At 41.7% G+C, this 499473-nt stretch overlaps 8 protein-coding genes, 2 long non-coding RNA genes, 4 other non-coding genes and 1 pseudogene across 23 annotated transcripts in view; 8 read left to right on the top strand and 7 right to left on the bottom strand.

The window, feature by feature from the left end:
• Positions 1-39010: 39010 nt before the first annotated feature.
• On the top strand, positions 39011-58470 carry LOC124980648 (uncharacterized). The gene is made up of 3 exons (XR_007107835.1): positions 39011-39071; positions 53970-54015; positions 58381-58470. It is a non-coding gene; the product is annotated as an uncharacterized LOC124980648 (long non-coding RNA).
• Positions 58471-64118: 5648 nt separating this feature from the next.
• Skap1 (src kinase associated phosphoprotein 1) lies at positions 64119-334563 on the top strand. Its single transcript, XM_047546439.1, has 14 exons — positions 64119-64265; positions 93936-94041; positions 124434-124459; positions 124506-124508; positions 140493-140591; positions 285436-285513; positions 286421-286504; positions 289280-289404; positions 292250-292313; positions 294459-294659; positions 303502-303552; positions 311964-312064; positions 331819-331927; positions 334212-334563. The coding sequence occupies exons 1-13, from the start codon at positions 64220-64222 to the stop codon at positions 331918-331920; spliced, it is 1086 nt and encodes a 361-aa protein (XP_047402395.1). The 5' UTR covers positions 64119-64219; the 3' UTR covers positions 331921-331927; positions 334212-334563.
• Trnav-cac (transfer RNA valine (anticodon CAC)) lies at positions 114875-114948 on the top strand. The gene has a single exon. It is a non-coding gene; the product is annotated as a tRNA-Val (tRNA).
• Trnaa-agc (transfer RNA alanine (anticodon AGC)) lies at positions 131078-131150 on the bottom strand. The gene has a single exon. It is a non-coding gene; the product is annotated as a tRNA-Ala (tRNA).
• On the top strand, positions 257489-257560 carry Trnae-cuc (transfer RNA glutamic acid (anticodon CUC)). The gene has a single exon. It is a non-coding gene; the product is annotated as a tRNA-Glu (tRNA).
• On the bottom strand, positions 297227-297381 carry LOC124981594 (uncharacterized; annotated as a pseudogene).
• Trnat-cgu (transfer RNA threonine (anticodon CGU)) lies at positions 329421-329494 on the top strand. The gene has a single exon. It is a non-coding gene; the product is annotated as a tRNA-Thr (tRNA).
• A 5424-nt stretch (positions 334564-339987) lies between the features above and the next one.
• Positions 339988-342771, bottom strand: LOC124980481 (uncharacterized). The gene is made up of 3 exons (XR_007107812.1): positions 342161-342771; positions 341849-342025; positions 339988-340912 (listed from the first exon to the last, which is right to left on the bottom strand). It is a non-coding gene; the product is annotated as an uncharacterized LOC124980481 (long non-coding RNA).
• A 335-nt stretch (positions 342772-343106) lies between these two features.
• On the bottom strand, positions 343107-354557 carry Snx11 (sorting nexin 11). Of its 3 annotated transcripts, none has more exons than XM_047544886.1 (7): positions 351336-351377; positions 350817-350903; positions 350673-350727; positions 350404-350504; positions 347768-347863; positions 347309-347521; positions 343107-346237 (listed from the first exon to the last, which is right to left on the bottom strand). In XM_047544886.1, exons 2-7 carry the CDS (start codon positions 350861-350863, stop codon positions 345964-345966), a joined length of 786 nt encoding a protein of 261 aa, XP_047400842.1. In that variant the 5' UTR covers positions 350864-350903; positions 351336-351377; the 3' UTR covers positions 343107-345963. The 3 variants fall into 3 exon arrangements, with proteins under 3 accessions (XP_047400842.1, XP_047400840.1, XP_047400841.1); XM_047544884.1 differs by lacking the exon at positions 350673-350727 and adding an exon at positions 354460-354557 and having other exon boundaries at positions 343108-346237; positions 351336-351390; XM_047544885.1 differs by lacking the exon at positions 350673-350727 and adding an exon at positions 352323-352377 and having other exon boundaries at positions 343108-346237; positions 351336-351390.
• Positions 354558-361646: 7089 nt separating this feature from the next.
• Positions 361647-382224, top strand: Cbx1 (chromobox 1). 2 transcript variants are annotated; one of them, XM_047546806.1, is made up of 6 exons: positions 361647-361855; positions 365108-365248; positions 374675-374851; positions 376013-376190; positions 377137-377231; positions 380705-382224. In XM_047546806.1, the coding sequence occupies exons 3-6, from the start codon at positions 374712-374714 to the stop codon at positions 380847-380849; spliced, it is 558 nt and encodes a 185-aa protein (XP_047402762.1). In that variant the 5' UTR covers positions 361647-361855; positions 365108-365248; positions 374675-374711; the 3' UTR covers positions 380850-382224. The 2 variants fall into 2 exon arrangements, with proteins under 2 accessions (XP_047402762.1, XP_047402761.1); XM_047546805.1 differs by lacking the exon at positions 365108-365248.
• Positions 382225-388122: 5898 nt separating this feature from the next.
• On the bottom strand, positions 388123-400548 carry Nfe2l1 (NFE2 like bZIP transcription factor 1). 4 transcript variants are annotated; one of them, XM_047546801.1, is made up of 6 exons: positions 400412-400548; positions 397924-398940; positions 392985-393200; positions 392471-392560; positions 392089-392247; positions 388123-391240 (listed from the first exon to the last, which is right to left on the bottom strand). In XM_047546801.1, the coding sequence occupies exons 2-6, from the start codon at positions 398431-398433 to the stop codon at positions 389897-389899; spliced, it is 2319 nt and encodes a 772-aa protein (XP_047402757.1). In that variant the 5' UTR covers positions 398434-398940; positions 400412-400548; the 3' UTR covers positions 388123-389896. The 4 variants fall into 4 exon arrangements, with proteins under 4 accessions (XP_047402757.1, XP_047402759.1, XP_047402758.1 ...); XM_047546803.1 differs by having other exon boundaries at positions 392985-393167; XM_047546802.1 differs by lacking the exon at positions 400412-400548 and adding an exon at positions 400005-400116.
• Positions 400549-412919: 12371 nt separating this feature from the next.
• Positions 412920-424369, top strand: Copz2 (COPI coat complex subunit zeta 2). Of its 2 annotated transcripts, XM_047545390.1 has the most exons (9): positions 412920-413041; positions 413743-413817; positions 416269-416350; positions 416866-416957; positions 417383-417438; positions 418160-418237; positions 420778-420829; positions 421460-421498; positions 424058-424369. In XM_047545390.1, the coding sequence occupies exons 1-9, from the start codon at positions 412931-412933 to the stop codon at positions 424103-424105; spliced, it is 633 nt and encodes a 210-aa protein (XP_047401346.1). In that variant the 5' UTR covers positions 412920-412930; the 3' UTR covers positions 424106-424369. The 2 variants fall into 2 exon arrangements, with proteins under 2 accessions (XP_047401346.1, XP_047401347.1); XM_047545391.1 differs by lacking the exon at positions 421460-421498.
• Positions 424370-462894: 38525 nt separating this feature from the next.
• Cdk5rap3 (CDK5 regulatory subunit associated protein 3) lies at positions 462895-473041 on the bottom strand. The gene is made up of 14 exons (XM_047544903.1): positions 472935-473041; positions 472690-472735; positions 470073-470204; positions 469701-469801; positions 469093-469141; positions 468269-468447; positions 467898-468034; positions 467538-467682; positions 466745-466846; positions 466258-466336; positions 465598-465686; positions 463860-464065; positions 463340-463511; positions 462895-463226 (listed from the first exon to the last, which is right to left on the bottom strand). Exons 1-14 carry the CDS (start codon positions 472938-472940, stop codon positions 463161-463163), a joined length of 1509 nt encoding a protein of 502 aa, XP_047400859.1. The 5' UTR covers positions 472941-473041; the 3' UTR covers positions 462895-463160.
• An 11829-nt stretch (positions 473042-484870) lies between these two features.
• Positions 484871-490878, top strand: Prr15l (proline rich 15 like). 2 transcript variants are annotated; one of them, XM_047545862.1, is made up of 2 exons: positions 484871-485113; positions 489216-490878. In XM_047545862.1, the coding sequence occupies exon 2, from the start codon at positions 489247-489249 to the stop codon at positions 489547-489549; it is 303 nt and encodes a 100-aa protein (XP_047401818.1). In that variant the 5' UTR covers positions 484871-485113; positions 489216-489246; the 3' UTR covers positions 489550-490878. The 2 variants fall into 2 exon arrangements, with proteins under 2 accessions (XP_047401818.1, XP_047401819.1); XM_047545863.1 differs by having other exon boundaries at positions 484872-485113; positions 489219-490877.
• A 3445-nt stretch (positions 490879-494323) lies between these two features.
• Pnpo (pyridoxamine 5'-phosphate oxidase) overlaps positions 494324-499473 on the bottom strand; it is a 5544-nt gene continuing 394 nt past the window's right edge. Inside the window, exons 2-7 of one of the 2 annotated variants that reach the window (XM_047544371.1) lie at positions 498351-498475; positions 497108-497207; positions 495808-495861; positions 495432-495560; positions 495062-495132; positions 494324-494908 (exon numbers count right to left, since the gene is read on the bottom strand). In XM_047544371.1, coding sequence (XP_047400327.1) covers positions 494740-494908; positions 495062-495132; positions 495432-495560; positions 495808-495861; positions 497108-497207; positions 498351-498475 — 648 coding nt within the window. In that variant the 3' untranslated portion in view covers positions 494324-494739. The remainder of the gene's footprint in view (positions 494909-495061; positions 495133-495431; positions 495561-495807; positions 495862-497107; positions 497208-498350; positions 498476-499473) is intronic. The other variant, XM_047544372.1, reaches the window with a different exon arrangement.

The following is a 499473-nucleotide window of genomic DNA, read 5'->3' as shown; positions in this document are numbered from 1 at the left end:
GAATGATGTTCTATCCATTCTATAGCTGGAAAATCTGTGTCTTCCAAGATGCAGTTCAAATGTCACTCCCAGGATCCTGGGGATGTAGCTCAGTGGTAAAGCATTTACTTAGCATGCCCTAGCAGGCCCTGAATCCCCAGTACCAAAACAACTGTGAAATTATCAAATTTCCCTTCCTCAAGGAGCCTTCCTCACCAGCCTAGAACAGAGTGAAACTCCACTCTTCTTTGCTGTACCAATGCTTTGTTCATTGCACTGCTGGCCACTTATCACATTGCTGTTATCACTTATTTATCTGTCTATTCATTTTTGTATCTTTATTACCTGGGAAAATATATATCCTAAAATAAATATAAAATATTTATGAAGTATTGAAAAGATAAATGATGAGACAGATCCAACACTGGCCTAGGTGGTATGATATTAATAGCTGACAGGTAAAACAAATCTATTCAATTTTTGGTTTTCTCTCTTCTTCATGTAAAATGAAGATTTTCAAGATTTAAATAGCAATGATAACTATGTTTAGGGGATATTTGTCTCACTAACTCCAATACATAGCATTAATTTCACATTCAGGTGCCATATTTTAAGAGCATCTTAGATTCTTTGGGTTAGAAGGGACCATAAAGATCATCGGGCCTAGTCTTGTCATGACAGAAACGCTTTCATCCAGTGATTTCCCAGTCTCTGATGGCAACCCACCCATCACTGGAGACAGGGAGCTCATGACTTCTTGAGACAGTCAATTTTCTCTTCAAACTACTCTGACTGCTTTTCTTTACTTAAGATGAGATTTATTCACTGAAACATTTGCCCTCTGCTCCTAGTGCCATTCTTTCGGTTATCAGAAGTCAGTAATGATACCCTCCCCACCCCAGTCTTTCCACTCTAGGTGAAATAACCTCCTTATCCTTCACTTGCTCATTATGTGACATGGCTGTAAGTGTCACCCAGGAACCCAAGCAACATCCTCTGAAAACACCTGGAAACAGAATTTAGAATGTGATGCGAGGTGTCAGCAGCAGAGTTGGTCAGGACCATAATACTTTCCTCATTCTTTTAGTCCTACTAGATACTTGTTGAGCACTGGCTTTGGTTTCAAGCCCTTTATGAATGTTGTCTCATTTTAGTTTGCTGTATTCTGAGAGGCAGGGTATTATTGTGATAACTTCCATTTTACATCTGGTAGAACTCAGATGTACAGAGGGTAAATAATTGTCCTTAGTTTTATCCCAAATACTGTATTTCGATTAGTATAGCACATGGATACTTTTGTTGTTGTTGCTGACTTTACAAAAAAAGAATTCTTTTTGGCAATTATACCCAGATTTGACTTATACTGAAGCATCTAATTTTTTTTTTAGTACATATGGTGGCTTGGTTTTATTTTCTCCAACTGACTTCATAAAGTAAACCTTGTGGGAGGTCCTTAGGTTATTGTAGGGGATTGTGGAACTACTGCCTCTTCCTTTTTCTCTTTACTTCGTGGCTAATGAGGTAAGTTGTTTGTTCTGCCATGTACTCCCATCATGATATGCTGTCCTTGCCAGAGGCTCAAAGCATCAGGCAACCTAATCTTAGACTGAAACTTCCAGAGCTGTGAGTCACAATAAACCTCTTCTCTTTATAAGTTAATTATCTCAGATATTTGTTATACTTGTGGGAAGCTGACCAAAACATGTGGAAACTTGAACAAGATCAGCCTAAGACTTCTCAATGTTTCTAAGATTCCTTTTGAGTCTTCCCTAAGCCTCATCATGTGAACATCTGCACACTTGGCTTAACCACAAAACAACCACTGAAGGCAGTCACAACTTCTATTTGCTCCTAGAAGCAAATTAAGAAGGCAACCATGAAGTACAAGAAATAAAGACTGGTTTCTACCAGGAAACATGTTTCTTCCAATGATTCTTAAGACTACAATGCTAAGAAAGCCCTCATTCCAAATGGAACTGGGAAATCAGATTTCTGAGCCTCAAAGGTGTGACCAAAGGAGAATAAGGGGCATAGGTACATTAGAGAGAGGTCAGAAGGGATAACTGAGCAAGACTTTCCAACTGCAGACAACATCCTTCTCTTGGAACCTCTTTGAAAATTTGGCCTTAGATTCTTTCAGGGGATAAGGAAAAGTCAGGAACCTGGGGAGTCAATGTGGGAACCAAATTCTTAGGACATGTCCTTCCTACTCTTATGACAGCATGAAGTCAGAGGCTTCTAGGAGATTGGTACCCTGACTGCTCAGTGCAGCATGGAGCCTTTCCCTGAGAAGAATGGGCATTAAGGAACACTGATGTCTGCACTTTCAGGATTTAATAATCTTGATGCATATTGCACTAGCCCTTCTGTGAACCTCGACCTTCCTTTCAAGTCCCTGGCCTCCATGTTCATTAAAAAATCAGATCACCTGACCTGGGTCCTAGTGCAGCTAACACTGCCTTGGTCTTCTCACTTCTGCTCTCACCCTGATGTGCTCCAGGGATGCAAAACAGCCAGGGCCCCGTGGTGAGAAAATCACTGGCTGGAGAAATCTATCTATAGCAGAGACCTCAGTGTGGAGTTAAGAAATGGGAAAAGGACAACTGGAAATCTGGAAATAGGAGGTTTTGCCCTGCTGAGCAGGAACATATTGTTTTCATGGGCCACCAGGAGGCAGAGGTTGGGGCAAGGATGGAAGAAAAAATAAAGAAATAGTGTCTTTTCTGCTGCAGCCAAAATAGCATTAAGGCTAACCCTGGGGGCAGGCATTGCCCTCTCCTCTCCTCTGGCAGTTTTAGATTCTATATCTAAGAATTACCTACAAATAATTTTTGAAAGGGTGATTTGGGATGTGCTCACAATAGCTTTTTTTTTTTTTTTCAAAATGCAATTTTGAGGTCTTGCCCACTGGCTCTATAATTTTCATTCTGAACTTCAACAGAGAGATAGGCCTAGAGACTTTTAAATTTTATTTTATTTAAAGAAAAATTTTTTTGTGTGTGGTGCTGGGGATCAGACCCAGGTCCTTGAACATGTTAAGCAAGTACTCTACCACTCAGTCACACACCCAGCCCCTATAGAGCTAGAGACTTTTGACGTGATTTGATATTTTCCAGGCCTTGACATTGAACAAGGTCGTGTGGGATGAGATGTAATTCTCTTGGTCCAACAGGATGTGAATTCTAAGGGGTTGGGACTTGCTCACTCACTGAGTAATTCATTCTCTCTGACCTAGTTTCCTTAGTCACCACATTTGCAAAGTGGTGAACTGGGTTCAGAGGTGCAGTCTAAGACTGAAAAGTTTTGTTTTGTTTTTTGCTTTTTTTTTTGGGGGTACTTACCATCCTTAATAAATGCTTGTTGAGCACATACTTGGTACGACATACACACAGTTGGAGGTTGGGGTCTAATAAGTGATGTTTACATAGTACTTCCTTTTTGAAGTCCTGTCACAGACATCTCACTGCTTTCAGAGTGTGTGAGGTACGTATGACAAGTATTATTATCAACTTCATTTTAAATTGAAAAGAGTGAGAATCAAAAGAATTAAGTGGTTTGGGGGAGGTAGGTTAGTGGCAGAGCACTCGCCTACCATGTTCAAGGCCCTGGGTTCAATCCTCAGCACCTCAAAAAAAAAAAAAAAAAAAAAAGAATTAAGTGACCTTAATTGTATAGCTATCCAAATTTAGAATATATTTTCAGACCCTCAATGCCATACTTCCTCTAAGAAAATACTGATACTTGTGACCACAGTAATTAGCTTAAAATAGATCACACCTCTGTAAGAGGTATGAGTGATATAAAATTTGCCTTGATTGATAATTGTTAAAGTTTGGGGGTCTTGGGTATATATGAGAGTTCATTATTTTCTTTTATGTAGGTATGCATTTGAAATTTTCTACAATAGAAAGTTTTTTTTTTTTTTAAACCTGTTGTCCTGTGCCAAAATCCTATCCCTTTGAAACTTTCTTAAATAAATCTTGTCTCCACGTTTCACTTTAGTGGTTGAGGTTTCATTACTGACAATGGCTAACATTTGTTTGAGTGTTTATTTTATTGGGCACTCTATTAAGAGCTTTCTTTACATGTCTTACCATTTAATCCTCACAATTGCTGTGACTGGGTACTACAATCTCTGTTCTGCAGACAAGGTGAAATGGAAACTTAGGTTACATAACTTGCCAAAGATCACATACTTATTCAGAGTTGAGTCTTGAACTCAGGTCTTTCTGGCTAAGAACTCCATATTTATTTCAACTGCTTTCCTACTTTACAACCAGAGGGGGAGTGTCCTTCCTTTGGAGGCAATACTATTTGAAACATGCTTTCATTCTCCTATTTTACAAGAAACTCCAAACATGGAATTAGAGACACACTCATTTTCACTACTGGAAGGTGGGTGGGGGAAGAAAACACAGGATTTGTAAACAGAAGAGCTCTTTCACTCAGCCAAGCCTGTCCATCCCCACCTCCCTGAGGGGATTCAAGCACTTAACTTTGTTTTCTAATTTCGGGTTGATGAGACTGGCATCCTTCTACCATCTGAGCACAAGGATCATGGTTATATTTTTTGAGTTCCTGCAAACAAAACTTTTATTAAAGAAGCAGAGAGGGAGGTTCAGTGAGTGGGAGAATTGCTTTGAAAGAGATTTAGATTCTATATCTCTTTGTGGATTTACAGAGGACCAACATTTGGTGCAAATAATCTTTGCCCCTAATTGGGCTGGGATTCCCCCACATCAAGTCCTGTTTGACTTTAGCCAAGTCTAGTGCTGGCTAGGCCTCTCTCCTCTGCAGAGACAGCCTTCTCAAACTGTTATCTGATGTGGAATCAAATATTTAGCCGGAGAACTTTCAGAGCGCTTCAGGGATGGAGGGAACTGTTTAGATATCAGATTCTCTCCTGCCAGGTCAAGTGAACCCCCTGTTGACGAATGGCTGTGTTTCCTCAAGCATCTTTCCCAGCAGCAAGCTATCTTGTGCGCCCTTTAACTCTGTCCAGCTGAGAGGCCCCAGGCCTGCAGAAGCTGTTCCTCTAATCCCCATCTCAGCCTCAAGCTGCTACAGTGGGCAATGGAAGATTGTTTACAGAAGATGAAGGCTCACTGCCTTGCACCTGGTTTCTGTCTGGCCCATGCTGATGGGGATGAAGGATACTTCATTTATCTCAGCCTCTCTTCTCAGGCAGCTCCTGCTGTCATGGCAAGCTTGGGCTAGTGTTTCATTCCTTGATAAGCAGCTTTCTGAGGAGCTGGGAAGAGCAACTTACAGACTTTACATCCCCTCTCTTGGAGCCCTCTCCCCAGTTGCTAGGGGCAGCAGGCTGGGTGGGGCAGGGGCTACTGAGGGTTGACACAGTGAGGTCAAGTGGACCTTGCAGTTCAGCTATTTGGTAGGCAGGGTGTTTTTGCTCTTTCTTTACTTACAGATTTGGGAACTAGGTGGTTAATCAACACATCTGTCTTTTCTGCCTCCAGGAAAGTAAGAGAGAAAGGGCATCTTCTAGGCAGAGGACAAAACTTGTTTTATGAGAGAGGATAGGCAGACAAAGAAGAGAAAGGCCCCTGGGACACAGATTCTGGAAGGATGGAGTTAGCAGTGGAGAGTGAGGAAACATACTCTCTAGAAGCCCCTAAAGATAAAGAGAAGTGATAATAACTAACATTTATAGGGTGCTTACTATGCACCCAAGCCCTGTACTAAGCACTTGATCTCATTTAATCCCAAGAGGTAAATACTCTTATTACATCCATTTAACATATGAGGAAATAGAGGCTTAGAGAGATAAGTAAACAGCTAATAACAAGAAGAGCTGAGATTTAAACATAGGACAACTTGGCTCCAGGGCCCCATGTACTTAACAGCTACACTGTAGCAGAGACATACCATGTGCAGCAGAGTTTGGGAGTATAATATGTGGATGCTGATGTGTTGCTTAGCAGTCCAAGTGTCAAATCAACTCTAGGTCCTCCCTAGTGCAGACCCACAATGTCAGACCCTACAGATTGCAGAGTTTTAGGATCCTGATCAATCCACTTTCTCTTCTTCTATCTTCAAGGGGCAAACAATTGTGATTGAAGCAAGAGACCATTATTTTCTGAAGGGAGTTTCCTTGGCTGCTTCTACAATGTCCTTATTGATAATTTAGCAGTGATAAGCATTTTTACCATATCCAGCCAAGAAATACTAAAGTGGCATATTGTCCTCTTTCACTGCCTACCCTCCTAGATTCTTGCCATTGCCACCTTCTAGTCTGGCTAGCTCTTGGCCAAATTGGCAATTCCTTGCTGTCACAACACTGACCTCAGCTCTAGGCTGACACTGTGACTAGTTTCTCCATTAGTGGGAAAGAGGATTGCAGAGTTTTGGAGACCAGTGTGAGATTTCTCAGGAATATGGTTGCCTGGTTTTACCTGGTAATAACTTTGGTACTTGAACCTGGGGTAAAGTAGCAATTCTAGGTGGTGGTTAGGAGAAGCAGATAGCAAAGAGTAAGTGGGTATTCACCCCCCAGAGAAGCTAAATTAGGAGACTACAGGGCCATGGCTGCCTTTGTGGTTTTTAAGAGATAGATTTCTACTTCTCTTTTACTTAGATACATGTATTTTCTACCTCCCTGGGAAAAAAACAAAAGTGCTTTGGAAACAAAGTGTAATAGAAGATGTGGCAGTAGTACTGTTTGGATAGAGTAGGAAGTTGATCATCTCAGTTTGGAGAGATTACTCCCAATTGTTGGGGCTGGGGGTTTGGCTCTGTGGTAGAGTATTTACCTAGCATATACAGGGTACAACATCCTGGGCTCCATCCCCAATAACACACACACACACACACACACACACACACACACACACACACATACACACACACACAAAATAGTTGAATAATGCCCTGACATTAGAGGAGGAATGTGTCTACTCCCTCCTGGGACAGTCCTTAGGACTAGGACAAGTAGCTGTTCTCCAAGCCCTGAAGGAATATTGGAGTTGTCCAGAGAAAGGTTCTTCCCCTGTTCATAGGCTGGGTCTTTAAACCCACACAGATATACCTGTTGTGCTGATGATCCTGGAGAATGAGACAAGAGTACATGATGGTGCAGAGTGGTACATTAGTCAATCCTGTCAAGGGCTATGGACCATCTTCACTTTTTCTTTTCACTGCTAGGGATTAAACCCAGAGTTGTGCTGCTCACATTCTGGGGAAATGTTCTACCACTAATCTATATCCCCAGCCCAACATCTTTTTTTTTTTTGTACTGGGGATTGAAGCCAGGGGTTCTTAACCACTAAGTCACATCCCACATCTCCAGCCCTTCTTATTTTGAGATAGGGTCTCACTAAGTTACCTAGACTCTTACTAAGTTGAGACACTTAGTCCTGAGACACTGGGATTACAGATGTGCACTACTGTGCCTGGCCAACATCTTTATTTTTAAAGCTAGTTGTAATAATGGCAGCTAAGTGAAGAACTGAAGAAGCCCTTATCTAGGACTCAGGAAGGACTGGTTCAGGACTCAGGAAGTCTATGTTTCATTCTTGATTCTTCAATTGAGTTGCTGTGGGATATTAGTAAGGAGGCGCAGCATCCCTAGGACTTCATTAATGGAGTACCAAAGTTAGTCTATTCTCCATAATATGAATGTGATATGGACAAGGACAAATGGGACCACTTACAATAAGTGTCATTTACATTGAAGACAAGGTAGCTTTGATAAAGGTAAGTCCATGTCTCTTCTCCACTGAGCTCTGGGCTCCTTTATTGGAGCAGTCAAATCAACTTGCAGGACCTTACTGTCTCAGGGGCCAAAAAAACATTGACAGAAAGGTTTCAAGCTTTTTTTTTTTTTTTTTTTTTTCTCCTGCAGTTGCAGCTCCTATCTGACCCCTTGAGGATGGACAGTTGGAGGGAGACAAGGGGAGATTGAGGTGGGGGGGTGGGAGGTGACACTCGGTTTCACACCCTTCTAACCTGACGCCACCAGGACTGGGATGGTGACAGGCCCTGACTCAGCTTTTGGAGCAGCTGACTCTGTGGACAAGAAGCAGATAAACTGCACCAGGCCTCTTAATGAACCCAGCGCCAGCTTCAGATAAACTGTCGCCACTTACTCCTCCAGAACTCTCTTCTTGAGGAAAGACTTGGTTCTGCAACATGGGGCCTTGGAGCAGACAGAACTGGGGCCCCAGGAGAGGCTGCTCTCCATGGAAATTCTGGTTAGAACCTTGTTTGATGCCTCTTAACTCCAGCTGAACCCAACCCAGCAAGTTGAGAGAAAAAGCAGGAAACTAGCAATTGTCTGAAAAATACAAGTAAAAACAACTGGACAATGCTAACATATAATACAATGTATTTTACTTTCATGCTTTTTATTACTCTTATTCATTTCATATTGCCTTTGAATCATACATTTATTTTATCCTCAGCAGAGTTGTGGTATGTATATTATAAGGAGGTAAATTCTGTTTAGGGTTGAAGAGATCCCCACTCCAGATCAACAGGACAATGAAAAAGACAAGAGTAAAATCTGGGAGCCCTGATTCCCACCCAGGAATATTCCATTATAAAACTTTCCCCTCCTGTGTATTTCAATAGCTACCTCAATTTTGTACTTTGTTTTGGCTGTTGCCAACTTGGTCATGTAGGTGCTAGGAAACGTATCATCTCTTTCTAACCAGGACAAGTAGACTCAAGTTCATTTCTTTCAGGGTGCACAGGTTTCTAGGAAAGATCCATGAGCTCAAGAATTACAAAAGTGTTAATATTCCTAAGAGTGTGAACAAGGAGTCACTTTTATTAGGAAAGCAAAGACATAATCTGAAGACATTTGAAAGAAAAAAAGATGTTTCTCATCTATAATAACATCACTGCCTAGAAGTAGGTTAAAATGACCTTAAAGGCATTTTCAAACACTAGGATAATGCCCAGGTCAGTGGAGGATATGAATTCTCCACCTTCTAGTATGTCTGTTTTGACAGTCTTAAGATTCCATGGAATGTGGCAGGAGACAGTTATAATGTGCCAGATGATGTATTAGTAGTATCAGGTACCTTCTGATTTTTAACTCAGTATTTTACATTTGGGATAAATATTTTTAATGGAAGTAGATAAAATAATTCCAACTTTTTATTTTGGTTCTTAACCTAGCTTCTGTGTTTGGATGGAGTGGTATTCTCTAATGGTTTCACCTAAGTAAGCAAAGACCATGTCATAAATTTCATCTATTGACCACATAAGGCTGCTTAACATAGCTCTAATCACTTAGTAGGGCCCTGTTGAATTCTGAATGAGTTTTGGATATTTTCTTAGCTGATATTTCTCATAAGTATCATCATGCTTTCCATTTGACTAGTAAACAGTCTGTAGCCTTCTACTTAAAGTGTGATCCATGAACCATCCCCAGCAGCATTACCTGAGAGCTTGTTAGAAGTACAGAATATCAGGCCAACACAGATAGGCTGACACAGAGTCTGCAGTTTAACATGCTTAGATGATTCACATGCACTATTGTATTTGAGAAGCACTGGTTCATATTACATTATATCATCTGCTTATCTCTCTTCTACCTGTGAGATAGGCAGAACAAGTAGCATTTCTGTTTCAATGAAAGCTGAGAGTCAGAGTTCAGGTAACTTGCCCATGGTTATATAACTAAGTGGAGGAGTTGGAATTTGAACCCAGATCTTTTGACTCCAGATCCCAAACTCTGTCTACTTTGCTATGATTCAGAAGAAGAGGCAAGCAACTAAAATAATACAAATGAGTTATCCTGAGACAGGATCCCTTGGTGCTTCTGTCTGTCCTTCTCACAGGAAGCCACATAAGGTGCTCTTTGAATAAGAGAGTTGTGATGAGGAGCTCAGTTCTCCCTTCAGTCCCCCAACACAGCCACTTAACAGTATCTCTAGCCCTGACCAACTAGTTCACAAGCACAGGCTGTTAGCAATAATTGTCACACCTATCACGGTGTCTGGCACTTAGTAGGCACTCAACAAATGTTTGTTGAGCCAAATAGAATTATCTAGCATTAACACAGGTTTTTACCTGTGAATTACCAAAGCACACTGGTAAAGAAGTATTGTGGGTCTTTATAAATCTTCTCTCTGGGTCTAGAGAAACCTTCAAATTACAGGTACTCCAGATAAGAATAACAACACCATCTTTGTAATCTGAGGGGCAGATTTTTCAAAACAAATTATACTGTCTGTGTTTGCTGAGTAGTCTCAAGCCAGGAGCTGCAGAAGCCTGAGATTGGTGAGTATGGGATTTACATGCTTGCACTGGAAAACAGGCTCTGCTGTATTTTCTTTGACTATAAGCACAGAGTGTGGGAAAAGTCAAGAGTGTTGACTGAGCCAAATTTGAAGCCAGGGGTCAGCAGGAGGAGGTTCCTGGGTGACAGTAACTGGGGTCTGCTTGCAAATGTTAGCCAAAAATTGGGTTTTCTCTGAGATTGTTGACAATGGGGAAAACCTGAAGTTAAACAGGCAGGGGATTTCAGTGTATCTAAAGGGACACACAGCTCAGCAGGAAATGCTTAGGTTTCTTTGCTCGCTTCCCCAAGAGAGAAGAAATGAAGCAAAGCTCTGAAGAGGATTGAATTATTATGCTGCGAGAAGTTTTCTGAAGATCTGGGCCATGAAGATGGAGCTCATTAGTAAATTTGACAGCTATACCATGCCTCCTTGCATCTTAGCATTTCACACCAAAATATAAATGAAAGGAATACACTATCTTTTACAAGGAAGCTGTCAATCCTTACCCTCTCTAAGCAGCCACAAACTTGGGAGGTTTCTACGTTGGCAGAGTTGGTTGTGCAGCTTGACCCACCTCATTCTCATCCAGTCCTCTTTGTATCTGGTGAAATCTGTGAGCCATCAAAGAGAATCTTGTAACTTTGTCTTCTTTGCATGCGTCAGATTCTAAGCTACAGAGCAAAAGAGCTCCACATGCAACAAGATGCAATTTGGCCTTTGATCACATGAAGAGTGGAGAGGTTTGGTTCATCCTTGTCCAACTTCTTTAGAAGCCACCGCAGTGACTATTTTTCTTCTACATAACAATCTCAGAGGCAGAGACTTAGCTCTTTTGGTATGGGTGAAAGAAAGTCCTCCCTTTCTCTCTACTCTGCTCAACTTCTTTTGGCCAAGAGCTCTTTACCCGTGAGATTTTCTAAAAACTAGGTCAGAAGGAAAGGCAGTACCAGCTTTAGAGTATATCTATTTCCAGACTCAAAGGGTCACTTACATGAATGTATAGCCTCATTTCTATTTCCTTTATTTAGTTGGTTTGTCTAATAGCATTGTTGGGCAGTAGGTAAGTTTCTTTCCCCTCCAACTTCCTCTCCCACTCATACCTTCTATTAGAGGCTATTTGCCAGTTCATTCATTCATCTAACATGTATGGAACACCAGTAGTGTGTGGAACATTTGGCATGAGGACTGACCACTTCCCCCTTGCTGCCCCATTGTCCTCTAAAAAGAATCTGTCATTTTATTGCATTTATTTGATATATGTTCATGTATCTCCATTTAAGAGGCAATAAACATCTCGAAGGAAGGAGTCATAACAAGTATTTGTTTTTATCCTAAGCATCTATCCAGGGTGTCTGGCACATGGGAACTACTTAGCATATGTTGACTGAATTGCATAAACAAGAGGGGTGGAAGGATGAGATGAATTAATCAGAGAGATCCAGGTTCCAGGAAGGAAAACAGCAGATCTAAGTTCTTCTGAGTAGTCTGGACCTTGGGTAAACATCAAAATGATCTTGGGTTTGGAGATTTGACCTCTTTAACCTTGACATTGCTATAATCTTAGTGTGGTTGCTGTGCTGTTAATAGTGTCACAGAGATATTTGTCAGTTGATAACATGTCCTCATTCTGAGCACCACATAGTTCATTTGTCAGTGGTAGCTGCTTAAAAACTGTTGCAACAATACATTTTCTAAATAGATGTATAAATTTATTAATGTACCCTTGGTATTCATATTTTTGTGTGTATTAACAACTTTGTTATGTTGTTATTAACAACTTTGTTATGTTAGGTATATTAACAACTTAGGTATGTTTGAGGTACAAAAAGGGATAAGTATTTAATGTATAAAACTTGATGAGTTTGGGGGTAAACATACACCTGTGAAACTATCACCACAATCAATGCCATAAACGTAGCCATACCCCCCAAAAGTTTGTGTGCATTCTGGAACAGAATGTTAAACATCCCAAGCATAACTATTATAGAAGGAAGTTTGCCCCTTCTTTTGAAGAGAAATTGAAGCCCAGAGACTGAGCAAGGACATATTCCCAGCTAAGGAAAGAACTGGGATTACAACTAAAGGCTCCCAATTCACAATCAATGCTTAGAAACCATGCTTGTGACATTGACCCTGATATCTGATTTGAGACCCTGCAGTACCAACTCTGATTGGAAACATCTGCATGGGAAGGTGCCTGGTCCACAGCCAAGTTCACTTCCCTGTTGGGCTATCACCTCTGCATTCAGTCTGCTTGCCTGAGCCTAGTCTAAGTAGGACAGGCTCAATCAATGCTGCATTCCCACATCCTGCTCCCTCTTCTTGCTAAGCTGACTGATCTGACCCAGGCCTGCCTAGGGAGGGTGGTTTGTCCTTCAGGTCTTTGCCCTTTCTAATGACCAGGGGCTTCCAAACTCGTTTTGGGAGATGGCCTCACGTCCACGCTGCCTCTTTCGCACGCACGAGAGAGGACATGGGCCCTTCCACCGGGAGCCCCAGGAGAGCGGCAGACAGTCAAAGGAGGGGGAAGAAAGGTTCTCTGTACTATAAATATTTCTCAAACGTCTCCTGTAAATCTCCAGCTGTGTCAGCGAGGCACAAGGAACAGAGCTTGAGTTAGAACCGATTAGAGACCACATTCTCCCAGAGGAGGGCAAGCCTGCCCATCAACCGAGCCCCACTGGGCCGCCGGACTACCTGGGGAGGATGCGTCTTCTGACAGCTTTCCCGGCAGCTGTCCCGCACACATTCTGGGCCGCCGCGAGCTTCGGGAAGGACAGACGCCATTTCCCCTTTGCCCCCTGCCCTTTGTGGCGCAAGCTCCTGGGTCGTTCGGTGGTGTGCCCTCTTCCGAGGTGAGTGGGGGCGGGGGAGGGCGCGGAGGGAGAACCGAGACGTGGCAGAAGCAAACTGCCCGGGCCGGTGGGTGATTTATGAAGTGCTGAAAAGCATCTTCGAAGCTGTCATTTATCTTACAGCTCTCAGCCTAAATAAACACGGAATCCGCCTAATTATAGTTACAGTGGAAACACAACACCGAACCTCCTCGCCATCGCTGCCAGTCCATCTTCTGCGCGCTCCGCCCACGGAGCGGGCCCCGCATCAGCCCACAGCTGCACCCTAGCGGCTGCGGCTGAGCGCCCAAGGCTTCTGGTTTCCAGCCGGCCGGCTTGTCCTGCTTCTCTCCAGGGCCCCTTCTGTCCTCTCTCCCCTCTCCCTACACTCCTCTCACGATCCCGCACAGCCTCACCCCTGAAAATAATTTCAGCCCAGCGCAGAGGCACCATCTCCAGCCTGTTGAGTAACTGCACCTGCCGTGTCCATCCAACTAACGCAGGAACTGGAGGGAACCCTAGGCCTGGTTGTTCCCACTGCTTTCCTGTCCTAGGAGCTTTCTAGTCCAGCCAGGTCCAGTCTTATGGTCCATGTGGTTGACCAGATCAGGAAAGGTGACAGAAAATCTTAGTTATCATATAATGTAGATAAAAAGGACATTCCTTTTGCTCCTTGGTGATTTCTCTCAAGGGAAGAGAAATGATGCTCCTGTTTTATAATCCTTCCTTTCTCTAATCCTGCTCTTGCACTTAAACTTGGAACTTTCCTTCCTATTTGGCATATGGGAAACCTCTTACCTTTGGCGACTCTTCTGTCCTGGTTTCCAAAGAAGAGAGACAGATGCTTGAAAAGAAGCCAGGACTGTGATGTCCCAGGTTAGTGGAACACCCTCTCCAACTTGTTCTGGAGAGGTGGAGCTTAGGGCCAAGGTTGTTTTTGGCATAGCAAAAGAAACTAGTTATTCTAACAACCAAGAGAATCAGTCCCATAACAGACTCTGCAAGAACCAGTTTCCTAAAATTGAGAATTTCAGAACCCAAGATAGTACATCGGTGTGGGGCAGTTCTTTGATTTTACCCACGTGGTGTTAACTTACACACTGTCATATATATTACACTAGACAGATAATTCACTCCTAATTTACTGCTGTCTTTCTGTGTGTGCAGGGTCTTGTTCTTGTAGACAAATTTGGGGATCTAATAACAAAGTAAAGGAAGGATTCCTTAAGGGCAGATGTAATCTGAGCTGCCCCCTGGAGAATGTGGGCTGTGGAAAAGGGTATAAATAATTGTTGCCACCTACAAATTGAATGGGAATGCAGAGGAGACCTTGAGGAAAGAGAAACAGAAGAGCAGAGAAAACAGATCCAGAGAGGAAGTACATCTCCTTGCTCACTGAGAACACACAGTCTGGGAATTCATTTTTTGTGGTGCTGGTAATGGAACCCAGGGCCTTGAACAAGCTAGGCAAGTGCTCTACCACTGATCTACACCCTCAGCCCCAGTCTCAATCACAATTTTGCTTCCTCTTTCAACCCTGACTTGGTTTATCAGGTTAGGAAATGTAGTTCCTCCTACCTCCAGCATGGAAACCAGAGTTGCTAATTGCCACAGATCCACATAACTGTGAGGGGCGTGGGCAGCAGGGTTCAAGCTCTTGACTCTAGCTTTTTGAGGACACCAGCAGCCTTTCTGTCAGTCTGTAGGTCCCTCTCCTTTCCAAAGAGCAGAATCCCCCTATCTAAAATCTAGTCTGCTTAGCCTGCCTTCTGAATCCCATTGAAAGGAAAAAGGCAGAGTCTTTCCCATCTTTACAGAGAAGCAGTAACAAAGGAGAGATCCATTTTTTACTAGTTACACTATGGCTTATCCATTAAAGTAAGATAAAAATACCTGTTCCCTGCCTGGTTCCCAAAGCACCAATTCAAATGAATGAGGATGTAAAAGCTCATGGTAAGAAAATCTCTCCCCAGGTAGTTCCAGATGAAAGAACAGCTCTTTAGCACTTCTAGTGAGTTAGACAATGAGGCTTCTCTTTAGAACTGGCAGGAGTAATCTCTGAATTTTTTTTCCCTTTTATATAAAAGGGAGGCATCAAACCTCAGTACAGTTGAGTGATTTTCTTGAAGTCACACAGTAAATCACTCTTCAAAAGAGTTGATTCTTTGGTTATTGGATCACAAATAAGTTGGGTTTTTTTTTTTTTTTTGGGTGCTGGGGACACAAATAAGTTTTAAGAATATTTGGTTTGCTTTAACTCTTTGGAGGTCAAGACAGAGGAAAAGTACATCTTGTCAGCATGGTGGCACATGCCTATAATCCCAGTGGCTCAGGAGGCAAAGCCAGTTTCAGCAATTTAGCGAGGACCTATACAACTGAGCAAGACCCTGTCTCAAAATAAAAAACAAAAAGAGCTGGGGATGTGGCTCAGTAGTTAAGCATCCCTGGGTTCATTCCCTGGTACCAAAAAAAAAAGTACATTTTAAAGTGGCATACCTGGGACTGTGGGTATGGTTCAGTGGTGGAGTGTGTGCTTAGCATGCATGAAGCCTTGGACTCAGGTCCCAGCACCAAAAAAGAAAAAAAAAAGGGGGGGGTAGTGGGGGGTTATCCCTATAGGTCAATGAGGAAATAATTTTTTAATGGAAAAGGGAGGAAAAACTCTCTCCCAATGTTCTCTTTTGCTGGGTTGGTGAGTCTCTCTGCCTTTCCTATTCTTCCTTCTCCTGTTTTCTCCCTGACTTGATTCTACCACTTCTTCTCTTTGACTTCTTAGTTGTCCCGTCAGCAGTTTTATCCCCAGGATGCTTTACTTTGCTGCTTTTTTTCCTGCCAGTCCTTTCCTGCCAGCCATAGGGCCTCCCACTCTCCTGACTTCCTCAGTTGATCCTGTGCAGAAGTTGATAACTTATCTCCGTGCAGCAACAAGAAAGTTAGATAGCGGGCTCGGAAGCCAGAACTGCAGAGCATCTTGGGAAACAGCCTGCAGCTGTGAACAGTTCTATCTCCCCCACCTCACCCAAAGTAAAGGTCACCCAAAGTTACTTCTTGCCTCTCTCTCTCTCTCTCTAGTCTGATCCTAAAGAGAGGTCACTGAACTAGGGAAGACTGAAAAAAAAAAAAAAAAAAAAAAGGCCCGGCTGGGTGGCCCATGTTCCCTGTTCCCTTGTCTTTCCAATGTCCTGCTCCAAGGGAGATCAAGCCCTGGTTTTGTCTTTGATGTGCTGTGCAACATCAGAAGAGCCACTCAGTCTCTTTGGGTTCCCATTTCTGCAGGCAGGGTAGAATTCCCCAGAATGGGGAATTTTATGTATTTTGCCACAGGTTCAGAATACTGGCAGGTTTTGTCTAAGGAGTGGAGAATAATTGCCATTTCCAGTAACTTCTAATGGACCATGGCCTCACACTCCACTACTTCCTTCTTCATCATTATGTTCTGTACCCCAAAGATTTGACATGGAAATTTCATCACAAGCAGGAATTCTGTCACTTGGAATTTCCATTCTGAGAAACCCCCAGGGGTTGGAAGTATATTACTCATCAATTCTTAATCTAATAAATATTCAACTTCTCTACCAGAAAAAATATTTTCCATTCTCATGGGCAATAAAAAGTACAAAAATTGCTGCTTCTTTGACTTTCGGCATAAGCCAGTGATTCTCAACTGACATTGATTTCATGCTCTCACATCTGTTCCCAAACACAGGGGATATTTGGTTTTGCCTGGAGACATTTTTGGATGTCACAACTGGGATGGATGGGAATGCTACTGGCATCTGGTGGGTTGAGACCAGGAATGCACCAGACAGCCCCCACATCAAAGCATTATCTGGCTCAGAATGTCAATAATGCTGCAGTTGAGAAACCATGGTCTAAGGAAGGTCTTTGGTGAAGTTTTGAGGACTCACAGAACATAGAAGTGGTTCAGAAAGCTTCTATATAGGGCTGGGGTAGTAGCTCAGAGGTGGAGCGCTTGCCTAGCATATGTGAGGCACTGGGTTCGATTCTCAGCACCGCATATAAATAAATAAAATAAAGGTATTACATCCATCTACAACTAAAAAATTATTTTTAAAAAGAAAGCTTCTATGTGTTGGGAAAAGATGGCTCTGGATCTGGAGGCATCTTGTCTGAAAGACAGTTCTTAACCCTATCCTGAAGAGTTTGCAGTATAAAGAGAATCACATAGGAATGTCATACATTAAATCAATATCCATTCAACATGTATTTATTTAGCTCCTATCATATCCCAAGTCCCACATAAGGTGCAAAGGATGCACTAAGGAGTCACATTTTCATGTGCTCCTGGGAAGGAGTTTTCCTTCACCTCAGTCTTTTTCTAGTTACCAAGTTTTATTCAATATACTTGTGAATGTGAAGGACACCCTAGACAAAGAAAGGCATGATAAAACAGATTTTAGAGAGCTGAGTAATTACTGCATTGGGTGTATTATGGATAGTGCTTGGAAAAGTAGAAGGAAAACTCACAGGGGAAACGAGGTGACTTGGGATCTCCTATAAGATCAGGTAGGCCTCCCAGGGTCAAGAAGGCAGTCACAGAATGGAAATGCTGCTGGGAGGAAACTGGGTATCTGCCACTGGACTTGAGTCAGGTAATTGAAATTCTCTGAGTTGTGTGAACTAGTAAGATTTAGCATGTACAGCATTGAAGCTCACAGTAAGTGTTCTATGAATTTGGAAGAAAGAGAGAAAACCTAGCAAGCCCAGTGCAGCCTGGATGTGCTCTAGTTACTTTCACATGGAGATCTTCCTTCTTTGGATCTCTCATTTAACTAACACTTATGAAGTACCTACAATATGAAGGAATTGTTGTAGGTACTCCAAAGTCACAAAGATTTATCATTCATTAGTAGTCATTTTTTGAACACCTACTAGGTGTCTGCTAAATTCTTTGGATACAGGAATAAAACAATCCCTCTCTCCAAGAGTCATAGGAGGGTTGGGGTTGTGGCTTAGTGGTAGAGCACTTGCCTAGCATGTGTGAGGCACTGGGTAAAATCCTCAGCACCACATACAAATAAATAAGTAAAGGTATTGTGTCCATCAACAAATAAAAAATGTTTTTAAAAAAAGAGGTCATAGGAGCTGCATGGTGGTGTATGCCTCTAGCTGCAGATACTCAAGAGGCTTAGGCAATTTAGCAAGACCCTGCTCAAGGGCTGGGGATGTAGCTCAGAAGTAGAGTACCCCTGGGCTCAGTTCATAGGGAACAACTGTTTCTTAAATTTTTATCATGTACTAGGAATCAAAGCAAGTGTTGTTTTTTTCCCCCTCCTAGTGCTGGGGTTGAACATGCTAGGCAAGTGCTCTACCATTGAGCTACATCCCCAACCCAAATCAAGAACTTTGTGTACATGATTTCTGCAATACTTACAGTAATCTCAAGACTATTTTATAGATGAGAAAACCAAAGGCTTCAAAAATTTAACGGGGAGGCTGGGGATTTGGCTCAATGCTTGCCTAGCATGTGCAATTCCCTGGGTTCAATCATCAAAATTGTGGGGGGAAAAAGTTTAACGGTATGATGGTTTCTTCAAAAAATTAAAATTAAAAATAGAATTGACATATGATCCATCAATTCCACTTCTGGATATGTATCCAAAAGAGTTGAAAGTAGTAGAAAAGATATTTGTACACCTGTTTATAGAGTGGAAGCAACCCAAGTGTCCATTAGCAGATGAATAAACAAAATGTGGTGTGCACATATGATGGAATATTATTCAGCCTCAAAAAGGAAAGGAATTCTGACACATGCAATAACATAGTTGTATCCCCAGCACATTATGTTAAGTGAAACAAGCTGGTCACAAAAAGACAAATACTGTGTGGTTCCACTCATATGAGTAGTCAAGGTAGAATGGTTTCTAGGGACAAGAGGAATAGGAATGTGTATAAAGTTTCAGTTTTTCTTTTTTCTTCTTTCTTTCTTTCCTTTCTTCCTTTTTCTCTTTTTCCTGTATTGGAGCTTGAGGGCAGGGCCTTGCACATGAGCACTATACCACTGAGCTACACCTCTGACCCTTTTTATTTTAACATTGAATCTTGCTAATTTGCCCAGACTGGCCTGGAACTTACTATCCTCCTGCTTAAACCTCCCAAGCGGCTGGGATTATAGGTATGTGTCACCACACCTGGCATTATGTGTTATTTTGAGACAGAGTCTCCTTAAGTTGCACAGACTGGCCTCAAACTTGCAATCCTCCTGCCTTAGCCTCTTGAGTCAATGTCATGACAGGTATACACCATCGTGCCTGGTAAGTTTCCGTCTTTCAAGATGAGAAAAGTCTTGGATGTTGGTTGCATGATAATGTGAATGTACTTAACACAACTGAACTGTACTTTTAAACATTGTTAAGATGGCACATTTTATGTTCTGTATATTTAACCACAATTAAGTTAAAAAATTTAAGATATGTGACCCAGGTCTTGCTCTAGGTGCCACTTGATTTTTCCGTGGAAATAATAACTCTAAGCTAAGGGAGAAGAGAGTGAGACATTAGAGAAATACAGGCAAGTGATAATTTATAAGTGTTATCCTTTGGATCCAAGGGCAACATGACTATTTTATTTTGGACCCCTATGGCTAGAAAACAAGGTGAAAGCTAACAGCCCCCAAGTTAAGATTTAACATTGTATAGAGTGCAATACAATCAGATTCAGACTTCTCCTCTCTCAGTCTTTGTTCAGGAAGCTCTCCACCCATTTTTCTTTTTACCCACTCTGGTTTCAGTCTGAATGCTGCCTTGCATTCAGCCAAAAACTGAGATTCACTTTGGGCAGAACCAAATATTCCAAATGCAGGACAGCCAGCCCCTGGCAAACTTGTGAAGCAGGAAAGGTTTATCTTTTAGGTCTTGGGCTTCCTTTTTCTGTAGCTGGCCCAGGGGTAAGAGTCAGGACACCTGAGTTCTAATTTCTACTACTAACTTGCTCTGGTACACTGTGAGAGATACTGTTCTTCTCTGCACTTTGGATTTTTCAGTTGCTGCAGGAGAGGTTTTTTCCTACACTGTCTCTAAGGCTTTCCCTCCAGCACGGATACCATACAAGTTTTGAACCTTTGGCGCCCTACTCCATTGCCTCCTCAGGATCCTCTGGCTCTCTCACACTTTTTCTGTCAACAAAACTGCTTTGGACAGTTCTGATAAATTCATTCACCAAAGGCACATATTTTCCCAAGGCATTTGCATTTCCACTTGGATGCAGACGAAAGGGAATGAGATTCTAACTTGAAAGTGTCTTTTGATTCAGTGAGCAAGGAAGGGTCTTGTTGAAGGGGGTCGGGGTAGGTGTGGGGAGAGACTGTCTCCAAGCTGCCAACTAGGAAGTGGAACCTAGCCCCAGCTCAGCTTGTGGGTAGAAATTCGTACACCTCTCCATGTGTGGCCCAGGCATGAACCCACCATGCAGCCTCCTCTTTTTCCAGGGACTCTGCAGGGATGCTAACAGCCCTGCTGTCTCTGGAAAAGTGAGTTCCAGCTCAGATATGGTGAGGTCATCAAGACTGCTGGTATGGTCTGGAGTCTGGAGTCTGGTAGGAGGGCTCATGGGCAGCTGTTTGTGGTTTTTCCCTCAAAAGGAAAGTCTGAGCCAATGATCCCTAGGTGCTGCCTGTTTCCATGTGAGGGAGAAGCAGGATATGGCTCTGGACCAGCAGAACAGAAGGGGAGTTGGCAAGGGAAGTCTGGGGTGACACATAAATGACATATTTCATGAGATGAAAGATCCCAACTGCTCTCAGATAACTTCCTTGACCCTGATTTTGTTCATGGGAAACCCCATTTCTTCCCTCGTATTTATTCATGAATATTTTGAGTTTTGGAGATTTTGAGAAGCTGCTGCTTTGGGTATGGAGGAATTCATTCCATGGTGAGGACAGTTTTCCATCTACTAGGTGCACCTGGACTCCTCATCAACAAACATCAACTCCACAGGGTGGAGGGACCTCCAATCCAGCGAGATTAATGTGTCACTGTGGAGAGCTCCTGGCATCCTATGTAGAGGGCCAGGTAACGCTGAGGCTGGGATAGGAGAGGGACAAAACAGGGAAGAGGCAGCTTCTAGAACACTGCAGTACAGACATCCCTGCTAGGGACCTCAGGAAGCCTTGTTAGTCAGCAAAGCACTATACCAGAGGCTCATGTGTCTAATGGGAGAAAGCCAGGGGACTTGTCCCTACCAGAAAACAAGACCAATGTAACAAAAAATAGATACTCCAAGTGGAGTGGACCAGGCTGGTTCAGGTGCACAGAGGGAGGAAAGAATTAGAAAAAAGATGTGCACAGGGTGTTTTGACTGAGGAAGTCAAAAATTCTAAAATGTCAAAGTTGAGGGGAGACTTTAAATTCTGGCCCAAACCTCTCATTTTCCAGAAGGAGAAATCACAGGAAGTGACTTGTCTAAAGTCTACATCAAAGACAAGAGTCACAGGTCCTTTGGCCCTCACCCAACACTCTACATTCAATCACTAGATCACTAACTTGTCCAGTTTGCCCAACATCCTAAAATTCCAATTAGCCCCACTTCACATGCGTACTTTTCATGCTGGGTTCCCACTCATCTTTTCTCTCTATGTTCACAGCTTTCTTCTTTCTTTCCTTTTCTTTGTATGTGTGTGCACATGCAGGGGATTGAACCCATGACTTGGGGCATGCTAAGCTAGTGCTTTACTACTGAGCTCCACCTCCAGTGTCCCCCACCCCCTTTTTATTTTTGTACTGGGGATAGAACCAGGGGGCTTAACCACTGAGTCACATCCCAGGCCCCCTTATTTTTTTATTTTTTTATTTTTGAGGTAGGACCTCACTAGATTGTTTAGGGCCTCACTAAGTTGCTGAGGCTGGCTTTGAACTTGTGATCCTCCTGCCTCAGTCTCCTGAGTTGCTGGGGTTGCAGGGGTGCACCATAACTTCTGGTTCCGCCCTATTTTTTAGTGCCTTTCTAGCAAATTCTTGCAGTGTCATGGGCCTCTGCAATGTGTAAATGAAAGGCTCCACGTTCCACATAAATAAGGAATGTCCTGGGAATGTTTATGCCCAGAGAAGAAGCCACTGAACTTCTGTAAGGAAATATGTAGGGAAATTAGGCGTTCATAGTTCTTCCTGAGGCTTTGAACTGTCCTTCTTGTATACTGTCAGTTCTTCAACCTGACACCAAGTTTCATCCTCCAGAGTTTTCACCAGTCTTGACCATCTGGTTATCACGCCCTATCTCCCACTCCTGCATGCTTGCAAGGACTGGAGCTCTAAAAAGTGTTTGCCACTGAGTACTTGGGCATATGGGTTAATCCTCCTCTTTCTGCACTTGTTATTGACTTTGCTTCCCCTTCTCAAACCCTGAACACAGTCGTGGTGCCATTTTGAATTAGAAGAAAAGATTGAGGACTCTTGGATATCTGCACTCAACAGGGGATGTGGGAGACAGCAGTAACTGAGAACACAGACAGGGAAAAAGATTAGAAGATAGACTTGAATGTAGCCATTTGGCTAGGCTGTGCTCTGGGGCAAAACCTTTAATATTGAAGATAATATTGCTTGACTCACCAGCCTTTAAGATATTTAAAGATCAAGTGAGAGAGCAGATTTAAACTTTTTCTTCTCTTAAAAAATATTAAAAAATAATAATATCGTATCACACAGTGCCCTCTGAGATATATTGGTAAGCAGTTAACTGCTAAATCAAGCCTGAATTTCTTCTCCTTTCATATTCTTTAATATCTTCTCTTTGGGGGAAGAGGGAGCTGATAATCAGCACCATAATGGTTGTGGTGAGAAACAGAGCCCAGAACAGCCCGGAAGGGTCTGATAATCTCATTTCCATTGTGAAGGAAAAAAAAAAAAAAAAAAAAAAAAAAAAACCAAGAGAACTAGCAATAAGACAAGGTTCTGGGCTCACTCCTCTCATCTCAACCCCCCTCAGCCATCTGAACCTTGGTAGGGTTGGGTTCAGATTAGGTTTAATCTGTAATTAGGGGTCTAGGTTAGGACTAGGGTTAGAGTGGGGGTTCCAGTTAGACACGTAGAAGAAGGACAGAGTTTCAAATTGGGATTCAGGTTTCAGTTAGGGTTAGAGTTAGGGTTGAGAAAGTAGGCTCAAGTTTATTTTTAAAATTAGGGTTAATACTAGTTCAATTAGTTAGGTTAAAGTTGAGACTACATTTTTCAATTTTGACAATATTGATATTTTAGCCTGGATAATTCTGTTGTGAGCGGGGCTATTCTGCACATTTTAGGATGGTTAGTAGATCTTTAGCCTATATCCACTAAGTTTTAATAACATTTGGCCTCTCTTTGCATGTAGGAACTAGAAATATCTACCTTATTTGTTAAATTTTTCTTGAGGGAGAGGATCATCCTTGGTTGAGAACCACTGAATTAAAATAAGGATTAAGCCCAGAAGGCTGAGGTAGGAGGAGCTCAAATTTGAGGGTAGCCTGAACAATTTAGTGAGAACCTATCTCAAAAGAGTGGGGAGCAGGCTGGGGCTGTAGCTCAGTGGTAAAGCACCCTGCATTCAATCTCTCATATTGTAAAATAAATAAATAAATACAATAAGGATTAAGGTTAATGTTAGGATTACATTCAAGTTAGGACAGGGTTTAGGATTAGGTTATGTTTAGGTTTTGAATTGGTTTTGACTTTAGGATTAGAGTTGGGGTTAGGAAACCATTAGGGCTAGAAGTAGGGTCAAGTCTTAGGTTCTGGCAAGGTTTAGTGTTTGTATTTGCTTAGGTTTATGTTAGCACCTTGCAGAGACGAATGTATTGCAGAAATATTACACAATGGATCCCAGATTACATTGGGACAATGGTTGGGCAGTCACACTACTGCTGTTTTTGTTAGCACTATGGGAAAGTAGCCATAGTAGTACAGGGGAGCTTCCTAGAGAATGCTGAGAGTGACTCTATAATGGCCTTCAGGAGTAAGGAAGGTGATCATTTGGGCTTCCTTATCTTTATTCTCTATATGATGTAATGACCAGTGGAAACCGGCCTGCGTGTGTGCATGCATGCAAATACATACTCTGTGCCAAGTGATGTTTTACATCTTATTTCACATCTCTACTTGCATACCATAACCACAAAGTCCCTCATACCTAAGGTTAGGAAACTTATTCATATGTGAGGGCTCTCCTGTCAAGATGTGCAGGTACAGGAACGTTCACCTGGAAGAAGGTTTTCCTAGGGGCAGTATAGAAAGATGACCCAAGGACCACAGCCATGGGAAGATCCTGAAAGTCAGAACTTCAATTTACTTTCACCTTTATAGTCTTACTGTGTGTAGAATTGCAGACAAGTTCATCTCCCTGCCTTCGTTTTTTCATCTGTGAAATTTTTAGAATAAGCCTTAACTGAAACTCTTCATCCATCTCCAGTTTAATCAGGAATAAGTTCATTTCAACAAGCTTTTGAAGGGTTTGGGAATGGAAGATACTGGGTCAACCCTAAATATTTTTATTTTTCTTTGTTTCCAGAAGGAAGGAGTGCACAGAGCTTCATCTAGTACAGCACCCATGTCAGAGGATACAGCAGGAATGGAGGTGCCAGAGGCAGAGGCAACAGAGAGGGAGCTATGCTTCACCAGCTTGTCAACATGTCATTAGGGTGTTCCTGTGGGAACCAGGAGCAGAGGCAGGAGGCAGGATATGTGGGAGGGAGGGGGGAGGGAGGAAGAGAGAGAAATGGAAGAGATGAAGGGGTCCATGCCAGTACCGCATTCATCCCTGTCATGAGGAGAGCTCTATCAAACCAAGGCCAGGCCTATAAATCAGGCCATAATTAGTTGCAAAGAGAAAGCTTTAACATCCTCATCAAATTGATTAATACATCTTGTAGCTCAGGACAGGCCAGCCCTGCCTTGGAAAAACTGCAAGCTCTCCCAGCTAGGTGGGAATAGAGTAGGAGAAGGAACAGCTCTAGCCATGGCAGCACAGAGCCAGGTGACTTCTGTCCCCCTGTTTACTCACTTGGAGAAGGCTCTGACAGGTGGCAAATGAGGCTGCTCTTAGTCTAGGGCCTGGAACCTAGAAAACCAAATGAATATATTGGTTTTACCAGGAATTAGCCCTGATACCACTGACAAGTTATTTTTTCCCTCTAGATCTCAGTTTCACCATCTGTAAAAGGGACAGGGTGGACTACAGTTCCTTTGAATTTCCTTCCAGTTCCGATATCATAAATATACATGAGCTGAGTGGACAAAAATTTGGCGGAGGTGTCATGGCTGGGGAAGACCTGATACAAGTTCAATTTCTAGGATTTCCAATCAGAGTTGAGAGTTTGTAATAAGCTTAAGTAATTTGTTCTTGCCTCAGGCTTGGAATTACCAAGCATTACCTATGTGTCCTTTCCTGAGACATGAACAGCAGATACCCTCCCAAAGCAGTGCAGAGAGGAAAGATCTACCTGGGTTCATGTCCTGGCTCAACCACTGATTAGCCAAGTATTTGGAGAAAGTTACTTAGTCCCTTTAGTTTCAGAGAGGTACAATAATACTTACTTAAGTGAACGATTATGAAGAATAGATAATATAAGCTACATATAAAATGCTTAGCTCAGTGCAGAGCATACAACAGGTGGTCAATAAGTAATAACAATTATTATTATTGTGCACACGACTTTTTCTTTCTTTGTTTCCTTCTGAGCTTGGGATGAAACTTCAGCCCTCATGCATGCTAGGCAAGCACTCTACCACTGAAGTACATCCCCAGTCTGTATTATTTCATTTTGAGACAGGGTTTCCCTAAGGTGTCCAAATTGGCCTTCAACTTGCAATCTTCCTGCCTCAGCCTCCCAAGTAGCTTGTAAATGACTTTTTCTTATTTTAATTTTTCAGGGCTAGTGGTGATTGAACCCAGCCTTTGTGCATGCTAGGTGAGTGCTTCACGACTGATCTGCATCCCAGCCCTGCACATGACTCTTGATGTCTTGATAATGGCATCTAAATCACATGAGACTAAAAGATAAAGTCCAGTAAAATAGTGAATCCATAACCAGGCACAGTGGTGCATACCTGTAATCCCAGTAATTTGGGAGGCTGAGGCAGGAGGATCACAAGTTTGAGGCCAGCCTCAGCAATTTAGCTGAGGAACTTGTACAACTTAGTGAGACACTGTCTCAAAATTTAAAAAAAAAAAAAGTAAAGCCATGCTTCCCTACAGTGTGTTCAATTAGTCACTCTCCCAGGATATGAAATGAATAGAGAGCATTTCATTTTGTAAGCAAAACTGGGCTTGAATTTAAAAGACTGTGTTCAGATTCCACTTTCTCAATTAATGACTTTTCTGACTTTGTACAGGATTCTTTTATTCTCCGAGCCTCACTTTTCCTAGTGAAGAATGTGTTCAGCACCCAATCAGATGATAGGTATAAATGATCCTTGTAAAATGTAAGGCATGGTTTAAATATAAAGCATTTTGTAAGCGATGTTCTGGGATCAGACACTCATGGCTGCTCCTGACAGTCCCTGAAGTCCCCTGTCTGGAAAAACAAACAAAACAAATTCTTTTCTAGTTCCTGGGACATGCTCCATTACTTGAAGAGATCTGTGTTTTTGTCTTCTATGGATTGTACTCTTTCTGATCCCTTCTTTAACAAAAGTTCTGACCTAGCTACTTATAACAAATGAAAAATCCTCCCTTGGTGGTGTTTGGGTCACATGTATGCTGATGCAATGACACTCTCTGGTATCCATTATCACATTCTTCTATAATAATCGATCTGCTGGATATATATATATATATATATATATATATATATATATATAAAATATGTATTTCCTGGTCTGCTTTGCTGTTAGGGGTGGCCATGTGACTAAGTTCTTGATAATGGAATGCATGCAGAAATGATGTGGGCCACTTATGGGCTGGGACCTTAAGAAATGGGCATGCCTTGCCCACACTTTTTATTTTTCTTGAGAACCAGAACATGGGTGCTCCTACAATTTACTTAGGCCTTGCAGACAAAGGCCACATACCAGGGAATGGAGGTAAAACAAGACAGAAGGAACTTGGGTCACTAGCTGCCAGCATGCAGGAGAGTCAACCAGGAACTCAGATAGTTTGGTGAGGACTCCGAGACCATAGGCCTGCAGAAATGGTCTGAGATGTCCAAATGACTTGTCATGAGCCTCAGCCTGAAGAGTTTCTAAGATATGGATACTGCTTTCTTATGTTTCTGATCCCCAAGGAAAACTGAACCTCACTTGGTGACCCATTGGCTTCCTCATCAGTTTGTCATCATTAGTCAAGAGTTTCACAGAGCCCACGGCATTTAGAAAGCCTCCCTCCTAACCCTCACCCTCTCCCCTTTTGGAATGTGGTTCTGGGAAGACTCAGAATTGCTGTTTAAAATGTTTAACTGAGCAGATGGTTTGGAATGTGGAGACTGAATACCTCCTTTCAAAAGCCAAGAGTTATGGGAGTCCAGCAGCCATGAGATCAGGGGAGAGAGAAGAGTGAAGGAAGGGCACAGTGCCAAACAGCCACAGGTGGGGAGCCACAGTGGGGAGGAGGGGGTGGCCTCACTTTGTCACACCATTGGCCCGAATCTCAGGGCAGGGCTGGAAGGTAAGTGCCAGTTGCAAATGCTCCCACCTCATCTCACAGCTCACCAAGTATTACGGCCTCTCACATAAAAACCGGAGTGCTAAGCTGCCAGGAGTGTTAAACTCAAGGAGCTGTGACCAGAAGCAGGTGGGCTCTGGGGACACAGGAGGAGACTGTTGCAGCAGGGCCAGCAGCTCCCATCAGACTCTCTCAGCTCTCAGGCGGCAACTGAAACCAAGCAGGAAACTTAGCCCATGCCCCGAAACCCACCTCTGCCTCCGGCCTCTCCCCAATGGGAGCATTTAGGGGAGTCCTCACATCCTTAGCAGGAGCTGGACTGCGTCTGAGCAGAAAATAAATGCTTTCAAGCCACATAAATCAATGAAAATTAGTAGGAGTCAAAGTAAAGATCCATCCTTCACCACTTGGATGTTTGAGCCAAGGTTCTTCTCAGTGATTTAGAGCCGTATAATTGAGTGATCCGATCTTAGTTGGCCTTCTTTTTTTTTTTTTCATTCTCCTTTTCCTTTCCAGACAAAATCCTCTCCTATGAGGTAAGTGCCCACTGGCCTCTAGCTCCTCTGGTTAGAAGCAGGTGTGTGCACCTGTCAGTTTGGCACCCTGATGGATCTCTGTGCTATCTGGGTTCATCTCCTCCCTGCCTGTCCCTTAATGAATAGTCCGCCCCAGGGTAGGTATGAGTCCAGGGTGGGGAGAAATCATTCTTCATAGCTGATCTCTCCCCTCCTCACAGATATGGAGAGGTGTGGTTGCTAAGCCCCAGGTAAAATGTGGCATCATCTCGAAGGTGGAGGAGGGGACTGGAGTACAGAGAACCTTTGACTTCTAACCTCTGAACTGGGGAGAAGATGGATAATACTATGATCAACTCAAAGGATTCAGTTTCTCTCATTCATCTCTCTAGGGCCTTCCAAAAACAGGGAATACCCCAGTGATGTGCTGTAAAATGGGTAAAGTCTCTCCAGAAAAATAGTCCTGTACCAATTTGTAGTACTTTCCTACTTTTGACACCTCTGTCAGATTAAGAATGTAATCCAGCAATTGATGGAAGTATGAGGTGCCTAGATTCACATTAAAAACCAAAACCAAAACCAAACCAAGACCCAGAGGGACAATGTGGTATAGGGAAAGTAAGGCAGAATTTGGAGTCAGAGAAACACAGGTTCAAATCCCATCTCTGTCATTTACTTATTAACATTGCTTATACCATCTTGAGCAAATTTCTTAAGCTCCTTGAGCCCCAGCTTCCAGTTTAATTTTATTTGAAATGAAAATAATCATACTACCTTAGAGTTCTAGTGAAGATTAAATGAAGTAATATGAGTCTAGGTCCTGGCACACAGTGTCTGGAACATAGCATTTGTTTATAACATGAGAACTTTCGACCTCTCAGATATCTTTGCTCAAGGCTGTCTATCAAGCTATAAAAGGAATCAAAACCTTAACCTGGGTCTCCTAATTCCTGTTTTCTAACTCAGGAATCAACCCACTCATGGCTCTCAATCTTGGTGGCTTCTGAATGGCAGAGAGAACAGAACAGTTTCCTCTAGGATATACCCAATGTAGGGAAAGAAGCCTGACAGCATGGTGTAGTACCATGTCCACTGCCAGCTTTCATTCCTAACTCAGTCACTTCCAAGTTCTGTCCCTGGGCAAATACCTGGGCTTCATAACCCTCAGGATAACTAGCAAAGTCGTTACAATTCTTGTAGTAGAGTAATTCTTGCCAAAGTGGTAATTCTTGCCACAGGGTGGCTCTGAGATTCAAGGGAAGTAGTAGATGGGAAACCCCTTTGTAAATGACTTCATACGCACAATAAAGTGGTAACTATTTTGCCAACAGGATTTCTCTTAGGGAAATCTGCTTAGAAGAATGCCTTGATACATGCTTATCATAAAACAGATATTATCAACACTTTAGAGAATATTGCTCTGAGAGAGAGAGAGAGAGAGAGAGAGAGAGAGAGAGAGAGAGAGAGACAGAGAGAGAGACAGAGAGAAGTGAGGAGCCAGCAGAGACTGGAGAAAGGCCAGGAATAGTGAGGGGACAAGTGAAACTTCATGCTGTTAGACTGACCAGTGGTCGTTTTAAGAACAATGATGCCCACTGTGCCCATTAAATTTGTTTGTGCTAGAGTACCAGCCACATAATCTGGTGGTTGGCACACATTCTTTCATTTATTCCTCTCATAACTTCTTGTAGATGAAGAATTGGGGACTTGGAAAACTTGGATATTGTACTCAAGGTCACATAAGCAGTAGCTTGTGGAGGAGGGATTTCAATCAGGGGTTAGCTCTGAGTACTGGGTATATTGCCCCTCTGTACCTTCATTTGTGTGTGTGTGTGTGTGTGGTTTTGTTTGTTTGTTTTGGGGGTTTTTTTGGTGGTTGTTTGTAGTGCTAGACACCAAACCCAGGGCCTTGTGCATGCCAGGCAAGCACTCTACCACTGAGCTATATCCCCAACCCAGGGCCTGAGTTTTGGAGATTAAAAGGTAACTTAACTCTGGGCTCCCAGTTTTTCTAGCTTTGAGAAGTGTCTCTATAACTTGTCTCCTTGGTCTTTCAGATATTTGATGGATGAAAGAGGTAACAGATGTAAAGTACTTTGAGAACTTTTAAACAAACAATCCCATTTTGAAAGTAAGCGATTATTAATATCACATCCCACATGCTAAAAGCCCTGCTTAATCCACTCTGACCTAAACTGCCAGAGAGGACTCCCCACCTTCCCTGTTTAGTTTATACTTCTAGCCAAGTGCCATGTCTATTCCACTTTGCATTCTCTCAACTGAAACCAAGCATAGGGGTCTCCCTTAAAACTATCCAAGGCCAAATACTATGATCACCTCAAAGGATTCGATTCCTCCCATCCATCCATCCCCTGCCAAAGATCAGGACTAACCCCAGTCATGTGCTGGAAAATGTGTAACAGCTCTCTAGAAAAATAGTCCTGTCCTGATTTGTAGCACTTTCTAACCTCTTCAGTATAAATACTCCTACCATGCTTGATTTCAAGCTATCTTCCTGACCTCGCTGAAGGCAGAATTGGGAAGAGATGTGCAATACTGTTATATAGTATCTCTATCATGTAGATACAATAGACATAAATAAACCCAAAGGTTAGAGAGTAGCAAAACTTAATGAAATATTTAGAAAGTGATGACATTTAGTGTATATAAAGTATTATATATAATAGATTTTTAATTTAATTATAAATTTGCACAAATTTTGTTTCTAAAAAATGATTGTTTTGAAATATTCTTGAGAATTTATCTTTTTGAGTGTACCAGGAATTGAAACCAGGGATTCTCTACCACTGGGCTAGAGCACCAGCCCTGTGTTTTCACTCAGGTTGGCTTTGAACTTTTGATCCTCCAGCCTCCTCAGCTTCCTGAGTTACTGGGATTATAGGCATGAACTACCACACCTGGCAATTTTTGAGAATTTAACAATAGGCACTCGTAATTCAGAATGGGGTAGCTCCAGTCTACCCCTGTGATCACACTTGCAGGCACAGCAAGCAGACTGCCGTCTAGAAGCAGAGGCATGCGGGAGAAAGTGTTGAGTGCTCCTGTGATTTTTTTTTTTTTTTCTATTCCAGAAACAAGAATTGCATAATATACAGTATGCTGGACTGAAAATGTTTTTTTTTTTTTTTTTTTTTTCTGTCTCTGAGATTCCTGAATTGGAAATGCTCAACTAGGCTAATTCCATAACTACGAGCAGAGTTATTCTGAGTCCATTCTTCAAGATACTGAGATAAAATCAGTGTCCTTTTGGAAAAAGGATGATGGCACATTGAACAGAATTTGTCTGCAAAGAGTTTAATAAAGTCATATTAACAAACATTTGGGCAGGTCTGAGAAATGCATAAGGGATGGCAAAATTAGTCAGAGTGGGGAACCATTATCCTTCTAGGCCTGAAAGGTTGGGCAAGAAGCCATCCCTAGAACTTTGAGAGCTGTAGGAGAACCAGAAGCTATGGATTTTAGTTGAGAAACACAACCACTGTCAATCAGAGGCCCAGGTTGCACAGAGATGGGTGAACAAAGATCCTGAGCTCACATTTTCACTACCCTCAGTCTCCTCTAATGACTTGCTACATGACATAAATCCTTCCCCCCAGATATTTCAGGTAAATTACCATGATGCCAAAGTCCCTGTTTCTTATGCACTGACCATTGGTTAAGTCTAACTGGAAGCCAGATAAATCCAACCAGGGAGCCTGCTGAAGCAATTCATTAAGGTAGTGAGTTTATCAATTTACTTCTTCACACTAAAACCAGAGTGGGTGGGGGAAAGGATGGAAAGTGGATTTGGAAGGGGAGAGAGATTGTCCAACTCAGTTTCAGTCATTCTTATTGCAACATCAGAGACTTTAACAGACACACTGATTACCTAAGGATTAAAAAGGTAATTTCTGATTCAGTAGGTTTAGGATGAGGCCTAAGAGTCAGGGGATGCTGATGCTGCTGACTTGGGAACTACTCTTGAGCTGTACTTGACCCCTCCCAAACCTGGTGGGCTTGTCTCTAGCTAGGGGCCATAAAAACCTCCTTAGTCTTCTTTTCTCACTTTATACCTCTTCTTTCTTTCCTTCTACAAAATACCTTTATGGTGCAACCCAATCTCCTAGTAAGAACCCAGCTTCTATTCTTTGCCTTCCCCCTAACTCACGGCCAAGCTGGAAAAGGGCAGGTTTATGGACATCTAGCACTTTAAGGCAGAACTCTTGACAGGAGGAAATCTTTAGGGAACGTTTCTAATTCCCCACAACCTCCCCTGTCTATTCCTTTCTTTCCTCTTCCTCACTCCAGGCTTTTGGGGAAAACCAGTGATCTCCCTCCCAGAAAAAAATTTGTCAACCAACACATGGTATAAGATGTGGAGGGATAAATGCCCCCATTCTGCATTAAAATTTTTCCTGGGGTAAAATAACAGCCCAATGTCCATTCCACTTGTGTCCCTTTTAGTGCTGCAAGGGCATCATTACTGGTGGACTCTGGCCATAATTGAGGCCCCTGCTGCATCCCCAGCACTTCATATAAGCCCTTTGGAAGGCACAGCTCTGGGAACTGTTCACAAATGCTGAATGTTAAATAAGAGATGAGTTTGGGTTTGTATCACAAATGATGACTGCCAGGGGAAAAGTCATGGGCAGTATTCCCATTCCAGGACATGTAGAAACCAGAGATGCTCCCATTTCTGATTAATAGGAATCCTCACTCAGCTAGTGATGAGAGCCAGAAAGCAGGTGAAGTTTTCATTTCTTACAGGGCAAAGATGCATGCACTCACTCATGAGGTTTAGGAAGGAGCTCACATGGTCAGCTCTGTTTCAAAGCAGGAGGAAGCAGCTGTGGCTATAACATCTGGGCCGCTGGTCATGTTGCATGGTATAAGAAAGACTGGCCCTAGGGCTCTCCCCATTCATCCCAGAGATGATGTGGCTGTGTGTGCTGGTGGGCATTGTTGTATGATTATGTGCATTGGGGTGGGCAATGCATGCACAGATGGAAGATCAAGGTGGCTTACGCACAATTCCTTCTCAGGAATTTAGATAATCTTCTGAAAGAAGGGTAATGTGACAATAGCAATTAGGTCTAGCACTTCTGAGACTTCCAGTGTTAGTAATATTCATTCACTACAATCCATACATAGCATAATTCCTATGCATAGACCTAGGAAAAAGAGGCATAGTGAAATGGTATTTTCCTGGAGATGGCTTGTTAGTAGCCATCTTAGTAAATCCTCCCCGCCCCAAGAGGACATGTGTCCAGGGGCCAGAGAATCATCCCACTTTCTTCTTTTCCTGAGAGAAAGCAGAAGAGAATGAGTCTCCAGATTCTAGACTCGTGAATATACATCCCATAACACTCACTGTACCATTTATTTGGCACATATCATAAAAACACTGAGGCCATGGAGCAATTTACAGTTTACAAGGGACTCTTCAAGTACATTACCACATTCATTTTTTACAACAAACCTGTGAGATAAAGTGAGGCCGTTTTATCACCATTTTACAAACAAGAAATGTTTGTTCGAAGAAGTTAAATAATTTACCTAAGGTCATAAGATTTCAGATAACAGAGCCAGGACTGGAGTTCAGGTTTCCTGACTCCTAATATAAGAAGCCTTCCCTTTCCACATCCTTCTTTGTCTAGTAGCTAATTTTTCACTGTTTTAAAATTTTGTCCCCTGACAGATGTGTAAGTGCCCCCAGAGAATGATTTGCTTCTCTTGTTTGCTACCATTTTCCCAACACCTAGAGCAATGCTGATACCTAGTACATGCTTAATAAAATTACACTGAATGAATGAATGAATAAATTAAATAGATTACATGCTACCAGAAGATGGGGCTCTAACTTTGAAGGTATCCCTCCCAACAGTTCCACAAGGAGAGAGTAAATATAATTGATATGAAAAATGACTGGTTATCCAGCAGTGTGGTGATTCCCGGGGAGTCATCACCCTGGAAGGTAATATATTTTGAAGAAGAGGGTCCCCACTATGGCTTCCAGAATTCTAAGCACTGACTTTTACACTGGGCACTGCTCATTGCCTTCAACTGCCCCTCTCTCGTCCTCGGGGTTAAGACATTTGCCCAGACATCCGGGGCTGCATCTTTTTGATTTAGGAAATAGGCACTGTGGAGTCTCATAACGAAGGTTTGCATCTCCATGTGTTCCCATTGCCACTAGAAATCATAAAATGGTTTGTTTCTCTTGGCAGCCTCCACCCAACAGTTCCCCATGTGTGTGTTGCTTTCTTCAATTTTCCCCTCTACAAAATCTGGTCATGTTTAATAACAATAAATCAGAGAAGAGATTGCAGCCCGGAAGAGAAGTCTGGGGCGGCCAGGGTTTCCACATCTGGGGCCCATTCGGGTTGAAGTGATGACAATTCCTAATAAATGTTAATGGAGAGCCTCCTCAGATTCATACACTCCAGCCATAATTTAGCCTGTCTCCATGCCAGATGACCTTTTGAACATCCAGAATACACCCATCATAGCACCAGCTACAGCCCTGGATAACTTCCTGCATATGAAGTGGAAAAAAACAGGGCTTGTTGTTATTGATTGCATTTCTCCATTTTCCCTTCCCTGGATTTTTCTTCAAAGGCTCACAAAGCCTTGGGCCCCCTAACCACCCAGGTGGTTAGAGGCAAGGAGTCTGGCTCAAGGATGTTACCCTCTACTCCTCAAGAAAGCCTCCCTAAGAAGTCTGACAGCTAGCACTGGTCCCACAAGAGATAGGGCTGGACATCAACATTCTAGCTTTTCTTGGCATCTGAGACTCTGTGCAGATTTGCTGGCTAGCTTGCTTGCTTGCTTTTGCCCACCCTGTTTCCCCTACCTGCTCCTAAGCAATCTGCAAGGCTGGCTTGTTTTGGGCATCTCTCTTCTGATAGCTATCACCTCTACGAGTCTAATTTCCAGATGTGGTTTCTCTCCGATCTCTATCATATGCTGGGGATCTAACCCAGGATCTGGTGCATGCCAGCCAAGCACTCTGCTACTGAATTGCATCCCCCACTCCCTAATTTCTCCTTTTAACTCCCACTGTCACCCCACACCTTAAGTCCTTATCCCCTCTCACTTTGAAATTGCTTTCTAGTTGGTCTTCTCTGCTGAGTCACCCAGGAACAGGGCAGTCATATGCACCATCCAAGACGCTGTCTTGATCATGCTTTTCCCCAGCTCTAAATTCTTCAACAGCATATTATTATGCTGACATTATTATTCTTCAAAGTTTTTTTTTCCAATTAGAAGCCATTTGTAGCGGGCCAGAAATATATGTCCCACCTAAATTCATGTATTTAAATCCTAGCCCCCAAGGTGATGGTATTAGGAAGTAGGGCCTCTGAGGTGTACTTTGGCCTTGAAAGCACAGCCCTTATGGATGGGGTTAGCACTCTTATAAAAAAGATTCCTGAGAGTTAGTTCATCCCTTCTAACATGTAAAGCTATAGCTACAAAGCACCTTTTATGAGGAAGCAGGCCATTATTAGACACTGTGTCTGCAGGCACCTTGATCTTAAACATCCCAGCTTCCAGAACTGTGAGAAGTAAATTTCTATTGTTTATAAACCACCCAGTTGATGGTATTTTGTTACAACAGCTGGAATGGACTAAGACACCATTGAACTAAGATTTTTGGATTGTAAATTCCATCTCTTTTTCATCATTTCCCCTTTCCTAATTTAGTGACATGCATTTATCATTTATTTAATGAATTATTTTAGCAACTACATGCCAGAGTCTATTGAAAACTGGAGGAGAAAGATGTATATGACAAAATTGTCCCTTTTCTAGTGGGGAAAACAGACATACGAAACCAAAACAAAGACAGGCAAATATATAAAATCATTGCCAACTGCAATTAGTGCTAGGAAGGAAGGCTAGGAGAGAATAAGAGAATTCTACACTGTTCAAGTCAGGCTTCCAAACTCATCTCTCTCCTACAGCTACTTCTCTGTTTCCTGAAGATGACTACTTCTCAGGGACCTACCTTCCAATAATTTCAAAAGGACAAGAATAAATGAAACGTTGTAAACACAAGTAATTCCAGGTGCATCTCTAATTTATTGGTCTGAATAACTATTAAATCAAGCTACATTTCTTGGACATTGAGAATCAAGAATGTAATCTAGGGGCTGGGGAGATAGCTCAGTCGGTAGAGTGCTTGCCTTGTAAGCATAAGGCCCTGGGTTCGATCCCCAGCACCCAAAAAAAAAAAAAAAAAAAGAATGTAATCTAGTGACCCTTCATTTGAACCACAAGTCGAATAACGTATGAGGGATTTTGGTTAGACACGGTGAAGAACTTCCTGGCAAAAGGCCAGGAAGGAATTGCATCAGTCAATTTTACTACAGTAATGCTGCATAACTAATAACCTAAACTCTCAGAGGTTGACAACATTCATTTCTTGCTTACAGGTTTGTGGACTGACTGAAGTGACTTTGTACCAGCACAGATCTTGTTCAGGTCTATTCCATGTAACATCTTATTCTGGAACCCAGGCTGAAGTGATGGGGGCAGGTTTTTCTCATGGCAAAGGGAGAGTGTAAGTGGCCAAACCAAGTCAAGTGAGTAGAGTTAAAACCTCTGCTTACATTCCATTGGTCAGAGCAAGTCACATGACCAGGCCTATCATCAATGGAGGGGGAAGCTTACTCCCTCCGTGGAGGGGCCTAGAGGAGAGGGGACGGTGGCTGAACAATAATATACTCTACAGGAGGGAGGTTATGGAGTTTCCTCCACAAGTGGCCTTTATAAGTAGGAGAGATTGTTATCTATCTGGGTTCCTCTGGGTACCATATTACCTGAAGTATAGCAAAGGAGGACCAGAAGACATGATTTCTTAAAGATGCCTATTTTGGTACAAGAGCAATGTAATTTGTGTTTGATATCTGGTCACCACTGAAGCCCCTTTTCCCTTTTCCACCAGAGCTGTGCCATGGGGGTGATTTCCAGGCCAAGGCTTAATATCAGAGTCTCCGTGTGATTGTATACAAGTGACAGTCACACGGCAAACATAAATACAGAAGAGGCTCTGATACCATCTGGGAACAGTATTCCTGCCATCGGGCCAGCTTTGTCTGCCGCTGCAGTGCAGTTAACTCTGGAATGAAATTGGAAAGCTAACTGATGGTCAGAGGGGACTGGGAAGATTTTCATTTGTAACTGAGACAGGCAGGGTATAGTGAAAGGTGAGGTAAAAACAGATTTTACCAGTGGCTGGATAAATTCAGTTAACAAACATTTATACATTGTATTGAATTACTTCGAGGCCTTAGCATTTGAATATAGTTGAAGGGAAAGACAAAGGCACAATTATGAACCCAAACCTTCAGTAGTTTTGACTCCAAGGTTTCGCCTTCTGTACCTTTTCACCCTTGATGACAGATAACCTTTGCCTGTCCTCTACCCCAGGGTCCTCCTTCCTCATGCATCCTCCCTCCCCCAAAATCTGCTATCAAGAACTCCTTACGTGCCAATCAGAGTGTCTTCCCCAGACCAGCAGCCTCTGATCACAGGTGATACTTCTGGTCTATTAGAAATGCACATTTTTGGGCCTCTCCCCCAGATTTGCTGAAACAGAATCTCTGGCGATGGGATGACTCTGTTTTCATAAGTTCATCAGGTGATAATTTATGCATAGACACTGAAGTTTGAGAAGACTGATTCTGCCTCAGCGGGTCTGGAGTGGAACCCAAGACTTGTATTTCCAACCGGGCTGCAGGTGATAATGCTGCTGCTCGCTGCAGACTACACTTTGAGTAACACTGCTTTAGAACTCAATCACACACATGCACACACACAAAATGAGGGACAACAGTTAGGGTTTGCTAGTCCTCTGTGGATAGGATTGACATCCTAGTGAAAGAGCCACTAATGGTGGAATTTCAGGCAATGGTCACAGTTTTTTTTTTTTTTTTTTTTTTTTTTTTTTAAAGCATGTTTTATCAGAGGATAGAAATGGAGCCTCTGAAGTCGCACTGTGTGATTGTTTTTCTTCCTCCATGTAGACCCAACCCTGGCTATGGATTATCAAAGAGGGAGTGTGGTATGGAGGGAGAAGCACAAGGCTGGAAGTCAGGAGACCTGGGCTCTAGGTCTTGCTCCGTCACTGACAATGTGATCATGATTGAGTCTTTTATCTCCCTGATTCTCATCTATTAACTAAAGAAGATGAGAGCTATGAAATCTCTAGTAGCCCTTTTATAACTATGCAAGATTATGATTACCTTAGCAATGATTTTATCTCCAGGTGAGTAATGAAGCCTCAAAAATATGAGAACCTGAAGCTGCAGACTTAGGAGCCCATAAAGTTAATACCTGGTCCTCAGGTGTGCTATGAACCACAAGTAGAGTTAGGTCTGACCCTGTCCATCCCACGTGTGCTCCCCACTGTAATGTTGAGCATCCCCACTCTGAGCCAGACCCCAGGGCTGGACTCTCCTCCTTCCACTTCTTGTGTGACTTTGGGGAAGTTTCTGTCTTGGAGTTGCAACTCAATCCCGTTAAATGAAGATGACAATAAAATCTACCAGATAGAGTTATTGTGGGATTTAAAAGACTTAATACACATCAAGCGGTTAGGACAGTGTCTGGCACGAGAAAAGCATCCAGTAAATGGGAGGGAAAGGGAAGAAAAAGGAAAAAATAAAATAAAATAAAGGAGAGGGAGGAGGAGGAAGGTGCTTTCTGTCCCTCAGTGGAGCAGAAGTTGGATTCTCGAGCCCAGATTGCAGGTCTCTCTTTCTCCTGTAGGTGGCGCCTCCCCTCGTTGAGCGGGCTACCTGCGTCCTGAAGCGCTTTAGGAAGTAGAAGTTTCTTTACACCTCTGCGCTGTTCAGGATTAGAGCGAGTCTCCTACGATCGCTGAAACTTCTGTCCAGGACAGCCAGGTATGGGGATCTTGAGTTCCTTCCTGGAATAGTGTTGCCTCCATTCCCCGCTGGAGCTTCCCCTGCTTGTGTGACCCAGGAGACCTTTCCCTGAGCGAGCTTCACATCCAGCACCTGAAGTAAGAGTTCAGTGGGAGTTTCTTTCCTGCTCGGTTAAAATGACAAATTGGTACATGAGCGCTTAATGAAAGATGCTGGAAACGTCCGTGGAGATCAGAAAAATCGCCTCTCTGAGCTGACAGCCAGGCCATCTGCATTCCCGCATTCCTATTAATTCCTTAACAATAAACGACAGGAGCGCCTAGAGGGTTAACAGCTTAATTTAATCTCTGAGATTCCTTCCTGGAGCATTGAGAATTAGAAAGGCATTTACAAAATGTTATCTGCACACCTGATTTTTCCCTATTTGATGAGTTTTCCCGACCAGTCACATCCATTTCTGACATCTCTCTGCACAGAGACTCCATCTCTGACTCCGTGGATGACTGAATATTCCCTAAAAGTCTCTCTTGGGCTCCTTAAACCATGGGACTAGGCTCTAAGTGTCACAAGATTTGACTTCTTTGCTGTACCCCAAATGTCGGTTTACATTATTTCCCTAGGGCCTTTCAAGAAAGGGAAAGTTCCTGAACAGAGCTAGCTGCCCCTCCTGGGAGTGAATTTTCTTCCCTATTGGGTGAAAATAAGAAAACTGTGTTGTGGTAACCTCAACCAGTTTGTAGAAGTAAGTCAGGCTTTGAGTCCCTGACAGATCAGGAACTATTCTTTGGGGATGCCCAATTCTGATGCCAGTCCTCTCATTTTATGGATAAGAAAACTGAGACCTGCAAATATTTAACAGTTTGCATAAGGTTGTATATCTAAGTAATGTCAAAGCCCCAAAGTAGGACTTGGGTCTCCTTAAACCTGGGCAAATATTTATTCCAAGATAGGGTTGGCAAATATATCTCATCTTAGCTGCTAACTCCCATCATAGGTTGGTTGGGGTTTCCCAGGTCCTTGTGGGCTTCTCAGGATGTTTCCTGGCTTAGCAAGAAAGGCCATTTGGAGATGTCTTACAGGAATAGGGAAGGAGTAAAGGCACCAGATATTTTGCTAGCCCAGCAATTTTCAGGCTGTTTCTTTGGCTCCATTAAAGTGGAAATGTTATCTGGGAAGAGTGATGCATTAAGCCATTATCTGTTATTAACACCTTGGCTAGAATGTATTTAAGATTAGTTTGCTAGTTGCCCAGCAGGTCCCTAAGGAATCAGAGTTTTGACTGGAATAGGGGCCTAGAAAAGGACAGGGTCCTGCCCAGGAGGGGTGAAATGTTTGGGGGCAAACAGGAGTGAGAATGAAGTCACTGGATATCCAGCAGAAGGAACTCAGAGGGATGAAATTAAAGGGAAGAAGTGATGCTGAAGACATTTTTCCTCAATTCCTTGGTTTTACTTGGGCATGGCAAGGTTTTTTACCAGGTACACTGATTGATCCTCGGTTTCTTGTATGTAAAATGAAAAATTAGACTAGATCAGAGGTTCCTGTGTCTATCTACACTTCAGAATCACCAAGGAAGACCAAATCCTGCCACCACCCCTCCACCTTAAATACTAATGTCTGGATCCTATCCCAGGCCAATTAAATCAGAATATATAGGAGCGAACCCTGCTCCCCCCTTTCCTAGCACTTTTCTATAGAACACCCTGGTACAATCATTATAGTATACAGTCCTTATCTACACACTAATGTATTTTATATACTTAAAATCCCAGATTCGGTACAATTTTAAACTCTGAATATATCAAAGTGTAGAATACTTGGAGCCTCGATAGTTTTTACTGTGGCGTTAAATAAGGTGTATAGAGGTCCTATTTCAGTTCATCAGTTGAAAAATACTATAACTGACCAGGCTTCTTTCATCCTCTTGTGCTTTTTATACCCTTAGTGTTGGTTTTTGGTCTTTAGCCCTTTAGGACTGTTGTTGCATGATTATTGTGGTTGAAGAAATCTTGATACTATGTTCATAGACATGAAAGAAAGGATGAGAGTCCCATGCATATGTATCCTTTTTAACTAGAAGAAAAAAATGTCCCCAGGCATCACCCAGCAGTCTTCTTCTTGCCTCTCATCGCCCAGAACTGGGTAATATGACTATCTTTAGTTATAAGGGAAGTTGGTAAAGCAAGAATCTAGTATTTTCAACTTTTGTTAAAAGAGACAGCTCTTCCAGAAGTATATTTGGTAAGCAGTTAGTACAACAGATAAGACAAGGAACACAATTAAATATCCAAAATGTAACCTAAGAATTTAAATACATTTGCTCTTTTATATACTACTTCTGTTACCAGTTAAAGCCATTTTCTTCTTATCTGTGGTTTTAGTTCCTGGGACCACATCATCCTACCTAGGTTGGAAGTATAAAGGAAGATCAAGCTCATTCAGATGTGTTTTGTTAACTTTGCTGTGGCTAGAAATATCCTTCCAATAGCAGACTGCTGTCACCTGGAGTCGGATTCCTCCACCCCATCTTGCTAACTAATCTTAGGGCGTTTAGACCTTTAGCATACCCTTGAACAAGAGAGACCACCCACTTTCTGGCATTTGCTTTCCTCTTTAGATCCTCAGACCACTGGTGTTTTTCTGTCCTTGATATGTGCAGAACCTACTAGTGATTCTGTTTCCCCAAGAGATAAACTGGGTTCAGTTGCTGTGTGTGTGTGTGTGTGTGTGTGTGTGTGTGTGTAGCATGAGTATAGTCATAAAGCTGAATGTCTATGGGACAAGCCAATGTGTTAGCATTGAGGAGGATGCCAAACAAAGGAACCATCAGCTTGGTTAATCACACTGGGACTAGTGCCTGGAAAAATTCGATATTTAAAAAGATGACCTTTGGTTAATGGGTGAATTTTCCTAATACATAAAGGGTTCTTACAAATCTATAATACAATTCTTTAAAAAGGACAACTACCCCCCACGAAAAGAAGGTAAGAAGTAGAACTAGTAATTTATAAGTGAAATAATATGAAAGGCCAATTGAAGCATTTCTGAAAGTTCACCCTTACCAATAATTAAATAAGTATTAACTAAAGCATACACCAATTCTGTCAACTTGACAAGGCTTAAAAGGGTTATAAATATAAATGTAATATCTAATGTACTAGATAAAATTAATTAGCACTTAATATCTTTCCACTATTTCTGGTGTGCTTTTCTATACAGCAGAGTTTAGACAGTTAAATACTACATTTTTATAGACTGCCTTGTAGCTGGGATTCTGGATGTGAATTAGGAACCAATAATTAAATGCTATTTTTTGAGATTTGGGTGAGGTTATCTGCTGTTCAGAAGGCTTAGCTACAATTCCTCTGGGTAGATTCTTTAAATTGCTGAGCCATGCAGACATAGTAGATTTCACAATAGCATGTGTATGATGCTTTAAATAAGTTAAAAAGCAAGTTTCCCGTATACCAGTTTGATGAAATAAAGTATTAGTTTCACCTTTGGCTCTGGCTTCATGGTCTTGAACAGGTTACCTATCTCTGAGTCTCAGTTTCCTCACTTGTATTGAGAAAGAAATGAAATTTATTGCATGACTCCTGCCACTTCCAATAGCCTGGCTCTATGCCAATCAAACAGTACTGGCTCCTTTCTCTTTAGGAGAGTTGGACATGCAGGTGACTTAACCTGCCTTCAAGGCCATCAGGGAAAGCCAGACTCCTGTGGTAGATCAAAGCGCATTCTTTGGTCAACTCATTTGACCATGGTAGAGACCATACATACTCTCAATGTACTATGGGCCCTTCCATTTTAGTTCTATGATTCTCCTATATAAGTGCATGGTTTAGACATGGTCTTAGAAGTCCTTAAAACTCTCCTGCCAACTATTTCTCAATCCCCACTGGGTGGGAGCTTGACTGGGAGAAAGGGTTCCCAAGGAGGGCAAAACTAAATGAGGTGCCACCATGAAGCCCACTGGCAAGCTTGGGGGCAGCATAAGAGTAGTTCGGTCATTCACTCAAACATTTATTAAAACTCCTTTAAATGCTGAGCACTATATTAGATATTGTGGATACAGAGATGAATAAAAACGAATCCTGGTTCCTAAGGCAGATTCAATCTAGTTGGCAGGGGATGGGTGAGCCAGGCAACCACATATAAAATGGGCAAGAAAGTGTCACACACACACATGCTCGCGCGCACACATACCTCCAGTACATGCACTGAAGACGAAACAGTCAGTTATTCTTGGAGAACAAATCCTACGGAGGCGGTATTGTTTTCTTAAAAAGATGCTGCTAACAGAGGAGTATGTCAGGGGCCAGAGTGGAACAAACTGCAGCTTCATGGTAGTTTTTACACCAGGCCAATCTTGGTGGGTGGGGCTTGGAAAAAAAAGCCCTACTTCTTGATAAGAATGTGAAAAACCTTTTATTGTAATTGGATAATGAGGCAAAATAAATTTATAGATAAACCAGAGGTGAAGTTGCATTGGAATCCTTAGAGGGTGAGGTGCCTACCCAGCAACCTTGTCATAGTAGAGACGTAGGAAATAGCCTGTGGTGGCTGAGAGCCTGGGCTGTGCTGTCACACTCCCTGGGTTTATACCCTGGCTGTCACCTTGAGTAAAATACTTACCATTGACTGGGGATGTAGCTCAGTTGGTAGAATGCTTACCTCCCAAATACAAGGCCCTGGGTTCAATCCCCAGCACCAAAAAAAAAAAAAAAAAAATCATCCCTGGTTCTAGTTTTCTTATTTGTAAAATGAAGAAAAAATAATGCCTGACTCATGCAGTTGGGAGGATGAAGTGTAATAATGCCTGGAAAGGGCTTAGTATTTGTGGCAACGGCCATGTATTTTCTGAGAAGTATTCTATGAAACAGAAATTACCCAATTCAAGGATAGAGAAATTCTAACTCTAGTTCAGTATCTTTTACTTCACTGAGGAAACCAACAGCTACTCCATGGTGTTCCAGGGACCTTGCAAATCTTTTTTATAACCCCTTTGCCTGCCTCATGTTCTCATCCAATGCGTTTGTAATTACAACCATGCCTCACATGCAGAAAATTCAGGACAGGAAAAGTTGAGTATATTAAAGAGATGCAGCTAGAGTTCTTTATTCATATTACACAATAATTATTTGTTTTAAAGGAGAATTAACCTTTATGAAGTTAATTTCCTATGTACATGCAAAACCGAATGCAGAATATAAAAACATTTTACATACATCTATATTCATAGAATTATGAAACCTTAAAGATGGAACTAGCCTTAGGAATCATCTAGGCCAGGCCAGGCACAGTGGCACATGCCTGTAATCCCAGTGACTCTGAAGGCTGAAGCAGGAGAATCGTAAGTTTGAGGCCAGCCTCGGCAACTTAGCAAGGCCCTAAGCAATTTAGCGAGAACTATTCTCAAAATAAAAAATAAAGGGCTGGGGAGATAGCTCAGTTGGTAGAGTGCTTGCCTTGTAAGCATAAGGCCCTGGGTTTGATCCCCAGCACCGAAAAAAAAAATAAATAAAAATAAATAAATAAATAAAAAATAAAAAGGACTGGGGATGTGGGTCTGTAGTTAAAGGTCTCTTGGGCTCAATTCTTAGTATTTAAAAAAAAAAAAAAAGGAATCCTCTAGGATAGTTTTCAAATTTTTATCGTAGCACTCCTATTTCTTTCTTTTTTTTTTTTAATTCTTTTTTAGTTGTTGATGGATCTTTATTCTTATTTATTTTTATATGCGGTGCTGAGATTGGAACCCAGGGCCTCACGCGTGCTAGGCAGGTGCTCTTCCACTGAGCCACAAGCCCAGTCCCCTCCTATTTCTTTAAAAGTCTTAGATTTCTAAGGTGCATGATGCAGATGAAAGCAGACCTACTCTAATTAAACGAGGGATGAAGCGGTGGTGCACTCACCCTTTAGTTCTCTTATCCTGTCCCTGAAGTAGTTTCTAAACCCCCTCTGAGGAACCCTAGGTTTCTAGAAACACAAGTTTCGAGTTCCACTGATACCCCTCAACAATCTCATTTTGAACATTCCTTTTGTAAAACTTGGCAATCCTGTATTTCTATTGATTCAACTGTCTTATTTTCTTTAAATGATAGGTTTCTGGAGGGCAGGAACCTTTTTGTTTAAATTTAAAAAAATTCTTAGTGTACTTTCTCTGCATGTGAGTATGTAAGTCCTTGTTAAAATCTTCCTGTTAGTGCCAGAGACGACCAGAGACTATAATTATATATAAACATCCTTTATTGAATCTTTGAAAAGTGATTTCATAGAACCATAGAATTTTCAGCTTGAAGGGACCTTAGAGGACACGTACTTTAACACTCTCATTTTCTGGATGTGGAAACTGGGGCTCAGATAAGTGATCTGGTTGATGTCATGGAGTGAGTTAATGGTAGAGCTGGGACAAGAGAGTTGGACACCTGATTCCTGGTTTAGGAGCTGTTTCAACCTACAACAGGAGACTGTTCTTACACGGCTAGAATTTTATAAGTTTGTATTCCCGAGAACACACTTCCTGAATAGTTAACCCAGAGAAGTGTCTTTATAATCCAAGGCCTTTGTTTTATTGTGTGTACATTTCTTTAATTATGCAAATTAAAAAGTACTGACATGAAGAGTTGTTCATGACATACTAAATGGAAATGCAACTAATATTTGAGGACAGTCCCATTTTGTTTAAAGCTTTGGCTATTTCCCTGAGGTTCAGCTGGTTGTCTTTTTCGACTGTCACTCTTGACTTAATTATCTAATAAACACTCAAGTCTTTAATGATGTGAAAACCACGTGTTAATTCACATAACGTGACATTAATGCATGACTATCAAAACCATAAGAGTTTTTAATTTACTTTATCTTTTTTCTTTTTAACTACTGCAAGTATTTCATGTTATATATGAATCATAACTTACTTACCTAATCCCTTATTGACAACATTGAAGTTAGCTTCAAGTTTTCAAAAAGCTGCAATAAATTCCTTATACATACTTCCTTTTGCCTATGTGGGAGCATTTTTGTGAGATAGATTCCTAGAAATAGAATTACTGGGTCCCATTTTGAGAAACCTTGTGACATTCATTCTCATATTTTCTTCTGTTGCTGAGACTGCTATGAATAAAACTCCAACATCTCTGCTTAACTTTATAGTTATTAAGGTTTTCAGATACATGAAGTTATTTGAACTTTTCCAGCAATTTATTGTTTTATAGATGGAGAAGATGAGGCTTAGGTAAGTTAGTAATTCGCTCAATTCCTATAGCGAGGGAAGGAAGAGCTAGATTTGGAAATTAGGTTTTCTCACTTCAATATAGGGTTAAAAGTCCCCAATGAAAGCATGGAACTATTTGGATAAGAACAAGAACATGAATGCACTCCCTTCAGGCAGCAGAGGCAGCGGCTTTGTGTGAATTGGCAGGTATTAGCTGGCCTTCACCTTCTCCTTGCTGGAGAGAGCACCAGCTTCCCCCTCTCTGAAATCATTTGCATAAGTCAAGGGCTTAGGACAGAATCCTAAGCTTAGAAGGGTATGAGACACTTTTTCCTACATTGTTTCCCAAGGGAACCAGAAGTCCCTCTGAGCTGGGACACCTTTTGTAAGACAGGGATGCTTCCAGATACAGGTAGAGAGTGCATGGCAGTTCAAGTCTGAGGACTGTTCAGTTTTATCTCCAGAAACAAATGCCAGCAGAGTCTGCCATGGGGGAGAAGACGTACAAAAGGGTATTGAGAACCCATCTGTATCTGAGATGCAGAAGAGAGAAGCTCTAAGATTTGCTCATTAGACCCACTGAACAGACCCTTAGGAGCAGAGAAGTGGTGTGGCATAAAGCACTTTTCCTTCTGGTGACCTAGGACTATGTTCTGGTGCGTGTCCAGTTCTGCTCCAAGGAGCTGTTTTTAGCACCGGTGGGGCCCCATGAATGATTGCTGACAATAAAGATATCCCTTTTCCTCTTCCCTCACCAAGGTCCTGTCCATGCTAACTTGTTTAAACTTTTCAAACTCATCACATGCTCAAGCAAATATGAAATGAAGTTTTTGTTTAATAGACATTTACTGGGCACCTACTATGTGTCAGGAAGGCCTCAACGATACAAAGTTAATTAACAACCGGAGTTCCCTGTAGAAAGACTTGGGGGCTTCTCAATCATTTCATCCTTCCCAACCACAGTCTCTTGGGAGCAGAGGCTAGCAAAGAGTTAGCAAAGGCCTGGCTTGTTACACCACTGCTACGGACTGGTGATTGTAACGGGGCCTTAGAAAGCCTTGGGCCTGGGTTATGTTTGGCTTAGCCGTCTCTTCTGAGACCTCATCTCTAAGCTGTGTATTATGCTAGCTGGACCTAGAGAGATTTATTTTCATGACCTTTCCGGATGCAGAATCCAAGCAGGGGGAGGGAGAAAATCAGCTCCGAAGCGGTTAATTTTACTGGCTCCTAAATTGATAAGCGGTGGGACGTCAGTCTGAAATGAACTCGCCTTGTTCGACGGGGTTCTAAGACAGCGGAACTCAATCAGCAGCGGGCCGCACGGTTCAAGGCTGCAATTCATCCCGCCGTGCCTCTGAAAAATGGGAGGTGACAGTTCATTTTGCCAGTGACAGTCTGTCGGTCTCGCTCGCTGCTTCTCCTGTCGATTGCCTGGCTGAGGTGAAGCACAGCTCCGAGACACCCTTGTTTGGTATTCCACTCAGCTGAGCAGGATGGTCCCAGGACCCGAGGTGTGCAAATCGTACTGCCCCGCCGCTTGTCTTCCTCCCTTCTCGGAAGCTCTGAACTGCTCATGCATGGTTGTGGATCTCTGGAGACATCTTCCCACTTCCTGTCCCTCGTCTTTCCCTCCAACTTTTACTTCCGGTGGACCAGGCTTCTTCCCTTCTCTGGGACCTTAGGAAAGAAAGATATTCTACTCAGGATGGACCAGCCCCCAAGAGAGGGCTATGGGCAAGGCCAGTAAGGATGGTGGGTGCAGAGAAGTTACTGTGCAAGTTGGGGTGCTGGGATGGAGCCCAGGAAGCTGAGCCACATCCCTATCCCACAGCTTCAGTGTTTTATTTTTTTTTAATTTTATTGGTTCTTTTTAGTTATACATGATAGTAGAATCCATTTTGATAATATTATAGGATTTGATAAATTTATAGGATATATCTTATTCTAATTAGGACCCCCCCATGATGGTGAGATTCAGGTAGGTAATTTCATATATGTACATAGGAAAGTGGTTAGATTTATCCTACTCTCTTTCCTATACAGCTTCAGTTTTTGAAGAAACCCTGAACAAGGGCAGAGAGAGGAAGGAGAAAAGGAGGTGACCTGTGAACGTGTGCACTTAACCCCCAACTAACACCCTTCCCCGCTACTTTCTACTTCTCTAAAAGCAACCCACCCACATTTGAATGAGAGCTCACTTATCACATTGTTAACTTTCCTCATTTTGAGAACTGTATTGAGTGTGATTTTGAGGGACTGTCCTGGTTCCTAGGATATACACTGAAGTTTCAGGGGAAAACTTACTCTCAAATGAGTTCGGAAAAAAAAAAAAAAAGTGACTTTATATAAACAGAGAAGAAAGTAAATGTGGAAATAGTTAATTGAATGTGAGTGGTGTACAGGAGCTCTAGGTCTATATTAACTTTTCTGTAAGTTTGAAATTATTTCAAAATAAGAATATTTTCTAAATATTTCTTTTAGTTGTTGATGGACCTTTATTTTATTCATTTCTTTATATGCAGTGCTGAGACTCGAACCCAGGACTTAACACATGCAAGGCAAGTGCTCTACCACTGAGCCACAACCTCAGCCCCAAATACAAAATATTTAAAAAAAACAATGGGCTTACCTTGAAGCACTTACTTGACAAGCATTTATTGAGGGCCCACTATGCACCAGGCATAGATGCTGGAAGATATAATGGCAAATAATACGGGAAGTATCTGGACACTCAGGGAGCTTACAGTTGGGAAGGGAAGACAGGTGGTAGGTACACAAGTAATTATGGAGGGGCTGTGAGTTTTGAATGGGAGGCACTAAAGGCAGGAGGAATATATGAGAGGGAAATGTAAGCCAGCCGGGGAGCCAAGCTTGGTTACCAGAGGAAATGATGTGTAAGTTGTGACTTGAAGCATGAGTAGGGGTTAGCTGAGTGAAGGGTAGGGGGAGGAGTCCTGCAGAGGAAACAGCACATGCAAGAAAATTAAAGTGATAGAGGGTGCAGCTCCTCTGAGAAAGTCAAAGAGGATCGTTCCTGAAGACATCAGAGAGTAAGGGGATCATGTGAGGAGGGGGACATAGGAGAGAAGCAGGAGGTCAGATGTGGAGGTAGTGATATGGAGGCTTGTTAGCCACACTGAGGAGTTAAGAAGCACAATACTGACTGTGACTGAAGTTTTAAATAGGGAAGGACAAGAGCAGATTTTGTATGTGTGGTGCTAGGGATTGAACCTAGGACCTTGTGCATGCAAGGCAAGCACTCTACCGACTGAGCTACATCCCCAGCCCAAGAGTGGATTTTAAAAAAAGAGAGGGAGATCCCTGGTTCTAGGGTGGAAAATGGTTTGGTGGGGCATAAACCTAGAGAACTTTAAGGTGAGAGGTGATGGTGGCTTAGACCAGAATGGTGGGAGCAGTACTGGAAAGTAGCAGACAGTTTGGAAGATATTTAGCAGGTGGGGGAGAAAGAGGAATGAAGAATGACTCATAGCTTTCCAGATTGGGCAGTTGGAATATTCATGGTGCCATTACTGACCTCAGGAAGATGGAAAGAGGGGAAGATTTGGTCAAATTGAGGTGAGTTGTTATTTCTGTGGAATCTAATTCACCATGCATAGTTCCCAACCAACAGTGTAACACCAAGCACAGCAGAGTTCCAGTCAGACTGGAGCTAAGGCTCCACTGAGTGCAGTAAGGATCTAAGCCTCTGATCTAACCACATCTCTGATTTCCAAGAGCCCCAGAGTCCTGTGTAAGAGAATTTGAAACTTGTCTACAGTAATTTGAAACTTGTCTATAGTAATTAAGGCATATACAAGCAGATCTGAAGAATAGGGGGGATATGATGGGTAGATTGATTTTCTTTTCTTTTTTCTTTTTGGTACCAGAAATTGAACCCAGAGGCACTTAACCACTGAGCCACACCCCCAGCCTTTTTAATATTTATTTAGAAACAGGGTCTTGCTAAGTTGCTTAGGTTCTTGCTAAGTTGCTGAGGCTGACTTTGAACTTTCGATCCTCCTGCCTCAGCCTCCCAAGCCACTAGGATTATAGGCGTGAGCCACTGCGCCCAGCTTAGATTGCATTTTCTGTTCAGCAATCCTACCCACTTTTTCTAGAAAAAGCAATGTGCACTATATAGGAATTTTTTCTCTTCCCCCATTTCACTCATGTGGCTTCCATAGGAACTGCAATATTCTTTGGGCCACATAGGGCCATATAGGGCCTGTCCTATGGCTTAGGAGATTACTGAATTCAGATCAATTACATTTAAGGCCTAGTTATATTCTTGCCTTCCATGTTCAATCATTCAACCCTTTCTTGAAATCTTGGTGGTGACAATTTCCCTTTTTGCCCAAGGCTATTTGATTTAGGTTTCTGTCTCTTATGATCAAGACCCTTGATTACTGCAGGAGCCTAAGGAAGCCAAAATGCTGGAAAGGCAATGAGACCACTGAGAAAAAGGAAAGCACACAAGCGAAGTTGGAGTTTGCTGAGTGACAAAATATGAATGGAGGGCAGCACGTGGCTGTTCTTAAGCCCTCCTGACCAGCCTCTGGGCTACTGCACTCTCTCTGTCAAGTAAAGAGGAAGCAATGCCATATCTCATCTGCAGCATAGTAAGAGCAGGCACTTTTAAAATGAGCCAAGAGAATAAATAAGAGTCACATGGGTTGACAGAAGTAGAAGAAGTGATGCAAATCTGAAATAACTCTGGAAATCTCCGAAAGATATAAAAGGAGAAAGAACAAAATAATTGCATTTGACGGATGAAAGCTATTGATCCAGTAGACTTAGGGGCAAATTGTTAAAGTGATCGTGCCTAATAGTACCTGGGAGACAATATAGAACACGCTAAAACTTTTATTAGTACAAAGAGAAGCAACTGAGGAAGCCCAAATCTGAGCCAGGAATTTAGTAAGGTTGGCTAAAGATGATAAGATTCTAGAAGTCAATGATCAGAACTCCAAAGGAAATAAAACTTGGCTGGACTTCAGAATCCCTTTTGTTCTCCATCCTTTCTTGATACCCTGTCCTTTGAGTTAATTTTAATATTCATCCAGGTCTGAATTCTCCTGGGTAATGCTCACTGTCCCAAACATTGCTTGCTTTCATGTCCTATCAAAATTTACCTGCCTGTGTCCTATATCAGCTCCTCAGGACAGTTACTAATCTGATAAACTGATGAGTACTAATGGGATAAGAAGCATGAATATAGCAACATGTTACACCTCCAGGTAATTCACATCTTATTTATGAATTCCTACTACCCAACACAGTTTCTGGCACATACCATATATTCAGTTAATGTTGACTAAGGTGAAATGGATGGAGTTTGCTCCCTTGTACTCAGACTTTTGGTGATAATTGAAGTTAGGGCTCTTGTGGTAAGAATTTCAAACACTGTAGTGGACTAGAGGAGGGGAGAGATTTGGGTGCAGAGACCTTCTGCCACTTCTCATGAGGGCGATGGCTCTATGTAATGGATGAACCATGCCTGAGTCTCAGTTCTCATGAAACACTAATTGACACTTTGGAAGCGTTACGGTTTGGATGTGAGGTGTCCCCCAAAAGCTCACTTGCATTTAGCCAATGCAAGAAGGTTCAGAGGGGAAATAATTGGGTTGTGATAGTCTTAACTCAATCAATTAATCCCTGGATAGGGTTGAACTGAGTAGTAACTGAAGGAAGGTGGGGTGTGGTTGGAGGAGGTGGGAATTGGGAGCATGGTTCGGGGTATATATATTTGTATCTCAGGTGGAGACCTCTCTGCTTCCTGATCATCATGTCAGCTGTTTCCCTCTGCCACAGTCTTCCACCATGATGTCCTGCATCACCTGGAGCCCTGAGAAATGGAGCCTGCTGTCTATGAATTGAGACCTCTGAAACTATGAGCCCCTAAATAAACCTTTCCTCCTCTACAGTTGTTCTGGTTGCGTTTTTGAGTCCCAACAGTGAAAATCCTTTGTTTTGGCACTAAACATCTCTGGGCACTCAGTTAATACTGAGGCATTAAACAAGCAAAGATTTTGGTTTCTAAAGAGAGTTGTACTGCCATTTGACGCAAAGATATCATCAACAGCATTTTTAGGTCATGTGTTTTGGTCCAATCACAGGAATGGGAATATCCAACAACTATCAAATTGAGCATTTCTTGAGGGCATCATTTTGTCTCTATGTGTTTGCATCCTTGTGCTCTGTACGTAGTCCCGGCTCAATAAGAGTTAAACAAATGAAGGAAGGAAGAAATCTGCACTAGTATTCTTGCTTCCCTTTGTGCCTGCAGGAGTACTCAAGGCCTTTTGAGAGTCAGATTAACAAAAATTCCAAGGAACACAAATGCTTTGTTTTGTTCTGTTTCCTTTTTTCTCTTTTCTTGAATAAAGCTGATGGGTCCACTGAGGACCAAACCTATAATCTTGACTGCAAACAATAGGATTGGCGTGCCGGAAGCTCTCCTATTGACTAGAGTATTAACATCTTGGAAAAACACGAGTAATACATAACTGGTCACCTCCTTCTTCTTAAAACATTAGCAAGAGCTCCACTGCTTCTGGCCTGGAGTCCATGGTAACCCCTGAGGGTTGGACACACTCTTTCTGTTTGCCACACTCATGATGCTAAATGTATCATGCATTACCTCTTGTGTAGCTAAATGCTGTAAAGGGATACTAAAAAAGGCTGAAGTGTCCCCACTTTTAGAGATCATGGAATTCTGGCATGTTAGAGCAGGAAGGAACCCTATTTCCTCATTTATAGTCAAGGGACTAAGTCCTTCAACAAAAAGGAAAGAATCAAATCACCTGTCCTATCAGCTTTGGTTCCTTAGCAAGCAGAAAACGTGATGCTAGACCAGATGATCCTTTGGGGTTCCTATAAATTCCATTATTCTCTTATTTCATGATCTGTGTTGGACATCAACCAATGAAACCTCTGAACGATCAGGTTCACCCTCTCCTTAGTGACCCCAAAGAGTGTGGATTGTGTTGGAACAATTGTTTGGAAGCCTGAAGTCCTGGCAGTTAACTATTTTCTCTTCCAAAATCTTCCCTCTTTTGACACCAGCTGCCACAGGAAGTGGTAAAGCTGTTATCTTAGATTCAATCAAAACACCATTTCCTGATTTTAATGTTCAACAACCACTTTTGAATTCTCCCCCTCCCCCACTTCTCTATTTCATTTTGAGGTTCAAAGGAACTCAAGAGGCAAATTAGTACTCTCTGAGGTGAGTGGGGCCTTGACACTCTTGAGGTTCTATTGTTAATTTGCTGTACAACCCAGGCACATCACTTCTCTTGACTGGGCCATAGGATTTTTATTTTTTTAATTTAAAAAAATTTTTTTTGGTACTGTGGGTTGAACCCAGGGGTACTTAACCACTGAGCCACATCCCCAGCACTTTTTATTTTTTGTTTTTGAGATATGTCTCTCTAAGTTGTTTAGGGCCTGGCTAAGTTGCTGAAACTGGCCTTGAACTTGTGATCCTCCTGCCTCAGACTCCTGAGCTACTGGGATTACAGGTGTGTGCCACTGCACCAGGCAGTTCATGGGCTTTCTAAAGTTCCTTCCAGTTCTGAAACTCTGAGGCTCTTTGTTGGGATCCTGAAAGGAAAAACTTATGGACCAGCTCCCTCTGGGAATAAAAATTTGTCATCCAGTCCTGTGAATCTCTTCTTAGTCCAGATTTTATTTATTTTTTTTTTCAGGATGCTCTGCAGGAACAGTGAAAGACTCAGAGAAACAGGATGACAGGTAACTGAAGTTTACCAGTGTCTTCTGTGAAGTACAAATGGAATTGGAGATACCTATACCTAAGTGGCCAGAGAAGCTCTTTACTGAGGCTGAGTGGAGGTTAAGGAAACAGGTCATGGGGTTCTCCTTTGATGCTGCAGCATTTGTCTCTGAGTCTCTGTTTCCCATCAGTTAAGTGCGGAACTGTGGTCTCCTACTTTGGGCCACTGTACAGTAAGTTGTATCTTGGTTTTGTTTGCAAATCAGGAGAGAGGTAAAGAAATCCTGCTGAGTCCTCCAATGGCCATGCCCACACTTTGTTGGCAGTACTGCTTGAAGCTGATGCAGGACTCCACCAGTGGCAGCAGAATCCCCCCATTAAGCATACTTGGGTTTCATCTTCTGGGTCTTTGGAAGCCTGCAGCCTTCCCTTCCCTGGGCATTTGAAAGTTGAAGGTTAAATGACCTGCCCAAGGTCACACCATTAGTAGCAGAGTAGAGATGAAAACCTTGGCCAATATTTTGAGTCCTTGGTTTGGCTCTCCTGCCATGACTGACTGCTTCTCACTTAAGAGACAGTTCCACCTCCTGAGGATGCTGGGTAGGGATGCCAGGTATTGATATGAATATTGTTTCAGTCCCTAACGACCTTTTACTTCCTGTAGCCTGCTCAGACTATGGAGAAAGCAGCTCTGGGGCAGAGGAGATTGCCATATGCAGAGCTGCCCTGGCGAAGATAACAGGTTGTCTGTCAATGTATGAAGTCTATGTATGGCCTGGACCACAGCGCTTCCACCCGAGGAGAAATTAAACCTGTCTCACACACCAATCCCAGTGCTCTGATTACATTTACAGAGGTCATGGCCTGCATTCTGTCACCATGGAAACCTCTCAGGCTGCCAGGGTGTTGTCTGTGTGTGTGGTTGATATTTAAAGGCAAACTCGGGCAATTGCTTTCCTCCACCAGCCTGTGCCCTGGTGCTTCATCCCAGAGATAAAAGGAAGGAGAAAGAGATGAAGAAAAGGGACCACTTGTCTCTCACAGACAGGCCTTTTTAGTAGAGTCAGGTTTGTAGGGAGGAGGTTCAGTGGGTGGAGAAGTTGGGTAGCAGGTAAGAGGAACCCCAAAAGGACCCCAACTTTGTTGAAATATAAGCATCTTCTTACATCTTTCTTAAGTGAAACTCTTTTTTTCCTCTGTTACCTTCCCAATTTATAAGCACACATCAGAGTGGCCAGATGGAGCCAGGGAAGCCCCCTTTGCCCGAATGCCCTTGGTGGTTTCGATTTTGCACATCCTGTAGCAGTGTGAATTGTGCTGATAACAATGCGGCTTATGAAGGATCCCTACTTCTTCCAAAGACCCCATAGCACTGTCCTGGAAAAAGCTACCAGGGGAGTGACTTATCAGGAGTCCCAGGTGTTGGAAGAGGTAAATAACACCTGATTCAACAGAGTAAGAAAAGAACACAAGTGCTGACTCGGCTTGTGACCATCAATTTTTTCTTTAGTCTCAAGACAATTATTTCCACACCATTGAATGGAGTGTAGATAACACAGGCACCTTAATAGGCTGGGAGCAGAAGCTGTTTAGAGGAGATTTTAAGCACTGTGAGCATAAAATGAACACGAATATTCTGCAATATGCATCTTACAACTTGTCATTAACTGAATGGCCTCAATGATGTGATGCAACAGGCTTTGATTGGAATATTGAGCTCTGAAAAAGGAAATTCTGCATCAATAGTCTCATGATGCGGAATATCACATATTACTCAATAAGACATGTCATTGTGTTGATTGTGTGTATGCTAAAAAGTACAGCAGCAGATCAGAATGGCTTCAATCCCCACAAGGCACTTTTCTCTAGGAATTTACAGCCACTCCCTGAAGCTTCTCAATGTCCTTGGGAATGCAACATGGTATATCTTGAAGTTACAACTCAGAAAATGAAGTAGACCTATTTAATTTCATTTCTAATTCTCCAAACTATGAGGAGCTCTTATTTTCTCTTATTTTCTTTTTCTTTCTTTCTTTCTTTCTTTCTTTCTTTCTTTCTTTCTTTCTTTCTTTCTTTCTTTTTTCTCTTTTTCTTCTTCTCTCTCTTTCTCTCTCCCTTCCTCCCTCCCTCCCTCTTTTTCTTCTTTTCTTTTCTTTCCTTTTTTTTTTTTTTGGTACTGGGGACTGAACCCAGGAGTGCTTAACCACTGAGTCACATCCACAGTCTTTTTTACATTTTATTTAGAGACAGTGTCTCCATAAGTTGGTTAGAGCCTTGCTCAGTTAGTTGCTGAGTCTGGCTTTGAGCTCACAATTCTCCTGCTTCAGCCTCTTGAGCTGCTGATGTTTTCTTTCTTTGGTCCATTTCATTATTTTTTTCTTCTGGCTTCTCACTCTTTCTTCTTTTGTTTTTTCCTTTCTCACCAGCGTTATCCTTAGGCTATCTTCCTTCCTTGCCACCCTTCCCCTTCCATCCTTTACCTTTCTGTAGTGCTGAGCCCTGCAGGCAGCCCTTCAGACTAAGGAGACTACTGACTCCTGGGGCATAATCTGCTTTCTGATTGGTTCTTTTCAGGGTTTGTATTTATAGTGGAAACTTGGTTTCTGCCACAAAGAATGAAAAGGGCAGTTAATATCCTATGTCTTCTGGATCAGTGTTTCTCCCATGTGGTTGAAGAATACTACACATATTCTAGAATAGCTAGGACAGGGAGGAAATTTTTGGAGGTGTTCAGGGGGAATCTGATAACCCTAATTTGTTAGGACCTGATGTCAAAGAAGCCAAGGACATTCTCTCTATCTCATTGAAAGCAAGTTAGCTTTGCAAAGAGGAAAACCCTCATCCCTGGGGACCAATGACACCCATATCTTGGGTAGTCACTCCTCAAATGTATCATTAGTGAGCAAAAAGCATCAAATGAGGGCTGGGGATATAACTCAGTTGGTAGAGTGATTGCCTCACATGCACAAGGCCCTGTGTTCAATCCCAGCACCACACACACACACAAAAGTATCAGTGATAAGTCATGGAAGACTTGTATGTATATTTGTTGAACACCTGCCATATGCTAGTTGTTGCAGGGAAAGCAAAGATAATAATGATTAAGATAATAATTAATGTTAATTAATAATAATTAACATTGACAAAGCATTTACCATGTTGCAGGCAGTTATAAACTATATTAGCTCTTGATCATCACAACTTTGAAAATACTATTATCTTGCCGTTGTACAGATGAGGACATTGAGGCACAGAGAAGATAAATAAGTTGCTCAAAGTCACAGGAGGCAAGAGACAGATTTGAGTACAAGGCTATCTGTCTTTAGGGCCACTATACAGTATGGTGCATTGGAATGTGTACTCTAGCTTGAATAGGAGGTAGTGTGGGATGTTGGTGAGTTAGGATGAAGGAGACTGGGTTGAATGTCCTTCCAATTTTACATCTCAACAAAGATAATAAGAACCTGCCCCAGGATGGTGACATTCAGGATTCAAGGAACCATGTGAGGAGGTAAGATTTGTGGGCTTGTGGATGTTTGGGAAGAGAAGGAAGAATCCAAGTTGAATCCTACATTTTGAACTTGGATGTCTGGGAGAACTGCAATTCCTTTGTGACTGTTACAGTTTATGGAACATATACCTATACTATATACACAGTCACTTTATTTAATTATTGCAATGATCCTATATAGTATGGATTCTGGTCTTCAACTTGCAGATGAAGAAACAGGTTTGTAGAGTTCTACCCCAAAGTCTTAGCCAGAATTGGGACCCAGGACTTTCTGATCCATAGCCCATGCTATATTCACTGAAGTTTGTTGCCATTACAAGAATTAAGAGTAGAAATACCAACAGAATGACTCAGATGTCCAGGTAGGAATGCGGGGCAGATGTACAAATTAGAAAAGGTAGTTGTAGTGTTGGAGGAGGAAACTGCTTATGGGAACTCACAGACAAGGACAGAAATGAAAGGAGAGGAGAGGAGGAAGGAAAACATAAAACTCTGTCACATACCTGTCACTAAAAGACAAAATGAAAAGAATCAAAGAAAGGAGCAGGGAAATAAGAAGGATGTGAAGAAGACCAGGATAGGTGGTGCTCAGGAAGCTGGATGCGGACAGTGAGAGCAGGGGCCAGCAGCATCCAATGCTGCAGAAAGGGGGCTGGTGAAGACTGAGAAGAGAGGTAAGGTGGTTGCAGATGCCCCTAGGAATGTGACTTCAAAGACATGATGGCAGGTAGGCAGGGCTACTGGACTGAGAAAGAGGGATGTGAGATTTGATGGAGGAAGTTGATGGGGACAGGAAAGAGAAGAAAGGATGAGAGTTGGAGAAGGTCATGGGGAAGTTGGAATATTTTTCATTTTTTTTTTTTTTTTTTTTTAGGATAAAGGAGACCAAAAATTAGCAGATAGAAGGAATGACTGAAGATGAGAGAGAATGTGAGATTGAAGATCTGGAAGGTAGTGGAAGAAGGTGGGATCACGAGTGGTGATGGAGGAATCAGAGAAGGAGGGACAACTCTTTCTGTAGACCTAAAGGTGAAACCCGAAAAGCAAGACAACACAGACTAAGAATGCTGTCTTGTACAGGAAAGAGAATAGTTCACACTGGCAGAAAATATTGCCAGGAGAGCCCAAGGACGTTTAAGAATAGACATTGAGAAAAAAAACAAAACAAAACAAAATGGACACTGACAATTCTGAAGTCAAAGAAAGAATACATTTTAAGATCTAAAGGTTGTTCTAGAAGATGTTCATTAGGGCAATGGTATTTTTACCCACTTTTCTGCATGGAAATAATCAGCCCTTGCTTATTTCATCTCTCACTCCACGTAGTGCTTCAGTTTGCATTTGTGAATATTGTGATTCTGGTCAGATAATATCAGTTTCTCTTAGTGTGAGCACATGTCTAAGTGCCCAGCACAGGTCAGAGCTGTCTAGCAGATTCTAAATAACTGTCCCTTTTCTCACCTTGAATTCTGCCACTCCAATCTTGAATTCAAAGACCTATGATAAAGTAAGGAAGAAAAAAGTATAGAAAAAAAAAAAAGAAAGGGAGCTTAAGGGAGCTTTAACTTTTTTTTTTTTAATCTTTTGAAATAACAGATGAAAGGAAACCAAAGAAACTCAGTTCAACTTCAGAAAATTGCTGTTCCTCTATTATTTATTTTCAGTCTTCTTAACCTCCCCCTCCCCCCAAATGGAGACATCTTCATCTAGTTTTTCAAAGTTACCATGCTTGCAAATATCCAGCCTACAAAATTGGCCTTGGCCCCATCTGCCTCTTGTGCAAATTAAGCACATAGGCTGCCTCCACATCTCACTCAGAGAGTGCACAGCCTCATCTGGCTGCAGCTGACACATCCTGAGTCCCCCCACCCCCTTCAGATTCCCAAGAGAACCAATCAAAGACAGAAAATGTCAGAGTCAGCAACCTCTTTGGTCTTCAGGGCCTCTGCTAGGCTCAGCAGTGCCCAAGGGGGATGTCTAATGTGGTCTCGGGATAGGTAAAGATGATACCAAAAGGAGGGGTCTGGGGGAGATAGGGGAAAAATAATAAAGGGAGTGATAGAAAGATAAGATAAAGAACAAAGAAAGGAAGGTTACTATTTAGAGGGAACAGTGACTACTTCACAGAGCGGTTCAGTGATCCCTAGGCTATAACTATCTATCTCGGGTGTTGTTCAGTTCTACAAGAGCTTTAGACTAGCACCAGGATTCTAATACCAGCACAGCTCCTGGTTGGGGACCCTGGGCAGAGCACAGTCTGTTCCTCATCTTGAATTTGACCTTTTTGAAGTTTCTTTTTGAGGTTTTTTTTTTTGGGGGGGGTGGGGTGGGGATCCTGGGGATTGAACTCAAGGGCACTCAGTCACTAAGCCACATCCCCCACCTATTTTGTATTTTATTTAGAGACAGGGTCTCACTGAGTTGCTTAGCACCTTGCTTTTGATGAGGCTGGCTTTCAACTCATGATCCTCCTGTCTCAGCCTCCAGAGCCGCTGGGATTACAGGCATGCACCACCCTGCCCAGCTTCTTTTGAGTTTTAATTGTGCCTCATTCTGTTCCAAGCCTGTGCTTTGCGGAGAAACTGCTTATGGGCATGTTGTCTCATATGACATGAGAACTTGCTTATTTTGTTGTGTTTATTATGGCAGAGAATCTAGGAGTGTGAACCAGAAGGGGAGCTCATTAAAGGTGCATTTATGTGAGTGTGCATAGACTAGGACCCTCTAAGTCAAAGGGTTGGTTAATTAGTGAGAGCAAGGCTTCTGGCAGGCCATGGAAACCCTGCATTTTAAGGCCACTTAAGTGATGCACCTAAGTTACCATCTTATGTCCACTTCCTCTGCCTCTGAGGTGGCATGAAGCCTAGTTTGTGGGGCCTCACAAAACACACAGTAAGCCCATTTCTTGGCACCGACTGAAGGCATCATCTCTCCTTCCACATCCCTTAATGAAGTGTGCAGTTCTTGTCCTCATTAGGCTCCAGCATTGTCAATAAAAGAGTCAATAAACCCGGTTGATGGGGTTGGGACTGGGAGGCTGAGATGCAGCAGCCACACATCCACAGGGCAGACATCATCTCTGCCACATGTCGTGACCCAGCATCCAGGGATCAATAGCCTGCTCAGGATAAAGTCTCAGAGCCTGCCCTCCTCAGTCTCCTCTCCAGATCCTCTGCACCCAGGGTGGAGCAGTGCCAGCCGGCTCCTGCTTTGCTTGCAGTTGTTCCCACCCCATGCCATTCTGGGTGCCAGATGCTTCTGTTTCTTCTTGATTGAGCCCTCTGGACACCCCATGGATGCATATTTAGTGAGTGCCCACCTGGCATGAGAACATGTAGACAGCATCTCCAAGCAGCCCAGAGACCGACATGGGCCCTATTTTCAGCATCTCCTGTCTGCTGACAGTGTGTGAGGTGTCTCAGTGGACAAGATGGTACATTTTCTGCATGTTGTGCTGCTGGACTCCATTCCTGGTCATTCTGACTCTCTTTAGATACCCTTATCTTATCTAATTACAAGGAATTTCAGATTAATTTCATGGCCTTTGCTCCCAAGGACCTCTTATCTGTGAGGGCCTTGTATTTTAACCTTGTCATTCTTTTGTTGTTTGCCTTTAAGGGGTGGGCAGCTAAGAAGGGATGCTAAGATCTTACTGGAATTGGGGTTAAGGGGGAGGGGGAAAAGAGGGAGGCAGACAGACCTGGGATTTGTGTATTCTGCTCCATTCCCCTGCCTGTGTGCTGACAGCTGGCTGCTTTCTTCCATGACAGCCACATGGTACCCAGCCACACAGAACAGGACCCAGGCAGGTACTCGTCTGCTGCCAACCTTTCCAGATCTCTTTGATATTTCCGACAGAGCAGTAAAGGACTCTTGACTATCACGTTTTGTCTTGCCTCTCTCCACCTCCTCTAAGACTCCTCGGTGTGGTTTCCATGGCTACCCCCAATCAGATTTGGCTTCCTGCAAAATTGGATTTCAAAGAAGGACAAGGCTTCAAAGGAATTTGTCCATTTAACAGAATGTCATTAGAAGTGAGGCTGACTGCTGAACCAGGGTCCTCAGATGATTAAGGAGGGGCTGCACTCATGTGTGGAGGCAGGTTTCTGTCTGCAGTGAAGAACCTTGATGCAACATGACAATACGGTATTGGAATCTGCCAGTCACCAGCACACACTACCCAACTTGCACCTCCCTCTGCCCTCATCCCTGTAAAACCCAGAGATTCCTGTGAGGAAGCATGGCTGTAGAATACCTACCCCATGAGTTTCTGCCATGTCTCAAGGTATGAGTAATCTCTGTGAGGCCTGGAGTTTTGTCCTTTATCAAACAACTCATTAGCTCCTAGCCTAAATGAACATATGACACAATGTCCTTGAAGAAGAGGAGGAGGTTGTCAATTTTTTTTTCCCCACTGCTGAAAGGGAAAGCAAAGCAGTTTGGATGATATATAGGGGAGACTTTGTTTCTCTTGCTGCTTTTTCTTCTTAATAGTTTTAGATCCACAAAAATTGCAACAATAGTACAGAGACTTTTGATATATATGCCTTTACTTCTAAACATGTATCATAAGTACTCCAAAATGATTCCAGAGCAGCTGCATTTTAAAAAGGGAGTTGTGAGCTTGGTAAAATGTCCCAAGGAGTACCTGGCACTTGCTTGGAGCCTGGAAGAGATAACTTACCCAGTGCTATACTTTCTCAGGACAAGAAGGAGGATGAGCAGGAAGGAGCCAGATTCCCCAGAAACTTATGGTAACTCTGACCCTTCAGTTCAGTTTACTGAAACTCATAGGTGGTTCATGAGACCCTGAAACTAAGGCACCATTCCTTTTCAGAGGGCAGGATGTGATCAAACCACTGCACCCATTGAAAGGTGAAGTCCCCAACTTTGGGGCTGTATCTGTGGAGGGGGAATCTATTTCAAGAGTCAGGCACTTCTACCATGCATCCTTCTGGGCAGTTTCTTCTTTCAGCTCTCTCCCCATCTTCCAGGTTGAGCCTGTCATTATTTCCACTGAGGTTATTGTAAAAACCACTTCACACATCTCTCTGTGTCCCCTTTTACCACTTTTAATTCTTCCTACATAACCTGTAGGTCAAGTTGGAGAACAGAAATGCCTTAAAAGGTGGGAGATGGTTAGAGGTGAAGAGAACCCAGGTTAGGTCGCTCTCCAACTCAAAAATTGTCAATGACTCCCCATATTCACTCAGTTCGAAATCCCCATTCAGATTTCCAAGTTCTTTTATTTTATTTATTTAATTTGGTCCTGGGATTGAACCCAGGGTTGCTTCAAAACTGAGTTGCACCCTTAGACCTTCTTTTTACTTTTTAAAAAATACTGAAACAAACTTTTGCCTGAAACCTATGATGGTCCTGCCTCAGCTTCCCTCCTGCCTCAGCCTCCCAAGTAGCTGGGATTACAGGTGGCTGCCCCTGCATGGGGTCCAAGTCCCTTTATAATAGATTCAGTTTATCTTGACAACTGTAGTTTCTCTATACCATCCAGTAAAGGAGGGCTACTCACTGTTCCTCTGCAGAAGCGTAATTTTCCTTCTTTGTTTACTTTGGTCCTTCCACCTGGAAAGTCCTCCCAACTCTTCAAAGTCTTGGTGTGGTGTTCAGAGCCTCTCAAATGCCTCCTGAACTGTAAGTGTGCGCGCACACACGCAGACTGCCACCTCCATCTTTTCCTTGCTGTCATCTGTTTTCTTTAACCACCCATGCCACGCTAATCCTTTTGGTCTATGGTACTTTCTTTTTTAATAATAACTATTTTGAGATAATTGTAGATTCACAGACAATGGTAAGAAATAACCCAGAGGGATCCTGCGTACCTGTACCCAAGTTCTCGAAGTGATAACATCTGCAGTATCTATCACAGCAGGGGCATGGGCTCTGGCTGCATTTTGAGAGGGAGAGGGCACGTCCCTCTGATCTTGTCCTTCACTTTCTCCCTTGTTCAGCTCTCACAGGGAAGGCGCTCTGTTCCTCTCTCCCTCAGTTTCACCTCAGGTTATCCCTTCCTTTCCTCATTGCCTTTCAGCCTCAGGGGGGAATTGACACTCTGGTTCTCTGTGTCCTCTGCTGCCTTCCTGCTCCGATTATCCTAACTGTTGGTGTCCAGTATTATTTATTGGGACGTCGGATCCTTCCCTTTAAACATCGTGGTTTCCTTGAGACAGTGAATGTCCTGCGCTCTTTTCTGGGCATGGACATAGGAACTGGATCCGCAACCGAGGGGCGCTATATTTGGTGGGGACTAATCTCTTCCTTGGATTCTCCCTCCCATTTCAGGCACCACCATGGCCTTTTAAACCTGTCACTCGGAGGTCAATTGCTCAGTACTTAGGATGGCGTCTCCAAGGGTCACGGCTCCTTGGAGTCGTGGAAAGTCTTTTTTTTTGGCTGGGGATCGGGAGCGGAACACCTTAGCCCTGAGTGATGCGAGGCTCCGGGCGCCCAGGTCTTTCCATCTAGGGTTCCTGGTGTGAGCGCTTAGCGCACCCGCGCCCCCGGCCCGCTGCGCGCGCCACTTCCTGAGCGCGCCCCGCCCGCGGCCCCGCCCTGCGGCTGGGCCCCGCGGCAGCTGCAGCTGCCGCAGAGGTACAGGTGCCTCTGCAAGCAGCCCGCCGCCCTCCAGCAGCCGCTGTCCAAGCAGGCCCCACGCCCCTCTCCCGCCTCCCGCAGCGTCCTCCTTCCCGTCCCGCCAAATGCAGGCTGTCGCCCTCCCTGAGGAGATCCGTTGGCTCCTGGAAGGTAACGTCCTGGCCCAGCCCCAGATCCCCTGTCCCGACCCTTCTGGAGGTCCCTCCAGTGCTGGGCTGAAGACAAAAAAAGGAGACACCAGGGCCGCCCAATGCCAAGCTTTCTTATCAACTCCATCATTCACCTTCTAGAAGCTCGAGGCTTCTCGAGTCCTCAACCCCCTAAAGCCTGCTTTTCATGAACCCATTTCTGGGGAACCCTGTCACTCACTTGAGTTCCACACTTTCCTCGAGAGGTCTCCACCCCTCCACTTGAGGCTAGGTCTCTGAGTTCCTGAAAATCAGGTTCCTGGTCTCCCCAGCCACCTTGCCTGATCTTCAGTTTATCCCTTTTGCCCCAGGACCACCCCTCCCCCACACACACATATCTGTAGGGTTTGGCCCTCCCCCTCCCTTCCCAGCCCTTTCCTCATCACTTGTCACAGAAGAACTGTGCCTTTCTGCGTGGAGGTCCCTGAGGCTTCTAAGGGGGCTGTGAGGGGCTCATGGGTCCTGTGGACCAAGCCTGGGGGTTAAGTGGGTGGTTGTTACCAGCAACCAGTGGATTGCAAGTTACCAGCTTGCAACTTCTAGGGGTGTCATTATCCTACCCAAGGCAGACTCATACTCAGCGTTACACACCTTTCCTTTCTAGAAGTATCTCATTGTGATGGTTTTACCTTCAAACCATAATGTCTAAGCAGTCCTTAAAAGAGTTAAATTCTTACTCTAAGCACATACTTCTGACTCATACTCCAAAGAGGTGCACCCTGATGGGCAGTATCAACTGCCTGGTGCACACAGTGAAAGTCAGTGAAAGTAATTTTTTCTTGCTTTCCTATAACTGACCTTTTAGGGAGGACAGAGGCCTGGAATTTGCAATTGCATAAGGGTCCCAGGAGGAAACTATTCAGAATTAAATCTTTTGGCATTTTAGTGACACACTTGACACATATTTAACAGATGGTCTGCTTTGGGCAGGTCACACTTTTGGCAAACTATACTTTTTTTTTTTTTTTTTTTTTTAGTTTCTTTCCATTTAATTGGTTTTATATCTCCATTATCTTGTTATCTTAGTATAAATGCCTCCTAATCAAATATTTGGCAAGTCCTTTTGGTTTCTGTTTGTAGCACTGTTTCTATTCTGGATTGCTTCTCTGCAAGAGCTGTCAACTAGGTATTTCTTTTGAGGTGAGGTTTCTAAAATCCATTCTGCTTGTGACTGGGGTAAATCTAAACTTTAGGAGTAGAACACTACTTGTAGTGTAAAAGAACATCCTCTGGGTATCTAAGAAGAAGCAATCCAGCTGTTCCCTCTGGTGTTTGTTAGGTATTAGACTTGTAAAGGAAGGCTGTGTTGGTCTTTTGTTTTCAGGAGAAAAGGAACTGTAGCAAGAAGTTCAATTCTGCCCTTGCATTTTAAAGATATAAAATGATCCTTTTTATTGGTATCTGTCATTCAGTGAGAGGAAAGCTATTTTACAAGCTTGTTAAGCAATACTTCAGTTTTGTGTGCAGCTCTGGTAGAAAATTCCTTTATATTTTCAGAGGCTTGCAATGATATCCACTCCTTCAACATTTTTGATGTGCAGTTCCTTATTGTTCAAAACTGACACTTTGGTAAACAACTCATTTCTGCACCTGCCACCTTCCTTTAGTTTAGATTATTTTCTTGTTAGCTGACTGTTTTTAATTGAAGTCTTCAGATCTCCTTCTAAAGCAGAACCTTTGTTTGCTGACAAGCAGAGCAGGGTATGAATGGAGATTAATTGCATGTCACATACTTCTGTATCAAACTTGCTGTGTCTTAACAATCTCTGGTGGTGCTCAGGTCTTTAGAATATATGGAGGAGTCTGAGGTTAAATTTTAAGGAGCTTCATCAGGTAATGTATTTCTTGAAGGCTTTTTTTTTTTTTAAGTTCTCAATTCTAGTCTTATTTCTGAAGTAGAGCAAAATGTGCAATGAGATTTAATTTTTCAATGATTCTATTGAAAAATGTTAGAAGAACATGTTTTGGAAAGGTTTGTGTAACAATAGCAACATATTGGTTACAGGTTTTATTTTTTGTGGAATAGTCTGTGGTATAGACCAGCAGAATTATTCACGGTGTTACAAATACTTTGTGGAATTAGAAACCCCAAATGGCCATCAGTCTGATGTCTGTTGTTGTTGACTGGTTTCCCCCACCATACACATTTTAAGGTTAACTGTTGACAATTAGAAAATATGTAGGTCCTCATCGCTATATAGACACTCCGTGGGCAGGAGTCACAGGATGTGAGAGCTGCAGTTCTATTGCTGGCACATGACTGTGGGGGTGGAGTTTCCACGATGAATTACTGCTTTCATAAACCAAGGCATAAGCATTCGCACAATGATTTAACACTGGCCATCGTAGCCATAACTTAAGCATTTATTTATTTATAACTACATGAGCATAAGTGACAGGGCATTTTTTGACATAATGTGTGTGCTTTTAAAAATAAAATATGTAAAGCACTGTGAGAGGTTTATACCAAAATTTTGCATAATTAAGAAGGGAATAGAAATTCTGAGGGTCTACAATTAATTTTGCTTAAAAAAATTTAAACATGTTACAATGTTTCATTTGACCTAGAAACTACACTTCAAGGAATCTCTTACTGAAGTTAGATGATATGAAGTATATGCTCAAGATTCTATCCCAAATGTCCATGAGTTGGGAAGGGCAAGGTGATGGTTGAATGAATTATGGGACATGCATCCTTTGGAATACTTTACAGCCAATAAAAATAATGCAATGGATTGATTGTTTACAGATAATGTCCATGGCATGCTTTAAAGACTAAAAAGCAAAATGCATATTGTATATGTAATATTTAATCTTTGCTTGAAAACAAAAGGCAAAATAACCAAAGATGTTGGGTGTGGTGGTGCAGGCCTATAGTCCCAGCAGGTCTGGAGTCTGAGGCAGGAGGATTGCAAATACAAGGCCAGCCTAAGTAACTTAGTGAGACCCTCAGTAACTTTGTAAGGCCTTACCTCAAAATAAAAAATATAAAGGACAGGGGATGTAACTCAGTGGTAAATTGCTCCTGGGTTCAATCCCTAATACCAAAACGAAACCCAAAACAAAAACCAAACAAAACAAAGCTGAATGCAGTGGCACATGCCTGTAATCCTAGCAGTTTAGGAGGCTGAGGTAGGAGGATCACAAGTTCAAAGGTAGCCTCAGCAACTCAGCAAGACTTTGTCTCAAAATAAAAAATATAAAAAGGACTGGGGATGTAACTCATTTGTACAGTGCTTCTGGGTTCCATCGCCAGTACCAAACAAGCAAAATTATGCATTTTGCTGTATTTAAATTAGGAAAAAAAAACCCAAAGTCCCATATAGTACATATGCTTATATATGCCTAGGAGAAATTTTAAAAAGTATATACCAAGTTTTTAACTTTGTTTTCCTTAAGAGGAGAGTGAGAGTTTTGGGAGGGGTTGTTATTAATTTTTATTTTATATATCTTGATGTTGTTTGAATTGTGACAATGACAATGTATTAGTTTTTTAATACATGGAAAAAGCAACCAGTAAGGTATTTAGCCAGTAAGGTATTTTTTAAAAAAGGAACAAACAAAAGACAGCTAGGAACTCAGACAGATGAGAATGCTAAAGGCCATTAACCATGTTGTGATGGGGTTTTCTGTTTAACCCTGGGAATTCTCTTTTGGATTTTTGGCAAATGTCAGAGCAGCGAGAGGCTTCTAGAGCAACTCAGGAAACAGCATCTTCAGATAGACTTTATCAAGCTCTCATATAGAAATAGGAACTAGTCCCATATCAGCAAACAAGCACCTTATAGATAAGCAAAATAAAAGGCATCTTCTGCTTTATTGAAAGAGGAGGAAATATTCAGGTCTGTTTTCAAATAATCAGGCTACAGATGTAGAAGTTATCTTTTTGTTTTTGTTTTGTGATAGCTACCCTGCAAACCAAAACAATGGAGCACTGGCAGTTTGCTAATCTTTGTTCCACGGGTATAAACGTAATCAGTTTCTTCTTCCTGGTCTTTCTAGTCCTGTGTTTTGAAGTCAGAAGCAAAGAAGGAAAGTGTGAGGAGGTGGAATAGATATTCCTGCTGACTTTACCTTGATAACTGATAGATCCCAACTGCCTACTTAGTACCTACATCCTGCTTGAAATATGGATTTAAGCCAAAATAATACCACTAACCTGGCTGCATGTAGTAGCAAGTGCTGCACTAACACTTATTCTAATATGCCTATGGTTACTTATTTTTAAACTTCCTTGGAAAGAAGCAGTCATTAATCATTTCCTTCCAGATTGTTCTCCAGATTTGCACTGGTCGACACAGTCAACCATAAAATCTTTTTCAATGTAATAAAACTGTAACTATGGGGAACCCGCGGGAGTGAGTTGCTCTGGATAGCTAAGATTGTCTTTAAGCACTTTAACTTTTTCATGGATATATTTGTGACTAATTCTCTAAAATGTATTAGAACTTTTCTTACTTCTTCGACCAACCAGTGCATTATTAAAATGGATCTTGTCTGAACTCTTTTTAATTCAAAGTTGTTACAGTGAAAATGTCTTCTCGGATTTTACAGAGATGTGGAGTTATTCAGGAATGCTTCTGCCAGAATTGCCTCTGGACCACTTTGTGACTGTGTCTGCTTTATTTATTTATTTTCTTAATGTTGGGAATTGAGCTCTGGACCTCCTGCATGCTAAACATGTGCTCTACCACAGAGATGTACCCCCAACCTGTTTTATATTTTTGTTTTTTGTCCTTTATTCCCTGCTGTTAGGTGGAGACCTATCATTTTGCCTGTTATCTGTATCTACATCTCAAGTGTTTCTGCAAAATGAGGTAGCCAAGTTTGTTGGAAGTAAGCTATGTGTAAAAGGACAAAGTAGCCAAACTTTGGAATAATCTAGGGACATTTTTGAAAGCAAAAATATTTTGAAAGAAAAATATCCCATAAATGACCAGGAAAGGATAAGAAAAGTGGCTTATCAAAGAAATATATCAAGCTGGCCTCAGACTTCTCCACAAACCTGAAGATGGGATGTTAATGGGACAACTTCTAGAGGTCAAGTTGCGGAAAAAGAGAAGGAAGAGGAAGTGTGACCCTAGAACTTCATGCCCACAGATAAGTTTATATGAAACAAGGGAGACACATTCTTAGACACATAGGGGCTTAAAAAGTATATTAGCAAAGTATCCTTTCTGAAGTTGGGCATGGTAGTGCACACCTGTAATCCCAGTGACTCTTGGAGGCAGAGGCAGGAGGATCACAAATTGGAGCCCAACCTTAGCAATTTAGCAAGACCCTACCTAAAAATAAAAAATAAAAAGGACTGGAGATGTGGCTCAGTGGTTAAGCACCCCTGGGTTCAATCTCCAGTACCAAAAAAAAAAAAAAAAGACCCCTTCCTAAGAAATTCACTTAGCATTATATTCTAGATCATTATCACTAGAACTTCACATACTGTCCAATACAGTAGTCACAATATTGTAGCTGAAAATGTAGCTAATCAGCAGCTGAAATGTAGCTAGTGCAACTGAGAAACTAAATTTTTGTATTTTATTTCATTTTGGTTAATTTAAATCTAAATAGCCACTTGAGCTAGTAGCTCTTATATAGCACAAAATAAAGAAGTGAAGAATGAAAAGGCCATGGTACAAAAAGTAAGCAATTAACAAGTTAGATAGGAAAATATTATAACTATGGTATAAAATATGTGAGTGCTCAAACATCAAAAATTATTCTTGAAATATAATATGCATAATTAAAACACTACTAATCCTCTGGGTCTGAAATCTCATATGAGAAAGTTTACATTTTACATTCAGAGAAAGAAAAAGATGGTGTTTCACTATTAATATTAGTAACTAACAGGACATTATTCAATTCTTTTTTAAGCCATAAGGGTAAAACTACCAATGGATTAAAAATAGAATTTGTAACCTCTAAATCACCCAAAGGGGGGGAAAAAACTTTTAATGATTGTTTAGTCCATTCAGGCTGCTATAACACTACAAACTGGGTAGTTTCTAAACAAATTTATTTTTCATAGTTTTAGACAGTGGGAAGTCCAAAGATCAGGGCACTTGCAGATTTGATGGCTGGTAAAGTCCTATTTGCTGACTCACAGTTGGCACCTTCTGGCTATGTTCTCAGATGGCGAAAGGGACAAGGCAGCTGTTGGGACCTCTTTTATAAAGGCACTCATTCCATTCATGAGGGTTCTTCACCTCTCAACCCCCCACCTCCTAATACCACCACATGGGTGATTAGGTTTCAACATTCAGACCAAAGCAATGACCTAAGAGATAACAGTAAATGAAAAATTGTGAATGGAAAAGTCAGTATATAAAATTGTACACACAATATGTCCCAACTTTTGCCAGGCATGAACATGAAATTCCAGCAACTCGTGGGAAGCCGAGGCAGGACGATCGCAAGTTCTTGGCCTGCCTGGGTAATTTAGCAGACCCTGTCCCTAAATGAAAAATAAAAAGGAATGGGGATATAGCTTAGTGGTAGAGCACCCCTGGGTTCAATCCCCAACTCTATGCAAAAAAAAATTTTTTTGTTTTGTAATAGAAGAATTCTTTGGGGTGACATTTGAAACTCTTCTTAGTTTATTCTTATAGGACTGAGCATATGTCAGGAAAGAGATGTGCCCCTTTCCTTCTTACAGAGCACATGGTTTTGTGTATGTGTATAAGAATATTATTTTTGCATTAATTTTAAGTTGAAAAAAAGAGAACAGCTTTTCTTCCCCTTCTCTTTTGTTTTCCGAAATTAAAAAAAAAAAAAAATGGTGGAAATACTTGAACTTCATCCTGGGTACAATTGAGATGTCAGGTGGCTGCCCAGGCATTTTGAACTCTAGATGAGATCTTCTTCCTGTGGAAGCCCATAGCTCTTCTCAAGATCCAGGTAAATCTCAAGGAGCATGCTTCTCAAGGTCACCTTTCCCTCTAACTCCCTGCTTTGTTGTATGCTCTCTATCTTGGGTTGGGTAGGCCTAAACTAGTGGCTGCCAAATGGAGTGATTTTACCCCTCCAGGGACTTTTGGCAACATCTGGAGATGTTTTGGTTGTTACCACTGGAGATGGTTCTATTGGCACCTAGTAGGTAGAGGCTAAGGATGCTGCTAAACCTCCTGCAATACAGAGGACAGGCCCCCGCCCCAACAAAAAAATCACCCAGTCCAAGTTGTCAATAGTGCTGAGATTGAGAAACCCTGGCCTAGATATATCATCTTCCTCAGTTTACAAAAACCTACTCACACGAAGTCTCAGAGTGTAGAAGGCATCACTGGAGATTCAGGGGTACAGAGAGAAGGGAGGAGGGTTTTATATTGCACTTGTGCAATGATTTCACCTTGGCATTAAGCGTCTCTATTCCTAAGTACCCTCTGCTACCCTGGTTATCAGAGTGTAGCCTCAGGCTCTACTGACTCTAGTTCCTAGGCTTATGCCTCCTTCTTGTCACTTTCCCCCTTATCCTGGGTAGAGCATAATAATCCTTAACACACGAAGAGGCAGTTTAGCTATCTGTTTAATCGTTTAGATTTTCACCAATACCAACACACAGCAAAACAAGTTATTTTCCCAAACAATGACAATTCTTTCCCTAAGAGAAATTCCAGTGCAAGCTGTTAAGATAACATTTTTTACCCAATTTCATAAGTGTAATACCTAAACAATTTTTAATCATTTTAAATATAGGAAAAATAAGGTAAGTTTCAAGTTTTACCATCATCTGAGAATCTGAACATATTGACATAGCTATTGTAGATCTAATTTTTTCACGTTATAAGCCATTACACCCTACAGAAATCCTATAATTTCTGCTACATTTATTCATATTTATTTCCCCTGTGTTTCCAAGTTCATTGCTTGCTTTTCTGGTTTGTCAGTGCTACATTATAGGTTAGGTGATTATAACAGATGGCTTCTCAGGTTTGGAGTCTTTGAGTTCCACCGTTTAATTTTATTATCCAGTTTTTATGTGGGAGATAGGACAAACCAGGCTCAGGAAGAGAGTGGTCTTAACATCCAGAGAGTAAGTCTTACTGGAGACAAATGGCTTTGATAAAGTAATTTATGCATTACCAAAATGCTCATCTAGGGTCTCCTCCTAAGATTGTTGACATTATAATGTTAATGTGTTTTGGGAAAATAAAGTTTTTCTTCACACAATAGGAACTTTACTAAATGTATCTAGTAGCACATATTTATACTTATTTAAACTAACACTGTAGTAGGGCTGGAATTAAGAGACTGTATATTATAAATTAAGTATGAGAAGTATTTCTAAATAGCTATAGAAAATATCTAACTACATTTTAATTTATTCCTTTACATTAAATTTTTTTTCTTAATTTTGGTGATGCTGGGGATTGAATGAAGTGCCTTGCATATAGGCTAGGCAAGCAGTCTACCACTGAGCTACATCCCCTGTCCCCGAACTGCATTTTAATATACATCTTTAAAATGATATCTCCTTTAAAATAATTTTTTCCTTCCTGATAACTTTTTGTGTGAGTTTTTTTAAATCCATTGTCTTTCTTCCTTCTTTTCTCCCTCCCCCTTTCATTTTTCTTATTTCCTTTCCAGTACTTTATCAGTTTATGATTTACATACATAAAATGCACTGATATTAAGTGTTACAACTGGTGGACTTTAATGTACCGGTGCATCTGTGTGACCACCACCCAGACCGAGATATAAACATTTCCATTGTTTTAGAAAGTTTTCTTTACTGTCACTACCTCTCCCTGGAGCTCATCATTATTCTAACTGCTGTCATAATGATTAGTTTTGCTTTTATGAAACTTCATACAATCAACACTTACTCCTGGTCTCTCTTCAACAGAATGTTTCTGAAATTTATTCATGTTGCGCATATGGGTTTGTTCCTTTTTGTGAAGCAGTATCCCACGGTGTGACTATTCCACAGTTTATTTGCCTGTTCTGCTAAGGGTCATTGAGTTGTTTCTAGGTTTTGGCTATTGTGAATATAGCTGCTTTGAGCATTCTTCTATACCTCATGTTGTGAACATAAACACTACTTTCTTTTGGATAACTATCTAGGAGTGGAATTACTGTGTTATACTGCAGGTGTGGTAAGTCCCAAATAATTTTCCAAAGTGTACCTATTTTACACTCCCACTAAGCAGTGTCTGAGTATTCCAGTTGCTTCATACTTTACCAACATTTGGTAGTGTAGTCTTTTTACAAAACTAACTCAGATTTTTTTTTATTGTGATATTCATATAACATAGCAGTATGTAGAGTATTTTTTAACATAGCTGTGTTGGAGACTTTTCCATATGAATCAATTGATCTACCTACTTCCAGTCTCCTCTGTTTATGTGTGTGTATATTTAAACATAGCACCATATTTCTCAACTTGCTTAGCTATTCTTCTGTTGATGGATGTTTATATTATTTCCAAATTTTCTTATTTCCACAGTGCTATCGGGAACATCTCCATCAGTTTATCATTGTGTACACATGCAAATACCTCTATAGATTCCTAGGCTTTCAAATGAAGATTGCAAAAGTTTTAATGCTGGATTTCTAGGCTAGCTGCTAGTTAAAACTTAATCTACAGTACTCTCAATGTTTTGTTTCTGGGTTTTGTTTTCTCTGTGTTGTGAGTACATAGGTATTTTCATTATATCCTCTACAGGAGTTGGAAGGAGAATTAAGCATATAAACATCACATGGTTTGGGGGTCATGGGGCAGAAACAGACAGTAGGTTGAAGCCAACCACAACTAGGACATGCTGACACTCCATTGTAGGCTGACAACTTCCTGCAAGTTAAAACAAAGCTGGTGTGTATGATTTTAGCCTTGCCAACAAGTTTCATCTCAACAAAATGCCAAAATGGAACTGGGGTAGTGGCTCAGTGGTAGAGCACTTGCCTAGCATGTGTGAGGCACTGGGTTCGACTCTCAGCACCACATATAAATAAATAAAATAAAGGTCCATCAACAACTAAAATATATATGTATTAAAAAGACCAAAATATATGTCTTAGGAATGACAATTAGTTTTCAAATCAAAAATTTAATGTAAGCTTTAAAACATTAAAACATAAAAATTCTAAATAAAGTGAATGTCATTTCCTCCACTATGATACATTTTATTTCATTGGAGTAAAAATAGACAAGTTTTCCATGAATGCTTCCATTAAGGAGGCAGGAAAATTAAACACTAAAGTTTTAGAGGTTGGATTTTAGTGGAATAGTTAAGAGTGGCTGCAGGAATCTTAATGGTCTGATAACTTCAGGGTACTGTGACAAGGAATCAGAAATTATAGTTTTTGTTTCCACCAGAAGCTGTTCGTGAAAGGGATAGAAGTTGAATTATGAACTAGCCTATTCTCTTCATAAAACACCAATATGTATCTTAAAGGGGTAGTCGTGACAATTAAATATATAGAACACCAGATACCCTGGAATGAAAATTTCCCCTATTTTCAAGGTGAAGATGATTTTGGTTTGGCAGGTATGATCTTCTTTCTTCTTCCAACAAAACTTTCCTTCCTCCCCTCCTCCCCTGTGTGTCCCATCTCCATCCTGGAGGGTTGTTGTCTGTCGCTAAGGCTTTAACTACTTCAACGTGAAGCATCTACAACTAAATTAAACATTTTCCCTTTAATTAGAAAACAATTTCTAGCTATCGCTGAAAATTTAAGTTGAGGCTGAAGTAGCATCCTACTCCTAATATTATTTTTTAAATCAATAAATAGATTCTTTCCCAGTGTTCATTTAAGTACTTTCTAATGGAAACAATGTTTAAAATTATTATTGTTATTATTTTTGAGATGGAGTTTCACTGTGTTTCCCAAGTTGACCTTGAACTCCTGGGCTCAAGTGAGCCTTCTACCTCAGTGTCCTGAGTAGCTGGAACTACTAACATATGCAATCATGGATGACTTTTTCAGAAACAATATTTTTATAGGAAAATGTACTGAGTTTTTAAGGTCGATTCCAAGACTAGCACGATTCTTTTTCTTTCTTTCTTTTTTTTTTTTTTCTCTGGTGCTGGGGATCAAACCCTGGACTTTGCGAATGTTAGGGAAGCACTCTACCACTGAGCTATACCCCCATCCCTCCTCTTTTAAAAAACTACTTGTTGAGTATTACAGCTGGAAGAGAAGAACTATACCTGTAATATTTTGATGGGGGCTGATCTGCCATTTTGGACCTCCACAAACTCCCTGCCTCAGCCTGGGCATCTCCCTCTTCCTTCCATGTGATTCCTTCCTGTGTGTTGGGGGCACACTCTTTATGTTGTTGCCCTTAACTCCAGGCTCTCATGTTGGGACTTGTGACTGGGGAATGATTCCATTGGGCAATGTTGGGAAGGGGCGAGGAGCTAAAGGCAGCCAGATTGAGGTTATTTCCTCTGCTTGTGTCCCTCTCCTCTTTTCCTCTCCTGCCCTGTCACCTCCATCTTCATCTTCCTGTTGAGAATGGGGCTCCCAACAGGTGCGGAGGTGCTGTGATAAGAGGAGAGGGTCTAGGGGATTGGGTGAGGAATGATGGCAACAGTCAGAGGCCTGTGGAAGTTAAACGAGAATTAAATCAGCAGCAATGAGAGGGAATGCACGTTTCTGTGATCATGCCCAGCCAGAACCATCATTCACACTTAAATAATATTCACAAGGACTTGGGGACTTCTCTTTATGAAAGACAGGGCCTGAAATACTGCCCAGCATTAAACTTCAAAAAATCAATTCTGTGGGTCATTTTAACCTGTTTGCACCCATAGACAAAAATCTCAAATATTTTCTTGGGTGTATTGCCAAATATAGGCAGAAATTTATGCTCTTCTTCCCAGAAATGTGAGTTCTGCTTTAGTAGTTCAAATACTTTCACAAAATATCCCCTGTAGGAACACTTTGATTGGTGTTTGGTTGGTGGAATGGTTTTCAACAGCATTTGGCCATTCATCTTGCCTCCAAATAAAAGGTTGATTGAAGCAAACTTTTGAGTTTTAGAAACATATATCAACAAAAACATTTGCAACAGAGAGGGAACACTGACTTAAATACATATATATGTTCCTTTCTTTCGGTGAATTAGGAGCATTACTTAGAAAACAAAAAGAGGGCAAATTTATCTTTGAGTAATTTGAAAAAAATGTACCCTGTGTCATTTTTCTGCAAATAGACAAAAATAGTAGCCTTGTGAATGGACAAGGTCTTGGTGCATCCTGCCAGGGTAGAATCTTTTTAGCTGGCCTTAGAATCTTTTTAGATGGCAGTTCTTTGCAGGAATATTTTGATCCTGCCATGCCTCCAGTGTCGCACATGCTCTCTGTTCTCTTTTCCTTCAGCCTTGCTCTCCAACTCTGACTTGTTTGCACGGTTGTCTATAAGCCACCTGGAAGCCCAAGGAGTTTTTGCTTTAGGGCAGCTGTGTATTATAATGGGAGGATACATCCTTGTCAGAGCTGTGTTTCTCTTTTAAATAAATATGGGATTCAAAATGATCACATATTTCCTTTAGTACAAAATACTATATATTGCCACAAGCTTGCCTTCCATATTAACTTTTCAGCTTGCTCTTGACCCTTATGTTCTGCTTTCCAAGTTGAAGTTTTTTCATTCTCTCCAACTCAGCTGTGATCACTCACCTCTGGACCTTTGCACATGATATTCTTTGTGCCTGGGCCATTCTTTTTTCATCCTACCTATTCTCCACCCCAACCCCACTCCAACAACGCACATACTTGGTCTGCTAATATGGAGGTTTCAGATGAAAGATCAATTCTCTGATAGGTCTCCCCAACCTACCTTCTTCTCTGCTAGCTTGTACACTGATAATTTTTTTTAATATCTCATATCACAATTTAATTGTCTATTTAAGCTACTTTTTTTTGCTAGATTATAAACTCAGGATAGAATTGAGATCTATCTCGATCACTCTTCCAGTGCTTAGCATATAAAAATTACTCAGTAAATATTTATTGAATAAGTTTAGGTAATGTAGCATTCTTAATGGCACTTTTTTTTTTTTTTTTTTTTTTTTTTTTTTTTTTTGATGGTACTGGGGATTGAGCCCAGGGCCTTGTACTTGCGAGGCAAGCGCTGTACCGACTGAGCTAAATCCCCAGCCCCAATGGCACATTTTTGATGTTGTCATTTCTCTTTAGGATGAGGACATTTGCACCACATGGTCTTGCTCCCTCCTTAGTTGAAGGTAACTGTGGGGAGACCGGTCCTCTAGGGAGTGAATGTTTTGATGTCACAGATGCCTTGGATGGTTTTTGCAGGTAGGGGTGCTTTTCACTCTGGGTGTTACAACTGCAGGGAACCCAAGGTATTCTGATGTGACAGGATGTGATATTTACATCAGAGGAGTTCTCATTGGTAAAATGTTGATCACTTAATAGAAAAACCCACCTGATAGCATGGTGACCTTGGAGGTGCTATATTGAGGGACCTTTTACAATCTCTTCCCTGTTCATTGGTGAGCAGTCTGTTCCAAGCAGGCTTCCTCAGGCACCTTTGGGTTAAAATCACTGTGAGGAGCATCATCTTCTAAATTGGAGAGCAAATATATTGAGCTGTAATTTTCTTTTCCTTAATGTCTTTATCGAGTTTTGGTATCCAGGTTATGCTGGCTTCATAAAGTGTATATAATACTAGAGATACAGTCCCTCATGTGGCCCTTCCTTTTGACTTCTTTGTGTTTTCTTGCTTATATGCTCCTTTATCTAGTAAGCTTATGGGCATATTTTTAGAGCAGATATCTAAAAATCTGATGAGACACATGAAAGAAATTGTCTTTGTGTCCTTTGATTTCCCTGAGTCAATGCCACTTGTGGTGAAAGAACGAGTACTTAAATTAACACATGAACTCCTGAAGCATTTTGAAAGGAAGATTTTCAAAAAATTAATTTGAAGTAAAATCTAAAAGGTAAAGTCAAAATAAAAATATTAATTTGTCCTTAGTGACATCATTAGAGAGTAATTATGTCCTATTAATTCATTGTTAACAAATTAATAGATATTTTACTCATTAGAATTTAGTACTTGTTAATTATATCTCAGTAAAACTAGATGGAGGGAAGAATTTAGTAGAAAGAAATGAAGTTCAAAATAACATGTGCGTGTGTGTGTGTGTGTGTGTATCATCTATTGGAATAGTGTGCCTGTGTGTATGCATGTAAATATATATACTACACATGCATACACGTTTACATACTATACACACATATATATACACTCGGGAGGCTGAGGCAGGAGGATCTCAAGTTTGAGAAAAGCCTCAGCAACTCAGAGAGATCATGTCTCAAAATAAAAAGTAAAATGGACTGGGGCTGTAGCTCAGTGGTACATTGCCTCTGGGTTCAATCCCCAGTACCCAAACAAAAAACAATGACAAAAAAGAATAATTTCAATAATTTCAGATTTACAGAAAAATTTGGCAGGTGGAGTTTCCCTATTCCTTCTCTTTTTCTGGTTTCCTTTATTATTAACATTTTACCTTAGTATGGCACTTTTGTTATAATTAATGAACAAATACTGACACATCATTAACTAAAATCCATGGTTTATTCAGTTTTCCTGCTTTTACCTATTGCCCTTTTTTCTATTCCTGGATCCTAGCCAGGATACTTCATTTATTTTAGTCTCCTTGGGCTCCTCTTGGCTATGACCATTTCCCAGACTTTCCTTGTTTTTGACGACCTTGACATTTTTGAGGAGAACTGGTCAGGTGTTTTGTAGAATGTTTCTCTATTAGAATTTGTCTAGGGTTTTTCTAATGATTAGACCAGAGTTGTGGGGAGGAAGATCACAGAGGAAATGTGCCATTTTTATCACATCATTCAAGGGTGCACACTATCGACATGATTTATGACTTGATGTTGACCTTGAACACCTGGCTGAGGTGGTGTGCGTCAGGTTTCTTCACTGTGAAGTTACTCTTTACTCTCCCTTGCCATCCTGCACTACCTGGAATGAAGTCACTGTGTGCAGCCTCACTTTAGAGTGGAGTATTTACATAAATGATCTGGAATTCCTCAGCACTGGATAAGCGCCTCTTGTCTCCCGTTTGTTAATTTATTTCATTATATATTTATATCAGTATGAACTCATGGATACTTATTTCATGCTCCAGGTTATAATCCAATATTACTTTATTTTCTTGCTCAAATTGTTTCAGCTTTGACCATTGGGAGCTCTTTCAGTTGGATACTGTGCTCCATTTGGCATGTCGCGTCGGTGTGTGTGTGTGTGTGTGTGTGTGTGTGTGTGTTTTCAGAATTTTCTTAAGTTTTGGCACTGTAAGATACTCTTGTATATTTCCCACACCTGTTCCTGGATCAGCAATATCCTGGGGAGCATTTGTTTCTTGTATTGAAGATGAAACCAAGATGGGGTTGAAGAATGTAACTCTTTGGAATAACACATGCTTAGCATGCATGAGGTACTGGATTCAGTCCCCAATATAGACATACAAACATGCAGATAAAGAAACCAAGATGTAGGTGCTAGGTGTGCTTGATGGAATGTCACTTCTTTTAGGCCCTCCCAACAGTCAAAGTAAAGAAATATATTTGGGCATAGTAACTCAATGTATATTAACATATCTATAAACCTTTCTATATTTAACTATCTCTATAAAGTTATATATGAGTTCTTGCCAATGTCTTCAACTCTAATTCATTACCGCAAGTTCTAGATTCTTCTCCTTGCTCTTCTTGCTGCTTGCTACCTTCCTTTCCACTCTGGCACCTACCATTCACCATCCATTTACTCAATCACTCTATCAGAGTAAACATTTATAGTAATGTGAGAATTGTTAAGCAGACAACTCAATTGACTGGAGTTCAGTATTTATGTGCAATTTCTTGTGCCTTTAGTTTTATGAACTCTATTCATCTCCAGAGCTATGTAGCACCTTTCCCCATCCCTTTAGTGAGGTTATTTCATAGACTTGTAATACATTTAGGTTATATTGCTACAGTCTTCATCTACCAACCTGAGTATTTGAAATTTACAGATATCAAGGGCTTACGTTTTGTGTTGCAAAGTTCTATAGGTTTGGACAAATGCATAATGTCATGGGCCCTCCATTACAGTATCAGAAACTGGGGTTTCACTGTCCTAAAAATTCCTGGTGCTTCCTCTGTGCATTCCTCCTCTGCTCTTGTGAACCTCTTGCCAACCACTGATCTTTTAACTCTCTTTCTATAGTGTTGCCTTGTCCAGGACATCATGTCATTGGAATCACACAGTGTGTAGTCTTTTCAAACTGACTCTTTGACTTAGCCACATGCATTTACATTCCCTCCAAGTCTTTTTTGTGGCTTAATAGGTCATTTTTTTAGAATACTGAATAATATCCCATTGTATGAATGTGTCATAATTTGAGCATCCTAGTTGCCTCTTAAGAGACATCTTGGTTGCTTCTAGCTTTTGGCAATAATGAATAAAGTTGCTGCAAACATTCATGTATTTGTGTGGACTCAAGTTCTCAGCTCAATTGGGAAAATACTTAGGAGCATGATTGCCAGATCTTATGGTAAAACTACGTTTAGATTTGTAAGAAACTGCCCAATTGTCTTCTGAAGTGTCTGTCCCACTTAGTAGTTCCATCAACAATGAAGGAGTGGTCATGTGGCTCCATATTTTCACCAGCCCTTGGTATTGTCAGTGTTTTTGGAATTAGCTGTTATATGGATATGTTATAATGTCTCATTATTGTTTTAATTTGCAATTCCCTAATGACATAACAAACACCCTTTCATCTGCTTATTTGTCCTTTGTATATCCTCTGTGTGAGATGTCTGTTGCCCACTTTTTAATTAGGTTGTTTGTTTTCTTATTGATCTCAAGCCTTCTTTCTATGTTTTGGATTAAAGATATTTATCAGGTATGTGTTTTGCAGATTTTTTTCCCAGTCTGTGGCTTGTCTTTTCATTCTCTTAACAGTTTTTTTTTTCATAGAGCAGAATTTTCCAATTTAATGAAAACTATCCTATTTTTTTTTTTTAACATTATCATGCTTTTGGTGTGGTATCTAAAAACTCGAGGTTATCTGGATTTCCTCCTGTATTTTTTTTATTTTTTATTTTTTGCAGTGCTGGGGATTGAACCCAGGGCCTTGTGCTTGCAAGGCAAGCACTCTATCAACTGAGCTATATCCCCAGCCCTTGTATTATTTTTTAAGATTTTGTAGTTTTCTGTTTTATCCTTGGGTATTTTACACTTTGAATTAATTTTTGTAAAAGGCATAAGAACCGAGTCTAGGTGCTTAACTATTATTATTATTATGATGATGATGATGTTGTTGTTGTTGTTGTTGTTTTTACTATTTGTGTATGAACATCCAGTTATTCTAGCACAAACTGTTAAACAAGAGTACCCTCTCTCCCTTGAATTGCCTTCACTCCATTGTCAAAGATCAGTTGGCTGTGTTTGTGTGGGTCTCTTTCTGGGCTCTCTGCTCTGTGTCATTGATGTATGTGTCTGTTCTTAAAACAGTTCCACTCTATCTTGATCTCTGTAGCCTTAGAGTAAGTCTTAAAGTCAAGTAATATCAGCCCTCCAACTTTCTTCTTCCTCTTTCTCCTTTTTCTTCAATAAAGATATGCTGTGTGAATTTTTTTAACTCCTTAAATTTTCTTCATGAATATTATTTTAAGTGGCTATGCAGCATTTTATTATATGAATCTGTAAAATAACCAGTAACCAGTATTAAATGGGAAAACTCAAGAATATTTGATATCCTAGTTTCATAAATGAAAAATTAAAAGGTTCTGTTAGGGGCTGGGGAGATAGCTCAGCTGGTAGAGTGCTTGCCTCGCAAGCACAAGGCCCTGAGTTCGATCCCGAATACCAAAAAAAAAGGTTCTGTTAGCATAGAAAAAAATTGAAGGAATGGTGGGATTGCAAATTATTTTCATTGTTTTCTTATATCAATTTATTTTTTTTCCAAATTTTCTACAGTGAGTAGCTATACTTTTTTTTTTTTTAATAGAGGGAAACAAACTTGTTTGTGTTTGTTTTCTAGAGACTGAGAAATATCTTTTCTTCCTTTTTCCCTCTTAATCTCTTTAAATATTTTCATAGTTGCATAGTATTCAAATATGAATGTATCATAATTTAGTTACCAGTAATTGTATTATTGGTGCTCTAGGTAGAGATTAGAAGCTCAGGCTCTGGAGTTCATGTCTTGGTTGGACCACTTGCTGTTTGGGGTAAACTGGGAAAAAATTTCATAACCTTGGTTTTCTCATACAGAGAATGGAGCAATAGTATCTACCTCATAGGTAGTCATATTCTGATGTGACATGATGTTATGTTTATGTTAGATTTTGTTTTAAAAGCATTGATCACCTACTAGAAAACTCACCAGTTAGAGCAGAGAGCAGTGGTACACCCCTGCAATCCCAGTGACTAGGGAGGTCGAGGCAAGAGGATCAAAAGTTAGAGGCCAGCCTCAGTAATTCAGCGAGCCCTAAGCAACCTAGCAAGATGCTGTCTCAAAAACATAAAAATAAAATCAACGGACTGGGGATATGGCTCGGTGGTGGTTAAGCACCCCTGGATTCAATCCCCAGAACCAAGAAAGAAGGAAGGAAGAAGGAAGGAAGGAAAGAAAGAAAGAAAGAAAGAAAGAAAGAAAGAAAGAAAGAAAGAAAGAAAGAAAGAAAGAAGGAAGGAAGGAAGGAAGAAGGAAGGAAGGAAGGAAGAAAGAAAGAAAGAAGAAAGGAGGGTTAGGAGGGAGGGAGGGAGGGAAGGAGGGAAGAAAGGAAGGAGGGAAGGAAGGAAGAAAAGAAGGAGGAGGAGGAGGAGGGGGAGAGAAAGGAAGGAAGGAAGAAAGGAAGAAAGAATGAAAAGAAAAGAAAACCTACCAGTTTGAGTGGAGGTGAGCTTGGTTAAATAAGAAGATGATATACTGAGGAGCCTATTTCAGTATCTTGGTTCAATGGCAAGTTCTTGTGAAGCAGTAATCACGAGGCTACTCAGGTACCCTTCTATCATGTTCTCCATACATAACATCAACTTCTAATTTGAAGGACAAATGTACATATTTCTTGGTCTCTAATTCTGTTTCCTGAATGTCTTTATTTTGGTGTCAGGAAATATTGGCCTCATCAAATGAGTTGCAAAGTGTTCCCCCCTTCCATTTTTTGAAAGAATTTTTGTAATATTGGTATTATTTCTACCTTAAATGATAGACATCACCTGAAAAATCACCTGGGCCTGTCTTTCCTTTCTAAAAAAAACAGTTTTTAGCTACATATTCAATTAGTTCTTTAATAGATAAAGGAATTTTGCAGTTTTTTAGAATATTTTGTGAAGTTGTGCTTTTCAATTTTTGTTTCATCTGTCAAGTTTATTAGCAAAAAGATGTTGATAATATTTATTCTTTTAAAATCTGCGAGATTTTTCATAATATTTCTTCTTTATTCCTGATATTGGTAATTTGTGTTTTTTTTCCTATGATAATTCTTGTTAGAAGTTTATCAAATTTATTCAACTTTTAAAATAACAATTGGGTGCAGTGGCTCATACCTGTAATCCTGGCAATTTGGGAGGCTGAGGCAGGAGCAAGACTGACAAGATCTAGGTCAGCCTTAGCAAATTAGCAAGGCCCTAAGCAACTTAACAAGATTCTGTCTCCAAATAAAACATAAACAGGACAGGGGATGTGGCTCAGTGGGTAACAACCCCTGAGTTCAATCCCCACTACCAAACAAACAACACAAAACAAAAACAAAAAATGATGTTTCTGCTATTTAATTGATTTTTGCTCTTATTACTTTCTTTCTCTTACTTGAAATTTAATTTGTTCATCTTTGTCTAGCTCCTTAAAGTGAAAACTTAAGACTATGTTTCTCCTCTAATCTAAACATTTTAAGCTTTACGTTTCCTTCAAGCATGGATTTGGTTGCATCCTATGAATTTTGATATATTTTATAAAACTCAGTTTGAAATATTCTGCAGGTTCAGAGAAAAATATTTCTTCCTTGATATACATCATTTAAAGTTGTTAAGGCTTTTTAGATATCTTACTGTTATTTGATTCAGAAAATATGCAATATTCTATAAGTTCTTTTTTTTTAATATCTAATAAGACTTAATATGGCTAGGGATGTAGTTTAGTGGTAGAGCACTTTCCCAGCAAGGGAACTGAATGGGTTAAATTCCCAGCATTGCAAAAATAAACAAACAAAAACCCCAAACCGCCCCCAGACTTTTAATATGGCCTAGAATATGATGTCTTTGGTTGAATATTCCACGTGCAATCAGGTATGTCCTATACAAGTCAATTAGGTCAAAATAGTTGATAGTGTTTTGGGGGTCCTTTATCCTTACTAATTATTTGTCTCATTCAATTTTATTCTAAGAGAGTATGATAAAGTCCCCAACTATGATTGTGTCTATGTCTTTGGCTCTTTTTAGTTCAGTTGGAGTTTGCTTTAAGTATTTTGAAACTCAGCACCTCTTTTTCTCTGGTAATACTCCTTCCACTGTTTTTGGTGGGGGTACTAGGGATTGAACCCAGGGATTCTACCACTGAGTTGCATCCTCAGTCCTTTTTTGAGAAAGGGTCTTGTTAAATTGCTGAGGCTGACCTTGAACCTCCATCCTCCTATCTCAGCATCCCAAATCACTGGGATTAGGCATATAATACTGCACCCAGCAAATAAGTCCTTTCTTCCTCCTCCTTCTCCTCCATCTCCCCCTCCTCCTCCTCTTCCTTTTCCTCCTCGTTTTCTTTTCTTTTCTTTTTTCTTGGTATTGGGATTGAACTCAGGCCCACTTAACCATTGAGCTACATCCCCAGTCCCTTTTTCATATTTTATTTAGAGACAGTCTCGCTGAGTTGCTTGGGGCCTCACTAATCTGCTGAGGCTGACTTTGAATTTTCGATCCTCCTGCCTCAGCCTCTGAAGCGGCTGGGATTACAGGCATGTGTGACCATTTCTGGAAGTCTACTTTGTCTGACGTTAAAATAGCCATTCAATCTTCCTTGTTCTTCCTGTTTGCATACTATATGGTCTTCCATTCTTTCACTTTGAGCCTTTGCCTTTATATTTAAAGTATGCTTCTTATAGACAGCATGTAATTGAGTCTTGAATTTTTATTCAGTCATTCTCTGGGGTGAATTGGACTGTGCAGTTTATTTACATCTAAAATAACTATTGTTATGGGTGGACTTAGGGTCTACTATTTTACTATCTGCCTTTCTGTTGTCATATTTTTCTGCTTTTTAAATTCCATTTTTATCTATTGTTTTTTAAACCATACCTCTTCATTTTGTTTATTAGGGTTGCCCCAGTGAGTACCCATGCACCTTAACCTAACACCGTCCATTTGGAGTTAATTTTGGATCACTGAAGAAGTTTCATTTACTCCTCCTCTCCCATCCCCTGGGCTGCTGTCGCCCCACATTGTGCATGCAGGCATGTTGTAAACTGTGCAATGCAGTGTTGTAACCCGTGCTTTAAATCGCCTCTTGTCTTTTGAAGAAATTAAGAGCAATAATGTTTTCAAATTTACCTATTTAGCATTCTGGTACTCCTGGAGACGTCACCTTCCACTGTCAGTTCCTTCAGCTAGGTGATTTCTTTTAGTGCAGGCTTCCTAGCCACAAACAAACAAAAACAAAAAAAAAAACCCCAAACAAAAAAGCCACCCAACAACAACAACAAAATTAAAAAGCAGTTTTTTTAAATCTGAAAAATGTCTTTATGATGTCCGTATTTTGATGACTGTTGTCACTGGATATAGAATTTGAAGTTGACAGGGTATGGGTTTTGTTGTTTTCCTTTCAATACTTTAAGTATGTCATTCCACTGTTTTTTGGCCTTCAATATTTTTGATGAAAACTCACCTCTCATTCCTGTCACTGTTTCCCTGTGTGTAAGGGGTTGTTTCTTTTGGCCACTTTGAATTTTTTCTCTTTATCTGTGACTTTCAGTATTTTGACTGTAATATGCCCATGTTAGTTTTCTTTGTATTTTTCTAGTTGAATTTCACTGAGATATATAGATAAATATTCTTGGTGCTGGGGATGGAACCCAGGGCCTGGAGCTGAGCTATACCCCCAGCCTAGAAATTGACGTATTTTCAGTAACTGTTTCATTGAGATTCTCAGATTTATTTGAATGGCATTTTATTTTATTAACATCGTACCTTACATTTGAAAATAGTCTTTTAAAATGGTAAAATGATACTATCACAAAACTTAAATTATCCATAAAAGCACAGAGAAGAAAAAATTTTAAAAAAATCTTGAAATCTATAAATTATTTCTATAAAATATTTCATTAGCTTGATAACAATTCTCCATTTGTTCCTGCTCCCCTTTATTTTACCTACTTTTTGCATATTTATGCTTTCTCTCCTTTTTTTTCTTGATTACATCTGCTAATGGTCTGTTAATTTGTTGGATTTCCCCATAACTGCTGAAAAATCCCAGCTCTTAATTCTTGGTTAGCTTTTATACATTTTTTCCTCTATTTTCAATGTTAGTGGTTTTTAAATGAAACCTCTTTAAAGAATAAAATCTTATATGAAATGCCCGTGTAGAAAATTGATAAAAACTGAGCCCTGGTGATTAAAGAAAAGAGGAGTGAGGGGCAGGGAGGGAGTTTCCCAGCCCACCCTCCTTCCCCACCCTCCCGCACCCTCCGCTTCCTTATCAGAGGCTTATGACTCCAGAGAGCGCCGTTAGAAAACTGCTGTTCTGAGTCATTAATTTCTGCTTTTATCTTTATTGTTTCCTTCCTCCTATTTTCCATAGGCTTATTTTATTGCTCTTTTCTGATTTCTCAAGTTTGGTGCTTAATGCAGTTGTTTTTATTCTTTCTTATTTAACACTGAAAATATTTAAGCCTGAGAATTTGTCACTGTAGAATGCTGGTTATATCTTATAATTTTTATACAGGCTATTTTTTTTTCTTCCATAGTAATTATAATTTTTTAGTTTCTCTTTGGCCTAGAATAGATGTAGGAGTTGATGTTTTCTATGTCTAAAATTTGGACGGATTTGTCTATTCCTTAATAAGTAAGTTCTGGTTTTATTTCATTACGGTTAAAAAATAAAATTTTACTAATTTTGAGTAAGTGAATTCTTAAAGAAATCATTGCTGTTTCTTTGCAATCCTCTGTTTAATTGACCTTTTTAAATCTTCCGTGGCAGTTTGTAAAGTCTGTATTTTGTTGTTAGGTTACAAAGTCTAGTTCACCATTACTGTCGTTTTTGTATTTATTTGAATACTGTATATCTGCACTGTTGAATGTAGTAGCTGCGCCTCACATGGGACTACTGAGCACTTGAAAAGTGATTAGTCTGATCTGAGATGTGTTGTAAGAGTAAAATTCACACTGAGTTTTGAAAATCTAATACAAAAAAAGCAAAATATCCCAATAACTTCTAAACTGCACATTAAAATGACCATATTTTGGACCCATAGGATTAAACAAAGAAATAAATGCCATTAAAATTGATTTTTTTTATGTATTTTAAAATTTTCTCATTTTTAAGGGAAAATTTATGTATAGCTTGCATCGTTTCTACCTGATAGACTCCATCATTACATTGTCTATTTTGTCTAATTGATTTGTCCAGGATTAGTAGTGGCATTTGAATAGTTTTTCCAGTAATTTCTCTACATATATTTCTCACAATTTTTACTGTAACTATTTTGGTACTATGCTATTTAGCACATAAGGTTAGAAATAGGTTATTTTTATTGAACATTATACTTTATATAAAAAAAATGACTCTTCGCCCTACTTTAAATTGTTCCTTGAATTCTACTTTGATATGACTTATTGCCATTCTTGCTTTTAAAATAATTTGCCTATGATGTTTTTGCATACCTCTCTTCTTTTAATTTCAGTTTCATTTTGTGAGTATCTTTTAAATAATAATTAAATTCACTTTATTTTTTGAAATAATGTGAAAATCTTTGCTACAGAAGTGTAGAAGATACTTGGGTATCAAAGTTGAACTTTTTACAAAATCATCATCAATGATATATCTTTTTTTTTTTTTTTCTTTTTTTTTTGGTGGTGCTGGAGATCAAACCCAGGTCCTGTGCATGCTGGACAAGCACTCTACCACTGAACTAAATCACTCAATTTATTTTACTAGTTCCATTTTTATAGTTTTTGCCTTTTTCCTCTATTTTATTATATTAAATATTTTCAAAATCTTCAATTCTACTTTTATTACGTTCATGTTTTGAAAAATCATAGTTAAGATTATTTTCTTTAATTATCACTGTCAAAGGTGGACTAGAACCCATTGACTTTTTGTAAATGTGTCATTTAGCATTTTTTTTTTTCTATCCTTTTCCCGACTGGGAACTTGCATTTCAGGTTTTCATCATCATCTTTTTCTTTCTTTTCTTTTCTTTTTTCTTGATACTGGGGATTGAACCCAGGGGTGCTCTACTACTGAGCTACATCCCCAGCCCTTTTTATTTTTTATTTTGAGACACGGTTCTTCTGAGTTGCCGAGGTTGGCTCAAATTCGCATTCCTCTGGCCTCGGTTCCCAAGTTGCTGGGATTACATGTGTGTCACCACACCTGGCATCCATCGCCACCTTTTTCTCTTTGTGGACGAGAGTATCCTGGAGAAGACGTTTTTCAGGAAAGACTATAGGTGGTGGAGATTCAGAGTCTCGACTATTGAGAAATATTTCTCTGTTCTCCTATATCCCCAACATCCTGGCTATGTTTAGAATTGTTGGAGCACAGTGGTTTTCTTTTAAAACTCTGTAAGAATTTCATCTAATGCTACTTATTTTGTGTAGAGGAACTTTTGATTTTGTTTTTCTTTTATGAGTGACTTATTCTTTCTGTCTGACTGAGAGATGTTTTCATTTTCCTTAAATTTTGAAAAGTTCAGAAGGGTAGGTGCAGTATTATATGTATGTATGTATGTATTTATATTTTAACAGCTTAATTGAGATAAAATTCACATATCATACAACTCATGTAAAGTATACAATTCAATGACTTTTAGTTTTTTCAGAGTTGTGTAACCATTACCAACAGTAAATTTCATAACATTTACATTTTAAAAAACCCCCAAATCTCTTAACCTTTACCTCCCAATACTTTTCCCCAATTCTCAGTCTTAGGCAACCATCTAGTAATCTAATATACTAAAGTACTTTGTTATTCTTTCTTCCTTTCTTTCTTCCTTCCTTCCTTCCTTCCTTCCTTCCTTCCTTCCTTTCTTTCTTTCTTTCTTTCTTTCTTTCCTTCCTTCCTTCCTTTCTTTTTCTTTCTTTTTGTGCTGAGGTTTGAACCCAAGCCTCATGCATGCTAAGCGTGTGCTATATCACTGAGCACACATCCCAGCTCCTGCTAATCTTCTATTTCTGTAGATCTGCCTAATCTGTATATTTCAAGTAAATGGAATCATACAATATGTGGTCCTTTGTAGCTGGCTTCTTGCACTAAGCCTAATGATTTCACAGATTCATCCATCAAGTAACATCTATCAGTATTTCATTTCTTTTTATTGCTGAATAATATTCCATCATATGGATGTGCACGATTATCCAGTTGATTGACATTTGGGTTGTTTTCACTTTTTTCTTAACTATTGTGAATGTCGCTGCTAATAATTTCATGTACAAGTTTTGTTTGAATACCTGTTTCTCTTGGGTATATATCTAAGTGGTAGATTTGCTGGTTCATATGGTTATTTTCTGTTTAGCCTTTTTAGATAACTGGACATTCCCATCAGCAATGTATGAAAGTTCTAATTCCTCTGTCACCTCAACAATGCTTATTATTGTCTTTCTTTTGGATTATAGTCATTCTAGTGGGTGTGAAATAGCATACTATTGTGTTTTGATTTGCATTTTCTTAAGGGTTAGTGAAGTTGAGCATATTTTCATGTGCTTATTGGCTTATTTGTGTATTTTCCTTGGAGAAATACCTGTTCAGTTCCTTTACTTATTTTTAAATTGGGTTATTGCCTTATCATTATTGAACTGTACAAGTTCTTGATTTCTTCTTAGCTGTATTGTTTGCAAAATCTTCTTTTCTCTGGGTTGTCTTTTCACTTTCTTTTTTTTTTTTTTTTTTTTTTTTGGGGTGCTGGGGATCGAACCCAGGGCTTTGTGCTTACAAGGCAAGCACTCTACCGACTGAGCTATCTCCCCAGCCCTCTTTTCACTTTCTTAATGGCATCCTTTGAAGCACAATAGGTTTTAATTTAATTTTAATTTTGATGATGTCCACTTTTTTCTTTTGTTGTATGTTCTTTAGGTATATCTAAGAAATCATTGCTTAGCCCAAAATTTATACCTCTTTCTTCTGATAGTTTGGTAGTTTGAGCTCTTACCTTTGAATCTTCGACTCAGGTTGAGTTAATTTTTTTAGGGTCTTGCTATGTTGCTTAGGCTGCTCTTAAATTCCTGGGCTCAAATGATCCCCTCATCTTAACCTCCTGAGTGCTGAAACTACGGGCATGTTCCACTGTGGCTAGCTTAGTTAATTTTTGTATGATGTATGAGTTAGAAGTCCAACTTCATTCTGTTTTGCATGTGTATATTCAGTTGTCCCAGAATTTGTTGAAAAAACTAGTCTTTCTCCATTGAATTATCTTAACATTCTGGCCAATAATTGAGCATAGGTTAATGATTTATTTCTGGATTCTCATTTTTCCTTTTATCTGTATATCTATACTTACATTAGTAACATATTGCCTTGAGTGCTGTATAGTTTTGTGGGAAATTTTAAAATTAAAAAGTACAAGTCCTCAAGATCTGTTTTTCTTTCTCAAAATTGTTTTGGCTAGCTGGGAAGGGTGGCACATGCTTGTAATCCCAGTGACTTGGGAGACTGAGGCAGGAGTCTTGCAAGTTTGAACTAGCCTCAGCAATTGAGTGAGGGTCTCAACTATTTTGAGAGATCCTGTCTCAAAATGAAAATAATAATTATTATAATAAAAAGATTCGGGCAGTCCCCAAAAGTCAAATGTTAAATGTTTTCTCTGATATGCAGAAGCTAATCCAAAGTGGGGGTGTATGTAAAACAAATAGATCAGTGGAGTAGATGAAGGGAATTGAAGGGAGAGGAGGGATAGGATAAGGAAAGAACAGTGGAATGAATCTGAACTAATTTTCCTACGTACAAATATGAATAAACCACAGTGAATCTCACCATCATTTGTATCCACAGAGAATAATTTAAAAAAAACTATAAGTAAATAACAGAAAGATCAGTAGAGTAGAAGGAAGGGAATGGGGGAGGGAGGAGGGGAGAAAAGGGGAAGTACTGGGCACTGAATTATATTCCATGCTTTTATAATTTTGTCATAATGAATCCTAATGTTATGTATATCTAAAAAGAACAAATAAAAAGAAAAAAAAGAAGAAGAAGAAAAGGCTGGGAATGTGGCTTTGTGGTTAAGCACCTCTGGGTTTAATCCTGGTTAAAAATAAAAATTGTTTTGGCTACTTTGAGTCCCTTGAATTTCCAAAGGAATTTTAGATCAGCTTGTGAAATTCTTCAAAAAATCCAGATGGGATTTTGATAGGGACTGCCCTGAATCTTTACAGCAATTTGAGGACAATTGCCATCTTAACCATACTAAATCTTCCAATTCATAAACACGCATTGTCTTTCCATTTATTTAGCTCTTCTTTAAATTCTTTAACAATGTTGTGTAGTTTTCAGAGTTTAAGTTTTACTCTTCTTTTGAAAAATTTATTCTTAAGTATTTGATTATTTTTAATAAAATCTTAAATGAAATTCTCTTAAAATTTTTTTGGTTTGTCTTTTGCTATTATATAGAAATACTTATTGATCTTGTGCCTTACACACTTGCTGAACTCTTTCATTAGTTCTAGTAGATTTTCAGTGAATTCCTTAGGGTTTTGTATATACCACCTGCAAATAGAGATAGTTTTACATCTTTTTTCCAATCTGGAAATCTTAAACTTCATCTTCTTATCTAATTGCTCTGATTAACATCACTAGTACAATGTTGAGTATAAGCAATGAGAGAAGAATCCTTGTCTTGTTCCTGATCTTAGGAAGAGGAGGAGAGAGCATTCAGTGTTTCACCATTAAGTTCATTGTTAGCTTTTGTTTGTTTTTGGTGCTGGGGATTGAACACTGGGCCTTGCATGTTATCCTATACTCTACCACTGAACTGTACCATATCCCCTAGTTGTGGGGTTTTGGTAGATGTTCTATATCAGACTAAGGCTGTTTCCTTCTATTCCTGATTTTTCAAGTGTTTTTATCATGAAGGCTATTGAATTTTGTCAAATGTTTTTTCTGTTTATCGAGATGATCATGTGGTTTTTGTCCTAGTAATATGATATACGGCATTAGTTGAATCTCAGATGCTATTTGTTTTTTACTTTTTAATTCAACTTCCCATTTCCGTGTTTTTTAGCAATCAGAGGACCCTGGAGGAACCCACTAAGTGACATCTGCAATGGATGCAATATAGGGCTTAGATGTTGCTTTTGGTTCTTTGTGAAATTTTCAGTTTCCAGGACTTTGTACCTCATCAAAAGTCCTAGTGATGGTTATTTAGGATATATATCTTTTTGGTTTGATATTATTGAGTGGTATAAATGTAAAACAAATTTTGGGGTGTGCTTATGTAACAACTGTATAAATTCATAACACTATTTTTATGGTATATATGATACAGTTTCATTTTATAGGCACAACTTTTGGAGACCCAAATTTAACTATATTATTTATATCCTTTTTAGAAATGATAAACATTTTGTGCAGAATGAAATGTGTAGCTCCTATTTCTGGTAATTGCAATTATTACCAATGTATTTTGCCTTTGGAAATTTGTATGTCCCCCAGTTTCTTCCTTCCACATGCCATGATTTGTTTCATAGTATGTATCTTCATCATGTTCCTATTTTAGTTTTTTGTTTTTGTTTTTGTTTTTTTTTTTGCGGTACTGGGGATCGAACTCAGGGCCTTGTGCTTGTGAGGCAAGCACTCTACCAGCTGAGCTATCTCCCCAGCCCTATGTTCCTATTTTGTAATGTATGTTCACATTAATTGCAGTTTCTTTCTCTTGGATGCATTTTTCTTTTCAATGTGGGTTCCTTCCCTTGTTTGCAGTGTCATTTTCATTGATGATGCATCTGCTAATTAACGTTTCTTCTTTGAATGCCTGCCCTTTTTGTTCTTGATTTTGCAGTTAAGCTCTATTTTTTAAAATTTCGGCTCTAATTATAATATTTCTTTTCTGGCTTCTATTGCTCTGTGACCTTGTGTGACTTATTTGTAATATTTATATTTTTATGAAATTTACAGTTGATCCTCTGCCATCAGTGACAATTAACACATAAATGTATCTTTAAAATGGTTTAGAAAAAGTAGTTATTTTTGGTGGTTAGTATATGCATCACCTTTCTAAATTCATAGTAAAGTCCTGGATTATTAGAACATGACACTTATAAGCATACTTAAATTTTTAGTTAGTCCTTAGTATGGTAAAATATACATAATCAATTCACCATCATGACTATTACTAAGTGTATCGTTCTGTGGCATTGTTCTGCAACTATGAAATTTTTAAGGAGAAAAAAATTCATTTCTTCCAATTTCCCCCTTTCTCCCTTATCACCTCTTTTTTTCTGTTGACTACCTTTCCTTTTCTTTTAGATACTGAAGATTTCCTGGCAGAAGGTTTGAGGGATGAGAATCTCAGTGCTGGTGCAAAGGAGTGCAGAGACCATATTCTACGGGGCTTTCAGCAAATCAAAGCTAGGTTTGTACAAATCAGTTCTGTTATGCTTCCTCGAAAGCTTTGGAAAAATTTATAATTAGTAAACTCTAATAGTGTATAAATTAACAAAGTAAAATACACCATCATAGTCCTTTGTACTTGGCAGAAGCTTAATATTTACTAAATTGAGTTTGAGACAGACAAGCATATGGTACTTTAACAAAATAAAAATATTTTGATAATAATTCATCTTAAGGTAATTATTGTGCTTTAAGCTTTGAAATTTTGTGTTGTCTTTTATTGAACACTTCTGTATTTAACAGGAAAGAAAGACAGGGAAAGCTAAACATTTATGCTTGTCCAAATTACTAAAGGGAAGGCATTAGGCAATATGAGATAATTTTCAGAGTATATTTGGTACTGATTTTCCTTTGACGTCTCGTTCTCTAATAGAAAACTTAAGGCAGGCTTGTTCAGTTGATTCTTTGACAGTACTGGAATGTTTTGGTTCCAGACTGGATTGAAATATCATGCTTATTATGTCTTTTAAATAAGAGGTCTTGATCTAATTTGTGCATCTTAGAATGTGAACACCTAAAGGCACATACACTTGCTGGAGGGGAGAAGAAATAAAAATTTTCCTTTACAAAATATTTCCCAACCACCTTTGCTTGAACTGTGGCAACTGAATGAGAGTTGAGGATGAATGTTACTTTGGCCTTTTCCAACCTGGGGTGGTATGATTCAGAATGTTCAAACTGGGAACTCTTTGAGAACATCTGCAGGGTTATGGCTGGGATTTAATTTGCATGGCCACCCGTTCTTAGTGTCTACTTTAAAAACCTCATTGAAACTCCTTAGAAGCAGGGAATTTTATCCTTTGGAAGGGCACAGTCAGAGTCTATTCCCTCCAGGAATGTGAGAGAACCTCACGAGATGCCCTGCTGGATCTTAATCGATCTTTCCTGCTGGCTAATTAAGCATCACTTTTACTCAGCGACTGGGGACTGTGTAATTATCAGCCTGGGTTGCCCTGAATAATTGAAATAAACAGAATGCAGAAGAGGGGAGCTTTTTGCAAAAGTGGGGAGTATCTATAATTTTTAGTAGACTGAAAGAGCATTGAAAACAAACTTCTGTACAATGTTACTTCACTAGTAGGTAGTAAAATAGGCTTAGTTATGCACATGGAGGCTTAGTTAGTAACCCACAGAATTTTTTATTTTCACAAATTTGTGTTTGTATTATATAGGATCACTGTAAGGATAGTACAAGGAATAAAAGAATTATTTTAAATTGTATTATAAGGAGGGGAATTTATACTAATGGAACCCCCATATCCACCTAAATATAATTATATTTAAGGATAAGGGATGTAAAAACAATTTTACTGCAGCCGTAGGGACAAAAATGAACAATGAGGGAGAATTCTTTTTTCCCATATTGGAGTCATAGTAGTGGGAAAAGTCTAAATTTTAACCTTAAATGGGTAATAAATGGCAAATATTTGATCATTCATTACTATCAGTTGCATATTACATATTACTTATTGATGTGCATGTGCAGTGCTGGTGGTTGAACACAGGGTCTCACACATGCTAGGCAAGTGCTCTACCACAGAGGTACACCCCCAGCCCTGTGTGTTACCTCTTATCCTCTTTTGAAATGTATACACACGTGCACATATGCACAAACACACAGAAAGAGTATTTCTCATGGAGTAGAGAAGCTTCCTTGTGCTTAAAGAGTGTTTGGTGTGGTTTGTGCGGTAGACACTCAGGAAATAATCAGCAGGAGCTTTAGGAAACATCTGCATTGTTGATGGGAGCTTTCTGTTCATTGATTTGTTGCAAGAAAGATGACACTTTATTTAGAATTTCATAATTATCAGATTGCTGAGGAAATGAGGAGCCAGAAATTAAACTGTGCAAGAAAATGGACAGAGGAGGCTTTCCTTTGGTCAGTTATTTGAAATAACCTTACATCTACCCCTTCATTATTATCCCATTAGTGTAACCCTTGTTTAACCAAATCCTCTTTATTTATGGCTGGTTAACATTGTGTACTTTAATGTATTGGTTCTAGTTGTTTTGAAAATACTGAAAACTTGTGAAATATCAGTCATATTAATTCATGTGACAGTTATTTATGTCTCCCCAAAAGCTGGGTGTGAAAGAAATTTGGAAGTCATCAAACTTGAGAATTAACTATCTATGATAAATGGTGAGTAACACAGAAAAAATTTCAAAGTCATTTAAAAAGTTTCATCTTTAGTCATGTTAAAACAACAGTATGTTAGGGGTTTGGTAAATTTTGAGGTAAGAACCTATCTAAAACTATAATTTGGTACTCCAGTGTTTATTTGGAAGATTGGCCAGAAATCTCTCACATGATAATCTGGGAAAGCCACCAGATCAATATAAATACTATATTTATTTACAACTTCCCACTCTACTGTTTCCTTGTCTCAGTTCTTCAATTCTTTCTTCAATATTGTATTGCTGGAGAATGAAAAAGGTGACGAAAAGTAAAAATAGCACTGCCTCTGATTATTAGTAAATTTTAGGGCCTATTTTTTATGACTGGCTCAGAATTCAGTGGTGTTTTCCACGGTTGTGGACCTGCTAAATTGAAGTGTCTGATGCCATTGCTGCTATTATAATGTGCCACTTGCCACCTTTCTGTTGTCTAGAGTGACTGACTGCAGGAAATGATGATTGTGTCAAGAGTCATAGGTGTTCTCCAAATTCTCATTTGTTATTCAGTACAAGTAACTTACCTCTTCTGTTTCTTCCTAGGCTCAATGACAAAAAAAAAAACAAAATTGAATCTGTGTCTATAGCTACATTTTCCCTCCCCCCACCCCCACCTCCTGGCTTGAAAGTATTACCAAGGAAGGATAATGTTTTCCATATAAGACAAATCAAAACTGAATGGCAATTTCTGTGATTCCAAGGAAATGAAACCCTGTTGCGGTATTTGATGTCCTGAGCTGTGATTTTCATTGCTATTCTTCAAACTGTTTCCTCGCTTAAACCTTCTCCCTAAAAAAACTAATGGCTTTCATATTCTGAGTCCAGGTTTTCATTGAGCTCTTTGGAAAATGCTTAGGATGAAAGTCGGCAAAGACTCCTCTTGCTTTATGATGGTGGTCACTGCAGGATTAGCTCCAGATGTGAGACACCTGGCACGAAGCAGACATCATCTATATGCAGTAACTTGATGACATTCTTACACATTTGGAGAAACAGTAGAGCGTTTCTTAAATGTTTGATCTAGTGGAGTCTGTCTGACAACAATAGTGCATTGAGAGTAGGGGAAGGAATGAAGAATATAGAATATTTTTATTATGGAGGTAGGGATAAATTCTCTCTTGATGGCCCTTTTTGGCACAACTAGTCATTTAATCACTGTTGGAAGTAAAGGCCAGAGCCAATGGAAACAAACTTGGTGTACTGTTTCCTTCTGTGAAACTTAATAACACTAAAGGAGTTCCAAAAAGAGACAAGTAGATTTATAGGCTATTGAAATGGAAAAAAAATAAAGAAATAACTTTGTGTAGCAGGGATATAACACAAACCCCACAAACCCCAGGACATTTCAAGTACAAGCAGAAAGAATATCTTGAATGTGTCTCATAATGGGTGACTTGCCTGTTACTCTGCATGAAACACGAGATACCTAGTACAAATCTCATGAAAATAATTCTAACTTTGGAGATTTTTAGCTTTCTTAACATGGATTTAGTTTTTAAATTAGGTTTAACCTTAAGAATGGATATATAAAATCTAATATCTTTGCATTACAGAAAGAAAGACAAGAAGTTAGTCTGGTATAACTTGGGAGCAAGAGTTTTAAAGTAGTATACTGTAAATCTCATATAGTTAATTACTTAGAATTTTACTTTTCAAAACTGTTGGTTATTGAGCTTAAACACTCCCAGAACAAAACATATTCAAATGAAGCATGCTCATTAAGAGAATGAATGTTCAATGTGCTATTGGTACATTTGTGTTACTCATAAGTTTAAAGATTTGTTCATAACATATCTTTCTATTCTTTAATTTTGTTACTTATCCTGGAGTTTCAGTGCCAATGCAGAAAAAAAAAAAGAGTAGGAGATACTTGCATGATGATTCATCTACATTTAAATAGCTCTGAAATGTTTAAAAGTCATAGCAATAATTGTAGTACTTCTTGAAAGTTAATATTCTTTTTTTTTTTTTTTTTTTTTCTTTTCAGCTTTATTCCTCCTCTTACCCTTAAAAAAAATTAAAGAAGGGCTGGGGACATATCTCAGTGGTAGAGTGCTGGCCTCAAATTCATGAGTCTGTGAGTTTAGTGCCAAATCTCTGTACTAGTTTTCTGTTATTCAGTGAGTGTAACAATTGTGTTAAAGGTTTTTGGACTCTACTTATTCAGGAATGAGGGGTTACATTCGTTGCTCTTATAGTCTAAAATATTCTACAGGTGAGATTGATATAATATTACCTGTTGCTGGTTTCTTGGCTTAACTTTGAGGATCTGAGAAGAAAGATGATCTGATTATGGGTTTTTCTATGGTAAGTTTCTGTCCTTTCAAAGCAGCCTTGAATTCAGTTCTCCCTTTCATTTTATGATGATGATTTTTTTTTTTTTATTCTTTCACTTGTGGGGTTATTTTGGATTTGGTACCAAGATTAAATTGTTCCATTTTCTTTTACATTGGGCTATGTGGTAGTTAAAAAACAATAGATGAAAGCTTCTCCCTTTGGGCATCCTATAAAATAAATATTTTCTGTAAGTAATTTTGACATGTAATAATATTTTATATTTTTCATGCTAAGTAACAGGTGGATTTTTTTAAAAAGTTTGGATGAAGAAATTTATTCTTTCAAAACTCTTTATTGAAAAAGCAGAAATTTTTTTCTTAGATAATCATTTTTCTGTGTATTAACAAGCCTAGTCCTTGATGGCTCAGAATAGATGTCTAATAATAAAACCATACTTATGATATTTTAATTTTATATCTTTGAGATTTTAGATTGAAGTTCAGAAAAATACATTTTAAGGGAGTTTTTTTAGATCACTTGTAAAACTAGGTCATATATAATTCTTCCTAGTACTGAGCTCTTTAGATGGAATAACATGTTCTATCAAGAGTGAAAAGGAATTTTGAAATGTGAGGCAGAGGCAGGCAGGTAACTGAGCTTGCATCCTTCAGGTTGGCTAACCCATTGGAACATCTTTAATAAGCTAAGCACTACTCTTGAGCCATATATTTAGGTTACTGAGATGTGCTTTACTTCTGATGGAATTTTGGTTATCTTTACCACGTGGGCACACTCCTATTTTCTACTCAATAGATAGATTTGTCTTGGTCTCAAAAAAATCCTCAGTGTAAAATTTTTGTTTGTTATTTCCAGAACTCCAGAGTGCTGGGGACTCGAACCCGGGCCTCCAACATGAGAGGCTGGCACTCTACGAGATGTGCTATATGGCCTGCACTAGTGTAAAATTTTTAATACATGAAACTTCTATTTGTAGATGGAAACTCTTTTTTTTTTTTTTTTTTTGAGGTGGGGGGAAACCCAAGCTTGAATTCAGGGGCACTCAAACATTGAGCTACATCCCCAACCCTTTTTTGTTTTTTTATTTAGAAACAGAGTCTCACTGAATTGCTTAGCATCTTGTGGTTGTAATCCTCCTGCCTCAGCCTCCTGAGCTGCTGGAATTTCAGGATGGGCCACCCCGGTTGTAGATGGAAACTCTTAATCCATACCTTGCTTGAAAAGATCATTTGTATGAAATTCAGATCTTCATTTACCGCCATTTGCTTTGCCCTTGAATTAAGCCTTATTTGATCTGGAGCTGGTCTTTTGTCCCAGAGCTGTACTGGGTTTTGTTTTGTGTTTTGTTTTTTTCTGCTTCTAGAAGACCAATGGGAAAAAATGCCTCTCTGTATTCATCTGTTTGTGGATTTCCAGGAGCCTGTGGCTTGGGGGCCTTCCTCATTGTGGTTTTCTCTAATTTGCGTGTTTCCCCTTGTTCTGGCATAGACTCATCCTGTGTCTACTTCCTGTGCTACAGTGAAACTGGAACAGAAGGGAGGGAAGAGCAAAAGCAAGGGGTCAGCTGTCAGGAGCCAAGCTTTTTGTTCTGATGTTATTTCTATAACCCTGACTGAGTGACCTGAAGATTCCCCAAATGAGGACCTTAGGTTTTCTTTTTAGATTGCCTCTCCAAAATGTCGTAGGGAATTTTTTTTTTAACAAATGTTACAAAAATGCAAACATGATTATGGGAAAAATAAAATTTTGTGTGTGTGTGTGTAAAAGAAAAAATAGTAAATTCTACCAACCAAACCTTAAAACCTCTATTTGATTTCTTTTATGGTGTCACTATGATTTTTTTTTTTTAATTTGGAAAATGATGCAGGAAATTTCATTTCCTTTGGTTTTTATTTTATTTCATGATTCTGTTGAAAATGAGTTGAGCCTAATGTGGGTTTTTATCATCACACCATGTGAATCATTTCTTCTTTGGATGCCAGATCTGCTCTCCTACTGTGTAGCCTCATCGAGTCTCCCTGAAGTGCAGTGCTAGCAGGGTTGATAATGAAATGTACTGCTTATCACACTCAGCAAAGGGCTCAGAAAAGATGGGTAGGGGTGGGGGGTGAGAATCAATCCCACAGAAACTTCTCCAGTGCTAGATATTCATATTTATCCCCCTGCATTTAAAACGGAAATGAGCTATCTTATGGTTTTAGTTTTTGATTTACATAAGATGTCACTGCCGCCTTGTCAATGGGAATATTTTGCAGACCAACTGCTGACCTGTTTGGAAAGATCTAAGCCTATGGCCCCAGGTCCAATGCCATTTCTTCATATTTCTTTCAAGACTCTCAGCAGTGCTTTGCAGTAGTTTTGGTTTTTCAGTCCTCAAAGGATGCCCCTTCCAGGGCCAACCTTCTGAAAAAAAAAAAAAAAAATCAGTGTAGGGGAATAAATAGCACAAAAAGGAAAGAGCTGCTATCCCTGTGGCAGCTCTTACTGTAGTTTGACAATTAATAGGGACTTAACTAACCAGTAATACCATGGCATTGCAAAGTCAACAAAATTCCAATTTGATGCTAGTGCTTTGTTGCTACAAATTCCCTACCTGACATGACTCAGTCTTAAATAGTCCAACTTGGAATGGTTTTGTTGTAGATACATGTGGCTAATATTAGATGCATCAGAAGCGCTCAAACTCAAGTACTCTCTTGAATTTGTAAGCCTTGTTACAGTTCTCATTTTAATTTACAGAAAACTTTATATATAATCTCCACTTAGCTATTTCTCTAAGCTTTATTAATGGATGATTCTCATTTGTGAATTCTGCCATAACCACAAGGTCCAATTTTATATTTTCCGAATTGAAACCTTCTACCATGTCTACCTTTTTTTTTTTTTAACAATTCATTTTATTTTTCTCCGTTTTTATTGGTGCATTATACTTATACGTAACAGTGGTAATGCACATAGCAATATAATTTGATCAATATTGTTCCCCAGTATTCCCCCTTTCCCTCATCTTCTCCCTCCCCCAGGTCCCTTTCCTCTACTCTACTGATCTACCTTCTGTTTTCAAGAGATCCCCCCCCATACCTTTTTTGTTCCTTTTTCCTCTCTAGTTTCCATGTATGAGAGAAAATATACAGCCTTTGACTTTCTGAATTTGGCTTAGTTTGCCTAACATAATAAATACTCTCAAGTTATGTCCATTTTCCTGAAAATGGCACAAATTCATTCTTCTAATGATGGAATAAAACACCATTGTGTTTATAAATGTATTTCACATTTTCTTTGTCCATTCACCCATTAATGGGCACCTAGGCTGGTTTAATAATTTGGCTATTGTGAATTGTGCTGTTATAAACATGGGTGTATATGGACCACTGTAGTATGATGACTTTAATTCTTTAGGATAAATACCAAAGAGTTGTCTACCTGGGTCAGATGGTGTTTCCATTCTTGGTCTTTTGAGGAACCTGCATACTGCTTTCTATAGTGGTTGTTCTAATTTACAGTCCCCATGACAATGTAAAAGTGTTCCTTTCCCCCATACTCTCTAGCATTTATTGTTGGTTATATTCTTGATGGCTGCCACTTTAACTGGAATGAGATTGATTTGTATTTCCCTATTTGCTAGAAATGTTGGATCTTTTTAATATATTTGTTGGCCATTTGTATTTCTTCTTTTGAAGAGTGTCTATTTAGTTCATTTGTGCATTTATTAATTGGGTTTTTTGTTTGGTGGTAAGGTTTTTGAGTTTTTTTATGTAATCTGTCAGAAGACTGGCTAGCAAAGATGTTCTCCCATTCTATACATTCTCTCTTCACATTCATAATTATTTCCTTTATAGGCAGAAACTTTTTAATTTGATGTCATCCCATTTATTAGTTTTTCATATAATTTCCTGAGCTTTAGGAGTCCTATTGAGGAAATCATTGCCTGCACCTGTTTGTCGGAGTGTTGACCCTACATTTTCTTCCTAGGTCTTTAATTCATTTTGAATTGACTTTTGTACAAAGTAAGAAATAGGGATCTAGTCTCATTCTTCTACATATAAATAACCATTTTTCCCCAGCACCGTTTGTTTAAAAAGCTGGTTTTTTCCCTCCAACATGTGTTTTTTGGCACCTTTGTCAAGGATCAAATGGCTTTATTTGGGTGGATTTGTCTATCTTCTATTCTGTTTCATTGGTCTTTGTGACTGTTTTTATACCAGCACCACGCACAAAAGAATAGTTTTTGTTATTATAGTTCTGTAGTGTAATTTGAAGTTGGGTATTGTGATGCCTCCAGCATTCCTTCCCCCTCCCTTCCCACTTAGAAATACTTGGGCTATTCTGGGTCTCTTATTATTCCAAGTGAATTTTGAGACTATTTTTTTCTAGTTCTATGAAGAATGTCATTGGTATTTTGATGGGGATTACATCAAATCTGTTATGACTTTTGGTAATATGGTCATTTTAGCAATATTAATTCTGCCTATCCTTGAACATGGATGGTCTTTTCATTTTCTTGTGTCTTTTTCAATTTCTTTCTTCTATGTCCTATAATTTTCATTGTAGAGATCTTTTACCTCATTGGTTAGATATATTCCTAGTTTTTTTTTTAAGGCTATTATGAATTGGACTATTTTCCTAATTTCTTTTAGGAAAACTGTTGATTTTTGTATGTTGATTTTGTATCCTGTTTTGTGGTGTGTGTGTGTGTGTGTAAAAGAGAACTGATATATAAAATATTACTGAAAGCAACAGAATTAATAAAAGATTATAATTTAGAATTCCTAGTTGGTTACTTAGTTTACTTAGCCAGGCCATTAAAAACAAACACACAAACAAACAAAATGAAGTGGCATCTTTCAAAAGATTAATGATTTAAGAGAACTGTAACCAGGCACAGTGGTGCATGCTTATAATCCCAGCAACTTGGGAGACTGAGGCAGGAGAATCACAAATTTGAGGCCAGTCTTGGCAACTCAGCAAGGTCCTGTCTCAAAATAAAAAATAGAAAGGACTGGGACTGTATCTCAGTGGTAAAGCCTCCCTGGGTTACCCCCAGTACTGAGGGGGAAAAAAAAAAGACTGCACAGTTATTGAAGTCTAGTTAATTATATGAATACAAATGCCAGAGTGTTTGGAGATGAAGTATATTAATGCTTGTAGTTTGTTTAGGGAGGCATCAAAAAATACGATGTATGGGTGAATGGATAGATGGGTGGATAGATGCCTGACAAAGCAAATGTAATAAAATATGAATCGTAGAGTCTGCATTGTATATGGAGGTCCTTTCAATTTTATACATAGTTGAAATTTTTCATAAAATTTTGCAAAAAATATATGGCTGGTTTGACAGCAATTTAGAAACTATGGACTTTATTCAATGTGGTTTCAGAAAACCATAAACCTTCTCAATTTGGAAACATAATAAACACACACACACACACACACATACACATATGTGTGGTTTTTAGAATGGTAGTTTTCTAGGAATAACTTTATTATTTGGGGATGGTACTGACCTAAAGGATAATCTTCCAGTTTGTTATTTCTGACATAACTAATGGGAAGTAGTGAACTTTTATACTTCTTTAAAACTTCTAGGCCAGCAATTATTGAAGACTGAAATTCAATTCAAACATTCTGCCCAGGAGATCCTGAAATTTTGATTTTTTTTAAGAAAGGCAATTTCTGACTTTTCTCATAAATTTGATAAAAGGAAAGCTAATATGAGATTGGTAGTCCAGTAGGAAATGGAACTCAATTTTACATTTTTTAAATCATTTTATGGTATTAAAAATGACAGAGGTTAGAAACAAAGCTCTTATTCTTTTATTGAACTAGAATTGAAAGTGGCAGAAAATCATTTTGGCCCTACTGCAGTAAATGTTATCACTAAAACATGTTCAGGGGATATTAGGACAGTCTCTCAAGCACTGGAGACAAAAGTTCACAAAACAAGAACTGATTTTTCTGTCCTTATCTTGAAATTATTAGATGTACAGGAGATGAAAGTATCTTAGCTCTAAGAGGACAGGGGATGGAATATGTGTTGAAAAATGGTAATGTCTACTTTCTAGAAAGCTGAAATGGAGAGAATGTGGTAGCATGGGTGACTCTGCAGTGACAGGCACGGTGGAAGGGAAGGGATTCACAGGGGTAGGGGTGTCAGCACCCAAACCAGCCTCAGGGCCTGAGGAATCCAGGACTGAGAAAACTATACCCCTACAGTACTGTGAGCTGACGATGCAAATGGCGAGGAAGCAAATGATGTTCTTCATTAAAAGAACTGTTTGAAGATTTTATTTAACAAGGAGATTAAACTGGAGCTGTCAGCAGCTACTTTATTTCAAGAATCCTGTAGGAGAGAAATTTCAAGTCCATTTGGGAAAAACCAATCATTTTTGAGTGTGCAGTGTGATTATGCTTCAGAATTTTGTGTAAATGAAGCAGGTTGGTAGGCATATGTTTGCTGATTCTAAAATGATTAAAATTCAGAATAAGTAAGACTCTTGTGAAATTGAGTTTTCAGGCCCCAGCCAGTGTTCCATACTGCCATATGGCCTAACTAGAATTAATTGCTGTTCCTAGTCTCTTATTCTTTTACTGAATACTTAGGTGCCCTGTTTGAAATACTAGAGGTTCCCCAAAAGTATTCAATCATATGAGATCGATGTTTGACATATTCATGAAGACAGTGTGTGTAGCTAATAGTTGCTTCGAAGAAAAAGCCTCTTAAGAGTTTTTCTATCTTCCCTCACTGTCTCCCTACTCCCTGCTTTTTTTTTTTTTTTTAATTAAAAATGGATAAATAGAAGGGTTAGCAAGAAAAGGATAATACGTTCCCAGTACTTTATAGGGCAGTGTAAATTGAAAAGACAAAGCAAGGAATCTTTTTTTTTGCTAGTTTTTAGCTCTTTAATACAAGTGGACTCTCAACATAGACCTGCAACAACGAACAGCATCACCTGGAAATTGTTGGTAATGCAGACTCCCAGGTGCCATTCATTGAAGCAGACCTACTGAATCAGAATCTGCATTTTAATAAGACCTACGTTATTTGTATGCACATTAACATCAGGGAAGCCTTGCTCTAACACATCAGACACACCAGGTTCATTTTAAATTCAGTTTATCAGTACTTGGAATACGTATTTCTGGAGATAAGCTCCTTAAAGTAAATGGATGGTCTTATAGTTAATTTTTTTAATAAGGTTCTAGCATGGAGCTGGAGTTGTGGCTCAGTGGTAGAACACTTGCCTGGCATGTGTGAGGCACTGGGTTTGATTCTCAGTGCCCCATATATAAATAAATAAACAAATAAATAATTGACTACTAAAATATATACATGTGTATATATATAAATTTTTAAAAGTTCTAGTATGGTGGTGGCCTGTGGCAGGATTTCAATGATGTGAGTAGGATAAATGGTAAAAAGTGTTACAGACATGTTTTTAGGTCCCAGACTAGACCTTACAATAACAAGAGACCTTCTTTATTTGAAAATTTACTGTTCAGTAGCCAGGCCTATATATTTCCCAGAAATAAGGATGTTTTCTTTTACCAAATGTAAGAGGATACAGAGCCCATTTGAAAAGATGGTATCTCCTATAATAACCTCAAAATATATTCTACTGTCATGTATATCTAAAAAGAACAAATGAGAAAAAGAAAAAAGTAATGTTTCTCTGACATTCTAATTGGAATTGTGATAAAAGATTACAAGACTGCTGACCTTGTGTTGGAGTTCCCTGGGAGCATGGATGTCAATCATTCCTGCCATCTTTTTTACCCATCACTACCCCTGTACCTTTGGCCATCCTCCTCCTTATTCAGCATTGCACATCCTCATGTTTATCATCTCTCATTTTTCTGATCATTCTCTTCTAATCCTTGCCCATTTTCCCCCTAGAATCCATGTCCTGTTACAAATTGAACCCCAAGTGAATCCTCAGGCTCGTTCTCCATCTGTGCCTAGCTAAAACGTGGCTCTCCTATCAGATATTGTTTAACTTGCAACCGTCTTAAATAGAATTTGCTCATTTTCCAGAGTGCTGTTGGCATTCTTTAAGCTCCTTGCTGCCACTTCTAGACTTTTGCTATTTGATCTTGTACACAATCTTTCCCTTTTTCTCCTTTGAAGTTATTCTTCATGACTTTGAAATACTCTGTCCCTCCTCCTCTTTTGAATTCAGACTTTCCTCACATCGTTTAAGGACTGAAGTATCAACTCACAGTTGTTATATTTGCTCTATTCCTATTGCTGTTCCCCAGAGACTCCCTCTTTCTTCAGTTTAGCATTTCTCTCTCCATTACATCTCTCCAACCATCATATAAATGTGCTCAAATATTTCCCAAGGTTAAAAAAATCATGTCCTACACAGCGATTCTCTCTCTAGCTACTGTCTTGTATCTCTTCCTGTACAGGGAAACATGGTGAAATAGAAGCCTAGACTAGCCATTTCTGGTTTCCTGTTCTGTGGTCACTCGTTGTTCATTCTTTAGTGCCCTCTAATCTAGCTTCTGCTGCTATCATATTACTCTTGCCAAAGTACCAGTTACTCTTAGATTGCCACATCCTGGTGACACTTCATGTTTGTCTGATTTGGTCTTTCTGTAGTATTTGACACCATTGATCACTTCCTTTCTCTTAGAAATTAAAAAACAAAAACAAAAAAAACCCCTCTCATTTGGATGTTAAGGCCAAGTGATTTCTCTGATAAGTGGATGATGATACATAATCGGGGGTGTGTGTAAGGCAAGAATGGATTGTGCCGAGTGAGGAAAATGAGGGGGTGGGAAGGGGGCGGGGGGAAGGAAAGATAATAGAATGAGACAAACATCACTACCCTATGTACATGTATGATCACACAAATGGTTTGACTCTACTTCATATACAGTCAGAGAAATGAAAGTTGTACCCCATTTGTGTACAATGAATAATAAAGAAAAACAAAAAACAAAAACCAAAAAAAACCCTCTCCTCCTTGATTCCCATAATGATAGTCCCTCCTGGTTTTCCTTCTTCCTCGTGTTTATTTTCTCTCCCTCTGGCTCTCACTTGAGCTCATTTTGTAACCCTGCCCTCCTCCTGCTGTTCCTCAGGCTTGTCTCTTTCCTTGCTATCTTCATCTTAGGCAGTTACATGCATGTCCGTAACTCCACAGCTTCCCCTGTGCATAGATGACTCCCAGTTCTACAGCTGCAGTTCTGTCTCCAGGGCACCAGACAGCACATTGGATAGCTCCTCCCCAATGTCTCATGATAACTTCTGACTTCTCAACACTGGGAGAGACCTGCTGGATGCCTACTGAACAGCCTCCCTCCATTCTTCCTTGACAGCAGAATCCTTTTAACCCGGGGATGAATCACAATCTGCAAGCCATTCTGCTTCGCCAGTGGTTGGTCTAGTTTTGACTTTAGAAATGTAAGATTTCTGCAAGTTGCTCACAGGACACTGATGCTTAGCACTACATGAGTTACCTTAAGACATTAACCTGTTCTGAAGTGTTAGAGCAGAAAGATGGGAAGAGACTGGGTCCTTTGTGCCACCGTTCTGGCCTGCACCAACTCTGGAATCACCTGCCTCCAGACTTTTTGTTTTGTGGGAAAAATAACCTCTACTTATCTAAGCCTTTGTCAGTCAGGTTTTCTGTTACTTGTAGTGAAAAGAATCTTGAATGCTTGAGTGTCTAGGACCAACCTTGTTATCTGATATTTTGCTTCCTCTGCTCTTATATTCTAGTCTTCCTCTGCTTTCTCTAGGTTCAGGTCCCCAAGGCAGAATCTGGGAGTCATTCCTGACTTTTCTCTTCTTTTCCCTAATCATCAATAAGGACTACTGATTCTTTACCCTAAATTCTTCTTTTTCTTTTAGTGTTTTTATTAGTATGTTATAATGCTACGTAAGAGTGGGGTTCATTTTGACATAATCATACACGCATGGAATAGAATTTGCTCCATTTCAGTCCCCAGTGCTTCCTTTTTCCCTTCTCCTTCTCTTCTCTACTAGTCTTTCTTCTGTGTATTTATTATTGTTGCTTTTTAAGTTGGTGCTTTACAGAGGTACATGAAGGTGGAATTCACTATGATATATTCATGTATGTACAAAGCATAATTTCGTCATTTCATTCCTAATTTCCTCCCTTGTTTCATCTCTCCTCCATATCCTTTCTCTGTTCCACTGATCTCCCCTCTAACTTTGTGGGACCCTCTACCCCACCCCCCACATACTTTTCTTTCCCTACTTTACCCTAGCTTCTGCGTGTGAGAAAAATTCAGCCCCTGACTTTCTGAACCTGCCTATTTCACTTAACCTGATGTTCTTTAGTTCCATCCATTTACTAGCAAAAACCATAATTTCATTCTTTTTTATGACTGAGTAAAACTGCATTGTGTATATATACCACCTTTTCTTTATTCATTCATCTGTTGACAAGCACCTGGGCTGGTTCCATAACTTGACTGTTGTGAATTGTGCTTCTGTAAAGGTGGAAATGCCTGCCTTACTATAGTATGATGCTAAATCTGTCTTCTTGTGTCTGTTCCCTCTGTCACTTAACCATCAGCTTTCATAAAGTGTGACCTGAGCTTTGCAGAATGCTCTTTTCTAGTTTTCTGCCTCCTACCTATCCCTGTTCTAACTTCTTCTGCTCCTCCATTTTGTTGAAAGAGAAAACTTGTGTACAATGGTCATTTAATCATTCATATTATAAGTGATTTACTGACATAAAATGATAAGATGACTATAAGTAGGTTGAAAAATATATAAAATCTCACAGAGAAAAATGCCTACAAATATACACCAAAACTTTAATGATAATGATCTCTGGCAAGTGGAGTTTGAGTGAGTTTTAATTTCTTCTTATATTTTCTCTCTATAGTGAATATATATTTAATCATAAGTTACCAATATCAGAGTCTTGCCTGTTTTAGAAAGGGGCAGGGATTTAAGAGCCAGAGTATTTGGTTTCAAGGTGGGAAAGAAGTTGGTACTGAGGGAGAAAGAGATGCAGAAATTGGAGCTTAGGCTTTAATTGTCCAGCATGGTCTAGGGTGACGACTTCTATGAAAATAAACATCTGTATTTGGAGGTGTTTTATGCTATGCGTAAATATACACAAGCAAAAGTGAAATTATTTATGAGCCATATGAAACGCAACAGTCCTTTGAGGGCTTTATGATGATTTTTCTGAAATAATGTTTTGAATTTTTCTTTTTAAATCAAGGAAGTTCATTCTCAAGGTCTTCATTAGATGAGGTATCACTGACTGAGAACAACTTTTCTTAGATGTTGTCCCTTTGAGCTGCACTTAACTGACACAGGATGAATCTTTCATTACAAAAGGATTATCTGCACTCTGTGCAACTATTTAGTAAAGCATTCGTATTTGTCGGACTCCTTTTCCAAAGTCATGGTGCTTGAGTAAACCATTCACTTCCTCTTTCTCAAAACATCAGTCACCATGATTGATTTTTATGTGGGTCATAAAGAGAAATGGAATCAACTGAAAGCAGGGTGAGGATTACAGGCTAAAGCAGTTAATTTACTTAACAAATACATATATCGGTTGTTTATGTTAGACATGATGCCAGGTGATCAAGACTGTGTCACAGAAGACATATTCATGTTTTCCAAGGAGTTCTTGGGCTAATGAGTGGCTGGGGTCTGCATGGAGCCCTGTGCTCACAGATCCCTTTCCTTGAAAGTCTGAAATGTTTGGTTTCAGATTGTTACATGCCCAGGGTTCCACCACTTAGAGATTCATGTGGGTTTTAAAATAGAATTTTTTTAAAATAAAAAATTCACTTGGAGGATGAAGAGACTTTCAGTGGTCCATTTATGTGCATTGGGTCTATTCAATGATTTTCTTCTAACTTTTGGTTAAGATGACTGCACTGAGAAATTCAGTGGCCGGTAAGCTTGTTAAATTGCTGTTAAAAGCAATGCTCAGGGCTAGGTACACTGAGAGTTATGAGAGTAACAAACGATCCTTTCCCTCAGGAAGAATGAGGGCTTCAGAGACTGTTTACTTCTGCAACTTAAGAATAACAGGCACAACTAACATTCATCACACACCTACCATGTGCCAGGCCCTGTGTCAGGGACTTCGTACAAATTCTCATTTAATCCTCTCAAAAGGTGTGCAAAGTGGACACTATTGTAACCCCCACTTAGCAGGCAAGATAACTGAGGTTCAGAGAGGTAAGCAGTTTTCCCAAGTCTATGTACCTATTCAGTTCTAGAATTGGGATTTGAATCCAGGCAGTGCGACTGCTGAGTAAACACTCTTAAAGAGGTTCAATTTCCTCATAAAAAGTGAAGAATGCTAGTTCATTCATTCATTCATGGATCAATAAATGTTTATTGAGAACATACTATGTGTAAAGGATTTTTGTGGTGACACAAGTCCCACTCCTGCAAATTATTTTTAGGGATGATAAACCAAAGGATTATACAGTATACTTACTTTGTAGGGTTGTCCTAATGCACATAAAAGTGCCTATACAATATGTATCACATAATGGATAGTCAACAACTATCCCCAAGAAACTCACAAGCTTGTGGGAAAGATAAAAAGCATGCACAAGTAACTAAAATACAAGATACATGTAGCAAAATCTTTAGAAGAGGTGCAGAGAGATAATACCAGGAAAGCCCAGAGAAGGAAAGCACTCCTGGTCCATGGGCTGTGGGAAGTCTTCATGGATGAGTTGGCAAGATGGGTTGGACATAGTTGAAAGAAATAGATTTTTGGTAAGATAAATCAAACACAAAAATACCAAGTGCAAAGATGCAGAGGAGATACAATTTGGACATGTTTATCAGATAAAAGAGAGTAATGGGAGATATGGCTGAAAAGACAGGATGAAACTAAAACATGGAAAGGAGAGTTTTGATTGGGTTTGGGGAGGAGTGATTGGTACAACCTCAGACAGGGATAGTTAAGCTGAGAAAGGGTGCTTTAGTAGGGAGCTGTGCACAACATTTGGGTCTTTGGTGCCAGGACTGAGGCTGCTGGGAGGTAGGAGACGGCTGTAAAGAAAGAGAAGAACATCAAAGGTTGTCTGTGTTCCCTATGCCCAGAGAAATAAATCTCTGCCACACTCCATTTTATTTTTCAGGGGTTTTGTTTTGTTTTGTTTGTTTTTTGGTACCAGGAATTGAACCTAGGGGCACTTAACCACTGAACCACATCCCCAGTTCTTTTTATATTTTATTTAGAGACAGGGTCTCACTGAGTTGCTTTGGGCCTTGCTAAATTGCTGAAACTGCCTGCCTCAGCCTCCTAAGCCACTGGAATTATTGGCATGCACCACCATGCCCAACCTATTTTACAGTTTTATTGAAGTACTACTGGTATGTGAAACACTGTACTTTACAATGTATACAATTTGGTCATCTAGCCAGTTTCAGAACTTTACATCTATGGGAAAGACCATTGTAAACAGCTGACTTTGTGTTTCAACTTTTGAAATGTAATGGACTTATAAATAAAAAACTGTATTTACTACCCTTCATATCTGTTAACAATATTTACTAGATTTTTGAATCAAGTAAATTATATAACCTATCACCATCTATTACTTTGTTTCATTAGGCAAACATATTCCAAGCCCCAAACACTTGGAAGTGAACTTTTCAAACACAGACTATTCTTAACTGGGGATTACCTTTTAAAAATGTCCTTAGCTTTTTCCAAACTGACCCCATCACACAAATTATCAGGAGATCTTATTTAGAAGTACAGATTGTAGGCCCCTGAAGAAGGTAATTCACTAGGTCTACTGTAGACCCTGAGAATTCGTGTTTCCATAGGGCTCCAAGGGATTCTAAAAACCAGGAAAATATGTAAACATTCTTATCAGGAGACTCCAGGGTTTTCTTTTTTTTGGGGGGGGGGTAAGAGGCTACTTTGGTTTTCAATTGAATTTTAATAGTGAAAGGGAAGAAACTAAGAGGGATTTTTATTGGGACGTATGAGCAGAGACTGGGGTTTAGGATGGTGGGGGGGGGGGCGTTTCCCAGTATGACTGGGGATAACTGATAGGAAAAAATTTAAGAACAGGCCTGACTTAGGACCTGCTAGTAGCTGACAGTATCTCTGTTTGCTTCTAGGGTGAGGAGATGGGGATATGTTCATATGCTGATTGTTGTGCTTCACTGTGGCCTGCAAATATCTCAAGACATTTCTGATGGTGAAGAATCCCTCAGAGTGGGGCAGAACTGGAAGTCCTGGGTTGATTGGTTGATTGTGGTTGAACCGCTGGGACCTCTGACCTGTATTGATAGAGCCGCAGAACTGGTCACAGAGTCATTAGCCTTTAGATCAAAGTTCATTCCATTCCCTATGATTTAGATAATTGATACTTTATGCAAGGGTTTAACTGTGACTGCTATAGGTTTCTGTACAGAGAACTCAATGGAAAAGAATGATACTTAAGAATCTTGTACAATAAGGACAAAAGCAATAATTTAAAACAAGTAGGTTGACATGAACTTAAAAAATTGTGAAATAATTTGCAAGTGATTTCTGAATTTCTGGGTACATTTCAGTTCTTAACTGGAAGAAAGCATATACATAAGAATAGGAGTTCCATAAAAATTTCAGAAATTCATTATAATTCTGAGTGGTTACCAACAGAAGCCTGCTTTCTAGATTGTTTTTATTTATTCAGATTTTGGTGCACCGTGGATGAGTGAAATAATACTGTCTTTAATTAGGATTCTATTGTTATTTTTCAATTAATCTGTGTCAGTAGTTTTAGCATTTGTATTAAATCATTTTCTTCATGAAAGCTTTTAATGAGGAAACAAATTGATTGTATTTATATATTGGATTCTTGCCACTGTGATGTGTATTCGGTCGTGTCTTTTGAAGTATATTTTTGCCGGTCATTTTGTGGTTAGTCTTTGAAGCTTTGACAAAAGAAGGCAGGGAGAGTGAGCAAGAACGAGAGAGAGAAAGGGAGTGGGGGGAGAGAAAATAAAGAAATTCTTTAGATGAAGATTTTAATAAAGCATTCTTATTTTTCTCTTCTCTTTTCTCCCCTTCCTCTTTTTTCCTCTTGCCTTTGTGTTACTTAGAAGAGAATGAAGGCACCCCACACCCATCATATTTGGAATAAACCCACACTCCACAGTATTGCCTCAGTATGGTGTTCTCCCCTCCCTGAGAAACACAACTCTCTACTCATTCTGAGCAATGATAAACCTTGCTGTTTCTGATCTAACAAGTATTTATTGAGCACGAGCTTTATGCTACTTCTCCTTGAGGGCTCTGTGACATAGAAAGGTGAGATTTTAATGCACTATTATAGGTGTGCACAGGTGTACTGTGGAAGCAGCTAAAACAGGAGGCTGGGCTGAGCCTCAAAGCGCCATCAAGAGTTTGTTAGGGGGGCTGGGGTTGTGGCTCAGTGGTAGAGTGCTTGCCTAGCACGTGTGAGGCACTGGGTTCGATGCCCAGCACCACGTAAAAATAAATAAATAAAATAAAGGTATTGTGTCCATCTATAACTAAAAAGAAATTTTAAAAAGAGTTTGTCAGGTGAAGGAGGAGGCATGCAATGAAGGGTGTGCTGGCAGAGGGAGCAGCATGTGAGTGGGAGCTGGGGGGCTCTCTGAAGGATTTTAAGCAGGCGATTAAGACTGGGTTTGCCTTTTAGGTCATGAAAATAATGTTGGTGCTATGGACATAAACAGCTGACCTTTATTAGAGGCTTACCAGCTACCAGGCTTACTATTCGCTTCTTTATCTGAATGACCTCTGTGGATTCTCCCAAGAATCATACAAAGCAGGTGTACTTATTACTATTTCTGTTTGAAAGATGAGGAAACCATGTCTGCAGCTAAAGCCTTACACAAGAAGGTGGAGCCAGGACTACATCTCAGGCCTGTCTGCAAAGCCTTTGTTCTTCATGGTCACTGCATTACCTTTTCCATCCACAATGAAGAGACTGGGTCAAAGGGAGCAGGATGATGGCAAGCGGACCACTTAGTTACCTTGATCTCCACGAAGGCTTGAAAGAATTCAGTGTCTGCAGAGATGGGAGGAGATAGATTAAAAGATATCAAGGAAGTTGGTCTTGGTGACTGATGGTTATACATAGTAACAAAGAAAGAGGTAAAGGGAGGAATCCTAAGCGTCAGCTGCATGGATGGTGATGTCATATCTTGAAAGAGGGGACACAGGAGAAGGAGAGGTTTGGGACTTGAGGAACCAAGGGCAGTTCCACTCAGAAGCTCTCCTCTGAGAGGGAAGAATATCATTATTTACTGAGAAATAATGATATCCTCAGCTTCTGAACATTTTAATTGATTATCAAAAGTATTTAGGGGCTGGGGATATAGTTCAGTTGGTAGAGTGTTTGCCTCACAAGCACAAGGCCCTGGGTTCAACCCCCAGTACCGCAAAAAAAAAAAAAAAGTATTTAGTAAGTGACCATTGGTGTCTTTCCTGGTCAGCCTGATTTCCATACCTGTCCCTCTAGTCTTCTCTTACTCTCTTGTCCTTTTGTCTCACATGCCTGGAAAAGTCCTATCCTTGTATGAATTCAACTGTCCAACTTTTCTGTTCTTACACTTGGGCAGCTAATCAGTGCCGGAGAAAAATTATACAACTGAATTTCCACCACAGTAAATCTTAGTCTCCAACCTCAAAGGAACCCTTAATGATTCCTGGCAATTAATTTATATGCCCCTTTTCAGTTTTCCTTTCTGTCCCCTGCACAAGTCCCTGTCGGTCTTTACCTCATCGTATGGCCTGTAACTCTTCACACAACATCAAAGAGAAAACAGAGCCTTTTAGGTTGGAACCCACTCAGTATCCTGTCCTGCCCCCTCCTCAAACATATCTGCTTTGGGATGCTAAACTCGGCCTCTGCCATCTGCTCTACTGATGGGCCTTGGCCCCATGCCTGGCTTCCCTCTGCATCCTGAGCCTGGCCTCTCTGTGACCCTCCTCTTCCCTGCCCTGCCAGACTTCTTCTTCTATCTGGCCCCAGATGCTCCCTCGGCAAGCCTTATCTGCAGGCAAAAAGATAGGTTCTGGCATCATTCAGATCTCGGTTCTTCTGGTGCCATGTTTACCACATGTGTGTTCTGGGCCCACATCATTGCTATACAATTGGATGTTTACAGCCTAAATAGTCTACAGTTCAGATTTCCTGTGCTCTTAGTTCCTCACAGAGCGTCTGGCAAACAGTGGAGATTTACTAACATCACTATAATCAAGAGAATGAATTCAGTATTCATAATGTGAGATACAGAAAATGTGTTCACTTGTTGATGTCAAGAAATCCACTTTGCCTAGATGCATCCTGAGAATTAGTCCAGCTTAAAAAAATTTTTTTAGCTGTAACATTTACCCTCCAGTGAGTAATATGAGCATGTTCAGAACAAATGAAATATCAAAGGCATGATAGTTGAGAAGAGTTTGTCCAAGGAGATTTGGAAAGTGTTTTCATAGAAATAGTTTCATTTTCAAACCAATACCACATTTTCAAACCTGCTCCTGATTCTGTGCAAGATAAACTGGTGTTTCACAATGTGGACTTCTAAACTCATATGGTACAGCCAGATAACTGTTCTTTCTTCATTTTTCTCATCTGTAAAGTGAAGACTAGATTAAATGATCTCAAATGTCCTTCCAGCTGTAAACTTCAACGAGTATATGGGCCACAGTCACAAAGTCGGGGCAATCAGTTACTCACCAATCAGACAACAGAATCTCAGTGGTTGAGGAGTAGCTATTAACCTGAAGTCAGAAAAAATATTAAACAAATTAGGCCTCCAAGCACCAAAAGTGACAAAACTGGCAGGCAGAAGTCAAAGAGACAACAATTTTAAAATACGGTAACCATTGGAGTCTCTGTACACAGTGGCACTTTTTTTCTCCATTGTGCAAATTTGGAACTGAAAGTTGTCTGACTTTCCTCTTAGACAGTCTGCTCTCAACCTGTCTCAAAGTCCATGATCAAATCTTCTGCCCCTTCTCTTGCTCCATCCCCCCGTATCCTGGGATTAAAGCCAGGGGTGCTTAACCACTGAGCCACATCCCCAGCCCTTTTTAGTTTTTATTTGGAGACAAGGTCTTGCTAAATTGCTAGGGCTAACTTTGAACCTCAGCCTTCCCAGCCACTGGGATTACAGGCATGAGCCACTTGCTCTTAAGTAACTTTTTAAATTGCCTCTGGGCTTCTCTCTCTCCCAAACACATCAGAGTCAAATTTGATCACAATGGCCAAGCATGGTGCACCTTGCCTGTAATGCCAGTGGCTCAGGAGGCTGAGGCAGGAAGATTGAACGTTCAAAGCCAGCCTCAGCAACTTAGTGAGAGTAAGCAACTTAATGAGACTCTGTCTCTAAATAAAATACAAAAAGGGACTGGAGATGTGGCTCAGTAGTTGAGAGCCCCTGAGTTCAATCTCCAGTCTCAAAAAACGTAAAATTGATCACAGTGGACATAATTTCTCCATCCTCAAAGACAAGCAAACAAACAAAACTTTCAGTGAATGCCTTTTATCTTCTGGGGAAAACAATTTCTAAACTCTGACTTGACTTGTACGCCACAAGACATCCAACCATCATTTTTCTTTTATTAGTTTACTGAGTTATACATGCAGGGAGTTTGGGGCCTATGTAAACATCCTAGTGAGATTTATTCATGAAGAAACTGTCCTCATGTTAGAGAGTAGGGGAGGGCATATTAGAATGTAAGTTTCCTGTATTGCAATGAGAAAGCTGAACTGTTGGCTGACAAAGAAGAGCTCTGGGTATCTTGCTGCCCATAGGCAGGGTGGATGTTCTATTGACCACGGCAAGGACCCCACATAGCAAAAGTATTTTCTAGAAGACTTAAGTGGTGAATACTGTTTTGTTTTTTAAACTTATTTTAAAACTTCATTTTCTTTATTGTCTGGGAGTGGACTTTTAAAAACTTGGAAGAGGGTTCAAGAGTTACACTGTCAGTATCAGACAGTGTTGCTTGTTTACTATTTAATAAATATTTAATTTAATGATTACATTTTGTAAGTAGGAAAACATTTGTTGTCTCCTGGGGTAGGTTTCTAAAATTTATGGTTATAGACTCAAGACCCCAGAATCTTACATCCCAAAGAATAACCCTGGATCTTCTTATGGCAGGTCCTTCTATAACTTGAGTTGCATGTATATTATTTATTGTTATCATCCCATTTGTTCTTTGCTGCCTTTGGTTGTCATTTCTCTGTTTATAAATATCTCATATTTTGGACTAGATTGTAAGCTCCTTGTAGGTAGGCTCTAACCCTTGTACTTTTGGTAGAATTGAAGGAATTAGGGCTCAAGGGGGCAAAAGTTCCCCACAAGGGCTTTCCTTTTGCTATTTCTGAAGCTGTTACTCGGACCCCTGGGTCCCAGGTCTCTGATGCCTCCACCAGAAACTTCCACCAGATGGTGCTCTTTTCCCATCTCTGTTCATGGGTGTCGCTGACCATGTCACCCTTTGCTACTAGCCCATTTCCTTCTGCAAGGAAGTAGATAGGATGCTGGTAGTAGAAAGAAAATTCAAAATCAGTATGAATCTTTCCAAGTGAGAAAATAGGTAATAAGAAATATCTATGGTGTGCAAACTTAGCATCACTCAGCAAGGCCATTTCCATGGGCATAAATCAGACTGTACTGTGTGACTCCCTGCTCAAGATCAATTGTAAAGGGGTTTTCGTAATTGTCAACTTAACATTGAAGCCCTGCTCAACTAGGCATGCCTTTGAATCTTAAGATTACAGTTCTAATGCCAGAACAACACTTCAGTGTTAGTCTTTGTAGTCTGTTTGGAGAAAGCCATCACCAGAGAACAGGGATGGTCAAGAGGGAGATAGAAGAAGCTGTGAGCATTGAGTATGGCAGACCAACCTAGGCATTTGGAAGGTACTGCCATTCTGATACAAAAGTGAAGTTCAAATTTGGACCTCCTTAAGTCATCAAGAAGAGATTTGATTTTGTTCCCTAAGGCAGGGAGTATATGATATGTTTTAAATTTCTGTGAGTCATGGGAAAAATAACATTTTTAATACTTCGGTTGTGAAAAAATTTGTTTGAATGTTCTAGTTTATAATATCACAGATGTTGGCCTTTCTGGGTTGCTAGTTTTATAATATCATTATAGTCTATTCACCTAGCCCACTGGGTCTTATCATTTTGGGTTGGTGCAGGAGAAAGGGGAAGTTATTGACACTAATGAAATGTATGGATGTTTCTCCAAGAGAACAGAAAACATTTATTACTTTTCATCAATTTTAGGGAGTTTATAAATCCCCTGAGGCCCAAACTCTGGACTCCAAGTTGAAGACCTCTGATCTAACCATTCCCTCACACTCACAAGCTAGCTAAGCAATTGTATCTTCCCTTAAGTTCTAGATTTGTTTTTCTATATTCCAGTCAATTGGAAAAGAGTTAATGTGGAATTTAAGAGCTTAGGCTCTGGAACTAAGCAGAACTAGGTACAAATCTTGGTTCTGCCACTTAACTCTGTGAGCTTGGTCAAGTTGTTTGACCTTCCTAAATTTATAAAATGGGAATAATAATAAGGACTAATAATAGTACTGACCTCTTAGGGTTGTTATGAATATTAAATAATATATGTGAAACATATGCATAGCACAATGTCTAGCACAGATTGTGCTGAATATGTTAATTATTTCATAGTTAAGAAATGGAATTATTTTTCCTTCCTAGGTATTTCCAACAATATTAAGATAGTTATAGTTGTATAGTTATTTCTCCAGGATCTATCTAATTAGCTGACTAAGGGAGTAAAGGTCTGAGTACTTCAAACCCAGGAACCATGTTTATTGGTTAGCTCCATGGTCAAGACTTTGGTTAACCCCTTTCCACAATCTAATGCTGTAGAGTCACTTGCACCATTTTAAGCAGAAATCTACTGTGAATTTTGGGTAGTAAGCTAGAAAAGTATGTTTGTAGTATGAATGATAATGAAATATATCTGTGGATGGACCATATCTATTTAAGTCACACTTCATCCTTGGCATTGAAAGAAGAACATACCATAGAATCTAGTCAATAAATATTTGCTATCTGAGTGACTCAGTTATTCTAGAATAGTAATATATCTTTAGAGAAAGACCATTTTGATGGGAGATTATATTTTCAAGACCGTCTGCAGTTTCTCATTAAAGTACCTGTTCAGAAACAAGTTACTAAGGTTGGAAACTTGTCTGCCTTAGTTAGTAGCTATGTAACCATAGACAAGTTATTTAATCTTTCTTTTTTTCTTTTTCTTTTTTTTGGTGCTGGTGATCGAACCCAGGACCTTGTGCATGCAAGGCAAGCACTCTACCAACTGAGCTATCTCCCCAGCCTCTTATTTATTCTCTTGATAACTCAGTTTCCTCATTTAGGAAGTGGAGTAATAATAGAGTTAGAGTTTGGAGTAAGTAGGTTAACATATGGGACTTGGAGCATGTTCAACAAATCTTAGCATTATTATTACTATTCCTACCACTACAGTTCCTGTTTCACATCAGGATTCCTTCAATAGTGTGGACTTTCTTGAAACTAAAGTTAACTTAGCAACATCTTTAATTTAAAAACATAAGTAGCAAACTTTGTCTTGCATGTAATTTAATCCTAAAATTTCAAGACTCTATTCATAGGTAAACTAAACATTGTGCATTTTTCTTCCATTTTTATTTTTGGAGGCACCAGTGAAGATGGGTTTATTTGGACTGAATGCAAAATAACCATCATCAATATGGGGCAGCATTTTCTCTCCGCTCATTCTGCACTCATCTCTTTTCAGTTCCAAATACCATTTGCAAGGACCTGATGATGTTGAGTACGGATATTGCAGAGGAATGATAACTTCCCTTTCCTATTGAAGCTGAAGCTTCAAAGAGAAGATTAAAGAAGTGTTTGTTATCTGTCTGCACAGGCCTGATATGAAATTCTCAGAGGCATTTAGGAAAAACACAACTCTGCATGTGTGCATTTATATGCCTTTTCTTTTGTGGTCTTTGTATTTTGGTCTGATTTTTTTTTTTAGTTCCAGACTTGTTGGATTCTCTGACTAGAGAATTATTTTCAGAGCGAAAGGTAAGAATTGGAAGATGTTGGCGGAATTTGACTAAATGCTTCCTGAAGAGCACAGAACTCTCTAGTGTGGCATCATCTTTACAGGGCATGTGATGAAGACCAGCAGGGGATATGTTTAACAAGGCAAGATCAGGACCTTGAAGGTGTCCAGCAGAGAATAATCTGCGGTGCCCTTTAGTGGAGGATGAAATTGCTCACCTTCAGTACTTTCCTTTCAGAGGTGTCCTCTATAAGCTGTGGGATAGAAATGTAGTTTTTCTGTTGTTCTTATTATTTTTGCATACAAACTTCCTTTAGGGATATAGCACTAATTAATACTTAGAGTAAGAAAAGAGGGAGCAAAAGTAGCGTAGCAAGATAACTTTATACCTCCTGAAAAAGAACAGAGTTGTTGGGTGTGGTGGTACACACTTGTAATCCCAGCGACTCTGGAGGCTGCAGCAGGATTGCAAGTTCAAGACCAGTCTCAATGACTTAGCAAGACCCTAAGCAACTTAGTGGGATGCTATCTCAAAATTAAAAAAAAAAAAAAAAAAAGTACTGGGGATGTGGCTTAGTGGTAAAGTGTTTCTGGGTTCAATCCCCAGTACCGAAAAAATTAAAAAAAAAAAAGAAAACCAAAGTAGCTAACATTTTATTTATGCTGCTCCCCATCAAGTTCAACATGTGACTTTTATTATTAGATTTTTAAAAATAATCAATAGACAAATTATATATATATCTATATATATTTAAATGTACAGTGTAATGTTTAATGTACATATGCATTAAGAAATGATTACCACAATCAAATTAATGAATATATCCATCACCTCTCAGAGTTACTTTTTTGTGTGTGAGAATGCTTAAGATCTACTCTTAGCAAATTTCAAGTATACAATACGGTATTATTAATGATAGCTTGCCATACGTTAGACATTCAGAACTTTTTCATCTTCCAACTCAGTTTGAAAGAAATATTTAATTATAGCATTATTGGGAATAAAGCAGATTCTGGTATTTAATACCTGTTATATAGACCTGCTACCTTATTTGATACTGTTAAATTGAGTTCTTTCTTTGTAATCAACCTCCTTAAGATAACTATCTGCAGAAGCAGTACTCTTGGTATATGGGAATCTATAGCATCGTCTTTCTTCTTGGTTAACAAGAGGAACCAGGAAATGAGGGTATGGTACAGAAAGGGACAGAAAATCCATGTTGGTTGAAGTGGTAAGTTTGGTAGGAGAGAAAAGCACAAAAAAGGCTGAGATCATCAATAACCTATTTTACCTATTTAACAATTTGCCTGGAGTTGGTCTTTTTGCTGCCACTGCAAGGTTAGTACCCCCGCCACACACACCAACCACCCCCCTCCCCTGCCGCCGGGGTCAATAAGTGAGAATAATATTGGTTAGCAAAGTTCCTGCTGTTGCCATCATTAACGTTTCAGAGAGAGAAGTGTGTGTGTGTGTGTGTGTGTGCACGCGTGTGTGTGTGCGTGTGTGCGTGTCCTCGTGTGTATGCACATGCTCACACCCAATTATTCACATTGGATTAGAAGTTGGCTAATGATAAGAAATGAAGGCTAGGGCAATGCCTCAAGAGAAGAAGGAGAATAGCAGAATATGGAAAATTGCTTTCTGGCTGATGATTTGCTGAATGTGTTGTGTTTGGCAGAAGGAGTTTTGTACCATGGGAATCAACAGCATCTGCCAGGTGAAGGTAGACCCATCTTACTATTACATATAACTTACTTAAGTTTCAGCCAGTTCTAATTTCCATGTGCTCTAACGTTGAGAGGCCAACCCCTTCTCCCTAGCTGTGGAAGCTTTCCACTTCCCGCCTCTACCTCCACTCCTTCCCTCCCTTATTTCCACTACAAAGCTGGGCTGGCCTTTCCCTACCCTCTAACCCAGGTCATCTTACATTTCCCTTCACCTATTGTCAGCCCAGAAATGTCCTGGAAAGGGAAAAAATCAAGGAAAGGGGATCATCAGGCTTCTTTTGCACCTTCTCCATCTCATCTCTGTTAATTTCCCTCAAATTAACCTCTGGATTATGGCAACATCCTCTGCAATGACCTCTTTCCTCCCCATTTTCTGAAATTTTATTTTACACGGTGAAGAAATAACCTAAATACTCACTGGACTATGTTCCTCCCTAATGTGGCCAAACATAATTTCAGCCATGTATGTACCAGAAGACACACCTTTATCTCCTGAGTATGCCCTTTTTCTGAACCTCCGGTGGGTTATGGACACTTTTAAGAATTTGATAAAAACTGTGGACCTTCTCAGGGGAACAAAAAGCTCAGCTATGCATTCTGAGAAGCCAAGAAGAAGATAGAAAATACCCATTCTGTTGAGTAACATAGAGGTCTTAAGTACATAGCAAGAATTAAGGTGCAATGATTGTGAGCCTGGTTAGAGTAAGCTGAGGAGTGGAAGGTATAGGAATAAAGACAGTGAATGGAGAGGATGCTTCTGAATGTTTCACTGTGACATGAAGGGAAATGGGGTGGCAGATGAGAAATGTGAAAGGGGTGAGGGAGGATTTGCTTTATTTTGATATGGGCATAAATGCTGATGGAAAGGACCAAGTTGAGAGGAAGAGGTTGAATATGCACAAAAGAAAAATCAAGATAGACAAATGTAAGGTTCCTGTGAAGGCAGGAGGAAATGGGATCCAAAGTACAATGGACTTTTGTGGGTCACCATCATATGCAGCAGTGTTTCTGTAGGAAAAAAATGCAAGTTAGGTTCCAGATAAGTGACTTGTAAATGATCCTTTCTACCGCTGCTGTTTTGTTAGTTGAAGACTTCAAGGATTGTCAATATTGCCAGTCATTTCACAAAATAACAGAGGAGAGGGAATGGATTTAAGGGCACCATTCTTGGCTCATACACTAAAATATTAGACAATCCTGAGTCAACTCTTCATGTTTCATCTGTAAAGTGAAAACTTTAGGTGTCAGAGGCATTTAAGGATGTGGTGGAGGTTGTGGTGGGTTTGGTTGTCATAACAACTGGGAGTGGCACCTGTACTTGCTGTCCAGGATGAGTGATGCTAATGTTCCTGTAGAACACAGTTCAGGATATCTCCTGCTCAAGGCTTGTAGCGCTCCTGATGAGAAACTATGAGTCGCCGTTTAGTTTCCTCCTAGGATCTTTCTAGCTCTAAAATCACAATAGTCTAGGAGTTGCACTGAATCAATGCGGTGTTTAAACCTTTAGAATCTTTCACATCTCAGGGATGACTCTTAACTCGTGTTTTTCTCAGACAAAACTGGGCTTTGGTCAGTAATCAATTCTTTATTTTTATTGGTGCATGTTAATTGTACAGAATGGTGAGTTTCTTTGTGGCTTGTGACATATTGATACATGCATATAACATCATTTCATCAATTTCACTCCCCAGGGCCTCCCCTTACTCTCCTCTCCTCCCTCCCCCATCCTCTTATTCTACCCTGTTGGTCTTCCTTTTACTTTTGTGGCATCCCTTTATTTTATATATACATATATACCACCCCTCATTTTTTTCCCTACTAGCTTCCACATATGAAAGAAAACATATGGTACTTACCTTGCTGAGTCTGGTTTATTTTGCTTGACATGCCCTCTAGTTCCACCCATTTTCCTGCAATTTTTTTTTTTTTTTTTTTTTTTTTTTGTGGTGCTGGGGATTGAACCCATGGCCTTGACCTGTAAATTTTAACCAAGTATCTATCAAGGTTTTTAGACTACAAGTTATTGCTACTGTATGTCAACCAAAATTGAGAAATATAATTTTGACTTATTTCCATTTTTTTTCTGCTCATATTTCAGGTACTGTTGGGATATTCAGCCCCAAGGTGAGTACTCTGTGACCATGAATGATTTTATACTAAAAATATGTAGGTGGTATTGTTTATTTCTATCTCTTCTATCTGTGCTTCTTCACGGAGTGGTACTAGCCATTTTTGAGGAAAGTTAGTGGAGTGGTTAATTAACCTTCATCCTGCTGGGCTCCCCTGCCCTGCTTTTTAGCAACAAGAGGCTCTGTGCTTCTGCCTTCTGAGTGGATGGTTGCTAGATTATTTTACAAAACCAAAACTATAATATGCTTTTCTCCCTTAGGCTTTGTCAGATGCCAACAGGATCCAGTAGCATTCAAGTAAACTGGTAGCTGAGTCCATAATAAAAACCTTGGGTGGGTTCCAACTCGGCTAATCCTTCATTTGCTCCAGAAATAAACTCCACAATGTTTCATCCTCGATCACAGTGCCCTTCCACATAGTCTGTCTGGCAGCAGAGAAATGTCAGAAACAGAGCAGTGTTGAAATTCCCACTAGAACAGTGTTATCACATTTTAATATGAGTCTCACTGCAGCCTTGGTGCTTCTAATTGCTTTCAAACCATTGTTTTCCTGCTTTTGCTTGATGAACCCAGCATCTGGCATGATTCTAAAAAGTACAACAGACAGCTGTGTGCAAAATTAAAAAAAAAAAAAGCCAGGATTAAAACACATTTTTAAAAGGTTTAAAATTAGAATATATATATTTTTAATCCAAACAGTTTGAGGAGGTTTCTAAAGTACTATATGCGCATTCCTTCTTTTTAGTCATCTGGTTGAGAATGTCAGAAACATCATCCTGAATATTAATTATCTAAAATTATTATAAATGGAGTGTTTTTTCCCTCAGAGAATCAGAGTTTTAGATCAAATATGAAAATTGCTTCATGAGCTGTTTTGCTCTATAACTTTTAAAAACCAATTGTAAACTTTTTAGTACTTTTTATTTTCTTAATGTTGTTAAATATATCCAATCTTAGTGAGCAGGAATATCTTAAAGAAATTAAAATGGTAAGTGAGGATGCTAGTTTTATAAAATTTTCATTTTCTAGCTCATATTTCGTTCAAGTCTACATGAGGGTTTCTTCAAAAACCAATTTTAAGAAATAAAAATCTTGTATGTTTAAAACCTTCTTTGACTCTTATAAGTTAGAATTAGAGAACTTCATACTATCTATAATAATGCAATGTGGTGTTCTGATATACCTCAGTGTTCTAAAGCATTTATAGCTGAGAACGTAGATCCAGCAATAGAGAATTATATGTAATAATGTAGCAGTTTGCATTGCAAAATGTGAAATGCACTATTCAGAGAATGCTCCTATAGTTCAGGGTTTAACAGATGTTAACCAAATCCACAGGGGCAGGATGTGATTGTGAACTGGCAGAAATGAATGGAACTGTGAGGATAAAATTAATTACCAAAGGAGAAATAAGGAATCAGTGTCAGAGATGTGGTATAATAATGTGTTGAGAAGAGAAAATAATTTTGGAGCTCAACATAAGAGAGTCTATGGGACTAAAAAGGCAAGGGCATATCTTACCAGGTTCTTGTAATGATAGCCCTGCAGTCAGCTTCCAACATAGGGCCACTTCTACACACTCTTTCTCTCTTAAAGGGAGGGCAGTGGTAGAGCAGCCAAGGGGGAAATTGAGGGTTTATTTAGGACAGAAAACTGTATTTTTTCTCCACAATGATTGAACATATGTAGCAAAATCTTTGCTCATCTGGAAGTAAATGTAAGGAAAGATCAAGTAAAAAAACCCACATTTTTTACCCTAACCTTTCTCCTTCTTTGGATGTTTTATGGAATGGTGAGAGAAAGGAGTATTTCCTACCTTGCCATTTAAAAAATATTTTTTTAATGGGTGCATCATACTTATACAAAAAGAAAAAAATGGAATTCATTGCAACATGTTCACACATGTACCTGACGTTGTTGGGATTCTTTCATTCTGCTATTCCTCCCCTTTCCCATCCTTCCTTCCTCTCCCTTGTTCCCCTTCCTCTACTCCACTGTTCTTCTCCCTTCTGTTTTCAAAAGATCCATGGCCCTCACCCACCTTTTTAAACTCTTTATTTCTCTCTAGCTTCCACATATGGAAGAGAACATTCAACTCTTGACTTTCTGTGTCTGGCTTATTTCACTCAGCACGATGTTCTCTAGTTGTGTCCATTTACTAGCAAATGACATAATTTCATTCTTATTCATGGCTGAGTAAAACTCCATTGTGTATATATACCATATTTTCTTTATCCAGTTATCCATTGGGGGACAGCTAGGCTGGTTCAACATCTTGGGTATTATGGATTGTGCAGCTATAAACATTGGTATGCATGTATCACTATAGTATCCTGATTTTAGTTCAGGAATGGGATAGCAGGGTCATACAGTAGATCCATTCTAGTCTTTTCAGGAATCTCCATACTGCTTTCCAAAGTGGTTGTATTATTTTGCAGTCAACCAACAATGTATAAGTACCACATCCACATCCTCACCAGCATTTTTTTATTACTTGTATTTTCTGCATTCTAACAAGAGTGAGATGAAATCAGTTTAACTTTGACTTGCATTTCCCTGTTTTGATCAGCTCTTATGTGATGGTGTGTTTCAGAAACTGGTGGGCTGAGTGGGAGAAATAACTGGTCTATAGAAGTATACAAGACACTACCGGACAATTTAGGATTATGAAAAGAATAGGAATATGTAAGAAAGAGAACCACAGGCAGAAGAATTTAGAAAGCCCTAGAAAACTAGATAATGTTGGGATGGAAGTGAGAAAGGGCAGAAGTGATGGCTTAGACTTTGCTAGCATTTTTAACTGTGACAGGAATCTCTGTTTAGAAAGACAATGTGATGGAATTTATTTTATTAACTGTGTGAATTTATCTAAATACATACTTAGGTTCTTCAGGTATTTGGGCTAAATCAGTTCTGATGCCTGGAAGGAAAATAGTTTTTAAACAGAAGATCCATTATTTGTAGGTCCTTTTGGTAAGGATTTACATGCATTTTTCAGAGAGATATAATCCATGTAGCATAAAGTTCATGCCTTTAAAATGTTCAAGGCATGGCCAATGTACAAGTTCATACCTTTAAAGTATACAAGTGAGTTATGGTTAGTCACTGAGTTGGGCAACCACCCTCACTACGTAATTTCAGAATATTTTCACCTCCCAATAAGAAACCCCATACCCATTTCAAAGCCCATACTCTTCACTGCTGTTTCCCTGTCTCACCGCAGGAGTGTTGGGGAATAATATTAATGTGCGTTAGCATCTAGCATGGTACCTGGACATAGTAATCAGTGAGAAAATGTAGTTTGGATCTATAATCATTCTCTCTCTCTCTCTCTCTCTCTCTCTCTCTCTCTTTTTTTTTTTTTTTTTTTTTTTTTTTGTAGTACCAGGGATTAAACCCAGAGCTTGTACTTGACAGGCAAGCACTCTATGAACTGAGCTATATCCCCAGCCCTGGATCTATAATCATGATATGTTAATGATACTCCTTTCCCTCACATTTCCACCCAAATTTTCTTATTAGCTCACTATCAACTTCCTAAATGATGCTCATTTAAAAATGAGAAAACCTGGGGAAAATAAACCATAATCCCCAGAATACATTACTTTAATGTAGAGAGAACATAAATGGAAGAGTTCTTTTAATGAGCTTACATATAATTGGAGAAGATGAAAACATTTTTTTATTTTACACTAAGACATAGGACTACTTTGATAATTCAAGTCCTGCAAACTTTAAAATTTTCTTTTCTGCCAGACACTATCGTGCATACCTGTAATCCCAGAGGTTTGGGAGGTTAAGGCAGGAGGATCACAAGTTCAAGGCAGCCTCAGCAATTTAGCAAGGCCCTGAGCAACTTAGCGAGACCCTCTCTCAAAATAAAATTTAAGAAGGGCTGTGGATATGGCTCAGTGGTTAAGTGCATGTGGGTTCAATCTCTGTTATCAAAAAACAAGAAACAAACAACAACAACAAAAAACACCCTTTTTATACTTAATTTTCCACTTAAAGTTAAAAAGAAAAATCAATGGAATCTTTGTCATAGAACTGTTGTCATTATAGTAATCAGATATTTGAAAGATGATATTGGTCTGCTGTTGAAATAACAATATCAGTTTTGCCCTTTATATTTGATGACAGCACTTTAAATTTATGGAGCAAACTGATTTCTTTCATTTTGCTTCAGTTTCCCCTTTTATAAAATGAGTTAATTATTGACATTTTTCATTTAATAAATCAAAATTTCACTTATAAGTTATAATCTTTATATTGCAAAATATATTCATGAATATTAGGTAGAATTTCCCAGCATTGATCCAGAGTTTAAAATAAATGACACAATATGTAAATAAAAATTTAGGAGAGACTATGTGAATATTGTGATTATATATAATGAGGTTTTATTTTGGTCCAAAGGTCACTCATATCACATTTGTGATAGTGGTAAGCATGGGCCAGTGCAGTTTGCCAGTTTAAAGATTCACATGGATGGTGTAAAAGACTTCTAAGAAAATTATCCAGTATATTTTAAGATCAAAAAAATTTACTTTGTATCTTAAAAATCTAATTTTGTAAAGGCAAACCTATATCCATGTCAAAGTAAATTAATGCCTAAAAATATAGCTTGACAAAAGCAAAGAGTGCAAAGTGAATAAAGGAAATGTTATTAAAAAGCCTATAGATTAAAAGAGATTTAAGAAACTTATCAACAAGTGCATGGCTTTTATGTGCACCTAAGTCAAACAAACTATTAAAAATGACATCTATGAGAGGATTAGGAATTAAACACTGGTTATTTTGTGTTATTAAGAAACTGCTGTTAATTATTTTAGGTGTGACAATGTAATTATGGTTAGTTTTTTTAAAAAAGAGTCTTTAGAGGGAGATTTGCTGCGATATTTAAAGATAAAGTCTGGTAAATAATATAAGAGAGGATAAAGAAGCAGGATTGGGTAAAGACGAAAACAAGATTTGTCATAAATTGACACTTGTTGAAGCACAATGATGTATATATGGGTTTATTACACTGTTTTGTCTACTATTGTACATGTGTAAAATTCTCACAATGCAAAGATAAAAGAGAAATAAATTCAGATTAGGATGTGAGATCATTCTTTTATTTCCATCATGAAATGTAGTACACTAAAGCTTGAGAAACTTTATGTATCTGGGTGCAAAATACATAAATAGTGAACTGTTTCTTTAAATTGTTGTTTCATGTCTATGTTTTATGATGAAAAGAGCATGAGCTTTGAAATAAGACTCAAACTGGATTCCCAGTTCCTCTTCTTTCAAGCTTTGTGAGCTTTGCCAAGGGATAGAACTTCTAAAAGCATCAGCTTCCTCATGTATAAAATCCTGTTAATATCTCCTGTGCAGTTATAAGTTGTAATGAGTTATAATGGCATAATAACTCACGAGGAGTGCTTACCACTTGGTAGCAAGTGATTCTAAAGTGGTAACAAGTATTATTTTTATGTCTCAAAGGAGGGCTCTGCAGGTAAATACCCGTATGGAGCTGTGATAATGTATATTTCACAAATCTTTCCATAAAATTATCCATTCCACCCATGATGTAGGGCCATGTAACTCACATGTATGTATCTGTAGGGTTTGCTTTTATAGGGTGCATGCACAGGGTTTTTATTTGTAGGCACTTCAGGGGTTAGATTTATGGGCTTGTTGCTCTATAATGTCTGAGGCATGTTGAATGGAAGCATGAATGTCACTTAACTTCTCAACCCTTACGATCACATACTTGGAGTATGTAGTTATGACAACTACAAGAAGCAAAACATTAAAGCAGCAAAGAAACACCATCTTTACACTAAAAAAAAAAAGGGGGGGTTTCCTTTGAAGTTGAAGAGAAGTGTTTTTGAATTAATGGAGTGTACAGTGATTTTACTAGGTTTTATTTATGAAAATACTCTTTGCATTCATGCCAAAAGGTTTTAGCACAGTTGTAAGTAGGATTTATACAAAGAAACACAGCCCAAATTTATGACGTGTTTGCAAATGTAAGAAAAAGTCTGAATTTACAATACTTGTAATTTATTGTTAAGTATCTTTCTATCACTATTCCTGGAATGCTAATATTTTATCAACACAAGTGTTGGTTATGAACCTAGAATATCCTAATTTATATTACTTTTTAAAAAGAAATCTTCCAGCATCTTTTCCATGTCTTGTGGGGAATTAATAAGGGAAAAATGTGCACAGGACAAATACTCCTGCCTTTGGCTTTGATCCAACATTTTAACATCAACAATCTGACAGCTGCTTTTGTGGCTTAACTTCCTGTAGGCATTTCCCCTTTCCTTATTTGCTACATTTTATACAAATTAATCTGTAGAAGTGGATACATACACAAACTGTTTTTGAAATTAATTACTGACTTTGATACCTTTTCAAATATTTTACTTCCTATACATCTACTGGTCAGATTTTTAAGAGTGGATAGGTTTTTAAATTAATGCAGTAATTGTTTTGCAACTACTGTCAAAAATAGTAAAAATTTTATAACAAAAGGACTCACTTTTTTCCTATCGGAAGCCGAATTTTTCTAAGATTTTTTAAAAGGTACTTCTGAAATGCATTTATTCATAAAATCATTTTGTGGTGCTGGGGTTTGAACCCAGGGTCTCATGCATGCTAGGCAAGCACTCTACCACTGAGTCACACCCCCAAATCCTCTAAGATTTTTATGTCATTTGTAAATGTCCTACTCTGGAGTAGATAATATTGAGACATAAGGAAAAAAAACTTTACTTTCATTCTGTATTCTCTAAAATCAGTATCTGTATTCCCTGCACAATATATTTTGTATAAGAATGGTCATTGTAACATTGTTTGGAGTAGCAAAGACTCCTAACAGTCTAAATATCCAGCAACAGGGAACTTGTTAAATAAATTATGCTACAGTCATCTAATACAATTTAAAGAAAAAATATATATGACATATATGTTCTCTAGGGACTATTAGGTGAAAAAGGCAATTTGGACAAGCAATGTATAGTTTATTTCTCTGTGAACACACACATGTATGCACACATATGTATACACACACACATGATTTTGTGTATACAATAATTTTGGAAGGATATATATGAACCTGTTAACAGTGGTCACCTCTTTCAAGGGGACACAGGTGTCAATGGTAGAAAGGCTCTTCATTATTTATATTCTTTGGTATTTTTTTAATTTTCATCATGTGCTTGCATTGTTTCAATTTTTTTTAAATGTTGAGATAATAGATCCATGTTGCTGATCTGGAGCAATCACCAAGAGAGATGATTCAGAAGAAATGCAGGGTACAGAACAGAACAAATACTACCATTTGTTGAAAAGAAAAAAAGACATGCTACATGCAGGGAGGCACTTGTTATATTTGGATAGAAAGTTCACAAGTTATCCAAGAAGCCTCATAGTGGATGCCCGTGGAGAGAAAGGACCAAGACCAGAGAAGAAGATGAACTTTCATTATGTGCCTTTGTGTAATGTTTGAAATTTTTGTTCTGGTCATGCTTTATTTAATAAAGAAGCTTACAGGGGCTGGGGTTGTAGCTCACTGGTAGAGCGCATGTGTGGGGCACTGGGTTCGATTCTCAGCACCACATAAATAAATAAAGTAAAGGTATTGTGTCCATCTACAACTAAAAACAAAAAAAAAATTAAATAAAAAAACTTACAAAAATTAAGAGCGTAACATGGTTGTGAGCTTTTTTTCAGCAGAATTGTGATTGGTATTTTTTAATCCATTTAAGTTTTTCCCCTATTTATTTTAAAATATGAATTGATGGGCAAAGTTCTGATGATGGGATAAAATAATAGTGTTCTCTGTTGTTTAATGTTTGAAATGCATTTATTCATAACTGGCAGTATGTATAGGTGTGCTGAGTAGACTTATCACTTAAGATGAGTTTTAAAATAAATTATAAAATACCATAGTATTGTATGATATCCATATTAACTGATAATGAGTACCTTCTCTGACCTCATCTCAGTCCAAGTTTTTTCATTCATAAAAGTTCATAGAGCTTCTGGTTCTTGTATTAAGTTTATTTACTTAACCAGGAAGACTTTTGCTGAGAAAAAAAAAAACTTGCAAACTATTTCTCCTAGACAGTATTAATCCTAGGCCAACATGGAAAATCAGGTGAAGAATGTAGTTTGTGAACATAGGATTTTAGTCGAAGAATAGATGTTCATCAGGAATTCTACCTCTAACAATTTTTTTATGTTCTGATCACAAATTATTGAGAGAAAAGTATAGTTAATTTGAATGCAAACTTTTTTGGTTCTTACAAAATTTTTTTTATTTTAATTTTGTGTGTGTGTGTGGGGGGAAATAGGTTAAACCTCTGAACTTGAAGCCCAGTGAATTTGCATGATATTTGAAGGTTAAATAATTTGATGGGTGGGTCCAGTTCTACTAGGAAGCATTAACTTTTCATTTAGCTTCTTACCAACACACACTTCCCTCAGAAACCTGTTTGCCAGGATGGCTGAATTATCACTAACATGGGAGAGGGACTTCTTAAGTCTTGGGCAAGGGGTTTTATGTTACATATAGAATAAAGCTTCCAGTTTCTGCTGACTTTAGTGAGGCAAATAGTGGAGGAACCAATCTTGTGACCCTAATTGGCCTTGTCAGTGGATGTAAATTCATACACACACACTTGCCAGCCTTAAAAAGTTATTGGTCACAATTCATCTCTAAGAGTTATCTTCCTAAACTTAAAAGGGATACCTCTCACCCTTAAGATCTGTGCACTTTACTTGTATTAACACTGCCTCAATACAGAAGGAAAAATAAAATTTAAAAATAAGGAGATACTTCTCCACTTGAAACTTCTGTTCCAGGGGATCAAACATTGAACTGACAATGTCAACAGTGAGAGGTTTTGGTTTTCGTTTATGTCATTACATACCAGTGACATTCAGGAACAGGAATCCCTGCTCAGGATGGGGTATGGCATAGGAAGGCAGAATCTTATCACCCTTTACCTGTAACCTTCAAGGTGTTGAGGGTCTATGTTACTCATGAAGAAAACTCATCCTTTCTACAGTATGTTGAAAGTTGTTTCACATTTTCAGGCTTGCAAATATTACTTATAATCCATTCTTTATTATGTTTTGTTTTATTTCCTCAGTTTTTGTAAAATTTTCTTATATTGACTAATAGCCTGGAGAACATAGAGTCTCATATTTTTTTAAGTGAAAGCTTTTGGAATTCATCTAGCCTTACAGTTTCTCTCAAGAAGTTTTCTAAGTTGTGTTGGCTCCCCATTTGGAGCATATTTGACCCAAGAATGCAGCAGGATTATAAATGGGTGCTAAGGTTCACTGTAATATGCTGTTAGGGAGAAAGGAAAGGGGAAGTTGGAAAGAGAGCAAGAGAAATGAATAATAATAAAATTGCTGCATTAATGTGGCATCATATTTTTCAAAGGATTTTTTTCTAGTCTGAGACTTAAAACATAATGGTGCCAGAAAGGAAACATTCTTTAACCAAGCCAGGTCCAAGCTATATTTAGGTAAGGAACACTGTTGGTTCATTTTCTGTTAAGCTGGGTCAAAATATCTAAGATCCCACAGAATCAAACAACAAAAACAAAAGTACTAGAAAAATTCTATATATTGATCCAACTAAGCCCAAAGTAGTTGTATTAAAGTTTGTAAGCATGAAATTCATGCCAAAAGTGATATTTTAAAAATCACTACACCAATACTACTATAATAAATTTGAGCTGTGGGTTTGACCACTTCCTCCTCGGCCATATTCGGCTTTGTCTATCAGCTCCAGTTTCCATACCTAACATGACTTGGCTGTTATTACTATTAAGAAGAATTTATATTTTGATTGTAGACTTACTTTACTGAAGTAAAATAATACTAATCAATAAATTAAAGATGTAAATTCAAGATGTTGGCTGTCATTCAGTATGCTTTGCCTTTGAATAATGATCATTATTTATAAAACCTGCAGACTTGGTGACCAAACACCTCAATGTATTAGGACAAGAATTTAGTGATCAGACAAGGTGAGATCAAAGCCTGGATGTAGCACTTATGAGTCACTTTGGGGACTTTGAGTAAACTACCTTCTCTGTGTCTCAATATTTTCATCTGCATCTTTGGGATAATAATATACCCCAGTATTATTTACAGGATTAAATTAGATAATACTGAAGAGCCCTAGTCCAGAGCCTGTACCTAGTAAGAGTTCAGCTAGTTATCATGCTTTTATTATTATAGCTGACTTTCTCCTGCAAGTCAAAATATGTTGAAAATTCAATTCAATTGAATAACTTTGTAGTAAGAATTAGGCATGAAAATACAGTGGTTCAAAGAAAACCAAACCACAAACAGTAATTCCAGGTTATGGTTGCCTGATTGCTCAATGATGGATGCATTTGTTTTATAACATCTTTATCCACATACTACCAAATGCCTAGGTTTACATGTTTTGAATTCTGTCAAAATCTCATTACTATTGAAAATATTCCAACTCAGCAGGTTCTATTTTAGTACCAGTTGAACAATAATGGTGGTAGATGGAATGTGTTAGTGTAAAGCCAGAATGATTGCTGACAGGCTGTAATTTGCTTTATGAAGTGTGTGTTGTCACATACACAATTATCTGGTTTATATTCGTTGCTGCCAGCCCTCCAGTGTGTTAATATCCAGGAGTTGTGCCTTTATGTGAAAACTAAGAAGGGTTAAAAATCTCAGCATTTTCTGAAAGGAGAAGGGTAGGAGCCGAAGAGTGCTCACAGTGGCTACTTCCCTCTCTCTCTCTCTCTCTCTCTCTCTCTCTCTCTCTCTCTCTCTCTCTCTCTCTCTCTCTCTCTCTCTCTCTCTTTTTTTCCCCAGAGCTAGGACGATGCTACACGCTGCAGCTCACCCTACTGGTCAAAATGAAAAACTACACCACGAGAGACCCTTTTCTTGGAAGGAGGGAGCAAGGAAAAAGACCTTTTCAATGGGCTCCCATGGGTGTTTTCCTGCCCAACCCAACACTGTCGGATGCAGTCCATTTGAGAATATTATTAAGCTATGGCCACATAGCCTTTAGTTGTTAGAGTCACAGATTCTGTTGTAGTGATAGGCACTTTGAATGTCTATCAGTTTGGTTCCATTTCTGACTTTTAAGACTGTACCATTCTCTGCAAATGTTATCTCTGAAGGCTCTTAAGAAGTCTGTTATCCTTAGTATGATTTTATAATCAGTAAACAGTATCATAAGCTAGCATACTTAGTCTTAGGCACAACTTATGCCTTGAACATTCAAGATCTAGTTGGAGCAACTTTTTAAAAGAATGATAAATGAAAACTTTTTTTACCTGGCCTATCATTTGTTCTGTAGGGTTAATGACATTCAGGACTATTACACTCACTGCTAGGGCCTTGAGGGGAAAAAAGAGAATATTTAAACATCGAGTTATGGATGACTTTAGAAGGGGGGAAAAAGATGGGCAGAAAGACTGTATAGAACAGAGAAAAATTTGAGACCTTCACTATACATGGATTAATCACAAGAACTAACCACGCACGTCCAAGTGGATATTTAGAAATCAGTGAAGCCTCTGAGATGTTCTGTGAGAAACACCATACATTTTCTAGTGCATGAGTATGTGCAGAAACGGTGTGTAATTTATAACAGAAGTATTGAGAGAACTTTAGCTCTGGTGTTGCAAATGTGCTCTGTGATGTATTTACATGTAAGTGACATCTCACATATTTGGCCACATGTGTACCTAACATATTTCTTTAGTTGGGGTTAGATTCAGAAACTTAGGTGAATGGTTATAATAAAGAATAATATGCCGTCATTTTGCTAATCTTACTACAGTTCAGCTTTGGGAACTGCATTACTATTAAATTGGTTCATGAAAATCTGACAATATTAATGTTATCAAGCATGAAAACTAACTGGATTTGGATCAGGGAGTTTTATTTATAGGAATTTAGTGAGGATTTATTAGTTTAAAGAGGAAGCTGTGTGTCTCATGGATTCTTAAATATTAGAGTAGGAAGTCTTGTGTTCCTTTCCAAGAGCAATAACAATAATAAAAAATTATTAAAAAATTTCAGATAATTTTACATTAATTGTAAAATTACAAATTAATTAATTATATCAATTTCCTTAGATAATTCAAAGAGATGTGGTAAAATAATAGCAAACTCTAGAAAGTTCCTAATCATACCACATAAATAGTTGGTTGCAGATGTGGAGAGTCTTTATAATATAGCTCATAATTAATTAGAAGAGAAGTAAAAAATGATGTCTTACAGTAACATGAAGAAAACCTATTGGGCCTTTACATATTGAATAAGCAAACATATTTGTATGTTTTATCTGTTATATTGGTTCTTATATTCTGTTGTATTTTTTTAAATGCTTAAACATCTTTCTGTCTTTTTTTTTTTTTTTTTTTTCATTTCTTTGGTACACTTGTCATTATGCCCTATTTCTGTCCCTAAGTAGTACCTGCAAGTTCAGGACTAGATGAGTTTGCTGTGAGTCAGAATACTTACAAGGGGAACATCATGGTTCATTTTTCCCTTGCTTTACTTGGAATTGAGTTAGTAAATGAAAGTTTTTAGCAGTTTAATGCACTTCTCCATAAAGTTTATGGAGCTGCAACAGCTGGTTGAATCCATGGCAGAAAAAAAACCAACTTCTAGTGGCCACGCTATTGTTTCAGAATTAAGGGGGGAAACTCATTAACTGTTAATGAAAACACAGGGAATAAAAACAAATAGCACAGAAACCCTGGCAAAATAATTACCTTGCACCTGACACAAAGCTGTTTTATCTTTCTGCTCCAACCCTCAGAAATTCCCAACTTATCACTCTATGGAGCATGAATGAAATTGAGTTTGACTCTCAGAAAAGAACAATAGAGAAATCATCCCCCTTATGGGCCCCTCAGCACTACTCAGTGGAGAACCTGCCATTGAATCTACTAAGGAGTGTATCTAGCGCCCAATTCTTATGACACTTTGGATAGAGGAACAAATTACCAGCTAATAGCAGGTGAACCCTTGATATAGTTTCCCCAGATCTTGTTTAGAAATACAAAAAGAAAGGCTGAAGGTAGGGGATGTGATTAATGGAGATATGGTGTGTTAGAATATATATCTGTATAGAAATATATTGATTCCAAGTGAGTTGCAGTGGAAGTGTGTCTCCAGTGGCAGGGGGTCTTGCTGGTGAGAGAGGCACTCTAAGCAGATGGAGTTCGAAGCCCTAATTGTAGAGCTGCTGAGTGGAAATGTCTGTCACTATAGTTTGCGATCATTTATGTCTGATCCCACCGGACTACAGTCGTGGCCACTTGGAACTGTGATTGTCAGAAGTACAGATGAATTCAGGGAACATGCATGGTTATGTTTTAAGGACAAATGATGCTCTAAACTTAAGCAAATCCAAAATGACCACAGTAATTGCCAGTTCTTCTATAAAACTTTTCACCCATGCATCTTGAGTAGTTGTAATCATTTTAATTACATGGGAGTGTCTATTTATACAATGTTATAGACTAGTTGCTGCCAGAGCCCAAGGGAGTTGGGCCACTTGATATGACACTAAAAGCACTTATAACAACATCTTCATCATCAGGAACTAATTGTGCTTGAGTGTAAGGCATATTTTAAAATGTTTCTTCCACCACAACCATCTGTAATACTGACCTAGGCTCTGTTTTGCTACCTGGAGTTGTAGTACTTCCTTGTCACCTACTTTACAGGGGCACAGTTTGACATTTGGCACAGGGGTAGCTGTAAAATGTCCATCTTGGGTAACTGTACTCAGAAACCCTAGCAATCACATGGCAGTGACTTTCCTATCTGAAGTTAGTAAGTCAAGTGCCAAATCCAGGCAGATGTTTTGGGTGAGACTTTTTTTTTTTTAAAGGATGCTATAAATTCAGTGTGATGTCCTGGATTTGATCTGAAATAGAAAAAGGACATTAATGGAAGAACTTGCAAAATGCAAACAAAGTCTGTAATTTAGTTAATAGCAATGTACTAATGTTAACTTCTTGGTTTTGGTAAATATACTTTAGTTATGGAAGAAGATGACCTGGCAGGGAATAATTTGAAAAGTATATGGGAACTCTCTGCACTATCTTTGCAACACATACATAAATAAAAAAATCATGCCAAAATAAAAAGTTCATTAGAAAACATAACACAACAAAACAAAAATCCTTCCTGCTCTGCATATTTTTAAAAAACCAAAAACATCCTAAAATGAATTCCAGAATGTGTAAGAGGAGGTTCTTTTTCTTTGTTGGTAGATTTGTCAGATTTCTGGGGGGAAAAAATTAGAAAACTTTGAGTCCATAATGATAGTTGATAAATAATGTTCCATATATATTACAAATGTCAAATTTGGCTTGGCAACTAAAACTACTTTAAAAAAAAAGGATTTTGATTGGGTTCAAAACAAAAATTCCTTCTAGCCTTGCATCTCACCTTCAGGTTCCAGCCAGAGAGTCCACTTACATCATATTGATAATTAGATTTCAGTGGATTTGCAGTGATGTAAAATTTGAGCCTTTTACCCTCTGTCTGGTATTTGAGAATTTTTCAGTTATTATAGAAATCTCACAGTGATGCTTTAAGCATAACTGTAAGTTTTGTATTCTGGTCAGTGAACAAATAAAGGTGAGCATTTCTTCTGGCTTTAGCTAATGACTGTTATGTGAGGTTAAAAAAAAATTACAATAAACTCCAGAGTTGATTTTTAAAGTCCTATACCTGCAGGTGTTCAAGTCAGTTACGGACATCTACCTACTACTGAGCATTCGCGGGAAAGTCTAGGTATAATCATCTAATTTAGGGAAAGAGAAGGCTACAGCCATTCTCTCTCTCTCTCTCTCTCTCTTTTTTTTTTTTATCATTTTATATCCTCCCTATCCTTCTAGTTTAATTGTAGGAAATAAACCTTTAAAGCGAGGCAATACAGAGTCTATGTAGGTTGTTTGGTTTCACTGCTCCCTAGTTGAAATCCAGGGCCAGAACTCGACAGTGTTTACTGAGATTAGCATTGGTGATTTCCTTTGGAAATTAGTATTTGAGATAATATTAAATTCAGTTTAAAATCCTTTTTTCATGTTTGTGAAATGAACTAAGCAGCTGTCGGTGTCCTTTTATCAGCAGGCTGTACCTCTGTTTGGGGGATTTTAAGGAAAGCCATTTGCAATGCTTTCCTTCTCTTCCGGTTTCTGAATGAGCTAACATCTTCCGTCTGAACCTTTTAAAGTATCATAATGGCATCGGCCACTTCTACGAAATACAATTCTATGTAGGTTGAAAACACCCAAAAGGGATTAGCATTGTTTTAATTGCATAATTCAGTATTGTATATACATTACCTTTTATCAAAGTCATTTTGCAGAACAAATATTACCTTCTTAGGGCTTTTAGAATTCCTAAGAGGTTGATTGCATAGACTGTAAACTAGAATTACATAGAGCGAACTTTATTAAGGTTGCAAAACAAGTAGTGATTTAAATAGGAATAGAATCCAGCGAAGTCTGGGCTCTCTCTAAGCTTACTTAGATCTCTTATTTTTTCAGAGAAGGAAAGAATATTGACCTTGCTACATTATATATAGGAGATTAACCCTTTATGTCATTACTTCTATTTCATTTGAAAATAGAGAAAAGGACAATCAGGTAAAGGTTCTGATTAATGGAGGCAGAGTGTATAAGTATACAAATTTATACAGCTCTGTTTTCATTTTAAGTGTGATGGAGAAATTCTCTCTGGTGGCAAGAGGTCTTCCCACTTTAAGCTAACAGTTCCTTAGTTCTATTGAAAGAATTACTTAAGTGGAAAATTTCCCCTCCAGGTAAGTTGGTTCTTGAACTTATTTATCTATTTCTCATATGTTAGTGGAGAGTGGCCATGTCCATCAAAATAGATGCAACATTTTTGTAAGTACCAGGAAAGATCTGCAGACACCTTTATAAAGATGTCCAAAGGATGACCTTGTTTTCTTTTTTGTCCCTCAGGAGACCTTGGACAGGACAGCTCTGATGATAATCACAGTGGGACTCATGGCCTGTCTCTCACATCAGATGCACACTTTTCTTCAGATTATCAGGATGAGGGTGAGTTTCATCTTTCTGGATTTTGGGTTACCAGACTTGGTTACCTTTTGTCCTGCGGTCTTTGTTTTATGTCATTTTGTATCCAGCAGCCTTCAGTGGGTTCTCTGTATTGGTAATCACTGATTTGCAAAGAACAACTATTTGTTTCATTGTGGTGCTGATCCTCCTGGGTAATTCAATACTCCTGAAGTTAATGTATTTAGGGAAACACTAATTCCATATTGGAGCAGGAAGACATCATTATTGATCTTTTTATAATAATGGTAGCTCAAAAGCTACGAGGGCATTTTAAGATTGCAGAGCCCAGTTTACCATTCTTTTGGAGTTCTTAGCTTCATTAAGGTGCATGAGAATGGAGCTTTCATTTAATGATAATTTGATTATTAATTTATTGTGGATCATTTGAGAATCTTGAGTCCATTATAATATAGGGTCTCATTTCACCTGTGTTCCCATGCCCCTGACCGTAGTAGTGTTGTTCAAGGGGAAGGGAAAGTCACAAGAACTATTATGCAAATCTTCTGGGAGCATCAATTTTACTTGAGTATTTGGGAATGGGAGGAGTTCAACTGTAATAAACATTTTTTAAATTTAAAAATACAATAGTATGTAACAGTGAAATGCAAAATAGGCATGCTTTTTTTTAAAGATATACGAATATACAGATTTTGGTCTGGTAGTTGCCAATATCTGGCTCAGGCTCAGATTTCCCAAGGGTGGGAGATGGCTGTGCCTCTTCTGGCATCTGGCCACTTGAGCAGAAGGTTTGATCATCATGGCTGTGTGTGGTTTTCTTATTAGAATCCCTCTTGTGCCTTTCCGGTGGGGGAAAAGGTAAAGTTGCTACTAAACTGAATTTTAAATTAGAAACTTATGATTCTTTTAGAGATAGGAAACAAAGTTGGTAAATTATTCCTTATTATTATTTTCTTTGTTAATCTATAATCTATCCATTTCTTTTTCTCCCAAATTTTATGAATTTGTCATCTCTATTTCCTCTCTTTTTACTTTATCCATTAATTCCTATTGCGTTAAGTCCTTTTGAAGAGTCATATTTTCTTTTTCAGTGAATTGATAACCTCCACATGAGAACTATGGATCGAATCACACAAAACATTTTGCTTGAGTTTTGTATACTAGCAAAATTAATAATCCCCATGTATTAAAAATTGGGCCTTGTGGGGATGGGGTTGTGGCTCAGTGGTAGAGCGCTTGCCTAGCAGGTGTGAGGCACTCAGCACCATATATAAATAAGTTAAAGATATTGTGTCCTTCTACAATTAAAAATATTTTTTTAAAAATTGGGCCTTGTAATGTAAGATCTGTATTGGTCCAAGAATTACACTAAAAACATTGTTTGAATTGCAAGCTTAATAATTACCTAAGAAACTGATTAATAATTGTAGAAAATTAACAGTGCAAAACATGAAGAAACCAACCCTTCTTTGGTTTTGATTAATCTGATGCTTGACAGAATTAGAACAATAGTGCTTCATTAATCCATCAGTCACTTATTTGGTATTTCCAATGTTCCCAAACACAGGTGAGAACACAATAAGTAAGCCAGAAAGACCTCTAAGTGGAATTAGATGCCACCAAGTTCCATTTAACATTTATGCATCTTATTCATGGGAAAGCCCCTAAGGCCTTCACGGGGGGAATTCTCTTCTTACAAATTTCTAACCATCACTGTGGTTTGGTTTCCCAGCACACCGTAGAATAAAGCTTCAAATTAGAAGAGGGAGTATTGTAAAGGCACCAATTAACAAAGGAAATTGAGGTAAAAATCAGGAAAATAATTTAAAAATCACATAGAAAAAATCTTCAAGTAAAACATATAGGGGGGCTGAGGTTGTGGCTCAGTGGTAGAGCACTTGCCTAGCATGTGTGAGGCACTGGGTTCCAGTCTCAGCACCACATACAAATAAATGAATACAATAAACATCCATCAACATCTAAAAATTTTTTTATAAAAGCTTATATAGGAATTTTAAAATACAGCGGTATGGGGCTACTTTGTATTGTAGAGAGAAATGACCAGAACTCTCCCCTAAGAGCTCAGGACCTGAATAAATTAAGACTTTCAAAGCTAGCTTTACTGAGCATTTATTATGTGTCTTGCACCTATGTTTTAAGTACTTTTTATATGTCATTTCAATTCTTGGAACAGTCCCAAGAGCTAGATATTAGGATTTTTCTCATTTTCCAGATAAGGAAAGTTAGCTAAGATCACTTAGTTAGCTAAGTAGTAGTGCTAGGCTTTATACCTAGTAGTTTAGTCCTGGAAGTTCTTTTCTTAACCACTCTACATTATCCACATTATCCAAAAAGATAGATTTATGTTCTAGATATTTGTGCTAAGACTATATAGATGCAGATGCTATGTTTAGATATTTTTATTAAAAAGAATTGAAATTTTTTAAAGTTTGTGTTGATGATAGAGCACTTGCCTAGCATGCATGAAGCCCTAGGTTCCATCCCCTGGGTTGAGGGATGAGGGACACAAAACAAAAAGGTATTGAAAAAGGTAACCTAGTATCTGGAAAATTCCAAAGTAGAAAATTTTGTTCCATAAAGGTTCCTCATAAGAGAGGGTTAAATGTACAAAGTTACAGGCTAAACCATGCATAAAAATGAGTAATAATAAATTCTTACTTAATCAATTTTTGCCTTTAGTTCTGCGCATGAAAGTTAAAAATTTTTGAAAGTTATATAGACAATGGTAGAGATAGGAGTAAATCTATTTACATGTTAAAAATTTGACTGTGAGATGATGTTTGAGTTTCTGCAAAACATTGAATCTAATACAGTGCCTGGATGCTTGATGCATAAAAGGCACAATAAATGTTTGTTTCCCTTCTCTGAAAACTGAAGATATGTACATTTCCTGTGAAATTAAAAAGAGGACTATAAAAGTGTTAAAACTTTGAGGAAACTTTATATCTTATTTATTTAAATTTACCATTACAGAAAATTGTAGCACTTGATATGCTGTGTATTCACTATTTTAGCAATACTTTTTTAGATATTCCTAGATAATGCCAAGTTACTGTGTAAGCTATAAGTGAATTATGCAGTGAAAAAAGTGGATACAGTGCCTGTCCTTATGGGTCTCACAGTCTCATTGTAGGGAGTAGACAATTGAACAAATATAAAGTCACTGCCTCCATTTGTTGGGGAGATAGCTAAGGCAGTTCTTTAAGGAGAAAATCTATTTTCCCTTAATTTGCTCTATAGTGACAGTTATTTCAGGCTTTTGGAATTTTACCTTTATTAGAAAATGTTAAAATGTTTCAATTTTGTTTTCTTCCACCTCCAGCCAGAACAGTTTCCTAAAATCACAATTATCAAAGGACACACAGTCAGACCCATCTGCCCATAACTTAAGTAATGAGAAGCAATAACCACAGTGCATGTCGTGTTTTTGAGTCATGCCTTTGTGAAAACTACAAAGAGATCAAGAAGAATACAGAATCCTGGCCAGGTGCACAGCAAAAAATGAAAATCAAAGTTACAGGCTAAACCATGCATAAAAATGAGAGCATGTTGCTACCTAATCATAATTCCTTCTACTTTTCCTTTGCAAATGCCCACAGCCCAAGAGACACCCAAGAGGGCACAGCACCATGGTCAGGAGTGGAAACATGCTAACAAGTAGCGACATTTGGCTTTCCAAACTAAAAGCATAGTTTCCGCCAATTGAAGAAAAAACGTTTGGTAGGAAGCACAGAATACAATAACTGTTCAAAAGTCAGGGGACTATGCCCAAGATCTGATTGCTTTCAGTGTCCAAACTTTACAATGGTTTTCAATGTGTCAATAGAGTTATTTTATTAGCATAATGAAGAATCCCTATATATATATATGCTTCCTTTGAGGTGGATTGAGGAAAGTGATTTTCTATAAACAGAGTATAGTGACTCCTTCTGGAAGAAAGAGAAAAAATAAAATTTTTTAGAAGAAAAATTCTTCTAAAATTTATATTAGAAGAAACCTTTAATCTGTAATCAGGTATTATTTATTATGTATATTGGATTCTACTTAAAGAGAAGGAAGTGAATGTATATTGAACAGATCTATCAAGAAGGAAATAAGAATGTATTTAGGACTTATTTTTATATCAGGATGTTGAAAGTTAAAAAAGATTCTTATTCTCCAGTAAAAAAAAATATTAGAAAGTAAAGATTGATAACTATATTTGAATAATAGTAATAATGAATAGCAAGAACTTGTTGATAAATTTGTTGTACATTTGTTGACTTGAGAGAAGTTGCAAATTTGTTAAAGTACTAATAGTGGCCATTTTCAACTCCCTGTCTTATCTGAGAGGTACACTATAGAAAGGTATAGTATTTAGAATATTATAGATAATATAGAAAGGTAGAGTATATAGGAATATTCTGGAAATAGTTGTGTTGTTTTACAGTGTTACTCTCATCAATCTTTTTCCTCTTTCATTTTAGTTCTAAAATATAAGTCAAATTATGAATAACAGGGTTGGGGATATACCTCAGTGGTTGTCCATTTGCCTAAACTGCCTGGTTCTCTGGATTTGATCCCTAGCACTGCAAAAAGAAAAGATTATCAATAACAATACATCTGCTTTTGTGGATCATTGTGGGGTTTTTTTTTTAATAATGGGAAGAAAACATTAGATTTGAATGCATTTTAAACAAAGCTTTCTTAGTATGGTGCGATGAAAATGAAGGTTTAATTTATTGGCTAGATTTTTGTGGTGGGAATTCAAGCTTGTGTTTTTTTGTGCCAAAGTCAGAATCATGGAATCTGGGAGTTGGAAGGGATGCTCAAGGTGCTTCTTATGCACTATCTCAACTAATTCTCAAACCCACTCAGAGAGGAAGATACTGTTATCCCTATTTTGCGGTTAAAGAAACAAGACTTAGATTAAGTGACCTGGCCACAGATGACACATGTAATCCACATGAAGGACTGGGATCTCAACAGATTCCAAAGCTGCTGCCCTTGCAAGACTGCTTAGCTAATGTCCGTGTTCCATAGCTCCCCTCTTCTGAGCTCTCTAGCTCACTCTCATTGCTTTTCTCCACTGAATATAAGGTTGATTTCTAAAATACATGTATCCAGACCTAAAAATTATCCTCTAATTACCACTTGACCAGCATCCCACGAGATTTGATATGTACTGCTGTCGTTATAATTCACAATTTCATTATAAGCATGTTGTAATTTCCTTTGTGAAATCCTTTTTAAACTATGTGTTGTTTAGAAGTATTTGGGGTGTTCTTGTTCTGGTTTTTATTTTGATTTGTTTTGTTGTAGTTTCTAGGAATTTGTAAACCTGCCTTTTTATTACTGGCTTCTAATTTTACTACATTATAATCTAAGATTGCAGTCTGTTATTTTGATTCTCTGGACTTTGTTGAGACTTTCTTTGTGGCCTAGTATGACCATTTTTATGTTTAAGTGCTATGTACTCTCCTAAAGTAGTTACTCAATAGAGTCTTAACTATTTTTTAATTCATAAATAGTATTCTTTGGATCTTTCAGATTTTCTTTAATCTGCTAAGAAGATTATGTTGAAATCTACAATTAAAGTTGTAGATTTATTCATTTTTCTGAGCTTTTTCAAGGTCATATTATTAGGTATTTAAAACAAGCTCTAATTATTCAAAAGGTTTCCTTCTGATGAATTGAAATCCTATCCTTAGAACTTCACTTTAATAAGCTAGGTTTGCAATCTAAATCTGTGATAGCACCCCTGATAGAATTTATATTCAGTGAATATAAAAAATGTTTGTTCATCAGCCAGTTTGAGATCCCCAATTGTGAGCAAATAAGCCCTGATTTTAGTGTATAAATTATATTATTTCAAGGAGTAAATAAACTGCACTTTACAATGTTTACTGAGGTATGTGAATTAATGATGCAGGGATTAGAGGTAAATGACCTCATTGATCAAGATAAATCTTAGGTGAAATCCTGCTGACAACTTTGGAAGAAAATGTGTCTATTTTAGAGCTATTTTACTTGGCAGGTTCAGTCATTGATACCTAGTACCAATAATACCTAGTACCCAAGTACCTGTGGAACTCTAGTAAAAAAAAAGAATGTCCTAAAAACAGTAAGCCATTTTCTTGTTTCTCCTGGATGGGAATCAATAATATTTTCTTTATGTGGATTAAAAAATTCTATAAACTATCTGAACATATTTAGACCTTTTAGTTCCTTTTTCTATAATATGAAGATAATGAAAATGACTTAAGATAATCTTTCTCTGTATATAACTATAAATACACATGCATGCATGCATACATTCAAACAAGCATTTATCTCATTTTCCCTTTATTCTTCAGACAATTGCTTTCATCTTTGTTGTTAGCTAGAAGATATATATTCTCTTTAATAAAGGCACATGACTCCTGTCAACACTAATGGAAGTTATATATGTGTGTTTAAGGGTTACATTGTGGAGGAGCATAAAACTTGTTTCCAAGTCTGAGTTTTGGGGGCCTAAAAGCAAAATTCTACAATAAAAGACCCCCTTGAATGAGCACAGTGGATTTCTGAACAAGGTTTTGTTGGCTTCAGGTGAGTCCATCAGATTTCAGACCACTGGGAGAAATTAAGGACTCAGTGTTGAGTTAACTGTGATAAGGGTAAGTAAACTGTCACTCAGGCTTGCAGTGGCCTCCTTCATGAAGACAAATGTCTTATTAGATCTAAGACATCATGTCGTTTATATAGTCTGGCATAAATCACAGATGAAGATGACAAACTGGGTTTCAAAGTTGACAGTAATTTATATAACTTAAACAAATGATTGCCAAGGATTATACATGTTTTGTGAAGAATTAAAAAACAATAACAATTATCTGTCTATGAATGATCCATTTTTCATTCTTTAGCCCAGCATATTCAGCTGTGGGTATGAATTTAAATTCTAACCTTCTGTCCAGTGCCCAGTAAAGTGCTCTCACATGTGTTGATTGCTGGCCATCTTCCACAATGCTTCTTTCACTAAAACAAACTTCTTGCGAGTTTAACCCAAGTTTCTACATAAGAATCATAAATTTTAGAGCTGGAAGAGACTTGGCAATCACTTAATCTTGTCTCTGTTTTACCAAAAGGAAACCTGATTTTAAAGATGATAAGTGGCTTAGTCCTACAGTCAGCAAGTGACAGAGCCAGTACTGTGCCCAGTACCACCTCAGTGGGAATGGCCTTTCCCATCTCACGATGCATCTGCTTCCTCTCCTGCATCATCTCAGCATACTTTCCAGTGTGACACCCAAATGGCTTTGCGAGAGACCTGATTCTGGGTCTTATGCTATTTCTTGCAAGTTTCAGTCAAGTTCTTCAAATGTGTGTGTGTGTCTGTCTTGCTTATCTATGTTCTTATCCTTTTCCCAGGATGACTTGGGAAAAGCACATTTTATAAATATAAAAAGCCTAACAATTTTAATTATGAATGATATATAATAAGTCCCTGAATTGATTTAACATAGAACAAATTAATTATCTTTTTTGGACTTTTTGTCCATGTTATAGATTTTAATATACTGCTGATGAAGAGTTAGTTATTGACGATCTATAATGAATGCCCTTATTCAATCACAAGTTTAGCTGCTGTGTGGAGGCACCAAAGGGAAGATATGATTCCTTTCCTTAGCAAATCATTTAGCTGAAGAGAGAAGATTTAGACACTCCCATAACAAAGTATATGATGCATAATCAAGAGCTGATGTTTGGGGATAGTTTGCAGAAAAGACCAATTGGTTGGACTTGCAGTAGTTTGGAAGAAAGTTAAAGTAATATTTGACCTGGCTTCTGGCCAAAGTGTCTTTGGAAGTCTTTTCCAGACTGGGAGTATGAGTAGAGGTCCATTTTTTTTTGAAAGGTCAAACATTTATTGAACTTCCACTATAATTAGTGGTGAAATAAGAGTGGCAGCTTTTAAGTACAAATAGTTGATTTTTAAATGAGTGACTTGGTCGATGAGATTAAGCTTTTACATAATGCCTTGAGTATTCTTTGTTTCTCTCCAAATTCTGAACTAGTCAACAAGTTTAATGGTGATGTGTTCTTGTATATGATTACTGAAAATGTCATTGTGGTCAGCTCATTGGTGGCAAAAAGATATGCAGCGTTTCAGTTATTAATGTAATATATACACTGATTGATACACGTCAGTCAGAGGCGGAGGGATAATATGTCTTTGCATGCTGTTGATCAGAAAGTCTTAAACAGCATGCTTAACCTGTTCTTAGATTATATAGTTGTATTACAATAAATATGGCATTTGCTTTGAATACTCAATCTCCCCAAGGTTGGATATTTTACCTAGGCAGTTGTATCTAAAGTTCTAGTGTTCTGATTCTCTGTGTGATTTTTTTAAAAATATTTTTTTTAGTTGTCAATGAACCTGTATTTTTATCTATTTATATATGTGCTAAGAATTGAACCCAGTGACTCACACATGCGAGGCAAGTGTTCTACCACTGAGCTACAACCCCAGCCCCTCTGTGTGATTTTTAACCACTAGACTGTCCTTCCAGAAGTTCCAAAGACATTGACCATTTTTACCTCAAAGTCTAATATCCATTTAAATTCGAAAGAATTTTGTTTAAATATAAAATAACTCTTTTGGGTCAAGTATATACATACACATACTTAATGCACATATTCAATTCTTCACACTCTGGTAGACTTTGTTTCTCTACTAGCCATAAATTTTTTTTAACCTAACACAGAACTCTGATTTGTCAAGTAATAATGCTGTTTAAAATAATGCTGAAGTGTCTAGTAGGCTAGAATATTATGGTCTACTGAGGAAAGATTGTTGAATTCACAGGCTATATTACACTCCTGCTCTAGACTGCCTTTCTGACTTTGAGAACAGCCTTTTTATGTTGAACACTAAGAAGCTTGAACCCAGACACACTAGTCTATCAGGAAAGAAAGATTATGCAGAATGGATTCTCTGGCTTGTAAAAGATTGGGATTTATAGAGAAATTGTTCCTTCATGGAAAGTTTTCACTTACAGAAGCATTTTATTCAATTAGCAAATACCTTTTTATAAACTGCTAAAATATACTCATATGGCATAGAATATTTTCATGGAACACCAAAAAGTAAGCATACTTTTTATAATTATGTTATTTCACAATAATACCTTAGATTTTATTTTATTAATAAAACATAGGGTTAACTGGGATCATGAACTCTCCTCTCTGTAAATGATCATTATCATCATTGAAAGACATTTGTGAATGCCCAAGAACACAGTGAGACCTAGAGATTGTCAGAGCTTAGGAAAAAAATTACTTGAGTTATCTAATCTAGCTCTTCTAATGAATTCACATCATTCTTACTAATATCTCATTTAATTAATTATCGAGTATAGTGATTATACTTTGGATTCTTCCTTTGCAGGACATCTTTCCCGCCCAACTATTATTACTAATTTATTCTTCATGTCCAACCTAAACTTTTCCTTCCTTAGTTTCAGGCCATTGCTCTTTTCTATACCATCTTCTGAGACTGAATAATTCCCCTAATTCATTTATATTGTTACCTTTAGAAGGTATTAAAGACTGTGAGCATTTATCCCCAGAGTCTTCACTTTTCTAAACTACATAAATTTCAGTTCTCTTAATCCTTACCTTACTCTGCCCCTGTCATACTCTCCAGTCCTTGGGTATTTTATCACATTCTTTGATATTTTCCATTCCAAGGGGATCACCTAACCAAGTGTCTTTTGGGGAGGGGAGGACTGCAGAGTAAAATCTTATATATTCCATTAGAAGATGCCTATTTACTTGACGTTGGCATTGGTGATCATCTGGCGTACACGCTAGTGCAGCACTTGCTTTGGCATATGTTGGGATATATGTGTATTTTAATGCCTTAATGTATTATGGCCTGTTGTAATTGAATGTCTATAAAGTAGCAGTTAAAAGGGTTTTATAGACCTTGGAAGAGATCAGAATTCTCTAGCCCCCTCTTGTGGTAAAACATAATACTACTTTGGGGCTCTTCTATATTCTCTTATTTTAGTGAAGAGACTACGATATATATAAATTCTCAACATATAAGCCTAGAGAATTAATTTGATGATTAAAATTGTGCATTTATTTATATGTACATATTCATATACACATACACACTCAGATTTAAGAAATTCTGTTCTTTTATTATTGCCTTAAAAACTTCAAAGGTATTACTTTCTTATAACCATCATTTCAGTATATTCTTACTATACAAGTTAGTGAGAGGACAAATAAAACAAAATCATAATCTTGAGGGTTTTATATTCCCAAATAGATAAATAAGGGGCCTGGGTGTAATTCTGAACCAAATTTACAGATATTTTTTCCTTGTCAGTCACACAGGGATGTGAATAGCATTTCTAAGATTTAATCACATCTATTACATCTCCTATAACATACTAATTTTTACTGCTTTTATAATTTATTATCGTAGCATTTCCTCTATAGGAGACAAATTTTAGACATTTACGAAGTTCTAGTAAATGGCAAATAGCTGAAGGCGATCCTGAACTGGTGTGCCAGTGAGCTCCCGTGCGTTGCCTGTGGAATGAATTTCTACAGGTAGCAATTATATTTGCTTTTAGGAGACCATTAAAAGTAACCCTCTGCCTTGGAATAATCTCTAGGCAAGAACCAATGAAAAATTGCTATTAATATGGCCTTAGTTGGCAAGCCAAGAAAGAGGTTAAACTAGACAATAATCCCTAAATTTTTATTTTTATTTTTTTTAGGTGATGCCAAAACTTGCATAGGGATTAAGGTAGATTGCCTTTAAGCTCAAATCACATTGTAGTGAAAACGCGGGGTCCCATTTTAGCAATTTGGGGAACTTTAGAATAAATTCAAAACCATGAAATTAAATATTGCTCTTTTCCAAAAGAGAATATTTATTATGCTAATTGAGGTGTTGCTAGAGAAGAATGGCATAGATGTCTCTAGCATTACAAAATAGAAAGAATTCAGTCAAAGGTGAAATAAGTGAGAATGTACAATGATTATTAAGTAGGACACTGGTAATTTTAACTAGTTTTTCTCACCCCCCCACTTGAAGAGATAATTATTTTTTAAATGTGGAAATTAATTTACTCTTATTGAATGACGTACTTCTCCCTTCAAATGTGTAAATAAAATTGAAATTTTAGCTACTTTATTTTTAAATGTATTGACAATCTTAGGAGCATCTTATGACAAAGTTTAACAAACCTACAAATGAAATCTCTTAAAAGCAAAACACAGAGCTTTATAGGAGTAATCTAGTTTTTAGACTTTTTAAAAAAAACAATAATTTGATGTAACACTTTTGAGATTTATGTATAATTAGGTTGTACTATTTTACCCTGATTTCTTAATCTATGCCAGGTTTCTCAGATAATTCCTGGGCTAGATAGAGATAGAAATTACTTTTCATTAGATAGATGAAACTGTGGATTCTCATAGAAACTCCAGAACATTCTTTTCTGAGTAGAGAAGCAGAAAATGGCCTTTAATTATACCTATGCTAATTACTACCATTTCAACTGGTTTGAGTCACCAAAAAATACATTCTTTAATTACTGATTTTAAATTACTTATATGTGTTTTCACAAAGCTCTTGGAACCATAGCTTTCTTCTTTAGTGATCTGTCTTTACTTGGCTACTGGGAAAAGATTCATTCTAGAATACTTCTTTTAAAAATAAAATTTACTAATTGGCTTAAGATTTTTTGTGCTTTCTTTTAGTATTAAAATTAGGAAAGTTTTAATGACCAGTTTCTTGAATAATTGCAACTAATAAAAGTTTAAAAAGGAAATTGTTTGCAAAAGTTTGACTTTGGTTGCTGTAAGGAGGTGTCAGGGTTTGCTGGGACATGATGGTAGTCTTCAAAGTTTGAGGACTGAAGAGATCACTCTAGGAAATTACATCTAATTTCGTTAAGTATCTTATTATAAATAATAATTATTTTCTTTATCATTGAAGCTGAAACTAAGGCAGTTTGCTTCTGTCTTCTCTATTTTCTTGTTCTGTATGTATAAATATCTTCATCTATAAAGTCTAGCATCTTTCTGAATTTTCCTAAGGAATACCAGGACCTTTAGAGGTGCTCTTCACATGGAATCTTTTGCATATTTGCTTCTTCAAAAGTAACAAATTTATTTAGGTTAGATAGCATTGTATTTTAAGTGTTTCCCCAAATTTGGATTCATTAAAATTCCCTATTTGTTTAGGATGAAACACAAAAGGAACCAAACAGGAATAACTTTTTTAAAAAAAACTGTTTTTATATTTGTTCCATGGATAAAATTTCAAACTGTAAAATAATTTTTCAAATTGTAAATTAATTTAAACAAATTAATTATATTAATTTGTTTAGAGATGTTTATTCAGTGTTAAGAGGAAATACATGTAGTCACTTATGAAAACATTTTTTGGCTTTAGAAGAAATTCTAGTTTTGTCTAATTGAGAGAGAAAGGTATACTCAAGAATAATGACTTTGCCTATCAGATGCAAAGAAATTTAGAACAAAGGCTAGAAAAGTGGACATCAATTTCAGTTCAGTGAGGCAGGTAGGGTTTCTAGCAAAAATAAGCAGGGACTAACTTGTGAAGGCAGATAATTATAAACTTCTATGGGTTTACATTTTGTATCTGAAGTTGACCTGCCTTTAGCCTTTTTGTGGCTTCTTACAGTCTTTTTTAAAGTTTCACTTTTTGTGGTTACTTTTTGTATTTTTAAGAAGTTAGTTAAGAGAAATAACTGGAGTTGTACAAGTGGTGACTTAGTAGCTTCTGGCAGTTGGGTAGGTAACTGTAGTACATTTTGTAGCTCACTTATGGTTGTTATAGTGTGATATACTGTACATTGAAATTATGACTGTTACAGTATGAATCACTGTACAGATATTGTTGAGATCCTGATCTATCCCTACAGAAGTCACGACCTAGGTAAAAAGTTTCACAACTTTAAGTTTACTTTTCTTCTATAGGATAGGCAAAAATTGACTTCCGTCTGATTTAGTTATAATGCTCTTTAAACTCTTATCTAAGTTATCACTCATAATAATTCTAACATATTATGTTTTCAGTCTAAATGATATAAGAGCATGCTGGGTATGATTTTCAATATATGGCAAAAGTGTAAAATTAAGGAAAGATTTCTATGAAATTTTTTGCACACTCTGCTAAATGAATTATTGAAATTCCAATAAAGAATTTAAAAAAAAAAACTAAAAAGCAGTATGGGTTTTATTTTTCCCTCAATCTTTTCAGCTCTCATAAATGTCTCCATGAAAGTTATATCTGTAGAGTTAGAAAAGAATATATCCTATAATATTTACCTGATCAGGAAGATTTTTAAAATGTGGCATCTTGATGTGAGATATTGACTGAGGTGGGCTGGCAGTTTTACTGGTCTGGCAGATGTAGCAGGTTTGCAGTAAATTCATGTGGTAAAAAATACTGAGAAGTTTTTGATTAAGAAACTTTTACTATCCTTTTAAAATGAAATATGCTGGTAATTTTTTAAATTATAAAAGCAGGTACTTTATGTTATTGTCTGAATCTCAGGTTCAGAAATATATTTTAATAAGTTTATTGTATGAAAGTTTCTGGATTTCTAAGATGTTCACTTAAATTACCAGTTCATAGTCCAGCATGTCCAGAGAGCATATAAAAAGAAATAATAAAAGTAAGCCTGTTCAGCAAAAATAAGAATAAAATCTTACATCTAAAACCAGAAAGCCTACATTCAGAGAAGAGTTAATGTTGTTATTCTTATATAAATGTTATCAGTGTTTTAAAGTTGTATTAATATAATAAACCATGCTTAATGGTAAAATAATGACAGAATGTTTTTAAATAAGATTTTTTTTTAAATATACTCTTAAAGAAAGTAAAATCATGAGGTGGGTTTTAAAAATGCATTGTTGGTCACATTTCTACTCAGTTAACAACAGTGATTAATTTAGAACATAATGTGAGGAGACTAGGTTAAATAGTAAAATTTTATTTGGAAGATGAGTTTAGAAATATTATTTTACATAAAGGTTTACAATTAAAGTTTATGATTCAGCTCAGTGGCAAAGCACATGCTTACCATGTGCAAGTTCCTGAGTTCAATCCCCAGTACCACCCCACCAAAAAGGGTTTATAATTTATTGAGAAATTTTAAAGGTGACAGTGGCTCCTTCAAACAGCCACATGCTCAATGAATATATTATCTACTTCCTCAAATGATTAAAGAAGCTTATTAGTAAAAAGGCCATATCTATCTATCCTTCTTGAATTTTGCATAAAATCTAGAGCTTAATCCAATTAGATTGTTTCAAGTCATACAGGAGTATTTTCAAACTTTTTTATTTAATGAGGTAAGAGCAGAGGTTAGATCTATGTCTCAAACTGATTTCTGGTTGCCGTTGAAGAATAGCTATGTGTCTATACACTTTGCCAAATTAAACTTAAATTTTAAGAAAGCTGCAATACCACAGTAACAAAAACTGCTTCTTAACTCACTGGGACCCTGTGTTTTCCACAATTTCAGAAGAAGCAGCTAAAACAATCGGCATCATTCTTCACTTAGATAATGCCTTCTCTGCAGCTAATAGCCCCTTGTTCATCAAGGAAACGAATGTGCACGGAGGTGACATGTTCTTCACCCACTGCTCTTTGTTCTAGGGTCCCTCAGACTGATTATATCAGCCTCAGCACTGACAAATATCCCCCCAAACTTTAACACTATGTTAAGTTGAGTTATGAGGTTTTAAGGTTACACTCCTCTGGCTGAAGTTTGATTGTCTTTGAGAGATAAAGGAATTGTGTTCCATGATAACAATCCTTGCCATAGGATCATCCTGGTTATTGAACTCAAAGCTCTCTTTATTTGGTCACTTGGTCATTCTTTGTTTTTTCTTTTGTTTATTGTTTATTGTGTTGCTGTTGTTGTTTGCTGGGGAATGACGGGCTACTAAATCGGTGATCCACCACTATCCACCCTTTCCCCCAGAGATAGTTTAGAAACACCCACAGTGTTCTAGCAATTGAAGTTATAAGATAATTCAAGCAGATAAACAACTCCTAGGAATGTGCTGTCCCTCGGCGTGTGCCAAGCACTAGAAGCAAGAGGGACTCAGTTCTCTTCTTTGCGTTTTTCCTGGTAGCGTAAATGTTAAAAAGGGTCTGAGTTTGCAAAATGCTTCCCCTCTCCATCCCCAGCTCCTCAGTGTTTCATGCATACTTTCATTCTCTGGTGGGCTTGAGTCTTTTTTTTTTTTTCACCTCTGAGTTGTGATTTTTGAATTATGCTCTGATGGCAGAAATTTCAGACTTGCTGTCCAGGCAAAATTTTAAGCTGCAGCCTTTGTGGGTGACAGTGATGGTGACAGTTCTTTATACCAATCGTTGCAGTTCCAATCCAACATACTACTCCATAAATGCCTCCATAGTAGTAAAAACTACTGAGTAATGGTAAATTAAAGCCTGTCTGATGAATTGTGAACATTCAATTTTTTCTCCTCCATATCATATAAATTTAAGAGAACTATTATAAGTGGAATTGATAATACCACACGGAAAAACTTTAGCTGCATCCTAGGAATGCCAGAGAAAGCCCTATTTAGGAAGAAGCATTTAAACAAATGCATAAACACCATTCTCCCAAAGATTTATTAGCCTGACCTTCATTGCAAACAACAGCAATCGCTTTCTTAGCATATAACTGCTGAATACATGGCACTCTGTAAGGTGAATTAATAGTACCTACTTTGTATAATAGATTTATTGAATGCCTACCATGTGCCAAATATAGTATTTTACATACATTACCTATAATCATCATTACGCAGTGCAATACAGGTATTTTTCTTCCCATATTACAGATGGAGAAACTGAGCATCAGAAAGATTAACTTGCTCAAGGTCCTCAGCTAATAAGTTGGCAGAGGCAGAGTTTGAACGTATCTCCATAGTTCCAAAGCCCGTGATCTTTTCAATATGCTAAACCACCTCATAGAAAAGGAAGTTCCATTTGCTCCCTCCAGATACTTGTGCCCACTGCTAATAGGAAAGCATGGAGACTCTGGAGTCACTTAGGAAATCTGTAGTATGTTAACAGGGCCACCATTAATTGAGCACCTGCTTTTTGGAAGGCATTGTGCTGGGCACAGACAGTTTCTTTTCATTGCTTTTTAAGACCAGTGTTCAAAATCTGAAGGACAACTAATTTCAAAGCTCGTTTCTCTTCTACTACAACAGATTGTCTTCCAACACTGTAGCGAAGACAGGGAGGAGTTGAGGTTCTAGAACGGCACTGTCAGATAGAACATGCTGTGATGATGGAAATGTTCTATACTCTCTGCATTGTCAATGGAGTAGCCATTTGTAGATACCAAGCACCTGACACGTTGCAATGAGGCTGAGAAACTAAAATTTTAACACTTGGTTTTTTAGTTAATTGAAATATGCATTTAGATAAGCACAAGTAGCTAGTGGCTGCCACATTGGAGAGCACAGAAAAATGACAACTTCTTTATTAGGTAGTCAAGAGTACCTGAAATAATATTTCAGAAACTACATGAAAGGCAGGATGAACGTTTGGTGGACAAGGGAGAGAGGAAAGGAAGGCTCAGGCATAGGATGTGACTGAGGAGAAGGTCAGAGGTGCAGGGTAGGTGAGTAGGCAGGATGGCCCTCAAGTAAATTTATGTGAGAGGCTCAGAGAAAACAGGATGTGGAGTGGGAGAAGAGAAGTGACCTGGCAAAGTACTTTGAAGAAGAGTATTAGAATCCATAGTTAATGGATTTACACAGGTTGAAAGGTAAATAAAAATCAGCATTTTAAAAATCCACCTGCTGTAAATCATTACTCGACATTTTGATGAGTGTCTTCGGGGTAAGTTGTTTAAATGGTACTGTGATGTTTGTGTAGAGTAGAAGTTCTTTCTCATCCTTATACCTACAGCTCACAGAACTCAAGCCATGAGGCTGTAAGATTCCAGGGATGAGGATGTCATTTATTCCTTCACAAGTATTCATTAAGTCATACAGATCATCTCCCTGCTTCCAGTGCCACATCTAATCTTTCTCAAGAGATAGATTCTCCAACACATTAAAATATTTTTTCATTATGAAAGTATTTAAGCTCCTGCTAATGACTAATGCTGTCACTAATTTGTACACTTTATAGCACTTCACAGTTTAAAAATCTTGTTTGAATACCTCACCCCATTTAACCCTTACCACCATCTCATGAGATGAGTGGCATTTTTCCTTCTTAGATGAGGGCACCAAGCTTGAGATCCATCTGGAATTATGCGTCCCCCATGCAGCACAACCAGAACGCACACAAAAACCAGACAGTTGCAGGGTCTGGGTTCTTGATCACATTCTGACCATGGCTATTTCTTCACTGCCTTCTTCCTCTGTGGTGATTAACTATAGACATCACAGTGAGCCATAATACTTTCATCTGTGGGTACCCATTTTCAGATTAAGAAACTGAGTCACGAAAAGGCTCAAATATGATTTATGAGCCTCTGGTTTCAACTATAAGACTGTAGGACAAACAGGAGAGAAAGCAAGCCCACCTGCTCTGTGAACAGTCAAGTCCTGAAATGCAGACAGTGGAAAATGCTACCAGTCAAACCATTCCAGATCTTCAACAGGTAAATAATAAAGAAGAAAAGGGGATACAGGTCAATGTATAGATTAAAAGAAACTTTAAAACATAAAATTTCATGCCTGGGCAAGCTTAAAATTGAGAGAGAAATTAAGGTGCAGATATTCCAGAAATCCCAGTCTAAAAATTATTACATGTTTTCCATTCTGTCACTTAGACTCTTGAACTTTATGAACTTCTATGCTGAAATTGACAAAAAGAGTGTTCCATCAGCTTAATGTTTACTGATCACCTTAGAAAATACATAGTAAACACTTAAAAAATAAAAACAGTAATTGTTCTTCAGTGTGCTGACCCTAATGGTCCCTTTTGAATGACCATAAACACTTTGCCCATTCTATTTTCTTGTTACACACCTTGTGGTCATCACTTAAAATGCATCTTTGAAAATAAAGCATCATTTTGGATTGGAGACATTTATAATAAGTTCCTTCATTTTGTGAAGCTTGATAATACTCAAGTTTAAAACTCTATCATCATCAAAAGAGAATAACCCAGAAAAACCAGTAGAGTGTGGGGGCACTGTGGCTCACACCTGTAATCCCAGCAGCTCAGGAGGCTGAGGCAGGAGGATCATGAGTTCAAAGCCAGCCTCAGCAACTTTGTGAGGTCCTAAGCAACTCAGTGAGACCCTGTCTCTAAACAAAATATAAAAAAAGGACTGGGATGTGGCTCAGTGGTTAAGTTCCTCTGGGTTCAATCCCTGGTACCAAAAGAAAAGGAAAGAAAAGGGAAAACAGTAGGGGGAAATTACTAGAAATGTCACTGATGTCCTCTGAATTCTGATCTACAATCAACATAAGAATGAAAACACATTTAAAAAGTAATTAAGATTTAAACATGGAAGTGCACGCTTGTACAGTGAGGTGTAGATAAACCATTTAAAACAAAATCAGTTCTTCACTTACAGGAATGCTGAGTTTGCAGGGGAAAAATTATTCCAATGAGAGACAACCTTGCAGATGCTATTTCAATCAATTCTAAAGCTCCAGAAGATGGAATAGCCCGAGCCATTTGACCTATAGAGTTTCCCACGGGCTAGATATTTCCTTTTGTTTTTATCATCTCTATTTCCCTAGCTTTGAAACAAATGAACTCTTCAAGGTTTCAAGAATAATATGGGACAGGAAGATTTTGACAGGCATTTTAATTAGTTTGGCCTATACTAAAACAAACAAATGCATTTCCCTCCATTATCAGGACAGTTCTAGCAAAGAGCAAGATGTATGTAAAAGGATGTTCATCACTGGGTTGTTTATAATAGCAGTCAAATTCGTTGATGCTTTGCATCCTGGAAAGGATTATAAAGTGTTATAATGTTAATATGACATAACTATTTTTTTTAATTTTAAAGTTTTTTCTTGGTTGTTGATGAACCGTTATTTTATTTATTTGTGTTGCTGAGAATCTACCCAGTGCCTCACACATGCTAGGCAAGCACTCTACCTGAGCCACAACCCCAGTCCTGACATAACTACATTTAAGTTTCCCCACATTCTACTTGTTTGCAACTTGCAGTTTTATGTGATTTACACACAAAAATGATATGTGGGTGTGTATTTTTGACGACATGAAGTGTGTTTTTGTGAACTAATGAAAATCTCCCTTTTAAAATGAAAGCAACAAATAGCATTTTTTTCAACTTGTAAATACAGGGTGAAGTTTGTTTTGTCAAGGATTCTAAAATAGAAGCAGGTCAAAATTTGGAAAGATATAACTTGTTTTACCTTCCATAAAGATGACTAATGAAAACTTCCTTCTCGATTACAGATGCTCCCTGAATTAAGACAGGGTTATGTCCCCATAAACCCTTTTGAATTGAAAATATCGTAAGTCAAGATTCCAATAAACATGCTCAACATACTGAATTTGGCAGGGTGGCAATGCAATGTGCTGTATGTAGACTGGGTTTTCACCCTCACGATTGCTTGGTAGACAGGGAGTTGCAGCTCACTGTGAGACTAGTATCACAGAAGACTATCCTAGTGCATATCAACAGCCCAGGAAAGGTGAAAATTCAAAATTCAAAGTGTGATTTCTACCTGCTGCACTTTTCCACCATCATAAAATGGGACAGTTACAAGTCAAACGAACCATCATAAGTCAGGGACAATCTGTATACTCTAACAATCCTGCATGTCTCCTGTTTCTGTTTCATACCGATGGGTTAAGTGCACATTATACTATTGAAATCCAAAATCGATCTAGGAGCATTTTCTGTGGGAATACAGGGGTAGTTCTGACAGCAATCTGAACATTCATCCAGCAAATATATCCGATGCCTAGTGTATGTCAGATACATCCCAGCACTGGGTCTTCAGAAGGGAGCGAGATAGGACCCTCACCTCCCTTAAGCACACTGTGTAGTTGGAAAGGCAATGTGTGAACAAGCCACTTGACCTCTGAGTCGTAAGCACTAAAAATCCAGAACATAAATGGTGCTATGAGAGCACAGTGCAGGAGCAATAGCTATACCTGGAAGGATATGGGAGATCAGGGAAGGGCGCTCTGAGGAAGTGACATTTGAATTATGTCTTAAAGGAGCAATAGGAGTATATCAGGCTAATGAAGGTTGAGTGGCATAAGTGAAAATACTCAGTGTTGGGCAAAAGCATAGAAGAGTCCACACAGTTCAGATGGATATACAGCTTGGTAGTCTTTCCAGAGCAAGAATGGGGACGTGTCATAAAAACCTTAGATGTTAATGCCCTTTAGACTTAGCAAGTCAACTTTTAGGAATGTACTCTAAGAAAAAGACTATACATATTGATGTTTAAGGATAATCATTGCAGACTTGTTTACAAAAGTCAGAAACAAATATCTGAGCTACTCCCATATATACCTACCGTTAAAAGTAGTGTTTGTAGAAGAAAATTTATTTAGTGATTATGTGAAGATGTTTTTAAGTGACAATGTAATATTATAGCCAGGTGCAGTGGCACACACCTGTAATCCCAGAGGCTCAGGAGGCTGAGGCAGGAGGATCATGAGTTCAAAGCCAGCCTCAGCAACTTAGCAAGGACCTTAGAAATTTAGTACTTTTAGTACTTTTCTATATTTCCTAAGTTTGCTATTTTGAGTATATTACCTCTTAAAACAGAAGATCATTGACTGTATTTTTTTGTTTTTAAGTTTTGGGGGGAGATATTGGAGATTGAACCCAGGGGTGTTCTATCACTGAGCTACGTCCCCAGTCCTTTTTATTTTTTATTTTTTTATTTCAAGAGGGGGGTCTTGCTAAATTACTGAGGCTGACATCGAACTTACTGTCTTCCTGCCTCAGTCTCCCAAGTTGCTGGATTGCAGGTGTGCTCCTGTTTTTTGTTGTTTTAAAATTAGTGTACAAGGAGTTGTGACATTAAATAAGGGTTGACTAACATCTGAGGAGATGTGAGAGTCTGCAATGGTGCGAGAACACATAAGGAACAAACAACAGGCACAGCATGTGTTAGCAAAGACCAGGATACCCTTAAATATGCCAGTCAGACCAGGGGAGGTTCCCCCATCCGGAGCAGCGTTGGAACAGCAGACCTCCCAGGACCATGTCCCATTGGAAATCTGCCCTCACTCAACATCGTACCTCTCGTCCCTCTTTTTTTTTTTTTTTCTTTTGCCCAGTCTTTTGTATGCATCTCCCTCTTCATTATGATCTTGGTGTTTGTTTGGTAGTTTTGGTGCTAGGGATCAAACTCAGGGCCTTATGCATGCTAGGTAAGTGCAAGCACTTTACACTTGATCTACATCCCCTGCCATTATGTCCCCTTTTGAAGGTAGTGATATCTAATTAACTTTGTATTCTTTCCCATCAGCCCCCAGCACCTGGCATGATACTTTTCACATAGGTATGCTCAATAAATGCATTTATTATTATTTTTACTATTCCAAGTGCACATTATTAGTAGTAAATGCTTATTAAATAAATTTGAAAGCAAGTGGATTTAAAGGTAAAAGGTCACAGTGCTTTCTATCATAATGCCTTGAGATGAGGTCTCACTAAATTGCTTAGGGCCTTGCTAAATTGCTGAGGCTGGCCTCAAACTTGCTGTCTTCCTTCCTCAGCCTCCCAAGTTGCTGGATTTAAGGGTCACTTTCTAATGATCTAAGTAAGAAACTTTTCTTTCCTTTTCCTTGTTGATGACCCATGGCCTATTAAGTATAGTTTGAATTCTGTGAATTAAGTTTCTTGTATATTTTTCCAGTTCTAAAAACAGAATCACTACACTAGCATTGACCTGCCATTGTGTTTGCTCTTTACGTCTTAACACAAAACTTGCACAGGAAGGAACTTGAGTGCTTGCTGAATCCTATAATATATATTTGTGCATGCATCTTTATTTAGACCCATTTTGTTTGATATGTGATTCATTTGGGGGAGCAAATTACTAAAATATATAATAAAGAGAAATACAATAATTGATTAATCATTTCTGCAATTTATCCACATCCGTTTGACTACTTTTCATCTAGCTTTGTTTTACTGTTGTCTGACTATCATTCTTCCTCCAAGTTGTGACGAGCTCTTCAAATTGCCTATCAGCATTTACTCCACCTTATTTCTTACTTATAGAACACTGATTTTATACCCAGCTGAAAATAGTTGTCTTCTTAAACAAACTTGCACAAGGATGACCATGAAATACAGTCTTCAATCCATTTTGAGTTGATTTTTGTGCAAGGTGAGAGATAGGGATCTAGTTTCATTCTTTTACATATGGATAACCAGCTTTCCCAGCACCATTTGTTTAAAAGGTCATCTTTTCTCCAGTGTTTGGTTTTGGTGTGTTTGTCAAGGATCAGATGATTGTATCTGTGTGTGTTCATTTCTGTGTCTTCTATTCTGTGCCACTGGTCTCTGTGTGTCTTTTTTGGTTGTTTGTTTTGCCAGCACCATGAGGTTTTTGTTACTATAGCTCTGTGGTATAATTTGAAATTGGGAAGCCTCAGCGTTGCTTTCTTTGCTTAGAATTGCTTTGGCTGTTCTGGATCTTTTGTTCTTCCATGTGTTTTTCTAGTTCTGTGGAGAATGTCATTAGTATTTTGATCAGGATTGCATTGAATCTGTATATGCTTTGGGTACGATGACCATTTTAGCAATATTAATTCTGCCTATCCATGAACATGGACAGTCTTTCCATCCTCTCATCTTCTTCAATTTCTTTCTTCAGTGTTCTCTGATTATCATTGTACAGTTCTTTCACCTTTCACATTGTTGACTAGATTTATTCCCAAGTACTTTTTTTTCTTTTTTGAGGCTGAGGCAATTGTGAATGGGGTTGTTTTCCTGATATTTTTTCAGCAAATTTATTATTAGTGTATAGGAAAGCTATTGATTTTTGTATGTTGATTTTGTATCCTGCAAGTTGAGCAAAACTATCCTGTCTCCCCATGGCTTACAAAATGCGTTTATATGCAACAGCAATAATATCATAATGTGGTAAGAGAACAAAGGAATGTAAGATCTATCTTGAGTGGGAAATTCCGTAGAAATATCAAGGTAGTAGGCTTTGAAGTATGATCAGCAGTTAAAAATGAAAGAAAGGTATTGCTAGACAGATAAGGGAGCATGACAAAATATTAAAGGAGATATTCAAAGGGTTTTCTTGAGTTGATTGAGTATGGCTGAAGCATATGTGGCACAAGTAGGAGCAGGAGATAGAATTGAGATAAAGTTTGGGTACAGACTGCAAAAACCATACTTTATTTTGCAGATTGTAGACAGCTATGAATAAAATTATATATGGACATGGACAGGTCTATGTTTTGGGAGTAAGAAGGGATTAGAGATGAGGTTGGAAGATTCTTGCCATGGTATTGGTGAGCAGTGATAGGGATCTTTGCATATCATTAGCAAGAGGTATGGAGAGAGCATTTGCCTTTAAAAATGATGAACCAGACAGTATCCAGAAGAGCTGGATACAAATATCATTATGGAACACTGCTCTTTAAAAATCTTTTAAAATAGGGGGCTAACCATCTCTGTTTCTTGAACAAGTTACATATTTATATCTAGGGAGATAAGGAATCACCCCAAATGATTTCTTGAAGAACCATTCTCTGCTTTTCAATAAATGGAAAATGTGCAAATGAGTAGCTCTTTCTACACTCTAGTTGGATTCTTGATTATCTAAGTCCCTTGCTCTTTTTCCCTCCATTCTGTTGTGCTATCTATTAGTATTACATATTCAAAAGAAAAAAATGGAGAAATTCTGAGACTTCGTATGCCTACGCTCTCCTTGTATGGATGTCTGACATTGACTTGGATGGTCTATGCCTGGATATGGAAATATCCACTAGAAACAAAAAACATTAGATATATAATAAGTTCAATAATCACTACCTTCTACCCCTCCCTGACCAGAAGGAACAGTTAATGAGTTTTGAAGTATTTACAAATTGTATTTATTATTGCTTCTTTGACTACTATTATTACTAAAAATAAGAAATATTTTTCTTTAATTATTTATTTATTTATTTATTTTTGGTACTGGAGATTTGAACCCAGAGTCACATCCCCAGTCCTTTTTATTTTTTATTTTGAGACAGGGTCTTGCTAAATTGTTTAGGGCCTAAGTTGCTGAGGTTGGCTTTGAACTTGCGATCTGCCTGCCTCAGCCTCCCAAGTTGCTGGAATTACAGGCATGCACTGAAGCACCTAGCAGTATTTTCTTTTGATTGAAGTCTACATTATTTTTCTCCATGTATTTCCTTGCCTTAGTAAGATTTTAAAGGGAACCTTAATCTATTTTCTGTGCTACAGTAACTATTACTATTTTTAGGAGTTATAAAAGTCAGCCCCAATCATTTATTTTTATTTAACATTTTAAATACTGGGCACTATGATTTTTCTACCATGCTATAGTTTTTTATAGCAACCTTATTTCCAGAATAGTAAAGAAAAATTTTATTTCTGAGAGACATCCTTGTCTAAAAATGTCAGTTTAATCTTAAGATAATATTGTGGATTTATTAGAGCTTCTAGACTTGACTTAGAGGCTTCTTAAGGTCTACAAAGAACCCAATAAGATCATTTATTCATGCTTGAGGCTCAATTTTACCTGATGACATGTTCTTGAATTATTACTTGGTTATTTGTGGTTCATGAGACACTGTTTCTTGATATAATAGACAGTCCTGATAGAAAACTCTTTTTTTTTTTTTTTTTTCTTTTGGCTTTATCTTTGTTCCTGGGTTATCCCATATGCTTTTATGTCTCTTACTTCATGAAATACCCCAGTAATTTTGTTCCTGTTTTTTTTTTTTTCCAATTGTTGATTACTAAAAGAATTGCTATGATTTGGATTTTAAATGCCCCATGAATATCCATGTGGTAAAGGCTTGGTGCCAGCATTGGTGCTACAGGGAGGTTGTGGAACATTTAAGAGGTGAGGCTAAGTGGGAAGTCTTTGGGTGGTTGGAAGCATATCCAAGAGGATTGTGGGACCACGTCTCTTCCCCTCCTTCAATTGCTGTCGGTGAGCTGAGAGCGGTTTTGCTTTTGCTACCTACTCCTACTGTGATTTGCTGCCTAAGGACAAGCCCAGAGCAATGGAACCAACTGATCATGGGCTGAAACCTTTAAACAGTGAGCCAAAATTAACCTTTTCTCTTTATAAGTTGATTATCTCAGGTATCTAGCAATAGAAAACTAACATAAGAACCATGGGATTATTTGTTCATTTGGTAGATATATGGTTTTCATATAAGGACTATTTTAGGCAGTTGACTAAGCTTCCTTATCACAGCTTCATTTTTTTTTTTAAAGAGAAGACTTCTCAAAATTAATATTCTTAACTTTAATATTGCTATTCCAATCAAGCTGTGGAGGAGCATCATGGACCACCACAATCTACTGCTGTTTTGTTGTTGTTGCTGTTGTTGCCAGGGATTGAACTCGGGGGCACTCAACCACTGATCCACATCCCCAGCCCTATTATTGTATTTTATTTAGACACAGGTCTCACTGAGTTGCTTAGTGCCTCGCCCTTGCTGAGGCTGGCTTCGAACTTTCAATCGTACTGTCTCAGCCTCCCGAGCCGCTGGGATTATAGGTGTGCACGGCTCCTGCACAGCTCTACTGGTGTTTTTTTATGTCCAGAATACACAAACGGAGAAAATGATTGACTTCTTCAAGTTTGTCATCATTTTTCCCAGTAGGGAAAAGTCTCTTTTATTCTTTCATACTAGATTAAATGTCATTCTTAAACTGTCTTAAACTGTCTGCTCTGGGCCTACGGAAAGGGTATAGCGGTGAAGATCTTTCTCAAAGGGGATTCCTGCGGAGGTGAGAGGACCTTAGGATTTGTAGCTGAAGTGCTTCTGCAATAGACATTTGAACTGTAGGGACTGGAAAGTGCTGAGACACAGCTGTATTTTATACTTCCGATCAGCTCCTTTTGCCATTCCAATCTATTTCTTTTATTTTGTTCACTCTATTAGAGAACCATCAACAGCAAAGCCCAAGACCTCATTTATTCTAGAGAATTTCTATCAAAAGGTTATTCTTACCACTATGTGTACTTATGGTCTCTTTCCAACTTTAAGGGTTCATTTCTCCTTTATGTTTCCACTTCAAAATGATCATTTATATTAAGTTGGGAATTCTTAAGACTTTGAACATATTAAAGCCAATAGAAGAAAATCTTAGCTTTTTTTTAAAAGAAAGTAAAGATTTTTATAAAGACAATTGCTGGTACAAATACAACCATCTGTATTATACCTACATGACTCCAAACCCAAGAGACCCTAATATTGAGAGTGGTGATAGCAAATTGTGTAAGTAGTTTAGTGTGTCAGAAAAGCCACATGAGTGAAGTAGCAGCTTAATTTTAAGTGGAACTTCTTAAATGGGGCACCCAGCATGAAATCAAAGTGAGCCAGCCTCCTGCTTTGGGTAGAAGATAATTGCCATCTGAGGTTAAAAAGAAATGATATTCTTTTTTTTTTTTTTTTTTGGTACTGGGGATCGAACTCAGGGTCTTATGCTTGCAAGGCAAGCACTCTACCAGCTGAGCTATCTCCCCAGCCCCAAGAAATGATATTCTTGATATAATATTGCACCATTAGGTGTATTATTGGATTTGGGTTGGTGAGAATAGAGCTTTCCTTTGAAACATCTGTTTGCTCTCGGAGCAGCATGGAAGAAGGAATGGACCAGGGGTCTGTTTCAATATGGCAATTCCTACATAAAGAGTATAAAAACAGGACTCCCTTTCCAGGCCCTTTCAAATTACAGTGCTGTATGTGAAATTTTAAAATCATGACTTTTGCCTGGGTATCGTATTGCAATCTCATTTACCCTTCTCTGTTACCGTGATCTCTTTATAGTATAATGCTTTCTAAACCTTTACATTTTACTTGTATTTTAGATTATTTTTCTCCTGAACCTGTTGATTGCCTCCCCCTCCTTGATTTAATTCCATTTTATTTTATTCTTGAAGTGGTTCAGTTTCTGCTTCTACTCCACCCTTTGATTACTTCTCTGTTTTTTTTGCTGACTTCTAGAATACTTTCTGAATTAATGTGTCATAAGAGTTTAATATTTGTCTGATCTCAGTTATTAATAAGCATAAGAAATATAAGCATCATCAAAAAAATCAACTAGACTCTTGTTTGAATTATTCAGACCTTGAAAAGATCTGAAGAAGTTATTTGTTTCAATTCCTTTGGTTTCCATATAAGGATACCAAGATACAGAAATATTAAGAGAGTTGCCTGTTATGGTTTGTTTTCGAGTTTTATTTGATTTTTGGTACATGAAAATTATTCATGTCCAAGTGTATTTGAATTTCTTTCAAAAAGAATTTTTTTATGGACAGTTTACATGACCAGGCTTCTAGTCTAAATATACGATTATCCTTTGCTAGTCCAAAGCTGTGAGCACTCTCATTTCCTCATCCTTAAAATTGTTCTGATTGCATAATTTGACTTCTTAATTTAACTCAATATGGAATATGAATTAAAATTGCTATTTCAATGCCATATATCTACCTCTATTTGGGAACTGGCCTCTAAAAAAAGAAATGAAGGTCATTGATAACTTAAGTTTAGTTTTATGTGTGTTCTTCATTCTGTTATCATATCATCATTGAAGTAGTCTCTCCCTCCATGATCATACAAGGAATTGGTGATTTTTCATAGATTTGTTTTCAGTGGGAGTCTTTTTTTTTTTCACTCAACCTTGTCAACAGATGAATGCTCTCGAACATCCATCTGAGTGTAGAATGGAAGATCATCCTTCATTATGGTTCCAAGAGACTGAGACTCGTCACTCCTGTATGAATATCCTGACCTCAGTTTTTCATGGTCAGGAGGTGACTATTCAACTCTACCTATAACCCAGGGGACTGGGCACCTTCTGCAGAATGTGATGAAGAAGAAGCCAAGGATCAGATTGGAATTTATTTACCCACAAAGACTAGTAGATCTGTATGCAAATAAGCATGAACCAAAGGAAACATTGATAGGTACCACAAGGACAGTGTGGTTTCAAATGTTAAAAGAGTTAAGAAAAGACCAGATATTTTAGCCATTTTTGATCTGTTGTCCACCTTAGTGTGGTGGCTCCTATTATGTGGATGTTTTTTTGAGGTTCATTTTCAAGTGAACAGCTAATGGAATATCTTTCAGTTGCTTTGACTGTTCTTTGTGTATTCATTTATTTAAGAACCTACTACGTGCCAGATCTGAGACCTACTACTGAGAATGCAGAGATGAAAACTGACAAAATCCCTAGCCAATAGAGAGCTTACATTTTATTGCAGGGGGCAGAGGTGGAAAGATATATTAGCATAACATCAGGTAAATGCTCTGAAATGAAATGAAATAAAACAAAATAAAAAGAATTGAAGGGCAGGGAGATAGAGAGGGACTAAAAAGAATGACAGTAGGACTCTGAGACAGGGTGCTGAGTGGAGGCCAGAGTCCTGGATAAACCAATGAATGATCTGAGGGAGGAGAATTTCAGGCAGAGGGAAGAGAAGATGCAAAGGCTCTGAGCTAGAGCCCACACTGGGGCAGTCAAGAAATAATCAAGAAACCTGCTGGGTACGCATCTGTAATCCCAGCAGTTCAGGAGGCTAAGGCAGGAGGATTGAAAGTTCAAAAGCCAGCCTCAGCAATTTATCGAGGCCCTAAGCAACTGAGCGAGACCCTATCTCAAAATGAAATATAAAAAGGGCTGGGGAAGTGGTTAGTGATTAAGAACCCCTGGGTTTAATCCCTGGTACCAAAAAAGGGGGTAAGGAGAGAAAGAAACTTGTGTGATTGGAACTGAGTATGTAAGACAGATTATTAGGAAATGAGGTTAGAAAGACAGAAAGTACTAAATCATGGAGGAAGTTAAGGTATTTGGATTTTATTTTGAATATCATAGGAAGAAACTAATGAGTTTTGAGCAAGAGACTGTCATGATACAATTTACATATCTAAAAGAATTGACTTCAAGGAGGATTAAGGAGTGGAAGAGGGGAGGGACTAGAGGTGAGATGCTAGATGATCCACAGGAAAAAACACACACATATATATAAAGTAAAAATTTATGTATATATACACATACATGCACATGCAGGATTGTCTAAAAAATTATAACTGGGGAATTCAAATTTTAAAAAGTTTTAAAATCACTGTTCTCTGTGAGAGATGATGGTGACTGTTAACTGGATTCTAACATCTTTGGAAATTGCAATAATTATTTTTTGTGCTTTTATTCCTTTTCTTATCACTAAGTAGCAGTGGTTCTTCTTGCCATAAAAATGAGCATGCACAGGGAAGCACACATGCACATTTGCATATAATTTCAGGGTGTTCACAAATACCACATTAAGAATCTTGACTGTAGAGAATCATTTACTGCACTTCCCCACCCCAGGGATATAACATTTGTCCCCTTTTTTTCTGAATACTTTACTCCAGCATTTCTGTCCTTGTTCGTGTCAATCCTAAGGTTATTATACGAGTACCATTTTTTTTTCAATTTACTCAAGTTTAGAATTCTCACCTGCAAGTGAGAGAAGTTTCTTTTAGTTTTCTTTTGCTGATCCACCTATTTGTCACTGAACTACCTTGAGACTCAGAACAAACAATTCCAAATTTAGTATTTCTCTCACAGAATGGGTACCCTATTTCTCTCTGTTTACGGGAGTGTTACCTATTATACCAATATTCATATATGTTGATAAAAGTCCTATGGTAGCCCAACCAGAATGAGATGCAATGTTTTTATAATCGGCGATGGGGTTTTAGCAGGGATCCCCACCATCTGGCTGTGTGTTGCTTTCATCAGGGAATCTCCTCTGTACTTCCTTGATTGCAGCTTTGGCCTCTGGGTAAAATGGGAGTGGAGATCAGGCATTTTTTCAACTATTCCTCAGAGCTCTAATTTTTATACTTCCTAAGTGAAAAAGTGGAGCAGGTACCTGCCCTCTTTAGAAACTCTACCTAATGATTCCTCATCTTGGGAACCTTCTAGTCTATTTTGTGATATCTGGCCAACCCTAGTTACAACTGACATCATAAAACGTTAATCTTTTAAAGATTTGCCTCAGTGCACACTGTGATAATTTCTTACTTAAGAGAGTTTGGTCGTGTACATTTTTTTTTTCTTTCCTGTTTGCTTAGGACTTTAGTTTCAAAGTGTAATTCAAACTAATTGCTGGGGCTGGGGTTGTGGCTCAGTTGTACAGCAGTTGCCTGGCATGTATGATGCCTTGGGTTCGATCCTCAGCACCACATATAAATAAATTAATTAAATAAAGGTCCATTTACAACTAAAAATGTATTAAAAAAAAAAAACTAATTGCCAAGAATAAAATTCAGGATACTGGTCCACTCTAATGGTCAGAGGAAGAATTTTTTTTAATGTTGTTTTATTTTTGGTAAGAGAAGACATAAATAGCTATAGTAAGCGATTTGACTTCGCAGGTGTGTTCCTCCCCCTTTTATCTATAATGTTCATAACGTCTGTCAACATTTGGAAGCAGCAGTGGTATGATGCAAAGATGATATAAAGGAGAATTGATTGTCTTTTTGTTTCTGAGAGAACTTGATGTTCCTGTGGTGTGTGCACATGTGTGTGTGTGTGTGTGTGTGTGTGTGTGTGTATGTGTACTATGACATAAAGAAGTGAAAACAATCTCTTTTTTGTGTACCCTTGGCTGTTCAACGGTTTTGTGATTCAACTTTATTTTTCAATAGTCTAAGACAACATAATGAAAACTCTCTGGTTTCAGTTTATTCCTTTAAAAATTATCTTGAGATGGAGAGAAAAATTCACAAGTTTAATTTTAAAGTCAATTTATATAGTTTTTATCAACTCCAGTTTTGCTTTAAAATCACTTATTTTGTATGCTGTCATTTAAGCTTTCTTACTAAATTCTTTGCTTGAGATTTGTTGTACTAAACTTAGCAGACCTCCCATCCCTCCACACACACTCCATATAAAAGACAATCCCCTGTAGTGAGAATTGATTATACGATCTCTATTGATATTGCCTGTGTCCGCTGCATAACCTGAAGTTTGTAAATTATTGGGAAAGAGCCTGAATCATAGTAGATTGATGCTAAGAAGTCAGATAATTTCAGAACCTTGTGGGAACTTTCTGGTTTCCTCTCTTTTATCTCCTCAGAAGACTTTTTCATGAAAGACAGGGCTTAGTGACGACTTTCTAATGCAGAGTTGGTCTTTAGTTTTTTGTTTAAAAATGACACTTTGAACATGTAGTGCATTATGCATTTGAAGATCTGTTGCCAAGCAGCTTGAGACCTAGGGGGCATTGTTGAATTTGAAGGAATAGTGGGTTCAGGGAAGGGGCCAAAAGAAAACTTGAGAAAAATAGAGTAAGACTGAAAGTGTTTTATGATAATTAGAATAAAAATTGGATATCAGAACTTCACGGGTCAGCTTCTGTTCACACATTTAGCTTTCACCTTGCAAAGAAAGGGATGTATCAGGTAATTAGGTCAAATCAATGATTATATATCTTTAACTCAAGTGGAAGGGACTGTAATTGTGATGAAATTTGTCTGAAGGGGAACGCATGGGGAATCTTGTCAAAGGTCATGAGTTCAAAGGGGAAATTAAGTTCAAGGTTCGGTTCCTGTTCACACACCCCTACTAATAGCATATAACAAGAAACCAAACAACCAGTATTTTTATAAACTAGTTGTTTTATCTTTTTTGGAGAGCAACAAGAATCTCTCACTTGTATCCCTTCAGGGATACAGAATGAAAGCAGAAGCTTTACTGGGGCATCTTCTGATGTAGACAGAGAGAAAACCTCTAGAATTATATTTCCTGCTTGTTGGCTTCTTCTGCTTTGTTACTAATCATGCACAAGACACCCTGCTGCATGGAATGCAAATAAACAGCCCATCTCCAAGGTATCCACATTTCCCCTGCTGCAAATTCCTGACTTGTTTACAGGATAACAATAAAATATTACAAATTTAAGATTGGAGCCAATGGGGAGATAGCTAAAAGAAAAGTTGTTTGGGGTTTTCTCTCTTTCTTTCCTGAATTCCATTTCCCCTTAAACTTGACAAAGTGGAACCAAAATTCACCCTTGTCTTGGTCATTCTTCTGAAACAAAGGGTCTATTCTTCCTTTTAATGCTTGTAGAACTTCCATTAAGGTTGACCGTAAGCTCTTGCATGGGATGAAAAAAGAAAAAGTCCTCAAATCTTTTCTTTACCCTGGTATAATTTTTAAAGGACAAACAATAAGAACATAGTTTCACATAGTGGTAAAGAAACCCTGACTAAGGAGACATAGCCTTTAAGGCCCAATGGCCTTTAAATATTCTGGATTCCATGTGTCATCCCAATTCATTATATTCTATAAAACTGTTCAAGTAAATATTTAGGAAAGAGGAAATATAAATAAGAAAGAAACTACGTAATTGCTTAAAACCAAAGTTCTTGAAGATATTTAAATTTTTTTTTACCCAATCAGGTATTACATTTGCAATTCATACAGTAATGCTATTACTGATTGGAAACCAAGAGGCATATCTAGCAAAAGACATCACCTGGACAATCTGTTTCCTCTACTTCACAGCAGAGCTTACGTGTGTGGACACACAAGCACACATGCATTGGTGTCCAACCAAACTGGGCTAATGGCTGGAACAGTACTTTAATGTTAAATGTGATTCATGTAACATAATACAGAAATATTTCAAATATAAACACAAGTAACCAAACCCCAGTTGCCTTCAGAAAATTTTCATAGAAATAGACTTGCCATAAAACAGCACAAGAAGGTTTTTGGTGAAAGCCTACCCATATTTTTGCTCATGAATTTTCTTGTATTTATCATGTCTGGTGCTTGGATGGGCTTATTATCTTGGGGTTTCTTTTTGAACAACTCTATCTTTTTGTGTCAGAATGTATGTAATTTCTGTCTGTAAACTCTAAGGTACTTGCTGAATTTTAACAACAACAACAACAACAACAACAAAATACCCTCTCTGACACAGATTGTGATTGATAAACTATTTTGGAATAAACAGGCCTGTGAGTGCAGAAGATTCTAGGAGGCAGGTGCTTCACTTAACTGAATGGATTTGGGAGGGAGGGATAAAGGGCTGGGGCAGTTCACGCTTTAGTTAAACTCTAGCAACTAAAATTTCCACTCTGGTAAAATTTAGAAGTTCAAGGAAAACATTGCCATGATATTAATGACCTTTGAGGGCATATAGAGTTCAGAGTTCATTTTCTATTTACAACATCCCTTGCTGCTCCACCTCTTACCCTTCCCCCTTGGGGAAAAAAAAAAAAAAAAAAGGCAATTATTTAAGACATTGTGACATTCAGCCTGGCTAATTTTTATACAAAAATAGAGACAGTGGAAAATATCACAGTTAAGTATTAGTAATGGCTAGAACTGGGGGTGCCCAATGTGGGGAGAGGGTATCTCCTGAGCAGTTCAAAGTTCATTCTTTGTTCACATATAATGAAAAGTCTTCAGTTATCAGGTATTTAAACCCAAATCAGCAGTTCCATATCCGTAACCTGAGCTGAGTGTTCCTCCATCTAATGGCCATGCTGCTGTCGTTCGCAGTGAGTTCGGTGACACTCGATTTGTACTCCGAGACGGGAACAGATGGGCTTTCATTGTGAGACTCCGCCTGTATGCAAATGTGAACGGAGTTTCACCCGATCCCGGGGTCTGACCTGACCGTGCACATGCATTTACTCAACGTGGCTCAGCCTGGGGGGGCAGCGAAGGGGGAATAAAAAATGGCAATCGGATAGTACCAGCGGCAGGTCAAGTTTACCATCCGTCTTTCAGCGGGACTGAGATGGCAACACAGTTATTTAGTTTCAGTGTTGATGTGCGTTGCAATAAACTCCATCATTTCACCTGTTTATGAACCCAGCCTCGTATGAGATCTCAACGAAATCAAACAAAGCTGGCAATCAACTTTCTTGTTTCCAGCAGAATGGGGGATTATGGACTCTAAAAATAAATAAATAAATAAATAAAGCATCTTTCTCCCCCACCCTTACCTACATAAATCAATATTTCTCTCCAGTCCTTTTTATTTCTTACATTGAATATATTAATTTCTTATTTGGAGGAAACAAAATACGTTTTCCCCAAATGCTTTTTGTTTCAAATTAAGAAATATGATCACTAATGTCAGAATAAACAACCAGCATTTTAGATGTCGATTAACTGTTTTGCATGTACACAGCAATGTACAGTCTCTAATAAATCTTACAATTAAATGTGCAGCCCTTCATTAGAGTGAAAATATGAACAGCTGTAATCATACGCATTCTATTGACAGAGAAAAATTTGGTTTCATTTGTAATTTTTCACATTAGGAAAGAATGAGAGATGGATTGGAACCACGGTTGTTTCTGTAACTGTGGGCTTTTTCTTCACATGTACAGAAGGACAACAAACCAGTGTCTCTGACTTCAGGGTCTAACAGCAGTGATTTGCCTCAATTTTCTTCTCTCATGAAAGTAAATTTCTCTTGGGAAACATATAAGCCTTTGGCAAGAAAACCCATAGGACAGACACCCCCAAACTATAACAAATAACGGATTGATGCATTTCTTCAGTACATCTGTTCTTTAAGGGGTTCTGTTAACTGATGTCTGGAACTGCATAAAAGAAAGAGTTGCTAAAAATATAGTGAAAGTTGATGCATGCAGCAAAAACTGCTTCTGGCAACAAAAGACACTGCTTCTGGCAACACACACATATTGCTCAGAATGGAAAGAGGGTCTTTTGAACTTGCATTTGTGCAAGTGCAGGCAAAACCAAGTTAGGCTTCCTTCAAAAAAGGTGCCAAATGGTCTCTGCCTAAGGATTCCTCTTCACCTCCCCTGATTTCAGTCTCACTTAAAGGTGCAAGGCCAACATATCAGGACAGCATTTCCAAGCAGTTCTGGAGAGTTAGGCTTGAAATAATTCCAAATGGAAACAAATGATCAGGACTAGGACTAGCATTTGTCTACTAGGCACCTAGTAGTAGCTGACAGAGATAATAAAGAATAAAAGGTTGCATGACAGTATAGCAGGTATTAAAAAATGTCATACTCCTCACCTTGGCTATTGAAAATTGATTTGATTATCTTGCCTGGTCTCTTAATATGTATTTCCAAATAGATGGGCAGTTTTAAGAGACTATATACATGGACATATATGTATATATACATCTTGACACATATGTATGTATTTCTATCGATGTACATAGATCCTTCCTTATACAAACAAAGATTTATGTGAATGCAGGATTTTGTGTCCACATAAACTTTAGCTTGTGGTTGAATTATTAGAGGCCACCTTAAGTTAAGAATATCATTTATACCCTCAGAAAATTTACTTGAGAATTGTCAAGGCAGTGCTTACAAGGGAATTCAAAATGTTTATTTATGTCAGTAACAGGAAACTCATATGTTCTAAGTTTAACAAGAGGCTCTAACAAAGTTATATTCTGGCATAAGTAAGATCCTGAAGACTTTTTTAAAAATATAGTGAAAAAGGAAAATGACGATATTTGTAATATGAATATTGTAGCCAAGTGATTGGGACCACTACTTACGGCTGTTTGCCTTAGTAAGATGATGTACTGTCCAAAGTGTTCCCTAAAACAAGCTTGCAATTTGGAAGTCAGCAATTTCGTTTTTTAAATGTCCTATTGAAAGCAATACCATGAATTGGGAAGAAAATGCCTCTATTTTTTAAGTTCTTGAGGAAGAAAAAACCCAAACACTATCAGTTACCCCTGATGAGAGCTCTCGGCTTTCTAGAAAATGATACTCTTCATGTCTTCATGAAACCTGTGAAAGTTCATTTTGCTGAAATGGTTGTGTCACAAAGTACTTACAAACAAGGAGGTACTGCACTCAAATAAGTAATAATCGTAATAGCAAACATTCATATGACTCTTATTATATGCCAAGAACTCCTGTAAGTGCTTTACACATATTAACTCATTTAATCCTGACAAAGATCCCATGAGAAACATGTCCTATTTTTATCTCCATTTTACAGGTGAGGGAAATGAAACTTGCTCATACAGCTTCTCCCTGAAACAGAAAATGGAAAATGGGAGAAATTAGGACTCAGACTTTTAGAAAGATCTTCCATGTAATGGGATCCATGCTTTGTCTCTCTATGCCTAGTTTATCAGCAGAAAATTGTGATGTATTCTGTAAAAATCACATTTATGAAATATGCAACCTATTTGATAAGCTGCAAGAAGGAAACATGTACTATTTCTGCTCCTTTTAAAGCTTTGCCAATTTAGAGATCACCGTTTTTCACCCATGACATGATGTGACACTTCTAAGAAAGTGCTGTGAAGTCATGAAACTCCCTCATGGGGGAGGTGTCAGAACCATAGTGCAATGTCCAGTCTGAATGAGAAGAAGTTGTATGCTTCTTTTAAATTTGACTTGTCCAGTCTATGACTCTAATCATTGGCAACAAAATTAGTTTCCTCTGGAGCATTTCATTATTTTCCTATTTTTGCTCTAACGTTAACTCAATTACAACTTTGGAAGGATGGATAAAGAGAAATTAGGCAGAACATATAGCTCTCTTCTTTCTCCTCTTTTTAAATAGCAATTTTGTATCATATCCTAGTGGACCAGGGACTGGGGGTGATCCATTCCATTCAGAATGAAAATAAAGGCATCCATAGGTCATAATTAACCTCTGAATCCTAGGTTGCCTGGAGCGCTCAGCCAAGGTGTGTATCCCATTGGCTCTAGAAGAAGGGGTGGGGGGAGCCACCTTGTGGTTGGAAGATGGCCCAGCAGCCTCCAGGACCCTTGCTTGTTCTCAGTCAGAAGGAAAAGAGATGAGTGTAGAGGGCTGAGATAAATCAGAAATATCAATCACTAAATATTTGTGGAAAGTGGTAAGGGATATAAATAGAATCTATAACTACAATAACACTGAAGCTGTAGTTGTAAATATACATTATCCTCTTTAATATGACATAGAGTAGATTGAGAACTGAGAAATTATTAAGACCCCCCACAAAAAAAATTGGAAGAAAGAATGAAAACATTTAAGTTAAAATTATGTTCATTTTGTAATTCAATAAAGAAATCCCAGAGACATATTTTTAAATTTAATGTTGTTTTCTAAAGCACAGAAAAAGCCCCACAGACATCTGTTTGCATACATTGTGTGTCAGGCAACATCAGATTTGAATGGAATTTATCTAAATTTTATATGCATGGCTTGATGTAAATTGAAATAAATTGTACAGCATACTCTGCGTGGACATATTGGTTTTTCCATCGCTGCTTGAACTTTTAACCCCAGGGCCTGGGCCGGTCACACGTTGACCTGTCTGAACTCTGCTGGTAGATCCAAGTGTGCAAGGCTGACCTTGCATCCATGGCAACCGTAAAGTAGGGTCCATGACTCCTCTCTCCCTTTCTCTCTCTTTTCTCCACACTCCAAACAAAACAAAACAAAACAAAACAAATTAGTATATTCTCGCACAGTCAGTCAGTGTAATCTTGGAATAGTTTTGCCAAAATGCATTTTGCCCCTAACCCAAGCTCCAAGCAAAGCTTTTTCAGCTGGCTTGTCAGATGTTAATGAAAGTTTAAAATGAAAGCCTTTATAAAAGTTAATGGAAAAGACCCCTTCCTGGGACACATTCTGTTTGCTTGTCTACCATTATAATAAAATATACTTCACATACTCATATATTAAGTAACATTGCTATAGGTATGTTATACATGCACATGAAAATCCTACTTGTGGAGGATTTTGACATAATCCTTTATAGGTGAATTAAAAAAAATACTTAGATAAGATTTTACCACAGCCCGCAATATCCATACCAGAGCTAATGTTTTCTAGTGTCAAAGATCTAATGTATCTGAAAGGAGACCTACAGTTAATCTCTCTATTGTAGGTTATAATCTCCTTTTTAATTATGGTACTTTTATATTTCTTTATTTTTTAATTTAGATAATTGATCTTTAAACCCATGGACTAATAAATTATCATTTTCATAATCCTGGTGGTAGTCCAGGTGTTATTTATTCCTTCCTAAAGTTAAAATCCTGCTTGTAGAATATGTTTGTGACTATTCGTGTATTAATTCAAGAAGTATTTGTTAAAGACCTGTTATGTAAACTTTAACTAAGTTCTGGGGATGAAATAACAAAGCAAAAGGTGTGTGACTGGGTCTTAAGGAATTAGAGCTTTATGGCAAGGCAGGGCTATTACTTAGAGAAAAACTAGAGAACGATTAGACAGCAGTGACAAATGTATAATTGTTTAAAATTGTATACCAACTGACAGGGAAACATGGCATAATGGAGTGACCAGTTGGGAGTGGATTTAATGAAGAAAGACCTCTCATGGACAAAGCCTTGGAAAAGGTAGTTGTCCAGGACTAGCAAGCAGACTTTCCAAGTTGAAGAGGTTTCATAAAATAAGCAAAGACTGGAATGGTGTTGGTAATGTGCAAGAGCTGATAGGAAAGAAAATGACCGGAGACGACAGGCCATGTGAGTCTGGAAATAACAGTATCTTTGAATGCTCATGGACTGATCTGCTATGTTTTTAGATCCTGGAGTTATATGCCTGTTATTTGCTTCTGAAGTTCTTGCAGTAAATTAAACAAACAAAAAGACTTGTTTGGGTTTGAGCTTTAAGGACTTCTATTACCTCCCCCCCCCCCCCGCTTTTTTTTTTAGAAAGAATAAAGAAAATTTAAATTTCTACAAGTTTGAGATAGGAACCTGAAAATCTCTAATGTTTCCCAAATTGGCTTTGGGCAACTATAGGTAACAGGGTTGATGGGAAAGCAGCCTGATGAAACAGGTCTCATTTAGTGACTGTGAGGTAGTTTAAAAACAGCAATAAAAATACCATAAGAGTGTTTATCTTTGTCAGGCAATTTTGAAAATAAAAAAAGTCCACATAGAGTAGACAAGGAGAATCTGCATATCCTCCCAGTCCTCCTCTAGCATGTCTTATGACCTTGTAAAGTCACTTTATCTCTTCAGGCCAGAATTTCTTTGTGTAATAATAAAAAAATTTAACATTTCTTGGATTCTTACTTTATACCAGTTCAAAACGCTTTCATTTAATTCTTACAACAACCAATTGGGTAAGTACCACTCTTGTCCTGAGTTAACAGAGCAGGAAACTGAAGTACTCTCTTTTCTAGGATTGAGTCCAGCTTTAGACTTCATGTGCTTCATAAACTTTTTAAATAAAGGACCAGATAGTAAGTGTTTAGGCTTTGTGGTTCATGTATGTGACTATGTGATTAGGTCACTATAGGGTGAAAGAAGACTTAGACAACATGCAGATGAAAGATCATGGCTGTATGCAGTTTAAACTTTTTAATAAACACTGAAGTTTGAATTCTACATAATTTTCACATGTCAAGAGATATTATTTTTCCCAATATTTAAAAATATTTTTAAAATGGCTGGGTATGGTAGCACACACCTGTAATCTCAGATGCTTAGGAGGCTGAGGCAGGAAGATGGAGGGTTCAAAGCCAGCCTCACAACTTAGCAAGGCCCTAAGCAACTTAGCAAGACCCTATCTCTAAATAAAATAGAAAAATGACTGAGGATGTGGTTCAGGGATTAAGCACCCCAGGTTTAATCCCTGTTATAAATAAATAACACTCTTAAATTATGAGATCTACAATTTAAGATGTGAAGTAGATGTGGTCCATGGGTCATAATTTGCCAACTTTTACACTACACTATACTGCTTCTCAGTGTACAGAATAAGGAGTTGAACCAAATGGTCTCTAAAATTATGGTTAATTTTTTTTTCAGTTCAGTGACTTTCTAGCTCCAAAAGTGAGTATCCAACTTGGATACTGTGTAAGCAAAGAATGCTACCTTGGAAAACAAGCCTGCCCATACCTTGTCTTCTGAGATATTTAAATTAGTTCGGAAGGATGAAGAATTGCCTTTGTTTAATTGATGTTTGGAGAAAGAGATTGCATTACCTTCTTTAACAAGTCATTTTGCATTATGACTGTTCCTGTCAGGATTGTAGTCCTAATATCTACACCGAATCCCTCATGACACAGCAGAATTCCATTTTTTCCACTTTCTAGAAATAGAGATGAGCTTGCCTCTGTCTTCTACTGAGTTCTACATTATCTCCAATTCCTTCTACACCGCCTTCTGCTGCAAAAGAGAAGAGCTTCCTATCCTCCCCGGCCTTTATTCTTTACTCACCTAGACAGTTTTCTACTCTTTCAGCTATTATTTTTAACTTCCAAAGGACTCCTTTCCAAGATGTCTTTATCCCTTATATCGGACAGAACCAAGAACTGAACACCAAGTTACAGATCTCTTTTCCTTACCTGTATCTTAAAGTTTGAATTTCCAAATATCTGTATGCAAAAATGTCTATAAATTGTTACCTAAAATATGTGTTTTTCAAGGTCCATATGTTTAACTCCTAACTGCTTTAATTGCATGATACTTTGAAGTTATGGTGGATGTAGCAGATCATCTCTCCCTTTAAAATCCAAGTGACTGTGAATGTAACACTTTAAGTTTTTCTTCTAGCTCTAAAGTTTACAGCCATTCCAGAGTTCACTTCTGTTTCCTTCGTGTCTGCTGAGGTGATGTGATAAAAACAAAATATAAAATCTCCCATATATCACAATATTCAGACATTTACCCCAGTTACAACCTTAACATTTAAACTCCTGAATAGTCTAGTGAGCTATATGCCTTATGGCTTCCCAAACATTGACAATTTGTTTCATAGCAAAAAAAATCCCCATATTATCTAACAGCCTTCTGTATGGCCTAGTTATAATAAATTTTGAAAGTTTCACCCCCACCACCTGTGGCTTTTAGAAGATCTTTTTTTCCAGAAAACTAATATTAGCACAGATAGTTTCTCTACATAAGATGTTCCTATTGGAGAAGCATGAAAGAAAGCAATCACCTAACGTCTGTCTCCTTATGTGTGCTCAGTATGGTCCCAAGTATTCACTTGACAACTTTGGTCATGTAGCTGTAGTGAGACCAAGTGAGTAAAAGTGCTCTCTGAGAATAAAATGTTCATCTCTTTACGTTTCCAAGACGCCAGAGCATTACTTAGCAAATTACACAGGTGTTAGGTAAAAGACTACGTGTTATTGGAAGGGGTCAAGGTAAGCTGTGACTTAATCAAGAACATCCAGGGAGAGAAGACACGTCCTTTAGAAAGAGGAAACAATGCCATAAGGGAAAGATTGCCTTTCCTACAGCAGTGCCACAGAAGAGTGTCACCAGACTGCCCGCCACCTGCTAACTCCTCAGTCCAACCAAGAGACAAACTGAAGTTGCTAGTGAAGTCAGACTCTAAAGCTCATTTGCCCCTATGGCTATTGGATTAAAAAGCGTGCCACCTTTGGGAACAACCTCAACTCAGCGTCCGAGCTAGTCAATATGTTTTTTGTTTTTTTCCTTTAACTTTGTACTTGTTTTGTTCATTTGAGCATTTAAGTGATCTTTGAAAAAAGTGATCTTATTTAAAATAAGTTTTAAATTTGGACAATTTTGTTTTAAAGTTTAAAATATAGAATTGCCCAAAATATTGTTCACTCTTAAAAAATAATTTCTGTGATCTGACTTCTTAAATCACTGTCAACCTGATAATAGAATTCTGTGTTTACAAAATTGCTTCCCTGTTAGACTCTGGCTCCTCGAAAGTATAGTGCAAAGCCTGTCACATGAAGTCTGTTCTCAGAATGTTTGTTGATGTGAGGTTTTGAACCAAATAGTGACAAAAAGGATGGATTTTAACAGAGCCTGAGAATGGAGAAACTCTGGATTCTTTGCATTTTTGGTAGTTAGGCCCATTTTAAAGGAATGGTGCATAGAAACAACCGAACACATCGGTGTTCCTGATTTCCTTGGGCATTTCATGTTGCTCGCAATAAAATTGGCAGCAGCAAAAGGGTAGAGAACTGGCAGGTTAAGTCCAGTGTATGCATATGTGAAAAAACCTGAGCAACCCTTGCTGGGCTTGTGGCTCAGCGGTAGAGCACCTGCTTAGCACTTGTGAGGTACTGAGTTCAATCTTCAGCACCACATAAAATAATACATAAAATAAAGGTATATTTAAAAAAGAGCACTATACTTTAAAAAAAAAAAAAAAAAAAAAGCAAACTTGATCAACCCTTGGGCTGCCCCTCACTGCTCCTAAGTGTTCTCAGGGAAACAGAGGAGTTTGTGAGAGATGGGACAAGGGACTTCCACTTCCTGTTAGTGAGATTCCATAGCAATATAAGACACCCAAGGGCAACATAGTAGTAAAAAAGTGTCCCTACGTCCCATTGATTATCCTTAAGCATTTGGATTTGAAGTAAGAATATGTGTTCTTCTATCCTCTGCAGAAAAGAAGCATATTTATTAAAGTTGTCATATCAGTTTATTAGTAATGACTCAATTCCTGGATATAGTTTAGTATATATCATATCTTGGTCACCTGTAGAACTTTCTGGGACAGTGCTCAAGAAATATAGTTTATTGAATAATACAAGATATTACAGTTTATGTTTGAATCAGTGGGAGGCTCACTTGGTAAGTTTGGATTCTTCATTTTTGAGTTGTTGATCACTACCATTAATTATTTGTGCATTTCAAATTAACTATTTGTTATTGGCTTCCTATGATTTTAGCATAAAATTAAAATAGTCTTTGCCACGTTTCCTGTTAAATGGGACTTTTAACATAATTTTGTTGTTTGAAACTGAGGATGAGATGTTTCCTAAATCTATAAACCCATCAGAGAAAGCAATGTGACCCAATGCCACTTGTAGCATCTGAGACCATTGCTGGATCCTTAACATGCTGGAAGAAGGTCATTAGTTACGAGGAACATAAGGAAGGTTGAAGAAATCAAAGTCAATTCACATCCTCATGAAATCTTTCCCATGTGCCCAAGGAACTAAACAGATGAAGCCATAATGCTGGGGTAGGGGGGTAGAAAGGGTAGTGACTAGCAGAACTTTCATCATGTTTGCAAGTTATTGGATATGGGGCTGGTGGGGAGGGATGGTGGGAATCAAGAGAAAACAAAACAAAACAAAAAAATCTTTGCTAACGTTTTGAGGAGCAGTTTTAGTAGGTTAGTAAAAGTAGAAGAAGCCTGATCTTAGGGATCCGGAAGTTAGTGAGTATTGAGGAACTACAGGATATGCCCATGTGCTACCTGAAGAAAAAAATAAAAAGTTAGTTGGTGAAAAGAAGGGGAGGGGTACATCGCAGGAAGGAAGAGGAACTTTTTTTGGCTGGTTTTGTTGTTGGTGTGATTTTAGGAAATGGTAGATGTGAGCTGATTTTCCAGCAAGTTGAGAAAGAACCAGTCTAAAGAGAGAAGATAACAGATAGCATTGGGTCCTGGGAAAGGTGGAAATGGGTCAGTTAGTGCTATTCGAGGATCAGTTCTGACTAACAGGCAAGGCACTCACTCCGTAGGAAAAAGAATTAAAGGACAGAAGGGAGGAAAGATACAGAGATACATTTATTTGAAGGGAGGAGAGAGCAGAGCCATTTGCTGAGAGTAAAGGGCATGGAGTAGGGCCAGTTCAGGGCTTAGGGAGAACAGAGAGTGGAAGTTTAGCACAACCTCTAAGGAAATGTGACGGAGTTAAGAAAAGAATTACCACTCGGCACCATTGAGCACCATCTCAGTCTGCTCAACAAACATTAAACATTAAATGGAGAATTCATGGAGGAACCAAATGCTAAAAGGATTCTGATCCATTTCATTTTTAGGTTCGACCCTCATCACTCTTGGTACAACATGAGATGTAGCACAAAATCACACACAATTGCATCCTAAGGGGTCCTGGATCTTTGCTTACTTTCCCTGTTGACCTCAGGACCCAGTCCTGAAGACGTATTGCATTCACAGAAGTATATATCTGTCCTAAAAAAAAAAAAATTCCCTAAAGCACAATTCATAAGGCAACTTTTCCCTCCCATTTGCAAAATCCCCACAACTCCCTGGAACCTCTTGCCTTCCTGTCTCAGAGCTTTCCCAAACACATACGCACCATTCTGTCCTCTCTTTCTTAGTCTTCGAAGTTTCTGGGGTGGACAGTGCTTCTCTGCTCTCTGTTCTCTATTTTCTACCTGAGTGACCTCTATCCTTTCAAACTCCCATCTTGTTCTCCTCCTTCTCCCCATTCTGCATCACACAAGGCCAGGACACTTGTCTGAGGGTGGTGGAGCCTTCCTTGGATGAGAACAGGCCTGGAAAGGAACTAAGCTGATGAAACCAGAACCTCCTTGACACGCAGGGGAGATAATAGTTCAGGAACCCTCGTACTTAAGAATCATTGTCGGGCTGGGGTTGTGGCTCAGTGGCAGAGTGTTTGCCTAGCATGTGTGAGTCACTGGGTTCGATCCCCAGCACCACATGAAACTAAATAAACCAAATAAAGATATTGTGTCCATCCGCAACTAAAAATATTTTTAAAAAAGCATCATTGTCTCATTATACTGCAGCTTCATGATCTCAACTTATTTTGAACAGGATTTGAAACCATGATCCAAAATACAAGTTGTATCTCTTTTTTTTTTTAAGTTTTTTTTAAATTTCTTCTTTTTAGTTATACATGGCAGTAGAATGTATTTTGGCATATTATACAAATACGGAGTATAACTTAGTCTAATTAGGATCTATTCTTGTGGTTGTACATGATGTGGAGTTACCCTGGTGGTGTACTCAAATGCAGGGCTAGGAAAGTTATGTCCAATTAATTTTACTGTCTTTCCTCTTCGCCTCCCCCTCCCTTCCCTTGGTTTCCCTTTGTCTAATCCAATGGGCTTCTATTCTTCCCCTCCCCACCCTTCCTGTTGTTGGTTGGCATCCACATAGCAGAGAGAACATTCAGCCTTTGGTTTTGGGGGATTGACTTATTTCACTTAGCATGATTGTCTCTAGTTCCATCCACTTACCAGCAAATGCCATAATTCATTCTTCTTTATGACTGAGTAGTATTCCATTGTGTATCTGTACCACATTTCCTTTATTCATTCATCTGTTGAAGAACACCTAAGTTGGTGTTCACAGCTTAGCTATTGAGAATTGAGCTGCTATAAACTTCAGTGTGGCTGCACCACTGTAGGATGCTCAAGTTGTATTTCTGAATCTACTTTTCATGTTACCTCCTACATTTGAAGCACATGCTTCCTGGTCCCATGGGGTTATTCATCACTCCCCAAACCCAGTCCTGTGCCTTTCACCTGGAATACTTTTCCTGTCCTCTCCAAGTGCCCACTCATCCTTCAAAACTCTGCTCAAACTGCATCTTCTCAGCCCTGGTTGGACTCACCCCACTTAGTCTTGCATTTTACCTGAGCAATCCCCTGTCATAGCTGTTACCACCCTTTTATTGCATTATATGACTTATGAACACTGGTTTCTCCAGTGAACTGGGGGCCCCCAGAGGGCAAGAGTAGTATCTTAGTTATTTTTATGTCCCTGACAGGTTTCAGCATGTATTAGACATTCAATAAATAATCATCATACTGACCAAAAATATGGTCATATGGTTCAGACTTTCAAATTATACATATTTATCTGTCATATTCTAAAGAAGCTTCAAAGAACCTTGAGATAATAGCCACCTCTTGTTCCACAGTGTGTCTTAATGTGCCCCAGTGACAACTCCCTCTTGCTCCCTTCCCTGATATCTGGAGGGTTTTTTTCCTCCCTCAGACATCAGAAATACAGAGTAGAAAACACTCTACTGGATAGATTCAAGGGAAATGTTTGCTCCCTTCAATGGTACAGCTTGTGAGTCCAAGGGCACGTGCTGGACGTTACACTGGAACCACAGAGATGAGTGGAAGAGACAGGAACTTTAGAAAAGGGGCAGGAGGCGGCCGGCAAGGGCATGCTCCACTGTGTGTGTTTCAACTCAGGGAAGAGAAACCTAGGAGTTTATATCCCTTTGACCTCTGAAATATGGTTCATGCTGAAGGGTCAACAATCTGTGATCCCCTCCATGAAATGAAAACACTCATATTTACATGGTGTTTTTCATCCCAAGAAACCCAAAGTACTTTCTAAATTATATATATGCAAGATCCCTGATGTTTTCCATGCACAAAATCCAGTTCCTGATGGTCAAAATCTCCCCCTCCCCTTCCACATCACTGACTATTAAACATTTTTTTATCAGATCACAGTTTTCTGTCTTTGCAAAAACCCACTATATTGAAAGGTCTTCAATTTACACTATTCGTCTTCGAACATATGCTGCATCCCTCCTGCCTACAGCCCTTCCCCCACTAACATGGAAAGTGAATTCAATTAGATTTAAGACAAAGAGTAATTGCATTGGAAAATAGAAAAAATATCTCATCCCAGGGTGATTAAGCTCTTTACCTTATAGAAGGAGTTTAACTCTTTCATGAAAACAGGAATCCTAAGTAATAAATGAATACAGGGATTTGCTAAATCAAAGTATAGTGTCTTGAAGCCAATTTCCTAGTTAATTTCCCAACTTATTGCTTGGAGAGACTAATGTACTCATTGCAAGATTTGTAAGAAATATAAAATCAAGACTAAAACAATTAAGAGCTTTAAAATTTTATTTTTCAACTATTCTTATTTTACAGTAAGTAATTTCAAAATTTGAAGTTCATTCTAAACGCTTGGATTCCTGAAAGTGAACTGAATCATCTACTTTCCTAGAATTATTTTGTGCTTTGGATACCTTGATTTTGATAACTCCTTTCACATATTCAATCAGAATTGGATCCAAGCAGAGCCTGAATTAGCCATCCTACCAAAACAGTTTTGCCTGAAGCTTCTGACTGGTTGCTTGTTGGTGCTCATTCTGACTTAGGCAGAAAGATTTAAAAAAAAAAAAAAAAAGCACCCTAATGTGACAGATTCTTTATAGAAGAAGTCCTAGAAATTTGATGACCAATAGGTAGGGATGACTTAAAGGACTGTCATTTGGAGTCAACAGCAAGGGAAACTTCAAAAGTAAACATTGGGCCAGGCATGGTGGTGCACACCTGTAATCCCAGGGCCTTTGGAGGCTGAGGCAGGAGGAGCACAAATTCAAAGCCAGCCTCAGCAACTTAGCAAGGTCCTATCTCCAAATAAAAACAAAAAGGGCTGGGGATGTGGCTCAGTTGTTGAGCACCCCTGTGTTCAATCCTGGGTGCAAAAAAAAAAAAAAAAAGAGTTAACTTTAGGAAATCTTGAAAGAATCTGGAATAAAGAAGGACTGGGAGTGTCTCTCAGGGGTAGAACGTTTGCCTGGCACACCCAAGGCCTTGGGTTTGACCCCCAACATCAGACACACACACACAAATCTGGAATAAAGGGACAGGTGAAATGTATAAGTAGAGACTGCAGTCAGTCCTGTGGGGGTGACTGCTCAAGATTAGAGTTTAGCAAACAGAAGAAATCTTTCTCAGGTAGGGAAATAGGTTCAAGTGCCTTAAACTAAGAAATCTGCTTTCTTGGGCTGGGAATATAGTTCAGTTGGTAGAGGGCTTGCCTTGCAAACATGAGGCCCTGGGTTCAATCCCCAGCACTGCAAAAGAAAAAAAAAAAAAAAAAAAGAAATCTGCCTTCTTGGACCTTTTCCCACCTATATTACTTAGGCATTTCATACCTGTCAGTATGGTTTGTGTGAAGTAGGACTGCCAAATTACTGAAGCTGGCGCTCTTCTAATACCTTAGATAAGCTGTCCTTTGTAATGGTAAAGGTCTATAGGTCCAATCCCGAATAGTCCTTTATGTTCTGTTTAATATCCAACAAAACAGGGACTGCACATTTTTATGTCACAATTACAGAAACTCTAGCAGCACAAGGCATTGGCTTGGTTTTGACTTGAGTTTCTCATGGCAACATGGATATTTTTTTTCTCTTTTGAAGATGCCAGACTGAGCCATATGGGTTTTTGATCTTTGATGAGACCCTATTCTTCATTGGTTAATGTCCTAATAGGATGGTAGGTTTGATTTTAAAAGGTAAGCAAGGGAATAAAAGACAAATACTTGGGCTGGGGTTGTGGCTCAGTGGTAGAGCACTTGCCTAGCATGTGTGAGGCACTGGGTTCAATTCTCAGCAGCACATATAAATGAATAAACTAAAGGTCAATCAACATCTAAAAAAAAGTCAAATACTGGCCTTAGATGTTTTGTACTACCTGTCTCACCACAGGATCTCATTTTGACCCATCCCTGAGTAGGAATACTAATGTTTGTAACTATTTATGAGGACATTAATATTATTCTTGGAGATCTGCTAGTGAAGGCACTACATAAATTAATCATAATGTTAATATATCTATATTTTAGCCTGTATCTTATGAAATCTGTTGTACATAAGGCAGATTTATTTGCTTACATATACCTAGTTTGTTACTCTTAGCAAAATTTGTGTCATGATAAATACTTTAAAATAATTCTACATGTTAACAAGGGATTAGAGAGGCTGATTTATAGACTTGGAGTAGGAGAAAGGGTAACATAAACCCACCATCTATTTGGTTCACAGAATCAAGGAAGTTTAGTTTTTCAGGTTTTGTTTTGTTTTTTTGTGGTCCTGGGTATCAGACTCAGGAACTCATGCATGCTAGGCGAGCACTATACCACTGAGCCACACCCTCAACCCTCTGAAGCTCTTAACTGAAGTTTTTAGTCAACAATAGAGTAGGTTTAAAGGAGCATCTATAATGAAGTAACATAAGGATTATTTTATAATCTAGAAATGTGTGAATTGGGAGAATTAATGGCTCTTATAACTTAGAGAGTAGTTCTTTTAAGTCTGATGAGCGTCATTTTCAGGACACTGTAGGAGAGGTTACAGTTCAACTTCCCCTAGCAGGCCTTCAGAAAGGAAAAATGGCTTGAGGTCCTGAAGCCGCTGTGCTCCCCCACCCCTGCCCCAATTATAGCTGATAAAATGCAAATGATTATCTGTATTTTGAATATTTTATGATAATACATTTTTCTCCCCCCCAAAAAATTAGGAAGTTATCACCTTTTCCCAAGACTGGAATGGAGCGAATACCAGCTAACCATGATACAGTGTGTGCCAGTGTATACTCCCAGTTGCTCACGTAAATCTTCTCTCACAGCAGGATTTGAACAAAAACTCACCACTTAATTGAATAGTTCAAATGCCACTGAGTAGGAAATTTTAGTTAGACCAGAATATCTGTAAACTTAAAGTATGCCTATGTATTCCGGTAGCATGTACAATATTTTGAAATGTCAAAAAATATTTTCAAGGATTATTGTGCTCTCATGCCAGTTGTGGGTATTATTTTAGGACTTTGAAAGTATTTCTTTTATACCATAGCTGTTTTTTAAACAGCAACAACCTTGCTTCGTTTTCCTTTTTATTTTGAGCTGTTTGCAATCCCTTTTTGAATAGTGAGAAACAATGCAATTAATTTTCTCCAGCGCAATCATGCATAGATTTAATAAGCATCTGAAGGTAGGATCCATCTGTAAAGTATGCGTTGCATGCTAAATTACTTCTCTTCTGTGGTTTTTTTTCTTCCCAAACCTTAATTAATTGAAGAAAAAAATGTTTATTAAAGTGGGAACAGGCTGGGCCCTGGCTCTCCGTCTCTGGTTCAAAAGTTCATACAATTCCCCAAAGGCTCATCTGAATGTGTGTGTCTCCCTCTCACAATCCTTCTTTCTCCGTCTCTATAGTAGGGATGAACGCCTAGGAAAGGTGTGTTATTTTGTTCCCAAGATCAGTTTTAATAATCTTAACTTGAATGATCTAACTTTTTATGTGTATAGATTTACATTTATTATTTAGGCTTACATAAATAGTGTATAAATAGACACATAAATGTGTTATTTATGCACTTTCCTATTGCTCGGAATAAAAAACGATATTCTTTCAGAGACGTCTTTAAACAGGATATAGATGGATAGCAGGAAGTATAATTCTACAGGTGGGTCTCAGACAGGAAACTAAAGAAATTATGTATGAAAATGAGCTAAGTCTTATGGATAAATTTGACCAGAAGAAAAATATTAAATATATCCAAATAAAGAAATATTTACCCATAAACAGACAAATAGTGAAAAAATAATAGGAAATGACTCACTCTTGTGAGATGTTTTTGAAATGGAAGACGTTTCCTGATCTGCAGCAAGCTTTATAATGACTTAGGTGAAAACAGCAAGTTTACCATAAAACAAAACTATTTTCTTCGAAGATGTACTCAGATTATTATTTCAGTCACTTAACTAGGATGTCCTTATCTTTCTTTTGTTTTTTCAAAGTATTACTTTTTTCTCATTGTTTTCTAAAACTCTTAGATGCTTTTTTTAAGGGGTTACAAGTTGCAGTTTTCATTCAAATGACTAGTTTCTCTTGTTTTACTTTAAAGTAAGGTTAGTCTCCTTTAACACAAATAAGATTTCCACAGTGACTTCCAGATTTAGGCTTTACAGAATCAGAAAGCATGCTAAACTTGACTGTGCTCTTGCCTGACTGAAGTCAACTTCCCTTTGCCCGATTGCTTCTTGCAAAATATAGTAATCATATAGGAATTTCAGAGGGGGATTTCTACAGGTTGTTTCATAGTCTCTTGGGCTCTTGTACAGGATGCCTAAAACCACTGGTCTGTTAGTTGTCTTTTTTTTTTTTTTTAAATAGACATTCAAGTTGGAAAAAAAAAATAAGAACCATAGGAAGCTATTGTAGTTTGATATACGCACAACTTAGTCAGGCCGGCTCTTTTTGTCATGTACATACACCCTTGCCTTATGAGTGTCAAATGAGCTATGGGGACATTCCTGGAAAGAATTTTACAGAATCACCTTTTCATATTTTCTTCCCAAAGGTACTGTAGCTACTGCATATTGACATGTATACATTTGGGTCACTTCTGAAAACTTGTGAATTAGATCATAGGGAAGTGATGCCTAAAAACTAATCTCCCAGTAACAATTATAGTGAATGTCTTGGAAACTTGAAGACTACGCTATGTAGGTTATATGCTCTGTAGGGCACCTATTTGTGTGTATAACATATCATCCTCTCCCCACACCCCAAATTCTTTTGGAAGAATCTGGCTATTGCTTTCTAAACAAATTTTGGTTTCGACTTCTGTGAAAACCCTGAACTCCATAGCTGTGGGTTTCACAAATTGCATGCATGTAAACAACATACCTTTGAAAGGAGGATGTGTGGGCCCTTTCTCCTATATGCTTATGTCTCTGTTGTCGTAGATTGGCGTCCTTTGTGAGCTATTCAGTGACATTTCAGAACCATTTCGCTCTGCAGAAAACCCGCAGTTGTGTTTCTTTAGCTGACACTGTGGCACTTGCACTCGAAATTGCTAGTTAGAAAAAAAAATTGTTGAGGCCGGTGGCTGTAATCAGCGTTGTTGCTGTCTGTTTCCTCAGACTAATAGCAGAGCGATCCGAGTCTGAGAGTTCAAACAGAGGTTATCTTTCCCAGGTAGCATCTCGTCCAACGAGAATTTGATTTTTTTCTATAGGACTTTACTCCATTAGATTAATGAAATTTCAATGAGAGCCTGGCGCCCCCTGAAGCTTTGTTAAGAAAACAAATGGTGATTCTGTAGGTGTGACAGCTTGCTTGGAGAGTTACGAGAAGGTGAATACATCCCCACAATCCAGGCAGCCTGGAACACATTGATCTCTATTTAAAGCACCAATCGGATTTTTGTTAATTATAAATGATTGATCTGCAGTTTTTCCCCTCTCTCCTCTTATATGTATGCTGCCCCTCCTTCCCCCACTTCTAACTTCTTTGCATGCTGAGTGCAGAGCTTTTTGTTTAAAGAGACAATCATAGAGAGCAAATTATAGCAATACCCAGCAGCGATGCTATTGTGAATGTCATTGTCAGAGCATTCACTGTTCACCCGATTGAGGTAAGCCCTGAAGTAGATTTCAAACTGACTCCATGTTCCCTCTTTACTGGGCTCTTTCCTAAAATAAAGGATTATTTTGAACACAAAGAAAGTCTTAGAATCGTGAGGCTAGTATCATAGAGACCATCATTACTGCTTTAAAATCCGACTTGTAAGCCACGTAAACCAAATCCAATATTAACTCTGAGCCAGAGTGCCTACCTTGTATGCACCAGGATATGATGTGTGTCCAACTAACCCCGCGTGAGACAACAGGGTAAGCAGAGGGAATATCTCTGACCTTAAGTCTCGATGTATAGGCATTTGTATAGGCATTTAGGTGATTAATTCACCTTTTATCACCTGTGTGGAATAGCTTTTTAAACATGTTTAGAAGTGAAATTGTACTAAAAAACGATACATGTAATATTCCTGATTACTTCTCATCACACCTAGTTCTGAAAGAACACAGAACTGTCCCTAGCTTCTTTGTAGATCTATCTCTAGTAAAAATATCTGAGCATTAAATGCATTTATTGAATACAAAGCACATAGTTCCTTATCTGTTATTTATAACATATCTGATACATATAGAAGATAATTTACACAGCTCTTAGAAACTAAAAACGACAGCAGATAGGATACAGGCTTAGCGTATTACACTGAAAACTACACTGATTTCAGACTTCTAACCTAAATGTGGATTTTTACAAATGTAACTTTCTTAAGTTCGAGCCTTTAATTAAGTTTTAGGTCCTATCTTTTCAAGTCAGAATAACAAACTTGCCCAGTGTTCTTTTTGTTTTTTCTTTAATTATCTAAATAATCCATACAATGCATATGAGAACTTTCTGGACCAATAATCTTCAAGTAGTTTATAGTTTGCAGCAACACTCATCAACAAAATCCTTTAAATTTGGAGAACTGTTGCCTCATTTCTTTGAATGTCCTAAAACTTTGCTTAAGTTCCCTATGAATTGCTGTGTGCCTAACCATAGAGGATAAAGTGGTGACAACTTAAGGGCAATTTTGTCTTGCAAACAGCAGCATGAAATGAACAGGGACTTGGAAGTATAGTATTGCATAATATTCCAATACTCAAAATTCTATAACTTTTGGAAGATGCTCGCTATTGGTTTCCAAACAGGTTCATCACCTAAACACCAAACTGACAGAAGTTCTGATAGAACTTCCCTGATCAGGTAATTATTTAATGACTCTGTAAGTATTCTCAGGAAAACTAACTTAACGTATAATCTTTGTAATAGAACATTTGTTCCCAGCATTTTTAAATATTTATTTTTTCTCCTCAATATTGTTTTTAAACTCAATTAAAAAAAATCAACCAAAAGTTTTTAAGACAAATGTATAAGTAATTGTAATTAGGACTTTTAAAATCACATTTTAAATTAGCCAGAAAAAAAAAAACTGTGACTTTTTTTTTCAACAAATGGTAGCCCATCAGAACTGTTGTTAATGTCAATAATTAAATGAGTGACCAATGACAACATTAAGAAATGGGTGATCATTGTATACCCACCAAGTTATTTTCATAAAATGCTTCTGGAGAGCTGATTTTAAAATGTTTTAATTTTATTCTGTTGTAGTTTTTTTTTTTTTTAATAAGCTAACTAATGATTTTCATTAGTGTTTTTGTAATTTATGTGATTTTAGTCGGTTCTACCAAGGTTAAATAATTTAAAGAAATACACCCTTATCTGATGTAAGATAGCTAATGAAGTATATTAGATATTTGCCCTATTGCCGTGTGAAATGGATATCCAAAGCTAACAGCAGCTTTCTGCGGGAACACAAATCTCTATATAAATATCCAAATGTAGCAAGATGTTGCAAATTTTTAAAGATATGCCATAAAAATAGATTAACGCTAGTATGCAGTCCTGTTCAGTTGAATTACAAAGGGATATCATGGGATTGCCAGTGACATTCACATAAATAAAAAATCAATTCTTAATGATGAGGCAGACTTGTTTTAGCGCATTACCCAGGTTAAATGGGAGCACACAAAGACATCAACTCCTATAAGACTAGTGGAATCATTGTATATTAATATGATTTAGGGAACTACACACCTCGATGGAATAATTGTTATTATATCTATAGAGCCAGATGGCACTTGGTGTAAACAGCCATTGAGCACCTCAAACACAAGTGCGGCAGGTGATCTTTAAGATGTTCTTGCATCCTGCTCACTCATCTTATCATCGGAATCTGCGTCACTGTTTGCAAAATGGTTTGATTGCCAGAACGCAAATTTTCTTAGACTGGTCCTATTGTTTAATAGAAATAAAGAATATAGAATGTCCTTAGCAAAATAGATGAGACAGAATAGATGAGGCAACTACCTGGATTCGTGTGCTTTTCTACTGTATATTTTACAAGAAAGAGAATGAAAAGAGTCTTTTTTTTTTTCAACTCCAGTTGCAAAAAAAGGAAAAGAAAAGAAAAAGCCTTTTCAGAAGCTTAAATAAAAACAAACAAACAAACAAAAAAAAAAAAACAGTCCACAAATAACCCCTATGAAAGAAACTAAGAGGTATAAAAAAAAAAAATCTGGTATTCCAAAGCTAGAGAAATTCAAGTTCTAAGCAGAAATATCTTTAATTTCTTCTAAAATGTATGTCTTTATTTTGGATATTTAAATTTTAATTTTGCTAACCTTAATGAATGAAAGAAAACTCATTCATTTATTCAACAAATGTTTATTGATTATCTACTACATGCTAGCACTGTCTAGGCACTGAGGATATACATCAGTGAAAAACAACCCTACCCAGGTAAGGCCTACATTCCTCAGGGGGATGATAAATGATATGACAGATGATATGGTGTACTAGAAAATAAAGGAGGAATGAAAAGGGAAGAGAGAGTATGCTAACAGCTTAATATTTGCCTTTTCCTCTTAAAAACATAAAAGTTTATCTAGGAAAAATAAGAGACAGGGAGAGTGCTTATTTATCTTCCAAATGCATTGATCTTGTGAAATTTCTAGGGAGCGTCTGATAACACACCTACTATTATATCCTCAGTTCAATGATCAGGGTTAAATTGGTGGAATGAGTGCTCAAAGTAAGTTTAGATTTTCTTGACTTGAATTAAATTTAATTAAGTTACCTAATTTTTATGATTTGGTTTCTTTCCTTTGATAATAGCATTAAAAATCATATCATCTTTAGTTATAAATAATTTTTAAATGGCTCCTTGTTCGACTTTATAATCCATGTTTTCTGGTCTCTGATTATTAAGGTCATAAAATTGATCTCATTGAGGAATCTTTATCACAGTAGATTTAGTGCATTTATATTTCCAAACATACAAAATAGTATCTAAAATAGAGGAAGCACCTCCAAATTTTGCATTCTCATAAGTCAAATTCTTCTGTCCTCTAATGGCAAAATTCATTCTAATCCTGAGAATATAGCCACCACCCTATTCTGGGGGTACTACTAACTAATTAACTCCTGGGTTCTAAACCAATGTTCAGTTCTTCACCATATTACTGCAGTTACTCTTTAAGTGAAACATAATACATGCCGTGAAATACTTGTTTAGTTTAGGTAAAGTAAAATTCAATGAGTAATACACAGTTTCCATTCAGGTCTACTGCTAATTAAATATTAACAAAAAACATGTATACTTATTGCTGTACAGATTAAAAAATACTGAAAAGATATGTTCCAAATTGTTAATATTGGCTACCTGTTATAATGTAACATAGAAATAGTATTTATTCTTTTCTTATACATTCCCATATTTTAACTTTTTTCTATAGTTAAGTTGTATTTTTTGTATAATCAAGATTAAAAAAACTCTCAATATTATATTTTAAAAACTAAACAGAACCTAAAAATTGATATTTTTTTTACTAATACAAAAACTCACGACTGGCAAGCAGATGCAGATCAGTTCTATAAGCACCAAGCTTTAAATAATTCCATGAAATTATTAATTTTACTTATTTCTATTCATTGTATTTAAAAAATGCAGTGCATATTTGACTAACTTATTCCTTCTATTTCCAGGACTTGAAGTTTCTTTTTAAAAGTTGTAGTAGGAATATTTCTATAGCAATAGGTCAGATATACCAAATTTCGTAAAGAAACATGCTTTTAATTTCAACATGGTATTATTCATAAGGATAAGTATTTATGAATGTATAGGAAAAATATGGGTCTGGAAACTTTGTTCCTTTCAACAGTCAACAATATTTAGCCTATCAGAATGCTTGAATGGATAAACATTCCTACTGTTTTAATTTTGAATATAGATTGCCTCGTGCTGATGGGAAGTATTGTTAATTTTAATAAAATTAACTTTATATTGTTATTTCACCGCTTTATAATAATTTTACATGGTGCCCTGGGGATGCCTCTGTTTTACATTATCAGGTGTCACATTTGCCATTTGGTTGGTATAGCAGCGTTCAGCTTCACTTCTCTATTCAATTGCCTGAAGCCACACTATTCACGTTATATTACAAGTAGCTATATTGCTATACACCGCACAAGTTTATATACTTTTATTTTATGTGTGTATATCATTTTTGTATTTTCTTAAAATCATTGTTTTGTGCTTTTCCCCAGCATTCTTGTCGCTTGCCTTTAGGTAGATACTCTTCCGATAACAAGTTGGCTAAGACACCTGACAGTCTACCTCCAGTAATAAAATGTTCAAATTTACTTTCATTCTGGTAATCATTCACTATTTTTATACAATCTTCATTGTTTTCGATGAGTTAAAACTTGATCAACCCATTAAAGTATAATGTTATATAGTTGTTGCTATTTAAAAATATCATTGTTGATTCTCATAACTGTGTTAGACACATCACTCAGAGATAATTATCAGAACATGTCTCCATTAAATGCTACCACTTGCTTAAACTCTCCCAAGAATTCATAGAAATCAGACTAGCAATCTGTAAGAGAATTGAAAATTTGTCCAACAAAATATCACTATTGCTAAATACACAATAATTAAATATGTGCCAAGTTCCTCTTGAATCAGTTCATGTTTTTACTTTCAACTTTTTTAAAAATATGAATTTATGGTTTAGCTTTACATTCGTGTTTAATCTGCTTTAAATTGTCCTATTACATGCTTTTATCATGATACTATTTAAGGTATAAGAGTATATTAAAACAGTTTAGTTAACTGTGTCAAATATTTATTGTAGAAAATTCAAAATATATATTTAAAAATAGACTTTCTTTTCCACTTGAGTTTGTGTATGAGTGTAAATAGATAGATAGATAGATAGATAGGGCAAGCAATCTAGTCTCCCATCTGAGACCTTGTGTGCAGATGGCTGGTATTTGATTGATAAGCTAATGATCCCTATAATCTTGAGGAGCGTTTAACTGATAACAAATAGAAAAATCAATTTAAGCCTGTTTTAGTAGTTCATAGTCAGAAAGAACATAAAACAAGTACTGTTGCTATGGAAGTATATTTTATATTGGTATTTTTGTTTTTTAGAAACTGCTCTTTTTTCTTTTTTGCCAAAAATTTCTGTGACTCGTAGTAGGAACTGTCTTTGCTTAGAATTATATCATTATGCCATGTTATTAGCAATCATACGTCACTTTTTCATACTCTTCAAGTTTAATATTTTGTGTACAGTGTTTTCCTTAAATCTCTTGAAATGATATATAATAGTTATCCCTTTGGTTCCACTCAACAAATGTAATTGCCCTGCCATCTCTATCTCTCTCTCTCTCTCTCTCTCTCTCTCTCTATCTCTCTCTCTCTCTCTATCTCTCTCTCTCTCTCTCTCTCTCTCTCTCTCTCTCTCTCTCCCTCTCTCTCTCTCTCTCACACACACACACACACACTGCAGTGCTGTGAATTGAACCCAGGGCCTCATGCAAGGGCTCTAATACTGAACTGTATTCCCCACTCCCTGCCATTGTCTTAAAATGTAAGTTGTTTACTGAATAGATTTTCTATTTTCTGTTATTATTATGTATCTTGCAGGTTGAGGGGATGTTATTGACCATAGGTAGTAAAAACATGCAACCAGGTAGAAAGAGTCACCCCGTGTTCTAGTCATGGCACTAGGGATGAATTGTCAAATGACTTTGATGAAGTAATTAAAATTATCTAGATGGTAGAGATAAAAAGGCATTAGGAGAAAACAAGGAAGCACCTGCTAAGGGAATTTCAAGTCCAAAAGAACTCTTACTTGACTTTGAGGAAGAAGTCAAATATGTATGTGCTACAGGAATGTTACAGGTGTTCTGTGCCCGTTGAATGTAATTCCTAGTCAGCTGTTAGCCTCTGGGCTGAATTCATAGACTCCATCTTTGCCTTTCTGGTTCAAATACTTAGAGAGCCTACGTGTGCCATTTGAAGAGCTATATTTATGCTATGGCAATGGCAACACTGCAGAGAAATTTCTTGTAAAAATTTAGCAAGACATGGGGAGAATCAGGGATATGAAGTAGAGATAGTTTGTTAGCTCCATCTGAGCCAGAATTCAAGGTAAATGACCCACAACATGCACAACAATTTAATGGCTATTAGGACATTTCTAAATTTTTAGAGGAAAATTTATTCGAAAAGATTTTATGAAGTCTCTGAATATAGGTAATTTGAATTATGTTTATAAATATTTTACCTACCTTGAATGGATGATTAGTTTTATCCAATAATAATTTCAGAGTAGCTAATGTAGCAATATAAATATGAATATTTAGGGGGCATTTTTTCTTTATATAGTAAATATGTGATTAGTAATGTTTTCCTTTACAGAAGGTTTTTTTTTAATGGCATATTGCTTTATGAAGGAGATTTGAAGTTAAGTCTGAGGAATTACATAATGAAATCTTCTGGGAGAATGTGGTTTAGGTATAATTACAAAAGTGAAAATGTATAATTTATACTTGCATAATGCCTTTCATTGGAAGGTTATGAAAATAAGTCTTATGATGTACTCCAGGCTTCACATTTCTTACATGCCTCCCTATATAATTGTAACAGTTTCTCTACTATATTCTGACAAAAATCCCACACTCAAAAACACCTAAACTGTGGTGTCACGCAGCAAATCTTCCTTGTAAGGAAAAGTGACACCTTATTTGTCTTTCTTTTTAGTTAAAATTACTGGTTAATTTATTTCCTCCTTTTCACCAAACATTTGAGGTAGCCTCCTCTGCCTATTTTAAGACTTTAGCTCAAACTGAGTCACTATTAACTATCAAAAAACTAAAATTTCAGTTGCTTATTGAGAACTCTTTCTGTGCTAGACACTGTGCTGACTGCTTTCCACATAATATCTCTTTTTTAGGGTTGGTGAGATAGCTCAGTCAGTAAAGTGCTTACCTTGCAAGCACAGGGCCCTGGGTTCGATCCCCAGCACCACAAAAAAAAGAAAAAAAAAATCTCTCTTTTTTTTAAATGTATATTTGGTCAGGGGAGGGGAGGGAGTGGTGAATTATTTTCCTTATATTTACATTTTTAATAAGCAAAACAGAAAATTTGAGAATTATTATTTATGGTATTGAACTTTAAGTGTAATATATTCCTTAGAAAAACACAACTTTAATAAAAAATGGAAACTTAAAAAATAAATAAATAATATCTCATTTTAACTCACAGATCAGGAAACTACAACTCAGAGGTTAGGCAACTTTCCCAAGACCACATTGCTCAGCTGTGGCGAAACAGGAATGTTAATGGCATCTGATTCCAGAAGGAGATGTCTGAGAAAATGAACAGGTTAAGCAACAATACTCAGAATTCTTGTCCTTTTGTTCTCACTACAAAATTGCATATAATGAATATTAAGATTTCTGGTGGAGAAAAAAATGAGGGACAAAAGTGCTGCACTCATTTAGGGCCAAAGGATCAAAAAGGGAAATTCTGACCTACAGACTCCCTTTTTCTCTCTAGATCCAATATGACCAGAAGAGCAGACTTCATATAAAGGAGAGGAAGTGTAAATAAACTTTCACTCTTTTCCCAGAATCACCTCTCCCATCTTACTCACTGCTCTGTCATAAAATGGCTCAGATTTCTTGATACTTTTTTCTTTATCCCTAATGAAATCCTGACCATTAAGCAGATACCCCAAAAGAACATTTAGAGATGACTGTGAAGGTTTGAAGAACCTAGACAGTGGATGCACCAAGAGCATAAAAAAATGGCTCTGTGCGTGTCAGAAGAGGCCTCCAGCTTACTGTGGGAAAATCCTCCACATTATTGCTTTCTAGGCTAATCCATACCCTGATGTCTTTCAATATGACTTCCATAAATCTCTAAGAATTTCAGGATATACAGCCTGGCATCTGATGCTGAAAGCTACCAATTTGGTAACTGGATTGGAATTTAACCACTACAGTGGGAGAATTTTGTTGCATCATGTGTGTCTGCACCAGATCTTTTGGCAGCCCATGAAAGCCAGGTCCTCCGAGACTTGACCAAAGTCCAGTTTTCTTTAAGATTTTCATCTTCCTGGGGCTACTAAAATATAGTAGTTGACATCGACATCATGTCCTCTAGTGTAAGGGAGAGTGAAATTGTCACGGACTCTCTGGATTCCTAGGTCACTCAGAGAAAGGGGGCAGTGCATGTAAGTGTATTTTTTCCCACATTGTTCCACCTGTGCTTTTCAGAACTCTCTGATCATGATGACAGAGTTTAGTCTGAATATAGAAGTCACCTCTGTACTCCCATCCAAGCCTCCTTCTCAGATCACCACCTTCAAAATTGGCAGAACCTCCCATAGGTCCATGTGCCTCCAACTACAGTGCAAGAAAGGTCATTGTCTAAACAATCTATTAAGATGTACAAACATTTTTCCTCCATGTTCTGATAACTAACCATTGAGAGATCTGTTTCAATGTTTCAAACTCATCATGAAGTTTCTGTTTGATATAAAATGCCTTAAATGAAATTGGCCCCCCACAACTTATTCTTTATTAGTTCTATCTGTGACCTACTTTATTGAAACACTATTATAAGAGATATTAAAATCAGAACGACTACAGATGTTTTCCATAAGTGGTGTTGGGTTGGTCAGTCCCATGAGGAGAAGGGACTATATGGGAATCAGCAAGGAAGAGCCGGAAGTGGTGGACAGGTAAAGGAAGATTTAGAAATGTGAAAAGGGAAAGAGCAGGTGGTTTACTTGCTAGATGAGTTTAGGCTGGGTTAACCATTTTCCAAGTCACAGTGAAGGCATTTGGTCTAAGAGGACTAGGCAGTGAATAGCATCAGAATAGACCAAGTAATCATGGTGTTCAAAAGAATGAATCAACCAACATTACCCTATGTAAATTTATAATTACACAAATGGTATGCCTTTACTCCATGTACAGAGAAACAACATGTATCCCATTTGTTTACAATAAAAAATAAATAAATAAATAAAATAAAAAAATAAAAAGAATTACAGGTGAGACTCTGGGGCATTCATCAGGGAGGACCACGTGGGACAGAAGAGAAGTCGAGTCTGATCTCAGGGGAGGGCGCTAGCTGAAGTCACCTACTTCCCTGGGTAACTGGCTATACACCAAGGTGCCCAGACAGAAGGGCCAGTTAGGCAGACTACTTGAGCACACTGTCCTCATTATTCTTGAATTATTTCCCTACACTGAGGGTAACAGAGGGGAGCAGCACCTTGCATCCAACCCTAGCTTGCTTCTGGGGTGAGAGGTGTTATGGTTTGGATGTGAGGTGTTCCCCAAAAACTCATGTGTGAGATAGCGCAAGAAGTCTTAGAAGTGAGATGATTGTGTTATGAAAGCCTTAACCCAATCAGTGAATTAACCCTCTGATAGGCATTAACTGAGTGTAAACCGAGAATAGGTAGGGTGTGGCTGAAAGAGATGGGGATGTGCCTTTGGGGCCTACATTTTGTATCTGGTACGTGGAGCCTTTTTCTCTGCTTCCTTGGGATGTTTTGAGCTACTTTCCTCCACTGTACCCTTCTGCCATGATGTTCAGCCTCAGTTAGAGCCCCAAGGAATGGAGTCAGCTGTCTATGGACTAAAACCATGAGCCCCAAATAAACTTTTCCTCCTTAAAATTGTTCTTGTCAGGCCTTTTTGTTACAGCAGAGCAAAAGCTGACTAAAATGAGAGTATCCACGTATCACCACTAGGATGTTCCAGAACCAATGAGACCCCACTCCCTACCTATCCTCAGATTAGTTAAGAGTGAAAAATAGCCAGTCAGCCACGTTAACAAACATTTGATCTCATATGTTCTTACTAGGTCAAGCCTGATGCATCCACAGATGGCAGAGATTCTCATAAGTACCTGGAGTCCAGCAGAGTCTGAAAGGGTTATGTAACTTGCCCCAGGTCACAGACTGAAAGTTGAACACAATTTGAAACCAAGCAGTCTGATTCTCAGGTTCACCTGGGCTTTCCCCAGTGTGTTATGCTGCCTTAGTCACAGGCATCTAAATTTTAGACACAGTAAACTCAGGGGAGATCTCATTTCTTCCCTTAGGAAACTTTCTCCAGTTCTCTAACATAGTCCACCGTAATCACAACTCTTCTCTGCCTTCTCTCATCAGTTATGTACTTCATCTAAAGACTCTAAACTCTTAATTTTCACTGTGGCTAATGCTTCCTTAAAGAGTTGCTTTAAAGAGTTTCTTGAGTTGCTTAAAATATGTGATTGCTCTGAGATAGACTGGGCTGTGATTCTGTTCTTGCATAGTTCATTTGTCTACTGGAGGTACAAACACTCACAGGACGCCATGCCAATCAACCCCACCTGCCCTTAAAGGCTCCTAAGTGATGGTTTAGAAGTAAGAGCAACACACTTCAATTCAATTGCCAAGTGATGTTGTTTCTGAGACAAGCCTGTATTATTTTCAGTTTCCCATTTCCTTTGACATTCTCAGTGTGGGTGCATGAAGAATCAAGTACATGCTTCTGTGATATTTTAAATTCTAGAATATATATCCCTGGTTTTATTTAGATATTGTTCTTTAGGTTTTATTTATTGCTACAGTGCTAAAAATAAATGTGTAAGGTAAACTAGAATTTTTAAGTTATCTTACCTATCCCAAAACTAATGACTATTTATCTTTGTGTCTGGTTTATTTTGTTGTATTTTTTCTAGACAATGTCAATGTAAAGTCCCACCTATTGGCAGACATTTTCCCATTGTTTTATAATAAATTTATGCTGTTCTGAAGATAACAAATTATACTAGATCCACATGGGTAAGAGAAGTTGTAGGCACCATGTTAGAACTTAAACCATAGACCACTAGATGGTGGTCACAATATTCTTATTTTCTAAGTCCTCTCTTTAAAGATACCTAAATCCAGGAACTTCCTTACAAATAAATTCCCTTAATTGGTTTGGGAATACAAAGGTCTTTCTTTAAGTATGAGTGAAAGGCATGCAGTTCCACAACCTGCATGCATGCACGGTTCTTGATGTGCAGCCAGGCGGTCCCCACATGGAGAACTTCGCAGGTACTAAGAGCAGGTAGAAGAACCTAGGAAAGGACACTGGTTCCTGATTGGGCACCAGTAGACTGGAGGCGTTGAAACTTGGACTTGGTTCTAAACTATATAGGTCTGAACACAAGTTCTGCCTTGAGTGTTTATAGCAGCTTTATTCACAGTAGCCCCAAACTGAAAACAGCTTAAGTATCCACCAACAGGTGAGTGGATAGCAAACTGTGGAACAGCTGTACAATGGAATACTATTCAGCAACAAAAATGAATAAACTAGGGATGCAAACAACAAAATGGATGAATCTTAAAAGAGTTTATGCTAATTGAAGAAAGACAGACATAAAGGATTAGATACCATATGACTTCATTTATATCACACCCTTAAAAAGTCAAAGCTGGAGACAGAAAAATAGAGCAATGATTCCCAGGCCGAGTTGTGGAAGGAGTGGATTGACTACAAAGGAGTACAAAGGAAATTTCTGTGATGATAGATATTATATGCTGATTTGTTGGTGTCTATACAATTACTTTATGGATTGCATATAATATGTACATACATATTTGTCAAAATTCATTAAACTGTACACTAAAAAGGAGCTGTATTTTATATAAATTGTATCTTGACAAAACATTCAAAATCAAAACATGCAAAATACATTTTCCAGAATCCTTTTTGATTTGTCTGGCTTCTATGAACAAGCTAATTGTTATTCCTCTAGGTCATATGTCTTCCTTGAATCAAATGATATGTGAGTTCTTTGTCACATGGACATTCTCTTATCTGTCTGTTCTCTTCTGATAAACTATATGACAACAGGGCCCCAGGAGGATAAAGACAGGAAAGGGCTCCCTGGGTTAAATACTGACCTTAAGAGACAAACTCTGAGAAGGAACCTTGAGCATAGCAGAGGGTTCAGGGACAGGGGGAGCTGGCTTGCTCGACGGGAGAGGAAGCCTGAAGAACAGAGTGTGAGCTGCCTGCAGAAAGGGAGGAGGGGTGAGGTGACCTGCTGGGGAAAAGGGAGCTGAGAGGAGATAAAATATACCTCTTTAGGTACCACAGCCCTCAAATTAACATGTTTACACATTCATGACACCCAAGTGGCTTCAATTTCTCGGCAGTGGAATTTCTCATGTAATTAAGCTCTTAGGGAAAAAAATTTCATTTTTTTGCCATTAAAAAATCTGACAAATGGTCCACATGTATCATTTGGACACAGGTCACATTACCCAGATAATGAACTCTTTCATGTAAAATTTCCAGTAGATTTTCAACATGCAAAGTCCTCCTCATATGTTATCCTGCATTGATCCGATTGGAGCTGTTAGTGTCTAGTGGATCAATGATCAGCAAACTAAAAAGTCACTTAGTGCCTATGACACCCATGGCAGTGTTAGAATCTATTGTGTCAGGAATCCTTGTTTTATTAACTCTGTAATTACCTGTTCAGCTGAACCGGTGAATTTTATTACACATTTTCGTTCACCTGAACAAGACCTTTGCACTTCTACCAGTGCCCTGAGGATCCTCCAATTTTTTTTTTTTTTTTTTTTTTTTTTTTTTTTTTTTTTTTTTTTTTTTTTTTTCCTGCTCCATGTCTTTCTCCAGTGCCCTGTGGCTTAGCTGCCATCTGTTTAGGCAGAGATATGTACAGGAAGCAGGGCTTTAAGAATACCTCTGCCTTGCTTTGAAAGCTGTTTAATGGCCTCGCCCTCCAGGATAGTTGCTTTAGTCTTAAGACTCAGTCTTCAGGAGGAAGAAAGTCAGGAGTGTAACTCCTATGGATCTGTACCTATATTTTCTTTAAACAAAGGATGATATCGCTGTATGGCGGAAAGGTTAACATCCTGGACTGGGAGGTAGTTGGAGAGTTCTGTGAACCCTCTCAGTCCTGGTTTCCTCCTGTATAAAAAGGGAGGGGAGAACCAGCTCCTCCCTCATGGTGTATGGCTGTCTATCCAGCGTGGGACTCAACATATTTAAAGCTTTGTTTTCTTTCCCCTAAAACCTGTACCCTTTCTACTCCCTCCTGGTAAACAGGTGCTAGTTTCTTTTACCTCCTCTGTCACCCAACCCAAACCAAATATCCGGTCACTCATTAAATCCTGTCAATTCTGCTCCCTCAGTGTTTCTCTGATACATCCATTACTGTCCTTCCCCACCATCTCCATCCAAGCCCAAGTCATTACCATTTCTCATCTGGACTACTTATCATCCAATTGGACTCCCCAGATTTGCTCTTGGCCTCTTTTCATACAGTCACCATATTGTCATTCTTCAAAGAGCTCTGTTGTTCTTAGCATCAAGTTCAAGATTGTTAACACATCCAAAAGTCTTTGCATGATTTCATCCTTTTTTCCACCCTAATGTCATTCCCCTTGAGCTATTATATACAGTTATGTAGTTCTCATTTATTCACTCTTTCACCTAACATTCTCTGAGAATTTAGCGTGTGTCAGGCATAGGGTAGGTGCTGAGAATATAAAAGTGAAGAAGGTCTGTTTCCTGCTATGATGACCTTAATGCCTAATGAGAGAGAGAGAGAAACAAGAAAATGATTATGGAAAAAAAAAGTAACATGGGAGCAGAGAATAGTGAGTGATTAGCTTTGTGTTTGGCACATCGACGTTTCAATGACAGTGACTATACCAGGTCTAGAAGGATAAATAGGAGCATGTGTGTGCATGTGTGTGTGAGCATATGTAGGTGTGCGTGTGCATTTCTAACTTTTAAAAAATTTTTCATATGTTGATAGACCTTTATTTTATTCATTTATTATTTTATTCATTATTTTATATGTGGTGCTGAGAATCGAACCCAGTGCCTCATACATGCTAGGCAAGCACTCTACTGCTGAGCCACAACCCCAGCCCCCATATCTAACTTTGTTACATTTTTTCATGCTAGAAAATGTTTTCAGAGTATAATAGAAAGACAAAGCATAAATTGTCTTTAGAGTATGTATAAGATGCTTAATAGTTTCCCACATCATTGAGGTTACTTCTATAATAACTGTAAACTATTGATAATTTCTCTTAAATAAAGCTGATGTAACAGCCCCTTTTCTTCGCTGAGAACTTTTCTATCACCTTTGTTTAAAAAAAAAAAAAAAGAAAATCTTTCCACTTTTTTTTTTGTTGTTGTTGTTTTGTTTTGTTTTTGTTGTTTTGTTTTGTTTTGGTACCAGGAATTGAACCCAGGGGTGCTTAACCTCTGAGTCGCCTCCCCAGCCCTTTATATTTTTTTTATTTTGAGACAGGGTCTTGCTAAGTTGCTTAGGCCTTGCTAAATTGCTGAGGTTGACTTTGAACTTATGATCCTCCTGCCTCAGCCTCCCAAGCTGCTGGGATTACAGGCATGTGCCTCCGCACACACCTTCCCTTGTTCTGAGTGACCAATCCAATATCCCCAAATTTCCATTGTTTTGAAATATATATTAGATACAGTAAAGGCTGTTAATTTGCAGAATGTGGTCAAAATAAACCCAAAGAGTAAGATTTAAGCAAACAATAAAGGAAATTAGGGATACCCTAGTAAGAGAAAAGAGCAGGAAACAGGCAAGTTTATGAAAACACTTGGCATGTTAGAGAATATAAAGGGAAAGGGGTCGGGGAGGTAAGTTAGATTTACTTGTGAAGAACCGAAAGAGAAATCAATTCAATATCTTTGGAATTTGAGTCTTCTAAAATGGTTTCTACACAAGAATGCTCCATATACTTATTGTGTAACCAGACTTCTTTAATATTTAACTGCAGTACAGAAAAAATAGATTATCCACAAATGACAGCATGTCTATCACTTTGAGGTTTTATGGACCACCTAAAGTAGAGATTAGTTATGAAACATCTAGTCTTCTAGAAATGTAATTTTAATATTCAGCTTTTACTGAATGTCTCCTAAATAAATATAACTAAACAAAAAATTTCCTTTAAAAATCTATTCTTCTGATTACACCTTATTTTTCAACTTCTGGAAAATCAAAAATGTTAATTTCTGAAAAATATACAATTGAGAGACTTCCATTGTGTCAAAGAAGGATTCTTAAAAGAGAAACTTGATTTTCCTTTTATGCCTATAATGCTTATTGACCATATTATTTTGCATGTGTTTCATGGAAGTATTTTTACCATAAGGAAACTGATTCATAACCACAGACACTAATTCCGTTGTTAGAGATAATATCCTTTCTGAACCCTGTCACGTAAGAGCTCAATGCACTTATTGCATAAGATATTTTAGTGTTTTTATTTTTAATCCCAGTATCCTAGACACACAGAAAGGCTGGCAACCAGCTCAATCAGTGCTTCTGAAAGAAGCATTCATCAATTAAGCAAAATGGAATTGCTGGTAAAACCTTTGAAAGTACTAATGACACCTCAGTTGTAAAGAGCAATGGGAACATTACTCTCCCCTTCCTTCCCCTAAAAATAAGAAATAAGAGAAGTTACCTGACCCAGGATGAAGTCGACCTCAAACTCTATAGACTGTTTTATTTGAAATGATTAGGAAAGCATAATGAATGGACAAAAGAAATTAAGCTGAAAAATGTAAACCATAAGTTAAGAGACCTCATTATTGTATCAGTATTGCCTCTTCTGTTTCCTAATTCTTCCTTAAAATGTGCTTACTGATGTAGATTCAGGAGATATAAAGATGAATAAGACCCAGTCCTTGCCTTCAAGGACCTAATAATCCAATGGAAAACAGATGTGTACAGCTCACCATGATCATTGAGATTTATTAGTGCTTCTGGCAAAGTGCTAAGTAGAAGGTGAACAAAGTAAATGATTAATTCTGCCCAGGACATCAGGGAAGCCTTCACAGAAGAGGTGACATTTAACTGAACGTTGAAGAATGAGTAAGATTTCACCAAATGGTCAAGGAAATTACAGATTCCCTAGAAAGAGAAAAGATGAGGAAACAAGGGCAAGTTTATGAAAATACTTGGCATGTTAGATAATATACAGGGAAAGTGGCTGGGGAGGTAAGTTAGAGTTACTTATGAAGAATAAAGATATTCTCCCTCCCTTGATCCACTCCTATTGATACTTTAGACTCTATTTTGGAAGACAATCAACCTCAGTATATTGTGGTGGGCGTATTTCATTATGTGACCACCTGAGTCGACTCCCTCCCTTCCTGTAAACTCTCTCTTTGGTTCTAGTATTACTGAGACACTAATAAGAGAAGTCCCTTTCTACTACCAACTCTTCTTCAACCAACTCTGGTGTTGCTAGGATTCAACTGCATGGTTTGGGCTTAGCCAAATGGACATGCTCCCTTTCAAGACTGAACCCTGATCAAGTGGTAGAAAGATGTGAGGACACATGGCAATCTATTCATGGCAACAGCAGCAATAGTTAGTGTGCTGTGGGACTTGTTTTTTTCCTGTGGTTCTCCTTGACCCTTATGTTCTTGAGTAACCATGAACCAGTTTTCACCTTGCAGCTGAGAACCCTCACCCAACAAAATCCAAAACCAACTCACCATTCAAGTTCAAGGAGTTAGACACTGGGAACTTGGAACTACAAGTTCAGAACTTCGAATGACAGGATTTATAGAGATGGAGATAGATTTAAGTTCCCTTATACTAAAGCTAAGAAAGTCTAAGAGAAAGAAAACAAGAGGACCAGAGGTAATCCCCTGGAAGATGCCAGTGTATGAAGAAACATACAGAGGAGCTAAAAGGATATCAGAGGGGTAGGAGGAGAACCCAGAAAGGAAATAATTTTAAGGAAAGTGTCAGCAATATCAAATCCTTCAGGGAGAGCAGAGAGAATAAGGACTGGGGAGAGGTCATTGGGACTGGCAATTCGTGGATAACTTGGTGCATCAGAAGAACAAATTAGGAGTTGCTTTGCAGATGGGAGCTGAAATCTTATAGTTAAGGAGATAATGGGAGGTGATAAGCAGAAGCAGCAATGTAGATTGCTTTAAGTAGAAGTTCATGGAAGTGAGAGATCTGGGGGTTGAAAGAAAACTTTTTCACTAGAGGAAAACTGAGCCTTTTCTAGCAGAAGAGCTGGTGGAGGAAGAGAGATTGGAAATGTTAAGATAGGAGAGATAGATGATGGAGTGTGATCTAGGAGAAAGAAGGAGTGACGGGAATCACTTCCCATCACTGGTTGACCTGAGAAGGGGGAAGAACCTCTTCCTCTTTGGAAACAGGATTGCAAGAGGAAGAAAAGATGAAGATTAAAATCACCTGAGTTCCTATTAAACATGGAAATTCCTCTGGCTTTCCCTACACTTAGTGAATCAGAAGATTAGTGCACAGGGCCCCCTCAATGTGCATTATTAACAAGCCAGGTGACAGTTATGCATCTAAAATTCAAGAATCTCTAATAGGGTAATAGAAAAGGGGAGCTAAAGAGTGATAAAAGTTGACATAGCTCCTGTGGGAAACAAGAAATGGAATAATAAAAATAAATTAAAGGATCCCTAAAGAATACTAAGAATACAACTGAGGTTGAAAAGCATAAATAAAGATGTCAATCACCCAAGCATTCTGTTTCTTTCTGGTGTGCTTGGTGGCCTAGGAGGAGTAGAAAAGCAAATGTTGATCCAAGCTGTTGGGAATGGCACCATGGGTGTGATCTCAAAAGGGAAAGGAATTGAGGGTGGTTGACCCTGGATTCCATACCAATTAGGCAGGAAAGGGAAATGATTCTAAAGGGAATAAAAAGAAGCTCAGTTCCAAGTTGGAATGTGGTTGATACTGTCAAATTCTGAGTTGCTCTTTAATAATAGTACGTAGCAACCAACACTGAAAAACCTGCTGTACTTTATCTCTGCCTCTCCTATATCTAAACATGTTTTTGTTTGTTTTACTTGTAGTTTGGGGGATTAAAACCAGGATCTCACATGTGCTAGGCAAGTGCTCTACCACTCAGTTACATCCCCAGCTCTTTTTATTTTATTTTTGATATGGGCTCACTGAGTTGCTGAGGCTGACCTCGAATTTGCGATCCTCCTGCCTTAACCTCCCCAGTAGCTAGGATTCCAGGTGTGCGCCACTGCACCTGGCTCTGAACATGTTGTAATACTGCTGAGGTCATTCCAAATGTTCCAAAGACTTGCCCACTCCCATTAAGAGACTGATACTAATAAAACTGAGCAAATCTTCTTTGCTTAATAGATGTTACCTTGTCCCTAGAATCTGGGACTGAGAAAGAAAATGTATAATGACAATATCAACAATTCCTAAGTCTTGATTCCCAAGATTAAAAAGGGAAGGGTGTTTATTTTTTTTTAATTCGAAAATCATTGCAGCATTCATGACCCTTAAATTTTCTCTATTAACTACCCAAAAAACATAGTTATTATCTTTCATTTATCTAATAAACTTTTGTTATATATCTGCCATGCTCAAACATAATTACAAAATTTGAGTGTCAAAGGAAGCATATATTTCTGTCTTTCTGTTTTTAAGGGGATGTCGATTCAATTAGGAAGACAAAATGTAAATTGACAAATCAGAGCAGTAGATTTCACCCAAGACTGGAACAGAGGTAAATTAGAAGGCGTGTATCAGAATGAGCTTTTTCAGAATATAAATGCCCTCATCCAGGTCAAATCAGAATATTAGAGAAAGTGTGTGTGGTTTGAAAAAGCTCTAAAATCACTTCAATAAAGTTTCCACCAACTCTTAAGTCATTAAACTAGCCAGGCATGGCGGTATGCACCCATAGTCTCAGCTACTTGGGAGGCTGAGGCAGGAGAATCACTTGAGATCCAGAATTCAAGACCAGGCTAGGCAGTCTAGCAAGAACCCAACTCAAAAAAATAAAAATAAAATAAATGAAAAATCATTAAAGTAGAGAATAAAACTAAGTAATAGGAATATTGACAGCACTGTCAGGTTTATTGAGTGAATATTGCTATTTTCAATTTTAAAAAAACATATAAATAGCTCCCAATTTGCAAAACTTTGACATTCATGTTTTTTATACTTTAAAAAAATTTTTTTTAGTTGTCAATGGATCTTTATTTTATTTATTTATATACAGTACTGAGAATGGAACCCAGTACCTCACATGTGCTAGGCAAGCACTCCACCACTGACCTACAGCCCCAGCCCTCATTATGTTTTCAATAGAAATATAGTGTTTAGGTTCTCAGGCTAGCCCAAAAAGGTGTCATTGCTTATATGGCTAATTATAGGTCACTAACCTATTTTCTGGGTTTTAAAAGAATAAAGATGTGTAATAGAAGCTTCTTCCTATTTCTTAGGCAGGCTTAGGAAATGGTTTTGTTTTGTTATGTTTTGTTTTGTTTTGTTTTTAAATATCAAAGTTTTCCTTTGGTGCTACACTATCTCCTTTTGGTAACTGTCTTTTCCTACTCTTCTGCTTATGTTTATACATGCTCCTCAAACCTGCCTTACCTTTAAAAGCATTTCCAAATTCATTTGTACAAAAATTGGATTCCAGCATTAATTATTATAGTGAACAATTGGAAACAAGCTAAGTTTCATCATCATCAATGGGAGATTTGTTAAATAAATTATGACATAATGACGACATACTCAAATCACAGAATGTCATAAGCACAAAGTAACAATCTATGGTTTGTTTTTTGTTTTTTGTTTTTTTTGGAAAAATAGCCTTGGCATTTTGAATGGTGAAAAAACGTTATAAAAAGACATTAAAGACCAATTTTATTTTGCTAAAATTAGGTGTGTAAGCACATGCACTTAAGCAAAAGTGATACCTGAAAAAAAAAGTCATAAATGTTGAGTTTTCTTCCCAGTGGTTTTTATTTATTTATGGTTCCCATATTGTTTGAATTTCACTATCTGCTTCTATTATTTTAGGACTCAGAAAAAATGATAAAGTTGTTTTCCCTATTTTTTATAATAATAAAAGGTGCTCTAAACTCTCATATCACTACCCTTCCCTCACACCAGATTTTTAAAAATGCTATCTTAATGAACTTATCTCAACCAGAAGTTGAAGGAAGCCAAGCTGATTAAATTAATTTGTGCCAATTTGTGAGTGATTGGTATCTCTGTTAACCTTCAAAACATATTTGTGTTCTCCAGACACAAATGGATCTCTAAACGATGATACTCAAGGTAAAAGAATGATTTTGAAGTGAAATAATTTGGACATATGTGGATTAAGGTAATTTGGGACAAGAACTTGACCCTGTGGAAGGTTAACGCTGTTTGGGAATATATGTCCCTCGATGTCAGTCTCCTGAAACTGACCACTTATGCCACATTTTCTAGTCTTGGTATAGATTGATACTTGTTACACACAGAAGTTGGTTTTTTGTTTGTTTGTTTGTTTTAATGTCTTATGTATTGATGTATTTATTGCATCTAACTTAGAATGTCCTTTTTTTTTCTCTAGAGGTTTGTTAGACCTTCAGTTCTCTTCTAGTGTTTTTATAATTTAACTTACATTTATTCATCTTCAATTCAAATGGGATTTATTTTTACATCTATCATTAAGATGAAAATCTGAGTTGATTTTATTCCAAAGTACTGCTTTTCTCAAAATCATTTATTTAAGCACCCTTTCCATGTGTGGTTCCTTATTTATTATATATTCGTTTAATACATCTAGGATGGGCTCTTCTTTTTTTTTTTAGACATTCGTATTCTATGATTTTATTTGTTTATGTCGTGCTGAGGGTTGAACCCAGGACTTCAGGTGAGAGATTTACCACTGAGTCACAACCCCAACCCATAGAATGCATTCTTTATTCTGTCACATTGACCTAAGTATTTGGCTCCAGTACTAGAACTTCTTGTAGCTCTATAATGTTTTTTAAAATATTTCTTAGTTGTACACAGACACAATATCCTTATTTATTTATTTTTAAGTGGTGCTGAGGATTGAACCCAGTGCCCGGCACGTTTGAGGCAAGCACTCTACCACTGAGCTACAGCCCCAGCCCATCTACCATGTTTTAATACTGTTAATATCAGATGTTACATATCTTTTTCAAAAATTCTAAAATCCCATTTCCCTTTTCTATTTTTCCTGTAAATCATAGAAGTATTTTATCAAGTGCCTTAAAAACCTTACTGTGGTTTTAGATTGTGTAGCATGAAGCTTAAAAATTAACTTGACTCCACTTTGTCTCAACAAATTCTTTCTCATTCTCCAAGTATTTTCCACAGGGGCTCTGTTGACAGCAGCAGCAATGATATAAATACATGAGATAACTCAGGGGAGGGGTGTGAGTCAAGGGTAGTCTGCGCTCAAGTATTGGAAAACTGTCATTTGAGGCCTTCAACTATTAGGCATACTATGCAATACAAGTTTTGCTGTTTTCTCAGGTAGTGCTTTGCCATCTTATTTCAATCTACTGTTCTGAGCATTAGATACTAATTGTTAAGTTATCCAGGATTGATATTCTTTACCTCTCCTTCTCCTTTTTATAATTGACTTATTTTATTAGGTGGGAGACTTCCTCAAGTTTTCTTTTTTGAAACTGTGGAGATTAATGCCTGTCTTTTGAGGATTTTATGAAATTCATTTTATAAAGCACTCCAAACTTAAAATGAATCATTACATTAGCTATCTGTATGATCTCAGGGGAGTCACTTAAATATTCTGATCTTAGGCTTTCTCATCTGTAAAATGGGTATAATAATACATTCATGCATTAGTTATGTAAGGTTATCTTTTAATAGCCCCTGTGTAATCACTCAAGAAATGACATGCCTTTCCATCTTTCCCTTCCCTCCACTTACCTGTGGCTATCTATTTTGCCAGTCCTCTGCTCCTTTAGTTCCACAATTTCTCTTCCTAAGGGAGTTCCTAAACCTCTTCTCTGGCTTGGTACCTGAGACCAAATGGTGAAAGAATGTAGTGAAATTTTGTAAGCAATCTAGTATTAAATTAATTGGCATTAAATTAATCACAAATCATTTTAATAGCAAGTGAAGCTAAGCTGGTATCTATTCCCTTCCTTCAGAAAAATAAATGGGGTTTAGAAAATTATCATTTTCTAAGTTATTAATGATTAATATAGGGCAATAATTTGCGTGTTGACCTTAAAGACTTATGTAGACAGTGTCTATTAGTACCAAGTGGTAATTCTAAGTATAAATGCTGATCATGTCACCTTAAAGCCAAAATCATTGATTAAATAGGCATGTTCAACACTCAAGTGTGTGTGTGTGCTTAATTAAAATTGATTTTGGAAGAATTCTCCAACTACTATTCCTTCTGCCCCACATTGTTTTTTGATTGTGAAAACGAAGTAAAGCGGAGGTATTGTTTAGGTTAGACCATATATGTAAATTATCTAGCTTTGTTTTTTCCTTCTAAAACCTAAAAACTTATATATGTACTTCATGTCTCAATTTGATTCTGTCCTAGTAAAGGCTTGCTAGTGCTCATATTCAGAAGTTGGAAATTTATCTGAAGAGTCTAAATATCACAGAAACGTTCAGAGCCCTGAGTGTGAGGAGAGATGTGGAAAACAAATTTGAGAAAAATCATTCTTGTCTCTGCATCACACTTTTTTCCAAGGCAAAATGATAGTCTATGTGCTAATTCTGTCATCTGCTTTGAGGGCTCTCCTCAGAGCAGAGAAAGCACCATGTGTTAGGTGTTAGTCTATTCACGGAAAGACAATTTCGTGTGTATTTTAATATTTCCACTTCCTTCAGCTAAGGATTCTCTCTAGTAATAAGGTAGAAATAACATTTTTGAATTTTAAAAAAGAGAAAGAGAAGGGGAAGAAGAAAATGAAAACAATTTAAATAATCAGGTTGATTTCCAGGCAGACCTGCTTTCTTGCACTAACAGTTTCAATACTGTATTTACTGATATACATAGTATATAATTAGTATCTTTCAGACAACAACCATCCATCTGTTCTGACAGGTGAAAACTACCTTAAATAATAAAGAACTCTTTTCTGACACAAATGTTCTCCGCTTTGTAAGCTAAGTAGAAATATGCAGCATGATGTCTGTATCAGCCTATCATTTATGTTAAGACTTTTGCAATTATAGCTTATAAAATCTTTTTTTTTTTTTTTTTTTGGTAAATACTTCAATCAAATCAACTAGATCGCAGACTCTGTCTCTCCCCACCTCAGATTGTCCCTCAGATATTTCCAGTTCACTCACAGGTTCATAATCATACAATGATGTCAGCCAAACTAAGTGCTGACCAGGAAATGGGAACCCTGTTTAGGAGAGAGATGAGTAAATATCCCAAGAGAGGACTCAAACAGCAAGCACTCATTTTTCTTAAAGAAAAAAAAAATCACTAAACAAAAAAAAATAATAATAATAAGTTTAACCAAAATATTGAGCAATCTCAAAAGATGTGCAGACGGGAAGATTCTAATAGAGGAGGCATTAGGGAGCTGGGCCAGCTTCATGTTCCACCTGCCTCTGAAGTTTGCCTTTGGGCAGATGCAACTCCCCAAGTAGTTTCTCCCTAGTTTGAGAAAACAAGTGAAAAATATGACAGCCCTGGGTCTGTTGGACATACCTCTAGCCAATGTGGTGTCCCTGAGTGATTCACACTGTTGATGGAAACAACAGTAGAACAAAATAAAATGTGAAAACGTGTACTGTTAAAATATTTTGAGATTTCGCCTGCCTTTTCTGAATACACAGTTACCACACACCACTGTCATAGCTTTTCTTACAATAAAAGTCTCCCCATTTGTTAGAAATAAACTTCATTTTAGAGTCAGTATAAACTTTCCAAATTAAAACTCGATCCAGGTACTTTTTCTCTTTAACAGACCAGGATCCATTACATTCCACCACAGAAAATCAAAAAAAAAAAAAAAAAAAACTGTGTATTGTTTCAAATAGTCGCAGAAAAGAGCAGCTTTTCCCATCAGTCACCAGAGCTGTGGTTCCCCCCAGTAGAGTCATGTTTTTAGCAAGATTCCTGTGGGAGACCTGATTGTGAACGTGGCATTTGTGATTCAGACTTCGGCTCCCCATGCCAGCTTCGGAAAGTCAAACAGATGTTTCCTCGTTTACCGCAGCATAGCTCATCACTTATCCCAGGAGGAAAATCAGAAGAGACTGGGGACACGCACAATTCTGTCAGCCACAACCACAAGAAAATGGAGATAGAGGGCGTGTGTATGTGTGTGTGTGTGTGTGTGTGTGTGTGTGTTGTAGATTCGATTAAATGTAAGTTTAAATTTTTCCTTATTTAAAGATAGAAAAAAATTTCTCCTCCACCTAAATTTCCTTTCTTACTCCCTTTTCTCTTTGTCTTTCCTGGCAAAGTTCAGTCTTTTCAATAGGTCTCTTTGGAGTACAACCTTTGTGCTTTCCAGTTTTGCTATGGATGAATAAGCTGCAAGCAAGCTTAGCTCCTGATTTGTTTTGCAAAAATAATAAGACCAAAAGTTATTTTTTTAAGTCACACACCAAAACACATGCATACAAAAAATAAATAAATAAAATGTATTTTGCATTTCATTCACCACAGTAATGTGACCTGGGAATTATGCTCATTAAATGGATTATAAAGAATGGGGTAGCATATAGTGGGAAACAATTTTGCATTAAGCCTGAACTAGCATTAGGTAAGATATAATAAGACTTTTGAAAAATTTCTGATCTGTTTATTTTAAAAAGATGATATTACTGATTTTTAAATTGCAGATCAAATGCTTTAGAAAAAAAAAAAACAGTTTTAAGCATGCCCATGTTTTTGTTTGGGGCATATAGTAAATGTAATCTTGCCTAATTGTAGCCTAGAACCCAATTTTTAAATTGAATTTTTTTTTTTCTTTTTTTAGGGGTAGATGATCTGATGCCTCTTTGCTTGGAATGAATTTCTCTAGCCCCAGGCCCTAGACCAGTTGAAGGGTTGCTCCTGGTTTAGAAGGTTCTCTGCAGATGTATGTCTGTCTCTCCCTTTCAGACACTCCGTTTGCTCTTCTCTCTTGCTCTGTACGAACGCAGAGTGGTGTCTGTGTTTCAGGAAAAGAATGTGTGTTAAAAGAACTAATGGTCCGACTGTCCATCAGACTGGGCAGCAATGGAGGTCATCTGGCGGTCAAAACCAAATAATTTCAGCCTGTTCCTAAAGGCCCTGAAGCTGTTGACTGGATGGCTGGAGTTCACCGCCTCTTGTTGCTTCTGTATCCTCTGAAACCTGGGAGTTTTATTTTTGGAGACAAGAACGAACATATTTTCTCCCTAGCAACTGTGTGTGCACAGTGCCTACCATTCAGCCTTTGCTCAGGTTAGCTCAGCTGAAGTATACAGTCAGCGCTCCTGGATACAAGTCTGCCCAGAATAGACAATAGACCAGCTTCCGAACCTAGACGCTCCCAAAATATTGGAAGAGTCTGAATATTTGTGTTCGTTCGAAACTCACTGTTATATAAAAATTTAAATATTTAAAAATAAAAAGTATTTCCTCTGCTTTTATAAAGAGACCCAATATTCTTAATTGCAAAACTTCCTACAGGCACATATTTTAAGGTGACTTCCAAGTTTCCACATTCATATGGAACAGATGGAAATGGAAGTGGTTTCAGAGTGCTGACAACTCCATTAAAAATGTTTTAAAATCCATAATCCATAAATCTGAACCACATATTGGTTATATTCACAGCCCTTTCAGTATTTCTTGTACCCTATTTGTGAATACCACCACCTGCTGGTAGTTAATGACAAGTTCTCACTTTGCTGAAGAATCAATCTAAAAGTCGGTATTAAATAAAATTTAAATGTTTTCAAGTAGGTAGATCTTTAGGAATGAAAATCTCTGCAGTAGTTTGAAACATCTCAGCCACAATTAATTTACCAAAACTTTTTAAAAGGCATTAGAAAAATTTGCACATGGAATATTTTTTGAAATGAAAGTTGTTCTTAAGCAGTACCAACTCTTGATTATCCAAATCCTCAAGTTTGAGTTTCATTTCTTCTCATTCTTTTGTCTGCCCACTCTCTAGAAGAAGTGTATGTGCAATAAAATATCCAAATATGGAAAAAGGAGGAGGGGCAGAAAAGCACAGGAAAGATCCACAGGCTGAATAATTAAGTGATGACTTCTGAAGATTGTCTGTGATTGAGGGATTTACCACTCTTATTTTGACATTGACTCATTAAACATATGTTCACAAAATCTGTTTTATGGGCTTTTTAACAGGGTAAGAAATTTTAAGTGTTCAATAGAAAAGGAAAATGAAATCATCATGCAATGACATTACAATATACATTGTTTCTTTTAATTGTTCAAGTCTTTACTCATCAAGCGGAAATATACTATAATACTCTGTAATAAAGTAAACTAAAATATAATGTCACATGCCCAATACAGTAACAGAATTTTATTGATTAAAGTAATTCAAAACCACCATTTTCCAACAACAACAAAAAAGTGCTAGTTTTGTCCTGAAACTGTGCTCTAAGAGTTTTTAAAAATGCATCCTGGTCCAATTTTAACATATACCTTAGCTAGGTCACTTTTATATTCTTTTTGTTATCTAGTAACACTTTGGGATTGAACTCAGGGGCACTTGACCACTGAGCCACATCCCCAGCCCTATTTCATAATTTATTTAGAGACAGAGTCTCACTGAGTTGCTTAGCACTTCACTTTTGCTGAGGCTGCCTTTGAACTGAAGATTCGCCTGCTTCAGCCTCCGGAGTTGCTGGGATTACAGGCATGTGCCACCACGCCTGGCTTGTATTCTAGTAACACTCTTGAAATATACTGATTTGGGACCAGACTTAGACAATTCCTTCTCACGTATGCTCTCCTAACCTCCCGATTGGGCCAGCCCACAGATGGATGGTTCTCTGGGACCCTCCACTGCGGGATACGCCCACTAGTCTGCCTTCTTCGTAGTCAGGCACACTTTTAATATTTTTAGATGTTTACAGCATTGGTGTCTCAAAATGTTCAGTATTTCAGACAATTACAAGTTGCAGGTCTTTGGCAGCAAGAGCCGAAACCTGATTGTATTTACATAGTCTGGCGCTGAATTTTATAACCTATCTGGAAAAGAATGAAATTGATCCAATGCCTTACCAAAAGGAAGATTGACTTTCAGAGACTTTTGTCTCACAAGGGAGCTCTTATAGAACTTTCTCAATATTCTTTCATTTTGTGTGTGTGTGTGTGTGTGTGTGTGTGTGTGTTTCCCACCATAAAACCCAGAGTAACCTCTAATAGTATAAGGGAAGGAAGAACCAAACAGAGAAGAACCATACCAAATCTCTTTTGATGATGGAAACCTAAGTAACAAATTCTATTAATTCAGTGTAAGAAATTTCTCCCTTCATTTCAGAAGTCTGGGTTCAGGATGGCCCTTGCTTTTGGAGTTTTATGCTTCTCTGATTGATCACTGCTCCCAGGCTTGACTTTGGCTCCCTAGTGCTTACATTTAAAGGGTCACCAGGACAATGACTGGTTTCCTGCAGGCTCCGCCCATCACAAATCTGTAAACACATCCTCTACCAGGATCCTCAGCTGTAAAACGCCCCCTACTGTTCCTAGGAGGCCAGTTCACTCCTGATTTTTTAGGCCGGTATTCCTGGCAACCAAACCCACCCGGTAGCTCTCAAGGACTCCTGCTTATATAAGAGCAAGAGTAAAGCCTGCAACCACATTTCTTTTGAAGGCGTTATAAGTAAGGCATGCCTGTGCGTCTCTCTTCTCTTGGTCAGCAAAATACAGAGTTCTTATTGTCTGCAGCATTGAAATGTCATAGTTTGAGAAATGGCTTTGAAGTCCTTTCAACTGATCCAGATAAACAACATGTGAAACCTTCTCTCCTTGGAGAGCATGGCACCAAAAATTGTCAAGGGATGACACCTGACCTCCTGGGACTTGCAGACTTAGGGTGGTCCAGTCAATAATTCTAATAGTAAAATATGACAGTTACTCTGATAGGAGATTTGTTTGTTTGTTTGTTTTTTAATACTGTAGGAGAGGGAGAGATTAATTCTACATGGGGGTTCTGAAAGGCATTTTGGAGTGGCTGGAGTTTGAATTGAATCTAAAAAGATGAATAGAAGAAGAATGTTCCGAGCAGGGGGAGCGGTAGTACTGAGGATGTAGCATTTGTTCTCACCAGGTTTCTAGCATCGCTTGACTACCCGGTTGCCTTTGTTGCTAACTGCATGGCTAACCAATCAAATCAAGGGGAAAGGCCGATTTGAGACATCCATGGTGTGAAAAAGCTTTGATCTGGAGGCTTACCGTCTTCCTTCTTTCTCACATGGTGATTTCTGTATGAATAATGGCATTACTGTTTCTTTTTTTTTTCCTCTTACAATCCAGGTACTCGTTTTTCTTCTATCTATATTCACACACACACACACACACACACACACACACACACACACCTCCAGAATTTATTATTTATTCTTGGGCACTTTCCAACTCCTCGTATGACGTGTCAAATGAATTAGATTGAACTGATAAGACTATTTAATGACCCTGCTTGTCTTTGCAGGTAAACTTGAGAATGGAATGAATCTAACTGCCAATTCATTAACCTTGAAAGACAACTCAGGTGGTTTTATTCTAATGTTCCTAGTGTTTATTTAGAATTGAGCACACTTTAAATATGTCTCTGTTGTCCAATAGCCTCTTGTACCCAGCTTATTTTTTTATGAACTCGATTGATATTCTTCATTAAAAACCAGATCCTAATGAATTCATTTGCTCCTCTTGAATTTATATTCAAACAGGCGATTTCCTAATAGCTCCTTGCAATGCTAACTTACTAGTTTTAAATTTAAGCATTTCATGCTCCCAGCTTTTGAGTTTCTTATTCACAACAAATTCCTTTTTTAGTATTTTTAGTTATAGATGGATACAATACCTTTATTTTATTCATTTATTTTTATGTGGTGCTGAGGATCGAACCCCGTGCCTCATATGTGCTAGGCCAGGACTCTAGCACTGAGCTACAATCCCAGCCCCACATCAAATTTTGAAACCTTACTTTTAGTTTTATGGGAAGCAATCGTCCAACCCTTCTCTCTTTCCATTTTTTTCTCATTTTGTCATCCGTGCAGCTCACTCCCCACGCTGACTGTCTTCATTAAGGGATTGGTAGCATTTTGGTCCCTAAAGACAAGTATTTTATTAGCTCTTAATGGTGATCTGCTATGGAAGGTTACATTTCAGGACATTATTTATTTTAGTATGTTTGTAACTTGTTTTTAAGGAGGTTTTTTTTCTTCCTCCTTTTACGTTTCCAACTGAGAAAAATCATCCAGAAATGTCTCCACTGCCACCTACTTGCAGTTTAGAAATTTACATGCACCTGGCTTTTCAAATAAAGCTGATATTTTTTCCCTACCAAGGCAAGAATACTGTCGAGAATACTGTAGGTGGCATTGTGGATTCTTCTCCTGTTTTTTAAGGGCATGGGTTTTGCAAAATTGCTAGAAAAAAAACCTACATTATAGGATTTTTACTAACATTCATGGAAACGGCTTTTTCTGTAAATGTGGTATGTCTCCTATGATAATTGTATTGCTACAAATTATATAGGTAACAGTCTAAGTGAAAATACCATTCCTAAATGCTTTATTCATATTTATATTAGGATTACGTTGCTATAGTCATAATCCTTAATAACTTCTTATAAAGCACATTATATAATGCATTCATGATTATGCTGGGGAAAGCTGTTACCTAGCACATTGTAAAAGGCAGACATTTTAAAAAACAATGTATGTTCCTATTTAACACAGAGAGATGAGTTATCAGAACCGTGTATACTCGTAATTTCATAAATAATAATAAGGTGTGTGTAAATGGCTCTTTAATGCCCAATGTTATTATGTAGAGAAGAAAGTGAACTATTCTAATATAATAATAGATATGAGAATTTTGAGTTATTTTTTCTTCCCATCATCACAGTGGCCACTCTTTGCCTAATGATTTCATTTTATTGCAAATCCTCTGGTTGGAAGCTTAAAGGTTTGACATTGTTATGTGCTTTTTAATATAGGTTATTCTACATTTTATTCAACCTACTAAAAGTATATTGCCCTGTCTTAGCGTATTTAACTGGAAGTCCTAGCTTGAGTCATTTTTGCAGTGCTCTCTGTAGAGTCTCCAATTTGAAAACAAATTATGGGACCTCCAAACATCTGCCTAAATTTTTAATTATTCTCCAAACCTTATCTACTTCATTTTTCTCAGTTTTCCTACAATGTAGCTAGCCTCAAATTTTCAGAATATTTTGGAAAGTCTTAGCTAATTATTCCAAATCTGATAAATCATTTGGATCACATATAGGTGTGTATGTCTACATATGAACACATATATGATTAGTGATGAGAACTGTTTTATTCTTTCTCTAAATGCAGAACTAGGAGACCAGAGTACAGGGCTGGTCCTTCTCCAAAACCATTCAGTACTATCTAATTTCCCATCTATATAGTGTGTCCCTAAGTGACATTTTAAAAGCAGCTGTAACTTTATGGTTGTTTATGTTTAGTGACTCTGGAATGGTTGTCTAAGAGAAGAAAAACAAATCTTTGCTGTGTGTTCCATGGCTGGTATACAAGCAGTATTATGTTTGTACTTTCAAACAACTTCTAATGTAATCTGAATTCATTTGTATGCTGAACACCCTTTTTAAGATTTTTTAAAATCTCATCTAGAGAAACTGCAAGTCATTCAAGTTTCCTTAACAGCACCAGTAATGTATATAAATCTTGTTAGTATGCAGTGCATTACAGAGTGGAGTGGCATTAAAACTCCTTTGTTGCACAGTCATGCTTTAAGGAAGTCTTCCAGATTCAATGATAAACTGTGTGCTCAATGAATCCACTTCATTTGAAAGTGTCTGGAATATAATTTGTCTTATAAGGGCAACCCTTCCACATAATATAGAAGCCAGGTGAGTTCTTGATAAGCACGTGGCCGTGTGCACCAGGATGAAATAGAGCTTTAAATGTTGCATCCTCTCTGTCAAGTGCAATAGAAGAACATCTTTGGCTTTGCGGGAGACAGTTTATAGTTGTTATTCAGGTGAACAAACATCTTTGAAATTTCAGTATCAAAAGCACCACCTGTCCTATTGGGAACACTGATGATTTACTACATAAGAGCTTCACTTTAACTGACCAAGAATCCTGACTTTCTTTGGTGGAGGATGATAAACCACCAGTGTGTCACAGTGGCAGAGCTTTTTGCTAGCACTCTGTGCAAGAAGGCAGGTGGGCCAGAAGGTGACTATCCTCAGCAGATTCCTACATTTGGGTCACTTTTCTCATCCACGTGATCCATACCCAAAGCAGCTCTTTGTGAGCATATCAGCCTCTTGCTTGCATTCAGGAGATGTATAGACAGCCTCAGAGGCTCCAACTGTCGGCTCCTTTCTGTTTCAAGAAATGAGGAAGCTCCGCACACTACAGTTATTTTTTTAAAGGACTGTAATAAGTTATGGTTATAGGTCATGGTAGTTTTTTTCCATGGTGTTATTACCATTATTATCTTCGAGAGCAGTAAAAATTGATTGTTGAGATGAACAGTGTGAGAGACCCTCAAATTCAGGCAGCAGGACTAAATCTCCTATCTAGATACCCAAAAAAAAAAAAAAAGAAAGAAAAAAAGAAAAGAAAGAAAAAAAAATCAGAAAGAAAGAAAGAAAGGAAGGTAGGCAAAGAGTATATTAACCTCTAATCTTTTTCCTTCTTCATGACTTCCCAGCAAAATTTTTGAGTGTCCATTGATGTTCCACAAACACATCACAGTGAAACTACATTTTTTTTGAAACTACATTTTTAAGTTATAAATCTTAAACCTGTGACCATCCACCAGCAGTTTTGGTCATCTTTAACCGTATCTTCATTATTGCTATAATTATAATAACTTCATACCAAACTCTACATGTAAGATTCATGTTTGTGACATAAATGGCTAAATACTATTTGGATACATATTGGGGATGCAAGTAAATATGAAGAGACAAATATTTCTGAGCTCCAGAATTTGATAACACCTAATGGTTAAAACAGGGAATACCAAATCAAGAACCCTTAAGTTACTTCATTCTGAAGCAAACTACATTATTTTCAGATTCTGTAGATAGACTTGGTTTAAATGTTTTAATATAAATATTTAAGGGAGAATGAAATAGTTTTAAATGTCAATATAGTAGATTCTCATAGGCATTAGGTTTAAAATTTAGAGACTGTCCAAATAGCATTTTGTATTTTTTTCATCTCTTTATTGCATATCAATTCTTCAGTATCATCCCCGTGCTTAATCAAGTAGACTTGTGAACACTTAAAACCCTCTTTGACTTCAGGGGGTATTTTGCATTCTTCCCAAATCATAAGAGCATCAGCAGTGTTTGGACCAAGTGACTTGTGATATTGGCTCTATTCCATCTTGAGATGTGGCCACTTTCCTCTCCATATTGAGATATATTTCATAATCATTAATAATGCATCATCCACATACCATTTCTAGAAATATTTTCTTATTTATAGCTTGGCTTCTTCCTCCCCTACCTCCAATTGCCAAAGGAGCCCTCAGAGCCTCCTGTCCCACTTTTACCCTTCTCCCCTCATGTTATAGGCATAATCCTTTACTAGACTTTCTGAGCACTAATGAACAGGTTCATCCTGCTCCTCCACGAATCAAAGAATCTCCGTAGAGTGCAGGGAGTTTCTCTGCATGAAGCTTTGAGAGCACTGCCTGACAGCTATCCTGAGATGCAGGACCAGGGATGCTGGTGGAGGTCTAGAGTCCTTCATTGTCAGTGCAAAAGTATGGTCATGTGATGCCACAGATTGGAAAGAACAGACATAGTTACAGGACCTTGAAAATATTTTTGTTTCCTTTTGTGTGTACGCTTGAGATCCAGAATTTGTCTTTTTTTTGCAAAAGCATTTTCATCTTTAAATATTCCAGTTTCATTGATAGTCATTTTCACCTATCAATGTAAATTATTTTCATAGGTTTTTTCAAATCATTCATCATGTATGTAGGGTAATATCAGACCATTAAGAAAGTTTATATGAGATTGATTTGCTTGAATTTTTCTTTTTCCATTCTCTGGAACTTCTTGCCATATGTGAACTACTAACACACACACACACACACACACACACACACACACACACACAAACATACATGGATAAGCTGAAAATATTATAAGATGGGGGACCAGTGAGAAAGTGGTCAATGCTTAGGGATAACAAGTAAGGAGGAAACGATGCTAAGTTTAACTATTTTATAACCTTATTTATATTGATATAAAAATGCATTTTTCTAGACGACTTTTCTTCTTGCTCTTTTGCCTGGTGCACTGAACAAGAAGGAGAAACCAATGATAGTCAGTGTTAAGCAGTACACAGACGGTAGCGATTTAGTAAATATTGCAATGTCAGTTTTATTTCATTTACACAATTTATTTCATTGAGAAATATTGGGCAAAATAGATTTCCAAAACAAACGTTATGACTTATATTCTCCCAGGGTGAACAGACTGCATTTCTCATAAGCTGAGGCTGCAGATCTCTTCAAAGGAAAAATGATGGGGGTTGATACTACAAATCTCCTAGGTAGCTCTTAGGGTGTAGATTTTGAGGTGGGAAGAAGACCAGAATGTTTAAGCAACACGGAATACATAGTTGTGTAACAAAAACTATAATCTCAATCACATTTTGCTTAAGTTAGGGAAAATTTTAACATTTAAAATTTTTATTAGAAAGTTAGTCCTTTTGCATGATTATCCATTTTAGGGGAGTCATTTTGAATTTAATAATTGTGTCATGCTTTGGAGGAAGATCACAATTTTTAATCTATTGTATACTATGTTCTATTATTCTGTATTCTTCATCCTGATGTGCCGTACAATTGTCTTTATACATATATTTAATAAATATTGGTGCATAAAGGGGAAAATCTTTTTTATGTGGCTGAGAAATTTTTTAAAAATGAACTTGCCTATAAGGAACAAAGCAAAATGGGAGACCCAGAAAGTAGTGCAGGTCACCTCTAATGAGTGCAAACATAACCACAGCCTCCATTGTTAGACATAATTCTGATTTAAGATCCAGTCATTTTGTCTGGCTTTAATTTTAATTATATTCTGTTAATTAAAAACAAGATAAGCCCAGGAAGAGGTATCAGACTCTTTTCCTCTTCACTTCTTCACCAAGGATGAGGCGAATCACCATCTCCCTCCCTCTCAGCCCTTGTGATGACGTTGAGCATTTGAAGGAGGAGTACTAGCCCATGCGTGGGAGGAGCTTCTGATTCATTTCAATGTGTAGAGAAATTTCCATGAAAGGGAAAGAAGAAACCTCAGAGCTTACATAAAGGAAAAAACAAAGCCCCACGCTTTAAGAAAGTTCAAGTCTCTTTAGACCACAGCATTGGTTCTCAGACCATTGCTCATGACATTAGAGTTGTTTTTGCTTGCATTATTGAAATTCACATTTCTTGTTGCCTTGAATTTACAGAATTGAATGGTATTTCTAGGCAATGGCGGTATAGAGGAATCCTTATCACTTTAAGAGGGAACAATACCGTGTTTAAGTAAACCTACTTTTCTTCCGAGAAAACGTACAGAAGAAATGTTATATCTTACTTCTATTTGGCCCTCAGTCAAAATGAAAGAATGAATTAATGTTCCATGTGCACCATCAGGAAGTTAATGTGTTGTCAAAATTCTGTAAAATAACATAGCTACGATGTATTGAAGCATATAATAAGTAATTCTTGAATTTATCTTTAATCATATATATATGTATATATACACTTGGGGTTTATATTCTATGACCCGTGCAGATATGATTTTGTAATACTGTGCAAAATATTTATATCTTACGTGGAAGGCAGAATTAGAGATTTAAATCAATATGTTCCATAGCAGTCAATGGCAATTAATAATGTGCCAGAGTGGCATATTGTTCTACCTTGGCCATTAGGAATGGAAGTTACTTTAAACACTGTGCATTATGAACTGAAAGGGGAAAAAAAGAAAAGAAAACATCTCCTGAAAGAAGTTTCTCTTACCAAAAGTTTTCCTAGTGTTATTTTTATAGCCGAGTGAGAGAGAATTTACAGGGAGCTGAAATCATTGAAGCTAATTAGTTGAATGGCCCTATTATTTATCCAGGGACACGTAGTACAATAATTGCTATTGCAGGTTTGAAGCATCTCAGGGATATTAATTCCAGAGCTTTCATGTCATCTCAGTACAGTAAAACTTCCTAATGGCACCCTGAAGGTGCATAATCTCATTTTAAAACTACTTTTTCTTATTTTTTTCTGAAGGAACTGGCAGAATCTCCTTCCATAAAAGCTGAAAAAGGGGAAGAACTCATAATATTTTCCTCATAAGAAAGCAGTTATATTTTCTTATTATTTTTTTTTTTTTTTTACTGTGTGACCTTTCCTACCTTCTGATGAGGGGCTTGCTCTGACACTTTATCAAAAGTTTATCTGAACTCTGCTCCTTTGCCTTCCCTTGGTGGCAGCCAAAGCATCTCTTGATCTCTCAGAGGGAGATAGGAAAGATGTGAGGTGGCATTGGCTCTGGTCCTTTCCATAGTCATGTAGAAGAGGACTCATTACAGAACACAGTGGGGTCCAGGTTAGGAGGGGAGAGATGAGTCTGACACCTAGCCTAGGAGAAGTCTCCTGTAGCCATCCTAACCCATGCCTAATTTGGGTCCCCTTGGAGAAAACAACAACCATAATATCTCTATAAAATCACACCAAGAAATGCCACTTGTGTAATTTTAGAGGGAAATGAAGTCATTGCTCATAAAACTGCTAGCACTGTCTTGAGTCAGGAGTAGTGTGGGTTGTTTGGCAAGCATCCCACACTCATCTCTGGAAAACCATCTCAATTCTACATTTATCTTTCCTTGCTCCCCCTCCATCCCTCAACTCTTCCTTGATTGGCTTTGCCACCCTTTGAAGACCCAAGCTCTGACCCAAAAGATATGGTCCACTCAAAGTTTTAAGAGTTAGACTCATAAGTGTCCCATTGGACTCAAGGGATCAAGAAGACTTGCGGGAACCATTTCATTCATCTGAATCAGCCTCAGGCCCCCTTCTTTCTACTCTGATCTTGCAAATCTCCAGAAAGAGAAAGAACCAATCTATCCTTTGGTAAAAGTTAGGATAGCTCACAACCTGAAACCCAGCATACGTTACTTCATGTTGCAGTTTTCTACATGAGAAGTAATCAGAGGACAACAGGGGTAAGTTCCCACTAGGGACCAGGATCATGCCACTGCACCCTGATCTTAAAACCTAAGCAACAGTTCACAACCAGTTTTCAAGATCCAAAAGCAAATGAGTCACTCTTACCGCACCGTTAAATCCAAGAGAAGTTCTACAGCGTGGACTCCAGCAATAAAGCAGCAGAGGCCTCCAGGGAAGCTGATGCAATTAGGGAAACTTGACTTAAGTAAAGTAGGTAGATCAAAGTTACTCCCTTGTGTTGACAGTGGTTGTGAGCAGCTAGAACTGTACACTCTCACATGTGCATACAAACGTGTGCACACGCATGCACCCTTAGAGTTTGGGTCATTTTTATCACGATACTATAAATCCTTTGTTAATGTTTCCTCAAATTCTTTGAAGTCCAATGTAACTTATTTGAATGGCGGTTCTATTCATGAATGTCACAGGTAGTAATGTACTATCCTATCCTGGCGGTCCTTCCCTTAGTGTTGAAGATAGGGATTGGTAGATTTCCCCAGAAGTCATGGGTGGTCTTCTTGGATACATCTGTAAATACAGGCAAAGTAACAACTAGTTCAAATCCAAGGCAAAACAACATACACTGGAAAATCCTATAGGGTTGTTACGGAACCTCTCTCTTGACAAAAATAGTGCCATTTCCTTATGGGACTATTGGTCTTAAGAATTGCTGCTGAATGAGAAAACTGGAATTAAAATCAAAGACCCTGTCATCCTGAACTATAACAACCAAACCAACCAGGTCACTTATGTGGCTTCCCCTCCCCTCCCCTCTCTCCCCTTCTCTCTTACATATATTATTTACTCAAGAGTTGAACCAACCCTTTGGGGGCTGTTAGAATCTATTTTATAGTTTGTTGGTCACTGACCTGATAAGTCATAATCGCCCAGGAAGAGTCATCAGAGTTTTATCAGGTAAGAACAGCCACAGCACAGGCACAGTAAATTCTTAAGACTTGAAACCTGTGCCGTTATTTATTTCCAGAAGAAATGTTAAATGAGTGAGTGCTTTATGCACGCCTCAAAAGATTGTCCACTCTTACTTAGAATTTAGCAATGGTGTTTCAGAATTAGAAATCACTGAGTGTTCAGAGAAAGGATCAAGAAGAGAATTTTGAAATTGGACACAGTCCTACCCACATCTGACTTTGAAACCCTTGTAACTTCTCCACACCTTTGAGTTTCCATTTGTGAGAAGAGAAAATTGTTTTCATTGTGTGTTTTGGGTGTGTGGCCGGAGGTGGGGAGGTGATATGATGAAATTGCTAATATTTAATGCTCTTCAGAAAATCCAAGCACATACGGACTTTCATGTTTTAATCAATTTTATAGCTGAAACACTTTTGAAAGCTCTTATTTTGGAAAGTCCAACCAAGTGTGTTAAATCACTAGGATGTCTATATCTTTTGCCCCAAGATAGACTTTCAAGAGTCATTAAAGATAAATAAAAACAACAATTCATTTCCAGTCAAGCTCCTCTGTATTCAAGGGTGTTGTTTGTTTGTTTACCTTTTTTTCTTGTCCCCTTCAAGTTGTAAACTTATTACAAGGCTTTACATTAAAATGCTGACAGACCCTTAACTATAGCAATGTGAATGGTGCTACTTTCACTTTAATTTGGCTTGATTTAAATGAAAAGAATGTCGACTAAAAGAGGGTACGCATTTGGAGGTGATTCTCTATACTTGGTTTTAACCAACAGTCTTTATAAGTGTTCATTAAGAAACTCCACCAGGCATGTTTCCTGCTGCAGAATAGACTTTAACGGAAGAAATAAAGCTGTGAAGATTCCGTTTTCACTTTGTTTCTCGTAAAGACAGTCAGGATCCAACATAAACAACAATTTACACCCAGCATTTATTCTGGAAATTACAGTATCGTGCAGTTAACGCACACAGATAAATAATGTTTTATGGGGTGCTGTGGAGTCCTTTCAGGGTAGCGGATGTTTAACCGAATTAAAGGATTTTGAGAACTCAAAGCTCTCATTTTAAGCAGGTTTAAACAGTTAATATTACAAAACATGAGCACAGAGGAACTAGCCCAAATATATTTTTAATGCACAGTTATTTTATTTTCATGATTTCCCATTTTGATTTTATTACCATTTGGCACCTTCCGTTTATACTAAGTTACTTGTCTCCCAGGCCTTCTCCCTCAGGACCTTGCTTGCTTTATGATGACACTTCTTAATCCACATTTTAATCCCCTATATGACTGCAGGTGTGGAATTATAATGCCTGATAGATGGACTTATATAACAGAGATAATTATAAAAATAAAGAATGATGATTTTAAATAAACAATACACCCAAAAACCCCACTTTTTCTAGAAAAAGATGAGAATTGCCTATTTAAGCTCATTTCTGACTTTTCAGTTAGTGAGAGGGGCAGTTGACTCAGTGGTGGAACATTTGCCTGGTGTGTGCAAAGGGTTCAGTTCCCAGCACCAAAAAAAGAAATCATCCCTCAAATCCTGATAGATTACACCAGTTTGGAATCATTGTAATGTAAAATAGAAAACTGCAAGTAAATGAAGCCAGATATAAAGATTAGGGAAAGAAATCAAGGAAAGCCAGGAGTTATGTCCGTGGCAGCTTCAGCGGAAGTGAGAGACCCTGGACAGGATGCTTGAGGTAAAAATCAAGAGCTCCAACCAGGGGGCTTTAGAGAACGCCCCTGAAGTGCTCTCCTGTCCTTCAGAGCTGTAACAAATCTGTGTCATTGTCAATAGATCGCTCCCTTTCCATGTCGTTAGGTCTTCCTAGCCTCCTTCCTCCCTCACTTACGAGGCCTCTGTGCCCTCCCAGATAAGCCATATGTGTCAACAGCTATCAGTGAGCCATCATTTTTAGTCAAATTCAAATTGTGATTTTAAATTTTACGAAAATTAAATTTTTTTATGTGACCTCAGGAAAGACCGATAAAGTTTTAATATTCTTGTTTCGTCCATATATCTTATGAGGTACAATTTTCAATACCATGATAGTATGAGTTTAGCTGTAGTTAAGGTTAAGTTGGCATTTCTATTCTAAATCACTTTTTTAGGCTTTTGAAACTTGACCTTTTAGATTCTAATGGGACTGAAGCTGAGAGAGCTAGACCAACTAAGTGTGATTAAACATACATAAAGCCATTAAAAACCTGCTCTGGGGTTCAGCCGGGTAGTCTAATTAGACTATTTTGCATGGACAAGCTACTATCTATTGGAAGATCTCAAAGCATTTATATTCTTTAATTAGATTTTCTTATCTAAACTTGGGGAATATTGAGGCATATTTCAGTTGCATGACTTTGTGAAAGGCCCCCTATTGAACCCTTTTTGTTGGTAGAAATTCAGTTTTGTCTTCACCGCAAGACTCCACCACCCCCAGGCAGCCTTTCTTGATTGCTCCAATCTAAGGCAGTGCCTCTGTCCTCTGACTGAAAGCACAAGTTGCCTGCTTCACTTTTTTTGGATTTCTCGGTTGCTTTCTTATATTACCGTTGAATTGCTATAATCATGTGGGCTCCTTGGGGGTGAGGATTATTGTTCAAACTTCTCATCCCCAACTTAACGCAGTACCCTATACAAAGAAAACATTCAATAATTATTCGGTGAAACACTGCCAAAACGTAAAAACTAAGAGGACTACCTGTTCCCTCGTAGACCCTCCTTGGAAGAATAAATGGGTAAAAGTACAGCCAATCAATTCCATGTCGCAAGTTCTGTTCATTGACCTCTTTTATTGTTATGACCTTTTTGCCTTAATAGAAATAGTATTGTGGATCATTCATTCATTCACCCAACAATTTCTTATTTGAATGCCTTCAGCAAAAGAACAAGATAGAAAAGAAGTTCCTGTCCTCATGGGGTTTTATTCTATTGTGGAGACTGGTGATAAAGAATTAAACCAATAAATAAAGCAATTACAGATTGTGATTGGTGTGATAAAGAAACCAAGCAGGGTATTATAATAGAGTTATATCTTTTTTCTGATTTTCTCCATCAAGAAGAGTCATGAATAGAGATTCTAGGAATAAAATGGAACAATGTTGCCAACTTGAAGTATACCTGTTACCCATCATGTGTACAATTCTAGTATACATTTTGCACTTGACACTTTCCTTCTGGGTTTCTTGGGGAGAAAGGATGGAAAAAATATAAAAGCACTTTATAAAAAATTTAAAACTTCAAAATGTTTCATATATTGTTACGATTGCTGTCTCCAACTGGAAAAGAACACATAATGATATTTGGTCAAAATTTGGTTAGCAACTAACACTTTCATGAGGTAGGAAAAGGTTGCCCTTAAATCATTGAGCACAAAAAAATGAATGATAAAGAGAAACACCTCAGAAGTATTGGGCTTCTGTTTGCAAAGTAGAGGCCCGTAAAAGAGACATCACATGACATGCTACATAGTATTGATATCTTCCCTTGATAACAGCTACTCCCGTCGCCTCCCTGAATCACTTTGGTGTGTCACTTGCCATGATTTTCATCTATGCACTTCCGTGGTGCGTAGTTAGTAGATCTCTATTTGTGCTGTGTGATAGTTCTTCCCAAGAGAATGTGACTAATCGTAAGGCAGGTTTTGCTTTCCCACTTCTTTGATGAAATTTGGGTCCGGGATCTCCTGTGGATACCCTAGTAGTGCAATGCATACCATGAGCGCTCAGAAGCTTTTGCGAAGAAAGAGAATTAATGCATATGCATCAAGTATTTGCTCTAACTTTTCTGCAGACCTGGAGTGTTTGCTTACTATGCATTGGCATTGATGGTTTAATTCAGAGTTGAGTTAGAAGAATTTTGAGACAGAGAGGTCTGAGTCAGTGGGATGGGAAAGATGATTTAATTTCCTCTTTTTAACATTCATTCACACATTCATTCAACAAATATCTACTAAGTGCTTCCTGGTTGTGATAGGCTCTGTCCTATGCATTCTGGGACTGGGTGGCAAAGGCGGAGGAGACATAACAGAGACATGGCAGAGGAACCAGGAAGGTACTCGGATAACTGCAATTCAGGAGGCTGTGTGGTAAGTGCTGTGGGTACTATAATGGCTCCAGAGAGGTCAGTCAGCTCAGAGCCAAATGATGAGGAGGACCAGGAGAACTGAGAGATCCGCACTGGTAGGAGACCTGCATAGCAGTCAGGTAGCTTGGTGTAGCAGTAGCTTGGTGTTTTGGGGCAAGTCACTTCACCTCTGCAGGCCTTAGGAGGAGAAATTAGACCATGTGGTTTCTAAACCACCTCCAGCTTCAGAACTCCATCATGCATGAAGAAAATCTTTGAATCAGGTCTTCCTTGAAGGATAAGATAAAATAAAGCCTGGTTGCTTGCATGAGAGGACCTCCGCCATGCTCTGATTTCAACGGAGAGGGGGAAGGAAGGAAGTGGGAATGGCAAGTTCCAGAGTAAAGGGGCTACAGCCACAGAAGTGTGGGTGTGGGGAAATGCAGATGTGTTCCAGAAACACCAAGCAATCCGGTTCAACAAGGGTGACTTACTTGCAGGAGGATGATGAGAGAGGGAACTGTAAAGGTCAATCAACCTAATTTATGGAAGCCTTTGAATGCCAGTCTGAAGTCTAATATTCAGCTTAATTGAAGCTTAAGAATATAATCAATATCCTTCGCTTTAGATACCATCCAGATGACTGAATTACCCAAGCCTTCCAATCTGTATGTAAGTTAAAATGTACACAGCCCTTACCATGTACCAAGCTCTGTTCTAAGTGATTTACATATTAATTGATAACAACCCAATGAGAAAGGAACTATATTTATTATAGCCACTTTCTAGTTAAGGAAATTGAGGCACAGAGAGGTAAAGTAATTTTCCCAAAATAACACTGCTATCAAGTGTCACGACTGGGATTCAAACCCATTTATTACAATTACCATAGTAAACATATTAGTGCTATCTTCATTTTTCCCTCTTTAAAGTCACAGAGTTTGTAAAAGCACATGTAAAAATATAAAAGTATAAGCCAGTAACAGGGCTGGGGTTGTGTCTCAGTGGTAAAGCACTTAGCCTAGCATGTGTGAAGCACTGGGTTCAATTCTCAGCACCACATCTATCTAAGTAAAATAAAGGTTCATTGACAACTAAACAATATTTTAAAAAATAAAAATAAAAAATAAAATAAACCAGTACAGATCAGCCGTTCTGAAAGCATAATAAAGGCACTTTTTACCCCACCCTTGTCTGACCAACAATAACCCTTGTCTTACAATCAACAGCAGCCTGTCTCTCTCACTACTAAAGAAATCTTAACTCTTATCAGAATGTACTCATTAAATACAGCTTTTTAAAAATCAGACTATAGGTTCAATCCCCAGCACCACAAAAAAAAAAAAAAAAAAAAAAAAAAACAAAAAAAAAAAAAAAAACAGACTATAGGTTATGTTTAGTAAAAACTACAACCATTTTTGAAAAATGCAAATTTCCCAGAAACTTAAGACAGGCAGTTAGTTGCTCTAGCCAAGTTCAGGAGGAAGACACCCACTAATTTCTAGGTTCCGACCACTTTAGAACCTACAATTTTGGAATTGCCAACAACCCCTCGGGCAGATGGTTTTGCAAGTGGAAAACTGCTCTCCAGGAAGGAAGCTGAGTCAGAAGGTCATGCCTTCCTCCTGTACCCAAATTCTGAAAGTGAAGAGGTGCATTCTTTCTCCACCCTCTGACCCAAGCAAGGACTCAGTATCAAGTTACTACTCCCCAAATTCTTCTGTTTCCATTATGTATGATTATGGTCCAGAATCCAGGCCCATGAACGAATGGAAAGAACCTTTGCCTCATTTTGGAAGTTCTAGAAGAAAAGGCAAAAGCTCATGTCACCTTTCAGCTCTCTTTGGTTCAGTTTGTTTGTAAGTAGACTTTTTAAGTAATTCCTTGACCCATTTTCCCTGGGAAAGCATCTTTATTTTATTTATTTTTTTAATGTGGTGCTGAGGCTCAAACCCAGTGCCTCACACATGCTAGGCAAGCGATCTACCACTGAGCCACGACCTCAACCCTGGAGAAGCATCTTCTAAGTGGATTTTCTGGCTTTGCTAAGCAGGTTGGTCATTTCTTGGTCTGGCCAAACCCAAGCTTCCTTGACAGCCTCTGAGTTTGTGTCATCAGCTGAGTGTTCCCTTTTCTTCCCCCCGACTTACTCCTGTTTGCTGAAACGAACACTTAACAGGAAATAAACTTGCCTGGCATGGCCCAGCTGTGAGTGAGGCTTGAGTGAGAGGTATTTATGACCTGACAGGAAGATAAAGATAAAGATAAAGATGAAGCTGACTCGGTGGCTGTTAGCAAGGGGAGAAGGAAATGTTTATGACCCCATCTGCTGGCGTTTCAATAGGATAGAACTGCCTTTATGGCGTCAATCTCCCCTGTGACTTCCTTCCATTTGGGGAGCCATATCTTATTTCAAGATGTTCCCACCGAACACACTGTTGTCCCCTTTGTTTAGGGGCGAGGGAGGAAGGAAGGACTTTGTTACTGGAATGTGGGGATGGGGCAGTATTTATGGTTATGACTCAAACTGGAGCAAAGGCTTCATTGGAGTTGATTGTATAGGTCCAGGAAAGCTACCGGGCTTCCTGCTCCGTCTTTAAATGTCATCCGCACTGAAAGCAGAAGTGGATGTGCTCTGGTCATTATCAGACACTAGGCTAACCATTGTCTAACATTATTATAACGAGAGTGATTATAGCTTGATTTCCTTGCCCACAGCAAAGAAAAACAGCTTTGATTTTGTTAGTTCCTTGTTCCTTGTCTTTTATTTCACTTCTTTTATTTTTCTTCTCCTCAACTTTTTTCTTTCTTTCTCTTAGAGTAAGAGACACTTAAAACCAACAGGTGCAGCATCTGCTCAGTTCAAAATCCTTGTACCTGTAACAAAAGCAGGGCAAAATAATCCCTTTCTTAATATCAGTCCGAGTTAAGAGCATCTAGAGATAGGTTGAGAATCCTTTGTTGAGGTAATGCATTTTTTAAAGTGCCAAAAATATAGACATATTCTTACAATACAATAGCTCATGCATCACTGAAACCTGTGTTTTATATATACTAATGGTATTCATTTTACGGCAAAACAAGTATTTATTTCTCAGTTTTATTTGTGCTTCCCCCAGGCCCATTAGTACAAATTAAATTTTATATCAAATTGCTCAAATAATCAGCACAATATATGTAAATCAGGGACTTTAACTTCAGTAGCAGTATTGGTGCAGATATACGTGACCATGTTCAATATGGTCTTTTTCTCCTCCTTTGCAAAAACAGGATGTCTTTTCCTTTTAGTGCTTTCCTATTTCTGAAAAATGAACTGTTTACCAAGTTACATATACAAAAAAGCTCAAAATTACAAAGAGAACAACTTTTCTATTGCTATGAGTTTGTCTGAGACACAGAACAGAGGGGTTAAATCACCCAATAATGGGCTTATATATCTCATTAAGGTCCTCTCTTCATTTTTACTGGGGAAAAGTAGGCAAAGAAGAGAGACAGAGAGTAGATGACCTGCTCCAGTATTTTTCTCCAGAAAATTCAACAAAAGTATGTTTTTTAATGGGAGAATCTTCCGGTTAAGTTGAGTGAATTAGATATAAACTTTGTATCTGATTACGTAAAGCCAGGAAGGTAGTGTGTGACGAGTTACATTTTACATTATAGCCCAGGTAGAATCCATTCACAAAGCAGAAATATGCAAGTGGCAATGTCCCATCAAGGGATTGGTGCTATTACTGGGGGAAAAAAAAAAAAAAAACCTCATATAATATTAAAATGCCAAAAACCGATCCTCAAATTTTTTTCAGAAGTTTCTCTAAAACATATTCTACCATTCCTTCCCCCAAATAGGCCCAAATCATGGCATGTTGAGTAAGGCAGCAAGTCCATTCCGAGCCATATTTATTCTGTGCGCTTCCTGAGAATAATTTGTAGGCCTACTAGAGGACTCTCTGTCATACCGCAAATTTTCCGAGACCTTATTTTGAGCTACAGGTTATCAGGTGACATTCCTACTAAAAAAGGTCCAAACCACACCATCAAATGGTTCAATCCACATAACCTCTTGTCTTAAGAGTTAAGCTAGCTTCCTAACCCTGCCTTGCAGTGGTTAACTCCACTGAGAAGCTTTCTATCAGCAATAATAGCTTCAAGGTGGGAAATAAAAAATGGAGAGTGTTTAAATTGTTAATGGGTTTCATGTTCTTGTCACTGTTGAGGGTTTGTTCCCTTTTATAAACTCATAGTTTTTGGTTGACATTGCTTTTATGCGAGCCATCAGCCAGTTGGTGATGGTGTTGCTGTGTTAGACCATTACTGCCGGATTGTATTTGCAGTAAAGAAGGAGAATGGAGGCTGTAAATCTGCAACTGGAGATTTAGGGCTCTGTTACTCTGCAGTTTAGGCCCATGTGCTGGGGAGTCCATTCTCCTCCGGCAGAATTATACCCTGCAAACATGCCTTCCCAGGCACTGATCGACGACGTTCATTCCCTGGGCTACCAAGGCACTTAATACGGCTAATTCAGTTAAAGAAGCCCGAGGGGTGAGGTGGATGAGTCTCTCTCTGCTGGAAGCCAGATGCCAGGCAGGTTAGCTCTACTGCTTCATTCCTTTCCCCATGTGAAGCTTCAAGGAGAAGCAGTTACTGCAAACTCACTGAAAAATAATAAGAAAATGCTTCTTAGGTTGTTGGACTCAGTTCTCCTTCAAGTAGGAAATGCTGTTTTCTTCAAACCCTCTAGTCCCTTTGGTACTCAGTTCATTACCAGGAATATTCAGGAAGGACCTTCTTTCAGAATTCAGGATGTGTCCAGGGTCTTGGTATCTTGACGTCCTTTTACAAAACTATCATCAAAATCTGGAAGGCAGGAGACTGATGCTTTGGAGACAGGTAACAAAATAGAAAGAAAAAAAGTGGTAATAATAATTCCAGTTCTTTTCCAGCCAGCCAGTTGGTTTTGAATAGAAACAGTTTGGAAGATAATATCTTTTCCTGCTAGATTCAAAAATATTTTGGAAAGACATCAGAATTGAATATATTTAAAACTGCCTTATTAACCATGTATCATTTCTGCTCCTGGATGTTTTATGAAAAGAAACTCAGAACGTTTCTTTGGCTGGCCAAAGTTTTAAGCATGGTTTTAGATTCGTTGTGCTTTGTGGGGCTTCCCCAGAGAGGAAGAGTGTTAAATATAGACTCATCTGCGCGATCCATCTGAGGCATCTGGGTCTGCTGCCTGTGTCAGCTGTGGTACAAATGTGCATGATTTAACCATACAACTATTGAACCAGCGTTGGCCTATTAAGACTTCAGATGATCTGTTCATGAGCTGTCAGCCCAAATTGAGCTTGAAACCTGCTGTAAAAGATCTAATTTTCATAATTATCCAGAACCTTCACACCCTCCTTCCCTTTCAGTATTACCCACCTCCACACATGCACCCGGAGGAGTAAACACATACATACGGACACAGGCACAGAAGAGCACTGTCCCTGGAGATTCATCAGGCCCCTTGCCCGAAAATGCACCGAGTTCATCCAGGGGTCAGGCCTGGCTTTGACTTCCTGTTTGAGGAGCCCCATGTGTGGCGTTCCAGCATCGCTAGAGGCTAGTGATGACTAAGTAACCTTTTCACACTCCAGCCTCCCACCAAGAAACAAGGTCCCTTATGATCCTGGACCTGGAGTGATTGGGGCACAACAAATACCTTTTTAATATATAAGGTGGAACTAATGCCAATAGAAATAGCACTTTACTGTCTCATGGCCTTACATTTATAAAAAGAGGATAGAGCTGTTGTCTTTGAGGATGAAGAATTTTCAAGGCAACCTGATTTAGTCTCAGAGTACACTAGGGACTTTGATCATTTAGTAGTTGCTTAAGGCTACCTCTGAGCTCTACCTGACCCTGGTCTCCAAAGCAAATCATCATCCTATGGATGGAGTTCAGCTGGTAATATCCCTCTAGGTAACCTGGCCTGAAATGTGGACCCATGGGAACAGGCAGCACTTTCAGGTTTAACCCTTTGCAGCACTGGGGATAAATAGTGCACGCTTCAAGGGTTAGGTCATTCTGGTGTCCTTCCAGTAATTCCACTGGAACTACACTGCACGATAAACCATTTAGTTTCTGGACATATATTTCCCACGTGTTAAGAGTGGACAGGCAGCACTTTACCAGGTTCCTCTCGGACAACCTCAGGTTTGTGCCGCTGCTGAGGCTGAAACTCCTTGTCTTTACATGGGATGACTGTATTTCTACACTGGTTGTCAATTGTCTTTGCCCTCAGAGGGCATTTCCCGCAACTCAGGGTTCTACCGATAGAATAAAAGGAGTTGTTTCCTGTCTTCACTGCTTTTTGCCTTTTTTTTTTTTTTTTTTTTTTTTAATCCTGAGTGGAGACTGAGTACATTACTCAAACCTTGGCTTTTCCCTGAAGTCCGTTGTTTACAGAGAGACATTCAGGTCCCTGGGGCTCACTCCCATAAAACCTTATTATCATATATTTCAAGGCATAAACTTCAGTTGTCAGCTCAGGAGCACAGTTTTGAAAGCCCTGGCTGCTCTTGTTTTCCTTCTGCTTCACTCTGGTTTATTTTTCTTCCAGCTTTGGCCTTTTCTTCCCCCCTCTCCCTCATCTCAAGCCATGCTCAGTTCCAAGCTGGCTCGCTCCTTATTCCACTAATTAGACAAGAAGTCCAGAGAGGCCATTATTAGATTCTGAGAATCTTTATCAGAGCCCATTATGGCCTTAAATACTGCACAAACATTTTACTAACTGAACCCAGGAACATTTCAGCTGATCCGTCCTTGGTCTTGAACATCTACCTTCTTCTGTACCTATAGAGTTACATTACTGATGCTAGAGGTTCCGAACAGTGTATTTTTCTTTGTATTAATTTTCCTAGAGGCAGTGATTCAAGTTCAGCCTCTCTTCCTCTGCCCACCCTCATTCTAATTATTGTTGTTGGGGATGGAGGGAGTCTGAGAAGCCTGCTTTTCCTTGGTGGGGTATGTGTGAGTGTGTGTAAATGTCATATGTATTAATGTCACCAGTGAGTACGATTCATGGTTGCCTGTTTTTCTCTCATTTTCTTTACAGAGCCATGGATTATTTGTATGGACCAATGGTCTCTCTTTTCTTTCAATGGAAGAATAATCCTGCATTATAATATAGTAACTGCAAAAGAAAGCCCTTTTTCTATTTCATTCTTTTCTTTCTTAATTCACTGTCTAGTGAGTTTCTGATTGACTCACAGACCAATTAAAGTAAAATTTAATGGAAGAATAGATTAACTCCCTGAGGTTTCCCTACCATCCATCACATTTTTATAGCAGGAGCTGTGAGGAAGCTCATAACTTCATGCTGTGAATGTGATAATAAAGAGGGCACGGAGAGGATTCCGATTTACTGCCGGGCTGATGTTCGCCAGGACAGAATTTACTGCCCAATCCCCTTCCCCTTTTTATTCAGGAGGAGGTCACTAGATCTGCCCTCGGCCTGGGTCTGAGATACTGAAGGGCAGATTGTCAGGTCGAGATTCTTTCCCCTTAATTGGGGTGGTGGGGGGAGGGAATGTGAATTTCATTGTCCAGAGATGGATATTGTGTTAAATTCATTTCTGTCTTCAGGTAGCTGCTGTCACCCCAAGTGTTCATATTTTTAAAGAGTGTTTTTGATTTGTTACTATTCATCGGCATAGAAATTCAGAAGTAAGGCCAGATGTATCTGGTTCTGAGTCACTAAGTCATTGTCTCTATCTACAAGCTTTTCTGGATAACTAAAGAGATCTCTCTCTACATCTTCATAGTCAACATTAATAATTTCTCCTGGGCATCTTTCATTTGAGGTTCTTGAAGCACTTTATAATCATTATTTTAGTCTTTCTGATGGGTCCAAAATAACCTAGTCCCTCTGACTCATCTTAACAATAAAGTGTGGCGGGGAGCGCCATACCCAGGCCTAAAGTTAAATTTGTGTGCTTATTAAAATTTTTACTTCATGTAGCAAATTTTATTTTTTAGGCTGTGGGTATTTAAACCTCTGTTTGGCTTCACAATAACATTGGATAATCTCTTTTTTTTTTTTTCCCTCCAAAAGTGTGGTGAGATAGAGTCAATATTTTTAAATCATGTTCATCTGCTTGTCCTTCAAATCCTGTCAGAATCAAACATCATCTATATCCTCCTTCGCCACTCCTGGCTTCTTCATGTACACCCTTCAACGTGTTGTGGATTGGAAACTTGGGAATGGTCCCTGCACATCCAATGTCTCATTGGTCACCAAACCTACTGACTCTACCTCTTCAATGTCCCCTGAAACTTTCCTCCCCAGTCTCACACCTTAGCTCAAGGTTCTCATCCTCTCCTCTGAACTCTTCCAACTGATCTCCTCCAGCCCATCCTCAGTGCTAATAAATGAATAATTCCCCCTGAAATGCAATTTTTGTAATTTTACTGCTAAAAATATTTAAATTACCTTCCATTACTTACAACAAACACTCAATGCGATAGCATAGCTTACACAACCTTCAGTAGGGCAGCCTAACTTCCATATGCTTCCACAGCTTCTAGGTCCTCGCAGCATATGAACAGTGATTCCCTAGGTCTGGAGAAGCATCACAGGATTGCCAGTTTTTGATTTTGATAAGAACGTTTTTAAAATCACTATCACCTTCTACCAACATAATTCCACAAAAAGTAATATTTTAATGTCAGAATATGGGAAGAACATAAGTTCAGAATAAAGTCTTTTATATTGAATAACTGTATAACATTATGGGAAAAATCACAATGCAGTCCTTATTTTTCTCATTTTAATGTAGACCTGAAAATACTTTTTTTTTACTATGTTTGGGAACCTGGAATGATTCAAACACTGAAAATGCCTTTTTAATATAAAAGATGGAACTATTGCTGGTTAAAAGGGTGGAGTCAGAAAGAACTGGATTCAAGTCTACCTTCATGACTTAGTAGTTGTATGATCATGGGTGAGTTGCTTGGCCTCAGTGAATTCTAGTTCCCTTGCCTGTGAAATAGAGGTAATGATTGCGTATACCTCTTAATGTTGAATATGTGATACACTACATATAAAGCGCCTGACCCAGTGATTGGCACATGGTAAGCACTTCACAATATTAGGTATTATTATTATGACCCCCTGACTTTATCTGAATTGTTCCCCTATAAGTGCACTAAAGGACCTACCAAGTATAAAACACACTCTTGTGTGCCTTAGTAGATGCTCTTCTCTTTGCCTAGAATCCTGGTGAATTCCTACTCTTCCTTCAAGATCAAGTGCAAACTTCGTGTTTCAGTTTACCTTCCTATTTAGCCCTCCTGCTCCATGGGCAAATGATCTTCCATGGTCTCATAGCACTTTGTAGATTATCAAACTCACACCAGGTACTTTGAATTTCATTTAATTTCATTAAGTGATTAAGTAACAATATTGTAGCAAAATGGATATTGGGAGATTGATCCCTTTTTATCCATTAATGCAATAAGTACTTATTGAGAACCTACTGTGGTGTATACACCTCTGCATAGTGTGTATTCCAATAATAGTAACACAGTACTCAAGATCTGGAAACAATTACTCTCCTCTGTACTCCTAAAGAATCTGATGGAAGTCTTTCTACAAATGACATTTTGTATCATAATTATGTGTCTACATTCTGTTCCTTTCCCCTGTAGACTGAATACCTTGAGGGCAGTTATTTTATTCATCTTTGTGTCTCTGGTACCCAAAACTTTGAAAGTGCTCAGTGTTTGTTTAGTGAAAAATGAAGAAATATCAAAAAGCATTCTCATCTCAACTTTCAAAATCTTCACTTAACTTTATTAGCTCTATGAATGAGTGTATGGCTGTTTGTGACTCTGAAAGGACATCACCATCCCATGCCTGTGTAAATATTAAAAAGAAATCCCAGTTACTGGGACTGTAGCTCAGTGGCAGAGCACTTGCCTAGCACATGTGAGGCACTGGGCTAGATCCTTAGCATCACATAAAAATAAATAAATAAAAATAAAGGTATGCTGTCCATCTGCAACCACAAAAAAAATTTCTTTTTAAATAGTCCCAACATCTCTTCTGGTGGGTCCACCTGGACCTTTAGATTATGTCTGCAGCTTCACCCAAACTTGGAATGGTTTCCCTCTTAAATCGATGGATTATCCTAAGCCATTTCTCAACACAGGCAAGTGTGCTCCCTTGAGCTACATACCAGATTGTTATACAAAAGAAAACTCTAGTATTTTCAAGGGTGTTTAACTATAGGTTCATAATAAGCAAAGCAGGAACAAAAGCTTTGATTGCTGGTTCAATTATACCCAAGACTCTGGGTGGAGTTATTCAGGGAGTAGAATAGCATCTTACACTTGCAAAAATGTGGCCTCAGCACCATCTGAATTGGACTTGGGAGGTGAACACCAGCATCCCTTGACATCCTCAGTTTTGCTGCACTCCTGAAAGCTGTGTTTCTTAAGGAATTAAAGCATTTCTCTGGTAGTGTTTTACCTCACTTTAACACATTGTGCAGTAGCATCTTAGGTTATTTGCTGTGGTCAGTTACCTTAGCACAGGATGGAATGACTACATTCTGTATTCCAGACTTTGGTGAGAGATGATCTTGTTCTGTGCTTGCTACTTAAATGGAGTCTCTGAGCAAGACTGATGGACCCACTGGAAGAATGAAGACTAACACTTGAGACTGTTCAAACTTCATAGTTGTATGGCAAGTTAGGGCAGTTTGTTGCTTTATGGACCTTCAACTATCATGATGCTTAATGTTCCATGGTCACACATTATGTGGTGTTCCCTAAGTATATTCATTTTTGTTCGTTTCCCACTTTCTTTGTAGATCAGTGCCACCTCCCTATCCTCATTTCCCTTTGCTGCTCAGTACCTTTTATATATCAATAATGACAGAGAGTCCCCTCCCCTATAAACAACTTTTTCTCATATATCGCTCCCTTATTCTGAGAGAACTCCTATTCATCCTCCAATACCCAACTCCAACTTTTATCTCCTCTGTGAAACCATCACACATATACACAAGGAAAAAAACCTATTTCTTGTGCTGCTTCTTGGAAACTCATGCTGGGAACTATCTGATAACTTGTATAAATCTTACCTTGCTTAACCCTCACAAAGCATTTCAAAGTAGGTATTACCCCTATCCTCAAAAACATTAAATCAAAGCAAAAATGGTCCAAATGTTTCTCTTAAAGTTTCACGGCACGCACAAATGCAGGATTTACCCAGGGTCCACATGACTTCAAAACTGGTGCTTGCAGGCTGGCGATATAGTTCAGTTGGTAGAGCGCAGGGTACAAGGCCCTGCTTTCAATCTTCAAAACACTAGTTCTTGTTCTGCCATCTCATACCACTATTGTCTCCTTTATCTGATTTGTATTATTGCATACTTCTATAATTTTGCTTCTTCACTCATCAGATTCCATTCAAACTATCTTTCTTACCAGAAAATATAGCTCCTTGCAAATAGAATTTATTTCTTACTTATCTTGGTACTCTCTGGGCTTTCAGAACACTACACGACACACAATAGACAGGAATAAAGGTTTACAGGATTGGACTAGATCAGATTTAAAATTGAGTTGAACTGAACAAGATATCCCTTGAATCTCATAATTGATGTTTTGGGCTCTGTACACCATTTCCTTCATGCCAGGTGACATGTGGCCTCCATTGTCTTCCCAGGTGTCCACATCTAGCCCTGTACCAACTTCACCCTAAGCAACTGAGTGTCTTGGCATGCATGTGACATAGTCATTAGCGTATATAAGTTCCTAGAAACTGCCTTCTATCTTATCTATTTATTGTAGTCAGTGGAGTATACTCAGTCTTTTAGGAATAATTAAAATAGTCTGTGACTCTAATTAAAGTAGTCTGGATATTTTAAAGAAACCTATATATAAGAACAAGCTGAGTGCTGACATCAAGTTAATTGTGTTATTTTTAGCAGAGCTATCATTGGAGACAGCAGCATGGCACCCAATGCCTATTTTAAACCTCATATCTGAATATAGACTGTTAAATAACCAGCACCTTGAGCTCTTAAGAGGAAAGGCATTAAAGCATAAATAAATAAAGCTGTTATGAAAACTTGGAAAATTATCTCAGCGTACTTGCATACGAAGTCATGTCGTCATTAAATCACCAGCTGTGGAGATAAATACCCTTAACATCTCTCACTGCCGAAAAAACAACCAAACTTAAAATTCTTGTCATAGAAGGGCAAATGAGCCCAAGAGACAAGCTATTAGGTTTGCATTTTTGCCACTATTTTACCCGTATTTTTATACAATTGTAGAATAAAATTTTGAAATGTCGTATTTGATCTGTTTAGATTACAAAATGTTCTTATTTCCCCAAGAAATGTGAATTGGTCCACTTCTTTCTGGTCCATATTTCCAAAGCGTGGCCAGACAGGGAAGACACAGTCCAACAAAGCTGCCCGTCTAGCACTGCCATCTTCGGCCTGTCTTCTGCTGTGAAGAGTCATCACCATCACCTCTTACCACCCTCCTCCATCTTAATTCCAATTGAACATTGAACCCCATTGCAAAGTAGCTCCACTTAATTTTCCATACCTGAAATGGAGTTTTTTTTTTTTTTAAATAGGCTGCCCAGAACCAGTGACCTCCCCAAACCCAGGCACCCATTAGCCGTGACTGCTGCAGAGTTCCCAATGGAGGTAGAGTATTTCTTTAATAAATTTATTCAGGAAGCACTCACCAAACCAAACTTCTTTGGTCTCTTACTGTTTCCCATGATCAGGATTGGTAAAAATGCATCTCGTGGAAACCACAGGCACAATGACTTACACGATCACAGTTACGTGTGTCCACTAGGAATCCTGACTTTGGATCACCTGTGAACCTAAGGAAAGGAAGATCTGGAATGGAATTTATTTGAAAATATTGGAAACTCTTGGTTGGGTTTTGTAGACTGAAGTTCTGGAGTTAATCATTATTCTGCGAAATCCTGAATGATGTTGCTTATAGCTTCCTACACAGGCCGCGTCCCCATGGGAGTCCTACTAACGGTCTTTTGTCAGGCACTATCAGCAGTATTGAGCCAACCTGAGCACCCTATTATTAATCCTTTTCTCCTGGTGACATGACAGCGATCGATGTCTGAACAAGCTATTGAAACTGTAGCAATCAAGTGGACTCCAGTTAATCCAATGGGATACTTACTCAGAGCCTATGGGAAGGGCAGGGAATTTTTTTTTCTAACTCCATACTGATCCTATATTCATACATCTTATGCTGCCATAATTTGGGTAAAGGCTGACATTTACCTAGGCCTGTAAGATACACAATGGAACCCTTACCAATGACTCAGATACATTCATAGCACTTGCACAACCATCTGCTACTTCTGTAAATATATAAACTTTTTGATCATTATATAAATATTTGCGCCTATGTCATTGTAAAGCAAGAACATTGAAACCTTTTACACAGAAAAGTTCCCACCTGGTAATGTTTTGGGACTCATAAAAATCAATCAGCAATTACAAAGAATAGTAATTCAGAACATAGGACTATTAGATTTCCTGTGCCTTGTTTCAGATGAAAGGGAGTCCAAAAAGGTGGTGCCCCAGCCTGGCCATGTGCACAGATTCCTGGGTCCCATCTTCACAGATTGCATGTCAATTAATTTGAGACAATGCCCAGGAATCTGCGTTTTTAAGTTCCAAGGGAACTGACCAAAAGAGGCAGTTTTCAAGCTTTATTCCAAAGTGCTTTAGGACTTCCTAAGGGGCACATAAGTGGTTCATGGGTGGTGCAAAAAAGAGACAAAAGGAAAGAAGACCCGGAAGGAGGGCTGTGTTCTCAGCTTTGCTAGCAAGTGTATCACATTTGGCAACTCAGCTTAGCTTTTTGGCTTAGTTTCTCTGACTATAAAATCCATATCAGTAGCATATGCCATTATTTCTTTTACATAGATGTTTTGAAAAGAATAAATAGAAGAATAAGGAATTATAAAGAATAAAGCCAGCTTCCCAGTCAGTGTAGAAATCCATATAGTCCCTGCTGAGGTTATATAGTCTCTGCTGGAAATGAACCTAACCCTGCAGAGGGGCGGGGCTTCCTTCCACGTGGCCACCATTCCTCCCTGGAACTGGAGCAGGGGACTCTCCAGGCACTGAAGGATCTTTTAGTGCTAAACTTAACCCATCCCCTCTTCATTAGCTTCTGCTCATGGGCCTTAGTACTCTCATCCTCCGAGTTTCTATGGGACTACCCTTCAAATATCTAGGGACAGTTTTCACATCTCAGGCTAAAATTCCTGGCTTTCTTTTTCTGTTCTTTTTGTATTTTGAGACAGGGTTTTACTACATTGCTTAGGACCTCACCAAATTGGTGAGGCTGGCTTTGAACTTGGGATCATCCTGCCTCGGCCTCCCCAGCCACTGGGATTGGCAGGTGTCACCATGCTCACCCTGGTTTTCTTAAACTGTTCTTTGGTTAACTCCATTTCTAAAGCCTTCTCACCTTTGCAAAATATTTGTCTAGTAACCTTCCTCAAACTATGCCAGTTGTTAATTTGATTTTACTTTCTGCACCTGTTTTCTTATTCTTCGCTCAGCCCTCTTTCTTCATCGTGTTTATTTTTATTTTTCTGCAACATGTGTTTATGCAACAGCTATTGCAGTAAGCCACACTATATTATTCATTGTTTATGAAATAACAGTGTAGTTGTTGGACTGAGAACACTCAGTGCAAAGATGTCTCTCAAGCACAGTTATGACAGAATCACTTAAGGGAGTTTGTAAAAAGTGTAAATTTCCAATGACTTCAAACAGAAATTCATTTTGAGATCCAATAGAATGGAGGTGTCTTTAAGGCACCCAGGCGATATGAATGCAGCCAGTCTGAAAACCACTGTGCACATAAACTTGAGAACACTATAGTTTAAAGAAAGTGGGACAGAGAGACCTAAACCCTGCCTACCTCTATCCCTTAACCTGTGCAAGTTACTTTAATGCCCAGAGCATTCTGTTCTCATCATCTATATCACATCTACCTCCTACATCATGAGGATTACACCAGATGACATGTGTAAGACACTTCATTATCATAAAGGACTACGCAGTGTCTTTTTTATGTAAGTATATTTTTATGTGAGGACCATTCAGGTTAATATTTTATTATGCCTCTATTTCTATTTCATTTTGATATATTTATCTAATAAAGGCTTTGGATCTTACATAGTCACATGTGCTTACTCATTCATAAAACAAACTTTAAGAGATGATTATCTCATTTATGTATATGTTTTTGGTTTTTTTCGAGCAGTCAATCAGCAAATTATTTTTTTGCTGGGCATGATCTTCCCTCTTCTCATCTAGCAGTTCTAGAAGAATATGCAGAAGGAAACTCAAGTTTAACACAAAACAAAGCTTCGTTGATGCCCTAACCTGGCATGGGCATGAGCCGACATCCTGGAAGGCTCCCCTGCAAGCTGCGAGTTCTAAGAAACAGGTTGCAACAAGAAAATTGCCTGGTTTATTATTTTTAATTTAATGAATCTTGTTCCTGTAAAAATTGCAGGGTAGATATTCCAGGAAATCCACATCCTTTTTTAGCCCTAGAGCAGACAGTAGTGGCCATGGCTGGGCAAGTATGCCTGACCTGCATTCTGACCCAAAGGGGGTATTGTCGAAAAGCAAGAAGGATTTTTCCGTTCAAGGTCTGAGCCTGGATGTTCTGCCCTTCCCACAGAGACGGTCAGCAAAAAGGCAAATTTTAAAACTCAGTTTTGTGACGTGTGCACTTTCCACTAAAACTGGACCAAGCCCAAGACTCATTTCTCAGAGTTTCCTATCCAAGCATAAGATGAGGAATGATCTTTGGTCATTAGCGCTTGGTTGGGAATAGCCCGGAGGTGAAAGAGTGGCTATTGGATTTCATTAATCTGAAGAAAAGTCTTTAGGTTAAAACATCTTCCTGGCGGTTTAATCGGGGAGGGTACCGTTGGTGCCTACAAAGTGCTAGACACTGTGCGAGGTGCTGGGCATAAAGAAAGATCCAGCCCTTGCCCACGGGGACACTCAGATGGGAACACAGCTCCTGGACACACAGACGCCCCCGGCGTGAAAGCAGTACTAGGAGAAGCATGCCAGCCTCCTTCAAGCTGAGCAGCAGGATTCTCCTTGCCGGCCCCCACACTTACCCCACCTGCTTGTAGAGGGCCCTGGGCCAGCAGATCACAGCAGTTTATTAGGAGTCCCTCCACTCTAGAAAAATCTGTGGTACCTTGTGCCTGGGACCTGGTCTCAAACTCCAACCACTAAGCTGAAAAATTTGTGAGTTCTGTCACTCACTGGGCAAGTTGCTTAATCTCTCTCTCTCTCTGCCTCAGTTTCTTCCTCCATAAAATGGGAGTGTGCCTATCTCACAGGGAAGTTCTATTTGTTTATTTGGAGGGGTTTTGTTGTTACCAGGAATTGAACCCACGGGTGCTCAACCACTGAGCCACACATCCCCAGCCTTTTTTCCTATTTTATTTTGAGACAGGGTCTCACTAAGTTTGCTTAGGGCCTTGGTAAGTTGCTGAGACTGGCTTTGAACTTGCAGTCCTCCTGCTTCAGCCTCCCCAGCTGCTAGGATTACAGGTGTGTGCCACCGCACCTGGTCTCACAGGATTTTTATGAGACCCGAGTGAGTTGATGCATGTGAAGCACCTAGAAGATGACTGGTTCCTAAGTGGAGCCCAATCAGAGCCTGCCAGGCCATTTCCCCAGTGCTAGCACAATACCTAGTTCAAGGCTTCCGTTACGCCTGTCTTCGCTGTGTGTTGGGTACAATCTGAGAATCTAACACGATCCTGCAGTATCTGAAAGACATGCTCCAAAAGCAGATACCAGCCTATAGAAGCATCGATGATTAGCTCTGGCCAGATGTCAGGAAACATTTAGGGCTATTCAAGTGTCAGTGCTCTCAATGGGCGTTTTATTAACAACACAGATGTGCTGCATCACATCCTTAAGTTAGGCACAATACACAGTGAAAAAATTAAGAAGTAGTTTAAAGATGGTTGGACTTCTGTGATAGGTTAGAAAGCTCTTTCATGTCCCCATCACATACATACATCTCATCTAAAGATATTCCCTGCGATCTTAACAGTATTGAATAGATCAGTGTTTCTGTATGCATAAACCTACAGTATAATTCTAGGCATTAAATATGGGTTATAGTATCTCTGCTACTCATTAATGATCAAGATATGTAGTATGGAAACATATTTTCAAATGCATGAGGGAATTTATAGCTCCTATATTTTGTCTTAGTTTAACCAGCATTTATGTAGTGCTTACAGTGTGCCAGGTACAATTCTAAGCACTATTCAAGCACTAACTCATTTTATCTTCATAACAACTGTATAGAATAGATGTTACCCTACCCCCATCTTGCAGATGAGAAAACTGAGACACAGAGAAATTGAGTCATGACTCAAGCCTCTCAGCTCATAAGTGGTGGAACCGGGATTCAGGGCAGACCATCAGGCTGTAGAGTCACCAGCACTCTCTACTGACCAGTAAACATTTCTTCCAGATGCCCCAATTAAAATTAAAATGAGCTGCTCTTTGAGGCTATGTTCTTGAGTTTCCTGTCCATATAAATTTTCAAAGTGTTAATACTCTATATCCCATAAAATTCTCATAGTCTCAACACAGTGTTAATGTTCACTTGGCATTGATTAGTGGCTATGATGATGCATAAAAGTTAGATTTCAAAACATTTTCCAGTTCCTTTCTCTATTGAGCTGAAGTCCTAATAACAAGGGCCCCAGGTAGGCATTAAAAATGATCTGGGGGGCTGGGGTTGTGGCTCAGTGGTAGAGTGCTTGCCTAGTACGTGTGAGGCTCTGGGTTTGATCCTCAGCACCACATAAAAATAAATAAATTAAGTTATTTTTTTAAAAGAATTCAGAAATCTAAGGCCTAGGAAGGAGCCATCTGCTCAGATGCCCCAGCCCACTCATTCTGCTGAACAAACGTAGATGAATCAACTGAGTTGCCCATCGTTACACAACCACTTGTGGCAGAGCAGGACCTGCGTACAGGCAAGAATGAATAAGGGCAGTTGAGGAAACAATCCAGCTGGAAGCCATCTTAACTTCTCTCCCAGGGTTCCTTCCATGACACCGCGTTCTCTCTCCATCCACAGAAACTGAAGCAAGACTTGAAGGATCAGGACAATCAGAGTAGGGGAAAATGCAGAATCCAAATTAAGTAGGGCTTCAAGAATTAGTCTGTGCTGGAATCCACAACAAGGTCAATAGCCAAAACCAGAGAGGCAAGCCAAGGTCAGAACAAGAGGACGATGCATTGGTCAGGCAAGACAGCTCAAGTCCTGTCAGAGAAAAAGGAGTCAGGGGGATAAGTGGCATTGCAACAACCTGCCCATATCAAACCCCAGGTGTTAAAGAATGCCACAAAGTTGGGGGAGGGCGCACTCCCACCCCAAAATGCTATTCATTCCCTTATGAATGATGAGCATGAGGTTTACCATGAAAATTATGCAGAATTTTTCAAGGAGGCCAAAAATGCCAGAATCGAGTTTAACGTCCACTTCAGAGACATAGGTGAGATTTTGAGTTACTGCAACTCATCTCAGAGATCTATGCACCGTAAGCTTCTTAGTATCTTAATTTATCTGCCAGTGAAAGACCGGAGGACTGAGACAATTCAGCTGGGAATTGAACCTGTGGTTCCAGGAAGTCTAGATATTTCAAACCTCATGCTTAGTCCATTAAGATATCCCCTCCAAGAACATAATGTAGTTAAAGTAGACTTAGATATCTTTAGTACAGAGAGTGGATTTTATTTCCACTTTGGGAATTTCTGATCCATAGTAGGGAGAGATATAGATGAAACTCACCTACAGTACTGCCTATAGAATAATGCACGTATGTCAATGTACACTGTCCCTTTTTTGATTTACGGTTAAGAAGACAAAAACCATCTTGGGGGAAAAGTAGATTACAAATGCATTTGCTAAATGGGGGCTTCATACATAACCCTCTCTCTTACTCTTCCTGAAGACCCACTCTTGCCTCTATCAAAAAAATAGGATAAATTATACTGACTCAGAGAATCTAAAGAGAAACCAGAGATTCCACACATCTGTCAGGTGGGTCGGCTTATTTGGGGGACAGTCGGGGAACATCCTGTACCATTACAGGCTGTCAGCCACAGAGAATGTTTACTAATAAGCCTAGCCATTAGGTTGGGTCAGTGATGGATGGTCTGTGTCCCCCTGCCCTGGCCTGGCATGTGCTGTGATACTCACTGACCAGCAGCAGCTGTTGTACTAGCTGCCTTGTTAAGGGTCTCGCCAAGTGACATCAGCTATACATCACCCTGGCTGATACCTTTGATTATTTGGACAGCTCCTGGCATGATGAATCGTCGGGATTGATCTGTCTTTTCTCGCATGTCCTCTTTACCCATCTCTCTGAATTCTTCCTCCTTAAGTCCAGGGCCCTATTACCGCTCTTTCAGATGTATGTACCTTCTAGCCTCTGCAATTTAAAGGACCTGCTCATTTCAGTGTCCATAATGAGAGACTAGGATGAAGCTGAGGAAATAAGTGCATCATAGTTAGAACAGGCAGGCCAGGGAAACAGCAGTCACTCTCTTGCAGCCAGAAAAGCAAGGAGAAAAAAGCTTTTTTCCATGGGTATCCAGGGCTCACAGTTTTCATTACTGAGTTCATGGGCTTTCCACATATTCCATGTGGTACAAATTAAATTTGAATGCTGTGGGTAACCTGAACAATGCCTTCTATTTATAAGATTCCTCCCTTCCAAGGAGTACAAATCATTTCACACACAGTATCTCAAGCATCACCATATTTCTATAAAAGAAGCTTTATCATCTTGATTTCACAGAGGGAAAAAAATGAGCACAGAGGGGCGATATGCCCAAATCTACTTGACAAATAAATGTGCAGCAAAATCAATAACGGGACCTAAAGTCTCTGGCTCCCTGGTATATTCAGTCTTCAATTCATCGATTTATAAAATGTTTATTAAGCACCTACTGTGTGTGCCAAGAGCCAGGAATACAGAGAGCCTCTGTGAGTGCAATGTGTGGGGTCATTAACTCATTCAGTCCCATTTATCTCTAACTGGGTATTACTGGGGGGAGGAAGCATATTGAAATACACGGTTTTATTTTTACTATAAAGAATTTACATGTATGCATTAGGGACAGGAGCACTATTCCACTTGACCATGAATTAGCCAGAGGCCATTGTGAACTGTTCTTCCCTATTAAATTATATATTCCTCTTCCCTACAGTTATAATTCTTTCCAAATCTGTTGAGATTGAGTAGATTCAAATAGGGTTATATAAAAAGCAATGGTTCTCAAATGTATTCTAGTACACTTGGCAAAACCCCATTAAATATGTTTAATTTCATTATATAAACAACTCTACTAAAATAAAATATGGCCATATCACATGTATATAATATATAATACTTTCAACCAGGAAATGATCCCCTCCCCCCCCCCGAAAAAAAGGCCTCTGAACTAATGATAATGAGTGGTCTACAAAAATTCCCATTAATATATTCATTCAAATTGGGCACAGTGGCACATTTCTGTAGTCCCAGCCACTTGGAATGCTGGAACAGGAGTATTGCTTGAGCTCAAGAGTTTGAGACCAGCCTAGGCAACAGAGTGAGACTCTGTCTTCAAAATTTTTAAGTTAAGCCAGCATGGTAGCACACGCCTGTAATCCCAGCAGCTTGGGAGACTGAGACAAGAGGATCACGAGTTTGAAGCCAGCCTTAGAAAGAAGCCAGGCGCTAAGCAATTCAGTGAGACCCTGTCTCTAAATAAAATACAAAATAGGGCTGGGGACATGGCTCAGTGATTGAGTGCCCCTGAGTTCAATCCCTGGTACCAAACAACAACTATAAAAAAATTTAATTAAAAGATTAAATTTAAATGAAAATGTATATATGTTAGGTATATTTTTTCATCGTTTGTTCATTTTTGCCACCTACAGAAAAGCAGCAAAAAACAACCCAAGGTTTAAGAGAAGATTATGAGAAATTTTTTAAATTGAGTAAACATTTTTATTCATCAGTTAGGTCCAAATGTTTTACCTTATTCCAGAAAGAATCTAAGGCAAGAACTAGTTTACTTGTTAAGGATTATTGTTTTATTTGGAAAAAAAAGAATAGCTCAGTCAACAGGAGAGTAGTTATAAAATAACTATATTTATATCATCACTAGAAAAACACTGGTTTTATCCCATTATTTTCTGAGTGAAAACTTCCAATGACTCTGTGTAACACAGAGAAAAACTAGATTATGGGAACATCTGAGATTGGCCTCTGAGGTCTTTGGGAATGTCAAGTTTATTTCCTAGAACAGAAGCCCACCTGCACATCCAGCAAAAGCTCTGGGCTTCTGTCACGTTCCCATTGTCCAGGGACACACCATATTCAGGTGGACACTGAAACCTTCCTTGTGCTGTTGCTTGTCTAGAAAGCTCATTCCCCCATTTCCTGTCCCCTCTCAGCCATCTCTCAGAGTTAAGTTATGGAACTTTTCTCCACAGTCTGTGAACACTACCTTCTCTGAGCTCCAGGTGTTTATTTTTTTTAATTATGTTTATATACATTTTTAGTTGTTGTTGGACCTTTATTTTATTCATTTATTTATATGTGGTGCTAAGAATCGAACTCCGTGCCTCACACATGCTAGGCAAGCGCTCTACCCCTGGGGCCACAACCCTAGCCCATCCAGGTGTTTATTTTGGCACCTAATCATATTCTTTCTTATATAGTTGATTAACAGCTGTTCAGCTGAAGGTCATCTGCTTTTCCTCTCAGTACCTAGCACGGTTCTAGCTCTCATGGAATCTGCAGTAAAGTTCCAAGTGAATGAGAATAACCAAACGCAAACTGTTGACTGTGAGTCACTAAGAGCTCATAGAAACTGGTTAAATTGCCTTGTTCTAGATTTGATTGGTGGAAATTTCCAGGCATTTATGGACTGAGATTGACTTAGTGGTTCTGTGACCTGGTCTGTCAAGATATGCGTGCACACGGGACATTTGCTCCATGCTCCAGTTTTCAGAAGCTCATAGATGAGTCAAAAAGACAATGCCAGTGGTGCTCCGTGGCACACTCCTGTAATCCCAGTGGCTTGGGAGGCTTGAGGCAGGAGGATCGCAAGTTCAAAGCCAGCCTCGGCAATTTAGCAAGGTCCTATGCAACTTAGTGAGACCCTATCTAAAAATTTTGAAAAATAAACAGTCTAGAGGGTGGCTCAGTGGTTAAGTGCCCCTGGGTTCAATCCCCAGTACAAAAAAGAAAAAAAAAAAAAAGACAATACCATATATATAATTGCAGTATATAATTGTAGCATATACTATGGGAATTTAGTTAGGACAGAATTCAAAGGATTGGTCATGTAATTCAGAGAACTACTCTGTTACCTATAACTGAGCACTGGTGCCTCGGTTGTTTCAGAAAGTCCCTCCAGAAAAGTTAGAAACCTGCCATCGGAAAGGCTTTAAATTTCCATGTAATTATTTTTTTCTTACATAGGTCTTTATGTAGCATAAATCTACTTCTGAGACCTCAGACCTTAGTTGCTATAACTCAGTTTCCATTTACCAAGCAAGAATCAGCACTTTTTAGAATGCCAATATCTCAAAAACCACATGGGAACTGGGCTAAAAATCTCGTAGCACTTTAACACTGAAGGGCTTGACTTCAAATCATGCACCTTTCAAGAAGGTATTTTAGGAAGCATTAAAAGTATTCTTCTATATGTGTCTCCTATTTCACCTAAGTACATATCTCAACTACAAAAACAAAAAAAAAACCCAAGGCAATTCAATTTCATCTCTTAAATATGGTTTTTCTTAAAGACAGAGTTGAAGAGTATGGAGGAAGAGTGATCGATGGGTAGAAAATTTCTATAGTTTTCTATCATCTCTTTTCTATCATTTATATTTTAAAAAAACTCTTTCTCCTATTTGCAAAGGGTTTACTCCAGTCCCAGCTCCTTTGAGTTCAGTTTAGTTCCCCAAGGGCTCTTTTGTGATTCCCTCTACTTCTAAAAGCCTGTGGATGATGGCAGCAACTTAATTTCTGAGTCAGTGTTAAGTGTTCCAAGTTACCATTTAAATAGACATTTCTGGCACCATCCATGTTGCAGTTAGATTTATTATAATAAAAATCCTTGGGCTGGGGATGTAACTCAGTGGGTAGAGTGCTTGCCTCTCAAGCACAAGGCCCTGGGTTCAATCCCCAGCCCCAAGAGGGAAAAAAAAAAATCCTTAGCTGAGCATGGTGGCACATGCCTGTAATGCCAGCTGCTCAGGAGGTTGAGGCAGAAGAACCGCAGGTTCCAGAACAACGTGGGCAACTTAATGAGACCCTGTCTCAAAATATTTTTTTTAAAGGCACTGGAGATGTAGCTCAGTGGCAAAGAAACCCTGAGTTCAATCCCCAGTGCCATTTTTTTTTTAATTCTTTATATTTACATACCATATGTGATCATTGAATCACTACAATTTGGGCATTAACCAGTTGGACTTCCTCTTTCTTTCATCACCAGGAGGAGCAGGCAGGCAACAGAAATTTCTAGAAAGAGAAACTGAATTAGGGATATTTTGATGTTGATCACTGAGCTTGGGGCAAGGGCCCTAAGTTTCCAGTGCTCTCTGTAAAGGACAGATTTAAAAACTATTCCTCATCCCACTATTGACCTGAAGAATAACACTGAAAGAGATCTCAAGGGATCTTGTGGATCAGTCCACCTGCCAGCTGGTTTTCTTTTTATTTATTTTTTTCTTAAAGATATCTAACCACTTCAATGCCACAATTATTTAACTTTCTACTCCAGAATTCCTCCTAACATTCAGCTAAAATAGTTTGTTTTAATTTAAGGCAGTTTCTTCTTTTTGTGCACACATAATAACTGGTTAGCAGTCTGTAAGATCTTTGATACAATGTACTATACCATACCTGAAGGTTGAAGCCAAATTGCCATTTAGTATTTTGAGCTCCAAGCTAAGGAACAAATTCTTCGAATCACACCTATGTCATTTCTCTGGAACTTTACTTTATTTTATTTTTTGTACTGAGGATTGAACCCAGGGGTGCTTACTGAGTCACATCCCCAGGCCTTTTTATTTTTTATTTTGAGACAGAATCTTGTCAAGTTGCTTAAGACCTCCTAAGTTGCTGAGGCTGGCCTCAGACTCCCAATCCTCCTGTCTCAGTCTCCTGACTCTCTGGAATTATAGGTATGTACCACTACCCTGGCTGGAATTCTTTAAATATAATTCTGTAATAAAATTCACTCAAGGAGAAACTGCCTTAGTTGTTCTTCCTTTATTTCCTTGTATTCCAGAAGTTGACAAAGGCACTAATTAGTAACAAATTAGATATCTAAAATTCTTTTTTATTGCAGTATGTTGTATATACAGAAAAATGCACAAATTATAACATAGAGCTCTGTTAGTTTGTTGTTTGTTTGTTTTTTAACAACGTGAACACATGTAATCCCTTCCCAAACCAAGATGTACAGTATTTCCAGCAGCCCAGAAGCTTCTCTGGGTCCTCCTTCCCAATTATTCTGTCTCAAGTAACTACTGTTCTGACTTCTGTAATCAGATTAATTTTGTTTACACTTGAACTTCATCTGAGAAGAAGCACATTGATCTAGATTCTTTCATTCAGCACTGTATACTTACAGACTCATCCATGTTTCTGCATGTAGAAGCAGTTCCTTTGTTCTCATGACTACCTACTATTTCATTTTTTCATTTTATTTCACTTCAACCTTGACAAACATTTGGGTTGTTTCTACAGTATTGCTGCAAACACTCCTACCTTGTCTTTTGGTTTACATTACACTGACACATCTGTTGGTTATTTACCCAGGAGAGGAATCCTTGGGTCAGAGGGTTCGTGCATGTTCAGCTTTGGTAGATTCTGCCGAGTAGTTTGCCATGGGGTTTCTACCAATTTACACTCCCAACAACAGTGTGTATAAAAATCCTATTTGCTCCCCATCCTCACCAATACTTGATATTGTCAGTTTTTCTTAATTTTAGCAATTCTGATGGTTGACTGTAGTGGTTTCTTCAGCTGAAATAAACCAGCTGCCCAGATGGATTAGGTCTCTGAGAACATCTTTCTTTTCCTACTGCTGTTGTGCCAGTAGATCACAGGGACATCCGCTGTGTGAGGAGCAGGGTGGTAGCCACAGCCCTCATTTGCATGACTTTGAACTGTTATCTGTGGCTGCTGTAGATTCTAGCCAGAGCAGACTGAGACACCGCGTGCAGCCAGATAACCTTTCCTTGTTCATTAAGGACCCACTTAGCTCTCCGTGGGGCTGTAGCAGACAGCCTAGAAAAGCAGGTCATGACTTTATGACTATATAATGCTAATCTCATCAATAATAACTCTAAAAGAGAGAAAAAGCAGAATTGAAATAACTGGGCTATGATACCAACCCTTGAAAGTGTGAAAGTCAGGTTGAAGAGACACTTACCTGTTTTTGCAAAACCCATGTGACTGTTGTGATCCCATTCTCTATAATATATAGTCAGATACAGTTTTAAACTGGAAGCAGAAATCTAGAGGGGGAGGGTTAATTGCCTTGAAGTGTTTTGAAAATCCTAATCAAAACCAGTCTGATTAGAAGCAGGCTGAACCAGTACTGTACTTGAAGCTGGGCATGTAAGAATTTCAAAAAGGCTTGTGAATGATGATAATTCTTCTCTTGTCTGCAAGAAATCTAAGTTCAGTGACCAGGGCTCGTTTGTTTGTTTGTTTGTTTGCCAGTGAGAAGTGAATAGTACAGCTGACTTTTAAAATCAAATGTCTGGTTTAGTTTCTTAACGATGGAACTTTTTTTTTTTTTTTTAATAAAGATAGAGGTGCATATGCTGCTCAAATAACCTCATTCCTATTGAGAGGACCCCTTTCTATTGGAAATTTGTGTTTTGCTTAAAAACTGAAAACAAGGAACTCTTGACTAATGATTTTAGAGACCCAGAAATTAAACATGTGTTATTAGATAAATACTAATAGGAAATTGGATTGTTATGTATTTTTTAAAAGGTTAACTTTTCTCTTTCCCAATCTGCCTTTCTCCCTGTTCTCACTCTAAAATGTTGTGTGTGCATTCCTTTCTGCTTTATGTTCTGATTTCACCCCTTATAAGGGTTTTTTTTTCAACTTGCAACCCCCCCTAATATTGGATTATTATGGAAAAAAGGTGCAGTATTTCAAGCATTGTGCCACGATAAAAGTAACAGGATAATGATTTTCTTTCTCAGTTCAGATATCAGAGGCCCAAGTATTGATTGCCTGTTTCTTTTGCCTCCTGTCCTCTGATGAAACTACACTTTTGACACAGAGTCACAATAAAATGTGCCCTTTTCAGTATGAGATCTCTGTAAATGTCATTCACACAGTCATTGTTTTCTAATTCTCCATGTTTTCATCCAACAAGCACAGAAGCCCTTCACTGAATTGGAGAGAAAGCAAGCAGTGTTTAGATTTAGAATTCACTGGAACAAATTTCATTATTTTGCTAAACCCATTTACATTCTAAAAATAGGACTCCTTTTCCACAGTGTGTATGAAATTACTATCATTAGAATTGACTGAATGATGTGGACTTTGATAACTAAAGGTTTCATAAAATGCTGTTGGGAATATTGATGTTGGATTTGGCAGGCAAAGAGCAGTTGTAAAACCAGTGTGAATATTAGCGTTTATGGATGTGAAGGACTGTTGGTGGCACAAACTGAACCCAGGCAGGAGACCCAGAGATAATGACTGGTTCCCCAACAAAGCTCTGCCAACTAGTCTTGCTTCTGGCCTGTGACACTCCTGCTGTCTCAGCTCCAGGTCTCTGATCCCAGCTGCCAGCCAATGATTTGTGATTTTGTTTAAGGATACATATCGGTGTTAGCCTAGCTGGAGGCCACCAAACTCATTTCACTTGTGCCCTGCACCAAATTTGATCCCAAAGGTGTCAAGCTGGAGTATTAACACAATGTGACACTTATCACCTTCCTCCTTCTTGCGAAATCAGTTTATCTAAAAATATCTCATACAAAAGACCTACAAACCCAAGCCATACACAAAGCATTCATGAATGTTGTGATAAATGTAACCAGCACACCTATGGCTTTTCAGGATGCTCCAGCGCTGTGACCCTCTGTTTCACATAATGTACCCTTTTTATTTATTTCCAATAGCTTTCCAATCAGTCAGCGCTGGCGTCCTTTTTCTAACCTCAGATCACGGTCTAATAATCCGTTTTGGTGCCCTTATTGGCCTCAAAGGTAGTTTGAGCTGTTAAAATCTTTTCTTTAACAAGTTTCCCTTTAGTAAGAGATGTTTCGAGGGACTCTGTCTCCTTCTTACCTTTACCTAACCTCTTCTAAACAGACACAAAATCATGAGTGAGACAGATCCTACGATATCATCTAATGTTGGCATTGAAGCTCATTTGGACATAGCACCACCTAACACTACTGAAAATTCCTGGTTGAATTAGATCAGAAGAGGACTCCTGGAGTCTATATCGAAGGCTGCCCACCGTTGTATTTTATGAAAGATTAAAATAGCCTGATATTATGAGGGTAGCATTCTTCCTACTGCTAGCTGATTTACTTGTCTTTTGGAGATGGAATATAGGAAAAATTATCAATATTTTATTTGCATTCTTTGTTTTGGTTCTATGGGTTCCAGTTCTCTAGCCCAGTTTTTGCTCCAGAGGGGTGAAGCTGGCGTTGGCTATTTTCACCTAACACTATTGCAGCTGATCCCATCTGAGAGCAGCCCTACTAGAAATCAATTTGGAAACTCCTTTTCCATGCATCTCTGCATCATCCTGTCTGGAGACAGTCACCAAAGAGACTCCCGATCGGGCAGGTCTCACTCTGTTGTTTCTTTTTACTTTCTTTCTTTTTTTTTCCCCTTCCACACTGGGATAGGCCCACGACCTTGAACATACAAGGTGAGCACTCTACTCCTGAACTACACTCTGCAGCCCTTTTTATTTTATTTTTTTTATTTTGAAACAGCATCTTGCTAAGTTGCTTAAGGCCTCACTAAATTGCTGAGGCTGACCTCAAACTTGCAATCCTTCTGCCTCAGCCTCCTGAGTAGCTGGGATTACAGGCATGTACTACCACACCTGGGTTCTTTTTGTTTCCTTTTCCACTGAGTATTCCTAGAATGGATGAAACCAAAATGAACTCCTAGAATGAAATGAAACTGAGGTAGGGAATCTGGAAGTGGTTTGTAGAGGCTATTAAGAAAAAAAAAATGAGATCAGTATGAAGAAGTCAATACCACACACCTCTCTCAAAGTTGTGCTGAAAAACACATCAGTGCTGAAATATTTCCAAAAAATAATAAAATATGAGATAAGAGGTTACCTGAGATATATTTTAGGAAACCCAGACCTCAGTTCTTTCTTATACCCACTCCTTTCCATTTTTAGTACATGAAATGCTGAAAATAGATTTTCTGTTTAATGTTTTAGAATTTTCAGAATTTTAATTTCTTAGATTTTAATCTACTACATGTAATATTTTCATGTCAACTACCTAGAATATATTTTATAGAATGTCTAATAAAAGAAAATATTCATTTTGCTAATGTGCATGAGGCCTGAGTTCAGTCCCCAGCACAGAAAAAAAGCAATGTTTTAAAAAAATTCATATATTTTAAAACTTGACATTTTACATGATATATATATGTACTTTTTGTTTGTCTTTTTAGAAAAAAGAACATTTGCAGTATTGAGTATGTTGTACAAAGTCCACGTAGGATCCAGAGTTCTTAAGAATTATCAGGGACTGGGGTTGTGGCTCAGTGGTAGAGCGTTCACCTAACTTGTATGAGGCACTGGATTCGATCCTCTGCACCACATAAAGAAAACTTAATAAACAAAATAAAGGTATTGTGTCCATCCACTACTAAAAATATTTATCAAAAAGAATTGTCAGAAAGTGTTATATGGGGCTGGGGATATAGCTCAGTTGGTAAAGTGCTTGCCTCCCATGCACAAGGCCCTGGGTTCAATCCCCAGCACCACAAAAAAAAAAAAAAAAAAAAAAGAAAGAAAGAAAGAAAGAAAGAAAGAAAGAAAGAAGGTGTCATATGTTATTTCTGTTTTATATCTGTTTTATAAGTAAGATGATACACAGTGGCTTATCATTTATGTTATCACATACTATATCAATGGGCTGTTGTCAAGAGTCTAAGTCCCCTCTTTGAAGTTTTGTCCATCCATTGTATTGCTTCCTATAACTCAAACAAAATCAAGTTGTTACTGGCACTGTTTCCTTCCGAGTACCTAAGCTGGACATATCAGAGGTCCCCCAACCACTAAGAGATTGCCAGAGTCCATACCGCCAAGAATAGCACAATGCCTGATGTGTTGCTAAGCTTCCCTCTGCAGGTTTCTGCTGTGGTAACGGCACCAGGCCCCCAGCTCAAAGCGAGGTGATTTCACAAAGGGGTTCCTGAGTCCTTATGGCATCATTCAGAAATGCACAGGTCAGAGATGAAATAGACAAAACCCTGTGCTGGGAGCCACGGGCTCAAGTGAGGAGGGACAGAGCTACCTAGGAGAGGTGGTCTTACCTTATGGGTCTCATCTTACACCGGGGAAGGGAAGAACTGCCTCAAATCAGACCAGGGAAATTTGGTGGAGCTGGGGCTGCCTCTATCTAAACCCTGATCTCATACTGCTTCCCTGTGGAGAAATCTCAGAACTGCAGCTTCTGTCTGGGCCCCTGCCTGTCATGCCCACCCAGTGTGGTCTCCGACCTGGGCTTGGTATCATCCAAGAGCAATAAAAACATGTCTGATGTTAAGAATGGAAAGGCCAGGAGAAAATGGGCATGGCCTGAATCCAGAGGCATATCCAGCTGCAGGCCGATCTGCTAGCCTTCGTCCTCCCTCTTCCCCTTCCCCTGTCACATACCTTTTTTAAAAGCCCAAAGCCTCTGTCTGCCCAACAGTGTTTCTTCAGCTCCAGTTTCGCAGATGCAACTTTCCAGCTTGCACCATTAAGAATTCCAAATAAATTAGTAAAATTGCCTATTATTTCCCTTAATATTTTTCACAAGAGCAAAAACACCATGTTCTGGCCAATACAGAGGTTCCCACATTCAACTTTATAATTGCTATCACAACTTCCTGCTTATCTACACCCACACTAGGGTAGTTTAGATACAGGCATTAACAAGAATACCCTTGCCCCCACTATTCTTCTTTGTGGCGCAGTAAGGCAATAATGCACATTTTAGATACAGATCTGTAGCTGACTATCAAGATATAAAAACATTATTGTAGGGACATGATGGTGTAAGTGTTCCATTTCCTCATTTCTCTACAATTTAGGAACCAAGAAAAAGCTCAGATTCTCTTAATTAAGAAAACAAACTAATGGAAAGCTGTAATAATTAAAGTTTGATGGTTTTTAGGGGAGGTGAAGTAACGGGCAATAAATCCTTTGAGTTGGTCAGTAGTATTTTCTGGTGAATATTTGGAATCAGAACGTATATAGGAAGTTGACATTCCACAGAGAACCTGTGAGCCTTTTCTTCCTGTCCTCTCCAGCTCTGTCAAGGCTCCAGGGCAAAAACTGTAAGTTGAAGAGGACAAGCCATCAGCAGAGGGTGACTTATGATGAGAAATGAAAATATTTGGATTAGCTACAATACCCAGCCAGTGATATTTACAAATTATTATTAAACTGCCATCCTCACATCAAACACTTTTTTTCTTTTATGAAATGCTAAGCTGTACTTTCAGTTTGTTTCAAACTGTCAGGACCATTATTTGATGTTCCTCTTTGTTTGTTTATCTTAATTAAGATGTTGAATCAATCATTTTTACTTTCTCTCTCCAAGAGCAGCAGCCGGCTCTGAGTCGGGATGAGGGCTGGCCACCCTTGAGTACTGTACAGGTGCTGAGCCACGTTTGTTCAGAGGGATCGAAAACACATATGTTCTCCAGGTTGTGTGGACAGATTGATAGATTTTTGATAAGAGGGAAAAAAGTCTTCCTCCATGGTGAGAAATGACATTTCTAGTCTAAAACAAGTAAACACGGTGGCAGATTTCATTTTCTGGCTTGGAAATGATTTCCCCCAATGACATCATGACTGCTCACCTGCGGGGTGGAAAACACTGAGGTGAGGTTGGAAGGAGGAGACAGAAAGTGGTGACTCAGATCAAGCATGAGCAGGAAATGAAAAGCCTTGAACCTCATCCTGTGAGTACGACCGTTGTTCTGGCCACTCTGTCTTTTCCATTCCTCGTGTGGCAGTTTGATCTCCAAGATGCTAAATCAATCTCCTGGAAGTATGGCAGCTCATGGTTGGAGAGATCCTCTCATATCCAAACTACTTAGAGTTCTTTGTATAGAGATACTTCTGCCCCGACAACTCTCTACAAGGACATTTGCAAGATTTTCTTAACAGTACAGCTTAATTTTGCTGAGATACCCACTCTTTTCCTACTCAGCCGTCTTTTTTGAGAAGCATTTCAGAATAGTCAGGGGTAGAAAAATAGTCAACTGGACACAGAACAGAATTGTACCCTGCATACCAACTGGCCTTTCCAGAGATGAAACCTGTGACCTTGGTCTCATTAGCACAGTGACCTATCCAACTGAGCTTATTGGCCATACCACTTAATCAACTGGACAAATGAGAAATACAAAGAAAAGAAGTAAGTTTACTGAATGATTTAGGGATAGGATGGGAAATGAAGCAGTGTTTTACTTTTTAAAACTATCCTAGTCAGTGAAGCAGTCCAAACACAGCCACGGAGTTGAACAGATTTCTTGTATTTAAGATCCCATATTTATAGGACAGCATTGTTCTGGTTATATCCTAAGATCTGTCATTGGCACTGACATTATCTGGAGTATCACTTGGAGTCCTAGAGTTAGGGGAAAGTACAACCTTCCTTTGATGAGGATCTTTGTTTATGCCAATCAAAGCAGAGTTTGTATGTGAAATTGGTAACAGCATCTCTCCTAGTTGGCACTGTGAGCACCAGCAGCCAAGGCACAATGCTGTGATCTCATACATCGTCCTGCTCCTGACAGTATTATAGAAGGCGACTCCAGGGACTCAGGCAAGAAGGCTTGCATCCTAGCCCTTCCTTAGGCCAGAGTTGGACTTTCGAATCACATAATTCCAAGAGGAAACGTATCCTTTCAAAAGCAAAACCAACACTTCATTTATTTGAGGCCTTTGTTATGACTCTCAGGCCACAGATAACTACTTTCAACCAATTCTCACTCTTCATTAGTGGGAAACACTTTCCTCTAATCACCATGAATTACCCAGCACCTGGAATTAACCAGGCTTCTCTTCCCACACTCATTTGCTTCCTTTCCGGTGGGAAATTCTAGGTTCATAAGGTGACTGCCAATACATATTTAGCTGTGTGTTGGTGTGGGTGGAACTGCTAACTAGCCTCCTCTATCCATTCTCCCCTTCTTTCTCACTTTTAGAAGGGCTTGTGGTGGCCCTACTTCCTACCTTCCTGGCAACTAGATTCAACCATGTGACTTAAGTTCTAGCCAGTGGCCTATAGAAGCAATGTATTAACATCTAGGGTCACACACAAGTGTCCTTAAGCAGGTATAGGGTGGTTGATGCTTTCCATATTGTCCCTTTCCTTCTTCCTACTGACTGGCTCTGGAGCCAGCTTGAATCGTGAAGAAGAAATCATGCACTTTACAAAGATGGTGGAGATGAGACAGAATGAGCCCGAATCCCCCCATCCCCATCTGCCTCCTCCAGTCTCTTCACCCTTGGGAGAGAAATTGTCATCTGTTTTGTTAAGACTTCTGTTATTTGGAGTTTTCTATTACATTGGTCTAATACTGATAGATATACCATGAGGATAACCAAGGTCAAGCTACTGAGTAAGTAAGACAGAAAAGAGTCTAGAAGGGGATAGGGAAAGATACTACAGTAATGAAACAATAGCTAGTGGTTTCTTCAGTCATGTGAAAGTATGGAATAAGCCAGTTACAGGAGCATAGATGATGATTTCCCTGAAATATTTTAAATGGATGTTATGCCGAAGCCCTAACTTTCATAGATGGATTTTGTGTCTTCAAATCTCAATAATAGTAGTTCTGGGTAGTTTGTCAAAGTTGTGATGTGTAGGGTCCCTCACTTGGGGATCCCCTGGTCCCACCTCACCAAGGTCCACCAGCAAGCCATCATATTGACAAGGACCAAACATACAAATTCACTCTGAGGCTATGGCTCTCAGCCCTAGATGGGCATCGGAACCACCTCCAGAACGTCGAAAAAATAAGCATGCCCCAACCCCATCCCCAGATGATCCTGATTCAGGTGTCCACACTATTTAAAAGGTTGGCAGGCAATTCAGATGTGCAGTCAGTTAAGAACCACTGCTCTGGAGCTGGAGGTGTGGCTCAGTGGTAGAGGGCTTGTCTACCATGTACAAGCCCTGAGTTTGCTTCCCAGCACCACGACCACTAAATAGTGAACTCTGATTATCACCCTTATTTAAAAAAGAAAAAGAACCTCTACTCTAAGGTGTCGATGACTGATCATGGCTCAATTCGGTACTACCACCGTACACACCTCCTGGATGAGTCACTGCAACATGCTGCCACCAGTTATCTCTGCTCTGTGGTCTACTGCATGGTGCCTAGACAGCCAGAGTCTGTGCCTCCCTCTCCCAGTGATCAGTGATGTGCCCATTTTTACCACAGTGTGAATGAGAATGTCTCGCTGGTGTGCTGCCTCTCCCAGAGCATTCATGGTCAAGAGGGAATCACGGTTTCACCTAAGACAATGGGCTCCTAATGGTGGAATTTCAGGAATTAAGGAAGTCAGTTGAGAAGGTATTTGGGATGAGGGCCCCTTTTCCATTTCCCATTTAAGTGGCACCAAAAACAACAAAAACAAAACTACTGGGCCTGTTTCAGAAGGTGTTTTACTTCTAGGAGGAAAAAAAAGGACCTATCTCTTCATTTTCCTTCATCTGCTGTTTGGAATCTCCCTGAGTGTCCCATACTTTCTCTTGCCTGAGGAAAGTGGTGTCCTTCATCACTACTTCAGGCACAGATGAATGGCAGGACGGCACACATCACGAGAGAATGTCACACCATTCTGTCTTTTTGTACCTGGAATGTGATCTTAGAACACAGAGCAGAGGGTCATTTAGTAATCAATCCCCTATTACAGCACAGAACAGCGCAAGCTAATCAATATTTTCATACATCTGGCCATCTTTTAAAAACCTGGGGTAATTAAGATTCCATGATGTCTTAGGTAATCCTTAATATTTCACTGCCTTTTCTTTTTAACTGTGTAAGCACCTTCTTTTTACTTCTATTCTCCCCTTCCAGATTCCGTAAATACTTGCCTCATAGAGCTATTATAAAAATCAAATTAAATAAGAGGTTTGAAATTGCTCTAAAACCCTTAAAGGTCTATATCAATGTACAGTAATTTTCTGTAATAGAGATTATATTCTTTGTGTAGCAGTACTTCAAATCTGATGACAAGAGAAGGGAGAAAGATTGAGAAATGTGGAGAGATTAATGCAAAGAATTGGCATGAGAATTCCTTACTCGTCCACTTACTAACAGGGAGACTCGCGCAAGGTACTTTAATCTATTCATCAAGAGGAAGATGATCATTGTTCTTATTATAGAAAACTATTCTTAGTACAGAAGTAGTGGTGAGGATTAGCAAATCAAGGAGTATTCAGATATTTAAGATTTTTAAAATTCTGCCAAGAGAATCTGGAAGGGAGATGAAAAGGTGATCCCAAGACCACAGTGATGAGCTAGATGAGGAAACCTGCATCCAGGCACTGGCCCCTCAACTCCAATTATTAACACACTTCCTCTGCTGATAAAAGGAACAGCTTTTGCTTACGCCCATTGCCAAAACCCGTTGAATTGTCTAAGGAATTTTTTTTTGCTTTGACTTTTTGTTTCATTCCATTTTAACCAGCACAGATGAATTGCCCTGGAAATCAGGATTTGTAATGAGAGCATCCTCACACCTTTGTTGGTGTGAACCGTTCTCCAGGCAGAGAGATAAATGAAATCTAAACAGGAGAGTGGGCACAAAGTGCAGTCTCCACTAATTGTTTATTTTCTTTCCAAAGTGGCAAGAAGTTGTTGGAGTTTCATACTTCATTTTATATACAAATTGAGGTCCTGGGGGAAAGTATCCTTCATGTGAACAGCTCTCCCAGTTACAGGAGAAAACTGAGTAACAATAAAGCCCTCAGGGACATCATTTAATATTTCCAGCATTTCACATGAGCTCCTGACACTTGGGTCTTCAAGGGGAAAGCTGATTTATACCTTCAGTCGTTAGACAATGTAAAGGTGAGGTCAGGCATAGGCATCCTTCATCCCTTTCCCTGGTGCTCACAGGTCCCTTGGGCAAGGTGGAATCAAAGCATTTCAAATGGTAGAGGTCACAGGAGTGACACTGTAAGAAGTAAGAGAGCACAGCCTCCTTCCTCTGCCAGTGGGTCTGACACCCATATATCTTCATATTGCTGTTGTTTCCACTTGAAAAATTACATGCAGTTGGTTTTATTTTTCCTTCCCTTCCTATTCTTAAAACATGATTTCCACCCCCAATCCAAAGTGTAATTTATGTCAAGAATAATGATTATGTGTTTCTGATTATTTTTTAAAAGGTGAAACCTTTAACATAAATGCAGGACAACAGGTGTCTTGTTTTACGGCCCCACGCCTCTCCAGTCCTATAAATTAAGGCCATGTCTGTGCTCTCTCTGTTCTGATCCGAAGTTGTCCTTCTAGGACATGTAGGAACTCTGTGCTCTCTGGCACAACACCTCCCACGTGGGATGTTCCAAATAAATTTTCTTTGATTTGATTTGATCCACAGATGCGTTATCCAATTCTGGTCACTCAGTGATACCATCATATTCTCTAAGATGCAACCCAACTTTATACCCTGGGCATCTGGCCTCAAATTTTGTAATGGGATTCCATACCTTTTATTACTTGTGAAATAAAGTAGTTCTCCAGTGGAAAGAGACCTCCTGTTTTTGTGGGTCCCTTGCAATGTAGGAAGAGCCTAGGCAAATTAGACCTATGGTACAAAGTATGATATTAGAACTGCAAATGAGTCTTAAAATTGCATAAAGACTACAGATTATTACAGTAGTCCTAAAATGATATCTAATTCAAATAGGTCTTTGTGTGTATTAAACAAAATTGTTTCTCTTTATTCTACACTGATTTCTTCTTTCTTTTCTGAATTTCTTTGCTACGTACTAAGCTTAGGACTTTTCTATCATCTACCATTCAGAATGGACATCATCATGTAAGTATGGAGACATGTAGCTTTGCTATAAAATTGTTGTAAATCTACTTTTCCATTTGCTAATTACTTTTATTTTTATAAAAACATATAGGTGCACGGTTTAAAAAAAAAATCAAATAGTAACACAAGCTGCCACTTCCTCCCAAACTTGGAGTTCTGCTCTCCACAGGAGATCACTTTCAATTCTTGTTTCAATTCTTTTATCTATCCTAGTATGTACCTTCTATATTTCTAAGTAATATGACTATGCAGTTGTTTTTAATGTGTCAATTTCAGACTTCTGTTGATTTCCCATTATACAGAAGAAGAATTAACACTCCTATCCCTACCCAACCTTCACTTCTCCTCTTTATCTTCCCCCATGGGATTATATAATAATTTTTAGTTGATCAGTATTCAACACATACATTATTTTAACTATGTAAATATCATTTACTGTCACCTCTCATGATGTTGTATAATCGAACTTTGTCTTGCCTTTCCTGGAGTTGGCAAATGCCTTGACTTTTTCATGTGATTAGTTTTCCTAATCACCATTTCTAAATCTTCCCAAACTTTGTAGCAGAATTGTAAGATTCTTCTGATTACTGTTTTTCTCATGGTCAAACACATCAGCTGATCCATCAGTTCCATTATGTTCTTGAAGCATTTCTCTTTATCACTTTACTTTGTCCAGAGTCCCACCTTTGGGATCCATCCACGGTCACCTTTCTTAGTGGACTTTCTCATTTTAGTGGAGCTGATATTTTGGTGGCATCCTGAGAAAGGCTGCCTGGAAGTTCCAATTCTTGAGGCTTTCCATGTCTAATAACTTCTTTATTCTACCATTACAGTTGACTGGTAGTTTGGGTGTAAGGATGCTAGTGGAAATCATTTTGCCTCAGACTTTGGAAAGTTTGTCTTCATTAGCTTCCAGCATTGCTATGGAGAAGTTGGTTGCCATTCTGGTTCTTATTTCTTTGTATATGACCTACTTTTCCCCACGATGCAGAAACTTTCATGACCTTCTCCTTATCCATTGTGTTTTGAAATTTCACAGTGATATCTTCCTTCACCTGCTGGGTTTCTGCGGGATCCTTTCAATCAGAAGACATAGCTTTCATTTGAAAATTTTTAGTGTTTCTTTGATCATTTCCTTCCTTCTGTTTTCTACGTTCTAATTTTTTATCTTTTTGGGGGGGGGTCCTTTTTGTGCTTTTTTTTTCCCTATTAAATATTTACTAAATTTTATCTTCCAGTTCACCTGCTGGTTTTGTTTTTAATTTTGGCTGGCATATATTTAATTTTCAGCTATCTTTTTTTGTTCTCTGATTGCTCCTGGCTAAGCCTTCTTCGTCATGGTTACAATGTCTCTTCATCCCTCTAGAAATGTTAATGATGTTTTGTTGGTTTGCTTTTTTTTTTTTTTCCTATAAATTCTCTTTTCTGCTCTCTAAATTGGCTTAATTTCCCCAAGTTCTTTTTGTTTTGCTGTATGCTTTGGCCTTTATCTTTTATGTTGGACTTTCTGCAAATGTCGGTGATCCTTAGATGACTGCTCATATTTAAAAATTAAGGCACTAACTGGGTGTGGTGGTGCAAGCCTGTAATCCCAGTGACTAGGGAGGCTGAGGCAGGAGGACTGCAAGTTCAAGCCCAGCCTTGTTGACTTAGTGGAACCCTGTTTCAAAATTTAAAAATAAATCAAATAGAAAGGGTTGAGGATTTGGCTCAATGGTAGAATCCCCAGAACCGGTGTGGGATGGAGAGTGGAGAGTAAGCCCCTCAAAAGCAGATTGCCTATGTATCAAGATGGGATTTATCAACAGATAGGCTTTACTTAGAGTCTAAAGTTTAGAGTAATGGGGGCACTCAATCATTTTGCTTGGGGTCTCTTAAACATCAGTATCTGTAGATCTTTTCTCTGAAGGCATTCATTTTTTCCAGAGAAGGATCCATGGTTCTCCTAATAATGCCCTTATACATGACTAACAGGGTTCTTGGAGCCCAGCAGCAAAAGAAGACCAGAAGTCCCCATGTTCCATACATAGACTACAATTTAATTCACCTGTTCTCAGTATGGCTTCTCACTCTCCACTGAATTTGTGTCCCAAGATTTCATACCTTCCTGGTTTAATTGTCCTACAGAAATGAACACTCCCATCCCAGGATTGGAGAAGGATCGTTGCCATACGATGGGAGTAAAAGACTGACATGCTGGAGTCAGAAAACTTGATTCTCTTCTCATCTCCACAACAAATTGGTCACCTTACCTTGGATGAGTCCAGTTGGCTAACCTAGCCGGCTGGGTGTTAGTTTCTCCATCAGTGAAATGAGTGACTGGCTCGTTTGCTCTGTCCCTGCTGGAGAGCCCTGTAACTGCTCCATCTAAGACTTCTTCACTCGGGTGCCTTAAGGAGATGCTAAAATAAGTGATGAAATAACACTTGGAAAAATTCCCTTGATAAGTATTATTACCTTCTTGAATCATGCTACATTTTAGCAGTTAGTCTTATGGAAACCTTTTGGTCGTGTGGGATATGATCCTGAGTCAGTCTCTCCGGCCCCTCCTTTCACGTGCTTGACACAGTTTGGTCCATGATAGGCCCAGCAATTCCACGCAGGGGCTGGAGCTAAATGTCCCTGCAAGCCTCATGCAGGAGAATAGCCAGGTACCTGCCTCTTCTTTGGTCTTATCAAAAGTCAGATCCCATTTCAGAGCTGAACATTCTGGATGCCTTCCAGGCATAATGACTCCCATTTGTTTCTGTAACCATTCTTAGCAGAGTGGAGTTCCTAAAAACCATGAAATTTGGACTGAAAAATTCAGAATTAAAACATTCCTCATCTTGACTTTATAGTTTTGACTGCAGCAGTCTTCTTTAAGGGATGTGTTTATGTAGGAAAAAACAGAACTGAATTTGGAGTTTCAAAAAAAAAAAACTGAGTTGACACCTTAGTTCTTCTTCTTTGCTACTGTGTGAACCTCAGCTTCAGCTTCTGCAGGCCAGACTGGTGAGGCCTTTCTAACCACGTAAGAACCAAGGAGGTGCCCTACAAGAGGGCATTTTATAAAAACCAAGGTGCTACCCCCACATAAAGTATTATTATTATCATGTGACTGTTGTAACGCTGGTCAGGAAAGTCCAACTTTCATAGTGGCTCTCCTATCTGCTTTATAACTTCCAGGCAATTCCACAATTACAGTTGGCTTTCCAAAAAGACACTTTAGTTCTTTTTTTTTTTTTCCCCTCAAAAAACAAATGAATCCAGAAGCAATCTACCTTAGCCATCCAATATGTGCACCCTCTTTCATCCATGAACAACCTTAAGGTCATAAACTGGTATGCCCCTGTGACACAGAAAAATGTTAGAAGGAATGGTTTCCATCTCGGGCTTCTAAGGTGCTATCCCAAACAATAACAAGGGAAAAATTATTTGGCTAAACGCACCTGACATGCATTGGCATCCAATATGCCACCCTCTTCGCCAGGCATTATTACTTATATGCCCTCTTCCGAGAAGGGCTGCTCGGAAGAGCTACTCTGCTTTTGTCAGACATACATTTTAGGGACTTTAAATAAACTTATATAGCAATACCGAGCTGCATGTCTTCTAAACTTTGCTATTTCATCCGTCTATACCAAGTGCTGTGAAGCAAAATGAATGTGCCTTCAACTTTCTACAGTCCTGGAAAATGAACCAGTCCACTTAACAATAAATGGTGGTTGGTTCAAACACACATGACTGGTCTAGTGAAGAAGAAAAGAAAGTTGAGCTTAATGAAGTCCAGGGTCTGTGTCCCTGTGCACGGACAGGAAAGGACGAGTGTTTTATAACTGTTTATTGGAGTTAATGGTAATAAATTCCTCACTTGTGATGCATTAACTTTAATGTTTTCATTACTTGGTGATTTAGGTTTTCCCTTTTCACATTGTAAATCATGTTGTCCCAGTAGCAGAACAGGTCGAGTGCCTGCCGGAACGTTCATAATGTTCAGTGGGAAAAGAAATGTTCTCTTTCTCTCTCCCCGCATGGTCTGACAGAAGATGCTCTGCCTCATCCTGATTTTCTACTTCTAAATAAGAAATAAAGGTAGACAGACAGACAGATGCGTCCAACCATGGCATAGCAGACTGTGGCAGGACCTAGTTCAGACCCTAGGGAGGGATGGATCTCCATAGTAACTTTTCAAATGTATTTGGTACTGAAGTTTTTTCTCCTTCTTCTTTTTTTTTTTTTTTTCCTCCGTTTGCTGAGTGTGAGCCCTTAGTTAATGAGCTGTGCAAATAGATATTGAGATTTAGTGTTTTTATTTTGCAATTACAGACTTGGTGATTTGGTTGGAAACTTTTGGGTCTAGAAACATCACCCTCATTTTCCCCCCTCCTCTTTTTTTTTTTTTTTTTTTTTCTCCTTGCAAAGTTCAACTTACTTTAAACTTGCTTGAGTTTTGTCAGAGAAAACAGAAGAATCAAGAAGAATTTTTTTTAAATCTCATGTATGTAACTTCAAAAAGGAGATGATGGTTTTTGCCCCAAAGGCACCTTATCATAGCTGACATCATTTCTCTGTCTCAGAGCTGGTAGAGAAACACCCAGAGAGCTGGCTGGGAGTGAGGTTTGGTGGGTGAGTGACCCCTTTGTCCAGTAGATGATACATATCAGGTCAAAGCCACATTGCTAAGATCATTGCTTTCCCATCAAGTCTTCCTGATGGGGTGTGAGAGTTCTCATTAGATCACCCACCCTGAAATACCCCCAGAGAATCACAATAATTAGTTCCTGAGTCTTCTTTTTTATTTTCTGCTTTGTTCGCTTTAAAAGTTTTCTCGATGCAGCGCTCTGTTGATATCTGCATATCTTACTGGAGAGCCATGGAGGATAGAGACGGCTAAATTATCATCACTCCATTCCTCCTTGAAATCTTTTGCTTTGGAGAGTAAGGAAGACGGAGATCAGGAGAGTGAGACGGGTCCCCCGGGGTCGCTCTCTGGCATAAGCGCTCAGACTCACAGGGTGTTCGCATACAGCACGCAAACTCCCGTTCCTGTGGAGGTTCAAAGAGAAAATACCAGTTCTCAGGAAGGGAAATCCAAGGACCAACCTGGCCAAGTTCTCCACCACTCAGAGCTGATAACTCAGAAATTGCTATCAACAGCCATTTTCTGAAGAGTAATTGGTGATTCATTTGTTCAAATCTGACTTGGTCCTCTGCCCATATGGCTTCCTCTGAACACATCCTGTAATGCTTTCCTGAAGAGAGATAATATCCAAGGTGACGAAAACGGGTGTCCCAATCAGGCTGTGAAATTGGACTCAGAAACAGAGTTCTCTCTAGTTGAGATTTGTGGTGTTTTTTTCCTATTTTTCCCCCAAACCTCCTTGGCCCCACTTCCTGTCATTCTGAGGGCTGCTGTTCCTCCTGACATCTATACCCCCTCTTCCTTCTTCTTCTCTTGGCTAAATCCTTCCCCACCCACCTCTTTTTTTTAAACTTTTTTTATTTCACATAACCAGCCCTAAATTAAAGTAGTAAATATACAACAGAACAAAAAATGACTACCTGTGACTCGGGTGAAAATGATTTATCTAGCAAATATTCACCCCATATTGCCTTCTTAGACCACAAGTCCCATTAGGCTAGAAGTGGTTTCAGTTCAGTTTAACAAACATTTGTCGGGCACCTACTGTGTGTACCAGGCCCCTGGGGATAGAGAGACACAGGTATGCGAATAATGAATTGCACTCTGTGACAGGGACCAGATTTCCCACTGGCAGTTTTTCTTTCAGCTTCAAGAAATTAAATAATAAGAACCAAACTCCTTACTGTTTCCTGTAAGTATTTTAGAGAAGGATCCCTCTTAATCCCATATTGGTTCAACAACTAATTAAATAACAGCCCTGTCTTGTGATGTCTATTCACATGATCCAGTTCCTCCTCCATCTAATTTTTACTCTTCTTAATTAAACAGTTGACATACAAATCCTAGCACATCCCCATAGGCGTAGATTTTTTTATCACCTCCCTGACCCCCAGCTCCCTGATTTCTATCCAGGCACCAATGTTTGGTCCACTTAATTTCTTTCGTGATGTCATCTCTCTTCCTGTGAATGCAGGATCCAACAGAAGATTCAAGATGTTCACCCTCCTCCTTTCTGTCTTGTACCCCAGTCCACAGCTACATCCATTTTCCTAGGAATAGCCCCTTTTCTGTTTCCTTGTTCAAGACATCTGACAGCCTTATGGTCACTAAGGTCATATGTAAAACCCAGCAAGGAAGCAAGAGTAGAGTGTCGTGGAGAAGGATTGGGTACCCGGGAGTCTTCACGGACCTATAAAAATGGTCTGTAGAAAATGGTAGTAGAACACAAAAGGAGTATATAACTACATGGAGAAATCAGAGGAAAATTGAGAGAGGATGAGACATTGGAATGAGTCTCCCTACTTGGAAAATGAGGGTAGAGAAAGGAAATTCCAAACAGAAACAAGCATGAGCAAAGCCCCAGCTGTGTAAAGTGCATGACGCTCCGAAAAGCAGAGATTGTTACTTACTGTTGCTGGAGTACTGGGAGGTGAGGAGGCTGGGAAATGAAACTGGAAAATAGAGTGAGATCAAGCATTTTAAATTGTTTGTATGCTGGAGAGTTTCATCCTATTAGCAGTGGAGAATCAGCAAAAACTTTAAGCAAGAATGCAACATGACCAGATCTGTGGTTTAGAAAGATGATTTCTGGTCACTTTTTATTGGACAAGTAGAAGAAGAGCCAGTTAAAAAGTGATGCCAAGCTGGGCACATGCCTGTAATCCCAGTGATTTGGGAGGCTGAGACAGGAGGATTGCAAATTCAAAGCCAGCCTCAGCAACTCAGTGAGGCCCTAAGCAATTTAGTGAGACCCTGTCTCAAAATAAAACAAATAAACACAAAAAAATAAAAAAATAAAAAGGGCTGGGGAAGTGGTTTAGTGGTAAAGTGCCCCGGGTTCAATCCCCAGTACCACCCCCCCCCCAAAAAAAAAAGTGATGCCAAGATGGGTATGGTGTCTCACACCTGTAATCCCAGCAACTTGGGAGGCTAAGGCAGGAGGATAGAAAGTTTGAGGCCAACCTCAACAATTTAGCAAGACCGTGTCTCAAAATAAAACAAAAACACAAAAAAAGAACTGGGGATGTAACTCAGAGGTAGAGTATCCCTGGGGGTTGAATCCTGAGTAACACAAACACACACACACACACACACACACAAAGTGATACTAAACCCAGGCAAAGCTGGTTTTCTTTCCTTTTCTTCATAGTTTTTGTTTTTTTGTTTGTTTGCTTGTGCTTTCTTGGTAGTGCTAGGGATTGGACCCAGGGCATTGCACATTATAGGCAGGCACTCAACCATAAAGCTACACTCCCATGTCCACCCTCTCACAGTCCAGTGGCATAATAAACAGATTTGAAAACAATATTTTGGGCTGGGGATATAGCTCAGTTCATAGAGTGCTTGCCTGTCAAGCATAAGACCCTGGGTTCAATCCCCAGCACTGCAAAAAGAAAACAGTATTTCATCATCTTTTTTTTTTTAAACAAATCTCTTTAAGTTGCCCAATCTGGTCTCAAACTTGTAATCCTCCTGAGTCACAGGAAGCGCTACCATGGCTGGCTTATCATTTAAAAAATACATATATATGCCCTCGAGTGGCACATGCATAACAATGATCTGTTTCAGTATGCAGCCGGTGGGAGAAAGAGTTGATCCTGTAAGTTTGTAATAAGATAGTTTGGCATTTTTGAGTCTTTTCCTCCTCCTTTTTAGAATCACAAGGCCATTTGAAAGATTGCTGCCTCGATTTATATCAAGGTTCCCAATATGTTGCCACTTACTGTGGTTTAGCAGATAAAGAGTCTTGAGGTCATTGTGGTTCCATATTAAGGATGGATTCCTAGGATAAAAATAAAGCTGAGGGTACTGGGTCACAGGATAAGTGTTGTTATAAAAACAGAAGATACCAGAGGATTCCTGCGTTTAAACAGCATGTTCAGACAGCAGGAATTCTCAGCTTTTTTCCCACCATAGCATATGTCCAACTGACATTCATATACCTAATTCACTTCCATGAAACACACCCGGTTTTGAAAAAACACAATTTTTTCAAGGAAAAACAGCACTGAAGACATCCGTGATCGCCACAATTAAGATAGTACATCAGATTTGTTTAGATAGACTGCAGCATAAGTAAAGTAAGTTATAAGTTATTTTTAATGGACTTTTCCCCTTAAGAAAGCATAGCCTAGTGCAAATGAATGGCATTATTACAAACTTTAAATCCATTCTTACTCTAGAAATAAATTATTCAAAATCTCTGCCCTTCATCTAATCAGAATGTGTCATGATATCATGATTGAGAAGCCATAGATTATTCTATTGAGTTAGTCATTCCTCAAGATGAATACATACACCTGCAAGACGCCGTTGATCATTACCATCTATTTAAAAGCTGGCATTAGTGTGCTAAAGTCATCATAACTGGAGTTAGAAAGGCCTTGTTCTAGTATTTCCGCTTCTTATAATTAAAACCCCACTGAAAAGGAAGATGTGGGGGGCATCCCCTTGGAGCACAAGTCTTTTCTGTGCTGCCCCTTTTAGGAATGAGGTTCTTTATCCTCCATGAATAGGCACTGTTTCTGTGTATTGCATCGTGTCTTGTCATTATTGACATTATGGGTAGAACATTCTAGGAAAAAACCACAATTTGCACATTTGGCTTAATGATCTTTCTTTTTAAACCAACATCTCTTCCTCCAGGAGTAAATGAATCATGCCCAAGATTCCTGCATAAGCCTACACTGGAACAGGGTTTCTGTTTCCTCATATATAAGAAGATGTCTTACAAACCTAGGAGACCAAACAACAATTTTTGAGAGCTCCAGGTTGCTCCCTCTTATATCTTCCTAACGTGTGCACCGGTTTATTGTGCACTGAGACTTTCTTTCATTTCATTCTGTATATCTTGATCTCTTGGATTTCACACAGAACTGTCCTAGAAAGCAACCCCATGGATTAGCCAGTAAGTAGATTAATAGTTTTTAATAAAAGTAAATAAGAAATAGAGGACCTTAAAGTAATTTTTGGACATTGAATATTAAAATAACCATGCATTGTGTGTTTCTTCTTCCAAACATGGGGTTTCTTTTGGGAGAGAGAGAGAGGTAAACAGACTCTCTTTTCTCATCCACTTCTGGGTGGCCTCTAAGTTGCCCAGGTTGGCAACTTAGCTTAGCTCAGGGTGTGGGAGTATGGACTTTGCCAGCTGAGAAAGTCATGGAATTTCATTATTCTTTGTCCATTAGATGTAGATGACAATGACATAGGGCTATTGTGGAACTCCAGTGAGATGTTAGAATGTTCGATAAAATTCTAGTTAAAACCTATTAGGGTTTTTCTTTTTTTCTTTTAACTAAAATATGTTAGTTTTCAATTATTCTTTTCCTCCATTAACCTGGTTTTATTTTCTCTTGGCCTAGAACCTATGATGATTTTTCTTTATCCTCAGAATAACAAGATTTCCTCCACAAGTTTTTTTCATATATCATTTGGTCGTTTACTTAGATTAACTGATATTTTTAAAGATCTTGAAAAAAATTGCAGGAGCAACTTGAGTCCATCACAATCTCCTGAATGTTGTCTTCAGGGCTAGTTTGCTAATTACAATTATGTTGTTTCTACCATTTTGTGACATCCTACAGTCTAGCTCCTATTGCGCTTATCTCCCTAGCTTCTTATATCACCCCTTGCTGAAGGACTCACTTGGGTAGGTTCACTCCCTTCTTTTTATCTGTTGTTGAATTTTCTTCTCCATGAACAGTTCCATTCAGTAAGTTTAAAGCCATCTGAGTGTCTTCTATATCTTTAAGTCTTTTGAATCCTAAGTCTATTATTAGTAATGATTTAGAATTTTTCACCTTATATGTGTTTATCTAAATTCCTTCATAAGTGGAGCACAATGACAAAAAATACACTGAACAAGCGTCAACCCATGTGAATATGGAATAGAACCCTCGAAGCTAAGGAATTATGTAAGTCTGTACCGATGGACTAATAGAGGAAGTCATGGAAACCAACTTCCCTGTTAGTAACGGAGGATGCACAATTCTTGCCAGACACCACAAACAGGCTCTCATTTATTAACTGGTTCCTGAAAATTGAGAAAAAGGCAAAAAAGTAACCAAGGAAAACATAAGAGGCTAAGGAAAAGCAGTAATGAATGTATTAAAGAAGGTCACAGAGACCCAATGCAAAGGAGAGAAAGTTTAATGAATCAATTTGGGATTGACAGCCGTCAGAGAAGAGAAACTTATCCTGACCCCACCCTGCCTGTAATCCCCTCTTTACCTCTACACATTTGAGACCTGCAGACGGGCACACACCTGCGATCTGTGACTTGAATGGCAGAATGGAACTTGACTATTCCCAGTCTTCAATGCGATCTTTTCTCCAACTTCATCTACCCAACCCCCCAGGTTCTACGCATGGGTACTTTAATGAAGGAACCTACTTAACTTCACCCTGCCTGAAATTCAACTCTGGTAGCTATCGGTCTCTAAGCTTGGTTGAAACAATTGAAAAGAACTTGAATTGAAAGGAAGGAGATGATGGGAAAAGTCCACAATTGTGACAGGGGAAGAATTGAACAAAAGATGTTTTTAAAAATCATTGATTTTTCTCTTCAGATTGATTTAGCAGCTGCCTATAATGGAAGTGAGTGGACACCTGGTTTGTTCTGCAGGAGCTGCAGCCTTTCTGCAGTGGAAATTGTGTGGCCTCCTGTGCTATTAGCCTTTTGCTGTGGTGTTGCCAACTGATTTCTCCAATTCTCTTTTCTCAGTGGGCTAGAACGCAGCTGGTTAAATAGGCCGTGACTCACATAAGCTCCCATGTCTTTTTTATTGACTGCTTTATGGAAATGTATCACACTCCAAAGGATCCCTATTGTTGTTGCTGTGCATAGCTGACTGAAGAGTCATGTTTAGCGCTGAGGGATGGAATCCTATCCTGTCGTTTTTTATTGCAGAGTTGGGTGTGAGTGGGACGCAAGGGTTTAAAGGAATCTGAATGAAGAGAGAAAGATGTCTGAGAATTTCTTTTATCTTCATCTACCCTGGAAGTTGGGTGGCCATCACTTCTGGGTAACACACTTCTCTGTTGATCTTATCTTTATGGCCCACATCCTTCAGCTAAGTGAGTCTTTTCTTTATGTGGGTTATTCTGAGAGATTTAGTTAAGTGTAGTGGAAGAGAGAGATTATGACACTAACACAATTCTGGTTTGTGCTGATATAATGTGATACACCCTTAGGTTTATCCGAGAGGGTCATTTATTCCCAATAAATTGAAATCATTTCTAGTTTTTTATTATGGTGATAATATCTTTTTGCAAGTAATAAACAAAAAGCCTCTTTTTAAAATTATATACTTAAACATAAATGTTTTTGCCTAAAATAGCAACTTCTACAATTGTTTGTGGGTTCTTCCTATTTTTAGCATCATCCTGCAAAGCTTTTACATACTTTCTATTAAGTGGTCCGTAGCTCTGAGAAGATCTGTTTGTTTGCCAGTAGGTGTGGATTCCAGCATAGAAGACTCCTCCTGCTATCCCCCCCATGGTGTGGCCAGCCTGTGCTTCCTCAGGACCACCAGTCCTTGATCAGTAGACCCCTGAGCTGACACTGAAATAGGAGATAGCTCGAGGGTCACAATGGCTTCCCATCGTTGTGCGTGGATTTGTTGGATAGATCAGAAAGCTAATGAGATTGAGCTGAGTCAACTTGACATGGAGAACAACTCTGTCATTGTACTCACCACGGTGCCTACACAGTCAATGGAATAGAGACTGATTTTATTCCCTTGTCTATTTTTTATTTCATAGCCATTCTAAACATCGCCTATAATCCCATTTTTTCCACAGCCCATAAGGGAAACCAAGCAAGAGTGTTCATTCATACAAATTCCCTCTAATGAACTGAGTACGAGAACAATATACTGACTTACTAACTACGTACAAAAACACAGCATATTTTTTTTAAAAACCAATATTTCCAACTATATTACTCTTCAGAATCTTGTTGGTGAACCACCAAGTGAGAAAATTCAGCAACTCATTCAGTGCCCAATTTTAGCAAACTGAGTTTGACTGTAGGGGAGAGAAGATGGGCATGGAGCTGTCCCTCCTGTCCTAGAATTAGTGACTTGGAGTTCAAATATCTCTGCTGCATTATGCCTTTGTTTTCTTGGTGGTGACATTCTTGGGTTTCAGTTGGTGGGGAGAGAAAAGCCTCATGCTGATAATGTACTGAAAGTAAATGAAATTAAATAAGCGAAGCAGTGCTCATCACTACTTCCTCCCCCCTGGGTAATTCAATTCAAGCTCTCTCTCTGATGGCAACTCACAGGGGCTGTCTCTGTCACCCCGCTGGGGCCTGGAGTCTTAACATCTAAATAAAAGTTTCACTCAAGCATTTTTTATGCTCCTGCCAGCAGGATCAGTGAGCTGGTGTGGGCACATTAATGTAATATTCATACTCACAGACTCTCCCCGCACACGAGGCAATGTCTTCCCATTTTCATAATTATAGATGTTCCATAAAATGGCATTTAGATTTGCATTAAAAAAGGAGGTTTGAATTCTAATAGAACGTTTAACATGTCTTTTATGATTCAGATTCTTGGGCATCTTTAACAAGAAGCGGTGTCTCTAAGTTTAACAAGACCTTTTTAAGAGAAAAAAGGGAGGAAAAAACTTGTGAGAAGAGATGGAAACTCCAAGCTCAGGGGATCCTGTTTATCCTATCCCCTGAGTCTTTCATTTAAATGTTAGGCCTCAAGGAGCAATTTTTTGACAGCACTTCAGAAATTAGCTTTCCTTCCAAGGGTCTACTCTGTCATCCCGTCCTAGCCTCACCTGATGTCCCACCCCCAGTAGAATCTGCTATTTCTCGGAGCGTGTTTTCAGAGGGACATTAGAATTTTCAGTGGGGTAGGAGAAATGAAAGATTACTAGAAAAATGAACTTTCCTTTGCTATGGTTCATCTCATGCATGCACCCTGAGACCCATCTAGAAGGATTTACAGCAACCACAGCGTTTGCAAACTATAAAACACACAAATGAAAATAGTCTATGAATAAGGAAGTCGACAATAAGGACCCATTGGATAAAGGAGTCAGACACATAAGCATACTGAGAAAGAAAAACGTACTGATAAAGTTACTGATTATGTTTAAAACTATGCTTGAAACAGTCTAGAAGCAAAAAGTAATCTGAATTGCATTTTAAATTCTCTTCAAATGGCCGGGTGCAATGGGGCCCGCCTGTAATCCCAGCAACTCGGGAGGCTGAGGCAGGAGGATTGCAAGTTCGAGGCCAGTCTCAGTCCCTTAAACAACCTAGTGAGATCCTGTCTCAAATTAAAAATAAAAGAACTGGGGATGTGGCTCAGTGGTTAAGTGCCCCTGGGCTCAAACCCCAGTACCAAAAATAAATAGTCTTATAATGTTATTCTTTAAACACAAAGTAGGTAAAGCACTAAGAAGTGCCGCCCCCTTAGCCACCACTGAGTGAGTGTTCATCACTTTAGATGTTCAAAAACCAATTGTAAAGCATTTCACTCCAAAGTCTCAAGATAGCATGTACGTGACCCAATTAATGCATATGGTGATTGTGACTTACTTTCTTTTGTATTTGGCTTGCTTTATAATTTTTTAAAGAAGCAATTTGGATTAGAAAACTGAAAAAAAAAAAAAGTAAATATTAAGATTCTGCTAACCTACTTCCTTTCCTTTTTCTTATGTAGAACTGGACTGGGAGGGTAGCTCTATGGTAGAGCCCATGCTTTGATCCTTAGCCACAAAACAGAGAAAAGGAAGGAAAGGAGGGAGGAAAAGAGAGAGAGAGGGTTGGTTGTGTTTTTTAAATAATTTGTGGGGAGGCTTTCTTCTTTCATTTTATTTTTGAGGAATAAACTCTTCTCGAAATCTTTTTTTCCTCCCTTCTGTAGAATAAGGATAAACCCCGTGGAGGAAGATGGATTAGCATCTTGACTTCTCAATAAATTTGTACCTAAGGAGGCCAAGAAAGCCAAGAACGTCAGCAGCATACAATTCAAGGCTGTCGTCAGTTCCAGGGTCTTCTCTTTTGTTAAGACTTAGAAGACTCAGACTCTCCCATTCTTTGAAGAAACCAAGATTTGGCAGTTATTGCCAAGTTCACCTTGCATAGCCTTTCTTTGTGCAAACTTAATAAAATTTAGATTCACAAAGTGGCTTTCTGTTTGTTAAGAAAAAAATTAAAAGGAAGAAAGAAAAAGAAAAAAAGATGAATATATTCATTATCTCCTCTGAGGTGACTGCATTTATAGTGGAATCTATCACTCATCAAGTCTTCTCTGAGCTGATAACTATTCATTTGACTTTTGATTATCTCAATGTGGATTATCCAATTTGTAGCTTATATCCACAGCAAATTCTTAATTCCCCAGAGTCCTTTTCCTGCCAATCAGTACATATTTAAGCTACCTCCCCTTGCCACAAATTAATGTATGTTTAGATCATTTTAAGCAATATTAGCATTAGATATAATTAGAAAGAAAGAAAATTAGCTTTTTTTCCCAATCATATAGAAAATGTTTTATTTTGTGCTGTGTTTAGGCAATTGCCCTTTGTACTCCGTCATTAATGGGAATTATCTAAAGTAGACTAAGTGAAAATTTTGTCAGGTTTCAACAAAGTCTTCTGCTATTATTCCTTTTAGGAATGGAAGATGTCTTAAAAGGAGCTCAAGAACTTGACAACATCATCAAGCAAGGATACTTAGAGAAGAAAAGCAAAGGTATTGATCAGACCCAGAGAGAGCAGAACATTCCAGGAAGGGAAAAAGAAGAATAACTGATCAGGCACCCTCTCTGTGCCCAACACTGTGCTTGACAGGAGTCTAGTGGACTCTGTCACTCATTAAGTGATAAACGTAATGCAAAGAGGAAAGACAAGAAGTCTGGTGTTGTGGTGCTTAGACTGCAGAGTGATGGCCAGAATCTTTAGCAGACTGGGGGCTTCATCAGAATGAGGATTGGTTCATTTCTGCTCACCCCTATATTTGCAATGCCTACTACAAACAGCTGCTTAATAAAACTTGTTGAATGAATGAATGATATTTGCGTTCTCATCTCTCAGTGTGCTCCCATAGAAGTGAAACTGTTTTACTGAGAGTGCAGTTTTTATATCATGCATGAAGCAGCACACTTTCAAATTTCAGACAAGCCCAACTCTTGATCTTTATTTAAACTCATTCCATTAGAATAGGTACTATGAGGACTGAAGTCGCAGGATTCACACTCAATAGACAAAATTGGTTTAGCACAGGAAAAAAAGCCAATCTCATGGTCGTGGCCTGGAGTATCATTCTGGTTTGTTGAAAGCAACACCTACAGATATTGTGTAGAATTTGAAAAGAACAAGATGAGATTAGAACCTGAAAGCTATAAAGGAAGCTAGATAAAAAGACAGCTGGGAGGGCATAGAGCAGGCAACCCTGCTTAGAACCTGGACCTTAAATAGAGCTTGTCCTCTGGACTCTGAGTCAATATGGGATAACCTGTGGGAGTGAGAGGGAGGGTTTTACAGTCCATTAACCTGGGAAATAAAACAATAACACGCTGGACTGTGTGTTGTTGGATTTTACGGACTCTTCAGTGATTGTAGTTACCTGAATTTATGTCTCCTTCTGCTGTTCTGTGTAGATCATAGTTTCTTCGGGTCAGAGTGGCAGAAGCGATGGTGTGTTATCAGCAGAGGCTTCTTCTACTACTATGCTAATGAGAAAAGTAAGTGTTCTTCATTTGCACAGCAGCATCTCACTCCTGGATGCAAGCACTTCGTAAATCCTCAAGCACTTAGATCTCCAGAGAGCGGTCCTTAACTAACACCCATAAAGGGACATGCTTAGGAGAGAAAGAGGCTTGGGCAAATAATACCTTGCCTGGCACCAAAGACAGATGCCAATTTAGAATTTCCCCTTTAAACCCTAGGATGGTGTGGTCAATATATCAAACAGTTATCTTTTATTATAACTAATAATACAATATTTTTAAATTGAATGTTTTGGCATACTTTAGAAAAAAGAAACTTCAAACTCTTTGTAGGCATCCATAAGATAGCTAAAATATTGGGGGAGAGGTGGAGTTGGGATGTGGCTCAGCAGTAGAGTGCTTGCCTAGCATGCACAGGGCCCTGGCCAGTACCATAATAATAATAATAATAATAATAATAATAATAACTATAATTCATGGAAAAATTTAAACAGCTTAACAGTGGCCCAGAAGATGAATCCTAGAGTTCAGACTCTCTAAGAGCATGCTCCAAACTTTGAGCCCGGCTATTGGGAAATAATCCAGTGGACATCCCTAGAGCCATGGAGTGTTGAAACCCAAATGGTTGCTGTGCCCAAGAGACACCCTTCAGCCAGATGGCAGCAACAGCGAAGTGTTGACTCAGGCCAGAGGCAGTTCCTTAATGAGCCACCACTGACTCAGTCAAGCACAGCACTCATGAGCTATCCCTAGAAGACCTCTCATCCATGTTCAACATAGTTGCTTAGCTCACAAGAGAGAGAGGAGAGGATATAAGCACAATTTGAGGCAGCTACAAATAAACACGAGCTAAAAATTATTTTTGTAGACTAATGCAAACTTTCAAGTAAGGAATCCCGCTTGGTAGAGTTGGGCAGTCCCAGCAGTAATTTAGGAAGCAAGAGGGAGAGAGAGTAAATCAAGCATTCACTTGCAGGAGCTTCCTTGTGCCCTACCACCTTCATACAGGGGCCGGTGATAAAGCTACAAAGTAGAACTTTCTTTTTCCTTCCAATCATTTTCCATTTCTCCTGTTTCTCCTTTCTATATCTATTTCTTCTCCAGATGCCTAGGTATCCCGTCTAGGGAACAATCAAATACCTGCCCAGTTGCCTTTGGACTTCCTGCCATGTTTGGTAGGTACTAGCATAGCAGAAAGAGTGACCTGGAACCCTTAAGATCTGCCCTTGACTTTGTGGCAATTACCTCTCTCGGCCTCCCTGCCTGCAGCAGGTGTCCTTGACCTTTGTCTTCCATTCACCCTCCTGAGTTCCTCAGAACCCTCCCGTCCAAGGGTAAAGTGTGAAACCCTACTTGGCATTGATAGCAGCACACTTTGAAAACCCGAGGAACAAACCCCCTTGTCCTTTTGCCCACTGCCAACCAGCCCACTCTCAAATCCAGCAACCACAGTGCCTCCTCTGAATTCTAGGCACACGAGCCAGACAGGTGTTCTTTTCCTCGACCTAATAGGACATTTGGGCCATTGCAAAAAAATGCTCATCATTTCTCCTGCATTTAAACAGATGGTTGGCATATCTGAATATAAAGCCAGGTATCACGTCTGTTCATTCAGAATCCTTTATACTCACCGTGAAAGAGGTAGGGGTGGGGGGAAAACAAGAGCAAGAGGCTCAGAGACTTTTATTGACCATTTGGTCGTCAGGGTGAAATAAAATCTGGTGACCAAAGAAACAACAAAACATTTTAGTGGCCAGTTAGAACAAGGAAAGATACTTTAACAAAAAAGATTCTGGTGTCAAAAAGCAGTGCCGCATAGTTCCCTTCTCGCCAGTTACTTCTTATTGCGCCCAGGACAATTTCTTAGGAAGTATAGTGTTCATATGTTTTTTTTAGCTCAACCAGATGAGGAGATCCTTTTTTCTTCTTTTCTTTTCTTTATTAATTTTGTCATCCCACTACCTTCTTTATGTTGTCACCACCAAAAAAAAAAAAATTCTTAAGTAATTCATTTCACCTGATAGAGGGCACACCGCAGATACTGTCCTCTTTGTGTCCTGCCTGACATAAAATCTTTCTGAGCCACCTCCTCTTTGTCTGTTTCTAATATTTTATATTTAAAAAAAAAAAAAAAGGAGTGACAGGCAGGGAGTGTCCCTTTTCCTTCACTCGGGGTCCTTTTCTTCCTCCTCATCTAGTGATACTCAGTAGTCCTCTGCTTCTTTCCCAATTTGTCCTCTTGAAAGGAGGATGAAATACTGAGTTTTAATTATTCTCCCTCTAGCATAAATTCCCACCTGAGAAGCAGGGGCGGGAGAAGAGCAGTTTAGCCCAAATGCCACACAGAGCTTGGGAGGAGATTCCAGGACCTTATAATGCCCCTGTGCTGCTGTCCCTCCCCTCAATGTGAGCTCTGCCGGCCCTGATAATAATGTTTCAGCTCTGTAATAGCCTTCAAGAGCCTCACATTTACAGCCACACTCTCCCTACTGTAATAATTCCTTCTTTCTGTTATTATAGATCTCTTAACATTCTAATAAATTCTCTGTCTCTGTTGGACTCTTTTGGTAAAATAACCTTTCGTATTGCATTTCCCTAGCTTGGCAGTGATATCTGCCTGACTGTCGCAGTAGCCTCTTCTTAAGCTTCCCTAATAACCTTTCCTTGACTGTTGTGGTTCCTCGGGGATGTAACAGCTGTCTCTGTGCTTTTATTTCACATACCAGAGAAGATGCCTTCCCTTGGCGGTTGCATCTCTCTAGGGATACAGGGAGCTTTCCTGTCTTGCAGGCAAGCAACCCAAAGGGACGTTCCTCATTAAAGGCTACAGTGTCCGGATGGCCCCCCACCTACGAAGAGACTCCAAGAAAGAAGCCTGCTTTGAACTGACCTCCCAGGATAGGCGCAGCTATGAGGTAGGACAGTCTGAGGAGCTGGTGCTCCTCCTTAGAGCTATGGTTTCCTTCCCTGTTGCGTGTGAGCCACATTGGCTATGCTGGGTTCTCTTCTCTCTTTTCAGCAGCTAAGACCCTCTTTCTAGCCCTGTCCTCACCTTTGCTATGTCACAACCTCCCTTCCCTTCTGTTGCCACACTCCTCCTAGGCAGTGACTAAACTTGGCTTCTCTCTCTTCATCCCTCCCCTTCCTGGTCTCACCCTATAGGTGAGATTGCTGTTCACTGCAGCACACCATGGAAACCCTTATCACCGTCTCTGGTTTCATGGCTGTAATTCCCTTTCTTAGTTTTCAACCGATTATCTCTACTTCCTTCCGTGAAAGCCGGAAAAAGGAAACTCTAACTTAGACTGAAAAATTACTTGTTTTTTCATATTCATCTTGCTATCCAAAACAGCCCTTCTGTCTATGGATGCATTGCATATCTCTGGAAGGATATTTAAGATTTTAGTGACAGTGGTCACTGAGTAGTAAATAATGATAACCAAGAGGCTGGAAGACCTCATCAGAGCAAGAGCTCCTTCCTCGTTGTGTTCATTTGTATAAATTTTGAATCTTTACCTCATGTATTTACTACCCAATATAAAATTAGTTAAAATAATAAAATGGAAGATTATAGAGATATAGAGATTTTCTTTCACTAAAAATATTTTTTACATGTGTGTATATTATTTCCTACTTGGTAATTTTTATTTTATCAGTTTCACTAAAGCAATGTTAGCAAAACTTAAGCTAACTTATGAAAAAGAAAAAGCATACTAAAAGTAAATTATCAATTTAAGTAACCCTTTGACTCCTCCAGTTTTTCTCAGCATTCAACTTTTTCATATTTCTACAGTATCTTAACTCTTATTTGATTATATGACTTAGGTCTGTGTTATGTAATTTCTAGAATTTTTTAAAAACTTAAACTAAAACTTTTCTATGGAGTTCTTTATAAATGTCGTATAATACAAACATATGCATTGCATGTTTCTGAGTTGTTTTTATTATTAAATTCTGATGATACTGTATCCAGATAAAAGTTGATATGAAAATTCTAGGCTAATATCCCTAGAAAGTTTTTTTATAGACATGTGCTTTTTAAGAAACTAAGAATGAAGGGTCTATTAACATAAGTAGCATAAATAGGGCTGGGGTTGTAGCTCGGTGGTAGAGTGCTTGCCTAGCATGTGTGAGGCACTGGGTTTGATTCTCAGCACCATGTATAAATAAAATAAAGGTCCATTGACAACTAAAAAAAAAAAAAAATTATACAGGAACCTTTTTTTTTTTTTGGTACCAAGGATTGAACTCAGGGGCACTTGACCACTGAGCCACATCCCAACCCTATTTTGTATTTTATTTAGAGACAGGATCTCACTGAGTTGCTTAGTGCCTCACTTTTGCTGAGACTGGCTTTGAACATGCTATCCTCCTGCCTCAGCCTCCAGAGTTACTGGGATTACAGGTATATGCCGCCGTGCCTGACCAGGAACCCAAGTTTCTCATACAACATATATCTTTATCTTATCCTAATGGTTAGATAATTAAAATATTTTTCAGGAACAGTTATTTCAATTTGATTCATTTTTTTTTTAATCATGAAGGGGTGATACTTGACTGACCTGTTTTATGAATCAAAATGTAGTTTATTTACTTCTTCTTTTCTTTGGTCCATTGAATCCAGATCATTACTATGGTCTGTGGATTCTTCCTCTACCGTGTCCTTTTGATCTTTCCTTACTTATTCTCACAGCCCCCACAGTAGTTAAGTCCCTCTTGCTTCACCCAGAGGACTAAACAGCCTTCTAGTTGATCTTCTGTCTCCAAAGTTCTCTATGCCAATCCCTCCTACCCACACTATTGAAATAATCACCCTCTCCCTTTGCTAGAATGGATAGTAGCTTCCTGTTGCCTACATTTCAAGCCTGAACTGCTAGCACACAGACCCTTTTATCACTTCATCTCTGACCCTCGACTTCCGTCTGTAATTGTTCTCTAGTCAAGCTGGTCTGCCTGCCTTGCCCACGTGATGTTCTCATTCTACTCTTGCACAGTTACCCCCACCTGAAATGACCAACCCCCTCCACCGCTTTCCACCAACTCTTTCAAAACATCCAACCAGTCAGGTGTGGTGGTGCACACCGTAATCTCAACCATTTGGGAGATCACAAGTTTGAGGCCAGCCTCAGCAACTTAGTGAGACCCTGTCTCAAAATAAAAAATAAAAAAGGCCTCCAGTACCACAAAAATACATATAATTTTTTTTAATTCAGTCAAAACAGTTTTACTTCAGCAAGCCTCCCCGACCTACTCCTGGCAACAATAAATGCTCTCTGTCCACTCACAACAACAAGTTGTAGGCTGCGGGTGTAGCTCAGTGGTAGAGAATTTGCCTAGGATGTTCAAGGACTGGGTTCTGGCCCCAGCACTGAAAAGAAAAAAAAAAAAGTTCCCTATTATCAAATGCATTTACTTTATGGTATTCTCATCTCATGGACATATTGCTTTGCTTTTCCCCCACTCTGTAAATTTTTCTCAAATAAATGCCTGATGAAGGAATAGATAATCGAATAAATGAATGCACATGGACATAAAGTCTGGACTTAAAGAGCTGTAATCTCTGGGTATGCAAAATTGCTGATGAAAAAATGGTTTGAATTTAATACTCGGTCTTTTTCCTAAATATTAAACCAAAACAGAGAATCCTGAGCTTTAAAGTTGACTCTGAAACTCACAGATTACTTCCCCTGGGCTTCCTTACCAAGATGCTTGGAAATTTTAGTGAAGGTGATAAATTAATTTGCAATTTTTTTTCTCTAGTTTACAGCTACTAGTCCAGCTGAAGCCAGAGACTGGGTGGATCAAATAAGTTTCTTATTAAAGGGTAAGTGGTACTGTTTTGAAATACATAATACTTGAGTGGACCTGCAATTGAAGTTCTGTTGCATAAGTATCATCTAGAGGCTTCCATGTGTACTTTTTCTGCTTTCTCACCTCTACCCTCCTCACCATATGCCCTACATTTTAACAAAGAGTCCCGCGTATGAATCAGAAAGTAAGGAAATCATCAACCCGGGGATGACCTCTAATGTCATAGCTATCTACCTACAGATAGGCAAGTCTTAATAGTAATCTAAAACAGGAGAGCCTGAAAACCAACTCATCCCAATTCACTGCCTCCTAAAACCCCTTTCATTCTGGAAGGAGAATTCATCATGTCCAACTTAAAGTCATTCTAATTGCAAACAAGGTCCAAAATCTTCCCCTTTTTTCAGTCTTAGTGGGAAGCAGAAATCTAAACTAATCTAGGTGGTCATCAGAGACTTTGGACATTTAAAAACAAATTGTTGTTTCCCAAGCCACAAGAAAATGTTCCTTGCTTTGAGGTGGGAAGAGTCCTGCCTGAAGATATTAAATGACTGCTCTTAGAGTACCCTCTGCTGGCCAGCCTGCAGGCACAGCAGTAGCAGTGGCCCAAGAAGCCTTTCCTGGGATGGCGTGGCAGGTAGAAGTAGTCTACCTTGAGTGAGTCACCTGGCATCAGGTAACCCTCCTGTACCCTCATGGCAGGACCCTGCCTCATAGAAAGGCAGGAGAACCAACTTTGTACTTGGCCCAAGACACTGAGAGGAACACATCAACCTGAGAACACCAAGCCTTCTCTTCACAGATTTTATTCTAGTATAAGATTTTATTGTAGATAAGAAGGAGCTAGCACCCGAGCTTTAATTACAAGAATTGCCTGTTTTACTCAGTTATGCCTTTGCTATCACAAAAACAAACTATTGCATCCACCAGCAGCGTCACGTATAATAGACTGGAACTAGGCAAACATGAACATTGATGGCGAGACTACAGGGTACACTCTCATCTAGGTGCCTTGGATTTATGCGTGTAATATACCCCTAAGTGTGTAAACCTCAATAAAACTCAAAGCAGCTTTATTGAGCTGTACCCTGTGGTACTTTCAGAATCCCACATTGAAGAAATTATTCATTCCATTTTATTTTAAAACAAACAAAATAATAACATATGGTTTAAGCCACAAATGTGTCTTTGATCCTTTTCTCATATGAAGTGGCACCAGAATTCAGATGAAAATTGTTGCAAAATCTTTATTAAAAGCCTAATCAAGCCAAACAGTTTTATTGTGTTTTGAAATGAACATCGGATGTTTCTCCATCCTTCCCTTCCCCAGAGGCTGCTGACTGTACTCGCCCATCCTGCCGGGGCCCCTCAGCAAGGTTGCAGAGAGCACTCTGTGCTACTCAGAGAATGAGCCTTCCCAGTTCCCCATCAAAATAAAAACCAATCTCCCTCCCCTGCCCTGGTGCTCCCCAGTGCTGTAATGGCCCAACATCCTCTACTCAGTGACCCACTTTAAGGTCAGCCAGACTGTACAGTTGCCAAAGGACATGGTAACTGCTCTGTACAGCCATTCCATTTGGTCTCCGATGGCTGTTATATTTCACCATACCCCATTTGGTTTCCTCTTCAACTTTTGCTCATTTTTTTTTTCTCTCCACAAACAAACTTGTCTGAAATTCTGCAGTGAGATAACTGGGGAGATGGGCTTCCGACAGCTAGGACATCCTACAGAAGAAGCCACCATGGAGGCCCCGGTTCTGTGTGCCATGGAGAACCGCAGGCCATCACTCACGCGTCCAGTTTTCTAGTTGACGAGCAGTGCGTGGCGCGCTGGCATTTCCTCTTCTGGCCTATTTTCTTCCCTTCACCTCGTGTTCTCATTCACACACCCATACTGTTCAGGGCTGCTTCATCCTGATCAAGTTTTATTGCAAGGAAGGATTTATGTTGATGGTTTAAACCTGAAGCAGTGCTGGTCTGGCCTTTTCTGTAGATTTCCTGCCACCAAAGCCCACATTAGAAATAACAGCACTTAACCTAGTGTTTCATTTTCTTTTGACATGTTTTATTTTCCTCCCTCCCTCTCCTTCCTCTTTCCTTCCCTGCCTTCCTCTTTTCTTTTGCTCCCAACCTTGATTCATTCCCATCTTTGCCCTGACAGATCTGAGCTCCTTAACCATCCCATATGAAGAAGAGGAAGAGGAAGAGGAAGGAGAAGAGGAAGAGGAGACGTATGATGATATTGATGGTTTCGACTCTCCAAATTCTGGTTCCCAGAGCAGACCCATCCTCTTGCCTGGGAGTGTGGGGATAAAAGATCCTGCAGAGGAGAAGGAAGAGGATATTTATGAAGTCTTACCAGGTGAGAAATTCCATCTCCTAATTATATCCCCCTTGTTTCAGAAACTACACCTGGTGGAAGAATATAACTTTGAAAACTCCTAAGGAAGCCAAATCTAAACTTCACCCTCCGAAGGAGAGAATGTAGGGAAACTTCTGATTCTCAAGCTCTTCTAGAGCCTCTGCCTTGCTCTGGGACAAGATGAGTCTGATCAAGGAGTGTCTCATCTGTGCCACATGAGGTCATCTATCATATGCATCAACAAAGTCCAAGGGTTCAAGAATACCCATGTTGGTGTTCATGGTTTACCATGAGTTTTGGGGTTAGTCATCAAAATCCTCTGGTTTCAACATCTTTTCTGTGGCATTGTAAGAGTGACAGAAAGTTGCCTCCAAAGTATGAAGGATATAAATGCTAGTCTGAAATGTATAAATGCTAACCAACCTTTTGTGCAATGCAGTAAAACCCTGCCAGCACAACTCATTATTACCTAGAAACAAATCACAACTCTTCAGAATAAGCCTGACGTGTATCTCCTCTGCCCACCAGTACAGCAGCTCTGTGCTGTAGATCACTTTCTGTCCAAAGGCAGGATAAGTGGCATCTCAGAAAATGTAGAGTCATCATTGCTTCCACAGAGCCACTTCTGGTGGGGATCGGCAGCTGGCGAACAGTGCAGAGCACAGTGGGGGTCAGACTATGGAACACCAAAGCCTGAGCCTTTTAATTGTGAGGTAGTTAGACCACAGGAATGCTGAATCTTCAAGTCCATTCAGAAAGAGGCTTCCTGTGGAAATTTGCCAGTGCTCTGCTAAGAAATTCAAGTTAAGCCTAAATTTATAGCAGTTTAAACCTCCATCCCAAATGAACCTAGGAACTAAGGTGAATCTAACACTCAGGCCTCTGAAGACAGGGCTAGTTGCTAAAAGCATCATCCACAGGCAACACATTTCAAGGCTTCCTCAGAAGAGGATCCAATCCTCTCAACTCTGCATTCTGCCTCCATCTCTTCCCTAGGACAGAAGCCATGTCATTGTCCCCTGCGTCAAGGAGCAGGGCTGTGGCTACACATCCCCACCAAGGAAAGCCTGCTTCTTCTCCTACTACTTCCAACCTCTGCCAGTCCCCACTTCCCCAGCCTTTTTTTGTTGTTGTTGTGTTTTATTATGCAAATGATATCTTGGTTGAGGTCGAGCCATTTCTTGTGTCTGAAGTTAAAAAAAAATGATAATTTCCTCAGCAAGTCATCGTCGTTAATGAAGTTTTACAAAAACAGATACAACCAAAGGAAAATAAAATTTCACAGGTGATAAATTTTTCCAATTTCCCTGGCAGAATTCGATAGGATTGTTAAATTAAGAGTGAAGGTGTCTGTTAGAAAGCAACGAGCAGTGATGGGTAATTTTATAGAGTGGAAAATTGAATCAAATTGCTACATTAAAACACAGCTCCTCTGAGAATCTTCCCTTTCACAGCCTGCTCCATTGCAACAGCAGGGTGCAGAAATGGATCTAATTCACAACACTCCCTAAAAGGAGATGCACTCCCCAACTTGGCCAGGATCTTCCTAGTGAGCTCACATTCTGCTCACTCCTGCCCAGACTCAGGAAAAGGCCAGGTGACACTCCACTTTTGGTTACAGCTGTGGAAGAGTGCTCTGGGAAAACCTCCCTGAACCACTCAGCTTTCTGGGGTGCAATGGAAGGGCCTTTTATGCAGCTTGGGTAGTTCTCGAAAGAGCCAGGGAAGAGGCTTAGAGATACAGAGCTAAGAAAGCAAAGGGAAAGAGGCCTCAGAAAAATAAGATGAATTTGGACTTAAATCTCCACCTTGCCCCAGATGGGGGCAATGAATGTATAACTGACTTCTCCTGCCATGATCTCCTGCCTCTTAAACTCCTACCCTCAGTCACTGTGGCACTGCCAAGATATCTGGGCATTACTTTAAAATTCTCACCATTTGAGTATTGGCATGGATGCAAGGACATGGAGACTAGTCTGCCATCTCAAGCCACTAACTCTGAATCCACAACTACTTTCCACTGGGAGTGAGGAAAGCCACACAGTAGGAAAGCCAGGGTCTCTTTCTGCAGGTTAGGGAAACAGCAGCTAACTTGTCTGTGTTTCCAAAGGACAATGCTATAGCCAGCCAACAGTTTCTTTCCCCAAAGCCCCTATTCATCAGAGTCCTTAGAGACAGCACCCAAGGTGGGGTATGTGGACATTTAAATATGATCTGAATATTGCAACCACGAATCCCCATCACCCAGCTTCCTTTCCACTCCATTCTTGTTGCTTCAGAAATGGATTTGAGTTTTGCATGTTCTGCATCACTGTTCCTGAGGAACTTAGAGGGAAAGTGTGGGGCCTAACAGTGTCTCCCCTCTGCCACCACCTCACAAGACCACCTACGGAGCAGAGGCATATGAAAGACAGCACGGCACTGCAGGTGCAAAGCTGGCTGTATGTCACCATGGATCTGTGCTGCTGCCTGCTCTCTGTGAGGCCTCGGGCAAGTTACCTGCCCTCTCTAACTGTCACCCTTATAAAATGGAAAAAACAATGGTAGCTATCCTGGAGGGATGTGGTGAAGAGTCTGGAACTGACATGTGTAAAACCCTTAGCACAAGGTCCTGGCATGTCGGGAGCCCTCAGTAAATGCTGGCTACTATTAACCTGGTGACATTTAAAACTGATAAGAACAGATACTACACTTGATCTTGGCCAAAAGGCTGAGAAGCGATCTGGTGGTGTTTACAACTCCAAAAGCTGGGCGATGGCGGGGTCCCTGCCCTCACCAACTAGACCTGAGACAGTCCAGTTGGGCATTTGCAGCTATGTGTACGAAGCAGGTGAAATTGAAAATCCTGAGCAGATGGAATGTGGAGCGCACCTTCTGCTCAGGCCCATTTTTACTGCGAGGCCAGGTGCTAGGTGGAGGGACAGCCGATGGTAACGTCGGATTGTGCTAACGCTGCAAACCCATCAATAGTCAAATGACTTGGGCCTCTCATTCGTTTCATTATAACAGGTAAATGTGCTTTGTGAGGGATACGAAGCATTGGTGATTCTGCTAATTCTCTTCTTTGGAATGGGACCTACACAAGCCTTCATTTTTTTTTTTTTTTTTTTTTTTTTGCGGTGCTGGGGGTTGAACCCAGGGCCTTGTGCTTACAAGACAAGCACTCTACTGACTGAGCTATCTCCCCAGCCCTCCTCTTTTATTTTTATTTTTTCTTTCTGTGTGGTGCTGGGGAATGAACTCAGGGCCCCAAACATGCCAGGCAAGTGCTTTCCCACTGAACCACATCCCAGCCCCTTGAGCTTTCACTGTGTCTATGGGGAAAGCCAGGTAGGTGAGATCCTTCCAGAGTGTCATCAAGGTGGGCTTCCTAGTAGAGAGGAAAGAGTACAGATCATATACCAAGTTAATAAAAATTTTAAAAAATTTTGTTTCCTGATCAAAATAATGTATGGGTCATCAAATTAAATGCACCGAATCACATTAATCATGAAATAATTAGCATTTCCTACACAGCTAGCATTCTTGTTCCCAAGAGGGAAAACCATAGCACTCAAGGTTTTCAACCAGACCACAGAAATGTTAGTCCTGGAAAATGCTGTTTCAAGGTTGGTATCCACTGGGATTTCTGAACATCCGTGTTGAGCATCTGGGGGCCCTTGATTTTTAGGATCTCATTTGCAGTAGATTAAACTTCAGGGAACTACCACAAAGAAATGTTAAAGCCGTGTGCAGAAAATGGGAGGCTTTTCTGAATCCTTTCTTATATCCTCTGAAGTTATTTTGCAGGCCAAAACAGGCCCATTTCCATGATTCAAGATCCCATAAAAGGACAGCTATTATCAGGTTTCTTTTTATCTGGGGTCTTAAGACTGGAAGCCAGGAAGGTACCTGAGACCACTGAAGAGCTGTAACTGGGGCCTTGTAGCAGCTACAGCAGCAACAGAATCCAGCTGTGTTCTCTAGAGAGATTTCAGAAGAGCAAACAGAAAGAAAAACGAAGGGCCCTCCCTGGGAATTTCTATGCACATTCTGAAGCTGTCCGCACCGCCCCAGGGGGTTATTATAGACCCAGAAACCAGATTGCTTTATAATAAAGCATATAACTGGGTTTTTTGTTTTGTTTTGTTTTTTTTTTAATTAGAGTCAAATGGAAACAAAAATGCTGTGGAATTATTTTTCCCCCTGTACACTTGTCCAGACTCATAGGAAGGAGAAATGGTGATAGAGAGCCAAAGGAAGAAAGAAAACACACTGAGACCAAAAACACAAAGTTCATGATGAGTCACCCTGTCACCAGCCTCCTTCAAGCCCCCTGGCTGTTTCTCTCTGTCATTGCCCTGCACACCTAGCCCCACCCACAAGGGGCTGAAAGGCCTGGCCAACTGGAACCATGCTGTGCCTTTTACCTAGACTGCCCGCACCCATTTCAACCTATGAAATCTACATATTCTGCTCAGATGGCTCCTGCTCAGTGATCCCCTCCCAGACACTCAACTGACATAAAGCTTTCAGTTCTTATCACAGTGACTTGTAGTCATGTCTTTATCCCCAGTTAATAGGTGCTCAGTTATTATTTGCAAAATTAAATTCAGTACATTTCGAGTGTTGCCGTGAGCACAGATTGAGTTTAATATCTTATATATCAGGAGCACACTGGGCCGGAGATGTGGCTCAGTGGTAGAGCGCTTGCCAGGCACACGCAAGGCCCCGAGTTCAATCCCCAACACCAAAACCGTGCACGCACACACACGCAATCATTCCACAGAGATAGGATGCAGGTATTTTGAGATAACAGTTGAGATTACCTGATATGCCACAGAGGATTAAATGTGTTATTAGCCTCTTGCTTGTTTTTTGCGGGGAGGGGTTTTTTGGTTTTGTTTAGTTTCGCAGGACTGGGGATTGACGCCAGGAGCACTCTACCGCTGAGCTACATCCCCAGTCCTTTTTACTTTTTTATTTTGAGACAGGGTCTTATTAAGTTGCCTACGCTGGTCTCACACTTGCAACCCTCCTGCCTCAGCCTCCTGAGTTGCTGGAATTACAGGCATGTACCACTCAGTTTTATTAGAGGCTCCTCACCCAGCTTTCTTGCTTGTTTTTTTTTATATTATCCAAAGAGGTACGACAGCATCCATGAATAGCCATGTCTTGTGCACACCATGAAGCGGTGTGTGATCACTTTTCTGCTTTTTTTCCCCTTTGCACTTTCGGTCTCTGTGTGTTTGTCACATCTGTCGCCAAAGCACCTTGACATCTGGTTGCACATTGGTAGAACTGCCATTTTTTGGGCTTTTTGTCACTTTGCTTGGTTGGGGAGAAATGATCTTCCCTCTTTCTGGGTTAGTCATTTTTTAAATGTTATTCTTTCTGATATTGTTTTAGCCGATGTCAGAGGCGTATCAGAGGAGCACTTTAGAAAGGAGCCAGGTGTCGTGAGAAGCTGGCTCCTCTCTGTCCCTCCTTGGTGGATTCAGTGTCCTGTTCTTCTCAGCCTCTCATTAGTGTCCCTGACATAGTGCCAAGAATGTTGATTGAAATCGACTCTCCGGATACTGATGCTCATTTGCGATGCCCCACGGTTCTCTTACATGTTCACACAGTTAACAGAATCTTCTTCAACTGTTTTCCCAATTGAGATGAGATATTTGGGAATCAAGTAGAGCATTTAATGTAATAAGTGGGCAGTAATCTTCAGAGGTTAATTTGTTTAAAACCTATGTAAGGTTGGGGTCCCTTATGCCCTGTTAGGAGCAAGGACCATTATAATCTATTACTGTTTAAAGTTGAGTTAGCACATAAATTTTAATTCTCTCTTAAATGAAGATATATTTCAGTGGATGTAATGCTAAAATGCCTAATAATATTCTTATAAAGAAGTTCAATGAGCTCTCTAGCCTAAAAAATATTTTTCAAAGTAGTCTTTTAAAATAAAGCCCCACCTTACAGATGAACAAAAATGAGCAATTTAGCTGTCTAACCTACCCCCGTTTTCAAGCAGAAAGACTTATTTTGGTTTTTGGGTGGTTTTTTGTTTGTTTGTTTTGTTTTTTGTTTTGTTTTTGTTTTTGTTTTCCTGTTGCCATATAATCAGTTGTCTCGACTTTGGAGCTTGAAAGACGCCAGTTGGGTTTCACAGAAGGGTCCTAGATAAATGGTACACATCTCTATACGGTGTCCTCTGAAGCCAGGAAGGGACAGAGGGGTGTGCTTTTCACAACCAGCTTCAGAAGGTGCTTTCCTTCACTAGGAGACAGTGCCCCATCCTCAGTCTCCCAAAGACCCCAGAGGCACAGCCACTGTTCCATCAATTGCAAGGCTTCTTGACTTGGGCCCACTTTCAGCCACCCGGGAAGGACAACGCTAGATAGAACAGATGTGGGGATTGGAGCTTCCCCCTGCACATCCATCACTGTGGAGCTTAGTAATGGTGGTGAATGATATATAAGCTCCTGGCCAGCATTTTTCTTTCTTTCTAGGTGACTCCAAAGGTGCAATGGAAATCAGAGTATCTGGTCTGAAATTGAACTACACAAAACAGATTTCTATTTTTTCCCATTTTTTGTATCCTGACTAGATTAAGGGCTGTTACCTGAAAGGATAAAGGAATCGAGTTTTACTTTTCATTTTTATCATTGCAAATACATTTACATTCTCCTTTTTTACAAATGCAAAGAGCAGGCAAGCCACTTTCAATAATTTATTTTAAAATCAATGCTAATGAGGTTATGTCTCGTCAGTAGCCGAGTTTTACAATAAAGTCTGATTTATTTAGAAAAGATCTTTGGTGTAGCTTCCCATCTAATGGTGGTGGGAAGGAGGTGGAGTAGCAGGCTCAGTGACCCTCCAACTTCGGATCCAATTTGTAATTCACAGCGGAGATCTGACCCAATTTACATTGATTAGAATTGGGAGGAAGAGACAGCTGCGTGCAGACAGCAGAGGTAGAATAAACCCTCTCTGCAAAAGTGCCTAAGCACAGCAAATTATTGGTCTCTGTGATTGAGTTGTTTGATATCAGCAAAAGAGATGCACTCTGTCCAAATTATTGGGTGTCTCTAAAATAGGAGGTACTAACTCTTGCACTAATGTCCTTAGTCCTGTAAAACTAGCCCTGTGTCAAAAAGGAAAAGCATCGGAGCAGAGGAAGGAAGGAAGTGGAGGAAGTAATGAGAAGACGATGTGCAAAGAATGATGTTTAATGTGATTTATTTCACTGCGATCTGTTTCCTGTATTTGATTTTGCTCCTCCATTATCTCACATCTTTGTTCCTCGTGTGGGGCGCTGGGGAGCACTACAGGTGGGAAGGTGGAAGTCCATGGTGCTGGACTTCTGAGAATTTTTGAATCAAAGTGCTCCTTCCCCCATAGCATCCTCCAGGGCAGGTGTGTGTGTGTGTGTGTGTGTGTGTGTGTGTGTGTGTGTGTAAATCTTGGCACCAGGTAACTTACATTCCCAGAGTATCACTCTCTTAATTTTTAATTTTTGCAAGGCACAATATCATTTTTCACATGAAATCTGTTACTTTTTAATGTCGTAACATATTTTATGCTGTTTCTCTTACCTTTGAGTTTGTGATTTCTTCCCCCACCCCAGTCAGTCTGACATACCAAAACTCTAAACCTTACATTTAAAAAATAAATAAAAGGAAATGTCCCCAGGATATCGCCTCAAAGTTTCCATTTGGTGGCATAACTGTAGAGAAGCAAGAGAAGCAAGTGCCAGAAGACCTAGAAAGAGAAAGGAAAGGACATGCAGTCAGGAGAAACCATGTATTCAGCCTTCAAGACATAGCTCATCATGTCCTTTCCACCACATCCGCACGCACATACGTGCGAGGTCGGGCAGGGAGGAAAAGAACAATGGGTGCATTTTTGTTTATTTGGCCCCACCTATAAAATAACTAAATGTGATTCTGGCATGGATACTTTCTTTTTAAAGGCCCAGTTCCTGTTGTATCAAGTAGTATGAAGCCTGAGATGAAACAGGTTAATGAGGGTTAGAAACTTAGGCCAATCATGTTGTGACTTCAGCCATATAAACACTTGACTGGAGTTAGACACTATCATTGACTTAGAACCCATTGTGAATCTACAGCAATTAATTAAAAGACCATTCCAACTGCCCTCAGGAGCTTATACTCTAATGAATAAGGCAGGCTGAATAAAAACAGTAAAAAAAAAATAACTATAAGCCCCAAGTACTAAAAACATAAAATTATGTACATGACCAGCCTCCGCTACAGCTGAACAAATATAGATACATTAAGAACTAATTAATCACAAAGGGTTTAAACATCCACTTCCAATCTCTCTCCCTCTCTCTCTCTCTCTCTCTCTGTATCTCTCTCTCTCTCTCTCTCACACACACACACACACACACATACACACCACTTCCTAACTCTGGAGTGCCTAAAACCAGGCCGAATGCTTGCATGGAGATAAGAAATTTGGAAGAGAATTCCAGAAAGAAAGGAGATATGAGGTTTGAGAGGAAAGGATTAGATTCTAGTAATAGTAGTCAATAATCCCCAGGATTGTAAGCCCCGTAAGGGCAGGGACCCCAACAGCCTTATCTGTTGCTTGCCTCCAGTTCCTGTTGCAGCACCCTGCACATAGTAAGCACTTCAAAATGTTTGTGAAGGAATGGAAGCAGAGGGAAAGAGGACAGGGCCTGTTTGAAGGTGAGAGAGATTTTTAAAAAGAAAAAGAGAACACAGTAATTAAACTTTCCTTAAACAAGAGAGCATGATAGACTAAGAGAAATGCAACCCCTTCGGTATAAAGAGCATGAGACTGCACCGTACTGACTGCTAATGCTGATCGTTTGTCCCCTCAGAAGAAGAGCATGATCTAGAAGAGGATGAACGTGGCACTCGGCAAAAAGGAGGTATAAGAAAGAGCACATAGATGCACAGCATGGGGTGGGACATTCCGGCCTGCACTCACTAGTGAATAGGGTACTGGTATATGACCCCAGAAGCCCCAAATAAAATGACCAGACAGGGATATACCTTAACTTTAAAAACAGCCACCCATTCACTTTAATTAATGTTCCCAGGATCACTAAGATTTATCTGAGAGGGGGTGGGAAGCCAAACCAGATATTTATTTTTTCCTATCAGTATTTCTTAAATCAGTACAGTGAAAATAGAATTGCCTCATCTCTAAGAGATCGCAGGATTGAGAATGGAAAGAATGGAAATGTCTCCTCTCTGAGAGGCCCAGAGATTGCAAGTTCAGAGGGGAATGGAAATGTGTCAGATCTGAAAAGTGAACATGGGGTGAAGGATAGAATTGCTTGGTGATGCTGACTTCTGATGGCCTGGTTTGATTCCAGGCACATTTGGAAATGAATATGTAACAGGTTTGTTGAATACAAAATTACATCTTATTCATCCCAGACTGTTAACCATGCTTCAGGCTGTTAGCAAGCCCATCCCTTCTAAGGTCAGGTGCCCCTGGAAGCCTCCTTAAAAGGACCAAGGACCTATTCCTTCATTGTCAGTAAAGGAATGCTGCCTGTTGCCAGCACCACCTCAAGGACATTCATTCCATCAGCAGAGCCCGAATCAGGACTGATTTAGATACTAGCTGATTTTTTTCTTGGAGTCTAGGAAAATTTTAAGCTTCAGAAGTTCTTTCTCTTTCCCTCCCTGCTTCCTCTCCATTTCTCTGATCTTACCTTTTTCCCATTCTCCTCTTTTCTCCTTTCCTTCTGCCTTTCCTTCTCTTTCTTATCCATTTGGGAAAGCCCCTTTTTTATTTTCTACAGGAAGTGAACCTAAAAGGATTTATTGAAGCCGGCACATACCTGTAATCCCAGCTACTGATAGCTGAGACAGGAAGATCACAAGTTCAAGTCCAGCCTCAGCAATGTAACAAGACCCTGTCTCAAAATAAATAAAAAGGGCAAGAAATGTAGCTCATGACCATTAACATATGAAATTAAATCCACTCACTGTTTTCTACTTGCTGTTCAGAATTCCAACAGAAAATCTGTTCCGACTAACCCGTGTCCCATACAAGTCTTTTCTCAACCAATTTCCATCACTGGAGTGGAGAAGAAACACTCAATATGGACAGGTTGGGCAGAATAACTGTAAGCTTCCTATGGTCAGCATTATATTAAACTCCATTCAGCAACCATCGGTCTTCTGGCAAAATCTAAAATTCAGTTTTGAACTTCTCCATCATCTCATTTTCTTCTTATGCCTTGCTCTCTCTAAGGCTCTATCTGGGAAGTGAGAGGAAGATTTATTTCTTAATTGTCCCAACAGGTATAATTCAAGTAGGTTTAAAAAAAAGAAGACCCTTTTGTTCCTCATGCTTGCCTCCAATAGGTGTTGTTAAAGTACAGCAAGCTCTAAATATGTTTCTATGGTTTACACTTCCCACCACTTATAATGATTAGTGACTCAGTGATTAAAAAACAGGAGGACTTTTCGCTCTCTCTGCAGAATCTGAGGCAGGAATTTTTATTATTTGTGTTTACTTATTTATTTATTGAATTTATAGACTGCCTTTTCTCCAAAGGAGCTATAGAAACGGCAACAAATATGTAACATCCAGATGTCATTGCTTAGTTTTATAACAGTAAGACAGCGAGGTCTGGGGGAAGGGCAGGCAGCCTCCACCAAGGCATTTAAAAGGCAGAGAGCTCTGGGCCAGTCTGAATTCTTAGGTCATAGACACACTACATAAGTTTGCTTCATTTACTTTTTCTCGGGTGTTATATTTACCTTTTGGAGCAGGATAAAAACATTTTAAGCAAATTGGCCTTCCTCCTCTTCCTTTTCACCTAAAAGAAACTATGGTTAGCAGGATTACCTTTAAAATCTAAGTACTTTTCTCCACCATCCACGGTTCCTGTCCCTAGAATGCTATGCTTTTCGCTGATGGAACTGCTAACATTTCAAGGCCTAGATCTTATCAGAAGGGGGAGGAGGGAAGGAATTCAGTTTATCCTTATTGAGTGTTAATGACCCTGTAAGATGCAATTTCTTTTATTTTATTCTGTTACCTAGAAAATCTATCACAGCCTTGTAGTATTGATTGTTCAATCTATAAAGAGCTCTGTTTACAGCATGACTGTTAGTAACAGGGTTATTTTAATGAGTGACTCTTCAACACCTCAGATTTTCAGTAAAGTCCAACCCATCAGCCGAACAGTGTAACGCTCAGGGTCTTGGTGACGAGAGCTTATCTCCCTTCCTCATCATGAAAAGGTAATGTCCAGGTAACCAAAAATAAAACTCCTTCATGCTGTGTGTACCATGTCAACTAAAAAGCAGCTCTGGAAATCATCTGTAGATACCTCAGGTCCCTGACCAAGGAAACCCCTGAAACAGGTATTAATTGTTGCTTTTCCTCTGAAATTGTGGGCAAACTTTAAGCCAAAGAGAGATAGACCACACTATTGTGGTCTCATAAGCATTCAGTAATTTCAGGAAGGCAGAAAATGGTTGCCTATAAGAATTTTATCTGGGAGGTCCTCTGAGGGCCCACTTTAAAATCTACCTGTGGAGAATTGTTGACCAAAGAAACAAGGATGCCTTGCAGGTCTTACTTTAAACCCCCTTTTTTTTGGTAGGGTTGTGGGGTACCAGGGATTTGGCCCAGGGGCATTTTACTGCTGAGCTCTATCCCCAGCCCTTTTTTAAAATATTTTACTTAGAGACAGGGTCTTGCCAAGTTGCTTAGGGCCTCGCTAAGTTGCTGAGGCTGGCTTTGAACTGGTCATCCTCCTGCTTCAGCCTCCGGAGCCACTTGGATTACAGGCGTGCCCTGCTGTGCCCAGCCTGAAATCCATTTCTTTTGCTTTTCTATTTTTTTTTCAGGTGTCAAAGGATCTTTTATTTATTTTTATGTGGTGCTGAGTATTGAACCCAGGGCCTCACACATGCCAGGCAAGCACTCTACCACTGAGCCACAACCCCAGCCCCCTGAAACCCATTTCTTAACACCAACCATGAGTTGATCTTCAACCAGCTAAAATTTCGACCTCTGTAAAAGGAGCAAATGAGGTGAAAAATCAAGGCTCTGTAAGCGTTCCCTACTTCCAAATAGAACTTATAACATTAAGGAGCATAATAATTTCAGAACTCAAGATTTAAGAGCTCTGAAAATAAGTAAACAATACTGAAAATATGCAAAAGGTTCTCTTCCTGCTCTGGTGCCATAGTCGATGGAGCTTGGTGAATTTGTTCATACCTTTCTTCTAAAATAGTTAATAAAGGGCTGGGGAGATAGCTCAGTTGGTAGAGTGCTTGCCTTGCAAGCACAAGGCCCTGGGTTCAATCTCCAGCACCGCAAAATAAAATAAAATAGTTAATAAAGTATCAGAGTCTACTGGACTGGAGAGAACGAGGTGGCCTTTCTGGCCTGGTCTAGAGAACATTTCCAACAGCTTCCAATGGATCCCTGTATTGGCTTTTTTGTCCAAGCCTCATGGTGCCATGCTCTGATAGGATTGGCTTTCATCTGCCTTCTCCATTTTCTCTCTTTTCTATAATTTAAATGGTTGTGCCCAGTGTCAGGTCCCATTGACACACTCCTTTTACTCATTAAGGAAACGCAAATAACGCGCTGACCTGACTTTAGTCTCTTTTGCCCAGTCACAGCTTGCATTCTGGAGCTACCCAATGTCCCTTAAAAAAAAGGCGAACTCGGGAAGGAACACTGTCAGCTTCTGCTGTCCCTAAAGAAGGGGAGAGGCAGAGAGGTGTCCTGGTCCTTTGACCTTTGACTTTAGTACTTTGCACATCCTGAAGTTTAATTTTCATGAACTCTGTCAATAGTAGCACCAATTTGGCCTCAGTTGCCGAAGAAATGACTATTATCAGTTACAAAGAACTTGACCTGGGCTAGGGTTGTGGCTTAGTGGCAGAGCACTTGCCTAGCATGCATAAAGCACTGGGTTCGATTCTCAGCACCACATATAAATAAATAAATAAAACAAAGGTCCATCCACAACTAATGAAAACATTAAAAAAAAAAAAAAAAAAGATAAAAGAAAAGAACTTGGCCTGTAGCCACAAATGCCTTGCAATAAATACCTGTAAAAGAGGAAAATAATTGCATTTCTTCTTGAGGAGGGAGGTACAGGGGACTGAACCCAGGGTCATAACTACTGAGCCACATTCCCAGTCCTTTTTATTTTTGTTATTTTGAGATAGGGCCTCAGTAAGGTGCTTAGGGCCTTGCTAAATGCTGAGACTGACCTTGAACTTGCATTCCTCCTGCCTCAGCCTCCTGAGCCACGTGTGAGCCAGCCACCATGCCATGCTACAATACTATTTCTTTTTTAACCTGGTCTTCTGCTGTTCTTCCTTTGACATTTTGTTTGCTTGGAACTTAGCTTCCCTTACATGAGATAAAGAAAATAAGATGCTCCCCCCAACAGACACATGCACTTTTTTTTTCCTCTGGAGAAAGTCCTTCTCAGCTTTGCTAGCAATTTAAATGCAGTGATCATACCCATTAGCTTCTCTATCATTGTAATTGTTGTTAATTGTTATAACTGTTTTAGTTATTAGTGGTGTCATTATTGCTCTAGGTCCTCTGTCTGTTTTATGCTGAATATATTAGTGCTTTGCTTTTGAATTACCAGGCTTTATTTAGTGCAGAGTTACGTTTTTTGGAGAGACATTGAGAAATGCTGGCATTAAGCTTTATTCTTTTGTTTTTCATTCCAAATGGACAGACTGGAAAAAAATAATTAGATAGAATAATGTCCTCAAAATGAGAATGAGGATGTTTTGAATTAATTAAATGGTCAGAATGCTGCACCATTTCTGATCTCAGGCTGCTGCCAGAGTCATATAAACTAAAGGAACCTAAATGCAGCCCACAGAGGGGAGCCAGCTCCCGAGCTCTCAATTCCTTCCACTACTCTAAAGAAGTCAAAGTGTCCACATGCATTCACCCGTTTGTAGGATAAGCTGGGCAAGTTTAGGGCAAAGCCGAACTAACCCTGCAAGATTTTGGACCTTGAAACCCTTCTTAAGGCCAGACTTCAGGAATGAAGCCCCCCTCCACCTCACCTCTTCCCCGTTCAAGGTCATCAAGTAACACCCACTAGATCAGGTTTTTCAAATATACCTGAAGCCTCAGAGAAGCCTCCCCAGTCCCTCAGACTGTGGTAAATTCTCTAGTATACATAGCATTCTCAACTCTTTCACAGATACATTGCAATCATAAATATTAACACTATTTGTTCCATGGTGCCTCCCCTACTAGATGGTAGTGTTGGGAGCAAGGACCACGTGCCCACGTGTGGCCAGTATGGAATTCCTGGTGTCCAGCACAGTCCCTGGCATTTTGTAGGTGTTATACATATGTTTGTTGGATGCTGAGGAACGAATTAGTGAAGTTGCACACACATACACATAAATGTAAATCACACGTGTGTTGCCGGGAGTGGTGGCTCACGCCTGTAATCCCAGCAACACGGGGGTCTGAGGTAAGAGATTGCAAGTTCAAAGCCAGCCTCGGCAACTTAGTGAGACCTTGTTTCGAAATTTAAAAAAAAATAATAATAATTAAGGGCTGGGGAGATAGCTCAGTTGGTAGAGAGCCTGCCTCGAAAGCACAAGGCCCTGGGTTCAATCCCCAGCACAGTAAAAAAAAAAAAAAAAAAAAAAAATTTAATTAATAGAGCTAGGGATGTAGCTCAGTGGTTCAGCACCCCTGAGTTCAATCCCCAGTACCAACTCCAAAAAAGTCTTAAATGGAGTCTGCAATACAGAGTCCCAGCTGAAAAATTATTCCTCAACTTCTAAATCCAGAATACTTCTATTGAGGTAGTAGGCTCAACATTTTCTCCCTTTTTAGCCCCTCATTCTGCCTATCTTTCAGAGCCGTCTTGTAATGGTTCTAGTTCTGACAATCTCTATTCTTGGAGTAGGCTATACCATCTTCAGGATTCCAGAAGACCAAAGTCCTTCTTTTTTGTTTGTTTGTTTTTGTTTTTTTCGGTGCTGGGGATTGAACCCAGGGCCTTGTGCTTGCAAGACAAGCACTCTACCAGCTGAGCTATCTCCCCAGCCCCAAAGTCCTTCTTTTATCTTTAGTTTTTCCTGGAAGATTTCTGTTTTCCTCCTAGCTTCCTGCGATTGATGCTTTCAGCAGAGGTCTTTTTCCAGGTGTTTTTCTCAGGCCCCCATATGTCCAAAGTCAAATCACTTTTTACAGATAAAACCAAAATCATCTTAGGAGCTGTCCCACATTGTGGGGAGCAGTACCTCAAAGTGACCCTCTGCTAGGCCAGAAAAACCCTTGATAACTTTGTCAGTCTTCATACCACTCAGAAATATCAAATTAGGTTTTAAAAATCTATTTTTATAAAAATGACATTTCTCACCAGGCACAGTGACACACACCTGTAATCCCAGCAGCTTGGGAGGCTGAGGCAAGAGAATCGCAAGGTTGAAAGCCAACCTCAGTAACTTAGCGAGGCCCTAAGCAACTTGGCAAGACTCCAACTCTAAATAAAATACTAAAAAGGGCTGGGGATGTAGCTTAGTAGCAAAGTACCCCTGGGTTAAATCCCTGGTACCCCCTCGAAAATTATTTTTCTCTATCATACATAAATCCATGAAGAATATTGATGTCAATATACTTCTCATTCCTAAATTGAGTCAAAACCTTGGGATGATTTATCAGCTTCTTAACAACTGCAAATGCATAATATATCCTCTAGGAAAACTATTTTCACTTTTCAGGGAGTGATATTTCTCTACTATTCCATGCACTGATATCCCCCAAAACATATGCTTCATCTTTTCAATAGTTAGCTTTTTGCTCTCAATTTATTTTTCTTCAAAATGTATTCTCAACTCCTTGGCAGAATGTTTTCACTGTAGTTATTTTGTTTGCCGCCCTCTATTGTCTACTGCATATACAAACAATTTTCTGTGTAAAAAAAAAAAAAAAAAAATGCCCAAGTTCCTGTATGATTGACATTTTTACTTCTGTTTTCAGTATCTGAGTCTTAACTAATAGTTCTCTTCCTCTGTTTTAGTGCACTGTAAGGTTCCTACTAAAGTTCTTTCCCAGAGATGTATAGGGATTTTGTGTCCCTATGCATTGTTTGAATTGCTCATAAGTTATGAACAAGCAGAAAAAAGGAAATATAGCTGGGTTCCTGTGCCCCCACTGCCCGTTCTCAGCAACCAGTGTCATTACTGCTCATGGAAGGGTCCAAACAAATGAAGGGAAAGGTGGAAATTGGTAGAATAGATCCCCCAAAAAACACATGCAGTTTAACTAGAACAGGACTCCTGAATCAGATTTCATCTTTGGTAGGTGCTTGGCTTACAGATCTCATACAGAGGGTCCTCAGGAACAGGGAGCATCCTTGGTCTAGTGGGCATTAGCTCTCCTGCCATTCAAATCCCCAGATCCTCTCCCACTTTGTACTCTAGTGTTTAACCTTTCCGGGTAGAAGAGGATCAATACAAATTCTTCATTGTTAAGAATCGATGGCTGTCCTGTGGCATCATTGCCATCGAGTCTTGCTGAGAAGCCCAGTAAATCTCTCCAGTGCTTCTAAAGCTTGGTTTGTCGTCTTCAGTTGCTTTCATTTTTAATGCAGATCACTTTGGTTTCGGTTCCCCTGGGGGTTTGCAGATAAATCTTGGCAGACATGTTCAGGGTCTACAAATGAGATGCTGGAAAAGGGCCAGCCCACCCAGAATTTAGTTGTAATGGATGAGACACCCCCATGGTTCCACTTAAGGACTGGGCTATTCGTTTCAGTATTTATTGGTGATTACCTCATATAGTACCTGAGTGGAAAGTGCCCTGGATGAAGCTCCTGTGTAACAGAGGAGGCCAAAATGTGAGCTATGATACAGAAGCATGCTGGCTGATTCAGCCTCTTGTAAATAGCAGGAGTCAGAGACTTATCCTGCACCTTCAAATGCATAATGAAGAGAAGAGCTAGGTTTTTAGATGCCCTGGATCAAGAAAGTCTGGTGGGAAACTTCTTCATGCTGCTTATTTACAAACCAACTGAAAAATTACCTACCTCTCTTTTATTAATAAATAAATATATTATCATATTGTTGAACAGCATCCTACTAGGGGTGATCTGTAAATATTTAATGTTAGTTAATGATCTCCTTCTCCCATAATCCTTTGCTCATGCTGAGTGCTTGGCTGTATTTCATCTGGACCCCCCTGAATATTAGGTTTCCTAGGGGCCCTAATAGAACCCTAGTTTCCATTTGCAACAAAAATGTGACTTTATTAAAAAAAAGAGTCCTTTTCACTTTGATTTCTCTTCTCTTTGATCAGTGGACTATGCCAGTTATTACCAGGGACTGTGGGATTGCTATGGTGAACAGCCAGACGAACTGTCCTTCCAACGGGGTGACCTCATTCGCATTCTGAGCAAGGTAAGGACAGAGTGTGGGACTTGGACCCAAAGTCAATTTTTTTCATTCTTGATGGTCACCACAATCAGAATTATTCTGTGTTATAACACTTTTCAGGGTAAGTTACATGGCTCCCTCACACATAGAATAAATTTCCATTTCTTTATAATTGCCAGGGGGTAGTTTAATTGAAAATTCATATTCAGAGATCAATTTTCAAATTTCGAAATATAGTAAACATAACACTAAAATTCTGCCAAATCGAAATTTGATCCTTTTCAAGGACTGTGATACTTAAAGGTCATTGCTATGTACATAATTTATTACCATATAATACTATTGAAAACATTCCGGCTAAGTAAGCTGCCTTCTTATTTCATTTGTAGATAAACGAGACTGTAATATAATTACCTATGGGGGGAGGAGTCAGAGCTATTTAGCTCAATTGGTTTGAGCAAGTGCTGATAAGGCCAAGATAGTGAATCCAATCCTGCACAGGCCAGCTAACTCCATTCTCTTCCTCAATCATAAGTTAACCCACAGACCCAGCTGACCGTCTCACAAATGGTATTGTTGATCAGAAAGGAATAGGGTTTAAAAAAAAAAAAAAAAGAATTATTGCTAATCCTTTCCTGATGTCTAGATTCCAAACTCATGGGCAACAGTTTGAGGATTCAGGACCTACCATTCTTGTAAGGGACCACCCATGTTCTATAAGCAGCCTAAAATATTAGGTTCTGTCCCTAAAGATAGTATTAGAAAGGTCTCTTTCTATGCAGCTAGTCCATATCTACAAGCATACTTTTGAAATAGGTACAATTTGCTCTTTAATTGCTGAGCAGGTGGGTTTCATAACCTTTATGAAAGTCCATCATGTTGTTAACTCATCATTTACCATTTATCTTTATTCTATGAATATTACTAACAAGGCCAAGGGCTTGTCTGGGTTTGAAATACACTATAAGCTCCTTGAGAAACAGACCAAGTCTGTACCTGAGGTATCTTTCAGTGGTTCCAATGAATCAGGCCCCTTAAACAAGGACTAAATTCAGACCTAACCCTTTGCAGGAGAGTAGGAGGCCTACAGGCCCTGCTGAGTGAGTGCCTAATCTTCTAGTGATTTCTCCTAGATCCCTAACTCAACACCACCCTAGTGCCATTTCGGTGCAGCTCCAATACACCAAGAATAAATTGGAAGCAAAGAAGGGAGTGGACATTGGCCTGATTGGTATTTCAAATGCCCGAAAGCAAGGTTTGCCGTGTAATAGAATTTGTGTACATTACCACACTGGCATTACAGGGGTAATCGAGTTATCCACTCAGGTGTGACCAGGCCTCTGTTTGCCCAGAGCCTGCAGGTGAACAAATTAACTGTTTACATTGTCTGGAGGTGCCTGCAGCAGGAGGGGGGAGAACAGAGCCAGACTGTCTGCTGGCCCTCTCTCTCAGTCATGATTATTTTGTTTGTTTTGCATGTCTTTTGCCTTTGTTAATGGCTTCTCACTGGGGGTCCCTTTCCTCCAGTTAGAAGGGGCTGTGCAATGACCTGTCCTGCAATATAGAGCTGTCTGTGGTTACCATGGCTATGGTATTTTTAAGAGATTCCCAAGGAACATGGGGGAAACCAGCCCCACATGTTTTTTTTTTTTTTTTTTTTTTTTTTTTAACCACCTTCTCTTCCCCTCCTCCATTACTAAAAGCTAATCTGTCAGAGTTTGATTCAGTAAGTGAAAATACCTTACTGCTCTGGTTCTATCAGCTTCTTTCTCCTCTCTTCTGGAAGGTTCTGAGTCCATTCACATCCCTTACCATGGTAATACTGCATTTCTCCCCCGACCCCGCAAAGGTACACCAGCTTCCCTTCCCCATGTTACTAATCTCTGCTTATCTGAGGAGGAAACCAGATGGTAGGAACCCAACAAACTTTCCCTCACAAAGCTTCCAGTTAATGTTGGCTTGGGAAGCATCTCAGATTGAATTTGCCTTAATTCTATTACCTAACTCAGAGTCCTTGGACAAGAAGGAACTTTAAAAGATGACCCAGTCCATTCGTTTGTGTCTAAGAAGCACAAATGAATTGATTCAGACACAGAAGATTCTAGCCATCTTTTGATTCAGAAGTTCAGTCGTTAATACTCTGGGATTATCTCTCCTGTGGATTCTAAATTTATCCCACTCTAGCCAGTAGCACCTTTGTTGAGCATCAAAGGCCCACTTTCCAGAAACCTGGGGAAGCCTGTTTCCCTGAGAAAGCACAAGAAGCAACCACGTGGCTCAGCTTACCTGGATTCATTTCCTCACTTGTAAAATGAGGGAATCGTATTGGACACAGGTAAAGTTCTCGCTACCTCGGACATTCCCCTTCCCACACGGTGGGCCAGAGCTGTAAAACAGCTACGGGGGTCCCACACAAAAATGTGTCTTTGTTTCAATTACTTACCCAGTTTGAACAACAACAAAAGTTCCGGCTACTAGCTCTTCTGTCTTCAGATCTCATAGATGCAGCTGCTCTCCCCACTCTCTTTGTCTGATAAAAGGAATGTTGTGAAGAGAAGATTGAACTAGAAGAAGGAAGGCTCTTGGGTAGGGAAGTGGGACAAGGAATTGAGGAAGAAGAGAAAGATGGCAGATTTGAGTCCAGGACTCCTGCTGTGTCCTGCTGTTTCTTTCTTTTCTTCCTTTGGGGGAGGGAGGGGGTGGCCTCATTCATGTTAGGTAAGTCCTTACCTCTAAGCTACACCCCCATCCCTGTCTGCTGTTTCTTAATAGACACCCAAATAGGATCCAGCCTTGAGTCCTAGAATCCTAGGCCCAACCTTAGGGGAGTCTTTGAGTCTTGCCTTTGAGTAGGAATGATCCCAGAAAGAGAGGGATTTATCCTAAAAAAAAAAAAGAAATCTGGACGTGGTGGCGGAGCACCCCTGCAGTCCCACTGACTTGGGAGACTGAGGCAGGAGGATTGCGAGTTCAAAGCCAGGCCCAGTAACTTAGTGAAACACTAAGTAACTCAGAAAGACCCTGTCTCAAAATGAAAAATAAAAAGAGGTCTAGGGGTGTGGCTCAGTGGTTAAGCACCCCTGGGTTCAATTCCTGGTACAAAAAAGAGAGAGAGAAAAAGAAAATGAGAGACAGAAAAAAAAAACTTCTCCAGAGACGACTGCCTGAAGAAAGATGCACTCCATAGTTAACCAAATGCCCATCACCTGTCCTGTTCTCAGAGAAACTAGTAACAACAGATGTTATTTACCTGACCCTGGAAAAAGTCACTTAATCTTGCTAATCCTCAATTTCCTCATCTGTAAAAAGTAGGATAAGTTTTATTCACAGGGTTGTTATGATGCTTCCACTAAATATATGGGTAAAGAAGTGTTTGGCACCCAGGAAATGGAAACTATCATTGCATTCTGTTCCATTCTACTAATAATAAACCTTTTAGTCCATGTCGGGCACATACCAGGAGTTCACTAAATTGTTGGTGAATTCAGAGAGAAAAGAATGTGGTCCATATGCCCAGAACTCTTCATAGAGACCCTCTAAGACACAATAGGCTCTCACTTCAATATAGAAAACCGCCATTGAAGAAGTCTATGTGGAAAGTCACTGTGCTTTTACTGTTCCGGGAGATTTCATCACTGACATCTGATAGTCTCCAAAGTTCTCTTCCAGGAGATGCCAAAGCCATGTACCTAAGCTCCAAAATAGGAACCAACAAGCAGTCAGCAGGAAGACTCCTGCTGACCTCCTCCCAACATGGACATGCATTTCTTAAGCCCCATGCAGCTTCATGCCCACTTAACTCACTGACTTCCAATTTGGGTCTTAAAATATATTAATGGGAAATTTTAATAATGAAGCAGATCTGAACATCCAGAGAATGTCCCTGCCTTCCTTTTGGGCCTAGATATTTCTTTCTGAACAGCTTTCTCTGGGAAGGGACTGAACTTCCCTTCCTCCCTGGAGCCAGGCCACAGCTCAGGCCACAGCGGGGTGTTTAGCGCTCTTCAGTGGCTCCAGATTGTGGCGCTGGTGCAGGTCTCTTCATACGTAACCGATGGCTCCTGAGAGCCTGCCTCTCGTAAATTACTTCCCACGATGCCAGCGACCACTGCAGAATTCAAGTTTGAATAGAGCAGGAAAAAGGTGTTTGAAAGGCCTGTTCACTCAGCTGCATTTTAATTTCCTTTTCAATCTTGTCCCAATTAATTTCACAGAATTAATCTCACAGAAGCAAACTCGGCAGCACTGAGGCTGAGGTTTTAGTGTGGCGGTCGCTCTGCCTGAACATGAAATAGGAGCTAATATAAAAATCCATCTGCTGTGTTTGAAATACACGCCGGCTGCTGCTCAGTCCTGTCTGACATTCCAAACATCAACAGCGGGGAAAAGTGATTTGGGGGTTAGTGGCCATCAGTACTTGGCAGGGGTTCAACAACAGGTGTACTCCAAAAATCCATTCAGCCTGGGCACCAGGCATGACAGGGCAGGTGCTGAATCACCCTCCGTGCGATAACACTGTGCCCTGGCTTAGTTCCTTTTATTTGAAGATCATAAGGCCCTTCTGTGGACCTGGATCAGCACCACTATGGTGACTCGTTATAAGGACAAGAAAGAAAGATAAGAAGCCTCTATTTGGATAAGACAAGTCACAAGATCCAGCTTTCAGGATAGTGACCCTGACTTCCCCCTGACTACTAAATAATAAAGTACTTCCTCCACTATTTGAGATAACTCTTAAATGAACGCCCATTTGAAAAATAAGTTTCATGTCCCAAAAGTAATTTATGATGGTAACATGGCTGTCCAACAGACAAAGGCAAATTAAAGAGAGAAATTCTTAATCAATTACTAGAAAGGAAAAGAGGCCCCTGAATGAGTTTAAGGTAAATTGAGCCAGGTGGGGATATCTCTTGGGCTTGGCTGGTGTGCTTTGTGAGTTGGTCTGAAGCTCCTCTAAGACCTTATCCAGTGTCTTATTTCCGTGGAAATCAGCCTTGGAGCAACAAGTTGGGCACCATGTAAAGCTGACACTTGCGTTCTGTCTTAGCTGGGGAAGAAAGGTTCAAACACACCAGGCTTTCTCTGCTGATAGAAACAGGGAATTTTACAGATGAGGTCAAGTTAACATGGCACACATGAAGCTGTCAGATGGCCAAGGGCCTTATGTGGACAAGAATGGACACACTTTGTGATCTGGGAAGAATCTACTTAAACTCAGGCTGGATCCTGGCTCCAAACCCAGCATCTAGTCATCTGAACCCAGCAGGGCGATCCCAGCCCACCTGGAATATGCTCACATAGCACCATGTCTGTTACAATGGGATTTTTAAAACCCAGTTTTTTCTCCCTACTCCCTCCAAGGACTACTTAAGAATGTAGACTTTTCCCCTGCTTTGACCCCATCCTCTCCAAAAGAGATTTTGTTATAAGAATTGTCTAAATGCAGCAATACTTCCTCTTTTAAGTGTGCTTCGTTGAATGTGACAACGACCCTCATAAAAACAGCTGAGTTAATTCCTTCAATTGCTTTAAATGAAAGATTTCTTTTTTTTTTTTTTTTTTTTTTTTTTTAATTTCAGGGCTCTGAGGGAAAGGAGGTGTTTGGTGACATCTAGTGTCCATTTAGGACTTCCTCAGGCACCATACCCTCTGCTTAGCTGAGTGGGGGATGGGTGGGGTTATTTGGGAGGTAATTTGGGGGTAGTTAGTGGGGAGGATGTAGGCCTGGGGCACAGACTGCCCAAACAGTGTGATCAAACTGATCAATGCCTGTCAAAGAGCTATTATTCACCTCTGACCTAACCGAAGGGGGCAGGCAGGGGGTACCATCAGAAAATATCTTTTCTTATTTATGATGGTACAGGAGAGAAGCAGAAGCTGTCCCCACCACCCCATTTCATGTTAACAAGCAGGTCAACACTGTGTTGTGATGACGAAGATGATGATGATGATGGTGTTTTCTCTCATTAATAACCCCTATGGGAGGCTATAGAGTTAGGAGGATGGGAATGGGATTTGGGGTCAGCTGGAAGGCAACGGTCATACACCGGTCAAATTCAGTAGAGGCCATTCCTTTCCCCCAGACAGGAACCAATCGTCTAGAACAAACCCTGGCAGCCTCATTCCTTCCAGGTAATTTTTATAAATGAGGGGACACCCATTCCAAGAGAGGACAAAAGGGAGAGGGTGTTTATGTGTGTGTGCATACGCACGCATGTAAACCTGCTAACAAGGGGCCCAACTGCACATCAACCCTATCCTGCAAATCCTAACTTGTTTTGTAAAAAGAGACTACGATTAGAATTTTCCTCTTTAATCTCCTTATTGCTAAACTATTGTCCTAGACAGGACCCTTCACTTTCAACACACACACACACACACACACACACACACACACACACACACTTCAGTCAGGTGGAAAGTCCCACACCAGATAATTAACTACAAGGCCCAGACAGAAATGTTTACCTAGAACCACACAAGCCATAGCAGTGTTAGGTTAATGCTCAGAATCACCCGATGCTGTACAAACTCCGGTGTAAAAAATTCCAGCCATTTATTTTGCAGTGAATTTATAACAAATGCTGTTAAAGGCTTCGTCTTTTGACAGAGGTAATAATAAATTCACTGTTAAAGACGGTAGTTTAATTCCTTATACCTCCAATACTGCACAGAATAAACCATATTCATCACCGAGTAATTTTTTACCACATAAATCTTTAAAACTAACCGGTGAAGGCTGTTGAGACTGAAATATTGTGAATTTATTAGATATGCCCATGTAGTATTGGATTCAGAGGTTTCCATTCGAATATATTACAGGGAAAATTTGTGTCTTTAACTGTGACATTCCCTCCATTTCCCGCCGCCAGTATTATAACAAGCAGCTCCTCCAGAGTCAACTGCACGTTTATTAGACAGAGATTTAGTAATAAACTCCTCACTAATCTGCCAAAGAGGCTGGATGACATTTCGGTGAGATGCCCTATTTAAAAGGAGTCGCAAAAGCTTTGTTTATGTGTAATTATTTTCTTGAAAAGAGTTCAGCCTCCCCAAACCTCTTCTGCCAGGATTTCTTGGTATTGGATGGATTCAGTTCTCCAACTAAACTCACGAAATATTGAAGCAAATTATAGCCTCATCGCAAATAGACAGAACAGTAATTTCTTTGCAGGTTATAGGATTCGTTATGGGGGATTTAGGATAATGGATTAGAATACAGAAAGCTGGAATTTGTAGACATTCACAGATGTATGGTATTTAGGGTTAATAAAAAGATCATATTGCTTCTCAGGCCAGAAATAATAGACAATGGTTTCAGAAAACTTGCTATTTAAAAATTTTCATCTTGACATATGACACATTTAAGATGCAATTAAATCCTCAGATATGAACAAAAATCCTTTTACTCTATCATATTGTGTGAAAATCTGCACTTGATAGATAAGAATATTCTGAACTTTTCTCATGATTTGTTAGTGAAGTGACATTTTAAACAAACCAATTGATTCTATCAAATTGTATCTCCAGTTTCATTAAGCAAACATTAATATGGTAAAATGAAAAAATATTTTCTTTTAAATGCAGAAATGTGCATCATCTTTTTAGCAAAGAGATTCGGTAGTTTCTCTGTTCCTACTAATATTCTGTATTTGGGAAGAGTTCCAAATGCTAAAAACTTCCACGGAGCATTATGAACTTTATGATTCTTTTTTAATAAAATAAAATCAAATAGGTTTCTAACTGTTAAACAAAGGAGAAAAATCCCCTGGCAAAGCAAGATTGCAGCCCATCAGAGTAATTGGTAAAAGACAGAACCCGGCTAGAAAGATAAGCATAATACCAGCAATTAATATTCAGCATTTCACATTATAGTCAAGAGGATGTGTTTTTCTTTGTGATGTGGCTCATAAGCTAAGAGTGTTGGGAGCCAGATTCTGAGCTCTGTCTTCTTTTTGTGCATGAGGATTAAGGAGGGGGGAAAAAAACCAGCGACAACAATCCTACTCCATCTGTAAATGAACAAACATCTTGATTTTATAGCTATTTGCTTTGTAAAACTGAGGAATGAAACAAAAATTACTGGATGCCTAAGTAACACTTTAATTCTGAATTCATTTACGCTGTAGCTATGTAGTTGTCACAAACCATAATGCAGTATTTAATTAAAATAACAGAAGTGCATCTAGATATGTCCTGGGGTAGCTATCACCAAATTATAGTCTACGCCATCCGTATTTTATTTATGAAATGGCAGATTCTAAGGTGCAACGAGGCTGATGCAAAAGCATAAACATTTTAAACTTGCATTTTTAGAAAGGTTTTTTTTTTTTTTTTTCCTGCTGTGTCTTTAAATGTTCTCTTCCTTCTATCATTGTGGGGTGGGGGTGTTAGTGGAATTGTTTTGCTGTGGATAAAGATCTCTCTTTCTAACTCTTGCTTTTCAACTATTGACCTCCCAAGTCTTCTGGCTGTGAAATCCCCGACTGTTGTCATGGTAAGGCTTGTGAGTTTCACAGGAGCCACAGCAAGCATGGGACATCTTAGGCGGAACTTGGACGTGGATGCCAGGAGGGTAGGAAAAAGCACGTCTTCCCAGGCTCTCTGTGCCTGTTCCCACACAAGTCTTCCTTGCACCTTTTTTTCCCCATCTATAAATACCCGTTATGGTTTACACGCTCGCTGGCTCTACTTTGTGGATGTTCACACGCAGGCATACTGTACTGCTCCTTTTCATAAACGCATAGCATCTATCTTACGTGCACCCACCATCCATCTCCTCCTTCGCATCGCCTGTCCCATCCACCTCCTTGTCTGCAGAATTATGTTCAGCAAGGTCCCGATTTATAGGAAATAAATAATGAAAATGGAACAGACTGGGAAAGATAATCGAAACATTCAAATTGTTATTTTTCACTGTACTTTACACAAACAGAGCATCTGTAAACACCTAGAGAAGGTGTTGACTGGTTCCTGAAAAGCAATGCCTTAGGAACATTCTGACCAAGTGAGTCTCTGCAGCGCCTCTTTCCTGTTTCAACTCTCCTGGTTTTTGATGCTCCAAGATCTGACCATTTTTAAGGGATGAATCATGCTGTGATTGTTTGGATTCTGTTTCTTATTTATTCTGCCTATAGTGATAAGTTTTTATCATCACTTACCCTCTATAAAATAATCCTGAGAATTCGAAAATAGAAACAATAATTGCAATCACCTTTTTAAGAAAAAAAAAAAAAAGCTCTCACAATTACAGTATAGAAATATTCTGATAATGCTGTCATCAGATCACAGCCCAGTCCTACAGCAAGGGTCTTTTAGAGGAGGATTTCTTCTACACACTTGTAATTATTTTAGCCCCTTTCACAGGTCACATAAAAAGTTAATTTCAATCGCTGCTAATTTCCGTCCAACAAGAGTGCGGTACTTTAAACCACCCAAAATAATTGGATTCAAAACAAATTTAGGAAATTGAGTGTGTTAGAAAGCAAATAAAAATATCCTTTTGGTAAGGAGGAGGGTGAAAGTAGTAAAAATGGCCCTTTTTTCTCCCTTCTTTCCCCTTCACAACTTTGCCATTAAAGTTGCACCTACAGCTAGAAGTTTGTCCGTGAAAAATGGTCATTTTGTTTCTCTGCTCAAAGAATGTTATTAAAATGCTAATTTAAAAGAAAAAGGAGTTAAATATCTAGCGATGGTGCATTCTAATTGCAACCATAATGAGCTCTCTAAATGTGCATGCCCCTGACACACACAGAGCATAAACAGCAGTAAACAGATCATTAGTACCCGCGTTCATTTATTCTGGCGACCTTACCATGACCCCACCGAGGGTAGGGTGAAAAGCAGGTGGATCTGGCTGTGACACCCCCTAGAGGGATCCAGGAAATGAAGCTATAAGCTGTTGTCATGGAAACGCCTATGTGTGCAGATGATGTAACACACCGACAGGCTGTAGGGCTCCGCAACTGGGACGTTGCCTTTCCCTCACTGGAACAATCTTGAGGATTAAATTATTCATTTCTTTAATTCACAAAGCAAAAGGAATCCTAATTTTCTTGGTGATGTGCAACTCTCTTCCATTTGTCTGGGTTTTGAAACATGGTGACTTGTCATCCCCTCTTTCTCCGAAACCCACTCCAGCTTCCTACATTCTAGCCCCCAGATAGCTGAATCTAGCAGAACTGAGCCGGGGAAGGCAGCGGACACACGACACCCAACATCTGTATGGAAAGAGAGAAAATATAAGGTGTTCAGCTAAAATTTAAAAATATAATCAGTGTCCTTTCCTGATGAGGGCGTGATGGCCAGGGACTAAATGTATACTTTGTCTTGAACAGGATGGCTTTGTTTAGAGCAGAGCAGGGTCAAGGTTGGCCCTGGAAACTACCAAACTAGGAACCGACACCATAAACATAAAGGAGAAAGTCCCAGCCCCAAATGAGCACCTCACCCTAGCAAGGTGCAAGAAGAGGAGAGGAGAAATTGAGCAGCTGCTCACCCCTCCCATGTCCAATTGAGAGAATCGAGATTAATAAAAATAAGTCTTTGGAGAATGATTCCACTCTATCCTACCCTGTTTTGCACCAAACAACCTCAATAACCTTACGGCAACAGTAGAATAACTTTTTCTTCTTCTTCTTTTTGTTTTTTTTTTTTAAAGGAAGCAGAAAAGACAATCTCTGGAAATTATTTTAAAATAAAAAATCTCCCGGCCTGCTTCTCCCCCAACCACCCCCCCCATTGCACTTTAGATGAACCTGTGATATTGTAGCAATGGCCCTTGAAGTGCAGTGGGGAGGTGATTTAGGAGAATATTAAAGGCAATGTGGAGATTCAAGGCGCCTCTCTCAGGGAGATCTGGAGAAATACGCAGCACAGATGGGCCGAGCAGATTAAACATTTCCGTCACATTGTTTCCAAATTGTGTTGTGGTGCCTGAGGCTGGTACTGCGGTCAGAGCAAAACAGAGCGGTGCAGAGCTGCGAGCTGCGCAGTTTATGGAATACATATTAATACGCCCGTCTCACATGGTATCACAATTCTATCAGCTCTGAAATGCTGCCGTCTCCATTGTTCCTGAATTCTGCACTTGGCACCTTGTTTTCTCCCATCTGCAAAGTGTTTACCTTTCCTTTATCCTTTCTCTTCTTCAGCTAAAGTTCAAGTTCTGTGCTGCTCTCTTGTCTCTTTCCTTACCGCCCTGTTTCACATCCCTTCTCACCTTTGCAACTTATGGTTTTTCTGTCACATACGTTTGCATGCCCACTGTTTTTTGCACACGCCTCCATTGCCAGCAAGGTCCAGCACACCTCTCTGGCCTTGACTTGATCATTATGCACTCACACCCTAAACAGATGCTTGTCCTGCTCAGGATTCAGACCAGGAGCCTCGCACTTGAGGCCGAACATTCCCTCAAACTCCTGGGCTCTCCGACCCTCCATCCAGATGACACATTCCTCTTCTCAGGACACTCCGCTCTTAGTTAGAGGGTGTGCTTCGCAGAGTTATTGCCAGGAGCCCCCCAACTGCTTTTACTGACCACCCGGCCTTTCCCAAGTCCTCTTTCTTCCATTCACATATCTTTGCCTGTATCCAGGCCCATCAATCCTCAGGTTAGCAAATTCCCTGAGATGTAACAATAAATAAAACTGGCTCAATTGAGGCAAATTTAATGATTCATTTTTATTATGATTTATAGACCAAAACTCTGAATAATAGAAAAAGAGAAAATGATTGCCAAGAACTTCCAGCCTAAAAGAGACCGGAGAAGCCACCAAGCTCCCCAAGGTCTTAGCCAACTACTGAGCTCTGATCCTTTCCAATGCCACTAATCCACTGGTCACCCAGATGACCATTTCCTTTTTCCTTCAGGAAAATCTCTTCACAAAACTATTTGTGCTGAAAAATGAGCACCTGTTTGTCTTTGGTGAACAATTCCTGTTCCCAGGCTTGTTTTCCTAGCACTTGGAATTGTGCTGAATTGGAATCCTCAATTTGCTTAATAATTTATGATATCCTAAGAAAGCATTAAATTTCCAAAGCTGGATTTTAGGAGCAAAGACTCTGTGGGCCAATCCAGAGGAAAGACATGATGTTTGGGGGCTGACCCTGGAATATCAAAATCTACTCTGCTCAGGAATCCAAATTTCCCATCTTTACTAATGATAATGTATGATGCACACACACTAATAAGAGAAATAAGTAATCATAAACCAATACTTCCATGATTGATTGGCTTTTCCCATACATATATCAAGCACTTATTGATCTTTCATGTTAGGGGCTGATTGATTGTTCTCTCGAAGAAGAATTCTCTTGTTTACAACACTCGTACAGTAAACTTTGATGGTTAAGAGAACAAAAATATCAGACATTTTCTGGGAATCTTGTTCCACAGAGGCTCAGAGCCCAGTTCAATGTGAAAAGAGAATGTTTCTATTAGGAACATTCTCAGGGGAACTGAGCATGTTAAGCAACTTGCTCCAAAAGCCATCATGTGGGTTTGAATGGAAGCTGTGAGAACATGCCACAACTTTTAAGTCAGTTAGAGAGATGGTGCCTTAGAAGGAACAAGCAAGCTCAGTCAGCCTTTGAAGAGGGAACAGGTTCTGCTATTGGAGGGCTCAGGCTTGGGAAACTCAGCATGGAAGGAACAAAGATTCTTTTCTTTCTTCCTTCCTTCCTTCCTTCCTTCCTTCCTTCCTTCTTTCCTTTCTCCCTTTCTTTCTTTTTAAGTTAAAGGGTGAGGGTTGTGGCCACACTGGGCCAAATACAAATCCAGGCCATCAAGACCATTGTATTTTCCCCTAGAGTGCTGGTTGGGTAACTATGAAAGGTGCATATATTCTCTGAGAATCTGATGGATGAGACCCATGTACACATGTCCACAAATTTTTACGCCAGTTTTAGGAAGCTCAAAGATTCCTTCACACCCCATCCACAGACGGGCTCTATAGGGTCACAGACTCCACTTTAAGACTCTGCGCCCTAGAGGATGGTGAGTTCCTTTTGTTGGAACAGCCTAGGATTCACTGAGCCTAGAAATTGAATTCTCATCCCAAGACAGGATGGTCATTCCAGGTCATGTCTGTGCTACTCCAGGGGAGTCATGGAAGAGCTTATACAAATAGGAACCAGCAGGGAGGAGAGAAATTAAAATGTAGCAATCATGGAGTAGGGGTATTTAATCTCTTTTAAGGCTTATGATAGGCGCCTGCTGGTTTTCCCCCCAATATCCCCTGACACCTACTGACAGGGTATTTGCAGCACCACACAGGGACTCAGGGCCCTGTGACAGGAGGAGCACCGAGGAGGTCCATGATAGTCTTGAAACCATAAACAGCAATAGGAAACCACTGGAGGCAGAGTCAAGCTGTGCGACATGCCCGTTGTTGGTGGCCATACTGCTTTTTGTTTATAGAATTTGCTGTTCTTTTTATGGCAGGTTTGGTAGGGTTTTTTTTTTCCTTGTTGATGGAGATTAGCAGCATAAATCCTTTTATGGCAGTGTGCAGTCCCCCATAAACACTTTTGATTGTAGCTGATGGTGAGCGGCGCATCTATTTCAGGTTCACTCAACACTTCGTTCATCCAGGCCAATAGCTTCTCCATCCAGATAATGGAGTTCAAATAGTCAACTTCCATTTGTAAGACTTCTTTGTTTGGGGGGTTCAAGGAGGTGGGGCAAGGTTGTGTAGAGAGAAGCAGATGTTTCATCAAGCCTAGATGTAGTTATGATGAAAACAAACCATACACACTCTACTTCTTTCCGTAAAAGGCTTCTAAAGACTTTGTAGCAAGAAGCAAGCACTGATGTGAAGGATTTTTTTAATATCTTTTTATATTCTTCTCTGAAGCATCTTCAGGTAACAATCGGGTATCATCAGGATCTTAGCTCTCCATACATTGTACACACGGACTGACAGAGTGGGCAGCGTGTGGGATACTGATGTCCCAACGTTGTCACCTGTAGGCCTGTGTCCCCCCTCCTTAAAGGCAGAACACTCCTGCACTGAGGATGAGAGGTCTCCTGGGACCCTCTCAGTATTTTTCCAGTCTTTCCAAACATGTGGGCAAAGAGAAGTCAGACTTTATGGAAAACATTGATCCCAGAAATTCCGTTCTCTCTGCCATCCTGAAACTCAAATCCAAGAATCAGCAACTTAATAAAAATGCAGTAAATTTGCACCTCTAGACAGGAGCAGAGTTCATTCAGAGCTGGGGTCTGCCTGGCTGAGCCAGTACTCTCTCCATTTTAATAGTTTAATAAAAATTAGCATAATTAACGAACATCTGTATGATCCAGAGTGGTGCAATTTGGCACTTGGAAACGAGGGCTTAAACATGATTGCTGTGAGTTTAATGTTGTTTTAATTCTTTTTGGCACTGTGCAGTGAAATAAACGTTTGGTGGTGATAGTTCTCGGCCGGATCTCATTTGCATTTTTCTCCCTTTGATTATGAGCAATTGTGGACTCCCCAGCAATTCATCAAAGTAGAAATTATTTTAAAATACCTCGTGGTGTTCAGACGGGGTTGGAGCAAGGCATGGGGGGTGGTAGTAGGAGAGAAGGCTAGAAATTTTCCATTCATGCTTTAAACATTTCAGCCCTGCAGTCCTTTTTGGGTATCCAGCCAAGGGATGAAATCTGGGAAAGACAGTCAGATCCCAGGACCTGTAGGTGCTTTGATTAAGCTCCCAGGCCTCCACAGCAGGATGTATATGGTCTGTGAGACTGCGCCATCTCCTTACCCTTCTGCCTCCTCTTTTGTTTTGAAGGGCAAAGAGTTGATTTCACTCATTTCAGTTCTCACCACTGTGGCGAGGCTACTACATCTGCAGTCAGCAGGTCAGTGTTCCCCTCGAGCAAGAGCAAACTGACTGGGAGCCCGGCCTCGGCAGGTGCCCTGCTGAGCCTCATCTGCTTCTTCTTTGCACCCTCTTCAAGCTGGCAGAGAAAACCTTCCCCAGGCTTGGTCCCTACCATAACGTTACAGTTAAAGGGGAACTGTGAAGCATGAGTCAAAGCCAGGGGTCTTCAATAGTCTCCAGGGGAGCCAATGCCTGATTGGAGCCCCTGCAGGTGATGAAGATGATGGCACCTTGCAGGTAGAAGGCCACACTTCAAACATGTTTATGCAAGTTGACTTTGATCAAAAGACTCTCAGAGATGGGTGCAGTGGTGCACGCCTGTAATCCCAGCAGCTTGGGAGGCTGAGGCAAGAGGATTACAAGTTCAAGGCCAGCCTCAGCAACTAAGCGAGGTCCTAGGTAACTTAGTGAGACCCTGTCTCAAAATTTTAAAATGTAAAAAGAACTGGGTATGTGACTCAATGGTAAAGCACTCCTAGGTTTAATCCCCAGTACCTAAAAAAAAGTAAGCTAAAAACTGTCAGTAGCATTGTCCCTACCCTCTGCCTGTGATAGCAGAAGAGCTAAAGCTAGCATTTGAGTTACAGTAAGAAAGGAAGATGTGGGGGGAGGGGCCTGGGGTTGTGGCTCAGGGGTAGTGTGCTGGCCCAGCATGCTTGAGGCCCTGGGTTTGGACCTCAGCACCACATAAAAATAAAGGTATTGTGTATACCTACAACTTAAAAATTGGGAAAAAAAAGAAATAAAAGGGAGAGACAGAGCCTCTATCTTCCTTTCACTGCAAGGCCCTGCAAACACACACATTCCAGTAACTCGGTAAACACAGGGCAGCTCTAGAAGAAAACTTAAAGCAGTGTTAGAAAATGGACAGTAACAGAATTTGTACAAGCATGAGCTCAAAATCTCATGACAGGCATAGGCTGGGAATTCTGGGTAATTCCCAAAGACGTGCACACAGTAAGGAGAAGTCAGCCTGAAGGAAGGAAGAAATGAGGAGTGGTGTGGGAAGAGGTGGTGACATGCAGTTTTTCAAGACTAGTTTTAAAAAAGTGATTCCCTGGTCCTGAAAGGATCAACTCAGTAGTATATCACTTCCTGTGGCCTTTGAGACGCTTCTTGGTATTTAGGGAGCCATTTGGGTAGACCGTCTCCAAAGGCAGTTGATCTCTTCCTGCCACGACCAGTTCAATCAGCAGGGGAATATCGTGGAGTTAGTTGTAACTAAATCTGTTCAACTGAGAGTATAAATTCCCACTTTGCTCCCTTTACTTCATCATAACCTCATTTGACAAATGTTTGGGGCGGGGGAAGTATTTATTTGGCCCCACTCCGTGCTGGATACTGGGCTGAGTTCTGACAGTACACAGCAAACAAAAACAAGGGCCAGCCCTCAGCTTCTGTCTACTGACTGACACTGCGACAGACAGGCAGAGACAAGGCAGCCCAGTGAGCTCACATCCCGGAAAGCACTATGGATCCTCTGGGGAGGTGGGGACAGCCAGAGAATGCCAAGGAGAGGCTTCTAGAGAGTGAGTGACTCAGAAATTGAAATCTGAAGGCTGCTTAGGAGCGAGCCCTGCAAAATGGAGGAAGGAAGTAAAGGCTAAAAATGCAGAGGACAGCCTGCAAGGTGGGAGCATCTATGTCCTGTGGGAGCAGCTGAGACAAGTTTGGGTCTCTTAAAGGTACCCTAGATTCAGGAGGTGAGTGACAATGATGAGCAGTGAGTGGCCTGGACCACATCATTAAGAAGTTGACAAGGTGGGGAATGATATTGGCCAACTTACATTGTTATCTGTTGTGCACATACAAATATGTAACGGCAAATCCCACCATCGTGTACAAATATAATGCACCAATAAAAAAAATGGAAAAAAAAGTTGTTGACAAGGAGCAGCAGAGACCCACTGAAAGGTTCCCAACAGCAATGACGGTGTCAGTGTGCATTTCAGAAGCACTCTGGCTCCAGAACAAAGAACAGAGTGGAGGAGAACAAGAATGCAGAGAGAGAGAGAGCAATTTGGAGGTTGTTTCTGTAATCCTCATGATAGATGCCAGTGACATCTGGGGTATCGGCCATGGGAATGGAGAGAATTCCAGTAATATTTTGGAGAGAGAATTGACAGGGCTTAAGGATTGACTGGAATAGGAAGGTGAAGTCGAGAAGGATCCCGAGGTTTCTGGCCTGGGTAACTGGCACCACTTACTGAGGAAGAGAATACAGAGGTGGAGGGCTTTAGGGGGTGTGGGTGGGGACAGAGGCAGGCTGATGGGTTAAACTTAGGACATATCAAGTTTGAGCGGTTTGGTGGACATGCACTTGGGTATTGGGATCCAATACTTAGATCTGGGCTGGAGTCATTAACTGCTCTTTAGCCATCGACACAGTCACAGTGGTTAAACTGCAGGGCTGTGTGAGATTGCTCAAGGAAAGTGCAGCAAGTCAGAAGAGAAGAGAGCCAGGAGAGAATCCTAGGAAACGACCAAGTTGAAAGGAGAGCGCATGGGCTGGGGATGTAGCTCAGTGGGTAGAGTGCTTGCCTCGTAAGCACAAGGTCCTGGGTTCAATCCCCAGCATCACAAAAAAAAAAAAAAAAAAAAAGAAAGAAAAGAGAGAGTGCAAGATGAATGAGAATGAGAAGCAACAGAGATGTAGGAGAGAAACTGGGAGAATATAATGATCTCAGAGACTCAAGAGAAGAGGCTCACGAAGGGCCCACAGTGGGTGCCAGCATGGCTGAGGACAAGTGTTAGAGACAGAGAGGTACCCAGAGAATTTGCACCGGGGAGAGATGGGGACGTGGGGAAAGAACAAGCGGAGTGACAGAAGCAGAAGTCCGACGAGAGTGACCTGAGTGACTGCAAAAGAAGAAGTTGGGCAGCCTGTGGAGTAAACCCTTCCCTTCCTGTAAGGCTGCGAAGTGGAACTAGCAGACTAGCAGACATGCAGGGGAGACGTCAACAGTTGTATTCAAAGACAAAAACATGTGTTGAAGCAGTTCAGTGCTGGAGGGAAGTCATTAGAGGCAGAGGTCGGATTCCATAGAACTAAGGAAAAAAGGAAGGAAGGGAGGGAGGGAAGAGGAAGGAAGGAAAGAGAGGGAAGAGTCTTCAACCAGGGGATGTGTCCCTAATTAAATGGGGAAGAATGATTGTCAATTCGGGTAAGCTGCTGCTTTCATGGAGGCAGGCTGACAAATTTGAAACTTTTAACCAGGAGCAGTGGTACACACCTGTAATCTCAGTGACTCCTGAGGCTGAGGCAGGAGGATCTTGAGTTCAAGGCCAGCCTCAACAATTTAGAGAGGCCCTAAGCAATGTAGTGAGATCCTGTCTATTAATATAATATAAAAAGGGCTGCTGGCCACATCAATGTTTATAGCAGCTCAATTCACAAATGCTAGATTGTGGAACCAACCTAGTTACGCTTCAGTAGATGAATGGAAAAAGAAACTGTGATATATATACACAATGGAATATTAATCAGCCATAAAGAAGAATAAAATTATGGCATTTGCAGGTAAATGGATGGAGTTGGAGAACATCAAACAAAGGCCGAATGTTTTCTCTGATAAGTGGATGCTGACACATAATGAGGCAGGGGGTAAGGGAAGAATGGAGGAAGGTTGGATTGTGTAGAGGGAAATGAGGGGAGGTGAGGGGGTAGGGGGAAGGAAAGACGGTGGAATGAGACAATCATTATGTACGTGTGTGACTACATGACTGGTGTGACTCTACATTGTGTACAACCAGAGAAATGAAAAGTTGTACTCCATTTGTGTTCAATGAATCAAATGCATTCTGCTGTCATGTATAACTCAATAGAACAAACAATTTTTTAAAAAGGGCTGCAGATGTGGCTCAGTAGTTAAGCGCCCTTGGGTTCAATCCCCAGGTCCAAAAAATAATAATAATCTTTTTTGAGACTTTTCCTTTCTCTTTGAAGGTGGGAAAGAGATTGTCTGCTGAGAAAGCGGGCAGAGCTGAAGAAGGAAAGATAACTATCTGGAAACAGAAAAGATCACCAGTTAATGCCAGGGGCCCTGAGCTTTTTATGTCACCAACCTGATTTTCTTTCTTTTCTTTCTTCCTCTTCTTTTTTTTTCCCCTCCCTAGAACTCAGCAGCCAGATGTGCCAAACCAGATAGGGCTGTGGTTCCCCAAACCCAGCTGAAGCGAAACCCTCTCAGCCCCTTTCTTATTTGTCCCTCCCTGTGGTACTTGCACTCTGCCTGTCATTATTGATGTGACTGTCAACCTCCCACCTCTTCTAGGGAAGGAAACTAATGTTTAGAACACCTACTATGATATCAGACCCTTTCTGTTTGTTTCCAGGGGTGTCACATCCCCACCATATAAGGACGGGAGGTACCATCCCTTCTCTTACAGATGAGGAAGTTAAAGATAGGAGGATCTAAGGTCGCACAGCTACTAATGACCAAGCGGAGATCAGCTCGCAGTCTGTCTGACTCCAAAGCCCATTACTCTAGACTGCAAGCACGAGGGGCAAGCAGTGTTCAGATTCACCTCTTGATACCTCCTGGGAACTCAAATAGCACTTTGCACATGGAAAGTGCTTGATAAATAGTATTGATCTGCACTGCGACCTGACTCCCTGAACATCTTTAGTGTACTGGCATTTAGCATGTGCCCAATTTTCTCTGAAGAAGCCATACCACTCTGCTTGCTGGGGGAGAGGCGGCGGGAGGACTCTTTAGTTCGGCGATAGCATCAAAGATGCAAAGTTTACCACGCAGGCGAAGAGGGCAGCCCATCAAAGATGTTAATGGTTCACACAGATGGTGCCAACAAAGAAAGCATAAATGGACTCTTCCGTGCCATTGCTGTAAGTAATTTTCTGGAAGCATGACCAAATTTCATCTTCCACCATCCTCTTCGTTTTTCAGGAGTATAACATGTATGGCTGGTGGGTAGGAGAACTGAACAGCCTTATTGGAATTGTCCCGAAGGAGTATCTCACCACGGCCTTCGAAGTGGAAGAAAGATGAAGCCCAGGTATCAGAGTCATTGCCAGTGAACTGCCCCTCAATTGAGAAGAGTCGATCCTGACTTTGTTTCTCAGTGAAGGCGAGAGTTGTCAGTGACGTAGCTTCTCTTCATTGCCAAAAGTAACGCTATTGACTCACAAGGGAAAGACCATGAGTCTGGAATTGTTTTTTCAGGAATTGTTTGTTTGGGGGAGTATATCGCTCAGGGTTTAGATTCAACTCCAAGTGACAGAAAATTCAAAATAACAGTGACTTAATTAGGAGAAATTAATTTTGCTCTTCTGTAAAAACCTGGAGGTAAGTGGTCCCAGGCATGCAGGTCTCGGGTACCTTCTCTTTTTGCTCCACTGTTTGTGGCCATATTCCCAGGGTTACTTCATAGACAAGGTAGATGCTTCTACTCCAGTGATCATGTCTGCCTCCTACTCAGCAGGAAAGATAAAATGAAAGATACCTCACATGAGAACACTTCATAGATGTTACACATGCCATTTCTGCTTACATTCCATTGACCAGAAATTATGTATAGAAAGATAGATTGATTGATTGATTGATAGATAGTCACAATACAAAGAAACCTTTACTCTAAATAGCCATGGGTCCAACTTAAAAATAGAGGGGTAAGCCCTGCATGGCGGTACATGCCTGTAATCACAGCAGCTCAAGAGGCTGAGGCAGGAGAATTGCAAGTTAAAGGTCAGCCTCAGCAACTTTGCAAGGCCCTAAGCAACTTAGTGAGATCCTGCCTCAAAATAAAAACTAAAAAAGGTTGGAGAATGTGGCGCTCAGTGATAAAGCACCCCTGGGTCCCTCCCATGGGGTGTCCTCCCCACAAAAAAAAAGAGAGTGGAAAGAAAAAAAAAGGAAAAAATAGAGAGTTCATTATTAAATAAAAAGAGGAGAGTAGATATTGGGAAACATCCAGGACTTGCCACCAGGGTGGATTTGGTTTTCTTTATCCCCAGCTCTCAAATCCAGGGCACTATTTTCCCCAAATGTACACATAGTGTGCCATGACCAACCGAGATTAGAAATCTAGTATGAAGATTCCCATGGAACATAATCAAGTGGATTGTAAGTAATAAATAATAGAGTTTGTGTTTTATGAGCAAGAACCCCAGCTTGCTTTGGTTTTGTTTTGCTGTGCTGGGGACCAAACCCAAGGCCTTGCACATGCCAACCCTAACCAAGGAGCCACACCCCAACCCCCCACATCATGCTTTGAATCAAGTGAAGCTTGAAGTGGGTGGGGTCACACTGGGAGCCACTTTGGTGCACAGTGGGTTTTGTTAGGAATTGAGTGATGGAGGGCACCCAAGACCAGTTTGATGTCCCTAGCTCCATCTTCCGGCCTGAGATGGGAGCAGACTTCATTGCTAGGGGTGAAGGATGACATCGGTGTGACAGTGATACCAACTGTCCTTGGAGTCTTCCAGACCAGGGTCCACTCTAGTGTGCAGCAGCAGCTGAGAGAATTAATTTGGGAAAATACATAAGGATAGATCTTACTCTCCAATGCTCTTGTGCAGCCATGAAGCATGAGCTCCAGCCTGTCACTCAAGGTTTGACTTTATGGCTTTCCTGGTGAGGACTCTCTCCTGGCTGTGAATGGAGAATGGTTGGAATTTTTCTATCAAATCTAAACAAATTCACCCTATTTCACTTTGTCATTTATTTAAAGTTGTTTATCATTGCATTATCTTTGATTCAACAATTCCACCTCTAGGAATTTATCCTAGAGCTATCCTTGCATACATGCCAGATGACACACGCAAGCTTACTTGTTTGTGACAGCAAGTGATTGAATATGACCTAAATGCTCACTAAAGAACTAGTCAAGGAACTATAGTACATTCAGAGAATTGAATACTACACAACAGCGAAAAAGAAAGGAAAGCTGTTCTAGAATGCATGCTGAGATAATATTGGTAAAATAAAAAAGCAGCAAGCTGAAGAAATAGCTCGCTTTGGAGAGCGCTCGCCTACCACGCCCAAGGCCTGTGGTTCGAGTCCCTGGCCCCTAAGATGGGGGGTGGGGGGAAGCAGCAATGCAGGGTAGGCCAAATTTGCCTCACTGTACAAAAAAGAGTGAAAATTATATATGCCTATTTGCTTTGCTTAGCTATGTATGAAATATTTCTGGAAGGAGAAAGAAAATAACATGAGTTGCCTCCAAGGATTTAAGAAAACTGCATAACTGTGAGACAGGGAAGGAAGGAAGACTTTTCACTCCCATTCATACTTTCATATTTGGAAGCCTAAAAGCAAATTTGTGTATTTCTCCCCTTTAGGAAACATCCTTCTCTCTATCCTGCCTTTTTGAAGAAACAGATCATCAAGTGCTCCCAACCCCCACTCTCACCATGACTCCTCTCTCCACTGAAGAAACCCAAGTCTCTCCATCACCTCGTAGTGACTGTAGACCACCAATAAGACAAGTGGAAAGAGGCACGTTCGTCAGCCCGGTTACTAAGCCAGCCTGCTCACAGCTGGTGCCCCTCTCCAAACATGCACACACACACACTTCTACCTTTGCCGTAGGATTGCCACCAAGGCGATAGAGACCGATAGGGACCGAAACCCTGGGAGGAGGAAATTCCTGGTTGTTTTGGCTGGCTTGAAAAGCACAAATAAATTTCAGATGTGGTTCTTTGCCAAGTGTGATGGTGTTGAGTTCCTTTCTGAAAATAGTGTCAAAATGCCACCTCTGGCCATTCTCGTCATCTCCCAACAAAGTGGGAAAGGATAGCCAGAGAGAAAACAAAGGCCCAGACAGGGGGAAAAAAAAAAAAAAAAGACTTGCAATTGCAACTGTCTTTCAGAGCAGAATCATCTCAGGAACCCAGGTCTGCTGGATTTCCGGTCATCTTCTCAGACTTTCCTTGGTTGGCTCCTTGGGTTTTTGTTGGTGGTAGTTGTGGATTTTTTTTTTTTTTTTGCTTTATTTTGTTTTGTTTTGTGTTCTATGTTCTGAATCTCTGAAACAGAAGCTGGGAAGCAAAGCTCAAGGCCTGGAAAGCTCCTCCTCAGAACTTGGGTTAGTGAGCAAGCATCAAGTGCGTCCCAGATAGGGGCTGCGGAGGGGCTTAGAGGAGGGCTAATACAGGCCTCTCTGTTCCCTTTTCTGGTTAAGAACATAAACTCTAGAACTAGACAGGCTGGGAATAAATCCCACTTCCCTGTTTATTATGCTTTCTCAAGCAAGTTGTCCGACCGTTTATGCCTCCATTTCCTCTCCTTAGAAAGGGTGTACTCTTTCTGTGGGTCATTCAGTAATTAGGAAGATGAAAGAGTTTAACATGTGGAACAAGGCCTGACATGTAGTATCTGCTCGGTAAGAGTGAGCTGTTATGGTTGCCTCTCTATGTGAGAAACTTCGCATGAGCAACTATAGGAATTTTATCACTGAAACTGCCTGTTCAGAACCATCCTGGATTGGCAGAAGCCTTCTTCACCTCTGTAAGGACCATATTGCAACTCTGGAGCAAGATCCCAATGTCATATCACTATGAGAGAAAAACCAGGCAGCAGACAGTGGATCCAAGTTTCTCAGGGAAAAAAAAAAATATATTGTGTGCCAACTATTCCTTTCCAGATATTTCTGACCCAGGAATAAAATATGAAAACAATTTTGTGTATGCTGGATAAAGAAGTAAGAAAAGGGAGGGCTGGGGATGTGGCTCAGTGGAGAGCGCTTGCCTAGCATGCACGATGAACCTAAGTTCAATCCCAGCACCACTAAACGAAGAAGGTAAGAAAAGGGGACAATTCAGGTCCTGAAGGTGAGGTGGGGGGTGGGTCTATTATAGTGAACATAAGATCCCCTCTCTATGCAGGGTGTTAAAGGAGGAGGAACCACTAGGTGGCAGCATATGAGCAGGTGAACAAAAGAACCAATTGCCTCCTGCTTGGGGAGGTTTGCACCAATCCCAGCCCACAGGTAAGGACAATGGGCATTGTTCTGAAGTGTTTACCAGGCGCCCAAGTCTACAATGCTGGGGAGAGAGAACACCTTTGTGCCAATACTGACTTGAGAGACACAAGACAAAGGGATGCCAAAAGAGGAAGAGCGGGTATCTGGGACACACTGAGAAGGGAACTGAAACAGGAACAAGATCAGGGTAACTTCTTCACTCCCTGGCCATTGGTTTCAGCATTTAAAATAAAATCCCTTAAAATAAAATCCCTTCTCTACCTGCATAGACCAGAGGAAACAATCATTTGCTGAACTGCAAAAATCTTGACCACTTCTCCCCACCTTAGGGTAGGGACCACACTCAGACCTCTGGCCCCTTTAGTTATAAAAATTAGCAGAAAAAGAAATTAGAATTGGGCTGAGCATGGTGGCACGCCTGTAACCCCAGAGATTTGGGAGGCCGAGGATGGAGGATCACAAGTTTGAGGCCAGCCTCAGCAACTTAGTGAGACCCTGTCTCAAAATGAAAAATAAAAAAAGGGCTGGGGATTTGGCTCAGTGGTAAAGTACCCCTGGGTCCCTGGGTTCAATTCCCTAGTACAAAAATAAAAAATTAAAAAAAAAAATTAGATTGGCCCTAAAGGATATAACAAATGGAATGATTTGAAATCTGATCTGTAGCTGTACTATCTCTGACGTTATTTACCAGGAAAAAGTAGAGTGAGAGTGTTGGGTTGATGAGACTATCTAAAAACAGAAGGGAAGACTCCTTTTCTTCCTTTTATTGTTGTATTATTAGTAGTATTAGTATTTAGTTGAAAGTTCTACCATAGACCTTTAAGAAGCAGCAGATTCCTGCAGTCTGTTGGAAATTAATCCCCAGGCAGCAAAACTGCTCTCCACTCAATTCAACAGCCTCAGATGGCAACTGGCTAATCAGATTACTCCTTCTCTGTTTGACTCCACTAACCAAATCCCCACCTCACTGCCTGCCACTAACTGGATAACTGGGGCATTAGACCACTTAACTAACCGCATTACGTGTAGGATGGCTTCTTAATCGCCACTGGTTGTTCTGGCGAGTGGAACCCAAGAAGGGTAGAGGTGAAAAGGTTTTTTTCCTTCCTTATTTGATGTAAAGAAGGAAAAAATTTAAAGCTAAGATCTTAAATTTAAGAAGCAAATGCATACCTGCCTTTTTACAGATAATCCCTTACATGGAATGTGCACTCACTGGAGAATCCAACCTGGGACTACTAACAGTTCGGTCTGTATTGTCTAAGCTGATATCTGAGAATACCAAATGCTCCGAAATACTAGCAAGTTTCAGCTATCTTTCATTAAAAGCACGTTTTTTCTAGTGTGTTTTCTGTCATCCAGATAGCAAAATGGCATAGCCATTGTTTTGCAATTGCCTTAATATTACATTTTCCCCATACAATGACCTGTTAAATCTCTTAGAAATCTGTATTTAATTCAAAACCAACTATATCTTTCCCTCTGGTGAATAAAAATGGGGAAGAGAATTCCCAGTGTGTGTCACTCCCTAAACCCAGGGCGATTGTTTTTAATGAGCCGCACCAAGGGTGGGATCAACTAGATGCCCGGTCTCCTGTTTGAGACAGACATTCCCTACACGTTGACTGTAAGGGACAGCCTCGATCTCAAGTTGCACCGTCTTCTTTATAACCAGTTAGTCTTTGCAAAAGGCAAAACTGAGGACATAGAAGGTTGTGATCACTTGGTCAAAATCACACAATATACGGAAGACATTAAAAGACCCTTGAAATTCTCTGTCAGCTGCTTTGCTTGTTGACACTGCAGTTGGACGACTCCAGGGAGACATCTGCAAAACCCACATTTCATGGCGTCAGTAGTGGTGTCGATGCAGAACACAAGGTAACACGTGCGTACGTGGGGGAGATGGGGAAGACTCCTGCTTTTAAAGAAGTCTGAGAAAATGTGGAAAAAGAAAAGAAGAAAACAGTCTAAGATGGAGTTGACAAGAATAAGGGAAATGGAAATCTTTTTTGCATCTTAAGGACAAAACTCTCAGATGACAGGGACAGCAGTGCTTTCATCTTTGGCTAAAAAAAAAAAATCAGGAAAGAAAGGAGAGAGAGAGAGAGAGAGAGAGAAAGCCCTCCCTGGAAGTCCCCCGGCAGAAGCAGCTCTGGAAGGATAAATCTTGAGTGGCGCTGATTTGTTAATTCCCTGAGCGCCGGGAAAATTTGCGGGGCTGACTTTAGAAAAGGCAGCCCTTGACACAGAGGATTATCCCTGCTGCACAGCCCAGTGACCCAAACTCATTTTCCACTTTGTGGATTACCATATCCTTTGCTCCTCCCCCTTCCCTCCTGCCCAGCTATTTCATTTCCCATTGGAATTTACAGAGATTGGATAGGGAGTTTGAAACTCACAACCAAAAACAAACAAAAAAAAGATTTCTTTTGCAAGGAATCTGAATTCTCTCAATTTCCCTATCAAAAACTTAAAAACCGTTCAGGCTGGGGATGTAGCTCAGTAGTAGAGTTCTTGCCTTGCAAGCACAAAGTCCTGGGGTCAATCCCCAGCACTGACCAAAAAAAAAAAAAAAAAAAAATCAGAAAAATTAACTGTTCAAGCTGGGTGTGGTGTCTCACACCTGTATTCCCAGTGGTTCAGAAGGCTGAGACAAGAGGATTGCAAGTTCGAGGTCACTTCAGCAAGTACTTAGGGAGACCCTGTTTCAAAATAAAAATAAAAAAGAGGAGGGATAGGGTTCAGTGATTAAGCGCCCCTGGGTTAAACTCTCCGTACCAAAAAAAAAAGGTTCAGAAACATGCTGTTTTTCTCCTCAGTATGAACTGATCAACGATCATTCTTTGGAATTTGATTAATGACACACTTCAAGATGTAGCTGTTTTTGTACAAAAATATTTTATAAATATGACCAAAAAAATACAACTGTTACAGGAAACTGAGGTCCAACAGGGTGACCATATATTTTCTGAACTGAGACACTTGAGAGTGGGAGTTATTAACAATGCCTACACTACAGGTGCAAACTGGATGTGTGATCATGCTAAAAATAAGGCAAAATGTGTTGTGCAGTCACCTGGGGAGGAAGGGAAGGGATGACCTGGCTCTTCTGGTACAAGGCCTGGCAACGTCCCTTCTAAAGAAGTCCCCCTTCCCCGCAGGCCTGGTTTCTAGGCAAACATGCCAGGGAGACTTTATTTTCCTAATGCCCAGACTGTTTCAAGAGGGCTGGTGTCTCTGGCATCAGGCCGTCTGGGGCTGGCCCGCTGTCAGCAACTGTGTGTTCAGTTGCCTCGTGGGGACCCATCACAGTCCTCCACATCTCCACCTGGCAGAATGCCACTGAAGGAAGCATTTTTGTGGCACTAGGCAATAGTGTGCCACTTCCTTGCCTCCTGTGATAGGAGTGAGTTCCAAGATGCTTCTAGTGCTGGTCCTCAAAGAGGGCATCTGGTTCCACTGTAGATGCTCTCAACCTGATGGTGAACAGCTGGCCCCTTTATCCCACCACGGAACAGAAAGCATCCCCACCCCACCTACTTTTTTTTTTTTTTTTTTTTTTTTTTTTTTTTTGTACCAGGGATTGAGTCCAGGGGCATTTAAGCATTGGGCCACATCCCCAGCCCTTTTTGAGACTGGGCCTTGCTAAGTTGCTGAGGCTGGCTTTGAACCTGCAATCCTCCTGCCGCAGCCTCCCAAGCTGCTGGGATTACAGGCATGGGCCTCCGCATTCTGCACAAACATTTCCCTTTTATCCATGGTGGGACATAACTAGCTTTACTGTATGAATGAATAAATCACCTAGGTGGCACTCACACGTCACCACTCCTGTGGGCCCGCACTCTGCTGGCCCAGTCACTAATGTTCCTCCTCTGGGAAAGCATCTGGCATCTGGAGATTTGAAAACATTTTTTCAACATCTCCAAGTTTAGTGGGGCAGAATGTGGAGCTGACTGCTTCATGCTGTTAGTACAGGGTTTCTCAACCTTGCTTTTAAGGTTTTAAGGTCAAAAAATTCTATTTTGTAGCTGGGTGGGTGGCATATGCCTATAATCCCAGTGGCTTGGGAGGCTGGGGCTTGAGGATCACAGGCTAAAGTCAGTCTCAGCAATTTAGCCAGGCCCTGAGCAACTTACTGAGATCCTGTCTCAAATAAAAAATAAAAAGGGCTGGGGATGTGGCTCAGTGGTTAAGTGCCCCTGGGTTCAATGCCTGGTACTAAAAAATAAAAATTAAAAAATTTTAAAAAACTTTGTTGAGGGCATCATAGGATGTCTAGAAGCATCTCTCACTTTTACCCACTAAGTGCTTCTCCCCATCTCTCCCTCTCCCAACCCCAGTTATGACAATAAAAATGTTTCCAGGTATTGGCAAACATCCCCTGGGGGCAAATCCGCCCAGTTGAGAACCACTGTCTCAGGGAATTTGGGGCCTGCTGGGAGCCAAGCACAGAGAAACTGCCCTGGCTTCTACAAGTCTGTGCTCTGACCACTAGATGATGGCAGTAGTTTTCAGCAGGGTTGGAAAGATATGGCACATAAATTCCACAAATGCTTCCGGATTTAAAAACCAGGAAGCCAGGACCACTGCTCTGAGATTTGGGAGCCCATGCTGCTACAGATTTACACTGGGAAATGACGCTTGAATATGACCGACTCGCCAGTTTGGAGAGGTATGGGTCCGGCGTGTGCAGAGCTCTGTAGTTCCCTTCCCTGTTTCCCTTTCCCATGGTGGAAATCGGAAGAGGGCAGCACCGGAACTCTTGATTGGGAATGAGTGAAATGCCATGTACACCCTTGGAACATGAAACCCAGGGTCCCAGAAACACTGCAGAGGCAGCCCTCCCACAGCAGCTGGGAGGGTACATGCCGCTCCGGTTCCCTCGCATCGCACTGGGTCAGGCTGGCGCTGGGCACCGTGCTTGGGGTGTTGACTGCAGTCCCCAGGCAGAAGTGGGGAGATTCAGGACAGATTGCTATCTCGCGGCTGTGATTTTCTTGGTCCTCTGTTAGTTTAGGAGAAAGTTTTTCTCATACAAGATGACTCTCAGGAGCTCTGTCAAGAACCAAAAACTAAATAAAACAACACAACAACGCAAACCCACTGCCCCCTCAAGAGGCCCAGATAGGATGAAGGGTCTGGTGCCTTTATTGTGTCTGCCCGTGTAGGCCAGACAGGACGGCCAGCGCTGGCCCTGGTGCCAGCCACAGCCCTGTCGATGCTGCTTCCCCTGGGCCCAGAATCGGAGGCACCTGGAAGGGTTATTAGCAGGATTGGAACTCATCCCTCTGCTGGGACTAGATCATAATTACAGTAATTTTCTAACAGAGCTCGGCAGTAGGACTGTTTAATCAGCATCCGACTCCCCTGTGCTCCCAGCCCTCATCACTCAAGGAGAGGAGTGGGATGGCTCTTAAAGAGACAGTGCCCGCCTTTCAGTGTTTCGAACAGATGTGCCCTAATTGGTAGAATATATCTAAGTCTCGTAGCTTACAGCAGGCAGGTTGCATTGCCTCCAACAGACTGCCTCAGGCTCTCACTATTCTGGGCCTTCTGCCGGAGGGACCTGGGTCAGGCTGCTGGTGGGCCAGGCTTCCCACACCAACAAAGTCTCTCTGGGAAGAGACACACAGGGCGAGAGCACTTATGAAAGAAACAACTTGGGTGAAGGACAAGAAGGGACTCGACAGCTACACATAAAAAGAAACTTTCATGGCTTCCCATAATCCAAAGACCACAGATGCAGCTTGTGTTTCTGCCATTCCAGGGGAAAAATCGGTGGTCTCTCAATCCCCACACCCTTGCTTTACCATCCTCTATTATCCACGCCCCTCTAAGTGCCCCTTGTGTTTGTTTGTTTGCAGAAGTAGACCAGATCTCCCCTGAACCTAAAGTAAAATGTTTGCTTTGCTTCTTAATTGACTCAGGACCACTGTCTCCTATAGGATGTGGCTCTTGCTATCACTTTGAACACAAGTTATGTTACTGTACCTTGAGATCTGAGGTCTCCAGCTTTCTAGCTCCAAAGGCAGTCATCACTGAACCAGAACTGTCTCTCCCTCAGGAAGTTATTTTCTAAGATGTTAGGCCCGGCTCCCACTGCCCTGCTGGTAAACCAAATGCGCACTTGGTCTTTGCAGCAGTTCCCAAAACAGTTCCTTAGAAGAGCTGTGGTAGAAGTGGATGAGAAATAAGAGGTGGGTGGGGGTTTCCAAAGTGGGTTGAGGCAATCCTCTAGAAAGAAGGTACAGTGTTAGGTAAGGAAATGAGGAAGGGGACCCTTATCCACAGTCCAAAGGTTACCTTGGGCCCAGTTGTATGGCTTCTCCAGAACGACTCCTGCTGGCAGAGGGTCACCCCTCACTTAGGATCACTGCCCACAGCTTGAAGAAGGAAGTGCCACCTTGCACTGCAGTGCTTATCTGGTTGGCTTTAGCCGTGTCTCGGCTGGTTGCTAGTACATAAATCCAGAGGCCACAAATTTAACAATCCTGCAGGCCGAGGCAGGCCAGGGGCTGGCCTCGTCCCACTTCTATCAAGGCCTCCTCACATCCTTCAGGCTCACTATCCACCCTCCTCCCAAGAATGTTAATATTCACCAAGAGCAGAGGGGTATAAACAAACAAACATGGAGCTACCGTGATGCCCAATCTAACTGTTAAAAGGCTGTGAGGTAAGCTACCTGATAGGGTGGGAGGTGCCTAGGACTTGGTAGTTTGGATTTAAGGTCTTAGTAGTCAGGCGCTAAGGACGGCGAATGAGCTCTGAATATTCTGAAAAGCTCTATAGGGAGATTTTTTTCTCCCCCCTTGAGTATAGTAGTGGTTTTAACATGTTTTAAAAAAGGTTTTGGGGGCTGTGGAAGTACATAGTTCAATGGTAAAGTGCCTGCCTGGCATATGAGAAAACTTGGGCTTGATCCCCAGCACTGCAAAAATAAGACCAAAAAAAAAAAAAAAAAAACAACAAAAAAAAGGTTTTGGCCCAGCATGTTTATACACGCCTGTAATCCCGGCTATTCAGGAGACTGGGAAGTACTGACTGAACTGGTCTGAAGTAGGGCCTAGGTCTTTTCTTCTTTTTTTTTTTTTTTTTTTTTTTTTGTCAGTACTGGGAATTGAACTCAAGGCCTCACATATGCTAAGCAAGCTCTCTACTACTGAGCCACAATCCCAGTTCTTTTAAATTTTTTTTTTTTTGGGTGCTGGGGATCAAACCCAGGGCCTTGTGCTTGCAAGACAAGCACTCTACCGACTGAGCTATCTCCCCGGCCCCCTAAATTTTTAATTTAAAATTTAAAATTAAATTTTTAAGGAGGTCGTGTTAAATTACCAAGACTGGCCTTAAATGTGCAAGCCTCCTGCCTCAGCCTCCAAGGCATGCACCACCGTGCCCAACAAAACATACTTAATATTCACACTTAGGTCAGTTTGTTCAGTCAGAAATTGAGTATAAAAACTGCCTATTTTCCTCACTGGGCACTGAGATGGTCAAATAAAGTGATACATAAGAAACTTATTCTTAAGAAAACGTAACCCCTTTCCCTCTCCCCCACACCTTACATACAAACTTCCACCAAATAACCACTACCTCTGAGCTTAGATCACTCTTCCTGAGTAACAGATGCCTAGACTTGGACCATGGAAGAGCTAGCAGAGAAGAGAGAACTAAAGCAGGCTCTGACCCGGCCTTACACCTCAAATCTAAACAAAAAATAATTTCATTCTACAAAACAGTTCAGTGGGCCATCACCTCACTCCAGCTAGCACCTTCCCTTTCATACAGAGGTCACCCAGCTGTGCTGGATAGACCTGAGCACACACAGGACGAGAAATACACAAGAGGGGCATATGGCACTGCCTGGATGGAGAGGAAAGTCTAGCTTTGCTGTTTTTCTGGTACCCAGGTCCATGTTATTAGGAAAGCTCTCCCTTAGTTCAACTCCTTCCACAGCCTATACTCAACTCAGCACCAGACCAAGAGGGGACAGCGCCTGGCCTCAGATTAACTGAGGTGGTGCTGTATGCTCTGCTGCTAATGGATCGTTAAAAAAGCTGGGAGTCAGAAAAATCACATCCACATCTTTGAACAGCGCCTGCTGTCCCAGCAGCCCAGCCTGCTGGCACAACTAGCTGCTGAGTACCAACTCCAGGAAGAGAAGGGCGAACAGAAGAAGGCCAACCCAGCTTGCTGTTTTTTGGCTGAGTAGGGAATTGACACAGACCACCTCCGGCTCCTGTCTGGAAGTTTTGAGATCAGAGAGCTTCAGGCACAGCTGGGTTCACAGCTGCACCATTTGGAGCATTGGACTCATTAATATTCATGAGCCATCCCCACCAATCGGCAGAGCGGATGCCATTAGCTTAGCATCTGTCGGGTTTTTGTGAGGGTTGTGTATGGAGTTTTTTTCCCCTTTTAAATGAACTTCTTTTGACATTTTGGATTTGCCTCTGTAGGTTTTCTATTTCTCGCCTTGCTCTGCTGCATCATATAAAGGAGAGACCCAGGGGAGGCGGGCAGGAAAGAGGGATGAATTCCAGCCAGGGCTTTGCATCTGCCTGTTGACAAACTTTATTTCTCTTTTAGCACCTGGCACCTCAGACAGGCTGCAAGGATGGAAGCAGCATCAGGTAAATTATACCTAACAAGGTTCATGCCCAGAACTGTGAGAAGAGCTGGATCCTGACTCTTTGGAAGACGATCCTTCCTCCAGTGGTGAACCTGAGCTCACACACAATGCAGGAGAGCCACAGTGCACCGTCCTGAACCATTATTTCCACGCTGATAAATTCATGATTTATGAAAGTAACTACTGCCAGCCCTCACTCCCTCCTTCTCTGCTACAGCTTGTTAGACACAAATTGCAACAACAGTCTTAAATACTTGCATTTTATTTCAGGCCAAAGCCCCTCAACTCTGAACTAAATGCCATGACAGTCCCACAACATAGGCTGGTAGTAAAAGAGCCCACAGACAGGCAGGTTGGCTAGAGGGGGGAGGAGTGGGCTAGAGGGGAAAAAGCCACACACACCAACCCAAGAGCAGAGCAATACAGAAAGCTGGAGGCAGCACTGGCTCCTACCAGCTCTGATTCTCAGTGGAGAGGAATTATGGCAGCAGGAGGGCAGAATGCCTCATTGTCTGAAGGAAGGCATGTTGTTTCTCATCTCCATCCCCAGAGCCCTCTTTTCCAGGCAGAAACAAAGCCCCAGTGCCCCACCGGACTGAACATACCGAACATACGGCCTCCCTGCAACGCAGCGCAGCAGAGGGACTCAATGGTGGCTGAAGCCCTGGGGGTAGGGACCTATTACTAAAAGAGAAGGATTCAAAAAAGGAGCCCACTCTAACCTTGCAGAAAAGATAAACATGGTTCCGCTTTATAAGCAAAAGACAGTGACAGCCCAGGACAACCTTTTCCAAACAAAGCCCCTGAGCTGCTGCCTTTTCCTCTGGCGATAGCCAACCCCCTCTCTCTCATGAGCCATAAGCTGCACGTGGCTCTTAGGCTCCACTCAGCCCAAATGAGGTCTTGGGATCTGCTGGAAATGCCAGCAAAGGAGTCACAGCACCAGTTCCATTCAGTGGTATTTAGTGGAGGAAAACTAATTCTAGGAGGTAAACGAGAGGCCAGCCTCCCAAAAACAAAGTGCTCCAGGGGCTGCAGCAAAAACTGAAGCCAGCCAAGATGGGAACACAACCATACAAGCATCCCTGTTGGGACAATATTCAATCTGGTGGCTTAGAATCTACCGCATTTAGATCCCCAAAACCAGTCACCAGAGGCAGTGCTCCTGAGCCTAAACAAACACCTGAAGAAACTCAACTCCTGCAACAGTAAATACAGGATTCAATTCAAAACCAACCACCTCTAGCCCTTGTGCTTAACTTACAAACAAGTGTGTGATGTCTGTTCCTATGGAAGAGGCATGAGGAGTAGTCACAACCAAACTCCGCACAGCCAACTCAAGCAGAGGCAACTATAAGATGCTAAGCAGCCTGACTTCCCCCTACACCTACCCCGTGCCCAATCCCACCTGAACAAAACTCCTGGCCTGCATCTCCTTTGTCTGCCTCAAAGTAGAACTCAGAGCTTAGAACAGAGCTCACTTTTCCCAAACTGCATCTAACTGATCAAGGTCCAAAGGCACAGCATGGTCCCTTCCCACAGCCTTCCTCACAGGCTGGAAAGCAGCGGTTCCCTCATCAGATCTTGAAAAATTAGAGCATGACAGTGAAGACTGAGGTGGCAAGGTAGGACTTTCCAAGGAAGGAGCCTCAGAGTCAACCACAGGAACCCACACTTCTAAAGGGTCCTTCTCTTCACTGGGAGGTGGTGAAGGAGAGCTCCTCTTCCCCGATCTTGGAAGAAAGCAGCAACTGGAAAAGAGAGGGAAAGGAATAGAAAGGCATGAACTCATAAATAAAAATGAATGGGTAAAGCCAGGTATGGTGGCACACGCCTATAATACAGTAACTTGGGAGGATGAGGCAGGATTGCGAGTTCAAAGTCAGACTCAGCAACTTAGTAAAACCCTGTCTCAAAATAAAAAATAAAAAGGGCTGGGGATGTGGTTAAGCGGTTAAGTACCCCTGTGCCCCACCCTCCAGAAAAAAAGAATGGGTGGACCCAGGGAGTAGGTAAACAAAAGGTGGTATATTCATGCAATAGAATATTTTCAGTCATAAAAGAGAATGAAGTACTGTTACCATGCTACAATATGGATGGACTTGGAAAACGTTACACAAAGTAACAAAAGTCGGTTATGCAAAACCATGTATAATATGACTCCATGTGTGCGAACTGTCCATAACAAGAAAATTCAGACACAGAAAAACTCATGGTTGCCAGTGGGGGAATGGAGAGCCACTGCTCATGGGTGCAGGGTTTCTTTCTTCAGAACATGAAAATGTTCTTAAATCAACGGCAGTGACTGATAGTTGTACAACCCTGTGAATTTATTAAAAACTACTAAAAAGGTAAATTTCAGTAGGTGTGGTGGCATACATCTATAATCCAAGCTACTCAGGGGGCAGAGGCAAGAGGATCACAAGTATAAAACCAGCCTGGGTAATTTGGTGAGACCCTGTCTCAAAATAAAAATAAAAAGGGCTGGGGATGTGGCTCAGTGCTAGAGCATGATAGCATGTACAAGGCCCTGATTCAATCCCCCAAACCAGCAAAACAAAACAAAATAAGTGAGTTTTATGTCAATTAAGCTATTATTTAAAGAGGAGGCAGGTAAAAAATATTATAAATAAGAATGCCTTCCCCTTTTTTCTCCCTGAGTTTCAACAAGAGATCCTGCTACCCATTCAGAATGAGAGAACCATGCACTCAGAGAATAAGGCCTTCTGAAAAGCTACCATCACTATATTTCTCTCCCTAACAGACACCCTACTGGCAGAGGCAGTCACCCCAACCTCAGATATCTCAGACACTCCAATTACCTGTTAGGCTGGTCTCCTTTAGCCAAGTGAGAGGTACTCGGCCTCTCTTCCTGGGCCCAGCCGCAGTTTGACATAGCATAGTGAAGAATGGCATCAGAAACAGAAACAGAGCTTCGGCCCTGAACACAGGCTTCTATCTCAGGTACTGAGAGTTGGCTTTGCAGGAAGAGGTGCAACTGACTGTCTGACAGGAGGACCACACTCTGCAGGACCCTGAAGCAACATAGGGAGCACAGCACAGAGTATCACCCTGAGGAGCTGCTTTCCATCTCCTTCTCTGATGAGCTTCTAGCCAGTGAGCACTAAGGATGTGAGGGCACAAGAAAAGGTGCCCAGCACAAGTGTGCCTCCGTAAGCAGGGCAGGGTTTGCAGACCCCTGGCACCTTGTGCTGCCCCCACCCCCACCCCACCCCCATCCCTACCCTGGCAGCCAGCAGTAGCCCAGTACGTCCACTCACTTTTCCAGGAAGTGCTGCAGACCTTGTCGTCGCTTCTCAATGAACTCATCCGAGTTGCCAAAGAAGGCTGACTTGCCAGGAAGTTCAGGTACAGGCCTGTGTAGTCACAGAATGTAACATAATATTTGAGATAGTCACTCGAGTTTCTGATCAAGGGTTCCCTGAAGTCAGGTGTGGTGGCTCACGCCTGTAATCTCAGTGGCTCAGGAGGCTGAGGCAGGAGGATCGCAAGTTCAAAGACAGCTTCAGCAACTTATGAGGCCCTAAGCAACTTATCAAAACCCTGTTTCAAAATAAAATATAAAAATGGAGGGGTGGGGGCTGGAGTTGTGGCTCAGTGGTACAGTGCTTGCCTGGCACATGTGAGGCACCAGGTTTGAGTCTCAGCACCACAAATAAAAAATAAATAAAGATCCGTCAACAACTAAAAATATATATTAAAATAATAATATATTTATATACATATAAAGGGCTGTGGATGTGACTCAGTGGTTAAGCACCCCTGGTATCAAAAAAGAGAACTCCCTGAAAAGATGCCCAATCAACACAATTAGCTTATACCAAAGAGGGAAGGCTAAGACTAAATGACTGTGTGCCATGTGTCAGGCACTATGCTCATCGTTTACAAACATTTCATGTAATACTCCCAAAACTACACAGGTGCAGTAATATATAATGTAATTTCAGCAATATGTGAGATTGAGGCAGGAGGATTGCGAGTTTGAGGCCAGCCTCAGCAACTTAATAAGACCTGGTCTCAAAATAAAAAAATAAAAGGAGTAGGGATAGCTAGGCATGATGGCACACATCTGTAATCCCTCAACAACTTGGAAAGCTAAGGCAGGAGGATCAGAAGTTCAAAGCAAGCCTCAGCAACTTAGCAAGACCCTAAGCAACTTAGTAAGATCTATCTCAAAATTTAAAAAATTAAAAAAAAAAAATAGAAAAAGGGCTAGGGATGTGGCTCAATGGTTAAGTACGTGTGGGTTCAACCTCAAGTACCAACTAAAAAAAAAGAACTGGAGATGTAACTCGGTGTTACATTAAGTGCTCCTAGGTTCAATCCACAGTAACACACACACGCAGTCTACTCCAGCCCTACAAAGTCACATGCCTGAAATATTTTAAAAGCGGCTGAGTTGTAGCAAGTCATCCACCAACTCTTTAAACCTTCCTAGTTTCTAGTCTCTCTTAGGAAGTACAATACATACTTTTTTTTTTTTTTTTTTTTGGTACCAGGGACTGAATCCATGGGCACTTAACCACTGAGCTACATTTGCAGCCTTTTTTATTTCACTAAGTTGCTGAGGCTGACTTTGAACTTTCAAACCTCCTGCCTCAGTCTCCTGAACCACTGGGATTATAGGCATGTGACACTGTGTCCAGTTACACATTTTTTTTTAAGAGTACTAGGGATTGAACCAGGTGCACTTCACCACTGAGCTGAATCCCCAGCCCTTATTTTTTATTTTGAAACAGTGTCTCACTAGTTAGCCCAGGCTGGCCTCCAACTTGTGATCATCCTGCCTCAGTCTCCCAAATAGCTGGGATTACAGGCATGCACCACCACACCTGGTTGCAACACATACCTTTAAAAAAACAGCAGGCCAGCCAGGCATAACAGTGGCACATACCTGTAAGGTCAGTTACTTGGGAATCTGAGGCAGGAGAGTCACAAATTTGAGGCCAGCATGGGCCATTTAGTAAGAACCTATCTCAAAATAAAAATAAAAAGGGCTGGGGATACAGTGGAGTAGCAGAGCACTAGCCTAGCATGCATGGATCACTGGTTTCAATTCCCATACCACAAAAGAAAACCAAAAACAGGCCTCCTGGAGTAGATCATTCAACGGGCCATCCATTACCACCTAGCATGTAGGTGTCCATTCTGTAGTGAATGGAATCACTATACTCATTCTCTCCACTTTTAGGACTCAATTAGGGGAATAAAGAGAAGCAAATGATAATTGCCTTTCCTAAAGCTCTGATATGTTTTTGGACAAGGAGTGCCATACTGAAAAGGGAAAAAAAAATGATAATTTTTACATGTCAAATGGATAAGAACACTACTTATTAAATGAGCACTTCCTGATAACTAGTGATAAGCACATTTTAAATTCTAGCAGTACATTCGTTGAGCCTTAGACTGAGACATACATCAAAGCAATACAAGCTGTAATCCCAGCAGCTGGGGAGGCTGATGCAGGAGGATCATGAGTTCAAAGTCAGCCTCAGCAATGGCATGGCACTAAGTAACTCAGTGAGACCCTGTCTCTAAGTAAAATACAAAATAGGGCTGGGGATGTGACTCAGTGGTCGAGTGCCCTGAGTTCAATCCCTGGTTCCAAAAAAAGTTCAAAGTCAGCCTCAGCAACTTAGCAAGGCCCTGTCTCAAAATTAAAATGGCTGGGGATGTGGCTCCCTGGTTAAATACCTCTGGATCCAATTCCCAGTATTGGAGTGATAAAAAAAAAAAAAAAGGGAAGAAGGTGGAGGAAAAGGTGCAGGAGGAGGAGGACCAAGAGGCATCAAGTGCCCTGTATGTTGCAAGTTCTCTTCACTGTCAACTCCAAGTTCCCAAATAAGCACCTTAAAAGCCTAACTCAGACCCAAGAAGGAAGCAAGAGCAAACTCACACCAAACCAGCATTTCTCTGAAGCTGTTTTCTCAGCCACACAAACTCACGGTAGCGGCGCCGCACACAGGAAGTCTTCGCAGTAAAAGCCTTGCTGTTGGTCTGCAGGAGGAGGTACGTGAAAAGGGTTAAGTGGAAAAATACTAAGTTCACATGAGCTCCCCATCATTACTCTCACTGAGGAGCCAAGCTATCCAGCCACAGTTGTGATTGGGGTCCCCACTGGAGCAAGATCTCACTGAGCAGCCTGAAAGCAACTCGCAGGCATACCTCATGCTCTTTCCTCTCCTCCCTCCTTTTCTTCCAAGTCTTCTGTCTTGGGCCACTGGAAACAACCACAAACTGGTTCCACCTCAGCACAAGCCCTCAGCCCTGAAGAGTGTTGACCCCAATACAGAAGCTGGACGCACTCACGTGGAGAAATATCTTATAATCCACATAAGAATTCCAGGAGCCCTCATTCTGCACGCGGGGGTCCTGAACGCGCACAGTGATCACCTCCTGTAGGGAAAAAAATCCTGCTTCAGCTTAGCCACCCAGCAAGACGGCTTTAAGGACACAGGTTGCCAGATTTTTCCTTTAAACACCAACCTTCAATCATTTCTCAACAAATCCTGAGTACCCACTATGTGTCCAACACTACTCTAGGCCCTGGGGACAGACTGTGAACAAGAGACAAAAATCTCTGCCCTCAGGAAACTTACATTCCAATATATTCCAACTAGTGGAAAAGTTTGTCAAAATGGAGCCTTACTTCCCAGCAATGCTGCTGCTATTGATTTCCTTCTCCTAGTTTTATTCTAAGCTCATGAGAACCATCAAGGTATTACTGTGGAAAGAACACCACTGAGCAATGATTTATACCTCTGTGTCTTCCCTCCTCCTAACACCCTCTCCAACTGCTACCCACCTGTTCCTGGAGACCGTTCTTACCTCCTGCTCTTGGTTCTCCAACATCCTACACCAAACACCCATTGGAAGAAAACATCTGACAGGGACAGAGAACATATGAACAATCATGGTTAGTTAGTATACCTCTATTCTTATCATTTTTTGCCAGGGCAAAATGCAAAAATTTTTAATAGATTCCCCCTGGGGAAACCCAAGCAACTCTTTTTTGTTCTTATGTAAAACTTAACAAGGAAGCAAGCAAAAAGAAGAAAGAAAACAACAACAAAAAAATGTTAGCTCGGTGTCAAGTTAAAAGATCCAGGGGATTTGGTTTCCTTCTTAGTCCCCTGTTGGGACCCTCCTCTACAAGGCCATCTCTACACAAAGTACACTGGAATCTGTGGGTTCAGCAGGGTCTGGTGGGCACTGAGAGTACAGCTTTGAAAATGAGCCTAACAGTGCCCCCTCCTGGCTGTTTAGAGACAACCACGTCCCCACAAATACCAATGCTCCTGAATTCTCTCTTTGTCTTCCTAACCACAATCACCTCCCAACAGGTGAATCATGGAGCTAGAGTGCTCCAGGGAGCATCTGAGTGGGCTGCCCAGTTGCAACCTTCCTTTATGGAATCTGTTCTCTGGAACTGGAGCCAATAGTTCTAATCATTTCCTCTTTTGACATGCCATCCGGTTTGTACCTCTGCCCAAGCACCCCGCAGCTGCGCAGGTCGACTCAGGATGCATTCTGCTCCTTTGTAAAGATTCATTAAAGCCTAAGCCCATGATTTCCCCCAGTGTGGTAGTTTACATGTATAGCGACATCGCCCACTCCAACAAGGGGACCATGAATGCTGCAGCACAGGGTTACTCAAGTCCAAAGGGGCCCATGATGTCACCTTCTGTTAAAATACAGCACTAATCTTGTTACTCCTAGAACCACTCCAACAGCATCCTCCCTGGCTGCTGCCTCCACCCCCTTCCTCTCTCTTAAGAGCGGAACAATAAGGTTTAATTTCCCTTTCCAATTTACCTTGAAATGAAAACTGACTTCAGCCAATATGTACTGCCAACAAATGATCCAGGCTGGCTCCTGGGAAAACAAGACTATCTCGAAGCTCTCCCTTTCCTCCCCCCTATGCCCATTCACACACCCACTCATTTTTACAGTCCCACAATTAATTTTAAACACATTCTCTTATTAGTTCTGCCTTACCATTAGAAGAGTGTGTAATGAGTTTCCTTCTATTTTATGTTTTGCTAACACAAGGCTAACATTTCAAAGGAAGGGGAACTCATTTACAGCAAGAAATTAGCAGAGCAAACAGCTTCTGCAATTCTTTCCAATATACCAGAAGGTCTCTCTACAGACAGACATTGCATGCAGAGACAAAGCTACATGGTAGATGACAAAATCGGGCTACACTGCAGAGAAAACCCAAGGTTTTGTGATTTTAATACCATATTAAACAGTATTCTTGCTGACAATCTGATTTTTCATCTAATGCCTACACTGCCTCCAAGGGGTCCTGCACTGAAAGGTAAGAAATTCCAATTCCGTAACAACCCATGTATAACTTTCCAGATGTAAGCAGTCAAATGGCTGTGACCAAGAAGAGTAGACATACTTGCTGTAAACAATTAACCTCACTGGATTCAAAAAATTCATTTTCTCATCTCTTTTCAAGCATTTGGTAAATTGCCAGCACAGGAACAGAGAATCAAATATTCTGAAGTGTCTTTTCATGAAATTAACTATAGGAAAAATGATGACAAGGAAGCCGAAGTCACCCACATACTGAGTGGAATTCACACATCTCCTGTGCCTTGAAAGGAACACCAAATTCAGGACCATAATTTAGTAACTAAAAGGTCATCACACTTTTGGTCTTAAGGAGAATTTTGGTAGGGACCTGTGACACCTCCATGTGGAAGTTCTTTTCCTTTAGGGCCAATATCACTTAAAAACAAGTAGTTATATACTGCCTTAAAAAAAAAAAAATCCCAGGATCCCTGAGATGCTGTATACTTAAATCTAAGTTTAAAGGGCACCGAGAAAGTTTTGGTTGTAACTTTCCTTAAAAACACAAATACAAAAATGTACACTGTAAGTGACAATTTCTAGCAAACACTTTCTCCATCAGCTCCTTCTTACCAGTACCACTTCTCAAAAGAAATGAAGCTCAGTTTTGCCCTAGGAGGAGCAATAGGAAGTTCTCACACTTAGCTCTATAATTTAGGAGACTGATATGTGCATCACTCAAAGAAGGATAGAGTCAGTGACCCTCTCAGTTCCAGAACTTATTCAATGCTAACTAAATTTCCTGGGTTCTTTTAATCACACTTGAAGTGTCCTTTATTCTATCCACCTGTACCAACACCAACAGCTATTGGTGAGAACCTGATTGTTTGCAAAGTAGATTCCTTGTAAAGCATTACCAAAGTTAACAATTTAAGGTAGCAATTCAGGGCCTTTCTCTCATCATTTTATCTCCATTTAAACTACTTCAAAACACAAGTTAAAAAACAAATCAGGCTATAAAAGTAGAGTGAGCCAAGAGATTCCCATCCCAAGGGTTATTCTCAAATCCTTGGTGCCACAAGGCAACTCAGAAAGTTCTTCCTAAATACCAACAGGTGTTGGAGGAAGTTCCCATCTGATCAAACTCTGCGTGACTTGAACCAAGTATTTTTTTGTTGTTGTTGTTCATCTGTAACCGGTTTCTCCTTCCACTTGTAAACAAGTAACAAAAGACCAACACAATATAGGTCAAGTCCTTTGTGTTCGAGTAAATTACCTGGTATTACATCCACCCACCCAAGTCCTAGCCGCCTCGGTAAATGTCCCCAAACTTTTACTATAGCCACTCCTCTTCCATTCTTAACGAACTAGAAGCAAAAGGGTCACACGGTCCTTCTCCTTTCCAGATTAAGCTTGAGGAGTGGGAAGGAAAGATACCCTATACTTGCAAAGTAAATTGAAAAGTAAGGTTTCCTTTCTTGGCTCTCCAACAAGTCCTCGCCTTCATTTCAGGAGGCGAGACAGCCTCTTCCCTAGGTTGTCAAGCGAGGCGGACACTCAAGTGCCACTACTGGCGCTCAAGCCCACGCCGCCGCCCCCCACCTGAAAGCAGCACCCACTTCCCGGAACCCTGCTCACGCCCCCTTACCTGAGAGCAGCACCAGCTCCCTACAGCGACAACGCATACACCCCACCACATAGCCCGAGTCACGGCTTCTCCTTCCGGGTTAGTCGCCGGTGCCGCGGTGCACGACGGGAGAAGGCCCTCGACGCGCCAATCACGGATGCCCAGGACGCCCCGCCCCTGCAGGCCAGGGCTCTCAGTGGCGATCTACTCTCAGACCGCGCGGCTACGCCCAACCTAGTCCCGGGACTGGAGTTGGCTCCCCCCTCAACTCACTCCCGGAGCTGGAGGGTGGGGGCAGGGGCGGAGTGAGAGGCAGCGAATGGGTTCTTACGACCAATCCGGGGATGCGTCCTGCCTACCACCGTCAGGTGCAGCCAATCAGCGCCCAAGGAGAGTCATTAACGATCTGTATGTGGGTCCCCAGGAACAGAGGTGTTAGGAGGTTTCACTGTTCCAGTTCTGCAAGGGGCAGTCTGTAGTGTGGGATTTTGAGGGGAGAAAACATCCATATTCTTGGAGCCTCGCCAAATTCCGAGAGAGCCCAGCTTGAACCCCATAATTGCAGTTCCCCAGCGGAGCTATAAAGGGGGTTCCAACTCAAGAGTCCGAAAACCACCGAGAAACAGAAAACGAGTTCAAGGACCCAGCACCTTAAGTGACTCGCAGAAACAAGTCCAAGGCAGGATCAAAAAGCTAGTTAGCAAGCAAGAGAAAGCCCTTGAATATGCTGAAGACTTTTGGTGTTATCCAAATCTTCTGCCCCACCCCTCTTAGGGCCTCACTGGACCTCCCCCACCCGAAGAATATCCATCCTCCCGTGCTCCTGCACACCCGACTCTAAATGTCTTTTAATAGCCTGTTTAAATATGATTTTAGCAAAGGTATTATCAGGGAAAAAGTTGTCACAAACACAAGTCATGGAATTATTAAATCTGGGTACAATACCAGCCAAACTATATACATCGACCAACTGACCTTGAACTCATGATCTTGTACTTCTAAATCTTGGAAGAACCAGTGCAAAGGACAACGGTAGTTTCATCGTCTATATAGTGGAGTTTATGGCAGATAAAGCAGTGTTTCTCAAACTTTTTAGTCTCAGGATCCCTTTACATAAACTCTTAAATATTAATAAAGATGGTGGCACACACCTGTAATCCAGCTATTCAAAAAATTCTATTAAGCACCTTAAGAAACTTTTGTCTATGTAGTAGTATATTCACTGAGTTAGAAATTAAAATTGAAAGAAGCTGGGTGTGGTGGCGCACGCATGTAAACTCAGCAACTCAGGAAACTTGACACTTGAGGATCACAAGTCTCACCAATGTAGCAAGATCCTGTCTCAAAATCAAAAATAAAAAGGGCTGGGAATGTAGCTCAGTATTAAAGCGTCCCAGATTTCAATCTCCAGTACCGATAAATGAATAATTAAATAAGCAAGCCGGGTGCTGTTGTGCACGCCGATAATCCCAGCGGCCCCTGAGATTGAGGCAGTAGAATTGCGAGTTCAAAGCCAGCCTCAGCAATTTAGCGAGGCCTTAAGACCCTATCTCTAAATAAAACATATAAAAGGGTTGGGAATATGGTTCAGTGATTAAGCGCCCCTGAGTGTAATCTCCAGTATCAAAAAAAAGGCATTGTATGTTAATGTTTTATGAACTAAATTATGAAAAAGAGTCACAAAAAGAATAGCACTGTAATAAACTTTGCAAATCTCTTTAATGTCTATTTTAATAGTAGACAACTGGAGTCTCCTATTTGCTTCCCCATTCTCTCTGTTGTGCTGTTTTTCTGGTACACTAAGACTACCCTAACACGAACATAGATGAAAAACAGAGGACTATTTTTAGCCTTCTTCAACAATTGCAAATACTCTTCTTTGATGTTACCAAAACTCAACAAGCCTGGCATGGGTGGCATAGGTGTGTAATTCCAACAGCTTCAGAGGCTGTTTAAATTTAATTTTAGCAAAGATATTATCAAGGAAAAAGTTGTCCTGAGGCAGGAGGATCATAAATTCCAAGCCAGCCTCAGCAATTAAGCAAGACTCTGTCTCAAATTTAAAAAAAAAAAAATTTTTTTTTAAGGGTTGGGGATGTGGCTCAGTGGTTAAGCACCCCTGGTACCAAAAAAAAAAAAAAAGTTAGGTGAAGTTAATTTCATAAAATTAATTATTATTGATGCTTCCTTAATATTATAATTAATAATAATTAATTGTTACTGCATTTCCTTGTAAAGTGAAACTACACTTTTTATTTTAATTTAATTAATTAATTTTTTTTTTTTTTTTTTTTTTTTTTTTTTTTTGCTCAGTACCAATGATTGAATGCAGGACCTGGCACATAACAGGCAAACCCTCTACCAGTGAACTACATCCCCGGCCCCAAAAGTAGTCTTTTTAATTCTTTCATTGCATGGGTGTGGCAGTACAGAGTATAATGATTCTAGCACAAATTGGACCTTGATTCATGCAAAGGTGCTGGCAGTTCCATCCACTGTTGCTTTTGGAATACCAGTGGAAATGTCAACACAGTGAAAAAGAGCAAATAAAGTCTTAATATGATGAAAATAGTTTTTCACCACACAGATCCCATGAAACCTCAGGCACTCTCAGAGTCTGTGAACTGCACATCAAGAACCACCTCCACAGAATATATCTACAGAAAGTACTCATTAATTCAGCAAATATTGTCTTTCCTGTAGACTGAACTCTGTTTTAGCATTAAAATGAATAAAGTAGTGAAGCAAACAAGAAAATACCCTGACTGCCTGGAGCTTATATATAATGAATGTGAGGGCTTAGCATCATTGCCCCTTCCATTGTTCAATAAATGTTTTAAGATAGGCAGGCACGGTGACTCAGGCCTGTAATCTCAGTGACTCTGGAGGCTGAGACAGGAGGATTGCAAATTCAAGGCCAGCTTCAGCACTTAGTGAAGGCTGGGGATGTAACTCAGTGGTACTTTGCCCCTGAGTTACATCCCCAGTACCCCCGCCTCAAATTTCTTAAAATGTTTTGAAATAAATTCACTAAATAATTTGAGTATTAAATAGGCTTCATAAACAGGTGGTACCCTACCTCTAGCTTATTTATTTTGAGATGGAATCACATTTTATGTTGCATAGACTGGTCTCAAATTCCTGAGTTCAGCCTCCTGAGTAGCTGGACCTAGAGGGGCACATTGCCATGCTCTACATACTAGCTTATTTTTTTAACAGTATTTCTAACTTTTGATAGTGGAACTAATACTACCTGTAACGAGACAAGGAAAATAATAGGAATTGCTATAGTTGTGTGTCATGTAGTGATAATAAGTTGTATTTGGTATTTGCCTGGGCTTGTCAAGTATGGTGGGTGTGTGGCAGGCTGATACTCCTGACCAATGTCAATATGAACCTTTATCTATGAGACCAGAACATGACTAGACTAAAAATCACTACTTAAACCCCTGGACTTTTGGAGCAAATGGTCAGCAGCACTGCGACCAGAGGTCTTCACATCGCTCTGTCACTTGACTGCCCCAGCTGTCCACACCATCGGTGATCACCAATTGACCACTGTTACCAAGCCTGGACGACTAACCACCGCTCCAGCGACAACTGCCATCCTGAACATCCAGCCTCCGACTCATAGTACCATCCGAGGACGTCCAAGGACATCTGAGGAGCTGAGAAAGGCTGAGAAGAATCCCTTCAGTCTTATTGACTGACTACTTGGCTAAGAGCCATTGCATTGAGTAAGTCCGTGTGGACTGGACTCTAGGTGAATAAGAGGGTGAATCTTTAATATATTTGTTACTTGCTATTATTAGGAATGTTAAGATGACTTGCTATTATTGGGAATGGTAAATTGAGTGTGTATTGCATGAATAAAATCCACTTGTTGGAACCAAACTCGATTCCTCTCTTATTCACTGCTTGTGACACTACCATACTTGAAATGCTAGAAAATGACACAATTACAGGTTGAACATCTCTAATCCAAAATTCTAAACTCTGAAATGCTCCACAATCCAAAATTTGGGGGGCATCAACATGATGCCACAGGTAGAAAATTCCACACCTGAGTCAGGCATGCTGAGTGGTGTATGCTCTTAATCCCAATGACTCAGGAGGTGGAAGCAGGAGATCACAGGTTTGAGGCCAGCCTCAGGAATTTAGTGAGACCCTGTCTCAAAATTAAACAAAACACAAAGGACTGGAAAAGTAGTTCAGTGGTAAAGCACCCCAGGGTTCAATCCCCATACCAAAAAAGTGAAAAAAAAAAAAATTCCACACCCAAACTCATGAGACAGATGGCAAAGTTGCAGTCAAAATGCAGATACCTTGGGCTGGGGATATAGCTCAGTTGGTAGAGTGCTTGCTTTATAAGCACAAGGCCCTGGGTTTGATCCCCGGCACCAAAAAAAAAAAAAAATGCAGACGCTTTAAGAATATTGTATAAAATAGCTTCAGGCTATGTGTATAAGAGACGTATGAACATAAATTCGTGGTGTCTTGTGAATGTGTTTAGGTTTGGGTCCCATCCCCAAAATATTATGTATGTACAAATATTCCAAAATCCAAAGTACTTCTCATCCCAAGCATTTCCGATTTTTTGTTTGTTTGTGTGTGTGTGTGTGTGTGTGTGTTACTGGGAATTGAATTTAAGGCTTTACAACTCAGCTACATCCTCAGCTCTTTTTATTTTTTATGTTGAGACAGGGTCTCGCTAAATTGCCCAGTTTAGCCTCAGACTTGTTCTCCTCTACCTCAGCCTCCTGAGTCACTGGTGTTACATGCACGTGCTCTGGTGCCTGACCTGGTTTTAAGAATTTCTTTTTCTTTTTTTCTTTTTTTTTTTTTTGGTTTTAAGAATGTCTGATATCAAATCATACCTCTTCATACCAAAAAAAAAAAAAAAATCAGTCAGGGATATGGGTGCATTATCTGGTAAATGCACATTTTAATTAGAGTTCAGATAGCACTAGAAAGTCACCTTGAGAATCAGAAAGACCAGAAGAGGGAAAGAGAAGAGATGCCTCTTAAGTGTATTTGCCTTTGAAAAGAGGGTACTTGTTAACATCAAATGAATAATTCTTTAACAATAGAATTTAAAGTAGTAGTCACAATGAAACAAAGAATTTCAAACATTGTTGGGAAAATGGGCACAGTGGCACACGCCTGTAATCCCAGTGGCTGGGGAGGCTGAGGCAGGAGGATCACGAGTTCAAAGTCAGCCTCAGCAAAAGCGAGGTGCTAAGTAATTCATTGAGACCTTGTCTCTAAATAAAATATAAAATAGGGCTGGGGATGTAGCTCAGTGGTCAAGTGCCCCTGAATTTAATCCTAGAACCCCCCCCCAAAAAAAGTTCTGTACGTTCCATGCCCTTAAATCAACATCTCAGAAGGAGCTGTCTTCTGTACCTAAAATAACCATCTCCTGAGTGCCAACTGATATGCCATTCCCTTTATCCAACATTACTGTTAATTCCACAGAAATGTGTTAAAGAGTTGATCGTGATGATGCATGCCTATAATTTCAGCAAATTGGGAGACTGAGGCAGGAGAATCACAAGTTTGAAGCCCGCTTCAGCAACTGAGATCCCATCTCAAAAACATAAAAAAACAAAAGAACTGGGGATGTAGCTTAGTAGTAAGACACCCCTGGGCTTAATCCCCAGTGTCAAAAAGAAAAAGAAAGAAAAAAAAGAAAATGAATAAAAGAAAGGAATTGGGTTGGTGGCTTCGTAGCTATACCTGTAATCCCAGCAACTCAGGTAGCTGAGGCAGGAGTACCGCAAATTCCAGTCCCAGCAAAATAGGGAGACTTTAAGCACCTTAGACCCTGTCTCAAAATATAAAATAGAAAGAGCTTCTGGGTATAGTGACACATTTCTGTAATCCCAGCTACTCGAGGAGGCTGATGCATGGAGTATGGCAGGTTCAAAATCAATTTCTGATTTAGCGAGACCCTGTCTCAAAATAAAAAGTGCTGGGGGATGTGGCTCAGTGGTTAAGCGCCTCGGGTTCAATCCCTGGTACCAAAAACATAAATAAATAAAAATCATGCTTTTCAGATTTTCTTGGAGGCCGAGCTTCAGAGAAGTTAAGCAACTTGTCCAAGGTTACAAAACAGGCAAATAGTAGAGACATTGAATCTAGTTCATCCTAATTCTTAAGCCCTGTTCTTTTTGCAACATCATACTTTTTCCCTTCCCTACATTACATGTGACTTTAGAAATTACTATGATAGGGGCTGGGGTTGGAGGTCAGTGGTAGGGCGCTCACCTAGCACAGGTGAGGCCCTGGATTCGATTCTCAACACCACATAAAAATGTTTAAAAAGTTATTATATAATATATATGTACATATATATAAATTGATATGACAGATGCATTTCCTGTGGGCATTAGCAATGCCACTTTACATATTATTGAACAAGATTATTATGACTGAGTCAAAGTTACCCTTAAAGAAAAAGAAACTCTGAGTTTGAATAACTTAAATATCACTATTCTGATGGGAAAAGAACTAAACCTATTTAATCTCAAACAATATTCAAAATCGATATTGGTTTTTGTTTGCTTGTTTTTATTTTTGTACCAGAGATTTTGTACCCAGGGCATTTAACTACTGAGCTACATCCCCAGTCCTTTCCATTTTTTATTTTGAGACTGGGCCTAAGTTGCTTAGGGACTGGATAAATTGCTGAGGCTGACCTCAAATTTGAGATCCTCCTGCCTCAGCCTTCCTGATCGCTGGGATTACAGGCGTGAGCCACCATACCCGGCTTCCCCGCCCCCCGCCTCCAATTCTTTTTCTGGGGCGGCCTCGGAGTCGAAGTATTCTTAATGTTGAGGAATAGAGGAGTTAATGAGGCAGAGATTGAGGATTACAGGGGTTACTGGAGATTCAGGGAGGCGGAGAGTTGATAAAACTCTGGGAAAGAACCTTTTAAAATCGAAAAATGTCGAAGATGTGAACTACAGAACTGCTCAGAAGTAGACAGCTTTTCGGACAAAGCATCAGGTACTCCCTTGTGAAGTCACACGTTCTAGTTTTCTAGGTAGCAACGTTCTAAACTAGTAACTCCGCCTTCGCAGCTTAAAATCCCAGACGCCCTACCATCCTCACAGGCAGCGCGCGTGGCACCCCGGTACTTGTAGTCTAGGACAGACTCTAAGTCCCATAGTGCCCTGCGGCAGGTCGTCGCGCCTGCGCGGTGCGTGCGGCGGGCAGCGAAGAGTGCGAGGCTCTTTTGTTCGGCTGAGGGGAGGGCCGTTGGCCTGGGCCTGCGGTACGCCGCTTCAGCTAGGGCTTCGACTGTGGCCACCCGGCTTGTTGCTTTCCTGGGCGCCACTACCCCGGCTGGCCCGACGCGACGCGCTAGTGGCGCGACACCGATTCCTCCTGGACTCTTGGGCGCTGCTCTGAGGTGAAGGGCCCTCGGAGGGAAGGGGGAGGGGGCGCGGCGGTGGCGGGAGCCCTAGGTGTGGGGCCGCGCTCGGGCTGCGGTGTGTAGGAGAGCGGAACGCGCCCGAACCCAGTGCCCTGCGGTCCTTCCCGCGCGCGGGGCTCTCTGCCTGGCGCTGAGGGGTCTGGCGCCAGCTGCGTGATGGATGGAGAGGGCGGGGCGGTGACTCCTGAGCGAGAGGTTGAAGCGATTCGGTGTGGGCCGAGCTTTGGGGCTTGAGGGGGTAAGTCGCTCTTTGGGGTCCGGGTAGACCGAAACAATGGTTCTTGGGTTGGGTGGGCGACCCGGAGGTTGGGCTAGAGTAGAAACACTTCAGGAAACTGGGAAGGGAACAGGCTTGATGCTTGAAAGTGCATGACTGGGGCTTCCAGACCGAGGTTTAGAAACATAACCTGAGGATATCGGGTCGGGTGGAGACTGTCCAAGGAATTTCGTTTGCAGAGCTACAAAGAAGTAACTTCGAGTAAATTGGAAGAGGGGGCTGGGCATTCCAAGGTGTGCTGATGGGGGAGGAGATCTGTTGAATAAATTGGTGAGGGTAAGGGTCAGAGATTTGTTTAGCCTTGCTTTAGAGAGGGCGAAGCCCTAAGGTAAGTAGGGCGGAGGTTCGGAGAGTATTCCAGTAAGGTGTGGAACAGAAAGGGAGAGAAACATCCGCCCTTGCTTTCTTATGGGTTCTTACGGTGGGGAGTCTGTAACAACAGCCTGGGGTGAAACTTTCTTTACTTTCCCAGCTGTTTTGTTTGTTTTGTTTTGAGACCGGGGTCTCGCTGTGTTACCCAGGCTGATTTCGAACTCCTGGTTGAGAGCGATCATCCTGCCTCAGCCTCCCAAGGACCGGGACTATAGGTGCATGCCACCGCACCCGGCTCCAAGATCTTTTTTTTTTTTTTTACAACCTTCACTCCATGACTCCTTTGGGGATTTAAAAATAAAAAGTCCAAGTGCAACTCTTGAGTTAATTCATAATTAGTTCCATACATTTTTTAACTGGAATTGTTACTGGTCTCACAAAAGGTAGTGAAATTGCAAAATGCATAGATGAATTAATAGTTAAGGAACATGGTGAGATAGTGATTATGGAATGGCGTGGGAAATTGGTAGGCAAAAAGGGAATGTAAGTTTGAGTTTTTTTCTTGGTTTTACTTTTTTGTACCAGGGATTGAAAACATGGGGACTTAACCACTGAATCACATCCCCAGCCCTTTTTATATTTTATTTTGAGACAGGGTCTCTCTAAATTACTGAGGCTGGCTTTGAATTTGGTATCCTCCTGCCTCAGCCTCCTAAGCCACTGGAATTACAAGTGCACCACCACACCCTGCTTTTTTTAAGTCAACCAGATTGTTGGAAATGTTGAATATAGAGGGAGCAGTATTTTACCTGTTTTTCAAAGCTTCACATGGTTTTTTATGGATTGGTGTTACATCTAGGCATACTGGTATAATTCAGTTGAGGTGGAATTTACACAAAAAATGAGTTATACTAGAACCTCTACACCTTTACCCACGGAAAAGATAATCCTCAAGTGTGCTGGGCACAGTGGCACACGTATAAACCCAGCCACTCCAGAGGCTGGCAGGAGGATCACAGGTTCAACACCAGCCTCAGTAACTTAGTGAGACCCTGTCGCAAAATTAACAACAACAACAACAAAAAAAAAACTGCCTGGAGATGTGGCTCAGTGGTCCCTGGTACAAAAAAAAAAAAAAAACAGAAATCCTCAAGTATGATGAAGAATCATGTCGGCAGCAGTTTGGAATAGTTCTAAAAGGTACAGGGTTTTGAAATAGATGTGTGAATACAGTGGGGAAATTAGTTCCTATGTCCACCCCCCACCCCCCCAGTGCCTTCTTGAAAGTGATATGATTGAAAAACACCTGTATTGGAACAAGTTTCATCTTAATGAAGTTTCAGGGCAGTAGATCTTAAGTCATTTCAGGTTTTCCCTGGGGTGACATTTTTCTTCATAGGTTTAGTAGCCTAAATTGTTTTTCATCAAACATGTAAATAATGTGTAGCCTCTTATTTCTAACCGCCACCTGCCCCCCTTGGTACTGGGGTTTGAACCCAAGAGCTCTTTACCCTGAGCTACATCCTCAGCCTTTTTTATTTTGAGACAAGTTCTCACTAAGTTGCTTAGGGCCTCACTAAATTGCTGAGACTGGCCTCAAACTTGTGATCCTCCTGCCTCAATTTCCCGATTCTCTGGGATTACAGGTGTGCACCACCATGCCTAGAAGTCTCAGTTTTTAATGTACTTGCCCTGGTGTTAAATACTGAAAAGGTATGCAAACTGCAATTGACCATTTAAATTTAGGTCCCAGGTTCTGGGCTTCAATACAAAACCAAAAAGTTACCTTAAAATCTTTTTGTAGTCCGCTGTCATGCATGGTAGGCAAGCTCTCTACCATTGAACTCTATCCACAGTCTAAATGATTTCTCAATTTTGGAAAGTCTTTTGGCTCCCCCCAACCTTCTCCCTTGATAGTGTTTGAAATTGAACCCAGAACCTATGCCCTCTAGTACTGAGCTACACCCCTTGCTACTTTGATAAATGTCTATCATCCTTTATATAAAGTGGATAGTAAAGATTTCCCACTAACAGTGTCTATTGAAAAATCAAATAGCCTTTTTGAGGTTAATTTAGTTATATATGAACAAAATTCAAATCTTGTCAATATTTGAATTCCCTAACATTTTAAATCTTTCTGGTCTTTAGCATTTGATTTTACCACCAGAAGAGGGCAACCTAATGGATCTGTGAAACACTGCCTTTCTCTTTAATAACACCTCGAGGGCCTAATAGAACTATGGTATTTGAGAAGTTGTGGTTGGGAGTTGGATTTTATTACCTGTGAATGCTTGCTTTCTGCTTTTAGTTCATTTTGTTTGTTTGTTTGTTAATTTATTTATTGGACCAGTATTAAACCCAGAGGCACTCTATCACTGAGCTAAGTCCTCAACCCTTTTTATTTTTTTATTTTGAGACAGGATCTATGCTGAGTTGCCCAGGCTGGCCTTGAACTAACAATCCAGCCTCAGCTTCCTGTGTCACTGGGTTTTTGTTTTTGTTTTTGTTTTTTTGTGGTGCATGCTAGGCGAATACTCTACCACTGAGCTACACCACAGCCCTAATTTTCCCTCTTTTTGTGGGGGTGGTTTGTGAACTATTTATTAAAACCAGAGGCCTACAGATTCATTTCTTCTTAGACACACCTACAGTATGGCCATGGGACCCAGTGGTCTTGGTGTGCTGGCCTTGGATACAAAAGCCCCAGAAGTGGTGCAGCCCCCAGAGGTCCTAATCTTCAGTCACTTCGAGTCATTAAGACCATTGGCCAGAACCTGACTGTGAGTTCCATCTTTTACATCTGTCTGTCAGTTCAAGAACTAGTCTGGGATCTTGTACTGTTTGGTAGTTTTACTTTTAATTGACAAATAATTTTATATATTTATGGGGTAAAATGTGTGTGCATTTCTTTTTGTGGTTTTGCTTTTGAAGCATTGTGGACTAAACCCAGGGGAAGACATAGCATTTAAGCTCAGTCTTGAAGAAAGGGTAGGATTCTGACTGTTGGTCCTTGACAGAGGCATACTTTGTGTATGTGTGTGTGATTGTGTGTATGAGAGTATAAGTTAAACAGAATAGAACCCAGGTGTGCTGACCACTTAACCCCCATTCCTAACTGCTACCACCCTGCTTTGGGTTTTTGTTTCTTCTTTTTTTTTTTTTTTTTCCATGGGTGAGTCTCACTATGTTCCCCAGGTTGGCCTTCTGCAACAGTCCTTCTGTCTCCATCTCCTAAGGATCTGGAATTACAAGCATGTGTCACTGCATCTGGGTAGGGGCACATTTCTTAATAGATGGTACAAAGATATGGAGACAACATGCAGTATGTGTTCATGTTATAATAAATAGTCTTCTGTTTTAACAGGAGTTAGATCTTGTGAGGGAAGTGTAGTTAATCCAGAACAGTTGCACCCAGGGTATTGGATGTCATGCTGAGGAGTTGGACCTTTGTTTTAAGGAGAGTACCTCATAGAAAGATTTTCGCCTACCACTTTCCTATTCGGCCTACTTCAGCTCAAACTGGTTTATAACATCACATTGCTTTTGTTCACATCAGTTTCTTAGGCCAAATTTCCCTCCTCCATTCTACCTTTTCAAATGCTGTTAGAGCCTGACTTCACTTCCAGCTTTTCAAAATCTTCCTTAGTCAGTCACCTTACCCAGTTCTTCCTCCAGCCTCCTGTAATGCTTGCTTTTGTGTCTACATATTATTGATTATACTTCTTTGACTAAATAATACATGGTACTGTTGTCATTTCTTTCTTTTTCTTTTCTTTTTTTGGTGAGGTTAAGGGGGGCTTGGGGATTGAACACGGGTGCTCAGCCACCGAGCCATATTCCCAGCCCTTTTTATTTTATATTCTGAGACAGGGTCTCACTGAGTTGCTGAGGCTGGCTTTGAACTTGGGATCCTTCTGCCTCAGCCTCCCAAGCAGCTGGGATTACAGGCGTGTGCCACTGCACCTGGCTACTCTTTATCATTTCTAACTCTCACTTTAACTTGAATTGTTTATCTTTTTTGCATGTTTGTATTTTCTTGCAGTCCTAGCTAGCTGTCTTATGTTAGGGAATCTTTATTTTTTTCAGTAAGCCTTAGTTAACTCATTTGTGAAATGGGCTTAATAGAGTGTTGTGAGAATTAAGCCTGTTTATTTATATGCATTATTTGTTACTTGTTATTATATTATTACTTTCCCTTAAAAGACTTCTCAGAAGCCTGTACCTCCTCATGTGTCTGTATGTCCTACCAAGATGACCAAATGGCCCCATTTCCCCCTGGGTCTTAGGGGTTTCCTGCATAATGATAGAACTTTCAGTACCTAAGCAGGGGTAAGTTAATTACCCTGTATTCCATAAGGCTCTTAGTAAATGCTTATCAGTTTGATTTTTTTTTTTTTTTTTTTTTTTTTTTTTTTTTGTACTGGGGATTGAACCCAGGGGCACTTTTCCAGAGCTACATCCCCAGTCCTTTTTTATTTTTTATTTTGAGACAGGTTCTTGCTGAGTTGCTGATGCTGGTCTCAAACTTGCCAGCCTCTTGCCTCAGCCTCCACAGTTGCTGGGTTTACAGATGTGTGCCACCATGCCTAATTTCAGGTCTCTTTGAATGTTGACATAAAACTATTTTCTCTGTATCATTTATCATTAATGTTCTGTTGGTTATCTATGCCATGCTCTGCACACATATGTTTATATATATATACCCACTAATGTTCACTTTTTCACACACTAGAATATAAGGTCTGTGAGACCAGGGATTTTTTCTCTCTTGTTCATCTAATTTTTCCAGCACTTCACATATGATAGGTGCCCAGTAGATAATTATTAAATGAATGAATACTGTAGATGCATATTCATATGAAGAATTACTTATTCTGGGGCTTCAGGGAATGCCTTCTGAGAAGTGACATTTAAGCTAAGGAAATTTGTTAAGAGGAGAATGAGGCAAAGGGCTCAACATTGTGTTTGGTAGGCTAGGTATAGCAGTGTTCAACTCAAATGCCCTCACACATGATGGTATGAAGAGATCTTAATTTTGAAATCACTGGCTAGTGTTGAGACTGAATTGGATTATGAGTTAGTTATCCAGGCAAGAAATGATAGTAGTTTAGAATAGAGTGGTAACAGTAAAGCAAGAAACAAGTGTGAATTGGGGGCTGAGGGTGTATGTAGCCCAGTGGTAGAGCAATTGCCTAGCATATGTAAGGCCCTGGTTCTGTCCCCAGCTCCACCAAAAAGAGAGAGAGAAGAAGAAGAAATAGAAGATATAAAATCAACAAGATTTAGTAAAGAACGATATGGAGGTCGTGGAAACAAGAATGCTCCATGCTTTTGTCTTAAATGCAGTAAAAACTGTATAAATTCTTAGAAAAATCATTGTTCATCTGGCTTGCTGGGGCATGAGGATTACAATGTAGTTCAAGACCAGCTTCAGCAGTTTCAGGAGACCCTGTCTCACAGTAAAATAAAAAGGGCTAGGGATGTAACTCAGTGGTAAATATCCCTGGGTTCAATCCCCAGTATCCCAGAAATAAAACATAAAATAAAAAGACCACTGTTCATTTAATTGGTGATTGGCTGAAAAAATATATCAAAAACTGAGCTTGAAATCACAACTCTGAAATTTGTTATAAAGCCTACTGTATGAATCATCAAAACTTTTTTTGTATTTATATAGGTCTTCAAAAATCTTAAAATTTCTTTTGCAAATTAATTATTTTGTTGAAAGTTTCCTGCCAGGCTGGTGGCACACACCTGTAATCTCTTAGTAAGACCCTGTCTCAATAAAAAAATAAAAAGGGCTGGGGATATGGTTCAGGGGTAAAGTACACTGAGGACCAGGGTTCAATTCCTGGTACAAAAAAAAAAAATTAGTTTCCATTGTATCCAGGAACTCCTCACCTCTCTTATCAGTCTTCTCTGGAAGATCAGTGACAAATTCCTTTTGCTGTTTACTACATCAGCTTTGTTACTTTATTTTCTTGCCTAGGTCAGGTAAAAGGAAGAACGTGAGAAATTCTTATAATCCAGGTTTATGAAATGTGATTTCTCAGTTTGGGGCATCTTAGTTTCTCAGGTTTGTAATTACTGATTTGATCATACCGGCTGGCCATACCTTTAATCCTTCTTAGGTGTATTATGGAACCACTCTGTTGTTTGGAGAAACTTTCTCATGAATTTCAGCATATGCATAGGACAGAAATGTTCAGAGAGCTATTCTTTGGTTTAAAGCAGGGAGTAATGAAGTAGACCTATATGCAAATATATGACAGAATATAGTTGTCTCTCTTCATTTAAGGGGGATCAGTTCCAGGATCCCCTGCTGATGCTTGTTTCCAACATAAAATGGTATGGTATTTGCATATAACCTACTCACATTCTCCTGTAGACTTTTTAATTGTCTTCAGATAGGTATTCTCAGTTACCCAGACTGGTCTCTCAAACTTTAGGGCTCCAGCAGTCCTCCAACCTCAGTCTCCTGAGTACTATGTACTTTCAGATCATTTCTAGAATACTTTTTGTTGTTGTTGTTGTTACTGAGGATTGGATCCAGGGGCACTTAACCACTGAGTCACATCCCCAGTCCTTTTTTGTATTTTCTGTCTCATTTAGTACCTTGCTAAGTTGCTGAGGCTGGCTTTGAACTTGTGATCCTCCACAGACTTCTGAGCCACTGGGATTACATGCATGCAGGCCTGGCCATTTCTAGATTATTTATAATATCTGTATCTAATAATATAAATGCTATGCAAGTAGTTGTTATGCTGGTTGTTTGTTTTGATTTTGATTTTGTTCTTTTGGTGCTGGGGATTGAACCCAGGGACACCTTACACGCTGAGCTACATCCCCAACCCTTTTTATTTTTTTATTTTGAGACAGGGTCTTGCTAACTTGCTGAGTGCCTCACCAAGTTCCTGAGGCTGACCTTGAACTTGCAATCCTCCTGCCTAAGTGTCCCAAGTCACAGTGATTATAAACGTGCACTACCATGCCTGGTTACTGTTATACTATATTGTGAAGGGAACTAAAACAAGTCTGTAGAGTTGTAATTTTTTTTCTGAATATTTTCAGTCTGGTTGAATCTGTGGATATAGACTCTTCAGATAGAGTACTAATTAATTAATTCCAGAGATCATAAAAGTCAACCTCACCGGGCGTGGTGGCACACGCCTATAATCCCAGCTGGGGAGGCCAAGGCAGGTGGATCATGAATTCAAAGCCAGCCTCAGCAAAATTGAGGCACTAAGCAACTCAGTGAGACCCTGTCTCTAAATAAAATACAAAATAGGGATGGGGATGTGGCTCAGTGGTCAAGTTCTCCTGAGTTCAATCCCCAGCGCTCCCCCACCACCAAAAAAAAAAAAAAGTCAACCTCACAATAATCTCATGAGGGTTGTCACATCTGTTTTACAGATGAGGAAACTGAGTTATGCAATAAATATATATGATTGCCTGTAGGCATAAGGTTGCTTTGACAGGTCAGAGAAGGAAAGGATATTGGAGGCTCCAGCTTGAGTCCTGTCTTCTTTTGCTTTTTATCTTGGTATTTGGTTAAGCAGGTCTTTGATTGTGTAGCTAACCACACAGGAACTTTGATCTTGCTTCTGTTGCTCCTTTTAGCTTTATTCTGGTGAAAAGGACATCAGGACCCTTCAAACAGTATTCTTCCAATTTTCGTTGCTGTGCAAAAAAAGTCTAGATTGAATGATATCGAATGTGACACAGAGTTCAGGCACATCAATTGTTAATTTTTTTATTGCTCCAGCCTTACTCAAAATTTTATGGAGAAAGTAAAATGTTCACTTCCACTTAGCTAACTATGAAAATTGATTTATGTCTTCAGTAATGTGTGTAATTTCTTGAGGAATACAGTTTCTTACCAGAAACTTCTATCCAGGGATGTGCACAAGAATCACCTATGAAGCTTTTAAACATGTAGGTGCGTGGTCATATCATCATTTTTGGGATAATAAAAAATTGGGCCTGGGGTTGTAGCTCAGTGGTAATTTACGTACTTACCTAGCACATATGAGGCACTGGATTCGATCCCCAGCACCACATAAACTAAATAAACAAAAAAGGTATTGTGTCCGTCTACAACTAAAAATATTTTTTAAATAATAATGATAATTTGAAAACAACCTAAATTTTTATCACTAAATAAATAAAAGTATTTTCGTCCATACAATGGAATATTATGGCAACAGTTGAAAGTAGAAATTTTAATGAACAGTGTCAAAGATACATTGTAATGTATAAAAAGGCAGAACTGTTGTCTGTTTTCACATTTGTAGCTATGTTAATGGAAGAACAAAAACATGCTTTGATGGTTTATGGGCCAGGGAATTTTTGTGTGTGGGGTCAGAGGTAAGTACCAGGGATTGAACCCAGGGCCACTTAACCACTAGGCCACATTCCCAGCCCTTTTTATTTTTTATTTTGAGACAGGGTCTTGCTAAGTTGCTTAGGGCCTCGCTAAATCACTAAGGCTGTCCTCTAACTTAAGATCCTTCTGCCTCCGTCTTGTGAGCCACTGGGATTACAGGCATGTTCTACTGTGCCCAGCAGGAACTTTGATTTCCTGTGTTGTGCATTTTTGTAATTGAATGTGAATGTATATATTATTTTACAGGTAGATAAAAAATAAAAACAAAAATACCATTTTAAACAAAGTGCACATACTGTTTTCTGATACTTTGGGTTGGAAATGGGGTCTGGGTACCTGTAAATAATGTTTTCTTTTTCCCCCCACTTTGGTGGTAGTGGTAGTATTGGTTATTGAACCCAGGGGTGCTCAACCCCTGAGTTACATTCCCAGCTCTTTTTTATTTTTTGAGACAGGGTCTGGCTAAGTTCCAAGACTGACCTCAAACTTGTGATCATCCTGCCTCAGCCTCCCTCGTCTCTGGGATTACAGGCAGGTGCCTCTACACCTGGCATTAGATACTTAAATAACTAGTTAAACATGGCTAGTTGAACCTCATGGGCTCTGTTCCTTTCCAGAAGCCCACATGACTGTTGGTAAAGGAATTTAATCTTCGGAGGTAAGTGCTGGGGTGACCTGGTTCAGAAATCTTGGAGGGAAGTGAGAGTCCGATTTCTTTATTTTTCCCTTCTTGAGTTGCTCTTAGGAAAGCGAGCAAATAAGTGAATAAAGGTGAAAGTCACAAAAGCTGGATGCAGTGGTGCACACCTGTAATGCCAGTGACTGAGGAGTCTGAGGCAGGAGGATCACAAGTTCAGGGCCAGCTTCAGCAACTTAGTGAGGCCCTACCCTCAGTGAGACCTTTTCTCAAAATAAAAAATAAAAAGATCTGGGGATATAACTCAGTAGCAAAGTGTCCCTGGGTTCATTCCACAGTTTCAAAAAAACAAAAACAGAAAGTTAAGAGTATTGTAGTTATCTTTTTGAGATGGGATCTTACCATGTTACCCAGGCTGGCCTTGAACTCTTTGGAAGAGGTTATAAATGATCCATAAACCATGCTTCCCTCCATCTAATAAGAAAAGAAGTGTCTTCCTATTTCCAAATCAACTAAGGTAGAGAATTGTGGTAGGTCTTGTTACCAAAAGATGATTGTCAGTTTATTTATTTTTCTTTGCACTATAACCAAAGACTTCCCTTCACCTGACTGAAAAGAAGCAAGCAAAGAGTAGTAGTGTTTATTTGGGGGGGACAAAACACTGCTGTATTTATCTGAAAGGACAGTTAGATTTCTTTCCTCATAAAATAACACTTGCATATAGCAATCAGAATTTTAAAATATCTTCCTCCAAGAAGCATAGTCCCTAAATTACATGCATAATGAAGTTAGCCAAGAATTAGTCAAAGATATATTCAATTTATTGATTAGTCTCTTCAATGACAAAGGAAGTCATCTAACACTTTCTCTAAAAGACAGAGGAGGCAGAGTCTGCAGCAGTATGTGAATGGAAATAAAGAAGGAAAAGATAGGCTACATCTGATCTTAGCACAGATGTATTCAGGCAGATAATTCTGAAGAGTGTGGACAGGGATCTGGAGGTATTACTTTAGACCAAATTAAAAGCACCTCAGAAAACTTCCACCACCACCACTCACCCACTGGGGATTCAATCTGTGCCACTGAGCTACATCCTGAGCCCTTTTATTTTGAGACAGCTTCCTGTTAGGTTGCCAAGACTGTCCTCAGACTTGGGTTTCTCTTGCCTCGGCCTCTTAAGTCCCTGGAATTACAGGCATGAGCCATCTCCCCTGGCTCCAAAAACATTAATTTGTGCCACTCTAAAAGAATTCAGAATACCTTTAATGGAAAAAGTATTCTTTTTTTTTTTTTTTTTTTTTAAACCAGATATTAAACTTCAGATAAGCAAGAACCACTTTTTCCTCTCTTGAATCTCTGGTATTCAGCACAATGTCTAGAATTTTCTAGTAGCCAAGCAAATGTTTGTTTAAAGCATTGTTCAAAGATGCTGAGATGGGAATAACTTGAAGAGTGTAAATTTGAACATCAGTAAATGGTATAACTGATTCATAATGAGGATCCTGACATTTATGAAAAGTTTATTATTGATATTGTGTGTGGATGGCGTGTGTATGTGATTAAAATTTTTAGAAGTCTGTCAGTCCGTCCCCTCCCTCCTTCCTCCCACCTTTCTAACTGGCGAGTTTCTTATTAATAACCTAAGATTCCTTTTCCTAAGGATGCTAGGAATAAGCACTTAATGCTCAAATTGGTATTATCTTCAACTCATTCAGAATAATAATTCCTCTTTCTTGTCTTGGATTATCTGTCATCCTCTTAATTCTTGTTTTTGATTCTGGGCAACTTCCATACATTTCTAGATTTTTTACCATTTTTGACCACTTTTGTCTTACTGATATCTTACAGCGCCATCTGCTGACACAAACAGGTAGTCAAAGACTTTAAGCCTACCAGAAAATAGATTTATAGGAAACTAGAAAAAAATCTTAGATGTTACCCTACTCTTGTATTCAAAAGAATAAATTCAGATTCTATCTGTGATAGCTACCTTTTTTTGCCACTCATTTTCCAAATTGTTGCATTGCTCCAGCTTAAAGAATTTCATGGTCATTCTGATATTTTTGTTTCTCAGTTTTAAAAATACATGATGAGATAAATAGAATAAGTTAATAAACTTGTGTATTATTATGGTATCATTCAAGAAAGGCCACATGAAGAGTAAGGGAACTTTTCAAAGGGTTTTTTTTTTTTTTTTTTTTTTTTCTTTTTTGCGGTGCCTGGGATTAGAACCCAGGGCCTTTACCAACTGAGCTATATCCCCAGCCCAAAGGGGTATTTTAACAGTGCAGAAAAAATAAAATAGATATTCAGTAGGAGAAGCTGTTTTCCACAGTAAAAATTCAAATATGGCATTATGATGACAGGAATTCAGCCAACCAGGTGTTTGTGGTACATGCCAGTAATCCCAGCAAATCAGAAGGCTGAGTCAGGAGGACTGTAACTTTGAAGCCAGCCTCAGCAACCTTATGAGACACTGCCTCAAAACAAAAATTAGGGGCTGGGGAGATAGCTCAGTCAGTAGAGTGCTTGCCTTGTAAGCACAAAGCCCTGGGTTCGATCCCCAGCACCCAAAAAAAAAAAAAAAAAAAAAAAAAAAAAAATTAAAAAGGGCTGGGGCTATAGCTCAGTGAAAGGAGTCCCCAGTATCAGGAAAAAAATACACACACACACACACACACACACACATACATCAAACATATGCATATAGTTTTCTCACCCATACTTTTTCCTCTTCTCTGAATGAATTCCTCCCGACTCCCTAGTTCTGGGGACTGAACTCAGGGTTGCTCTGCCACTGAGTTGCATCCTAAACCCTTTTTATTTTTCATTTTGAGACAAGTCTCAATAAGTTTCCATGAGTAACCTTGAACTTGGGGTCCTCCTGCCTTAGCCTCCCTAGTTGCTAGAATTACAGGTGTGTACCACCACACCTGGCTATGTATATTATTTTTAGAAGGATTACTTTACTTTTAATTTATTACAGCGTTTTAGACACCATGCTTTATGGTAAAGGGGTATCAGGAGTTCTAAATTAGAAAGAATGGGTATAAACGTTTTAAATGGATATGCAAGAATAAAGAAGTTTTACTATGACATTAAATGGGGCTAACATTCTAGATTAAACATATCAGAAAACTTCAATCAAGTGCCCTGATACCCTTTTTCTTTCCTTTATTTTAGCAGCGTCACCCTTTACACCAGAAAGCTGGCGGGCACCATGGGGAAAAAACAAAACAAGAAGAAAGTAGAGGAGGTACTAGAAGAAGAAGAAGAGGAATATGTGGTGGAAAAAGTTCTCGATCGTCGAGTCGTAAAGGGCAAAGTGGAGTACCTCCTAAAGTGGAAGGGTTTCTCAGAGTAAGTTTCATTAACAGAGGTAAATTTGTCACCAACTGTTTTATCAGGAGTTTTATGATTTGTTGACTCTAATTCCATGATGGATACACTTTAACTCAGTGGCTTATAATCTGAGGAAGAATAAATCTATGTGCTGCACAAAGTGCTATGATAGAAGATTGACGTTTTTGTTTTTGTTTTTGTTTTTTAAGTATCATGAATTGAACCTGGGGCATGAAATCACTGAGCCACATTCACAGCTCTTTTTTTTTCCTTTCTTTTTTTTTTTTTTTTTTTTTTTTTGTGGGGGTGGTGGGAAGTTACAAGGGATTAAACTCAGGGGCACTCAACCATTGAGCCACATCCCCAGCCCTATTTGTATTTTATTTAGAGACAGGGAGGGTTTCACTGAGTTGCTTAGTGCCTTGCTTTTGCTGAGACTGGCTTTGATCTTGTGATCCTCCTGCCTCAGCCTTCCAAGCCACTGGGATGACAGGCGTGCTCCACCATACCCAGCTCTTTTATTTTGAGACAGGGTCTCACTAAGTTACATTGAACCTTGCTAAGTTGCTGAGGCTGCGCTCAAACTTGGTATCCTCCTGCCTCAGCCTTCCAAGCCACTGGGATGACAGGCATGCTCCACCATAGCCAGCTCTTTTATTTTGAGACAGGGTCTCACTAAGTTACATTGAACCTTGCTAAGTTGCTGAGGCTGCGCTCAAACTTGGTATCCTCCTACCTCAGTCTCCTGAGTTGCTGGGATTTTAGGTGTGTGTTACTCCACCCAGTGTAAGATTGATTTCTGAGGAGCAGTTTGGTGTGTGGCTATAAGCCAGTCCATTATTTACAAAGAAAATAATCTTTGGGAAAAAATGGAAGAATGAATCAAACAACATTACCCTATGTAAATTTATGATTACACAAATGGTATGCCTTTACGCCATGTACAGACAGAGAAACAACATGTATCCCATTTGTTTACAATAAAAAAAAAAAGAAAAAGAAAATAATCTTTGAAGAAGTCAAGTTTCTAAACTTTCAATATGTATTGAAAAGTCTTCCCACACCACATCCTAGGAAATTCTTTTCCAAGGACACCTGCTGTCATCCTCCTATGCTTGTCCTTTTATGTTTTTGATTACTCTGAGTAGAAAGCTGAGTCTCTTTGTCCTCTGGTTTCAGTGAGGACAACACATGGGAGCCAGAAGAGAACCTGGATTGTCCCGACCTCATTGCTGAGTTTCTACAGTCACAGAAAACAGCACACGAGACAGATAAATCAGAGGGAGGCAAGCGTAAAGCTGATTCTGATTCTGAAGATAAGGGAGAAGAGAGCAAACCAAAGAAGAAAAAAGAGGAGGTAAGGCTAGAAGTAAGAATTTTTACTATCCCAGAATTTATACTACTGTCAAGCCAAAGGCTAGATAATTTTAACTTTTCTTGTCCCTCTTGAATTTCAGCAGTCATTTCTTCTGGGTCCTTCTGAAATGTTATACACAATAATGCTTGCAAAGTGCTTGGGACTTACTCTTGTGAAGTCCCATGATCTATTCTTAACTTTTTATCCATGATTCAGGGACAATATATATAGCATTTACTGGGGCAAGTAGAAAGGCAAGTGAATTCATTCTTGTGAATAGCTTTTCAATATTTGATCATTAAAGATTGAAATAGTTATTTTGACTTACTCAGCACCTTAAAGTAAATGCCTTTTGAGGATGAGGAGACCGTTGTAAATATTTATTTTACTTGGATTGTGTATTCTTTTTCACATATGGAAGGCCCTCAAACTCTTCAGACTAAATAAAAAAAGAATTCTTTTTAATAGTCTTTTAGATGTTGATAGACCTTTATTTATTCATTAATATGTGGTGCTGAGAATCAAACCCAGTGCCTCACACATGCTAGGCAAGCACTCTACCACTGAGCCACAATCCCAGCCCCTACAAAGGATTCTTAAAGGTTGTTACTTGTTTCAATATTAGTGAAATATTGACAGAAGAGTTTCTAAACTGGGACTGCAGGTGCACACCCTTAATCCCAGCGACTTGGGAACTGGAGGCAGAAGGATGAGAAGTTCAAGGCTAACCTAGGCAGTTTAGCAAAACCCTGACTCAAAATCAAAATGAAAAGGTCTGGGGTGTAGCTCAGTGGTAGAACGCCCCTGGGTTCAATCCCCAGTACTACAAAGAAGAAAAGGTTGCAGGGAGAGTCTGTGATTACATTACCTAGAGATGCTGGAGTAACTTTATTCCGGATAACAGTTGCATGTAGATAAAATTGTTCTACCCATCTGGTTTTTACAGTCTGAAAAGCCACGGGGCTTTGCCCGGGGTTTGGAGCCGGAGCGGATTATTGGAGCTACAGACTCCAGTGGAGAGCTCATGTTCCTGATGAAATGGTGAGTCTGCCAGTGGCGCTATGTGGTTGTTTTTTTCCTTTTCCCCATCTGTTCCATGCCAGAGGAAAAGAGTTGGACCTTCGAAATTCCAGTCGCCCAGTTGTGAAATCTTTAAGATGGCATAGTCCTTCGATAGTGACCCTCGACCTGACTACCAACCCTGGACACTCATGAGTTACAGGTAGGGGCCCTTAGGATTCTCAGATCTTTGTGGGGGTTTTTTTGTTTTGGTTTTTTGGTTTTTTTTTTGGAGGTAGGAGAAAATCTAGAGTAGAGAAGGTATTGGGAGGAATCACATTTCAGTTCTAAAAATTAAAGGGAAAGAATTATGAAATGTGATAGGACTATCCTCCCCTTCTGCCACCTCCTGAAGATCAGGCTGGTCACAGGATCACAGAGTCTTAAACTTTTTAAGGTTGGGAAACAATATGTGTAGCTTCCTCCTCTGTAGATTCTGAAATTCCAGAATTAGCCAGCAGGGGTCAGCAGGTCCCCTTTACTATTACTGAGTGTACTGTAAGCCTGCTGTTTTTCATTATAAATATAAATACTAGTGGTAATAATACAGACATGGGCCACTTAATGACAGGGACACATTTTGAGAACTGGACCATTAGGTGATTTCATTATTGTGCAACCATCATAGAGCATACCTACACAAACCTAGATACTACAGGTTAGTTATTTGATGTGTTCTCTTAATGAAGTCAAGAGACAAAGCTATGTGACATGGCATGCTGTTCTACGGTAAACTTTTTTTTTATTTATAAGTAGGAGTACATGTAACATAGTCACTTGTTATCAAGAGTTATATACTGAACCTAATTATGTATACTATAATTTTGCATGACTGGCAACACCATGGATTTGTTTACACCAGTATCACCACAAATATTTGAGTAGTGGGTTGCATTACTATGTCACTAGGTGATAAGAATTTTTCTTTGCACCATTATAATCTTATGGGGCAATCATCATATCATTATGCAATTTATGACTGGCTCCATGAAATAATTTAACGAAATTACTCAGAATCTTAAGAACTATAATTAACCCCAAAATTCTCTATAGTTTTCATACTTTCTGCCCAAAAAGAAATCTTTCTTTCCTTTTTCTTGCTGGTTGAGAATAGAAAGTGCTTGTGCCTACTTTTTTCTCCAGAGTGGATCTCATTCATTGTCCTTAAAATATAAAGATAGGCTGGGCACAATGGCACATGCCTGTAATTCCAGCAATGTTGGATTACAGTGGGGTTTCAACAGAGGGTGTGTGTGTGTGTGTGTGTGTGTGTGTGTGTGTGTAAATAAACAAAGTTGTGGATGGGAGGTATGACTTGGTGAGACCCTGGGCTTAATCTATACCACCAAAGGGTAAAAACTTGTTGGGGAATAATTCTAAGCCATTGCCAGTGAAGGCAGCATTCTCAGGGTTTTGTCCTTGTTTCTATTACCTCTGAAATTCAGTCTGTACCAATTCTTCTCCCTTAGAAGATGGCTGGAGAGCCCTACCTTTAGCACCACCAAAGGCCTGTGTCACAACTAACTAATCCTCTATTTTCTATTTGTGCATCCCCTAGGTATTTATTGATCTGATTTATCACTAGTCTACAGGAGAACAGTTGACTTATTAGTACCAGGGATTGAACCCACCGGTGCTCAACCACTGAGCCATATCCCCAGCCCTTTTTATTTTTTTTCTTTAGAGATAGGGTCTCACTAAGTTGCTTAGGGCCTGGCTAAATTGTTGAGACTGGCTTTGAACTTGGAATCCTCCCAAGTTGCTGGGATTATAGGCATGCACCACCGTACCCAGCTTGGAGAAGTTCACTTTTCAGGTGTTGCCTATGGGGAAAAAACCTTGCTATTAGGATTTACTAAGTCCAGCTAGAATGTACTTTCTCTACATGAGTTTTAGTAATATCACCATATTGCTTAAGATTGCATTCCTTTCTTTAATGTACTACTGTGTCTACAAGTTAAAATTGGATGTTGATTGTAAAACCAGATTTAATTTTAAAAGTGATTTTTCTGGGACTGGGAGTGTAACTTAGTGGTAAAATGCTTACCTAAAAGGGCAAGGCCCTGGTTTCTATCCCCAACACCATAAAAGGGGGACTGGTATTTAATAAATGATTTTCCAACCTAGGATGGGTGGTAATCCCAGCGACTCAGCAGGCTGAGGCAGGAAGATCACAAATTCAAGACCAGCCTCAGTAGTTCAGCAAAACTATAGAAAACAAAATAAAAATTTAAAAAGGGCTGGGGATGTAACTCAGTGTTAAATTGCCCCTGGGTTCAACCCCTGGTACCAAATCGGGGGCGAAGCATCATAAAAAGTAATCCTGGACAGTGGAGGTACTTGTTCATTTCTGAAAATAGCAAATGGCAGGGGTGCTACTGGGGATTTAATCCAAGGAAACTCTACCACTGAGGTACATCCCTAGCCCCTTTTTATTTTTATTTTGAAACAGGATCTTGCTTTTGCCCAGGCTGGCCTCGAACTTGTGATCCTCGTGCCTCAGGCTCCCTACTTGTTGGGATTACAGGTGTGCACCACCATGCCCAGCTATGAAAATAGCAAATATATATGTGCCAGTGAAGTGACTTACTTTAACCTTAAAGGGTGTTATCAGCAGAGGGTAGTATGTTTCAGATTACCTGTACTGCTACAGTCCATCTCCCTCCCATTCTCTTGGTTTTGTTGCTCAAAAAAACTACCTTATCAGCTTATTCTTCTCTGATCTATGGGCTGTGGGCTCCAGTTTCCTGTTAGGGTTCTGGAGGTTTGGGGTGGTGCCTTGTCAGAGATGCCATCATATATATGCTGTGTGCCCTGTGCTGTACTACCTCATCTGGGATGCTTCCAGTGACTTAAAGATAAGAATTTAATCCTAATTCCTGTATAATGTTCAATTTGCAAATCTCAAAACACTCTAAAATTTGGAAAAATTAGAAAATTACATAAAGCCCCCTCTTTAAATGCCTATGTTGAAGCACCATTTCAAAACACCTGTAGTTGTATATGAATGGCATTTGGTAATGTCAAACCGTATAATTATAAGTAAGCGAGAAAATGCCAGATCAGCGTTAAATCCTGTTACAAGATCTCTTTCTGGCCTCTTAATGGTCTGACTTTTGGAACATGTGGTAGCATCTTTTCTTCCTTCAGAGATCTAGAGTCATGTGGTTTTTTTTTTTTTTTTTTTTTTTTTTTTTGGTCATCTTTCCTAGAGATTCAGTGTGATGGATTGAGTCAGTTGACCTAGCTTTTGACAAATATCCCCAGAGAGGGTTTTCAATAAGGGAGAATTTCTGAGGATGTCACTTGACTGACAGCTGCCAATAAATGCTGCTTGGACCACATTTTCACCCTTCCCTAACCTGTTTCTGGAATTTATATTTTTAAAGCCCTGTCTCCAAGTTAGGTGACTACCAGCAGTTGGTCTCAAAGTCTCTCTGTGCTTTGTTCTGCAGGAAAAACTCTGATGAGGCTGACCTGGTACCTGCCAAGGAAGCCAATGTCAAGTGCCCACAGGTTGTCATATCCTTCTATGAGGAGAGGCTGACGTGGCATTCCTACCCCTCGGAGGATGATGACAAAAAAGATGACAAGAATTAACTCTCCTGAGTACCAGCCCCTGTCACCTCTGATTGTGGGTTTAAGTGGGGAGGGAAGGAGTTCTACTTGTCTTGACACCATAAAGGTGGCTTGAGAAGATGTCCTTTGAAGAGCCAGTCTAGTTTCTGTGCCCTGCAGCAGCCCAAGTGCTTTAAAGCCGTTCCAAGCTGTCTAGTTTGCACACCCATCCCAGTGGAGGGGAAAAGGGTAAGTGTTTCAAGGCGACCCATTCTGCACTTCATTGAGAAAAGCAAGGAGCCTTCTATGAAGGACGACATTTGCAGAATCGGGTGTGGGAAGGCAAAAAAATACTGTTGATCTTCAAAGAGCATCTCCACAACCCACAGCCTTCTTCCCAATAGTGTTAATTCTGCATTTTTACAGCATAGCATGTGTGTAGTTTTGGCTATTACTGGTGTATTATTTGGGGTGGGAGGGATAGGGTGGGGAAAAAGGGAGATGAGTAGGATCATTTTCGTTAAAATTTGGGGCCTGATTGGGAAAACAGTGAAACAATGGAAAGAGCAAGTGACTAATGATTTGGTTCTATGTCCAGAATATTTTACCTTTTTCAAAAAAATGTCATTGGCACCATAAATGAGGACTGTGAGAGACTGTTTAAAAGCTGTGAATGCCTGAAACCTATAAGCCAAGGTGTTCCCTGCCTGAGTTAATGTTGTTCCCCACAAAGGACTAAGCCAGTTCATAAGTTACCAAAGCTGCCATTCTGGAGATAGAAACTGACTGAGATGGGAAGGTCTTTTATTGAAGAGTATACACAGGCAGATCATTCTGTCTTAGAGGTGCTAATTCTTGCAATTAGACAAAAAGACCCTTTCTTTTCCAATTATAAATTTATAAATAAAATCAGCTTGTCCAGCTAAGCCACTGGCTAAAGTACTAGGGGAGGGGCCAAAGGTGGTATTGGAGGTGGAAGAGTGGAAAGAGGAGGGCCCATACTCTCTGAATGGAAACTGTTGGAGCCTCTGCTTTTTTAACTTTGAACTCTGAAACATTTAGTGGCAGGGTTCAGTCACTGACAGCACAAAAGTTTCATTAAGTCAATTCAAAAGGTTGAGTGGTTTCAAAAGCCCTGGTCTCAGGAGATTAGCTTTCATATTGGGGCAGTGGTTCACTTTAAAGATACTAAAATTTTTGTTAAGGAAAAAAATCTTATGAAATAACTGATACCCAAAATGCTGTCTTGAATCATGAAATCCAAAAGTTCTTGATATCATCTAGACCTGCATCTAGAGCTACATTGTAAAATCTTTTTAGGCATGTGTTAGGTTTCTGTGAAATTTTTGTTTAAATGTAAACTTCATACACACTGTCAGTTTTTGTCTTAATAAAACTATAGATTTATAATCCTTGATTTCTGTCTTGATTAAGTCTTACCAGAAACCTTGCCTTTTTATTACTTTGTAGGTCAGCCTGTTGGAAAAAGCTTCCACACTTGGGTGGTTTTATTTCTTGAATACTGTAGGAGGATTGAAAATCTGATACCTGGGCTTTAATTTAGTAACTACTTATTGAATTGCAGAGATTGTAAAAATTGTCATATTGTTCTGTTATTATTATTATTGAAAGTTTATTTATTGAGTACTCTGGCCAGATAACATTTAGAAACTATATTTGGAAACATGGATTTTATGAGGTAGGTTTAGGTCCAGCTGTGGTAGATTGTATGACATTGGCTAAAAATCACCTCAAATTTTTAGGAACCGGCACTGTGTTTGAGCACTGAAGTAAAATATTGTTTGTTTCTAATGTTATTTTATGCCTATAATTTTATAGTCAAAAAAGGTCTAGACTTTTTGTCATTTTTAAAAAGGAGATATATATCTCAGTGGTAGAACGCCATGCCTAGCATATGTGAGGTCCTGGGTAGGATCCCAGCACTGGGGGTGGGGAGTAGGGTTTTCAGTGAGATTAAATCAGTGTAACAATTGAGTTTTGCTCACCCATGTAAAGCCCTGGTTTCAAATAAACTGATGTGTGGTTACTTTTTCAAACAGCCTCCTAAAGGAAGTTTTGGGGGAGATTTAAGTAAAGTGAAACTGGGGAGCCTTATTGAATTTCCAGGTCATGAAGAAGACTTTCTGTCCAGAGGCCTGAGAGTGTCCTTTAGTTGACAGCAGACAAATCAGTGACTACTGAGAGTTTGGGTAAAATGGGTAGAGGCATTCTGGGTGTCGGTATATTCATGTGTGTTTTACTAGGCAACTGAACCCAGGGGTACTCTGCCACTGAGCCTTTTTATTTTGAGATAGGATTGCAGAGTTGTCTAGGCTGGCCTCAAACTTGTGATCCTCCAACTTCAGCCTCCTTGGTAGTTGGAATTACAGTACCACCACTCCCAGCCTCTGGATCTGTTCTGTACCATCAGATGTACTGAAATGAGACCGCAACCTTGATACGTGTCCAAAGTGGACTGCTATTCAATTTTAACCTTAACCTTTGGACTCAATTTCACCATCATTTCTGGCATTCCTGGCCTATTTTCAAAACCATATCATTCTTCAGGGAAGACATTAAAATTGATGTGCATGCAGTGAATGCTGAGGTGAAGATGAATAATTTACTGACAGTTTTATCTTCAAAAGCCAGTTATTCCATTGCTAGATCCAAGGTGTAAGGATACATTTTTCTTAAGTGATAGTTGTGGCCAGAACACAGAAATGTTAGAAATAAATCTAAAAAGACAAAAAAATTTTAAGTTTTTATTTTGAGACAGAGTCTGGCTAAGTTGCTAAGGCTGGGCTTGAATTTGCAATTCTCCTGCCTCAGCCTCCTGAGTTGCTGCAATTTCAGGAGTGCACCATCATACTCAGCTACAAGAGATTTTAAGTCTGCTTCAGGAAATGTTCAGAGATTATTTCTTAGGGCAGTGCAAAAATGTGCATTGGATGACTTTCATGATATTGCACCATCATAGACCTCTTATGTAGGAGTTGCCAAGGAGGTTGATTATTATTGGTTGCTATTAGAAAAGAAAAGCTTACTAGTAAAAATCCTGCTCCTACAGAGTGTTTTCATTTGAGTTTCTATTTAGTATTGTAAGGGGAGAATATAATGACCCCAGAACCACCCTTTATAAAAAAAACTGACAGGGCTAAGGTATGGTTTCAATTTCTGCATTTAATGTCATTTGAAGTTTTTGTTTTGTTTGCTTTTGTGATACAGGGGACTGAACGCAGGGGTGTACTACCACTGAGCGACATCCCCAACCCTTTTTTATTTTGAGATGGGGTCTGGCTAAGTTGCCCAAACTGGCCTTGAACTTGCCTCAGCCTCCCCAATTGCTGGGATTACAGGCATGCACCACCACACCCAGCTTTTTTAAAAGTTTTGACTACCAATTTCAAATAATTTTTAGTAGCTGTATTTTTATTTCTAGATAAAATCTTATATTCCAGAACTTAATTTTATGGTGGTCATATTCAGCTTCATTTGATTTTTAACTTTGGTGTTTGTCCATGTGTGCTCAGCACATCCTTATATTTTGTGACCTAAGGCATTGGGAATCTGTATATTTCTCTTATAGTAAAAGGGGAAATAAGATGAAATTGCCACTCCAGAATATTTCAGAACTAGAACTGTGAAATCCACACCTAGCTCTTTGTTGTAGTTCCAGATCCTGAACTATGGAGCTAGGATTAATCTGATGTGCAAATGGGATCTTCTTATGAGGTACTCTCACTTGAAACTTACAACTGATGGGACTAAGTGTAGGCTCAGGGTTTTCCTCACGTAATGGGCTATGTACTGAGAAATGTATCATTAGGTGATTTCATAGTTATATGAACATCATAAATTATACTTAATCAACCTGGACACAGTCTGTTATATGGTATGACTTTTAGGTATGCAGGTTGTCATTGACTGAATCATGTGATGCTTGGCTGTACAAGTATCACTACTGAGCAAGTATTCAACCTGGTACAAGAGTCTTGGCTTTTGGCATAGGAAGCAATTATCAGGTAGAAGCATTCTAGTGTTTTGCTGTGGGATTAAGGAGATTTGGCAATTAAGATGCCAAGATTGACAGCTCTCAGTCTCTGTGATATCTGCACATCACCTTGGATTGGCTCTATGCAACATGGAAATTTTCTTCAGAAGTTCCGCTTCCCTCTCCAGTGTATAATCTCTTACAAGGATGACTTAACTGGTCTTGTTCTTATAAGTTTCCAACTGAATAAGCTGCTAAATGTTGAAAGCAAGTGAAATCTGGTAACTACCCTGCTGGGATGAAAAGCACAATACACTGACTGTGGGGGCAAGCAGAGTGGTCTGTAAGGCAGTATTTTTTTCTTTTTTGCTGGAGACTGATCTCAGGAGCACTTTACCATTGAGCTACATTCTCAGTCCTCTTTATTTTTTATTTTGAGACAAGGTCTAAGTTGCTGAGGGTCTCACTAAATTGCTGAGGCTGGCCTCAAACATGGGATCCTCCAGCCTCAGCCTCCCAAGTCACTAGGATTACAGGCACACACCACCGTGCCCGGCCCCCAAATGCACTTTTAAATCTTAGTTAGCTTTGACTAAACCTGCCCTGTTTGCTGTATATATAGCCTAGACTGAGCAACTCAGGAGGCCCAACTCTGAAACACTAGCCCACTGTTTCACTTACTCCTTCAGCCCCTGCTGAGGATTGGGAGATTTTAATCAACTGTTCAATTGAACCCGTGTTTAAAACAAAAGTCAGAATGCTCAATTCCTTAATTGAAATAATAATAAGGGATTAAGAGTGATGTATAACCTATCACCATTCTGCAATATAGGTTAGATTGGAAAAGAAGCAGCTTTAAGACTACTGTGTTGGTGTTTTTGTGCACTCAGATAGGAAAATGAGGGCTTCTATCCAGCTGACTTTGAAAATAATTCTCTTTAGCAATGTTCTGTTCTCTCACTCCAGAAACAACTCATACACTAGACTGTTTCTCAGTTCAGGCAGATAAGAGCTTTCTCATCCTCCACTACAAAGTTGAAACCAGAGGCAAAGATGATTGACTTGGGTAAGAAGAAAATAAAGGCAAAAAGGTGATGATTCTTGGTACATTGACAAAATGACAAGTCGAAGTTTTCACTTCACTTACCAGATGGATTAGTGATAGGAAAACAAGACTCATCCACTGCTGATGATTTAATCAAGCACATGGGTTTTGCCACAGTTTGTACACTTGCCTGGGAAAATGGGTTCTGGAAAGGCAGACATCAGTCTAGTACCTGTATTTGTACATAGGAAGCATCAATATGGGAATAGATTTCTTGCTCTTCAACTGTTCACTAGGTAGTGCCCTAAATTCTTACTTAGTGTAAGCTTAAGTTGTCTTTAATCAAAGTCCGTAAGATGAGATAGGAGTCTTGAGGGTGGTAGGGACATTTTCTTTTTTTGCAGGACATGTATTCTAGCTATCTGCCAGACAAGCCTGAGCACAGGAAGGTCTGGTTTAGCTGGGGGTAAGAAAAGCCTGAGGAAAAGCAGGACTTCAAGGGAACCAGTGTTTGACTATTGTTCAGTTTTTCCCAGGAAGAATGGGTGAGTCTGCCATGGAGGCCAGGTCTGGACACTGAAGCATACCTCTAGATCACAATTTTGCTCCTCAGTTCTATAATTGTTTTCATGGATATTGAAATAGCCCCAGCTTCAATGGTGAGATCCAGGCAGGGGTCATTTGAAACAGTGAGTCCACTTCCATCTCCTTACAAAAATAAGACACAGAAAAATCATTTTGCTGAAGTTCAGACAAAGCTAGCTTTCTCACACCCACCCAAAAGCAGATCACCCTAGAGAGATGGGTGCTTAGTCAAGACCAAGAAGAGCTCATCTCCCTGCCTCAACACCAGGATCTTTTCTCACTTCTGACTTGGATGGGTGGATTAGCAGTAGCAGCCCTTCCTCAGACCTAACCCGAGTCCTGTCTTGTACCACAAAAAGCCTGGAGGTTTTAATACCCATTTTACCTGCCAGCAGCAAAAAGAGGTCAACTAATCAGCATGATCCTGGAAAAACCTGTCCATCTCTGTATGGCTATTATAACAAAAATACACTGAGATAAGAGACTCAGACAAGACAAAGGGGCAGAGGCAGAAAGGATACAACACAACTGAATTTTACTTAGTTTACCCTTCTATGTATGATTTGTATTTTTTTAACCTATCACCATGAATTAAGGTTTTTTTTTCAAATTTCACTTTTAGTACCCCCGTCCCTTTAACTTTTAGAATTCTCTTCTACCCTTTAGGATATCTCTAGTAGCATTAAGAGGACTGAGCTGAGCCAGGTTACACATAATACCTGAGAGTGCTCACAAGCTCTACTTTTTTTTCCCCCGCTTCCCCCTTAAGAAGGGTCTTGCAAAGTTGAGGCTGTCCTAAAATTTGTAATCCTCCTGCCTCAGCCTGAGTCACTGGGAGTATAGATGTGTGCCACCATGTTAGAATGGGTGTTTGAAAGGAGAACAGATTCTAGTCACCTTAGCTAGGGAGGGTTTTTTCCCAGTGTGTCTTCAACTCTGGAGCCTGGCTTCTTGTTTTTCTGATTCTGTGGCCCTGCTCTTTGTTACATGGTTACTCCAATGCTCTGGACCTCTTTGGTAGGTGGGGCTGTTATGAAATAACAGTAGTCAAATTTTAAAAGGCAGTTTGTAGCCTATAATCCAGGCAAGAGGACCACAAGTTCAAGGCCAGCCTGTGCAACTTAGCAAGACCATATCTCAAAAAATAAAGAGGGCTTGGGAATGTAATTCAGCAGTGAAGCAACCCTGGGTTCAATCCCCAGTACGAAGATGGGGGTGCAGTCAGTCTCTAACTTGTAGACGGATAAGGAGATAGGCCAGGTGGCACCTCCTCCACCTATCCTAGCTCTGCCAAAAGAATTGTGAATCTTGGGCTGGGGTTGTGGCTCAGTGGTAGAATGCTTGCCTAGCACGTGTGAGGCACTGGGTTCAAGTCTCAGCACCAGATAAATAAAGGCATTGAGTCCATCTACAACTAAAAATAATTTTTAAAAATATTGTGAATCCTTCACGAGAAGATTCAGCTGGCAAACCCTGTGATGACATATAACACCTGCCTGACAGGTTCAACATGGCCACTTAGACTCCTTTTAAAATTTCCCATTGTCAGCCTCCCCAGCTCTCCACTTCCCCACTGGAGTGGGAATAACACTCCATAACACACAATGGCCAATCCTCCCCCCATGGGACCCATTTCCTTTACTCTCAATTTGAATTCCAAGTGGGGAGAAATTGCACTTGAGAATGAATCATCCATTTTATTTTATTTTATTTTGTCATGTGCTCACAGCATCTTTTTTCTCTCCTCTCCCTGGCAGGTCACAGAGATAAATTAAAAATAAAATCTACAAGGAAAATAATTTATAAAAAGCACTCCCAGGCTCTCGCCTTCTATCCCTACTGCTCAGCTAGGAACTCCCCCCCACCCCATGGGGAGGGGAATCAGTGCTTTCCCCCACAACTCGCTCCTGCTAATCTGGGGCAGACAGAACTCCAGAGCCAAACAGGGGTGGGGGCAGCAGTGGCAAACAGTTACAAATAGACATTGTGGTCCTGGAACCATCTGGCCACTGGGTGCTCCCCTTGCCGCCTCCCCCAGGCAGTGTTCCAGGAGCCCAGGCTGAGCTGGGGCTGTGGAGAAGCTGCCTGGGGCCGAGAGCCTGGGGGAGGGTGCTCTCGGCCCGGTACATGCACTTCTCATTCTCCTAGAAAGAAACCCAAAAAAGAAAGCAGACAAGACCTCGGGATAGAGGAGAAAAAAATCCCAAGTGTTCACACAGTTACACGGAGTCTTTATGGCAAAGAGAACATTTAGCAGCTTTGAATAGTGGGTCACCTCCTTCTTACTCAACACAAGCATTCTAGACCCTAGAAGTGAAACAGGGCACAAGCCCTAAAAAACAAAGCGCAAGAAATTCTAAGAGGACTAGTTTCTTGTTGCTGGGTTTTGTAGGGTTTTTTGTTTTTTTCCCCAGTGACAAGCCCAGTTGTTGGTAGGCCGAGGCCTGAGGGAAGAATCACTCCCCAGTTGTGCTGAACACTGCCTGAAGCTTGCTGCCCTGGCTTCTCCCTCCACATCATCTCCCCTGCCTCCAGAGCAGCTCCCAAAAGAGGAAGCCGCAGGCCCAGTCCCAAGCACTACCAGCTCAGCACCCCACTCCCAGAGAGCGGCAGGAACACAAAGGCAGCAGCAGGGCAGCAGTGGGAAGAGTACGGCATTTCCATGCAGGCTCTGATGGACAGTAGGAGCCTCAGCTCAGGGGGGCTGGAGCACAGAGGGAGATGGCAGTGGCAGGGCAGTGAGTGACATGCTTGGTGTTGGGGCTGCTGCAACACATGACCCTCTTCTGTTCCCTTTGCCCTCTGGCCCTAAACCAACAAGCCAGTGTTGGTTCCCCACGGCTCCCATTCAACAAACGGTACAGGTGAAATCCAAGCGCTCCCTTCAGGGATGCCAAGTGCAAGGAACAGAAAGAGTTTAACAAAGCCCCTCCCCAATCCCACCCTGTGTCGGTGTACCCCTCTGGGGTGAAATGGGGTTTACCACACCCATAACCTAGGCCCACCAGAGTTGCTCAAACCTATTGCCTGGAATCCTGGCCAAAGCCCACCTTAACCTTCCCTTTGATTTTCTGACCGCTTTGATTTTTTGGGTTTCCTTCCTTTCCTTCTAGGAATAAAACGTTCTACTTTACTCTCCTGTCACAAGTCCCTTCCCTTTGTCGGCCTTCGCTCTACCCTGCTCCTCTACCTCCAGCAAGGCTGGCACCACACACTCCTCACCACAAAGGGGCAGGTGTGGACCTCGACCACCAGGTGGTCTGGCCACTTCCGCCCACCCCACCGCGGGAAGCTGAGCCAGATAGCGCCTGCGCCCGCCTCTTCCTGTACACTGACCCGCAGTCATCCCATCTGAGAAGATATATTGGATAAGAAGGCAATGAAGTCCCCGCTGTAGGTCCAGGTCCAGGCCCAGCCCTTCTCAAGTTTCAGTCTTGGTGAGCATCACCCCCTGCCTCCCCAAGCTCACTTTCTCCGGTCCTTCGGCTTCCTCTCCTGCCGCCGGGCCTGCTGGTCAGCCATCGTGCGGGGAATGAGGAGCACACTGCCGTCCCCGGCATACTGGAGCGCATACTGACTGGGCGAGTAGGGCCGCCCGTTCTCATCCCGCAGCCGCCCAAACACCTCCTGGTACAGGCTCTGGACCTTCTGCTTCATCTGCCGCAGCGACCGTAGGAACTCTACCTTCTCCCGCAGGAGTCGGGCCTTATCACGCTGCAGGTCCTCCACGTCCCGCTCCAGGTTCAGAATGGTGTCCAGCTTGCGCTTGCGGCAGTTCTGCGCTGCCATCTTGTTCTTGCCCCGACGCCGGATGTCCCGGATGAGGCTCAGCTGGGCCTCACTCAGCTGGTACTTGGACAGTAGTTCGTTGAACTCCTCCACAGGAAGGTTGATGATCTTGTCGTTGGTAAAGGGGATCTTCATGGCACGGGCTCTGTGCTCGTCCCGGCTCATCTGTTTGTCCAGGAAATCGGCCTGCTTCTCCTTGCTGCCTTTCTTTAGGGTGCTGGGTGGTGGCAGGTCAGCAGAGTCAAGGGCACTGGGCGCCATGTTGTATGTGTGGTTATGGCCCACATGCTCCAAGTAGGGCAGGCAGGAAAGCTGAGACGGATCCTGGTAGCTCATGCGGCAGAACTTGGAATACTCAGGCTGGTAGCCCACCGCGCCCTCAGCCTCTTCCAGATCCACAGTCTCAGAGTCAGAGCTGTAGCCAACAGCACCTTCCTCAGAAAAGGAGGAAGAGGCTGAGGAAGAGGCAGAAGAAGAGGAAGAGGAGGAAGAGGAGGAAGAAGAGCTGCCTTCAGAGCTGCTCAGGGAGGAAGGGCTGTGGCTGGAATCCAAGGAGAGGCCTGAGTCTGAATCAAACTCCTCCTCGAGCTGAGAGGCCTGGACAGGGTTGAAGCCCTCCTCGATGGCCAAGTCCATCAGGCTGATCTCGTCCAACATGGCTTCGTCTAACAGGCCCCCCAGTGGGTCAGGCAGCTCTGGGCCTGCTGTGTCATTGGCTGTGCCATTGAGCTGGGGTGGAAAGAAGAGCCCTGCCAGGTTGGTGGAGCTGAAGGTGGAGTTGAGGCTGGTGGAATTGCTGGGGACCAGCGGGAGCAGTGTGGAACTGTTGGCTACAGGCAAGTTCTCCACCTCAGGGCTGAAGAGGGAAAAGTCCTGGCTGCAGCCCCCCAGGGATGCCTGATGCAGGCTGACATTCTGATTGATGGGAGTGTTGGGGGCAAGGCTGTAGTTGGTGCTCAGTGGGTCCCCAGGAGGGGCATTGTACAGGATTTCACTTGCTGATGTGTTCACTTCCATGGCCTGGGAGGGAGAAGAGCACACTGTTCACTAGGAGCAGACTCTTCCCCCAGGTCCACACCCTGCAGGTCCCCACCAGAGTCTAGCTGCCTGGACTCAAGGGCAAGAGAGTGGAAAGCAAACTCCAGTACTGGCACATACTTGGACCACTAGGCCTGGCAGAAGTGAGTTCCTTTGTGTGGACTCCACCCCAGTGCAGGATTGGCCTACTCCTGGTCCCTATGTGACCAGACCCCCATCTTGGAGATGAAGAGAACACTAGCACTTTGAAAAGAATACCTAGACTTGAATCAGACAACCTAGCCACACCATGGTGCTATGTGTCCATGGGCTTATCACCTAACCTCTCTGAGCTTTAATATCCTCACATTTAAAATAATAAAGGGCTGACTGGATGATTTTGAGAGCAAGTCAGATGATGATGGATGTAAAGCACCATGTGAATGTCAGCTTTTTTTTTTTATTTCTTATCAGTGCATTATAGTTATACTTGATAGTTGGGATTCACTTTGACATATTCACAAATGCTTATAATAGACTCCATTTCAAACTTCAATCATCTTTAATGCTGAACTCTAGATCACACAGTCAAGGGACTATCTGCCTGGAGAAAAAGAAGGTGCACCTAGGAGGCAGGCTCTGCTTTGGAAGGCCCAGACCTGGGTTTTAACCTAAACCCCACCCTGACTTCAGGTCCCAAGAACACACCTGGACAGGTTTCCTCTCCGTATCCCTACTTTCTTATGTATCAGTCAGAAAAAGTGTTCCTCTCTCCTGAGAGATACAGGTGACTGTGTACTAGGACACCCTACACAAAACCCTGTAGGTCTGTGCTGTTGGGACAGCCCTACCTGCATTTCCATGATGGACATGAGATCTTGCCACTGCTGTTCCAAATCAAATGGTGACTCTGTCCCCGTCAGGAGAGGAGACAAGAGGCTGTTTTGAAGAGCGGGGGGCTCGCTCTCACTAGGCACTGCTTCTGTTATGCTGGCGACGTTTGCTGGGAACTAGGGCAGAACACAGAGGCTTCAACTGGAGAAGGAAAGACCACCTTCTGCTTTCCTCCCAGCCACTACAACCTGGCTTCCTGTTTTCTTCCTTCCTCTGGATTCACCCACAGCAGTCAGGACAAGGCCAGAACCGAGAGTTGGCCCTGTAGACAGCCATGGAGCAACATGCCATGTGCAGCCTGCCCTGCTCACTCGGTGGGCTTTCCCTGGTCCTGCTCACCTCGGCATTCTCCCCAAAGGGGCAGGTGGCCTCCAGCAGCCTAAGGCACTCTTCCAGGGACAGGGCCGTCTGGTCCTCCCCACCAGGCACCTGTGGCAACAGCAACTGTAAGTCTGGCTGACCTGGGCCCTGGCTGCCTGGGCTTGACACCTCTTCCCCAGCACAGCTGCAGGCCTGTAGTCTTCCTCCCATTCCCAGTTAATGGCAGGCCCCGAGTCCCAAACTCCTAGGGACAACAGTAGGGTGGAAGAATCCTGGTACAAGCAGAAGATTTGAGATGCTTTGGCTCCTCTGCACTGCTGCCAAGGCCTGGCACTTCTGGCTCTGCTGCCATCCCCACCCCCTTCTGCAGCCAAGCCACTGTGACTTACAGACCACAACCCAAAATAGACATTCATGTCCACCCCACAGGCACAACCTGCCTTCTTTAAGGGGAAGTTTCTGGAAGAACTTCAGCCTGGTGAGTCTTGGGGGTGTAGGGAGAAGTGAGGCCAGTGAGCAGAGGCAGTGGTACCTGTGCAGGGAAACTCTCCCCCGTCTCTCCGTCCACTAGCAGGTCTCGGGCCAGAGCTTCCGCACCCTCGCCTGCCCAGGTGTCCGCCTGCTCGCCTCCATCTCGCAGCTCCTTATCCACATCCTGCTCCTTCTGGCGATGACTGTAGTCAAAAACCTCACGCCCAGCCCCCAGATCAATATCCTGCCGCCAAAGGATGTCAATCAGATCTATGTCCTGAAAGACAGACCACCATGACTTTAGCTCTGAGGTTCCAGGGGCCCCTCCCTGTCCTGTCCCTCAGAGGTCCCTCCTAGCATCACTCCAGTTAGTCCTGGGTGTGGGCCCTCCTAGTCCTATGCCTGCTGCCTTTACCCCCCCACCCCCGGTTCCTCTGCACCAACAAGACTTCATTCATATACTCCAGGCACTACAACCACCCCCCAAACAAGACAGCCACTAGCAAAAGCCACCACTGAACAGTTCTGCAGGTTTAAAGATCTGGACCAGAGACACACCCAGCCTGAAGGGCAGGGCCACCTCACCCCTACTTTAAAAAGGAGGAGGCATCAGGAAACACCTCTCCTTTTAAAAATGGGAACCCTGAAAACATGGTTTGTAGGAGGCTGGCCATGGCATGCAAGGGCAAACTTGTGCAGAATTGCTTAGCAGGGGCCAGGCTTGCATCAGCCTGTGGTGCCACTGCATTTGCATAAAGGGGTGGGGTGGCTGAGAGAGGAAAATCCCTGCATTTCCAACCACCTGATGCAACCAATGACAATGACAAGCTGTCTCTAGCCCTTCCTCCAGTCTTTCCCCCTTCCCTGGCTGACAGCAGGAGTAAGCTTGAACACCCACAACTCTTAAAGCCCAGGCTCACCTCAGTATCCATCCCTGCCAGAATCCCCATCTCAGCTGATCCAAGCAAGCTGCCTCCATCCCAGGGGAGCCTCAGGCAGTCAGATGATTCCTACTGGACACTCCACCCCTGCCTGGGCCAGTCCAGTGTCCCCTCACGCCAGTGCTCTCTCACTGATTCCCTTTCACACCACACCCTAGGTCTCACTGGCTCCCCATCAGTCAACCCACTCAAGGACATAGCTCCCATCACTGCTCAGTTCCCATCGCCACCTCGGGCAACAAAATGCCTCCCTCCTGCTCTGCCCCGTGGCTCCTGAACAGTTCCTGCACCAACTGCCACCCCCACTGCTACCAGCACAGAACCCTGATAAGTAGAGCCATTTGGGCTTCCTAAACATGCTGCCCCCTCTGACAAGAGTCTTCCCCACAAGGGAAGAAACCCTCAAGTGCTGCCTTCTATTCAGGATTAAAAAGCACATACTTTCCAGAAAGCAATATCCTTAGAGCAGACACCTCCCTAACCCTCAGCAGGGCACAGTACCCTTTCCCACCATAACCCTCCCGATCCTAAGACCTCCCACGTGGACCTCTCCCCTTCAGTCTCCCACCATACACCAACCTGAACAGAAGCCCTGGACCCAGGAGCAGAGGGGGGCTGGGCCACCCGGTGACCAGCCAGCAAAGAGTTAAGGGGCCGGCTGCTTTTGACATGGCCCCCACCACCGTGAGAGCTGCGGTCCAGGCGGGTCATGGTCTGCGAGAGGAGCCCCAGGGCAGCCGGTGCCGGGAAGCCGGACAGGGGGCTGCAAGGAGCTCTTGGCTTGCAGGGAGCACACCAGGCTGGAAGGGTGGCCCCTTGCTAGCTCCGAGGGGCCCGTGGAGGGTGCCCCGCCCGTGCTGCTGCCTGGGCGGCCCAGCCCAGCCCCCTTCCTCCATCCTGGAGCAGCCCCCTCCCACCTCGCAACCCCAGTTCCACTCAGGCGCCCGGCAGCCCCCACCCTGAGCTCACCGCAGAGGCTGCAGTGAGTCGGGACTCCCACCCCATGCTCCGTGCTCACGCTGCAGAGGAAAGCGAGCTCCCTCCTGGACCTATCCTCCCGCTCCTCCCTCTCTCCCCCTCCCACGCCCCCCAAACTTGTTACCTAGGCTGCAGCAAGGAGCCAATCCCCTCCCCCTCCCACCCCGCAGGTCACTGCTGAGGCTGCAGAGAGCCAATCCCCTCCCCCAGGTCAGCAGCTGGGCTGCGGAAAGAGCCAATCCCCTCCCACTGTCGTTACCTAGGCTGCGCCAGGAGCCAATCTCCTCCCCCAAGTCTCCGCTGGAGATGCAGAAGGAGCCAATCCCCTCCCACCGCCTGTTACCTAGCTGCGGACGGGAGCCAATCTCTGCACCAGGGCAGCTGGAGAAGCTGCCGCAAGGAACCAGCCCATCCCTGGGCCGCCTCCGTCTCCTTGAGGAGATGCACCCAGGGGCGGGCAGCCCCACCCAACCCAGTCAGTCAGCTGGGGTGGCGCAGTGAGAGGGCCCTGGGGGAAGGGGTGCCACTCTCCTCCCTCCTGTCGCATTTTGCTCCTCCAGCCCACTTGACTGGGGAGACACTCCTCCTGCAGCTTCACCGGGAATCTAAATTCTTTGCTGGGAAGTCAAAAGAGTTTTCCCATTTCTTAGGAAGGCTGTGGCCAGTCCTTAAGGCCAGGAATCACAAACCAGGCTGGGCAGGAACCCAGGGCACCCAAGCCAAAAAAAAAAAAAAAAAAAAAGGACCAGGAGCTTTGTCACCCTAAAACAGGCCAAACTGGAGGAAAGGGAAAGCCATTTTCACACACGTGCAAGGATGTCACAGTGCTGGCTGGGCCTAGCCCCAAGCAGGAGGAGGGGACACACAACCCTGAAAACACAGCACACAGGGAGACAGGTGCTGGGTAATGCCCCAGCCACAAATATGTCTCCCACTCTCCCTCCCCACCCTCCCAGCTTTTTAAAACAGCATTCTCTGCCTGACCCCTCTCATCTCTCCAAATCAAGGAAGGGGGGGGGGGGGGAAGGCCCCTGGCTGAATCAGGATCATACTTTAGACTCCCCACATTGGTTTCTCAGGGAGAAATTTAGCTCCCTCCTCACTATTGCTGCTCCCCTGGAGCCTAAGGTCATATCGGAGAGACACTGTGTTCTCCCTGGTCACAGCCTGCTCCTAGCCTGGAAAGAGCTGTAAACAGGCCACCCCCTGCTCTGGGCAGAGTGCCAACCTTGAGGGGAATCCTATCCGAGAATGGCCTAGGCTATAGCTGTCCATCGAATAGGCCTGGCAGCAGGGGAGCGCTACCACCCCAGGGATAATACCGGCTCCAGCAGTGCCTGTCACATGCTCAGGACCTGGGTATTTTTATCCCTGAGTTGCTGAGGAAATATTGTTCTAGACACATCATAATCCTCCCTTCCCCCATCCCAGCCTGGGCCCCTAAGGCTAACCCACCCCACCTCCCAAAAGGAGCAGAAAAGGCCTGGGGTCAGGCAAAGCATGACCTTCACTGAGGGCCAAGAAAAAGGAAAGGGGGATCAAAGTTCCATCCCATACCCTCCAGTCCTGGCCAGTCCAATGACATCCCAAACATCCCATATTCCATTCAGGGAGAGCTCCCCACAACAGGAATGGAGCTACTCCTATAGGGCTCCTAGGAGAAGCCCATTCCACAGATTAGAAGCTGGGAGCATGCTTCTTCAGAACGCTGGGTCAGTCCACTTGAAGGACAGCGAAAGGGGATGGAGAAGGGAGATAAGGTTCCAACTGGCACTGCAAGGATTTAACACAAGAGGTCCAGAAAAGCAAGAAACACTCCTAGTTCCCATGATCAGATAGATAATCCTTGCCTGTCTCACAGCAGATCCAATAAAAGCCAGCTGAGCAGAGGGCAAAGCTTCCCAGTCTCAGCACCACTAATAGTTGCAGGTGAGATAAAACTGGTTTGGGGGCTATCCTGTGCTGTTCAGCAACATCCTTGACCTCTACCCACTAGATACCAGTAGCAACCATCCCAAGCTGTGACAACTGAAACTGTCTCCAGATATTGTCACCTGTCCCCTGCGGGCAGAAGGGGGAGGCAAAAGTCACCCACAGATAAGAATCATGGGCCTAAAAAGTCATATTCTCTGCCAGTCACTAAAAGAGAACTGAGGTCAGGAACAGACTCCAATGCAGGGAGGGAGGCAAAACATGGTCTGACCTAGTATGCAGAGGGAGTCAAGCTCTGCAGCACCTGTACACCTTTTCACATCCTTCCATGTTCCACCCCAGGAAAACCAGCCTATTGGCCAGGAGAATGCAGTGAGCCTTTTCTCAAGCTTCTTAAGGTTGCGGGGGCAAGTCAATTCATTTTTATAATTTAGGAGAGGCAGTGGCAATATTAGCCATTTCCATCATTAAAGGCACAGAAATGCACCTCTTTCTGCCCAGAACAGTGACAGGAGCTAAAGATCGCCTCTGACAACTCAGAGACAGTTGGGCAGAATAGTTTCTCTTTTAGCTTCCAGCCTTTTCTGCCCCACTCCCTGCAGTGGGTCTTTAGCAAAGAATTGGAGCCTTGGCCTTTCCTGGCCAAGAATAACTATCCAAGTCTACCCCTTGGCTCAGGCCCAGAAAGAGCTGAGTTATCAAGACCTCAAAACAAGAGGCCTTACCACAAAGGAAAACTTTAGGGTACATATGTGTTTTTATGTTAGGGGAAGTTCAAGGCAAGAGGCTACACAATATGTGTCTTAGCAACAGATACACACTTCATCAAAGTCTATCACAACATGACCCTCCCCCACTTCAGACCTCCAGAAGTCATGTTGAAATCCAAGCAGTAAACACACTGGCATGTTCTAGGAACCTCCCACTGACCTGACAGTACATTTAGAGGTGGGTCAATGGTTCAACACAGGGAAATGCTCCCAGCCTCTAATCCTAAAGTCAGCCCTTTCCAGTCAAGCACCATGCCTGAGACCCCCTAGAACCTGTCTGATTTTTTATAGGGCTTATTTGCTGTGACCACGGTCCATCAGGACCAGCCCACTCCTCCCCAAACCCCAGGTCCCACCCACCCACCACAGGGCCACTAACCTCTTTGGTTAAGTCTCCACTGACTGGAGGGGCCACAGCCCCCAAATCCTCCAAATCTTCACTGAATCCCTGCTCCGTTTCGCTTTCTCGCACCCCGTTGTCTGGGCCTGTCACATCTTGGAGGCCACTGGAACTCTCGAGGGCGAGGCCTGAGCTGGGCTGGCTGCCAGAGACAGACCCCTCCGGGTCCCGGTGAACCAGCCAGGCATTTACCTCAGTGGTTGGCACCTGGAACCTGTCCAGGGCCCTCACCTGACTGAGGAGCCGCCGGGCAGTGAAGTAATTGTCCAGGTCTATGCTCTTGGGGTGGATACCATAGCCATCCAAGGTATTCCTCAGGTTGTGGAACTGGGTCTGAGTATAGGCAGAACTGGGCCCCAGGATGATCTCCCGGAGCGGGGGGAGCTGTGAGGTCAGGTAAGTATCCACGTCCACCCGCACCCCAATCAGACTCAGCAGAATGGTGAACTGGAGAAGTCCTTCCGTTAAGTATTTCTTCAGAGAAAGCATTGCTGAAGGACCAGAATGTTTATGCTTTTTGGTTTTTAAATCTTCCAAAAGACAAATCAAGGCCACTGCTCTGCCGCTCCAGCCAGCAGGTTACCCTCCTCAGTGCCAAACCCTGTACCCCACCCTGGCAGAACACAGGGGTTGAGCTCCCTGATGTCCCCAGAGGAAAGCACACCCTGTGGAGCCAAGGCCACACTCCAGACCACATTCACTTTTCCCTTCTTGACACCTCACCTCTGAAAGTACAACTGTTCCTAACCCAGTCCAGGCCCTGAGGGCCCACGTGACTTACTGTCTCCACAGTCCACATACAGTCACTTCCTCACTCACATTAGTTGTCCTCTCTGTAGATTCCACTGCAGGCTGTTCTCAGGAACAGCTGATGAATTTTTTTTTTTTCCTTCTCCCTCCTAAGGTTTATTTTCTTTGGCTGGAGCTAGAGGCCTTTTGTCTTGGGTCAGAGTGTCCCGCCTCCTCCACACTTACCAGGGGGGTTTCCAGAGAAACCTGAAATGGGAATCATAAGAGCAACAAAATAAGATTCCGTACTTTTCACACCATGTGAAAAGCAGCAAACACATTAAAAGACCACTTTTATAGAGAAAAAAACAAAAACAAACCCAACCACTTAAACCCTAAGGAAAAAAACAAAGCAACCTGTTACAGACAGAACAATTTTAAGAGGAAAGTCTTGATGACAAAAGATCTCTTACTGCATATTAAATCTACAATACCCTAAAAAGTAGCTTGCTTTGGATAAGAAGACAATGCCCAGAACATCCAAACTACCTTAAACTTTGTCTGTTTTACCAACCCTTCCCCCCTCATACAGGCACATTACCCGGCTTCTATTTTTAGCATGAGAAGACCATTTCCTATCTTAAAGGAAAGTTGGTTTCCCATCTCTCAGGAGAAAACTACTTACAAGCGTCCCTTCCAGTTCTAAAGGAGAGGGAGAGATTATTAATGAGTGAGTGTGTGTAAAAACACCAGGACAACATTCAGCCCACCACTGCACACAACAGAATAATGCCTTTTGTTTTCCCAACTTTGAAATCTGATTTCCATTTCCTAGCAACTTCACAAAAGAGAGAGAGAGAAAGAGGGATGGTGGGGACCTTCATAGGATTGTATCCACAATCTGAATAGGCAGGTCTTATCTTCATTCATATGACCTTCTGAGCCAAAGCAGAAGGATATGGCCAAGTTCTCAACCCACAATGCCAACTGTGGAGAGGGCAAATTTGCCTTTCAATTTCTAGTTTGTACTTTTGAACTTCCATTAATCACATAAACCAAGACATATCCCTCTCTTCTCCTCCACCAACCTCATTCTAAAGGGGAAGCAGGATCTACACACACACGCCCATGCAAGCGTACACCCTCACTTGGTCCGAGTAAACACAAATGCAACCCAGAATTCCTGCTTACGCTATTCTCCCGTTCCCATGCAACTTGTTACTAAAACCTCAAAAGCTTGTTAAGTTCGAGAAACCAAAGTTCCTTCCTTAAAGACCAAGTCAGAGCCAAAAGGCCGTGGCTTGAGTCCGGTCCCACCCTGCCCCGAATACCCGAGTCCGGCTGGGACCAAGTCGCCATGCCCACTCTCGGCGCCTCGGCTTCTAGCCTTCTGGGGCAGCAAACGAACAAGTGCTACCTTCCTGGCCTTGACCCACCCTTAAAGGCAAACCTCACCCCGCCCTCCGTTCCCGTGGCCCCACCCCACTCGCAAGCCGGCCTAACACCACGCCTTCTCTTGCCCTCAACCCTCCCCAGTCCATCCCACCCTGGAGCCGCTTTCTCCTCGGCCCCACAGCTCTTCCCTACCAGGCCCAGAGCCCGACGCCGACTGAAACCCCGCTAGGTCGCCTGGCTCCCGCCTCCAGCTCGTCAGCCACATCCCGCCACCCCTCACCCTATAAGCCTCAACCCCGCAGGACCGCGCCCCGCCCCTCGGGAAAGGAAAAATGCCCGGTACCCGCTGCTGAGCTTGGCGTCCACCGCTACTGCCACAGCAGGCTTTCAGCCCGAATCCCGGCCTCGCCGCCGCCGCCGCCACCGCCGGCCGGCCTAGAGCTCCCTGCCTCCGCTTCCCTCCCCGCCCCCTCCTTCCACTGCACTCGGAAGCCCGCCCGCCGCGGCACCAAAAACACTTTCTCCAATCAGTGAGCCGAAACCGCGGCCTTCGCCGGATGTTGCTCTGATTGACAGCAGAGGAAGCCCAATGGCTAGATATGCCTCCTTCTCCCCTCGCCCGTATCCCCAAGACTGACATGACCCACAGTCCAATGGGTCTCTACGCCCGCCCCATGGCGTGGACCCACCAATGAGTGGGGAGAAGGCCCTACTGTCTGGCATTCTGGACACCTCCGCCGTGCGTTTGTGGCGGGAGGTGTTATAGGTTGAGCCCTTTTAGCACATTTTGTAGATGGGGAAAAAGGCTCAGAATAAAGGATAGGAGGGGTATCGCTAAAGGAGCTCGGAATTACACCTTTGAGGGTTCCCATAATGACTTGCAAAAGTCGGGTGAGAGCGGGGTGGAGGAATTGAGGCGGGGCACAGGACATGTGGTTTTTGTGGTGTCGACGCTCGTGCCGCCATCTTGGTTGCTGGCAACGGAAACTGGTGTGTTGGCTTCCTTTCCCCACCGGCCTGGTGCAGCAGCACTGTTAGGCAAGGACGGAAGCGCTTCGGGACCCAGGCAAGGGTCTGTTCGTGGGAACAGTGCTGCGGACAGTTGTCACAACAATCTTGGGATGTAGCGATGTGAAAGATGGGCATAATAGCGATCCTTTTGCCATTATGGAAACAACACAAAGAAAGACCTAACTTCCCCCACGGAACTTAGACTTGGCTTTTTTTTTTTTTTTTTTTTTTTAATTGTTGGGGAGGGTGCCAGGGTTTGAGCCCAGAACGCTTAACCACTGAACCACATCCCGACTTGTCCCCCTCCTTTTTTTTTTATAATAATTACTATTAATTTTTTTAGTTGTCAATGGATCTTTAATTTATAATTAAATAAATGCTGAGTATTGAACCCATAGTCTCACACATGCTAGGCAAGTGCTCCACCACTAAGCCACAACTCCAACCCCTACCCCCTCCTGTTTTTGAGACAGCTTCTCACTGAGTTCTTTGGGACTTTCTAAACTGTTGAGGCTGGCCACAAACTTACAATCCTGCCTCACCACAACCACTCCAGTCGCTGCAATTACAGGTGTGCACCGCCACGTCCGGCTAGACTTGCCTTTTTAAAGAACTTTCCTTAGCTTCCAGAGTTCTTCAGTCCCATCTAGCTGTATTGCTGAAACATGCTGGTGACTCAAAACATTAAAGTCCCTCAACATTACCTGAGGAGCTTGTTAGACATACAAATTCTGATTCCTCCTCAGATTCCCATTTGTAACCCTCCTAACCTTGGAGGCCTGGTAACCTGCCAATTTGAGTAATCCTAATGCAGCTGGTCTGCATACCACATTTAGGAAATCACTGAGGTGGAGTTTGTACTGTGTTGCTTCCAGCTGTGGGACAAAGAGGTGCCAACTAAAGTTCTCCTCTCCTTAGGAGAACCCATAATCAACTAGTAGGTGACTTTATTTTCCTTGTACAATTACGAACAAGACCAACTGATAACTCACTTAGGTAATCAAAGCCATGTAGTACTTAAGAGAGGAGACTTAATTTGGGGTGATTCACAGATTACAAAGTACTTTCACCATATACAAATATTCAACATGCATTCATTTGAATCCTTAATAAAGCTACTGAGCTAAATTGTGTATTTTAGGCTCTGAAACAGTACTCATTTTTCTGTCTTCCAACAAATAGTAGAATATAAGCTCCATGAGACTAGAATTTTGTGTATTAACTGTTGTGTCTTCAAAACGGTAGTGTAAATGGGGTGTAACTCAGTGGTAGTGTGCTTGCCTAGCACATGCAAGGTCCTGGGTTCCACTTCAAACACCACACACACAAAAGTGTGCATGATGCATTGGCACATACCTATAAGATTCTGAAGGCCTGTGCAGAAGGATCACAAAATCAAGATACCTCTAGGCAACTTACAGAGATAAGTTTCAAAATAAATAGGGCTGGAGATGTAGCTTGGTGGTAGAGCTCCCATGTGTGCACAGTAACACACACAAAGCAGAACAGTGAATGGAACTTAGTAGATCCTAAATACTAAATAATTGAGGTGGGGGCTGAGGGTGTCACTCAGTGGTGGTGTGCTTGACTAGCATGCATGAGGCCCTATACTTTTTGATCCCACTACTTCAAAAAATAATGAAGGGGGAGTCAAGCAAGCAGACCCATTATTCGAAGTTCTTGCTAAAACTGAAAAAAAAAAAAAAAAAAAACTGGGAATGTGGCGTAGCAGTAGAACTCCTCACTCAAGGCTCTAAATTCAATCCCCAGCAAAACCCCGCCAGTGCCCAAAGAAAACGGAAAAAGTTCCATGCACAAATGAGCCATACTGTGGCATGTAACCAAGAGAATAGATCATTGTCAACTAAATTAGTGAGACCTTGAAGGTAAATACTGCAAGCAGTTAAGAAAGGAAGAGAAGCCAGCAGGAGACCCAGACCAAAGGATGAGGATTGCTTGAATTCAGGAATTGAAGACCAGTCTGATGCAAGACCCCATCTCAAACTAAAAAAAAAAAAAAAAAAAAAAAAACTAGGGGCTGGAGATGTATCTTGGTCATGGTACATTATTAGCACATATTAGCACATGTGAAGCCCTAGTGTCCATCCCCAGTACTGATAGAAGAAAAGGAGGAGAAATTTAGGTATGATCATTAACTACAAAATATAATCAAGCCAGGTGTAGTGGCATATGCCTTTAATCCCAGCAACTCAGGAGACTGAAGCAAGATGATCTGAAGTTCAAGGGGGGCCTCAGCAACTTGGTGAGACCCTGTCTCAAAATGAACAATAATAAAAAAAGGGGGCTGGGGTGTGGCTCAGTGGTTAAGCTCCCCTATGTTCAGTCCCCAATACCAAAAATGTAATAATAATAATTGAGACCATTGGGAAGGAAATGTTTAAAAACCATAGAACTGGAAGATATGAAAACCCAAATAAAATTACAGCATTAAACAAGATTATTGGGCTGGGGATATAGCTCAGTTGGTAGAGTGCCTGCCTCGCAAGCACAAGGCCCTGGGTTCAATCCCCAGCACCGCAAAAAAAAAAAAAAAAAAAAAAAAAAACAATAAACAAGATTATTGGGCTAGGGATATGGCTCAGTTGGTAGAGTGCTTGCATTGCAAGCACAAAGCCCTGAGTTCAATCCCCAGCACCGCAAAAAAAAAAAAAAAAAAACAAACAAACAAGATTATTTTGAGAGGATGAACAGAGATGATAAAAATTCTGGTATGTCCTAAATTTAATTACAAGGACTAGAAGGTGGATGGGGAAAGAGATAAGGAAAGTTAACAGGTGCTGGTGAAACCAATAAAAAGGTTGTCAATGTTGAAAACTTGACTTAAATCCCACCTGAGACAACAACCAAGACCACTTCCCTCTGCCCACTCCTTGCTTATTTATATAATGTTCAGGACTGAACCCCACTCAATTCAGAAGCAACAATTACTTCTCCTTATGGACTACCCTCCTACCCTAAAATTTTCTCTGCTTCTCCTTATCCTGTCCTTCATATCTATAGCCTGTATAGGTTACATGTGCTTGCTTACCTTCTTCAAAGTTTGAAAAGTGATATTAAGCTGAGCAGTGGCTCACTTCTGTAATCCTAGCTATTTGGGAGGCTGAGGCAGGAGGTTCACTAGTTCCAGGCCAACCTGAGCAATTTAGCAAGATCTTGTCTCTGAATAAACAAATAAGTCTGGGGATCTAGCTCAATTGAACCCCTGGGTTCAATCTCCAGCACAATAAAATAAATAAATAAATAAATAAATAAAATGAACATAGCTCTGCTCAGGCAGACATTTTTCCAACGGCTACTTAGCCTTCTGCTGGTAGTTTACGAAAACTTGTCTTAGGACCTGGTCATTTTTCTGGCCACCACTTGTAACAGCTCAATAAACCCTTTTATTTTAGAGATTCATTATTTTAGAGTTTTGGTTTAATAAATAAAGAATAAAAACAGTACTTTTAAAGGAGAGTATATTGAGTATATTGAGTAGTTGTCTTTTTCTTTCTTTTTTTTTTCCTGTGTTACTGGAAAGCAGGGTGGTCTACCACTGAACTATATCCATCTCCATATATATATATATATATGCATATATTTTTTTTCTTTTTTGGTACTGGGGATTGAACCCAGGGCAATTTACCATGGAGGTATGTCTCCAGTCTTTTTTTTTTTTTTTTTTGAGACAGGTCTCACTAAGTTGTGAGGCTGGCCTCAAACTTATGATCCTCATCTTTCAGCCTCTGGAGTCTCTAGGATTATGGGCATGCAACATAGTGCCCAACTTTTTTTTTTTTTTTTTTTTTCTTTAATTTTGAGACAGAGCCTTACTTAATTGCCCAGGCTAACCTCAAACTTGCGATCCTTCCTTAGCCTCCTCCATTGCTAGGATTACAGGCATGTGCCACGGAGCCCAACAGCTAGTTTTTTTTTTTTTTTTTTTTTTTTTTTTGACACAAACAATATAAGACAATTTTAAATCCTGACACAGTTAAATAAAAAATGGACAATTTGGGGAGTAAGGAAATCTTAATGCCAACAAAACTATTTTAGACAAATCCATTTGATTTTTTTATATATATATTTTTAGTTGTAGATGGACACAATACCTTTACTTGATTTCTTTATTTTTATGTGATTCTGAGGGTCAAACCCAGGCAAGCTCCCTACCACTGAGCTACAACTCCAACCCTCCATTTGTGTTTCCCAAGTACTGGGAATGGAACCCAAAACCTCCAAGTGTCTTTTGAGCTACCTAACAGGATGTCAGGTGCCTAGGATAAGAAAGCCACACACATAAAAAAATAACATGAAATTTGGTAAGATAAATAATCACCAACATGAAATAGGGTAGGGAAGCCACACTGAAGATATAACAGGTTATTCTTTTTTCTTTTTTTTTAAGAAAGACTATCTAAATTAGGATCTGGTGGTATACCCATAATCCTAGAAGGACCACAGGTTTGAGGCCAGCCTAGGCAACTTAGTGAGACCCTGTCACAAAATGAAAATTAAAAGAACTGGAGATGTAACTTGGTGGTAGAGTACTAGCGTGTGCAAGGCCCAGGATTCAGTCCCCAAGTACTAAATTAAAAAGACTATTTTATTAAAAAAAAAAAAAAAAAAAAAAGCAGGTGCAAGAGGCTGAGGCAGGAGGATTGCAAGTTGGAGACCAGCCTGGGCAACATAGCAAGTTCCTGTCTCAAAATAAAAAATAAGGGCTGGGGTTGTGGCTCAGTGGCAGAGCACTTGCCTAGCACATGTGAGGCACTGGATTCTGTCCTCAGCACCACATGGAAAAATAAGTAAATAAAATAAAGTTATTATGTCCATATATAACTAAAAGATTTTAAAATAAATAAAAAGGACTGGGAATGTAGCCAAGTGGTAAAGCACCCCTGAATTCTGTCCCCAGTACCATACACACAAAAAATACACTGGGTTTTGCTATGTTGTCCAGGATGGTCACTGAACTCCTAGACTCAGGGAATCCTCCTGCCTCATCTACTTAGGTAGCTGGGACAACCAGAGTGGACCACCACATTTGATTCCATGTGGTCTCTTTTTACTAACTCATATATATCTTTGAATAGCAGTTATCAAGACCCCTCTGGGTCTTGGGTGTGAAAGGAGTGGCAGGCACTGGGAAGAAGGGCCCACCTTAGAAGAGGGTGAAGAGAGCAGTGGAGAGACATTTTGGTTTTGCCCACATTAGCTGGTTCATTTCTTTCAGTTCCTAACTTCGATGACAGTAAATAGATGTGCGTAACAATTATTTGAGTGTAAAATGGAAGAGAGATGGACCAGCAACAGTATTATTGGGTCAAAGAATGACGGGCAGGCTGGGGATGCAGAACTAAGTGATAGAGCATATTCCCTAGATTTGATTCCCAGCCCCCACAATAAATAAATAAATAAAAACGAAGGAGGAGGAGGAAAGACAGGAGGAGGGGGAGGATGAAGAATGGAGAGTAGTTAGAGAAAGTTTCCCACTCAGCTGTTTCAGAAAGATGGAAATAAGGAAAACTACCAAGAATTGCAAGGGCTGAGGAGGCTGTTGGTATAGAAAATTTCAGTTGTAACAGCAGTCAGTTAAGCTTGGTGTGGAATGCGTGCCAGGGATATTTGATACTCCATGGTAGGGAGTACAGACAGAAAGACTGCCTTGCACTTGATCTAGAGTTCCAGAGCAAGTCTGAGCAGGTGCAAACCTCCTTCCCAGAACCTGCTGATTAACCTTGTAAAATCCAGGGTGTGTCCTTTTTACCCAGCAATCCACCCTCCCCCTTCCCTTTGCCTGGGACAACTGTTAATAGGACAATTACCCAAGAAGCAAAAGAAAGATCCCATGCTGATGTGTCATCAGTCCCGGTATATCCATTAAATCAGACTGAGAAGACCGCTGGAAAAAGGGAGCGCATGCGCTTGCTCCCTAAGGGACAGGTTGACAGACATCAGTAAAACCAGGCTTGCCCTTGCGAATCCAGGCTGCACAGAAGAGAAGGCAGTGGAAGCCAGGAAGGGGGTTGGCTTTAATGCACAGGGATTTGAGCTGATAAAAGAGCCAGCTAACTATAAAGCATACAATGAAATTCCCACTCCTCCTGGGAATATGTATTGACCCAGGCTCCTCTGTAGGAAAAGCAGCGCTGCTGCTGCTACCAGCAGGCACATCCATCCTCCTGTCATCCCTGGAGGGTGACACCTGCCAGGAAACCCTCAGGAAAAAAAGGAGCTGCGGGAGAGTAGACTGGCTAGAGCGAGAATTTCTTCTTTAACAGCGGGGATTGCTTTTTCCCCTAAGGGAAACCCAGTCTCTCTGCCGTTTTTGATTGCCCATTATTTTTCCTTCTTTAAAAATGTTTTTAAATGTTGCTAATCTAGGTAAGTATTTCTCACTTTCCAACCCCATCTAATCCAGGAGAATGGATTAGCTGACTGTCTGAGATTTCCTCCTTATGTCCTTCTGAGAGATTCTAGGATTACATCTAATCAATACTAAATATTAGCATGTCTTGCAAGGAAATCAATTACGTTTCTCAGCTAATCCAGACATCTGGCCCCCTTTCTTACAAGGTAAACATCATTAGCAAACTTGTTACCATCAAAGTATCAACAGAGGCAAAGCTCTTTTGCCAGCCAGCCTCCTCCCTGCGCACACCACCACACTATCTTGGAAGACTGCTTCTCAATCCTGGCTGCACATGAGCATAACCAGGGGAGATTGCAAAAAACTACCAATGCCTGGGTCCTACCCCAGACGAATTAAATCAGAACCTCCCAGAGCAGAATTGGGCGTCAACATTTTGCCAAAGTTCCTTAGGTGATTCTTATGTGCAGTTGGAGCAGAGAATCACCAGGTTGGAGCAATAATCCAAGTGGGGTGAAAAAAGAACAGCAGTGCTAATGCACAGATTGGAATCAACATCTGGTTTTAGGATGTGTTCTTTCTCACTCCTAAAACAGTCTCTTCCTTGACCTATACAATGAAAATGCCTCACTGTTCATTCATATCTTGGTGTAACAGTTTTTGAAAGTTAGTTTAACTCTCCTATATGTCTCTGACTTGCTTCAAACAATATTGGGTAATTTTCTTTGTATAGCTCTCAGTACAACATGTCATAATTAGGCAGTTGCCCTTGTGAGTAGGGAGGGTAGGTGTTTAGGTTCATAATCTGGCTGTTGCTAGTTAGGCTAGCCTGAGCTAAATGAAGACAACAGTATAGGTATTCGCAAGTCTTATAAATCAGATCTTGTGTTGGGAGTGGTGGCGCATGCCTGTAATCCCAGCAGCGGGGAGACTGAGGCAGGAGGATCACAAGTTCAAAACCAACTTCAGCAACTTAACGAGGCCCTAAGCAATTTAGTGAGACCCTTTCTCAAGAAGAAGAAGAAGAAGAAGAAGAAGAAGGAGGAGGAGGAGGAGGAGGAGGAGGAGGAGGAGAAGAAGAGGAAGAAGAAGAAGATCTGGGGATGCGGTTCAGTGGTTAAGCACCATGGGGTTCAATCCCCAATATAAATAAATAAATAAATAAATAAATAAAAAGTCAGATTGTGTGTGTAAAGCTACTTGAGCATAGGGGTAGAATTGAGTGTGAGTCCCTTTCTTGGTCTATTCTCTCTCTATCCACCCTGCAACTTTGCGCCAGTGAAAGTCACATATTTTGAAGAAAGGAGAGCCGTCCTTAGAATGATCTACTGAAAGCCCATTCTGCAGATGGAGTATGGAAGCTTTAGTTTTCTTTCTAGCACAACACGCATCCACATCTCATATTCCACACACCTCCCCCACTTGACATTATAGCAGGAAGGATCTAGAGGCTGGTACCCAAGGGAGCTGTTTCTTCTTGTCACACAAGAACAGATGCTGAAATCCGAGGGTATACAGCACAGACATGTGGCAGTGGAAGGATGAGTCAGAGGAAATGGAATGGTCTCCCCTCCAAAATATACCACATCTACAGGAGAACTCCATTCGAATCACCTGTTTCCTAGGGCTCCAAAGGACAGGTACCAATCCTGAGTGCAGTGACTATACAGGCTCTAGCAGATAGAGATGTACATCGCCCCCTGCCCCCATTCCCAGGCAACCACACCACCCTGAAGGGAGCAGAAAGCAGAGAAACCTAAAGGCTGCATGCTTCCCCAGCCATGGCTTCTCCACTCTGGGCAGGCTGCCAAGGTGATTCTCTCTTGTTGAACCAGCATGGTTTTTTAGTGCTGCAGGGCATGAACTGGAGTTCTCATGGGGAACACTCCATGGATGACACTGTCTCAAGTGCACTTATTTATTTATTTATTTATTTATTTATTTATTTATTCATTTATTTTGATTCATTGTATGCAAATGGGGTACAACTGTTGTTTCTCTAGTTGCACACAAAGTAGAGTGCTGTAATTATACATATACACAGAGTAATGATGTTTGTCTCATTCTGTTCTTTTTCCTTCCCCCCACCTTCTCACCACCCCTCTTTTTCCTCTATACAATCCATCCTTCCTCCATTCTTGCCTCCCTCCCACCCCCCATTACATATCATCATCCGCTTATCAGAGAGATTATTCAGCCTTTGGTTCTTTGGGATTGGCTTATCTCACTTAGCATGATATTCTCCAACTGCATCCATTTACCTGCAAATGCCATAATTTTATGCTTCTTTATGGCTGAGTAATTCAAGTGCACTCTTTGCCTGCATCTGTACATAAAAAGGTGTCACTCAGGCTGGGAAGTAATGGGAGGAGGAGTCCTAGGGACTCCATTTGGGGAGTCTGGGAAGGGCCATCATTGGGAAACATCTCCTTGAAAGGTTCAATTTGAAGACTCTGAATTTATTTATTCATCACTGCACTTAAGATGTAAAGAGATCTTGATGATTATAAGAATAGCAGCAACAGTGGTGGAGCAGGTAGAGGTGATGATGGTTTTGCGGTTTCTAAGCTTCCTTCCCAGCTGGACTTCTCTCTTATCCCAAACCATAGGCCCCCTCCAGTGCCTTTTCATCTATCCCTGCAATTAATTTCTCCCTTGCCTCTCCCATGGGAGCACCCCCAACCCCCTCAGGCCCTTATCTTCCCATGTCTTCCTCTGTCCCTTCTTCCAGAGGCTCACCCTCTCCCACGGTGGGTATCATGAGCCCAACAGAGGCTGATAAATGCCCCCAGGGGACTTTCTGGTGCTGCCTTTGTACATGAGCTAAAAATGAAATAGCTCACAGAAGTATTAAGGCATCAAAATAATCAAATCAATGTTTTTTATAACATACCCAGCCAGTGTGACCACTGACACAACTTCTGATGATCTAGAATCCAAACAAAATCCCTAAATATGCTGGGGACATAGCTTAATGGTAGAGTGCTTGCCTAGCATGTGTGAACTGCATGTGTGAAGGGGGTTCAATCTCCAGTACTGCAAAAAAAAAAAAAAAAACCCTGCCACACCCTCCACCCCCACTGTTCCAAATAGTGTTGACTATGCTCACTATGACAATTCTGAAAGCCTGCAAGGAAGGCTCAGATGCAACTTCTAAATCCTCACAGAAAGCAGTTCAGTAGATGTCTCCTCAGATCTCCTCAGAGTCAGCATGGCTCACTCCCTTGCCTCCTTCCACTCTTGATTCAAGTATCTTTGTTTCTATCTTTTGTGGGGGCTGGGTCAGGGTCTCACTAAGCTGCTTAGGGCATCAGAGTTGCTGAGGCGGCCTGGAATTTACAATATTTTTGCCTCAGGCTCCCAAGTCACTGGGATTACAGGTATGTGCCACCATGCCTGGTGACATCCAGTATCTTTCTTGAAGTCTCCCTCAGATGCATAATGAAGATGGCATCCTGGCCAGGCGCAGTGGCTCACACCTGTAAAGGTGTGCCTTGGCAAAAAAAAAAGCCAGCCTTGGTAAAAGCAAGGTGCAAAGCAACTCAGTGAGACCCTGTCTCTAAATAAAATAAAAAATAGGACTGGGGATGTCACTCAGTGGTCAAGTGCCCCTGAGTTCAAACCCCTTTACCAAAAAAAAAAAAAAAAAAGGCATTCTGCCTCTCCTTCCCATCTACTCACATTCCTGATTCTCATTCTTGCTCTATTTTCCTTTTTAAAAATGACAGATTGAAGTTCTGGGGATCAAACCCACAGCCTTGCACACGCTAGGCAAGCATTGTACCACTGAACTACAGATACAGTCCTTGCACACTGGTAATCCCAGAATCTCTAGAAGCTGAGGCGGGAGGATCACAAGTTCAAGATCAGCCTTGGTAACTTAGCAAGACCCTGTCTCAAAATTAAAAATAATAATAATAATAATAATAATAATAATAATAATAATAATAAAAAGGGTTGGAATGTAGCTCAGTGATACAGTACCCTGGGTTAAAAAAAAAAAAAAAAAGACCTGTTAATGTCAAACCTATGAGAGGCACCAGGGATTCCATAGAGAACAAGACAGGCACGTTATCTCTATGCTTCCAGGCCTCAAAGTCTGGAGGGGAGAAAGACAAATATATTTGTAAAGAAATTAGTAAAAATTATATTTAGAGTGAGAGAAGTACAATGAAAGAAAAAAGCAGGTTACTGAGAGAATGAGACAGGATGGACTATCAAGTTAGACACAGTCACTTGACTTTTTTTTTTTTTTTGCACTGGAAATTAAACCCAGGGCCTCACTCATGCGAGGCAGATACTCTACCATTGAGCTATATCCCCAGCCCTTATTTATTTTTATTTTGAGACAGGGTCTCAAGGCAGGATCTTTTAATCCTCCTGCCTCAGCTTCCACAGTAGCTGGGAACATGCACTAACTCATCCCACTCCATGATATTTAAGCCCAAATTTAAAGAGGAAAAGGTTCCATGCATTCAGGGGAGGAAAACCCCACTGAGTAGCTATTTGGGATGAGTGAATATGATACTTAATAGAAGAGACCTCGAAGGAAAGAACAGGAAGAAATTTTGAGTCTAAGACATGGGTTCCCTCCCCACTCGACTACTTATTAGTCTTAAAAAAGTCACAGTCTGAGTCCCTCTTTCCTCAACATAGATATTGCTGTTAGATAAATACTTGAAAGTGGTGTAAAAGGCACTCCTGGTGTTGTTCCAGGTGACTACCTAAGTACAATTCACTTTGCTTCACTGGGTGTGAACCGCCCACTGTTCAGAGTATCATGAAATGAGCAGTTGTCCTCTGGTAGACTTAGACCCCAGAAAACCAAACATATTGCAAAGCCTGGTGCCGTAGCAAAAGGAGCATTTGTGCTTCCAGGCATCTGTCCTGCTCAGTGCCTCATTTATATCTGGACTCTTCTGGGGAGGTACCTAGGACCATGGCTTCCCAAATAGTGTGAGAGGAAAGGGAAAGCCTCTTTTCAGCAGATGAGTCTCCACTGAACTTTGCCATCTGCTCTCACTTAGACACTGTCCTGAGATCCAAAGGGTGATCTGCATATTTGTCCCGTCCATACCTACCAGGGGTCCAGAGACAAAAGTGGGTTCCACCTGTGTACTGCTGACCCCAGGACAGTCTGCGTCACCCGTGCAGGAGGCAGGAAGCAGGAAGAGAGGCTGGTCCCGGGCCCACCTGAGGGCGCGCAGCTCTCGCTGGGGGCTTCAAAAAGCAGAAAGTAGCAGAGCGGGAGCCAGAGAGAAGAGAAGTTGGTGGACCGAGAACTGGGGTGTGGGCGCAGGGCGGCGAGGGCTCGAAGGGAGAGCAGGGAGGGCAAGAAGAGGAAGGGGCAACGAGCAAGGGAGCGCCACGCACCCGAGCTGGCCGAGGGGAGGCGCGGGCGGCGCCCCGGGGGGCGGCCCGCGGGCGGGCGCGGGGCGGGGCGGCGGGCGGTGCTGTCAGTGCGAGGCGGCGAGAGGAATGCAGCGGCCGGAGGCCTGGCCACGTCCGCACCCGGGGGAGGGGGCCGCAGCTGCCCAGGCCGGGGGCCCGGCGCCGCCCGTCGGAGCCGGGGAGCCCTCGGGGCTGCGGGTACGGAGCAGACGGGCGCGGGGTCCCGGGCGGCGGGAGCCGAGCGAGGAGGGGGCAGCCAACTCACAACTGGCGCTGGCGGCGGGAACTTTGTGCCACCAATGACCAGCCCCGGGGAAGGGACCCGGGCCCAGGGACGGGAGGAAATTTTCGTTCTGGCGTGGACCGGCCCGGAGGCCTGTCCTGAGTTAGCCGGCGTGGAGTGGAAGTTGTAGGGGAACTCCGAGTAGTGATGGGGATTGGCTGGGGGCGGGGACGGTGTCGAGATTCCTCTGGGAGGGGTGAGGAGTGAGTGACCAGTCGGCCCAGACTGAGTTTCCGTCGCCCGTGGGTGATGGCAGTGCTTCTGGAGCCTGGGGCCAGCTGGACGGAGGAGGCTCGGCGCCGCGGTCCCCCTGGCCCAGGTTCTGTGATACACTCCGACTCGGGCTCTGGAGCAGTCAGTGCATGACAGAACTTGGGCCAGGTAGGACTTTCTGCACCCCGCAGGCACAGCGCCCACCCAGGGCCTGCAGTGGAACATCTGCCTGGGAGTGGAGTGGGCCCATGTGGCACAGGGTTGGGCTGGAACCAGCTATGGACTTGAGACTGGGATCAGTGGAGTTTGAGGATGTATTCCTAGGATCAGAAAACCCTATAGCCCATACCAGAGTGTCCACCTTGAGTCAGGGGACAAACGGAGCTCTCCTCCCCGGTGTCAGTTGCAGGAACCTTCCCTCTACACCATCAAGGCTGTTTTCATCCTAGATAATGATGGGCGCCGGCTGCTGGCCAAGGTAACCCCCCACCCTTTGGGACCCTGAACACACAGTGCTACAGCCCCAAGAACAGAGGTCCCCACCCAACACCCAGCTGACTCCCTATCTCTGGAGAGTCTCCATTGTGGTCTCTGTGGTATAGAGCAGCTCAACTTAGACCCTTCCAGAGGTCATTCTGTCCACTCTCCTGCCTTGTCAAGCTGTTGGCCAGGACTGTAGGGGGGCATCTCCTCTGAGTCTACTTATGCTGCCTGCCTTGCCTTCTCACCATCCTTCCACTGACCAGCTGGACCCTGGGAATGGGAAGGTTCCTTCTGAGAGGTCAGTGGAGTATTCAGCCTGGGACCAAGGAGTCCTAGTCCCTAAACTAAGTGAGGGACTTCCACTTTTGTTCTGCACCTTGATAAATATGAAGGACTTAGTGTAAGGATTTAGAACCAGGTGGGATTTTAGAGACCATATAATCCAACTCTTTAATTTCACAGATGCAGAAAATGAGATGTAGAGATGCTGCATGAGTTGCCTGAGGTCACATTATTAATACTATAACAGAGACCTGAACTCAGGGTTGTTTTTTTCCAGTATTGAGAGTTGAACCTGGCCAGGGGCACTTTACCATTGAGCTTTTTATTTTTCTTCAACTGTTTTTATTTTTTGAGACAGGATCTCACTAAGTCGCTGAGGCTGGCCTTGAACTTGTGATCCTCTTGCCTCAGACTCCCAAACTGCTGGGATTACAGGCATGCATCACTGTGCCCCACTGAAGCTCAATTTTTTTATTTTTATTTATTTTTTGGGGGGTATGGGGATTGAACCCAGGGATGCTCTACCACTGAGCCATATCTCCAGCCCTTTTTATTTATTTTGAGACAGGTTCTAGCTAAGTTGCTTAGGGCCTTGGCTAAATTGCTGAGGCTGGCTTTGAACTTGTGATCCTCCTGCCTCAGCCTCCAGAGTTCAAACTTGACTTTGATTTAAAGCTCAGGTGGCTTTTCTCTGGATGCCTATTCAGCTATTTGGTGTTCATCCTATGAATATGGCCTGGGTAAACCAAACTAGGATAATCTAAAAATAATTTTCTACCATTGACACAATTAACTAGAATAGAAATTAGTGATGAAATGGATTACAAATTGTTCATTCATTTGAGGCTGAATTTTTTTTTATTTTTTATTTTTTGTCTTCATAGCATTCAAATGAACTTGTTCATGACAGCAGGGGACAGCAGGGAGACTGTTAACTTGCCTGCAGAGTACAAACTGGCAAAATTCACATCCAGAAAACTGAAAGCTGAGCTAACCACACCTTGCCCTGGCAGATGGCCAGAGTGGATCAGCAATGCTAAAGCCTCCAGGGCTGCCTTCTCAGTAGGACCCATCCATGTTGCAGATTAAGAAACTGAGTCGGGGGAGAGGCTTACCAAACCTAAATTTAAAAAGCATTGGTTGAGTTATAGAATATGTGCCAGGAACTTCTTACCAGATACTTAATCTGGTCCAAAGCCAGATGATCCTTGGCATTGAATCTTATCTCTGTCTCTTGCCACCTTGAGATATTTGAAAGTTCCCCCCGCCCCACCTTTTTTATGGTGGTACTGGGGATTGAACCCAGGGGTGCTTTTACCACTGAACTACATTCCAGTACTTTTTTATTTTGAGGCAGGGCCTCCCTAAGTTGCCCAGGCTGACCGCAAACTTACAATCCTTCTGCCTCAGCCTCCCCAGTAGCTGAGATGACAGGCATGCACCACTGTGCCTGGCTTCCTGACTTCTTCATGCCCCAGTTTCCTCATCTATAACTTAGATGTTTCTATGATGGTTATTGTTTATGGAGGACTCCTGGCTTTGCCATCTTTTCCTGTGGGCTCAGGTTAGTGTCAAAACAGTGTGTTAGTGACAATATATAGGCTGGGATATAGTAGGTAGAGCACTTGCCTAGCCCTGTGTAAGGACCTGGCTTTAATCCCCAGCACAACAAAGAAAGAAAAAAAAAAAAAAAAACAAAAAAAAAACAGGAGAGGAGTCCAAAGAAGCCTCAATAGTCCTTATTTTATCTTTTTATTTTGGGGGATTGAACTCAGGGGCACTCCACCACTGAGCCACATCCCCAGCCCTATTTTGTATTTTACTTAGAGACAGGGTCTCACTTAGTCGCTTAGCACCTGACTTTTGCTGAGGCTGGCTTTGAACTCATGATCCTCCTGCCTCAGCCTCCCAAGCCACTGGGATTACAGGTATACACTACCTTGCCCAGCTATTTTGTCTGTCTTTATTCAGAATTTGCTTGTGGGAACTACAGAGCAGACAGGCCTGGAGGGCCATGAAGGGAAACATGGCATGGCAGCAGGGTCCCACATGGCCAGCGTCCATATCCCCTGCTTCCCACCCAGGAAGGAACTAGGCTCTGTGGAATGGTTTTTTGCTTTTTGTTTTTTGTGGTTCTTTTTGCCCCTTCTTCTCTTTCTCACAGTATTATGATGATACATTCCCATCCATGAAGGAACAGATGGTTTTTGAAAAAAATGTCTTCAACAAGACCAGTCGGACTGAGAGTAAGTGTCCATCTCTTCCTCCACCAGAACTCAAGAACACTGCCGTCCATTGCCTTCTGCATCTCCACACATCTGTCCCTGTCAGCCTGCCACACCCACAGGCCACCGCCTTCTCTCCTAAAGCTGTCCGTCTTCTCCTTCTCAGCTGTTCTCCACTCCCTTCATCCAGGAACCCTCACTCCCTACACAGCCAGGTCTCTCCGCTGAGGAGGCCAACTGTGTTGTGGCTCCCCTAGCCTGGATCTGGTCCCAAGGGCACTGCACATGGTAGAGGGTGGATGGCAAGTCAACCTTGAACTGAGTTTGCTGACTCCTTCGCATCAGACAATCCCTAGAAATATGGCATTGGTGGGACCAAGGACACAGAGCAGTCTAATGGCAGTGTCACTAGTTCTGTTCTTTCCTTGGGAGGGGAAGAAAAAAACTGAGGAAGAGGTGCAGAGTAGTGACGGGAAGGAGGGGCCATGTTGTCACCAGGCAGAGGTGGCCAGAGCCAAAAGCCCTTCCACCTCCAGGTGAGATCGCATTTTTCGGGGGCATGACCATCGTCTACAAGAGCAGCATTGACCTCTTCCTGTATGTGGTGGGCTCATCCCATGAGAACGAGGTGAGTTCAGGAAGTTGGGGTGACGTGGTCTGGCTTGGAGTCTGGGTGGAGGTGGGATCTGGAGGCTCGCCACTGGTACCCCCTCCTCTTGGCTCTCAAGGTGGGGAGGTGCAGCCAGAATGGTTCTTTCTGGGGTGATGTGTCTCTACAGTGGCCCTTAGGTTCCTTGGGAACCAGAAATGAAGTCATCAAGCCCTCTGCAGGAAGCCATTGATTCTTTCTTGACTAGAGAAGCAGACATTCATGTCCCCCAGCCCAGACCCGGGGAAGTTGCCTCTCAGGTCAAACTGCGTCAGCCTGTAGCCAAGTACTGGCCGACACGGGAGGGCTGCCCACTGTGACCTACATGGCGGACTCTGAGATCTCCTTTGAGACTCTCTGCTCAGTTCTCTTCTTTTCCTCCTCCCGCATCTGCCTCCCCTCAGCTGATGCTCATGTCTGTTCTCACCTGCCTGTTTGAGTCTCTGAGCCACATGTTAAGGTGAGTGAGAGTCTCTGCCCTCCGGCCCCAGTCCCTCGGCCTTGGTTGTCCCAGAGGCAGGGCCCTTCCTCCCTGCTTCCCTCCCGAAAGCACTGCAAGCCCAGGACTAGAACCAGAGCATCGTTCACCAAGGCCCCTGACTCTTACCTGACCATCAAGGTGCCGCTGAGAGCAGAGTCACGTGCAGGGTCTGGCCCACAAGTGAGTCTCCACCCACTAAGGTTGCCTAAGGTCATGAGTGTTAATATCATAATAGAGACCCAAACTCAGGGTTTTGACTTGAAGCCCCAGGTGGTTTTCCCAGTAGCTCCCTTTTGTTATTTGATATCTGTCCCAGCCAGTGTGACCTAGGTAAATCAAACTAGGATAATTGCAAACTAGACAAGCACAGGGGACACTATTAACCATAGTAGGATTTGAGCATCTAAACCAGCTCTGACATGCATTAGGGGGTCCCATGGTGGGCCTGTGGATATCAGTGCCCAAAGTGAGGGAGGCTGGGCAAGGTGGGAGGAAAGCAGACCCATCCTGAGCTCCAGAATCCTTCACACAGGCTCTGCCCTCAGCGCCCTTAACATTCTCCTCCCTGGTCCTCACTGGGGAGAGGGGTGGTCAGTGAAGCAGTCTTTAGAGAGAGAGAGTCTTCCTCCCCTAGAGGGGAGATTTGGTTCCTAGTTGCTGTTGGTCATGGGGAGGCTCAGGAGCTTATGTCTGCTCTCAGGAAGAATGTGGAGAAGCGCTGGTTGCTGGAGAACATGGATGGAGCCTTCTTGGTGCTGGATGAGATTGTGGATGGCGGGTGAGGAAAGGATGGAGGGAAGAGGGAAGAGTTGGGGATACTCACAGCAAGAGGTGTCTTTGTGGGCCATCAGTCAAGATTGCTCCTAGTACATTGTCAGGCCCTCTGGCTAACCCTCCCTTCCCTCAGAATATGCCCAGTGATCCCATGCCCCCACCCCTTCCTCTTAATCCCACCTCACTCATAAGGATGAAGATTGATGTCATTGTTAGCCAAAGTCAAGCCAAAGAAGAAAGTCACCTAGCTCAGGCTGTAGCTCAGTGGTGGAGCACCTGCCTAGCATGTGCACAGCTTTGAGTTCCGTCCCCAGCACCAAACACCAAAAACAAAACAAAATGAAAGAACACGGTGCTTGCCAGTAATCCCAGAAATTTGGGAGGCTGAGGCTGAGGCAGGAGGATCGCAAGTTCAAGATCAGCCTCAGCAAATTAGTGAGGTCCTAAGCAACTCAGTAAGGCCCTGTCTCAAAATAAATAAAAAGGGATGGGGACATAGTTCAGAAGTAAAGCACTCCTGGGTTCAATTCCCAGTAGCGAGAGAAAGAGAAAGAGAAAGAGAAAGCGAGGAACCTGATATCAACTTATGGCAGATGGTTAATAGGCAGGGTTTGGGGAAATCCATTTTGATCTCCAGGGTCTGGGAGAAGCATAGACATTTGTCTCTCTCTGGAACGATTTCAGATGGTCTGCTAGACCCCATCCATACCCCTTTCAAAGCTCCAATCCAACACAGCCAGATGCATGCCCTGGGTCAGTTACTGATTACTCCTGATCCTTACTTTCCCTGTCTTTAAAATGGGATGATGAGAAAACTAAGGTCATAGAATTATAGGGATCAAATGAGATGATGCATGTGAAGCTCATTTGGTAAATATTTCCTGTTGCTGTGCCAATGAAGCTGGGAACCTCTATGAGAAAAGTTGGTTACTGGATTTCCCCTAATGGGAAGAGGGGTCCATAATCAGGGGGAAAAAGAAGTTCTGACTCTGGGGCAAAGGATAATAGAAAATCCTTGAGTATCTTTAAAACATCTAGATATCTCTATCATTCCAGCCGTTTTAGAGATGAGGAAACAGGCTCAAAGGTTCCAGGGACTTGACCAAGGTCACAAGGCTAGGAGTGGCGGGGCCAAGATCTAAAACTGTATGCAAAAGCAGTCCCAGAGATTATGCTTTTTCCAAGGCACGGTAACCCTGCCTGGGGCGGGGTGGGGGCTGTGGGTCCTGGGAATGCCTCCCTCCCTCTGTGACTATTGCCTGCCTGCTACTGCCCAACCTCGTGCTGATTGCTGGGACCTAAACGTGAGTGGAGGAAGACCAGGTTTCCAGAGCTGATAGCATATAGAACTTGGCCTGTGAATAAGCCCCTGAAGCCTCCTAGCATCTGCCGATGCAGAGTTCACCTTCCTGTCAAGGAAAACCAGGAAGCCCTGGTCCCTCCCAGGGAGGCAGCCCCTGAGCAAAGCCTGGAATGCTCTACCTTATGGATTCCAGCACCTCTGATTAGGGAGCCTGGGCCTGGGGAGCCTGGGCCTGGGCAGCCTGGGAAGAAGCTTCCAGGAGATGTTTCTTTCTAGTGGTTTGATAAAAAAGAAAACCAAACTTCTGCCCTAGAGGAGTTTTGCCAGGTCAGAAGGAGCACTGAGTGACTGCATCTCTGGACCACCCACAGAAATGGGCCCCCCATCCCATGCACCCTGCACACTACCATAAACCGTTCCATAGCACCTCTAGTACCTCATGAGTGTCCTTAGCTGAGAAAAGCCTTAATATTTGGGTCTATCTGAAGGGAAGGTAGATTCTGATTTTGGGAGTCTATTTCTCTTTATATCCATCTTTGTGGCATAAAATAATAGTGAGATTAGAGAGAAACCTCCCTGCAGCTCAGTCTGTTCACAAGGAATTCATCCCTGGACCCAGGTGGTGAAATGAACTTTGAAGAGCTCTGAGTTTGTGAGTCCCTGCTTTTTATTTTTTTAATTCATTTTTTGTACTGGGGATTGAACCCAGGGGAACTTTACCAATGAACCACATTCCAAGTCCTTTTTGGGGTTTTTTATTTGTTTTTGTTTTGGTACCAGAGATTGAACTCAGGGGAACTCGACCACTGAGCCACATCCCCAGCCCTATTTTGTATTTATTTAGTGACAGGGTCTTGCTAAGTTGCTTAGGGCCTGGCTAAGTTACTGAGGCTGGCTTTGAACCTGCGATTCTCCTGCCTCAGCCTCCCAAGCAGCTGGGATGACACACATGTGCCACCACACCTGGTGGCATTGAGCATTCTAAGTGGGACAGCTCCACTTCACAGCTATTGCCCAGTGATGACCCAAGGTATGAACCACAGGTGTGAAGAGTAGGAGAGGCAGAGCTGAGGGCCTTCGGTGGTGAGGGAGAGGTGCCACTTGAGGACCATCCTCAGGAAGGAGCTCTGGAGGAGAGATACTGCAGGATGGTGGAAGACAGGGAAGCTGCTGGGCTGAGAGGAGGCAGAGGAAAGAATCTCATCCCCAATGTCCCCCCTGGTTTTTCTCTCGTCTTGCAGTGTTATTCTGGAGAGTGACCCTCAGCAAGTGATCCAGAAAGTGAATTTTAGGGTAAGTCTTCCTTCATGCCTCCTCACTCCCATCTCCTCCAGGTCACTCTTTCTGTCCTCCCACTTCCCATCTTTCCTGGGCATGGGTCTGCCAGGCCCAGGTGGTGGAAGCCCCAGTTCCTCTGGCAGAGGTCATCCCCTGAGCCATAGCACTTGCTAGGATCAGGGTGGGTGAGTGGCAGCTTGGGAGGTGTCTGTTGCTAAGACAGATCTTTTTGTCCTCTCCCATATAGGATCACAAGCACCTCCCCACCCTTCCTTGTGGGAAGCATAGGCAAGGAAATAAGTGAATCCTCCAAAGGACACCCAGTGGCTACCTTGGCCTTGAGTTTGGGGTTTGGGGGAGCAGACAGAATCTCCCTGCCTGTTCTGACTTTCTTGAGTCTGGAAGAAACCTTTCCTTCCATCTTCATTCCCCTTCACTCCCTCACCCTCCATGCACCATAGAAAGATCCCAGGGGTCTTGACTTCCAAATGACAGGCTGCAGGACTTCTGCTAACTAGAGGTACAAGTGCAGTTCTGGATCACGCTAATCGCTGCACCCTCAACCCCCAAGTCCCTCTCCTTCACCTCTCTGTCCCGACACCTTCATGATGGCCTGACCCATCCTTTGATTCTGCTTCCCTGCAGGCAGATGACAGCAGCCTAACCGAACAGAGTGTGACCCAGGTAGGCCTCTGCATCTGCCTTCAATAGAAATGTGCTAAAAGAGATAAGGAGAACTGAGCATCCCAGGGGAAGCTATCAAGCCTGAAAGACCAGGGGTGCAGAAAGGAAGGGATTAGGCCATGATGGGCCATCTCTTGGAGAGTCATTGGAGGCTGCCAGGTCTCTGGGGTGGGAGAGTTGTGTACAATGGAGGAATGGACACGTTACCACCTGCTCACCTGTCTGCTGGCCTGGTTTAATCAAATGGAACCTGAAATGAACTGCCTACCCTGTTGATGGCTGGGTCACTTGTCCCTCAAAGCAATGAGTGAGCTCAGACCCCAGTGCTCACCCAACTCAGAAAGGATACCAACTAAGAGTTTGCCTCCAAACCCCGTCCTCACCATTTAGGGTCCTTGCTGGGATTGATAAGGGCCTGGGGTTTTTGGTATTTGTTTGCCACGCTGAGGATTGAACCCAGGGCCTGTACAAGGTAGGCAAATGCTCTACCACTCAGCTACATCCCCACCCTTCCCAGACCACCCAGCCCTTTTTAAAATTTTATTTTCTGGACAGGGTTTTGCTATATTATCGAGGCTGGCCTTGAACTTCGGGTCCTCCTGCCTCAGCCTTCTGAGTGGCAGGGATCATAGAGAGCACCACCACATCTGTCCAGCTCCTTTTTTTTTTTTTTTTTTTTTTTTTTTTGCGGTGCTGGGGATCGAACCCAGGGCCTTAGTGCATGCAAGGCAAGCACTCTACAAACTGAGCTATCTCCCCAGCCCCCCCTTTTTTTTTGAGATGAGATCTCCCTATGTTGCCCAGGCTGGCCTTAAACTCTTGGGCTCAAGCAATTCTCCTGCCTCAATCTTTTGGAGTATATGGGGACAGTCATGTGCCACTATACCCAACTTTGTCGAAGACTTTTTTTTGGTAGCAGGGATTAAACCCAAGGGTGCTTCACCACTGAGCCACATCCCCAACCCTTTTTATTTTGAGAATAATATGTTCTAAGCTGCTTAGGGCCTCACTAAGTTGTGAGGCTAGCCTCAAACTTGTGATCCTCTTGCCTCAGCCTCTAGAGTCACTGGGATTATAGGCATGTGGCACCGTGCCCAGCTGTTAAGGGACTCTGCTAGGATCTAGCTTTTCCCACTCATCACTTGCCACCTTGCCTCTGAAGGACCTGCCTAGGGAAAAGCTCACTCCCACCATATGCCTACATGATCCTATCTGGAAGTACATTTGGAATGTATGTGAGGGGTCCTGGATCACAACTTCCTGTTGGTCAGGCTGACTTCCTTGACCTCTGTTCTGCCTGCTTGCAGGTCTCTCTGCTCAGACTAATCCTGCTTCTGTGGAGCTTCATGCCCTGGCACTAACTACTCCTACTCTATGGCCCAGCTGAGATGGTCCTGTGCCATCCAATGAGGAGCCCCAGGTGTGGCAACCACTTTTCCGTATCGCTCTCAGCACTCCCTCTGCCCTCTGGTTCCCCGTGTATCCTCATGGCCTGCTGGAATTAATGCAATTGCATGGCAATTTTCTGGGTTGGGGGCAATAAGCAGAGTAGATAAGAAAACAAGTGTTCCTGTGAGGCATCCCAGGTGGTCCCACCTTACCACCTAAAGCTGGGTGATTTACGGCAAGTTACTCAACCTCTCTGGGTCTCACATAATAAAAAGACCTCTTCAGAGAGCTATGAGAATCAGACAGGCTCTTCATGGAAAGCTCCTAGCATAGCTTTTAGTGCGAGTCATATATGCTCAGCAAATAACCGTTATGACTTTTCCAAAGGGCCAAAGAATGAAGACAAAGCACTTTTAATGAAATTCTTGAGTGAAAGGAAAGTTCAGGTAGTGAAATAGGGAATGAGGAGAAAGTTAGATTCCCCTAGGAGAAGCAGAGGAACCCCCTTATCCCCCAGAGAGTTGCAGGAGGAAGGGATATACACAGAGTGGAATGGATCAGCTTTGAAGGAAATGAGGTTTAATACCTGGAGAGACAATCTGAAGGACACTTGGAGGTCCTGCTACATTGGCATTGTGAATTCACAGTGCTACAGATTCGTGTCCATACTGGACTCAGACTGCTTCCTCAGCAGGGGGTAGACATGCACACATCCAAGAGCAGGTGACCCAAGGCAGGGTCTGGGCCACCTTTTCCCAGCTGTGCCACATCAGCAGTGGGTTGGGGTGGAGTTGAGAACACACTGCTAGCCAAGACCAGAGCTAGGGGGTTGCTGAGGTGTCAGGTGACGGAGTCCAGTCTCTGGGCAGGAATTCTCATGGCATGGCATGGGGGAGGCAGGGGCACTGCCACATCCAGGGTTGCAGATGGAGGAACCAGAGAGCTGGGGCAGGGTTGGGCCTGAGTGGGAGCTGCCTGCTGCCATTTGGGCCTGCCCTATCCTTTCTGCCTTGATGTCTGGTCCCACTTAAATCAAACAGAGAAGAGCTGCTGCCACCTAGTGACCAAGGTTGCAGGAGCAGCTGGGGACCCTGTAGACCTCAGTGCCAGTTTAAAGGTATTTGACGTTCTCCCCACTTCTTTCTCTCAACCTCCTCCACCCCATCCCAGGTTCTCCAGTCGGCCAAGGAACAAATTAAATGGTCATTACTGAAATGAAGGCTGTGGATCCTTGGGGCAGGGAGCCATTTCCCCAATCCTAGCAAAAACCCAAGGCCAGGAGAAACCCCTCTGTCTTCGGTCTTGGACGAGGGATTCAGAGAAGCAAAGGATTGACCGGTGTTCGGTGTTCGGCTACCACTTCCCAGTGGCCCTGGCCTGGCCCTGGGCCATGGGAACCAGCTGAGTTGTTTTGCTCAGAACTTCTCTCAGACCTTTGGCGTCCCTGGCCCCAGGGCCCTAATAAATCTGCTTTGTCTCCTGCCAAGGGTCTCCTTCTTTTGGCCTGGTAGGAGTGTGTGTGTATCAGACAAGGGCTTCTGCGCTTTCTGCGGCTCATCTTGGGTCTATGAGGCACATCTTTAAGATATCCAGTCCCAGGGCGGAAGTATCCCTCCAGTTGTTTGGGAAGAGGGCGGATCACGGAGATAAGGGACTATGCAGTATAGTAAGGGGATGCAACCCTGATACCTCTGGGTATCATATGTGGTGGCCGGGACTGGGTCTGACTGTGTGACACGGAAAGAGTAACAGTGGCAAGAATGACGCGTACTTCCGAGAAAGGGAGAGCAAAAGATGGCACCCCTATTTTTTTTGTGTGTGGTATACACAGCGAAACTTCGCTGGGGATTCCTTGAGTCATTTTTTCCATTCCTGACCTCCAGAAAGGGAAGAAGGCTTCCTCTGACAAACTGAGAAACAGCATGGCTGTTTTTCTTGGCATGCCAGGGACCGCGGAATTCCTACTGTGGCAAATGGCCTGGGCACTAAAGCCCGGCAAGCTTACTGTCTAGATCCGGATGCTGGGGGCGAGGAGGCATCAGCCAGAGCCCATTGTGTGTGTGTGTGTGTGTGTGTGTGTGTGTGTGTGTGTGTCCCCAGAGCACCTGGTGTGCTCCAGAGGCTGTGAAGAATTGGGGGCCCAGAGGGAAAAGGACAAGGGGATTTCAGGGCCAAACCGGAGGGGTGGAGATGGACAACCTTTTCTGGGCACTGCTACTTTTCTTCTCTGTGGTTTCTCCTTGTCTTTCCCTGATGCGTACACTTCCTGCGTCCCTGTAAGTACATACTGAGGCTGTCTTCGGTTGTGTCCCAAGACAGCTAGTTTCCCTCGATCCCTGGCTGGCTGCAGCCGTTTCGTCTCCCGCCCAGCGCGTCAGAGGAGCCAAACGCGGTGGGAAACCACGCCCCAGAACAGCATCCGCAATCCTACAGCGGCACCTAGAGGGAAAGTCGGGAAACGCCTCCAGCTGGTCTTTTGCCCTAACTCCTCCCCTAGGACCTGACAGACCCTCGCCCCTGGTTGGTCTCAAACAAGCAACAGGGCGTTGCCCTAGCAACCAGCACAAGCGACCCACCCAGTGAGTTCTGCGCCAGCGTGGGTACAGGAATTTCCGCCAGCCGCTAAAGAGAGGCGAGTCTCGGGTTAATAGGGGCCGTCCCTGTGGTTGTCACGTCCTACACTATTAAACTTTAAATTTTGGTATTTATAAGGAATTCGACGATTTCTGTAATTAGAGAAAAATGACAAAGATATGGTAGTGCAAAGATGCATTGTAAAACTGTGCATAACCCTTTCCAGTAAATAATGCAAAAAGTCAACGCTAAAGGCGGGGGCGCGGGGAGAGTATGCAATTACACTGGAGCTCAGGGACCAGAGCGGCGACAGGAAAGAAGAAATTCTCCAGAAATACTTTGGCAAATATGCGGCCACACCCAATGTTTGGCTCCATCCACCGCCCCTAAGCGACCGCAAGGACGGGAGGGGCAAATAGCTTTCTGGCAACCCGTCCCAGGCCCTGTAATTTCAATTGTGCAGAAACGGGAATAGGAAGGGACAGTCAGAAGCCTGGGGCTTCACGCAAAGTGTCGCACAGAATCCTGTGGACAACGAGGTGTTCTCACCGTCTTACTCAGGGGCACATCGAGGTTCTGAAAAGCTCAAGGGTTTGCAGCACATTCCGCAGAACCAGGCTCCGGTGGGGGTACTGCTAGGGACAGTGGCTTTCCCGCGCGCACTGCCTTCGGGCTGTCGGAACCCCTCGCCCTCACAGGGATTGCCCTGGGTTGAGGAGTGAGCCGAGGGGCATGGTAAGATAAGCGAACAGAAAGGTGTCCTCGCCTGCTATGGCTAAAGGGGGTGGTGGTGCTGCAAAGCCGCAGACCCACGGCGGTGGCGGGGAGGGGGCAGCGCAGAGAAGACTGCACAGAGCTGTCAGAGGAACTGGAAGGGCAGGAGGGTAGAAGGACCCCAAGTTTGCAGGCTTGGCCTTTTGAGGGCAGAGACAGAGACCCCGTTGGGACAGGTGGGGGGCATGGGCGGCTGCGTCCCTGGCCCCTTCTTGGCGCCCGCAACCGGGCGGAGCCGCCAGGACGGCGGCCCTGGCCAGTCGCCCAGAGCTCTGCCCGCTGGCACCAGCTTCCCACAGAAAACCTCATTAGCGCTGCCACAGGCCGGAGCCGGCGGGCGCGGAGGCGAGCGCCGAAGACCGGGTTTCGGGAAGGGCGGTCGGCTTTTCCGGGCGGGGACAGCCTCTAGGGCCGGCCTTACCGTCTCCACCCTTCCCAGGTCCCCATCCTTGCTTTCCCTCTGTGCCCTCGAGGACGACCCAACGGGTCCTGAGTGTATGCGGGGGTGGGAGCTTCCCCTTTCTCCAGCTGAGCTGGCACCAGGGCGCATCAGGAACTGTGACCCCAAGAGGTTAGGCTCACAGAGACACTGACCCTAGGATCTGGCGCTGTCAGGGCTGCTAGCCACACTCAGACCCAGCTGTGGACACACCAAGGCAGCCTGCCCCTCGGACCCTTTTTATACCACCCGAAGCCGGCTGAGCGCGCGCGCGCGCGCACACACACACACACACACACACACACACACACACACTCTCACTCACTCACTCACTCACTCCAAAGCGACTCCTGGGGCCCACTGCATTCCGCCAATTGGCTGGCGGGAAAGCAGGGCTTGTCCGATTGGCTCTCGTCCAGGTAGTGATGGATGGCTCCCTGGTGACTGGACCAAGGGTGTGATGGGGTCTTTGCAGCGCTGCGTCGCACGGATTGGTGGAGGCGGCGCCTGTAGCGTGGGGGATGAGAGGAGCCCACCTGGGGCTCCGACTTTTTTAAATGCTTCGAACCCCTCTTTGAAACTCTACTATATATGGAAAAAGAAAACCAAAACCCCAAAATACTTAATCTAAATTCCCAGTAGATACCCGTTAACTGGAACCCGATGTAGGCAATGAGGGATAATTTACCCAAAGCAGATTGGTCACGACTCTACTGGCTTCCTTTTCCTTCCAACCTAGGTCTCATTCATGCAACCGTATTTGTTATCGATTCATGAACTGGGTACTAGGGAAAATGAGAGAGTGATTAGGTACCGCAGTGAGATGGGGGTGGGAGATTGAAAGGAGGGATGGGATTTGAGAGATATTTCAAGATAGGTTTTTGTTTTTGTTTTTGCTTTTTGTAGCGCTAGGCATCAAACCTAGGGCCTCACACATGCTGGGCAAAAGCTCTACCACAGACCTACACTTCCAGTCCCTCAATGTAGAAATTCCTTTAAAAATAAAAGAGTTCTATATCTTGAATGAGTGGTGGTAAGAATCCACAGAACTTCGCAAGATGTGTGCTGTTTCCTGTAGGAAAGTCGTTTTCTTTTCAATAAAAAGTGGTAGCGTGCATGACACCATAAGGTCCCCAAAGCCCCGATTTCTTCCTGTTGGGATTACAGGTGTGCACCCCTCGGCTGGGACTGTTTCTGAAACTCTTCCTCAAGGTGAGAATCCAAAGAAACGAGAGTGATCGCCAATGTAGAATTTATACTGTGTGCATGGTAGAAGGCCATCCCTCTAAACGGATTCTTGGTAAGAAGAGCAGTACTGATGATAATAATAAAATCAACTTCTCTTTTGGAATGAAGCCTTTTAACAGACATTTACTAACTGACTGTTCTGAGTCAGGAACCTTATTGAGGGTTGGGAGCTTCTGAGATTAATTGGGAGACACAGTTCCTGACTCCAGGAGACTACAATTTGGCTGGGAACAAAGTCATGTATGTAGATAAGGAAAACTATAAACATCCAAAGAGGAGATGGTGTATTGCAGAGGACATGTCAGAAAGACATTGCAAAAGGAGCAACAGCATATGCAAAAAAAAAAAAAAAAAAAAAAAAGAAGTGCGGGATCCCTGTTTTATTTAGGGCATTGCAGGTTGGCAAATGTGCCTTGAATGGTGTGCGTCTGCGTGGAGAGCTATTGAAAGAGTGTGGTCTGCCAGGTTTGATCTAACAGGAGGAGTCTCCCTAGACAGGCTGTAAATGGATCCCAGTGGGCAATGAATACATAATGCTACTCACTGAGTTTACTACTGTGTACAGCCCAGCAATGCCAGAGTCCTCAAAACAAGCAAATGAAGTAGATATTGTTAGCCTTGGTCTTACCAATGAGGAAACCGAGAGTCTGAGCGTTTGGATCATCTGTCTCAGGGCACAAAAGGTGACAATGAAACCCATGTTGGCCCTTCCATGTTGCCCATTGCTCTTTGCCCCAACCCCGGAGTTAAGGGTCTTAGCTAGTATTCTGAAGGTAATAGGGAGCCACTGGAGATTTTTAAGCTCTTAAGTAATATCAACTCTGTATTTTGAGGAAGGAACTCTGCCAGCAACATGGAACACAGATTAAACAGGAATTCGGGGTCAGTTTATGACCCACAGAAGAAAATCTTCTCATTCTTTATCTAAAACAGCCTCATCCAGCCTGATTGATGATCTTTGCCACCAAGCAACTTGTGAAATTCAAGTTCACTCTCAGAGTCTGAAGAGTTGGTATCTTTGAATTAATTCAGATAATTGTCGGCAATCACTATAAAGAGACCTTCCAAAGGGACCACTTTGTCAACAACGATTTGGACATTTTAGGTAATGAAAAGTATGTTTAAAAAGAATAGCCAAGGCCAGGCGCAGTGGTGCATGCCTGTAATCCCAGCAACTCAGGAGGCTGAGGCAGGAGGGTCACGAGTTCAAAGCCAGCCTCGGCATAAGTGACACACTAAGCAACTCGGTGAGACCCTGTCTCTAAATAAAATACAAAATAGGGCTGGGGATGTAGCTCAGTGGTTGAGTGCCCCTGATTTCAATCCCCAGTACCCCTCCACAAAATTAAAAATATTAAAAGAATAGCCAAGTTGGGTGCATGCGCAGGAGGCTGAGGCAGAAGGATCACAAGTTGGAGGCCAGCCCAGCACCTTAATGAGGCCCTAAGCAACTTAGTGAGACCCTGTCTCAAAAAAAAAAAAAAAAAAAAAAAAAGGATTGGGGATATAGCTCAGTGGTCAAGTACCCCTGGGTTCAATCCCAGTAGTCCATCTCCACCCCACCCTCCAAAAAAAGAATAGCCAGGTACCAGGCACGGTGGCACAGACTTGTAATCTTGGCTATTCTGGAGGCCAAGGCAGGAGGATCACAAATTGAGGCCAGCATCAGCAATTTAGAAATTACCTTGTCAAAATAAAAAATAAAAAAGGTTGGGGATATAGTTCAATGGTAAAGCACCCCTGGGTTCAGTCCCCAGTACCAAAATCAGCAGCAGCAGCAGCAGCCAGTCAGGCACAGTTGTGCACACCTGTAATCCCAGTGACTCAGGAGGCTGTGGCAGAAGGATCACAAGTTGGAGGCCAGCCTCAGAAACTTTTAAAATAAAAGGTGAGTGATCCATATATATTTAAGGTTTAGTCTACTTATAAGGTATGAATATGCAAATAAGTGTATATGAACATTATTTCATTTTGTATGTGAAAATGTAAATGTTGATGTTAACATACTTATGAATATTCATATAATAAATAATTTTAATAAAAAATAAAATAAAAGGTGAAAATGGTTGGAGATGCAGGGATGTCACTCAGTGGCAGAGTACCTGGGTTCAGTCCCCAGTACTGAAAATAACGATAATAAATTCATTTTGGGGTCTGGGGATGTACCTTACCAGTAAAGCACTGCCTAGCATGCTCAAGGTTTTGGATTTAATCCCCAGCACAGCTAAAAAAGCAAAGAGAAAAAAAATCCACCTCATATCTTGTATATTGAGTGCCCTCTCACTCTTAAACACTCCCACTCTGAAAATACACACACACACACACACACACACACACACACCACCTAAATGAAAGAAATAGCAAGAGATCTTATTCTGTTTGACTAGACCCATGATTTCTCCCTCACCCCTCTCTTTTCCTATGCCAAGGATCACACTCAGTCCTTAAGCTTGCTGGACAGATGCCCTATCACTGAGCTACTCTCCCTGAGATCCCCAACATTTCCCCTGATTTTTTTTTCTAGTGCTAAGGATTGAACCTAAGACCTAAAACACGCTAGACAAACACTATATCTCTGAGCTACATCCTTAGTCCTTTTTAAAAACAACTTAGATTGAAACCAGGGGTGCTTAACCACTAAGTTACATCCCCAGCCCTTTTCATTTTTTATTTTGAGACAGGGTCTCACTAAGTTGCTTAGGGTCTTGCTCAGTTGCTGAGGCTGGCCTGGAATTTGTGATCCTCCTGCCTCAGCCCCCTGAGTCGCTGGGATTACAGGTGTGTGCCCAGCAACATCTGGGTTTTGGTTTTGGTGCTGGGGACTGAACCCACAGCCCCGTGTGTGCTAGGCAAGCATTCTATCACTGAGCTACACCCCAGCTCAACACCTGATTCTGAAGACATTGAAAATGTGTATCTTCTTCTCATGGCTGCCAATGAGCCCTCGGTCAAAAAACAAAACGGAACACCTGACGATAGAAGAAAACCTTGAAAGTCACCAAGACTATGTCCCAGACAATTGTCTTCTTAGTGAGTGACACCTGGGTTGGGTGCATGGGGGTCACATGGGGTAAATATGTGAAGACTCAGTTTTCCAGTTAAAGGAATGGAACTCTCCTTAGTTGCTTCTGAGACTCAGAGGGTTGAGGAGCACCCATCCCTACCACTCCAGGGGATAAACCCTGTATCCGGATGATTGGAGTGCTCCTGGAACATTTCCTCCTAAGAGATGGCTGGGAAAGTTCAGAATTCAGAGCTTGATGATGAGGAAGCAAATTAGATGAAAACTTCTGACACCTTGGGCTGGCAAGAAGAATGGGCTCTCACAGGTTTGTCCAGAAGATGGCGCTATAAGACAAGCGCCGCTTGCATCCTTCTCAACCAGGATCAAGTAGGAGTCTCGGGAAAGGGCTGTAGGAACCAGACCTCTGTGGGACAGGAGTATCAAACAGTGCGAGCACTGGGATCCATTCCTACAGACCCCCTAGACCATAGGGGAGAACTTTTGGGGGATCCCACATCACAGATGTGAGCACCCCGGTGGGGAGGAGAAGGCAAGCAACCCTACAAATCTGAGACAGCAATTGTCCCAAGAAAATGTGGTCCCTAATGAGAAAGTCTGTTAAGAAAACCAGACTTTGCCTTCCAGCCCTGGAGGTTTGAGCCCACTCCCCCAGCAGTGGAAGGTTGGGGAAGGTACTGAATAAAGTTTGTATTCTGAGGCAGCGGGGAAAAAATATGGGTGTTTCTGGGAGAACCAGCGAGACCCGTAGATGAGAACTGTGAAGCTCAAAGGGTGACTCACCCCATGTCACACAGCTACCCAGTACAGAACTGTGACAGTCATGAGAGATTCTGGTACCCTTCTCACCTCTCTCTGCCCCAGGTTTTCTGCAGAGCATCAGAATCTAACATTTATAAATGGAATTCCCTTGACAAGGAGTGACTTCCTGGGCAAATAAAAAAAAAAAAAATAGCATGACTCAACTCAAAATCCCAATTCAGCAGGATGTGTTGGTGCTCGCCTGTAATGCCAGCTCTTCTGGAGATGGAGGCAGGAGGACGGAAAGTTCTAGGCCAGCCTGGGCAATTTAGCAAGACCCTATCTCAAATTGAGAGTAAAAAGGTCAGGGGATGTAGGTCGGTGGCAGAGCACTTGCCTGGCATGTATGAGGGAACTGGTTTTAATCCCTCACACACACACATACATAAAAAAAAAAATCACATTTTTCTTCGCATGCTTTCAGTTTTATTGAGATATAATTTACATACATTAAATTTCATGTTTCACATCCACACCTCAGTAGCTATTAATGACTGCATATGGATATTTTGTTCAGTTTCTAGGCACACCAACTTTGACAGTATTTTATTTTATTTTGCAGTGCTGGGGATGGGACACAGGGCTTCTGACGTGCTACAAAAGCGCTCTACCACTGAGCTATTCCCTAACCCTTAATAATATTCTTTAAATTGTGAAATTAATAAGAAAAATGCCTTCAGCTGCCTTTTTTCTTTCTTCTTTTTTTTTTTTTGTACTAGGGTTTGAACCCAGGGGTGCTTAATCGCGGAGCCACATCTCCAGGTTTTTGTTTTTTTTTTTTTTTTTTTGGTGGGGGGGGCAGGTCCTCCTAAATTGCTGAGACTGGCCTCCAACAACTTGGGCCTCTTGAGTCACCAGGATTATAGGTGCCTTTCTTTTCAAACAATGGAAGGAGAATTTGTATACAAAAAACAAAAACGGTTTCTCACACACAAGTGTCTTTTAATAGGAATTATGTAAGCTCACACTTGTCAAGGTCTCTAAAAGTATTCTGCTTCCTCCACATAAGTCATTTTATTTGCATGTTCTACCTCAGTCAGGGAGGCAGGTGTTGTTATCCCTGCTTGACTGGTGGGGAAACCGAGGTTGCCCTCTGGTCCTAGGAGCATTGAGGCCAGAAGCCAGGTGTGGGTTTCACTTTGAAGGAAGGTCTCTGTTCTGTTGGGACACTATCCTCGTCTCAGTGGCTTGCCTTTCCTATTTGTTTCCTGGTGAACCCAGAATGTTTGCTAGTGCCAGACAAATGGAGCATTATGACACCAAAATGCTGGAATTAGGCAAATGAATGGGTGGGTGGGTGAAGGAAGGAGTGGAGGATCAGATGCACTTTCCCATATTCCAGCAGAAACTTTGGGGGAAGTGCTAAAATGAATCAGAGAGAGTAGGAATCTTAGAAAGCCTTGCAAAACATCACCCTTCCTCCCCCCAAGAAGGATCAGTATGCAGGGCATCTGCTTTTATGCAACAAAGATGGAACAATTGTTAACACAGGCTAGAGAGCAAGCCAGGATGACAGTCTAGGATGTCAGTTTCAGGGGCTGAGAATGATACTACACCATCTTGAAAGCAAAAACAAACAAAAACAATAACAACAAAAACCCACAACAAAAAAATATGCATCTCTGGCTCTGTACCCCCTTCTGGGGGTGCATTTGGGGTTTCCTTTGAGTTCTGTGTAAATGAATTGAGGGGAGCTCAGGTGCAGCAGGTGGGAAGAGGAGCTGAGAAGGCAAGGAGGGATTAGTGAGCAGAGACAGGGAGCCTGCAGCTCAGCTCGAGAACGCCCTTGCTGGCTACACCACATACACGCACAGGCACCGGCCCCAAGATGACGCCTCCGGAGGTTGCTCGGCTAGAAGCTCAGGGTAGAGGGAATTGGGATGCCCTAGGGCAGAAACTTAAGGGACCTATTAGTAGAAGCAGAGGCCCAGAGGCTGCCCTTGTGCAAGCTGCTTAGGACTCTGGGTCCCACGAGAAACAAGAAGTCTCCTGGATGAGGCTCTTTCTCCTCTTCCTCTTTCTGAGTCTTCTTCCTTCCATTCTCCATAAACCTATTGAATCCCTTAGGCAGCTGGGATCAACATAAGCTGGAGACTGATGCGTGTACAAGGGAAATAGGGGAGCCTGGAAACAGCAGAACCTGGGAGAGGTACCCGTGTACAGGGCAAATGAGGGGAGCCTGAAAACAGTTGAATCTGGGGAGATGGATCTGCCTAGTGAGAGAGCAAGGGGGGTCTGGAAACTGCCGAACCCAGGGAGGCCAATTTGTGTACTGGGGAAATATGGGGGAACCTGGAAACAGCAGGATCTGGGGAGATAGTTCGTGTACAGGGGGGCAGAGAGAGCGAGAAGCCTGAAAACAGTTGAATCTGGGGAGGTAGATTCGTGTGCAGGGGGAACAAGGGGAACCTGGAAACAGCACAATCTGGGGAGATACATCAGTGTACAGCTGGGGACACCTGGAAACAGGGGCTCTCGAGGGATGGCACTGTGTGGAATCGCAGTGGGGAGCAGCTGGGGAGCCTGGGGAATCTGATGAGGCAGGCAGGGCTGGGGAGACAGGAAGGCACAGGAGTAGAGTCAGAAAGTGGGGAGCATGATTGACACCCCCAGCCCCAGCAGGTTTCCCAGCCTCTTCTTGCTGGGAAGAGAAGAGGGCAGGGGAAGGGAGCAGCTCTCCAATGGAGACCCAATATTTTGCATGGCAAGAAGACAAAGGCCTTTGTGGGCAGTTGCCATCCTGGTTCTGAAATGAGCAGAGCCTGGATTCCCTAGGGGAACCAGCTGAGGAGCTGGCAGAGGGCAGGGATGAGGAGGTGGAAGGAGTCTTCTTCCCAACCCCTTCTCGACAGGGACAGGCGTCTTTCTCCCTTTCCACCGACCAGCCTGACCTCTCCCCTCAGTGGTTCTCTTCTGAGTGACAGACAGACAAAGACAGAGCTGCAGACAATCGACTGAAGGAGGCCCCACAAAAGCTCCCTCCCCACATACCACCCCTGGGAGAGGCCCTGGGCCAGCCAGGGCCAAAGGGAGCTGTCACTCCAGTGGTGCTGCCTTCAGGTGACAGGCCTTCAGGGGACAGAGTGACTAGGGGCTTGGAAAGGCCTGAGATTTTTGGGATTCTACTTGTGACTCTTGGAAACCAGAGTTTCCCAGTTGGTTGCCTCTAAGAGAGGAAAGGGAGCAGCCCCAGGGGCGGCTGCGGCAGAAAGTGAGAGGGGTCCTACTGTTTGCTAGCTATGTGGTTGGGGCCAGCTAAGATCCCTCTCTGGGTCACAGTTTTTTTTTCATTCATAAAATGAAGGAATAGTCTAGATCTCAAAAGGTCCTTTAACTCTATTTTTGGGGTGGAGATCTGGGATTGATCTCAGGGGTGCACTGAGCAACATCCCCAGCCCTTTTTTATATTTTATTTAGAGGTGGGGTCTTGCTGAGTGGCTGAGGGCCTTGCTAAGTTGCTGAGGCTAGCTGTGGACTCACAATCCCCGTGCCTGAGCCTCCTGAGCCGCTGGGATTACAGCGTGTGCCTGGCAGGGCCTTGTAACTCTGACATGAGGATTCTTTGTGGGCTTGGGAGAGTGAACTCAGATCAGCAGTTCTTCTCATTCGATGATGCTCCTCAGAACTTCAGGCAAACAATCAGGAGGAGGTTGGCATTTGGGACATTGTGGGAGTAGTTAAGCAAGCTTTCCCTGCATCAATAACTCTTCTGGAACATGTGTGCTTCCACTTTTCATCACTTCAAGGGGTCCCTCCCCTGTAAGCAAAATTATTTTTACTTCAACCGCCTCGGGCTTCCTGGTTTATGAGTTAGGCTGGGATGTGGAATCTGCACCCAGAATCTCCTCTCCCTGTGTGTTCTGCACTGCTCCGAGTCTGGCCTCACCACCTCCACCACCTCTCTGTGCTCTCTTGCCCGTGGTCTCTATTATTACTGTTTCTCCAGGGATGTCTGGAAAGGTTTTTATGCTTGAATGTTGTAAAAAAACCTCAGAGCCTCAGGGAAAGGACTGTCCTCCCCTGTGATTCTCTGGGACTTGCACCCCAAATCCCAGAGGCATCACTGTCCCCTGCCCACCACCAAGCCGTAGTGGGTTTGCAGGGTATCACTTGCAAGGCTACTGGGTGGGGGTGCATCTGAGGCCACCTATAAACAAACCGTGCTCAACTCAGAAGCATGGACGGAGTGTGTGTGGGCCCCTGGAAGGAAGTCCCAGTAACCACTGGCCTGACTCAGGGTCGAGTGCACCACCTGGGCTTCTCCACTCCTTCCCTTGGTCCTGGAAACCACAGGGCTTAGCTGGGGCTGAAGCTCCAATGGCTCCAGAAACCCTGCCCACCTCATTCCCAGCACTTTCAGAATAAGAATGGCAAAGGCCTGCTCGAGGGAAGGGGAACTCTAGTCGCCTGCCTTACGGTTCCCAGCTCCCAGGAGCTCAGGTGACCTAAGTCAATGTAAACAAGAAAGGGGGAGGCGGAGGAGTCCTCAAGGAACAACGCTGGGAACTGGGCCCTGGGGATCCAGTGCCACCAAAGACGACCTGTGGGGACACAGACCCTCTTCCACACTGGGACCTATCATTCCTAAACAGGGGAGTGAGTGCGGGGCATCTCTCGCACTCTGCTCGCCTTGGCACCTCCAGGGATGCATGGGCAATTCTTAATGAGTCCCAAGGATGTGGGGGCTGAAGGGGTAGTGGGCTGGGCGGAGGGGGGAGGGGATCTGATTAGAATCCCGGCCGTATGGCGAATGCTGCGGAGATGGAGGTAATCACTGAGCGGGCGAGACAGCGTGCTCGGCGACAGCAGGCGGCCCGGCCGTCACCATAGCAACCGCGGCCTCCGGGGCGCGCGTCTCGGCACAGCTCCGCGTCCGCGGCGGAACATCTGCTTTGCGCGGGGCTGCTGGGAGCCTGGGGGCGCGGGCGCGGCGGCTCCCCCCACCTCGCGAAAAAGAAACAAATTAGGCCAACTGTCCAATGAGGGGCCGCAAATGTATTTATTAATGCGAGGGAAAGGTTGTTCCGGAGCGCAGTTTGATTAATGTTTGAGTCTTCAGCTTGTCAGTCTGGTTTTGTCTCCTGCAAAAGGGGGGAAGGGAGGGGCTGGGTGGGGGGCTGGTAGGGGAGTGGGGAGGAGAGAGACAACAAAGCGGGAGGGGATGTTAATAGCCAAATAGGCTCTTTTTCATGTTTCCCTCAGCCTGCCACCCTTGATGGATGGCTCAGACAGACACCCGAGCGCATCAGGGAGACGCGAGCCCCTCTGGAGCGATGGGGGAATGGAGGAGAGGGGGCTGCCGGAGCCCGGCTGGGGTCTGTGGGGAGGGAACTCTCGGAGGGCTTCGAGGGGAGGAATGGCCCCAGGAAACGGGCAAATCCTGGGGAAACCAGAGGAAAGCGGCACTGTTTTCGGGTCCCCCCCTCTCCTCCGTTTGCTCCAACAGCACCGGAGGTCGAGGGTATAGGTACACGTAACCTTTGCATTACAGGCAGGGGCGAGAACCTTTCACCTTGGGTTAGGAATGGAGGAAGGGAGGCGGTCAAAAGACCGCCTCCCTTCCTCGCTCTCTTTCTCTCTCCTCCACCTTCTCCTTTCTTCCCACTTAGCTCCTCTGTCACATTTCCCATCTTCACTTTTTGCTCCATCTTTCCTTCTTTTTCTTTGTCTCTTCTTCTATTGTTTCTTTCCTTCATCTCCCCTCCTCCCCCACCTTGGTGACATCAGCTGACTGCGATAGGAACTGCCTTGCTGAGATGTCTTCTGTGAACAGTCTGAACACATATAATGATTCCTATTTTCTGCCACTTTTCTGGAGTCCTGGGGAAACTGAGATTCCCCACTGGCAACCCAACTTGACCCAGTTTGTGAGAAAACACATCCCTGCCTCTTTTCTGTTGTCCCCTCCAAATCCTTCTCAGCCCTAGCCCCTCTAGGCATGTGGGATGAAGCTGAAAATTACAGATTTCTCTCTGGGTCTGGCTGCTCTGAAGTTAGAGGCTTCCTCTTTACTATCATTTGCCCAAATAAATAAATAAATAAATAAAAAGAAGGAAGTAGCCCTTTAATGCTCAAGTAGGGTGCCAATATGACTCTCTAGTTCATTTTACCTGCTTGTTCAAGAAAAGATTGAATTTATACATAAGAAGAGTTTTCCAAGAGTTATTAAACACTAAAAAGCCAGCGTAAGGAGACCATTGGCCCACATCCCATGGAAGATTTTAAATTATTATCATCAGCATCACGTTGTTATTATTATTTAAAGTCTTGGGGTGGGGGGATTACCCTGGCCCAAATGTGGTCAAAGTCAGTGACTTTGCAAACTGGATGACCACAGGTAAATTTTTTAGCCTCTCTAAGCCTCTGTTTCCTCACCAGTAAAATGAAGACTAAAATTACCACTAGATCACTGGGAAGTGGAAGCGATAAATGAAATAGTCTAGATTAAGCATACGGCAATGTGTTCAATGGTTTTTATGTGTTGGCTGTTATTATTAACATTTAGTTATAGACTCTTTTCAAATAAGTTCTATGATCAACAGCACTGAACATGTATTGTGCTCCAACTATATACATGACATTACCTTAAATACAAGATGGAAAGAGACATAAACATGACCTCTGCTCTTGAAGGGTTTATAGTCTGTCTGATGAGAAAGAGGAGATGCATTAAAAATTACAAAGCATCTAAGGAATCACGTGCCAAGTGCCAATTAAGTGGTATGGATGCCAGATGCTCCAAGGGAAGGGTCACAGGACTTGAAGTTGGGACCCCCTCTAAAAGGAGCCCTAGAGGAGCTGGGGATATAGGTCAGTGGGTAGAGTGCCTTCGCATGCACAAGGCCCTGGTTCAATCCCCAGCACCATGAAAAAGATTCATAAAAGGAGCCACAGAGCCCAGGTCTTTAAGGAGGTGAGAGATGGAGCAGAGTGAAGAAGGGCATATCATGACATGAGTGGAAGACCAAGAAGATGGCTCCTCATAGAAGAGTACATTTTATATATATATAAAGCTATATATATACATATATATATAATGCTGTGTATATACTTGGAGTACAATACACACAGTGCTGTCAATCATATATATATATATATATATGAATATATATATACACACACATATATACTTATTTACATGTATATTTTTCCCCAGGCTACCATGCTGACCTTGAACTCTTTTACAGGGGATGCTGGGGGTTGAACCCAGGGGTGCTTAACCACTGAACCACATCTCCGACCCATTTTTATTTTTCATTTTGAGACGGGGTCTTGCCGAGTTGTTTAGGGCCTCGCTAAATTGCTGAGGCTGGCTTTGAACTTGTGATCCTCCTGCCTCAGCCTCCCAAGCCATTGGGATTACAGGCATGGGACATCGTGCCTGGCTTGAACGCTTTTTGTTATTGCTGTTGTTTTGTTTTGTTTTGTTTTGTTTCCAGTACTGGGAATTGACCCAGGGGTGCTGAGCTACATTCCTGGTCCTTTTTATTGTTTCTCTTGAGACAGGGTCTCACTATATTGCCAAGGCTGACCTCAAACCTGCAATTCTCCTACCTCAACCTCCCGAGCAGCTGGGATCAGATGGAGCTTTGATATATACCATGATGTCTGACTCTATTTTTCTTTTTTCTTTTTATATAAGGGATGGGTAATCTACTGGTAGAATGGTGGTTCATAGGATGAATTGGTAGGAGGGAGACTGCAGATCAGGGAATCAGCAAAGAACTAGACCAGAATGGAGAGGAAAGGATAACAGGAGAAGCATGCAGAAGTTTGGTGACAGAGTGGCTGTTGGGAGGAGAAGCACTGAGCTCTAAGACTTGAACCTGGGTGATGGAAAGGAAACACACAGCAACATTGTTTGGCCAATATGACTCTGAGCTCTGGTTGGAGCCCAGGTTGCCTTAGTTTAGCAGATCACTGTAAAGCTGGCTGCCACTAGTTTGCTGTGGTTTCATATTTCTGGGTGCCTGTTATGGAGTGGGTGTGGTAAAAGTCAGTGGCATTCATTCTGCATTAGTCTGATTGCTTTTGGAGTTGTTGGGAATTGATCACCCTGTGCATCTTCGTTTGTCCACCTACCTCCTCCGTAACTGATCTTAGAGGTTAAGGGTTCATCCCATGGTGAGTATAAATAGCCCTTTTGGGGGACTTAGGGCTCAGCTTCACTCACCCAATAATTTAATAAATGAACCAAGAAGAATGTGCCCCCTCCTCTGGGACCTGAAACTCTAAGACGGTGTGCAGTTCAACTATCAAGTAATGAGGCAAATTTATAGGCAAATACCGTAGGAGTCATTCTTCTCTTTGAGGACATTCCCTTCACATCATCTCACCAGGAGGCTGCACTTGTTCCAAATGCTTCCATTGCTTAAAACATTTGGGAAGGTTCTGTGGGAATTATGTTCAATCTGGGACACCGAAGTCTACACTCCTCAGAGGCTCCAGATCTTTATCCTTGGAAGGTGGGATGATTTGACTATTGAATTTTTAAAAAATGTTTCCAAACTGCTTTTAGCAGTTAGCGTTGAAATAGAATGATGGCCTTCAGCTGGGTGCAGTGGAGGGCTGTGCACTGTAGTTTCAGCTTCTCAGGAGGCTGAAGCTTGAGGATGGTTTAAGCCCAGGGGTTGGAGGCTGGGCTGGAGCAACGTGACAAGACCTTGCTAACGGTGTGGAGGGGCAAGGTCGGGGGATCAGACACGGTGTACACCTGTAATCCCAACAACTGGGAAGACTGAGGCAGGAAAATCAAAAGTTTGAGGCCAGCCTCAGCAATTTAGCAAAACAAAAAATAACAAAATATTTTTTGTCTCAAAAAATAAATAATAAGAAGGACTGGGGATGTGAATCAGTATTGAAAAAAAAATTGTCTACTCTAAAGGGCCATGACAACTGAATTCCATGATCCTAGTTTGGATCCTGCCTGGGTAAGATAGGAATAGTCATAAAAGGCACTACTGGGGAAATTGATGGAATTTGAACATGAACTGTAAATTAGGTAATAGTTTTGGAGCAATTTAAAATTTCTTGATTTTTGATTATTATACTGAGGTTATTTAAGTAAGAGATGCCTTTCTTGAAAAAAAATGTGTACTAACATATTTAGGGGGACAGGATGTTTCCAACTTACTCTCAGAAAGTTCAGGAAGAATATCCATGTGCATACATGTGAGTTGAGAGGGATAAAGCAAGTGGAGCTGAAGAACTGATGGACTTGGATAAACAACCTATGGGAGTTCTTTGTCACACACACACACACACACACACACACACACACACAGTCTCTGGGGATTGAACCACTGAGCTACATCCCTACCTAGTTTTTAATTTTTTAATTTTGAGGCAGGGTCTAGCTAAATTGCTGAGGCTGGCCTCAAACTTGTGATCTTCCTGCCTCAGCCTCTGGAGTCACTGGAATTATAGGCATGCACCACTGTGCCTGGTTTAGTACAGTTTTTTAAAATATTTTTGCATAAGTTTAAAATTTATCAAAATAAAAAGTTATCAAGCCAACAAACCCCAGCAACAACTAAAAAACAAATATAACTTCCATTTGAAAAAGACTCATTTAGATGTTATTTCTTCAAAACAAACTTCTTTGGAGCATCTATTCTCTTCAACACTTCATCAGGATTGAAGACATGGAGGAGAAGCTCATCCCACCCGTGGATGACAAAGAGCTGGAAGACAGTCTCAGGGTTTAGGAAGATCTCAGCAGGATGGGAACACTGACCCAAATCAAACACGGTGGAATGTGATGTGGCTCCATCGAGTTTGTTAAATTTAATTGAGTGATATGAAGTGTAAATGAATTAAATGTTAAGAAGTAGCAGGACATGGTGGCATATGCCTGTAATCCCAGCAACTCAGGAGGCTGAGTCAGGAGGATTGTAAATTTAAGGCCAACCTCAGCAACCAAGCAAGATCTTGTCTCAAAAATAAAAAGGACTGGGAGTATAGCTAAGTTGTAAAGCACCCCTGGGTTCAATCCCCAGCACCCGAAACAAAAAAGGTTAAGATAAATACTTTTCAGCAAAAGAGCTAATACAGATAAGGAAGATACAACCTAAGGTTGGTATTGACCCCAAACGGTAAGTTTAGCTGTTTGACTTCTACCTCTATATGCCAAAACGACGTAGAAGCGGCTGTGATCTGTGGCTGCCATACAAAATTGCAAATTCTGAGCTGCATTAATAAAAACAGTCTCCAGATGAGAAAAGTGATAGTCTTTATCTTGTGCCCTTTGGACTGAATATAGAGCATTCAGTTTAGGCCTGGGACATTATTTACAAAGAAAGGTATTGCTACTGAGCAAAGGTTAGGAAGGAAGGGAATATTAAGGTTTTGAATAGCTGAAGGAATCAGAGACTAAACTCACAGGGGTTCTTGCTGGCTGCCTTCTGGACATTGGATTGGTGTTTGACTGAGCTGGGGAGGGAGGTTTGTATATTTTCCATCGATTCACAAGGTTAAAATAGGACAGAATAGGAATTGCAGGGAGATGGTCTCAAGTTCAAGATGAGAACAAATTTCTAAACATTCAAACATTCTGAAGGGCTGGGATTGTAACTCAGTGATAGAGCACTTGCCTAGCATGTGCGATGCACTGGGTTCGATTCTCAGCACCACAAGTAAATAAATAAAATAAAGGTCCATTGACAACTAAAAAATATTTTTAAAAAAAACAGTCTGAAAATGGAAAGTGATTCTCTACTCAGGTAGTAAGTGCCATGTCACTCAAAGTATTCAAAGGATATTATCAGGGCTCCTATAATAATTCCTACAGCAAGAAAGATCTAGGTTAGAGAGACCTCTGATCTCTTGAACTCTGAAATTTTAGGTAATCATGTGTCTGTGTAGGAAAAACAAAAAAACACCCACCAGCCATACTATTCTGTGGCTATATTATGTACCGTTTATAGAAACTGCCCACAAACCCACTGATTGTATGGAGCTTGGGAAGCCTGGTCAGGGAACCTCCTCATTTTGGAGTTCCTCCTGTCCTGCCCAGTTTCTTTTCCAGGCTCCCATCTGCCCCTTGGTTGCCTCTTCCCCAGACTTTCCAGGTCTGATTGCAGGACATGACTTTCCTAGGGATTTGAAATGTGGAAAATTCTAGGTGACGCACCAAGTCTCCCTCTCCAGGCTGACTGTAACCACATTTGGCATTTGCTTTCAGAGCACAGTTCCTAGCTTTGAGGAATTTCACTGGGATCCCAGGACATTTAGGATGGCAGAAAGCAGGGTGATGTGTATTAGCGGGATAGCGAATTCAGATCCCGAGTGAAGCCAGCCCCTGCGGATGAACTGCCAATCTCCAAAGCAAAGGAAAGTAGGAAACAGATAAGAAACCGGCTTCCTTCTCTCCTGCAGTCTTCCCCCAATTTTTCCTGTTTTAACCACAGGAAGAATGATTAGCAAGCAGAGGAAGGACATTGGAGAAAGCAGATGAGTTTTTATCTGGCTGGGGTCTGCCTAAGCTGCAGCCATGTGACTACCTGGCTGACCTGGGGTCTCCATCATGTCCCTGCCTGTCCACAAGACAGATCAGGCTGCCCTTCTCTCCAGCCCTCCCCCTCTTCATTCCAGAGGAGGGTTGCTAGGATAATTACAGTCTACTTGTTTCTCTCTCTCTCTCTCTCTCTCTCTCTCTCTCTCTCTCTCTCTATCCCCTCACCGCCCCCCACCCTTTGGTCCTAGAAATGTTTTTCCTTTCTCAAAGAAGTGAGAAACTTTGTCAACACTGTGGGAAACTAGAATCTGGAAGGTTCCATCCAGGAGAAATAATAAGGTTAAATTCTCAGAAATCATCCCTCCTTTTGGCCCTCTCTACCCACCTCCCTCTGATGTTCTTAGGACCTAATGTTTCATCTTTCATTTAGCAGTACAGGGCCTTCCCCCCAAATGTTGGGGCCTTCCCTGTAACCAGAGTTGCTCCCCTCACAGGTGACATCTCTATTCAGTACTGGAGTCAACAGAGCTAGGTGGGAATCAGACTGCTATCAGTTGCAAGCTCCGTGACCTTGGAGCATCAGTGATTACACTTGCAAAATGGGAATCATTATACCTACGTCATGGTATTTTTGTAAAAATCCAATGCAACAATATACATAAAGCCATTAGCCAGTGATTGGCAGAGTGAGCGCTCAGAAGGTGGGGCTCACATTTGTCTGTGTGAAAAGTGAAGGGAGCCAGCAAGGGGTAGGGAGAGAACCCAGAGAGAGACTCGCAGGAGCCACCAAAAAGGGGTGGCTTTGGTTAAATGAAGGATGGAGACAGAGAGGAAGACAGAAGGATGGGTAACAGGACAGGGAAAGGGAAAAAAGGGACACCTAGAGACCTGGCCTGGCCAGGGAAATTGAGGAAGTTGGAATGGACAGACCAAGACAGCTGGGCAAAGGGACGGACGGACAGCAGATGGGAGAGGAAAAGTCCAGCTGGTGCCGGGCAGACAAGAGGTGCTGGAGGAGATAAAAGGAAAAAAGAAAACTTGGTGTGTGTATTGGGTGGGGGTGGGGGGTGGCAAGATGGGGAAGCAGGAACAGGACAGACAGACTGAGAGCGAGTGGGAAGGCGAAAGACGGACAGACAGATGGCAGGGACAAGAGGGTGCCCTGGGTTGCCTGCATTCTGCTGTGTTTACCAGCTAATTGAGTTAAATTGTTGTCAGAGATGTAATTAAAGGGTAGAGAGAGCTCTCTGGCAGGCCCGAAACAGATGGAGGGGGCTTTAATTGGTAATTAAATTCTTCCCTGGCAGCTGAGGAAGGAGCTTGTGCTTCAGCCTCACAAGGCCACGGGTGGCCTTCCCCCACTCCCAGCCCCTCTCAGGGGCCCTTTGGGGAGGGGGCTGGGCTCCCACACCAGCAGCCTGGCAGGCGGAGGCCTGGTAACTGCAGGAGGATGAATGCCAAAACAACCCATCATCTTCCATGCCGTGGCTGGCTCAGCTCCCTTGGGGTAAGCCAGACACACCCGCCACAAGCCTGCCCTGTCCGACCTCCCCAGTCCCACCCACCCAACTAGCACTGACCAGTGAATTCCTACATGGCACCTATTGTTTCACTTGGATCCCAGGGGAAAATACTGGGGCACTGGCTGCTGGACTTGGGAAGGGTTGGTTGGTTTAGTCAGGGACCCAGGCAGACCCATCTGTTGGCTTGGCTCCCAAGCCACTCGGCATCTGCCCCCTCCCCTTCAGGAGACACTGTGCAGAGATTCCATTGTGCCTGGCCAGTCACTGTAGGGCTGACCCTGCTTCCATCCTTCCCCACCCCCCATAGCACAAATAAGACAGGGTTGGGACGGGTTTCCTTGATGGGCAGAGAGAGCGCCTCAGCTAATCAGCTTTCTACTGCACATCTCAGCTGGACTTGCCTTTCGCTGGGGAAGCACTCTCGGGTGGCAGGTTTCCCTGAAACCCACATATTCTCGACATGTTCCACTTCAAAGAAAGAGATAAGAAAAAGAGAGCAAAGAGACAAGGCTTTTAAAAAGAAGCTGAAAGGGAAATTAGGCAGAAATAAAATCCCGGACAGACATTGTGGCATCAGTGGAAAGAACACAGCCGACTGTGAGTCAGCGACAGAGCTGGTCCTGCAAAACCCAGCTCCGGACTACATGCATAAATAAGGCCATTCTCGTGCCAGCTCAGCTGATCGGACACAAGTTCTTTGTCTTGCTCTGGGCTCTGTGGAGCCATGAGGGGGTTTTCAGGGGTTTCTGGAAAAGACCCAGAAACCCCTGGGGTACATGGGGTACAACGCCAGGCTTCTTCAGAGTTAACCCCGTGCAGGCTGCTATCTGCCAGGAGCTATGTTCCCTGCCCTCTAGGTCCTTCCCTGGACTTACTTATCCCAAGCCCAGGGCCAAGCCATCATTTCTTCAGGATGCTATCCTCACCCCAAATCCCACATCCTCCTATTGCTAGTTCGACTGATTCCCTCACAATTCTGTAAGCTCAAAAGCCCAAGGTTCAAGTCCAGGTGTATACTGACTGCTCTCTCCAGCACCTAGCAAAGGACCTGGCAATTAGTAGATGCTGCCTCAATTTTCATTGAAACCCAGAACATTCAGAATGGAGAAGATAAATTCTAGGGCTGGAATTGTAGCTCAGTAGTAGAGTCCTTGCCTAGCATGTACCACATGGTCCTGGGTTTGATACCCAGCAATGCAATAAAAAAAAGGTTAATTCTGTAGTCATCAGTAGTTATCATACATATGAGAGGACTATATGCAGCAAAGATTTAGGTAGCTGTAGGGAAGAACTTTTTAAATTTTTCTATATTTGCTAAGGTGGAATGAAGACTGCTATTTTTCTTTTGTTTTCTGGTATTTCCTCCTAGCTCAAACAAATCAGCCAGGCTAATTCTAATAGTCCTGAAAGCAAGCAAGCTTAGAAATATGGAATTCGTCACAGAACCTTGGCAAATGTAGGAGTGAAGCATGCTTGTTGGGTGGGCCCCTTCACATGATGAATGAGGTTATGGTCTCTGCCTTCTCCATCGAAAAGAATAAATTTAAAGTAGATTTTAACCTTGGTTTAGCAGCCCCATCCTACAAACTGGTGTGGGAAGACAAAAATTGTCAAGGTCAGGAACTGTGGGAGCTGCAGCCTCCACTTCTGGTTACCATTGTCCCCACCACCTACCATCGATGAAGCCCATGTAGCATCTCCATCTCCCGTATGACTCCAGCTCTCCCTGTACCTGAACGGATACAAGCGTCACATCACCAGGGAGGCCAGGGAACAGTTGCCAGGGAGGTGAGACTGGGAAGAGGATGGGTGACATCCCCTCCCCTGAAGCCTCCCACTGAGACATCTCCTGGTGCAGGACTGGCCCTGAGGGTCCCTTTGCCTGAGCTGCTTCCTGGCTCATGGCAGCCAACTTGCCTGCAGGGCCAGGGCTTGGGTCGTCAAATACACGGTAGAAACTAAGCCTCTTTGTTGTTCTTCCTTTTCCCTCCTGCATTGTCTCTTGTGGCCTGTTACTTAGACATACAGAATTGAGAGCTGGAATGGATTTCAAACTTCAGCTATTAACAGTTTTCAGGTCCTGGATTTGGACAAACCTTGGTGGAAAAGCGGGGTCACCCTGGCTTCAACCAAAGCAGCCCTGCCTCTCTCTGATGTCACATGTTAGGAGTTCTGGTCAGTGGTGTGCTGGCAAAAGCTAAACAGTGAGAAGCCTCAGTTTGTAGCATTTGCCCATTTCTGTGACCACCAACCTGAAGCACCAGTGCAAAATTGGAAAATTCATATAATTAGTCTTTGAAAGCTCTCTGGGAGCCCATACAAATCAGCCACAGCACAGCACTGGTTCTGTCCTTTTTTCTTTTCTTTCTTTCTTTCTTTTTATTTATTTATTTATTTATTTATTTATTTATTTATTTATTTATTTATTTTTCTCTTCTGGTACCAGGGATTGAACCCAGAGGTGCCTAACCGCTGAGCCACATCCCTAGCCCTTTTTATATTTTATTGAGATAGGGTCTCCCTAAGTTGCTTAGGGCTTCCCTAAATTGCTGAGGCTGACCAGGAATTTGCACTCCTCCTACCTCAATCTCTTAAACCGCTGGAATTACAGGCATGCACCACCGCGTGCAGCTTGGTTCTGGTCTTTTTAAGAGAAAACTAGGGCCTAAGACTACCTTTTAAAGGTGAAGCAGCTGAGGTCTGGGAAGATGGGAAAGGTTGCCAAGGGCTGTACAACTCACCAGGACCAGGGCTGGGAATGTAGTCAGTGGTACAGTGCTAGCCTAGCATGTGCAAGGTGCTGGGTTTGACTAGCACCACAAACCCCAACACAGTTCAAACCATGCCAGGTTTGAACTATAATCCCAGCAGGAGACTGAGGAAGGAGGATCACAAGTTCAAGGCCAGCTCAGAAACTTAGTGAACCATTAAGGAACTTGGCTAGACCCTGCCTCAAAATATTAAAAAAGTAATAATAACTCAGCAGGACCAAATTCCAAGGTTCCTGACCCTGAAACCTCCCAATGCCACACACGCTCCACTGTCATAGTCATCGGCAACTGGGAAGGAAGAGAGACACTAGTTGCAGGTAACATCCAAGCAGAGCTCCAGGGATGGCTTGGGAGTAAACAGCCTAATCAGGTGTGGTGGTGCTCACCTGTAATTGCAGCAACTCAGGAGGCTGAGGCAGAGGATTGAAGCCTCAGCAATTTAGCAAGGCCCTGTATTAAAATAAACAGTGCTGGGGATGTGGATCTGAGCTAAAGCACCTCCAGGTTAATCCCAGTACCAAAAACAAAATAAAAACAAATAAAAAAGAAAGTGGCTTAAAGATCTTGCAGTCAATTTTTGCTGGATACCCAGTGGGTGTGTCTCCTTGCTCTTCCTGGCGGGGTGGGTAAGGTGGGGAGCTCCTCAAACTTAAACTGTTTTCTTTTTGTTTGTTTGTTTTGGGTACTGAGGATTGAACTCAGAGGCACTCAACCACTGAGCCACATCCCCTGCCCTATTTTGTCTTTTATTTAAAGACAGGGTCTCACTGAGTTGCTTAGCGCCTCTCTTTTGCTGAGGCTGGCTTTGAACTGAGATCCTCCTGCCTCAGCCTCCTGAGCTGCTGGGATTACAGGCGTGCACCACCACACCTGGCTAAAAAAGCCCTATTTTCAAACAACCTCATTCATGTAGTCAATTATTTCCCATTCCAAGCTGAAGCTGGGATGAAACAAGAAGCATCCTCACCTCTCTCCCCCTAAGTCTGCCTCCTACACCAACCGGAAGTCCTCAGGTAACGCACTGTATGTGTTGAGGTGGGGAAAGCAGGAGTCAGGAAAGAACAAACCCTTTTAGACAAATCAGGAGTGGTTGTCCTAGCTACTGTTACGTTTTCTTCCTGGGTAAGGAAAGATGTCAGGACAGTGATACAGAGCAGGCCTTGGTCTTCTAGAGCCCTGGATTCTGGTGCTGGTCCTGCTACTTACATGGGTGGATCTCTTCCCCTCTCTAGGCATCTGTTTCCCCATCCTCACAAAGAAAGGCTAAAACTTATATTTTCTGCCACCCCCTTTTTTTAAATTCCAAGCTGGATGCAATGGCACACACCTGTAATCCCAGCTATTGGGGAGACTGAGGAAGGGGGATCACAAGTTCAAGACCTGTCTGGGCAACTTAACAAGACCCTGTCTTAAAATAAAAAGGGTTGGGGATGTTGCTCAGTGGTAGAATAACCCTGGGTTCAATTTCCAGTACCAAAAATATAAATAAATAAATAAATAAATAAATAAATAAAATTCAGGAATCACCATGGGAGACATCCAATAACATTTCTCCCCTTTTCTCCGACTCTTTCACTGGCTTCAACAAGGATCCCTTCCTTGTGCCTCTGAAGATACCCCCCCAGGCTACAGACCGTACCCCACGGGGGCTCCCGCCCACCAACGTCTCTCTGTGTGGTCAGGAGACAGGATGTCTCATTCGACGGACTTGTGGCTGCCCCGGCCAGGCAGCTGGTCTCTGTTTCCTAGTGATTCTTTGTGCCTGTGATTCTTCCCTAGCAGCTGGGGTCACAGTGCCAAGGAGAAGGAATGAGAGGTGGGGAGGGGTCATCTTTCTTCCCCAGCCTCTGCCCGTCTCCCCTGGAGTTTGGTTTGCTGGTAGAGGGAAGGGAGGGTGGAGGTGGGTGACAAAAGAATCCCATGCCCCCCGAGACTGTCTCACTCCACTGTCTTCCCCTCCACTCAAGGAAAAGGGGTCACGCTCAACAAGGGCCTGTTATCGCCAACCTGGCCCTGCCACTGCCTGATAGAGCCCAGCCCTCCCCCGCCAGATCTCATTAAGGGGTCGCTGCTTAAGCCTCCCAGTCGCCCCCCATCCATCTTTGGCCACGGATGACAGACTGGGCCCGGGGCTGATGTCCGGCAGGTGACAAGGTTAATGGCAGAAGAGGGCAGGGGCCAGAGGCCAGCCAACTCACAGTGGTGGGAGGGCAGTCTGGGGAGGCCCTGGGTCCATTCCAGTTGGGCAGCCCCTCAAATTACAGCACCTGGGGGAGGGAGGAGTCCTGTACCCTCCATCCCCAGGGAAGCAAGGTGGGCAGTATCAGCCATGTTGGGAGCAGATGGTGGGAGGAGAATGTGTTAGCCTGGGAAGACGAAGAGTGAAGAAACTTAGAAAAGGAAGAGGGGCTAGAAAGAAGAGAATTCCTATATTTGTGGGATCAATGAGAAAACTGCCTCTTGAATCCCCAGATGCTCTTTGGCAAGAGACATTTTGCAGATACTTATGAAGTCAGCTGAGCGTCTTGAAGCTGGTGCCCTTGACTCTGTTTTTCCTACTGCCCCACACTGTGATCAGGAGAGGTTCCAGAATCAGCAATGTGCATCCAAATCTAGTTCAGATCCTGTGTGACACCAGGTAAGTTACTTAACCCCTCTGAGCCAGATTTTCTCCATCTGTGCAATGTTGATCTGGCAGTTCCCAGCTCCAGGATGAACAAAATGACATGGCACATTGTAAACACAGTATCTGGGATGCAGTGAGTGCTGTATTAAGTAGGAGCTGCTGTTAGGAGTAGCAGTATTATTTTTCCATTGTCCCTCTCACCTTCGCGGCCTCTCTCCTGGCCCCAAGTCTTTCTCAGGCTTTCTGCTTCTGGGCTCCCTTCTTTGACCTCCTGCATACCCAGAATCACCTCCTGGCCTGCTCCACTCACTCCCAGGGAGCCACTGAATGCTGCTTTGGGGGCGGCTGCCCCCCTCACAGCTCTCAGAGGGGAGGCCCACCATGGCAAGGGTTATTCCCTGTGGGCCTTTGAAGCCCGGGGAGGGGAGAGGAGGGGCTGCCCTGTGCTCCTGACCTGGGGGGTGAGACTCCCCCACCCACCATGGAGGAGGGCTCAGGAACAATGGGCAGCAGAGGGCTGGCTCCAGTGCCGGCCAGCTGGCAGGCAGGCGAGGGGGTGGGGAGGGGCGGGAGCACCCCTTCCCCAAGCAAGCAGAAAGCTCCTCCAAGGGAACCGGCCTTGGCTGGGGTCTCCCTAGAAAGACCCTGAATGGCAAGGGTGTCCCATGGAGAGGAGGAGAGACAGGGTTGCCATGTGGCTTCCAGGACTGAAGTTGCATAGACTCCTCTCAGAGGGGGTACCAGGAGCCCCTCCTTAGTTCCAGGGACCCCCTCAAGCACATCCTCATTTCAGGGTGGGCAGAGGAACCAACTAGCACTGCTCTGCCCTCTTTCTTGAGCTTGGGTGGAGTGGCTCTCCCCACACCCCCGGGGTGCTGATCACCTCCATTAGGTCCTCAATCTTGCGAGGATAATGCATGGCCCAGGCTGGGCTGGGGGAGGAGGCCCTGCTGGCAGGGAAGCCAGGAGGCAGGACAGGCAGCAGCTCCTGAGCAGAATACCAAGCAGCCTGCTGGTCACCCACGGCCTGGACTGGGCCGGAGAGGCATGCAGGGGGCATCTGTTCCTGCCTCCACCATCCCCAGTCACCTCTGTGCCCCCACGTCAGTCCTCCAGCTCCTGACTGTGGCTAACCCTTCAGAGCCTCGAGGGGCCATCAACTCTGCATGGTGCCAGGGATCTGGGGAACTTGAGACAGCAGCTCCCCTCAACTGCAACAGAGCCCCACATGACTCAGAGCCTTGGAGGGTGATCCAGCAAGATCAGAAAGAACAACACCCTTGATGGTGGGAGGACACAGATCATGAGAAGGCAACTTGAAATGCGGGACACAGCTAACCCAGGATTGTCTAGTCACAATTGCCAAATGAAATAAAACCTCCTTCCAAAGTGAGTATTGCCAGCTGGTCCTGGTGGGACACACGTGGAATCCAGTGACTTAGGAAGCTGAGGCAGGAGGATCATAAGTCCATGGTCAGCCTGGGTAACTTAGTGAGACCATACCTCAGAATAAAATAAAAGGGCAGGGGATGTGGCTCAGTGGGAGAGCACCTGCCTAGCATGTGCTAGCATCCAATCCCCCATACAGCGAAAAAAAAAAAAAGTTTTAAAGTCTTAAATATAGTGAGTATTGCCACGGTATGGCCTATCCATTGCTAAATTCAGTCCCTTTCAGGACATTGCTGCCTTTTGCCAGCTTACTCAGGTCAGTAGTCTGCACCTCTGATCTCAGACATCAGACCCCAGCCTCCTGTGCCATCTGCTGGGAGAGCCTTTTACACCACTGGTGATGTTATGCTGCTGTGCAGTTGACAAAGCCCTCTCACTCCTGCAGGCTCATCTGACTCCATCCTGCCAGGTGGTGGGCCAGGGGTTATTTTCCTGGAAGGCAGTGTAGCCTAGTAGTTAGGAAAGTGGACCCTGGAGTCAGACAAATCATGTTGTAAACCTGTTTCCCTTCTTACCAACTGTGTGATCTTGGGCAAGTTTCCTAATTTCTTGGGGCCTAAATTTCCTAAACAGGGATTAAATTAGCATCATATATAATAGCATAAGAATTTGTTAAATGAAGTCAGGCTTGATGATACACCCTATAATCCCAGCTACTTGGGAGGCTGAGGCAGGAGGATGAAAAGTTGGAGACCAGCCTTGGCCACTTAGTCTCAAAAAAAAAAAAAAAAAAATTGCTGGGGAAGTAGCTTAGTGGTAATACAGTGCCTGGCACATTGTAAGTAATTAATAACCAAGAGAAAAAGAAGTTTTAAAATGTTCTATATTAACCAGGGATGGTGGTGCTTACTTGTAATCCCAGTTACTTAGGAGGCTTAGACAGGGGGATTGCAAGTTCAAAGTCAGTCTCAGCAATTAGCAAGACCCTAAGCAATTTAGTGAGACCCTGTCTCAAAATAAAAAATGAAGGGGGCTAGGGATATCCCTCAGTAGTTAAGCACCCCTGGGTTCAATTCCTGGTGCCAAAATAAATAAATAAATTCCTATTTTAGGGAGGAATGGTGATACATGCCTATAATTCCAGGCACTTGGGAGGCTGTGGTAGAAGGATTGGCAAGTTCAAGGTAGGTCTTGGCAACTTAGCAAGGCCCTCAGCAACTTAGCAAGGACTTGTTTTAAAAAAACAAAAACAAAAACAAACAAACAAAAAAAAAAACGACTAGGGATGTGGCTTAATGGGTTCAATCCATGGTACCAAAAAAAGAAAAAAAATCCTATTTTTCTATTTTATAGGTGAATACAAAAGGCCAGGCTAGATCCTAGAACTTGAGACTGCCAAAGGGAAGTCTCTAGATGCACAGTCCAGTGGCCACACTACATGGATCCCTTTTTCCCTGCTGCTCTCCCTCCCTTGCCCCTGAAATTCTGCATGCCCAGATAGGGAAGCACATTCCCCGCTGCAGCCCAGGCATCTGTGCTGCAGGCTAAAGGCTGGTTCTTACCTCCTGTAGGACTGTGTGGAAACATTTGCAAAAATGGGGGCAGCAATCAGAATTCAAGACTCATAATTCACTGGTGATCAGCTGTAGGGGAGGTGCCAGGACAGTTATATTAAAGATAAGCAAGCGATGGTCTCATAAAGCATGTATTGGTTGGGATAGCTGGGTTTCTTTATTTATTTTTTTCCCTTCAGGAGCAAACAGGGTCACAGAGGGAGAACATTAAATTATCTCTTGAAATGATTGTGGTAATAAGTTGGGCTGGTGAGTTGCCCACAGCTCCCACCAAACCTCCTTCCACCTTTCTCAACTCCCATCTTTGACCTGGCTATGTTTTATAAGGACCAATCACTCCCTTTTGGCTTAGTTGTGTTTCTTGTTTAGGGTCACTATCTCCATGGGCAAAATGTGCATTTTTTTCATCAACTAAGTAAATAAGAATGATCATATATGATTCCTCATCAAAAATCAGAACACACATGTGACATGGAAAAGAGAGGGGACGTTTAGGGACAACAGCTATGAATATTTGAAATGAGTGCTATTCTGGAAAATCAGGTCCACTGAGAGCCAATGATAACAAATCAATATTAATAATAGCTAACACTTACGTGGCGTGGACAATGGCCAGGTTCTCCTCTGAGCACTCTTCCTGGGCTAACACACTAGATTCTCAGAGTAACCCTAGGTGGTGGGTACTGTTTTTCTAATCCTGGTTTACACCTGAGGAGCGCTTATGCTAGAAGTGGTGTAGCTGGGGCTGGATTCTGCTGTCTGGCTTCCCAGTCTATGTTCCACTCTCAATACTGCCTGTGAGACGCTTCTCTGGGGATGGAGCCTTCTGTCTTTAAGTGACTGACATGGGGGTGCCCTGGCCTAAACTGAGTGGAGAAGGCCTGGAGCCCAAGACTCCTTCCTGCCCAATGGCTGCCAGTCAGAGCCAGCAAATCCCAGCTTCAAAGGCAGAGGGTCTCCACTCTGCAGGCCCCGCTGCCCTCTGCCTGGAGTCTATGATTCTGATACTTCAGACTCAGGCTTACCCAAGCCCCAGTGCCAGAGTTGAGCCGGGATCCTCAAGGGTAGGGTCCTAGGCCAGGTGACCCAGCCTGAGAGAAGCAGAGACAGGGACACACAGGGAGTCATTTAATTGCACATTAAAAGAGAAGGATCCCTCCCCCACAGCCCGCCCTGACTCCCCCGCCCCAGCTCCCTTCCAATCACATCAGAGACCCCAGAGGGGTTTTGACCTCTGTCCTCGGGGGAGGTCAGCCGGGGTGACCCTGCCTGTGTTCAGGATCCCGTGAGAGAGGCCCAGCTGCAGGCCCTGGAGGGCTGGAAGCACACCCGGAAGCAGGGCTGGGGTCACGGAGGGCGGCCCAGGCGGAGGGAGGGGCTTCCTTGGCCTTTTGTGAGCTGATGGGTAGGGAAAGATTAGTTCCACAGGCAGCCCCTGTGTCCCCAGAGAAAGGGGCTATTATGGAGCAGCTAAAAATACAGGGCACAGCCCACCCCCACTCCCCCTTTTATTGCCATGGAGATGAGGAGAGGGATCTGGGCGGGATGCAGAAAGCAGAGGAAGGGGGAGAAGGAAAGGCAGGTGAAGCAGGGGAGGTTAGGAGGGGGTAGTGCAAGCCAGGAGGAGGAAAGAAGGAGAGAGAAGAGGGGAGAGAGGAAGTTGGGACACTGCCTTTCTCAACTGGAGTGACTGGTGGGATTTTCCAATTGCTTCTTCTCTCATTTCCCTTCCACATCCTGCCTCCAGCTCAGACACTGCCTAGGGGCTACTGGCGAGAAGAAGGGTTTGCCCACTACCCTGCAGCTGGCCCTGTGACCTTTGAGGGTGAGGGGTCCAACCATCTGGGATTAAATTGTAAGATGGCCACATGGAAGGCAGCTGGTGAACAGCTGCTAGGCCTTGTCCCACTTCTGAACACATCAAATCATTGACTCTCAGAGGCATCGGATCTAGTCTTCCATCCTCTTCTGTGTCCCTATCACATATTGATACAGTGTCAGCCTAACAACATCTTCAGTGATGTGACTTCTTACCTGTGCCCTTGTGGGGGCCCCTCTGGTTGTCAGAACAGGCCTCCTATGTTAGATGGAAATCTGTCTCCCTCTTACAGATTTCCTCTGTACATCCACACAAAAGCCCTAATTCTACCTACTGGGGCTGCACCCAGTGGAATAAGTTATACATTCCATATTATAGAAAGAACAAATAAAAGTCTGACACTTCTTTTTTAAAAAATTTTTTTTAGTTATAGATGGGTACAATACCTTTATTTTATGTATTTATTTTTATGTGGTACAAAAGACCAAACTCAGTGCCTCACACAGGCTAGGCAAGCTCACTACCCCTGAGCTACAACCCCAGCCCTGGTCTGACACTTCTTGACATGAAACATTTGAAAAACCAACTGAGAAGATAAGTTTATTAGAAAACTAACATAGTCCATAGTTCAAATATATTCAAAAGTAAAGTGAAAGTTCTCGAATGGGAAGTGATTCTGGGCATGAACATCGGGTAGAAGATCTCATGATACCAGGGTCCTGGGTGCTGCCCTGATGTCAACTCAGAAGGTCATGGACAGGGCATTTGGTATTTGTTTCAGCAAACTAGGTATTAGGTAAATACTCTGCCCAATGAACAGAGTTAGAATTTGCCAGGGGATTGTGGCTGGTCTGTCATTCCATGACTCACTGTCCCTGCTGCAAGCTAGAGAAGCACCCTCCATCCTAACTAGGATGCTCTTGGAAAGAGGAGTCAGACCCTGGCAAGAAGCCAGAGGCCATTCTTAGAGATTTTAAAAGGAAGAAACCTCTTCCTGGGAGCTACCAGGTTCCAGCTGACAGATTTGTACGGTTCCCAAGCTGACAGATTTGTGATACTGTAGCCCGAAGGCATTTAAAGATTTGAGTTGACTGGGGTCTCCCACTGGCAAGATTTATGAGCTCCAACCTTCCCTCTGGGGAGCCACCTGGAAAGCCTCTGGTGAATCTCTGGCTCCCCATAAGACTCTTTGTAGCAAGATGGGTGAGGCTACCTGAAACAGGGAGGGAGGAAGAGAGAAAAGAGGCAAATTCCACTGCGGAGGGAAAAAAATTGGAACCTCATCACTGTCCCTGCTACCCTCACTACTCAAAAGTCCTGGAAAGCAGATTCCTCGTGCAGATGTTCAGAGCGGGTGTGGTGTAGGTGACAGAGGCACCAAGATGAGATCACAGTCGTGGCTGCACTAACAAAGGCTGCACTGTACACTCAGGACAGTTGCTTAAAAACACAGGCATCAGCAGATGTTGGAGAAGGCCCTGCTTCTTGAAGCTGGAGAAGGAAAGGAGGCAAGACCAGGACTCTGTAGTTGACAGTGCCAAAGCCCAAGCTGTCAAGAGAGGCAGGCAGATCTGCTATTGCCTCTTCCCATTCAACACCGGGGCTCCTGCCCAAATGCTAGTGTCCAGATTGTATTTATGACTGTTTTAAGAAGGAGTGACAGAGTCTTTTAATATCCCTGACAGCCCAGGATGTTTTAATAGATGGTGGAGCTGGGCTTCGGGAGTTAAGAAAAGAGAGCAGAGTGGCTGAGGGAGCTGTCAGGCCTGGTTTCTATGACAGACCTACTGATCGACTCGACGACAAAATAAAATACGGGGCTGTGTCTCTCCTCAGCCCCATCAGGTTGACAGACAGTCTGTCACCGTTGCATGTCATGTTTCACCTCCTAATCACTCAGGCTTAGGGGAAACCTGTGTTTAACAGGGAGTCCCTACAGGATTTCCACCCAAACCTGCCTTCTGAGCATCAGGCCTCCCTGTCAACCTTGGGGCTCCAATTGACAGTCTCTGATATCCTGCATTTCAAACAGGACACTTCTGTCTACAGAGCCCTGCCTCAGTTGCTGCTATTTGTAGGAGGTGGTCATAGGTCACACAGGACCACGGTGTTTTGCTACACAAGAGTGTGAGTGCCACTAAACTGTATGCCCCCAAAGGGTTAAAGGGATGCATTTTATGTGATGTATATCTTACCACCAAACCCAAAACCCACAGAAGAGAGGTACTCTGGGCCTTTGATCCCTTTTCATCTATAGCCTGAGTACCCAGTGCCTCTGCTCCCATAAAAACAGTCAGCTCACCCCCTCCTGCCTATTGGCCTGTTCCTCATCTCCTGTTAGTAGGTCTTAAGGTCACTTCTGGAGTCAAACATCTGGACACACCTTATATGCACTTTTCCAGCACCAAATTTAGGGTTGGTCTGATGAGCAACTATGTTTGTGTGGCCAAAGCCACTTTGGTCACATCCTGAGCAAGTTCAGGAAGGTGAGGTGTAAGGGATTCTCTCTCTCTTTTTTTCACCCTTTTATGGTACTGGGAATCGAATCCAGGACTTCACCCATGCTGCGTAAGCGCTCTACCACTAAGTTACATCCCCAGCCCTTTTAATTTTGTGTTTCGAGACAGGGTCTTGCTTAGTTACCCAGGCTGGATGGAATTTGCCATCTTCCTGCTTCAGCTTCCTGAATAGCTGGGATTACAGGCATGCTCCTGGCTTTTCTTTTTCTTTTTTTGGAGGAGGAAGGAGGGCAGTCAATCCAGGGGGCTACCAACCTTGTTCTCTGAGTGGCTGAAAGAAACCCCAGAGAGAGAGCTAGTTAAGTTCCTTCTCCCCATGGGTTAAGGTGGGTTGCTGGGTCAGCTCTCCCTCCTGTGGCTCCTACTCCTCCTGCCCTGCCCTGCTGGCAGGACAGCCCTGATGCTCTTAGGACCATGGTCCCGGGGGCTGCAGACTCCACTCTAGATGAGGCGCCCCACCATCCCCGCCAGCCCAGGGCTCTGCGTTCAAGTCCTATGCCAGGAGAGAGTTAAGGGCTTGGGTTTAATTTGCCCGTTAATCACAGTTAAAAGAAGTAATGAGCGTCTCCCCAAAGCCTGGGTGTTTCTCTGCAGATTAAGCAGCAATTTGCATAGCCCCTTTATTCATTCCCACCTTCCCCTGTGGGGCGGCTTGTCCTTTCAGACACAGCCAAGCGCAGCCGGCGGCGGGAGCGGTTTGACAAATGGCTTTGCCTTGCGCCATGGTTTGGGCGACAGGGAGGGAGGGGGACACTAGGAGGGAGAGGGCAGCTCCCGACAGTAATGGATAGCTGGGGCGTTAAATAGTGCAGAACTTTTTATTAGACACACAGGAGAAGTTTAAATATTCAAACTGGTTTTCTTTGAAGCCTGGGGAATGAGAGGAGGGTAGCAGGCTGGCTAACGGAGAGTTTACTCAGGGCCAATTTACTCAGAGGCCCCGATTGTCCCAGTCACTGGAGAGGAAGGGCATCTGGAGGACACAGGGGGATCCAGGTCAGCTGGTGCCCCAGAGCAACACAGCCCTGCAGCAGCCTTGACACCCTCCTGCTGGGCCCGGCTTGCCAGGCAGGATGGCGGCCTGGAGGCGGCTCCCTGGCCAGACCATTCAGGGCAGAGCAACCTGAGTGTGGGCTCAGGCTCCTGTTTGGGTAGCAAGCCTGGGTCTGTGAGGCAATGACGTCATTGCATTGCCAAGAGGGTGTGACCCTAGCCCTTGGCCTTCCTTCCTGGAAATGTTCTCACAGACAGCGAAAGAGGAAAGATGGGCCCACAAGATCCTGAGGGAACGTGCTCTCCCTGGATGATGGGTGAAGGGTGGAGGGATTTCAGTCTATCAGTCCATTTTAAAAGCCTACTTCACCCTAATTTTCTTCTCAAACGTCTAGCATGTTGTGGGACTCTTCCTTTTTGCTAACTTGTGAATCACCTGACACAATATTTCAGAGATCATAGTCACTTGAGAGATCATTTAGACAACTGAAATTCAGAGAAGTCAAGTGTGATTCCAAAGGGGACACAAAAGTAAGAAAGTCCCAACCCGTCTTCAAGGAGCCCAGTTGGGCAGGTGTTATAATGCAACCAAGAGCTCTCCCAAGGACATGTGCCCATGGTTTGGAAATGCTGCTGAGAGAAAGAGGGATTAATTCTGAAAATGTCCACTGATGTACTTGGGCTTCGTCTGAGCTGGGTGGGAAAGGCTTGCAGGGAGCCAGGAAAAGGGTTGGGCCTTGGGGCTGCATGTGGGATTGGTGTCTTGGGTTGGAAGGAGGCTGGAGAGCAGAGAGAGATCAAGGGTTGGCCTGCTACACAAGGAATTAGGGGAGCAAAGGGGGCATCAGAGTTTCTAAGCACGGAAATGATTAGGGCAAAAAGGTCCATAGCAAATGGAAAGGGCGGGTTAGAGAGGAGCCAAAAGACAGCAGAAAGCTATTAATGGAACCAATAGAGATAGGAAATGCCAGAGATATAGTGTACAAGAGGATGATAATGGTTTGATTTGGGAGATGTTGGGATAAGGGGGACAGATGGGGCAAGGACCAGACACAAGTTTTCAGCCTAAGTCCAGGATATTTCCACCCTGCCACCTTCTCACATTTGTGTCTTATGGTGCCAGCACCCCTTCAGTACTGGAGATGGAACCCAGGGCCTCAGCATGCTGGGCAAGTGCTCTACCACTGAGCCACACCCCAGCCCTTCCAGGAAACCCCATTTCTAAGTAATGCACACACTCAACACGGCTACCCACTCTGAAGTCTGTAGTATCTTCGTCCTCACTTTACAGGTGAAGGAAATGAGGCCCACAGAGAGGTCCAGTGACTAATGCCAGATCACACAGGGAGAAAGAACAGGGCCAGGATTTGACCCAGGCAGCCCAGATCTTGAGAACATGCTAATTAACTACTATTTTGTACTGCCTCTTTGTCTTCCTATTACTTTAAAACAATTTTTTTTTTTTTTTTTTTTTTTTTTAGTTGTAGATGGACACAATACCTTCACTTTATTCATTTTCATGCGGCGCTGAGGATGGAACCCAGTGCCTCACAGGTACCCGGTAAGTGCTCTGTCACTGAGCCACAGCCCTGGCTCCCTACTTTTACTAGATTTTGTATGTGCAGGTCGGGCAGTGGAGAAAGAATATGCAAGTGGCAATTAAAAGACGAAATACACATTAGTAGGAAGATAGGAGTGTATGAAATGGCAGAGAAGAGCTGTAGGACCTGGGCTTCTAGGGGAGAAACAGAAGCAACATGGGGGGAAATAAAGGGGATGGGGATGCACATGAGCAGGCAGGACCACAGCCCCAGGCCACTCCTGCTCCTGAAGGCGTGGGCGTGAGTTTCCTTTGTCCTGGGTTCCAGGCCAGTTCTCTGGAGCAGGGGATTCTTTAGATGGGTGATGAGATGTTTGGTCTGAATGATGCAGATCGTTCCCCGCCCTGCACTGGCCACAGGCACAGTTCTAGATGTGCAGGAGTCCATGTGCTCCTGGCAAGTCCTCTGCAGGCACAGGAGCTGGGCTGCCAGAAACAGGGCAATCTTTAGCACTCCACTTACTTAGTCCGTGTTCACAGCCAGCCACTGCAGGCTGCAGCACAAAGAGATCCTTTTTTTGTCGCTACAGAGAACCACACTCTGAGAGGACAGTGTACGCTTCCTTTGGGCAGAGGCAGTGAGTGGGCTGGGGCAGGCGCTGGAGCCAGCAGGGCGAGAGGATTGTGGAAAGGCTGGCTGTGCTTCCTACCCGAGTAGGGAGTCCTAGCTAAGTGAGAGGCATTGCCCTAAATCCTTCCTAGGAAGAGGTGGGGGAAGAGTCAACATGAAACTATAGGGTGCCTCTGGCAATGAATTCACCTCAAACTAATAATCTTGGCTCGTGACCTCCCTCTTTCTCCAAACTTTTTCTCACAACTGGAAACTTGACTGCTGGGAAGCTGGTCTTCAAGCTCATCAAGGGGTGCCTCACTTCCCTCTTCCAAGGGGGCAAGTCAGGCCAGGAAGGACAGGTCTTGCCACTGGCCCCCATACAAATTTAGGTTGCTGAAGGCAGCTTTGAACTTGCAATCCTCCTGCCTCAGACTCCCAAGTCGCTGGGATTACAGGCATGTGCCACCATCCCTGGCTTGTCCCATCATCCAAAACAAAGTGTTCATGTTGTCCTGTGAGTGCACCCCTGAGCAGGCAGCCTTCCAAGGGCGCTCAAAGCTCTACTTATTAACCCTTCTAGTGACCCTGTGGCAATTCTGAGAAAAAATGAATAGGAATCTAAATGGACCAGAGTGAAGCTGAGAGAATTTGGACTTAGTCCCAAAAGTCACATAACTGCCCTTGCATGGGGTTAGCCAGCCAGGTGGGTCACTTTGGTGTCTTTGACCTGGCCTGGGGGGCTGGGGGATCCAGAAAGCAAAGGAGATTGAAGGTTCTGGAGACCAAATCCAGCATTACCAGATTAAAGGCTTTGAGGAAACCACTTACTCCAGCCTATGGGTCAGGGAGCCTTCATTTCAACAGATAAGCAATAAAATGGGCCTAATCCTTCTGAGAACAGTTGGTCCACCATACTGCTTACCAAAATGGCCAAAACCTGAGGAACCCTTCTATCTAAACCCATCTCCCCTCCTGCAGATCTGGCAGAACCTCAGTACCACTCCCTGTTGGCCCAAGGCGGGGCAGGGAAAGCAGGCCCCATGCTCACCTGCAGGGCAGAAGCAAGAGCTTTAAGGTCTGAAACTGGCCTGCCATGGTCACATGATCCTTAGGGCTTCTCCCTGCAGCTCTGGCCCCGTAAGCAATGGAGTCTGTGTGACAGCTGGTGACTGGGCAGGGACATTACAGCTGGCAAAGGCAGCATGCCTCAGTGAATCGATGGCTTCAAGAGGCTGAGAGCGGGCAGCTGACCAGGCAGGCCTGGAGATGGCAGGCATGCTCTCAGAGGGAAGGGGACCAAGGGCAGCAGACAGTGCCCCAGGATGAGTCTCCAGAGTGGCCACAGACAAAACACAGGCCATTCATGCTCCTTTATATCCTCCTATTCTAAGGACAGTTTTCCAACACTAATATTTTTCCTTTCTCAATTTCTGATTTCTTATTTCAACCCTCAATTCCCCCAAAAGGAGGTGACCAGGCAAAGATTGGGGGAAGCAGTGGGCTGACATTAATCGATAGGAGCGGCTTCGAGCAGTTCATGCGGCCTTATCTCTCTCTCCTTTGGATAGCGTGTGTCCGCCGGAGTCCGCGGGGTCGGTGATTAATAGGGGCCATCACTCACTGTCCGGGACGGCTGAAAGGCAGCGGGGAGGGGGCGGCCCTCCCCAGAACTGAGATAACAAGCAGCAGGAATAATGAGTGGTGTCACTCCACTTTTCATTTTGATGGAAAGTCATTACGGGAGTCAACGCCAGCGACAAAGAGCCATGAATCAACTGCTCTGCTATGAAATTAAAATCGAATTGCTGGCCACCCCCAGCCCCTACCCTTCCTGGGAAATGGGGATGGGTAGGTGGCTTGGGAGAAGGGTGCTATCCTGGGGTGGGCTCTATCCAATCCCAGAGCCAGCAGTTATGGGCAGGAAGTGGACAGGCAGCTAGTGAAGGTGACAACTCCTGTCTCCACCTTGTTTATCAGACCCTTCCTCCCCAAACCGCACTTCCCCCTCTGCCTGGAGGTAAGCTGTGATTAAGAGGAAAATATAGCTTTTCTGGCTCCAACAAGGCTGCCGCTCGAGTGCTCCCCTTGGGCTGCTGGCCGGAGTGGGGCAGCCCAGGTCTGGTTATAGAGAGATAGAGGTCCAGCTGCCCAAGCCATCCCAGGGCCCCTTGCTGAACCAACTGTAGGACTAATGGGGTCCCCTTTATTACCAGAAGCAAAAAAGAAAAGCCCTTAACCTGGGGCTCCTTAGTGACAGCTGATGGCCCAGGGAGGCCACCTGGATCAAGAACACATGAAGCAGTGTAAGTAATTGTCTACAGTGAACCAAGAGTCTTTTTGCTCTTTTATTAAGTCCAACTCAACTACCTAGAAGCAGAGGCTGTGGTTTCAGGCTGAAAGGCCACAGGGCCAAGCAAGACAGATTCCTGCAGAGTGAGTGTCAGGTCCCCATCCAGGGGATGGTTCCTTCCTGTGGCTCTCTGTCCTCCAGCCTGCCTGGCTTCCGGAGGGGAAGGGCCCCACATCAGCCCTGGCGGTCCCACCTCTACCTGAGGCTGGGAAGATGGAGAGGCAAGAACACGCAGGGAGAACGTCAGAGAGAGGTTCCCATCAGGTTCACAGGGCGCCCGCTGTACCTCTTAGAGATGTCAGCTTCAATCTGAGAGATAGTGACACCAAGTCAGCAGGAAGCAGAGGCAGGTGCAATGCTTCTTTCTGTAGAAACGGGGTGTGGGGGGGTCCCATATATTGGGTTCGCCTGTCCTGTCTTACCAGCTTCTGCAGCTCCTTGGTCTTCTCCAGCAGCAGGTCCAGCTTGGGCTCCAGAGCTGCCTGCTCTTGAAGTGCCTCCTGCTGCTTCTGTACCATCAGCTCTTTCTTCAAAGCCAGCAGCTGGGACTGTTTCAGTTTTTGCTGGAGGAATTCCGTCACTCGGTCCACATACCTGTGCAGGGCACTCAGGTGAGGACTGGTAGAGCTGTGCACCTTGAGCATCTGCATTTAACTGCGGGACAGGTGAGGCTCAGACACCAATTCCCTAACTGGCCTCTCACCCTCATATAATGAAGTTCCTGTTTTGTAAGGAATACCCATTCCAGGTTCCCCTTCCTACTTGGGAAGTAGATCCTGCCTGTATCCATGAACCACCCCTATCCTGCCCCAAAGAGAACTTCTATCCTCAAGAGGTGACGGCACAGGATGCAGGGATTAGATTTAAGGGGTCATGGAAAAAGAGGAGGAATATGAGGGGAAGAACTCAAAATGGTGGAGCCCAGCATCAGGATAGGCAGACCTTGGTGAGGCCAGAATCATAAACAAGTGTTGCATTTGAAGACTAGTGAGACGACCAATCAGATCCTGCAGTGTGGACACCATAGTAACCATCTTCTCTTTGGTCTGGCCCTGTAGGATGGCGGGAGCCAATTGGAACTGGCTCACAGACAGGATGTCGGCCTCCTCACTCATCTCCACTGCTCTCTGGGACAAGAAGATCTCGAGCTGAGGACAGAAGAGTTGGTTCAAACCAGGAAAAGAATGCAGAAGCTAAGTCCTCGGACTGCCCAAACTGGGAGAATGAGCAGTGAGGGCTAGACTTTGGGTGAGGCAGTTATCTCTGAACATTTTCTCTGCTAGAAACTCAACAACAGCAACAAAAGAGAGGAAGCAGCCTCTACCGTCCGTCACTCTTTGGTTCCCCTTTGTGAGCTCAGGCTGATCTAGCTCTAGACCTCCATCCTTTCTCCCCAGCCTATGGATCAGATAATGAGAATGCAGAGATTCAAAGGGTTTTTCTCCACCCCAGTAAAGGTATTTACTTTCTCTTCATGAGGGGACTAACATTCAGGGAATAGGAATCCATTTGAGAAACCCTGGATTAAGACAAGACCAGAGAGCATATGAGGGCCATACCTAGTCAATCTTATCCTGCCATAAAATCTTGATACCTTTTGTCCTGATTGCCCCTTGAGGCTAGGAGAAGCCTCTCTGGGGAAAAAGAAGAGGGAACCCAGTGAGGGCTGCGATCTTTCAGGAGGGTCTCCCCAACCTGCAGTCCAATCAGAAGGGAACAGACCCCATCTTCCCAATCCTGTAACAAAGGCCTGGCCAAGAACACCAGTTTCTTATTTGGGGCTACTCAACTCCTCAGTCACAGGGATCATATTTCAACACAAATGAGATGTTTCTGTTTTTGTGGTACTGGGGATGGAACACAGCTCAACATCCCCAGCCCTTTCGTGTTTTGTTTTGGTTTGTTTTTTATTTTGAGACAGGGTCTTGCTAAGTTGCCCAGGCTAGCCTTGAACTTGAGATATTCCTGTCTCAGTCTCTCAAGTTGCTGGGATTACGGGTATGTGCCACCACACACAGCACAAGATGTTGGGTGGCACCCAACCTGCTCAAAACCTCCAACAGCTTCCCAGCTCACGAAGTCAAACCAGAGTTCTGACTCTACATCTCTGAGCTCTTCTGCTCCCCGTACCCCGCTCCCTCTGCTCAGCCACATGGCCTCCTTGTTGTTGCTTCCACCTCTGGGTCTTTGCAGCAGCTACCTCTGCCTGGGAAGCCCTTCTGTCAGCTTATCTGCATGTCAAAATTGCCCATAGTCTTGACTTATAGTCACCTTCTCAATGAAGCTTTCCTTGATCACTAGATAAAAAACCACAGCCCTTCCCAATAATACCTGTCTCCCTCCCCTGCCTTCTTTGTGTGTGTGTTAGTGAGTGGCATCTAACATACTGCATTTTTATGTTTCTTATCTGCTTTCCTTCTAGAATATAAATCCCATGTGATCAAGGACTTTGTCTGTTCATTGCTCAATCTCTGGTGCCTAAGACAGTGCCAGCCAGGCACTCTGGAGGTGTATGAGAAACATGAGCTGAATGAATGGAGGCGTCCTAATATGTTAGCCTCCTGTTCCAGGACACGGAAGGCACTCAGCACTCTTTGCACAGAGTTGGGTTAGGCCAGGGGTCAGGAGTGATGCCACCTATGCTAAAGCCAAGCCTCCCCACATCTCCCGGGGAACGTACCTCCATGAGCTCGTCAATGAACTGATTCCGGGTCTCGGGGTATTCGAGAAGTGTCAGAGCATCTGGGCCCCTAGCAACACCTTCTGGAGCTGCCAGGAAGAAAGGCAGAGAAGTGAGGAAGGATCACAGAACTGCAGAAGAAAAAGATCCTGAAGTTTGAGAAGCCCTGACAGATGATGTGGACAGACTCACTGCACTAAAGACACTTCCCCAAGGGGAAAGGTTATCTTTTCTCATGCGTTTCAGGCATAGTCAGGCCTCTCTGCCAACTCCCAGTCTGCCTTGGAGAACCACAGAACTGGGTTCCAAGGACCGCTAAGCTGGGCAGTGGGAGGTAAAGCGTCGTCCTGCACTGCCCTCTAGTGGCTCAGGATACTGCTACAGTCTGTGCTGGTAGTGAGGCAAGTCAGGTCAGACTTCAGGGCCCCGTCAGCCCCTTTCAGTCCCCCCACCAGGACCAGTGACCCACATTCAGTCTCTAGAAAGTCTGAGTTTCTAAATAGTTCAACAAACTTCTCTCTGTCCCCTTCCATTTACATCCTCATCAAGGTTTTGAGAAACAGATTTAAATGTGCAAGAAGTATTATTTTTCTTTGTGCCTAGACATGGGGGTCCTCAAGCGCCCCACTCTTGCCAGCGCTGAAGGAATGAAGCACTTACCCTGGGTTCCTGCTTCGAGCACTGTGATCTGCAAAGCAGCAGCATCGTCTCCCCAGTCTATCCCCTCAACCCCAGGGTCCTGAATGGAGAGCAAAGAATCCAATGTTGGGAGAATTTCCCCAAGCTCAGGGGGCCGGAACAGACCAAAGGCTTTGAAAAGTTCAATGGCTAAACACTCCAATTGCATTAAGGTCTACAGCCCTGAGGCAGGTGACAAAGACAGCAAGTGTGGGCCCAGTTATGTTGCCACCCTTATCCCCATTTTTCAGGTTCCCACCTGCCTGTACCCCCACCTCTTGCTCCAAACCCCAAGAAAAAGGAGGTCCTAACTGTGACATGTCACTTCTGAAACTCTACCTTGGACTGCACCTGGCCTTGGGGCCATGAACTTGGATTGATGCCTTCATGGACACAGACAACACTTTCCTATGGCTGAAGCATGACCATACAAAGTCCTCAAAGAGAAGACCTGAGAAGGTGTCCTAACCTTTGACTCCGATTCCAGGGAGATGCCCCAGTCGATTCCAGAGGCCTCAGCAGAGATGCCTGTGTTGGAAACTGCCTCCGCCCCAAAGTCACCCCAATCAATCTAGAAGGCAAAAAAAGGGTTAGCTTAAATAAGGTATGTAAAACAAAAGGGAATCCCATAGGCCTTAGCGGCTTCTGTAGGGAGGACACATTCAAATGCAATGACCTCCAAACTCCCAGAAGCAAGTCCATCATCAGGAGCTCATGTGACTGACTGGCTCCTTTTTCAACACAAACCAGTCTGCTGATGTTCTTTAGCACTTGTCTGTACTCTGGTCTTAAGAAGGCCAGAAAAGCAAAGGAACAGAGTCTTCTAGATCCTCCTGTCAACAGTCTTGCTCGCAAGAACCCCCTCTATGCCAGGTGTGGTGGTGCACACCTGTAATCCCCGCAACTGGGGATGCTGAGGCAGGAGGATTTCAAGTCCGACAGCCTCTACAACTTAGCAAGGTCCTAGGCAACTCAGTGAGACCCAGTCTGAAAATAAAAAATTGAAAAGGGCAGGGGAGGGGCTGAGGAGATAGCTCAGTCGGTAGAGTGCTTGCCTTGTAAGCACAAGGCCCTGGGTTCGATCCCCAGCACCCAAAAACAAAAGAAAAGGGCAGGGGATGCCTGGGTTCAATCCCTAGAACCAAAACAACTACCCTACAGTATGCTCATTCACGCTACAACTCTGAATTCAGGTTAGGGTTTGGAGTGCGTGTGGATGGGGCAAGCAGCTCTCCTTCAGCTCCTAATAAGGCCTGTCTTACCGCGTCTTCTTCCAACTGCTCAGGAGGCTCCTCCAGGCACGGTCGCTCTACCACAGAGGGTTCCGTTCCCGTCCTCCATTCATACACCGTTGAGTTTCCCCGTTTCTGCACATACCGCAGCATAGGCAACACCTGCTCTGTGGGGCTTCAACAGAGCACATAACTGATCCTCCTGCTGACCACTTGGGAAGCCAACACTTGACTCTAGCCTGGGTCACATGGTCAAATGGGCAAGGCTCCCACTGGTTGAAGTGTGTATAATATTGCTTTCATGTCACGTGGGAAAAACACGAGTGGAGAAGGAAGAAGAGGCAGAGAACAGGCAAACCATCCTCCTACAGAGAAGCTCGTTTTTTTTACCTTTCACACACAAACCCCACACAGGCCTGATACAGGTCGATGGCTTCCCCCAGGGACTGAGCCCCTGTCCCGATCTCAGCCAGCTGACTTGGCAGGTCCTTCACCAGGGCCAGCAGTTCTCTTCGGACATTGTCTCCCTAGAGAAGGGAGAGAAGGGGAGCTAAGACAGACGTGGCAGAAGGTAGAGTCTAACAGGTGAAAGAAAACAAGCAAAGACTAGAAAGGCAGGACACTGGGGCACAACCCAGTCAAGAAGGAAGTCTTTGCCAGTAGCAGAAGATCTGTTCTCAGGAGAGGACAGGCCCAGGCTCAGGCGCCCTCCCGCTGTGACGAGGCACCCAGATGCCCATCAAACCACAAGGCCTGCTCACTGTGATGCCATACTGCTTGCAGGAGTGGTAGAACTGCTCTCGCATCTCGGCTGCCCCCGCCTGGCCCTCTTCCTCCTTTCGGCTATATTCTTGTTGCAGCTGCTGGCACTTGGCAATCTGCTTCTTCAGCGAGGGGATCTCGTAGTTGACATTCCGAACCAGGAGGCTAGAGAGTTCCACTGAGGAAATTCACCCCAGGACACCCACACCCTAAGGCAAGCATGCCCAAGGATGCACACAAAGATGCCCTAGCATGATAGTTGGGAGGCAGGATTGACTCCCTAGCACCCCTCTTCCCTGCTGTGGAACCTGAGTTAAACAGCCTCTCTACTCCAACCCTCAACTGTGAAACAGGGCCAATATTTACCATGCACAATGAAACCCCAAGCACAATTCCCTGCATTTAGTAGGTGCTTGGTGAAAAGTAGCTATTATGATTATTTATACTATTCAAAAACACAACCCAAATTACAACTGGCCCTTTAGTTGCTCTCTCAGGCACCCAATGATGCCTGGGGGTCTCTCAGACCCCCAGGATGACCCATGCCTCTTCTGCCCTGTATAGACTAGGGGTTCAAAGAGGGTGGGGACAGCACACACTATCTTATCAAGGCAGGGTGAGCAGGTCAGGCACTTGCTCAGTCAGGTACTGCAAATGCCCACTACCTGCCCAATCCTGCTCCTCTCCTAGCACTTTGTGGAATTGATTTTCCCACCTACAAATAGGCAACATCTACACTCCAGTCTCCCCTCTGACACCTACAAACACAGCTCTGGGAGGGGGCCTCCCTGTGGATGCCAGGGCTACTTTAGGGCCACTTTACCTAAGTAGGTATTGTCCTTCTCATACAGGGTTACGATTTCTTGCCAATCCTGAGTAGAACAGAAACAGTAAGTCAGCCAGACCCAGAAGCCACCTTGAAGTTCAGTACCTGGACAGGGAAGGCTCTCCCAGGCTTTTGCTTACATCAGATACAACCTCCTCGTCCTCATTCAGAAACTAATGCTGGCTAGACCATATAGTGGTTTTTTCTTTTTTTTTGTACTGGTGATTGAACCCAGAAACACTCTACTACTGAGCTGCATACCCAGGTCTTTTTGAGATAGGGTCTTGCTAAATTGCCAAAGCAACTTAGGGTCTGCAACTTGTGATCCTCTTGTCTTAGGCTCTGAAGTTGCTGGGATTACAGGTGCGTACCACCACACCCAGACACATACTTTTAAGAGCATGGCGCCAACAAGTGATCCCCAAAGGGGCAGGTCAGAAAATGTAAGCCCAGTGGGAAGATATACTTTTAGCATAAACTATAGTGACAGAGAGAAAATTCAGGAAATAATCTATGTAAAATGTCTCCATGAATCCTTAGAAAGACCAGAAAGGCACTAGCCCCATGGACTGGGGCACATATTACCAGCCCTTGGCCACACTTGCCTTCATCCGCTGTGAAGAATACCGGCCAAAAATGTTTTTTGTGGAAGCCTCAGTGCCTTTGAGAAGGTCCACGATCCTCAGGCAGTGGAAATAGTGAATGTCTGGGAGGCAAGGAAGAGCGAGGACTTAGGTTTACAACATCTTCCCACCTCGCCTGGCCTTTACAGGTGGCTGATCCTTGGGTCCTGAACTGCGAATCATTTTACCATGTCACTCTCCCCTTCATCATTCCACATGGGAAGAAACCAGCAATTAAACCCCAAATAGAACTCTCTCTGGGGTCAGCCCTGCTGGCTAAACAAGGGAGCAGCTCAGATAAAGCAAACTTTTCCAGGAAAGCAGAACTCGGCAACATAGCCCCAGCGAACTCACAGGATCCAGAGAGCAGCTGAGCGATCTCTTCGCTCTCTGGCATATCCTGGATGGCAGCATTGATCTTCTCTCGGATGGTCAGCACCAGACTCTGCCATTTCAAGTTGCAGTGCCTTCTGTCCACCAGCCAGTCTGCATGACAAACACCCAAATCACAGCATACCTTCATGCCACCAAAAGGCCATCAGTATTTCAAGCCTAACATACAGAGAAATTGCCTAAAAGCTGTCTTTATATTGTTTAAGGTATGGTGGGGGGATGGGAAGATGAGAAGAAAGATCCAAAGAGAGGTTTGGGGCTAAACAGAATCTGGTGGCCTGTCTTTATCCGCAGTGTGATTTTTATAAAGCAATTGCCTCAACACAGGGATAAAGCAAACCTTTAAATTGGTCCTGACAGGAAAATGCAACTTTGACCACACCAAATTCTACGTATTTTGCTTCTGTGGGTAATTATATCTTTCTTGTTGACAGAGGATGCTGCTCAACTTCCACCTCCTCAGGGCTGGGATTAACCATGACAATGGAAAACACAAGGCAGTTATGCCAAGTACCGGATGAATGAACAACTACAAAGCTCCTAATACCTACAGCGCCCTAAGGACTAGATAACACTAGTCTATTCTTCACAGGGAAGTGCCACCCTGCACATGTGACTATGAATGTGACTGACCTCAAGGAGTCTGGGCTGTTTTGTGGTTTTAGAGCCATGCACATTTCCACATTTCTTCATTAGAAAAGAACTAAGAGCTAGGCTTTGTGGTTAGATGGTCCAGGGTTTTTGTTTTTTTGGTGCTAGACACTAAACTCAGGGGTGCTCTACCACTGACCTACATTCTAGTCCTTTTTGAGACAGGGTCTCAAAATTTCTGATCCTCCTGCCTACACCTCCTAAGTAGCTGGGATTACAGGTGTACACCACCAGAATCAGTTTCATTTTTAAAATGTCCAGTGCATAAAACAGTACCTGGTGTAGAGCAAACTCTCAGTGAATGCTCATTTATTGGTTCTTTCATTACCAAGGACAAATTCACACACGGAGTGCACAGGGGTTAAAGAGCAAATGTGAAGCCAGGTCAAAGAAGGTCCACCAGTGGCCACCACACAGGACTAAATGGCTCCATACAGTGCTTTACCACTGAGTTACATTCCTAGCCCCCTAAATGGCCCCATATAGTGGTGAATTTAGAACCATGGCGCTGTGTTAACATATCTAAACTACGATCCCATGCCAGTATCAGTAACATTCCTCTAAAATTTTCATAAAGAAAAATCTCATAGCTGAACGTGGTGGTGCACGCTTGTAATCCCAGAGGCTTGGGAGGCCGAGGCAGGAGGATCTCAAGTTCAAAGCCAGTCTCAGCAACTTAGCAAGGCACTGCGCAACTCAGCAAGACTCTGTCTCTAAATAAAATATTAAAAAGGGCTGGGGATGTGGCTCAGTGGTTAAGTGCCCCTGGGTTCAATCCCCAGTACCAAAAAAAGAAAAAAAAGAAAAAAAAAACTCATAGATTAATAGATGTCACAGAACAAGGAGCAAAGGGCTAAGCTCTGTTTATCTTTTTAAAAAAAATTTTTAAAGATATTGATAGACCTTAATTTTTATTTATTTATTTATTTATTTATTTATTTATATGTGGTGCTGAGGATTGAACCCAGTGCCTCACATGCTAGACAAGTGCTCTACCACTTGGCCACAACCCCAGTCCCCGTGTTTGATTATCTTTAGGGCAAGACTGGCATTAAACTAATGAGTTAAATGAACATTTAAAAATGCCAGCACTGTACACATGTCCTGAGATGGTCAGAATGAAGAGATCACTTCCTTGGTTCTGAACTGGTGAGGAGGTATGTAGATCAGATAGAGGTGGCCCGGCCACAAAAAAAAATCTCTATTTACTTACACCAGTCTTGATGGTACTGTGCCTATAAACCCAGTTACTTGGGAGGCTGAGGCAGGAGGGTCACAAGTTGGAGGCCAGCCTGTGCAACTTAGCAAGACCCAGTCTCAAAGCAAAATTAAAAGTGCTAGGGAATAGATCAGTGGGGGAAAATAAAATCTCTATTTCCAACCGATTTGTAGGTCCCTCTTCCCCCTAAAATCAAGGGGAGACGGAAGCTTTTAAAATAAAAAAACAAAAACAAAAAAAACTCGGAATCGAAGATTGAACCCAGGGGTGCTCTACCCCACCCCTTGAGATAGGGTACCGCTAAATTGCCAGGCTGGCCTTTAACTTGTGATCTTTTTGCCTTAGCCTCCTGAGTAGCTCGTGGTATACACCCACATGGAAGTTTTTAAAAGGGAAAGTTTTTTTCCCCCTACAATAATGCAAAAAGTATTGTTGAGCCTGACATACTAGTTTCCATTCAGATCTAACCATTCATCATCTGTCACTGAATAATATGATTTGATAACATATGTTTAAGTAGAAAACGCTGATCAAGCACAGACACTATGTGGTTCTTTCCCACTGCTCTTAGCGAAGCAGGTCTGGTCACTGAATAAGGTAGGCGGTCAGCACCTCAACCCACACATTCAGAGCTCTTGGCTATTGGCGACAGGGGGCAAATAGCTGGCCTCCCCCGACAGCCGACTGCGCGGGGGCGCCCCCTCCTACCGAGCAGCTTGCTGGTCTGGATGTCGATGGGCAAGTGCTGATGGTCCTGGCGGGAAACACGGCGGGGAGGGGGTCTTGAGCGCGTGGAGGGGACGCGCCCCACGCGCGCTCATTTCAGCATCCCAACCGCCTCCCTGAGGGGCCAGAGCGACTGGCCGAGAAAGGCTGCGCACAGAAGATGGGCCAGGGAGGCAGGAAAGGGGTCCCGGGACAGTCCCCAGTTACCGCAACCCCTGTCTCCACACCTGCATCCTTCCCCCACTTCCGCTTCCGGCCGGAGACCCCGGCCCGCCCCGCCCCACCACCAATCCAGTGCGGGTGTGACTAAGCCTCAGTTTAGGCGCAAACGGGCCTCCTCCGGCCACGTAGCTGTCTTCCGCAGAGCCAATCGGGTCGCACGCGTCACCCACGGCGGCAAGCCCCGCCCACCCCGAGGCTCCGAATGGCTGAGCCTAGAAAGGGCGGGAGAACAGGGACCAGCCAATGGGAGCCCCGAGGCGGGCTCAGAGATGCCGAGGAGCAGGGCAGGAGCGCTGGGAAAGGGCTGCAGTGACTCCACGTTCACAGCAGGTGGCGCCCAAGAGCCTGTCCGATTTGTTTCCTCCCCAAGGAGGTCGCGTATACCCCTTCTGCACAGACCAACGCGTCTGCAGGCAGGGTCGTAGCGCACACCTGACGACATTTTCCTAGACAATTGAAAATGCCTTCTTCCCTCCTTCCCTCGCCATACCATTTATAGTAGTTTGTAGGTCTTTTGTGACTCTGATCACTCTTTGCCTTATAATAAACTTGGGCTGAACACCTGCTTCGTGTTGGTATTAAGGCAGGGAAGGGAGAGGGAGGAAGGTCAGGGAGGTATCCTAAAGATAACACCTAGGGCAGGAGAGGTGGCGCACGCCTGTAATTCTAGGGACTCAGGAGGCAGACACTGGAGAATTGAGTCCAGCCTGGGCAATTTAGCAAGACCCAGTCTCAAAATAAAAATAAATAAATAAAAAGGACTGGGGATGTAGCTCAGTGGTAAAGTACCGCTGGGTTCAATCCCCAGTACCAGAAAAAAATAATAATAACAATTACATTGAGTCTTAAAGGAAAAGCTGTGGAAAGAGAGATGATATGTTCACAAGCTTCACAGATCACAAACTAAAAGGAATGTCCTGCAAGCAAGACTGGCAACATAATTTGTGGGGTCCTACACAAAGTGAAATGCAGAGACCCTTATTAAAATATTATATAGAATTTCAAGAGGGACTCCATAGGTCTCATGCAGAAGGCTGGTCTCAGGCCAATCTCTGGGCAGCAAAAGGTTTGAAGCAGGGAATGGACAGAGAAGAGGCTATAAAAGTGGAAGGACCATACCAAAGGGAGCCTCATTAAAGAACTTGGACTTCACTCCTGCAGACAGAGGGGAACCACTGGAGAGTTTTAAGGATTTAAGGCAGGGAGGGACCTATACATACTGGCTGCAAAAAGGATGGATTAGTCAGAGATAGGACTAGAGACAGAGACACTGGAAGGAGGCTGAAGACGTTAGGGCCTGATCTGGGACAGAAGGTGTAGGGAGGAGCAGAAGTGCAGGATTTGAGACATGTTTAGGAGGAAACATCAACAGGACTTGGCAATAGGTTGGCTGAGTGGGGTGTGGCAGGGGGACACTAGGATGACACATAGGTGTTGGGTGGGAGTGACACTGCCTGAAACAGGGATGCAGGATGCTGAGCAATAAGAGGGGAGCGTAGCTTTGAATTTGTGGAGTTAGCACTGCTGGGGACCCCCCCAGGTGGAAGGTGTGCAGAAGGCACCTGGGTCTATAACTTCAAAGTTCCGAGAAGTCAGTGAGGCCAGAGAGACAGCTTGGAGAGTCAGGAGCTGACTGATCTGTGGTCCATATGGTAGCCAAAGCCAAGGGAGGGCTTGGGATCCACCAAGAATGGAGTAGAGTGAGGGGAAAGGGTAAGATGAGGACAGATTCCCCAGGACCTTATAGAACTGGGCATGCCATTTATAAATACTGCCCTCCTCCTGCCCCCTGCCCATTGCTGCACAGCACTTGGGGCTCGGTAGACTTTGGATTGAACTGCCTGGCGTGATAAAGCAGTGGAAAGACCTTGATTCCTCCCCAGTGAGATCTTGGACAATTTCCACACCTCTCCAATAGCCACAGTTGCCTCAACATGGAGATAACACCTCTCCTATTGCAGGGTATTTCTTTTTAGAGATTTAAACAAATAAACATGCTAGATGTACAAAACTCTTCACAGTTTACAATATGCTTTAGGTATGTGTTAGTATGCTTTATAAACTATACATAACATTACACATAATATCATTATTATAGCACAAGTTGAGAGACTTCCCTGAACAGTTCATAGGACTGAACTAAAGATCTGCTTCTTCAGGGCTCTCATGGAATTTGGCTCCCATCTCAGAGTCCTGACTCAGGCAGTTGGAATTGCTTGGGCTCCCCTATGATTAAACAAACATTTACTGGCCTTCAACTATGTGCTGTAGGCTCTCTGGGACATCGCAGGAGCATGGTACTGCCTGACCCTCAAGGTGCATCTCTCCTCCTTAAACCGACCGCTGGGCAGAGCAGGGTAGCCCTGGTCTGGAAGACCCAGCCTTCTGGTGGAAGTAGCGACCACCTGCACTTTGCCCCTACCTGCAGCTTCCCAGGTTGCTCACGTGGGACAGAAGGAAGTTTGAGAACAGTTCTGCTCAGCTGCTGACCCAGGAGATCTGTTCCAGAGAGCATAGGTTCCTGGGCCTTCAACAGCATTCTGCAGTTCTCCAAGGTCACAGGGGACTTTTGGGACTGTGGGCAGATATGTGATATGGCCTCCAGGGCATTGACTCTGCCTACTTTGGTCATTGTGGTCCCCAGCAAGGAGCGGATATAGGAGGTCTATGACGGTGAATCTCTCAAGTCTCTGTTGATTTAGCAGGCAGGACACTGAGGGAGGGACAGCACACACACAGAGATGAGGAAGGATGTAACCAGACTGGGCCGGTTTTGCAACGGGGGTGGGGGGGGGTGGGAGGGGGAGCACAGAGCCCCACAAGGCTGCTTTGCTGCCGTCTCTTGTTGTTAGCTTGCTTATTAAGTGATAACCATGTGCCACGTGCCCTTGGAGATCTAAATGTTTTACAAGCCTTATCTAATTTGATCCTTCTAACACCTTGTGATGTGGATACTATTATTAACCAAAGTTTAGTTAAGTAATTTGTCCAAGAGGACACAACTGGTGTTGGTGGGACTGGAATCCAAACCTAGGGATGTCAGGCACCCCAGCCTGCATTCTTGTTCTCAGTCAGGTGCTTCTGCTTCTCTTACACCCCGGCCTGCCCCACTTGCTCGGTGACAAGTCTCCAGCCTCCAGTCTCTTCCGATCTCATCTTCGGCCTAATTCCTACTTTCTCCCCAGTTCGGCCAGACACTCAGTTCTGCCACTTGTGTAGTCCGGCCCTTTTCCAAAGTTCTTTCTTACCACGCCCTGTTCTGGGCAAGAGTGCCCATGACCTATTCTCCGACAATATCCATAAAAACAAGGCTTACCCTTGACATCCAAATAACCTATTTCTTTTATTCGCCCTATGTGTATCACTTTATGGTCTGTATGTTTGCTCACAGTCACAGTGACTGTGTGTTTGGAGCCAAGGGAGGTGTTGTGTATCTGCTTGGTAGGTTGGAAGCCCTGGAAACTTAGCAGCCTTAGCCCGGCCTTTTGCTATTTGGGGTGTATCTCTGTGGGTTTTTTTTTTTTTTTTTTCTAGTTTGTCTCCCCAGTAGTCTATGAGTGTGTGGTGGGCAAGGATTATGGAGTTGGTATCTGTAACCCAGCACGTGGCAGGTGTCAAGTGTTTAATGGAGGCTTGTACAGGAAGGAATGACAGAAGGGACAGTCACATGCAGGAACGGGTTTAACAATGGTAACAGTTCTGGCGAGGGGAGACCATCATTGCGTGGTCTTCGGGGAAGGGGTGTCAGGTCCCCTGTTCCCTTCCTCTTCTCTCCCTTTATATCTCAGGACATAGAGTCCACCCCTGCCCCTGAGTTTATTGGGAGTCAGGAAGAGAGCAAATCAGGGAGAAGAAATTAGAGCTGGTTGACTTTCCCAGTTAAGTATAACCCAGTGCGAGCCCATGTGGGGCCAGTGTCCCCTGGCTCATGCTCTGGGGCCACTAATTGCACCCTTAACTTGGCCAGCCACACCCTCCCATCCCTTCACCTTTGTTCGTCACCTAGGGAAAAAACAAACTCACTGGGTGATCTCATGACATGTGTCATCTCCCAAGGATACCAATGTTTGTTTCTTTCTTTCTTTTTATTTCTTCCTAGTGCTGGGGATTGAACTCAGGGCTTCCTGCAGGCTAGGCAAACATTCTACCACTGACCTACAGTCCCCAGTCTTCTTTATTTTGAGACAGGATCTCTCTAAATTGCCCAGGCTGGCCTTGAACTTGCCATTCTCCTGCCTCAGCCTCCCAAGCAGCTGGGATTACAGGCGTGAGCCTCCATACCTGGATACTGTGTTTCTTTATTTCAGCATCCACATCGTGGCAGGGGGAGGAGATCTAATTTGTCAAGAGAAGGAAAAATAAGTACATTTCTAAACCACCATCTTTCACCCTTCCATGTTGGCCAGCACTATTGCCAAGGTACTGGGGACCTTAACATGAAGACACAATTACAGACTGCAGTCTGTAATTACAGGTGCAGTATGCTATGTGAAGGACCCATTGCAGTCTACATCCCATAAGAGCAACCTGGGGTCCAGCACTGTGCTCATGAACAGCAGGTACTTAAAAAAAATCCATGTGTAGCTGGGCATGTTGGTGCATGCCTATGATCCAGGAAGCTGTGGCAGGAGGAACCCAAGTTTGAGACTAGCCTCAGTCATTTAGCAAGACCCTGTCTCAAAATTTTTTAAAAGCCAGGAGTGACAGCCCATGTCTGTAATCCCAGCGGCTCAGGAGTCTGAGTCAGGAAGATCACAAGTTCAAGGCCAGCCACAGCAACTTAGTGAGGCCCTAAACAACTCAGTAAGACTTTTTCTCAATATTAAAAAGAACTGTGGATGTGGCTCAGTGGTTAAGCACCCCTGGGTTGAATTCCCAATACCAAAAAAAGGACTTTATCGCTGGACATAGCTCAGTGGCTACATGCAAAAACCCTGAGGTTCAAGTACCACAGAAATAAACGAGAAAGAGGGAAAGAAAGAACAAGCTAATTAAAAAAAAAAATCCATATGAGCCAGACAGGCACATCTGGAATCCCAGCTACTTGGGAAGCTGAGGCAGGAAGATCACAAGATTAAGGCCAGCCTGAGCAACTTAGTGGGACCCTGTTTCAAAATAAAAAATAAAAAGGGCTGAGGATGTGACTCATTGGTAGAATGCTCCTAGGGTCAATCCTCAGTATAGCGGAAAAAAAAAAAAAAAAGAAAAGAAAAAGAAAAAGTTCCTGTGAACTAAAAGATATGCTCAGAGTATCAAGGGTACAGGAAGGAGTATCCAGCTCAACCTGGGGCTAAAGGCGTAGAGTGAGGACAGAAAACCATCAGACAGTTTTCTGGAAGTAGCACATTTGAGCTGAGTCTTGTAGGGTGGATGTGAATTTGGTGGAAGGGAGAATAGAGGGGGAAGAGGGGAAGTGATAGGTGTATTCAGGGAAGAGGGACACCATAGATAAAGCACAGAAGTAAGAAAACAGCAGTCCTAGAAGTTTATCATGAGAACGCAGATGTTTATGGACAGAGTAGAGAGAAATTAGATTGGAGAGACCGCCAAGGGCAGATCATGAAGAACTCTCAACCCATGACAAAGGGTTGAAATTTATTTATTTATTATTTTATTTCATTTATTATTGTTATTTTTCAGTACTGAGGATTGAACCCAGGGTTGCTCTTCCACTGAGCTATATCCAAAACCTCCCCCACCCTTTTTTTTTAGTCATTGTCACTAAGTTGCCATAGTTGGCCTCAAACTCGCAATCTTTCTGCCTCAGTCTCCCAAGTCACTGGGATGACAGGTGTGCACCACCAATCCCTGGCCAAGTGTTGAAATTTAGTCCTGAAGACCAAGGTTCCCAACCAGGGGCAGCAGATCCCTGGAAGACTATGGAACATGTAAATATGTAGTTTCTATTTTTTTAAGTCAGATACTAGGAAGGTGACCATCATATGAAGAGTGGAGAAGATTTTCTATACAGAAAAGGGATCATTTCAGAGAACAGGAAATCCAAAAGTCAATAAATAAATGAGAAAATATCCAACCTTACTAAAAACTGGGTATATAATTTTTAAGTGCTGCTGTAACAAATCACCACAAGCTGAGTGACTTAAAACAACTGAAATTGATTCTCTCACTGCTCTAGAGGCCAGAAGTCTGAAATCAAGGTGTCAGCATGGTTGGTTGCTTCCAGAAGCTCTGAGGGACTGTGCTTCTTCTGGCTTCTGGTAGTGATTGGAAGTCCTTGGTGTCCCTGGGCTTGTAGCTGGGTCACCTAAATCTCTGCCTCCACTGTCACATAGTGTTCTTCCTGTGTGTCTTCTCTCACACAAGGACACCAGTCCCTTGGATTTAGGGCCTACTCTAATCCAGTATGACTACATCTTAACTAAATGCATCTGCAAAGACTCCATTTCCAAATAGGGTCACATTCTGAAGGTCTGAGTGGACATGAATTTTGGGGACACTCTTCAATCCAGGCACCAGGCCCAGAAATGCAAATATCAAAAACACAAAGATGACACTTTGCTTCCATTGAACTTGCAAAAGTGGAAATATCTATGTCACAGATTGTGTTCTCCAGAAGTAGGTGGCATTTTGAAGGGTAACGATTTTTAGGGATCATTTTCTGTAAGAGGAAACAAATGGAGGTAGGACTGGGCAGAGGAAGAGATCCAATGACCCTGCAGGCCGGACTAATCTTGGGTCAGTTGCATGGGCGATATTCACCCCATAAGTGTCCTTTATGGGGTTGAAATGACTGGACTTCTATTTCTCTAAAAGGACATACCTTCTGGTAACGCGCTTCCTGAAGATGAGGCAGATCTTGAAGGAGCCGATGACTGGTGCCTAACTGCTGGTCACCCTTGTCTGCCATAGTCTGACACAGCAGAGAGTTAGAATGAAGAGTGTGGCAGGCTGAAAAGTGGCATCCCCTAGCTGGGTATGGTGGTGCATGCCTATAATTCCAGCCACTAGGGAGGATGAAGCAGGAGGATTGCAAGTTCAAAGCCAGCCTCAGTAACTTAGCGAGGCCCTAAGCAACTTGGTGAGACCCCATCTCAGAATAAAAAATAAAAAGGACTCGCCTTTTTAAGCACCCCTGGGTTCAATCCCTGTACCACACACACACACAAAAAAGCCCCCCCCCTCAAAAAAAAAATCCACATCAAATCCCTGGAACCTGTGAGATGACCTTATTTGGAAAAAGGGTCTTTGCAGATATGATTATGTGAAGAATCATGCAATGAGAAGATGATCCTGGATCCACTGGGTGGGCCCTAAATGCCACCCCAAGCGTCCTCATAAGAGAGAGGCAGGAGCTCCAGTTGCGCAATCGGTTACGGTACTTATAGGGAGAGTCAGAGGGAGCTGAGTTGGACACAGAAGTGGACAAGGTGATGTGAAGACAGAGACAGCAAAGACACAGAAGTGTGGACATGTGCTAGGCATGCCTACTGCCACAGGTAGCTGAAGCAGGCAACCAGCAGATCCCTTGAAGTCTCCAGTGGGTCCAAGGCCCTCACAACAACTTGGTCTTGACCCAGGGAAGCTAATATTAGACTTCTGACTTCCATTAAAGAATCGTTTCTGTTGTTTAACACCCTTGAGTCTGGGGTAATTTGTTACAGCAGCCACAGGAAACTAATACAAAGAGTAATAGGCCTGTTGTTAGTGGCGGTACAAACTGGTGTGTCCACTTAGAGGATCCACTTCAGGGGTGGCTTCAAGGATCAGTTTACTCATTCAGAGCATTTGGAAGAGTGCCTGGCACACAGGCCCCCTGCACTTCGGCTACTCAGACCCCACTCCTTCCACCAAAGCAAGAAGGCCTTCCTCAGTGGCAGCCACACTTCCCAAATCAGAATAGAATGCAGCTCGGCCTGCCCCTGCCCTGCCTCTTGGTGCACCTGAGGTAGCCACGAGAGACTCATCTTTGTCCCTGCTCTTCTTGTCACCCTGACCAGGCTGGACCCCTGCAGGATCTCCAGTCTCTTGGCCAGAGAAGGGGAACAAAATGGCAGCTCCCCTCTCCTCTCTGATTTGGGAAAGAAATATCCCTGGAACCTACAGCTACTCCCTTGGCAGAGGTCAGTATAATGGCAAGGATATATGTGGACCTGCAGTTTGTGCCCCAACAGGGCACGGAGGTCCCTGGCACTCTTATTTGAATTTAACTTGCTTCACTCAGCAAGAACATACTTCTGGAAATGTGCACATTGTCCATTTGTACATGGTACTCAACACTTGAACCTAGTTTTAGAAGGTATGCTTTAGACAACAATAAAGTAGGCTGAACAGGGGAAGTTATAGCGCCCAGTCCTTATCTCTAAATCCTCTCCCTACCCTGCCCCTCCCAGAATAACCCCTGAAGGCCAGGGGTTGGGTCAGGTTGGTCGCTTCCAGGAGAATGGGCTGGAGCCTCCTCAGCCTGCACCTGATCCTGATGGCGCTCAGGGAGCGCAGGCCGTAGGTGGGCCTGACGCTGCAGTTCTCGCTCGGGCTCTTTCTCCACCGTAGAATGAAAGAACAAGGTTTTGCCTCCCTGGGTCTCAGACACCAGAAAGGCCTAGATTTCAGAAGCACCTCCAGGATAAGCTCTTTTCTGTATCAATAGGAAATGGGGACCTGACCCTGGGTTACTGTCCCCAAGTCAAAGTGCATTCCACCCTCCTCCTGGCCTCTTCCAGACACCTGAGCTGGGATGAGTTTTTGGCTTCTTCCGGTGTCTTCTAAACCACATATTTGCTCTCCTTGGATTTTCAGAGAATGAGGCATCTTGGAAGCTGTGGGCACCTTTCTGGACAAATGTGTGTTCTTAGCACAAGACGCAGGGGAACCTTGCAAAATAATATCCTCCTATTTACATCACCCTCAGGGAGATAGTAACAAAAGCAAGCCAGCAGTAGCTGGAACCACAAGAAGTCACATTTATTTTTTCTTAGGGAGAATAGGATAAAGCAAGTAGCTAATTCAAGAGTTTTGTTTCATTAGTTTTTTGTTATACTATATTGGTAATGCTACATTGGTATTTTCTTTTATATATATATATATTTAAATATATTATATATTTTAATTATATATATATATATATAATTTTTTTTTTAGTGGTAGTGGACACAACACCTTTTTTTTTTTTGTAAACAAATGGGATACATGTTGTTTCTCTGTTTGTACATGGCATAAAGGCATACCATTTGTGTAATCATAAATTTACATAGGGTAATGTTGTTCGATTCATTCTGTTATTTTTTCCCTTCCCCCCACCCCTCCCACCCCTCTTTTCCCTCTATACAGTCCTTCCTTCCTCCATTCTTGCCCCCCTCCCTAACCCTAACTCTAACCCTAACACTAACCCCTCCCTCCCCCCATTATGTGTCATCATCCACTTATTAGTGATATCATTCGTCCTTTGTTTTTTTGAGATTGTCTTATCTCACTTAGCATGATATTCTCCAATTTCATCCATTTGCCTGCAAATGCCATAATTTTATCATTCTTTATGGCTGAGTAATATTCCATTGTATATATATACCACAGTTTCTTTATCCATTCATCAATTGAAGGACATCTAGGTTGGTTCCACAATCTGGCTATTGTGAACTGAGCAGCTATGAACATTGATGTGGCTGTATCTCTGTAATATGCTGATTTTAAGTCCTTTGGGTATAGGCGAAGGAGTGGGATAGCTGGGTCAAATGGTGGTTCCATTCCAAGTTTTCTAAGGAGTCTCCACACTGCTTTCTAGAGTGGCTGCACTAATTTGCAACCCCACCAGCAATGTATGAGTGTACCTTTCTCCCCACACAACACCTTTATTTTACTTTCGTGAGGTGCTGAGGATTGAACCAGGGTCTCACACATGCTAAGTCAGTGCTCTACCACTGAGCCACAACCCCAGCCCCACTGGTGTTTTCAAGTTGACCTTAAACACCTCCCATATGTCAGGTCTGTATTAGTGATACATCATTTCAGGCTTAAGAAGCTAAACTTTTTTATTTTTTCTTTTCTTTCCTTTTTTTTTTTTTTTTAATTGTACTGGGGATTGAACCCAGCGTGCTTACCACTGAGTCACATCCTCAGCGCCCCCACCTGCCCACCTTGTTTTTTCAGACAGGATTTTGCTAAGTTGCTGAGGCTGGCCTTGGATTTGGGATCCTCCTCTCTCAGCCTCCCAATTTGCTGGGATTACAAGTGTACACCACTATACATGGCCTGGGAGCTAAAATTCTATTAGTGAGGCCAACACATGACTAAATGGTACTGTGTGTGTGTGTGTGTGTGTGTGTGTGTAATCAATCATGGTATATATCACGTCAAGGGGCACAAGAAAATTCTTGGTACTGTGGAAGATACAATAATTAATTCAGGTTTTGAAGGATGAATACAAGTTTCTCTTGGGTTGCATAAGTAAGTGGGGAGGCAATTCCTAGCCCAAAACAAAGTGACACCCTTAATCTCACCCTCCTAAGCAACATCTGTGGCCAGGAAAGGCAGAGTGTTCAGGGAGGTTTGGGAAGGATGGATGGCAGGGGTGCTGGAAGGCTATCCAGGTGCCATCAGAGAGAATCACTCAAGGGGGTTCCACTATGGGCCTCTGAAATGCCTGTCTATCCAAAGACTAGGGTCAGGGAGCTATTTGGGATGGAAAGGGGTAGGAACCCCAGTTCATAGGAAGTTGAACCAATCAGAAGCAGAGTTGGAGATGGTGAGACAGGTTTAAGATTTGCCTAGTTAGGATTTAAAATGTACTTTGGAGGGGGAGCGGAGAGTGGGGGGAGTTTTATGTCTTTTCTCTTCCCAGCACCTCACTCTGTGCCTGGCACACATGGTCAGTCCATGAGCAGGTAGACTTGGGGTAGACTGGGCAGCTAAGCTGGTCAGCCCTGGGCACAGGAAGCTGCAGGGTTGTTGGATGTGCTCCAGATGTTTCCCACTCTCCAGAGAGGCCACCAGAGAGAGAACACAAATGCCAACAGGCCACCTCAGGGTGGGTGCAAAACATTTTCCCAGGCCAGTTGTCTGACTGGCGGGTTTGTAGGATGCCGTGGGGCTTCAAATCAGTGAGGAGAGCACTCCATGCACACTCTGCCCCGCCCCCAACTGTGTGCGGGCACCTGCCTTCTTTCTTTAGCTCTCTCCCGCCTCACCGGGACCTCACCTCTCCCCTTTCCTGAGAGATTGCTCTAGGATTTGCCAACTTTACAATCCCTGATAAAGCCTTTCCAACAGACTGCTGGAAGTTTTGGGGGAGATGAACCAAGTACTAGTTTGGGGTGGGGAGGCCACCACAGTTATGTTTGAGAGTCTGCGAAAAGCATAATCCTATGCAGGAAAGCCATTACCCCTCTGCCCACACCTGGAATTTTGCATAAGATTCCAAGGGCCTGAAACCCAGGAGATGGGTGCGGATGTTTGAGGTAGTGGTGTCCTGGAGGGCCTGGCCCCAGGGGCCAGTGCCTTCTTGTAAGGAGGGGCCCTTCAGGTCACATGGGAAGCAAAGCCCGGGACCCAGCTCCATGGAGGAGCTTTGCCTATGGGTGGGGAGAGACAGCTTGGGAACCGGTCTGCCAACCAGTTTAACCAGGGACTGGTTTCGACTCGGAGAGTTCAAAGTGAGCCTTTAACCCTTTCCCGGTGGTGCCCTGGACAATGGGCAGGTAGTGGTCCATGCTGGAGAGGAGTCAGAGTCTCTTTGGTAGATGAAATGGGTGAGAGTGACCTTGGCCACAGCTGGAGGGTACAACCAGACACGAGAGAATGGGGAAACTGAGGAGAGAGGTTCCCATGCTTCCCCACCCTGGACTTCCCTTGGGATTCCCTCCTCCAGGTCAGCGGTCCCAGGAGGACCCTGGCTTCTGGGTAGATACAGGGTCACTGGGATTGGGTTTCTGGGGGTGATGAATATTCATCAGCCTGAGCCAGCCTCTGCTTCTGTTTACTTAGCCGGGAGGGGCCGGGTTTCAGGTTCACCTTGACTCTGGGAGCTGCAGCGGAGCAGGTACCCGCTCCTGCACCTGTTTCTCTTGCACCTGCAGCTGCTCCTACCCACCTCTCCTGACTGAGCCTGGCCTGCGTGGCACCCTGGAGGCACCCTCTCCTCCCCCAGCCTCGCCCTCCCAGGGCAACTCCTCCACTCAGCTCCTTCTCTAGGGAAGGTCTCGCCTTCAGCCGGGAGCAGTCAGGATTACAGGTACAGGCAGAGGGTCAGTGGGTGGGGAAACCAAGGCACAGTCTCTCTTCGGGGCTCCCAGTGCTGCCTCCATGGCTGGCAAGCCCAGCAGGGAGGGGAACCCAGGCGCTGTCTCCTTCCAATCTCATCCCACTGGTCACTTGGAGTCAGTCAATCCAGGCCTCCAACAGAGCTCCTGCTGAGAAAGCCTTGCTCCGAAGCTGTTCTCTATTAACTCTTACTAAATTCAAGCCCACTCCTGTTCCTCCCCCAGCTGGGACTAGGTCTGGTTGTCTGGTAGGTGCACCTCACCTTTCCTATCCAGGCTACTGTAGTGCTATCCAGAGGGCCCATTAGGGGCCCTGCCGAGGGTGGGGGAGGGGTTCTGGGTTTTGTCTCTCAATACAGATTTTGACTCACCCCCCATCATGCCCCCTCCCCAGTCAATGGTTAACTTGTCCCAACTCAGAAGAGGCCAGGCAAGCCCTACAGAGTAGCTCATTGAACATAGGCAGGGTAGTGGGGACTGTCCTGGGGCACCCATGTGCATACCACGGTGCTGGCCACCAAAGGTAGACTGTCCCACGAGGAGTTTTGTGAGCCTAAAGCTGTGCAAACAGCAGAGGTGGAATTGGCATCCTCGGGGGCTGATTTCCATCATCCATGGATTGCAGCGCCCGAGGGCAAGGGCCCAGCCCTCAGCGTGGCCAGCCTGCAGGCTCACCATGTTACCAAATGCTGGGCGTGTGGGAAATGCTGTACCCTGTCCTCACCCCCAGAAAATTCCTGCTGGCCTTCTGGTATCACTTGGTTTCTTTACTCTCCCCCTAGGAGCTGTCACAACCCACTCCTAGGTATCCTGAGAACCAGATCACAACCCTCCCAAACCCAGAAGGTCAGCAGGGTTGAGCATGGTCATATGTCTGGAGATATCTTGCTCTTTGCAATTTTGAGTATTTGGGAAGTTTGGATATCACACCACTCTTGAAAACCAATTCAGATTTTACTGTCTTTTAAGGCCCGCTATTTAAAGATTACTGGGTTATTGTGTGAAGCAAATAATAGTCCTCTTACTTCTCTGCTTTGCAAATTCAAATTCCATATGTTAGGCTTGCCTAAAGGGACAAACACCTGCTTACTGGTATTCAGATGTCCTCCTGAACAGAAGGGGCAGGAAGGCACCCTAGGGAGACTAGAATACAAGTACAGGACACAAGAGCACCAATGACTTGGTGTCTTGGGGCAGGCCCCAAGGCAGGGTATAAGTCTGTCCCTGTTTCTATGGCTTTCTGACAAGTTCCCTGTGAATTGTAGCATCATTTATACCAAGAAGTCAGGCCCGATGGATGCCAACTTGAAATATGGTACCTGTTGAAATAAGCATATTTTAACTGGAACAGGTAGAAGCCCCTTTCTTGCATAGGTCTAAGAAATCCGTGTTAGAGGAGGTTCAGGCACTCGATCATCTTTCCCTGCATTCTCAATTCTTACGCAGCTCCCCATGAGTGATGGTGGAGCCAGGGTACCCACAAAACAGTGACTGGGGCTCCCACAGAGCAAGCGAGCACCCTGTTCCTCCTTCCCTGTCCTTCCCACAGCTCCTTCCAGAGGCCCATTCTGGCACACCAAGTTCTGTGCAGGGTTGTGCTAAGCCCAGGCGGGGCAAGCTGCCAAAGCAAACCTCTCAGGCTGTCCCTTGGTATACTCACCTCTCCAGGGCACCCTGGAAGTATTCTGCCCTAAGTGGGAGCTGCCCAAGGTCTGTCCTTGGCTTCTTTTGCTATTTGAGCCCAGCTGAAGGAGCAGAGTGGGCAATATGGGACTTGCTTCCTGGACAAAGGGGTGGGAAGGAGTTCCCTGAGTGTGTACCAGGGGAAGAGAGTACAGCTATGGAGGAGCAGGAGCAGGAGCAGGAGAAGGAGAAGGAAGCAAAAAGGGCATTCAACTCATTCCCAGGCCATTCCTTTCGTTTTTCCTGAATTTGTTATGTTCCTCCTCTAAAAATATTCGTATCAATGGAAATTCTGGAAATCAGACAACCAAAGGGGAGAAAGCATCCTCTCTTTCTTTTATATAAAGAAAACCACTAATAATCACTTGGCATATTTCTTTGTGATCTTTTTACAAAATAAAGTTAGCAGGGCATGGTGGCCCATGCCTATAAACCCAGCTTAGGAGGAGGCTCACAAGTTCAAGGTCAGTCTGGGCAACTTAGGAAGATCCTGTCTCAAAATAAAAAATAAAAAGGGTTGGGATGTAGCTCAATGGTAGAGCACCCCTGGGTTGGATCCCCAGTACCACACACACACACACACACACACACACACAACATGGCAAAGACTATCAGCTTTTATAAGGAGGTAATATATTAGCTTGGACCTGGGTCACCTGGCCATCTAGCTTTCTGGTATCCCCTGTCTTCTGTACTCACTTCCTGGTGTCCTAGGTGTCCTAAGAACCGGATCACAACCCTCTCAGACCCAGAGATGCCTTTACTTATCATCACTCTGCTCTCTCATCTATCGTCATTCCTCTGGTCTGCTGTCCCCCACTCTTGTCTTACATGCCCCCCAGACATCAATGACACCCAGGCAACTTCATCTTCCAGAACTTCTGCTAGCTCATGCAGCACCTTTGTGGAAATTAGTGAAAGGTGCAGCCTCTGGAGAGGGAGCTCCGAGTCAGGGCACACCATTGTTGAGTGGAGAAGCCTGGATTTCACACCTCTCCCTGGGTATCCTTAGGGAAGGTACAGCCTGTGATGGTCACATCTCTGTGGGCTCCCCTTCGAAGATCTATCCTTATGGTGGGGTGGTGGGGAAAGGAAACCATTCCTTAGTAATCACCACCCTTATTCTTTTATTTTGCAAAGCATGTTTAGCTCTGTATGCAGAGATTAACGGTAGAGCTAAAAGGTAGGGCCGGTGGGGGTAGATAAGGAAACTGAAGCCCAGAGAAGTGATTTGCCAGAGGTCACAAGGCTAGACAGTGCCCAGGACTTCCCACTCCCAGCGGCTGCTCCCTTTCTCCCATGATCCTTTTATTTTGTAAAGGAGGAAAGATGTATTGTGGCTCAGAGTTTCAGGGGTTTTGGTCCCTGTGACTTTGATCATAGGGTTTAGCTGAACATCATGATGGGAAGTGTGTGGTGGAGCAAAGCTGCTCACACCATGGTGGCCAGGAAGCCAAAGGGACTCAGTTCTCCCTTATGAAAGCTCAGCAGCCCCTTCAGCCCTGTTGGTCACTCTGGGAAGGTCGAATTTCTTGGAATATCACAAATTCTCTTTAATTTTCTAAGGCATTCCAAGCAAAATGCACGGAATGTTTCTGTCTGCATGGTCATGGTTTGCCCACTCTGGGCAGCAGGGCCTGGTGGTATTTTGGGAAGGTTGGGCTCTGGTATCCAGGTCCTGCATACACTGTGACTGGGCAAGCTGTTCCAGCGCCTACAGCCCTGAGGGCCTGGAAGGAATGACCTCAAAGCTCCCTATAGCTCTGTAGGACAATGGATGTAGTGGTCCCACAGTCCCTCTGCCTGGCTTAGTGGATTCCCTGTTTTCTTTGGTGCCTCTTACCCTAGACTCTTCTTCCTTTCGCACTTTCCCAAAGCATTATATCACACCACCTACTTGAATCCAGGGTTTCTTTGGCCCTACCTCCAATTCTTTCTTCAACTCTTAAAATAGCCGATGAGGGGGCTGGGGCTGTAACTCAGTGGCAGAGTGCTTGCCTAGCATGTGTGAGGTACTGAGTCGGATCCTCGGCAGCACCACATAAAAATAAATAAATAAAAGTATTCTTAAAAAAAAAAAAAAAAAAAAAAAAAAAAACATAGCCAACGATTGCTGGGTGCCGTGGCCTATGCCTGTAATCCCAGGCAGGAGGCAGGCAGGAGGATCCGAGTTCAAAGCCAGACTCCGCAATGGTGAGGCCCTGCCTCAAAATAAAATACAAAAAAGGGCTGGGCATGTGGCTAGGCGGTTGAGTGCCCCTGAGTTCAATCCCTGGTATCCTCCCCCCCCCACAAAAAAAAAAGCCAGTGATTACTAAAGAGCCTGGAGAGGGCTGATCCAAGACACCCACCGGATTTGCCCACTGACCTTTGTCCCCTTCCCTGCTCTAGCAGGAAGCCTCCCCTCGACTCAGGGAACGTCATGAGCGAAGTTGGTTGGTGGAAGTTGACCTTCCTCCGGAAAAAGAAATCCACGCCCAAGGTGCTGTACGAGATCCCTGACACCTATGCCCAAACAGAGGGAGGCACGGAGACCCCGCGGCCTGACGCTGGAGGCCCCAACAGCAACTTTAACACCCGCCTGGAGAAGATTGTGGATAAGAACACAAAGGGCAAGCACGTCAAAGTCTCCAATTCGGGTCGCTTCAAGGAGAAGAAAAAAGTCCGGGCCATGCTGGCGGAGAATCCCAGCCTCTTTGATGACCGAGAGGACAAAGGACAGTGAAGGGGGCCGAGGAGGCTGCTAGCATCTCCCTGCTCCCTGCCATCAGCCGGATCTGAGACAGGAGCTTGCCACGCTGGCCTCTGGTCATAGCTGAAGCCGTAGGGGCAGTTTGATGCCTGCTGGCAGGAAATGTCTGGGTTTTAAGTTTGGTTTCTGTGCCCCAGCTTTGTGTAAGGCATCTCCTCCTCCCCTGACCACATGGTACTCTTGATGGAAGAGGAAGACTCCCACCCTGGAAGCACAGGCTTCCTAGGAGCCAGGGCAAGGCCTGGAGGGAGGCGAGGATGGCAGGGAGTAGAGAGGAGTGGCAGCCTCATTCCACCTGCCCTGTGAACACAGGGGCAAGGGTCAGTTTGAATTGCTGCTCCTTCTACTTTCTCCACTTGGAACTGTTCCCTGGACCAATCCTTGAAGAGCACATTTTCCAGAAGCCACGTCCATGTGATTGGGGGAAGGGATGGTTTCCTTGGTGCCAGAGGGGGAGATGTTGAACTTGAGCTCACCTCTTAACACAAGTGGTAAACTTCCTGGAACTTTGCCCCAGGTGTGGAGGAGCAGAGGACCTGGTCCCTCCCTGGGAGAGCTGCAGAAGGCCAGACCAGTGATCCCCCAGGTTCCTGCCTTGGCCACCGATGCACAGACCCTCAAAGGGCAACGTCACCAGCTCAAGGAGTCAAACTGGTGATGTGGGTGGGAAAGCCCTGGTAGGAACTGAAAGGAGCCAGTTTTCTCCTCTCCTTCTTCTGTAGTATTTAAGACATGAATCATGGAGCTTTGCATTTTGTTTAAAAAGTAATTGTAGGTTTCTCTTTGTGATAAACAATTCTGCAAAAGCGGAGAACCTATTTCTGCTCTTAGCTTGCATTTATGGAGATGTCTGTTTTTCATGTGCTCAGACTGTTTCTTTGAGCTTCAGGAAGTATCCCCAGATGTGTGAGAATACAGGACTTCTTCGGTCACTAATTTCACCATCAAGCTAGATTAATATGGAGGGAGACAGAAGAAGGAGCTAGTCACACACACCTCAGTGGTTAGTTCCTTCTGGGCAACAGAGAGGCCAGAAAAGTGGGGCAAATTTTTTTAGTGACTGATCTTAAAGTCTCTGTGAGTGGTTTGGTTTGGGATCAGGATTCAAATGCTCATTCCCCTACTTAGTAGTTGGGTGACCTTGAGAACATTTTCTCAAAGATTACTCTGAGCCTCAGTTCCCTCTTCTGTGAAAGGTGCTGTTTTAGCACCTATTTCCCAGGGAGTGGTCCATATGAAATGGCCCATAAGGAGTTCCATAGTAGGTGCTCAGTTAAATACTGGTTTGCCTCCTTTTTTTATTTTTTTTATTTATTTATTTTTTGGGTGCTGGGGATCGAACTCAGGGCCTTGTGCTTACAAGGCAAGCACTCTACCGACTGAGCTATCTCCCCAGCCCCTCCTTTTTTTAATTACAGAATAACAAAGAAATTACCTCATGCCTACAGCTTCAGTTTAAGAATGAGGCAAGAGCTGTCTTCCTATAATGTTTAGGTCAGGCTCTTTTTAAAGCCACAAGACCTGGGAACTGGAATAAAATTGGCCAAATCTCGGGAACTCATGGTGGGAAACAAGGACAGTCCCAGGTAGCCACTGAACTATGTGGCCCTGCACCTTCCAGATCAGCTCCTTGCAGGCGCTGGGCCACCCCACCCCAGAGAACTGCTGCTGGACAAATTTATTGCCAAAACAAACAGAAATGTAAAAGGGGCCTTTGTTAGGTGCCTTACCCAGGCCAGGGGGAACTCAGACGATGAGTGAGGAGACCAGGAGTTGGAGGGATGGAAGGTGGGTTCAGGGGTGCTGCCTTCACTAAGGACTCCTCTCCTCCTGCTTCCCACTAAAATTTCTACTCTTCTCACCGATTTCTCAATCCGTACAGTCTCCCATGGAGAAGCTCAGACCTTCCCCAAATTCATAGTCCTGCCTCCTGTTAATAATTACCATTTATAGAGCACTTGTAACAGGCAGCAGGGCATAAGCATCCCACAAGGCTCCTCATTTAATCAGCTCATCATGGAGATGGGGGCTATTATCCCCATTTTCCAGATGAGTTAGCTGAGGCTCTGGTGAAATCACTTGCCCTGGGTCAGGCACTCACACAGGCAGAGCTGGGTTAGTCCAGTTGGTCTGCGCCCATAACCACTGCCCCTATGGAGCCTTCTACTCTTGATTCGCATCTTCTGGGGGGACTGGAAAAATGAGGCTCAGAACAAAGGAAGAAGCATTGTCAGTGACCTTCTGCAGAAAGGGAGTGGGGAGGAAAATGCGCAATGTCTGGGCCTTGGAATCCTGGGAGGTGAGGGCCACTTGAGGGGGCCGTACAGACTCTGGAACCAACAGGAAAGAGCCAACCAGCCCCCAGGCTGGGTGTGCCCTAGACCCCATACTGTAGGGCCTCCAACGTCAACCCAACTGGGAGATGACAACAGGGCCTGGCACATGGTTCTGCCTATTACTGGTACTGCATTGCCACCTACTCCAAAATCATTGTGACCCCTCTTAAGTAAAAGGGTCTGTAGGCTCCCTGCCCTTTGTGCTGACCTTGTTCACAACCCCCACGAGATCTTCACAGGAATCTTCCAGGGAAACTCCACACATATACCAAGAAGTTGGAAGGCTGGCTGGGGTAAGATGTGGACACTTAGGGAGTCTGAGTCAGGCAGCTGAAAGTTTTCAGGAGACCAGAGGAGGAGGAACTGAGAGTGCAAATATGTGCAGGAGCCGGGAGAGGCTACGGGTTATCGACCACAGTTTCACTGGGACACAACCCAAGTGGAGGAAGGGGGAAGCAGGCCAGGCTGGCTGGAACTGCCCTCCACTGCCCAGAAGGGGCCGACCCTGGGTGGCGAGCTCCCCCTGCTGGACGCCCAACCTGCAAGGTGAGAAACAGGATAACAGTCACGTAAATTCCCCAGCTCCCTTCCTCTCTGAGGCAGGTGGAAGACTGAGGGGTGGAGATCCAGCCAAGTTAAACATTAATACCACACGTGGTTGACAGGCTTTTATTACACACTTGGCACAGCGATTGATGGACAGAGAACTGAAAAGGAACAACCCAGACCAGGCTCGAGGCTGGGAGGTGACACAGCTCCCCCAAACACAGGTGGGGTGCAGGACTTCACACACACACACACACACACACACACACACACACATATGTGCTCATAAAAGTTGCAGTCCATGGCATGAAAAAAGGACCAGGTAGGTAAGGTCACCCTGTAGGTGGCCACAGGGTTAATGTGCCTTCCTTCATTCAGGCTTTAGCAGGGATCAACACAGAAGAGGGCTGTCCTTGGAGGACCCCTGCCAACAACAGAGACTGAAGCCCACACCCACACAGTTAAAGGAAGTGCAGTTTACAGAGCAGCAAGTTCAAGACCAACCAGTGCAAATAATTTTGGCTCCGTCACAGCAAATGTTTACCAGCCTGGTTCCTCCCTGTGGCCAGTAGGCCACTTGGGCAGGTCCTTGATCATCAGGCCTGTGCTCAAGGGAAGCAAATGCAGTTTAGCGCAGAAAACAGACGAGGGTTATGAAAGGTTTACCGACTATGAAGGTGTGAGGCCTTGATTTAGAGGTTGAGGCCAGTGCCTCCAATCACAGGGAGGCTTATAAAAATGCAGCACTGGATTCAGTGGGTCTTGGGTGGGTCTGAGGGTCTGTATCTCTTAACAGACTCCCAAGTGATGCTAATGCTGCTGGTCTGCAGACCACATGGCGAATGGCAAGGATTTAAAACTAGAAGGTCTCACTCTTGGCTGCACAGATTTTCCTGAGGGATGTTGAAGTTCCCCAATACCCAGGCTGCACTCAGATCAGTTAAATCCTCTTGAGGATGGGACCTGGGGAATCAGGATTTCTAAACCTCCCTGGGTAATTCCAATGTAGGAGAAAACCAATGACCTAGGAATTATCTTCAGTAGAGGTGAGGAGTAAGGGAAGGGAGTGTGTGGATAGTCTGAACAGAAAATCTCTCTAATAATTTTATATTTGGAAAATAAATTACGTGCATGTATATACATGTGCGCATGCACGCACACACTAAGTTTCCATAAATGAACGTGGACGGTAAAATTTTTAAAAAATCTTCCTGGCCTGTAAGTAACAAACAGCACATGAACCCCTCTTCAAAATTTCTGATGGGCTAGGATCCAATACTTCTCATGACAGAACACTCACTACTAACAGATGGCCCACTCCAATTTCTCCCCACATGGAGATGAAACTAACTTATCTGAAACTTCTACCTATGCGTCCCTAGGAACTATGAAGAATAAATTTAATCTTATGCATATTGCTATGCTTCAAATAATGGAAGGTAGCAATCAGTGGGAGGTAAATGTTATAAAAATAATCATAAATTAGTTAATGTTCTTTTACTTGTAAATTAATTCTAGCTAGTTTAAGCTGAGGGGGGAAAAAGAAGACAAAAGAAAGAGAATTTATACAGATAGTAGGGTGTTTTGACACAGAAGGAGGAATCACACAGCAGAGGCATGACAAGGGTTGGGGGCAGTGCAGGAATTGCAACGGCAGCAGCCATAGGCTGTTTCTTGGTTGCTATTAATGACTTAGCTACAGTGACTTCCAAGGCTCTGGGTCTCTCCATTTCAAATTTCAAATTATTAACAAAAATATCGGGCTGGGGAGATAGCTCAGCTGGTAGAGTGTTTGCCTCGCAGGCACAAGGCCCTGAGTTCGATCCCCAGTACCGCAAAAAAACAAACAAACAAACAAAAATATCTGATTGGCTAGATTGGCTCAGGTACCTGCACTGGGACCAATCAGTTTGGGGCAATATAATTTACATGGTAATAGATTGAGGTTGGGCACCCTGTTGCCAGAAAGGGAGTCACACCAGCCACCAGCCTTAGGGGGAGCTATTCCAAAAAAATCTGCTGCAAAGTTAAAAAAAAAAAAAAAAAGAACAAATGATTACAGGATTCTCTCGCCTGTGTGATTCTCTATGGCTCAGTTACACTCCACTCCAGCAGCTAATTGAGGCCCGACTGAGTACGGAGAACTCAGAGAAGGAGATCTGGAGAGCCACAGATATAAAGGGTGGGAAGGGAAATGGACTGAGTTTAGAAAAAGGGCCTGGCTTCCAATCCCACACCCTCTTTTAAGCACCTCCCTGCTCCACTCTAGCCAGGAGACTGGTCAAGGTGCAAGTCTCTCATAGAGCCAGCCTTCCTCCCCATGATGAGTCATGGGCCCCAAAGGGGAGTCTTGTGGAGGGAGGTCCCGCCGAAAGACAATCCGGTCGTGCAGCCGGTTGGTTTGGCCTTGCCAGAACTCTATCACCTGCGGGCACAGGATGTAGCCGCCCCTACAAGGAGAAGTAAAGGTTTACTCTCCCACCCTCAACCCCTCACCCCAAGCTCTCTGGCATCCCATGAGGGTTGCTGGGAGAAGCATGTCTATAATTCCACAGACAGGGATCCTGGTGTCCACTTGTGGAGGACAACCAGGCATTACTCACCAGTATTTGGGCTTGGGCACCTCTTGTTCCCGATAGAGCTGCTCCAGTTCCTCATTTTTCTTTCTCAAATACTGTTCAGAAGAAGGAAATGGAGAAAGAGCCAGGCTCAACAATGATTCATTTAAGGACTTACTGATTTTGTGCTCTGGGGTAGGTGCTGGGGACACTTAGATGAACTAGGCAGACAGGAGCATAGTCAACAGGAAGGCCAAACAAAGGAAATTTGTTCCTGGCCAGCCCTCTCTTCCCTAGGGAGAGCATCCTTTTTTCTTTGCCGGAGTCAGAGGGCTCTGGAATCTCCTGGGGATGACCTCTAGGGATGAGCCCAGGTCCCTCACCACCTAGAGGACCACACAGGAACTCCACTCACCTCCCGATCAGGGATCACCGAACTCTGGTGGCTGACCACAGCACCAATCTGGCTGCTCTTGGGGCGGGAGTGGAAGTAGCGCTTGGCCTCCTCCTCAGGCAGCTTCTTCACAGAGCCCTCCACACGCACCTGCTCAAGGATAACCCTGGCTGGGTTGCTTTCAGTGCCACTGGCCCTTCCTACCAGCACAGGGCCTGGTGGTGTTCTATCTATGAGCTGCCTCTCATCTCCTGCCCCAAACAGAGCAGCTGGCTGAGCATTGTGCCCACGCACAGGCAAGACGTGCATCCAGTTGGGGGACCTTCTCTAGGCTCATCCATAAATTTGTTCCCATGAACTCAGTTCACACCAGGCTGTCCCAGGAACACTCACTCACCTGGCGGTTAAGGGGCTCCCAATAGAAGACCAGGGAAGCAAATGGATTAGAGTCCTGGAAATGAAAGAGAATTCATGGATAACCATCAGGACAGGGAGAAGATACTTCTGACATGCAGGGGGAAGGCAGGAGACACGCAGCATGCAGGCCCTCAGCAGATGCATTCAAAGTTATATCTCATTTAAACCTTCAAAGGTAGTCCTACTGTCACAGATATGGAGACAGGCTCAAAGAGTTTGTCATAGTAAGCGGAACAGCTTGATTTAAGCCAATCTGACTCCAAAATGAGGTTTGGGCTGGGAGAAGTGGCACACGCCTGCAACTTTGGGAGGCTGAGACAGGAGGATTACAAATTCAAGGCCAGAATCGGTAACTTAGCAAGGCACTAAGCAACTTAGTGAGACCCTGTCTCAGAATAAATTTTTCAAAAAGGGCTGGGGAGGGGCTGGGGAGATAGCTCAGTCGGTAGAGTGCTTGCCTTGTAAGCACAAGGCCCTGGGTTCGATCCCCAGCACCCAAAAAAAAAAAAAAAAAAAGGGCTGGGGGTTATAGTTCAGGGGCTAAGCACCCCTGAGTTTAATCCCTGGTACCAAAAAAAAAGAAAAGTAAAAACAAAACAAAAACCCCAAAAGTAACAACGAAAAAAACAAGTCTTGGCTATTTCTGTCACTCATAGATTTGTGAGAAATGCATGTGTGGCTGGCATGGACTTGGGCAGGGTTACTCATTTAGGACTCATTCATTGAGTGTACACAGAATGCCAATTTTGTGTCCAACACCAGGAGAGGGACTGCAGGTAAAAGAGAGAAAATAAAAGCAGCCTCCCCATTATTATGTATGACTACAATGCATCAATTAAAAAGTTAAAAAAAAAAAGGATGCAGCCTCTATGCCCACAGAGTTTACTGCTTAGCACAGGAGACAAATATTAATCAAATAATCACACAAATAAACATACAGTCACAAACTGGACAAAAATGGCAGAAAGGAAAGTTGCAGGTTAAAATGACAGCCAACAGCTTCAGAGCTGACTCGGCATAGGAGTCAGGAAGGTTCCCCTGAGGAGGCAACGCTTGGGCTGAGACCTAAAGGAACAGCAATGAATTAGGTATCTGTCAGGTGACAGCAGTAGGGATGGTTTGTTCATTCTCCGGAAAGAGACCACAAGTGCGAAATCTTTAGGCGGGAAGAAGCCTGAGCTTGGGAGGACTGGTTGTGGGTGGGAGGCATGAGAAGGCCATGCAGGCAAGGGTGGAGGCTGGGGCTGGAGGCCCTGGGAGGATTGACCCTGGACCCTCACCAGCTCTCTTCCTTTTCGACTCTCGTAGTTAGTGAAGAAGCGGAAGCCATCCTTGCCAAAGCCCTTCAGCAGCAACATGCGGGCAGAGGGTTTTCCGTCTCTAGGGGCACACAGCAGAGTGCTATGGTGAGAACCCATTTCATTTGCTTTGATCCTCCTTCCCACTAGATGCCTGAGCATCCGCTCTGTTATGCCTGCTTATTTGGCTCTCAGGCAACCCACTCGCATGTGCCCCTAGGGATTTGTCCTGGGGGTACAAATATGACACTACTGCCTGGAGCCCTGTCATAGACTGACTGTCTATAAAGCCATATGTTGAAGCTCTAACCTCCCAAGTGACTGTATTTGGAGACAGACCTTTAGGGAGGTCATTAATGTTAATTGAGGGGGGAGGGGGCCCTAATCCAATAGGACTGGCATCCTTTAAGAGGAGAGAGACACAACAGAGCCCTCCCACTGCATATGCGAAGGAACCGCGTGAGGACACAGTGAAAAGGCAGCTATCTACAAGCCACACAGACCAGTCTTACCAGAAACCAAGCCTGAAAACACCTTGATTTTGGACTTTTAGCACCCAGAACAGTGAAAAATAAACTTCTGTTGCTTCAGTCACACAGATCTAGTACTTTGTTATGACAGCCCTAGCAAAATAAGGCTCTAGGAACAGGGATCAACAATAATGCCACCAACCAGTGCCTAGGGATCATAGAAGGAGTTATTATATCAGACGCTCTGCACAGAGCTCTGAAGCATACCCAGGGAATAGAATAAGAGTCCTTCCTTTAAGCCTTGCGCTTCAGTGAGGGGGTAAAAGATAAGTTAAATTATAAGTTAATATGAGATGTGTCAAAGGGTATATGATCCATTGTCAAAAATGAATGATAGAACTAAGTACTGTGCTAGGTTTCATGACAGGGACAGAGCTTCATGGAGTGATCCCATCTTGAAGAACAGATGGGGCTTGGGCAGATAGGGAGAGAGGCAAGGGTTTGTGTAAGGGAACATCAAGGGCAGAGATACACAAGGCACTCCCTAATCACTGAAAGGGAAGTTAATGACCTGGTCTTTGGTTTACCAGTAAGGTTTGGTTTACTGAGGCCCAGAGAGGTTCAGTAACTTGCCTATGTCATACAACATTTTATAACAAAGGCAGAACCATAAAGTTGGCTTTTATTGAGTTGCGAACTTTCTAAGTTTCCAATTTCATCTGTACCCATCCACGTGGGACCCAGGATATGCCCACCTGGTGCAGGTAGCCAGACACATGGCATTGGCTTCCCCGATGTCAGGACACTGAACAGCCTCCTCAAACCAGGAAGCAAACTGCTTCATGGGGTCCAGAGAGGTCAGATGAGTTTCTTCAAATGCCTGGGAAGTGAGTTTTATTCCATTTAATAGACACATATAGTGCTTACTATGTACCTGGTACTGAACAAAGCACTATTCTTTTTCTGTAGTTTTGGGGATTGAACCCAATGGTGCTCTACCACTGAACAACAACCCCAAACCCCTTGTTTTTATTTCTTATTTTGAGACAGGGTCTCACTAAGTTGCCCAGTCTGGCCTCAAATTTGCTATTCTCTTGCCTTAGCCTCCTGAGATTACAGGGTGCCACTACTGGCAGCTCCTTTAGTCCTCACAACAAAAAACAATACCCAGGGAAGTTAAGTTCTATGCCCTATCTTATAGATGAGAAAACACATACAAAGTCTAAAAGACTTGCTGGGTCCCACAACTAGTAAGGAATGAATCAGGGTCTCAGGATGTCAAAACTCCCTGCATATCAGAATTACCTGGGGAGCCTAAAAAAGGATTGATTCCTGCATTATCCACCCCCCGGAACACACAATGAATTCTCATGCAAGTAAGTCTGAGATTTAATAAAACACTGCATATTTAACAAGCATTTCTAGAAATGCTCACATGCAACCAGATGTAGTAACCATAACTCCGGATCCCTGGTTCCAAAACAATTCTTTTGTTCCCAGTCTTGAGAAGGTCAAGGAGGTAAGCAGAAGGTGCTGAGGGAAGTAAGTGCTGGGAACTTCTCCCTCCTCCTTATTTAACTTATAAGGTGTTTCATCACTGTTGTAACACTTATCACCCTTACATGGCTGTTGTAAGCACATTGAAGTCCACAGTATCCTTGTGAGGTAAGTACTATCACTTTACGGGTGAGGAAATTGAGTCCCAGAGAGGATGAGTGCATTGCCCAAGGTGATAGGTACATCCAGTAAATGGCTGAATTCCAACCCTGATGGGCTTCAAAGTTTGAGCTCTTAACAACTAGGATGAGCTTCCTCCTGAACCCACCTTCATTCACGTCTCCCCTGAATCCCTCCCCGGTGGTCGTCTCTGAATCCCGC

This window comes from Sciurus carolinensis, chromosome 3, assembly GCF_902686445.1.
Source record: "Sciurus carolinensis chromosome 3, mSciCar1.2, whole genome shotgun sequence".
NCBI lineage: Eukaryota > Metazoa > Chordata > Mammalia > Rodentia > Sciuridae > Sciurus > Sciurus carolinensis.
The sequence above is the reverse complement of the archived record's forward strand: the minus strand, read 5'-3'. Positions and strand labels throughout refer to the sequence as shown.

Coding starts and splice junctions, on each gene's coding strand:
- Skap1 (XM_047546439.1), top strand. CDS start 64,220: ATGCAGGCTGTCGCCCTCCCTGAGGAGATCCGTTGGCTCCTGGAAG. Junction 289,405..292,249: donor AGGATAGGCGCAGCTATGAG/GTAGGACAGTCT, acceptor TTTTTTCTCTAG/TTTACAGCTACTAGTCCAGC. Junction 294,660..303,501: donor TATTTATGAAGTCTTACCAG/GTGAGAAATTCC, acceptor TTGTCCCCTCAG/AAGAAGAGCATGATCTAGAA.
- Cbx1 (XM_047546805.1), top strand. CDS start 374,712: ATGGGGAAAAAACAAAACAAGAAGAAAGTAGAGGAGGTACTAGAAGAA. Junction 374,852..376,012: donor AAGTGGAAGGGTTTCTCAGA/GTAAGTTTCATT, acceptor CTCTGGTTTCAG/TGAGGACAACACATGGGAGC. Junction 377,232..380,704: donor CTCATGTTCCTGATGAAATG/GTGAGTCTGCCA, acceptor TTTGTTCTGCAG/GAAAAACTCTGATGAGGCTG.
- Copz2 (XM_047545390.1), top strand. CDS start 412,931: ATGCAGCGGCCGGAGGCCTGGCCACGTCCGCACCCGGGGGAGGGGGCC. Junction 416,351..416,865: donor CAAGACCAGTCGGACTGAGA/GTAAGTGTCCAT, acceptor TTCCACCTCCAG/GTGAGATCGCATTTTTCGGG. Junction 417,439..418,159: donor TCTCTGAGCCACATGTTAAG/GTGAGTGAGAGT, acceptor GTCTGCTCTCAG/GAAGAATGTGGAGAAGCGCT.
- Cdk5rap3 (XM_047544903.1), bottom strand. Junction 469,142..469,700: donor ATTCTTCACAGCGGATGAAG/GCAAGTGTGGCC, acceptor TGTTCTACTCAG/GATTGGCAAGAAATCGTAAC. Junction 464,066..465,597: donor TCATTGACGAGCTCATGGAG/GTACGTTCCCCG, acceptor TTCTGTCCTCAG/CTCGAGATCTTCTTGTCCCA.
- Prr15l (XM_047545862.1), top strand. CDS start 489,247: ATGAGCGAAGTTGGTTGGTGGAAGTTGACCTTCCTCCGGAAAAAGAAA.
- Nfe2l1 (XM_047546801.1), bottom strand. CDS start 398,433: ATGCTTTCTCTGAAGAAATACTTAACGGAAGGACTTCTCCAGTTCACC. Junction 392,248..392,470: donor CCTTTGGGGAGAATGCCGAG/GTGAGCAGGACC, acceptor GTTCTGCCCTAG/TTCCCAGCAAACGTCGCCAG. Junction 391,241..392,088: donor TGTCCATCATGGAAATGCAG/GTAGGGCTGTCC, acceptor TCTCCCTCCCAG/GCCATGGAAGTGAACACATC.
- Snx11 (XM_047544884.1), bottom strand. CDS start 351,377: ATGGGTGTTTGGTGTAGGATGTTGGAGAACCAAGAGCAGGAG. Junction 350,904..351,335: donor TGGAGAACCAAGAGCAGGAG/GTAAGAACGGTC, acceptor TTTTCCCTACAG/GAGGTGATCACTGTGCGCGT. Junction 347,864..350,403: donor CAGAGAAATGCTGGTTTGGT/GTGAGTTTGCTC, acceptor GTGACTACACAG/GCCTGTACCTGAACTTCCTG.